We start from the raw sequence: 576,716 nt of genomic DNA, 5'->3' as shown, positions 1-576,716 counted from the left end.
GATTATCTTCAAATGTGGCATGAAGGTCCACTATGGGAAAGCGAAGCCGCCTATTGATTTTGGTGTGGGCAGAGACATTGTTGCCATGGTAACAAGAGTTTTTGTGGAGTAGCAGAGATGTCCTTGTGAGCGCTCTACTAGCTGCATTTCTTTTCCGATCATCTTCAAATGTGGCATGAAGGTCCATTATGGTTAAGCAAAGCCGCCTTTTGATTTTGGTGTGGGCGGAGACATTGTTGCCATGGTAACAAGAGTTTTTGTGGAAATAGCAGAGATGTCCTTGTGAGCACTCTACCAGCTGCATTTCTTCTCCGTTCATCTTCAAATGTGGCATGAAGGTCCATTAAGCAAAGCCGCCTATTGATTTTGGTGTGGGCAGAGACATTGTTGCCATGGTAACAAGAGTTTTTGTGGAAATAGCAGAGATGTCCTTGTGAGCGCTCTACCAGCTACATTTCTTCTCCGATCATCTTCAAATGTGGCATGAAGGTTCATTAAGCAAGGCCGCTTATTGATTTTGGTGTGGGCAGAGACATCGTTGCCATGGTAACAAGAGTTTTTGTGGAAATAGAAGAGATTTCCTTGTGAGTGCTCTACTAGCTGCATTTCTTCTCCAATTATCTTCAAATTTGTCATGAAGGTCTGCCTAATGATTTTGGAGTGGGTGGAGACATGGTTGCCATGGTAACCATATTTTTGTGGAAAATTTGGTAAAACCTGTAACATCTGTTTTTTTTCCAGTTTGTCATAACAGTTGGCACACAAATGCAATATTAGAAGGTGAAGCGAAGATGCCTATCATTTTTGGTGGGGGGTCTTAGGGTTAGGTTTACAAAATATATCCAGATTACTCTATAATTTTATTCCCCAACAGGTGATACTGGACAATACTTTTAATAGGTTCTGCAGAGTCACGCTGCTACGTCATATTATTGTCATCAACTTTGGTACCCACAGGCAAAATTTGGGCAGGGTCATTGTCGCCATGATGATTGTATTTATTTGTCAAATTTCTGTGTGAGCTCTATATATCGCAATGACAGATGACACGGTGGGTTCGGGGGATACATGTGCTAGGCTGCGCGACCCGCCAAGCATCTCTAGTGAAATACATGTTTTCCACAAAATGGTCATATCTTAAAGATACTTGGTAGCATGTGGAAATCCTCACTTTTGGATGATTTCTTTCCTTTTTTTCTTATAACATAATGTAGGCTATTTTCAGAGTGCAACTCAATATCCAAAAGGAGACCCAAACTCTGAAACAAGTTTTTTCATGGTTTTCCTTTATCAATTATTTTGATGAATACATTCTATGCAGTTTGAGTATCAGCAAATGATTTTTTTTTTCAGAGTCTGATTTTGTAAATATTGTTTGAAATGAACTATAGCAAATGATTCTGCCTTGCAAAAAGTGAAATCAATAATTTCTACATATTAAGCCACTGTTATTATTGTTTTAGCTCATACAAGGCATATAATTCTGCAGTGAATGTGTGCGCCTGGTAGTCTCTGTACAAAGCCTATTCTATTGTTTAAGGCATTTTATAATGCACCTCCTTTCCCCAAACGGTTGTCTCCTAAAAATAAATTATAAAATGTGTATCACAGCAACCGTGCTGACCATGACTTGACTACAGATAAGGTTTCTTCATAAAATTGGCTGAATATCTATTGCAGGTTACTCTGCCAAATCAAAAGTTTCAGTCCAAACCAAAGATCCAAAGGTCAGATAAAGACCCTAAAGCAAACAAACTTTGAGACAGTATACATGGATATCCCTGATAAAATACCATTGACATAACACTCTATTTACAGTGTACTTGCGGGGGAGGGGGGAATTAGACAATACCTTGAATACTCGTGCAGATGAGATGTTTTCCATCTTGGGTAATACATGTTGATGACCCATGGTATTGAAAGTTTGTTAAATACAGTCTTTTACATTCAAAACTATTTATGAAGGTACAATGAAGATGGTTTCCTGAGAATTTAGCTTAATATAAAAATCACACAATGTGTCTATTCACATAAAGTTAACAAATGCAATCTAATTGCAAAAGCCATTTTTCCTTTAGTCTGGTACAATTTTTTAATTCATTATTTTAACATTTATATATCTATATTTATTGGTCTATTCTTACATGTGTAAATATCTCCTTTCTTTACTATGAGAGGTATCATAGATTATCTCGATTGGAAAGCATAAAAAACAATGAAAACATCTAGGAGCATAAGTTCTGGAGGCATTCACCACAGTCTCATTACAGAGTAGGCAAATCATGAAGGCAAATACAAAACAAAAGAATTTAATCAATGCTCTATGAACAGACAGCAATGTAGTTGAACAAACTGCTATTTGGAGCTTTGGTTTTTAAAGTGTTATACTGCCATCTCAAGGGTATTTCAGTACATGATAAAGTCTTGAGAGTTACAGTCCATTCATTCATGAATACTAAAATGAACCATTCAACTATTTTGAAAGAGGGCAGCAACATGAGTATGTCAACAGACATTCATTAACTTCAACTTCAGTAACTTGTTGTAACCATGAATGCTGAAATACAGTTCACAGAGAGGGAGAAAGGAAGGGAGACAGAAAAAGAAGCATTATCAAAATAATCATAAAGAAAGTGTTTGCATTGCTTAATTTTATTGCATTGATTAAATGTTCATAATTTATAGATCATACTTCATAAAAAATATGAGGAATGAAAAGGGTAGACAATAACACTATAAGTATCATACAAAAATGAAGACAAATCATAAAAAAAATCAATACCATTACCAAAATATGAATGCTATCTTGAAGAGACAAACCAAACCAACATTTTCAGGGAAGGAAGGAAAATAGAAATTGAGAACAATTTTGAATGGTTATGACTATGAAGAGTAATGTACCTGTTAAGTGCAGGCCGATGATGGGATGAAGATACAAACCTGCAACACAGAGAAAGAAAAAAAGATAGATACATGTTTGAAAAAAAGATACTGGATGAACATGAAAGAATGTACTGATTTTATGAACAGCATTTCATTAAATTTATAAATAATCATGATTATAACACAATCATGATTATTCATCCATCAAATTATCATAGAATAGGAACTCCAGCAATATATAATTGATGAAGCATGATCTAGAATTCAACTTTAGGTATATAAAAAAACAATGTCAAAACATTATTTACCTACAGTACTTTATTAATAAAGTATAACCCTGCAAATTCTTCACTTGTCAACACAGACTGTGATACTTCACTCACTCCAACTCCAAAAACATGGATTGGGAATTTTGGATTTCTAACTTAAGCACCTAAGAAGCTTTCAAAGAATTATCTAAACAAAGATCATCAACTTCCATAAACACAAACAATTAAAATCCCTACTGAAAATATATTCGTTACCCTTTCAATAATAATAATTAGGATATGTTATGCAGGTATTTTTTTTTTTTTTTTTTTTACTTTTGACATAATTACAACATTATTGTTGCTTTTATTGAATTATCATTAATATTTATAATTATAAATCATTGATATTAAAATTATAACTATTACTACTATCAATTCTACACATTGGTTGAGGTGCCATGGCCGAGTGGTCTAAGGCACCTGATTAGACATTTTAAAGTCAGGGGTTCAATCCCCGGCCATGGCACTTAGCTATGCCAGTAAGCAAGGCATTTAATTGACAGTGCTCTTTTATCATATATTCAAATAAATGAAAATGCTATATATCCATTCTTGGTAACTATGTGTCCACTTGTTTAAAAAAAAATAACTAAAAGTGATGATCATTATCATTTGTATAATGTCTTTTAGTACAATCATTCTGGATGTGTACCCTGCTGGACCAATTGGTATGAATGCAGTGTGTGAGAGAGGGCGCGGTGATATCTAGTCGTATCGTAGGTGGCTCTTTTCGATCTTCGACTTGAACACCTCTAGTGATGTGCTGTTCACTACTTCAGGTTCCAAACCAAAGGGGTTATAAAAAAATGATTGTTTTAATTGCTCAGTGTTTGTTGGGTGAATAGTGTAACCTTTATTGTGGTTCACTACTTAATCATTATTATTGCCTTATTATCACCAACATTATTAAAATTATCATCTTTATCTAATCAGTCTTCATCTTATCAGTCCTCATTCTCAATCATCAAAAGTTAAAATGGCATAGTAATTAATTAGTAAAACTTTATTTGTTTGATCGTGTGGAGCATCGTGGCCCAGAGGATTAGCCTCCAGACTTTGAAACAGAGGGTCGTGGGTTCAAATCCCAGCCATGGCATAGTTCCCTTTAGCAAGGAATTCATCCACAGTGTACTGCACTTGACCCAGGTGAGGTAAATAGGTACCGGCAGGAAGTAATTCCTCAAAAAGCTGTGTGCACCTGAATAGGTAGCTTAGCTTAGCCTGGGTAATTATAATAGCAGGGCCCGCTGGGAGAACATTTTTCTGAACTGAATTGGCTACACTGGGTAAATATAGGCCTACCGTTATTATCTTTATCGATTCAATTTTTGTGTACGCCCTCTATTGGTGGAAAGTAATATGGCAAGAAAATTTTCATTTTTCAATCTCTATTTTTAATTAAGAAAAAAATAATTTAAAGAATCAATTTACTGAAGAGCCAAGTTGTATGATGAATAGGTGTTATGGAAACTGTCTGTGTAAAAAAATCAAGCATTTGTCCTAAAGAAAAAGAGAAAATAAGCCAAACATTGCCACCCTTATTTTGCCACACATGGAGATACAACAGAGAACAAGGTTATACCATAACCTTGTTCATTGAATGAGTGGCTACGACTACGTACGTACTCCTAACCCAGAGAGCTCCGGCCCGCTTTGCGGGCCAGAGCCCAGGAGTCGCTGTGCAAAACGAGGGAGACAATTGAATGGGGTAGATTGGGGTCTCAATAGTAATCTTAATAAAATGTGGAAACAGAAATTATGCACTTACCACGATTATATGGATGAAGGTCTATCGTGACACACAAATCCTGACATCAAGGCACAGACTGGAACCTCAAAAAACGAAAAGTTCTGTTTGATACCTCTCCTTCTTTCAAAATTCAAAACAAAATGGCTGGTCGAGACCGAGGCTATATTTTGTTTTTTTGAGGTTCCAGTCTGTGCCTCAATGACAATGTCAGGATTTGTGTGTCACGACTCACGACACCCAAGGGTTCATTACATGCCGCCACGCACAGAAAAATCAAGCCATAGAAGTCGTGTGTTGTGGACCCAAGAAGTGAGATCCCAGCACGCGTGACCCACTACGGCACTAGTTAGAAATCCACTGCCAAACGCGGTTCGTGGTGCGAGGTTAGTAACTACTCGCAATACGTGTGAGTGGACTCACGATAGACCTTCAACAAGTTCAATCCATATCCTGGTAAGTCACTAAGTGCATACTTTCTGTTTCCACATTTTATTAAGATTACTATTGAGACCCCAATCTACCCCAGTCCGTCCCGTGTCTCCCTCGTTTTGCACGGTCGACTCCTGAGCTGGGCACCGGCCCGCTTCGCGGGCCTGAGCTCCCTGGGTTAACGTACTCCCAGCCGCGAGCCGCTCAGGGAGGCAGGTACTACTACTAGTGGCCTACTCATGAACGCATAGCCATATAGGAGGGTTGGCCGTACTCCAGCGCTCACGCCCGGCGTTTGGATTGGATGGAGACGCGACAACATAGGACAAACTAATAAAACAAAGTGTATTCTTCAATAGAAATCACTTGATTTACAACAAATTTCTTATAGGGCAACATTATTTTCTCTCACCTTGCAGCTGAACGTAAAGCCACTTCTGGTGGACACCTGAACGCAGACATTTTTTTCGGAAATAGTTTTTCGTCTGCTTCACTCGTTTTGTCGCTCTTAGTCACGTGATATTGATGCAAAGAGAATTGATCATGTGACCAAAATGATGAGAGAGCGAAGATTGAAGAGTGTAGACCAATTTTCTGTAAAACTGAAATAAAGGTGTATTGCAAAAGTAAGTGGTAATCCTAAGTCTAAGGGGCATAAAAGTAAGTTTGAATTGAAATTTGCCTTCTATGCAAAGGTGTGTGTTTTCATTTCTCCTCATTATTATTATTATCACTATTTTCATTTTGGGGGTGGGCGGTGGGAGTGGGCCGGGGGCTTCCCAACATTACTTTACGTAGAGGTGAGATTTAGGCCATTTGGGTAGTAATAACAAAAATCTCTCTCTTTAGTTGCATCTTAATTTTTCGACTTTAAAATAATTATTACTTTAGTAATAAGAAAAATAATTTTCAAAAATAGGGGGCAGTGATGGCGGATTGAAATGTTAAAAATAGTGCTACTAGAGGAACATAAATAATCATAATTATACTGGTATATACTGCCTAAAATAAATAACTTTTTATAAAGATTTTGTGAACAATTAATTTTTTGTAAGTAGTGTAAATATTTTCTATTTTCGTTAACGATGACTGCAATTATCAGTAATAAGGACAATTTAATGTACAAATAATGTGGTTTCTTTTGAATTATTGTTTAAACTACCAAATATTATGTGAGTTTTGTTAATAATTTTAATGCAATTCAAGTTAATTCATTTCAACATAACATTCATAAAATGTTTTAATATTCGTTCTCTGTCCTTTCCTTTATTTTTCTCCTTTTCTTCCTTGATCGTGTGAAACCAAGCACCCGACCCCCAATTATGTATACCAGTGGAAGCACTAAGCGAAGGGGTTTTCCCTTCTGAGATTCTCACTGTCTAAATCGCAAAGTTCTTTATTTATCTGAGTGTTGCTGTTAGGAGACATCTTACCATGTCTATTTGGTAATGTTGTTTCCAGGCATATATTTTTTCTACATTTTTTCCGGCGTCATAGGATTTATTCCGTCAAAGACAACATTTCATGAAATATTCAAAAACAGGAATCGTAAAGTTATAAGTGATTGACAACGCCTCGAGCAACTTGAATTTCTCAGCGTGTCTATGACTTACATGGATGTATTCTCACCATGGGCGTCACTCCGAACTTGAGCCGGGAAGGGGGGGCACAGCAACTCGTTGGCTTTCCAGCTACTTTAATGATTTACCTAATAACAGGGACGGATCCAGCTTTCGCCCATGGGGGGAGGGGGCAGAAAAAATATTTTCATCCAAATTCTCCCTGATCAGCTGCTAAGAGCTAATTTTTTGTTGGATTTGAGGGGGTTATTCTAACTCAAGACTGAATCTTAGATCTTTCGTAACAAATCAAATAATGTATCTCATAATGTGAGCGCGAAGCGCGAGCTCAATGCTTTTTATATTTTTTAAATTTTTACCTGAAAATCCTATTACATTTTGTAATCATAAAAATTTATGCGCACCTAACTAAAGAAAATGCAAAAGTTAAAGTTTTTAATATACTGTCATAATGACACGAAAAGGGACCTATTAAGGACCGTTTGCCATTATTTATGAAGAGGATACACATCTCATCAATCAAATAATGTGAACGCGAAGCCCGAGCTGTTATATTACGACCTGAAAACTGGATATTCTAAACATTTATGTTGTTAAGAACAGGATATGCATGTAACTGAACAATAAATATGAGCAAGAAATGCCAGTTGATTTTTTTAACCTGAATAGGGTTTACTAAAGGGATGGTCCGGGCTGAAAATATTTACATTCAAATAAATAGAGTAAAATTCACAGAGCAAAATGCTGAAAATTTCATCAAAATCGGATAATAAATACCAAAGTTATTGAATTTTAAAGTTTACCAACATAAACAGTTATATGCACATCGTCATGAATATTCATTAGGTGTGATGATTAAAAAAAATAAAATACTGACCTGAAAAAGGTGACATTTTTGCTGTGATTTATGAAAAGGGTACATGTGACCGATCAAAATAGAATTCCAGGGCGAAGCGCGAGCATAAATTTTACAGGCTTCCAGCGGCTACATTGACCAGAAAAGGAACGTTTTAAACACTCGGTTTGACTTGTAAGAAAATCATGAAGAAGATTTTTTTTCAGATAAAAAAATGTAAGAACTAGGAATTTAGGGAATAATTTGCTTTAATGAAATAAATGCTTACCTTACTAAATCGTTAATGAGGTGGTGATGCACGACCTAAAATTTGTGATATAGTGACATCCAAAAGAAATATTTTTATGACTATTACTACAAATTCATCAAGGGGATACATATTGATGCGAGTGCGAAGCATGAGATGAAAATTCAATATACAGAGCTGAAAAGGGACGTTTTTAGCATTGTTAGCCATTTAAAGAAAATTATATCGCGGATACTTTTTGTCAGTATATAAAACCAACTTAAACCATGTAAACACAAGACTTAATTCCAAATGTTTTTTTAGGGGACATGGTCGATTGTGTCCTCCATTCTTACATTTATTATAATTTTTTTTTGGGGGGACTCTTCTCCCTGACCCCCCTCATCTGACGCCCATGGTTCTAATCATTAGAATGATAATTTATTAGATATATTTATTATTTATCTATCTCTACCATGTGCTAACTGAATTCCTCTGCCAAGAAGAGCCGCATGTAGAAACGATTATAGGTGGCGCACTTTCTCTTTGCAAGTCAAATCTGACGCCCTAATGAATCGCTGTTGGAATCAGTGGTTGGAATCTGTACCCAATCTGTCAGTACATGAATGTCGAGGAAAGAGGGTGTCACGTGTGAGATATCACGATTTGTTTTAGATGATTAATGTTAAGTTTAAGTTAAAGTTTGATGTTAAATGTTATTGGTTTTTTATTACTTTTTGAGCAGATCTTGATTTCTGTAAATCACATTGCTTGTACACGAATTAACCCATGCCAATAAAAGTAGGAAGCCTTACAATCGTAACCATGATTATAATTTGGTTATTGAATTTTAGCCTTTGTGCATTATCTTCAAATTATTATATCTTCAAATTTAGTCATTCTCTTAGTTATTCATTTTCTCGTTTGTGAACATCAAGTGAAAGCACTGTGATGAGTGTCGCTTAAAAACAAGTTAACTCCTAATAGGCCTCGGGTGATAGATTTATAAGAAGAGCCCCGTTTCCATGGTGATGATGTGGGGCAAGGGAGATTAATCTCAAGATTAGTTATATACTTTTGGAGGTGCATGTACATCAAGTTACAGTGGATAAGGGCATGTAACGATCCATCTATTCATCAGTGGCGTAATGAGCAAAATAAAATTGGAGGGGTTATATCGCATAAAGTCCATAAAAAGTTGCGAGCAAGCAAAAATGTTGACATTTTTATTACAAAAACCAAATTTTGTGATAGATTTTGACATAATATTATAAAAATACATATATCAAATTTCACCCTTATCTCTTTCCTTTTTTTTCTCGGTCGTGATTTTTTTTTTTTTTTTTTTGGGGGGGGCAAGAGCCCCCGAAGCCCCCCCCCCATTTGTACGCCACTGCTTTTCATCCTATATACCAACAGCAAAATAAAAAATGTATCCTCGACAAAAGTTATGCTTATCCATGATTTCTGACATTAATCTTACAATATAATGTTTAAAATGTGCATTAAAGGAGCAATACATTATGAATATTTTTAAAATGTAGACATATTCTTAGAGTATAAATAAACATTTGGTCTGGGTAGGGTCCACGAGGCCGATCGTTACGTATGTTTGTCTACATCATATATATTCCTGATATTTAGACATTGTAGAAAACATCGTAGTCATATAAACCAGTTAGAGGTGATATCTCCTTGTTTAAAGGGATGGTCCGGGCTGAAAATATTTATATCTGAATTAATAGAGTAAAATTCACAGAGCAAAATGCTGAAGATTTCATCAAAATCGGATAACAAATAATGAAGTTATTGAATTTTTAAGTTTATCAATATTTTGTGAAAACAGTTATATGTACATCGTCATGAATATTCATTAGGTGAGCTGATGATGTCACATCCCCACTTTCCTTTTTCTTATGTTATTACATGAAATTATAAATGTTTCATTTTTTCATACATGCGTAAATGATGTGTCTCCATTATCATGAAATAAGTTGCGGCGGTAAATAACTAATGCACTTAATCAGTTGTCAATCCAATTCATTTTTTTTTCCAGTTCAGTTTGGTTTATTTTTATTTCAACTGAAGTCAATTTAACAGTAAAAGAAATCATTACAAAGAAATGAATGAATATACAAATATATACAGTATGACAATATGACATAGATACATAAATATTTACAATAGACTCTAAACAATATGATAATCATATTAATAATGATATTTACAATGAACTAGATAATCATAATAATAACTGTATCATGGTAAAGCATTTTGCATATAATTTCTTTTATTCATCTTTACTATTTAAATAAATGTTGAGGAAATGGAGGGATCCACTAAAAAGCAGGGCTTGTTGAGTGTGGATTCCTCAAAGAATAAGTTAAAAGACAGATATAGGTATAAATGCAAGAACGAGAACAAAAATTCCTAAAAAGCTATTGTGATGGATGGAGTACGGAAATGATGGATGGAAAGTGAAAAGAAATGTAACCGAGAAGAAAGACTGGTGCACCTGTGTGGATGATAGAGAAAGAAAGAGAAAAACAAAACAAGGGTGATGGCAGATGAAAGGGAAGGACAAAGAGGAAGGAAGGGGGAGAGAGAAAGAGAGAGAATGTGCTTTTTTAGCTTGATTTTAAAGCAGTTCAGACTAACGGAGATAATGATTTCGTGACTGAGTGTATTCCAGCATTTAGGACCGTAAAAGGAAATTGTTTTTTGTGCAAGTAGAGTGCGGGTACGGGGAAGGTGAAAACGGAGGGATTGTCTTGTTGGGTAATTGTGAATGGCGTTATTTTTTGTAAACATGTTAACTAATATGTTTGGCAGTTCGTTTAAATTCAATTTGTACATGAATTGCCCTGTTTGAAAAAGAAATAGATCTGGAAGTTTTAAAATATTCAACTTGTAAAATAAATTGTTAGTATGAGAACGAGGAGGAGCATTATGTATAATTCTTATAATGTTCTTTTGTAAGATGAAAATTTTGTCTGTAAGATATTTGTTGGCGTTACCCCATGTCATTATTCCATAATTCAGATACGGAAGTATTAAGGAGGAATATAGTGTAAAAAGTGTTGATTTTGGAAAAAAGTGTCTTAGTTTATTCATTACACCAATATTCCTGGATATAGTTTTGGATATATTTTGAATATGAATGTTCCATTTCAATTTATCGTCAATCATGAGCCCTAAGAATTTGGTTGAAGAGACCCTATTTAGAAGAAGTGTCGTCCAAAAGGATGTCTTCAGGTAGATTTGACAAAGTATTACTAAATAACATAAAGTTTGTCTTCAGGATGTTAAGGGATAATTTGTTAGCTTTAACCCATTCAACTACATGTCTCAGCTCAAGATTTCTAGTAGATAATAGTGTATTTTGGTTCGCATGAGAATAAAATAAGGTCGAATCGTCTGCAAATAAAATGAAAGATAGAACATATGAAGATTTATAAAAGTCATAACAAGGGACCCAATATACTACCCTGCGGAACTCCAAAATTTATTGGTCGCAATGCAGAACTATGATTATCTATTTGTACAAATTGTTTTCTATTCGATAAATAATTCCTGAACCTAAAACAATTGTTTTAGTTCTTGGTAGAAATTTCTTGAATAAAACTGATTTCATATAATAAACTACAAAAGAACAAGTGGGGATATGACATCATCAGCCCATGCACGGATGCACCTAATGAATATTCATAAAGACATGCCAAAAAGTTGGTCCCACCATTCCTTCCCATTTATAATTTCCTTGTACATAACATCTTAGCACGTTATAATGATCAATATCAAAGGTTTTTAGATGAGGCCCTTATACTCCACATGCATGTGTTCCGATGGGAGAGAGAGAGCGTATAATAAATACTGAGGCCTTGTGCTTTCTTCTCAGATGGTGGAAACGAATTGAAATCAGAGTGAATCAGAAACTCATACATAAACGAAAGGGAAACAAAATTATGCAAATGAATGGTGGTTTTCTCAGTTCGTTTCATGTCAACTTGATTTATCATCCTCTATTTAAAATGCAAGTCCACCCCAGAAAAATGTTGATTTGAATCAATAGAGATAAATCAAACAAGAACAATGCTGAAAATTTCATCAAAATCAGATGTAAAATAAAAGAGTTATGACACTTTAAAGTTGTGCTTATTTTTCACAAAATAGTGATATGCACAACTCAGTGATATACAAATGAGAGAGTTGATGATGTCACTCACTCACTATTTATTTTGTTTTTTATTGTTTGAATTATATAATGCTTCAATTTTCACAGATTTGACAATAAGGCCCCTCTTGGTTGGACCACAAAATGTTCAAACAATGGTAATGTCACATGTTCATGGAGAAATGAAATCTTGTTGCTCATGACAATAAGGAGAAAATTGAAATATTTCATATTTCGTATAATAAAATACATAAGAAATAGTGAGTGGGTGTTGTCATCAGTCCCCTCATTTATAATTGTTTTGTGAAATCAAGCGAAACTTTAAAATGTCAGAACTTTCTTATTTTACATCCGATTTTGATGAAATTTTCAGTGTTATGCTCGTTTGATTTTTCTCCTTTTATTCAAATCAACTTTTTGTTGGGGTGGATTTGTCCTTTAAAAAGTCTATTTTTGTTTACGTTAATGAAATTATTGCATTGGCCGACTGGCTGCCACCACAAAAACCCAACTTATTTTCCCTTATTTTTTAACACTACAATTGCCCTTTCTCCTGGAAAAAAAAAATCAAATTTCAGATCGGCATGTTCGTATCCTGACGTCATTTTAACCCAGAAAAAGGGAAAAGGATGAATGAAAATAAATTTTAAAAAGGGGGCTACCGCAAGGGCCGCAAGAACAGAGAGCCCATTGTGGTAATTCACCGGACCATGGAGCTTTCCGAACCATGCCTGGACTCATTCACAATGTGTGCGCTGTCTGTTGGTAGCAGACGACTCGACTGGAAAGGGTGCTGAGCTCATGTCATGAGATTGCTCGTGATTGCCGCATCCTCACCTTGATTTACAGCGTTTATTTCTTCATGGACCTACCAATAGTGGCGGATTTTCCCTCGGTACTTTATAAACGATTTTTTTCTCTCCCAGCAACTGTTGTAAACGATTTTAATATTAGTGTTAGGGCTCTTGGATAAATAAGAAGTCTCACTTCCTGGTATCGTCTCACACTTAATAGTAGTTGGTGTTATGGCGTGAAACATACGAAAGTGCTTTTAAATCTGTCAAAATGTCGCGAATTGACTTACTGAAGAAGAAATTTGAAACAAAGGAGGATTCGGGAACTAGCTCATCTTCAGGTGATGAATCCACGGGAGGAAAAGTATCATTCGGAACTAATGGAACTTTACCAAGTAGTTTTCGACCAATTGACACCAGCAGTGTCCGACGGTCAGTGAACGATCGGGTAAATAACAGAAAGCCCCCCGGGAGCAATGCCGTGGTCACTGACTGGCGCGCCGCCCTGAAACCAACGCCTGGATCAAAGGCAATTTTGAAACAAGGTAACAACAATAAACCTGACATTGAATTCCACTCTGGATCACAAGTTAAAACGAGACCTGGATATGTTGGAAATAACCTGAAAGATGGAGGATTCCTTGCAAAGAAGGCTCTGAAACCTGTCAGTAATGCACCCATTCCTTCAAGTTCAAAAGGAGAAGCACGAAAACTTTCATCCGATGATGAGCCAGATATGGGAATAGTAAAGAAACCTATGGCTATGCACCCAATCAGGAGGGCAAATACTACAGAATATGTTCTTACACCACCGAAAAAGGAAACCAATCAGAATATACCGATAAACAACAATAACACACAAAAGTTGGGAAAGAAAGCAATTTTACCCCCTCCAAAGAAATATGAAAATGTAAGCACTGATCAACCTGGAGATAGTCATTCCTGTGTACAGATCCAGCCTATCAGAAAATTTCAAGTGAAGTCTGATGGTACAGTGGGTAAGCATTTTGGTTTTTATTATTTTCAATTTTTGGAATGGATACAAAAATTTTTACTATAAATTTTCATTAAAAAACAATCTTGGCAGGGTGGCCGTGGTGGTACTGGTAGGGGGTTAGGCCTATACTATTTTGGACCTGTATTATGTAGGCGATAGTAGATGGATTATGGTATTAGATTGGCCATAATTGTGATAAGTGTGAATGTGTTCACTAAACCCCCTTCTGTGGAAAGTACCTCCTTAATTCATTAGCAGTGAGCAGTTGTCATTAACTGTGTATGTACACAACGTGTCCCATAGAAACATATTACCTTGATAAGTTGAATCTTAAGAGTTTGATTCAATCGTAATTGAATTGTTTTTCTTTCATAAGTAAAAATAATGTAAAATAGTTTTTTTTTATTATGCCAAGCCTTTTTTTTATTGAGGAAGATGGCAATTGATAAATATATATATATATATATCCTTTTTTTTAGGGGGGTATCGTGCCACTTTCAGTGTTAAAGAGTATCAGTAAACAGCAATTATTTGAGATTGGTATAAAAGTTGGATATAATTGGCTGTACATTCTACAGGCTCAATCTTTTATTGAATATTGTGAAAGGTATCAAGATGTAGTTAGCAGATTAATAGAGCATGGGTCCATATATATAGAGCCATGCTGATTGAAACTCACTGGACTAAATGTAATATAAATTTCTAGCATAAGATATTCTCAGAATAGACTAAGGAATAGTATTGTCAAAAACCTACATTATATTACAATAAGATGTTAATTAAATGAATTCAAAATCAACACCATAAAGGAACCAAGTTCTCTCTGAATTCAGGGATTCGATCAAAGTTCAGTGATGAATTTACTGTAAATTAAGTCTGCTTTGAATTAAGGAAGGCATCAAATGAATAATAAAATCCTCATTTCGAAGTTTAGACTACTTGGTGATTAATTTAGGAAACTGGACAGAATAAATTGAAATACTTAGAACTCAAGCAGATGGGATAACTTTGGATCAGTTATTCAGCCCCCTCTATTTGAGGGATGCCAAGCAGATGATATGCTTTTAGAATAATTCAGAGGGCCGGACTAGTGCCAAGTGATTAGTCATCAATTTCTTTCCAGAGTTAGGAATTGTGTGTTATCAAGCAACTTTGAGGTAGCAGGATTTTGATTTGGAAATTAGACTAGTATGTTTAAATTGAGATTAACAGTGAAATATGCTTGGTATGCTTACTTTTTTTGTGGATACCCAATAGCCAATTCATACTTCACTTAGAATGTGAAATATGATTTTCTTTTAGGGAATAGGAATTGTTTATTCATTCCATCTGCCTCAATATTGTTTTGCCAAATGATGATAATTGATTGTAACTGATAAAAATATATATTTTTTCAATACTAATGCATGTTTTATACTGTCAGGTGAAATCGTTGGTTTAAAGGTAAATTCCAGTTCTGGTAACGATCTCAAAATGACTTTTTACAGAATCTAATATAATGACCACCCAAGTGTCTGTTTGTATGAATAAAAAATATGTGCCAAAGGATTCTGGAAGAAATTGTTTAATTGCTGAGAAATAAGCAAAATAAGCGCGAATTTGGTCACTTCCGTCGGGTCCTTATTCCAGCAACAATAATACACTGTCCCACGTGTGCCTATCTGTGTTGGCGATCTTCAGTGTGATAGTATTTCAGCTTAGATTGTATGATTTCACAAAGTTCAGTCTATGTAACTGTACCAGATCTAGATCCACGATGATATAGTCATACTTAACCTTGGTTTTACAGACTTTCTCACGAAATAAGTGTTTTACTGCAACTACTGTCATTTAGCTTTAATGCTCTTGGTATGGTTACAATAAACACAATTTTGATATGAGGATAACCTTGTTTATATATTTGAACAAACTATTTGTAAAGCCTTGCTCTCACTTTTCTTCATATATATTGTCCGGAAATGACATGAATATAAAAGTGTTATATTTGACAAACAACCTGACTAAATGTAAACAAAAGTGGGAGTTTGCTTTCATGTATTCATATTAATTACTTTGATAGTGGTAATAAATAGATAATTTGACTACTTTTGGACAGATATTCAGTAATCAATGTTGTATGCATCGTATAAAAATCAATGTGATTTTTTTCGACATTTGATTTACTGTTTTAAGGTGGCATATGCATGAACTTCTCCAATCCAAGTCAATGATTCACTCTGTATTATAATAGTCTCCTCTATCTGTACTATGCAGTTTCCATGATTTTTTTTTCATTTAGGTATTTCCATTTATATGGAAAAGATATATTTTGAGGGTATCAAGACACATTTCATATTCAACTTGATTGTTGTATCAGCAAGAAGTCTGATATATGCCCAGCTTTACATCTCTGTACTTAAAAAAATTCTTGTGACATGGGGACAAGATGGAAGGGCAGCTCATATACATACTGTGTACATTCATTGAATTATTATTGTGTGAAACAAAATGGGATAGCATTTCATATTAATAATGTATTTGATACATTAATTTGTTGTTTTCCTACAGACATTCTTTTCTCCCTTGACAGTGAGAGATTTCTAGATAGGAACTCATACTAGATAAATCGTTATGAAGTGAAGATTTAAAACCACATTTGTAATATGTCTAGGTGGAAATTGAGCATATTTCATGTAATGAAATACAAAAGAAATGAAAAGAAATAGTGAGTGGTTCCCTTATTTGCAGACTGACCACCTGGGGTAAGTATATAAATGTTTGGTAAAATTAAGCGAAACTTCAAAATGTCATAACTTTTTTTTATCTTACCTTCTATTTGGATTTTTTATTTTATTCAAATCAACCTTTTTCTGGGGTGGACTTGCCCTTTATTAATAATAATATAAAAACTTGCCATCAGGGTATAAGATTTCACTTAAACTGGATTAATCTGTAAAGAACCTCTTTATTTGTCCAAAAAAAAAAATTAACAAATACAGAAGACTATTGTCATGGAAGGAAGAATTGATAATGTTGCCAATATCAGAAGCAGTTGTTCAATGGAAAGTGGTTAATGATTCTATACTAGGGAAATCAAAAGGGGAAGACCTCAGGAGGTAGATATGTGAATCAATATCACTTTGCAAGAAATAATTCTTTTGAAGAGGGAAAAAGAGAAACAATTTTAAGAGTCTTGAGGAAAGTGACCAGATTTTTTTACAGTCTGTTATGAGTATAGTTGTTGTGCAGGCCTGCTAAGTTTACCGTCTCATTTGAGAGTTCTACCATAACAATGTAAGACACAATCTGAAGAGGTATACAAATGCATTGTGTTAATTTTTTCAATACTTTTTTATCATTTATGTATCACATTGTATATATATATTTCTTGTAAATTTCATCCTTCATTTCACATTTAGTGCATTACTTCATTTGTTTCTGTGTTTTATAGCTCCATGGTAAAAGGGTGAAATCAACACAGGTCACAAGCAAACCATGAAAAGTATTTTTTTTTAATGATCATTTACAATATTGTCATGATTTCTTGTGTACATGTCTGATTTGGCAACTTGTAAATACATTGAAATTCGGTCATTGTTTTTATAATTTGACAGACCGCATCCACAACCAGTGTCACAGACTTCCTATCAGACATGATTAATTTCCTTGAATTATAATCAATAACATGAAATTTTGGCAATTCATTTCTGGTCATATACCTAACAATTTATTGTGAAATGCAATGATATGAAATCAAATTCACATTCTTGATTTCTACTGTAGTGTAAGGAGCTTTTGGTGGTATTGATTCTGGCCTTTCAGTATTTTGTACATTTATGGATATCCAAAGTCTTTTATGTTTCCGATTTGGTAAGTTTGTTCCATTTTACTTTTCATAGACTTACAATTTAGTCCCCTGGTCTTGTACGATGTATTGTTGAATCTGCTACATCAGTATACCTATAATCTCTTTTCATTAATATTTCAATTTTCAAAATCCCAATATGACAGGCAATGTCAAGAAGTAAATCTGCATTTATATTTGGGTAAATTCTGTAGATCATTATTAACTGGTAAATACTTTGCAATTCTGCCTTGGCTCCGAAATAATTTGATTTTTGTCTCACCTGCATAGCAGAATGAGACTATAGGCGCCGCTTTTCCGACGGCGGCGGCGTCAACACCAAATCTTAACCGAAGGTTAAGTTTTTGAAATGACAACATAACTTAAAAAGTATATGGACCTAGTTCATGAAACTTGGCCATAAGGTTAATCAAGTATTACTGAACATCCTGCCTGAGTTTCATATCACATGACCAAGGTCAAAGGTCATTTAGGTTCAATGAACGTAGACCATGTTGGAGGAATCAACATCAAAATCTTAACCTAAGGTTAAGTTTTTGAAATGTCATCATAACTTAGAAAATATATGGATCTAGTTCATGAAACTTAGACATAAGGTTAATCAAGTATCACTGAACATCCTGCACGAGTTTCACGTCATATGACCAAGGTCAAAGGTCATTTAGGGTCAATGATTTTTGGCCAAATTGGGGGTATCTGTTGAATTACCATCATAATTTTGAATGTTTATGGATCTGATTCATAAAACTAGGACATAATAGTAATCAAGTATTACTGAACATCCTGTGCAAGTTTCAGGTCACATGATTAAGGTCAAAGGTCATTTAGGGTCAATGAACTTGGCCAAATAGGGGGTATTTGTTGAATCACCATCATAACTTTGAAAGTATATTGGTCTAGTTCATAAAACTTGGACATAAGACTAAGAGTAATCAAGTATCACTGAACATCCTGTGCGCATTTCAGGGGACATGACCAAGGTCAAAGGTCAATGAACATTGGCCATAATGGGGGTATCTGTTGAATTATCATCATAACTTTGAAAGTTTATGGATCTGACTCATGAAACTTGGACATAAGAGTAATCAAGTATCAGTGAACATCCTGTGCGAGTTTTAGGTCACATGTTCAAGGTCAAAGGTCATGTAAGGTCAATTAACTTTGGCCATGTTGGGGGTATTTGTTGAATTACCATCATATCTCTGTAAGTGTATTGGTCTAGTTCATAAAACGTGTACATAAGAGTAAGCAAGTATCACTGAACATCTTGTGAAAGTTATAGTAGTTTTCCAAGTCAGCACTGCTGCTATATTGAATCGGGTGATGCAGGTGAGACCGCCAGAGGCATTCCACTTGTTATCTATTATCGATCTATAACTATTTTGGTCCAATTTCTAGATCATCTGAAGCACTATGGCTAAACCAGTTGTCTATTGATCTTGTCTGATTGTAGCATGGTCTTAAGACAAGTTTGGTCAAATCATTGGTTGTAATAATACACTTATTTTGGAAACTTGTTGTTTTGTCTATTAAACATTAGCATAGTGAGCCCAATTTTTTTTAAGGGACCAGACATGGTATATGGAGCAAAGGCAGGTTTGACTATATAAATACAGTTCATGATAATTATGTATTGTGTAAAATGAATAGACAAACTTAACTGATATTCCTTTTAATTACAAGCCATTTTTATCAATCTTCAGTTTGAAATAGGTAGCTAGTTATATTCCCCTTAATGGTCACACATTGAAGTCAAACAGGATGTGATTGTGAAAAATTAAAGTGTATAGTACCAGCAACTGTTATGTTTAAAAAATGTGACATTTGTGGATGATTTCATAAAGAATCCAATAATGTCTGTTCTGAACTCATGGCACACTATCCTGTAGTGTAATCATGGATCTATAATAGGTCCATGGTGTAATAAAATTCTTGATTCAGATATCTGTCATCAGACAGGTTGCCTGAATTCCGTTTTCCAGCATGGCTTCATGGTGAAGCGGGCAGTGGTTGGTGGGGTCTAGCTTCCAGCTGGCAGCCCTAATTTGGAAAATGATAGGATCTGTTGGCAGACACACCCTGCAGTTGTGAGCACGGGGCGGGATGAGAGCTAGGGGGGGGGGGCGGAAGAGGGACAGGTGGGGAGGAGGAGGAAGATTGTGAAGTTGCATGTGCAAGGACTGTTACCAAACCACTTATGTTGCAATTACAAAAAAGTGGGTGAGGGTGGTGGGAGGGGAGGTGTAAGGAAATCATAGGTTATAATTTTAATTTTTAACTGATATTGGGAGTGTCAATTGCTCATGTGTCTTTTCAGAACCACGAGGATGCTGTTTTAACTGATAGAGACAAACATGAATGTCATTCTGCTTCCAAACATGCTGTCTAATTATGGCTTTGTAGTTCGTGGCCTATTAGCTTGTTGAATGCAATGTTCTCTTTGTCAGAAAATAACTATCAAATAGTCTGAATTGTAAAATCTATTATTTATATCAATCTTGAGATCAATTGAATTTTTTATGTTGTAGATCTATTGATTCTGTTTGTTGAGGGTGTGTGTGTGTGGGGGAGGGTGTATTTTGTGAAACATTCAATTTTGAGAGGTTCTTTCCCCAATCTGGAATTTTAATCTACATTGTAGAGCATAAGTTGGTAAAGCATTAAAAGAAAACACCAGGTCAGGATTCTACATATTTAATTATTGCAAAACAGGTGGATATGGATGGTTTGAACATCAAATAACAAAAGAGATCAGCTTCTCATTTATGATTCATATATAGGGCTAATAAGGATGTACAGAGGCCATTCGTGCCAATTTAGACTGTGTTTAATTCAGATGGAACAGATGGAGAATTTGTCATGAGAATGGACATTGTACTACACTGAAATGAAATGATTGCTTGGTTCAATTTTAGACTTTTGAAATTAGATTCACAGTATAGTTTGCTGCCTTACCATTTTGTTGTACAATCCATGGGTTTTGCAACATAATGAACAAAATGTTCAAAAGATGGTTTATTCATTATGACCATGAATTTTTAGTTCAATAGAGAATTAAGTTACCCTGAAGTTACCTTGATGGTCACATCTCACTGTCTTCACGACGAGGGTGTACAGATGAGCTCTTAGAGCCCATTTAAAAACAATGATAATGTGATAGTAATAGTAGGTTAATTAATTGAAACAGACTCAAAGTAAACTTTTTTGGAATTCTCTTTTATATGAAGTTGTACCAATCAATTATATTACAAGTCAGATTTACAAATTATGTGTAAGGAGAAAGGAGTAAATCTCAGGAAGCAGAGGCTTGTAATGGAATACACAGGTCTGCAACAATAATATAGTTTTTAAAATGTCATATTTTCATGTGATATAAAAAATCTTAATATCAATGATGAATGTTATTAATTAACTTATGTTAGATAGTATAAATGATAAAACTAATGGATAATGAATTATTTTATGGGAAAAAATAATGTAATATTAGAAACAACCTTTTATTTTGTCAGAAGCACAGTCTACCATTGCAAAACTGCACTAGACATGGTTCATCCAGGAAATAGACAAAATAATCCAATGACAATTATAAAACTTTCCACATCAATACCTCACAAGGCCTAGTGTGTTATATTTTACTTCCCTGTTCTTGTACATGTATGTGATTCGATAGATGAATACCTACATTTGTTTGACATATGATTTTGCCAATGGGCACCTATGATTCAACCTCTTAGATTTCCTGGTCTGACTGACCTTTGAAGTGCCTTTTTGAAACAGAAAGGATTCCTTTGTATCCATTTTAACCACAAAATATTAAGTTCTTATTGAATAGATTTATTGACTTTTTAATGAAAATATGTTAAAAGTGTACTTGAAAAGTTGAAATTGCATTACTGTATCTATGTATTTTTTAAGAAAGCATTTCATTCAAGCTTGAATGACTGAACAAGATTCCAATAATTAACCTGAGACATTGAAACACAATTGCAATTTTGATTCAATTAGCTGTCTGATATTTTATGCTTCCCTTATATTTACAAGCCTTTGAACTTTCAGAATGGATTTTCTTCAATTAAAAGATTTAAATATGTGAACACCTCTGAATCTATTTCAGTATATTCAGTGTCACATGCATGAAGAGCAAATGCAAATAGATAAGGGGAATCATTCATGACTCTCTCCTCTGATGATATCAAAGCAAATATTGTCATTTTAATACTATCATGAGTTTGTATGTATTTTTTTCAACTTGTGCAATAACTGTAACAATTAAATTATCGTATTTCATTTATTTTCTGTGAACTCCCTATCTGTTTTTCCCCTATTTACTACATAACTCCCTATTCACATACAATTCAGAGATGTTGAATGTCATTCACTGCCTCAAAACAAAAAAAGCATGCTATTAATGCATAAATTATGTTGAAATATGATAACACAGCTTTTGAATATTGTCTGAAATATACCCTTATGAATATCCTGTGTTTTCAAACAATAAATGTTTTTATCATTGTTTATTTGTTTAAATTGATGTAGAACCCTTGTACATTGGCAAATGTAAATCAAGTCTGTGTTAATTGTAGATCTTAGCCATTTTTCTGTCTTCTGTCCTGTGATGGAGGAAGTGGTGTGATGGTGAAAAGAAGTATTTTTATACTTTTCTCTGCCATTACTCACTATGTCAAGGGCATTTTGAATTTCATATTACCATAATGCATTAGAGGAAACATTCTAAACCTTTGTTTCACTCTTCTCTTTACCTCTCTATTCCTGACCAGTTATTTAAAGGAATTGAAGTATAATCCACTCAATAAAGTATGTGTCAGGACCACCAAATTTGATGAGCCTCATCAAAATATATACCTGAAAAGGCTGACATAAAGTTCTGTTGACCTGAAACTTCATAATTGTTTTGTAGGTTTAGCCATTGACAAGCGTAACAATGCCTGGTCTTGACTGATAGATTTGAAGTTACACTAATTACTTTTTAAATAGATCCAAAAAGCTCGTATGTAACTTGATGATTGCTGCGAACGCCAAGTGTGAGCAGAAATTTATATTAACTGTTCTAGCATTATCGAAAAGGGACCTGTTTAGGACTGCTTACAGTTACCCACGAAGATGGTATATATTTCAATAATGGGAGCGCGAAGCGTGAGCAAATTTTTTTTTTACATTCCGACCTAAAAAATGGTCATTCTAAGCACTTTTTGTATTAATAAATGGGATAGGTATGTAACTAAATAATTGATGCGACCGCGAAGTGCGAAAGGAAGAAAATTGAGATTTTAGACCTAAAAGGGGGACACTCTATTCATATTTTGTAAATCATAAATAGGATATAGTTAATTGGGTATAATTAAAAACGCGATCAAGAAGCGTGAGCAGACAATTATTGATATTCTGATGTGAAACTGGATAATTTAAGTACATTTTAAATAAAGAACCTGCAGGCTATCGCGCATGTTTTTAGATTTAGACCTAGAATCTGGGCATTCTGAATACATTTTGTTTAAAGGAACTTAATGGAATACACGTAGACAATAGGAGGTTGGCATATCAAACAATGTGACCACGCAGCGTGAGCTTAAAATGCTGATATGTAGACCATAAAACAAACATTTTACAGAGCACTAAAATTTGTAAATGAAAAAAAAATAATGAAAGCTCGATGTCCGAGCTAAATGTTTTGTATATTGACTTCAAAACTTGCTCCATATCAGCCTATTGAGCAAGATAGGAATCTCATCGAACAGGCAGTTCTGGCGCGAAGCGCAAGCAAAAAATTTATATAGTAACATGAAAGATTTTTTTTTTTTGCAAGTCTTCCCCTCACATTATTTCATTCACTCGTCTTCTTCCTCTTATTTTCCTCTTCTGTCTTTCTCCTTCTTTTCCTTTTTTCTTTTCTTCTTTCTCCTTTTTTTATTTTTTTTTGCTCTGCCAATTTTTTTCAGGGGGGCACCTGGGGGAGCACACCAAATCTCAGGGGGGCACATGCCCCCCAGGCCTCTGCTTGATCATCCAAACTGCTTTTTGTTCTTCCTTTTACTTGCAGATGAAAATACATCATTATTTCAAAGACGCACAAGGTGGTTTCAGACCGACTCGAAGTTCGTCAGTTCCAGGTATTCTCTGATCGGGAAATTTACCCCGATCAGAAAATACCAGGTATTTTGGTAATGTGAAAGCAAACTACGCGTAATTTCCCTGAAAGAAAATACCCGCTAAATAGTAGGTACTTGGCAAAATTACGAGAACTTTCGCAGGGATTTTTCCAAGGTCGCAGGTATTTTGGCAATGTGAAAGCAATTTACGGGAACTTTTAGCCCAGCGTGTCGTTGGACGCGGGCGCCGTGGATGGCTGCTGGGCTAGTGATTTTGAATCTCGCGCCTTGCCTGCTTATACAGACCATACTGCGCATGCTCGTAACTTCAGGAACTTATCCCGAAGGGTATGTTTCGGGGCGGTGTGAATGCAGGAATAATTAATGGGTATTTTTTAGCCTGAAAAAGTTCTCGTAATTTAACGGGTATTCTTATGATCGAGGCTGTTTGAAACCACCTACACACAAAATAGGTCATCTGAATTGATTTGCAATAAAAAAAAAATTGTGATTACAAATAGGAGGTGGAAGTTAGTTTTGACCAATGACTACCAAGGTCATCTGTTACAGACAGTAGTTTCTCAGTCATCAGATTATTCATGATGATACTGACGTCACTTAACACTCATCACTGTGTCCAAAGAAAATATGAAAAAGTTTTACTCTATGTATCATGCCCCTGACTCAATATAATTGAATTTGAGTCAGTAGTCTTTTTCATGCCCTAATGGTCCTTTAGGGGCATTTAAAGTATCATATTTTGCCAGGACTGTGAGTTTATGTTTTTGTTTGCACAACTAGTCAACTGGAAAGTTTAAGTAGGGCTTACTATTTAATTCTTATCCTATTGACAGTGTACTGTTTGATTTGTTTAGGTCATGGTCAGAAAATTGGTTGTTTACGAAGAACCAAAGCACATGATTCATAATGGCGAGTTGTTTTTATTGAAGAAAAAAAAAAACACATTTACAACAACCAGACATGATGAGTACTTTCAGTATTGATTAATCAAGATTAAATGTGAATTAATTAGATAAGTATTGATAATTATTGATAATTATTGATTATTATTGAGTTTTCAATTTTTTTTCAATTTAAACATCACTTTTCAATCATCTATAAAACAAGAGAAAATGATATATACTGTACTTTATTTCAGGAAAATATATTGAATTATTGCTTCAAATAGAAGTATAGAATGTGAGTTTTCATCTGTCTGAACTATGCACTTAAGCTGTCAATCAAATGTATTAGTATTTGATATCATAGGAATGTGAAATATAAAATTTTCATGCTATTATGAAAGCACTTAATGTACTTACATCAGCACTTACATCAGCATGAAGCTGTTTTCAGACTTCAAAAGTGTTTTGGGAGTTATATGTTTTTATCCTTCCTTATATTAGATGAAGAATGTAATATAGTAATGTAATAGCTGTAATATTTGATTGTGTGGTTGTATTTCACTGTGTACCCCAGACATATTGCACTGTTCTTTCCTAACATCTGTTCTTTCCTAATACATGGGAAATATAAAACCATTGCAGTTCATTAATTTTGCTACCATGTAGAGACAATGGGCATGACATGCTATTTTGAGTGATCTTTCAGAAGCATTGAAGCTGAAAGTAGTTAGCCCATTTTGTGGCTTTGGATAATCTCTTATTTCATGTATAGAGAACTCGTCCAGCCATCTCTTTTCCTATTGTGAATGCTGCAAATTCCAAACCCACCTCTTTATATTATACATGACCTTATGATAACCTGCATTTGTTTTGTTCAAATCTTTTCTATTATTCAATAGAAATATAGAATGATAGTTTCAAATTTTACAGACATTATGGGTAATGGTATAGTACAGTAGTGTAAGAGATGTGATATGTAGCGTGTCTTTCTGTTTTGTTTCACCATAATTGAACTTGACAGAGCCATGCAGGATTCATATAATTGTCATGATACTTCAAGAAAAATGCATTATTTATGTTTACATTTATGTCTCTCAAATTAGGTATCTTCATGAAAGTATTTGACTCATGATAAGTACATAATTTCATGATTCTTTTTTAGTGAAGGTCATGAATTTTTTTGTTGAATCTTTCCATCTATTAGCGGCTCCATTGAGGACCATTGTCAAATTACTTTGTGAGTCCAGACCCAAAAATGAATAGTGTCAGACATGGATTAGGGTTCTCTAACTTATCTAATACCCATGTCTAAATTTTTAGATGGAACTTAGGGACTAAATGTTTATCCAATGATGACAAATCCACAAATTGCTTGTGTGTGCTGGAAGGAAAGTTGGGATGAGAGGAGTGTGATAATTAGAAAAGGGGGTACATAAGGATTAGATATGGAGGGTTGGATTAGCAGTCTATTTTGATCTTCATGAAGCATGTCTTTGTTAATGCCAGGCTAAAGAGTTAACAATGCATACATATAATCGTGTATGCATTTTGACACCTTTCAAATATTAACTGACACGTGTAGGATTGTTATTTATCTATTCATTGATGAATATTCACAATTTCACAAAATCAGAAGTACAACTGTTCTACATCTGAAGCATACCAATGTAAAAAGGAAAAGTATCAAAATAAATAAAAACATTTGAACATAACATTGAAGACCTTTGTTATGAGGGTGTAGGCCTATATGATGATCAGACATGTGCGATAAAAACACATATCAAATAGAAGTGAAAGTGCATGTTAAATAAATGTGCACAAATGATTTTTTCTAGTTTAATCCTTTTATTTGTCATTCAGGGATATCAAGTGATTACTTTAGAATGGATTTGATTTTTCTAATGATTTTATGACATGGAAATGCCCAAAGATTGATCATTTTGAAAATTAGTGTGGAATTGACTCCTACTTTACCATTGCCATATATTTTGATGACAAGTGATATCATTATTGTCAGAGTAAGGTAAAGAAATTACCATCAACTTCATTTCTTGATATATACATGTAGAGAGGACAATAGATTTTAACAGGCCCCATTTACAATTGAAAGACATTTTAAATTTTCTAATGAGATGACCAGCCAATGTTCATAGAAGTGTTCTTTAATGAAGCTACATTTACGCTGTCTATGTTTGCTTTTATCTTCCAATTCTTTAATTAGCCTAAGATTGCGTTTTTACATTTATTGGTAATTACCATTGTAGGTCCGCAAGTGGTACATATATGATTTTTCACAGTGATCATTACTTTTTTCAATAGTGAATTGAACTTTCAAGAAATATATAGCACATGAAATTTACTCATTGGACTTTATACTTGAAATAGCTTGTTATTTTTGTATTAAAACACATTAAAAAAATTTTTTTGCTCCTAGCACAAGATCATGAATTCTATCATTTTGGAATGGGTGACAACTTGACTGGAAAATAGAAATAGATATATCGTTTGGAACACAGATGAAACTTTAATGATAATGACTATCAGTATAACATATTTCCTGTGCCATGCTAGATAGATTTCATGGTTGGTGCCTTTACATGTAAAAGTTCATGGTTATTCATCATAATAGATGCCAATAAAAAGTTCCTTTATGATAGTTTTATTATGTTCATGAAGTATTAATTGGAAATGATTATACCAGGACTATTAATGAAATAGGAAATATTCAAGGGCTGGATCATGGACACACAATGCTGATATATAAACAATCCTATCTTCATTTTGGAATTTCATAATTGATATTGTAGGTATAACCATTAATTCCTTTGTGGTATTGATAATTCATCTGATACTCAATTAAGTGAAATGTCTGCCTCTTGCTTCATGGTTAATCTTTTCTTTTCATCTGGTTGTCTTATGACATGTTCAAATTGAAACTTAATTCTGATTTGTATGATAAATGTTTCTCAACTGAGATTTTAAATAAAATCACACAAACAAAAGATAATTCAGAATCTTATGAAAATGTTTTTTTGCCAGTATTGGTAGGTAATGTTGAATTTGATTACGTTTCTTTTGTGCATCAAAGTTATGGACAATCATTCTTCTTTATCAATGTGCAAAAGTGTTCATGTATTTTTTTTAATGTAAGATCTATATCCACTTGCTTTAGTTGACCTGAGCTGAAGAATGTGTCTCTGTCCTTTAACAACAAGACCATACTTATGATTTATTGCACATATCTCCTTTGTATATGGTTTGTTTTGTTAGAACCCTGCAATTGATATCAATTTTATGGTTAGTAAATCATGGATGTTATAGTAGGGCAACATATAACCTTCCTGACTTCATGTGTTTGTTGAAACATTGATCTATTTTAACATACAATATTCTGAGATAACCTCCTAGAGTACAATACTTTACATCTCTTTACAATTTAGCACTAGAAAGTATGAATCCATGTTAATTATATATTTTTTTTTTTCAAAAGAGAGTTGTTTCCCTTTAGAGTTTCTCAATGGAGTGGAGGTTTCTGAATTTTGTTTCATTTCATTGAGGTTAGTTCCTTCTTGGTTTGCTTTGATTCTTCCGCATTTTGTTAGTGCTCTGAGCAGCCTCTTTGCCAAAAATTAATCAATTAAGGAGTTAGTCCATGTCAAATGATAAATTTGGCAGTTTGAGACTCATTATAAGCCCGACAAGAGAAAGAGTAAAACATCAATTTCCTTCTTGTCTTTTGTGAATTATTTCCTTATAGTTTTTTGTGCAATGATTTCCTGGGGTTTATAACAATAGATTGATAGGCCTTCCATTGTTGTAACTTGCAACACAGATCTTGAAATCTTTGTGATTGCAAAGTGTATTCCCCCCAAGTTGTGCCTCTTGATGTCACTCTTTTGTTATTTGTCTATATGCTTCTGTTTAATCATATCCTACCCTATTTGTGTGTCAATAGGTATGTAGCAAGTATATGTACCTGACTGCTTCACCTTGATTTTTTCAGGAAATCATTGACAATTTTCTCAACCGATCTATGTTTATGACATCTACTGAAGATAACAAAATGGTCACAGCTCACATTTTTCATAGTTTTGGGGTATATTTTGTGATCATGAGATAGAGAAAATCCACTTCTTCATATGACCCACTTTTTTTTAAATTGTGTGCCTCATCTCTTTCTTGATTTTGTTAATTAAAGTTAAGATCATGAATATCTGAAAGGTCAAAGTTCACATCTGGAGTAGATCTACAGTTAGCAGGTATAGATGTGTGGTGTCCAATATTTCTGCAAGATTGTCAACAAAGTTCAGAACATTCGTCTTTTCTTCTTCATTCTTTCTCACAACTTTTCCATAAGTCAGTTTTGGGGACTGTGTTACAATGTCAGAAAGTAATGCTCGTAATAAGGTTCAACAAAATATGAATATACAAATTTTCAGGTAAAGTATACAAATATATGTTATAAATACATTGTAAAACAATTAGAAAAATATATATATAATATATGTAATAAAAATCTACACCGAAAGGTTAAAGTTGATATCTTATATAGTATTTATTATATAATATTTGGTATAATGTATGATGTGTTATGCCAAATATGCCAAGGTCAAGAGTTCTAGAATCTGACCTTAGTGAATAACGGAAAGGTCAAGTTAATGCTGGGGCCCCCAGACATTGTCTTTAATAAGAGGGGCAAGAAAGAACAGAAAGTGATGTTGTGTCACTGAAATATATCATGCAGTATATACGTAGAGTAGTGAAATATGTCTTTCTAAAATTGAAATTAAATACATTCATCTTAGTTTGTGTCCATGTGGAGTGACAGATGCCAACTATATTTTTTCTTCAAATCAGTATTTAATTTTGTTTCAGTTTTTGTCAATATCTAATGATTTCTACAAGGTTGGCATTCCCGTCACATCCTACATGAATTCTTCCTCTAAATATCAAAAAAAAAAAAAGATATTTAATTACATTCTAGTTAATAATCATAACATGAATATGAATAATTAACCCCCATTTGCTTGGCTAGATTTTTTAAATAATTGTGTTTTTTTTTGTACATTTTATATACATGCATATCCTTATTATGATAGCTTTCTCCAATTTTCTTCAGCTCAAAAAAGGGAGTAGTCCCAATCCCCAAATGTGATATTATAATTCTGACTCCTCTGAAATTCCATTGATTTAAGTACAGACTCAATCTCCATAAAGGCTCAGTGACTATACCTATTAAAACTTAATGGGATGGTAACCATGAAGCAATTATAATGGTATGAATATTATTTTTTTATGAAACAGCTATCTGAAGTATAAAATTTTAAGAGGCAAATTTAATGATGTGGCTTTACTTGGAAAAGATGCTTGGTTATGATAGTGCAGTACTGCTTTCAGACATCTCATACATTGAATTTTGCAATTTCCATTGGTTTTATTCAGAGGCTGCCTGGTTCTAGTAAGCAACAGATTAATGAAGCCAGAATGATGTTCAAAACATATTCTATTAAACATAAAATCAACCAGTTTCTAGCTCTCACAAAATGATTATAAACAAACTTGTCATATAATCTTGTCATATCATTTACCTGGAGTTATTGGTGAGCTAGGGTATATATGCTTGTTGTAGAGAATCAGCAACATTTGTTGTAGGGTTTTTGCCTAAATATATTAATGGGTACCTGGAAAATAATAGCTTTTTCTTCAGATTAATGTTATACATAATTAATGGAAAATGAAAGATTCTTGAAAATACATGTACATTTCTTACTCTGTCTAGCCAAAGAATACTGGCAAAATTGGCACATTGTTTGTTGTTGATTTCTGTCATTTGCTCTTGGAATTAATTTGATGTATTTTTCTTTTGCTTTTGTTGTATATTGTAGCTTTGCTAATTGATATAATATAATAATATAATAATAATATAGGGTATTTATATTGCGCACATATCCACCTTGTTAGGTGCTCAAGGCGCTCCTATATTACTATATAGTACTGAGACTGTGCACAGGGCATTGGTATTTGTAATTTCGTTTACAACCATTCCATTTTCTTGAACCATTTATTTTTGCATTTTCCAATCATTTTCCAATGATTGTTTCTATATGGATATTACTCTAAGGTAAGGTGTATATATGGGATCAGAGAAGGGAAATATCGAATGCATACTTTCTACACCATTTCTAATGATCAATGTTATTTCAATTTGATTAATAATGCTAAGATCACAGGTTTTTTGTTTTTTTCTATAAGCCTTCCTACTTCTTAAATCGTTTAATTGTCCATGTTATTTTTCTAATGATCAGTTCTGTATAGTTTTGATACTTGTTATGTAATTCTGAAATGATTTAGGAGGGTAGTGAGGGGCATATCATGGGATTAGAAGAGGGGGAAATTCCTTTTTCCTATGCTGTTTCTGGGTGGTCAGAAAAAGGGAATACACTCACTTCGACCTGCATAATCTATTTTTGTTTATGACATCATCCTTTTGTGCTTCCATAATGGGGAATTTTGACGTGATCTGAAAGACGATGTCATAATAGACTAACCCTCTGTCCCCAGGGTACTAGTGTTGTGTCAAAATATCTAAATAATCAGGAACTAACATTTTGACTTTGTGTTAAATCTCTTATGAAATTTCATTTTTAATAATGCAGACTTTGTGCAATTGCTATTCATATTCTTATATTTCGTCGCTGAATCCACGAAGTGCACTGGCACAACGTCCCAAAATCAAGTGAAAAGTAAATTTTTAGTTTCTTTCAGTTTTAGTATTCTCTAGTCATGGTCTATTATTTCATCGAAATTTAGAACCCAATTCTCTGTAATTAATGAGATAATTAAAGTGAAAACAATGACACTAGGCACAAAATCCGATGTAAAATAATCCACGAAATGGCACGCACGTGTGCGCCATTTCTACGCACGCTGACGTAATATTTTTCACAAAACGACACTTGTCATTCTTGTGTTTGAATCACTGCTATGTCAAGATTTGATGTTCATTCAATAAAATTTTTACATGGGAAGCAGGAGTAAATACCTGGCTATGTGCATTCTTTATTTTGTTAAAGGTCAAGTCCACCCCAGAAAAATGTTGATTTGAATAAATAGAGAAAAATCAAACTAGCATAACGCTGAAAATTTGATCAAAATCGGATGTAAAATAAGAAAGTTATGACATTTTAAAGTTTCACTTATTTTTCACAAAACAGTGATATGCACAACTCAGTGACATGCAAATGCGATGGTCAATGATGTCCATCACTCACTATTTCTTTTGTTTTTTATTGTTTGAAATATACAATATTTCATTTTTTACAGATTTGACAATAGGGACCAACTCGACTGAATCATATAGTTTTAAGCAATGCTAGGTCCAACTGTTGATGGAGGAATCAAGCGTTGTTTCACTTGACAATGAATTAGAATATTTCATATTTCATGTAATAGAATACAAAAGAAATAGTGAGTGGATGACGTCATCAGTCTCCTCATTTGCATACCGACCAGGATGTGCGTATAACTGTTTTTTTAAATTAAACAAAACTTTAAATTTCATAACTTTCTTATTTTACATCCGATTTTGATGAAGTTTTCAGTGTTTTGCTTGTTGGATTTTTATCTTTTTATTCAAATCAACTTTTTGTTGGGGTGGACTTGTCCTTTAAACTTTACAATCCTAAAGCAACTGGCAATTGAAAATGAAAAAAACCTTTAATCGCGTTTATCTCGATAAGTGATTTCGCGCATCAACGGTCGCGTGTGCCACTTTGTGGAATCGGCGACGATTTGTTAAGCCTCCATTACTTGGAAAAAATGATTCTCACTACATCAGTAGTGTGAATCAGTAGAACCATGAATGGGTTGGATAGATTAGAGAGAAAAGGAGATGGAGGGATGGATGGGGAGAGGTACACAGAGTGAGAGATAGATAGATAAATAGAGAGAGAGAGAGAGAGAGAGCGATAGAAATAAAGGGGGTTGTGAAATAAAGCAATTTCAGATGAACCTTTGTTCTCATGGATAGCTGATGAATCCAACTTGCATACAGATGGGGGGGGGGGGGGGAGTTAAGTTTTCAGGACCAAGAAAAAAGAAAATGAGATAGTATTGGACAATCTATTGCAAAATAAGGTTTTTGCTTTAAAAAGCTCAAAATTTTGCCTATTTTTCATCACTGTCTTGCAGCTTATTAGAAGTTTTGCCTCATAATTCATATGTTGTGTCCCCCCAAAACTTTTGACTCATTATGACACCGATGAAACCTTAAGCTCTCTATATTGAGTTTTATTAAACTCACAAGATTCAAGTGGATATGCCTGAATTACTAGAAAAATTAGGTCCAGATATTAATTTTCATTTATTTGAATGAATTGAATTAAAACCTCTATGCAATATTGATCAACAAACAGGTAAATTCTGAATACCTCTAAATTCGACAGGTTGCCTCACCTAACTCCTGTCACGTAATGGGTTTGCCATTAATACACCAATTAAAACGTCTGGAAATAGCATTCAGCCGTGAATTTAGGCTTAACAAATTTCTGGTAATGAATTCAATATCAGAGTGTATGTTGTGCATGCATGGAGCATTTTCAAATAATTTTAAGTGGAAGTAGTAGGCTGTATTTTCCCCATTGGTTTGACGTGTGTTTCCAGCTATATATATAGGCCAAGGTGTAATTACTCATTAGCTTTTAAGTTGCAGAGTCATAGAATTGAGACAATGTTCCCATCGAGAATGTATAGGTGGGACTATGTGTGAATCAAATGGAGCTATACGTTATGAAGTAAGAATGTTAAGGAACGAAGCATTGAGTATAGTTGGCTTTAAGGTGGAGGATGGAAGGAAATTTGAGGATTATGAGCTTCAAGTCAGGAGTGATAACAGGTGAGATTTAAGCAACCACTCATTGTTATGCTTAAAACTTTGTTGCTAAGCATTTTAGAAACCAGGATATATAAAATAAAAATGGAATGCAAAACAATTTTGAATATAAATTGTTCACATGATGCAGGTTCCTGTAAAGACAGAATATGGAGTCTTGAGACAATGAATCAGGAGACTGCTTGCCTCTCATGCAAGGCTGTAGGTAATGGGAGCCTGTGCCTTCTCAATATATTAAGAATCATTTTATTACTTAGAATTATCTTTAGGATCTATTAGAAGACCTGCGTCAGATACTTCAATGTCAATTGAAAATGTGCACAATGCTTCTATCAGCTTGGTTGCCTCACTCTCTCGCTTGGATGCATAAATGTTCCATGTATTTTTCATTTCTTTTGAAAAATCCAGCCGAATAATAAATTGCTTCTTGCCTTTGTGTGTTGTTGATAAATTGAGTGATATATTTTGCAAACCAGAGTACATAGGTCATTTTGATACAAATGTTTAGGCTTGATAAAGTTTCTAACAGTCGTGTACCACCATACTGTTTCATATGTGAAATATAACAGTTGATGTATCATTTCCATCATGTACTGACTTTTGTCTATCATTTGAAAAATAAACTTCATAAAGTACTGTATAACAAAAGATAAATATTACTGAGTACTGAGATGGCATGATATTTTTGCTCACTAAGATGTAATCAATTGAATCAATAAATTACAGGAATCACTCAGTGTTTTTTTTTTCTTCTGAATCTTCTCCAAATCTTCTACAAAACATTCAAATATGAGAACATAAGTGATGGTTTACATAATACTTGTGGTTTTCCTATGTTTTGATATTACATTCATTAGTCTGTGGATAATTAGGAAAGTAATGGTGTCGGGGAAGTTACATCTTATCTTCCAATTAAAAGCTGAAAGTAAAAGTGTGTTATACATCCGTATCATCAAAACATCTTTGCTTGTAGTATGAATAATAACATAATCTAGAAATTTTATTCAGCATTTATGTTCGCCACATTTTTTATGTAATTTAGAGAAATGTTTTTAATGAAACGAAGGAAGGTGACTTAGAACTTGTAATTTGGAGTAAGTAGCAGGTATTTTACCTGAATTCTAAGAAAGCATGAATATTTTAAATAAGTAATGTTAGGTCTGATGGCATTAGGTCCTCTTTGAGGGACCATATGAAGAACAAATGCACTATAGTGTATAATCTTAGTTTTGAATCTGAATGGCCAGACTGGACAACCATAAAAACATTAAAAAGGAAGCCGATTGATAGAGAAGGCAGAGAAAACGTTAAATAAAAATAACGAGAATATAATTTTGAAAAGACTCATAGCTTTTGATAGATCGGTACTGCAGTTAGTGTGGATAAGTATAGATATAACAGTGAGTATAGGGGTATTAAGTTTGATGTATAGCTGACTAGGATGTGGGGTTGGGGATGCATGGAGCTCTTGACTGGTATTAAAGATAAAGATGGAATGATCAGAAGTGATCGATGTTTAATGATTCACTGAAAACACCCATGGGACTTGGAAGTTGCTTTCTTCAAAGGAGTTGCTATGTGAGGAATATGTTCTCTGGTGAGGTTTGCCTTCCAGTGAGCTCAATTCTGGATAATAAGTGCTCTTGAAGAATGTTCATGTTGTGATTGTATCCAGGGGAATTGTCCTGTTTACAATGTCTAATATCCCAATGGAAGACTAGGATATGTAATCATATACCGTACATTTACATCACATCCTTGATTTCAACAAGAAAGTAATATTAACGAAATTTCCTTAGTATAATTATACCTGTTAGTAATATCTTTTCTATCTATGTCATCCAACAAGTAAATTTCCGGAAGATAATTTTTGTAAGTGGCCCCCTCCCCTTTTTCCTGTCATTTTCTTGAAACGGTTTTATTGATTTGTCATCCCCAATTAACTCTGGAAATGAATCTCAATGCAGAAAGAATGCATGGCGGTAGAATGTTTTTCTCCATTCTTTGACTTTATAATCGCCATTATTCTTTTTTTTTCTCTACCAAACTTCAGATTTGATGAACACAAAAACATGACATAATGCACCAGAGATTTCATATTTCTTGTTTCAGCATGAACATGATAGATAAATAATTTCTTATCAGAAATTGTGGGAAAATGTCTATTTTAATGAAATATCTGGAGCATGAAAATGTGTAGACCTACTATAAAACCACAGAGAATATTGCTTTGTTTTGAAAGTGATAATGAGATATAAGCTAGAGACCTTGTAAAGAGTAGGTGACTTCATTAATAATGATAATGATTTATAAGGTGCTAAATACAGGCATGTCTAAGCACGATGTTTTCTGTATATTATCATTTAAAATTGGGCAACAAAATGGCATACTGCTTAGTATTGTACTCTTAAACATAAATAATGACAATAAAGCAAAACATTATGAATCAATTTATTCTAAAAATAAAATCAGTGACCTGTAACTCAAAAGTCAGCGATTATCTTAGATTAATCTTATAAATGCTTGATTTATAGGATTGATTGTACATTGTTGTCAGTGGAATCAATCGTAGTAAAATGTACGATAATTGCAAAGCTTTTTGTTATGGGCAGCTGGTATGCAACACCAATTGCTAACCCTTAACGGGGTCAATTTGACCCCCCCTCGACAAATTTTGTCACTATGCTGCCACGCGAAAATTTTTTGACCGCGCCGCTCGCAAACTTTTTACTTTTAAGTCGTGCGCATCTTTTGAGACCACATTTGCGATGCCCTGGTAAGCGGTTTTGAAATTACGCAACATTTTGTAAGTGCAAGTCAGACCCGAAATTGCTCAAAAACGTGATTTCGTGTACAAAGTCAATGCAAATTGTGTTTTTCAACCAAAAATCATAAATGTATGATTATTTTAATTTTGTTGGTTTAAATGTATTTATTTTATGCTATTTATGATCGCAAAAGGGTCCCCGACAAAGTTCATTGGAAAAAAACTATAAAAAACAAAGGTTTGAAAAAACAAAGAAATACATAAGAATAAAAAAAAACAATAAAATATATAAGAAATTAATTACATTTTGGCAATTCTTTTGAAAATGTTTGTTATAAATGTAATAATTGATACTTCCACTAAAAAATTGCATTCTACTAGCTACATAAATTGAGTTAAAGGCAAAACCATACACAAAAAACAAATTTAGTGCAAATTTCATATGCTTATTTGCATAATTAATAAAAAAATATAAACAATTATTTTTTGGAAAATTTTACCATACAGTCTTGTAGTTTACATCTGGCCCTATGCGCGTACAAATTTTTGCGGCGATCGCACAATCAGCGGTTGAGATCTGAGGGGGGGTCAAATTGACCCCCAGTATATTCTGGTCCGAAATAGCCCAGTTTAGATAGAGTTACCTTTAGAAAATCATCTGTTGAAATAATAATAACGCAGTTCTTGTATGGCGCATATCACAGTATGTCATAACGCCCCTATGCGCTTCCAAAGGACTTGGATATTATTACCCCGGCTTTAGCCCCGCAGCCTTTTACAGCGCGTTGGCATTTCAAGGAATAAATTCCTGCCAGGTACCCATTCACCTCACCTGGGTTGAGTGCAGCACAATGTGGATGAATTTCTTGCTGAAGGAAATTACGCCATGGCTGAGATTCGAACCCACGACCCTCTGTTTCAAAGTCAGAAGACTAATCCACTGGGCCACAACGCGCCAAAAGAAAGTTTTTAGCAAATCATAGAGTATTTTCTTAGGTCAGTTGAGTTTGAATGTACAATTAACAGGAATAAATTGTTCTTGATCTTCTGAATTCTTAAGTATTTTGAGGGATTGGTTTTTATATTAATTGATACATTTATTACAATTAAAAACTTTTCTTGTTCAAAGAAAAAACTCTCGATTGAAAAATGGATAGCATTCACATAAATGTATCTTAAATTATGTACTTTCCTTCATAGATTGATAATGGATAGATTTGAGATATATTATGCAATGTTTGGATGATTATCTTATGACTTGTTCTGGGCCTATAAATCTACTGCAAATAACACTTACAAGTTTTTGTTATATATTACTGAAATTAATCCATTTTATTGCATATAAGATTATAATTCCTCTTATAATTTTAGCATGCATTATTGATAATTTTTTATATGGAAAAGGGACCATGTTAGTGTAATGCACATCTAATCATCCCTTCACATTTTGGGTAAATTGGCAAGATGTCAAAATTAAGCTTTCTCCCCAAGTATACAAGAGGGGAATAATTTTTTAAAGGGATATTACTGTATCATCTATTCTAGATTAATTTAATAAAATAGAAAATCATATTTTAGGGTTACTATGATGAGATTAAGGAACAGTTGCTCAGCAGATGGATACATGTATACCCAAACATGTGGCAGTTCACTGGAAAAAATGTTTGTTGTTTTACTACACCACATTTTTTTCATGATAAGAAGGTTCCGGAGGCAATTAATGTAGCCATGGCATGACCCATTTTGGTGGCTTTTGAGTATGTGAGTCATTAAAATGCTTTTATTCATTTTACTTTGCATCTCAGGATATCTTGGCTTCTTTTAATGAATTGTTGGTAAATGGTGACTTCAAAAGCAGATGGATCATGATAAATTCTAGTTTTTACAAGGCAATTATTAAATATTCCTGTATGAATTTAATATACATGATTGAACCTCTCTTTAAGTATCCTTGACGCAGAATTATTGCAGGTTGATTAATACTTTTTTTTGGCTTTGGTTTCACTTGTATTTATCATCATATAGCCAGCAGAAGGGTGGCAGGTTGCATGTTCGCAGTGATTTTTTCATTCCTGTGCAGCTGGCATAATGTAAAATGTGAAGTATTCTAGAGTTAACGTCCTTCTTCCTGAACAACAGGAATGACAATTGATATTCGTATAAATCCCAATGCCCTTCTGCCAGCCAAGTGATGATATGTTAGTACATGTACTCAACAGGTATATAGAGACATGTTGGCATATAAATAATTACTGAAAATAAATACCAATTGATTACTCCATTTGTAGCCATATATTTGATGGTGTGGTTCTTCCTATGTGTAGGCTTTGGGAGGGGGGGGGGGTAAAAACTATAAACAGGAATGAAGTGAATACATAGATAATTTTTTTTCTTCAAGAAGAAAACATTTATCAGAGAAAGGGGATATGAATGAAATCTATTATTGACATACATGTACATATCATTTAGTTGTATAAGCCTATACACCTATATTCAGCACTATATGCTGAATAGGATTTGTAATTTAAAACAATTTTGGAATATGTTTCCACTTTGGGTATGAGTTTCAAATGCCTTCTGCTGTAAAATTGCACTTAAAATGCAAATTTAATCCCTTGGCAAATATAGTAGATCTAAAAATACCTTGAAAATCATGAATTGCACTCCCCTGTGATTTCAGAGCAATTTTGATCTCTTGATCATATGTTGAAATTAGATTATCCAGCCCAAAGACAAAAAAGTGGGTCACTTCACAACATGTTGTGATGGAAATGGTATATTTAATCATGCTCATCATCTTCCAGTCTTTGGAACGATACTCCACTTGTTGACATATGCCTACATTATCTGCAAGTGTAAGAATGTATAAATGGCCCTTACAGGAAATTTAATTAGGAACAATAACTGCCCAAGGCCTTTCACACTTTCTATTTTGCTAATTATGAAAGGAACAAAAATAAGTGGGAGTCTTTGGGCTGGGTAGCATATTCTCAGCGTCTTGTGGATCTTGTCTTGGAATCTACGTCTAGGTCTGTATAATACTGGATTATCTCATTCTCTAAAGCTTCCTTCTTAATGACCATTAATTATGACTGATTAATAATGACCAGTAATAAAGTGTATATGCATTGTCATGTGTGGTTAGCCCCTAAAACCCCCCAACTTTTAATGTCATTATGTATATTGTGAACCTTTTGAAACAACTTTGGCTGATTATCTTGTGCTGTTGAATAGGATATTACCTTGATCAATTAGATTGTTTGCATGGGAAACAGAAAAGAGGAGGGAAATGATGAAAAAATTTAACCAAAATGTTGGCAATCAGAAAATGATCTTCTGTTCTTTATTTGTGAAGTAATTCATTCTTTCCAAGATCAATTCTTCCATTTCAAAACTAAAACTCCCACTCTGTGTGCTACCAGTCCACTGAATCCTTCTTAAATTAATTGAGAGCTAATATTATACATGCCCATGAAACACATTTCTCACAGTGAACTGACCAGGGGACGCGGAACAGTTTTCAAAGTGGGGGGGGGGGCTGATCATGCAAAAAATCACAATCGTATGGTCATTTTTACGTTTTTGTATATGGTTTTGTAAAAAATCAGGGGGCTCAGCCCCCCCCCCCCGCTTCTGTGGCCCCTGCTGACAATATATTTAATTGCCTGTTACTCTGAATTATACTGTCCTTTTTCTTTATAAATTTATATGTACAGTTGTCCTCAAAAGTTTGTTAACCCCACCACAAAATGCTCTCATTCATACTAAGAGTGTTAAATGTAGAAAATAACACAGGCAAGCCGAGAGAAACAATGACTTCACAATTAAATACCTAAAACATTGCAGAATTTTAAACACTTTAAATATGTTCATAGTCTGGTGCGGTTCACTTACTTTTGAGCACCACTGTACATTCAGGAAATTTTTTGGAACACCAAGTGCTGAAGAATGATCCTATCATACCTGTGGCTTTGTTGGTGATTAAGTATATTTAATCCATGTCATGCCATGAATGCCTTTTAGTGCACTGATGAACATTCTGTCTCATTTCATCAAGATAGAGAGTGGATATAATGATCCAGAGCTAAATATATATTTTAATAATTCAGAATCTTTTCTGAATCATTATTAGGCAAATTAAATTTATTATGGAGATATTTTTTCTTTCATTTTCCTTCACCATATCCTCATGATTGAATTATTTTTTAAAATTTCATTTGATGAAAAATAGGCTAAAACTCAACATTCGTGATTGTTGTTTGCCTTTGATTGCCCCACCCACCAACAAAAAAGAAGAAGAAAGAATCTAGCTGATAGGAGAACATGCTGGTTTGAACAATATGGCCTGGTTACAGTTTAAAGATTTCAATTTTTCTGTGACACCCCAAGAGAGGGGAACATGCTCTTGGCCATGTCTGGACTCGGTATATTTGGGCAAGGAGTAGGAAAACATAACTTGAGTGCAGAAATATGACTGTGACCATTACTTCGTTGGCATTGGCAGTTCTTTATCAGGTATATCCTGGTGGATGTTTAGAAACCACCTGTCTCTGCTCAGCAACCCCTTCCCAAATTAGAGAACTCCCTTCCACTTTATAATCAGATTGTTATAAGGGTGTCAATCACTTCCAGGTTTGTAGCAAACAGTACTCTTAACCCTTTGGAGACAACTTCATCTCAAGTTCAGGACATCTTCAAAGCATTGTAATGAGCAATATTTTTTTTAATAAGGAAAAAATGGGAGTAAGCATTTTTCTTGAAAGACAAAAGATTATGTATTTAATTACTTTATTATTATGATTCTTTCTTGTTTTACAATTTCAAATTCAATAAGGTTTCAATTAAAATGCTAAAAACGTCAGAAGTCAAACAATGTGAGGTTACATTTAATGCAAAAACAGATCCAATGAATAAATAGAAATACATGATCCATTAAATACATAAAAATAAATCACTTTATGCCTCCATGTGAATACTTATTCTTGTTTTAAAGACGTTCCACAGTTAAAGTGAAATCCATGTAATTTTTACCAAACTTTGCACATAGATTCTTTAGCACCTGAATATTCCAAATATGCAAAAATTAACATGGGTCCATGTGCCTGATTTTGTTTTGCTATAGAGCTTCAAAGTTCATCCTAATGAATGTTCTAAAGAATTATTATAGCAAATGCACTTTCTAAAACACCAAAACCATGCCAAATGCTTTGCATCTATGTGAGGAAAATTTCCAAACCACATACCATTTATTCAAACTCAGGGTCATATTTGTCATACTTTGCAGCACTGCAGAGTAAAGTAGTTTGAAATTGTGGAGGTATTTAAAAGCATGGTCCATGGAATAATTCCAGTTTATTAGCTTCATAAAAATAATCCAACAGATCTGCAGTTAGAGTGCAGATAATGAGAAAAATCAGCTCATACCTACAGCTGATTCATCACCTGTTCATCCATTGTGACATCAGTGCGGAGAGTGTAAAATATGTGCAGATCATGATGCACAAAACATAAGTGTGGAACGTCCTTAAGAGTACAGGTGTGGTACATATTGAAGAAACAAGTAACCCCTCAGACTCAGCATGTTTGTGGGCCTGAGCACAATGCTAATTCCACATCTCATTCGGATCATCTGATGCATTTTGTTGAAACAGCCTCAAAAGTTGAACATGGATTTTTTTTTGGAATTTAGAATCTCATCTTATTTCAGTCATTATTTGAAACCGGAAAAAATGTAAATACATGCATTATGATATGAAAACTTGTTCTTAAAACAATTTGCGATCATATATTTAACTTTATACATTGAGTATATTCCGTAAAAAATAATGTTACCAGGCTTTTGCAAAGCTTTCCGACATTGGAGAGTGATTCTCACAGAAAACAAAACCAAATAGTGAAGTTGTTTTTTAACTATTTAGTCCACTATTTGAGAAGACTGGGACCATTATATGAATTCACATTTTATTACATAATTGAGTCTCCACAAAGTGATAGTGGTAGAACAGCTGCAAAATGCCTATCATATTAAGTGAGAACAAATGTTTACATTACTAGCAATTAGCCCTGACTTTGCCATGTTCTTGTCTACTATAATTAATTAGCTTTAACCATTACATAACATGACATATCTTGTAGACTCTTCCAGGGAAAAGGATCGAATAAACATCACTTCCTCACTCTCCGTTTTGCTATAGGAATGATACTATCAAAATAGGGTTGCCAAAAGACCCTCAACTCGGAAAGAAGCTAAAATTAATGGTTTGTTGTGTTGGTGCAAGAATGCCTATAGCAAAATATTTTCACGCACTGCATTGGTGCAGAAACACCATTATGCAATGCACGTATCCAAGCTGCTAAAAGTGTTTTTACGTGCATTCAATGCATGAAAGCGTGATGTTAAGGGCGTTATTGCACCGACATGACGAGTTATGAACTATGCAGTTGAATTATCATGACTTTTACAGCATACATTCTGCAGTTATTTTAAACTTGAAATGATAAAATTACCCCCTTTCATCAAATAAATGATTAAAATGCAAACTGTATGCACTGTTTCTATTACAGGCTTAACAAATCTTGTGTAGCAATATGATTTTTCTGGATGTAAGGTTAGCCCATGTGAAACACATACAGAGAAAGAATTATGCATCATACATGCATGACCTTGACCTCTTTCAAAACTTGGTGTATCTTAAAATGTGTTGAAATTTGTAATCAACACCAGTTAGTTTCAGTTCTAAAGCTTAGTAAATTTGTTCTGATTTTCCAAAATCCCAAACCACAACCTCCCAAATCAATCAATTTTAAACCACAGTGGCATTGGGTATGGGTGTTTTATCAGTGTTTAAATGAAATCATAACTTTACAGTTTCTCATGTCATTACCATAGCGATAAATTTATTGCTTTCACAATATCTTTCTCTTTATATTTAGGCCATCCATCATCTTTTCTGAAATATTTTTGAGGAATGTAATGCAACCATAAATCATCTCATATATCATTCTCCAAACTACCCTCAAGATTACCTTCTCATATTTCATAACTCCACAGTGTTATGTATTTACGTGCAGTGCAGTTCCCAACTCCCTGATCAGAGCATGGAATTAAAAAAAAAACATTAAGCTGATTTGTGTCACAGTATGTGAGAGGGATGTTTATGCTTCTAGTTCTAAGGCAAAATTATCATTGAAGAAAAGAAAAGAAAAATTATGTATGCCAATTGTGCATGGACAACTGAATGCCAACACTTTGAAGTATGCCACACCCTAAGCTGATGTTCAGATTATCTCATCAGGAATCCATGGCAACTAACTTGACAAGGTGTCATGGCACCCTCCTTGTTGATGGGCAGATGCCAACATTTTTTCTCATCTGTTGTGGGGCCATATAGGATGTTGCCCTCATGGAGAATAGGGAACAACCTGAGTTTTAATGGGAACCTGGCAGGGAGAAAAAAACAATCGGATGCTCATTTTTTTTCATTCCAGTAGGATACCTGAAACCAATCAGGAGTTGCCAAGCATGAGGAGGGAGTGGAGGGATGAGATTAAGCATCCTTACTTTTACTCTATTTCTTTTATATTGGGCCCATTGTAAAATGAATTTTATTTTATTATCTAAACACAACTATGAATATCCCAGGTTTTAAACATCCTTCTGATTGGATACAAATCAAGTTGTGTTTCATATAGGGAGATGAATTTGATTGAAGCTCTTACTAAAATGGGTCCCAGACCTTGTTGTGCCCGACTTCACAGATTATTCAGACTTTTAAATGTATATGGATGGCAATGATAACCCTACTATTTGATATTGATTGAAAGTACCTTGAGTTTACCGGAGTGGGATCATTGGACAGCTTTCACATAAATATCCAGGGTCCTTTTAAAAATCTTTATATATATTATATGCAAGGGTAGGTTTCTGTGAAATCAGGCTAATTAAATAACACCTATATAGTAGCTTACTACACAAGCTTTTAAGTTTGGTTACTCAAATTAGTGAATGACAATTTTTGTTTAGTACAACAGGCTCCTTTTCCAACCTAAACACATCAAGAGTTTTGTGTTAAAATTTTGCCATATCTAAGTTAAGGCTCACTTGGGCAATAGTTATATAAAATGCTTCTGATTTCAATTCATGCATGGATCTTTGCCAGCTATTCTTGTTTTTCTAAGTCCAAATCACTCTACAGGCATTGACTAAAGAATCTGTATGTAATTGAGATGAGATTCAACAGATAATATCTAAATTTAGGTTTATGCTACAGCTAGTGATTATCAGAACAATTTATTTTTAGCCAGAATTTCATTGTAATCTGAAGGAAGTTTACTATTGTTCAATGGTATTCTTGTTTTGAACATTATGCCAACCAAAGTCCCTTTTTTCTTGCTCTCCAGTCGGGGAAGGGGGGGGGGGTATGAAATGGGAGAGAGAGAGAAAAGAAAAGTAATTACAATATACAATCTACTTTAATTTCATTTTGAAGATATGGCCACTAGTGACTTTCTTTGGTATTTCATTATACCATTTTCCATGCATCGTTAAGTTGTTGTTGTACCCGATTGTACACAACTGAAATAATCTTTTTGGCATCATCATCTCCCTAGTCTACCCATGAACACACACACACACACACACCCACCCCCACACACTTCTCACTGCCATCAAAACAAAATTTATTATGCTTTTGCATCTAGCATTTTTTTGTCATCGAGATATAGAACAATCTTTTTAATTCATATATGAAAATAAGATGACAGGGATGTACATCATGTATGTTACTCTGAAAGTGTTCAGAACTTAATATGACTGTGGTATTAGCATGGAGTAGCACCATGGTATTAGCATACCCATTACATGTATGAAGTATGGTCATCTGTATCTATTCAGTTGACATAATTGTACTTTCAAAGGAAGATATAGACATCCTCATCTACTTTCAGTTTCTATTTGATCTTGAATGTATAGAAATGTTAAATGGAGTTATTACAACAGTAAAAAGCAATTGATCTTGGCCTACAGATTAGATAGAGTGTACGAGTGAGTATACATGTAAATGCAAATGATATTGTTAAAGGAGTTGGAAATATTTTATGATTCTTGGTGAAACTGAAATTCGTAGGCCTTGTCATACTTCCATATTTATTGTGGCTGATTGTTAGGTTTTGCTTAAAAAATTGATATATATATATAGCCAATAACCTATTATATCTTCAAGATATGTTTATGTGTGCCCCGAAAGGGGGGGGGGGGTGTTAGGGGGTAAATTTCACTTTGCAATGACTTAAGCAAAAATATTAATTTTAATAAGATTTTGTACACCTTTATGTTTGTTTTTATAAGGTGTGGACATGTTAGTACTGAATAACATTTTCCTCTCATTCAATGATTGATGATTTTTGAAAGGGATAAGTGCCATGAATGGGATTGGATGCCATACCTTCATGTTTATTTTCAGACGTATTACACATGAGACCACTCAACCATGGTGCAGCAGACAGACTTGTGTCTCTTGCTAGTTGATTGCATGATACACACTCAATGTATTGCTATTCACATGTCTTTTGTGTTTTCTCCATTGTTAAATAAGATAATGATGATGACATTGAGCTCTTTGATCATTAAAAAAATTATTAAAATTCTTCAGCATTCATTACAGAATGGAAAGCTACAACAAAAGGAACATTTTGGGGGAGAATGTTGTCATTCAACACATTTGTTTAATTCAATGTTTGGAATTCTGTATTCTTCTTTTTGACTTAAAATTTCAAATTATTTCCTTTGTAATTCTATATTTTGATGCTCACTGAAATTTTTGTAGTCAGTTAGTAACTTGATGTAAGAAATCATGATGATTATACATAGAAATTATCTAGCGCACATTCCATAATAAGCAGATGCATAAGGCGCTTCAGAGTAAATTAGAAAAAGGAAAGGAAAAACTTATTTCAGATTTCAGTTTCAAACTTTACATGTTTGTCTGTCAAATAGCGACATTATACAGTTGTGTCTTAATTGACCCTGAATGTGGTTGCTGAAGTCTGGGTTTTCAAACTTTACATTAAAGGGATGAAATGTAACTTCATAATGTAAAGGAAACTTTAAAACAAATAGGGCTCGTTTTGAAAAAAAAAAGCTTATTCCATTATAGATGAGAGATTGGAAGTATTGTCAATTTTGAAGATAGAGGGGTTTTTTTGTGTGGAAACTTGACATCTTAATCATATTTACAAGACAAACTGCATCTGAAAATAAACTATTCAATTTGGTGATTCATTGCTGAAAGCGTTGGCTTATAACTTTAATTCCATGAGAGGAACTTGTGTTAATAACCATGTATCGTGGATTGCAGTGATTGTTTGTGGCATCGTCATGGTGAACGATAGTCACTTGTATCTTTGAAGATGGCTGTCTTTGCATTGTTTGTGATTCAACACAGAGCTTCCGTGGCACTTCTGGGTCATATGCGTGAGACAAAACTGCCCGGAAGGTGGCTTGGAAGGTCACTGCTTAGAAAATCGTACCCCCTCCCCACTTCCTGTCTTCCAGGAGAAGTGGGATTTAATAATATCATAGGTTGTTCTTGTGAAGATCATGGTCCCCAGTGATAGGTCCTATAGGATGTGGTCGTCACCATCAATCCTGAGCTGCAGTTCCTGCTGTTTCATTAGGGAGGGGGTCAAAACATGCAAAGGAGTGAAATAATTGATTCTAGAGATTATAGAAAGGACATCAGGATATCATTTTGCCATATTTTGGATGTACACATTATTATGAGGATGTTTCTAGTTAAGATTCTGAGCGAGCAAAAAAGTCATTTTGCCCCTGGTGGACTTGCCAAGAACACTCTATTGTGAATCACTGGTCAGAAGGGTTTCCTACACTTGAAAGTGGTATTGGTTTTCTAAAACTAAAAAAAGTTCCTTGACCTGTTATAGAATAGTTCGTATGTTGTTACAGTGATTTCTCTTAAAACTTAGAAGAAGAACTGATGGATTAAAATTTTTAATATGCTACATTTCCATAAGCTTCATTTCAGTATAATCAGTATAAAATGATGGTCAGACATAATGTTGTTTATGTAAACAAAGTATCAATTTTGTGAGATTTTGGTCCATGGTTTGGGGGGAGTTTTCTTTAATTTGTATCATCCAATCTCTGTTTCAGATCCTTGATAATCATAATCACAAGCTTTCTGTTTCATCAAGAAAGTCATTCAAATACTGAATATGAAGAGGATGATGACTGGTGATGAATGATGATTCTGGATGAATAAATAGAGCTTGTAATTCAATCCCAAAGATATAAACGGGAACTCATTAATCACAGAATTATGTGTGCTTGCACATGGAGTGTGTTAAATGTTAATCTCTTCTAGTTGAATATTGATGGCTGCCTTAGGAAAGATGTGTGGCAGAGATCATTAAAGGTTTGTTTAGACACAGCAAGATAAAGCTCAGTAACACTTCATGTTCAAAGCAAGTGAGACATCAAAACTATGTTGAAGAGGAAAGAGACATGCATGCAAATGATGCAACATTTAAAACATTAAAATACTAATCAATATGTCCATCTTACTACCAACCTATTAGTTATGGAAGTCAAGCTCTTTGTCAACTTCTGTTGACCATCTCAAGCCAAGTGATGTTCCACTTGTTGTTGACTGCTCTCTTGTGGTCACTGGACTAAAGATAGGTGATAATGAATAACCATAAATATAATGATAGGTTCATCCTCCTTTATCCTTAAAGTTTTTCACATGTCTTTGTCAGGGTTCAAAGTCAACAATGAGGGCATTTTCCAATGCTGTATTATGTCTTTGACCAGTAAGTTGGTAAAAGCTTGAATATGTTATAATTCATTTGGTCATCCCTAACAGACAGTTTTCTGTGTAATATTATCTTGCATTATTTGGAAACGTGATGATGTTTGGACTCCAAACATACTATTAGTGGTTATCAGCAGATGAATGAGAGATGAGCAAAGAGGAACTTTAAAACTTATTCTGCAATGGTGGAGGGAACGCGAGCGTGCATGAATGAGTGATCTTTTCTTTTTTAAATAGTCTTTTAAATGATGATGTAATTGTTTTTTTTTTTTTATAAGAAGTTGTATTCAATAATTACATGGGAAATCATTTGTTTATGTATGATATGAAAGCCCCAAGACCTCAGAGAGCCGTGCATGCACACAGCACATCTAAAATGGAGATTGAGTGTCAGTCAGATACCAGTGTCCTATGCTCACAATTTGGAGGGTAATCTACTATGCAGATTGCTAGTATCTATCAAATTAAAAAAAAAAATTATGAAAAGATATAAAAATTAGAGTCAGATAGCACGTTATTTTCGCATTTTTATTTGATTTTATAATTAATTCAATTATCATTTTTCTATCTTCTTATTTTTTTATTTTTTCAAATTGATTCATTATTTTTTTCTTTTTATTTTAAATTTATATAAATATTTCTTTTCTTTTTGGGGGTCAAATCTGAGTGAAGAAAATGTTCATGTTTTACTGTGGTTAGTCAGGTGACAAGCAAACCCATTTATGTAAGAGCTCAATGTTCAGTTGACATACATGTACATGATGTACCAATCCATTAAGGGATTTGGGTATTTCCTGTAACATGCCTGCATGTAGGAATAGGAGTAATCACCAGGTTATTTGTTACTTCATTGTCATTTAATGTCAAGGGGTTGTTTATAGTTGAGATGCTGATTGAAATGTTTTGAATGAACTTTTCATCGATGTTTTCCCCATCATTGCCAATTTGAATGTAACCACAAATCTCTTCATTTCCGCATAAACTCACTTTGAACTTTTGAGTGGTGATATATATTTTGCATTCTTCTGGAATACTAAATGGGGTTAGTAGTAAAATTATCAGAAAGGTGTATGTTTTATATTAAAACAAAATGGAAGTTGCTGTAGTAAACATGGAGTTGAATATATATTACCTACTTGTAGATTAAATTATTTATAGTCTGTGAATATACAGCTTTCAATGATTGGTTCTATGTGGTAGTGAAAATCATCTATACCTGGTATTAAAAGAAACTTTACTGCATTTTCTCAGTTTCACTTCACAGAAAAAAAAACTCATTTGATTGTGTGAGGTATGATATGATTGATGATAGAATAGTGTTGATTTCTATGTGGACCAATATTCAGTATGTTATAATTGACATTTAATTTGTTGTTTCTGGTTATATTTCATAAAAGCAATTTGTTAGTTGACAAATTATGGGTTCAGTGAGTTTCCTATGTAAGACATTGTCTTTGTGATGCATTGCATTTGTGAAAACAGTGCACGTCAGATAATGTTTGTGAAATATAAGAGATAGAAAAATTGCTTCATTGCTCAATGATTAGCTTGACCTAACTTTAAAGTATTCTGTCCAATTTTTTTTTTAAAGTTAGTTAATGGAGGGCTGTTTCACAAAGCAGCTGTACGATGATGAATAACTTCAAGAAAAACTGGTATATTGCTTTCCAAGAGGGTTGCTCAATCATTTCCATTGATATCATCTTAAGATTGAATATCAGGCTTTTTCTTATATTGTTTTTTCTCTCCAAATTATTGTGATTTTGACATCTTTTAAAGAGGGAAAAAGCTCATATGTTGCTGTGTGATCCAGCATCCATAGAGAATATTCATGCCAATTTGGCACTTTGTACTTCAGTTATTATAAGGTAATGGTTGATTTTCGACAACATTTTCAACTGCATCTGCAAGTCTGTGTCAAACTTTTTAGCTGTATATGATTATTTGCAGTCACCCTCAAAATGCTGCTCCAAGCTATTAGTCACATAAGGACACCAAAATATAAGACTTATCTTATTTAGCTGGCATGATACAACTTGTCAGCATGAGAGGGCAGTCTTTATTTTTTTAATGTTTAGTCCTTCAATTAGATTTCCTGAATGATAAATTCATAATGATTAGGAGGAAAAAATATTCATGCTTAGAAATGAATCATTAACAGAACGATTGTCAGATTATCAGTGCAAACATGCTTCTGTACTGCATACATGAATGATAATGACATGTATTATTCTAATCTGTACACCTAGTTACATTTTCAATATATTTTGTTCTCTTTACAATGCAGCTATCAGCAAGGATAGTGGAGATGACTCACGATGCAATCTCATCGATGATGCCCCAACCAAGTCCCCAAACAGAGCTCCTGCCATGGAAAAATGGCGGAAGCTCTCCGAGGGAAAGGGCATCATCAGCCGGGCCCGCAAGGAGTCCGGAGCACCACTCACAAACAGTACCAAAGATCTAAGAGGAAGAGGAGGGGATAGTAATGGAGACAGTGCTGAGGAGATGGATGAGGATGATGATGAGGAGGACGATTGCGATGACGATAACTATGATGATGATGATGATGGGGATAGTAGCGAAGGTAATTATGAGAGTGTTCAGTAGGAAGCTCTGTCGCAACCAATGCATGCAACATATCAAATATAAAGCACTTTATATGGGATTTACTTGAAGGAAAGGGAATAGGTTGCACCTTTCTTGTAGGGTCAACACTTTTTTCAATATAATTGATTAGTTAGAAGGCATAATCATTTACTTTTGCATTCATGGGGTTAGTTCACTCGACTATCCGGCAGCACACTTCTGCCAAAGAATGACCTTTAGTGATCAGTCACCTAAATAGAGATACATATCTTTCTCTTATTGGGAGATCAATTTTTTAAAAATCTTTTACAGATATAAATCTCATAGGCACTTCTGACTTTAATGAATTTGAAACAATTATTCTTTTGGATATATCAGTTACTCTAAATATACCTTGAAAAACTTTCTTAGTACTCTTCTGGCAATTCAAACTTTTCTGAAAAATAAATCATTGCTTGCAGAATATTAGATTATAAGAATAGACATGCTTGTGCTGAAGAAACCTTGTGAAAATTGTTTGACTTTTCCATGCTTTTAAGAAAAAATGTGAGACATTGACCAGTTCATGACTCTTGAAAATGTGTGAAGCTTAAAGTTCTGCTGCATTGTCCAGTTTGAATTTGTTCAAAAGACACCTTATAAAACTTTTCAAATTAACCATGCTGATTTCAACTGAATAAACTTGACAAAATTGTTTTCATTGCTAGCTACTTATTGTTTCCCAATTTGCATGTGCATTTGAAGAATGAGCACCATTTTTTTTATTTTTTTTCATTTTAGAAATCAGTATTTTGAGGAATAATAATAATGGTATTTTATTTCAAGACTGTTCGCAGCAAGAGCTGTATTGTACAGAACCTTTACATAAAAAAACAATATAAAACATAACATTATCAAAATAGAATTAATCAAATACACAAAGCATGAAAAATATACAATCATTAATACTTTGGGGATTACTATGAATCAACAGAATATTTTCAAATATAATTGCAGAAGTTTCAAAATTTGCTTAAGATATAGTTTACGAGAAAGCGGAATGGAAGGATTTATGATGTAAGTGAATTGGATTGGATAAATTTGACTGTAGAGGATATCGAGATTTTGAATTTGTGACATATTTAGAGTATAAGGGGATTGAGAAGTGGAAATTATACAATGGGTAAATAATTAGAATAAAGTTTTATATACAGAGAGTTTTATATACCTATTTCGTTTTACTGAAACATTACAGATAGTCGCTGATTATTCAAATTTAGTAGTAATAAAATATCACATTGCAACGCTTACGCGTTGGAAAGAGAAGAGTAAAAGTAGAAAGAACTGGGACGAAGGAACAATAAAACAGAGAGAGAGAGGAGAAAGAGATGGATGGTGAGAGAGAGAAAGAATTGGAGAAAATGAGGGAGGGAGTGGAGAGAGATAAAGAGATGGAGGGTGAGATAGAAAAAGAAGGAGAGAGAGACAGAGAGAGAGAGGGAGAGGAGATATGAATAGAAACAAAAGATTTAGGAAGAGGTCATAATACAGAGCATAACAAACAGACTGTCTTCTTTATCTATGATTCATTCAATAGGCTAATTAGATATGGAATTGGACTAAGTTTATACCTTTGCGTCCTGCATTTGATTGTAGGGAGCAATTCTTCTGAGTGATTTTGTGTTCTGTCTAGGATTAGGCAACCAGGATCTGAAGGTGGGTGAGTTTTGTAGGGACTTGGCAAATTTGAGACGCAAGCCCCGTCGTCTTAATTCGAGTGATTTCAGGTTTGTGATTTGTAGGGCATTCTCATAGGTGATGTACAGTGGGCCAAGAATAATTCGGAGAGATCGTTTCTCTATTCTTTAGATTTGTGCTTGCTGTTGGGTAGTCAGACCTGGGTGCCAAACGGGCACAGCATACTCCACCAAAGGCCTCACGTAACCAGTATAAATGGTCAGTAGATCACCCTGTTGGAGTTTGAAAGGTCTGAGCTGCCTCAACATGTAAATTCGCCTGTTAGCCTTAGCTATCATTGAACTAATGTGGTCATTCCATTTCAGGTCTGATTGGACAAGGATACCAAGTATTTTCATCACGTTTACTTCGTTCAGGGTCTGGTTGCCTATTTAAACATTCAGTGGTGTGAGTGGATTTTTCCCAAAGTCCACTCTCATCACTTGACATTTACTGGCATTCAAGTTCATTTTATTCGTATCACACCATACATTTAGCTCATCAAGAGTGTCTTGTACCTCACTGGTTGCACCCCTCGTTTTCATTTCACCTAGTGTCATATCATCTACATATTTCCATAACTCCATTTTGGATGATGCTAGGGCATCGTTGATAAGAACTAGGAAGAGCACCGGGCCAAGCCGTGTACCTTGTGGTACACCTGCGCTCATAGGAGTAATGTCTGACATGACACCTTGGTAGCGGACGCACTGGGTACGACCAGTGAGGAAGTCTATGATCCATGGGATGATACATGGTCGACAACAGAGATCCATAAGCTTCGAAATGACAATAGAATGGTCTACTCGGTCAAGCCTTTGAAAAGTCGGTTGTGACTATAATGTAACAGAAGTTGATAACTTATCGGTATGTTTATTGGCTAGGAAGTTCAAAATGTCAACAAGACAGTGGGTTGTTGATCTACCTGGCCTACTTCCAAACTGTTTTACATCAAGGACCGGTGATATATCAGTCATAAGCCACTTCGTGATGAACAATTCTGCAACCTTCGTGAAGTGGTTGGTGAGAGCTATGGGTCTCAATTTGTCGATTCTGGCAGGTTGTTGTTTGGGAACTGGCACAACTATTGCCTGTTTCCATCTAGTAGGCACTACACCCTCCGCATATGAACTGTTCAGGATGCTGCATAATAGAGAACTGAGTTCACAGGCAAACATCTTGATCAATCTTGCAGGAATGCCATCTGGACCTGACGACTTTCCTGGTTTGATATGTTTAAGTTCACTATACACTTCCCACTGTTGGACAACAGGGGGCGCCGTTTGCGATGGGAGGAAGGTTGTTATTTTCGAAAGATCCAGTTGAGGAATGTCATCAGCAACTTGAGAAAAGTGCTTGTTGATGGCGTTAGCTACCTGTGCAGTTTCCAGCTGATTAAACCCTGGAGCTTGAATTATTTGACTGGACTTTAGTTGGGAGGTCATGACCTTTATATGCCTATACCAAGAAGCAGGGTCATCGGTCTTAAGTTGGGCAATACGATCATGGTAGAAACGAGCCTTGCTGCTTTGATGGATCTCATGACTCTGTTTCTGCAAGCTTTCCAGTCTTTCTCCAGGCCATTAGCAAAAAGGTACTGACGTCTTGTGATGAGGGATTTGATCTCGGGTGTACCCCAAGGTTTATCCCTGACATGAATCTTTACCGTCTTTGAGGGCAGGTAAGCATCCATGGCTGAAAAGAGAGATGAATAAAAGGCCTCACATTTTCCTGATGTTGTCAAGGCGCAGGCGCGTAGCCAGGGGGGGGCGGTCGCCCCCCAAAAAAAACGTCCCCGAAAAAAAAAAAAGGGAAAAAAGAGAGGAGAAAAGGAAAAGGAAAGGGAAGAAAGGTAGCTTTGTGTTTTTTTCTTTTTATTCTTTTTTTTTCTCAAAAGAGAAACTCCTTCACTCTTGCTCTAGATTTATATATGAATTTTGCTTCCGCGCTGTGCGCGGTTAAATGACAATATTGAAGATCTCCATTGTTCCCCCCACCCTTTATCTAACCCTGTTTTTCCACCTCAGCTATATGTGTTTCTTGCCAGTTAAAGTTCAAATGTATACATTAGGGCATGGAATTAGAGTAAGGTTAGGCCGAAGTATATGAAGTTATCTTTTTTTTTAATTGATCGCGCAACTTCTGGTCGGGTCGGCTCCGGGCGGGTGAAATCTTTATATCAATTTCTGCCGTCACCTCCATAAAGTCAACTTCTCCCGCTTTTCAGCTCATTACTAAACAACCATAATTATTGGGGCAAACAGGTTCCTAATTTAAAAAGAGGAAGGTATAAAATTCGTATCGTATTAAATAAAAAAGTACAATATTTTTTATAAAATTCTATTAAACTTCATGTCATTTCCCTGCACATTCATCTCCTGTCCTTTTTTGCGCCCTCAGTTTGAAATTTTGAATGACACTAAAGTTTCTTTATAATTCAAAATGAAGCGCTTCAGGATAAGTCAAAGAAATTAGGTATTCTTTTTATATAGTTTCAATAAATCACAGAAGTTTAAACTTTTTGCGCACTATTTTCCTTGTAATGAAGTTCAATAATCTTAGAAAATTAATTGAATTAGAGCTGATGGGGTATTGGAGATATCTGCATTTGATGAAACGTCCGCCCTTTGAAATTTCAGAGTTTCGTTGTTCTGCGCGGGGAGGAATATCTTCCTCCCGGCATATACACTTCTTCTCTGTTTTGCGAGTTAAAGATATGCACTGTCGCTAAATTGTTTGTAATCAAATCTGATCTTTTCAAGGGAAGTATTCAATATGTGTTTGAGAATACCCATTTCTCGGGACCCTTTTCATGGCAAAAAATTGATAAAACGCTTTAGTTTCCGCGCTTTGCGTGGGGTTATAATCATTTTAATTTCCTCCATTGTATTCCTATTTTGTGCGTTCACAATCTTTTTTTAAAACAAGGTTCAAAATCACAATATAGTCAACTGAATTGGAGCTGATATATAGGTACTAGAGACAAGAGAGACGGCTCCTTTTCATTTTAATGTATGAAACACCAAAAACTTCGTGCTTCGCGCGGGAGGGGGAAACTCCCCCTCCCTGCACCCACCCCCTAGGGTGGCAACACGTGTGGACATTTTGTTTGGCCTATTTTCACTTGTTGACGATGGTGTCCAAACGATAGAATGGTCGCTCATGCCAACAGGTGAGGTAATCACTGGTGAATCGTAGAACTTTGTCATATTCGTCAGTATCTTGTCGAGTATAGCTTCATCCCTAGTTGGTGAATTAACAACCTGGACAAGACTTGTGTTGGAGCAGATCACATCCGTATTAAGTCGGTTGAAATCGCCCATAATAGCAAAACCGGCATCTGGATGATGAGATGTCAAATAGTCAATAGTGCTGATGATGTGATCAACGAGCTCTTGCTCTTTGTCATTGTTGGGAGGTGAATATACAGCAGCGAGATACACTTCAGAAACATCTCTTGGAAGCCGAAATGGGCGGATTTTACACCACACAACCTCTAAGTCTTCTGGGACGGGTATGGAAACAGTTCTCGGCTGCATGTCGTCACTAATGTACAGAGAGACACCCCCTCCTTTTCGATTAGTACGGCATTTTGAGAAATGTAAGAATCCATCCACATTGAAAGAGTTTGCTGTATCCGCTGTGAACCATGTCTCAGTAATGGCGCACACTTCCAGTTTGTTTATTTGGATCAAAGTTTCAAATTCGTCAAACTTGTTTGATAGAGACCTGAGATTAGACATGAAATTGTGAAAATACGGGGGAAACTGTATTTTTTATGTTTCTTCTCTTTCTCATTTGTCACATGTAAGGGTAAGATGGATATCAAGTTCGATCGATCAATAGATGATCTCTTTTGGGAGGGATCTCCTCGTCCATCGTTTCGATAATTTACGCCAATGAGTATTTTTCGCAGTTTACGAGAGCCTCCTCTGCATCCTCGAGTTCTCGTAATCCCGTACTGCTTATTTTAGCAACCAACTTTGTTTGTGATGGCAACGGCACCTTTTGTTTGTTACGTAACATATAAAGATCATTCACTGAGTACGTGAGGCGCCTAGGTAAGTCGTTGCTCGATTAGAGTGGTCATTTTATCTTCAATTTGACCAAACGACCCCCGGGGGGGGCACTCAGTATATAATGCATAGTGGGTATGTGCCGCGGAGGGGACCCCCATTTTTACACTCAAATTTCCGTTCCAAGGCATAGCATTTTTGTCTTATTGAGAAAAAGAACAAAGAAAGCCGCTCCAAGGCATAGCATTTCCTTCTTATCAAGAAAAAAGAAGAAAGAAATCCGCTCCAAAGCTTCGCATATTTTTCGTTACGCCGTTCCGGTCGCATTGATCTGCTACAATTTTGGTGAAAAGCGGCCGTAGAGCGCTTTTCGACCATCGCCTAAGCGCGAGCGCACCCGACGGAGGCCGCGCTAGCTGCGTCATGCACGATTGCCCGTTCCATAGGGATGCATACGCACTCACAGAGAGATACGGAGATCCGTTCCGAGGACCCCCGTTTTCACAAACATTTGTAGTTCCGAAGCCCGTTCCGAGGACCCTCCTTTTTACAATAAGCCCGCTCCAAGGCCCCCGTTTTTTGCCTCGCCCGCGGCACACCCCTACCACTTTTTTGGTCGAGTGCCCCCCCCGGGAAACGACCTCCTGTTACTGTTTGAAATTTCTCTCCCTGTTGTGAAGTCAGCATTTTATTTATAAGTATCATGTTTTAATTCATAGGTCTGTATGAAGAGAAACATTTGTATGCAAGTGAAATACAAAAGAGAGAGATGATAATTGAGGCAAGCAGGCAAGAGATGGGGGTGGGATAGGGTGAAGAAAGGAGGAGAGGAGAGAAAAGACAAGCTAAATATAATGAATGTGTCGTAATAGTACTCTGTAAATAGTCTGTTGCTTATTATTCGTCATACTGTAAGTTGACTTGGCAGACATTCAACTTGAAGTTTAGATAGAGATGAAGAGCTCCCTCTGTAAATGCACAACATATTTCCCTCTCTTTATCTGGTTTCACCCACACTACCCTCTAAACGTGATATTAGTATAAAAAGAAGAGCTCCATCTTGTGGTAACAATCGTAACGACCATCTGGCAAGACCCAATCTAATTTTTTGAAGCGATAATTAGTATCCCTAAATTAGACCACAAAAGAGCCAATCTGGAATAAAATTATTGGAAATGGTTTTTTGACTGATTTGAGTAGGTATGGGTGTCAACATTTACCAAAAAAAAGTTAGGAGGAATACGGGTTGGGGAAAGTGCTTTTTTTCAAGGTCAAAGGTCAATGACCTTTTTGTATATACTGTATAATGGTATCTCTGAGATGGAAAGGCACAGGTTGGTGATAATGGTGTCAAAATGCACAAATTCTTACCAGAATATCAAATAGAATAAAATTAATTACCTAGAATGCACATTTACCTATAAAGTTCAAGGTCAAAGCCTTTCAAAAGGTCAATTACCTTTTTACATTATATACCATACCATATAATGGTATCTCTGAGATGATAAGGTACGTGATGGTGATCATGGTGTCAAAATGTACAGATTCTTACAAGAAGATCAAATAAAATAAACTTAAGTACCTAGAATGCACATTCACCAATAAAATTCAAGGTCAAAGCTTTTCAAAGGTCAATGACCTATTTACATTATATACCATACTGTATAATGGTATCTCTGAGCTGAAAAAGCACATGTTGTTGATCATGGTGTCAAAATGCACAGATTCTTACCAGAAGATCAAATATAATAAAATTAAGTACCTAGAATTCACATTCACGCGTAAAATCTAAGGCCAAAAGTCAATGTCCTTTTATACTACATGTATATATACCATATTATATAATTGTATCTCTAAGATAAAACGGCGCAGGTTGGTGTTCTTGGTGTCAAAACAAGCATATTCTTACAGGAAGATAAAATAAAATTAAGCATCGAGAATGCACATTCACCCATAAAATTCAAGGACAAAGGTCAATGTTCTTTTTAACATTAGATAATAATAATGGTATCTCTGAGATAAAACACCGCAGGTTGGCGATCTTGGTGCCAAAATGCAAAGACTTGTACAAGACAATTAAACAACACTAAAATAAGTATAAAGAATAAACTTTCACCCTTGAAATCCTACATCAGAGGAAATATATAATCTATATGACATAAAAATAACAACAAAAAAAAATTTTGTGTTCATATTTTATTTCTGAATAACGTAAATAACCATGGCTAATTTGTAATGAAAACATGGAGGTTTCATAATTTCGGTCTGAAATAATGAAGGCCATGGAGAATGTATTTAGGGGTCAGATGTCAATGAGCCCTTTCCAAAATATCAGTGGAAATTAAGTAAAAAAATGTTGATAACCAAATAACACTTTTTCATATACTGCGATGCATTGCCAAAAGCACTGAAAAAATAAATAAAATCAAGTATATAATTTGAAATGATTTTTATTTTAAGTAGCAGCATTTAATGCATCATTATATCTAAATCAAGGTTGTCATGTCTTTTCTCTCCAGCGATAGGCCACTCACCTCAATGCTATAATAAATACTATCAACTATTAGCTTAATCTTTTGAAAATGGATAGGATAGGTCTAACTCTCATGTCACAGCTAGCATCATCTGAGAGCATTTCCAAACAGCAGAGGGATGATGATGATGATGAAATGAAGGCCATCATTAGAGCTGCAGCTTCTGTCATACATGTAGTAAATTACATATATATCAACTTCAACAAAGGTGAATTCCCGTATTATTATTCATTACCTTTCATCAGTTCATTGCGAACTGCCAGAATCTCTTGTGATGCTAATGTTGCAGGAGAAAACTTCATATCTGTTCTCTGCCGTACGTCACCCATGATGCTATTTCTACTAGGTATCAGTTTGTACAAGGATCATGTTTTTGGTCCAGAACAACTGATTGCTATCATGCACAAATTAGGCAATGAAATTCAAAAGGAGATAATAGCTTACAAGTACACATCCATCGACCTAACAAAAGTCCTACAGCACCACTTCCAGTTCTTGAGACTCAAGCTGTGCAACATATCAGTCATAATATAGATCCTGGTCTGATATCCCTTGACAGAAACCTGTGCCGTTTCATCTCAGAGATACTATTATACAGTACGATACATAATGTGAAAAAAGGTCATTGACCTTTGAAAGGCTTTGACCTTGAATTTTATTGTTTAATGTGCATTCTGGGTACTTAATTCTATTTTATTTGATCTTCCTGTAAGAACCTCTGCATTTTGACACCAAGTTCACCAACCTGCACCTTTTCATCTCAGAGATACCATTATACCGTATATGGTATACAATGTAAAAAAAAAGGTCATTGAGCTTTGAAAGGCTTTGACCTTGAATTTCATTGGTGAATGAGCATTGTAGGTACTTGATTTGATTATATTTGATCTTTCTGTAAGAACCTCTGCATTTTGACACCAAGATCACCAACCTGCACCTTTTCATCTCAGAGATACCATTATACCGTATATGGTATATAATGTAAAAAAGGTCATTGAACTTTGAAAGGCTTTGACCTTGAATTTCATGGGTGAATGAGCATTGTAGGTACTTGATTTGATTATATTTGATCTTTCTGTAAGAACCTCTGCATTTTGACACCAAGATCACCTTTTCATCTCAGAGATACCATGATACAGTATATTTAAAAAGGTCATTGACCTTTGACCTTGAAAAAAAGCACTTTCCCCAACCCGTATTCCTCCTAACTTTTTTTTGGTAAATGTTGACACCCATACCTACTCAAATCAGTCAAAAAACCATTTCCAATAATTTTATTCCAGTTGGTTACTAATTACGGGATACTAAATCAATACTGAAACTCTTTTCCTTCATTCAAAGTAGCATACTCTTGAAATAAGGAAATTATCCGCCCAATTTTCTAAAAAGTTGTTACCAACAAATAACAAAATAAGCATAGCAGGTTGTATGATTGTCAAGACCCATGTATAAGTGAAGAAGTGAAGCAACTGAGCTTACTCAAAGTTTTTTTTTTCTAATTGAAATAGAAGAAATAGAAGAATCTGATGAACACTGATTGAATTTTGTGAAAATTTGTAATGAAAAGTAACCTTCCTTGCCTCACCAATTGCACTTGATCATTTATATTACTAGATTTCAGCCTATTTTGTTACCTTTGTAGTTTCCCATTTGCAACTACAGTTGACCCTGTAACATCATTGTGGTTAATACTTTGCTAAGTTTAGAAAAAATATGCACCAGGTACGTACCATTTTGTACATCATCTTAATCTCGTCTGCACACTGTACATGTCATAACGAATACTAAAAAAAAATGTCTGGTCGATCATGCCCATACTTTTTACTGAAAAATCATTAAAATTTTCTATTTTCAAAGATAAAAATAATATTATTTTATGATTCCTTCTAAAAAAAGATAATCCACTACAAAGGATCTTCTGAAATCAATTCACCCACTGAAAACAGCTGAAATATTTAGATGAACATTTGAATGTATATCCCTATTTATACTTTCCTATGTTACCTGTGACTGTCGGTAGACTTTAATAAAAAAAATGTTGTGGTGATCTACCAAAATCTTACAGCGTACACTTCTTTTGTATTTCAATAGTTTGACCGGAACTGAATTAAGTTATCTTATTTATTTGTATATTGTAATTATTTAATGATTTTGTTTAATGGATATTGAAATTTACTTTATATGTTAGAATATTTTCCAATGTTTGGCAATTTCCAACGATGAGGGAGTTCACACGCTTGCATTTTCCATCATTCGAGTGATGCTTCACTTGAATGATGCAGTTTTAGCATGTGAATGCAAAATATCGTAATTTGAAATGCGCAATTCAAATGATGGTATGGAGCGAAAGAGCCTTGTGAATGCTTTGACCTCCAAAATGTAATTCTGGGGACGGAGCTTACGGTGACCTTTGAACCACTTCTGCAGAAAAACCCGCTATTTTCTGCTTTGTTGGAAATTTTAACAATGCATGAGTGATCGACGGGGTACCAAAAAGAAGCCACACCTATTCTTATCGGTGCGAAGCGTAAAGCCGCATAATTCCTGAATCCTCCTGAGCCTTGTGAACGGAAGATAATTCTAGCATCATTGCAATTCGGCATTGCAATTAAGCATTCAAATGATGCAAAATGAGAGCGTGTGAAACCCCTCTTACAATCTTGACAGTTTGCACTATCTCACAGAATCCTATGTCTGGGTACAGAGATACTTCACCCCCTTTTGAGTTCAGGAAATGATTAATGGTGTGTGATTAAGAGAAGAGGCAGGTGTCACTCACTCGAGATCAGTGATTTGTTTGATTCAAAATTCATTTGTGATTTATCGTATGAACTTTGCAGCTTTGCCAGGCAAAGAGTGTGAGGAAAGTGGAAGGGGTATTTGCCTAATGCTTGAACTGTGTCAACTCAGTATAGAGACTTTTTTGTTCAAATTTCTAAAGTATGAGGTATTCAAACCTTTACTACGTATACTTAATTTTCACCCATTTCTTTGCTTTAATATACCAATTTCCTTTTAAACCGATTTAGTTTAGAGTTATTCGGTAGCTCCAGCAATATGCTTCCATCGGAATTGATCTATCCTTAATTCCGGGGGGAGGTGGAAGAAGGGGGGGGGGGGAGATACCATAACAAAACTAGATGCAATACCACTATGCATCTTGTCATATAACAAAATACTTAATACATATAGTTATTGCAGTTGAATTTAAAGATATCATGCAGGAATTACAAGTAAAACAGTTAAAGGTCAAGTCCACTCCAGAAAAAATGTTGATCTGAATAAATAGAGAAAAATCAAACTAGCATAACGCTGAAAATTTCATCAAAATCGGATGTAGAATAAGAAAGTTATTGCATTTTGAAGTTTCGCTTATTTTTCATTTCACAAAACAGTTATGCACAACTCAGTGACATGCAAATGGGTCAGTCGATGATGTCCATCACTCACTATTTTTTTTTTTTTTTATTGTTTGAATTATACAATATTTCAATTTTTACAAATTTGACAATAAGTACCAACTTGACTGAACTATAAAATGTTAAATCAATGGTAATACAACACGTTCAAGGAGGAATACAACTTTGTTTCATAGGACATCAAGCAGAAAATTGAAATATTTCATATTGCATATAATAAAATACAAAAGAAATAGTGAGTGAGAGATTTCATCAGTCCCCTCATTTGCATACTGACAAGGATGTGAATATAAGTTTTTTTTTAATTAAGCAAAACTTTAAATGTTGTAATTTTCTTATTTTACATCCGATTTAGATGAAATTTTCAGTGTTCTGCTCGTTGGATTTTTATCTTTTTATTCAAATAAATATTTTGTTGGGTTGGACTTGTCCTTTAATCAGATGAACCATGGGGGTGGGGGTTGATGAATTCATTTGTATCATGCGGTGAACAGTGGGGGACTGTGCCAACAGGCAGTGCATGGACCATATGTTGTGGAGTATGTTTTTAACTTATGGAATATAATGATTGATAGAGGTGATGATCATGCTGAAACTATTTTGATGATTCATACAAGATTACACATATACATGTATATCACTCCCTTTGCACAAGGCTTTACAAAAGTTACAATTTAGTATAAATCATTTTCATATCAAGTCCTGAAGATTTATAATGAAAGCAATTGCTTTAGAAATTCAACTAATTAACAAATTAGTGTTGAAGGATTGTATACCACGATTTAAGTTGCCAGCTCTTATTACAGTGAGAAGTGTATAAAAGACTATGATATTCAAAGTTTATGAAAAAAAAGCTGTCCTGGATTCCTTGAATGTATAGATATATTTTTAAAGACCAAACATTTTGATTACCACACTAAATGTATTAAAACTTCCTCTTAAATGTTCTGTTTTTGCACTTCACAATGTGTGCAGCTACAGTCATTAAACTACAATGTTTTAGATAAACATGCTGTATTTTCTATGAACAAGAATGAAAATGTAGAACACTAGAATTTAATCATTAACTGATTGTAATAGTGTAAGATCGAGTTGAATATATTTTACATCATTATTGCCTGAAACGGTTGAAGGGTTGATCAAATAGCCTTATGAAACTTTCAAGATAAAATGGGTGGTTTTGTGACTTCCTGTTTGAAATTGCCCAATAACTTTTTATCAAAAGCATCAGATAGAGGTGTTTGTAATATAAATATTATATAGGCCTACATATTTATACTAATATTTCAAAAAACTATTTTTGATTGGTTTTAAACACTCTTCATCTCTAAATATTAACAATTGAATGAACAGGAAGTCTGTGTTAAAAAATGGATAAAGACAAACATATATATAGATATATGTATAATTAATGGATAGATTGATAGATAAATAAGACAAATGAAATAAGGAAACTTTAAGAGGAGAAAATAAGAGAAAATATGAAAGAAAAGAGAAATGAGATTGAGAATGAGAAAGAAAAGGATATTTCTTGGAGGAAGGTAGACATAATAAATACTGCAGTTACCATGATTACACTTAAAAGGAACGTTCACCCTGACAAAAAATGTTGCTGTAAAAATATCACAACAAAATAATAGAAAATAATGTTGAAATTTTGAGGAAAATCGATTGAAGATTAAGAAAGTTATCAGAATTTAGATTTTTTCATAATTTGTGATGTCATATACGAGCAGCTTCTTTCAGTTGGTGTGAAATGATTTGTTTGTTGATATACTGAAGGTACAATGATTATAATTTTTTTTTGTATATTACATTTCATTGATTTTTACTACATGATACATAGGGGAGCTGCTCACAAATAAAACAATTGAGATTCTATTTTTTCTATGCATTTCTTCAACCTTTACCCATATTAAAAAAAATCATTTTCAGCTATTTTTAAAGTAAACTTTTTTTTTGTCAGTGTGAACTTCCCCTTTAATTTGTTATAACCATATGAATAGTTGAGGGGGGGGGTGACAGGAACATGATTTTGAACTTCCTTCTAAGGCATTAATAGATGTAAATGAAGTTATGTATATCAGTTCAGTGTGGACATACTATCCATGATTTGTATTCTCCCTTAGATAACCAAAGATCATTATGAAACCACAAGTGAAACCACATATCTCATCTCATCATTGTTACTTGATTAATCCATCATTTTAATGGCCAGGAATCACAGTCCTACATGACAATAAGTATCCATCCATATCTCTCAACAACACTAGTATATAATCAGTAGTCTGTACAGAATGGTTGTTGGTCTAGAGATTGTGCTGATATATAGGTAAAGTAAAGTGTAGCTTTGAACCACTCCATAATGTTGATATTCATCTCTAATTATAATGAGGCCAATGTTATTATTAAATCATCAAAGATATATTTCAGGCACAGGATGTATTTAGCCACTTGCCATGTTTAGCTGAGTTGTGATATTTTTCATACCATATTGAAGGTGCATTTTAGTGTATCATTTGCTATCAGTATGTAGTATTAATGTTTATTGCACAAGGTATTTTGAAAATGTTTGGTTAATAAATATAAATAAGCTGCCTTCAGAAGGGGGATGACACTTTTACAGGCAAGGCTACACCTCTCTTTTTAATTGAAAAAAACACATCAGCAGCATATTTTCACATTGCACAAAAGCTTAAATGGTGGAAGGATGTATATGTTAAGTATTTAAAAAAAATGACATCAGATTATCAGTGTACTAAAAGCTACTTAATATATTTTTAAAAAAGCTTGCAGAGTCATTTTGTTGAATTGTCAATGCTCTCTTCCTTTTATATGTTTTCATATTTTCTTTCAAAATTCATTGAAAAATTCTTGCTTTTATTACTTTTGTTATGTTTTGCATGGCTATTGCATGTGTACTGTGTCTTTATTTTCCCCTATCCTGTTATGCATGCATCTTTAAAGATACCATAAGCTTGCATGGTGATGAGCTGGATGATGTATTCTGGGATGAAAAAAGTGAGTTTGGGTTTCTAGATGATAATGATGAGGAAGAAGATCGAGATGAAGAAGATGGAGAAATTCAAGGTATAAATCTTGGTGGTAAGTTTTGTATTGAAATGGGTTTATGGGATATATATTAATGTAGAATGCTCAGATTCCCATCTCTTATTTATTTTCATGTTTGTTGCTCACCAAATCTGTGAATTAGTGGCTTGACATGATATAAAAATTAACACTGATTAATAATATTCATTGCTATACTTTATTGGAGCATCTGTATGTGGTATAACTAAATATTTGTGAGTGAGTTGTATGTTTCAGTAATGATGTACTTGATATAATATTTTACACTGTCCATTTATTTATAGCTTTAGCATTCACTTGACTAATAACAGACTTTATGTTTGTTTTTATCAGATTTTTCCAAGAGATTAAAGAGTGTTTGCTCCCTTTAATTTTAATTTGTATCTCACTGGTGGATCTAGATTTTCCTTCCCCATACCCTCGCCACTGAGAAAAAGCCAATCACATGATCTATATTCAGCCACACTGACGTTTTTCCTCCCTCCCTGTTCCTAATTATAGACTCTTTACCAAAAATGGTCCCTATGAAGCTCTAAAAGTAAATCCATAAGCACCTTGTCAATCTGCAAAATGATAAGGACCTGTGCGCTTGTCTAGACGTGAAATTGTCGTATGAAAAAAAAAAGTTTAAGACTCTCATGATTTGGAAAACATGAGTGATTGAGTGAGGAGTTAAATGTCAAGAAAGTAATGAGGGATTAAGTGTAGACCAAACTTGAAGGCATTTTTTCTTCTCATACCCCCTTTAAACAACCATTGTCTTCTGATTGGAGTTATGGGTTTTTACAAATTCATTTTGCTCAGTTTAGATTGATTTTAGTGGTGATTTTATTTACCTGAATGCTAAGAAAACATGAACGCTTGTAAGCAAGCATCCAGAGGACTAATGGCTTAAGATCCTCTCTGAGGGACCTGTTAATGAGGATTAAAGCCTTACCAAAGGGCACTACCGCACCTAGTGGTAATCGAACCCTGGTCACCGGAATCCGAAACCCCGCTCTACCGACTAAGCTTGTTGCGTCTCCTTTATTTTAGTTCAGTGAGGGTTTGTATTGATATTCAGAATCATTTTCTTGTTTATCCTACAACATTAACTTAAAGTTGATGAAAGTGAAATTTCTTCATATCATCCTATATGTTTGTCTGTGAAATATTTCTATATTACTCCAGAGGATAGAGTAAGGAAGAAGGAATATAGAATGTCAATTATAAAAACTTTTAAGTAATGTGGCTCACAAATTTAGAACCTGCAAATATTTCAAAATACACATTTTTTTAGGGGTATTTCAACCCCTTTAATATTGACTTAAGATTGTGATGCCAAGTTTATAGGCCTACATTTAATGCCATGTATGTTTACAGTCTGAATTGTATGTATTTCAAGCAGAAACAAGAATGCAATATTGTTTAACAAATGTCATTAAAACTTTCTTGTATCATTTTTAAAAAGAAACTAAGGTACATGTAATATAATAATAATGAGGTTCTTATATAGCGTATTTCAGACCTGTATGGACTGTCAATGCACTTTACAGAAATAAAATTATACAATATAAGAAATTACTTACATTAAAACTTAAGAAAATTAAATAACACTTAAACAACATCAGCATTAATCTATTACATATGACATAAGTATAAAGAATGGTCCAATTGAATGCTTCATATAATCTCAAAGATAGTGGGTCTAAATCCTAGCAGATGCCTTTTGCAACCTTTCTGTAGATATTCCATTAAGCCTTTGCTTATAAATTGTCAGAAAGCATCAGCAGTTTTTGTTGATTAATAGGTTCAATGTTGTAATTTTGAATTATCCTGTGAATACTTGAAGCAAGTTGATGTAGACCACTATGAAAGGGTTAATTCCATACATACTGTGTAAATCATGATTAGCCCAGCAATAATGAAGGTTTTGATGGTTATTTATATAGACGTTAATGACCCTAGTTTCACTTTTGAGTCAATATCTATCAACTCACAATTAAATGAGCATATCAATATAGATTTTGATGTATTTATTGAAAAGTTGAATAAGAAAACTGTATGAATAGCCTCTATAAGTGGGTTTTCACATGACCCATCTACAGTGTCAGTCAAAAGGATTTTTACATGGATGATGGAAAAAATTCTGAAAGAAAAATTGCAAACCAATTACTTTTTAAAAACGCTATAGCCATATTATATTATTTCACTCTTGGATAAAAAGATGGAATTATTTGGGAGAAAATATTAAACTGAACTTGAAGGATGATTGATTGTCATTGAAGGACATGTGATGCTATTCTTCCTGTGTCTGATACCTATGGGGTTGTGCACTTGTACACAAACTTGTGCACCAGGTTTGCATGATCCAAGTGTTTACACTCAGAGGCAAATCCACTTGTTCACTCAAGTATAAATGAAAATTAGCTGAAATAGGAATATTTTGGTGAAAGAAAGAATAAAAATGTCTTAGATCCTTTTTTTTCTTATAAAACCTCAATTGTTTTAAAGATATGGTATTTAAACCCACCCACGACTAAATCTGTAGTCACTGGCGGCAGGAAACACCAGATTCTGAGTAAAAGGAATATTAGACCTCTGATCATGGCATAATCATTCTTGTGGTACAGTACTACATGCATTTCCCATTCCGTTTCCTTCATACGCTTGGATCCAGGAAAGCATGCATGAATGATGACATCATAGACATGAAGTGCTGATTAAAAAAAAAATTGTTGTAGGATTTAAAAGGGAGGTTTGATTGTCGACGAGAGGAAATAATATCAGTTCAATACAACAGCAACTCAATATGAACATAACATCAGCAAACATAACAGGAACGTAACAGAGACTAAGATGGTGAATAAAGTAAACGAAGAGAGTGTCTGGATCTTGTTTGAATCTTAAACTCTACACTGTGTTGATGAAAGGAAGCTTAATTGTGCAATAGTATTGGATTTATAATCAATAATCCAATTTCTCTGCTTGTAATTGTATTCAAGCAATGCCACTGCCACGTACGACTTTTTCTTTAAAGTTATCAAGATGTTTGAAGACATCACTTCAAATTCTTCATTTTAACTCTCTTTGAGGGGAATTCCCTTCATCTCAATCATACATGTGAATTTATTTCCCGTCCGTCCGTCATGCATGGTAGACATCAATGGATTCTCTTGGTTGTTTGTCTGCACAGATCTAGAGGTCAGAGAAGAATACAGAGGTGCACCTCTTTCAATCAATAGAATAACAAATTTGCGGGATTTCCCTATTGTATCTGCTGTTTATAGACATTTTATCAAGAGGAACTGAATTGTGCAATATTGGTATGAAATAGTGGTACTTTGCAGTATGCTGTGCAGTGCAATCATTCTTATTGTAAGAATGTACTATTCAAGGTTTCATTCGTCTGTAGGTTGCAATGGTACACAAATGTCTGTAATGGAGAATCATTATTTGGAGTTATAGATCACTTAGTATACAGGTGAGCTAGCTTTATTTTTGTTTATGGTATAGGTGTCATTTAATGTTGCTGCCGTCTGTAATGAACATAATTGATATTACGTGTATATTGACATGATCTACCAATAGAGAGTTAATATATTTCCATGTGTAGTATGTTGGATTGATGGCAAAATACACTTGCAATCTTTGGTTGTAAACTTCTTTTCATATCTTTTATTTTAATATAAACACACCATGAATATAAATATATGCAAATTAATTTCTCTGACCTTATATAAAAAAATAGTAAAACAAATCTTTAGAAAATTTCAATGGAGAGGAGCAGATCACAATGATCGATCTATCACCCTAAAAAAGATGAAATAGGGACATTCCCCAGAGGAAAAGTAAACAGCACTTTTTAAAAACCTTTCCAAAGTTCTTTCCACAAACTTGCTCTTAGGCAATACATTTCTATATTTGCTCAAACAAAGTCAACAGTGCAAAGATTGATAAAGGAATATCATTTGTTATTTATGTGATCTATAAATGTTTGTCTAGTCTCTAAACTTCAAACAAAGTTTGTCCTCACTGGAGTTGAGCTTTTGCGCTTTTGAAATATCATGAATGCACTTCCGCAGGTGCTCCAGTATGCTATGGTTCTTTACAACAGCATTCCATATTCTTCAAAATAATATTTTATTCAGGATATTATGTGTGGATTGCTATTATACAATCTTGAGAACACATTTGTAGATCTTGGTACTCAGGAAAAAGTTGTCAAAATGTTATGGCCTGGATTGGACTTGGGCCTTCACCCGACTACTAGATCTTCTCATATAGAGGGTACGGGTATGTCAACCTGTTGAAGATTCAAATGCTTTCTTTTTAAATCATGTTAAAAGAATTTTCTGTTTGAATGTTGTAATTTCTAGTGGAATTTATTTATTGTACATAGCAGTACATATTAGCGTACATCAGCCTATGAAAATATTAAGCTAAAAATTTCAAGCATTTGTAGTGACCAGTCAGACTGTGGATTTGAATTTAAAACATGAAGTTGAATTATGTTAGGTTTGAAAATTAAACCATAGGATTCAATTTAAATGTGTGCAGCAAATATAATCAAATCCCTGTAGTATAGGGTTTGTGCCCCATATACAAAGAGGAGACAAATTGTGTTATTTAGTTTTTTTTTTTTTTTTTTTTTTGGGGGGGGGGGTGAAATTTAGATGTAAAACATATGCCTATAAATGCTATATGCAGTGAACTATCAATTATAGCAGTGTATCAATTGATTTTGAAAGAACTCTGTTTTTTTTTTTAAACTACCATATGAAGGTACTAATTAAGCAACAATAATAAACATTCCACTGATTTTGGTACCAGTAATATAAATATCAATAAAATGTATCTCATATTTTACAATTTTACAATGATCATGGACCTACTTATAAAAATCAATAATCTAACTAATCCCAGGACATGCTGAAATATGTCCAGCTTGTTCATTTCCAGCCATAAATAAACTACATGACTGTATTATCATACCATTTGAAAAAAAATATGTACACATTACAATTGTTATAAGAGTGGTTTCACTCTTCATCTAACTTCCTCTTTAATGTATACATGCTAATCTATTTAGAGCCCTGTTTGTATTTTGTTCCTATCTGGGTTTCTTTTGTCAACATTATATGTCAGTGCAATGGCCAGTCTTTGTAAAATCTTGTCTTTTGAAAGCTGAAATTATATTTCGACCTATGCCACTACTACATGGCATCCTTTTGCAGTGAGCTATTGGCTATTAATAAAGATTTGACAATTCTTTACACTTATGCCACAGAGGTTCAAAGTTTATTTCTTATCATTATCATCAAAGCACTTGATAACCGAAACAATCTTGGAATTATTGCCTATATCCTGCTCAGTATGTCTATCAGGGCTTAATAACAAATTTATTTGATGATTTTGCACTAATAATTTATTAATGAAAAACAGATAAAAAGAAATATTGATAAAATACAGATAGGGGAAATACAAAATTGGCAATTTAGTGTTCCAATTTCCCTTTGATATATAGTCTCGGTTTGTTTGTTGTGATTATATAACATGCCAGATATATGTTTAGATTGCTGCTGTTATTTTCTGTATTGATCTAACCCTGTTTGATGTTCTAGTTTAGAGGGTTGATGAAGGGTTCTAGCTAGGGACACAACTCAGCAATGTAACTGGTTGTGAAATGCTTCATTTTATTTTGTGCTAGCGTTTTTGTCACATCATCTTGTGCTTTGAATTTCAGAAAAGGAAGATAACTAAGGTGAGCCCTAGGTTGTAACTATGAATGTTTTACATGTGAAATAAGTATTTCTGTAGAACCCAAGTCATCTGCAGAATTATAGGCTAATGGTTGTTTAAAAGTTTAAATACAAACTTTTATTCTCGGATTTAGCAGTATAGAAAATGCATTGTAGAAAACATGGGAGTTGAAGTCTTTAACAAAAGTGCTGTGTCATAGTAATTTTATGTTATTCCGGTATGTTTGGAAAACATAAACTTTATGATCATTAACCTTTGCAAAAGATTTATGCTTTTAAATGTAAGAAATGTATTAATAGATTCCAATTTTCAAAATGTCAATTACAACTTTCTATAAGTAGTTTTTTTCTTGATACTCTTACATTAGTATACAGTATGAGTAAAGTAATTGTAATGTGCTTTGAATAAAATTATAGATATGCTGTACATAGATTTTAGAAAAATATATAGCCAGTGTTCTTGTAATCAAATCTGAAAGGGATCAAAGAGTAATATTGGTAAGTTTATATCCACATCTCTATAGAAAAAACATCAATTAGTAAAAGCAAATCAAGCACTCTGTATTGCTGCTTCATTTTCATTATACTTTGCATTTCACATTGCATGTCACTAAATCTTTTGCATGCTGCATTTGAAAATAGACTCTTGCTCCTTGCTTCTTGCATTGCATCATCCTGCATAGAACTACTCATTCACAATTTCACTCTCTTCCAATCAACTCCATGTAATGTCCATCTCTACACAGAGTACCACTCGGAAAGCAACTTGCTTCACGAGACAACCTACATCAAGAATGGTCACCATCACCACCACTACCAACAAAATCACCACCACCAACACCACCACTATCATACCACCCAAATAGATCACAACCATTACAACCAGCGACGCCCAACTTCACCCTCTGTGATACCACTACGTCAGAACAGGCTCCTGCAGGGCAAATGCTACAAGGAGTACAGACTCTCACGGTCCATGCCCAACCTAGCGGATGAGGGTCATTTAGTGCTTTCAATCAGCAATGCTCAAGGGCTTTTCCAGAAGGCGCAGCAGAAAGTGCGAGGTGGCCGCAGAATAAGTAGTCGCAGATACAGGCGTAAGACATAACCTTCCTTCTTTGATCTTATGTTGTGTAAAGATCGGAGCCACGAATGCAGAAGGTCCATTGGACATTAAGTTCTTGTGGCTCACTGTACTACTTCTTCATTACATGTGCTTACACTATCTGTTCATCTTCCTTAGATATCCCCTAATTTTCTTTTCATTCCTTGATTAATCTGTCTGTACATTCTAAATTACATGGATTTTTTTATATTCTAGATCACTGGTGAATGATCTAAATCTCAAATATGACTGGTCACTATTCAGTTTGGACATGTTGTAAATCCACGAAATTTAGACTGTACAATACATGTATAAACTGCATACCCTCAAACCTCTCCTATTATGGACTGTAGTTCTTCCTTTCCTGGTATTCTTCTCATTATCACATCTCACTTATACTTATTGATTGCAATAAAATCGGTGTATTGTCATAAGTGCAATTTGGGAAAAACATTTATTCAATCATGCCACATGGTGTTCATATTTTTCATCACCTCCATAAATGATTTTGCAAACCCTTAGTTCAGGTTTTATGTCGTTCCATCTAAAATGGGCTGGGAAATTTCCATTGGTATTTCAAGAAGCGTATATTATTCACCATTGCCTTATTATCACTATTACCATAATCTTACACTTTTCAGCACAGTTCGTACACTTGAGCATCTTTTGTAATTTGCATCCTTTTGTATTTTGATATTGTTCAGGTTTAGCTTATATTTGTAAATATGAATTTAATGATTAATTGTCAAAATGTATTGTTCGATGTCATGTCCTCCATTGCTGAGTTGTTGAAATCCCCAATGGCCTCTATAGAACCGTTAGGAGTCTAGAGGTGGTTTCAGACCGCCTCGAAGTTCGCCAGTTCCAGGTATTCTCTGATCGGGAAATTTACCCCGATCAGAAAATACCAGGTATTTTAGCGGTGTGAAAGCAAACTACGCGTAATATCCCCGAAAGAAAATACCCGATAAATAGTAGGTACTTTGCGAAATTACGAGAACTTTCGCGGGGATTTTTCCAAGGTCGTGGGTATTTTGGCGGTCTGAAAGCAAATTACGGGAACTTTTAGCCCAGCGTGTCGTTGGGTGCGGCGCCGTGCATTGGGTTGCTGCTGGGCTAGTGATTTTGAATTTCGCGCCTTGCTGCTTATCAGACCATACTGCGCATGCTCGTAACTTCAGGAACTTATCCCGAAGGGTATTTTTCAGGGCGGTGTGAATGCAGGAATAATTAATGGGTATTTTTCAGCCTAAAAAAGTTCTCGTAATTTAACGGGGATTCTTGTGATCGAGGCGGTTTGAAACCACCTAAGGATTAGTCATTGACCAGTCATTGACCATCCTGCCTTGCTATTGTTCAACAAGACAGATAATCATCCTTCTGACAACACTCTTCATTTGAAAGATTTGTATAACCAAGTTTCACAAAAGAGTATATCAATTCTTTAAGTGTTTCAAGTAGGTGATATTTCCTATTCCCCAAAATGACTTTGATTATTCTTCCCAGAAATTGATTTAGTACATTTGTACCACAAAATTCTTTGAAGGTATTTGTGATGTTTCAAGAGGGGTACTATAATTCTATCCCTGGTTTGGGTTCTCTATGGATTAACACTTGCAGATTGAAATTTATATTTTGCTTGTTTATTCAAATTGAATACTACATTTGATTAGGTCTGGACATTGTAGATAGTAGTTTATGATGTTACCTTACTCTGTATTTTCATGTTGGATGGTGTTTGTCTAACTGCAGGGTGCCTTTGTGAAGCATTTTTTTTTCAAATCTGAACAGGACTACCCTTGAGTATGAAATAAATAAAAACAAAATAAATAAATGAATATATTGGAAGTTAAAGAAGACATTTGAAATTGGCATAAAAAAAAATCGACTAGGTATAATTACACGGGTGACGCTGAAATATGCTTTCTTAGCAATGACAGTGCTTGTCATACACCATTTTGAAGAAATTAAATCATATAGATTAAAACAATTGACTCAAACAAAATATTAAACATAAACAATAGCACATTACTTTAGAAATGATTTGTGAGTAATAAATTACCATATATCATATGAAATAAGGTTTACTTTATTCTGTATTATTGATATCTTTTTGTGTAAAATATGTTCACACTTACATGAATCATAATATGATACCTAACAATATTGAATTCTTATAGTGAAATATAGCTAAAGTAATATGCTATGGTTAAATTTTTTTTTACTTGCCCAGTTCATTACATAAATAAAGAAAACTTAATCATAGTCAAATAAATTATATTTTCATCTCAAATACAACCCCCCCCCCACCGATGCCGCCTGTTGTTCATCTCAAGTTATATGTTTGATTGATGGATGGCTTCGTAAGTAATTATACCTACTAATGTCTTCAAATGTGATTTGTATGGTCTTTATTCCTAACCATTTGTTATCCATCAAAGACTTGACTTTATCAATGTTTAGATATAGCATTGACTTCATACAGTGACAAGTTTCACATTAAATTCTAATTTTCCAGACACAGTTTTAGGTTGCTTTAGAACAAGCACATGCCACGAGGGTATATATGCAGTTATATTGATTGGGATTGTAATAAAAGTAAAAAATTTATTAATTGAAATATGAAAGTGGCTTGAAATTAATATATAGTTGACCTAATTTGAAATGCTCTGCCAACTTACAATGAATGGAATCTTAAGAAATCTTTGAAGGATTAGTTTTCAAACACATGACTGGAAAACAACCTTAAAGGAGAATGAAACCTTTGGAACAAGATAGCTTGTGTGAAAACAGAAAAATCAAAGAAACAGATCAATGAAAATTTGAGAAAAATCAGACACATAATGAGCATTTGAATATTGCGATCACTAATGCTATGGAGATCCTCACATTGGCAATGCGACAAAGTCTTGTGTGATGTCACTTGTGAACAACTCTCCCCATTACTTTAGTATATATTTCACTTTAATTGCCTCTTTTATCACATCTATCAGTAGATCACATGTTCTTTCTATAGGAGGGCATGTAATACAGATTTTTAAAGAATACATCATGGATAAAGAGTTTGTATCACCTTAAGAAAAAGCAAAAAGAGACATTTTGGGGGCATTTTAGAGTCCATCAAAGGGACAGTTGTTCACACGTTACATCACACATCCTTGGGAGGATCTGCATATCATTAGTGATTGCCAAATTGAAATGCTCATAACTTTCTCATTATTTCTCTGATTTTTCTCAAACTTTCTTTGTTCTTATTTTTTGACTTTCTGTTTCGACACAAGCCTATTTGTTCCATACGTTTCATTCCCCTTTAAGAAGTATGGGAAGCACTGATATGTTTTGACCTGCCAAGACCTAGATGTATACAGTTCATAATTTATGGTAGTTAGATATACCATGAATATTCATTCCCCAAGGAATTATATTTTTTCGTCCATGTTTGACCAGATTCCTTATTTTATGCAATTCTCTACTTTCTAATGAGACCCACCCTACAAAGTTTTGTTTGACAACCAGTCATTACTTCCAATATTTCTGTCAATGTCAAGGGTATGATTGAAGTTGAATAATTATTAATATTTTGTCACAAGCACTTCCTGTTTTCATGAGCGGCTGTTTCCTACCACCCCCATCATAAAATGGTGTGGTATAGTTCTGTTTTCAGTATCGACATGTTCTTGTGTGCCGCAAGGCTTTCATGCCTGAAGAATCATCGCATCAATATTATACTCCACATGACATTAGGAAATGGCACTTAATTTTTAAGTCTTTTGTATATAATTTCACAGAATAAACCCCAAATGATTTAAACATCCAAAGGTGTTCTTCATGCTATTAAAATGAATGTGGAAAGTTTGAGGAGTTGAATTAATTCCGTGATTTTTGTCTCCCCAGCAAAGCAGCAGCGAGATAGGTGTTGCTTTTTCGACGGCAATAGCAACTGTGGCGTCATGAATATTAAAATATTAACCCAGGTTTTTTTTTATGTCATCATACATTTGAAAGTATATGGATCTATTTCATGAATGGACATGAAGGTAATCAAATATCATTGATCTTCTTGCATGAGTTTCTGGTCAAATGATCAAGTTCATTGACCCTAAATGACCTTTGACCATGGTTATCAATATAAAAAAATAAACAAGGTTATGATTTTTTATTTGCATACTTTAAATCATAACCTTGGTTAAGTTTTTTTATCTATTGATACCATGGTCAAAAGGTCATTTAGGTTCAATGAACTTGATCATTTGACAGGAAAATTATGCAAGAAGATCAAAATTACATAAAACTTAGATATAATTATCAGGTATGTCAGAAAAAGAATAATGAAATTTCAGGTCACTAAGCAAAAGTCAAAGGTCCTTTTAGGAAGTAGATTATCATCAAATCAATGTGTTTTTGTGAATATTTAAAAATCTTACTTGTTTTCAAAGCCATCATTGCTGCTATATTTAATCATGTAATGCAGGCGAAAATGCCAGAGGTGTTCTACTTGTTTACCCTCTTATGACTGAATTTATTTCATTTAGGTATCATTATCTGATCTAACTTCTGAATTCATTCACATAATAACAGTTATAAGCTTTATGTTTGATTATGATTGATTTTATTTACTACAAGTTATGATATTTTTTATTTGGATTTACTTACTATCTTGAATTTTCAAAAGGTTTGGTTCCTGTTATATGCTGTCAGCAGTCACCATAATTTTCAGAACTCCAAAAGATTACTTAAAGTTAAAGAGTGGAAGGTGTGACTGTAATTAAGTTTAGATTAGCGTTGGAATGAATTGCAGGAAAGGTGTAAAAGGAAGAGCGATAAATGTAGCACATTTCCAACTTTGTCTGGGAAACTTAAAATAAAGAGTGGAGGAGTAATTAGATGTTTGATACTTAAAGATTGGAGGTAGTTAGTGTCCCTTCCTTAGAAGGGGAAACCTATTTCCTTCCCTGATTATTAAATAATTGTCAGTCAGCAGTGGAGGTCATTTCAAGATGCTGGCTGCCGTTCGTGTGCCAAGATGGGCAAGGGGCCGGTAGTTAGGAGTAGGAAAGGGTGAAGACAACTTAGAAGTTGACTTTTGTGATGTTTTGGTGCCGCCATAGCAGTGTTTGGAGGAAGTCCCATGAGCGCTACAGGCTCATCTAGAACATCTGTGAACAGGCCTAGTCACAACAACTTGGCCCCTTGCTCATTAAAGAAAAGAATATGAGTAAGAGATGCTGCGCATGTGATTCACACAACGCAGGATCGCTGTGAATCTGCTCACATAAATCCTGTGTCAGTATTTTCTATCTCCCTCCGACAGCCTAGTTTTGGGGAGTCCGCATGGAGCTGTTGTTCTGGATTTGCTAATTGCTGAAGTATATTAGATGAGTGCCAACAAGTGTTTTCATGTATGGATGTTGGCCATGAATGATGAAAGGCTATCGTGTGCCTGCAGCTAGAATGTTTTATTTTTTGTGATGTGGTGTCTGTATGACCATTGTCTCGTGTTTGGTGTGGCACCTCATCTGTCAGTCTGGATCAGGACTCAATGTCCATTATATTTGGAATCAGGTGTGGTGTAAATCTCTGCTAAATTTAGGTGATTTAGCTTGCCATCATGTCTTCGGGAAGGGCTGTTCCCAGTGTTCCCAAATTCCCTCCACCGCCCAGGCCAGTTGGTCTGCGTGGTCCATACAGCAGATCCGTGCCTTCATCAGTAGCAGCAAACTGTAAGTTCATGCTCTCTGCATACATAAATTAACATTCATTTTTGTGTATACAACTTAAAATCTTCAACATAATTTTTGTATTATTGTATTGTGAGCAGATATATCAGGAAGGAATCACATTTCCATTTGGTGAAACTGAAGAAACATTTCATGCAACAGCATTTCATTTTTTGAATATCAACTACTGACTGTAAGTCAGTAGTTCTATAATCTTTTGGTTTTCATCTTGGAAGATGTGTTTATATCTTCTACAGATGACCATCAAAATCAGCAATCAGTTCTTGGGTCTCTTGAAGTACTACAAAATATGTTCATGTATTTTGTAGTGTTTTGAGTTGTTTTAGTGTTACTCCTCTATTTTTGGTTTAATTTGGTTCACTCATAGCTCCTAGTGCTGTAGTATATCTCCCCCATAAAATGAGCATATGAATCCAACATAAAGTAAAAAAAAGTACATATTGGACAAGCTTTTCATTGTACTGGAAATTTAGTATTAAAATAATATTTCATGTTTAAATATTCATCATTCATATTAAAATATATTTCTGAATCTTTTAAAATTTGAATTTTTGTTGGTCTTAAAAAAAAAAGTTGGGTTGATATCAACAAGGTGTGACAGTGTAGATAGATGATTCATTTGTCTCTTATAAAAGCCCTTTGCATTATCTTAATTGCTAATTTTCAATCTGGCACAGAGATGATGGGATCAGGAAGGAAGGATTTCTTGTCAGCATGAGCTTCTGAAATCCTTTTGGCAATTTTCATTTTTGTGCAAGGAGCTATGATTTCCTTTTACTTAGGTTGGATTGTGGCATCATTATGTATTTATGTGAGATTTTTTTAAGGCCTGAAAGCCGATTTTAGTATTCCATAGGAATTTAGGGTTCTTAACATGTAATATGGTAAATCAGCATATTTTCAAATGCCAATGAATAATGAAAGGCAAGTCTAAATGTGCATATCATATTTAAAAATCCATAGGAATTTAGGGCTGTTAACATGTAGGCTTACTAGTAATGTGGCAAACCACCATACGTTCAAATGCTAATGAAGAAGGAATAGCAAGTTTGAATCATCATATTTCATTAAAACTATACTTTAGTTTATTGCCATGTGTGTCTGAAAATACTCTTTTCTATACTCTTACATGGTTTCAGTGTATACTTTGTACTGTATGGTCTACATTTGAACTCATGGTCTTCAAAATGTAAGAAACACATGTTTACCATATATCATTGAATGGCCATGTATTCTAAATAGGTGTCGTATTAATGTTCATTAGCATGAATAGTTAAAAAACTGTATTATGAAGGGTTGTTCTTTTTAGATAAACTCACATTAAACATATGACTTAAAAACATCTGAAATGCTGTGGTTAAATAGATGAGTATTATAGTCCTATACAGTCCCAGCACATTTGAGTAAATTACCTATAATTTTCGGCAATTTCAAACACTAATTCTGAAGTGCATTAGGATCAATGGCCTCTAATTACTCTGAGATGATATCTTCCATGAATTGATCTCACAACCAAAATTTTTTTTTTTTAAAGGAGATAATATGTATAAAATTCAGCACCCATCCACTCAACAAAAAAACGGGATTGGGTCTCCCCTTGATAAAATGGTACATCTCAAAGTGTATGGAGTGATGTGTTTTGTTTCTTTGAGATGAGTTATTACTACTGCATTACATATGATACACATTTGTTATCATTTTATAAGATACAGTTGCATATCAGCTATTATTCCAAAAGCATTATCAAATATTCTCAAAACCAGTGTATTTTCCGGATTTCCTTGCAAAAATTTCAGAAATATTCTGGAAATCTGACTAACATCCTGTGTCTTCCCATCTGTCTGTCTGTCTGCCCACATTGCAAAATTAATCGCTTAGTTCACCAATCTCCTATGTGACCAAAATATTTTGTTTCTATATCATCATGGATCTTTTCCTTCCTGTTCTTAAAGGACAAGTCCACCCCAACAAAAACTTGATTCGAATAAAAAGAAAAAAATTCAACAAGCATAACACTGAAAATTTCATCAAAATCGGATGTAAAATAAGAAAGTTATGACATTTTAAAGTTTCGCTTCATTTCACAAAAGAGTTATTTGCACATCCCGGTCGGTATGCAAATGAGGGAACTGATGACATCACTCACTCACTATTTCTTTTGTATTTTATTATATGAATTATGAAATATTTTGATTTTTTCGTCATTGTCACGTGAAATGAAGTTTCATTCCTCCCTAAATACGTGGAATTCCATTATTTTAACATTTTGTGGTTCAGGCAAGGAGGTCCTAATTGTCAAATTCGTAAAAATTGAAATATTGTATAATTCAAACAATAAAAAACAAAAGAAATAGTATGTGAGTGACATCATCGACTCTCTAATTTGGATGTAACTGGCTCGTTCATATAACTATTTTGCTAAAAATAAGCGAAACTTTGAAATGTCATAACTTTCTTATTTTACATCCGATTTTGATGAAATTTTCAGCATTGTGCTTGTCTGATTTTTCTCTATTGATTCAAATCAACATTTTGTTGGGGTGGACTTGACCTTTAAGAAGAATTCTGTACTTGAAATTTCATGATATTTAAAGTCTCTCTTGTCATTGTTTTAAGTGCCGAATTAGTCAATCATACCCAATATTAGAGTTTGTCATTCATCTTATTCTGAACATTGTTCTGTAAAAATGAAAGATTGCTGTTGAAGTCAGACCACTGTCTAGACCATTGTACATTCATTATCAAATTATATTTAATAGACAGATGATCATTATGGATAATTGACAAGGCCCTCTGCAGAGCTCATATATGCTCTAATTAGTTTATGGTAAGGCAGATGTACTGGGTAATAATACAAATTGTTGCCAAGTTGGTATACATATATTGAGTCAAAGTTTTCTCAGTTAACCTGGAATTGATGAAAAAGCTTTGAAAAAAATTAGCACAAATGGCAGTAGATTGATCTATTTTATAGACAAGACAACTAAAGAGAGGCTGTTATTAACTGTTAATGAGAAGATATTGTAAGCTGGTATTTTGCACATTTGTGATTTTAAAATGATTAAATGGGGGCTGTCTAAATTATTGTTACCAGCTAGGAAGAACTTACTCAGCCTAAGTGTGCATGGGATTCCTGCTTGTGCATGATTGGGTGATTTTGAGTATGGTGATGAAATATGATGTTGGTGTTGTGACAACTTTAACACCAGCCTGAACCCAGCTCAGTGTTGGAGTTTGGTTCAGCAGCCTTTTCATGCTCTCATCACCAACCCTGCATGAACACCGTACTTCAAATCACCCAATTTTATCTTTTACTATCAAAGCCACTTATGGCTCCATATTTGAATAATTTGTGATAGTATAATATCATGAATAGATATTAGATAACCCCCATAAGCTAAAACCAGGAGTGCATATTCACCTGTAAATTACATGGATGATTTAATTGGCAAGTAGGATGATTAAAACAAAAAATGTTGGATCAAGCTTGTTATCTAGAAGTAATGCCCATCAAATGACATGTGGTTTTCATCTTCACACACTTCATATAATTTGAAAATTCTGTCTGATGTAGACTGTCCCAGTGTCATTTATTGGGAAATGGAAAGGTCTAATCTATCCTTTGATACAAGGTTGATGCAACATGATGTCATGGCATTGGAGTCATGACACCTGCCAGCTAGTACTCGGCCATTTTGATTGTAAACGAATCATCAAGAATGAATGATATTAAACCACATGTTGTCATAGTAACTAATATGTTAGTTAGTCCCCCCAAAATTAGCTACAGATCAATTGAAGCTTATTCGTTTAGAGAAAATGATGAGGGATACGTGATAGTATGATCATAATTTGGCGAAATCCTGCTTGCTTAAATCTGGGATGATGTGATATATGAGGATCCAAACTGCATAGTGTTTGGCTTTGCATTACCAAATGATCTGCTCCGACTGATTTTAGGATATTCAGGATTTTTTTTGGAGGGATGGGGGTGGCGCGCAACAGCAACATTTTGAAGGGGGATGAGCTCGAGAAGTGTAGATAACAATTAAAACCTTTAGAATATTCAGATTCCTTGCCAATGGGAGAGGGAGATGCTGTTGAAAATTTAGGATTTGCAACTGTTCTTGCAAAGTAATATGATATTATTATCACTTGTTAATCCTTAATCCCTAATTGACTCTGTTATTATGAAACTCTGGCTTTGACAATTTGGAAGTAAGGTAATGCTGACTGGTTAGTTAAATGTTGGGCCTTATACCTTATGGCTAACAAAGCATGATGGCTGTTAAACAACCACAGGTCTGTTATTATCAGTCTCTCTAAGGAACTATGCAATGAGGATTTACATTTTACCATGATCGTTATAGGTCCATGGCATCATCTGTACCTGCAAGGCAAAAAGTGAATCACTGTAACCCGCAGGTCTGTTCTCCTTATGTAAGTGATTGGGTATGTGCAGTAGGATCACAATACCAGGTGTCCCCCTACTGTAATGTGAATAGTGCAGTGACTTTCCTTAAATAAGGGCCTTCATTTAACACCCTATTTGAGGAAATGGAGGGATGGAGTGTTTTTCAATGTAAAATAGTCTGATCTAAGTAGGCTTCAGTCATCCATTTGGGATCATGGATCTTTGGTTAGACAGCTAAGTGAATGCTTTACTGACTGAGCCAGCTCACTCTTCACTATGATGCATCTACATGGATCTATACCTAGTTTTAAAAAATACTGCTCTAGTATTTCAGTAATGGCACCTCAGTGCAGTGGCGGATCTGGCCTTTTGCTAAGAGGAGGGTTTGACATGTTGATTTGACACAATAACAATGAGCTGTAACATAATGCATCCTAACCCCTCCCCCGCTGTTGATCTGCCACTGTTTTTCTTATGCAATTCTTGTAAACAGGGAAGGGGTCTTGGAATTTGATCCCACTCTCCTTTTTTAGTTATTTTTAAGGAGCCCGAGATGGGGATTTAAACCCACCAGAGCAAGTCTGTGGATGGGTGATATCGCTGCCATGGTTTTTATGCGATAATACAAGTTAGTGACATATAGGAAGTGATAAATGTATCAATGTCGTACTTTGGTATGAATAAGATCAAGGCCAATTAGGGTGAAGATGAAGACTTCAACATGTATTCAGGAAGAGCTCTGGTTAATTTCATCAAATTCCATAGGTCATTCAAGTTTAAACTCTTAAGTTTGCATTTAAAAGCTAGGAAAAAGGTCATTGTCCCTGCATCAGTATCTTTCTGATCTAGACCTTGCTATTTCTCTCTGAATTTCCCCTCCCCTCCCTCTGTACCCACCTTAATTCTCTTACTGCCCCTTCTCAGAATCAAAAGTCTCTATTTATTTTAGAGTACTAATGCCCATTTGCTCAGTATGCATCACATAGTTGCCATCTTTTCTGAAGGTGATATTTTAAATTGAAATTTGAAAAAAACATACACCTATATTTTGTTTTGTTTTGGGGTAATGATAATAGCAGAGCCTGCTGGGAGAACAGTATTTGGAACTGAAGTGGCTACCCTGGGTAAATATACCGTTGTTATTATTATTCAGAAAGCAATGCAAAGACAATGAAACATAATTGTCAGAAACTTTGTATATGTATTTTTTATTATATTGTTGAAACATAATCATTGAAAAAGATTTTCATTTTTTTCAATGGATCAGTGATCAAAATGATGATTCACTGCATTGCATTAGCAACTATTGTTGAAATGAGACATAGTACAAACAGGAGGAGTAAAATGGATTGATTTGACATACATGTATTTCCTTTCAGGAAATTGATGGAGTATATCACGCAGTAGGTTCTGTCTCTGAATAAGTTGCTCTTTCTATTCCTCTGTGTTTTTCATTCCTATATCTCTTTGGTATCCTTTATATTTCATTCTATTTTCCTAGCATTTTCTTTCATTCTTTCATTCTTTCTTCCTTTCTTTCTCTCTCTCTCATTTTTGGTTTTTCTTTCTTTCTTTGTTCATTACTTTGTATCTATCTTTCACATTCTTATACCCCTGTAGTATTCATAGAAAAGGATGACAGGCATTTTGTAATTCATTGAAGTTGACAAGCTATTGCCATGTCACTTCTTTCCTGTGATAACTGGAATCTGGTAAATAGATCCACATCATATCAGTAGAAGTCTATCCTAACCAGACTTCACTGGATTCTCTTAATGCATTTCAAGAGTGAGTTTAAAGATACAGTCAAATGATTAAGAATGTCTTGACAATGAGAAAAAAAACCTCTTTAATTGATATAACTAAAAATTTATTTAGCCTTACAGAATTCAGAGATGATCACATACGTACTGAGATTATTGTGATGATAAGACTTCATGTAACAAATTACATTCTACAGAGATTTTTTTAACCCCTTTACTCTATTATTTTGGATATCATTTAATGTAGAAACTATAATAAAAACACACTGTAAACCTGCAATTCATTATCAAGTTGTGAAGTATTTGCATTGACTGCCAATCACGTACATAGATATCAATGATCCACACCTCCTCATTTGTTTTGTTTTTGACTTTCCTGCTGTCTTCCTTTAATACGGCCAAGTGCACATGACATGTGGTAAAAAGGTTTGAGACGGATGCTCTCCAATCTGATATCTTCTCCACTGCCGCCTTCACTATCCTTGGTGTGTGTTGTGAGCCTGACCTTTTCTCTCTTTGCAAAATTTAAAAGTTATTTTGTATGACTCTCCATTGGTTTCTGATTTGCAAGTCTGGTTCATCAGGGACTATATCCTATATGGCCTTTTGAGCAGGAAAGCTGTCATGTGTCTTTCGTTAGGACCTACTATGAAGGATCAGTCATAGAGGATATTTACTGTAATGTGTGCCTTTGTGCAGGAAAAATGATATTGGTGAGATTTTGTTGAAATTGCCGGCAGCCTAGGGAGCACTGGACTTGGTGTTGTCTGTGTGTGTGGTTACTTTATTATTTCTGTTCAAAATACCTTTGTGTGTGTTAAAGCTAGCAAACATGTATACAGTATTTGGCCTAACATGTAAAGTTATCTCCATGTGGTAACTTTGGACATTCTGAAGATTTTCATTCAAATGATATGAAGCTCTTTTGTTTTTCCAAGTGTAAATTGAATGATATTTTGAAGGATAGGTTTGCAGTGAAACTCTTCCATTATATGGATAGGGCTAAATTTGATTGTGTTTAGTATCATAATTAAGTATTTATAATTTCCCAGAACATTGATTGTAGATGTGTGGCATGCAGATTGCTGTGTAATACATTCTCTCAGACAATATGTATTATTTTAGCGGCCCTTTTAATAGCTTAGAATAATTTTTATCTTAATGTACAGAAAGTCCTCAAGTCAAATATAAAAAATGAATTTGGATAACATCCATAGATAGTGACCTCTGATTACAGCATGCCAAATAGATATGCACCTCTTTGAACTAATTTCATTCCTTTCCAAATATTTCTTTAATTTTTGTTTTACTTGATATAGATTCCAGAAAGAACAAACCACCAGTTCCTCGGAAGCCTACACATCTGGCTCAGAAGTTGAATAACAATAAGCAAGGCATCTCTTCTTTGGGTATAACCTCCAACACCACAACCACATCCAATATCACACGGGCAGCTAGTCCCAAGGTACGCCCGAAAGCACCGCTAACTGCAGCTAAGAGTACGGGTGCTTCCATTGAGACAAGGAGAGTCAACAATCTCTCTCAAGACCAAAGGACATATGATCAGGTGTGCTTTGAAGATCCTGCCACATTTTCACCGCAGCCAAAGAACAAAAACCTTGAGCGGTTTTTTGGCATGAAACCAGAAATGTCACAGCCGATTACGCGCATCAAGTCAATTGATCCTCTTAGTCCCACTATTGTAGGTGGTACTGGAGGAACCAAAGGGTTCATGAATAAGATCTCAAAGAGAAAATCAGATTCAGGTGATGATATGAACAACAGTGAACATTATGCTGTTGTGGACCTTCATGATGATAGGACTACGGGTAAAGGGTCAAAGGGTAGGAGGGGTGGAAAGAACTCTGCAAAGTCGAGACTCTCGCCCAACAAACCAGATATTCAGAGAAACTCTTCAGGGCAAGACACTTCTAAATTAAGTTCTGATTCAGGGATATCTATGAATATTGACCATATGAGAGGCTCAAGAGGGGCTTCATTAACAGGTGGATTCAAGGACCAACTGGACAAAACAGGTTCAATAGATTCAGATTATGCTGAAGATGGTAGTACATATAGTGAGGACTCTGCACAAGACTCAGATTCTGAACCAAGTGAAGAAGAGTTTGAGTTAAAGGTAAGTCAAATCTCCTGCTTTTGTCAATATTTTTCCTTTGTAGTTTATAATGGATATAATTATGTTTCAATTTCAATTCCAGTGTTATATTTTACCAATTGAAACAACAATTGAATAATTAATTCTATTTGGGGCACAAGTGTTATGGAAGACAATGAATAACAAAGGCACAGAACAAACATACATTGAAAGAAAGTCATTTGATATATCATCACCTTTATTTATACAATGTATTTTACTATGAAGCACTTAGACACCATTCTCATTACGCTTTCTAAAACTAGTTGAATGGAAACCGGTTCAGGAAACCAGTTTGAAAGATCGCTTTGCTAGCGTTCCCATTTGATCACACGAAAGTAGTTTTCAAAATCACTTCACGTAAAGTGATCCTGTTGCTATGGAAATGCTCTCAGTTGGGTGACATGTTTCACGCGAAATTTGAAACTGCGGCGTAGGCATTCTACACCTGTCGTGTGGAGTAGCACGCTCAAAATGTGCGAAGATCACTTCCTGAAGAACGGTTGTGTCCTCACTTATGCTAAAACCAGTTTAACGAGGCAAAGCGTTCTTGAAAACTACATCGTGAGGTGGTTTTATGAACTGGTTTGGAAGATCACTTCAACCGTTCTCATTACACGTTAAACTAGTTTCTACTAAACTAGTTTCCACTAAACTAGTTTTAATGTAGAAAGATAGTGAGAATAGTGTCTTTATGGCTAAGGTGACTTTCTCAAACATTCTCTTTGAATAAGAGGTATATGTTTATTATAGGGTTATTGTCACTTTGTCTCTTACTAGTTTGTCTTAAACCAAATAAATGTATAAATAGCTTTACCCATTTTGGTATAGGCCGACTCTGTAGCTGGACTTATTGCTGTATGATGCAATCATCTCTCATTCTAAAAATGGTACCCCCTTGAGCTAGTTGTCATTTTGTCTAATGATGAAATCTTTATATTATTGGGAGTGTCATAGTATAATGGGTGTGACTCTTGAGTTGTAATTAGATCATCATGATGGTCAATTTTATATGGAAAAGGATGAAGGGATTAGAGATATCAATGGTAATAATTTGTATACTGTTGGATGTTTGATCAATGGGAATAATGGCATTGTGTATGTCGTGTTATATGTTTGGTTAAATGTTTAATGCATATCTCATTACTCTATCTATGTAAGGAATGTTGGTTTTGAGCTCATTGAAACATGTAAATATAAATTAGGAAGTAAAGTCTTACGGCAGATCCCATATTGTTTGTGACCACATACCCTAAAACAAAATTGCTTTGAAGTACATACATTTGTGTTCAAGACGTTACATCTTGAAGTATTATTTTACTTATTTCTTGTTTTTTATTGTGGGGAATAGAAATTCAGTCAAGGGAAGTGGTAAAGTATGCTGCCGTTATTTGAATTTTATTCAAGAAGTGTTTTTCTAGAAGCCCATGAGAAGTGATTGAAATATGTGGGTCATGCATCCTGAATAAGAATGTTATAAATGTACCAGATGGTGAAATAATTAGTCAAGGAACATGTATAGGAATTAGGATACCTATAATGAGGGAAATGGGCAAGAAAACTTTATTTTTGTAATCTACTTTTGGCAATAAAAGTATATTGCAGTGTCACTTGAGGAGTAATATCTTTAATGGTATTCACCTATAAATAAGAATTGGAAATATGATTCTATGACTATTGATGTTTGTATGGTCAATTTGAAATAGGGGTGTTGACTCACTGACCTTTAAATACTGATATTGACTATTGCTTTGGTCTCATTGCTATGGTAAATAGATATCTTACCTAGGCCATCAAATGACATAGCAACAGTAGTGCTGTATATAAAAGAATATAAATTAGTTATTGATATTAGATAGTAAAATAAATTATGTTTTTGTTCATTTTTTCAAAGATAATTATTTCTATAACATCTCAGAGGACATATACTCTTGTGATATATCAAAAACTTTCAGAGATGCTTCCTTTTACCAAAACTTATTGTCTAGCCAAAGCTCCTGGTCCACATTGCCATGATTTGGCAAACCTGTCAAATTGGACAGGACTGTGGAAAATGAATATTTTACTAGGAGAGAGCAATAAATAGTTTATCTGAATAAATTTTGCTGGTGAAACCACATCCTTGTGTAGTCTACCTCACATTCTTTTACTGTTGTAAGTAATGTCTAGGAAATATCCTTACTACACTCATCACATGACCGCACATTGTGTTGTTTACAATCTTCCAGTTTTCCTTACAATTCAAGATGTTTTGATCAGGCAGGTTGGCAAGAAATTTGAACATTTTATCTTTTTTGCTTATGCTTTTATCCTGTCCTCATAACATTACTATGATGCTTCTGATTTCAACTGATCACTTTCTCACTCTCCACCGATCTAATGATTAAGATAGATCAGGGTTTCAGATCAGGATAATGAAATGGCTCCTTTGATACCATAGCTTCAAGTGAAAGTCAGTCATATGATTTTAACAGAAAAAAAGTATGGGAATGCTTTCACTCAATTTGTACAAAACTGATTAGATTGTCTGGTAATAAAGTATATAATATGCTTTTCACACTGCACTTTTTCCCCTTAACCCCAGAAAATCGGTGGGGCTAAGGGGGGGTCTTAGCCCCACCAATTTCCCGGGGTTAAGCTTAGCCCACTTCGTTTTCACACTACGTTTTAGCAAAGTGGGCTAGCACGGTAAATAGTACGGTACTATCTGGCCCTGCAAAAAAGCAGGGTTAGCCGGCTTATTGTGGTGCTAGCACCACAATTGCGGTGCTAAGAGATGCAGTGTGAAATGAAACAGGGCTAAGCAAAAGTGGGGCTAAGCATTAGCCAATCACAGAAGTCGAAATTGCACGTTAATCGCGCTCTGTATGGTAAAATCAATATTTATGAGCTGTGTGATTGCCAGGGGTTAAGGCGTTAACCCCGGCTAAGCAATAGTACGGGGTTAAGAAAGACAGTGTGAATTGGAAAAAAAATAGTATGGGGTTAAGGATAGTCCGGGGTTAAGGATAGTATGGGGTTAAGGAATGCAGTGTGAAAAGCATATGAGAGTTTGTCACTTGATTACAAGTTTTGAAGATTCTTCAGAAAGTTTAGAAAAGGACAAGAGAGTCTTTTAACTATAAATAGTCTTCTTGTCTAGGTAAATATGTGACATGCATTGATGAGATAATGATTTTTGACTTCCGATCACAGGAAAGACCAGCGGAAAGCATCACCTTTATCAATCAGAGTCACAAAGTGGCCTATGAAGTGCTGACGTCAGAGAGACAGTATGTGGATAGGTTACATTTATTACACAAGGTAAGAATAAAATCTCATTTTTTTATACTCTTTTTGTCATTTGAAAAAAAAATGTGTATTGTGTTATATAATGATACATGCTACTTTTATAAATTTTGTAATTGAACAACGTTGAACAGCATATATTTATTGTTAAATTAAATCATTTTTTTAAAGAATCTAAGTGTACATCATATTGTCACCCTTCATCAAAACATTTGCACCAGTTGATTTGGGTAAAAATATAGATTTTAAGATTTTTGCAAATAATCAAATTGATATTTTTTGGGGAGAAATTTATTTTAGTTTCTGAGAAATGGGAATTCTGGGAATTTGAAGGCAATGAGATAAAGAATTGGGGTTAAATGCACAAATCCTATTTAAAAGGTGTGCTGTAGCAAAACAACAGCTAAGAGCTCTGTATGATTTTCAAATACACTTTCAGCAAACTGTCGTATCTGCATTGACTGCACGTGAAAGAGAGATTTGATGGTTTGGTTGATGCTGCATATTTAAACTGCTGTCAGTGCTGTATTTCCTATGGTGTTTTTGTACAGTGAAAATCTAAACCACTCACACCAAAATTACAAGCATATACATGTCGTTTGTTTGCTATATTTTTTCTGATTCTCGGTTCTGTGTAAAATAAAGATATCAATGTTAAAGGGGTACTCCAGGCTGAAATAATATGATTAGAACAGATAGAGAAACATCAGACAATCGAAACACTGAAAATTTGATCAAAATAGGACAAAGAATAACAAAGTTATGGCATTTCAAAAATTTACCCTATTCTGGTGAAATGGTTCTAGGCATGTATTAATGAATATTCAATTAGCAAACTGATGATGTCGTATCTCCACTTGTTCTTTTATATTTTATTATAAGAAATTAGGTTTATTCAACATTTTTCCTCCAACAACTAAAAAAATTGGATTAACAACTGATTTAGTGCATTAGATATTCATTGCTGCAACTTATCTCATTATAAGAGAGACATATCATTCACACATATGAAAGGAAAGTGGGGATGTGACATCATCAGCTCACCTTATGAATATTCATGATGATGTGCATATAACTGTTTTCAAAATATATTGCTAAACTTTAAAATTTCATAACTTTACTATTTATCAGAATTTGATGACATTTTCAGCATTTTTCTGTGTGAATTTTACTCCATTTATTTAGATATAAATATTTTTAGCCCAGAATATCCCTTTAGGCAATTGTCTTTTGCTTTCTTACTATGTTTTTTCCAGAAATTAAAATCTTGTAAAGCTTGATAAAAATTATAGAAATGAGTTTCACACTGTCATATCACTACACGATTGTTCAGATGACTGCCAACAAAATTAAGGTTCATGTCTCCTTTCTGGAATTGTATGATTTAAACTATCTTGAAATGGGATGTTTGAATGCTTTTTTTTTTTGGGGTGGGGGGTGGAGGTGGTGAAAGTGGGTATAACAGTTATAGGTGGTCATAGTTTATAAAGGAATATCTCAAGTACTAAGTTAGTCATTATTTTATAAAATAACTAAAGGAGAATCCAACAATTGAGCCAATCTTAGTTTTGACAATCTTATAACAACTTTTGAATCCAACTGAATTTGAAAAGCTTAATATAGTGATTTGATTTGTTCATGAAATAATCGTAATGTAAAAGATTCAAGCTAAGTTGTGTATTTTTAATAGAATTTAATCTTGTCACTTCAGATATGATTGACAAGAAGCACAATGACTTTTCATGAATATGGTTTTACTTAAAATCTCATTTTTGCCTAGCTTTGCAAATTTACTACCCATCATTATAAGATTTAAGGCATTTTGAACTTTTAGGAAATGGGTTCAATTCACAAGGAAAAGTGGTGACGTTTTGAAACCATGCATACGTCTTTCCTAGCATGTGCCAGTAAATTAAGTGTCATGATGAAGCTAATTAGGAGCATTCTTAAGTTTTCCGCAGACTGTGTGTGCCAAGATTTTGCCCCTCGTAGACGTAGTTAAATATGAACTCCTCAAGTATTGTACTAAAATTAGGATGATGTCATCGATAAAATTGTTGTAAAGTGATATATTTGGCATTTGGTATCAATCCAGATTTACACCAAAGATTGTCTTTTTTCCTTTGCCGTTTGAACTTTCAGTAAATGTATTTTGTAAAAGTTTGATCTAAGGCTTCATTGCTGCATATAGATATAGTACTAGGTCAGTGCATAGAGTGTGAAATCTATATAGTCTTGGATTTCACACGCTCTTTTACACTTAACAATTTCACCCCTCTACCTAGTTGGCAATTCACAAACAAAGAAAATCTAAGTCAAGTGAGATAAAGAAAGAATAGAGAATTTGATCGGTCTACAGTATCTAAAGTTGATTATAGAGAATATTTCTATTGATCATTCATAGCTCATACCCAGTTTCCACTGTAACAATTCCCGCCACGATTAAAACAGTGGTTTTAATCGTGGAGTAATTGTAATGATCATATCGGAACTTATAAGATCGTATCAGATAAGTTGAGGCGATGGTATTGATTGTATAAAAATTTGAATGGTTCAAACATTTTTGCGATCAGTTACGTAAGGCCAATCGTGTTAGTAATGAATGGCATGATAGTGAGAACGGGGTATTACTATCCCTGTCTAAATGGAGTGACTCTGCTGAACTTTTCAGCATCCTTCCATCCTTGTTATCTGAAATGTCATTGTTTATCAAAGCAAACTAACTTCCCTCTCATCGGGTAAATTAAATTAATAAAGCATCCTTAATCATATTTATATTATCATTCAGCATTGTGGGAACTATTACACTCTTTGTTCAACTTTCAAGAAGTTTTTATCTTGTGGAGTCAGATTCATTCAATCATCTTTGAAAGCCATCCAAAAAACCACCAAAGTGTGAGAGGTTCCTGACATAGAAACCGCAACCACCCTCTCTCTCTCTCCTTGTACCAAGATACTTTGTCTGATATCCAGTATATCCTGATACAATATATCAGACTACTTAGCATGTCATCAATTATTTACGTACAGGACACACTTTAATTCAGTAATTGAATCAAATTTTGGGTGACGATTCTTAGACCATTGGATGCTATGTCAAGAAATGTGTGTGTAAGATAACAAATAACAATTTTCTACCATGCAATGCAAAGAATGTGAACCGATTTGACAAAATAAATGTTATATTGATGTTAAATGGGGTTCTAGCAATTTTTTTTAAAAATTGGAATACCTGGAATAGATCATTATCTAAAGCACAACTCATTGAAATTGATCTATTGCTAGTAGCTATATCGTTCATGTCCTCCCCATGGTATGAGCTAGTGGTAATAGAGCATGTCTAAATTCAAGGGGGTAACTAAAGAACCTTGTGGTACTGGCATGCATTGGCTGATTACCCTCATCCATGTATATGAGGTTAACTTCTGGTCAATGACAGAAACTACGTCAGAAAACCCTAAATAAGCACTATCATGGGAATGTTTCATATCATTCTGAATTTGAAGAAAAAGAAAAAGAACTGCATTGTGGATAGGGATGATAACCGAGTGGTTAGTTATCGCCAAAGGGTTTTGTAATCAGCTCAACGTTATCTTCTCTAATCCATGTTGAAAGGTGTCTCTGTTTCAGAATATTTGGCCACATAGCAGTAAACATGTTTTTATCATGTTCAGCATTGAATTACATTATCAGTCAGTATAGAGAGCCTGTGGGCCAAATGGTTTTTGATATTTTTATCATGCTTTCACCCCCTTCTCTCCCTCTCCCTAATTATTATTTTTTTTTGTAATTCAAAGTTGAAACAGATCTTCTGACTCCTAGAGTGAGAGAGAGAGAGAGAACATAACAGTAAGAGAAAGATAGGGAATATGTCATTATTTGTTAGAGAAATTAAGATAGAATTATTGATATTAATAGGGAGTGAGAGAGAGAGAAATAAAGAGAGAAAGAGACAGAGGGGGGGGGGGGTCTGATAGAGGTTTGAGAGAATATTTTCATATGAGAATTGATTTTAAGACTTAGAACAGGTATCTACATGTATAATGGAATTCATCATAATTGAAATAAGTCAAATAGTATGCATAGTGTAGTGAAATGTTGAAAATAATTAATGGAAGTAGCCACATCACTGTTATTTTTTTTTACAAAACTTTATGTACATATATATATATATGTATATATATATATATATATATATAATGTTCAGGTCTTTTTAAAGGAAATTTCATGAACACATGTCTTCTACTTTACTTTGTTATACAGGTTTTTGAACAGAAAATAAGGTCTGAAAACAGCAAGCACAATTGGTTCCCCAAAGATGTTATCAATGTCATCTTCTCCAATCTCAGTACCATCTATGAATTCCATAGCAACTTTGTCCTTACACAGCTTGAAGATAGGATGAAAGAATGGTAAGAAGAAGTAAAATAATTAACCTGATATTAATGAATATGTATTTTGTGTATGTAGGTTATGTAGATCAAAATACATATTCACTTCCCAATGGGAAAAACAATATCTTACCTCTTACTTCCGGGCAAAAATTTCAAAAATTAATTGGGAATTGAAGTTATATAGCTGTTACACAATCCACATATTCTGCCTTTCAAGAGTACGGAAGATGTAGTTAGATTTTTATAGTTATATTTTTCCATGCTCTATTTGTTACTCTCACTTTCCATTTATTTACATATTGATATTAGTATGTATGCATATTGATATCAAAAGTCACTCTTCTCCGGACATATATTATTTATGAGAAAAATTATTCAGATCTTCCTTTTAAATATATCAGATCATAAATAAGACAGAGAAAAGAGAAAAATGAAGAGTGGATATTGTTTTCAAACATATTGATCACTCAAGTATATTAGTCAGATACTAAATCTGCTTTATTACCCAAAGTACTTATTCTTGTCATTTAGATTGGCATATTCTTATTCTGTGTTCACATATTCCACAAGTTGTTTCAGGACATTGAACCAAATCAGAAATTGTACCAAGACAAATTCAAGAATACCCTTACAATCAACTTCAACTTGAAATAATATATGCTGTATAGTAATAACCATTCAACATTAATGATTTAAGATGAGTATCAATTTCAAATTTACCTATGAAGCATGTTTTTCGATTCCCACTAAGATAGATAACAGAGGACTATTTTTTTGGTAATGGATTGTAGTAGATATTGAACACCCAGTTTATGTTCCTATATTGATATTATAAATTAATATAGTACCAAATTTTCATTGATAATTGAAAACTTCCTTTAAAAACATGTATATTTTGATCTGTGCCAAGATCCATTTATACAACTAAATTTTACTCTCTCCAACTGGTAGATTTATGTGGGCTGGATATGGTTTTGTTTTGAAAATAATATCCTGCACAGTAGGATTTTCAAAGGTGATAAACATAGATTAAAGTGATAATCCATTATGTTCTGTGTTTTGATTGCAGAAATGGGAAAGGTATTATCTCTGTTAAAATATATATCTAATAAAAGTTCTCAAAGAAACAAAAGTAAACACTTCAACTTAATTAAAGAGTGTACAATTCTTTGCTGATAAATATAATAATAATAATAATAATATGAACATTTGTAATGCGCTGGTATCCATCATAAAAAGATGCTTAATAATTTAATATAATTTTGTACATAGAGTGAAATAGGTTGATGTGATTTTTAGGATCATAATCTTTTCAACTTTTCAAACACTGTTCTTCATAAAATCTGAATAAATGCACTTGTTATTTCATTTCGCCAAGCTGGCATTTATAGTGGAGTCTATACAACAAAAATTAAACTTGGTGATATCTACATAAATCCGTTTTACTGGGCACAGAAAATATTCAAATTTTAATATTTAATTAAAATGAATGTTAATGCCTATATTTTTTTTCCGGAATGAAGCAAGAATACAAATATTCATCCACCTCTTTGCTTTATAAATGTGAAATAACTGAAAATATGTTACAATTAAAATGAAATAATTCTGAAGTTCATTCAAAGTCCTGTCAATTTCACGATTGCAGCTTCCTGACCTGATATCGTACCATACAGTTAAATTATATTTGTAGATATTATTCTATTCCACTTCTGATTATCTTTTATTCGAACTAAGCTAAACAATTTTCCCAAGAGATATGTCCCTTTAAGACCAGTGTTTGGTTTTTGAATTGGACCCTACATGACAGTTGTTGGACTTCCTGTTTTAGTAGCTAGACATCCTGAATCGTGATTTATTTTTTCACCATTTTGAGCTCATCTTAAATAGCAGAGTAATATTCCCTGTCATATGGTGGCATGAAATTCATAGAAATATACCAGCCTTTCATTTATGATATTGCCTATTCTAAGATGAAAATGGTTCAAATGTTAGGGTCCTATGTCTACATTCACCGTACCCCAATATTATACTCTTGTTTCAGAGCAGACAGATGGTAGGTAGACTATGACATTTCCATTCCCTGAGCAACCTTGTAAGTAAAAAAAAATGTGTTTAGACACATTCTCTCTCCAGTCTACTCTAATTCTAATAAGGTAAAATTTGATTTAAGATTAAAAGCTATCAATCACAGTTTATGAAAATACTGTATATGATGCTTTTGTGAACCAGGAAGCAACTTCAGTTTTTATTTCCAAAGACCTCAGATTTCTGCTTAACAATTTCAATGTGTTAACATTCTGATACATGCAACAGCTCTCTAGTTGCTTTTAGCTTTAATATGGTGCAAAGTCTAGTATTTTCTGTAGGTGAAACATTCAGTTAAAGAACAAGTCCACCCCAACAAAGAGTTGACTTGAATAAAAAGAGAAAAATCCAACGAGTATTACACTGAAAATTTCATAAAAATTGGTTGTAAAATAAGAAAGGGATGACATTTTAAACTTTTACTTAATTTCACAAAACAGTTATATGCACATCCTGGTCTGTATGCAAATGAGCGGACTGATGACATCACTCACTCACTATTTTTTTTTTGTATTTCATTAAATGAAATATGATTTATTCCCATTTTCTCCTCATTGTCCTTTGAAACAAAGTTTCATACCTCCCTGAACACATGGAATTACCATCGCCTTAACATTTTATGGGACAGTCAAGTTGGTCCTCAAATCTGTAAAAATTGAAATATTGTGTATTTCAAACAATAAAGAGAAAAGAAATAGTGAGTGATGGACATCATCGACTCTCATTTGCATGACATTGAGTTGTGTTTTGTGAAAAATAAAAGAAACTTTAAAATGTCATAATTTTCTTATTTTACATCAGATTTTGATGAAATTTTTAGTGTTATGCTTGTTTGATTTTTCTCTATTGATTCAAATCAACAAATTTACAAAGCCTTGGATGAGTTGGCTTGAAAGTTAGACATAGTTTTTTTGCCTATGTGTGTCAAAATTTATTATTTGGTGTTTTTAAATGGGAAGCACTGTAAAAGAAGGGACACTACTATTGATAGAAAAGCGACTTTACAATAATTGTATTTCCACCCCACTTTATCATATAATCTCACTTGATCCAAGCTGTGACTACATTAGTCAACAATCTAATCAGCGATTAATGATGTTATAGCTCACAGATGGAAATGATTGTAAATATTAAAATGTTATAAATATGAAGTGAACATATTTGATTAAATTCTTAAGTGACTACTCAACCTTTTCTCTGTTTGTTATCCTCAATATTATAGCTGGTGACTTTTATTTAACTTTTATCCAGAGAAAATCTTTGCTCCTAATTAAGTTCCTCATATTATCATGCACTGCAGATCCACTCAAGCAGTGCATCTTTACTTTATGAATGTTACTTCCTCATTGGCTATAATATGTTGGGGTTTTGTTATTCACTTTTATCGTACCATTAATCAAAATAATGAAAAGTGAGATAATGCTTTACAAAAAATCAAAATACTGGCTGTCTGGATTAAAATCACTGTTGATTTTCTGAAATATGAATTTATATTTAGCCTGGACATATATAACACTTTCCCCTTTTTCTGTTAAGATACGCTGATTTATTAACAAACAACTCAAGGAACTTTTTAACATACTGTAACAGTAAAGTTTGGAAACTTAAGACTAAGTTGCTGTATTGTGAAAGGGGAATGTAGAGACTGTCTTCTGTGAGTAATATGCACTAAATAAATAACATTCATTATTATTAGTAGTATGATATTATTATGATACATTTATAGTGTGGGGAAGGGGTTTAGAATCTCGGCCACAAATTGCAACAAAAAATTGGACGATAGTAGAAAATAAAAAAACTATACAATTGCAAAGTTAAATTTCATTAAATCTATAAATTTCATTTTATATGAAAAAAGTATGCTAATTCATTCAAGAAAATCATACTTTTTTCTTTAATTCACTAAACATAGCTCCTAGAACGCTTATTTTTGGTGTAAATATTCTTCACAGCATCCCTAACAATTGTACTTGAAAAAATATGGTTATCGATAATCGATTTCTAATTTTTGTTTTGTTTTTAAATTTCTTATGTATTCCTTGGTTTATTACTTTTTTATTTTTATAAACTTTTTATACTAAATTCAAAATTATTTCAGTCATAAAAAGCATCAAATTAAATGACTGTTGTCAATAAAAGCAAATATAATCACTCATTTGTGATTTATAGCTTTGAACATATTTTTTATTGACTTTGTTCATGTAATCACATTTCTGAGATACTCCTCCAAGCATTAGGGCTAAGAGATCAGCTTATATGGAATAATAAAATATATGAATGAAAGATATTTTAGAGATCAGAGAACAAGGAATACTGAAAATTGAAAATGGATATTAGAGCTTATTTGACAAGAAAGAACGAAATACATGTGTAATGAGGACAGATCCAAGGAATGAATTGACAAGGGATAATATAGTATGTTAAGATACATAAAGAGATTATTTCAAAAGACATTTATGAAAAATATGAAAACAGATTTCAGAGACAAGTTTACGATAAAATGAATTTATGCTCATCATTGGTTCAGTATTCATGTGGGATGTTTGATGGTTCTTGTATCATATTCACTTTTTCTTATATTCAGAAATGTCTGGAACCCTCATTTATTATCATGATACACTTAAAAAGTTTAATATATCTTGTTACATCAGACATGGCAAAAGTGCAAATTGTAGCATATTGTTTCTGGTCTATATTACTTGTAAAAGCATGCAATAGTTTTGGTATGGTCTAAACTGGAGATGAGAGGCACGATACTGATCTGATGAAAGTCACTTAAGTCATTAACAGAGTGATCAAACATGGATGCGATTGATGGATTTTTTCCAAGATTACTATTACAAAGAGAAGAAGGAAGAACAAATTGACCTTATCTAGCAGTATCCAGGGCTAACAAGAAACCGCAACAGCCATAGTGTGATGACACACATGCATCTAACAGGGGACAGGGACTCAAGATGCTGGTGTTATTGTATGTGGTCCCTCAATACTACAAAAAAAATTGATAGAGGGATCTTTAGTTTTCTCCTAGTTAGTTGTTAGGGTGTCAATGATATCAGAAATGAAAAAAAAATCAAGCTTGTTTGTGTATAACTTGGTCAAACTGGTAATTACTCATGATGTGCTCAACCTCATGTATTTTACTTTTAGTTGAATAGTATGGTGTAATTCGAATGATATTTGGACTGAGAAGAATAAAATTAAATTGCATGAATTTATTAGACAAAAGATTGATTTGTATTTGTATTAATATGTTATTAAGATATGGATAAAATAAAATTTAGTAGAAATTAATATTTCTAACTGTCAATTGTGATTTGTGAAGAAACAATGACTATCTTGCCTAAACTGATATAAATCAGGCAAATTTGCTTTGCAAATGTCTAGGCATCTGTAGAAGATAAATACTGAAGGGTAGCAGGTTCAATGGATATAATTTTGCATTTTTTTTGCATTTTCTCTTCACCTCCAGGGAGAAAAACCCCTGTCTTGGAGATATCTTGGTCAGACTTTCTCCTTTTATGAAGCTCTACACAGACTATGTAGGGAATTTTGACAAAGCTGTTGAACGCCTCAACATGTGGATGGTGAAGGTTCCAAGCTTTCAGGCATTAGTACAAGATATTCAGGTAAGAGATTAAACACAATGTACTTTAATGGCTGTTTTTTACTACCCCGGTCTGAATGGAGACTCTTGGTAAAGAAATAATAGGAGTCATGTTATTGCTGTTACTAACTACCCCTGTCTGAATGGAGACACTTGGTTAAGAAATAATAGGAGTCATGTTATTGCTGTTCCTAACTATCGGTACCCCTGTCTGAATGGAGACTCTTGGTAAAGAAATAATAGGAGTCATGTTATTGCTGTTCCTAACTACCGGTACCCCTGTCTGAATGGAGACTCTTGGTTAAGAAATAATAGGAGTCATGTTAAGGCTATTTCTAATTATATTCCACATACTGAGAATCTTGCCATAGGATAAGTCAGAAGTCGGTCACGTGATAAAGGGTAGTTTCCCCATCAATCATCACTATTTTGTTTTGCTGATCTTTTTCAGCCCATAGGATCATAACGATTAATAATTAGTTTAGTATGTCCAAAAATTTTTGGTCCATCTTTCTCCACCACCTGCAGTGATGATCCCGCACAGTGTACATACGCGCTAGCAGTAAACTTTGCGCAAAGAAAAGTGCATTGCTCGGGGGGGTTACTTAGTATTAATGTATGATACGTTTGCGCTGCTGATGAGATGCCCATTTTCAGCGTAAATTTCTGTTCCAGAGCATCACCTATCAGTCAGACGGCAGGTCCCAAGAAAGTGGCTCCTTTCATCCAAGTGAAATTCATGACTTGAGATGTTTTGCATATTTAATGAGCTTGATGCGAACCAAAACACCTCTTTTCATTCGGTCATTGCTGCTCTAATTTTGCATCAAATTTCATGATTTTGGTATCATTGTAAAGAAAAAGAATCATTCTTTTAGGTCATGTGTTTGAATTTATTCAAAGATTTTGTAATATAGGTTAAAATTTTGATCTAAAATATGCTACAAAATAATTATTTTCACCTGACAAAAGATGCTATTTTCACACTTTATTTTTGTTTGAGCCCAAATGATTTATAAATCATGATAAAGCTGGGTGCCTGGGTTCATGGGAAGGTCACACCTCCCATGTGGTAATCTCCTCAAATTACCCGCGCCTGTTGTTCTGTGAACCTTATCTAGCCAATCAGAACTCTGGATTTCATGCAAGTACAACATTTCAGAAATCTCGTCTTGTACCTTGGTGGGAAAAGTGTGATCTTGACCCGATTATAAAGTGCCGCATATCAAGAGTGGCATTGTGAGAAAGTACAGAAGCTCAGCTTTATGGTGATATATATATCATTGAGGCTCAAAATAAAAAGTTTTGCACAATTTGCAAAAGAAAACAGAGGAAGAAAATTCAGTTTTGAGGCACATTTTCAGGCTAGAAATTTACTTATTTAACAAAATATTGTATACAAAATAAATGACCAATATGAAAGACTAACATTTACTCTATCTAATGGTCCAATAATATTTCATTTAACTTGAGGTTAAAACAGGTAAATTCTTAGAGAAAGAAAATCTCACGAAACATGAGATTTTGCAAGGAGGAGTATTCAGCCACGAGATGATATGGATGAATCTGGCCTTTTTGCTCATTAGCATAGGGACCTGCAGTCTGACTGCAATTCAGGTAGCCATAGAAATTCCTATTTTTTCCTGTTCCTTTAGACCCCAAAAGTTTTTATTGCACGCCCATCATGAACTACTCGGCTAGTTGGAGCGGTAAGCTCGATCGGCACAAAGCAATAGCGCTGGGCCGCCGGAGCTCCTCGCGCTAGCGGCATATGAATCTCGCAAGACGCACTCGTTTTTTTTTACATAGCAGCTACCAATTACGCCTAAGATCTAATGAGTTCCGGAGACCCCCTTTTTTGATGTGTTCTGTTCCAGAGCAATGCATTTTTAGCAATCATTGATCCAAGAGCTGTTCCGAAGACACCTTTTTTAAGACCAAGATTTAGTTCCAGAGCCCCCGACCCCCGGCTTTGGAGTGGCACATCGGTATCATGTTATAATATGAATACCTCCTGGGAAACTTTGCCCCTCGATTGTTTTGTTGTGATGGTAACGTTCCTTTGTGAGGTCACAATAAATCTTGCTGGAGCAAGATCTCGGATGCTTGTGCATAGTTTACATACGCGCTACCATTAAAACAAGCATAATCGTCTCAATGTTTTTTTTCACAGGAAACCTTGAATTAAAAAAAAAACTTCTTATTTCTTCGTTCAAAGTGGTTCTCAATGTGGAATATAAAGCATATAATCACCTCTTGATTTCAGGTTACGAGGCAAACTATCTCTTTCTTGGCGAGCTGGATGTACTCGCTATCTTTCCTCAGCTTTGCTTTGGAAAGATAGCTACATCAAGCTTGCCTCCTAAGTGATAGTTTGCCAATCACCTTCACCAACAGTGATTATTTTGTTACTATCCCTGTCTGAATGGAGACTCTTGGTAAAGAAATAATAGGAGTCATGTTTTGGCTATTTCTGGCTACCCTTGTCTGAATGGAGACTCTTGGTAAAGAAATAATGGGAGTCATGTTATTGTTGTTCCTAACTTCCCCTGTCTGAATGGAGAATCTTGGTAAAGAAATAGTAGGATCCATGTTATATGGCTATTTCTAACTACCCCTGTTGCAATAGAAACTTTATGAAAAACATATTTTTGACTACTTCTCACTTCCTCAATATCTTATTGAGGATAATAAAAATGATATTAACATATATTTGTATTTCTTCATTGAAAAAGAAATGCCTTTAAAATGATTATTAAATCATTATTAAATGGATCTTTAAATCATATTTACTCATGTTACTTCTCATCATGCACAATCTTAATTCTTTTGAACAAAATGCTTTAACAAGTGTTTTCTTACTCATTTCCTTTTTTAAATCATGACCTGAATTAAGAGCTATATGCACATGAGATTATGTTTATAGTGGTCAATTTTAATTCATTCAGCACATGTCACCTACCAAGGCCTTGAGTAACGGTGATAGTATTTCCATTAGCATTGATACCTTATTATTATGATTAATTCATATTGTGTTTCCTTTTCAGAAAAAGCCTATTTGTGTCAACCTCACCCTGCGACATCATATGCTGGAGCCTGTACAAAGAATACCCAGATACGAACTCTTACTTAAAGGTATATAAAATAATGCACATAGGCCTTATATGAAGTAATGTGTACCAGTTAAAAGATGGTTCTAGATCTGTGGTTTTAACCAAGGGTTGTCAAATGTTACAACCCTGACAACATCAGTATGTTCCTGATGTTTACTGGTCCTCTAGTCAATTTTATAAAATGGTCAAGAAAACTTTTAAAATTCTTTTATCTGACAGTTGTATTACAAAAAAAATCAGACATCCACTGTTGGAAATTTCTTTTACATCTGCAAATCATAGATATAACCACTGATTTGAATCATGGTTTCTGGTGCAACCTTTAAAATGGATGCACAGGTGATTACTCCATATAATGTATATGATATTGGTACCATTATACAACAAAATCCTCTGTCCAGCTCCATTCTCAATCAGTACATTTCTGGAAATGATAATATATTTTTTTAAATATCAGGTTATCAGAAAGTAAAATTGCTTAGTATAAATGCAATATTATTGAACAATGCTGGGGACAAATATACATACCCAATTCCGAAAGCTTTCATCAATTGTGTGTAGTTTTTGATTTTTTTTCATTCCTTACTTTAAGTATTATATTTTTGTTTTAAGATTTGAAATTTGTTACTACCTTTTGAAATGAGGTAATAATATGAGTCTCATACTAAAACTGATGAAATCAAATTAATGGTAATACAGTCATTCTTTTTTTTCGTAAATTAAAAAAAACAGTCTATACATTGTATTCTTATTCTTAAAAAATTGAATAAAGTAATTAAAAAAATTATATTCATACTTCAGAATACCTCAAGAAGCTACCAGCAGAGTCTTCAGATAGACCAGATGCAGAGAGTGAGTAATTCTTGTATTTACAACTACGATGCCAAATATCAATTATTATTATAAGTATATACATATATATTATTATCAAATATAAGTATTATAGTGAGACATATAATATAGAATGCTGTCAAAAGATTACAAACAGAAAAGGCTATTCATTCACCTTAAAGCTTGATTCTATAATCCTCCATACTTATGCCATTCTGACTGATGACTTTAATGGTTCATATATCATGTGTTGCTCTAGGGGTTGTGCCTTAAATGGCAAATCCAAACCAAAAAAAATGCTTATTCTCTGATTGAAGTATTATCTCAATCTCAGGAGCTGATTGAATAGGGCCATATGATTAAAAGTACTGTGTATTACATCCAGAAGTAATACATTACAGAAAAATAGATGCCCAAAATAATCATAATCTATAAAATCTACCTGATAAGGACACCTTAGTCTGGAGAGGACAATAAAATTATATTTTTGGTATGTCTAATATCAGTTTGTACTATTCTTAACAACAGTATTACCCAGGGACTTCAATATAATTTTTTATGTATCCGTTTTCAACCTGTTTGAAGTGTTGTGAATATTGTAATATATATTTGAGGAAATGAGTACATGTACACATTCCTTTCTGCTGGTAATTATAATGATTATTTTTTGCTTAGCAATGCTTTGATTCGATGCAGATGTAGCTGTAAATGAACTGAATGTTTATGTACAACTACAGTTGACTGCAAGTAAAACAAATTAGTCAATAATAAAAGAGGCAATTATGAAAGGACAGTGGTGAGATAAAGGGTATTTGCTGATCATTTATGGATATTGCAAATAAGGAACTTGTAATCAATTAATGTGAAGATCCGAAAAAATAATTTATATTCATGTTTTATAGGGTTTTAAAAATCTATAAAATTAAAGCTTATATTATTCTCAGTGCATGCCATGATAAATGGAGAATTTCGAATTTTATGCTTTGGTAATGTTATATGATTGAAATGTATTAAATGTTTTTAAAACTGTCAGAAGTACAGCTTTACATGTATTTTGATTCATTTCATATTGTTTTTAAAAACTATTCAGCAAATGTCATAGTATTTTCAAAGGATTTTTTTCTAATTTTTAAGAATCCCTGATTATGTATTTATTGGTACAATGAGTTCAATTCTCAGGAGGGAATCAGTGTTGATCCTTGGATTTTTGTTATCAGCAAAAATTATTAGTTTTAATGAAAAAAATATGCTGATGTACCATGAAAAATGGAACTTGAAAAAAGTATCGATTGTAAGAAATATATTATAAAATATATTCATTTTTCATGACACATCTGCTTAAAGACCCTGACCGGTGTAAAAACAAACATATATCAAAATAAAGGTAATGATTCATACAATACGAATATACCAAAAATATTACATATATCTCCTTCCAATAGTTAAAAATATTAAATAAAAATCAAAGAAACTGCTCCTCCAAAGTACGCTTCGATTGAGCACCCCCACGTCGCCTGGAAATGATGACGTCACGTTGTGTCAGGAGGGTTGTGATTCCATAGGTTTGTGTACAAAAGCATTGGGTATTTTCTTCCATTTCCATGTTATGAATCCATTTTTTTTTTCGTTTTCAGATGAAAATGGCACTCAAAATTATTCACTGTTCAAATTGTTGTAAACCTACAACTTTTCACTACCTTTTTGGTGATTTCTTTGTTTGGCTCTTATTGGGCCTAAATTGCTATGTCAGGAAAAGTTGTTATACATAATCTGAATGCAGATAGAATTGAAATCTGCGCCAAATAAGCAGGAAATAAAATATGGCAAAAACTAGTTCTAAACTGCAGATTTCATAAATTCAAGCTTGTGGGTAAAAATATATGTGATATCCCTCTGTGATAGAAGTGAAGAGAATGAAATGCTGGAAAGCAAAAAAATCACCCAGTTTTTCTGTGTACAAACCTATGGAATCACGACGCTTCTTACACAACGTGACGTCACGGTCTCGAGGCAGGTGAAAAGCACAATAAAGCCTATTTTCTAAGCGGGGTTCGAAACCCGATAATTGGAATATTCTTAAGCAAAATACTCAGCTGGGAAGCGGTGAAAATGCATAAAGCATACCTTGGTGTATTTAGTAGCTTATAAGCTTTCGATTGGTATATAATTTATCAATTTCATTTTCGGGTCCGGTCTGGATCTTTAAGTTTATGTTAATACCATTGAAATCCAAACAGTTGCATTCTTACCCTTTGGTGTTTTCTAGCTATAATACAGGGACGGAACGACTTTCTTTTGACACAACTTGTTTTAATTTCAATTTTCTCTGAATTTTCCAGGGGCTCTTGGGCTTATTTCCACAGCTGCACACCATTCCAATGATATGATGCAGACCATGGTGAGTTGATTCTATTAATTTAAGATATTTTTAATGCTTCCTATTTAGATATTGAGGTAATTAGACACAAAACAGTCCCCAGGATCATACATAGGACAGAATTGTTAAAATGATGATGATGATGATGATGGTAAGGTTTATATGAAGATAATCATCATGATAATGCTAATGATGATATTGATGATGACGATTGTGGTAATTAACTGATTCTTTCCAAAGCAGCTTTGTTAAGAGAAATGATTTGGACAACAAAAATACTCTTTGATCCAAATTGTTTGCACCTTGATCTCTGTAACACCAGTGTCTCTCTATTATGTATGATATGACTAGGTCATTCTTGGATATTGAAAAAAAAACTGTGAAAGGTTTGAGTGTGAGATTTTAATTACAAGTCATTGTCTTGCCATATTACAAGGAAGTTACCAAGACAAAATATCAACTCATAATAACAACTAATAATGACAAGATAATGACAAGTGGAAAGTAATCCCAAGCTCTATGTTTTCCTTGTCATTCCTATTTTACAAGTTGTGCAAAATTAAGCTGGAATTGTGCTCCCTCATTACAACATTCATATCTTGTTTCACGTATTGATAATGAATACACAGGCTGTAACAGTATTCAACTCATATTGTGATAAAGTTACCAAGCAAATAATAAGTAATAAATCAGCTTTCTGCTATTCAAATCTTAATTATTTTCAGGCAGTTCCATTTTTAACCTAAATTTACTTGTAAAACAAGATGAACATAATTCTTGTCATCAATTATGTTTAACACAAAAAAGTTTGTATATCAGGCTTTCCATGGATCTGTAAATCATGAAATCCAAAACCTCAATTATTTTGCTCTGTCTAGAATGATTAAACAATATTGATGCAATATATATAAGTTATGGATTATCTTGCCATTTGGGGAAGGAGATGCAAGCAATGATTGATCTATCCAATGAAGGGGAGGAAAGCATTAATGTTAACGTCTGCTGAAATTTGGATCCTGAGAACTCTTTTTGCTCTGTCCACTCTTCCCTGTTCAAGGCAGAGGAAATAGGGAGTTTCCCCCTTTCAAGGAAATGCTGGAGGATCCTTGGGGGATTGGCAAGGGACTTGTAGAAAGAGAAGAACAACTTGGGGAGATAAAGAAAGGGGGATAGTGGATCGGCAATCAATTTGTGTTATTGTATGCAAGAATATGTTGTAATGCTATAAACATTCATTGAATTGTATGGTTGAGTGAAAGATAATGTCAACATGCCTTATGATGGTTGTAAAGTTATTTTTTGACTTAGAATTATACAGGCCTTAACTTATCTATTTCTAAGGACAGTGGAATTACTACTTTTTCATGGTTAAGGTCAATCAGTGAATGAGCTATTGAAAAGTGCAAATACAGAGAAAAACAATATTTGCTACATACATATGTATTGGAACATACCACATTTAAAACAGCATAATGAGCCCACAGTTTTTAAATTTCATGTTTGCTGCAATAGTAGTATCCAGTGTGAAACCAGAACCATGTTACTAAAGTGTACATTCAATATTGGAATCCTTTGCAATATATGTGTTGAGTAAGCCATGGTTTAAGATCAGTTCATAGATTTAAAACTACCTTTTCGAATTCAGACCATTGAGATTAGAGTTGATGATGAAATGTGATATAGCCTATATTTCCAAATTAGAGAAGATTGAAACAAAGACCTCAAAAATTCTGGAATTTCTTTTCTTTTTTAATCAAATTACTACACTCTACAGTGAATACCACATAACTCATTTTCAAAGCCAGCAGGAGATTGACTGGTCTGAAATATTTGCATAGATATTAAAAGAGGTTTTGCTCTACATAGCCAAACTTAATCCAGTTCATATTTCATCTACCTGACACCCTGTTTTGCTTGACTCACAAGAAGAAAGGAAACACTCATAACTGAAAATTAATCAGGCTTAATTTTTTATTAGTTGTAGTAAAGGTCTATAGCAAACAGTTGCAAATTATATGAATCTAATACCTTGATAATTTTTAAGTTTCAGAATGATATTTGTTTTTTATTGTTAGAGAAGCATGGACACTATTAAAGGCAGTTGGATGGCCATTTGGAGATAGTTATGTTCTTTATCTTGAAGCTAAAGCTGATGTCCTCCGCTGCATATTAGAGACTTTTAGGAGCAGTGAACGAGAACGGCGTAGCAGTCGTCTGATCGTTCGAGTCAACGTCGTCGTCTGCACTTGTTCACTACAGATGCAAATACTTTAGATTTCACTCGATTTGTACGTGTACGTACGTCCACGTGAAACAGCACGATAACCAGCGGGTCATGACACGCTGCCCGACCCGGAAGATCTGACGTACCATCGCCTGGCAACCCGGCCGGGTGATGTGAAGGTGCACATGTTGCCCTTTCACTTGCTTTGATTCCTTTTTACACGAGTTAGGATATATATCGATACATATTTTGGAGATCAGAAAGCAATTTCAAATATGATAAACATAATGCATCGTAAAACTTACATTAATTTTGTGAAAAAGTCACTGAAAACTCTGTTTTAAAAGGGAAAGGTTGATCTTCATGCTGAGCTTGAGCGATTGAAATGACTCACTCACGTGCACGTTGACTATGATTTAGGAGAACTGCAAAATGGATGTGGCGAAGTTCTCGATTCTGATAGTGGACATGTGTGAGGACCTGAAGCATATGGAACGCCAAAAAATCATGTCATCTCATACCAGTTGTCTATGTCGACTTGCGTTTCTAAAAGTGCTCATTGACTAATGGAGTATATTAACCAATTTTTAAGGGGAAGGGTATCTTGATGATCTTGCATGTATTCTGAGATTATTTAGAAGAAGATGGCAGGATTCTGATGGAGATAATTATGTCATTGATGAATTAAAGTAGACACATGGGAAATTGGATAAATACTTCTTCCCTTCATTGTTTTTTTTTTTTTTTTTTACTTTTCTTTATCTGTATTCTTCCAATGATTTAGTTTGAGTGAAAAGAGGAGTAAGAATAGGAAAGTTCATTAAATTGAGAGTATGAAGGGGGGTCTGGAGGGGCTTCAAACGGACATGACTAATGAATTTATTTTTCACAGGGAATCTCAACAATGAAGGGCAGCTGAGTTTAGTTGTATTATACATGTATACTGCATGTTACCTTAGATACCAGGGTCGGGTCTAAAATCTTCTGATCCAACAGGATTCTTTACAATTTGAATCTGTTTAGTTATCTTAAAATTTACCTGTGTTTTCTAAAAATATATGACAGAGATGTTAAATTCATTTTGATTTTGAAAAATTATGGTACTTGATATACTTTTTATGAAAATTTTTAATAGGATACCTATCAATGATAATATACCTTTTGCAAATGTCAACTAAAGTTCATGCAATCAAAGATTGATTCCCCGATTTGCATGTTTACTATTTACGTGAGATCCTTAAGCCTCGCCTAAGGAGAAACTATGGAATGGGGATCAGGTGGATTTTCATATACATGTGTAATGTCATATTCTAATTAGATTACGGTAATACAAACTGGAATCAGATAAATCAAGTTAGAGAAATCTTTTTTTTTTTCTTACTTTCATATCAGTTCCACTTTCATGCACTGCATCATTTTTTTGTTGCTTTGCTAATAAAGCTGAACAAAAAGATTTCTGTTCTATTTCAAGATTATCCACAGTCCCAACATTCTAATTTATCTCAACTGGTCACAATTTGAAGTTGAACAAATGAATGAATTGAAGGGAATTTGAAAGCACTCATATCATAATGTGATTTCTTTTACCCATTGCACTACCCTCACCATGTCCCTGATCCAACAGTTACATCAATGAAACCAGCTCCAGATCAACCAAAGTTAATCTTTATTTCCAATGACATACCATCTATCAGTTTGGAGGTGGTTTTACCAATGTGGCAGGGGCATCAGTATTTTCTGGTACTTTGCCTTTAACTTACTATTGATCCATAGCTCTGCTATCTAGGATCAGTATAATATCATGGTATTGTTGTACAACAGTTGAAACTTTTAGGACCACAGAAATCTGCTCAATTTAGGCAAACACATGTTTGCATAATCTACTGTAGGTACCACATTTGTGCCATTAATTGTAAATTGAGCTAGATGGCCCGGGAGTGCACTAAATCAAATTGACTGATAATTATTAACACTTTTCTTTGTATATCTCTTGATAGGATCATTTTGCCAAGTTGGTGAAACTAAATGAGAAGATAGATTTCAATGGAGAGACCATCATAGATCCTAGTAGGAGATTGCTAAAGGAAGGAAAGATCACGAGAGTTGCAGCTAGGAGCGGAGATTTATTAGACAGATATCTCTTCTTGGTAAGACTTTCTGTCCCTCACTTGTTGATTATCTACACATTCAGTCCCAGACCAAACACAATACCTGTTATTTCAAGTTATTATATATCAAGACCTGTTTTATGGCAGGTAGTAAGCCAAACTAGCTAAAAGAAATTGAGCAAGAATTCTTTACATTTTTCATTGAAAGAAAGAAACAGGGTCTATAACAGTACTGATTTTTTCTTACAATGACATTACTTTTTCCATCTGTCTATATTAAAGAAAGAGGAAACAAAAAAATATTAGGTTCATGAAAAGATTACTGCAAGCTAATATATGACCTAAAACTTTAAATGTAAGAGATAAGTATATCAGTAGCAAAGGGCTCAGATAGAGTATAACCACTTCAATTATCCCATTGTCGATCATTTTACCACTCACAACATGATATCAGATTATTAACATAAACATTGTTCTTTCTCTTTCATTTCCTTGTTCCCAGACACTTGTCTTATGCATTATTTACATAAGTTATAAAGGAAATAGATTAAAAAGACTGTCCTGGATAGGAGTAATAAACCTTGTGGGTTGATACAGATTTAAAGGGAAGTCAGTGGCAATTTTCATAATTTACAGACATAAGGTAAAACTTTACTAAAAGTAATTAGGTTTGTGGTTGAATATCATAATTCCCTTATAGCTCATCCATACTTTGTCAAAACTATCACTGCCCCTAAACTGGCAATAGGAAGCAAGTGCCAAACTGAAATTTATTTTAAAAGATGCAAAATACAGTCCTTTGTGTATACAGAATTTATATCAGTTCCAGTACGATACCATGGTGCCTATCCTGACACATCTTATAATGAGTTCCATGTATAGTATTTGGCCTAAATGTAGAACAAAATATGAATCAATAACTCAAATAATGTTATATGTCACTTGCTTCCTTTTTCTATTGTAGGGGAGTATGGATTTAAAACTGTATTCATGTTTCTATCAGTAACCTTATTCAAATAATGTTTTTCTTCTTTTATTATTTGTCAGTATGTCATTTATTCTTTGTTGATTCTTATAGTTCAATGACATCCTTCTCTGCTGCACTCAAAAGCGTCAAATCACTGGGTCTGTTAGCTACAAAGTCAAAGACAAGATTGACATTGATGGAGTTAAAGTAAGTCACATTACCATCATGTTCTCTGTAAATAACCATTAAACCCTCATTGTTGTTCTTCAAAGCTAACCTTTAAGTCTGTGAGTTAGTCCACTGTATCTTTTTGCACGCATTGATTGTATATGAAGCAGGAAATGAATGCCACATTTGACATTCTGATGCACTTTTCATACCATCGCAAGAGGAAGTAAATACAAGATAGCGTGGATATTCAATTGTAGTTTAGTTCAATGAAACCCTTTCTTAAGATGTAAAATCGAAGATAAGCTATTGTAAAATACTTTAAAGACAAATTTGCCTGGTTGTTTGAGGGTTGTATTTCATTTACAGTTACTGAATATGAAATAATCTGGGAATATCACCTCATGATGTAGTCCACTGATGAGAAAAAATAAAAGATAGATATTATTTCCCTTAATCCTTTATATTCCGTATAACTAATAATTTGTGGTATTATTTTCATGGATGTTGCACCATTAACAAATATCTGTGAAATTATTTTTATCTATTATGTTTTTGTTCCAAATATGAAATTGACTGAATTTATTCTATAATACTTCCTTTATTTTGGATGTTCAGCTTCTTGATGGCAATACATGCACTACAAGGTTTAGATTAGAGAGGTCTCCCAAGTCATTAGAGTTTGAAACCAATACTGATGAACAGAAAGAGGAATGGATGGCTGTAAGTATGACAAATTTTATTCATCTCATGAATATTTAATATCTTTAGCTCTTGTTACGATCTGATTGGATCATGAGTAAGAAAAAGGAGATACGAGTAACTCAAATGGCATCACATCTCTTGTGAGTTGTAGACCAGTCAAAGACAAATCTGAAGGGCAGCAATGATTATTAAATCTATATAACTGGATAGTAGGCCCCACCCAATCCAACCTTCAGCCAAATTCAGGAAGCAGTAATTGATAAAATTAGGAGCCCATAATTAAAAAAACAAAAACATTTTCAATCAATTGAATCACTTTGTTTAACAATGTGAGCATGCAAAAGTGATTCATGATTGGGGATTGTTGTTTTGCTATTAATTGCTAACCTTGGTATTTGGTAGCGAGGTCTAGATTTCTAGTCATGAAAATACATGACATGGGACCATCGGACCAAAATGTATATTCTCTCACTGAAGTTGCAGACCATTTTAATCAGTAGGTGGGCTTTAATAATCCAAAGTCTCAACAGATTGCATGGAGAAACCTTGTGGTCATTTAACTTGTATTACCCTTATAAATGTGAATTACAGAATTCAGGAGTTAAAAGCGGCAAGAAATTAAAGTCAGTGCCTCTTTGTTAATTTCCTAGTGGTAATTAACAAGTAGTGTTACTTGCAGTATTTATTACAGAATCATGAAAGACTAGGGAGGCCACTTCTTATGGTATAAGCCTACTCACAAGATTTAATGATACTTAAATGGTACAAGTTTGTGCCTTGAGGTCCCTGAAAGCTAAAATATGTGCAGCCACTTAGATTAGGAAATCAAACTGAGGAAAGAAAATCCATCTGCTTTTTTGTTGAGTGCACTTTTTTAATTAGAAGAGTTGTATTTAATTCATTTCAAGATAATTGTGGCATGTCCTTCAGGAACATCTTGAGGAAAGTGATAATGGACAGTTGACGCATTTCCATAAAAATATCTACATCCAGCCCCCTGTATGTGAGACCTTCCTGAATTCCTGTTTTTTTTTGTTTATATTAAAAGGTGTAATACTCTTTAATTATCATTACTTTAGCAGTTCATGAAGTGAAGTGAGAATGGAAAAAAGTGGATGTCGGGTTACAAAAATATGTTGATATTTTTTATTGAATTGCCCTTCTGAATAGTTCGGGTTCTGTTATCTGGTCATTATACGCCTTACAAGCAAGTCCAAGGCCCGTATTCTGCAGTCGGGTTTAACTTAAACTTAGGTTTAAAGTTGTGGCTTAAGTATGGATAGCCAATTGTTACATAAATCACTAACATTAGAGATATCACATTTCAGCTCATTTGGCTCTCAAATCATTCATAATTGTCTAGGAAGTATAAATAGATGATTGTCTTCACCATTGAAGAATCAGGGAAGAGCACAGTAAACATAAGAAACATACAACTGAATACAAATTTCGACACTTTTGGCTTCCCATAATTTTACCGCAGAGTTAGATCGTGGTCTATAAGTTAAACCTGACTTCAGAATACGGGCCATAGTATCTAGCCTTGTTCACCTTGTGTCTGGTCTGTAGGCTGTATATTGTGGGCTGCATATATGTGACTTGTTGGTTGTATGACTGGTGGTTGTCTAGTTCATTGGCTTTACCTTGAAATCAACATTGTTCTTCACTGCAGGTGTTGCTAGAAGCCATCAAGGAAATGGTCAGGAAAAAGGATTCTTTCAAGACAAGCACAACACTTTCGGAGAAAGATGTAAGTCAGGCATGAGGTTCCCAATATCAATACAATGAAATGTATATAAGTACTTTTGGGGAAAAATACTAGGTTTTGATAAAAATGAAATGTGGTTTAATATTGCAATATATTTCTGTGTTGTCAACATATGCTCATGCACTTCTAAAGCCAGGTCTTTTCTGTATTAGTATTTGCTTGATTAATTGTTGTCTGGATTATCTTAACAGGATGACTATGCTATCCCTCTTGGAGAAAGACCGCCTAGCTTTGTGAAAGATGAAGATACTACGATGTGTATGAAATGTGGATTAGAGTTCAGCTTAACGAGGAGAAGACATCATTGTAGAGCTTGTGGTGTGGTGAGTATTTCTTTATGCTTAGAATTAAATATTTATCTGTATATTTATTGTATCGTTCCTTTCTCTTGCTCTCTCATATTAGCTTCCCTCATATTATTTCCCCTTCACTCTCACCCCTTAATTGGCAATAACATTAACTAAACCACTTCTACAAGTTGTATCTTAAAAAGTCTTCAGGGGAGTGAAAAATATGGCTGCCATTGATTAATAAAATGTCCTTTGACCTGGTTTTGAGGTTCATTCTTGTCTCGCCTGCAGAGCGAGACTATAGACTCCGCTTTTCCGACGGCGGCAGCCTCAACATTGAAATCGTAACTGAAGGTTAAGTTTTTTTTAATGACATCATAACTTAGAAAGTATATAGACCTTGTAGTACATTGAATTTTGACATACAGGTCAACAAATATGAACATCCTGCCTGAGTTTCAGGTCACATGACCAAGGTCAAAGGTTATTTAAGGTTAATGAACTTTGTCCATGTTGGGGGATAATTGTTGAATTGCCATCATAACTTGGAAAGTTTATGGATATAGTTAATGAATTGTGGACATAAGGGTAATCAAGTAACACTTATCATCTTGCACGAGTCTTAGGTCACATGATCAAGGTAAAATGTCATTTATGGGGGGGGGGGGGTGTTTCACAAAGATTTAGGTATGACTTAGAGTCGCACTTAAACACCAAGTTGCATATGAAAGGCTTGACCGCATTGGTCAGATCGTGTCATGAGGACCGCACTACTGCGTATCTATCAATAAGATTGTGTGTTGCATATCATGAACTCTTAGGCATTTAAGTCATACTTTTAAGTGCGATTTAAGTGCGATTTAAGTCATCTTTGTGAAACACCCCCTGGTCAATGAACGTAGTATTTTTATTATTATATGAATTGTGTTTCTTATCAGTGGTTATTTTATAGTCGTTTTCAAAGTCAGCACTACTGCTATATTGAATCGCGTAATGCAGGCGAGACTGCCAGAGGCACTCCACTTGTTCAAAATTGAGACCTGCAAAAATTCAAGATACAATATCTTGACACCCCATTGAGAGTATGGTGCCAAGTTTTTAAGGGAATGGCATGATATAACATAGTCATTTTCTGGTCTACATGTCACAAATATATGTCTTTCCAATATGTAAATTGCATATGTGATTAATTTCTAAAATCAACTTATAATTCGTGCAAATATCAATACCAACTTTTATTATTTGAATTATTGTGTGACGCAGGTTGTTTGTGGAAAATGTTCAAAGTACACTGCTCCTCTACCATATGATGACAAGAGACCCAACAAAGTGTGTAGTAAATGTTATTATGCACTCAAAGGAGAAGAAGATCCTGCAGGAGCATCAAGAAAGGTTAGTAACCAGGAAATATCCTCCCCGGCCAAATAAAAGAATAATGGTTTATTGCATCTTGTAGTCGCTCATTTTAGACGACCCTAGGAATTAGATTAAATGTTATCTATTAATTGGGGATGTAGGGAATGGGTCTTTGAATTTAACATCTTTAATATGTATTCTAGTGAAAAGTGTGCAAGAATTACATGGGAATAAGATTACAAGTCATGATATAGATTGGACCTTGTCAGGTGAAGGGATTTCTTACAAAGAAAATAAAAACCATTCAAACAGAACATCAACATCATAAGCCTTGTTGTATGAGTTTCTTGACCATCTGCCATCAAAGCTGTCATTTTTCTTACATTATTCTTTCCTACAGTCATTTGTAGACATTGATGAAAACAAGTCTTACGCCAGCAATCTATGGTACTTCCAACCTAAGGGATCAACATGGGTCAGATATTGGGTTGCAGCTACTGAGCAAGATCTCTTTGCTCTACGTGCACCCAAGGTAGGTATCCTCACTCAATCAGTCAAACCTGATTTTGGAATCACTTTTCTATAAGGGTCATCTGTCTATAAAAACTGCATTCTTTTTCCTGTGGTATAGTCTTTCACTTGTCAATATATATCATTTTCACATCTTTTGTGAGCAGTCTTTTTAATGCAAGTTTTATTGTATATCATCATGTGTCCAATCAAAAGAAACTGTCAGTAAAGTTTTGTAACTAAAGTACTGACATTGCCTTGCATAGTAAGAGTGAAACTGAAATATATGTCATAAATAATAGGGCTGTCTTTATCTTGCTGCTGCCACCCACTCAATACAGTTGCATACATGAAACACTATTCTGCCCACACAGGAAAAGGAAGCAAGTGATAGAAGTTATATTTCCTGTAAACAGATCAACATGAATTTGTAATTTACACTGATGGCAATGCAATGCCATGATGTATTGCCTGACATATCTCTTTGTGTGAGAAAAATATTCAAGTATGGAATTTGGCACCAAAGATAATAGCTTACTTGGTATGATATAACTTACATTCGATTAATATTTGCTTGCTTGTTTCTAGACGGGGCAATATTTACGTAATATATTGACTGGCCTTGGGGGAACATCAAATTGCTCACAACAGAATCAAATTGGCCCGAGTCTTTAGACAAGGACAATATGGTTCTTTTAAGGGCAATTTATTTCCGAAAGAAGAGCCAGTCAACATTATTATTATTACCTACAGCTGTATAATGTGTAATTCAAACTATTTTTTGGAACAATATATATGTCTGTTTGCCTGATGTCAGCTTATTCATTAACTTGGCGAAGTAATCCTTGCCAAGCAATTGTGACGTAAATTGTTGCCGCGCAGTCGCGCTTCATACATTGCCCACACATACACTTTAACGCTTAAAAATCTTATGCTTGGGCTCGATCAGCTGGGAATGCATATGCATGTGCACTGACCAAGCCGCTCATTACAAAGCGTTGTTTCACACACTGGTTCCAATCATATTTTGCAAATACTGAAATTTGCGATCAAAATCGGTTCCTACTGCGCAAGCGCACAGGCAACAGGGCAACATGGCAAATGTTTACCGCTTTGGTCTCAGATTGAAACTAGCATGCAAAATATGACTTTTATTAAGTTGCTAAAATGCCTTGTATAGGTAATAATGCATTATAAAAATAAGGAATGTACTAGACAATAATTAAGACCTAGGATAATAGTAATTTCCTGTCCCAAATCAAATCATTCATAGTTGGGGAACAAAGTGATATAACCAGACTGTCATGTTTTGCTCATTAGGCAGTAGAACTCCGAAAAAATCTGTATTTGGTGTAATCATGTCTTGGTTGAAAGGAATGAGACAAAGTGGTTATTTATCTTATTTCTTATTTATTTCTGGTCTATTTTAACATCTAGGATGTCCGAGCAGTGCTAACCCTCCCCATCAAACTGTATCAGGCTTATGAAGTAGAAGAGAAAGATCGCATGGAGAGAGACAATGCATTCAAGCTGTGTGAAGGTGGCAATAGTTATATCTTTGCAGCAGACAACAAGGAAACCAAATATAAGTAAGTATTGAAGGATGCCAAGCCTTTGCCGGTTTCATAAAACTTGTAAGGAATGTATTGCTCATATCCACTCAAATAGTACAACTTCAATAGCTTATAAGTTAGAGTATTTTCTATCGTGCAAGTTATAATAGATAAGAAGATGTAACACATTCATGAAACCAGCAGCTGTGACATTAATAGGAAGTGTGGGTAATTACATGTACATGATTTCACCAACAAAAATGTAAGTTTAATTACATTCCAAATTATTTTTTAATCCTTCTTCCTCAGCTGGCTACTAGTGTTCCATGAAGGACTCCAGAAGGTTCTTAACTCATCGGCATCCAGCAATCGATCAAGCTCAACCAACTTGTGACCAAAAGTCAACCTGTTGTCTTATGGCAACCTCTAGAGACTATTAAACCATGCAATGTACCAGTGATGCTTCTACACCCGCTTTGGTTTTTATTACAATAAAGGATAACAATGATAATATTGGATATATTCATATGGGGTTTATATCCAATGAATAATCTAACATGGCTGTGTTGGGTTGGCCATTATACCACTCATTCAAGGAAATTCTTTCTGCTTGTAGCCATTTACACCTGGGTGGAGGATGGCATATGAAGATTACTGGCTTGCCAAATGACATTTCAACTCATCATCCAGCAAGGACTGTTTCAGGAGGAAATACAGGGAAAAGATTTCCATATCATGCCCTGAATTATGCATAGATGTGTAAAAGGTATCTTTTGATGACAATCTGATCTTGATTGCATACTTGTGATTCTTCTCAGCATGACCTTATCTTCTTTTAGAGAGCTAAATGTGCATAATGGATGAAGAGCACGTACTACAAAGTGTTTTGCTTTATGAGGATCAAGCACCAGTTACATCAGACCGAACTAGAATATGCTAACTCAAGGTCTTAGCAGCATTTTAAATCAAATGGTGACAACAAATTATTGAATTATGGTAAAGTATTGTATTTATGAATCCCGCTTTCTTAAGCTTTAATATATTTATGTAATTGCTATCAGGATCAAATATTAAACGATCTCCAATGTAAAAAATGTAGGTTTCTACTGGAAATCAATTTTGTTTGTATAAAATGGACATCTGCAGTTTGTAAATATTCATAGTTCTATAGTAGAAACTTGGAGATTGCTGTATCATAAAAAAAGAACAAAATATAATGCCAAATTAGTTGAGAGTATAGAGATGATTTTTAGATGGGGTTCAGTACTGGCTTGCTTGTTTTAATTTTCAATTCCCCCTTCATAGTGAAATAATATTGATTTTAATGAACAATATTTGGAAAATGTTTTGCCAATAGCAATTCTTTTTGGTTTTATTGTCAGTCATTCTTTTTGATGTCTTCTCTTTTGAAAAAGCACATTGATTTAAAGTGGATATATATTGAAGAATTTGCACATACATATCAGAAGTCATTACCTGTATCATTGAAACAAATTTGTAAGTAATCCTTGCCCAACAGTATATATTCTTTATTTAATTAGTATTTTGTTTTGTATTTTACTTTTGTGCTAGCTCTAAAAAAAAATAATAATCTTGGTGTATTTTATGGTCATAAGCTTAAAGTGGCAGATTAAAACACTACTTAATATGAATATTCATTGGATGAAATATTATAATTAAACAATTGCGCTGGTCGCTGAAGTATTATTGGTATTTTAAGATAACATGATAGTTTTTCTTTCACATCAAGCAGAAAGGTGCACTGTGCAATTCTATATAAACAGTATATAATCATGTAAAACATGGTATGTCTTCCAATACCTGTGTATACTTATTTGAAGTTCCTTCATATTACATACACAAACTTAAAAGTATATTTTTGTAGACATAATGATTTTTTTTTCCAATAGCCATATATAAAATTGGGTATATCACATGTCTCTTTACCTAATGAGTACTACTACTTCTTGGCTGGTGAATAATTTTGCAAGTATATGTCATATTGTTCTTATGGTTTTGCCTTTTTAGTTAATTTAATTAAAAGAAATTTAAGCAAAAATTGTTACACCAATATGTCATGCCCATTAGCAGTAGAGACAGACATTTCTGCCTCAGAATTGCTTGGACACAACAGACTGGAAAGAGTAAAACGATTATTGAAGAATATTATACTGTTAATCAATAACATTGGGAGATATTCTCATAAGTTAACCTGGGTTAAAAAGAAAGAAAAAAAAAATCATGTTTCATGCTTCTATGGGATGCTAGATTTTATTTTGCTTGTTCAATATTCATGATAGATCATTGAAATCAGATTAACAATTTTTTTTCCTTTTAATTTCACCACTAAATTAATATTTAGACACTGTTTGTGGCAGGATTGAAATAATCTTAATGAATGAGTTGCATAATTTAAGTAAAATTCAAATTATTCAAGGGTAAATGTTATCAATGCTCTTCATAGAATATCAACCACTGAGATTAAATCATCAATTAAGCCTTTGTTAAATTTTGAGTTGCAATGGGTAGATCGTTTGCAGCTTTCAGTATTTATTTTCAATATTTATTTTTTAAGATGAAAATATTTTGATTTTTTTAATAGACTGGAGATTGTATGCTTGATATAGCAAGTAGTAAACTCTTCCCAAAGCCTCTATTTTTTCATAGTATATTTCACTCTCATTATAAATTCAATATTTTTTTAAATAATTAGCATTGTATACGCTATTTTGCAATTTTCGTTGAAATCCAATGGCACAAAATACCTTTTTAGCAAAGGATATTTATCATTTCTTTCCTAGCTCATTACCATATATTGTTTGATAATGTATATAGTTATGTGTAATGTACATGTATGTATACTTCTTGTACAAATATTTTATACAAAGGATTATAAGGTTTGGCCTATTGATGAATTATTTGTATTTTCCATAGAAGATGTATCAAGATGGTTATGTTTACATGTCTGTTAAATTGTGAGCAATGAAATCAATGTAAAATGATATTAGGTACCTTTTATCAAAATTATGTCTCCTATGGAGGGAAATAAACATAATACAAAATTTAAGTTTCTTCTTAATCAAAATAGCCTGATCTTTCAACAAAAAAGTTTTAAGGAAATAACTTGTTAGATGTATTATTTCACTCATTGACTAATTTATGTGTAAAAATTAAGTACATCATTAAGATCATAAATGACAGAGCACATGTAAAAGGCAAAATTATCAATTCAAGAATTACAAGTCATTTTCTGAATTTATTCAGTCATATTATTATTCTGGTGAATGTTCACATAATACAATTGGTTATTATTCATTGATAAACCAGTCACACATATCCTGATAGTCACTATTTGTAACATTGGTTAATGAATACATTTTCATGAAAAATTTTTCAATTTCATCCCTCCTAAATTTGGGATTGCTAAATCAATCTAAAAAAGACTAGCAGGTGCAGTTGAAACGTCGCAATTTCAGTTTGCAGCATCGTGAGACAACAGATTATTTCCTTTACCGATTCCATCAGGATTATTAAGGGGGATCCCAGATTTCATTACCTAAAGAAATCAATTCTTATAAGTTTAAAATCACAAGAGATAACTTGTCTGGTGGAAGAGTTAGCACTTGTAATAAGTAGCATGACATTTTAAAACTCACTCTTAATATGAAATTTAAAAAAATCCTGTGAAGAGTGAATATTGGCTTTAATCTGTGCTCATTCAAGCATGATATGACTGATCAATTTAATTTTTACACAAAAGGTAGTCAACAGAAGTAGGAACAGTTCTGTCAGGTCATTTTATTGGAAACCTCTTGGTTGAAAAAAAAAAACACTGCTATTTTGATTTCGGGGAATTTTCTATTTTGTGGTATGTTCATATTGATTTTGAAATTAACTATGCAGACGGAATGTGTATATCAGAATATATCAACTATCCTGCATGTTTCTTAGAACGGGGTTTATTTCCACAAGTAGCAGTACAATACATTGTCAGTTTGTCAAACGTATCCACATACATATTGTTTTTTTACTTCCCAGGATGGAAATTGTATTGTGCACCTTTTCTTGGAGGTTATAGCTTTTCCAGTTTTCACTGGTAGTATTAGAGTGAAGTTTGATATAAACAACTACAAGCAATATACTCTTGGGAGGCTTTTCAAAAGATTTGTATTCTTTTATTACATCAATTTTCGAGCTTGCTCACTAAGCTATATTAGTTTTTATATGCTCCCATTCATGCAAATTATTTTTAAAAATTCTATGACTACCAATGTGCTATATGCCTCGTGTCCTGTGGCAAATCAGGTCTTTTATAGTGGTGCATACAAACCATATTGGATGGTGACATAGAAAAGATATCAAATGTAGCACTTCCATAAAACTTATTCAGAACCCCTAACATCAATAAATAAATATGCTGGAAAAAAAGAGCAACACCAGATTAAAAGAGGAAATTCACTGTCATTAAGTAGGTTTTAATAAAAGCATAGTGAGAGAAACATTGCAATGAATGGAAAAATCCATCAAAGAATAAAGAGAAGTGAATTTGTAAAGTTTTTTTGTTTTGCGATGACACATGTAACTCTTCAATCATGTAATGTAACATGCGTAAAATCTATGAACTGACCTTTTTGAATGGGTAATGATAATACATTTTGTTTTAAACAGAAGTATGTGCAGAAAATTGTTTCTGATGATATACTGAATGCACAGGTGAAGTCACTTTTAATTTCTAAAGACAAAGGAAATTTATTGAAATTATGGTATGCATAAATGTGTGAGCTGCTCGAATGTGACGTCACAAAGCTAACTTTATTCTCTAATAGATCATGGATTTTTTTGCCAAACTTGATATTTCTTTCATCGATCCACTTTTCTTGAAACCAACTTAACTTCAGGGTAGACATCGTCAGTATCATATGAATCTACTTTTATCAGATAATTCTGAAATTTTATGTTCAAGTCAAGTGTGTGGATATCAAAATTTGTATAAACATACAGTTCAATCTCACCTATGTATTACTACATGTAGCAGTTGTATGTAGGCAGACTATTAGTGTTCATGATACAGTCTATATAACACATCATCCCGCAAAGTCTTCCACTATGATATTGTACACAAATTAAATTCGCTCAACTCACTGGATGTTTATTTGGTTTGCAGGCAGTTTTTATTTCATGGCACGTCTTTTGCACGTAATTCATTTCAAGTGTATGATATAAGAAACAAATTTACAGACGAGTTAAAGGTGGAGAAAGGCATGAAACATATGTATCAGCTGAAAAGCATGGGAGAGAAGAAAAAGAGGGCAATAGATCAAATGAAAAAAAATAGAGGAGAGGAGAGATGGAAAGCAAAAAAGAAAAAGAATACAAGACTGCAAACTCATTTGTGAAATAAAATTTCAATAAATTGTGGTGTGTAAAGAAATTCTCATAATATATATATTTACAAATTTGTACAAGTAAGAATGTATATATAATACATTAATACATTTTATGAAGCATTTGAGGAATACCTCTAAAGATACTAAAGAAGTAAAGATAATTTATATGCATCTTTGACAAATGTTTGATATAGCAGTTTGGTATTTTAATTATCAGCTTTTCAAACTTATTAAATATTAAGACTCTTAAGATATAATACAAAAATAGACAGTATGTAGCCAACAGAAGGATAGAAAATACATTTCAGAAAATTGACTTCAAAGTTGATCTCCTTAATTGAATAAAGATTGTGCTATGAAATATTCATGTTACAGTCCGATAACCACTCAAAGAAGTAATGCTTCTAAATTATAACAGTTGAATACATGTATTTATGAAGTGCAAAGGTATGACAATCACTTTGCAGTCTGAATTAAAATATCAATTGTTTTGTGTATGTATCAACACATATATGTAATTGTACTAAATGTTATGCTCAGTAATCCCAACATATCCTAGTGCAGAGCAGAGTACAGCCATCCTGCATATGCTGACTCAATCAAGACAAGACATGAAAACTACATGACCTCCCCCCCCCAAAAAAAAAAATGAATAAGTAAATAAAATAAATATAACATTTCTATGGTAGACATAACCTTCAGTATGGAGACTTCAAAGTACAGCATGTATCCTTTTGTGGTCAATAGTTTTGACCTGAAAAAGAAACAGCCAAACTCAACATTTCAATATATATGTTCATGCCATCCAATAAAAATTGTTTGTATTCTGATAAAATACAAACAATGTGCACAATTCTTTGGAGAAAAAAATAGTAATTGCTCAGAAATAAGTAAAATCAGCATGGCATCTGCAATGATATATATATGTGTCCAAGTGTGCTTTTCTGTGTTGGCCATCTCCAGCATAATTACTATTCAGCCCAGATTTCTATCCTTCACAATGTCTGGTTTACCTGAACTATGTCAAAATTTCCTAGATCTAGCTCTATGATGATATGATTAAAATAAACATAATAGTTCATGCACTGCAACTTCTACATGTAGGTATACTTTTAATTTAAGTATAACTTAAAGCAATTATATTGCTATGAACGAAAATATGGAAAAATCTCTGAAAACTAGATATTTTCCTGCAAAATATAATTCATAACTTAAATGGGGCACACAATTTACATTAGAAAGGCGTGGTCATATGTCATCTTGAATGGTACTTGTCTCCTAAAAATATAAACAATCTTCAATATTAGAATGTTAATTATATTACCATTCTACAGAGATTCAAACATGCAGGTAGATACTGTTCTATTTAGGCAAGGAATTTATTGTATTTGCATAATATCAGAATCAATCCAAATATTCTTGCCCCACTGGAAAAAAATCAGAAGAGAGACTTTATAATATAATACTCTCCATATAAGAGCTATTTCAGTCAAACATTTTCAATAAGATGATGGAACTGGTAGTCACTTCTAACCATACAAGGGTATGTAGGGTATATGAAATACAGAAATGACACCTACTTTAATATAATGCAAAGCTCCCATATGCATGGAGTAATGCAGATCCATATTGGATATATAAAGATTACATTGTATCCTTAAAAAGCTGTGTTCGCTATGAACGCCTAGCTTAGCCGGGTAATATAGGAGCGCCTTGAGCACCTAACAAGGTGGATATGTGCGCAATATAAATACCCTATATTATTATTATTATTATTATTACAGTAGCTTGTCTATGATTCTTTTATTCTTCTCATACTGATATGAAACTGGTTGTTGCTCTCCATACTGTTGTCATCTGAAAACTCATCACTTTTTCAATGACCATGTGATAGGCTGAAACTCATACCCCCAGATGAATCAAATGCTAACTCTAAGCAAATGAATTCCCAATGTTTCACACAATCAACATAGGTTGTTAATGTACATCTAATGCCAGCTGGGTATCTCGCATATGGTATGTGACTTTGCGTGACCCGTGTCTCATAGAGACCAGTCTTTCTACGCAGCATTCAAGCTTGGGGTTGGTGGTGACAGAGTTAGCCTGAGGGGGGTCAGTATCAGGGTTGGTCTCACAAGGATGAGGACACAGTCTTTCCATCGTATCAGCTATGGAGAGCCTGCTGTCAGGGTTCATATGAAGATTGGTAGCTGGTGTGCCAAAGAACAATTCCTGTTTAAAACATGAGAGAGCGATAGACACAGAGACAGATACAGAAATAGAGAGAAAGAGAGAGAGGGAGAGAGATAGAAAGGGGGATGAGAGGGGAAAGAAAGGGAGAGATAGAGAGAGATTAAAGAGAGGGAGAGAGAAAGATAGAAAAGAGAGAGAGTGAGAGAGATTATATTAAGGCATGCAAAATTTATCAAAATGCTGTGGTCTGGTGGATGGCACAGACTGACACTGTGGCCGTATTCTGGATTTGGTTTTAAATTAAACCCTGGGTTTAAAGGGATGGTCCGGGCTGAAAATATTTATATCTAAATAAATAGAGTAAAATTTACAGAGCAAAACGCTGAAAATTCATCAAAATCAGATAACAAATAACGAAATTATTTAATTTTAAAGTTTATCAAGATTTTGTGAAAACAATTATATGCACATCGTCATGAATATTCATAAGGTGGGCTAATGATGTCACATTCCCACCTTCCTTTTTCTTTTGTTATTACATGAAATCATAAATGTTTCATTTTTTCATACATGTGTAAAGGATGTGTCTCCATTATGATGAAATTAGATGTAGCAATAAATAGCTAATGCACTTAATCAGTCGTCAATCCAATTGTTTTAGTTCTTGGTAGAAAATTTTTGAATAAATCTAATTTCATATATTAGAAAAAAAAGAACAAGTGGGGATATAACATCATCAGCCCTCCTAATGAATATTCATAAAGACATGCCTAGAACTGTTTCACCGAATGATGCAAATATTTAAAGTTCAATAAACTTTGTAATTTGTTATCCGATTTTGATCAAATTTTCAGCATTTTGCTCTGTGAATTTTACTCTATTTATTGAGATAGAAATATTTCCAGCCTGGACCATCCCTTAAAGTTGTAGTTTAACTATGAAAAGCCAATTGGGGCACAATTCTCTGTTAGTACGTGTTCAATTTATTAACTCTTAAGACATTCAAATTATATATAACAGTCTCAGAATGATAACAGAAATATTTTCTTCATTATGAAAGCAAACGAAAACAAAATAGTAAATATACAAAATTTAACAATATATAAGCTGATTACTAGTATTCAAAAATATCTTTGGCTTCCCATAATTTTAGCACATGGTTGAGTTCAAGTCCTATCATGGCTCTCTCCCTGTCCCCAAACATGTTCCTTTCCATTCCTCATTCCTGAGTTACACAGTTGAATGAATTCATCCATTTCATATAGCATATAACTTTTAAGGCTGAAGGAAAATTATGTTAGAATAAAATATCTTGATGTTTTTACTTACAGCGTCAGAACCTTGTAAGATGGTCTCTACTCTCTCTGTTGAATCTTGCAGCCATAGCTTGATCCAGTAATGATACTGCAGAAGCACAACATCTTTGTCTATAAAGGAAAATGAAATTACCTGTAGTTATATCCATGTATCAAATTTTACAAACAGTTTAAGAATTCACATAATTATAATATACCTAAAGGCAGGACAAAATACTAACAATTTCAATCATACTTTCGATTACTGATTTTTGTGGTTATTAGTATATTTTTGTAGTTAATAGCCAACTATCAATTTTTCAAATCTTAATTAAAGAGTGACGTTAAATTGTTATGAACACTCTCAATTAAATAATCATAACGCAATTTACAAAACACATAGATAGATACTTGACAGATGATTGGATGAATGCGCAACACATGACATTTACAGGAATGGGCTATAGCATGCAAAAACATGACACCCGTGCAATAGTTGACTATTGCACGCTCGAGTAAGTACAATAGCTCCCAAACTCAATAAATCTGCCTACCATGGCTTGCTCCTCCACAATAACTGCATGCGTGTATCTCTGCACTACATAACCATGTGCATACAAAATATTCAGCATAATAAAAGGTTAAATAATGACCCAATTAGACCATACTCCTAGCCCTGCCTAGCCCTGGGGCCCCGTTGCATAAAACTTTTGCCATAAAAAACTCTGGCAAATTTTTGCCAGAGTTTTATTAATGTGGAATTTTCAATGGCATAATTTTGTTTGTACAGGCCCCTGTACGTTCCTTCATAGGCCTAATACTTTTTTACTCTATTTGGGTTATTTGGTCAAAACTAAATCTACAAGTCGTGTGTTGTATAAAACAAACATTCAATGTTTTGTCATTCTACGACTGTTCGAATATTACTTTGGTGTAAGATGGAGCAGTCTATTCAACTTGCTCGCTCATGTAATATTTGGAACGATCGCACTCATAAAAATTGAATATTTGTATATTATGAAACACTTGTTTCACTCTGCAGAGTACTCAAGATGTACTAAAGATGCTAAACAGTATAATTACCACTAACCCAGCACACAAGGGTCTATATTGACTTGGTCCACAAGCATTTGGTCTATTTCTTAGTCTAATACCAAAGGTTTATACCCATATGGTCTACAATTGAATTGGTCTAAATGCTGTTTGGTCTAAACTACACTTGGTCTTGTAAACACTTAGTATCATATCCTCTTAGTCCGACTTTCATTTAGTATAATGCCCAGTTTGTCTAATTTACACTTCGTCTACTCATCATTTTTCACTTTGTTAATGAAGGTTCGGTTCATAAACAGTTCATCTACCCTATGGACTAAGTAGCAATGAGACCAAAAGTATATTCAATGAACTGGTTGCAGACAAAATGGGATTAGACCATCTAAGACAAGACTAAACGGGTAGTAGACAGAAAGGTTGTAGACACAGCAATTTATCCACACAAGCATTTCCAAAATGAATGCACGTTACTCATTTACTACACTTGTCAAGTGTACACCAATGTGGATGAATTTATTGCTGGAGAAAATTGAAGCCATTGTCAGATTTCTAGACCATGATGTGTTGACCTCTTAAATGTGTACTGCGGATGATGCGACAGTTTTGGAAGAAAAATTAACTGTCAGTGCGAATGATGCGACAGTTTTGGAAGAAAAATTAACTGTTGCATTAAACAAGGTCATGGCATGGATTAAAGATAATCAGCTCGTCCTCAACACTGAAAAAACTTGTGTCATGATAATAGGTTCTCGTGCTAATCTCAGGAAAATAGATTCTTTCACGATTTTGTTAAACGGTGATTTGATAAATAGAGTTCAATTCACCAAATGCTTAGGAGTTTTGATAGATGAAGAACTGAAATGGTCAAAACAAATAGAAAATGTATGTAAACTTACTCAGAAAAGCATTGGCATAATAAAGAGAGCGAAAAGTTCTTTGCCTGTGCAGTCCTTAAAGTTGCTTTATAACAGTTTAGTGTTGCCAAGATTTGATTACTGTTCTGCTGTATGGTCGAATAGATTTCAATCCCATACAATTAAGCTGCAAAAAATTCAGAAGAGGGCTGCAAGAATTATATTGAACAAGACATACGACACACCGTCGGCTGATTTGTTCACAAGTCTTAAATGGATGACACTAGACAAACGATTTGAGCTCAGTCGCGTTTTGATGATATTTAAATGTGTCCATAATTTAGCACCTTCTTACCTTCAGGTAAACTTAACCAATCCAAATGATGTACATGAACATCATACCAGACAGAGAGACAGTGGATATTTACGCGTGCCCAAGTTTCGCACTGATTGTTATAAGTGTAGTCCAATCGTATCTTCAATATTTAAATGGAATAAGCTTGATAATTCAATTAGAACAGCTCCTTCTGTCATTTCATTTAAGAGAATGTTTAAAAGAACTTGTAATTTATAAATAACTTGCGGAACATCCACTGTTGTGCTTATTTTGTGTTAGCATGACCTTGATGATTTGGTGTATATTATCAGTATTTTCAAGATGTCCTTCTTAATTAATTTGATTTATTGATATTTTATTATACGTCAAACGAGTGCCCGTCTGCGTTTTGTTTGCTGCTAAGTTTGTTAATGTTTCGTTTTACATTTAAATCCTAATGTGAATCTTAATGATGTAACATTCTGTACATACGTTATGCATTTTGTAAATATGTTTATTGTTATTCAGGGCCTCATGGAAGACCACTACTTATTGGTGAATGGGCTACCCTGTCAAAATCAGAAATAAATAAATAAATAAATAAATAAATGCCCACATGAAGGTAGAGTTGCGCACAATATATACATTCAGAATTAATACCAAGTAAAATATGGCTTTTAAATATGCATCAAGGGCGACCATACAGCGACAGAGTTGTGTACTGCGTAATTGTAAGAATCACCATGAAATAAGATTACCTACCTTGATGTTGATCTGGACAGCATGTATGACATACATAGAGTTGTGTTCTATTACTAAGTCTTCCCTTGTCTTGATGTCTTGCCTCTCTCATATAGAGCTTTGGTACACGGACTAGCTGCATCCCTTCTTTCATTAGAGTTAAAGTCTCTTGCACTGTCAAGTCTAAATATATCAGAAATATACATCATAAAAAGACATCACAAATAGGCAAAAGAAATAATTATCAGAAATAGACATCAGAAATGGAAATCAGAAATAATTACCAGAAATAGACATTAGATTTAGAAAAGACATCAGAAATATAAATCATACATAATTATCAGAAATAGACATCATAAATAAATATCAGAAATGTTATCAGAAACAGACCTCACAAATCAGAAATAGACATCAGAAAGAGAAAGCAAAACTAATTATCAGAAAAAGAAATCAGAATTAGACATCACAAATAGATATCCGAAATAGACAAAAGAAATACACATTAAGAATAGACATAAGAAATCAAAATCGACATCAAAGATATGTGTACATAATATAATACACAATACACATTAAGAAATAGACATAAGACACCCTTCCATCAACTCTTCATGGAACTGACAATCTGGATCATTATTTGTAGAAATATATATCTTTTATTCATGTTGTCATGTTGGTGCAAACTTTAAGTCCCCCTTTTTTCTGGTAAACAATTACAAAAGAATAATAATAAAAAATCAAATAGAAAAAACAAATCAACATCAGTGTAAAATACACAGATTATCAAATACCTAATATAAAAACAAAATAAGAGGATATTAACCTTTGATGTAAGCTAGAGCATTAATATTCTCTTTGTTCTTTTGAGGTGTCAACTTTGTTGTTACTTGTCTTCCTTTCCGTTTTGTCATCTTCTTTCTTTCTTTGTCTCTTTCCTGTGAAAAATCTATGGGGAAAATCAGGAATGAAGATATCAAAATGGTTTGACACAAATAGATGAGAGCTACTACAATGAATATCAAGGAAATAACACAAAAATACACAAATATTAATCTAGCTTTATTTGTTTGTTGAATTTCAGAAATCATAATTAATATACATATAAAACATGGGATGAACTTAATTAGTTTTCTAGCATTGTCTCAAATGGTAGGGTTCATAATATCAATAAAACAAACTATCAAGAAAATAAAGTATAAACAATAGGGGAAGGCGGGGTAAGTTGTGACACTTTTTGCATTTTGCATGTTAGAATTGATATGACTAGTAATATTGTAGAAATAAGTACCTTGCCTTTAAATTTGATTCTTGGAAAATATTTTTCACCTATATATAACTTTCTACCCCCACAATGAAAGTCGTTGTGACCTTTGAAAAAATGATGTCAAATGGCTCAACTTGCCCTATCTGTGGGGTAAGTTGAGCCACAAAATGTATGCGAGAGAACCAGGATGTCAATTTTTCATTTAAAGTCTTTTCACTTGATAATTCTCTATAAATACTAACATCTTCTAAAAGTAAAAGAACTGTCATGTGAATTTGCTCCTTTCTGCCTGCATATCAATGGCTTTTTATGTTTTTTTTATTTTTTATTATATATTACCATAAGAATTACCATGGCTCAACTTGCCCCATGTTGGTTGGCTTAAATTAGCCCCGTCCGAACTTTATGCGATATTTTCACATCCACACATTTCTTATGCATCCATCATGTAAAAGACTATGACAAGAGTGAGAATCCATACCTGGACTAACAATATTGTTCTTATTTCTATAGTATATTTAAAGACGTGTGTGGGTAAAAAGCACTTATCTATTTCACACCCTTTTTTACTTTTTTGGCTGAAATTTGTATTTTTCCCTCTAAAAAAGTACTTTTTATTTCAAAGTTGAAAACAATGTGGTGGGGTTAAGGGTTATGCAATGGGTCATCAATAAATGACACCACCACAATGTCTGACTCATTCATTATTAGCCTGGGGGTGGTGGCTCAACTTGCCCCTATGCTCAACTTACCCCGCCTTCCCCTACTATTCCCTGAAATCTGTCAACAAAAGCATGGCCCATGGACAGGCTCCATAGAGGAGGTGGAATCATATAAGAACAAAAGCATATTCCATCATGTATTTTTCAAACACAATTGAATATATTCTGAGAATCACAGAGAGTCTACTTACCACTTGAATCTCCTATTTGTTTCTTGATTCTTCTGCTTCTTCTAGGTGACTCAGATCTTTATAAAAAAAACAAAAAAAAAACATAATAGTGAATATATAGCACAATAATAAGGGGTTAACCTGATGTAGAAGTTTACTTGCATACCATTGTTTAATCATGTTGTTAGAGAACAAAGCATTAAGATTCAATTCACTATCCCCCTCCCCCTCCTTAACAAGGGAATGTCCCATATAATAATAAAATACAGATAAATGATTTAATGGACTTTCAATTTTCCAACTCTATGAACAAATACATGTAGTTCACACACTTGTCAAGGATACTATTATAATGACAGGGTACAAAGTAAGAGATTCAAGATAATGTATAGTATATGGATACCTAAAAAAATTATAGAAAATATTTAGACTTAGTGACAAAATGAAAATGCATAAAAGAAATTCATGAATCCACACTACTACAGTTTGACAATAAACACAAAGGACAACAGAATGCAATTATTTCCCTCCATTTGTTTTGACAATAATTTTTGACAGTGATTGTGACCCTGAATACTTACTCTTGTGCTGCTTTTCTCTTCCTGTCATTGTCTGCACTTGACTGACCTGTGCTGCCATGTGGTTTGCTGTTTGAAGCACTCCGGGTGGAAGGTATCCTACAGCTTTATACCAAAGATAAACATTTTTTTTTTTAATAGGTATTTCACTATTTCACAGACCAAATTACAAAACATTTTCTGGCACACATCCTCAACATTTTAAGATTTTATAAAAACTGTATGACTTCATTGGTAATCCATTATTCAAAGTTTGATTTGATAATCAATAAAAATATTTCCTCCCCACCTGTAACTAATATGGGATGAAAAGATTTTGTGTTTAATCTTAAAGTACACCTTTTAATAGGATGATCCCTTGCTAGATTAAGTAACTTTGAAAAAATATATGAAAAGCACAAGTACTCAAATGACTTAAATCAGTTTCTTTTACGAAAATTATGAAGGAAAAAAGAAGAATGACTGAAATCAATTTCCTTTACAAAAATTATGAAGGAAAAATAGAAGAAGCAGTACCTCATTCTGCATTGTGAACAGAAAAGATGTACAAAATCCTGGATGGTTCTTGGGTAGTAGTCTACTACTGCAGCCTTTAAACGAAAGAGATGAGGAGGATGGTCCTTCATCTGCTTTATCTTAGAAACCTGACAATCTTGGTATTGTGTGATGACTGATCAAAGAATAGATAAGTAATAAAAGTAATAATGATGAAAACAACAAAGAAACAACATCATCAACAGCATCTAAAGGAAACGGCATGATCACCACAAATAATTTTGAATCACTAAATACCATCACCTACAACAATGAACAACATCATAAAAAAAATGAACAATGACAACCATCAACATTAAAAAAACCCAACAATCTAACTTTATCCCAAATTTGAACAAGATACAGTATCACAGGGGTTGAATATTTATTTCACATTAAAGTACATCTCATTTGTAAACTATATCTCATTTGTATGACACACTTATCAACCCAGGAAAAAGTGCATCATTGTCCCCATGTGAGTCATGTCTTTTATGTCTCATAACACATCCTCAGTCATTTAAATTATTCACTACTTATAAATGTACATTGACAAATCTATGATTTCAAATTGATTGTGATGCACCATTTGCACCACACTTATAAAAACTGACTGACCGTGATATACACTTGGGTAAATTTTTGTAACTGATATGCTACTTCATTGATGGTACTAAAAGTCATCAATGAGTGGGACATGAGTCACTCATAACATATCATTTTTAGGGGTCAAGGGGTCCGTTGTGTTCCGCATATTGATAGTTCAGATACCAAACAACATAAATAGACCATTTAAACAAAAAATAAAAGGAAAACAATGCCAATGATGATGATATCATCACCATTGCTAGGTTAGACCCTTTGATCTTCATATTGCTCTTGCTGAGACTCCTACAATAATCATATCCCCTGTGCTGCTGCAATGTCAGCAGCACCTCGCAATCTAACTCCTAAAATCTTGGAAACTCCATCCATACATGTATATAATTTTTTAAGCACTTTAATTTTCTAACTGGACATTTTTAAAGAATTTTCTGAAACTGGGTATTGGTGTCCTAGATTTTCACCTGAGATGGGTTTCTGCATACATTGCAGTTCGTGTCCACTATTGAAAGAGCTCGGCCAGCTTGCATTCTCTGGGTTCTTATGTCTAGGAGAGGACCTGGGTGTTCCTAAGGAGTCTGGAATCTCCCAGTCAAGGTTATCAAGTTGGATTTCATTGCTATCCATCCTATGACCACCATCACCACCATGTGATGACTGACCACTATCATGTGACCAGTCACCATTACTAGATGGCTGAACTTGTCTTCTACTTAGCTCTTCCATTCTCCTGCATTGTAAACAAAACAAAAAAGGCTGACCAAATATTTGTTTTGATGACATGTCTTATAAGGATTATTTTGTCTGAGAAGTAATGTCATGTTAAAAGTTGCAAGCTTCAAGAAATTAATAATACTATTACTCATATTCTGCTTTTATGTAGCTCTTAATTCATCAGAATGTCTCGAAGCACCTAAGAGACTAGATTACTGTATAAGCTGTAATTTTCACAGGGGTTTTATTTTCGCGGATTTCGCGATCTGCCGATCGGCCGCGAATTTAACAACACACAAAAATATTGACATTTTTAATAGTCAGTGCCAATATCCCAAACAGCAAAGCTTTGCTATTGAAAACATCTGTGTAGTGAAAATTTTGAGATATGCACCTCTATATGTACAAAAAATAAGGTTTAGAAAGTACAGTTAGTTATTTAAAAAGTTAGCTAGAATTTCACTTTTTTAATTTCTAAAAGAAAATCAGAGCCTAAATTATTTTCTTACATAATTTATTAATTAATTGATTTATTATTTATCAATATTTATTCACTCACTGTAATATTACAATGTATTTTCCATGAAATAATTTGATTTTATTGTCATCTGATTGACTCTATACACACGTACTGGCAGATATTTGTATACTCATTAGTATTCATAAGTCATATGACCAGACCTTTTAGACATGTTTGGAGGTGTAAGATTTTGTTCACAAAATTCAACATTTTTGCACTTTTACCAACTTTTTGAAAAATGAATCTATAACAAAACACACATTCCAACATATTCTTTAGCATAGTCTACAGATCAAACTGTGACATGATGGATTTTCAGATCTAAAGGTACAAAAAAGTGAAATTTAATCCACTTTTTTCAACACTTTGTAACTGTTTTTACATGGAAATATTTATGTATATACAGGACACATCAGCATGGAGAATTTGAGGAACATAGTTTTGCACATGATTTGCACTAGTTTTGCTTCTTTGAAATGCTGTGGAAGTATTTGGTACATCTTCCGATCGCGACTTCAACAACCTGCGAAAATATTGGGCCCCGCAATTCGCGAAAAATTATTCATTACTCCGGTCATTGGATTCTGGTTAGCCTGAACACAATGTTTATTTTCCTATTATCCTTGAGAGCATTCCAACAAGATTTTCCAAACTCAAATGCTAGGCATACCTTGGCTTTCACATATTTTGCCCCCTCCCTGGTCTCTAGTGCCTCCAAAATATTTTTTCTTCATAGTTTAGCCTTCAACACTTCACTAATATCAGAATTTCCAAAAACACAACAGCAAACAGGATTGTAATAGACTTACCCTTTCATGACACGGACATCCTCCTCATACTCCTTCATAACCATCAGACCACGACCATATGATGTTCCACGGTGCAAGACCAATTCGATCATGTTTGTATTATGGTTAGTATTATCTTGATCAGCTGATGTTGAGGCAGGTGCTGTGTTTGGTGGTACGTAGGGCGCAGCATGTAGGTTGTATAGTCTTACAAAGTCACCGGGCTGTAAGAAGATGATCCAAAACAATCAACCTTCTGAAGTTCATTGTTGTTTTTATCTTAAGTTTATTTGAATGCATCAAAGAATTCAGTTACCTGCCATTTGATTAAGCAACAACCTCTCCTGTCTTTTGAAGACATATGGTACTATTTTGAAGTACTTTTGCAGTTTAAATCAACTTGAGGATAAGAATTGGGACTGGTGTTGAATTTAAAGATCCAGACCGGACCCGAAAATGAAATTGATAAATTATATACCAATCGAAAGCTTATAAGCTACTAAATGCAGCAAGGTATGCTTTATGCATTTTCACCGCTTCCCAGCTGAGTATTTTGCTTAAGAATATTCAAATTATCGGGCTTCGAACCCAGCTTAGAAAATAGGCTTTATTGTGCTTTTCACCTGCCTCGAGACCGTGACGTCACGTTGTGTAAGAAGCGTCGTGATTCCATAGGTTTGTACACTGAAAAACTGGGTAATTTTTTTGCTTTCCAGATAACGCATTTCATTCTCTTCACTTCTATCACAGAGGGATATCACATATATTTTTACCCACAAGCTTGAATTTATGAAATCTACAGTTTTGAACTAGTTTTTGCAATATTTTATTTCCTGCTTATTTGGCACAGATTTCAATTCTATCTGCATTTAGATTATGTATAACAACTTTTCCTGACATAGCAATTTAGGCCCAATAAGAGCCAAACAAAGAAATCACAAAAAAAGGTAGTGAATAGTTGTAGTTTTACAACAATTTGAACAGTGAATAATTTTGAGTGCCATTTTCATCTGAAAACGAAAAAAAAAATGGATTCATTACATGGAAATGGAAGAAAATACCCAATGCTTTTGTACACAAACCTATGGAATCACAACCGTCCTGACACAACGTGACGTCATCATTTCCAGGCGACGTGGGGGTGCTCAATCGAAGCGTACTTAGGAGGAGCAGTTTCTTTGATTTTTATTTAATATTTTTAACTATTGGAAGGAGATATATGTAATATTTTTGGTATATTTGTATTGTATGAATCATTACCTCTATTTTGATATATGATTGTTTTTACACCGGTCAGGGTCTTTAAGGTTAGCTCAACATGCAGATTAAAAGTGGGAACATTGTTGGCTAGTGGCAAGGACATATGTCACAGCATACAAATTTCACAAAACTTGTAACTCGAAATAAAGCTGTGCCAATGTTAGCATATATATCAATGTCACAGTACTTTGTAACTCTCAAATAGTTAATACATGCTTATGACATATCTGAAACCACACACAATATATTGACTGTTAGGAGCCAGAAGGGTATAAGCTCAAGTGAAAATGCTCTATGAGCTCCCTTCAAGCTAATAAAGAGAATATGTTGAAATAAATATTTTCAATACTGCCAGAGAGTTGTTAGAAAGGAGCTAAACAAAACGCATTGATGAGTTCTTAAGCATAGTAATGGGATTTGTAACATTCCACTTGGCTTTGAACTTCCATGCAGCACACTATTTTCTGTTAAGGCAATTTTGCAGGAGCCAAGTACTAGTTTCAAATTCATAAAAATATTGGTTGAATTGCAAAGTAAATCATAAAGCTCATAAATGTTTTGTGTTAGAAATAGGACACCGAACAAGTTTCTCAAATTTAGCAATCTGCTCATCTCATAATTTGTGTATCAGAGTCGATCAAAGGAAAATTAAATTCTTACAAAATCATTAAAATATCCTGTCATTTAATCATTGATTTTCAATCTTTGATATGAGGTTCATGGCTTGTGCATGTTTTTAGTACTTATGCATTTGAAAATACACACTTGACCAATAATAATAAAACATTAAAAGGGACAGCGAACAGATGCTGAGAACAATGTTCTGATTTGTGAATTTAAAAACCTATCTATTATTATATCACCTGGTTAACAGATGCAGATTAGCATCAACCCGGTAACTTATTATTGGGGTAGAGAATGGGATAAAAGGAAAGCACCTTGACCATGCTCCTTCCTAACAACTCCCTGATATTCCTATGGGAATGAATTATAAGGAAATTATTTGATACCTTCTGTCAGACTGAATACAATTCAATCTCATTATTGCAATAGTACTACCAAGAGAGTATTTTATGAAAATGATTTCACCAACAAATTTGATCTCAACCAAAATCAGATGCAAGGATTCCCGTAACTTAAAAAAACTCATTCGCGAATATCACTCCTCCATGTCGTAAGCTTTGTTCAAACTTAAAGACATAGAATTTCCAATAAAACACTCATTTGTTCCACATTCTGCAAACAAGCCTTACCTTCAGCTCTCGGCCAGCTTTCATGTGGTTATCATAGAGGGCGACATCAATCATCAGGCCTTCAGCTCGGCATGCCAACTCGGTATCCCACTTTACTTGTACTTTGCTCACGTCCAAACACCTTACTGGCCTGTAGGATATGAAATACCAGTAACAGATAGTTAAACAAAGTAACTTTCCATTCCTCCCTCCCAAGAGTTGTCGGTTTGATATTCATCTCATTTTTAAAATAAAATATAACAATATTTCTTTCCCACAATTCAATGGATGAGACCAGTTTACTTTTCAGATTGGAAATGTGGTTAATTGGTAGAAATCATTTCCGGAGTACGCAGAGCACTCTGGTTGATAAAACAAAACTAGGGGAAACAATACCAAAACTTCTTTGAATGTATATGGAAATTCTATAAGCATAAATCTGATATGTGTGTCTTACTCTAGCATCTAATCAATATCATTTTTATTACATTTTTCTTCTTTCTTCATAAAAAAACTTCCTCCTCCTTCTCTTCCCCCTCCCTCCTCCTCATCATCATCACCATTCTCATGCTCATCAATCATCATCACTACCATCACCAAATATACCATACCATTTGTATTTGGTGCCATCCCATACTTTGATAAGCACACAACTTTCTGCAGGGATGATTGCCACAGCAACGACCTGACACATGAGGTCAAAGTACTCTCGGGAGACTATTTGGGACAGGGTCCAGCTCTGGCCTGCAAGGGGCACTGATGTCTGGCGTTTTGCCCATAATCGGAGTTCACGAACCTTCAAAAGAGCAGTATGATTTAATGCATTCACTATGGGAATTATGTCTAAATATCTGTATATTATTCCTACAGATCTTAACCCCTCACCTACTAGAAGTGGATGGTTCCTATAAAAAGACAATGGGAATTACAAAATACAGTCATCAATGGGTTGAATCGCTGGAATAGAATTTCTTGAGGACAGACTATTGTTGCTGTATAATCTTATGTGATATATACACAAGTCTGTAACAGTGTAAGCATGAATCTTCTTTTATATCAGTAACACATTGATCATCAACAAAACGATTTCTTCACACTAAAAGCAATATCATACCAGCATTTCTTCAAATGCTGTAATATATTTATATTAGGGGAAGGCATATGCAACTCATTTTCTGGTTTCTGTGCTGAAGCATTGATCATGTGTACACCATTAAATATAAGCAATCAAAAATTTAGTTGACTTGCTTACCACGAGCATCAATGTTAGAATATTGGTTCAGACTCTAATTTAGGCTTCAACTCTCACCTTTTCCTTGTCTTCATCTGTTAAAGTGTAGTTAACACTGGATGACCTGGGTTCCAAAGGAGTGTTGGGTCTGCCATCAAAGACTAGACTTGAGAACCCATTCCCCTTGGCTCCTTGGAAATCACTATTGTATTTCTGGATCTACATGTTGCAGAATAGAAACAAACACTGGGTTACCCACTTCATAATTTTTCACTTGTATTTTCACAAAAAAAATCTCCCATTTTAACAATAACATTTCTGAAAACAATCTACTAATCAATATGTACAATAAACATAAACTAACTGACATTCTTAAGCAGTCATCATTAAACTAAAAATCATCATGTGACTCACTTGACAGGTGAATATTATGTTCATTGTTCAGTCCTAGAAAAATTGACCCTTCACCCTGTGTAATACGAAACTCAGCACTGCTGAATTATGTTCACAATACGAATGCCATAAAATGATGGTCACTTACTTTTAAAATCAAATGAAAACAAAACAATTTAATGTTAGCAGAATGCATAGTACAGGATTAGAGTGTATTTGTGAGCAGTACAATAGATTAAGTACTATTTCTTTCTTTATATAGAGTGTTAAACAAACATGCACCAGCATTGGATACAGTAGTTGACCATGATCAGAATGGTCATTCCAAAATAATATTTGATAGTACATGTACGATTCCTTAAGTACATTATTAACAGCCTTCACTAGAGACACTTTCTTCCACTGATCAATTTCACAGCAACTTCATCCTTGAAAATTGTGAATGACTTCATTCATTTTCTTACTCTAAGTCTGTGCAGTCTGACGATATCTCCTTTGCTAAGAACCTCAGGGAGTTTCTTGATGTCCTGTTGAAATAGAACACATTTCAGACCAGAATCTTCCTCAGGCAGAGATGGATCCACGATGGTCAGGGACATACAATAGTCTAAAGGGGGTGGGGATGGAGGGTCATTCAATGGAGAAAGAAAGAGAAAAAACAATAAAGTATTCCATGAACCAAAGTAGCTAATAGCATAAATCAAAATTAGAAGAATCACAATTTCAGCACTAACCCAGGCACATCAGAGACTGGAAAAGGGTGCAATTTCAAGTGCTTGTTCCCAGTGTTGAATGCTGGAGGGGACACTTTTTTTAGCGATTACCAAGGGAATTGTTTCTCCTGGATACACCAGTGTTGCTCAAAATCATTAAAACAGGAGAAATAGTAAAGGAAGACCAATGGATTAAATTCAAATATCTATATGCTACTATTATTTGTAAGTGATTGTTGTAATTACAATAAAATCATATTTTCTTAACCAATTCAATAAATGAGAAGAGCTTATTATTTGTTCACGGTGTTACTATAAATACTTGTTTCAGTAATAGGTGTGCTATGAAGATTTTATTGTATTTACTGATTTTTTAAATGTATTTCCTTTTTTTATTCAATCATATGTAGATTTGTCTCTCCATTTCTTGACAAGTAGTGGCAGCAGACAGAAAGCACAGATTTTTGTCTAGCTATGGAACTCTTCATGATCATAAGACAGGAAGGATAATGTGATACAGTTAGCACATTACCACTTGGAGATATGTTAAGGGTGGAGCAAGGCATGGAACAGGACCAACACCAAATGACTACAGAAGAAACTTGAATGCAGTACCAAAGCCATGGGACATAGTGTCTGTTTAGAAATTATAAAAGCTACAGGAGGTACATTGAAAACAGTTGTTATGGATGATAGTTGTGCTTTGGCATACTTTGGGGAAATGGAGTGATATAGTAATCGTGGACAGAGGAACTTTAACTCTGCCCTGTACAATAAGACATCCAGTAATAAGATCCTGGCCCAAAGTAAAAACAGGGTTCCAAAATATATTTCCAACTGCTTTTCTTTTGCACTACACCAGCATAGGAAAAGTGCAGCAGGTGTTGTCCATAGTCTATAGAACATTCTTCTATGTGTCTTTGGAGAGCATGATGCAAGTGGAATGTGGTGCAAAGCTAATCAAACACGTGAATGCACAGGTATATCTGCCTGACAAGGGTAAATTCTCTAACAATCCTGAACGGAGAGAAGACCTCATGGAGGAAGACTCCAGCAATCTCCTAGAAATACATGCACACAATGCTGAACGACTAGCTCCATGTGGATCAATAAAGGTTTATGAATCTTTTAATAAACAAGTTAACCCCAAAGTCCCTGAACTATGCCACCACTATTAAATTGTAGAGGTGGTCTTTCGGGATGTATTGAGCAGTCTTACACAACTAATGTATTCCAGGATATAGATGTATTCATCTCTCCTGGCAACAATCATCAAAATACAATTGAGTACCTCACAAGAATACAAGGAAAATTAATTTGAATGAAAACACTAGCTAGTAAAAGGAGAAAAGATTTGAAGGATCAAAATGGAAGCTACTGCATTTGATGTATAGTATAAAGGAAGGCCCTCACTATGAGACAGAAATCGACCACACTTACTAGTGGACCACTCTATCATTTCTGAAAATACCCTGCAGCCTCCAAGGATACATGTAGCTGTTGAAAATACCTCTCCATTCTATCATGTTTATTTTGATGTTGAGACTTCTGGTTTGGATAAAGATTGTGATAGATGCTTTCTCCTTTAATATAGCTTGCATCTCATCACAATGAAACTTTAATACAAATATCACACCTGAAAGGAGAGTCATGTATCAAAGGTAATAAAACTAAACTATGCATCATGGCATATTGTGCTTTAACAAGAAGGCAGTTGAAACCAAAATCAAAGAGTGATGTATTTCTTGATATGATTCTGTAGTTGTTATATTAGGTATCATGTTTTTATTCATTTCATATTATTTTCTCATCTTCTTTTTTTCTTATTTGTAAGATATGTAATATGCTATCGTAATATGTGTATTGTTCATTCTAATGTAACAGATTTTCTTTTCATTTTGTATAGGAAACATTTGTCCTAATATTAGTTTGAATATTATTATTAGTATAATTTATGTTTCTCCAAGCTCATTTGACACAACTCCTTGCATTTTTGTATTGCCATTATTTACCTTTATCTTAAAAGGGGGTCATCTTGTATTGCTGGATATTTGGATGCCATACCATACATGAAAGAGGGTTTTTCCTGACATGACCAAAGGGTTATATCTGTTCAAGAATATTGTTGAAAAAAATGTCCTAAGCCCACAAAGCCATTGATGGTTGTAATGCTTTGAAACAGCTGATTAAGACTGTGAGAGGTTGTCACCCAGAGTCTTGCCTCTAGCACAGGCTATGAGGCAATCTATAAATGGAAGAACTTTAGCAGGTGTGGTGCAGGAGAAGGTTCTGACACAATACATGGCAAATCTGATGAGCTGGCACTGGTCCGTGCCTTCATCATTTGAAACCAGTGTATTACAGGAGTGGAGAAAAGGACAAGCTGGGTATACTCATTTAGCCACCAGGAAGCAAATACTACGAAATTGGTAGAATATCTGACTGCAAATGTCATGAATTTAATCATCTCCAATTTTTTCCATGTTGAACATCACAGAGAAGAAAACACTTGTCGATATGGAAAGTTTTGCAGTTGTTTGTTCACATCATGATCTGTGCAATTCTCATAAACTGCACACTGACATCCATGTGATTACACAACTGACCTATTAGCTGTACATATCAGCCGATATTTCTTTGGCCTGCATTCTAATAGCAAATTGAAATATGAAGCTGCTAATGAGTGTATGTACCTCAAATTTATGTTTTTACATCTTTAGTTTACTTTCCTCCGTAATTCTTTTCTGTATGAAAGTAATCTCCTGTCTTTGACAGGCCTATGGTTTTTATAAATTCTACACACTTGTATTTATATTCTTTGAATTAAATGTCATGTGTAATCTTGTTCATCATATCAATGTAAATGTATGTATATATATATCTTTTTTTTTTTGCAAATGTGAAGAAAAAAAAATTCTAATGACAACAATCGTGCTTATAAAAGAAGAGATTTGAAGAATGAACATGGAAGCTTCTGCATATGGCATGTAGAAAGGAATGCCCTCACTATGAGACAGGAATTGACCTCACTTAGAAGTAGACCACACTATCATTCCTGATAGTATGCTACAGCGTAAGAGGATAGCTGTTGAGAATATCTCTTCATGCTATCATGTTTATTTTGATGTTGAGACTTCTGGTTTGGATAAAGATTGTGATAGATGCTTTCTCCTTTAATATAGCTTGCATCTCATCACAATGAAACTTTAATACATATATATCACACCTGAAAGGAGAGTCATGTATCAAAGGTAATAAAACTAAACTATGCATCATGGCATATTGTGCTTTAACAAGAAGGCAGTTGAAACCAAATCATTGATACATTTAATGGTATGATGCTGTAGTTGTTATTTCATGTTTAATGTTTTTTTATTCTTTTCAAATTATTTTTCATGCTATTTTTATATTCTCATTTGCAAGTGATCTGTGCAATTCTCATAAACTGCACACTGACATCCATGTGATTACACAACTGACCTATTAGCTGTACATATCAGCCAATATTTATGTGGCCTGAATTCTAATAGCAAATTGAAATATGAAGCTGCTAATAATGAGTGTATGTATTGACACCTTTAGTATACTTTTCTCTGTAACTCTTCTCTAAAATTACATTCTGTCTCTGACAGGCATATGGCCTTTATAAATTCTACACATTTGTACTTGTTTTCTGTTGTATCATATGTCATGTGTAATCTTGTTCATCATATCCACATAACTGTATGTATATTTTGTCTTTTTATGCAAATGTCAAGGAAAAAAATTGAATTCTAACAATTACGGTAAATATGACATGTATTTTCAATGCCTTAGAAAGTGAAATTGCTTTCATTCTAATCTAGATTCTAAGCCTTGTGGAGAGATTTCTGTAGTTTTTTTTCCATTTAGCAATTTTGCTACCATTATGGTGCCTATGGTTTGAAAACTGGTGTATGAACTTCCTCCATTAATGTTTCAACCTTTTCAACTTTGTAAATTTTTAAGAAAATTTCATGGACTTTTAATAAGGTACATATGTCTGTTATTTTTTCACATCATTTTTTCAACATGAGAGTACTGGCAGCATTAAACAGGATACATGGACCAAACAATTAAAACTCTATCCACATTTGGTAGGCCTACATATTTTTTCAAAAATAAAAAAACGTGGAAAATTCAATGGCTTTGATGGACTAATCATGAAATTTTAATTCACTTTTGTGAACCAATGAGGTATAATAAACAGAGCCACAATTTTCTTTTAATATGTCATCATAACCTGACTTTAAATTTGGCAAATCTTCAAAGTCCCATAGATTGAAATAAGTGCCTGACCAAATATAGTTTGTCTCCTATGTGACAAACTTTTATATTTTATTAAAAATGACATACAAATCTTAGTTTATATTTTTTTAATGAAATGTCTACTTCTAAACCAAATCTACTTACCTGGGCCTTTCGTTTTGTATGGTGGCTTGAAAAATTTGACAACACCATAAATATCGACAGAGCCAGTTTCCTTGATGTCATTCAAACAAGTATATTTATATGTTCTGTTGGACTAAAGAAAAAGAAATAATTGAAGAATCATCAAATTTCATATTTGACCTAAAAACAGACTAAAAAAGACAAAACAATGTGTTTGTTCTTTTCTCTTGTGTTGTATGTGAATTCTTTACACAAACAAGTCACAAACAAAACAGGGCATTTTAAATTTAAGTATTTGAAATAATTTATCTATTCATATCTATCAAGCACCACAGATTTACCGTCAATGTGAAAGATGAATAGATAGATAATACTGGTTACAAAATACATCACTGCAATAACTATCATTAAATTAGGTAAAGTTTAAGTAATTATAAATGAAATGCTAATCATTTTTATATTCCAAACAAAACTTGCTCAACTAAATCATGATAATCAAATCACCAGGGTCCAAGGGAAAAGGGTTATTTAAGCGTCGATACCAACCTTTTCCCCATAAAATAAATATTGTATGTTATACGACTTCTAGCCTAAACAACAAAAGACATGATACATTGTATGACAATAATTCATAGGGGACTGATTTATATCCACAAATACAATAATGTGCAGCTTTACGACATATTACAGGCCTCTCGATTAACTTTAATTTTTGGAAGTCAGCCGGGCACCCTGGACTGAACTTTAGGTGGTCAAATGGCAGTTTAGGTGGTCATCACATGCATATTGAAAATATTGTATCATGACAAATTGTAAAGTATCAACTCTGTATGTGTAAGTTTGCTGCGAAACACTACATTACTGGTGGAACCTTTCTGTGGATTAAAAAGGACAAACTCAAGCCTTTGTATCAAAGGAGAAAAAAAAATTACTCATGATCCTTTTCACACCTTTGTTTTACTTGAGACTTGTTTAAAATGAACAAGGGTCAATGACATTTCCTGAAATAAAAGCACAACACCCTCACCAACACTGAGGGAAACCATGCATAATAAAATGAATACAACTTCACCAAACTGAAATTGGAAAGAACATCATTCAATAATTCAATTCACATTTGATCATGGTTACAATAGATTTATTGTCAAAACATCACACCAAGTTAACAGTCGTTGCCGCGGAAATGTTGAAGTGCACTCACTCTATAAATTGAATCAAACCAAGTTTTGTTGTCATGATTTGGTCTGTCACATGTGTAAACTATTTTTTCATTTTTTTAAATGTACTAACTTGATATAAAGGCTTCACTTTCAGCCCCCCCCCTTTCCTCGCTCCTCCCCCCCCCCCCTCTGTCCATGTTTCTCTTTCTCTCTGTCCATGTTTCTCTCTCTCTCTCTGTGTCACTGTCTCTCTCTGTCCCTGTCCCTTTCTCTCTGTCACTCTCTCTAAGGTAAACTCTGAGTCTCTGTGCTTAATTTGTTTTCTTTTAATGCATGATATCCTGTACTCATAGTTTGTTTTTGGATATCATATTAGTATTATAATTTTGCATTATGTAATTATTTATGATGTTTATGTAATGTTTATATTTTTGATTTGTAAAAGATTCATTCAGCCTCTGGCTGCGAAAGAATTTATAGCAACTTTTTATGAAATGGGCCCCAGAAGTATACATTACAGAAAGAGTGGGAACAAAACCACAAGTGGCTTGGATGAGGCAAAACATAAACAAGTGATCATGTCGTTTAGGCCTGGGACGAATATCATTTTTACCATTCGATTATTTCCTGAAAAAACAATCGAATGATCTGATTGTTCGTCGGGAATCACGTCTTCTAAAATCGCAAAAGTTGACCTAGTTATTAGTGACCAAAAATGCAGAAAATCTACAACTCTCAATGCCACGCTTATACCAGGGAAGTGTTATAGAACTGGACCTCACTGCATTGAACATCAAGGGTCTGTTTCTCACTAGACTATGTATTCCCCCTTTGATTTCTTTGACTATGTCAAAAGAAATTACATGAATTAACTTTCAGTTTATTGTTTCAATCTAAAACATTTCCTGAATCAATGCTTTTATAAACCCCCGCATATGAATGAATCAGTCCAGATCATTGTTCACAGCTCAGTCCAAAGTCCAATTACATCTTTTTTGTCTCCAATTCACAGTAAACAATTCATTCACGCCGTATTCTTGTGACAGAGACACTTTTTTTGGGGGAAAATTCATCCCTTGCCTACGTGCGTGCCATACCCAAGCTTGTTGCACTGCCCACGATGCTACACACTGTATTAAAAAAAAGTAATTGCAAAATATTATTCAATTAAAAAATCAAAATTCCTAAGTTCCAAATTAAATTTTTTGATAATTTGAACCTATAACTAGGTCTATATTTGGAGACTAGTCGAGACATGGAATGAATAGGCGAAGGGTACGTGTCGGAATGTTATTTTTAGGCCTCTGGGGAAAATTGGTGTGCCTGTGTATGGGGGAGGGGGTAGTACAGATTGCTTTGCTTTGAAACATCAAAGGGTTCCCGCATTCAATGATTCCAACCCCCTATCTGCATGAGAGAGGTTTCATTCGTTTTAGACCTACTCATTTTCGATTTTCTACATTTATTTTTTCTGGTGGTCAGCCCGGGCACTATTACCCGACTTTTAGGGTGCCCGACGGAGCTTTAGGCGGTCAATTGCCCCCGGACCGCCACCAATTTCGAGCCCTGTATTAACCTATTAAAGTATGACCAATATTCATGTTCAGAAGCCACAGAGCATATTATTGCATTGATGGATATGCAGTAGCGCCATCCCCTTGAGAATGATTGGACCAACGAATGCAGTGATGCATTATATATAGCAAAAAAGTGGAAATCAAGTGAAAAACCTAAGTTACACTTTGCTATCCAAGGGCAGTATTCTGAACATTGTCTTTTCTCAAAGATATGACAAAATCGGCATTCTGATGGATGTCATAACTTTTGTCACAAAAAATTGTCATAAATTTTGTCTCTTCTCTTTAACACACACCAAAAATATGCGGCTTTGAATGCGGGTAATCCTTTTATACAAGCAAACGATATGACAAAAGTTATGACAGGGGGATAGCAGTCATAAATTTTGTCATATCTTTTAGTACCAAATATCCAGATACCCTGCCGACTGAACGTCAAGCATATAATGATATTATTTAGATTAGATTGTGGTATTAGTTTCATCATCCATGACAATTTTCAAAATTATTTTTTTATGCTATAATTAATTACACATTAATTCCTCCCTTTTTTTCCCTCTGTTTTCCTTCTTTTTCTACTTCTCTTCTAAATCCTTCACAGCTCCCTGTCTCTCTTTGTAATTAAGCGCATCAATATACTCGTAGTTGTGCAATGCCAGCAACTGTATTGGGGATACACGCTACCTGCCAAGGGGCCTTCCTATTGGCTAGAGTAGAAGGGCTCCCACTGGGAACTAACAATGATTTTGATTGGTTTCCTTCTGAAAAGATGGGCGGGAACTTTGAGCGACATGACAGGGAAAAGACAATGTTCAGAATACCGATTTGTGACAATCATAGCGGTGTCACATCTCAGAGAGAAATGACATAATTTATTACAAAATTTATGACATTGTTCCAGAATACCACCCCTAGATCTTTAGGTTAATACATCTCAGGGCTGCACAGATCTTATGATAAAATTGGACAAGTTTCTCACTTTATTTGGAGAAGATTCTGCATTGATATCAATCAACCTGCCATGGGTGACCTTAGAAGGTGTTCCAGGCACACTCCCTCCATCACCTTGGGCCTTTGTAATGCCTGTGGATGTTGTAGGGCCTGTAGTAGTTGTGGATGCTGTAGTAGTGCAAGTGGCTGCTGATACGGATGCAGCATTGTTACCATTTTTATTTTGTTGTGGACAAACCTAAAGGCAATGCACATAGATCTAGTTAGATTAAATCAATGACAAGATGTACAACTGATCCATTCTTAAAGGGCAAGTCCACCCTAACAAAAAATTGATTTGAATAAAAAGAGAAAAATCCAACAAGTATAACACTGAAAATTTCATCAAAATCGGATGTAAAATAAGACAATTAGACATTTAATAGTTTCGCTTAATTTCACAAAACAGTAAAATATGCACATCCTGGTTGGTATGCAAAGGGGACCGATTACATCATCTACTCACTATCTTTTTAAAATGTTATTATATGCAATATGGAATATTTTATTTTGTCATGTGAAACAAAGTTCAATTTCTCCCTGAACATGAGATATTACCATTGTTTTTTACATGATATGGATCATTCAAGAGGGTTCTGATTGTCAGATCTGTAAAAATAGATATATTGTATAATTCAAACAATAAAAAACAAAAGAAAAGTGAGTGAGAGACATCCATCGACTATCTCATTTGCATATCACTGAGTTATATAACAGTTTTGTGAAAGATAAGCAAAACTGTAAATGACGTCTAAGCAGGACATAGGTGAAATGCAAATGAGAGAGTCAATGATGTTCACACACTGTTTCTTCAGTAGTTTATTAAATGAAGTATTAAATTTTTGCAAATTTGACAATAAGGAAGCATCTTCAATGAACAAACATACATTGCAACAATGGTAATTCCATATTCAAGGATGAATTAAAACTTGTTTCACTCCATGATCATAAAATTTAGTATAAAAGAAATAGTGAATGGGTGATGTCATCAATTCATCATTTACATTGGCCAGGATGTGCATCATACAAACGTGTATAAATGTCATAACGCTCTTACTTTTAGCATTTGAAATTTTGAATAGTAAGATCCCCGCATTTAAATGCGGGGCTCCTGGCTTAAAGCCGGGAAAACATTGCTATGTATAAAATATTGCTCTCTTTTCATTCACATCCAATTTTTGTTGGGGGAGACTTGCAAGACGACTTTATATATATTCATAATAGGTCCATTTATATAGAGCAGCCACCACTCTACTCCACTTTACTTGGGCAGATATTATTACCCAGACTGCAGCTAAGCGGCTGTAAAGCATTACAAAAAATTCCTATTGGGTACCCATTTAAGAGTGAGGGCAGCTAATGTGGATTAATTTCTTGCTGAAGGTTGTTGTAGAGCTGCACAACCCTGATCTCCCCTTTTATAAACTTTTATTCCTCCCCTTTTTTTCTTCCTATTATTGTTCTTGTCCTTTTTTCCACTACTTGAAAAGTTATAGGAGGCAATCGCCACCCTTGTCTTTAACTCAAATGATTCTTGAATCTAAGGCACTGTTTCATAAAACTCAGCCAGAATAAATGCTGCAATGTCAGAAAATCAAAGGGGGTCATTTGAGTAGCTTTCAAAACAAGACCAACATAGTGGATTGACAGACAGACTTCAAATCAAAATGATAAGTGAACACCGATTTAGTGAATTGACAAAACTTATTGATATTTATTTTCAGGTGTTCCACACCCTTATCCTCTAATAATAAAAGGGATGACTTACCCAAACACGAGCATGACTTCTAGCTTTATGAACCATAAGATGACATTTATGATGGTTATCTTTAGAGAATGTATGAGAACGTTCTATCATAACATTGCTGATAAAGATGGTATCCTAAAAAGAAAAAAAAGAGGAGAATAGAATTTTACCCAGTCATAGCAAGTAAAAGTCAATCACAGAATAAAATATACTTCAGGGCTCTGTTGCATAAAAGTTACTTTTATGGTTACTTTGCAATCCAATGGTAACTACCATGGTAATGCTGATTAACAGCCAATCAAATTCAAGGATTTCATGCAAGTTACCATTGCATGGCAAAGTTACCATAATGGTAACTTTTGTGCAACGGGGCCCAGATGTTCTATATAATTATTAAATAGAAATGAAATGGGGAGGGGCCAGGGCACTCAAAATTATTTTTTGATGGGGGTGTGCCTCACGAAACCCTGAAATAGGGGTCTAAGGAACTGACCACAAGGGTAAAAAAAAGGGGCCTTGGGAACTAAATATATACTGGGCGGTGTGAAAAACAGGGTCTACGGAACGGGATCACGGTACAGTAGGTATGGTGCACGCTAGAGCTGTGCATGTCTTTTTGGACGCAATCAGTGCATGGACCTGCTAGCGAATAGAGTTGTGAATTTTTGAAGCCATGCGTGCAGCTCTCGCATGGGGTGCTCGCGCTGGACAATTTTGGCAGGGCAAGGGAACCGAGATGTTTCGTAACAGTGTTCTTGCGAGCGGGGCGGCTTCTGAACGGAAGTTTTGTCATTCGGGGTATCTGAGAACTGAAAATTAGATCTGAAAAAGGGGGTCATCAAAGTGGCACGTCCCCGTAGCACCAATAAATGTGAGTGCCCCCCCCCCCCCCCGGATTACAAGACCCTAATTCATTTTTTTAGAAACAAAGAAAACTTCAAAATCCTGACCTTGGATTTTTTTCCAATACTGACAAACTATCGCTTTCATTTTATTTTAAAATAGTACTCATTTAATCAAAATCTTAGAGTGAAGAAATACCTTTTAAAAATTGGGACATTCTAAATTAATTGTGGTTACTCAAGATTCTATTTCATAAAATAAGGGTAAAAGGCCATTAATTCAGATTCAGATTCAGATTCATTTATTATTGATCCATGATAAAATACATAGAAATTTGGCCTCCACTGGCTGTACATACAAATGATATAAAGTATACAAACACAAACGACATATACATTGAGAAAAAAAAAATATATACATAAACAATTCAAAACAGATATTGCAATACAACATAGAAGGGAGATGTCAAGAGTGAGAAACGGCTGAGAGTTAACACATAGATGGAAGAGACCATGCAAGCAAGAGAAAGAATTAGTTGGATAGAAACAAAAGTGGACACATACCGCCTCGATCACAATTAAGTGTGACACCCTCCCCCCCTCCCCGACATAAAAATAGATAGTTAGAAAGAAAAGTTAGTTTGCTATCATTTCTTACCCCATCCATATAAGCATCAATCCCTGTTGCATAGTCACCAAATGTATAAACATTAATGCGACTGGATGAAGAAGACTCCTCCAAAACAAACTTCAAGACTGGTAGCTTGCCTTTAGTTATCAATGGACTACGGTCAACTATCTTACCCTGAGAAAAAAAAAATCAATAGTTAAGAGATGAGAAATCAAAGATACAATCAAATGTAGTAAATGAGTATATATTCAATATTTGGTATAGTTCATCAATGATGAAGAGTTGTCCTGCATCAAGCTTATTAAAGTGGGTTATACAATTTCCAATTTCTTTCACATGTACATGTATGCTTTAAAAATATTTCTGGATAGATTTGCTTTACTGTTAAAAAATGTAGGCTGTCCTGGGCATCAGAGAAGGAATTTCTTACAGGTTGACATACAGCATGATTCATTTAATTGTGATTCTGAATGAATCAACATTAAAAAATGATATATTTTAATCACAATCATATGTTTATTTGTATGTTTTTGTACGCTTCCACGACCCCTGATAGAGACACAAGAATGGATTTAGAATTTGAAATCAAACACATGTTAACAAATGTGTAAAATGAATCTGACTAAATTTATTTGCTAAAATTACCTTTGACTAGACTGTAGAATGTTACCAGAAATTTAAGTTACTGTAGTTCAACATGTAGATCCGGGTAAGAAACGAGTGGGTGCTGGGCTACCTAATAATTTTACCATCTAATAGAGGGATAACATTTATTGCCTAAACTACATGTAGCTTTGTATTTCCTTCATCATAAATCGGGCAATACAAATGTAGTTCAGGTAATAAATGTTGTACAGTGTATACTCTTTCTATCATAATATACCATAGACACAGTATAAAATAGTTAATGAAGACGATAATGGTACAAAACACTCACCATAACATATCTGTTAAGCAAAGAGCTGGAAGGATGTAATTCCACTAATGGTAACATTTGAAGCCCAGACAACTCGAGAGCGACATCTGACTCTGACATGTCCTTCAAGGCAGCCATCATAACACTTACACCTACCGTTTCTGTAATTTCAAATAAATAAGAATGGATAGTATGTTTTTATCATTTTAGTTAAGTAAAACCAAAAGAAAGAGAGAGAGCTAGGGAAGTAGTTTCTTCAACTGTCACTGTAAAATCCTCAAGATGCTCATGTTTTGGTCAAGGATAGTATAGCATACTAACCTCTAGACCAAAAGCTTCAGTCTCTGTATTTTGGTTGTTCTGCTGAACTGCATTGGCTCCACTCACCAATACATAGACTGAAGAATTGTTGGCCCGTACGTAAAGACAATGTATTAGCAGTAACACGATTTTCGGATCGTTTTTTTGTACATAAAATGTCACATTATAAAAAAGAAATTACAACCAACTTTACAAGAAAATATATTAAATTCAGAAATATCGTAGTGCCTTAGACCACAGTTACCGCTAATTCCTTTCAAATGATGATCAAAACATTGTCATCCTCGATCCTTTCGCTGGTCATTGTAAGTTGCCATCTTGGATGACGTCATCATCATTACAGACATCTTTACCAGTCGCCAGATATAACGCAATTCGTGCCGCTGCATTGTGCTTGTCTATGCGTGGAGATATACATGTAGATGAAGGTGAATCCAAAATGATCCAAGTCTGCATGGTTACAGAATTAAACAGGCAAAATGGAATATGTAGGATATTGTATGAATCTATAATTTTGCACAACTTTAAGTTTGTTCAAATGGAATATTGTGCATTTGATTAGATAAGCTTCAGCCCATCAACATCGTTGATATAATCCCTCCCAACAAAATAATGTGAATGTGTTTGTTTTTATTTAGTTTAATATTCAGCATGTACTTTTTATTCATTTTGATTGATCAGTATTATAATTATTCATTTATTTCACTTATTTTCTTTATCCATATACTATTTATTTATTCGTTCATTCCTTCATTTATTTACCTGTCAATTGTAATATGCTTTTATCCTTGCCTGATCCTGCTGAATGCCGATTCATTCATTTATTCAAAATCTAAGTTTCAATAATAAATTGAAGAGCAAGGGTATTGGGTGAGCAGTGGGCAAACTAAAGCATAAAACTTTTAAAAGGCAATGAATGAATGAATGTAACATGATGATAATGGCAGACTTGATGGAGAGGAGAGTGACACTTAGGCAATTCCAAGCAAAAGTGGACATTTTACAAAAAATTATATTGGCTCTATTTCAAATCTGGATCAAATTTTTCTATCAAAACTCATATGAGATTTCATAAATGCAAAAGGGGGACATAATTAGCCACAATTTTTTTTTCTTATGCATCTCCTCATATGAGAATCCAAACCATTAAAAAATTCTGTACATGGGACTACATATATTGTTTTTTACTTAATTTCAATTTAGAAAGTCAAAAAGGGGCCTAAGCTTTCGATCCTAGCAGAATCTTCGTCGGAGGCAAAATGACCAATTTAATTTCAATTTAACAGAAAACTATTGCGTTTTGAAAAATTTTCTTTTGAATATGAAGGTCATCATTTTACATCATATCAAAAGAAAATTTTAAAATATAAGTTCATTTTACGTTGCCTGTGTGTGAATATTTCAGATGTCACTCCGTAACCGTCACTCCGTAACAGGGTATGGGTTTATGTTTTAAGTTGTAATTAATGAAGAAATTCACCAATTTTTTAGTGTAATGCAGCATATTAAAGCTAGAACAACATAGAATCCAATCAATAACTCAACATTGTGATAGCCATTTAAAGTTCACAGAGTTTGAGCAATATGTTTTCTCAAATATGCATGTCCATTTTGCGTCACTCCGTAACCATGATTATGAATATTCATATCTCATTAATTCAGTGGATCAAAATAACAAATGTTATTATTTTGAAAAGTGAGTTTCAGCAACTACTGTCAGGTACCATTTCTTTGGAAATAACTATTTATATATGGGTGATATCTTTGTTTGAATGCTAAAAACTTGTTTCTGAATGTCACTCCGTAACCGTGGAACTGCCCACTTATTTTAATGACAAAATGTTCACTAAAATTATTAGTTAACAAATATTAAAATTTAAAACGTGATTATAAATAATTATTATTATAATAGCCTAATTATTTATAATCAAGTTTCAAATTTTATTATTTGTTAAATTAATGATTTTTAATTTTTATCTATAAACTATTCTTCAAAACGGCATTTTGTAACATCGCTTATCGAAGGTACGTCATAACGAAGCGGTTCAAGCCTATTGTATATGTGGTGTTTACAAATGGATCGAGGTATCTACACGAGATCGGTCTGGTAAGAAACCTCTAATTTTTCATATTTATACTGAAATAATTTTCATCCCTTCATACGCATTAGGCGTATGAAGGGTCACAGATAAATAAAATAAAGAAAAACAAACCAAATTCACCCTCTATATACGGATTTCCTAGAGAAATCCATTTGGATGTATAGGTTTCTCTAATGCATGTATGGCAAGGGTTTCAAGGCTCCGTGATGAAAAAGTATAGATCTAGATTCTAGATCTATGTCAAAATATTTTAAAATATCATCACAGAGTCCTCAAGGCTAGACTCTATAGCCATTTTAATGCATTTTACTATGTATTTAATTGTGCCAACACCAACTTGTAAACATAATTTTTCCAGCTCCTGCTGTTTTTTCATTTGTGATAGTATTAGTAACATGTTTGATTAGGACAATATTAATAAAGACCATTTTTGTCTTTGAATTCATCATCATCATCATCATCTGCTGTAATCTTCAAAGGGCTCTGCAGCCTATCTCGAAGATGAAATTAAAGGCAGCGTAGCTCAGTCGGTTAGAGCGCCTGTTCCGGATAAGATCGTAGATCTCAACGTGCGTGGGTTCGAGTCCCGCAGCATGCCGGAAGACGTCTAACAAAAAATCTGATGCTAGCGTTGTGTGTTAGCGTGCCTCACCGCTGTGTTCAGTGCGGGTGTGAATGCAGTTGGAAAACACTCCGTCCATCGGAAAGGACGCAAATGTTGGTCCCGTGTATAGGAGAGTCACAACCTATGCACGTCAAAACCAATACACTATTCGTCAAAGAGTAGGGTGTTCACCCGGTGTATTGCACCTGCCGGTCCCCGGTACTACAATACTGCAAGAATCTTCAGGATTGAAGGAGGCAGTCAGTGTAGCTTGAAACCTTGAAACCTTAAACTTGGACGCACGTTATGAGGAGGGATATTTTCAAGGTGATTTTGCAGAAGCTTTTGGAAGCTGTCAAGCGAAACTGTATTAACTATTTGAAGAGGGAGTTTATTCCAATTTCAGGTACAGATCGTTGGGCAAAGGCAAATTTGTCAATATTGCCTCTTGGACGAGGCACATTGAGAATTGAAAGGTGAGCAGACTTGGGGACCACCACCATCATACTGTGGGATAACCCAGGAAGCTCAGGAGCCCAGGACTCGTCCGTGTAACTTTTCCTTTTTTTGAGGGTCCAGTTTAATTTTGTGGTTGTGCCTCGGGCTCGATATCAGTCACGGAAGGCCTTTTATAAATATACGGTAATCGAGGTAAGTACATAATTTATTTTTTCCCCTTTTGTTTTAAAGTTTTATTTGGAGTGCTATTGCGACCCCATTCTACACTTGTCTATCCCATTTTGGAGCGTACCCAGGCCATGTCTGCCTAGTGTAGTATAGTGAGTGCTTGTATTACCGACCGGCCTTGTATTACCGAACGCGCGCATCATACGCATCAGAAAATAATTTCATACGCTCAAAATTTTGCAACATCCTTCCAAAGAGAACTTGAATAGAAAGATGATGAAAAATGGTAAAAAACACATTTTCAAACTTGTCTTAATATTCTAAAAATAATAAATTATGGTCAAAATAGCTCATCAGTGATTTTGTTGTTTTCTCAAGAAAACACACGTTCGGTAATACGAGACCTTTTTCAAGTGACCAAAATATTTCACATGCGAAGAGGGGTCCAATTGGAAGCTAATATTGTAAAAAGGAAAAACGATTTCGGCAAAATTTTTACATACGGTACCGGTATTTATATTTTGTAGGTAATTGTGTATTTATGGTGAAAGTTTGGTGAATTTTATCAGTAGAGGCGCACGGCCAATATTGGAGACTATCTCCAATGTGGGAGATTATCTCCAATATCATAGACTTTTGTAAAGAATTTCGTTATCCAATTTTAGAGACAGTCTCCAGTTTTGGAGTCCAATATCCTTTGTTTACATTTGCTGCAAATAAAAATGTGATAAGCAGATTCCTCATGAAAAATTACCCCTTTTCACCGTCTACTTTTGTTTTGATAAGGATTTTTGTTGTCAATCACACACAAAACAAATGGGCTTCTGACCTCAGACTCAGTGAGACAAAATTTTGGGTGGAAGAAATCATGCTTTTGTTGGTGTTGTTTCTTGTATCCTTTTGCAAAGCAAGTCTCCAATGTGGGAGATTGTCGGCGCTAATGCAGTTTCGCACCGGCCGATTACCAGCATACCTCATCACCAATATTTGTTCCCAAATGTCATGACAAGTCTCTCAGTCACATTTCGAGGTCAATATACCCACCTCTTATCCAAATATCGCGATCGGGAACGGCTGTATTTCAGCTTTGATCTCGATGTCGTTCGAATCCTCAGACATCACTTCGCGGATCGCTTGGATTCGCCGTGCGCCGTAATGTTGATATGGACTGAAGTTATGCGACCAAAAGATTCGCTTGCAGCATGATGGCAGTTTGTTCGCCACATGTTCGCATGATTTGGTTGCTAACTTCAGATCTGCAAAGTGATGTCTGAGGATTCGAACAACGACATCGAGATCAGAGCTGAAATACAGCCGTTCCCGATATTTGGAAAAGAGGTGGGTATATTGACCTCGAAATGTGACTGAGAGACTTGTCATGACATTTGGGAACAAGTATTGGTGATGAGGTATGCTGGTAGTGGTAATCGGCCGGTGCGAAACTGCATTATTAGCGCCAGATTGTCTCCCCTATTCTAAATTTCTATTGCTTTGGAGAGAGTCTCCCATATTGGCCGTGCGCCTCTACTGTTTATGAGAATAATGACTGTGTTTGATAATGATATGATTGAATTCATGAAAAGTGTTCGGTAATACGATCCACTACTACCATACTAGTTACTAATACTACTAGTACTACCAGTACACGGATGAGTCCTGGGCTCGCTCCGACCCGCGAAGCGGGCCGGACGTTAGTACCGGTATACTACTAGTATGACAGTGTATCCTATTGCCGGACACCTTTATTTCAGTGCTTTGAAAATGACAACTAGAGGAAATAAAATCAAGAAAAATTCAAACTTGCTATTCCAAATATTATGAAAATTATGAATATGATAAAATTATTTTATATTTACCATTTTCTTTGCATCGCACTTGCCGCATACCCCTCCACGAAAAACAATTATTTTCGTGCGCGACAAATTACATCATGATTCCGGACGCGCGCCGGACGGGTAAAGATATCCTTGATTATGATGATGTAAGAACAAATTTTTGTGATTTTTTTCTTCTTATATCATATCATGAGTAAATTCTAGTATTATTTGCTTTTTTATATCGAATCTGAGCAGATGTTGGTAATAAATTCGTGTTTGATAACTTATTTTATTTGGTCTTATTAGCTGCATGTTCCATGGCACTTTCCAATAATAATATGCTCGCGTTTGTATCGTGACGCTCATCAAGTTCTATCGATGCGCTGCCGATCGACGGCTCTACTCACGGTAAACCTCGCGCACGGTTACCTTGAGAACTAGCCGTCGACGATCACCCACAATACACCACACCTCATCATTCGATCGAAGGAGTGGACGAGATTGAAATTCGGCAAATCAGGCCCATATTTCCGTTAGAAAATATCTCAATTGTTAATAATACAAAACTATGTTATACTTAGGCCCTAGGCTAACCCAGAGAGCTCCCGCCCGCACAGCGGGCGGGAGCCCAGAAGCTTACCGTGTATTTTACCATTGTCACCGGACTAGGGTGATTTATGGTCTAAATATTTCTCCAAATGAATTGTGAAAACAGAAAGTATACAATTACCACGATTATATGGATGAAGGTCTAACGAGTGGCAGATTCCTGACATCTGGGCACAGTCTGGAACCTCAAAAAAACGAAAAGTTCTCTCCTTCTACCCCGTCTCGATCGGCCATTTTTGTTAAAAATCGTAACAAAATGGCCGATCGAGACTGGGTAGAAGGAGATAACTTTTCGTTTTTTTGAGGTTCCAGACTGTGCCCAGATGTCAGGAATCTGCCACTCGTTAGACCTTCATCCATATAATCGTGGTAATTGTATACTTTCCGTTTTCACAATTCATTTGGAGAAATATTTAGACCATAAATCACCCTAGTCCGGTGACAATGGTAAAATACACGGTAAGCTTCTGGGCTCCCGCCCGCTGCGCGGGCGGGAGCGCTCTGGGTTAGCCCTAGGCATGCTACTGCTACTTGCTAGGCCTATTATCATAGGCCTAAGCATTTTCTGTCATTTTTAGAGATAATTACTAATTAGGGCCTAGGCCTAGGTAAAAAATTGATTTTTCGCCTTGTTTATGCAATCTTGTTCTAATGTATTGCTCTGTGAAATTGAATTGCGGAAGTCTTACGGTACGAATTTGTTTTAGAACGCAGTAATATGCGCGTCCGGAATCATAATAGTGTCCGGTAATACAATGCGTGACTATACTACCGGTACGTGTGAGTGCCGGAGGCCGAGGCGGAGCTCCCAGGGCCAGGGCCTAACGTTAGGTTAACTGCTAACTGTGTGGAGTGTGGGACTGAACCGACCATGCATGCAGATTGCAGGGCTAAACTCTTAAACGTTAGATTCAGCGAGTCATTGCTCTTTAAAAAAAACGCTTGGCACTTACCAAAAATAAATCGAAGCCAGATCTTTTTAAGTAGGTAGATCTAGATATGCCAATATGAGGCGAGGGAGTAACTGTATGACTACCACTTACCAGGTGTTCGTGTCTCGTCGTAAAATTTTGAATTCGCGCTAAATTACCGTAGCGTATACCGTACGTAGCCTAGCTAGATGCTTGAACCGTATTTACGTGATCGATCGTTAAGAAGTATAGGGTGTCGGTAATTTGAAAAATATACGATACGAGCGGGAAAAAAGGAAACACCTCGCCAGAGAGCAAAACATGCAAAAGCCATCAATCATCTCGTCATGTCTCTACATTGGCGGCGGAGGCATTATGTTCTATTGAAATAAATCAACATAGGCCTAATTACCTTGCATATTTGCAAGATATTTACAAGATTGAAATGATTTAAGATCTTGTCGATTTTTCCAAAAGGATGCAGACATCAGTGATGACGGGATCCAAGATCTTGTCGTTCTTCTCAGTTTCAGTTTCAGTTTCTCTCGGTTTCTCTCCCACATTATGCAGACATAATGGCGAGATCCCATATATTTTCATCTGATCATCTCTCCCACTGGCACATGATGTATAATGTAGATAGACATGGAGAGATGCGAGTTTTTTTTGTCATCTGACGAAAATTGGGAGGGACGACCCCCCCCCCCCCGATCGCTGCTTATTCCCTAGTTGTATAGTATAATCTGCCATTTCGGGACAGGGGGTTATTGAAGGGGATAAAGAAAAGAAAAGAAATACATTATAGAGAGTGTCTTATATACGATTGTGATTTTGCTGAATTAAAATTCAAAACTCAACCCATTTCGATCCATCCTAGCTTATACCTTGAACATACCTTGAAGTGCCACACTTCCATCTTCACGTAGGTAGATAGTAGTGTGGCAGGGTTTGGGGGGCTTTGTAGCCCATTAATAACCCAATTTTGATAGTCTCTGTTTAAAGTTCAGGAGTGAGGACGATAGTAGCTCTAGCCTGCACCTTTTCAAGGACTTGAATGTCTTTAGATAGATATGGGCACCAAGCTCGAATACAATAGTCCAAATATAGGGAGTACTTCTAAATATAATGGAACAAACATTTCACTCTGAAAAACTGAAAGGATGGAAAGGGTTAAATCACCCTTTAAAATGGCCAAGGAGTGACAGCGTTTTTAATAAGGGAGGAAAACCGTACAACCCTCGGCCCTTTTCCACCCTTTTCGCCTTTGTTGTTTTTAGAGTGTGCATGGTTGACCGTCTGGTGGTCTCCCGCGCGCTTTCTTGCTATAATTACCTCGCTTGCTCTCTGTCTCGATAGGCGGCACTTATACAACTCCATAGGCGGATCCAGGGGCCGAGGCCCCCCCCCCCCCACCCCCTATTGGCGGAGCAAAAAAAAAGAATGAAAGAAAAAAAAAAGGGAAAGAGAGGAAAGGAGAAGAGGAGGAAGACGAGTGAATATAGATGAGGAGAAGACTTGGAAAATATAATCTTTCATGTCACTATATATATATAAAATTTTCGCTCGCGCTTCACGCTCGCATTGCCTGTTATAGGTGATTTACATATCTTGTTCAATATGGAGCTTAAATATCAAGTTTGAAAGTCAATATACAAAACATTATTTCACCTCAGAAATCGAACTTTCATTATTTTGTGTGATTAAGAAACTGATTTTAAAAAATGCTCTGTAAAATGTCAGTTTTATGGTCTGAATAGTTAACATTTTCTTCTCGCGCTGCGCGCTCGCAATTTTTTAATTTATCAGGTACCTAATATTTTCGTGTATTCCATGAACGTTTTCAAAATATCACTTTTCAGGTCTGATTGTCAAAACGTATCAGCGTGCGTTGTACGCTCGCATTTTGATTGGCGAGTTATGTATATCATGTATGTCTTAAAATCCCCTTTTCATGGCAGAGCATAAAAAAATTATGCCCGCTATTTTCGCTCGCATTAATGGTTAAAAATATAGTTAACTGATGCTTCATATTTATAATTACAAAAGTGCTTGAAATGTCAAGTTTTCAGGCCATAATATCATCAGATTTGCGCCCTCATTAGGCATTAATGAATAAGATATTAATTTAATAATTGAATTGTTCCGTTTGTTTCATCTCGCGCTTAGCAAGAGGAAGTAGGAAGACAGTCATCATTTTTCATATGATGACATGTCCTAAGGATGTCCCGGGTTATGTCAAAACTCAAAGTAATTATAATGAAAAATATCAACTCTTTATTAAGTGCGATCCATATCCACCTCACAATTTTCCTACAAAGAGCTTGAAATATAGAGCTGAAATTGACTCTTTTTTCAGATCGGAATATCAAATAGTTTAATTGATTTTCATGATAAAAGATGTATTTAGAATGCCTATATTCTAGGTCTAAATATGAAACATGCGCGCGCATGTTTATTCAGATACACAACTTGTTCTCTATTTAAATCATTATCCAGTTTCAGATCACAATATCAAAAATCTCTTGCTCGCGCTTTGTGCTCGCATTAATTATTAATATAGGAAGATCCCCTATTGCTTATCCTTTTCATGAGTTACAAAACATGAATAGAGTGTCCCGTTTTAGGTCAAAATATCAATTTTTCGCTCGCGCTTCGCGCTTGTATCAATTGTTTAGTTAGCTACCCTGTTCACGATTGCAAAAATTGATTACAATTTTCATTCTTTATGTAGAAACATCAACAATTTTCAGCTCGCGCTCGCATTATTTGATTGTTGAAATATGTAACGTCTTCATGGCTAAGTGCTAAGCAGTCCTTAACAGGTACATTTTCGATAAGTTCAAAACGCATATAAATATTTTCTGCTCGCATTACAAAAATATAAGGAAGATCCCCAATTACTCACCCTTTTCATGATTTACAAAACATGAAAAGAGTGTCTCGTTTTTAGGTCTAGAGCTTCGCGCTCGCATCAATTTTGTTAGTTATTTATCTATTCTGTTTGAGTCACAAAAAGTGCTTGGAATCTCCATTCTTACGTAAAAATGTCAAAAAATTTCAGCTCACACTTCGTGCTCACATTATTTGATTGTTAAAATATGTAACGTCTTCATGGCTAACTGCAACTAACTTTTCGATCATGCAGTTAAAAACATGTATCAAAAATTTCTGCTCGCTCATCACGTTCGTAGTAATTATTTAGTTGCATACATAACAAACATTGCCCAGAATGTTCAAATTTTAGGGAAAAAATACATAAAATTTCTAAAGTATGATATTACATATTTATACTGATTTATAAGAATAAAGCTAAGAAGTTTCTATCAGCACTACCCCCTTCAAAGAAACAAACAAAAATCATCTTCGAGCGGCCGATCGGGGAAAGTAAGTAACTGCTGGCTAGCGACCGACGGGTTTCCATTCTTAGCCGTTCTCTGATTGGTCAGTTAAGACAGCGCGGTGTCTGTGTGTTCCGTGTGTGTACTGTATGTGTGATGCGAACATAGACGGATGCGAAGCATGTTGTTCATGTGTTCACTGGACGTGTGGGCATAGAGTAGATACCCAGTCGTTTTATTGATTTTAACCTTGCAATAAGAACGATCAGGGATGGGTTTATTTTGTTGCTGTGTGCCAGTGTGCGTGTGAAGGATAGAAGTTTCTTATATACAGCTCTTGATTAACTGACTCTCTTTCCAAGCTTAAAATTATAATGATAATTGCTACATTGCAATTATTTGATTTGTTTGTTTAAGAAAAGGTCTTTTATTATTTACTCAGTCTATTAATTCTCCCATTATTAAAGAGTCTTCACCTGTGTTTCATTACATTATACAATGTCCACTGTAATGAAAATCGAAACATGCGGGTCAATGGACAGTATCATAAAAAATGGAAACATGCCGGTCACGAATATGAAAATGGGAACGTTCCGGTCAGTTTACCATATGTTTCAGTGTATAATGAAAATGGAAACATGCCGGTCAATTGACCAGTATAATATGATAATGGAAACATGCCGGTCAGCTAGTTTACCATATATTTCACTGTATAATTGATGAAAATGGAAACATGCCGGTCAATTATGTTTCAGTGTATAATAAAACTGGAAACATGCCGGTCAATTATGTTTCAGTGTATAATAAAACTGGAAACATGCCGGTCACTAGTATGATATGAAAATGGAAACATGCCGGTCAGTTTACCATATGTTTCATTGTATAATGAAAATGGAAACATATGCCGGTCAATTAACCAGTGTATAATAAAAATGGAGACATGCCGGTCAATTGACTATATATGTTTCAGTGTATAATGAAAATGGAAACACGCCGGTCAGTTTACCATATATGTTTCAGGGTATAATTAAAATGGAAACATATAGCCAATTGACCGGCATGTTTCCATTTTCATTATACAGTGAAACATATAGTCAATTGACCGGCATGTTTCCATTTTCATTATATACCTGAAACATATGGTAAACTGACCGGCATGTTTCCATTTTCATATTATACTGGTCAATTGACCGGCATGTTTCCATTTTCATTATACACTGAAACATATGGTAAACTGACCGGCATGTTTCCATTTTCATTATACACTGGTCAATTGACCGGCATATTGTTTCCAGTTTTATTATACAATGAAACATATAGTCAATTGACTCCGGCATGTTTCCATTTTCATTATATACCTGAAACATATGGTAAAAATTGACCGGCATGTTTCCATTTTCATATTATACTGGTCAATTGACCGGCATGTTTCCATTTTCATTATACACTGAAACATATGGTAAACTGACCGGCATGTTTCCATTTTCATATTTGTGACCGGCATATTTCCATTTTTTATGATACTGTCCATTGACCCGCATGTTTCCATTTTCATTACAGTGGACATTGTATAATGTAATGAAACACAGGTGAAGACTCTTTAATAATGGGAGAATTAATAGACTGAGGAAATAAAACTAAGACCTTTTCAAAAACAAACAAATCCAATAATTGCAATGTATATATCATTATAATTTTAAGCTTGGAAAGAGAGTCATGTAATCAAGAGCTGTATATAAGAAACTTCTATCCTTCACACGCACACTGGCACACAGCAACAAAATAAACCCATCCCTGATCGTTGTTATTGCAAGGTTAAAATCAATAAAACGACTGGGTATCTACTCTATGCCCAAACGTCCAGTGAACACATGTACAGCACGCTTCGCATCACACATACACACACGGCCGGCCGGAACACACAGACACCGCACTGTACTGTATTAACTGACCAATCAGCTAGAGAACGGCTGAGAATGGAAACCCGTCGGTCGCTAGCCAGCAGTGGAAAGTATGGCTGAACAAAATCCGCCCCATCCCCCTATATTGGCGAAGGCTGGATCCGCCCCTGAACTCCCTGGCCCGTATTCTGAAGTCGGGTCTAACTTAAACTCAGGTTTAAAGTTGTAGTTTAAGTATGGGAAGCCAAAAGTATCAAAAATTTTATCAAGTTGTATGTTTCTTATGTTTACTGTGCTCTTTCCTGATTCATCGATGGTGAAGACGATAATCTTTTTATACTTCCCAGACAATTATGAATGATTTGAGAGCCAAATTAGCTGAAGTATGTTATCTCTACTGTTAGTGATTTATGTAGCAATTGGCTGTCCATACTTAAACCACAACTTTAAACCTGAGTTTAAGTTAAACCCGACTTCAGAATACGGGCCCCTATATTTAGGATTTTTTAGTGTTAGCCAAATTGAAAGGGTTTTCCTGCTCTTTCTAGCTATCATGCTATCTAATTATAAATTTGAAAAAATTCTTTCTCTTTCATTCTATTGACAAAAACTGGATAAGATACATATTTGGAAAATATATCGATCCACATTCTTTGGTGAAATATTTTTTGACACGCAGTGGGAGAAAAATTAAGAAAAAAGGGTATTCACCCTACACGACTTTGAATATCCTGTCTTAAAAAAGTGGCTGGTCGTTGGATAATTAATGAGGGTAGCATGTAATTCTGCATCACTATATCGTTTCATGAAATGGCATTTCGGACGTTTTATTTGACTATACTCCGTTCAATCCGACAGTTACCATGGTAACAGCTTCTCACCCAGTCAAAATGAAGGAAAGTTGTCAGATCTGACAACATGTTATACGAAAATGTTTATGAAACACTTCCCAGATATGTATGAAACACTTCCCAGCCCTTCTTGCCAGCGCTGGATGTAGACGATCGAGACGTGATCAAAATAAGCTGCGCGATATGCGATCTGCTCATATTTCGCTTTATTACGTTGATTGTTGCGTCATGCCCACAACACTTCGCATCTGCGCAATGGAATCTTTTAAAAACGAAATAGTTACCAACAGCTGAAATGCAACAGAATCTGAAAAATCTGTAAACATTTGCAGGCGAGCCGAGGATGTGACACTGAACTGTTAATTTAATCCGTTGATAATACAAAGTATAAGGGTTTTTTATAATATTTACTCAGAAACGGATATAAATACAAACAATGGTGAGTTTTATTGTGTTATATATAAAAATGTCAAAATTGTTTTCATTATTTCAATTTAAGCAGTAAAACCAGTAGCGTACCGTGAACCGCAGGAGACAAAGCATTGGGGGGGGGGGCAGTGCATTGTCTGTGAACAATGCTTTGCCCCCCCCCCCAATGCTTTGTCTCCTCCGAGTCACGGTACGCTACTGAGTAAAACGATTTGATTGTACACTGAATGGGGCCTATTTTTTCACACTTATGATTAGGGGGATCCTGGTGATTAATATACCATACTCTTCCGAATTCCATAATAATTATGATGCGAGTCAGAAGCCCGGCGCTGGAGCTCTTGCACAGTGGAAGAAAAAAATAAAAGAGATGGGAGATCGGGAGGGGTAGGAGCAGAAGAGGGGGGAGTGGTTGTTTTTAGGAAGGGGGTGGGCGTTTAATCTTTTCTCCGGAACAATGTTGATGGAAAAATACCACTCCCCTTTCTTAAATACAGGATGACAAGACAAGCTTCATTAACGAGATGATGTCAAATTTCGACAACTTGGAAGACACCATGGATGAGGAACACGGGTCAAATACAGACTTCACACAAACTATGGAATACTCAGTCGATATACGAGAGATCACACAACATCACAAATCCAGACAATATAAGACTAATCTTTGCAAATTGAAGGCTAGATTAAAGAGTCAGTTGGAGAGAGTTCAGAGAAAGCATTTCGACAGTGACGACTCATCTGCTGACGAAACTACTATGGAGTGGCTTGAAAGACTGCGTAGGAACAGGAGGCAGCGTCCGGCCATTATGCAAAGCAGTTTAGATGATCATGACGACGAAGACGAGAAAGGTATCCACAATGACGCTCTTCAAAGACATACTCACTTCCAATCTACCAGCGGTAACTTTGAACACGATAGATATCCTGCTATCCAGACAGACCATCTAGACATCAGCGAATCCGAATCTGAACCTTGCCAGAAATGGATAAGCAGAAGGGGTGACGAGGAGAGTTGTAACTGGGGAGGTCCGCCTGAGAACGCACGACAAATGGTTGCCGAATCTCTGGGATCATTGGACCCATCTCCTGGTGATGAGAACAAAGGAAACCAGGGAAAACATAATATTAAAAGCAGCGAGGAATGTGAGCTGAAGAGAGTTGTTCGGGTTAAAGGTAAAAAAAAACATAATGAAAAATATAATTTGCATTCTATCTATAGGATATTTCGTTGAACTCAGCGGTAGGTAATTTTACGTGCCATCAATGATTACCACAAATGAAGAGCTCAATTGCAAAAGGTGATAGATCCATTGTTCACCAAATTTGATTTTTTTTTTGGTCTCAATGTATAAACTTTTAGTAGCTCTATAAGATGATACCGAAGAAAAGTTGAATTTCCAATTAAAAAGTGAACAAAAATGACATAGAAAAATCCCTTGTTTAAAAAAAATTGAGTTAGATCCATGCAGAAGGAATTTTTTGGAAAATAATACTTAAAAAAATATGAAGACATGTAGATAATGTTCACGTGGTAGGGTATAATGAAAATTTAGTTTCGCATAAATATAGTATGAAATAACTTTTTTTTAAGTGGATCTATAACCCCTTTTGCAAACAAACTCTTCTGAAGAGCTCATTTTGTCACAAGGGGTTAGATGCATTTTTCATAAAATTTTATTGTTTTTTGTCTCAAACCCTAGATTTTTAGTCGCTCTGGTGATATCAAAGAAAGTTTGAAATTCCCATTAAAATGTGAATAAAAGTGGCAAAAAATCGCCTTTTTTATTCAAAAGGGATTGGATCCATTTCAGTTTGCTTGCAAAAGGGGTAAGATCCACTATGGTATTTTTTGGGGGAAAAATATGTTTTTTAAATTAAAGACAGGTGGATTTCTTTTAAACCAATTTGATGTTCACATGGCAGAGTAACATCATGACAATTTAGTTTCTCATTAGAATATTGCAATATGGGAGAAAAAAAACACGATTTTTCTCGGAATGGTCCAAAGTGGATCTAACCCCTTTTGCAACCTAACTCTTCATACTTTAGAGCCTTGATGCTCGGTCAAACGCCTACTTGTTTTATATTTAAAAAAATGGCCTTAGACTTCATTCATCGGTCTTGAGCATTTTTGTATTTTGTAATGTCAATTTTAATGTACTTATTTTGAATGTTTGAATTGCTGTGTATTTTGAATGACAATGATGGCCAATATATACCTCAGACTGGCAGCAGCAGCAATATTAGTTATAGTGCACAGTAATGCGACCTACTATACTACATTATGATAATTATCGTCACCATCAATGGTTATCATCACAGCAAACAACACCAGTGACGAAATATAAAACTAATAATGATGATGATGATGATAATAATAATAATTTTGAACATAATGATATAACATATAACAGTAATAATGATAATGCTAATACTGATAGATCTTATTGTGATTTTGACAATAATTGTCATACTTAAAAAAGAAACTCCAAAGAATGAATGATTTCTTATTTTAAGGATAATAAATACGTGCAAGTTTGTTTGATATTTCTTTATTTTTTTAATCAGCAAGAATGTTTAACAAAAAACAAAGCTATAATAGATACCCCCACGCGTCAGTCTGATGAATTTCATCCAGTACTACCCTGGATCAATCTTGCTAAATCAATATTTACTTTCGAATGCCAGGCTCTGTGGTGCTTTTGAATCACATCGAAGAATCCCCAAGCCTAAACTCTTTTGAATTTAAGTTCATAAACTTTCCCCTATATAGTTAATATTAATTTATTTAACTCTTCATCTTTTGATATAGTTTGGATAGACTTATATGGTAAACACTACAATTATGCATCCAGTTCATTGTCCTGTTGATCTGCGCGTTCCGTCATGTCCGTTGTAAGTGCCAGGCAAGATTCTGGAGACCTTTAATCTCTCTCTTCCTCATTTTCTCTTTCTTTTTCCATCTTTTCTTCTTTTAATCATTACTTTAACTAGTTTTAATAATAATAATAATAATTTTGTGGTTTTACAAGAATATTTTTAATAGGGAGTTGCACCCTACGAGTTCCGCTGTTTTAGAAGCCTCTTAGTCTTAGTATGATAATCTTGACTATAATTTTTATACATATAAATTTGCTATATGTTTTATTTCTCATATCTGTATATCAAGATGTATACAAAACAAATTTTAAATGTGTTTTTAATGTTTGCAGATAAAGGAAGCAAAACACTGCGCATATACAAAAAACATGAAGTAGATCAAACGGGAGGATCAACTAGAGAGGAAGCGGTTGAAATCATTGAAAAGAAACATTCTCCTGTTCCCGAAGATCACGATTACAAAAGGAAAAATGGTACCATCCAAAATCTCCTTTCCTCTGGATCATCAGCGAGTCAACATCAGCGAGACGGGAAGGTGGTGCCAGCATCTGCCTTGGAAGATTCGGAAGATACAGATGAAATTCTTGGTCATATCCAACAGCTCTATTTAGATACACACGGTCAAGCTCCAGCATTACATTCTCATGATAATGATGATGTTGCAAAGGTGCGATGCGGGACAGAGGTTGAAGCTGAACGTAATAATGAATATTTCGGGAACGAGCAAAAAGATCAATCGGATGTTAAAATGTTGGGGAAAATGAACGGCGGGAAGCGTCGTTTTGCGAAAAAGGGATACAGGAGAGCACGACAGCAAACAGCTTCTTCTAGCTCTGAGAACGACAATGGCAGTAAGGACAGTATAGATGTAATGTTAAAGAAATTGAAATCCCTCAAGAAGGAACATGGAGAGTCAAGTTCCAGCACCGACGCCGCTACGTCGCTCCTGCGTCGGCAGACTGTCCGATTAATGAAACGAATTTGTAAGCGTTCAAGGGAAGACTCGGAAAACGGAAGAGCTAGTGGTAATGAAATCACTTCTAATGAGGTAACCAAACTGCCAAGTAGAAAGCGAGTTAAAAGATCGACGTCTCCTGATATTGAAGTAGAAGAGACGGTGCAAGCGCACATAAGGAAAGTTGGAAAGGGTACAACTTATACTAGAAAATATTTTCAAAGGCGTCATCGTTTGAAGCATGTCGGGAAATTGAAAGGCAAAAAGGGGCAAATTGAATTAGTCTCTGATTCTAAGGAAAATGAAATATCCAATAAAGCCAGTATTCCAGTCATCGTCGAAGATGATATTAGCGGTCCGGTAAACAGCCAGTCCTACCGTGGTTCCCTTAATACCTTTTCTGAAGACATACCTTCATTTCTTGTAACCAACCAACAAAACCCTAACCATTTACAAAATACACAAGATTCGAACCCACTGTCTCCTACAGCATCAAACCATTTACGTCCTTCAAGTTTACCAATGATGCCCCGCAAAGGAACGACCATCAGAGTTAACCAAACACCTTCATTTTTCATCATTCCAAAAGACCAAAGACACCCAAAAAACTATCTTCAAACAAAAGTTGGATCCATATTTGCCTTCCTGGTATTTATTTTAATGATAATCGCTCTGTGGTTCTTGATAACATTTATCTTCTTCTGCAATCCTACAAGTAGTCCCAGATGCTTCAGATGTGACATAGAATTCTCATTCTTAAAATTTATCGACAGTAACAGCGGACTACGCCATTTAAAAGTACCTCCTATCTAAAGGTTCCAGAACCGTTTTCTTACCTGAGGAGTTCACCCTAAGGTAAACATGATTTTAATAAAAGGAGAAAAGGTGAAGCAAACACGTTAACGCCGGTTTGACTATAAACCATCGAAGAATAACCGAGATATGTGGATATTTAACGTTTTCATTTTGCGACGCCACATTCGACATGTTCGAGCAATCCTCCATTATGTATTATGTCATTTTCTCAGAAACTGAAAAAGTTTAACTTGAGCGTTCATTTTATCCTCAGACACATCCTTTTATACGAACTTTAATGATAAAAATATTTTCAGTCACCACAAAGAAGAAAGTAATTTAAACAATTGGTAAGATGCTCGCATATGTCTAATGACGTTAAAAATTGTAATTTTGCAATATAACTTTCGGATCCGTTAAAGGATTTTCGTCAAATCTACGACTATATTTTCCTTTATAATTCCTTCTTTCATTAAATCATTTTATTTTGGGATGAATTTCCCCTTTAATTTAAACTAGATAATTACAATTTATATGAATAGTACTTTAAATCCAAAAACAAATTCTTTTTTTTTAATTTCAAAATGTCATTTGCTTATTAATATGATTATGGTATCAATTCATCTACGATCATTATGATTATGACAATATTTTCTAAAAATGATGCCGATGGTGGAAGGTTCGGATTATTGTATTATTTATCAGTGTGTCGATAAAAAGATAATGTCTAGAGTTCTCCTTTTAGAATAAACATTGCCATTCAAAAGCGAATCGAGTTAGGAATTATTCACCTGTGCAGTCATTTACTTTAAACAAAATCTAATTTGTTTTACCACCCTACTTCTCGCTTCCTCCCTCCTCTCCCTAAATCCCTTCCTTCAAATCATTTTCTTTCTTTATTTTCTCCTTTCACTACAATTTCTTCCCCTTTCTCCTCTCATTATTTTTACATCAGATTTCTTTCCTATGAATGACTTTGGCAACATTACAGGCCAATAATACATTTTTCAAGGGAGGATGCAGGGGGGAAGGGTATTCAGTCGCAGTGGCCTAACCCAGGGGAGAAATGGGTGAAGAAAACAAGGAAACATGATTATCTTCTGATCTTCACACGTAAAGAACTGACCCCATCATCGTTTTATTTTACTGACATTACATTAGGAGGAAAATGTCGAGAATAACAAGAGGATTCAATTGACAACAATATTTTTTTTTCCCTTTTGTACATTTTCATGGTGATTTTCAGACAGAATAGCATTGGTATGTGAAGAAAAAAACGAATAAATTCGGTTCATTACAGTCGGAGAATCATTGGCGGTCGAGAAGCCGAATTATACATAACCCTTTACATAACAATTCAACATGCAATTGAAAAAGTATATTACAAGAAGTAGTATCTCGAGATAAAGCCGGGGGCAGTTGCCCCGCAGAAATTTGAAAACCTATACTTTTTTACTGAAAATTTCCATGAAATTCACAAAAAATCCTTTATTTTCACCTTCGAAAATGCCAAAGCGCTCTTTGAGAGGCTCGGTCACTTCGCTCCCTCGCTTTCGAGTTTCTTCGAAACTTTTTACGCTTCTGCCCCCTCCCCATCAGAAAAATTTCTGTGTATGGCCATGATGGCCATGAGATACAGATAAAAATTAATACCTGTAATAATTATGGTTGACTGATCAGGGACGTTTCCGTCCTGTAATAAGTCCCTATTCTCATATTTAAGCCCCTTGAAGCTCCACCATCATTCAAAATGCACAAAAGGCAGCATGATCGCCGCCGTATCAGAATAATTATTAAAGGTAGTATGAGGATTTTCTCTCAAAAATTCAATTTAATATTGGTTTTCAGTATAATAGGTCTGCACGGTGTCATGAGCGTCGGAGCAGAGGAGTGTCTTTTGTATGGGGGGGGGGGGAACGCACAATAGATGTCTCCTTCCTCCCACCCCCCCCCCCCCATGAACAAAGGATAAGGACTCTGCGCCGACGCCAATGCATGCAGTGGTACATGCAGATAACATAGGAGAAGTTTCACCATGATTTTGAATCTCAATTGTTTGTGACATTGAGGCCTTGATTGCTTAAATTTCGCATTGAACTTTTGAAGTGAACTGGAATTAGGCCTATCATGTAAGGTTGAAGACCACATAGGGGGAAAAAGCTAGCAACAAGTCTACATCTAACTTAGATTAATCGTTGACAAATTAATATAGCCTTGGTGCATCATGGCCGTGCGAAGCGGGGGGGGGGGGGTTAAAGTGAAGAGATCAGTCTCAACTCCGATGAGACCCTGATTACTTCTATTGCATCATGGCCCTGCATATGCAGGGGTGCAGGTGGTGCTGAAGGCAGTGGGTGCTGAAGCACCCCCAAGATTTTCCTTGGCAGTGCTGCATGTATAATTCTCCATAAACAGCACCCCTGGAATTTCGGTAGGTGTTAAAAAATTGAAAAATGAAACGAAAATGACCTAAATTTTGGAGTGAAACCTTTTTTTTTTTTTTTTGCTTTTGAAATTTCTCGGGACTAAATTAACCTTCAATATTTTTTATTAAAACCGAACCACTATTTTTTTGCTTGTCAAATTTACTTCAGCACCCCCAGTAAAAACAATCGTCCCCAGGGCTCTGCATTGTATTAGACCATGCTTTCTGAAATTTGCTTATCTGGGATCCTTAGGGGCCTATAAGCTTATTTAGCCAATTCGCATTGAAATTTTGAAGCAAACATGAAAAAGACCTATATTATATATAAGTTGAAATACATGAAGAATGGGGGCTACGGCTTCAAATGCCCCTTATACACATGCGTCGGGTTTGAGGCCGCCTCCAACGCCTTCTTTGAAATTCACACCTGCAATTTGGGTGGTAGTGCACTTACGCCGAAAGTGGACTATAAAGGTACCTCGAGATCAAAGTCCCCGTGATACACGTACATGCCGGCCTCACATCACGTGGCATGAGTCTCTTATGATTCCAACTGGAGGTGATATACATACCAATAATATTGCAGGACTGAAGCCAGCGTGAAGGCGCCTTCCAAAGGTGGACTCGGTCCGATGCGCGGCATCAGTCCGGCAACCAAAAATTAAAAAGGGAGGTGATACACATATACATGTAGTATACAATATTTAATACCTAAATGTTTTAATGACGTAAGATGTGCACCAAATCCTTTATTTTCAACCTCGTAAATGCAAACAGCAACAAAATAAAAGAAAACAAAACAAAAATCATTTTGTGATAAACTCGGTCGTCTCACTCCCTCTCTTTAGGCCTATGGGCCTACTTAGCCTTCACGTCTCCAGAAAATGGAATGGTAAAAGATAATTGTATTTGTGTACACTATCCACTGATACGCATGCAATTATTATTATTTATGTCTGTATACAAATTATTTCCCCTCTTGAAATAAACAATCACAGTAAGTCACTTAATACAATAAGACAGATATAAAACAGTTTGGATGCAAGGATACTAAATTACCATGCGAGCGCGAAGCGCGAGCTCAAATATTTGAATATATTTAGACCTGAAAATTGATCATTGTGACCACTATTGTAATCATAAACTAGAGGGGTATCTAACTAAACGATCCATGTGAGCACAAATTGCGAGCTGAAATCCGGCTGAAATACTGTCCTGCAAAACGACATGTTGGAGACTGTTTGCAGTGAACCATGAAATAATAAATTTCTTACCAATTCAAAAATGCGATATTGTTTCGAGCGCGAAGCGCGAGCCGAAAAATAGTGATTACGACCACAAAACTTGACGTTATGCGTATATTACAATTCATGCGAGCGTGAGCCGATACTTTTAAATAATTGTTCTGAAAAAGATATTTTAATTAACTGTTTGCAGTGACTCATTAAAGGTCAAGTCCACCCCAGAAAAATTTTGATTTGAATAAATAGATAAAAATCAAACTAGCAGAACGCTGAAAATTCTTCAAAATCGGATGTAAAATAAGAAACTTACAACACTTTAAAGTTTTGCTTATTTTTCACAAAACAGTGATATGCTCAACTCAAATGAGAAAGTTGATGATGTCCCTCACTCACAATTTCTTTTATTTTTTATTGTTTGAATTATACAATATTTCATTGTTTTTTTTATACATTTGACAAGAAGGACCAACTTGACTGAATCATTTTATAGTATTAAACAATGCTCTTTCCATGTGATCAGGGAGGAATTAATTGTTATTTCAATTGACAATGAGGAGAAAAATAGAATATTCCATATTTCATATTAAAAAAATACAAAAGAAATACAGTAGTGAGTGGATGATGTCATCAGTCTCCTCATTTGCATACACACCAGGATGTGCATATAACTGTTTTGTGAAATTAAGCAAAACTTTAAAATTTAACTTTAGTTAATTTACATCCGATTTTGATAAAATTTTCAGTGTTATGCTTGTTGGATTTTTCTCTTTTTATTCAAATCAACTTTTTGTTGGGGTGGACTTGTCCTTTAATAGAATACATTTTCACTAATCAAATAGAGCGAAGGCTGGAAATTTCGGATATTTGAACTATTTGAACTAGAAAACTTAACATTTTTACACGTTTTTACATTAAAACAAACTTAATTTCTGCATCTGTAACTGAACAAGCTGTGTACCTAAACAAAGACATAATGCGAGCGCGAAGCATGAGCTGAAAATTTAGATTTGCGACCAGAAAATTGGACATTCTAAGCAGTTTTTGAACGAATAATATGCGTATAACAATTCGTGCGAGCTGATATTTTCGATTAACTGTTCTGAAAAAGGACATGTTTATTAATTGTTTGCAATTGCTTTTCACTTATCAGATAGCGCGAAGCGCGAACTGAAAATTTCGGATATTTTTACTTGAAAACTAAAATTTTTCACACGTCTTTACATTAAAACAAACTAAGTTTCTGCATTTGTAATTGAACAAACTGTGTACCTCAAAAACATGATGCGAGCGCGATTTGAAATTGTTGGTATAGTACTGACCCGAAAGGGAAATTTGAAGCACTGTCCAACATAAATGATGCTAGCGCGGAGCGCGAGCTGATTTTTATTTTTGCCGATATGAAAAAAGGATATACGCAGCACTTTTTACAATAAAAGACATTGGATATCCAATGAAACAATGCGAGTTGAAATCTTTTATATTAAGACAATAAATATTGGACATTCTAAGAACGGTGTTTTTTTTTCATAAAGATCAAGATATAATATCTCAATTAACAGTTATTACGAGCGCAAAGCGCAAGCTGATTTTTTTTTAATTTAGACTTTAAAAAGGCAACACTCTTTTTGCACTTCTTGTAATAATTAAAACGAAGGGTATCATGCTAAACAAATTTTTATATTCCGACTTGATTTTTATTTTTTTTAGACGATTTAGACCAAAAACTGGAACATTCTAATCACTGTCAGTACATGAGGCCGTTGGAAAATTTCTGAGTGACCCGACAGTTTATCGTTTTTCTGACAGGCGTCGATCTCACTAAATGAATGATGCGAGCGCGAAACGCTAGCTAATTTTTTTTCTCGGCGATTTAGACCTACAACCGGGCCATTTTAATCAATGTCGGTACAAAGCGCGTGTTCATTCTAATCACTGTCGGTAGATGAAGCCGTTGGAACGGCCCTTGGTGACCCGACAGTTACATTCTAAAATCACTGTCGGTACATGAGGCAGTTGAAACATTCCTGCGTGACCTGACAGTTTATCATTATTCCGACCGGCGTCCAGGTCCCTGGCCCCTGGGAACATTTTTTTTCAGTGGGGTGCTGATATTTGCTAAAATCTCTCCTCAAAGGTGGGGGGACGCACAATTTAGTTTTCCATTCTTCTTTTATACACACACACACACCCTCCCTCACACATACTTATTATGTCAGTCCTTAGCTTTATTCCTATAAAAGAAAATAGATGTATGATTTAAAGCAAAAATAATTGAAATTTCATGTAGGCCCTATATTTTGCCCTGAAAATTGAACATTTTGAGCAAATATGTTTGTAATCCTGAGCAAGATGCGTATGATTACTGCGATCAGCGTGAGCAGAAATTTTAAAAATACGTGCTGGTCTGTTAAGGACTGTTTGCAGTTACCAATGAAGACGATACGTATATCAAACATAAAATAATGCGAGCCGGAGCGCGAAGCGCGAGCTGTAAAGTTTGGACACTCCGACCTAAAAACTTGACGTTCTAAGCACTTTGTAATCAAGAACAGAAGCGCGAGCGCAAACAAAATTGAGATTTCAGACCTAAAACACGGGACATTCTAAGCTCTTTTCCAATCATGAACAGGATATATAACTATACAATATAACTATAAATAACTATATTATAAGAAAAGGAAGAAAAGAGGAAAAAGAAAGGGCCGATACAATGCGAGCGCGAAATGCGAGCTGAAACAAAATTGATATTTCAGACCTAAAAATAGGACACTCTATTCATGTTTTGTAAATCAGGAAAAAAATGTGTAATTGGGTATCTTCCTACATTAATAATGTGAGCGCGAAGCGCGAGCAGAAAATTGTTGATATTCTGATCTGAAACTTTAGGCACATTTTGAATAAAAAACAAGTTGCGTACCTGCACATGTTTAGATTTAGACCGTAGAATCTGGGCGTTCTAAATCCATATTTTACATTATGAAAATCAATAATGCGAGCGCGAAACACGAGCTGAAAATATTTGATATTCGGAACTGAAAATGGTGAATTTAAGCACTATTTCAAGCACTGTGTAGGAAAATTTTGAAGGGGGGTATATACAAAACAGTTAATTTCCTTTACATTTCTGTCATTTACCATACCTACCAGATTTCAAGGGAGTGCTGCCTATGAAAAAAAACACACGCCGCACCCCCAAGGAAATATAGTTTGCTGGGAAAAGCCAAGTTTTGTCACGAAATTCAACTACTATAGTATCATTTTGTTGAATGTTAATCTTTTTTTGACAATCATGAATTATATCTCCTTACTCCTCTGCTGACAGCAATTACGTCCAGCGTGCTCAAACGCTGAATGAACCATCCAAATTGCACTTCAAGAGTTGTCATGAAAGTTATTTTGTACGATGAGAGAGGTATTTGAACATCACTACTTTCACTATTTTGTTCCCTTCAAGTATGAATTTGTTTTTTTTAATTGCTTTTTCTAAAGTACTCATCTCAGAATAAAGGTGGACAAAGAGTACTTTCTGGTATTCATTGGAACCCCCTAAAAACATCTAGTAACCTTGTCTCAGATTAAAAACTGAATTATAGGTTTACGCTTTATACCATGATACCTCAGTAATTGTACATTGTTTCCTCAATAATTCAAGTAATGACCTCATTCACCACTTAATTAACATTTTGATTTGATCATAGAGATATATTTTGACTTTTAAAATCTGAAGCAAGATATCATTATTTTCATCCTACGATGAATCTTCCAACATTAATTATTTTTATCTTCACCTCGATTATTTGATATGGCTCTTCCAGTGAGACAATTTTTGGCCTCTACTGCTGATGTAGAAAACCTTAAAATGATATAAAATTATTTGAAGATATTTCATATTGATATCAATGGATTATATATAGAAGTATGATATGTACTTGACTGGAGATAATTTAAAATGAATCGATGGGGAATATTTCAATGATTAATTTCCTTGGATTGTTCATTGAGAAATTATTGATTAATAATTGTATATACGGCTGATTCATTAGTTACATTCGGTGTTTGGGGATACTTCTTGATTATACCGTTCCATGGTGTAACAGTAAATGTACTAGGTTTAAGAATAAAGTAACCATGGATGTACACGCATCCCTTCATTTATATACAGTAATTCGGTGTACAGAGTAAATCTGTTATCTGTTATCTGAAAATGCCTTGGTAACAGCCTCTCATTGACATGTATGTCAAAGTTGATGAAATACATGTCATATAGCACAATTAGCTTATGGCACCAGAAATGTGTTCTTATTGCATGTATATTTTCATAATGTCAATTCATTCTGAAATGTTTTAAATCTTTCTAATTTGGCAAGTGGCAACATCATATGTCCACGTTGAGATATGATATGAGATCATAATGGGAGATAACTTTCAAATTGTTTGAAATTGACTTCTGGTATGCGGCTTTGAACATGCTATCCTCTGAAGACTTATACGAATGTTACGTAATAGAATTCGTAAATTATACAAATAGTATGAAGTATAATAAGAATTCTATTAGAAATAATGAGGTAAGTCGAGGAGGATCCCACCCTCGATCACACCCTGCATCAAAACAATGTTATTCCCTCCCTGCATTGTGGTATATTTCTTGCTGAAAAAAACACGTCATGCCTGGGATTCGAACCCACGTCCGTCTGATTGAAAGACGAGAGTCGTAATCACAAGACCACGGCGCCCCATTAAAACACATACAGCAAATTTATACATACCAAATTTGGTGTTTACATCTTGCAAAATTACTTGAGTGGATTGGTAGAGGATTATGTATTATGCACACTGCATCATTGGTGTAAACGTTTGTTCTTTTATGTGCACAGGGACCGTGTTCATTGTTAGCTGCCATAGCACCTGAAGCTTCATAGCCCAGAGCAACAAATAGACAAGGTTCTTATTTATGAACACGGTCCCAGTTAAATTCTGCTGTGAAGGTCAGGACGCTGGAGTATGACAGAAGTCTTGTGATGGGAGAAAAGACGGTTTTCAAAACAAAAATAATTTCACGATAGATTTAGACATTATATTAAAATAATAATATAGTTACCTTTGTACATTTAATACATAATTTTTCTAGGCGATTTACATTGCAATAATTATTTATGAACACGGTCAACTCTCAAACATGCCTACCGTTAACTGCCCAATTCCCGGCTGTGACTACGCCACACCAGACCTTGATGCTGCCATTGTAGCTGCCCTTCTAACTGCCCACAGTACAATTCACACCTCTGGACAAGCCGCCAAGGTCGAGAAGGTCAAGAGACCAACGATTGCTGCTGCTGGCACCAGCGAGGAATGGGCGTACTTCAAGTCGCGGTGGTCCGACTACGTTGATGCCACTAAGATCACTGGGAAAGACAAAGTTGTCCAGCTTCTGGAATGTTGTGACGAGCCCCTACGGAAGGACCTCACACGAGCTGCTGGTGGCAGCCTCACCAACAAAACTGAGGATGAGGTGCTGACAGCCATCAAGAAGCTTGCCGTACGAGAGGAGAACACCATGGTTGCCCGCGTGACACTCCACAACATGCGTCAAGACAGGGACGAGACAGTTCGCAGCTTCGGCGCCCGTCTGCGGGGACAAGCAGATATTTGCAAATTCATCATAGCTTGCCCTGCCTGTAATGCTGATGTCAATTACACTGACGCAATCATGCGGGATGTGCTTACCAGGGGGATTGCCGATTCTGAAATCCAGCTCGATCTTTTAGGGGACAAAAACCATGACATGGGCCTGGAAGAGGTTTTCCAGTTCATTGAAGCGAAAGAGGCTGGTAAACGCTCTGCCTCCTCTCTCCTCGACTCACACACGGAAACGGCCAGTAGCTCCTCCTATAGGAAAGCTAAGCAGGCGCACCCAGGACCCAAGGACAAACAGGAACTGTGTGCCTACTGTGGCAAGAAAGGACACGGACGGAGTGCCCCAGCTCGTGTCCGCAAGATGCAGTGCCTGGCCTATGGACAGAAATGTGGTCACTGCGACAAGTTCCACCACGTGGAGGACGTCTGCCGCACCAAGGGCAAGCCAAAAACGTCACAGTCGACCTCCTCGGGTGAGCAGGAGGGGGCCATCTTCGATACCCTTTGTGCTATCCGTGACCTAGGACAATCACATGGCCTCCCCATTGATCACCACGTATATGATGACATTTCCCAAGCATGGCACAGGAAGAGATCAACTCCTCAGCCATACCTCAATGTGACTGTAAGGGCTGTTCCAGAGGACTATCGAGCCCTCGGGTTTAACCTGTCATCCCCCTCACAAACCAGCGCCATCCCAGCTATGGCAGACACTGGGTGTCAGAGCTGCCTCGCCGGGTTAAAGGTCCTACGCCGCCTTGGGTTACGTCAGCAAGACCTCATTCCTGTCACCATGGCGATGCACACCGCAACTGAGGGCGGCATTACGATCCTCGGAGCCGTTCCCCTACGCCTCTCTGGCCAAGATCCTCTTGGCCACATGGTTGAGTCACGGCAACTCACTTACGTCACAGACAGTTCTGATAAGCTCTTCCTCAGCAAAGAGGCCTGCATTGCCTTGGGGATCATCTCGAAAAGCTTCCCTACTCTTGGCATGACACAAGGGGCACACCAATCAGACAGAGCAGCCACCCTCAAGGAGGTTCCCAAGCGGGCCGCCTGTCCCTGCCCTCGGCGTCAACTGCCCCCACCGCCTCCTACAAAACTGCCATTTCCTGCGACTGACGCAAACCGTGAGAAGCTCCAACAGTATCTGCTAGATTACTACCAGTCCAGCACATTCAATACCTGTGAGCATCAGCCCTTGCCACTCATGGCTAGCCCCCCGATGAAATTGATGGTAGACTCAAATGCGGAACCCGTCGCTCATCACACACCTGTGCCGGTCCCACTCCATTGGCGTGATGCCGTCAAGGCTGATTTGGATCATGATGTGCAGTTGGGCGTGCTTGAACCTGTACCCATTGGGGAGCCTGTTACATGGTGCCACAGGATGGTGGTGTGTGCTAAGAAGGATGGTAAACCGCGTCGACTTTCAGGCCCTCAACGTCCATGCTACACGTGAAACGCACCATACACCATCACCCTTCATTCAGGCCCGCTCTGTCCCTCATGGGAAGAAGAAGACGGTATTAGATGCATGGAATGGTTACCACAGCGTCCCCATATGCCCAGAGGACCGACACCTCACCACTTTCATTACCCCATGGGGCAGGTACCGTTACAAGACAGCCCCTCAGGGCTACATTGCCTCCGGAGATGGATACACCAGGCGGTATGATGAAATCGTCTCGGGCATCCAAAATAAGACGAAATGCGTCGACGACGTCCTCCTGTGGGCTGACACGGTGGAAGACAGTTTCTTCCAGGCTGTTGAATGGCTGGATATCTGCGGCCGCAACGGGATTACCCTCAATCCTAGGAAGTTCACCTTCGGTGCGGATATCGTCGAATTTGCTGGCTTTGAGATCACCCCTGACAGTGTTCGCCCATGTGAGAAGTACTTAAAAGCCATCCTTGAATTCCCAACGCCCACCGGCATCACAGACGTGCGCTCCTGGTTTGGCCTTGTCAATCAAGTGTCCTACGCCTTCAGTATGGCTGAGAAGATGCTCCCATTCCGTGACCTCTTGAAGCCCAACACACCCTTCATATGGACCACAGCACTCCAGACAGCTTTCGACGAGTCCAAAGCCACCATTGCCAGCGAGATTGAGGAAGGCGTGCGCATTTTTGATCCACACAAACCCACCTGCCTCGCGACAGACTGGTCCAAGAATGGCATCGGATTCTGGCTCCTACAAAAACACTGCAGCTGCAAAAACACTGAACCCTTCTGCTGCAATACGGGCTGGAAGATCACCCTTGTTGGGAGCAGATTCACCCATGCCGCTGAGGCACGCTATGCTCCAGTGGAAGGCGAAGCCCTAGCCGTAGCTGATGCCCTGGACAAGGCGAGATACTTTGTCTTGGGATGTGAGGACCTCATCATAGCTGTCGATCACAAGCCCCTCCTCAAGATCTTTACCGATCGGGCCCTACAAGACATCCCAAATCCCCGCCTGAGGAATTTGAAGGAAAAAACCCTGCGATACAAGTTCCGTATGGTCCACATTCCAGGCGTCAGACACCGGGCCACAGATTGTCTCTCAAGACACCCGACCGGTGAGCCAGAGAAGTTGCACCTCCCTGATGACATTGCTACAATCTCTTTGACCCCTGCCATGTTCCTGCACTCCGAATCACTCATGGCAGGCCTCCGAACCATGGCCCCACAAGAGGACACTGTTGGGATTTGCACGCTTTCCTCTGCTATGTGTGCCCTGGAGTCCCTCCACTTGAAGTCAGTCACATGGGACCGGGTCCGTACTGCCACAACTAGTGACGACAACATGCAAGCACTACTCGATGCTGTTGAAGCTGGCATGCCGGAGTTTCGTCATGAGCTCCCCTCACCTCTCCGCGAATATTTCCCATTCCGTGACGACCTTTATACAAGTGATGGTGTCATCCTCTACAAAGACCGCATTGTCATACCACCATCACTCCGGGAGGAAGTATTGGCTCATCTGCATGCTGCGCACCAAGGAGTAACTTCTATGACAGCCAGAGCGGAGTCCTCAGTCTTTTGGCCTGGCATCACTCCAGCCATTACAGCTCTCCGTGCCCGGTGCAACCAATGCAACAGGATCGCACCCTCCAACCCGCGTGCACCCCCGACCCCGTTGCTGTCTCCGGCCTACCCTTTCCAATGCATCTGTGCCGATTTCTTTCACTACAAGGGCTGCAACTACCTGGTCATCGTGGACCGCTACTCCAATTGGCCCATCGTCGAGAGGTCCAGTCAAGGGGCAACTGGACTCATCTCTTGCCTACGGAGGACATTCGTCACCTTTGGGATCCCGGATGAACTAGCATCGGATGGTGGCCCAGAATTTACAGCAGCTGCCACACGCCGCTTTCTCAAGGACTGGGGCATTCATCACAGACTTTCATCCGTTGCTTACCCACATAGCAACTGTCGTGCTGAGGTGGCTGTCAAATCCGTGAAACGTCTCATCATGTCCAACACCAGCCCTGCAGGTGCCCTCGACACCGATACCTTCCAACGGGCTATGCTGCAGTACCGGAACACTCCTGACAGGGACACCAGGCTCTCCCCGGCTATGTGTGTCTTTGGCCATCCAATCCAAGACTTCATCCCCATTGCCCCAGGCAAATATCTACCACACAACACATGGCGCGAGACCCTGGCAGCTCGGGAAGAAGCACTTCGTACCCGTCACATGAGGGACGCAGAACGTTGGTCCGAGCATACTAAACGGCTCCTGCCCCTTGCCGTCGGAGACCACGTCCGCCTCCAGAATCAGACAGGACCACACCCACTCAAGTGGGACAGAACTGGGACTGTGATCGAAGTTCGACAGTATGACCAATACGTCATCCGAGTAGATGGTTCTGGGAGGGTCACCCTCCGCAACAGGAAATTTCTTCGGAAATATGTGCCTGTGCAACAGCACCCACCCCCACTGACTATGGAGGAAGACATCTCTCTACGTCACCGTCCAGCACCCGCACCCCTCTCTAGCCGTGCGGGACAGGTGCCACTCTCCCTGCGACATACCGGCACTGCAGATGCCCCATGCCGCCCCCCTGAGCCTGCTTCTGCCGCTTCTTCACCTCCGCAGACAGCCGAGGATGCCCCTCGTGGAACGCATCCCCCCTCTACCGTGAAGGACTCCCTCACAACGCCGCCTGAGACACCACCAGCAGCCCCCGGCTTGGATCCGGTTCCTGCACCGATCACTGTTTCTCCGCCTGGCACCCCTCCTACAGCACCACGGCGCTCTACCCGTCGCACCAGACAGCCTGTCTGGCACTCGGACTATTTCATGTGATTTCAGCCAGTTCAACTGACATTAGTGTTGCGTTCAAGAGTTTCCTGTTATTTGCACTGGTGTTGACTTTGCACATTGTTTTCGCGTTCCTTAGTGATAGTTATGTTATTCCCACGGTTCTTGATTTTATACATGGAGCTTTATGGACTCATTTCGACGATGCACCATCTTTGTTAATTTGACTTTTTCAGTCTTCGTTCCCGTATTGCCATCTTCTCTACAATACACGCCAAAGACTTGGGGGGAGATAGAGGATTATGTATTATGCACACTGCATCATTGGTGTAAACGTTTGTTCTTTTATGTGCACAGGGACCGTGTTCATTGTTAGCTGCCATAGCACCTGAAGCTTCATAGCCCAGAGCAACAAATAGACAAGGTTCTTATTTAATTGGAAAGCAATCCTAAAATTAGTTAATCGTTTACAAGATCCTTGTGTTTTGTATGATCTTAGCCGTCTTTGAACTTAAAAATGGGCCTTTTATAGACAACTGGTCCTCTGTGGAATTTTGATTACTTTGAATTCCATTGTGTGAATTTCACTGCCTAACACCTGGGAAATGCTATCCTCCTCGACTTATACTTCATTATTACTAATATAATTCTAATTATACTTCATACTATTTGTATAATTTACGAAGCTCGTGACGGGGCTCGTGCACTGCACAATCTCTTCCCAGATCTCGAGCTCTGCGGAATCTATTCACAGAATACGATCTTACCGTGTGTCGCCATCTGTGGTGAAGATTTGACAGGCGTCTTGATAATTCCCGAAATGTCGGAATGAATGAATGACGCAGGTGAAAATCGAGATCTTTCTCTGACGGACTAAATCCTGCCTGGTTTATTTCGTGGCTCTTAAATTCTTATGTCCGGATGTAGTCTTATTTCTTATTTTCCTCTTATTTGGAGATCATAATCGGACTTGGTTGTTTCCCCGCCCGTTTGTTCCCGGTGTTGTTACATTTTACAACCTATCCATGCTGATTAGTGAGCGAGACTTGTTGAGTGAGCTGAACGGTATCCTCACAAAAATTGCACCGGCACGAGCCGGGTAGACTCTTCCGAATCACCGCTACTTCCTCTGGCTTGGGGCCTTTATTAACTGTCTTACTCAGAGTCTTAGCTTCGCGTGTATATTTTTAACTTCGTGATACTACTCGATCAACAAGTTCTATCGAAAAATTGCATCGAGGATTTGAGATCATGGGAGCTACAGATGTTGATGATGGTACTGTACATGTATCTGTATTTCTCTTTTGATGCTTTTTTTCTCTGAAATTATATTCAATTTCAATTTAATTTCAAGCCATGCAGAGAGAAATTCCAGTAGTTGCAGTAAACACTGATTTCATGAGAAAGTCTGTAAAACAAGGCTTAATTGTCAGTATATCATCGAGGATCTAGATCTGGTACAGTTACATAAACTGAACTTTGTGAAATCTTGAAATCTACGCTGAAAAATGTTCAGGCTGAAGATCCCCAACACAGATAAGCGCACGTGGGACAGTGTATAATTATTGCTTCGAATGTCGGGCCCGACGCTCTACCCGAATCCTGTGCTTATTTGCTGATTTCTCAGCAATTACACAATTTCTTCCAGAATCCTTTGGCACATATGTTTTATTTATACAAACAGACACTTTGGTGGTCATTTCATTGGATTCTGTACGAACTCATTTTGATATCGTTACCAAAACTAGCATTTACCTTTAACGTTAGGGAGTTCGGTGACTTTTTGAAATCTTGAAGGAATCCCAACAAATTTGATATCATTGGAAAGCTTGTGAAATAAGAAAAATAATGGTGCTTCAATCAACTCATTGTCGGATATATTGATGGAGATATTCTAATTTACAGGGGAAAATATGCAAATTTTGTTCTGTCAAAATTTTTTTTTAAAGGCTTGTTTGACTCAAACTTTGAGTGGGGGAGACAGTGGCGTTTTGAAATCTTGAAGGAATCCCAACAAATTTGCACTCATTCAATGAACAAGGTTATGATATAACCTTGTTCTCAGTTACTTGCATCTCCATGTGTGGCAAAATAAGGGTGGCAATTTTGGCTTATTTTCACTTTTTCTATGGGACAAATGCTTGATTTTCTTACACTGTCAGTTTCCAATACAGCTATTCATCATATATTTGGCTCTTATGTAAATTTGATTCTTTAAATTATTTTTTCTGAATTAAAAATAGAGATTGAAAAATGAAAATTTTCTTGCCATTTAACTTTCCACCAATAGAAGGCGTTCACAAAAGTATGCCAAAAATTCAAGTTTTTGAGCGCTCTGGTGAATACAAAAAATTATAAATTGCAACTGTATGGAAATTATTAATTTTGGTCACGAAAGTGATATTTTAATGATTTTTTAAAGTGTGTGCTCAATACAGCATTGGCATACCATAGTCCCGGGGGGGGGGGGGGGGGGGCACTCGACCCAAAAAGTGGTAGGGGTGTGCCGCGGGCGAGACAAAAAACGGGGGCCTTGGAGCGGGCTTATTGTAAAAAGGAGGGTCCTCGGAACGGGCCTCGGAACTCAAATGTTTGTGAAAACGGGGGTCCTTGGAACGGGTCGCCTGCGTGCGAGTGTGTATGCATCCCTATGGAATGTGCATGCAGCTAGCCCGGCGGCACGACTGACGGGCGCGCTAGCGCAGAGGCGATGGTCGGACAGCGAGCTGCGGCCGCTTTTCATCAAAATTGCGACTGGAACGGCGTAACGGAAAATATGCGAAGCCCTGGAGCGGATTTTTTTCCTTCTTTTTTCTCGAGAAGAAGAAAATGCTATGCTTTGGAGCGGCTTTCTTTGTTCCTTTTCTCAATAAGACAAAAATGCTATGCCTCGGAACGGAAATTTGAGTGTAAAAATGGGGGTCCCCTCCGCGGCACATACCCACTATGCATTATATACTGAGTGCCCCCCCCCCCCCCCCCCCCCCCCGGACCATAGTCCTACCTGTAGATTCTCCACAGGCAGGATGGTTGCAGTGAACAAGTGCAAATTTGGTATCATTGGAAAGCTTGTGAAATAAGAAAAAGAATGGTGCATAAATCAACTCATGATGTCAAATATTGACAGAGATATTTCTGTTTAAAGTGGAGAATGTGCAGATTTTTTTTACAGCAAAAGTAGATTTTCATAACTTACACAAAATGCAATGAATGGGACTGTGTAATACTTTTAAAAACGGTGCAATGCGCTGCTATGTGCAGCAAGGCATGCCTTTGAATTATACATCATTGTATCCATAAAACTTCAGTTTCTCATGGTATAGGTTTCTATAGGGTTTTTCCTCCTTTAATGGCTTCATACCTGTTTTATACATGGGTGCACAGACAGATACAAATTCTGAAAGTGGCATGTCACCAAACTCCCTACCATAACCATGCTACATGTATTTAAAGACACTTGTTACTGCCTTAAAGACTTAACAAGTTACTGTTAGCTAGGTATATGATGGGGGACCTAAACTTAAAGCTACGCACTTTGTTTACAAACGATAAACACTATGCCAATTTTAATATTTGAACAAATTATCTTTCACTAATTCGTGGCAAACATTCCAAAGATCATTAACCAAGAAGAAAATATCTCAAAACTCACTAATACGAAAATCCCGCCATGTTTTCCAAACTCTTTATTTCGCCGCCCGATGTAGAAGGGGTCCTAAAACTACACACTTGATTTATCATGCGAAAAATAGTATTTCCTGTGCCTCAATTTCTAAAATATTTTCATATTATAGGATAATATGAAGTTAAAGCGAATATAACTCAAAAATTCCAAACAGTTGTGGGTTTTCTATGCATTTAGAGATTTACTGCAGCCTCTGTAGAAAAAAAAATGAATAGGAATCGTTCGTCACACTGCAGTTACAGTTCCACACACAGTGTGCATTTGCCATTAAAACTGCATGCGCGATGAGTGGTGCGTAGCTTTAGGACCCCCTACCATACTACTAGGTAGGACAACAAAAAAGAAACGGCATTTCTACTAAAAAGCCACTCACACTAGTACGAGGTTAGTATCCTATACTAACCTCGTACACCGAACCACGTTTGGCCTAGGCCTAGCCAGGAGGCTCCTAGCTATAGAGGGATAAAAATTAGCCTTGAGGACTTTGTGATGATATTTAAAAATATTTTTACATATACTTTTTCATCACGGAGCCTTGAAACCCTTCCCATAGACGCATAAGTGAGACCTATACACCCGGATTGATTTCCCTAGGAAATTCATATTTAGAGGGTGAAATCGCTTTGTATCTATTTATTTTATTTATCTATGAACCTTCATACGCCTAATGCGTATGAAGGGATACAAATCATTTCACTATGAATATGAAAAATGAGAGGTTTCTTACCAGACCGATCTCGTGTAAATCCCTCGATCCATTTGTAAACAACGCAAATACAATGGGCTTGACCTTCGAACTGCTTCGTTATGACGTACCTTCGATAAGCGATGTTACAAAATGCCGTTTTGAAGAACAATTTATAAAAATAAAAATTATTATACTTAATTTTAAAATGCCTCTGCCTTTGGGCAATAATCTATGCTACCTTCGTACTACATACCAGTAACATTGACTCAATTAAGATAGATTAGATCACATCAGGAACGGAAATGAAGGACTTCTCCTGTAGGTAATTTAAAAGCCTGGATTTAAATAAAGATTAACGTTTACTAGCTTTACATGTAGTTGTTGCAGCCGTCACAGCTTGGTCACCAAAATGTAACACAACCTTGTCCTGTCAAGCAATCACAGGTTTCGGTCACTGTGTCTATATACCTTTTTGGGGCAGATTTTCTTGTATTTACATAAGAATAATGTTGTTTTAAAGTCTTTGGAGTGGGTATTGTTGTGTGTTGCATAGACTTGGCACAGACAAGGTGGTTGGAGACTACAACTGATACTGTATTTACATCTACTACCGGTAGTTATTTTTCATTTTCTGTGAATGATAATGTTCAGTGATCCATGACCAATTTAGATCTACAAGTAGATTCAGATTTAAATCTAATGTGCTAAGACAAACACATTGTAAATGGAATTTGAGAATTTAATATGGCAACATGAATATGATGAATATATTGCATCCTTATTTCTTTCTTTGTCACATATAAACAATGTCATGCATTCATCATTCATTTTTGACATTTGTTTACTTCTTTAAAGGTCAAGTGCAACCCAGGAAAATGCTAACTTGAATAAATAGAGAAAAATCAAACTAGCGTACTGCTGAAAATTTAATCAAAATCGGATGTAAAATAAGAAATTTATGAGTTATGACATTTTAAAGTTTCGCTTATTTTTCACAAAACAGTGATATGCACAACTAGGTGAGTCAGTCGATGATGTCCATCACTCACTATTTCTTTTGTTTTTTATTGCTTTAATTATACAATATTTCATTTTTTATAGATTTGACAATAATGACCAACTTGACTGAACCATATAGTATTAAACAACGCTAATTCCACATGTATAAAAAATAAAGAACACATTGTTTTTACTAGGGGTGCAGATAAAGTGGTTACTCACGTTACATTTTGTCCATGTATGGTCAACAACATAAATGTCACTAAAAATTAAATAATGTGTGTATTATTCATGTTTCTGTTTCTGTAATAATATGAGTAGGATTTCAGACACCAGTTTATGTTAAAGGTAACATTCTGAATAAGTTTCCTTCTTTTTTTTACTTATTGGTCAGTATATTGGTAATGTATTCACTAAACTGTACAAGATCTGGCTTGGGCTGTGTAAATCAAAAAATGTAAAACAAATGCATTCCATTTCTTGCCTCAAGCCCTCAACATCAATTAAAGAACCAGCAATAAGTATAAGTAAGGCAAACACAATTAAAATGTACAGTTCAGATGGGCTATATATTGAATTTGAATTTTTAAGCTCATGTCCACCAACCTATGGAATTGCCCATATAACTGTTTTGTGAAAATAAGCGAAACTTTAAAATGTCATAACTTTCTTATTTTACATCCTATTTTGATGAAATTTTCAGTGTTATGCTTGTTGGATTTTTCTCTTTTTATTCAAATCAACTTTTTGTTGGGGTGGACTTGTCCTTTAATTTTATTATGGCATCACTCAGTCCTTGAGCATGGCCTTTGAATCTATGGCAACAATATTGATTTTGTGGATAAGATTTTGGGTTTGTAATTCACTGTATTTATTATTTAAATACACTTTTCCCTTTGTCATTTGCAGTTAAATTTGAGTATGAATGGAGGCAGACGGATGAAGATATTTATGTTGAATTTAATGTGAATGGACTAGAAATCAAGAAGGAGGACATTGAATTGGAGCTCAATGATAGTAGCAAGATCTGTGTTTGCTGTGTATATTTCAAAGGTACGTGTAAATGATTTGAAATTAGTCTTAAAGGGGAATCCAGCCTTGGTCATAAAATGTTGTGTTGGAAAGGAGAAAATTATTTACAGAATTGTGAAAGGTTGAAAGAAATCGGACAAGCAATAAGAAAGTTATGGCTAACGGTACTTTAAATTTGAGATCCCCAAGACTATGTAGATTTCAAATTGGCAACTGGATAAGTAAATTATGACAAGGGCAAGGACAACTTTCCCATAGGCCATGTACTTAATTATCAGGGATTTGTGGTTTTCTCGTAAGTACTAATTCCCCTGGGGCAGTAAACTAAATATAACCCAGCTGGTGTAATGTTTTATGCCCTCATGAAAGAAAAATATAATTTGAAGTAAAACTATTGAGAAAATGATATTTTAGCCATTTTATGTATTGGAGTACATGGAAGGGTAGTCCTTGCCTTACATCACTATGACATCACATATGCGGCCAATTTGAAGTCTCCTTGGGTATCAGGGGCGTATCCAGGATTTTCCAAGGGGGGGGGGGTTATTTTTCGGAGGAAAATTTTGACAAGCAAGCAAAAAAAAAAGTTCACTTTCCAAAGGGGGGCACACTTCTGTTTCAATTTAGCTTCTCAAAGGGGGGGGGGGGGCACAGCCGGCTGTGCCCCCCCCCCCTGGATCAGTGGATCTGCATATGATGGGTATAATGATTTCCAATATTTACAACTTTTAATAATTCATAACTTTCTCATTGTTTGTCCGATATTGTTCAATCTTTCACCTATCAACTTGTCTGATTTTTCTTTTTCCTCTAAAAACAAGTTTTTATTTTGGTTGGGTTCCCCTTTAAAAGAAGAGTTTTTACAATCTAAGTTTATACCAAAAGTCTAGGAAAAATGTTTGGACTTTCAACTGTGGTAAAGTTGGTAAACCATTGCAATCAGTTGGGTTTTACAACCATTATTAATATACATGTAATCCAAGTGTATGTATTTTTTTTCTTGACAACAGTTTGGTCATGAATCTTTATCTATTTCATGCAAACTAAACTTTGGATGAATCAATAATTCTTTCATGCACATGTTTGAAATTTAAAATTACTGTCTTCAATGTCATCATTGTGATGTTCTAAACTTAGCCCCCAAAGCGGTTTTATGGCTTTTACAATACAAACTCAATGAATTCAAGATACTGAATTCAATTCATGTCCCCAGTTTTCAAGGTAAGGTAACAGACAAAAAACTCTCTGACTTCAAGAAAAATACAGATTTAAACAGCAAAAATAAATAAATCAATAAACAAATTAAGATTCTATGTAAATTATGTGTTAGAACAAATCTAAATAAAATCTGTTTGCTTTTTGCGAAGTGACAGTTACGGTATACGTTGTTGTTGTGTGGCATTTGAGGCGATTATTCAAAAAGAATACGCAGTACCTACCTATGATAGACACAGTTTATGCTATGTACATGTATATAATCATCACAAAAGAATTGTAATTGAAGATTGGGAATTCTGAATTACACAGGGTTTTTTATACCCCCACCAAACAAAGTTTGAAGGGGATATATAGGAATCAGTGTACGGTCGGTCGGTCCGTTGCAAATCTTGCGCATCAAACTACTTTCTCAATTTTCAACCGATTCTCTTGAAATTTGAACCACACATTGGTCTTGGGATAAAGATGTGCGGGACACATTTTTCGTACATGTTGAAAATTGCATTGCCATGGTAATGGCATAAAATGCCAAAAACAAGGTGCAAATCTTGTGCAATGAATTACTTTCTCAATTTTTGTCTCGCCTGCATAGCAGAGTGAGACTATAGGCGCCGCTTTTCCGACGGCGGCGGCGTCAACACCAAATCTTAACCTAAGGTTAAGTTTTTGAAATGACAGCATAACTTAGAAAGTATATGGACCTAGTTCATGAAACTTGGCCATAAAGTTAATCAAGTATTACTGAACATTCTGCCTGAGTTTCAGGTCACATGACCTAGGTCAAATGTCATTTAGGGTCAATGAACTTAGACCTTGTTGGGGGAATCAACATCAAAATCTTAACCTAAGGTTAAGTTTTTGAAATGACAGCATAACTTAGAAAGTATATGGACCTAGTTCATGAAACTTGGACATAAGGTTAATCAAGTATTACTGAACATCCTGCTTGAGTTTCACATCACATGACCAAGGTCAAAGGTCATTTAGGGGCAATGAACTTTGGCCAAATTGGGGGTATCTGTTGAATTACCATCATAACTTTGAAAGTTTATGGATCTGATTCATGAAACTTGGACATGATAGTAATCAAGTATCACTGAACATCCTGTGCTAGTTCATTAAGGTCAAAGGTCAGTTAGGGTCAATGAACTTTGGCCAAATTGGGGGTATTTGTCGAATTACCATCATAACTTTGAAAGTTTATTGGTCTAGTTCATAAAACTTGGACATAAGAGTAATCACTGAACATCCTGTGCGAATTTCAGGTCACATGACCAACGTCAAAGGTCAATGAACTTTGACTATAATGGGGTATCTGTTGAATTACCATCATAACTTTGAAAGTTTATGGATCTGATTCATGAAACTTGGCCATAAGAGTAATCAGGTATCTTTGAACATCTTGTCCGAATTTCAGGTCACATGACCAAGGTCAAAGGTCATTTAAAGTCAATGAACTTTGGCCATGTTGGAGGTATTTGTTGAATTACCATCATATCTATGTAAGTGTATTGGTCTTGTTCATAAAACGTGGACATAAGAGTAACCAAGTATCACTGAACATCTTGTGCGAGTTTCAGGTCACATGACCAAAGTTAAAGGTCATTGAACTCTAGCCATTTTAGAGGTAATTATTAGATTGCTGTCATAACTTTCAAAGTTTATAGATATAGTGTATAAAATGTGGATATACATGTAGGGGTAATCAAGTATCACTGAAAAGTTTTAGGTCACATGATCAAGGTCAAATGTCAATGAACGTAGTATTGTATCATTATATGAATGGTGTTTTTTGTGAATAATTATTTTATATTAGTTTTCAAAGTCAGCACTGCTGCTATATTGAATCGCGCGATACAGGTGAGACAGCCAGAGGCATTCCACTTGTTAACCAATTGTCTTATAACTTGGACCACACATTGGTCTTGGGGTAAAGATGTGCAAGACACAGTTTACGAACATTTTGAAAATTGTGTTGCCATGGTAATGACATAAAATTCCTAAAATTAGGTGCAAAAAAAAATATTGCGCATCGAACTACTTTCTCAATTTTTTACCAAATTTGGACCACACATTGGGCTTGGGGTAAAGATGTGCAAGACACATTTTTTCGTACATATTGAAAATTGCGTTGCCATGGTAATGACATAAAATTCCTCAAATTAGGAGCAAAAAAAAATATTGCGCATCAAACTACTTTCTCAATTTTTTACCAAATATGGACCACACATTGGGCTTGGGGTAAAGATGTGCAAGACACATTTTTTCGTACATATTGAAAATTGCGTTGCCATGGTAACATCATGAAATGCCAAAAATTAGGTGCAAATCTCGCGTATCTTGACTACTTTCTCAATTTTTAACCAATTCTCATGAAATTTGGCTCACACATTGGTTTTTAGGTAAAGATGTGCAAGACACATTTTCGTATGTGTCAGAAATTGTGTTGCCATGGTAACAACATAAATATATGGCCCAAATTGGGTAAAAATCTTTTGGTTCAAACTACTTGATCAGTTTTCAACCAATTCTCATGAACTTTGGCTCACACGTTGGTCTTTGAGTAGATGTTCAGGACATATTTTTGCATGTGTCGGAAATCGCTTTGCCATGGTAATGTTACAAACTGTATCTAAAATTGGGTACAAACTTTGTAGTTCAAACTATTTTATCAGTTTTCAACCATTTCTCATGATATTTTGCTCACACATTGGTCTTTGGGTAAAGATGCGCAAGACATTTTTTTTTTATGTGTTGCAAACCGTTGCCATGGTAATGGCATAGGGTGGGGATATTAATCACCTTCAGTGATAGTTCTAGTTTTTAGAAATAAAACTATTTTGGAGTTTTATACTTCTACTATGACAAAGGTAGTGCTTGATTATTGTTACCTTCATTGCAATACATTTTTGTTGTTTCTTTTAAACCTACATATAGATGGCATTAAATGGGTCTGTTCACTTCAGCACCTGGTTGTCAAGTCATCTGATAGTGTTAAATTGAAAGATGGAGTACTCATTGTTCATCTGCCAAAGAAAGAGAAATTCAAAGAATGGAAACGATTAGGAGTAAGTCATATTTTGAATACTGTATCTTTAAAGTAACAGGCACAAACACCATCAAAGTTAAAGGGATGCTCCAGGCTGAACATATTTATATCTAAACGAATAGAGTAAAATTCCTAGAGCAAAATGCTGAAAATTTCAATAGCGAAGTTATGGAATTTTAAAGTTAAGCAATGTATTGTGAAAAACATTAAATACAGTGTATGCATGTTGTCATGAATATTCATTAGATGGGCTGAAGGTGGCACATCCCCACTTTCCCTTTTCTTATGTCATGAAATCATAATTGTTTCATTTTTTTATATACATGTGTGAATGACATGTCTCCCTTGTAATGAAATACATGTTAGTTGCAGCAATTAATATCTAGTGCACTTAATCAGTTGTTATTCCAATATTTTTGGTTCTTGAAAGAAAAGATTTGAATAAACCTTATTTTAAATAATATAATATTAAAGAACAAGTGGGGATATGACATCATCAGTTTGCTCATTGAATATTCATGAATACATGCCTAGAACTGTTTTATCGGAATAATGCAAAGCTTTAAACCATAACTTTGTTATTCCTTGTCCAATTTTGATCAAATTTTCAGGGTTTTGTTTGTCTGATTTTTCTTAATCTGTTCAAATCATATTATTTTCAGCCTGGAGTACCCCTTTAACTCTGTAGCCAAGCAGTGGTTCTCTGTAGTTTAATTGTAAATTATGGAAAGGTGTCATGATTTTTCCAATATATATAGCTTATAGATTGGAAAGTACTTGTGCCGCCAATAATTGCATGTAGCACCCTTCATGTTCAGCTCCACTGAGTTGGAGGCTGGACTAGACTCAATCATTTAAGGTCCATGGAGAGTTCACAATTTTGGGAATATACTTAAATATAAATGTGAAAATGTGCAGGTTCATATTTACATGTTTTCCAACAATTTCTCTCTGTCAGTCTGTCTCTTTCTTTTTATTTTATATCAAAGGTGCTGTTAAAACATGTTATTTCTTTCATCAAAGACAAAGGATTTGAATATGATTCAACAATAACTTCTATGACGGATGTTGAAATATCTAAATATTTTGTCCAATTATTCAATGACAACTCTAGTACTGTAAAAGAACTTGCAAGTTTCTTGCCATGTAATACTAATAGGTTCTTAGAGACAATGATTCCGGTTTCACAACTTTTAAATCTTTTTTTTTTTCATTTGTAGGATTGTGCTTTCACAAAAGAAATGCAAGAGGAAGGTATCCCTAATGTAATAAATGAGAATGGAATACAAACAGAAGGGTCATCAGTTGTTAGAGATGGAGAAGGTGGCATGCAAATGGATGAAGAGAAAGATGCTGAAGAGGAGTATTTAGTCAACCATGTCAAGCATAATTTCTTTCAGAGGGTATGTGTTTTAGTTTTCTTGGAAGTCTTGTTTAATGCTTTATCATATATACTTATATGTCTTTTGCACATTATCAGTTGTTCCCCATTCTTTTTCTTTTTTTTCCCCCACTCTTATGCACCAGTTTATTAAGCCTTTCTTTGTAACCTGTCTCACTAATTCTCTTGTTTTTCATCCCATTATCACTGTTTTGTTCCAGATCCTGTTTGATGTTGCCAGTTTATTAAGCCTTTCTTTGTAACCTGTCTCACTAATTCTCTTGTTTTTCATCCCATTATCACTGTTTTGTTCCAGATCCTTTTTGATGTTGCCTGTCTCATTATTTTAATCCCTCTTGGCTTGAGGTCTTTTACTGGCCTTACTTACACTAACTTCCCTTTGTGTCTGCCTACTCCTTTTCTTTCATCCCCTTCACTAACCTGATTGGTCTTCTCTACTCACTAATGCCCCTTTTGTCTCCTTGTTTCTAGTGTTGCTGTAGCTTGTTTGTGGTCTATATTATGGTTGTTCCACTTTATATGTTTGTCATTTTGCCTCCGACGAAGATTCTGCTAGGATCGAAAGCTTAGGCCCCTTTTTGACTTTCTAAGTCTTAAATACCATATAATTTCTTTACAAATATTATAATATATGTTATACTTATATAAATTCAGTTTATTATCCATATAATTTTACATTGTAATGAAAATCAGAGTGTACTTTTTTGTCTCTAAGATAAATGTTTGAAGATATTTGTTTCTCCATGTAATTGTCATGGATGTTCACATACATGTAGTATGCATTTTTTTAGACAAAAAAACGTTCATGTTTCTAATTTACTCTCAATTTATTCTACAATTCTTTAATTTTTCTATGCAATTTGTCTTTCATTTAAATCCACAGCAAGACTTGAAAGTTATTTACCTTCATATGTATGTGAAGAAGATCAAGCGGGACTCTGTCAGTGTCACTTTTTCAGAAAATGAAATATGCATCAAATTCAAGACTAAGTAAGAATCACCTATCCTATCATGAATATGAATGTTGAAAATTTGTTGTCAATTGAAGAATGGAAAGAACCGAATTTCCTTGTAATCAAATATCTAACCTTTAAAGTAGAAATATATTGAAAATCATAAAAATAAAGAATTATATATCAAATTAAAGGGGAAAATAAGAAGAACACGTTGGTGTACATCATTTATCATGGAGACCGATGAAACTCACTTAATTGATAGTTTAAAGTTCTCTCTCTGAATGCTTCAAACACGCACAATTACGTCCGCGAAATTGGGTTTTTTTGATGACGTGTATAAGTGTACGAGAGACGTGATTGGCTCTCCCACGTCAAGCTCCACTTGCATGCAAAACCTGTTGCGAGGGTACGTATTCTCCACACTGTCACTGAATACTTCGATCACGAAATTAAAGAAAACCCAGAAGTTTATCTAAATTTTGGATTTTCAAATTGATGATTTTGAAGATGAAGAGAAAATTGATGAAGTTTCTAGCTCTAGTGACGTGGATGGAGGTAAATTAGGGGAATTACGCCTGTGATGATGAGTCGGACAATTCAACTTGCATGCCGATTCGCTACCAACTCATGCAGCTGCTAGTGCTAGCTGCATGCTGCACGTACCGCGGGCCAAAATAAATCCATGAAAATGAATTCCAGCCTGACCATCCAGACAGAGTCTCTTCCCTCATTTAATCTAAAGAAGGAAAATAATGATATAACTGTACTTACAAACAAGTGAATATATCCGAATCTGAAGGCAAATCAACTCAACGAATAGCAGCAGACGATATGCACCGACGATAAACTTCACATGGCTGGGATAAATTGTCACTCGTTCTGTTTGGTATAATTTCTACCTCATTATTTTGACAAAATTACGAATCTCGGGGAATTATTTATCTATATAAAAATATAGTAACACCTCGTACTATTTTTAAATTACGATAAAACCTTTTTTGAAGCAAAAAGTTGAGGTAAATTAAAATTAGATGTAAAATATCATCCCCAACATGCTTAGCTCGTTCCGTATGTGATTGTAAACAAACCATCCAAAATGCCGGTTGAGAGCTGTGCAACACGTGCATCTACCGTACTCTCAGCTCAGCCAAGGCGAGCAAGCAATGTGTGTTTGTGATGGTTTGTTTACATACGAGCTACGCATGTTGGGGATGATCTTTTACATCTAATTTTAATTTACCTCAACTTTTTGCTTCAAAAAAGGTTTTATCGTAATTTAAAAATAGTACGAGGTGTTACTATATTTTTATACAGATAAATAATTCCCGAGTTTCGTAATTTTGTCAAGATAATGATATAGAAATTATATCTAACAGAACGAGTGACAATTTATCCCAGCCACGTGAATATTATCGTCGGTGCATAAATTATCGTCTGCTGCAATTCGTTGAGTTGATTTGCCTTCAGATGTAGATATATTCACTTGTTTGTAAGTACAGTTATATCATTATTTTCCTTCTTTAGAGTAAATGAGGGAAGAGACTCTGTCTAGATTGTCAGGCTGGAATTAATTTTCATGGATTTATTTTGGCCCGCGGTATGTGCAGCTAGCACTAGCAGCTGCATGAGTTGGTAGCGAATCGGCATGCAAGTTGAATTGTCCGACTCATCGTCATAGGCGTAATTCCCCTTATTTACCTCCATCCACGTCACTAGAGCTAGAAACTTCATCATTATTCTCTTCATCTTCAAAATCATAAATTTGAAAATCCAAAATCTAGATAAACTTCTGGGTTTTCTTTCATTTCGTGATCGAAGTATTCAGTGACAGTGTGGCGAAAACGTACCCTCGCAACAGGTTTTGCATGCAATGGAGCTTGACGTGGGAGAGCCAATAACGTCTCTCGTACACTCATACACGTCATCGAATTCGAGTCAATTCAGAGACCGCTGGGAGGCGTATTTCCCGGGGATTTTAGCGCTTTTTAATTGGCGATTTCCACCTTATGTATTACTTTCGTTATTGTTGAATGACCAAATGATAATCCCCACATCATGACCTTTCCACTGATATATAATAAGGCCATATTCATTATCAATATATTTCTCCTTTAATCAATTAATTAGAACTATTGCTGAGCAGGATTTCTCACTTATCTTGCTTGACTTTATTGATTAATAAATTTATATCGTTGCATCATATACATGTATGGGCACTGCCATATATTTCTGGTTGTTTGCAAATTGTAACTATAAATTTTGTATGTGTTTCTGTATTTGTTTGCTACACCGGACTGGAAAAAATAGTGTGGTAGTGGCATAGTTAAATCTAAGTTTAAGAGTACATGTATATTGTTAGATTGAGTGCATTTTATGATGAACATTTTTAAATCAATCATGGCATGGTTTTAGACAGAACTACAGGACATAACAGATATTGCTTGCATTTAAATATAAAGTTGGGCAAAGTTGGTTGCAATTGTGGGATAAGTGGACATTCTTGGAGACTTTGTGGATTTCTTCTAGTCTCAATAGATTTGTAAAAAAATATGTACTACCTCTAGTAGAATCTTGATAATAAAAAGTTTTTAAGTGATACTTAAAATTCCCTTTTTCAATGGTATTGTATGGTACAAACTAGAATAGAAAAATATTAGCTGTTCATTTCTCAATGATAATATAATATTTTAATGTGTATTTCTTTCAGTGACAATCAGTTTCTCCAGTTGAATCATGGGAGTACATCAGATACCTTATTTTGTTGGAGAATCAGACCATGGTAAGATATTGGAGTTGATATTGACAATGATGATTATTACAATGATACTTTATCATAGTCGGCCATATAAACCAGCTAATACAATTTGACTCGCATGTATCATGGATGATTATATTTATGTGCATGTGCACAGAGCTGGAAATGGATCATTCTTGGTCAGTTTAATGAACTAGTTCTAAGCATGCTTTGAATCTATGAGCTTGATCAAGGGTCCCATTTTTTTGTCTCGCCTGCATAGCAGAGCGAGACTATAGGCGCCGCTTTTACATTGAAATCTTAACCAAAGGTTAAGTTTTGAAATATCATCATAACTTGTAAAATATATGGACCTAGTTCATGAAGTTTGGTCATAACTGTAATCAAGTATTACTGAACATCCTTTCTGAGTTTCAGGTCACATGATTAAGGTCAAAGGTCCTTTAGGGTCAATGAGCTTAGACCATGTTGGGGAATCAACATCGAAATCTGAACCTAAGGTTAAGTTTTTGAAATGTCTTAACTTAGAAAGTATATTGACCTAGTTCATGAAACTTGAATGTAAAGGTAATTAAGTATTACAGAACATCCTGCCTGAGTTTCAGGTCACATGACCAAGGTCAAAGGTCATTTAGGGTCAGTGAGCTTAGACCATGTTGGGGGAATCAAAACAAAATCTTAACCAAGGTGAAGTCTTTGAGATATCATTACTGTAAAGGTATATGGACCTTGTCCATGAAACTTGGTCATAAGGGTAACTAAGTATCATTGAACATCCTGCATGAGTTTCAGGTCACATGACCATGGTCGAAAGTCATTTAAAGGACAAGTCCACCCCAACAAAAAGTTGATTTGAATAAAAATAGAAAAATCCAACAAGCATAACACTGAAAATTTCATCAAAATCGAATGTAAAATAAGAAAGTTATGACAATTTAAAGTTTCGCTTATTTTTCACAAAAGAGTTATATGCACAACTCAGTGACATGCAAATGAGAGAGTCGATGATGTCACTCACTCACTATTTTGTTTTTCTTTGTTTTGAATTATACAATATTTCAAGTTTTACAAATTTGAAAATAAGGACCAACTTGACTGAATCATAATATGATAAACAATGGCAATACCACATGTTTAGGGAGGAATAAAACTTTGTTTCACTGGTAAACGGAGAGAAAATTTGAATATTTCATATTTATCATATATTAAAATACAAAAGAAATAGTGAGTGAGTGATGTCATCGGTTCCCTCATTTGCATACTGACCAGGATGTGAATATGACTGTTTTGTGAAATTAAGCGAAACTTAAAAATTTCATAACTTTCTTATCTTACATTCGATTTTGATGAAATTTTCAGTGTTATGCTTGTTGGATTTTTCTCTTTTTATCCAAAAAAGTTTTTTGGGGGTGGACTTGTCCTTTAAGATCAATTGCCTTTGGCTATATGTTTTTTGTTGTTGTTGTTTGTTGTTGAATTGCCATCATAACTTTGAAAGTTTATGGATATATTCATGAAATGTGGACATAGGGATAATCAAGTATCACTGATCATCTTGCACAAGTGTGGGGTCACATGATCAAGGTCAAATTATTTTTACTCTATTTAGGAGACCAGTTGTTCCTGCAGCCTGTCATCATAAGGTTACAAAGAGTAATCTAGAAGTGAACATCACCCAACTAAAAGCAGAGAGGTGGAAGGCTCTTGAATGCTCTACTAAAGGTGAATGTTTGCCATGGTGGTTCCTGTTTTTTAAGCATGCATAAACACTGAATTTGATACAAATACTTGTTTCACTTTTGGTGTGTACACAGACAATAGATGCTATTTACTCTATCTTTAATGTGCTTGACCCCTCTATTCATTTTCTTCATGAATTTTGACCAGAGTATGATCTAATGTCCATTGCAGACAAACTTACAATTAATGGAAACTCTAAAACTTTATTTCCAACTAATCAGAATTATGTTGAGGGGACTACACATAATTTTGTTCGTCTTGGATTCAAACACAACTGTTTTTGCAGTAGGCCTGTAAAACAATATCAATGCCAAGATATTCAACGCTGCCAGGTTTGACTATGTGAACACTTGTTACATTATTAATAGTTGCAGTAACAACCATTCTTTCACTGTCTTTGACCCTCAGACACTGGAAACACTCCCAGAGGAAGGGCTGCCTCCCAGGGTGACTGGGTACCTCTTTCTTCAACCAAGACAGCCACACCTACCAAAGAATCAGCTGAAATCACCAAAGATTCAGGCTCTGAGAAGGAGAACCTGAGAGGTGCTGTGGGAGGAGCCAAGTCTGTGGAGATCAAGGAGAGTGTAACTAGGACCAAGGTTAGACTCTTGTCAGACCTGATAAAGCCTCCCTGTCAAAGATTTAAAAAATCATCTTTTTATAAAGAGCTTATATTTTGATGGTTTTTCCAGTATAAATAGTTATCAGTTCCTCAACAGATTGTGTACTTGAGGGAGTCTTTCCATAAAGGCTTTCTGCCTAAAAAATCCAACTTTTTTGCCATTCTTGATATGAGAAATCTTTGGCTTAGTTTTTAATGAGGGCTGAGTCCAATCGACCACTTGACTCGTGACTGGCAGCATCAGTCAGTCACTGGCACAATTTCTTCCAGAAAGGTGTACCGAAGACTTGAAATATCTACCACTTAAAGACATATATTTTGTAACTAGATCTACATATCAAAACCTTCACATGATACATTTATCAAACCTGTAGAGCTATGGAAATAGAGTACTGAACAGGATTCGTAAAATTTCTTGCTTGAATTTATTGACCCCTTGACAGTATGAGCCCGTCGCATGGGTGCTACCATTTTGTTATTATATCTGTTTGCAGCTTTCGTTACTTCGCTCCAATTTTGCAGTAGTGTAATGAAAGTAAATGCTAAAGCAAAACATGCCTCTTATCTTTTAGTCTTAACTCAAAACAATAGGTTGAAGTAATTTTATATAGAACATTATTTGATCTTTGAGGGTTGTAACCATTGATTTATAATGTATTTCAGACACTTGTCTTGAGGAATAAACAAAGATCATAAAATTGAATGAAATTGTATGATTGTTCGTTAAATGGAACATCGGGTCAGATGCTTAAAAAGTAGCAATTGCTGGCAAGCAATTGCTTCAAGCTCAAGTAATAGCTAGCCAAGCCAAAGATTATGCTTTATGCATACAATTTTTAGCAATGGCTTAATTGTCAAGGAAATGCTAGCAGTCAGCGATTGCTTGAACTTACTAGCAAAAGCATTTACTCGCTCATTTTTACGCATACAGAATCAAGCAGAAGCCAAGCATAAGCCTAACGAAAGCAATTACTACTTTTTATGCATCTGACCCATTTTCTCTCTGTAGATAAGCCAAAATGCACTTCCTTACCTACTTGCTGTTCCACCATAAGTTATGTTTAAGTCTGTTTTACAGAAACCTACTTGCACAGTACCGCCACTGAGTCTAGGAAAGCAGGCTCCATCTCTACCAGTAGAGCCTACACCATCACTTCATCTAGGTTACTGTGGTCTTGATAATCTTGGTAACACCTGCTTCATGAACAGTGTTCTTCAGGTCTTGGCCAATACAATTGAACTCAAAGACTTTATGCTAGGTAAAGTGATATAATACTTGTGTCTGAACTTGTGTTGTGAGTGGTTAGTGGTTTGTTGAGCACCTTACCAATAATCAAAGTCGCGTATTTGGAGCAGGAATCCTGCAAGCGACTTTTCATTGGTAATCCTTACATTTTAGCATAGACAAGAACAATACGAGATAGCTTGTGAAAAGAAGCATATTGCCTTCACAGCATGATTTCAGAGAAAAAAATAGCTCAGACTTTTGGTAAGGTGCCTTAATCCACAGTGCTAATGTAAATGTCTGACAGCATGCAAACAGAAAACCAACAGTCTGAGGTTCTATTTAAGGGAACTGTACTGTTTGTCAATACAAAATTTACTCAGAAAAATAAGTATATTACAAAGAATGAAAATTGACAAAATGATAAGTTTTGATCTTTAATTCATGAATGTTAAGTTATTTCTAGAGGGGACTTAGTTGGATGTCTTGTATAGGCATGAGCTGGGGAGAATTATGATCAATTTTGGTGCACCAATGTCAGTGTGACATCACGATGATTCTCATTTAGAATTTGCTTATGAATTTGGCATACCAAAGTAAAATACCTTATATTAACTTGAAGTAAATTTTTTAACCACACAAAAATACTTAGTAAAGTTCTACTTAATCAAATTGAATTGAATATCAGCCTTATTAATGATGAATGATACCTCACTGAAGGGCAGTACCACAATCTCTTCTTTTGAAGTCCTTGAATATCAAAATCTCTCCTCTACCAACTGAGCTATTGTATCTCCAAATATTGAACTCGATATGAGGAAATTGTGTCAGATTCTTTTATTATTTTTTCTAATTCAGACTTTTATCCAAGTCATTATGCCATGGTATATATATTTTGTTCATTATATGCAGAGTTGTTCATTATATACGGAGCAGAAACAATCATGTTCCTTGTAAATGGAAAATATAATAGGCTGTATTTGGAGTGAAGTTTCTCACAATAATTGGAACAATTTATTCCTACAGTTGCAGTAGAAAAATGAGAATTGTAGTATGGAGAGCGTCCATTCTATATGTGTATTATTTTCAACTTTCTTTGCAATGACTGTCATATAATGAAATGATATTTACTTTTTTTTTATTTTTAGGAGCCGACTTCAAGAATGAGATTAATCGAGACAATCCCCTAGGTAGCGGGGGTCATCTTGTTCTATCATTTGCTGTATTGATGAGAAGGCTATGGGGAGGGCAAAATAAATCCATTGCTCCTTCAAAACTGAAGGTAAAACACATTTTCACAGTAACCCATTATGCTATTAACTCGCCATGCAGTTATTTAGACACACAAAACAAATATTTCATCACCTGGCTGGCAGAAGAGAATTAAGATTTCTGTTGGTCAGGAATAAAGATGATAACTCTAGGGCAATTCCATAAAATATGTACATCCGACCCCCTATATGTGGGACCTTCGTGAAATTTTCTTGTTCTTTTGACAGTCTGTAATGCTCTCAAATGACCGTGACTTGGTCAGTTTATGAAGTGAAGTAAAACTTGAGAAAAATGGGGGTCGGACGTACAAAAAGATTGATGATTTTATGGAATTGCCGTCTAGGATTCACTATAGCACCCTTTTATCAGCTATCCATGTGGTGGTGGTGACGGTGATGTGATGATGACGATGATGATAATGATGAGAAAATCAGGATGTTTAGAATATCTCATTTTATTGCAAGAATATTCTTATTTATTATATTGCTGGAATATTAATGGTATATAATACTTTGACTTGTTTTTCAAGTCCATTATATCAGCCAAAGCCAGTCAATTCATGGGGTTTGCTCAGCATGATGCACAGGAATTCATGGCATTTCTTCTTGATGGACTTCATGAGGTTAGTCAGATATCTTGCTTCATTGTTATTATACAAGCTATAGTCCGGATAGGTTGAAAAATAATTTATGTTGTTTAATTGAAATTACACACATTTATAATTTTGCAACGTATTGCAGACTAGAAAATACATGTTTAAAAATATGTGTGTTCCGGAAATAGTGCAAGCCTTGTTGTATAAGGGTAGCAAAAATGTATTGTAGAATGTTGAAAGACATTGATGGGACTACAAAAGTCTTGTTAAAAAGAAAAATCCTTAACTTAGATGTGTGTTGTATTTAATATATTAAAATAAAACCCAAGAAGAAAGTAAAAATCACATTTGTGTAGATATACTTTTAAGGTACCTGTTTCGTATCTTCATTTAATTTCTTTGCAATTAATTTGGGATGGTATTTCTGAGTGCAACTTTTCAGGGCTTCATTTTTACAAAATGTAACAGACACAGGTCACAAATGAAACCTTACATCTCAGATTTTTTTAAAGTTTTATAGATTAATCAATATCAACATGAAGATGAAGATTTCATTGTTGAAAGGATACAAATATTAAAGTTTTAAAGCTTATTTATTACCCTTTAGATTATTGGAACTTCATATTTTTACTGGTGTTATTATGAATTGTAAATCTTTTTTGTTTGTACAGGACATCAACAGAATTCGTAAAAAGCCTTACACTCAAACCGTGGATTCTGATGGAAGACCTGATGAGGTGCGTATATTGATTTAATTGAGACATTTTAAACCATTTTGGACATATGAAGAAAGTGATTAAATCTTAATCTGAAAAAAGGTACATTTATATGCTGATCTTTAATGTTCAAATAGTCTTTAATATAAAACCATGTGAATGATTTATGTGAATGTCGGCATCCAAGCTGGAAATAGAGCAGCAAGCTAAACTGTTGATAAAAAGAAACCTATATGAATATTATTTCATACTAAAAACGAGGGTTTTTTTAACCCACAGAGTGCTTAAATGTTTCTTGAATGTCATAAATCCTTGTTCACTTTCTTGTTGAATTCATTAGGTTGTAGCGGATGAAGCATGGAAGACACACAGGAGAAGAAATGATTCATTCATTGTTGATTTGTTTCAAGGCCAATACAAGTCCAAACTTGTCTGTCCTGATTGTAACAAGGTTAGTCTGAAGAAATATCAACACAATTCATACCCCCCCAAAAAAAATCAATAATTACTCCATGGACAACTATTGTTGGTTTATTTTTGGATAAAGGTTTTGCAATGAAGTAGATGCTTTTAGAAGTATATGTTTTGATGTTCGGAAACATCTTAGTTCGATGCTACTAAGGAGGTTTAAATTAAATCTAGATCTACCTAAATTCCGTAGTTTTTCTCAAGCATGTAGACATTCAGAATATGGTCCAATTTAAGTAATGTGTATGAGCAATGTGGACTTACCTACATTTGTTTAAGCATACATTAATAGAAGATCAAACAGCAAAGCAAAAACACTTTCTCCAGCTAGTGTCACTTCAAGTCTATAGCATGATCATCATAAGCACATCAAAACATTAAATCTACTGTTTTTAGCTTCTGGCTTGCTAATATTATATACTTCTACTGCTGTTATATAAAATTTAAACATATTCCTATTATTCCATACCATTACGTTCTCCTTCCCCAGGTATCAATTACCTTTGACCCCTTCATGCACCTGTCCATGCCCCTTCCAAAGAAGAAGCGTCACTTCCCTGTCTACTTCTTCTCACGAGACTGCCATCAACGACCGGTCAAGTATGTAGTGTCACTAAGCTCTGATGCTACTGTCCATGAGTTGACCGTTCAGGTTGGTCAGATGGCAGGAGTCAATGCTGCCAATTTGAGGGTCTTTGAGGTCCATCGGAGCTGTATCCAGAAAGTCTTTTCCAGAAGGAGCACAATGTCGGGTGTATCCTTCAATGATATTATCTTTGTGTGAGTAGTGAAATGTTTATAAATATAGTAGAATATAATGTTTTCTGTATGTATTAAAATGTGTTAAGGCTTCTGTCAAGTTAAAAAACTCACACCATTTAATTTTCTTTGAAATTGAGTTTCAAATTATGAGGCTGTATGAAATGATGGTAATAATGAAATATTTTTCCTCTCTTCTCACTTTTTCCTCTTTTTATCTAATGGCGATTTGGGCCATTTACTATTAGCAGTTCATCTGTTGATCCAGATAGATTTGTTGTGTTGGAAGTAGATAAAAAGGGTATGTAGCGTTAAAGGAATTGAAATGATGAATGGGTTGGCATTGTCAGGCATAGAAGGTGCATTCAGACATGGGGTGATAAACCTCGGCAGCAGAACTGAACAACATTAGATTGTACAAAGTTTATATGATGGAAGGTGCAAAAAGAGGAAATGTTGAGGGATTAAACCAAATTGGAATTCACCATACCCTATTCACTATAATCTTTTCCTTGCAGACATGAAGTCTTATCACCTTCCTTAGCAGGAGAGAGTGTAGTAGAGCTTTCAGTCATTCAGGTATGTTATAGTCACAAATTATTTATTTACTTTATTATTGTTATAACCTTTTACTGAATGTCCTGCAATAAGGTTTATATAGTTCATGTTAGCTTTGATATTCATAGCCCTCAGAATTGTCCTGTGTGAAATCTTTTACTCATAATTGTATTTCTTACTTCCATGATGCTATGTCCACTAGAGTACCTCTAGAAATGAAAGATGCAGAACAGGTAATAAATAATAATAGAATCTAATCATTGTAAGTGAAGATTTGTGTCTTCGATTTTACCTCTTCAATTAATTTTCCTATGGTAATTGATTGCTTTGTTGACAGAATGAATCATATTTTCAATTCTTGAAACAGTATGATTTTGTGACTTCAGATATTGAAATACTGCTACTGGCTTTGTAGTAAAGCTGGTGTAATTACATTCAAATATTCTTTGGAAGTGCTTCAAAATGTTTTTTCATGACATGGTGTGAGCTATACAAAATGGCTAAATATTGTGATTCTTTGTCTTTTGCATCTGTGCATTCCTTTCCATTATAAATGTCATTCCATAGGATTTGTCAAATATCCTTAGAAGATCAGAATAATATTGATATGATTAACTTAAGTGCTGTGATCTCCCCTATTGTTTGTGTTAACACCTCCTGCACTTCTTTACAGTTCATACTGTAAAAAGATGCATTAGAAAATAGAAAGGCATGTGTTTCAAGAACTGTATGATATATTGATATTGATTGAATTGTTCTGATCTCTCCTACAGCGTATGTTAATGCCTCCTGCTCTTCTTCACTGTTCACACTGTAAGAAATCATGTGAGAAAAGCAGAAGTCTCAAGAGATGCACCAAGTGTTACAGGGCAGCATACTGTGATCAGTAAGATTGGATCGGATTACTTTTTATTGTATTTTATTCTGTTTTGCATTTCATTTTATATCATTCCATTCCATTACCATTCCAATTCATTTAATGAAATCAAATCAATGCATCATCTTTATTTTCATATTCATTTCATTTTGTGTCATTGTCATCATCTTCATCTTTATTTCATTAAATCAAATAAATCAGTATCATCTTAATTTTCATCGGAGAACAATTATTTCTATGATAAAAATTATTACCGAATGTGTACTTTACAGAGAAGTTCTGTACTGAATATTCAATGATGGGCGTTTTACTTAGAGAGTAATAATGACTGAAATTCACCTCTCCAATGGGTATGCAATTATTTCAGTTTTCTTTACTGGAAATCCATCAGATATGTAATTCTGATGATATGGGTGCATAATTCTGAGCTACATGATATTGATCCTAGTAAAAGTTAATTTGAAATCAGACTGATATTGATGTTGATAAGAGGCCTATTTCATGAATGGTGATAGATACAAGTGATATTGATAGCCTGCTATAGTTTCAACTTTTCCTAGTTTATAGCTTTTTCATTTACAGACAATCTCTGTCTTTATGATACCTGAGAGGTGTTTCATATAGAGGATTAAGTATGACTAAAAATCATACTCAAATTTTTTGTTGGTTGCTGTATAGAAATCAATGAAGTAATCAGCTGAGCATCCACTTTGATATCTAAGTCTTTTGTTTAAATACAATGTAGGCGATAGCAGTTTTACTTTCCATTTGCTTGCAACTATTACAGAGCTTGTCAGAAGAGCAATTGGAACATCCACAGGACTTCTTGTCGCAGGTTTCCAGAACCTGTTGGATGTCCTTTCATCATCAGTTTACCTAAATCTCATGCCACATATGCCAGGCTTTGTCAGCTCATGGAATGTTACGCAAGGTAGGGTCTACTAGAATCAAATCTCTTTTGTTTAAAACTTGCCATCAATAACAATTAATAAAATCAGTTGACAAACTTTTTCATTGCCTGTGAACTAGCAAGATTCTAATAACTTTAAAAAGTAGTTTGTGATCCATCAGTGATAACACATGAAACGGAGCCCTGAACTGGTTTTCTTACACTTGTGTCATTTATGAGTTGGGTATTAACATAATGTTGAATCTAAACCTGTTGGTTAGCCTTTGCTTGGATAATTGATATATTAATTTGTGGTTACTGCCATGATTATCTACATATTTATTATAGTAACCATTTTATACACCGGGTTCAGTAATATCATGGTTCGAATTTGTATCCTCATCATTTCACATTTATTGATACATGTATGGTAAGTAGTAATGTGCAATTGCCATTTGCATTTTATTAGAACATCAAATTTTGTATATTTGTAAAGGAGAACAATTTTAGCAATAATTAAGTCATTTGCAAAGAATTGCAGGTAAACCTGGAAATACTTAGATTTCTTTCAAATTATTAATATGAGAGGGATTAACCAGGCACTTTTTCTTTTCATCTTTTTTTTCTCTCTTCCAGGTATTCTACCAATGTGTTTGTGCCACCCCTCAAATCACCAGGTTCTATAAGTAGCAGCTCTAGTAGTAGCTCTCATGAGAGTGAACATCCCTCTACCTCTACCCATTCACCCCCTCATTCCCAGGGTCTGGCACCCCCCTCTACCACTACCTCTCCAGTGAACACACCAAGAATTCCTACCAGGGATGATGATGAAGAGATGGAGGATAGAGAGGATGGGAAGGAGAAAATGAATGACAGTGGTATTGAAGACCCCATTCACTCAAAGGACATGGGAGATGCATCGATAGAAGGAACAACTGACAGAGATGAGGCTTTGAGAAAAGGAGATGAAGGAGGGGGAGGAGATACTGGAGAAGAGTCTATCGGCCATTTCTCTGATATGGAAGGAGCCGCCACTGGTAGGAAAGAATTTGTTGGCCTTCCTCGATGTTGATATTTTATCTTTTGTACATGAAGAAGATATGTTATATAATGTATACAATGCAAAATAAAATTCTGAATTTTCAGGTTGCATTGAAACTTGCTTGTGTTCCCCTGTGTACATGATATCAATACTGAGAGTCATACAATTTGAATATGTTGCCAGATATCTGGGCCCTGTTGTATGAAGAGTTACGATTGATCAGATCTACAACTATGGAAAGCCAGCAACGTCAACAGCTAAATTGCATGTTTTGTTCAAAATATTTTCTAGACATGCTGAATATTCTTACATTCATTGTTTTCTCTAAAATTTATTGTGCTTCTCTTTGTTTACAAAGGACATTGTGCAAAGTTCGTGTAGAAAAAATTATGAGATTGATGGTTTTCCATACAATTGTGGTTGATTGGATTAATTGTAACTCTTTGTAAGATGGGGCCCATGCTTAATTTATTTTACTTATAGCTAATTTGGTGTAGTTTCAGCAAACAATGAGTTTACGACTTTTCAAATCAATGTTAAATGTTATCATTTCATTGAGATCTAAATCTGGTTTATTTGCATAATCTAACTTTGTGAATTATCTAGGGTGAGAAATTACCACCTGGAATATCACCAATACAGATGAATAAAAGCGAGACAATATTTCTTTATTACAAGAATCATTTGGCATATATGTTTTTTATTCCTCTATTAAAACACTTGAGTATTTGATTCTGTTTGAACTCATTTTCAGATTGTTACCACAAAGGGCATTTATTTTCAAACTAGGTGTTTGATTTCTTCAAAAACCTACTTCACACTTGTATGACTTTGTGAGGGAATACAAAGGATCTTTATCAGATGTGTGTAGTAAACAAAGTTATTGGAAAAATATATGTGACTTGTGAGTTGTACTTTTTGACCATTGATGTTTTGATTAATAATTCAAGGTCATGCCATTGTATGATTCTTTTCTTTTTCTTCTAATCAGCTACAGTGGTTGGACAACCTCAGACCTTGGAGAGAAAGATGCCTCTGTTTTTCATCAAGCCTGTCAATCACATAGGCAACAGCATCCCAAGCAAGGAGCGCTTCAAAGATGAAGGTAAGATTCTTAAAATGATAGAGGAATGTACACAAGTATAAAGTGAGCAGATGAGAATATTGAACAGGAAGTGAAGAAACAAATTATCACATTTTAATTGATTTGCAGGAACGTAATCCTGCTGTTTTCATGATTACAAGCTGTAGTAGTATTTATGATGATGACGATGGATGATTGTGATGACGATGATGATGATGATGATGATTATGATGATGATAATGATGATTGTGATGATGATGATGATGATGGTGATGATGATGATGGTGATGTGATGGTGATTGTGATGTGATGGGGGTGGTGGTTGTGTTGTTTTTTATATTGCTAATGATAATGATAACAAGTAGTATTATTATATTCCTTGATAGTCCATGATAGTTTGACCATGATGCATGCTATCTTATTATTACCCTATTTTATAATTTTATTCTAGTAATTTTGGTTTCGTTTAGGTGATGTCCCTCTTGATTTGACTGGTATCATAAGTGTAGCCATGGATTGGAGAAATGATCCTAAACAAGAGAACAATGTTTTAGTAGAGTCAAGAACACTGGTAAGTTAAAGGAAGAGATAGAGATGGAGAAATAGATGCAGAAGATAAAGATAAGAAGGGGAGAGAGAAACAGAGGATCAGAAATAAGTGCTTTTGTATCTTTATCTCAAGGGGTACCTTATTAGACATACTTCAAACATAGTGAATTGGCATTTTCTTGCAATGAGTATTAACATTATTGTAATTTAATGATAAACACACTTTGTATCATCATTTAGCTTCTTAAAATAATATTTATTTTTTAAAAATTGTGTTTGACTTGAGAATGGATTAAGTCTATTCTATTTAAAATAAATTAGAAATTCTCGCAACACATTTGCTGTTTTAAAGAGAATTGTAAAAGTTTGAAATTAATGTCATTCATAATGGAAATAATGATTTTGATTGTTTGATAAACCAAGCACTTGTCAATTATCAATATTTTTTTTTAATGACTTTTCTTTAAAATAACAATAGATATAAATGTTAGTATGGATCAGATATTGATAGATTTCTCATTCCATTTCTTCAATGAATGAATTATTCAATCATGTATAACAAAACACTCCTGTTTCTTATGTTATCTATTCAGGACTATAATGAAGATGAGTCTGTGTGTGGTGTAAAATCCTATGAAGAGACTGAAATCACCTTGGACCAATGTCTCAAACTATTCACAGAGCCTGAAAAGCTGTCTCCTGAAGAAGCATGGTAAGAGCTCCTATCCTTATCCTGTTATATGAACAGATCTTGATTTATCAATCCCTTCATGAGTATATGAGGTCATTGGTTCTTTCATGTGTAGTTATTACTTTGTGTTTGTGTGAACGATTCATATCTTTAATACTGTGTTGTGTAAAATGTATCACTAATTTTGGAAGTGACAAGGTGAGGTGGTTCTGTCTCTCACCTTATATTTATTTATCCCTTAGTATGAACAAGAAAAAAAATCATTGGTAATCTCCAATATGATGTTATTACTGTGATGTTCATGTTGTTTTTTTGTCACAGGTATTGTCCCAAGTGCAAGCAACATAGAGAAGCAACAAAGCAGATGTTACTATGGCGATTACCTTCTACTCTCATTATTCAATTGAAGCGGTTCTCATTTGGTAACATGTTATGGAGAGATAAGATAGACAAGATGGTGGAATACCCAGTTAGGTAGGTAACTACATGATGTTTGGTAACTAACTTAGTGTCATACCCTCATTATTAATGGTGCATTTATGATAACATTTGTTTGGTTTCCCCATCTTGCAGCTCCAATGATGCAATTTTGTAAGATGTGTTCAGTTTCAATGGTGCACCTTTGTTAACATATGTTTGATTTCCATTTGGAATACCCATCATTTGAATTTTGAGAAACACTCACTGTTATGAAAGTAAAATATGTAATCACCTTTAAAATTTCTCCTTACAATGTCTTGAAATATTAATTGTATGCAAAAACCCAAATTGCTTAGAAAGGAAGAGGATTTCTTTTGTTGTTTGTTCTTTAAAAACTGACTCCATATTATCCTCAGTTTATTTAAATTGTTTTATTCCAAATATTCAGAGGCTTGGATCTGTCTCCTTACTGCCATGGTACTCACAGCCAACCTTTGATCTATGATCTGTATGGTGTCATCAACCATCATGGTGGTATTCTAGGAGGACATTATACATCCATTGCTAGACTGGCTTCTACTGCTGACTGGAGTAAGAATGAACATGGTGAGTTAGGGGACAAGACAGTGTGTTCGTAAATGCTTCAAAATCTACAAATGAAATATTCCTTGCATAATTTTATATTTGAAGAGCTCACTTGCAAAAGGGGTTAGGTCCACAATGATAATTTTTTTTTTAATATATAGAAAAAATTGAAGACAGGTAGATTTCTTTTATACCCAATTTTATGTTCACATGATAGGGTAGTACATCATGACAATTTAGTTTCTCATAAGAATAAAAAAACATGTTTTTTTTTCGGAATGGTCCAAAGTGGACTTAACCCCTTTTGCAACTAAACTCTTCATTTCTAGGAATATTTCTACCTTGGAAATAAATCACTAAGACGATTATTATATTTGTGATATTTGACAACTCACTGACTCAATTAAATGGGATATTTCCGCATTTGTTCTCAGACATTTGCACTCCAACTCCTGTCCAATCATGAATGATTATTTTCAGTATTCACTTGCAAGATTTGAATTTTATGTTGTGCAGAACCCTGACTGAATTGAATTTATGCAAAATAAATTCATTTTATTCAAATATGTGTGTGTATAATTGCAGTAATACATCACTTATACTATGATTCTTCCTCTCTAGACTGGAGACTCTTTGACGACAGTCACGTAACGACCATCTCAGAGAAGAACGTGGTAACGCGTTCTGCCTACCTCCTCTTCTATCGACGACGCCAACCTTATACCCCATACATCTGGCAACCTACTCCAGAGCCAGAGGTTGAACCCATGATGGAAGGGAAATCAGTGAAAGAGACAGTGGATGAACCAGAGGATATGGATGATAAGTGAGTGCTTTTTTATTTATGTATTCGGTGCAGTATGTGAGAAAATCAGCTCTGGCATGTTCAGAAAACTACATATGCATGTTTGTACATGTACCTTTCACAACACGCTATGGATAAATTAATTTCATATTAAACTGTTAATGTCTAAATGAAATAATAAATCATCTTTTATTCAATATTGCATTGTGAAACTGTATGAGTTGCGTAAAGCTTCTCATAAAGTTGTATATGACCTTGTCAACTGATAAATTGCAAGCAAAATAGGCTTCTCAAACATTGATGGGGTTCATTTGCTATGTTCAATTATGCAGGTGATAATGATTATTCTAATGATAATTATAATGATAATTATAATTATCACCGTTTACCTACAATTTAGTCCAAAGTGTACACAATGCAATGTAAATGAGATTATCAGAAATAATTTACTAATTCTGATGAAATGTCAAGAAAATATTGAATTACCATGATGGAACTTCTATTTTTTCATGAAATATAATGTTGCATTATGAATATATTTGTGATATACCCCTGGGTTAAGGACGTTCCACAGTTATGTTTGTGCGCATTATGATCTGCGCATAGTTTACACTCTGCGCGCTGACGTCACAATGGATGAACATGTGATTAATTAGCTGCGGGTATGAGCTGATTTTTCTCATCTTCTGCACTTTAACTGCAGATCCGATGCGTTATTTCATGAAGATAAAAAATTGAATTATTCCATGGACCATTCTAAAAAATATTCTCTACAATTTCAAAATACTTTACTCTGCAGTGCTGCCAAGAATCACGAATATAACCCCGAGTTTGAATAAATGGTAGAGTGGTTTTGATTTTTTATTCACATAGATACTAAGCGTTCGGCGCATTTTTTGTGTTTTAAAAAGCACATTTGCTCTAATAAAAATGCTGATAGTTTAAAAACAAGCACATGAACCCCTATTTTTTAATGTTTGTACCTCTTAGGTATACCTTCCTCTACAATTCTGCAAATTTTGGTGAAAATGACATGGATTTTTAATAAAGTGCAGCATTTATTGTACGTTTGTAGTTTGTTACTGAAAGTTTACATTTTTTAGATTGGGATTTTGTTATCTTTTACGTCATTTTTAAGAACTGACAGTGCTGTTAAACTTAAAATTGCAAACAAATAGCACTATAAATAGATTCTCCATTCTAAGGATACAATTATTAACTCTCTTGCGAAATTTGATGACTTTTTCATGTATTTTGACTGAGTAATAGAGGTTTAAACTCATTGTAGTAATCTTGGGCGGTTTAAAAATGCCAAATTCTTTTGAATGCGCAATTCTTAAAAACATCAATTTGGGTGAACTTCGAAGCTCTATAGCAAAAAATCAAGCACATGGACCTATGTTAATTTTTGCATATTTCGTATATTAAGGTTCTAAAGTATCTATGTGCACAGTTTGGTGAAAATGACATGGATTTCACTTTAACTGTGGAATGTCCTTAAGTGCAGACTGAATTACTTGCTATATATGAGAGTTTGTTTTAATATGATCCATTTAGATGATGCTGTATATTGGTCTATTTTGACCTGTCTACATTTTGAATCCTTTTATAGAATACATTAATTCATATTATGTCGTTCACATTGTTTGTGGTAATAATTCCTCAGGATTATTTGTAAAGCATTTAATTACTTCATTAATATATAATTTTTCATCCCAATAAGACAAATTATTTCTCATGCCCACCTTGTTTTTGTACAAGATCAAATATTGCTTATAAATATGGGTGAGGTCACACAAAAATTTGCTGATTATTCTTCAATCTTCATTGAATGTCTAGTTAGAAGGATTGTCTGGCTATAGAAGCCTCATTCTATGCTTCCCTTACTTGAATATTCTTTCTTATTGGAGCATAAACTTGATAGAAAGTGTAACACCTCACCCCAACCCCCTAACGAACAAACACAACCTTAACAAATATCCTTCTATCAAGACCCATGTTGAGAGGTCTTCTTAGTTTTACATGTAATGATTTCATCATTCATCAGCTGGTTCATTATAATAAAACCATAGTAAACCCAGTAAATACACATCAGCAGTGTCACTCCCATTACTGGACTTACCCTACCGCTATTTTCATTCACTTTATAGTTTATTGCAATACCACATGATCACATTTAAAGTCTATGATAGGACATTGTATGGATCAATATAGCCTTCAGGGGGTATTCTGAAAACTGTGTTGGCATGAAAAACACGTGGCCAAAGTGGTAACACCGTGAATTGTCTTGAAATACACAGTGCGCAACGCTCAACCCCGTACGCGGTGTAAGGGTGGAAGATAACACGAAATGTGGTATTCTGAAAACGGTGTTAGCTAAAATTTTGTTCAAAGATAACATGAAAATTTAACACTGTGTTAAGGAGGGGTTAAGTTAGGGAAGGTGATGGCTGCAGTTTTTAGCAGACGCAAACGTCAATAACAACATATACAAGCATATAGCTATCGTCTGGGAGAACTTTCTGTAATTTTCTTTCATTTTGCAAGCTTTATTTTCCATCTACCTTTCTCTCTACTTACAAAATGATGCTACAATACAGGTTTCATGTCACCGCCCGCGCACTCATTTTTTCCCTGAAAATTTTGCGCGATCTTTTCTTTAACAACGCATTTAATTGGATTGAATAGATGCAGAGTGGGACGAGTTGAAGATAACCTGAAATGAGATAACACGGTTTTCAGAATACCGATTTGGGGGTATGTTAGGGGCATGTTAAATCAGAGAGATAACATGATATTTAATACCAAAGTTAACACAATTTTGAGAATACCCAGGATGACAATGATTAAATCACAGGATATCATGCAAAGCCCAGAATAACACATTTTGTGTGTGTTTATATCAGCCCTTTAAAGCTCATGAAGTTTAGATATAATCATTTGCCTTAGAATGTGTTAGTCCAGGATAGGCCCCATAGAAAATTGTCCAAACCTTGTTTTTAGCTCATCCGGCCCGAAGGGCCAGATGAGCTTATGCCGTGGCGTGGGGTCCGTCGTCTGTCGTCCGTCCACAATTTCAAAATGCTTCTTCTTCGCCATTCCAAGTCCGATTTCAAAATTCAAAATTCACAAAAAATGCTTCTTCTTTATTTGTAGACCGATTTTGAAGTTTTTGCTTCCATCTGGTAGAGCTTCATAAGGTTAACCAAACTTCTACACAGAATTTTGTAATTTTGACTTGAACAATTTTTATGCTAATTTATGTGAAATTAATTTATGCATATTTTTAAAAATTCACATAAAATGCTTCTTCTTCTTTATTTGTTGACCGATTTTGTTTTTTTTTCTTCCATCTGGTAGAGCTTCATGAGGTTCACCAAACTTGTACACAGAATTTTTAAATTTGGAGTAGAAAATTATTTATGGTAAATTATGCGAAATTCATAAATCACAGAAAATACATCTTCTTTATTTGTTGACTGAATTTCAAAATGCTTCTTCTTCATCATTTCATGTCTGATTCCAATTCTGTTTGCTTTATATGATAGCATTAGGTGGGGGATTCAAAACTTCTACACAGAATTTTGAAACTCATTAAATATGCTAATTTATGCGTATTTTTATAAATTCACATAAAATGCTTTTTCTTCTTTAATTTTTGACCGATTTTGATTTTTTTTCTTCCATTTTGTAGAACTTCATGAGGTTCACCAAACTTCTACACAGAATTTGAAATTTTCATTAGAAAATTATGCTAATTTATGCAAAATTTATTCATAAATCACAGAAATAGCCTCTTCATTTGTTGACCGATTTTGATTTTTTTTTCTTCCATCTGGTAGAGCTGCATGATGTTCCCCAAACGTGTACACAAAATTTTGAAATTTTGTCTAGAAAATTATTTATGCTAATTTATGCAAAATTTATTCATAAATCACAAAAAATGTCTTTTCTTCTTCATTTGTTGATCAATTTCAATTTTGTTTGCTTTATATGATAGCTCGAGGTGGTGATACAAAATTTCAACACAGAATTTTGAAACTCATTAAATATGCTAATTTATTCATATAGTTTCAAAACTCACTAAAAATACTTATTTATTTGTTGATTGATTTTGATTATTTTTGTTCCATCTGAGAGCTACATGAGGTTCACCAAGGTTCTACACAGAGTTTAGAAATTTTGACTAGAAAATCATTTATGGGCATTTTCACCACAGATGGACACAGAGGCAAAAAAATGAAATTGATATTCATGTCAAATGTTTTATGTTTTTTAATAATAGAATACCTGACGTTTCTGGGACAATTTTTTTTTCCGACTCTGGCAGCCATTTTTTATTTCAAAATGGCTGCCAAACTATGGATACAAATTAGTGTTGAAAGTGGTATATTGATACATATTTTGTTTTGACAGATTTTTAAAGAACAGGTTTGATCATGATGCTTTCCCCTGTAAATTAGCTTGCTATAATAACACTTTATAAAATCCCATAGAAAGAAACACCAGTAATTCATTTATCTGATTAAAAAAATATTGATGAAGTATGTGGTATGGTATGTAACGTCAGTTACCAAAAACATGAACTTTTTTTCTCATTTCCTAGAAAAGAGGATATATTATATGAAACTTGGTAGATTTCCTCCTTAGGTAACACCCCTCCCTTCTACACCAAAATTAAAGAGAATCAATTAACAATCAAGCCATAGGGTACCATTAAATATATGTAACGTCAGTTACCAAGTGGAAAATGTAATGTCAGTTACCGAGATGTAATGTCAGTTACCATGATAAAACGTTGGTTTCCAATAGTGAAATGCAAATGTGGTCAATTTTATGGTGAAGAAATATTGTATACTTGTTATTTAAGTCTTTTACTTAGTTAAATCACACCAGAAGGAGCTTGCTATTGACTTTCAAAAGGTATAGTTCATAAGGAATACTAAAATCATGAAGGAAGTTGCATTCCCATCGTGCAAAATTTACTATGATATTGTTTTGCATATGTACATGTACTTACCAAGTATCTAATTGTTTGTATCAGACAAAAATATTTTTTTCCTGGGTTTTTTGGGGGAAGGGGGTACTTTTCCCAACCTATTGCCTAAATCTGCAACATTTGATAAGCTTAACATTGTGATGAAGGGGGTTTCCAGGGCCCCTTTTTGTCTCGCCTGCATAGCAGAGCGAGACTATAGGCGCCGCTTTTCCGACGGCGGCAGCGGCGGCGGCGTCAACATCAAATCTTAACCTAAGGTTAAGTTTTTGAAATGACATCATAACTTAGAAAGTATATGGACCTAGTTCATGAAACTTGGACATCAGGTTAATCAAGTATTACTGAACATCCTGCCTGAGTTTTAGGTCACATGACGAAGGTCAAAGGTCATTTAGGGTCAATGAACTTAGACCATGTTGGGAAAATTATTTTCAAAATCTTAACCAAAGGTTAAGTTTTTGAAATGACATCATAACTTAGAAAGTATATGGACCTAGTTCATGAAACTTGGGCATAAGGTTAATCAAGTATTAGTAAACATCCTGCTCGAGTTTCAGGTCACATGACCAAGGTCAAAGGTCATTTAGGGTCAATGAACTTTGGTCAAGTTGGGGGTATTTTTTTAATTACTATCATAACTTTAAAAATTTATGGATCTAGTTCATGAAACTTGGACATAAGGTTAATCAAGTATTAGTGAACATCCTGCTCGAGTTTCAGGTCACATGACCAAGGTCAAAGGTCATTTAGGGTCAATGAACTTTGGTCAAGTTTGGGGTATTTGTTGAATTACTATCATAACTTTGACAATTTATGGATCTAGTTCATGAAACTTGGACATTAGGTTAATCAAGTACCTCTAAATATCCTTTGCGAGTTTCAGGTCACATGACCATGGTCAATGGTCATTTAAGGTCAATGAACTTTGGCCAAGTTGGGGGTATTTGTTGAATTACTATCATAACTTTAAAAATTTATGGATCTAGTTCATGAAACTTGGACATAAGGTTAATCAAGTATTAGTGAACATCCTGCTCGAGTTTCAGGTCACATGACCAAGGTCAAAGGTCATTTAGGGTCAATGAACTTTGGTCAAGTTTGGGGTATTTGTTGAATTACTATCATAACTTTGACAATTTATGGATCTAGTTCATGAAACTTGGACATAAGGTTAATCAAGTATTAGTGAACATCCTTCCGGAGTTTCAGGTCACATGACCATGGTCAAAGGTCATTTAAGGTCAATGAACTTTGGCCAAGTTGGGGGTATTTGTTGAATTACTATCATAACTTTAAAAATTTATGGATCTAGTTCATGAAACTTGGACCTAAGGTTAATCAAGTATTAGTGAACATCCTGCCGGAGTTTCAGGTCACATGACCATGGTCAAAGGTCATTTAAGGTCAATGAACTTTGGCCGTGTTGGTGGTATTTGTTGAATTACTATCCTAACTCTGAAAGTTTATGGATCTATTTCATAAAACTTGGGATATAAGAGTAATCAAGTATCACTGAACATCCTGTACGAGTTTGAGGTCATAAAACCAAGGTCAAAGGTCAGTTAAGGTCAATAAACTTAGGCCATGTTGGAGTAATTGTTGAATTGCCATCATAACTTTGAAAGTTTATGGATAGAGTGAATGAAATGTGGGCATGGGTGTAGTTGACAAGTCTTAAGTCACTGTTCAAATGTCATCTATGGTCTATAAACGTGGTATTATGTCATTATATGAATGGTATTTTTGTGAATGATTATTTTATAGTAGTTTTCAAAGTTAGCACTGCTGCTATATTAAATAGCGTAATGCAGGCGAGACTGCCAGAGGCGTTCCACTTGTTTAATTTCTAGGATTCTTTTGAGCATTGCCGGGCTAAAAGTAAATTCCTGGTTTTTATACCTGTTAGTAGTGTAGATGTGTGATACAATTTTTTGTTTTTGGTTTACGAGTATGGATGAAAAGTGAAATTTGACAGTTCTGATCAATGTTGCATGGTTCTTCTAAAACTGTGTCTTTTTTCTAATTTACAAATAGTTCAGTTTCAGTTGAGAAGCTGGAGTTTATTTTTTGTTGACAGCTTTAAAAAAAATTAGCGAAGAGGATGATTAAACAAATTATAAAGAAAATTGAAATCCGACAGTTATGAATAAGCATTGCTTGCACTAACCAGAATAGAAATCAATAAATCTGCATGAGATTCGGGGGAGGGGTAGCCTAGGGGAGGAGACCCTTATTCATTTTGCCTTTTTGCAGGGGAGGGGGAGGTTGGAGAAGGAAAAGGTTTAAAAGTCAATATAAAACTGATGAATATATCTAAATAGGTGTATAGTCAGAAAAATCCATGTGTACAGTCAATGCAATATTAAATTACTATAGGAATACATGTAGCTGCTATGACCCCCCCCCCAAGTAAGTAAAATATACATCTCTTATCTTTTGATAATTTGAAATGTGAAGTATTAATATATAACTTTTATGATTTTAAAAAGCCTTTACATATAAATACCAAGAAAATTATGCCTTTGAAAATCATATAGCAATGGTACATGTACATGTGTAATGTCAGTTACCGACAAGTTAATAAAATCCGATATCAAATCTCTGATGTCTCATGTACTAACAAAAAACAACTTCACATTCATGGGCAAGCACTACCTACAGATATTCGGTACAGCAATGGGCACCCGGATGGCTCCTTCATTCGCCTGTCTCTTCATGACCAAGCTGGAACAGCAGATGTTAGATTCAGCCCCCTGTCGCCCATGGATTTGGTGGCGTTACATAGACGACATTTTCTTCATCTGGACCAGGGATGAAGATAGCCTCCATACATTCATTGACCACATCAATTCCTTCCACAGGACCATCAAATTCACTTCTGATTTCTCCCAACAGGAAACCCACTTCCTTGATGTCACAGTCCAGAAAAAGCCTAACGGTATCACCACTACCCTATACACTAAACCCACAGATACCCACCAGTACCTCCACTCATCCAGCTGCCACCCCCGTCACTGCAAAACCGGCATCGCTTACAGTCAAGCCCTCAGACTTCGCCGTATCTGCTCCGAGGATCCTGATTTTTCCTTCCATGCCAGGAATTTGCAGAAACATCTCTGTGCCAGGGGCCACGGGGCCAGGGCAGTCCAACTGGCAATTAACAAAGTTCGTTCTCTCCCCAGATCTGAAGTTCTCAAACCAAAAAGTGACAAGGAGACTACCGACAGAATACCGCTTGTGACCACCTTCCATCCCAATCTACCCCCTCTCCGCAAAATCCTGTGTGATAACCACCACATTTTACACACTTCTGATCTCCAACAGGCCGTTCCCGATACTCCCCTTCTAGCATACCGACGCCCACCGAATCTCAGGGACCTCATTGTTCGTGCTGAAGTGCCCTCCCTCACTAACCATTCTTCTCCCATACAGCATGGCACCTTCAAATGCACCAGCAACAGGTGCATCATATGTGAAATACACCTTCACGAGGGCAATACTTTCACCAGCAACTCTACCAGCCTGTCTCACCAAATCAAGGGCAACATCACATGCACTACCACTAATGTTGTATATCTCATCACTTGCAGAGTTTGTAGGGTACAATACATAGGGGAAACCAAGACCACACTCAAGAAACGATTCTACGGGCACAGATCCACCGTCAACACAGCAAAGCTGGACACTCCAGTTGGCCGCCATTTTAACCTCCCCAACCACTCCATCACTGACATGATGCTACAGGGCATCGAATCTTTAGGTACCCGTCCTGGCTCAGTCCGTACTAGCAGAGAGAAGTTCTGGATGAGACGACTTCGCACCACCCAACCTCATGGCCTGAACATCCAAGAGGGGAATGACTGATTATTCTTTCCTATCCACTTTCAATTTATATATACATATAATTTTTACCCTCAGCTCTTTTGAATAGTTACATTATAGTTTCTTCCTCTACTTTCTCCCATATCTCATACAAGCTCAGCTCCAATTTTTCCTTCCTTATTCAGGCGATATAATAATTATTATATATATATTTTTTTCTCCACTCACCTCTTTTAGATTTACCACATTTGCTTATTTACATGTATACTATGGTTTCTTCATAATACACCCCCTCTCTTCTATATTTGCTTTTACCTTTTTAGGCAATTTGCTTCCTCTTTTTCACCTATACAGGGTTTTTTGTTTTTGTTTTTTCCAACTATATAGTCTTATGTTTTTTTTTTCCGTCACACCTAGCGGATTACAATATAAATTACACCATATATGTATTTATATTTTTTCATATACATTTCTTTTTTGGATATATTTATCACTTATAGATACATATTTACACTTACCTTCTTCTCTTAGTTTGTTTTATGCTTTATCATATATACTTATATGTCTTTTGCACATTATCAGTTGTTCCCCATTCTTTTCCTTTTTTCCCCATTCTTATGCACCAGTTTATTATGCCTTTCTTTGTAACCTGTTTGACCCACCTCTCACTAATTCTCTTGTTATTCATCTCTTCCTCATACCCTCTATCACTGTTTTGTTCCAGATCCTGTTTGATGTTGCCTGCCTCATTATCTTAATCCCTCTTGGCTTGAGGTCTTTTACTGGCCTTACTTACACTAACTTCCCTTTGTGTCTGCCTACTCCTTTTCTTTCATCCCCTTCACTAACCTGATTGGTCTTCTCTACTCACTAATGCCCCTTTTGTCTCCTTGTTTCTAGTGTTGCTGTAGCTTGTCTGTGGTCTATATTATGGTTGTTCCACTTTATATGTTTGTCATTTTGCCTCCGACGAAGATTCTGCTAGGATCGAAAGCTTAGGCCCCTTTTGACTTTCTAAGTTAATTAAATGTTCAAATCAAAGAAAAGGAATTAAGAAAATTTTTCATTGAAATGTTCCTAGAAACTCAGGTATACTTCCACAACAAGCTCACTTTCATGTGAAGCCCTGCACAGAAGATATAATGCAATGATTCCATACATTTGACTTCCATGTGTTATCTCTATGGCAAATTCAGTGTAACGTCAGTTACCAGCACGGTCGTGGAAAAATTATCATATCCCCCAAAAGACAAAAACAAATTATTTAATATTTTGACACATCTTAACCTAGTAATGAAGGTATATTTACATATTCAAATTATTACTCTATCTACATGTACTCAGGGACATTAGATATTTCAATATTACTGAACACCCTGAAATTGCATGTCCTTTTTGCATAACGTCAGTTACCAACACATTTTTGCTTACTGATGCGTAACAAATGTGGTTACCTTGAAAAACTTAGTACCAGAGTATACAGCAAGGTTCACTTTATTAAATATATCAAAAGCAAACTCCCATCATTTGTTGTTTTAGAGATACACACAATTAAAGGTGTGTAAAATTGTGCGGTGTAACGTCAGTTACCGTGAAAATGCCCTTATGCTTAATTTATATGAAATTTATTCATAGATCACAAAAAATGCTTCTATATCAGTTCTTCATCGATTTCAATTCTATATCCTCAATTCATGTCACCAATATAATTCACTACAGTGTCAACTGGGCTGAAATTTAAATTGTGTTAAATTTCGTTGCGAGATGCCGGATGAGCTCCACATCATTGATGTGCTATAATAGCTATATACAATATTTTTTTATGGTTTCTTGTCAATTCGAGGGTGCTGATTACGAATCTGAATGATGCCACTCGTGGTACCTTGAGCATTTTCCGCAAATTGGCAAAATCCAATATGGCCACCAAAATGTGCAAATTACCCATAAAAATCATAAAATTGCCCGCACACTGGTTATAAAATGTATGTATTTGTGTTGCAGGAGTGAAATACTCTCTGAAAAATTATTTTTGACAAAAAATTATTCTCTATATAACTCAAAATGGCCGCCATAGACCCCTGTATTCTATATTATGTACAATATGAATGGGGAAAACTAATTTTCACAAAAGTGAGCACTAATTGCAAGTAATTGTGATTTTTATTAAAATAATGGATGAAAACATGATTGCCAACGAAATGTATCATTTGTTATGTCATGTATGTAATAAATGATGCATTTTAATATTAAAAAAGCCACTTAATGCCCTGACAGTATTATGTACAATGTTAATGGGGTCAAAAGAAAATCACAAGAGTGAGTACTAAAATGCATATTACTAGTATTAGATAAGCGAGTGGAATTCTGGCTAAAAACATATTTTTTAACGAAATATAAATACAATTTATGTGATTAATGCTGTATTTTGACATTCAAAATGGCCGCCATATGCCCATTATACATTATGTACAATGCGATTGGAGAAATTAATTTTCACAAGAGTTAGAACTATAAAATGCATGTAATTGTGATCACCGAGTAAAATAATGTCTGAAAACATGTTTTCTAGCGAAACATAATTTCTTTTGTCATGCATGAGATAAATGCTGTATTGTGAAATTCAAAATGGCCCCTGTAGGCCCTAACAGTAATATCAACAATGTAAATGGGGACATGTAATTTTGTAAGAATTTGGATTTACTTGACTCTGAAATCCATAAAATCCTGTTGTATGAAAAAAACATTTGAAAACATGATTTTTATGAAATATAGCATTTCTTCTGCCATGTAAGTGATAAATACTGTATTTTTTACATTCAAAATAGCTGATACAAACCCTAACTAAATTATGTTACATGCGTATAGGGAAACTACTTTTTACAAGGGTGAGAATCGTAAAATGCATGTAACTGTGATGTATTAGTAAAAATATTGTCTTAAACATGATTTCTAAATAAATACATCACATATTGGTCATGGAGGTAATAAATGCTGTACTTTGAAATTCAAAATTTGCTGCCATAGGTCCTAAAAGTATTATGTACATTGTAATTTGGGACATATAATTTTGACAGAATTTGGCTTAGATTGACTATAAGTATTGCATATAATTGTGATGTAAGAGTGAAATATTGTCTAAAACCATGGTTCCTAATGAGGTATATCATATCTGGTGCATGTAAGGTGATAAATGCTACATTATGAAATGGAAAATGGCCGCCATGGGCCCCTATTACATTATGTACAATTTGAATGAGGACAGATATTTTTCACAAAAGGGCATATGGCAGCCATTTTGAATTTTGAAATATAACATTTATCACCTAAATTTTAGATGATATGATATATTTTGTTAGTAATCATGTTTTCAGAAAATATTTCACTCATACAACACCATTATTCAAGCAAAGCCAAAATCTGGTAAAATCATTTGTCCCCATTCACATTGTACATAATACTGTTGGGGCCTGTAGCGGCCATTTTGACTTTCAAAATAGCAGTATTTATCACCTACCTGGCAGAAGAAGTGATATATCTTGTTAGAAATTATGCTTTCAGACAATATTTTACTCATAGATCACAGTTACGTGCATTTATGGTGCTCACTCGTGTGAAAATTTATTTCCTAGTTCGCATTGTGCATAATACAATCAATGTCTATGGTGGCCATTTTGAAAGTCAAAATACAGTATTAAACACAAACTTTAAAGCTGAATGATATATTTCGTTGAAAATTATGTTTTTAGACAGTATCCCATTTATTCATCACAAAGAAATGCATTTCAGTGCTCACTCTTGTGATTTCTTTGGTCCTCTTTCTCATTGTACATAATAATGTTAGGGCCTTTGGCAGCCATTTTGAATATCAAAATACAGCATTTATCATATACATGGCATATTAAATAATACATTTCGTTAACAATTGTGTTTTTAGTCAGTATTCCACTTGTTTCTCTTAATATGCATTTTAGTGCTCACTCTTGCGATTTTTGTTGGCCCCTTTGCCATAGAAAATAATACTATTTGGGCCAGTGGCAGCTATTTTGAATATTAAATGCAACAGTTCTTCCATACATGACATAATAAATGATGTATCATGTTAGCATTGATGATTTTCATATATTATTTCGTCCATAGATCACAATTACTTGCAGTTTAGTGATCATTTTTGTGAAAAATTAATTTTCCCTATTCATGTTGTACATAATAGGGTATACAGAGGTCTGTGGTGGCCATTTTGAATATCAAGAAATTAATATTTTGTTAAAAAATTATTTTTTCAGAGAGTATTTCACTCCTGCAACACAATTACATACATTTTATAGCCAATTTGCTGGCAATTTTATGATTTTCAATTATCAGGGTTGTTTGATTTAAATCATGTCAATTTAAATCATGATTTAAATCGCGATTTAAATCACTTGATTTTTTTCAAAAAAATCACTGATTTAAATCAACTTTTATGAAAAAAATGAGTTTTCTCTATTTTCTCTTCTTCTTAACAGATACTTTCAATGTAATCATTTTCATTTCTGTTCCACATGCTTTAGAGATACTTTAAAAGAATGATACACCCTCATGGAGTCTGATTTAACACCACTGTTTTATTTTCAAATTGTAAAACAAGCAAAACTGATGAAAACAACAAGTTTCTAACGAAGTAAGGATAAATAACTCTTTGTATGTACACCAAACTGTTAAATCTTCAATAAAATAATATATAAAATCTACAAAGGTGCTCTAAGTCCACAACTTGGATACTTTTACAAAACAGCTGAACTACTTGTATGTACATCCTTCTTGTTACTATTAATACCCATTCTTTCAATTACTTAAGTTGCAAAACCCTTTGTTTATTAGCTATTACCAGCTGTTAGTTGGGAAGTCCCCCATGTGATAGTACTAGGAAATATTCCTAGCTAAAATCCCCCATGTGATAATTGTAGGAAAGGGCAGTATAGGAACCCCTAACAGGCCTTTAATAATGTCAATTTTGTTGGAAATTCTCAAGTTCTTTGAGTACTTCATGCATTGGAGTAACACTTCGGATGTTTTGAACTGACTGATATAAAAATTTCAAGAGTTTAAATGTATACATAATACATAACATTACTTGGGCTTCCATAAAATGTCCCTCTCTATAATGCAAATAAATAAAAAAAAAATAAAAAAAATTACCTGTATATAAGTGGATTATTGTGTCAAATAGTACAATACACAATGTTCAAAAGACTACTTGACCACTATTATTGGTGTAAAACAGTTTAAATATAGTTTAAAACTTGTTAAGTGTGACCATTATTTTTCGTTGGAAAAAAATCAAAAAAATCTGATTTAAATCATAAAAATCCGATCTAAATAAAAAAAATCCGATTTTTTTAATTATTTTTTTTAAATAAAAAAAATCAACAACCTTCATGGGTAATATGCATATTTTGGCGGCCATATTGGAATTTGCCAATTTGCAGAAAATGCTCAAGGTTACACGAGTGGCATCATTCAGAATCGTAATCAGCACCCTTGAATTGACAAACCATCAAAATACATGGTACATATGAAAAAACAAGGTTTTGCCTCTTCTAACCTGGAGTATACAGTGCGTCCCACAAAAAACGAAACCAAGATTTATCGATGATTTATCATAACTTAATCACAAATAAAATAGACAAATGACCTACCATTGTAAAGCTTAGGATCTCTTCTTTCATCTGAAATTACTTAGATTATTTCTCATTCGTGCATGAGTGAGCAAAAACAATTTGAAGAGGGGATACCAAAAAGTCATTTGGCGGGCTGTGTCTGGGTTTCAAAAAGAAAACCACATTTTAAAAAGTTCAATATCTGCCCTTTGATTTGATACCTCAATTACAGAAAATGGTCAAGAAATAACAAAGTTCTGGTTATTTGAAATAAGGCTTGAATTTCAATATATTTCATAACGTGAAGAGGTTTTACAGGCTAGCGTTCAAACTCACTCGACACTCCGTTTTGTTGACGATCAGCCATGCATGAAGTCTTTTGTTAACCATGCGATAGCTTCTGTAGGAAACTGGTGAAAACACGTTTATTTGATAAAATTATGGAAATACAAGCATTGTTTCGAGGGAACATAACATTTTTACTTCATGACCATTTTTTGTGATTAAGGTATCAATAGAGGTGGGCTATAGAGGGTCAAATTTAGGTCACATTTTTAGAACATGCTCATCACACCCTAGTTTGATGACTTTGTGCCTACTGACACCACTTTTTAAAAAAAAAATGAAAAAAATGTAAAATCCGGGGTGCCCTGACCGAAATCGTAAAAAATCCAAGATGGCCGCCGTTTCGCCTAAAAAAAGACATTTTTGGCTGTAACTCAGTCATTTTTTTGTCTATTGTAATAGTTTTGGTGTCTAACCCTATGTTTTAGGGGTCAGAGAAACTAAATATAATGATATTTTTGGTGTAAAACCTATTCTTCTACATAATACTCACATTTTCCCCATATTTAATGTTAAATTTTCCTTCTCCTTCACCCCTACCGTACCCCAACCGCAAATTTTGTATTTTATTTTCTGTATTTTCTTCAAGTCATGTTAGCTATGATACCCTTAATAATAAACTCTAGCTACGAAAAGTGTTTTTTTGTACTTTAAACAGTACAGCGAGAAATATACAAATAACCTTCATACATGACTGTGTCGCGCACCCAGAAAGCTATCTGGCTGGTGAATTCCGAGTCGGCAGGCACAGTAACTGTGGAGCCAGTTCTAATACTGTATCTGCTTTAAAGTACCAATTGTTTGATCATCAGACCTCTAGTCAGAGAGTATTATAAAATTCCACTTTTTTATTTGGAAAATGACTTGAATTAGCTTTCTATGATATGCCAATTGTCAAGCACAAATGTAATGTTTCTGCTGGAAGATGTATCCCATGAGCCAATTACATTACATGGAAGAATCTACATCGGCAGTACTGTCTGTACATGAGCGTGCTTTGGCCATCTCCAGTGCTAATGCTGATCTGTCCCTTTCAATCTTAGAAGTCTTTTTCCATGTGCTCGATCTCATATGCCTCATGATGTTGGTCTCGACACATACCGAGGTACCAGTTTCGTTCATCGTCATAATCCCATATCACACTGCAGAACTCATTGATGCCCACTTCTTTGTCAGTATTTTCTTCAAGGTTGGAATGGGCAGTTGGCTGTGTGATCCCATTGGGTGGCTTTAGATTGAATGCATGTCATCTTCAGTAGGCAGATCAGGGGCAGGGAGATTATCAGACTCTCCTCCAGTCAATAGAAGAGTCAAGTTCACCTTCATTTCTGTTTCACGTAGTTGGTTGACCTTATACAAGTGTGGGCGTACCAAGTAATCTAGATGGGATATGTGTCTGCGATATGACAGCTCTGCACGTAACATAGTTTTAAGCTTGGTTGAATTTTGGGTATCCAGGCATTCCTGAAGCTCATCAACGTTTCTTAATTGACCTCCCCATTTTTTACATTTCTGTAACAGCCTATGCACACACCCGGTACTCTACCGCTTGGGCCACATTCCGCTGAAGCTTTTCCCGAGAGAGGATGTTTTGCTCTTCCACCCATTTCTGCTCACTCTTATCCAACACTTCTGCAATGTTATGGGTCACTTTTTCCAGTAACTACACCAGCCTTGTTCAAGGTCATATCATCTCAAATACTCTTGGTAGTGAAGTTTCTATTGGAAGCAGCAGCAGACTGCTTTGCTAGTTTGTCAAAATTTGACAGATCCTGCTCACACTGCAAATTGTTTGAAGGTAGATTGGTGAGATCTTCTTGTGTGAGTTTGTGGAGTTAAGTTGCTCTAGGTTCTGCCAAACGTATTTCTGCCGTTTGCTGATATCCATACTCACATCCTCTCTGAGTGGCTAAAATCTTTGGCAGCTTGCTGACACATTTGCTGCAAATACACGCCTACAGTTTCTCAGGTTTTTCAACTTGGAAAGAGTATGGAACCGTGTATGAAGAGAGTGTGTCTGTCTTGTTATTCAGCAGATCATCATGAAGACGTGGGATGATGGTCACTAGATCATTCTGTGAGCTAACTTCTACCATGTTAAGGAATGGGATGATTATGCAGTATGTGAACCAGGCCAATACCTTCAATACTATCATGATTAAGTCACACTCAAGGTACAGATGGCAGACTTGAACTTGGATTTGGTGTTCTGCAATGTTGCCTCATACTCCGGTGATGTGATATAGAATGGCTGCAGCAGTGTATGCCATAAGACCAAATCGATGTTCATTGAAGAGGCTGTTCTTGTTTTGCCTGCAGATGCAACCTCACACTCGAAGGTCTCCTACATGGATGATTTGTGTCCGTCATAACTTACTAGTTTTGTCAGTGCCTGTAATGCTGCTATGACCACACTCTTCTTGAGGAAGGATTTCAGGGTCGGCATGTATGCAATAAATTTCACGAAGCCCTAACTTGACTTCATGCTGAACAAGGGTAGAGATATTGCCTGCATCAAAATCCTCACATGTGTGGCTCACACACAAGTGTAGAAGCTAGGATGTGCTGACTGTTAAGGGATGGTGCTATTTGATGTTTGTAGTAATGAGGAGCTCGAGTGGTAATAGTGATGCATGTACATTACATGCGGTGATGAAGGGAGCTGTGCTGTAACTACTTGTGCATACTTACAAACAAAACAAAGTGGATATAAAATTTGGGATAATGGGCATGAGACAAGAAGGGAAAAAAGGAAGGCTTAAACTGTTAATTGTGATGCACATGTCATCTATTGGAATCAATATTGTAAGAATTCGCATATCATTTTTAGTTGGGGAAATAAGTAGAAATTTGATTAAATACTGATATAACATGAATTTTAACACTAATATATAAAAATGAATACTATAAATGGGTTCAGTGACCCCCAAAACATAGGTTTAGACACCAAAACTAGGCTAAGGGATAAAAAAATGACTGAGTTATGGCCAAAAACATGTTTTTTTAGGCAATCCGGCGGCCATCTTGGATTTTCGGGTTTTTCGGCCGGGGCACCCTGGATTTCGGATTTTTTTCATTTTTTTTTCTGATTATGGTGTCAGTGTGCACTAATTCATCAAACTAAGGTGTGATGAGCATGTTCTGAAAATGTCACCCTCTATAGCCCACCTCTAGTATCAAATAAAAGGGCAGATATTGAACTTTTTAGGCATGTGATTTTCTTTTTGAAATTCAGATAACCCCCGCCAAATGAGTTTTTGGTATCCTTTCTTCAAATTGTTTTTGCTCACTCATGCGTGAATGAGGAATAATCTAAGTGACATCAGATGAAAGAGGAGATTCTAAGCTTTACATTGGTAGGTCATTTGTCTATTTTATTTGTGATTAAATTATGATAAATCATTGCTTAATCTCGGTTTCGTTTTTTCTGGGTCGCACTGTACATGTGTGTAATGTATACATTCTATAATAGCATCATTAAATGTGTACACAGTCATTTATTCAACCTCTGCGATTGTATGCATTGTATACTGCATTGACAAAGTAGGCCTATCTAGCTGCATTACTGTGCATTACTGCAATATGTGCAACAAACTCCACCCTTCATTTTTCAGTCGAATCTGGATTCATTGTTATTCAAATTCTATGAGCCATATATAAAGATAATTACAATTACAATCCAAGGTTTTATTTTTTGTCTATTCATGATACCAGATTAGATTGTTCCAATAATGAGCAAAGTTTATTGTATTTCAATGACATGGTAATTGACGGAGATAAACAGTCTATTCATTACATGGAGATAAGAACAATATGGTATAACCAAACACATCAAGCTAGCCAGCAGAGCTCTGAAGAGTTTTGTTATGGTGCGCCATCTTGTGTTCAACAGTGGTTAATACACATTCTACACTTTGTTCATTGCTGAAGTAACAACGTCCCTCATTATTACCAAATATTTTGCATGAGAAAGCGATAGACTTGGCTAGGAAGCAGAGTGACTGAAGGGGGAGGGGGCTCTGGGAGGGAGGATTGCTCCTTCCCAGTTCTTGAGACATTTACAGATATTGATTTTTTTTTTTAAGATTCCCAATTTGATAAGAGTGTGACCTGACCTGAAAAAAAAAAGGTTGAAAATGTTCACGATCATTTGCTTGTAAGATTGCATGAATATAAAGAAAGCAAGAAGATTAGTTCATTGATCTACCATATGTCATTGTACACAATATGGTATTGCTGGAAAGGATTTGTGGCATTACCCTCTGAAAAATAGAACAAACTATGTGTCCAAGGGAGCTGTAGAATAAAAAAATATGCATCTTTTTTTCAATAATGAAATTGTAAAATCTTGATTTATGCTGATGATGTGTACTGGAACTCCTTAGATAATGATAATAATAATAATAGTAATAATAATAATAAGGGAATGGAAGCCTGCATAACCAAGATCTCTCCTCGTCTTCGGATGTAGGACATTCAGCTGCCTTGGGTACAACCAGATTGATAAGAAAGACTATCGAACATTAGTAGTGTAAAGTTCTTAGTTGCACTTGGAATTACTTGGTGCTTTTTGTTAGAGCAAAGTTATTCAAGAAAAAATACGTACTTGATCCTGTTTAGAGGAATAATATTAATAATATTAATAATAATGATGATGATAATAATAATTTTAATGATAATGATGATTACGATAATAATGATAATGATAATAATGATTACAATGATAATGATTAATATTAATAATTATAATATTTATAATAAATAATGATAATAATAATGGTCTTCATTGATGCATCAAAACATACTTGACAGCCAAATCCTGAATTACATATGTCCGTACTGGGTAAAAAGACTCACATTTGAATTTGACAGAACATAGTCTGCTTTTATATATATATATATATATCTCTATATATTAAATCAGTGCACGGTGAATGGTTGACTCCAACCTTGCAAAGATAACAACAAAATTTGAAACATTTTAGTGGCGGTATGGTATGAGGTGGATCAAGCAACTTGAAACATCAAAAGTAGTAAACTGATGTGGGAACAGAAACAGGAAGGACAAAAGAGAACAAACGCATAACATAGGCACAGGTATTGCATCAGATGCACAAACAGTAGCAGTTGTTTTGCTAGGCTTTTTCTTGGCTTGTTATACGCCCGTCCTCGACGGGACGTATTATGGTATCACGCTCTGTGTCCGACCGTCCGCTAACTTTTCCTTGTAAACGCAATAACTTCAGTTTGACTTAATCTAGGCTCATATAATTTGGTGTGTATGATACTAGCATGGATCCCAGGAAGCCTATCGATTTTGAGGTCAAGGTCACAGTGATATGTTTTCATCTTACCCTTCTGAAGTCCTTGTAAACGGGATAACTTTAATTTAACTTATCCTAGGCTTATATAATTTGGTGTGTATGATACTAGTATGGATCCCAGGAAGCATATAGATTTTGAGGTCAAAAGGTCAAAGGTCAAGGTCACAGTGACATACATGTATTTTCATCTTGCTCTGCTGCAGTCCTTGTAAACGCAATAACTTCAGTTTAACTTAACCTAGGCTCATATAATTTGGTGTGTATGATACTAGCATATATCCAAGGAAGCCTATTTATTTTTAGGTCAAAAGGTCAAGGTCACACTGACTTCTTTTCATCTTACCCTTCTGAAGTCCTTGTTAACGTGATAACTTAAGTTGAACTTAACCTAGGCTCATATAATTTAGTGTGTATGATACTAGCATAGATCCCAGGGATTCTATTGAAGTTGAAGGTGAAGTCGCTACCTATTTTCCGCGTTACAGGCGGGCGTATTATGTGCTCGCCTCATCGACACTCTTGTTCTTGATTCCGTTTGCAAATGCAAATGCTTTGGCTTGTAAGCTCAAGCAAATGCTGACTGCCTGCTAGCATTTGCTTGATGATTAAGCTTATTTCACAAAGTTAACTTCTTCTGTGTGAATGAACTACACCTAGGTTGAGTGCAGAATTTCTTGCTGAAGGGAATGATATCATGGTTGGGGTACTCTAACCAGCAGAACACATAGCAACCTTTTTTGAGAGCCTAACAAGATAATTGGAATTTGGGCTTTAATACATGTGAACTGAAAGTGGTCTAACATCCGTAAACAGGAACAGACTTGGAGGTTTGAGGAACCATTGTTAATCAATGTTCAATTTCCTCATGGATCTTCATGGAATATCCTGTCTTTCCTTCCTTTATACAAGACTTAATTTTTGGATGAACTAAAGTTTACCAGGCAAGCAGAAAAATAAAAACAAACTGGTATCCAATTACTATGTAAAGTGGAATGCATGTTTTCAATGTTTAATGACATATTCATGCACATGAATACGTAGGTCTGGGGGAGGGGGGATGAGGTTATTCAGAAACTGTTAGAAATACAGGGAAAATATATTTATAACCAAATAAAGATCATTCAAAGGAGATAAGAAAAGTAGAAAATCTTTATTGTAATATAAAGCTTACATTTATACTGAATATACCACCATCATAGAAGGTAGCTCTCGTACAGACAGATTATAACGTGATTGCTGTATCATGTACATATAGAGTATAGATAATTTTCCCTTAATTAAGGCCTGATAGTGAGTGAATGATATAGAAGTGGAAGCGTCGTGGTGCAGCGGTTCTGACTCACCTTGAAATCAGAGGGTCCTGTGTTTGAATCCCACCATGGCCTAGCGTCCTTTGGCAAGGTGTCAATCGACAATGTGCCACTCTCCACCCAGGTGTCAAATTGGTACCCGGTAGGATGCGAAAGCCTATGTAGTATACCTAACAATTGAGTCTTGGAACTCTTGTTGGAATACTCCCCAGGGAGTGGAAAATGTGCATACATTGTATGCGGGCATGCCAGGTTCTGATTACCGGGGTAATAATATCTCTGTGAAGCGCTTAGAAACATCATTTTTATGTATTAAGGACTTTTTGCTCGTCACACTTTTTCTTCCTCCTATAATATCTCTTCATCAATGTCCTTTTTTCTATCTCCCCTTTATGCTTTCTCCATTTCAGTTGTAAGGGTGTGTGCTTGATCTGTTCAGTTTTCTTTTTTGCAATCACCAATGTATAATCGTTTTATGTAAATTTGATTGTGATATGTTATATATTGTGTATCTGTAATTATTTTATTAGTCCTGTGATATGTCCTAAAAAGACAAGTTACCTGGACTTATTTTCATTGTTAGTAACTTCCCTTTGTTTTGTTTTGAATAAAGATGATTTAAAAAAAAAAGAATATTATTAAATTATATGGCATATATATGGCCAATTATACTTTGGGGATGGGATGGTTGATTGTAAAGTTTAGCAGGTGGTATTAATATTTAGAAATTCAATATATGACTTATGGTCTGTATCAGGATTTATCCAGAGATACTAACTGTTCCTTTTTTCAATATTTTGGGTTTTATTGGGGGGGTACAAATTGCTATTTGTTTATGGTAGGTACGCTTCAGTGACAAAGGTATATTGCATAGATATTTCGATTGTGTCCCTCAAAACGGTGTAATTTGGCATCTCTCTTTATATCTTGTTGCTCTTGCTATTCTATTTATTTTAGGTCATCAACATCTAGCAACAGTGAGATGGATGTAAGTGAGAGAGATCAATCTGTTACTGTAGAGACACCAAGCAAACGTATTCCTCAGTATGATAATTGCTTTCCTGCTTCCTCTCCACCACCACCACCTCCATCCCCATTGCAAACATCCTACATTGATAACAGGAACCGGGAGGTAGAGGATATTGGCTACACTAATATGGAGGATATAGATTAGAGCTGATCTCTGCTGGTCAAGGGGAAAAAATATGGTACGTTGATAATCTTATTCATTTGTTGTGATGTATTGTTTTAAGTATGGACTGGGGTCCTGTGTTATCACTAGTTCTGATTCTCCATAGATGCTCGAACACAGATTTTTATAATTACATTAATGATGTTGATACTCTCAGGCTAAGCCCTGGAGCAAAGCCCCCTCAACCGCTAAAAGGGGTTCTATTCTACCCCATTGACCTCCTCCCATTTGGTTTCCAGCATCTTTTCTAGGTATCACCAAACATCTGTACAGATAAATTTACTGGATTACAGACAAATTCCACAGTTTCCCATCTTTTTTTTCCTTCTGTCATCAGTCATTATTTATATTTATTCAATTATATCTTTTGATTGTTCAGGTGAATGACAAAAAGGATGTTACATTTCATCCATTTGAGATTTTGGTTCCAAGAAATTCTCAAACCCATGAAGCTTTAATTCAATTCAAGCTTACTATTACTTATATTAAACGCAATATAACACTTAACCAAATATCAGTAGATTTGCTTGATTGAAAATTACTAAACATAACTTTTCTTTAAATCCCTTTTACTTTTGTTCAAGTATTCTGTTACTATTCTTAACTCTAATTTTGTCCTTTTGATTCTCGATTGAATTTCAACCTAAATAGATTTGTGAGGATTAGTTTAACAAGTTTTACACAGTCATTGATAATTTTCACTCATCGTTTATTTTTTATTTTGTGCAGGTGTATTCAAACTGAAGAAGAATGATGATGAAGGAGTAGAGATTGAAAAAAAAATGATACTGCAATTTGAAACAGATTGTGATTATTTGCTTGTATTTTTATCTTGTTACTTTTACATTATTGATATTTGTCCCCCCCCCCCCCATTCATGAATACCATGTCACTATTTTATTTATGAGTATGTAAAAGTAACCAACTTATTAATCTGTTTTTTTTTTCCAAGGCATAAAGCATCTGATTCTGTTGATGTTTGTTCTGAACATTTTATTTCATAATATAAATGTGCTAATACTCTGTGCAATATTGCAATGATGAGTTTAAAGAATCATCTTGATTGTTTGCCATAATTTGTGCATTTTGTTTAGATATGATTTTTTGTTTGACCCTTTTTAAGAGGAAATCCTGATATCTACCTATATGTTACATATACTATTCAGGTACACATGTATCACCTTTTTAAAAGAACAGAAAATATAATATCCAATAGCTAGCTCTTTTTCTTTCTATAAAATAAATCAGTGTGAACTTAGCTTTGTTGAATCTTTAGTCTCAGATGTAAATAAATAATGGGTACAAAATTGTGAGACAAATCTCAAACAGTAGATGCTGGACCATCACAGTCATAGTACTCAAAACTATAATGTGGAGTAAGGATATTTGATGCCTGAAATGTTGGAAACATTAGGAACATAATAGGCAATGTAGACCAAGTTGTTGAAGTTAATTTTCCATATTTGAAAAACAATTTTTAGCATGGTGTGTCACAGTGGTCCAAGTATGAATAGCAAAATGGGACACAAATATAGTTATCAGCATTTTGAGCAATGAAACTATTGAAAACTGTCTTTGAATAAAAAGTGAGATAATCACTTATGGCTACCCAAAAGCTACATTATAAGTTTGAATCATGGTTAAACTTTCAGCTTAGGCAATAATTATTAGACCATACTGTATGGGAGCTTATTAGGAAACTGGTCTTATAGTAATTTCCCAAACTGTAGTGCACCATTCAGAATTTGGGCCAATGTTTTCTTTTAAGAAATAATTGCTTAAGAGTGTAAACCAAAACTAATTCATATAGGTTAATAGGAGAATGAAACAGAAGGAGTTTAATTTCACTTTCTTTGTTAGTGACCTTGTTTATTTTATTTACTACATTCATTTAAGTATAGTAATTCAAAGAAAACAACCAATGGTTGTATTTCCCTGTTATGGGATCAACTTTTTATGTCACTTTGATAGTTTTGAGTATCTATGTCACTGCAAGATGTACATGCATTAATGATCCCATAAATATAAAAATGTACACACCTAATTTATTTTGTTATTTTTATCATGATATACTTCATTGTGAATTAGGAATTAGGTTTAACTAAAATCATCATGTGATCTCAATATCTTGCTCTCTCTCTCTCCCCCCCCCCCCCCACCTTCCACTCTCTCCCTTTCTCTTCTCTTTTCTCTTTCCCTCCCATAGCCCATCTCTTTTCTTTCTCTATATCTTTGATATGTATTTATTCATCTCTCTCCCCTAGATATCCATCTTTTTTCTCATTCATATGCCCAATGTTCTCTGCCTCTTTTCCTCTGTATCCTTCTCTATCTTTCTTCTTCTGTCTCAACATTTTTTCTATTCTTTCACTAGTGTAAAGTGAGTCTGTATTTAATGTGTAATAAAGTCATTTCATTCAGTGAGAGTACATGTATTTTTTTTGTTAGATATCTGAAATAAACAAGTTAAATTAATGAATAATTGATATTCATGTTTAAACTGAAAATATTTAATTTTATTCAAGGTCAAGTTTAAATACCCAGTTGACATTTACCAGGGTTAGAAAAAATATGAGTTTTATGAAGAATTTCACTCTGTGTTTCATAATACTTGTGCTACCTATCTTCATAATACTTGTGCTACCTATCTTCATTATCATGCGAGGAGTATTTTTTTAAGTGGATTAACAATTTTTCCTGCATTAAAAGAGAGAAAAAAAACACAGGGATTAATGCATGGTATTGAGTACATTGTTGTTAACAAATCTATCAGGATGAAGGTGAATTAGTAACGTTGCATTACATGCATGTGTAATGAAACACACAGATTGATGTGTACAAAACAGTGTTCATACAAGTATGTTATTGCAGTATAATTGTTTAATGATAATTCAAGAGAATAGTAAAAAACATAAAGGTATTAGACATTATCATTGTATTGATACAAAATGTAATTTCTTTTTTTTTTATTGCTAAATTGCTAAATTAATATCAATATTTTGTTATTCACAGAAAAGTTGCTCTTACTATTTATGAGCAATGATGGGCTTTGTAGGATTCAGTGTAAAACTGTTACTTACACTATTTACAATGTGCCGTGAAAAATATTTAATTGACTGAGTTGTGTGGATTTACCTGTAAATTTATTTCACATGTGATATTACTTTGAAGCAAAAATTGTTGCTGCTTTCTGTCTACAAAATAATATTGATGATTTTAATGTAAACACATGTGGGCAAACTATTCTACTTTGAGGAAGAAATTCACTCTTTATACAGATCTGTTATTTTAGTACCTCTATGCAATTATTATGATTGATTGAATTGCACTGGGTACATAAGGATATTCATAGTGCAGTGCATGTTGACACATGGAAATGATAATAGAAAAAATTAAATATACTATTACTATATATTTCTTTCATTTACTTTATAAACTAAACTTTCCCAACCTCTTACTGAGAGAGAAAGAGAGAGAGGGGGAGAGAGAGCATTCATTTACTTTCTATCTTTCACTTGGCTTTTGTTTAGTCACCCATGTAATAAACATGTGGGTGACTAAACAAAAGCAAAGGTGATAGAGTGGTCATACAAACTTACACATACTATGTGTAAGTTTGTATGACTTAAGATTATAATATTGTGTAGGGAGGAAATTTCTCACATTTTCTCATCATTAGCAGTTCTAGTACAAATAGTCATGACCCTTAACTTATTTTCACATGTAAACATTTTATAGTTAATCACTACATTTAAAACAAAAATGGATAGCAGTACATATCATTTTAACAGGAGTATACAATCACCCCCTTCAATATAATGCACACTTGAAAATGTTGCTAAGTGGATCCATTTGAGATAACCAGCAGTGGATCGAGGTATAAATTTAAAAAAAATAGTATTAAAATTGATAAGAAATTTAGGTTGTATCGCTTTTTCTTTAAGAAGAAACATAATTGGTGGCAACTTATGACATTAATAATACCAATTAATGGGACAGCCGTCCCTGGATAATCAAACAACGGATAATGTATTAAATGTCATAGCTACTTTCAGACCAGGACAACGCTGACAATTCTTCCACCTGCATCAACAAGAAAAATACAAAAATGATAGAAGTTTTATTAATATGGATTGATCTTTTATTTAGTGACCGGATTCATTAAATGGGGAAATCTTGAAAGTTAAAAAAAAAACTTCAATTATGCAGAATCATTAGTAAATGTTTTATGTTGTATTTACTTTCCTTGAAATTAAAATCTGTTAAACCCCCATTCCACAGAGAGCAAGACCTCAGAAAGACTGCTGTAAAACCATGAAACTTGCTTGATCTTTCAAAGGTCTTTCAATGAACTTTCAAAGATCTCGGAGATCTTTCACGATTCCTGATGGATCTTTCAGAGTTCTGTGAGTGGTCTTTCTGAGCCATTCCACAGAGATGACATATTTCAGTGATCTTCGAGACTGCTGTAAGACGGCCAATTTCTTTGGTCTTTCAACTATCCTTCAAAGGTCTCCCCTCTGTGAAATGGGAGCCTTAACGAGATGAAAGCAACATTAATCACCTTTCAGGATTATTTCCTTGCAAGATTGTTAAAAATTATATTTTTGGAAGAGTGAGATGTATAGTGATTTCTGTAAAATTGGGAAATTTGCAATCATCGATTCACAAATATTTTGCTCAATTCATTGTAAAATCATTGAATGACTTTATAAATATAATATCTTCCCAGTGAGAGTTGTGAATTAAAACTCGTACCTTTCCGAAAGAGAAAGAAATATATATATGTATATAGAAAAAAATAACATATGTATTTATTTAAATTTCAATTGCAATCATCCGCACATTGACATTTTTACAAAAAAAAAAAAATAATCATCATTTAACCACTACTAATATCACTATCATCACCAACATTATTATTTCCAAATCATCACAATCGTCATCATCGTAAGGGAGAGCAATATTTGGGGAAGGGGCACTCGACCCCATGACTTTTCAAATTGTTAACAATAATAATACTTTAAACAAAGAGAGGGAAAGGTCCTTCTAATTGAAAAAAAAAATTGGGACTTGTAAAATGACGTCAATTTTAGGCCATATTGTCTCCTATCAAAATACACAGATGCCTGATCGTTGTCATATCACCATATACTGTATATATATATTTATATCATCACAACCACCTAAACAGTCATCTTTTTTTTAACAAGTTCACACCTAGTTACCAATAATGCATATAGCATTTCCATTTATTTGAAAGCAGGATAAAACAGCATTGCAGATTTAATGCCTTGCTCACGGGTAAGCTGCCGCGGCCGGGGATCGAACCCGGACTTTACATTATAGTCAGGCGCCTTAGACCACTCGGTCACGGCACCTCCACTCATCACCTCATCATCACCATCGATCGCTACCGCTACCACGAAATCATCATCGTCTCTACTCTCTATTATCATCACCACCTCCATTAATATCACCACCACCATCACCATTATCGCCACCACAATCATTACCACCATCATCTTCATAATATTCATCATCATCACTACCACCACCGTTATCGCCATCATCATCGTCACGTTATAGAAAATTATTGCATTACCTCTGAGATCTTGTTGTAGCTCTGGAAAGAACTGAATGAGTGGAGTTCATATCCTGTTGAAAAAAATGGAAATCATATGATGATATTCACGGGCGTAAATCCCGGAGGGTGGGGGTGAGCCAAAAGCGGGGGGCTGACCATGCAAAAAATAACAATCCTATGGTCATTGTTACGTTTTTGTACACGATTTGGGAAAAAGTGAGGAGCTGAACTGCTGAAGCCCCCCCCCCCCCCCAAATACATTTCCAGCTGATCAATGAATTTCTAATAGTCGCACCGAAATCCAAATATACTGTGGGGTGGAGAAACGCGATGTGACAAACACACCCCTTTACATCCCAGTTTGCATTTTCCAGATTTTTAAACAGTTTTTACGGCACCCTTAAACACTCTACGCGCCTTTCATGACCTGTGTCCAGCGACAAGATCTAGTGATACGCGAACCTATTTCACTTTATAGGTTAATAATAGTGTTGTCCTATACAGTCATTGTTTGGATCTCGGTATGATGCTAAATTTCAAGTAATGTTTTTCTTAACGTTTGATATGGACGAAGTCTAGATTTAAAGAATAGAAAAATGCAATTTTTCTCAGGCTATGCTCTGCATGCTGTGGAGATTAATTCATTGGAATCTCTTGACCGGGAGATCAGTCATCATTACAAAGTTTATTATGGCCCTAATGTACAGAAGACCTTTTCTTTTCGATTACTTGTCGTTTATCAAATCAAACAATGAATGAGGTATTTTGCTTTGTGATTTTAAGAGTTCATTATCATGTGATGTTATGATCACAACAGTCTTATTTGATACATTTGATTCTAGGGTACAGATGGGGGGGCTTGGGGCCATAGCCACACCATTTAAGGAAAGGAAAAATGGTGAAATGCGATATCGTTCTCTGATGATTAGGTTAAAAATACACAAAGTTTGTATCAAAAATGTAAAAACTTTGTCGCTTGTATTTTTTTTTTTGCCCCATGCGTCAGAGTATGGGCCCCTTGATTTCATTTGCACATCACTCATAAGAATTCATTAAATAAATTCATATTCAGCGTAAGAAACTGGTCTAGAAGGAGTAGAAGCACTATATAAAAATTTCTCCTTCTCCAAGTGGCACCTTGCTCAATTATAACCCGGACCAAAATGCATTAGGCCCGTATTCTGAAGTCGGGTTTATCTTAGACCATGGTCTAAGTCTGTGCTAAACTTATGGGAAGCCAAAAGTGTCAAAATGTTTATTAAGTTGTATGTTTCTTATATTTACTGTGCTCTTTTCTGATTCTTCAATGGTGAAGACAAAAATCTATTTATACTTTCTAGACAATTATGAATGATTTGAAAGCCAAATGAGCTGAAATATGATATCTGTATTGTTAGTGGTTTATGTAACAATTGGCTATCCATACTTAAACCACAACTTTAAACCTGAGTTTAAGTTAAACCCGACTTCAGAATACGGGCCATAGTATATCCCAAACCCATTCTTAACCCCCCCCCCCCTCCGTAGATAGCAATTACCATGTTCAACGTGTGACGTCAGATCATTACTTTGATCGTTGCTAGGACACACTGGCAAACCCTCGCACTGACGCCACTCGTAGGTCAAGCCATTACAGTTCAATGAACCTAGTTGGTTATCGTTGTCATCGTTACAGGACCTTGTTCTCATCTTAAAAACTGATGACCCACAGGTCGCAGAGCAGGCATGCCAATCACTCCACGCACTCCACGTTCCTCTCACTATGATAAAATTGTGAAAAAAGAAATCAGAATTTTTACAATAGGACATGGCTATATTTTACTAAATTAATCACATTGCAGATCATCCATCAATAAAAAAAACCTACGAAGAAAAAGGATCAAAGAAAACATGATTTGAAAAGAAATCGGACTTAACTATAGTGTGCACGAAAACCAAAGTAGAGTAGATACGAATACACTCACAAAAATGAAATGAAAACTAATATTGTCTTCAGTCAAAAATAAATAAATACACCGAGAAATAATGTCTAAAAAGGCAATATCTAAATAGAATAAGAAAAAGATATATAGAGAATAAAAATATATATATGGTCGTCAGTTGGTTTGACAAGTGGGTAATGATGGGATGGGATTCACGTGCCTATTGAGAAATCAGGGGCAGTACGTACAGGGCATTTTTTTTTCGAGCAAGTAAATCGAGTGTAAACCATTTTTTGATGAAAATATACCTTTTCGACATTTTTAACATAGTCGTAAAACTTTTGGAACTGCCCAAAGCCCCCTGAGTCCTCCCTCGTCTGTCAATTCATTAGAATATTCATAAAACCGGAATCAATTCACGCCACATAGGACATTTAGTGTCTTACAGCTATCTCATCTTTATTAAAACTTTATTATACTGTATTTATAATTTTCGTTGTTTGTGTTTATTTAATCTGCAGTTCTGCGTTTACAATATAGTTTCATTTTGTCTTCCATTATAATGATATTCAACTTTTGGCGAGTTACGGGGCGTGCTATTTATCATATTTTCATCATATTGCTTGAGAGTATTTATTTATTTCGAAATTTATCCTTCAGGTTCAATCCGTACCTTCGCATGGTTGCGTGTTACACTCTCGCTCCTGCATCAGTTGCCTTCTGGGAATGGAACTCTTCAGGTAAGAACACAGTTGTGGTTCGATTCCCTCGTCACAGATAACATTGCGAGACTGACTACCACCGCCACATCTTCGCGAGCACTCTCCCCACTCACTCCATCCCAAATCATCTGTATCGAGCACTAACATACTCGACACCATGCTACTAATACCTGAAGGGAAGAAATCCAAGAGAAACAATAGCAATCACCCAGCCAGGGGTCAGTTAGACAAAGCAGAGACAAGACAGTTAGATATGACAAATTAAAGAAAGAGAGGGGACTTAAGAAAACAAATCGAGAAAAAAAAAGGAGTGGGGGAAGAAAGGAGAGAAAGAACAAAAGAAAGAATAAGGAAAACGTAATGGAACTGAAAGGGAGAAAATGGGAGAGATGAATAGACATTAAGAAAGTAAGAAGTAAAGAGAGAAACATTAATAAAGAAAGGGGGGTTGGATGAAAAAATGGATAGAAATTAAATTAAGATGTTTCTTTTACATTTATATGAAAAACAAGATATTTGACTCTTGATCTATTATTCAAAACCAGTGGCGTAACTACGGGGGGGCACGTGCCTTCTCCCCCCCCCCAAAAAAAAAAAAGGAAAAGGGAGGAAAAGAGGGAGAAAGAAGATATTATATTATATTATATTACATTTTTTACATAAGAAATATTTTTCATAGCTTTATGAAACATAGGCCTATGTGTTCATCATTCTTGGTGCTTGCATTGTCTGTTTAATGAAATACTAAAACATCCCGTTTTCAAGTCAATATACACCAAATATATATCTTCCCACTTCGAGTTATTACTGTTTTATGTAGGGACATAATTATGCTTCTTTTCCTGGCTATTTAAAGTGATAGCCCCCCTTTAAGGTCCGAATATAAAACATTTCCAGTCCGTGCTTACGTTCGCATTGATGGATTGGTGAGATAATGTCTGCTTTTCGTCGGAATTCCTAAAAACAGTCCTTAAAATGTTCCTTTTTCAGTGGTCTGAATGTCAAAAATTTTCAGTTTGAGCTTCGCGCTCGCATCATTTCGTTAGTGAAAATGATAATGCCCCTCTTCAGGCCTGAATTAAAAAAATTACCAACGCGCACTTCGCGCTCACAATATTTAATTAGTGAGATATGTATCATGTTCATGATTACAATGACAACAAAAAGTGCTTCGTGTGTTTAGGTGTAGTTCTAACAAAACCAACAAGCGCTGGTATTAGATGACTATGGTGAGATATGTATGCTCTTCATGAATTCCTAAAAAATAGTCCTTAAAATGTCCTTGTTTGAGGTCAATATATACAAAATTTTCAGCTGGCGCTTCGCAATCGCATTGTTTGTTTAGTGAGACAGGTACGAATCATGATTACAAAAAATGCTTCCATTTCTTAGGTCTCAATATTAAAAACTCTCAGCTCGCGCTTCGCGCTCGCATTATTTGATCAGTGAGATACATAATGGGTCGTGTGGTCCAGTGGTAAAAGCATTGGACTCAAAATCACAAGGTTGTGAGTTCGAATCCCCACTCTGCCACTGTCTCCACTTTGATAAAAAGGCCCGTGAGTAATATCTTTCGTCTATAAGGTCAGCCACTATACTGATTAACCTAGACGTAAACTGTTTCCTAGGTAATCGGTTATATACCAGGTTGGTGTTTACCAGCAAAACGTTGTCCTGGCGAGTTCCTACGGGAGTTCCCAACAAAATATCCGTTTAATGGCACAGTCCTTGAGATATCTCTATTATGTCAGTATACCTGACAATTGATCGCGCCTTGCGCACACTCAATTTTTTTGCTGGTGCCCCCCCCCCCCCCCCCCCATGCCATGACCCACGGTACGCCACTGATTCAAATGTTCAATTAACAAAGATAATCACATTCAACTTTTCTTAAAGATAATAGTGGTAGCCATTCATATTGAAAATGTATTCAAGTAGTGAAATTTGGCGTATTTTTGTGTAGATCATACATATGTAGAGGCAGACTATTAAAAGTTCACCTTTGACGGCATCGTGGTATAGTCTAATCCTGGGCCCCGTCCTACAAAGAGTTGCGATTGATACGATCAATCACAACTATGGACGGCCAGCCATGTCAAAATCTAAACTGCAAATTTGTTCAAAATATTTTCTAGATATGATGTATATTCATCCTTCTCTTGAAGATTCAGTGTGATTCTTTTTTGTTTACTAAGGATATTTTGTAAATTTCCTGTAGAAAAAATATGGTATGGATGGATTTCCATACAGTTGAGATTGATTGGATCAATCGAAACTCTTTGGAAGACGGGGCCCTGGATACTGTCGATATACTTTAATGGGATAGGGCCTAACTAGCAAGCACCTAGACAACTTTGACATGAAGTCACATGATAAGAGTTTACATTCTCACATTCTTTTTTAATAGGAAATGAAAATAAATGAATTGAATTTAACAGGCTCATGAATTAAAAGCAAGAGTCTGGCATTAGAACCTTTATTTCATTGGATATCCTTTATCTGGCCCTACTCTTCAAAATAAACATGCCGATTATCCGTATGGTGATAGTGTATTTTCCACTATTGCTGCCTTACCTGTCGCATTTCTGCATGATGCTTACCCAATTAATCTTGATCTACTTGACCATCATTTTTTTTTATTCCTATCGTTTATCATACAGGTAAACTCGCTTAAAGAGGTATTGGCGCCACACAAACTGATTACTGTAAATCACGATCCTCACAACACTAACATCCAAATCATCAATCATCCTAAACACATTTCATTTCTCTACAGACTTTAAAGTATTATTAATGGCCATGATTGCAAGGTACACTCTGTTTTTTTTAATAATTAAAACTGATAGTAATTTAGTGTCTTGCACAGAATTCGATTCGACTGCTTAGTGAAACAAAGACATTTGGAGCATTTCTTAAAATTTCAACTGTCAGTGTATTCCAAATAAATAAGTGTAAAACTCACCTACTAACAGCAGGAAAGAGAATAAACCTTTCAACTTCATCATGCACCCAGCAGTAAAAAAAGTATCAGCTACTGCTTGCCACAAAGTTTGTAAAAGAAATGAGAATTTGCAGAGTAAATCAATATGTTTTCATGCGTTTCATCATTAAAACGGCAAACTTTCACCTTTTTTCCGGGTTGAAGATAATGAAAGGGAAATTCCGGAGTAATGGTCGCAGGGTTCAGCATGCTAGAAACAAACAATCCAGGGGAAAATCCCTATTAAAGGGATGGTCCAGGCTGCAGATATTTCTATCTCAATAAATGGAGTAAAATTCACAAAGCAAAAGGCTGAAAATTTGATCGAAATCGGATAACAAATAACAAAGTTATTGAGTTTTAAAGAATTGCATTATTTCGGTGAAACAGTTCTAGGCATGTCTTTATGAATATTCATTAGGTGGGCTGATGATGTCATATCCCCACTTGTTCTTTTGTATTTTATTATATAAAATTAGGTTTATTCAAAGTTTTCTACCAAGAGCTAAAACAATTGGATTGACAACTGATGAAGTGCATTAGTTATTTATTGCCGCAACTTATTTCATCATAATGGAGACACATAATTTACACATGTATGAAAAATGAAATATTTATGATTTGATATAATAAAATAAGAAAAAGGAAAGTGGGGATGTGACATCATCAGCCAACCTAATGAATATTCATGACGATGTGCATATAACCGTTTTCACAAAATATTTATACACTTTAAAATTCAATAACTTCGTTGTTTGCTATCCGATTTTGATGAAATTTTCTGCATTTTGCTCTGTGAATTTTACTCTATTCATTTAGATATAAATATTTTCAACCTGGACCATCCCTTTAAGGTTTATTTTCATTTGCATTTTCATGTGTTGCAGAGGAAATCCTTGGTAGTTGGAAGTAATTGTGAGTGTCTCAAGAGTAGATACACTTGCGAATGGTCGAAAACAAGGACACACATACAAACTTTGCATTTGGACCAATGTTACACAGAACATTGAGGTCGTCCTCAGTAAGCAAATCCATTACAAACTGTCTAATACATATTACATACATACATATTATTATTTGTATGAACGGTCTACGACAGTGGCGTATCTACGGCTGTAGCGGGGGCGTGGGGGCACGTGCCCCCCCCCCCCCAAAAAAAAAAAAGGGGGAAAAGGAGAAGAAAGAGAAACGTGGTGGCGGAAGAAAAAAATTACATCATATTTGAATAAAAAAAGAAAATTCATAACTTTATGAAACATAACTTGCTTAGGGCCTATATATGTGTTCATCATTCCTGGTGCACGCATTGTCTGTTTAATGAGATATATAATCCTGTTGGACTAAAACATTCCGTTTTCAAGTCAATATACACCAAATATATTTCCTCGCAGTCGCACTCCGAGATATCATTGTTTTATGTAGTGACATATGCTTCTTTTTTATTACTACTTAAAGCGATTGCCCCCTTTTAAGGCCTGAATATAAAACATTTTCAGTCCGTGCTTACGTTCGCACTAGTGGATTGGTGAGATATATTTGCTAATATGGTATTCCCATTGACGTACCGTGGGTCATGGCATTGGGGGGGGGGCACCAGCCAAAATTTTGGGTCACTTAATGAGCACGCGAAGCGTGCTTAGTTTCCAGGTATTCTGACCTAATAGAGACATTTTAAGGACAGTGCCATTAAACGGATATGTATCTCTGTGATCAAAGAATGCGAGCGCGAATCGCGAGCTGAAAATTTTTGATATTCAGACCTAAAAAGGGACATTATAATCAATTTTTTTTATCATGATACGTACCTGTCTCTGTAAACAATGCGAGCGCGAAGTGGGAGCTGAAATTTTTGGATATATTGACCCCGAACGGAGTATTTTAGGAATCCATTAAGAGTATACATATCTCACCATAGTCATCTAATGCGAGTGCCAAGCGCTTGTTTATTTTGTTAGAATCTAAACACATGAAGCACTTGTAGTCATTGTAATCAGGATTAACATACGCATCTCACTAATCAAATATTGCGAGCGCGAACCGCGAGCCGAAAATTTAGGAAATTCAGACCTGAAGAGGGGCATTCACTAAGACCATACGTATTTCACTAACCAAATGATGCAAGCGCGAAGCGCGAGCTGAAAAACTGTTAGATTCAGATCAGAAAAGGGGACATTTTAAGGACTGATTTTAGGAATTCATGGAAAGCAGAAATATCTCACCAATCCACTAATGCGAACGTAAGCACGGACATTGAATGTTTTATATCAAGACCTTAAAATGGGGCAATCACTTTAAGTAGTCATGAAAAAGAAGCATATGTCACTACATAAAACAATAATAACTCGAAGTGCGAGGAAATATATTTGGTGTAAATTGACTTGAAAACGGGAAGTTTTAGTACAACAGGATTATATATCTCGTTAAACAGACAAGGCAAGCACCAGGGGCAATGAAGACATAGGCCCTGCGCAAATTATTTTTCATAAAGTTATGAAAAATGTTTCTTATGTAATATAACATAACATATTTATAATATAATATAACATAACATTATAATGAACAATAATTTCTCCTTTTCCCCGTTTTTTTTTTTTTTTTTGGGGGGGGGGGTCAGCACGTGCCCCCCATGCCTGCCCCCTCCGTATTTACGCCACTGGTTATTCCTGAGAACGGTACTTAAAATTTCCCCTTTTCTCGCGTCTGAATATAACAAATTCAGCTCGCGCTTTGCGCTCGCATAATTTCCTTAGTGAAATACGTATGGACTTAGTGAAATCCTACAAACAAGCCTTAGAATGCTCCGCTTCAAGTCTTAATTTCAAAAATTTTCAGCTCGCGCTTCGCGCCCGCAATATTTAATTAGTGAGATACGTATCGTGTTCATGATTATAATGACTAAAAAAAGTGCTTCATTGAGTTTAGGCGTAATTCTGACAAAATCAGCAAGCGCTTAGAGCTCGCATTAGATGACTATGGTGAGATATGTATGCTCTTCATGAATTCCTAATAGACCTTAAAATGTTCCTGTTTGGAGTCAGTATATACAAAAATTTCAGCTCGTGCTTCGCGCTAGCATGTTTGTTTAGTGAGACAGGTACGTATCATAATTACAAAAATTTGCTTATGATGTCCCATTTTTAGGTCTGAATATCAAAAATTTTAAGCTCACGCTTCGCGCTCGCATTATTTGACCAGTGAGATAAATATGTTTTTAATGGCACAGTCCTTAAATTGTCTCTATTGTGTGACTTGTGAAATTTGTGGATGTTACGGCCCTTGGCCCATAGTTGGCTAACGTCTGAAAATTCACATGTATGATTTTAAGCTAAGGGCTAATTTTAAGCTAAGGGTGCGTGTGTGTGTAGAGGGTGGGCAATGGGTTGAAGATAATAAAAAAGGGAAAACATATTGTTAAAAAATAAGCTGATTAAGACAAATGTATGTAAAAGTTGGGGACATCATATAGATTGCCCCCCCCCCACACATACACACTTTTAGATCAAAAGAATCCACTGTAATGCCCTACTCTTTGCAAGAAAATGTATTTTAGATTTAATAGAAAAAGACTTTGTAAACATGCATTAAATTGCATTATTTCAAGAAAGACATGAAAGCCCCCCCCCCCCCGCCTCAGTGGCTCGGCCTTTTCGTTCTTTCACTAATCATATGCTCCCACATTTTTCAGACCCTTTACTACACTTGCCACTCTCCTATTATGTTCGCACATTTATATCAATAGATCCTCGTGAAGGCTGATGATTAAATTGCGTAACTTTGCATTTTTGGAAATTAGTTCGATTACGTAACAAAAACATAAAGAATTTCTAAAGATTATTGTTCACACTGAATGCACGCAGTTATATTTTTCTTTGTCCCCCCTCGATCCGTTCCTCATTAATTATAGTACAATCTTTGGAAGATAAAACTTTCAAATCATTTTACTTTCCAAAATATTTTTTTTTAATGAGGGCGACATTTCTTTCGCCATGAAATAATTATTTTAGGATACCCTGTTTTTCATTTTGAATCCTACACAATTTTTTCTGCTTTCACGCTATTGCTGGGTTTGCCAAGTACTATTTTTGTCAAAGGATAAACAAATAAGGAGGCGAAGTCTCATTTTCTGGATCAATTCTTATCCAGGCAGGCTTTAGAGTGTTTCAAATAATCAATCCTTCCATAATATGTGGGGATGGGAAGGTCGAAACAAAGGTTAAAAGAATTATGTATCAACTGAGAAAACCCATATAGTTAATTAGCCCGATTATTAAAAAAAAACAACGATATATTTGATCATTATAGATGAGTGGAGTGTCTCGTGCCACCTCTGATAAACTGAACTTGTTTAAATCTATTCTACATAAACGCATTCATCAAAATGTGATGACGTTAAAGATGACATTCAACTGAAATTAATAAAATGATTCAAGTCAAATAACGTATAAATCTTAATAAACAACTACATTGTTGTAGGCAATATTCATTTTCTAATCGAAATTTTCTTTTCTGTTGTTATTATCATGATTATTGAGATAAAAATTGTAATAATTTAATGACATATAAAAAAAATCAGATATCAATAGAAATCTTTATCATAACTAACATATTTCAAAATTGCAATCAATCAGTATTATTCAATTAGTTCAGCAAAGAAAAACTCTTCTATCCTCTTCTCCTTTTCTCTGGTTTTACATTTTAACTTTGAGTCAATTTGCCAGAAGATGAATGTGACTAATATTACCTACATAAGAAGAACTCTTTAATGGTTTTAAAAAGTTTTAATTCATTTCAAATCAGCATTTATTTAGCAAAATTTTACGTTTGATTATTAATTTTGCTTGGCAAATCGATACTGATGATGATGATGATGGTGGTGGTGATGATGATGATAATGATGATGGTGATGATGATGATGATGATGATGGTGATGATGATGATGATGATAATGATGATGGTGATGATGATGATGGTGATGATGATGATTGTGATTGTGATGATGATGATGATGATGATGATGATACATGATAGCTTCAGTAACGAATATCCCATCAATCGCTATCAGACTGTTGAAAAAATAAAGAAAGCAAAATCATCGTGCAATGTTTGCAGTGCTATATAGCTGCGGTTACATAATTTCGAAGGATGGTATATCTTGCTCCAAAATGTCCAATCGCTTATCAATTCTAACGAATTCGATTGTAATGATTATGTTAATGAATCTTTAATTACGTATTATCAGAATTTCGAAATAAGAAAGTTAAATGAAGAATCAACCATCTTTAAACCAGAAGAGAAAATACTGTAGGGAAAATAACATACGCTGCTTATAACTTCGGTTGGAAGTAGAAAAGGCAGTAATGATGATCTCAATAAAGTGATAGAAAGTTATTAGTATACGTCATCCTCATTGTTACTCTCCTATGCGTACATCTCAAAAAGAAGGAACGTTTCACAGCTGTGGTGTGAATAAACCAACCACTATCATCACATCCTTTTACGGGCCCTTTACCCTCGCCTTTTCAGAGGCATTCCAACCGATTATTCAATCCAATATTCCCCGAGCAACTAATGAAGCCTTCATTAATCTAAAAATCTGATTTATATGCTAATTGACCTTTCTGCTCTAATGATGATCTCCCTTAATTGAGACTCTAGAGTATTAGGCTTGTTTCAACCAACCATTTATTACCCAAAGATGCACCAACGACAGTTAAAACCCCATGTCACTCTATATATAAGGAGCTCGCTATCAGACTTTGATGAAACATTATAAAACTTGGAGCAACCGATATGATCCATAAATGATTTTATGTTGAGAGAGACTGGGAGGGGGGGGGGAGAATCAAACGATTATATTTAAATTTGTCTCTTTAATAATGGTTCCTTTGATCGTTTTGTTTTTAATATATACTGCAACAATAATAAGCCTAATGTGACCAGAGCCACTCACTTCCATCAAATTACTTGACAGAATTATTGTAACGATCGTCAATCGTATTTTGATGAACGTCCATTGACCTCGGTGAAATACCATTCAAGCAATAAAGAGTTCCCCAGTGTATGGGTATAATGTTACCCATATTTTCCATAATTTACATTATGTGACATAATTATTAATATTTGCAGCCATCATACTGATATCCAAAGGAATTCAACCCCACCCCCCCCCCAAAAAAAAAAAAAAGATACAGTGAGCCGAAATTTTGAAAAAGTTTTACTTTACTGTTCATATCTATATTCAGGCGGTCAGGCGGATGAAGCGAGTGAGCACAAAATGGCCCTTTTCAATATTTTTTCATTCATTAAGCATGTAAATGAAAATCAAATCGGCTATATTAAATGAAATTTGCTGAAATTATATTGATAATGATAGTAAGAACAATTATTAATATATCGATAATGATAACAATTAATGGTGATAAGAAAACACATTATGTAATAGACTGAGAAGTAACGAAAATATTGAAATATTGAAATAACAGTAATGATATCAGATATGAATTATAATGCACATAATCGACTCTTCAGAGTGCTCAAGGTTCAAGAATAATAAATACAAATCACAAGACGTACGCGCGTAATGATTGAAATGTATGAGAAGAAAACAGGTATCTTTCATCGAAAGAGATATTGGGTGTTTTTTTTTTTGGGGGGCGGCATACACCCCCTTTTACCCGTCTACCAGTAAGTCGATCTTTACGTCATTCAGAATTTACATCATCAACGTCATTGGTATGTGTGAAAGAGAATATTGGTTCAGATAATTATGATAGCCCTTCAATTTGAGGCTTAACTTTTTTGGGGTTTAGGAGCATGTAGTTATTCCTTAAAAAGGGAGACTATTTGATATAACATTTAGCCTAGTCAGAGAAAAAGTATCTTGAAAGAAGTGATATAATATCTTTGTTTTCTTGGATACTTCCAGAATTCATACCCCAGTGAGACGTGTAATGTTACATGAAATATGTACATTTCTTTCATTGCACCATGGACCTACTGTACTGATCTGATTGCACGGATGTTTATTTGAATCTTAGACCTTTCCTTCATTCCTCAAATGCTTGAGCGATGATGTTTTATTCAGAACATTGGTCGTTCCTGCATGCATTTTCCATGCTTTTTCGATAAAGTTTGGAAGTGAATCGACTGGGTGAATCGTTTTCCAAATTGCCAATTGATCCAAAGAGCAATTTAAAGAAATCAAACTATCACGTTCCCCATGGCTGGTTAAAGATTTTGTTTCATCCGTCTCGTGTATTTTTTTATCATGAAATGTGATATGTTTACTAAATCAGCTAATTAAAATTTCTTCAAGTAACCCTCGAGTTAGTCTTTGAAGTATTTCGAAGTAAATTCATATATTAACTAAATGCAAATTGATAAAATGTAAATGAAAGTTTGGTTATTTTATTTATCAACAACATGGATGTTACAGTACCTGATCGCATTTTTTCTTTTAATTACCACAATGTGAACAAGACATGTAATAAATTAGATTAGATTGATAGAATTCATTTAATAAATACTATCAATCTAATCTAATTTATTCCATTCATCATAAAAAAAAGTACATTCAAAGTTAACATATATTACATGGAAATGTCGTAAAATAATGCAATATTGATAAAATTATGGAAAACATTTGAAAAAGAGTACATATGAATGATCAATTAGGCCAAATTTCAACCAATAGTTGTGTGGACAGTTATGTTAACCATTGTCGTATAAAATTGGGCAGTATTCGTCCAGCTGTTTAAAGAGTGTGCAAAATGATGCGATTACTCTTCTAGAATATTATTAAACGAACTTTTTATTCCCAGTTTCCTGGCTTTCTTTCTCTTATTATCATATTCCTCCTTAAACAACCGATTTAATTATGCTCAATAACATTTGTAAAATCTATAGCCATTTTCACTTTAGAGTCATACTTCTTTTTGTTTTGTTTAATATTTCAAAGAAAATTGATAATACCAGCTCATTCTTTTTGCTCAACATTCGTTTCATCTGGAGTGTTGATGGTGACTTGACTTTAAAGAAATATAATGTAGGGTATTAAGTATTATACTCCTTATAAAAGTGTAATCACCCTTATTTTATTGCCTTTGTTCGGGGTTTTAATTTGATTTTTTTTATTCACCTCTATTATAGTACACCCAAATTATTGGGATAAAATCAACTTGAAGCTATATGCAATTCATTCAATGTAATGTGTTTAAAATATAAATGATAATTTTTTAGGAAAAAGCGCTGATTTCCGGAAGTGCCCGGATGTCCGCGTTAATGGTTTACACTTTTTTTTGGGGGGGGGGTGTGATGTTCTTCGGACTTCTTCCGGAAGTTTTTTTTTTTAACCATGGGGATTTCACACAGAATTAAGCTTCCGTTTCTTGGTTATTTTCAATCGGAAATGGCTTGGTCTCGGTCAGCATTAGAAAACTTTTCTTCTTCCTTGGTCAGCAGACCAATGCACCTTATTCTTGACCAACCATGTAACACGATTGAGTGATTCGTGGAACAGTGTTGAGAAAACATTATTGGTGTGTGTAATAATTTTGAGATTGGCGTTTGGTGTGTGTGCGCGCCATTGCGTGTGAGCGTGATATTGAAAGAACAGTTCTATAATGAAATCACAATTTTTTAAAAATCTTTTTACATTTGTATGTCATGGTATATTTATATGAAAATAATTGTATACGATAATGAAATAAGTAATGAAACAATTACAGAGAGCGACCAGGTAAGCTGCTGCTGCTGGTCAAAGCGTGAGACCCCGATCTAATATTTCATTGTCATTTTGGGGCAAGAAGGCATCAAACAGACGGGGGAGGGGCAAATCAATACAAACGAGATGAAAAAAAGAAGGGAATGAGAAAGAACAAATAAAAGGTTTGAGCATGGGTATGTTCGCGGTTTTTGTGAGAGCTGATATGATTTTTTATGCAGGACTAGAATCCTTGTTTGATGTTATTACATCACGACTGAGTAACAACGGTAGTAAACACACTATTGCGTAAGTAATTGTCAAATATGGTCATTATAGAAAAAAAGTTGTGAAGTTGTAATGATAAGCTCATTGAACTGTATCCATAGAAAGCCCGAGAGACCGGGATTGACGCAGTTTCTACTGCCACTAAATACTTCCTGTGGGCAATAGACCTTGAAACATATGGAAAAGCGGTAATATCACTGGTAATATTAGGGAGTATTCGTTTCCACGACGCACGACGTACTAGTATTCAAGAACAAAGTAAATGTATTAAAAATGCCTGTCAAATGACGATGAACAGCTGGAAGTCTTTGTCGAGAATATTGGTGAATCCGGAACAGCAGATTCGTCCTAAGTGCAGGAGCTGACGGAGAATTTCAGATGTGCCATTTATTGTCAAGAGTCGAGGACGAAACTGCTGTTTGATTCACAGATTTTCGACCAAGATGTCTTGGTTGTTCACTGAAGGGCATATACAATACATCATACTTTTCTTGAATCCGTTGTGGAGCAAAACTCCCAATATTCAGACAGAATGGTTATTTGAACTAGCTCCTTCATTAATGATAATAATATATTGCATTTATGAGGCACCGATTGTCTAGTTTACTATTAGATCATAGATAATGGACACTATGGGCGGCAGACGGGATGATGCTGCACTGAAGGGAAGACGAACGATCTTAGCAAAGCAACCCCCAATTTGAACAGATTTATCCTATTGGAGATATACACTGACTACTTTTGCTTTTTCATTAGAATCCAGTTTATTGTAATATGATATTTGTATAAATATTCTTATAATAAATTACATTATATTTTAGAGTGAAGAAAAAATAAACAAAAGAAAGAAACGATACAGATAAATAGCAGGCTTATGGAACATTGGTTATTATTATCTTGCTTCATCTACAAAAGAAACACAGTCGTCCCCTGAAAGACGCTAACGGGCGCTATATGCATATCATTACAATTAAAGGGATGCTCCGGTCTGAAAATATTTATATCTAAATAGATAGAGTAAAATTCGCAGAGCAAAATGCAGAAAAGTTCGTCAAAATCGGATAACAAATAATGAAGTTATTGAATTTGAAAGTTTAGCAATATTTTGTGAAAATAGTTATATGCACGTCGTCATGAATATTCATGAGGGGGACTGATGATGTCACATCCCCACGTTCCTTTTTCTTATGTTATTACATGAAATTTTTTCATACATGTGTAAATGATGTGTCTCCATTTTGATGACGGAAGTTGCACCAATAAATAACTAATGCACTTAATCAGTTGTCAATCCAATTGTTTTCGATCTTGGTAGAATTTTTTTGAATAAACCTAATTTCATATAATAAAATACAAAAGAACAAGTGGGGATATGACATCATCAGCCCATCCGATGAATATTCATGAAGACATGCCTAGAGGTGTTTCACCGGAATAATGCAAATCTTTAAAATTCAATAACTTCGTTATTTGTTACCCGATTTTGATCAAATTTTCAGCCTTTTGCTTTGTGAATTTTACTCTATTTATTTAGATATAAATATATCCAGCCTGGAGTATCCCTTTAAGACCTCTTTGCATTAGTCTTCGTTTTAAAAAGAGACTTGTACTAGTTGAAGTAAGTTAACCATGCTTGATAGGAAGTGGGGTGGTAAACTTGAGATTTTAGCTCCAATTATTATGAGAATGATAGCCACAAGGAATAAATGAACAATGGATTACATTGAAATTGAGAATAAAAATATCTCGGAAAGTAAAACAAAGTACCATTCCAGCTGAGGTTGGTTGGGATTCCACACTCGAATTCATGGTACTTTATAAATAGGGTAACATAGGCCTACTTCTTGAAATTGATATTCCTGCCCTTGACCACAGCCATTAAATACATTAAGCAAGTAGTGTACATTTGACATCCGCTGAAATGGGAAGAACTTCCTCCGAAGTAAAACCATCTATGGTATTTATTGAGTTGAAGATCGATTTTAGAGAGAGCGTTTCTAAAACGTTAATGATTCCCTTGGCGCCTTCCTGTATACATACGCACAAGCAAGTTGCATGCGTCGATGCCAAAAATTACGATGAAATGAAGTATGTATTTCCAAAAGGCAAACAAAAAATTCTCCAAAGATAATAAGAAATTGGAAAAGTGATATCACAAGACTCTGTTTTCTTCTTAAACGTTTTCCAGTAACATTAGCTTTCTATTCTTTTATGAAGTGATAGTTGACAAGGCAATGAATTTCAACAAATGCAAACGTGGCAAATTGAGGCGATTTGAGGTGATGAGCTCCTTAAAAATTGTGACGTGTCATGAAACTCGAAGGCGTGAATGAAAGAAAAAAAAGAATCTGTTATTTGACTATATTTCAAAATACTTCTGGTAGCAACGCCAAACATGTTGATTTGAACATGGACCTATGTCCATGATTTGAATGAATAAAGTATTTCAAAGAAACATATTGATAACTTCATAAATTCAGTCATCTTAAGTGACGTAATATCAATATTTGTGAACATCGTATAACCATCTAGCGAGTAGTAAAATAAAATGAATGATAGAGACAGAAAAATACCTCGTAAATGCAGCTTATTCTCCTCATTCGCTTCGCTCTAATGCAGTCAAGTCAATTCATTTATAGGTTTTGTTCATTTTTTATTCAATAAAACGTTACAATTAATAATTGGTTGAACATGAACCTTATCAAAATTGTTCAATTACATAATTACATAAAAAAACATGAAGAAAATAATACCCATGGTAAAAGGAATTTTCACTGAGTCACAAAAATATACATAAAAATACTGCATGCATTACATTTTATAATTGCAAAAAGGGATATCTAAGAATATACTGATCTGATAATAAATCAACAAACTTCTCATTTCCATCGAGTATATACTTGACCGTACGCAGAACTGGGACGGCAGGACGCGTAAACTTTTTCTTAAACTCAAATGCGAGGGAGCAAAGCTATCTAGCTCGTCATTTGGACACTTTAGTATTTTGTAAAGTGAAATTAAAGGATTTCGTGTATACTATGGGTGAATTTGTGAAAATTTCGAGTAAAAACCCTAATCATCTGATCATTGACAACAGCATGATCAAACCCTCACTTCATTGGTCAATACTCTGAATGACTTTTCTTTTCCTCGTTGAATGAATTACACGCTAAATTACCCGCCTACTCATTCGTCCGCACGTCACATGCGCTTGATGAGATCGCTCCCTATATAAATTGAAAACGGTGGCATGAAAACGAACAAGTCAATAGGAAATCAGCGCGATCCGGGAGACAAGTTTACCATCACAGCCAAGATCACCACTCCATCCATTAAGAAAATTAAAATGTTTGTTGACTCTATCTCGTTGGAATAATATCACCTATTTGGACAACAGGAACTATATATTTCACGGGTATTCGATCTCGTTACCATCTTTAAAGGCTAAGAGACCGATTTGATCTAAACCAAATATGGATGCATTAACTAAAAGGGTTGTCACGTCTATAATTCTTTTATTTTTCATCGTTTGTTCATCATACGGTAAGTACTATCATAGTGTCACTGAGATGTGTGGTATTGAGAAAGAGAGATTTATATAAAGAAATTTAGACACATGGGCCTACACATATTATATATACATGTATATATATATATATATATATTCAAAGTGTATAATTTAGAAGTAGAAAAAATAAAAAATAATATAGCAAAAATCGTGCAATGGGCAAACTTAAATGATAAAATCATCAAAAATCGTCTATGCTCGAGTCCATCATAATTGTAATTAAAACTCGATAATTATGTGTAAATTACATAGGCAATATGCCAGTCAAAAACTCGCACATCTTGTGGAATCTATGTTGTCATGGTGTGTTGTTCTCTTAATATTTACATTTTCATTATTTTTATCATATTATGATATCCCTTAACTAATATAACTGTTCTAAGGCTATTACTGTTGTAAACACCATAAATTGTTTAGAGTAAACTTAGTCATCAAATATGCTTGGCTGTCCAATAGGGATAGTCTCAAGCGAGGAAACTCTAATGCAATTCATTGATCACATTGTTTTAGATACTCTTGGGGTTAAACAGGAAAAGATGCACGCTTGTTAGAATTCACCGTTCACTTAAATAAATCTATAGGAGTTAATGTGTTTAACCCGTCGAATATTATCTTTGTATTCATTAACCATGCAGCATCATTCACTGTTGCAATGCTTGCATTTAGCCTTACCATATCTTTAGTATTGGTCTTTAATTCATTCAAATACCAGCCTGTCTCAAGTTCTCTTTCGAAATAATTTATGACTAAAGAAAACACGATGTTTACAGGAATGTTGCACATGACAGATTTATCATCTTTTGTGTATAGTTTTGAGGTGATGAACTTAACAGGAGTGAGTTTCTTTGCTCTAATTTCACAATGATGTACTACCTTGAAGAGTACATTACAAAACAGTATATAGTAGAAGTCGTAGAACTAGTAATGTGGTAGATAAGCCCTGTGTTAAACAATTTATCCAATACTATCGTCATTGCGTTAATATTGCTGCTGTTGCTTCTGATAGTGGTGATATTAAAAATAATAATAGTAAAGAATGATGATTATGAGGATCATGGCAATGTATTGGTGACATTTTAAGCAATGTATGCTCATGTATTCATACTTTGCAAGGATAGCTTGTCTCATTTCTTTCTGCATATATTAAAACAAAATAGTGTTGTATCGATTTTATGATAATTCTTTATGTGATGGATTTTAATTTAAATCATCTCACACCTTATCAAAATGCTTGCATAATATATACACGTCTTTATATCTTTCGGTAACCAGTAATACAAGCAAATATTTCGCGCCTGATCGACCTCATGTGGTATTTCCAAATAGACTCTAAACTTTAATTGAGTTAAGTATGAACAATAATGCATAATATACATATTATGTATATCTAAGATATGTAATAGTTGTAATGCGCTTTGTAAAAAAAAGGTTTCAAAGTGCAAGAAAAAAAAAGATAGAAGAGGGGAAGTATTAATGTTTCAGAGATATATCAGAAATAAACAAGAAACGTTATGAATGCTATTGCGTGTTTTTGAAAATATCATACCGGTCTAGACGAGTGTAAACTATTGGTCGTGCAAGATTTAATGCCTATATACCTGTCTTGAAAACTTATAAACTTTTGAAACACTATCTTCATATCGTCATGTACGCTGCTTTGTGTTTTTCAGAGCCAAATGAAAATAAGGTCACCAGCTCACTTCCTTTTTTTTTTGTTTAGGGGAATTAACTACATCGGAATGAGGGAATTAATGTTCCCATTGAAATTCCTCACATGCAAAGTAAGTTTTGAGTCATATGATAAATCAGTTCCCGTTTTATGTGTGTAGCCGGAAATCTTTTTGACTTTGTAGGCACCAATAAAGCTTCATAAGGTATACATGGTATAATAATTATCAAACAAAACTTTTGTACTTGTAAAAACAACCTTGCACTCAATGCAATTTAATGAACAAACTGAATTGGTGTTGTTATGATAATGATAACGATATTGTGTTATAACCCAGGGTAAGAATTTAAATCACAAAACAGCTCTAACAGTATGATCAGCGGGACCAGCATAGCATGTTATTCAGCCTCTTCTGCTCTAAACAGTAGCGTAATTAGCCAACTTTGTTGGCGGGCCAAGCGTGGTGAATTGGTCTGGAATCAAAATCATGCATGACTTCCCGCTCATGAAGCGAGCGCTCTACCCCTGAGCCACCAAGCTAGGAAAAAAGGAGAACAAGACAAGTTTTTGATTTTTTTTTTCATTTTAAACGAATTCCCAAAAGGAAGTGGTGTGAATTACGGGCTAAAAGTTCAAATCTGGACAACTATTCTGATAATCTAGGAAATAATAATCAAATGTTCCAAACTTGTGGTCACTGGAAATGAATTTCCAAAACAAATAGCATTTTATCCATGTTTTTTTATGGACCTACAAGAGGAGACAATTTAAAGATAAATAAAAGTGAAGTTGAACAAATAATAATTTGATGAGATAATCTGTCAAACCAAGGTTTGTCAACTACCATCGTAGATTTAGATAAGGTACAATTTCATTAACTGAACTTTGTTAAATCGTGAAATGTATTTTAGCTGAAAAACGATAACTTTGAAGATCACCAACACAGGAAAGGAAATATTGGACAGTACATTATTATTTCTTCTTATTCCTTGTAAAAGACCCGACATCGAGCCGAAATTTCATTTTAGCTTTGCTAATTTCTCTGAAAATACACGATCACCTCCGCGATTTCTTGGTACACATACAGACAATTGGTCATTTTATTTGAACTCATTTTCAAATCGTTATACCATTTATCTTTAAATTATGTTTTCAACCCACTAACTGCAGACACCCGGCAAGCGCGTCTTATACATGTCCATAACCGTGTTAATCGATTCCTCAACACATATTAAACAATTTCATGAAGTATTTGCATAATTTTTGTAACATTTTTCCGGTCCTTTTTTTTACAGCCTCACCAACGCAAAGCCAGTGGAGTACATGCTCTGTTACTTGTGGAGATGGAACTCAAACACGAACTCTTCCTAGTGGTTCAACTGAGACGAGAACATGTAATTTACAGTCCTGCTCAACCACATTAACACGTAAGAAATAATAGTAGCACCCCCACACATACACATATATACACCCTCCCTGTTACGGGAGCTGTATAAAGCTTTAATAGGACATGTTCAGGGGCGGATCCAGGATTTTCCAAAAGGGGGACACATTTTCCCGAGGAAAAATGACAAGCAAAAAAAAAAAAGTCTTCACTTTCGAAGGGGGTGGGGCACACTTCTGATTTAACGGCATTTTACATCACAAATTTTGATTTTGCCTCTCAAAGGGGGGGGGGGGGGGTCACGGACCGGCTTTCCCCCCCCCCCTGGATCCGCCAGTGGACATGTTATGGAAAAGCGCATACATCTGTTAACAAACACGTCATGTAAAGCAAATGAATATGTTGATTAAAATTCTAGGGAGCTCGTTAAATAAGTGAAAAGATTTGCCATTGTTTTATTTAGATATCAACTTCAAAATGTCATTAAATTATTAGCATATTTGTGCTTTAATCAGCCTTAAACATTGAATAAATCACTAATTGCATTTTCTTGATTATTTAATTCGTATTGTATTTTCAAAATCAATGATTTGAGTAAACCAATAGCCACCAGTTTTGGATTTTGGTCGATAGGCGAATATTTTGTTTTCAGATGATAAGGAAATCGAATTCAATTAAAATCGAATTTTAAATTAATCTTATCATATTTGAGTGACAATGAATATGCTTCTTCTCATCAGGAAACGAAATTTGTGCACTTGTGTGATGATATTATGCCATGTCCCCTTCTGCAATCATCATGCCCAAATAATTTGTGATATGTAGGCCTATACATGTATAGGACTCCTCAATTGAGTTCCAAATGAAATAGACATTCAATAATATTTTTTTTCGCCCTGACGCTTTGCACTCTTAGTCCCATGGTAAAAGCTATAGGAACAGGGTGATAAGCCTTAGGCAATAAGCATGAAGATTACAAAATATCTCTTTTAGGTGGTTGAAAATTTGTATTTAAAAAAAAAATGTTTGGGTGACGATTCTAGATTTGCTATATAGCTTGTGGACAAAAACATTTCACATGACCAGCCAAATATAGCCAATAGCCAATTTCGGCACATATAGAAAATAAAAAAAACTATATAAATTGGTCTATATTTTATAAGTAGACTTATATTATAATGAAACACGTTACGTCTTCTGTTCCCGCGTTACTGGTTTTGAAAACCAAACGAGGTGATATATAAATGATGTAAATGTATCTTAGGCTCACGGTGTATTTTGATTGAAGACATCGTTTCTAAGCGGGATTGGAGCCCGAAATTTCGCAGTAGGCCTGGTCCTATCATGAGCTGTCTTTCCTTTTCAGCTGTAATCTAAATAGTTTTTGACATGGGCATGCAAGACGCCATTTTGCACTGGTCACACTTCAAAATTTTTGTAATATTATGAAAAATATAGTGATCCTTTTCTCCCCTAAATTACAGCATTAACTGATTGGAGAGTGCTCAATTGTTTCACCCCGTGTGCTGGTGGTAGAGTCCGTGCTCTTCAAATGAGAGAATGCCTGGCAAGTCCTTGTGAAACAGGAGCATTGGTCCGATTCATATGGATGACTTGTCAAGAGTGTTTAGCAGGTATGGGCCTCTACCAGTTTCTTATTCACCTTACATGTTAAATTAATCTATGTAATATTCCAAACCATATACAACATCAACGTTGGATGTGTTTCACAAACACCGAGATGAATTACAATAATTATGGCAAACTATGAATCGTCTCTACCATAATTAAACCAAAAGCTTCAGTCTCTGGACAATTGGTTGCTCCGCTGAATTAGGTTGACGACAATTATAGTAAAATATTAGAAATTGTAAAATAAATCCCAAGACAAAACGTTTATTCATGTCTTCAAGCATATTCATAAATTTATCCACGCCCCTATCAAAGTATCCTGGTGCTGCCTTGAAGTCAATCCTGCAGTGCTGCCTTGAAGTCAATCCTGCAGTGCTGCCTTGAAGTCAGTCCTGCAGTGCTGCCTTGAAGTCAATCATGCAGTGCTGTCTTGAAGTCAGTCCTGTAGTGCTGCCTTGAAGTCAGTTCTGTAGTGCTGCCTTGAAGTCAGTCCTGCAGTGCTGCCTTGAAGTCAATACTGCGGTGCTGCCTTGAAGTCAGTCCTGTATAGTGCTGCCTTGAAGTCAATCCTGCAGTGCTGCCTTGAAGTCAATCCTGCAGTGCTGCCTTGCAGTCAGTACTGCAGTGCTGCCTTGATGTCAATCCTGCAATTCAGCCGCGATTTTTATTGTCAGCTACACTCTGAACCAGGCGCGGATCCAGGAGGGGGCCGAGCCGGCCCCGCCCCCCCCCCCTATTTTTTGACAACCTGCAGAAAAAATGTACTCTTTAACTTGATAGAAACTATGAAAAACAGAAAGAAAAGTAAGAAAGAGGTATATCATGCCCATGATGTGTAATTTACAGCCTCGTAACGGCCGGCCCGACCCCGAAAAGAAACAAGAAAAAAGTGAGGGGAAGAATTGGAAAATAGACTTTATATAGTCCATTTTTCGCTCGCGCTTCGCGCTCGCATTGCCTGTGTAGTGAATCCCATTCAAGAGGATTACATGGCACTTATATATCCAGTTCTGAAATCAATTTGCACACAATATTTTAGCTCGCACATCAAGCTTTCATCATTTTGTTTGATTTACAGAAATTGTTTATACAGTGCGTCCCAGAAAAAAACGAAACCGAGATTAAGCGATGATTTATCATAACTTAATCACAAATAAAATAGACAAATGACCTACCAATGTAAAGCTTAGAATCTCATCTTTCATCTGATATTACTTTGATTATTCCTTATTCACGCATGAGTGAGAAAAAACAATTTGAAGAAAGGATACCAAAAACTCATTTGGCGGGGGGTATCTGAATTTCAAAAAAAGAAATCACATGCCTACAAAGGTCAATATCTGCTCTTTTATTTGATACCTTAATCACAAAAAATGGCCAAGAAGTAAAAAAGTTATGCTCCCTCGAAACGATGCTTGTATTTCCATAATTTCATTAAATAAACGTGTTTTCACCGGTTTCCCACAGAAGCTATCGCATGGTTAATAAAAGACTTAATGCATGGCTGATCGTCAACAAAACGGAGTTTCGAGTGAGTTTGAACGCTAGCCTGTAAAACCTCTTCATTTTATGAAATTATTGAAATTCAAGCCTTATTTCAAATAACCAGAACTGTTTCATTTCTTGACCATTTTCTGTAATTGAGGTATCAAATTAAAGAGCAGATATTGAACTTTCTAAAAATGTGGTTTTCTTTTTGAAACCCAGATACAGCCCGCCAAATTACTTTTTGGTATCCCCTCTTCAAATTGTTTTTGCTCACTCATGCGTGAATTAGATATAATCTAAGTAATTTCAGATGAAAGAGGATATTCTAAGCTATACAATGGTAGGTAATTTGTCTATTGTATTTGTAATTAAGTTATGATAATTCATCGATGAATCTCGGTTTCGTTTTTTGTAGGACGCACTGTATATATCAAAATGTTCACCTCGCGCTGCGCGCTCGCATTGTTTGATTTGTGAGTTACCTATCCTCTTTGGAAATTCTTACCCAAATTTGTCAAAATGCTCCTTTATCATGTCAGTATATCAAAAAATTAAGCTCGTGCTTCGCGCTCGCATTTAATTGTTTGAGACACACAGCTTGTTCTTTATCTAAATAAAAACGCGCTTAGACTTTTCCAGTTTTCAGGTCGGAATATCAAAAATTTTGAGCTCGCGCTTCGCACTCTCATTTAATTGGTGATACTTGTATCCTCTCTATTAATCACTAAGAAAACAGTCATAATTGAGTCCCTTTTCATGTTACTATCATAAAATTTCGGCTCGCGCTTCGCGCTCGCATTGTTTAGTTGGATACTTATCTTTTTTTCATGATTATAAAATCTCCTCAGAATCTTCAGGTCTAAGGACATAAATATCAAAGAATTTGAGCTCGCGCTTCGCGCTCGCATTATATATTAAGACCACATGAGCTACCCTTTCTTGTTTATAACAATAAAAACTAACATATACTTAAAACTGTAGTCTTTAGTTAGGACTACCCCTTGAAAAAAAATCAGATTATAGCGGCCAATCGAGAAAAATGTTAATGAAAATATTTTTCGCCCCCCCCCCTATTGGCGAAAGCTGGATCCGCCCCTGTGAACCCATCTGCATTGACACTTTAGAGTCGCATGAAATACAAATTTTTCATAGTTACCGAATTATTGATTTTTTTGTGAACACTTTTGTCCGATGATGATGAAAAATGGTTTGTTCCGAGGGGTCATTTCTGCATGTAAACTATCCATTTACCCCCCCCCCCCACCCGCCCGCCCCGCATTTTACAGCTTACCAATAGCTTTTTTGAATTAGAGGCTAAATTTCATTTAACTTTACATGTTGTAATTGAGTATCCTTATTCTTGTTCTCGTACCCATTGTGCGATTTGTTCGAATATGGAATAAGACTTTGAATATGCGTACCAGAAAACAAGAGAAATCCTTTCTCGATCTCTATCTTAATACCATTTAAATATAGTTCTTCCATGATCTCATATTTGACGTCCGCTTCCTATTGAAGGAGCATAGGCTGCATCTGCGCTCGAGAATATATGTTTTCATTTCTTTAAAAATAAAACCCTATATCGCTTGTATTATGTGAGTGTGGTCGGCATGGTTGTACAGCTTCTCGGTCACACTGGCGGAATAAAAACATAAACCGCCAATAAACCAAACAACCCAGTATACAACCCAGTTGGCATGTCGTTGTGGCGGTATTTTCGGTTTTGAGTTTATTTGACAGTGTGAATGAGTCATAGCACCCCCAACCCCAGTAACATCATTTTTAAGGAAATCGTGGCGTATACTATTTTCTACCCCGTTTTCAATGCACAATAATTAATGATCACTTGCATTTTAATGCCCTATAAAAAGTGGGTAAGAGAAGCTGAGGGAAGGAGCAGAAAGAATAGTTATGAATTAATAATTTAATTCACTTCATTTCTTTAAATCCGGTCACTCTCTCCATCCATGATCTTTGTTTTGCTGAAATGCATTGGGTTAAAAAAAAAGCATCAACCTAGCTACTTTTTTTAAGAATAACACTAACTTTCATTTTAGCCCAAAATAAAGTTTATTTCTTTCATCCTTTACCTCAAAAAGTCGCATGGTTGCTATATTAATTAACCCTACTCCAATCCTCTGTTCTTTGATCCTTGTTTAAAAGAAAATCAAAAGCTTCTTGTATTGCACGTTTTCCGCCAAAATTTTATATCAATATGCAATATGAATGCAGCATGAAATATCTGAACGGAAATTGATATTATTTAGATAGCGTGTTGAAGCAGAGTTTATTTACTATTCTTTCCAACAGCATTAGAAGCAGCGAGTGCGACTGCCACTCCATCACCTAACGAATCAACTACATCCATTCTGACCACAGTCTCACTTACAACTGATGTCCCGAGTACCGCCGAGGCATAGGGGTTCATTTGCTTAACTCTCATTCGAGAGTTTGAGGATTCGAATCTTTGCCCGGTGCGTATGTCTTTATAAAGCAAAAACCTTATACTAGTGATCATAAATAATTTAAGGTTTGAAATTATTACATTGTCAGAATCTAACCCCCTTTAACAAAAATTGAGCTAGATGTAAGGGCCTACCAATAATAATCTGTAGAATAGTTATTTTTACGCATGTCATATTTTAAGTATTATTTTGTTTTTGAAAAAATTACGAGGGTTCATTTTATGATCAAACGAAAAACTTTATTTTTGTTCCCATTATCATGATTTTTACATGACTCTCTATGGACAAAATCAGATTCCCATCACTGAAATTCTATCTCCATAACTTTGTTTTTTTATTGTGAACAGGCATGAGAATGCAGAGTCTATTAGAGCTATGGATAATTCATTCACAATTAAATCAGGAGAAATGAGTTATGTCAAGAACACAGTAACACAGAGCCCGAATTTGAAAACGCCACCTTATATACAGTCGTCTTTTTTGTCATTGAACATTAACTGGCACAGCAATACTGGTTCTGAATATCTTGATTTAAAATCTTAAGGAATATCCGCCTTTCGGCATACAGAAAGAGCTTAACGCGCTTGGCCACGCGCTGGGCCATCATTACACATTAATATGGAAAAATTCAAGAATGCAAACCACGAAGAAGCTCAATCTATATAGGAGTTTACAAAGACGTCTCTCTCGATTGAAATTGACATTTGAATTCATATTAACAAATGGTTTTTAAATTTAAAGAGACCCCCCCCCCAACACACACACACACAAACACACATTGCGTAAGCCTGCCCAAAGTCTTCACGTTGGCATGGTGGAAGGGATCTCACTTTATAATTTCCTCTCGCCGTACTGCAGTCTACACACGTGGGTCAATCGGATGAATCATTTTCAAAGCCCCCCCCCCCCCATTTTTTTTTTTTTTTTTTTTACATGCCACGACCACAATATATGACAATCTGTAGTCTTTAGCAAACTACAAAATCTAAATCTGGATCAATCTATGTGGGAAACGACCCCTACCCTTCGCTGTACAAAAATATTTGACCAGGAAATGGGAATCGGTTGAGCTATTATCCCCCAGTTCCATATTACCCTTATGTGACCTGTAATTATACCAAAATATGTCCCGATCATTCTCCTTTTGGGTAATTATTAGTGGGGAATGGGGCTTTATCTCGAATGTGTCTCCCCTTTTTATAGTGTCCCTGCCGTAACTGAAACGATCCATGTTATATGACTTGGGTTACCCCTGTTTTGTTCTTACTTGTAATCATACTCAATTACTTTTCTATTTTATTTTTCATTTGTCTTTTAGATGCCAGTTGAGTACACATGAACAAATAGAGAAGACGAAACGGCGATCATTAGTCAGTCGGACGCGAGATGAAGGAATATTTGTGAAATGTGTATGTAATATGTTGCAGGTATATTCTACCTGAACGATAATTATAGACTATGTATTCATGCACTTTGAGAAGAAAAAATTTGAGCCGATTAGAACTTTCCAGTTTCCAATATGTTGAACTAAAAAAAAACAGAAAAGGAAGTCTTATACTAAAATGTGTTCTTTGGTGCAGAAAACAATCGTTGTTCGAAAAAAAATCAAAGCGAATCTTATGAGAACTATTTCTCTCAAGGTTCTAATTAGCTCCATTTTTATTTTAGTGACGTGTAAAATTGATTATTTCTGTTAGCTTTGTATAATATATTTGTACATACAGTATTATTAATTCTGATATATAAACATATTATTATTATTTATTTTGGAAATGAAGATGATACAAAGCATATAGAAATATAGAAATTAACCACTGGCATGCCAGGGCAGAAATTTGTTAACTAAATAACTTTCGCAATTAGCCTTCTGTCCTTCTTCCATTGGTTATAAACACAGAAAGATAATATACATAGTACATGATTTCAAAATATTAAAATAATTGCATGTCACTGTTTATGTAGTGGGAAGGAAGTTATTTTTAATATGTGGCGCCTCAACCAGAGGAAATTTGGTTTATTGCATATGTAGGGATACAAATATCAAACTCTCATGTAAGTACTCGGATGCGTCCGATTTGTAATGCGTAGTAAAACAATATATACATTAAGTCTTTTAAGATTTATATACACATAATTGTGCTTTCAAAAATGATAATGTAATGTTGTACAGAAAACAAATCATCATGTACATCCTATGTTCATCAGACAAACTGTTTCAAATCATGTTCACTTGATAACCAGTTGATAACGAGTTGGTCGAATTACTGCTGCTAATTCAAGTGTCAGCAAGTGAACTGGTAGTGCCCTATAACTCAATCATGTCAATGTAATCAAGGTAATTTTCTAATAAAAACGCCCCCAAAAGGGTCAAGTCGTATTGGTCAATTTATGTAACCTAGAATAACATTACTTAACTGCGAGGGTAGCGTGATTTGAAAATAACTTTTTCAGACTTGTTTCCCGAAATATTTTGTTAAATTAATTACAAATCGCACCTAGACTAATCTTAGAAAATAGCAGAAGGTATAGACATAATTCATGTGCATCCAATTAAATTATTACGTTTGAGCCCGCCTGAGTGTTCACACGGTATTAGATTGAAATTATTATTAAGACAGATCAGTAATTTCTGATTACTTAATATAAAAAAGATTCATTGTAACTACAACAAAAATATTTGGTTTAAAAAAGGGTCCTTATTGCTTGATGTGAGCATGTGTATTTTTCAATTATTTTAGAACTTTGATTTCACCATATTCGTTAATGACAATAGAAAATAAATTCTTTCGTAATATTCATGATGTTATAAATACATAAATTAACACTGAGAAATTATTTGTACATAAAGATGTAATTAATGTTGCTTTGTAAGACTGTTACTTATCTTATGAATGCTGATGATAAAAAAAAATCATAATTACCAAGTATTTTATATGAAAGTCATGTAAATAAAATTCTCAGATACCTACAATCAAGCTCATGTTGTTCCTTGTTTGATGTGTTTTATTTGTGACGGGCCCGTATTCTGAACGCCGGTAAATCTGCAGCTTTGCTTTATCCATGGATGGTCAAATGTGATACAAATTCACTCTTGAAGTATGAGAAACAACACACACAAGAATTAAATCAACAATGTAAAAACTATTTATATATATATATATATTTACATTTACGGCTTCCTATAATTTTAGCTTAGACTCTGACAATTACCATTAAGATCTGCCATGTCAGTTATACTCTAAACTACTGTAACTTGTATGCGTTGGCAATAACTAAGGGGCTCTGACTAAGAAGAAAACAAAGTAACATAGAGAATGTCCAATGGATTGGGTGTGTTGATATGTCAGTACATGATTTTTTTTTGCATGCTTTATTAGAAAATTAAGCCTTCATAAAAAAACCAGCACCCAAAATCGAATCGATGTATATTTAACCCATGGACCTACAAAAAGATGGACATTCATTGGTTAGTTCATGAATTCACAAACACGTGACAAAAATTGCATCTGATTTTGTCTACTTTGATTCTATGTTGGTCACCGGGTTCCATTTTGCTCTGGCGACAATCGCTCAGATGGATAATCTGCACCTTAAGCCAAACTCAAAACTAACCTCTAAAGCCTCCACTAAAGCTAATTAAACCCTAATTTAATATTATCTGAACAAGAAAACCTTATTACCATCCTAACTCTATATAGTCCAGATCTGCCTATGCACTGTCAGAGCAAATGACGCAGAATCATTATGTGGTGTCACCGGTCCCCGTCAATTAGCTGCAGAAGCAGTCCGTGATTAGACATTACGCGAGTATTCGCTCATGTTGCACGGCGGATTCAAGAATACGGAAAACATATTGTCAAATGCCCTTTATGATAATGAACAACCAAGAAGCCTTTGTAAAAAAAATGATTAATCAAAACGACAGTTTCGTCCTGGACTCTCTCTAGACAAACGACATATTTGCAATTTTAAAATTGGGACGAAACTGCTGTTCCGGTTCTCCAATTTTCGACAAAGACCTTGTAGCTGTTCATTGTCATTTGACGTTGTGCGTCGCGGAGAGAAAACTCCCTAGTGATACAACGCGTCCCCCCCAAAAAAAAAATCCTCTGACAGACTAAATTTATTCCAAAATGTGGTAGCACTCTCAATATACAGGAGCTCATTTCATGTTCTAATTTCTATGAAAATTTCATTGGTCTCGCTTCAACGGTTTTTAAGCCGGGTTTTTAAGACACATTCTGGTACGTAACAGAGGTGCATTTGAGGCCATTCTAAGTAGGCAGCACTGCTGTATTTCTGTATTGCCCTTAGCATGTTAACTCACATTTCAACATCCAGCATCTGAGCGGGGACATCTCCCTGAGTCCAGCCCATCAAATCATAAATTTCAGCAGGCATGTTTGGGAGGGCAAGAACAGTTCAGGATGAAATATGTTTGATGATTGATATAGGTGAAACAGTGTGACTCCAACCTGAAAGAAAATCATTATGATGGAGGATTACAATATGCTGAACAATGAAGGGCAAACCACAAGAGTGTGTTACACTTTGCGAAAGCGAATATTACCGGTGGCCTTTGACACGATTAATCACAACATTTTACCCCATTAGCTCTCCCATATTGGTGTTCATGGAAAGACCGGAGTTATCTTTCCAACAGAAATCAATTTGTATCATTAAATGAACAAACGTCTGATTTTAAAGATATAACACGTCCCACAAGGAGGCCTGTTGGGCCCATTATTATTTATTCTTCATAGGCGGATCCAGCTTTTGGCGAAAGGGGGGGGGCGCACTGCCGAGCGGCGCACACATTTTTGAACTTCACCGGCGCCATAAAAGAAAATGTTGAAAAAGTGGTAAAGTCTGACCCTGTCAAATGCTCTTTTCAAAATGTAGGCTTTCCAGTCATGCCATTTTGCATGACCACACGCAGATAATATTTCCGGGGGGGGGGGGGGGGGGGGCAAGACTCGAACTTATTAAAAAAAAAAAAAATAAAACGATAGAGTAAACGGACCAAGCTGCTCAATGGGGCGATTATTTTTTTTACAAGTGTAATAAAAGTATTTGGTGCACATCTCACATTTGCACATTTTTCATAGTTTTCATGAAATGTTAAGGAAAAAAAATGTGTTTTCACAACAGCTGATCGGGAATTTGCCCCCCCCCCTCCCCCTTGCTGCGTACGACCATTTCCTGAAGTCCACTTAAACATATCTCATTATAACAGAAAATATACATCAATTTAAACATATAATCTTTCTAAAACATATATAGAGAGAGATTGAAAAACTTATTAAAGAAAGAAACAAGCAAAAAGTAACACAAATTATGCATTTTATTTGCGATTTCAAAATCTCGTGTACTAACCCTTTTAATGCGATGAGGCCAATACTTTTGTATATTAATTGAGATACAATTCTTTTTTACTATATATATATACACAGGGGCGTCGATCCTTTTTTTCAGATTGGGGGGGGGGGCAAAATCATGAATCAACTTTCCAAAGGCGCTCGATCACATAAAACAAACAAATTAACCCACACACAAACACGCACACACACATATGCATATATATATATTTATTTATTCATATGACTCATGAGATAGAGACACATATCTCACCAACAAATTAATGCGAGCGCGAGCTGAATTTTTTTAGTATACTAACCTGAAAACAGGAAAAAGGTGCCTGTTTAGGATTGTTTGTGGTAACTCATGAGGAGGATACATATCTCACTACACAGATAATGCGAGTGCCGAGGGCGAGCTGAAATTTCTTTATATTCTGACCAGAAAGCTTGATATTCTAAGCATTATTGGTACCAATGATTAAGATGTGTATCTAAAAAAACAATAGATGCGAGCGCGAAGCGCGAGCTTAAAATTTTGATATTTCGATCTGAAAAAAAATGACAGTTTAATGGAAGTGTTTAATAAAGAACAGGATTATATCCAACAAAAGATTATTGCAAATCGAAGCGGGAGTTCTTTTGAGGTTTAGAACTGAAAACGGGACATTCTATTCACCTATTTAATCATGAAAAGTATGGGGTTTTGCTACAGAAATGATGCGAGCGCGAAGCTCGAGCTGAAAATTTTTATATTCCAATCTGAAAAGCGGACAATTTGAGCATGATTTTAGATAAAGAATGGGTTGTGTAGCTCAATCTCGCTTGCTGATTTATGTGTAACATTACTATCTTATTTTATTTTTGCACATGCGGAATCATGGGGGGGGGGGGCAAAACGATATGTTCCCCCCCCCAATATTTTCATTGGTGGGGCGATCGCCCCCCTGCCCCCCCCCCAGGACCGACGCCTCTGTATTTACAATGATACTACATCATGAATCATTTGGAATACATCACCAATCCAGGTTTATATATTATCATTCAATTTTCATGTACATGATGTATAGGCCTATATACAGATTTGGTATTTATATATATATATTGTGATGCTTTTCACTAAATATAATGCAATTTGTAATGATGAGTAATTTTTATCTAATTGCTTTGATGAAACTGGATATAATGCTTATGACCTGAATTCAGAAAGAGATCCTTCAAGACAGAGCTTTGGAAATAGTTCTCCAGTTCTACAGGTATCTTTATTTTTTGTTTAACTTCTTCCTGAGCGATCAGATGAATAATATTTAACTTAATGGAAGATGAAAATAGATCAAATTTTGTGGCGTAAACATTTAAACGTTAAAACAAAGGCATTGACAAACTGTATTTATACATTGAAAATGATATTTAGTGGTTTAAGGTCTAACGAATATACGTCTGGGTATATATGTTTGGGAGGGCAAGAACAGTTCAGGATGAAATATGTTTGATGATTGATATAGGTGAAACAGTGTGACTCCAACCTGAAAGAAAATCATTATGATGGAGGATTACAATATGCTGAACAATGAAGGGCAAACCACAAGAGTGTGTTACACTTTGCGAAAGCGAATATTACCGGTGGCCTTTGACACGATTAATCACAACATTTTACCCCATTAGCTCTCCCATATTGGTGTTCATGGAAAGACCGGAGTTATCTTTCCAACAGAAATCAATTTGTATCATTAAATGAACAAACGTCTGATTTTAAAGATATAACACGTCCCACAAGGAGGCCTGTTGGGCCCATTATTATTTATTCTTCATAGGCGGATCCAGCTTTTGGCGAAAGGGGGGGGGGGCGCACTGCCGAGCGGCGCACACATTTTTGAACTTCACCGGCGCCATAAAAGAAAATGTTGAAAAAGTGGTAAAGTCTGACCCTGTCAAATGCTCTTTTCAAAATGTAGGCTTTCCAGTCATGCCATTTTGCATGACCACACGCAGATAATATTTCCGGGGGGGGGGGGCAAGACTCGAACTTATTTTTAAAAAATAAAATAAAACGATAGAGTAAACGGACCAAGCTGCTCAATGGGGCGATTATTTTTTTTACAAGTGTAATAAAAGTATTTGGTGCACATCTCACATTTGCACATTTTTCATAGTTTTCATGAAATGTTAAGGAAAAAAAATGTGTTTTCACAACAGCTGATCGGGAATTTGCCCCCCCCCCCTCCCCCTTGCTGCGTACGACCATTTCCTGAAGTCCACTTAAACATATCTCATTATAACAGAAAATATACATCAATTTAAACATATAATCTTTCTAAAACATATATAGAGAGAGATTGAAAAACTTATTAAAGAAAGAAACAAGCAAAAAGTAACACAAATTATGCATTTTATTTGCGATTTCAAAATCTCGTGTACTAACCCTTTTAATGCGATGAGGCCAATACTTTTGTATATTAATTGAGATACAATTCTTTTTTACTATATATATATACACAGGGGCGTCGATCCTTTTTTTCAGATTGGGGGGGGGGGGGCAAAATCATGAATCAACTTTCCAAAGGCGCTCGATCACATAAAACAAACAAATTAACCCACACACAAACACGCACACACACATATGCATATATATATATTTATTTATTCATATGACTCATGAGATAGAGACACATATCTCACCAACAAATTAATGCGAGCGCGAGCTGAATTTTTTTAGTATACTAACCTGAAAACAGGAAAAAGGTGCCTGTTTAGGATTGTTTGTGGTAACTCATGAGGAGGATACATATCTCACTACACAGATAATGCGAGTGCCGAGGGCGAGCTGAAATTTCTTTATATTCTGACCAGAAAGCTTGATATTCTAAGCATTATTGGTACCAATGATTAAGATGTGTATCTAAAAAAACAATAGATGCGAGCGCGAAGCGCGAGCTTAAAATTTTGATATTTCGATCTGAAAAAAAATGACAGTTTAATGGAAGTGTTTAATAAAGAACAGGATTATATCCAACAAAAGATTATTGCAAATCGAAGCGGGAGTTCTTTTGAGGTTTAGAACTGAAAACGGGACATTCTATTCACCTATTTAATCATGAAAAGTATGGGGTTTTGCTACAGAAATGATGCGAGCGCGAAGCTCGAGCTGAAAATTTTTATATTCCAATCTGAAAAGCGGACAATTTGAGCATGATTTTAGATAAAGAATGGGTTGTGTAGCTCAATCTCGCTTGCTGATTTATGTGTAACATTACTATCTTATTTTATTTTTGCACATGCGGAATCATGGGGGGGGGGGGCAAAACGATATGTTCCCCCCCCAATATTTTCATTGGTGGGGCGATCGCCCCCCTGCCCCCCCCCCCCCAGGACCGACGCCTCTGTATTTACAATGATACTACATCATGAATCATTTGGAATACATCACCAATCCAGGTTTATATATTATCATTCAATTTTCATGTACATGATGTATAGGCCTATATACAGATTTGGTATTTATATATATATATTGTGATGCTTTTCACTAAATATAATGCAATTTGTAATGATGAGTAATTTTTATCTAATTGCTTTGATGAAACTGGATATAATGCTTATGACCTGAATTCAGAAAGAGATCCTTCAAGACAGAGCTTTGGAAATAGTTCTCCAGTTCTACAGGTATCTTTATTTTTTGTTTAACTTCTTCCTGAGCGATCAGATGAATAATATTTAACTTAATGGAAGATGAAAATAGATCAAATTTTGTGGCGTAAACATTTAAACGTTAAAACAAAGGCATTGACAAACTGTATTTATACATTGAAAATGATATTTAGTGGTTTAAGGTCTAACGAATATACGTCTGGTTGCGTAATTATACACTCCCGGTATTAGCAACGGGTTTTAGCAAAGTTTTGGACTAAAATATCGAATCATCTTCATAAAACACTATAGTCATGATAGTAGCTGTCTTACACTAAAGGCCATAGAGGTGGCACAATGTGGAATGTGTAAAGAAGAAAAGTGACTGACCTTTTTTTTATTAAAGCATTGGAATATAAGATCAAAATTAAAGGATTTGCTCTACACTTTTGTATGATTCTGGGATTTTTTAAATAACAAATTAAAGATTTCATGACATCTGTGGGCAACTGCCCCTCCCCAGTCCACTCTGTAAGGGCATGCGATAAGCTTTGTTATTCGTTATGAACATTCAACAATAAATGTATAACCAGGTGCCGCTGATCATTCTTGACCGGCGCCGATCTAGATTTGGTTGGCAATAGGCCCTTCTTCATTATTCTAACGGCGCCTATTTATTGGAACCAGGCGCTGATTTATAACCAAATGGCGCTGATTATTCTTGTCCGGCGCCGATTTAGATTTTATATTAGGGGGGGGGGGGCGCCCCCTGTGATTCTGGATCCGCCACTGTTCTTTATGTAAACGATTACCATTATGATAGGTCTACTTAATTTTTGTCATTCATTTCATTTGCAGATGATACTAATTTATTTTTTTATACAATTATCCCAATGTTCTTTTTAATGTTGTTAATGCAGTTACGGAACATATTACAGCGGATAAGGGCTAATATCACTTAATCTTCTGAAGACGAATTATATTTTTGTTTAGTAACTCCCTATTACCCACTGATATTATTTTTGACAATACCCCCTTTAAAACAAGTATCTCATACTTATTTTATCTGTGTTTCAGTAGACAATAAACTTTTCTGGAAATTACACCTTCAAAATATCTGTAAAATAATCTCTCGCATTATCGGTATAATCAACAAACTTAAATCACATCAACCACAATCACTTTTGTATTCATGCTCTACTCATCCCTTATTTTACCATATTTGAACTTCAGCCTTCTTGCTTGGGGCAGCTCACACCAAACATTCGTTGAAAGGATTTAATTACTACAAAAGAGAGTTCTCTTGCAAGGCACATATATATGCGCCCATAATGACTCACTATTCTTCGAACATAACATCTTAAAAATCTATTTTTAGTTCAACTTGGTGAATTTATGCCTAGAATTCTGGTCCTTTACCCTCCGTGTTTCATGATATCTTTATCAAAAACCGTATAGTTCATAAATACCCAACCACACAATCAGATTAATTTCATCTACTTCTTTTGAGAACATTTTCCGCAGAAAACTCTTTTATTTTTTTTTATTGTTGTGCAATGGTGAAAACACATTTATGTCCGTGGAGCCTTGTCAAAAGGCTATCATACAATAGATGTGGTAGACGGAGAAGACCATTTTCTGGGGAGCTGATCTGGAAGAAAGAGAATGAGTAATTGAGAAAGGGAGGGGTGCGGTAGAGAAAATAAAATATTTAGAGAGAGAGGGGGAAATTGTGATATGTGTGTGTGTGAGAGAGAGAGAGAGAGGGGGGGGTAAGAGGTGGATAGATGAGTAAGTGTGTTAATAAATAATGTCCAACTTTTCTGAAATTTTGCATTTTAAATGAAGAAAGTAAATAAATTGACAAATAAATTACTAAATAAATGAATAAATCATTTTCAAAATAGTTTATATTTTCATATGAACATGATAAGGTTACAACCATGATGTAAGATAATCAAATATTTTATTGTTTAAATGTTCAATTTTGGCATTAGAAATTACCCCTGTTATTTTTGAAAAAGTAATAATTTGATCGATAATGCATGCTCACTCATGTTTGATTTGACAATTAGATTTCTTGGCACAAGTTAGCAAATGAAGCACTCCTGCCAAATTGTATTGATCAATCTTGATTCATTAAAAAGATATTTTATAAAAAGGAGAGCTGCTTTTTTGTTGTGTTTGGCTGCAAAAGTTTCCCCCGCATAGACTTTGGTAAGAATCCTGATAAAAAGGAATTAAAATTTTCTTCAAAAACTGTATGTATGGCAAATTAAAGATTTATATATTATGTGCGAGTTTTTATTGGTCTATACCATAACATTTTTCTGGGTATACTACCCTTATAGATTAACTTGCTAAGTTTTATTGGGTGGTGGGAAGATTTGGGAATAACGGAAGAAAGTAGTGACGAAGGAAATAAAATAAAAGAAACAGAGAATATTTTGAAGGCCGTATATACGCCATACAGAATAAACAAGAAAGAAATGCACATTATTTTACACTATCTAATTTCCTTTCTTAAAATTCAAACTGTAGGCTGCATGTTGTGCTTTAATTTTAACGTCTGGTACATTCGTGAATAAGATCCTGGGGTGTTCTACGATGGAAAAATAATGGAGTCAGATAACACATAAGTACATGTACATCTTAATTGAGAGCCCCCCCCTTCCATGGGGTAATTGCGTTTTCTTCTGCTTTGTTACATTCAATTGTTGAGCCCTCCAAAATCCAAACCAACTATTGAGGACAATATGCATATATCTATATATGTATATCCTTTGTTATGCCAGAATTACATGTATCATTCGCAACACACTCTGATAATGAGGTGATATATTATCCCCTCTCCGGTCCACCGGGGGTGGGGGGGGGGGGTTGCTGTATTTTTTAAATATTGGAAAGGTGAGAAATAGGTTATAGGCGCACTAATTGGTTAAAACAATCAAACGAAGGACGTTTCAAAATTACATTAGGAAGGAAACAAGATAATCGATAACGTGCATGCATACATGCGAAGGTCAGTATCTATATAGGGCAGGGGCAGATCCAGGATTTCGTAAGGGGGGGGTATAGATTTTAGCGGCCGGGGGAGGGCGGGTGGGGAAGGAGGGGACCTGAAGGACAAGGATTTATTATTTTTGTGTGTGGGATGTGCGGGAGTGTTTATTATTCTTTTTTTTCTGTCTTATACTTCTTAATTTCTTCAAGTGAATTGGAAAATGAATGGATTAATTTGTGAATTTATGTTTATGAATTTTACTTATTTACTGGTTCTTTGATGGAGCTGAAGCTATTATGATGTATCATTTATGAAGTTATGAAATTTATCAGTTTGTGTTTGTATTCACTGGAAGAAGCAATAAAAGAATACTTTAAAACAGTATAAAGTATAAAGGTCTGCCGACTAATCATAAAGTTGATATGCGAGTAACTACACAGGTTCTCTACACTGCAGGCGTCTTCTGCTAATGGGGGGGGGGGGCAGGATTATTTTCATTCAAAGAATATTCTCCCCGGGTTGGCAGCTCGAAGTGCTTTTTTAGAATACTATTTTAGGGAGGGAATGTTCCTATGGACGGAAGTTTCAGTAATTTTGTAAACCACAAATCCCCGATTTTTCCCTTTTTTCAAATTTGGTTTTATTCGATTTTCAACAGAAATAAAATGGTCATAAATTATTACAATGACATTTGCAAATGAAACTTATACAAACAATTTACATTGAGGTATATGTACAATATGCGATATTTTACCATAAGTAAAACAAAGTATTATATAAAAACAATTATTATAAACATTATAAAGATCTGAGAAAATGGAGGGATCCACTAAGCAACAAAAGCAAACTAAATGCTTGTAGTGTGTGGACCCCTCTAAATAATTATTGTAGAATTGTCTACAAAGACAGACAGAGAGGTAACAAAACATAAAACAGCACAAGAACAAAAAACGAAGAACAGGGGAAGAAAAGAAAAAGAAAAGAAAAGGGAAACAAACACGAAGGATTTAAAAACAAAAATGAAAAGAAATAAAGAAAGTAAGATTAGAGCAGAACTTAAATGCTGAAAAGGGAAAATAAGTTGAGTAGGCATGAAATGGTAAAGTAAATGAGGTAAGTTATAATTATTTGAATTGATGAATATGGAAAATTATTGTCAACATTTACTAACCAAGTTGTCAATTTTAAATTTCTTGGGGATCTTAATTTCAAAACAACTATAACTGTCTTATTACTTGTAAGATTCCTTGCAAACTTTCACCAATCCGTTTTACTTATTTTCTCCTCTCTCACACATCGTATGACTACGTTTGGATTCGTCTAAAGGCCCCCTCACCCCTAACCGAATTGCCTGAAATATGCCTTGCGATGGCTGGCGAAAGGCATTTTTTAAAAATCGTTTTCAATGGAAACTGATAGTAAATCATATTTACCCTTCGTGTTTGGGTTCGTACATCTTTTGAAATTATATGTGATCGTTTCATTCTTACAAATAAAACAGTGAGAATAATATAAGCATCGAAAACCTAAAAAGAATCTGAAATTTTCTGCTAAATGACTTTTAATGTTGCTCTTTCTTTGATTCAACAAAAGATTAAATTAGTTAGCACACCCTTATCCAAAACAATTTCAGACACAAATAGATATGACAATTATTAACAAAAAACAACAACATTTACTTGCTCTAATGAATATTCATGCATTATTAAAATATGGCGTTAATTGAAAAATATAAGTACATTCAACTTGATTTTATAAGTAGTACTCATCTTTGCCTAATTGAGTTAGATTTACTCAATCAAAGCAAGCTATCAATACGTGAATTTTCTTAAATGTATATTGAACCCAAATAAATCAAGTAAATTAAAAGACAAGTTAAAACTACTTAACTACTTAAAAACGAAAAATAATTACAAATTGTATATTCTACTTAAATATATTAAGTGTTAATTACCGATTCAGAATTTTTTTTTACAGTGTACATTGTCTGGTGATAAGACTATGCGCACATACCCGGATGCAACGCAGAATAAGCGGCCATATTTGCTCAGTGTAGTTGATAAAGCATGAAACAGGAAGGAGTTTAACTTTCTGAATTGCTGTGAAATTTACTGCAAATGGATCGTCAGCAGGGTAGAAAACCTATGAGGAGGGTGAGGGATAGTCCTGAAATGCAGCGAATGCCAGATCGAGATAGAATGAGCCCTGGGAGTGACAGGTATGATGGTAGGGGAGGTGCAAAAATGGGAGGGCGAATGAGGAGCATGGAGAGAGATGACGGTGGCAGGCGTGGGACCGGCGGCGATAGGCGTCCACCACCCCGCGATGACTATGATCGCCCGCAGAATTATGATCGTCCTCAAAACTTCCAAAGTGATGGCTTTCAGAGGAAAGAACCAGATTGTTTAAGAATCACAAATTTCCCTTCTCATGTTTCTGATACAGCAATTAGAGATGCTCTTTTTCATGAATTTAAGAAATATGGTGAAGTAAATGTGCGTGTTGTGTTCAGTCAAGCAAAAAATGAGCGGATTGCTTATGTGAGATTTAGACTACCAGATCAGGCTAGAGATGCAATGCAAGCTCGTGGTGATCGTCTTACATTGTTTGCAAGACCGTTACACATTGTAGCAATTGTAAATAAAACAAATCATAATCAGGGGCAAGGGCATGATGGTGGTTACATGAATAATAGACAAAATGATTTTCAAGGGAGACGTGGTGGAATGCAAGGAAAGAATTACAGGCAGGATATGGGCAGTAGTGGTGGTGGCGGCAGAGGAAGAGATAGAGATTTTAATCGATATGAATCAAATTCCCGTAACTATGGAAATGATGGGTATCACCAAAATCAAGGTCGTGATAGAGACCGTGATGCAACATTTTTGCCTGAGGATGACCCAAAGGCTACACGTACAGTGTTTTGTGGTAACTTGGAAGATGGTATCCAAGAAAGTGAGATAAGAAGGCATTTTGAGAGATATGGCTTTGTTGAAGAAATTGACATCAAGTATCCACCTCGAGGCCAGGGAAATCCTTTTGCTTTTGTGAAATTTGAAAATTTGGATATGGCTTATAAGGCAATAATCTCTATGTCTGGCCAGTACATTGGGAGGAATCAGTGCAAGACAGGATATGGAAAACAGTCTCCAACAAATTGTCTATGGGTTGGAGGTTTGGGGCCTTGGATCACATTGGGTGTGCTGGAAAGAGAGTTTGATCGCTTTGGAGCAATTAGAAAGATTGATTATATTAAAGGTGATTCATTTGCGTACGTCCAGTATGAAACTGTAGAAGCAGCCCAGGCAGCTGCCAGCCACATGCGTGGTGTTCCTTTAGGAGGACCAGACAAACGACTTCGGGTAGACTTTGCTGAACATGGGCCTGGCATCCAGACAACTAAAAAGCAGTTTAGACCATACCAAGGACCACCCAACCATGATGATGGCTCAGGTGGCAGAGGCTACAATCGTTACAATCAAGACAGAGATATTGGTCGAGATATTTCACCTCCATCATTTCGTGATGGATCTGATCAGTGGCAAGGAGGGGGAGGAGGTTTTGATGGAGGTCGTGGGAACTGGCAGTCTGGTAGTCGATACAAAAATGATAACTGGAACCGAAGGGACAATGACCAATCAGGAAGAATGATGCAACGAGGTGATAATCGTAGAAGGCGAAATGGATCCCCTGATGATTTCGCTGGTAGGGATGACTGGTCACCAAGCAATGTGAAAGCATCTAAGCGCCGTAGGTCCCCTGGTGGTGATTGGTCTCCTGAGCGAAGGAAACCTAGAGATTCTTCACATGGGCGTGATTGGGATGCTTCACCAGATGGCCGTGTACGCCGTCAACGATCCATAAGTAGTGATCTTTCTGACCAGGATTTTGGTAGTCAACCCATGGAACGTCGTCGAAAGCGAGGTAGTAGGCGCTCCAGAATTCCAGATAGTTTAGATAACTTGTCTGATCTTCTAAATTACTTACCAATGTCTTGGAGAGGTCATTTGGTGTTGAAGAACAGTGCATTTGCTACTCGCATGTTTTTGGTAGGAGGAGATGCAGACACTGCTGAAGCTCTGCTGCCACATGACTTAGGAAGTGATGAGTCTGCCTTGAGGATCACACAGCGCTTACGTTTAGATCAACCTAAGCTTGATGAAGTGGGCAAAAGAATCTCGCAAGCTGGATCTAGTGGTCATGCAATTTTGCTTTCTTTCGCTGGAACAAGTGAAGATTCAGACTCTTTACCATCTGGAACCCAGGCACGTGCCTTGGTGAACTTGGTTACTTACCTTCAGCAGAAGAAAGCTGCTGGAGTTATCAGCCTACCAGTTAGTGGAGAGCAAAATAAGGATAACGTTGGTGTCCTTCATGCCTTTCCACCATGTGAATTCAGTCACAAGTACCTTCTTGATATTGCTCCTGGTTTAGGCCCAGATCCTTGCAAAGAGGATCATCTTGTTGTGATCATTGTGAAGGGGGCAGCATAGGTTTTTAATATGTTTTTAGAGTAATTTAACTAAATAATTTGCCTTGGTATGTAGTGTGTAAAGTTATAGAATTAGAAATGAATAAAAAAATAAAACTTCTTAACATTCAATTGGGAATCTTTTCATGCATGTACATGCACACTTGTATTTGTCATATTTCAGATAAGAATGCTTGGCAAAATTGTGTATATTTTGTAATTAGTGATGAAATATCTTATGCAATTGTTTTAAAATGTGTGATTGATGAAGTATTAGGAAGTAGATTATAACAAGTTGTTTATTATGTTGAAGTAACTTTGTACTGATATTTGCATCCCGATGAGTCAACCCCTAAACATGGCCTAAATGGCAGGACAGAAATCAAAAACGTATTCTACTTTGTGAATTCAAAATCATTTTTCAATAATACTTTATTTTCAGTACTGTTATTTGAACTTTTTAAGCCTATTTCTATTTTGTTGAATAATATTTCTGTGTTACATTATCATTGCTAATATGATTTCTAGCTTAAAAGAAATACAGATCCGGTCAGTGATTTTTGACAATACTGAATATTTACCCTGAACTTGACTTTACACTCAGCCAGAATAAAAGAAATCTGCCTATTCAGCTCTTTTCGCATTGGCTGTTATAGAGTAAAAGTGAAACTAAGATCCTATGGGATTTTTTATCCTAGAGTTACATGTGAAAAACAAAAATTTGATGACCATAACCATTGCAGTTTGTGATCAAATATGTAATGTTCATTTCTACTGAAATTCATGAAATTGTAAATGGAATATTTCATAGTCCCCTGTACAGTATATCCTTTTCATCAAGACAGCGTATATGAGACAACATGTATATTCAATGAGTTTTTTTTCTATTAATTAAATTATCGCAATTTGAATTTTAAATGCATGACAATGTAATTTACTCTTTTACTCTCAGCATAATTATTTTTTGGGATACACTAAATGTAGTACATGTATGCGAGTTGGGCATACTTTTTCTTCATGAAAGAACTTCTTACTGTTTGTTGCATAACTGGCACTCTAAAGATAAGCAACACACAAAATACTTGGTTTGCAATGGCCATCGATGGGCGCTCTTTCAGTTCATAAAATGGACAAGCTTGCATCTCATTTTGTAGCAAGGCCATCATGACCGGATCAGTTGTTGAATGGGAATGTCTTCAAGTTGTAGCAACTGGTGAAATGGAATTCTGCAATGATTGCCCTCCCAAATGCACGCTCCCCATTTCCATTAGCTACCTGTCAAATGCACCTTAAAATATCTTGAACAATTTATCTTATGGGCTCAGTTCAGTTACAAATCTGTCACATCCCTTCTCTGAAAATGTTCCTGATCCACCACTCCTCTATCCTCATACTGAGAATAAAGCTTCAAATTTGCAGCCATGACAACAATTCCAATCTCCACTGATGATTGAGAAGCTGAATTTTGAAGGTAAGATATTTTAGCAAAATTGCATCTTTTTTAATGTAATGTGAGTAACAGCGATTATGACACATGATTAATTCAGCTGCGCGTTCAAGTGGAAGGATGCTTCTGTGATTTGAGTAAATTTGTTTTGATCCTGAAATGCCTTCAAGGAGAAAAAAAAACCCTGTTGCTTTGTGAAGTAACACTCAAGTCTTTCAGCTACAAGATGTACATGTAGATACATTGTGTTTATTACAGTGATGTGATTTACTTGATATACTTCCAATGGGAGTGGAACCATATGAAAACCCTTTGTATCTTCTATGAAGAAATTGTATTTTGTGGTTCTACACTACTTTGGAGAAGTGACGTTATGTGAATCTCATGGTTTGTCGCAGCTTTACATTGTTTAAAGTGGTTTTAAAGTGCATAATTATGAGCAGTTTAGCTTCTATGAAGTTTGGAGATCACTTGTGCATTTACATTAGCGAAATTCTTTTGAAATTTTTTTATTTTGATACTTTGAAGTGAAGTTACAGATGGGAATGGTTGAAATATTAACATTCCCTTTGACAAATGGCCCAAATTTGATTTTAATTAAAATGAATTGCAGCATCCTGTACACGTTTATGACCACTTAACTTAGAGATCATCTGGAAATATGTGCTTTAATTGTTTGTGTTCTATGAGAGAAAATCTTGGAGTCAAATTGAAAAAAAATCATTTTTTGTTGATTGTGTTACTGATTTCTCACTGGAACATCAAAGTTGACAAACCATTTGTGTTATACAGCATTTACTTATGTCTTTGAAGCATGCGAAAAATGTTTTTGGAGATACCATCAATTTTGTGTGTGCCCTGAGTGGTGCCATTGGATCACTGCCTAGTGCCTACCATTTGTTCTTCAGTGTTTTATTTATATTTTGATTTATTGAGGTGCTGGAGATCATGTGCTTTTTAACTGCAACTTGTTTGATAGTGATCATCACATGTGAGTGCAAATTTGTTATTTTTGTTGTTCATCCCACCTTATTAGGAGAAACCTCAAATGTGTGCCAACAATCATGTTTGCTATTTGCTATAAGGAGTGCTTCAACTGAACAAAGCTGTGTTTTTTCGTGAAAAAAAACTTAACAAGAAGGATCACTGAAAGGAAAACCAAACCATTTTGTTATGGAGAGGAACATGAACCATTATTGTGGTGAACTGAATGAAATATTTATGTGTTTTGACTTGGTGCATTTGTTTTATAATGTGGAGCCATATTTATCCTCGGAGGATCAAAGTGAACTTTTGCTTGTGCTTATAATCAAAATGGATGTCTGTGAACTTGCTGTGAACTGGAGGATAAAATTGCTTTTTGTCTGATCATCCATGTTGCTCATAATCGCTGATGAGCATTCACCTTTAGAGGAATCACAATTATATCCATCATGAGGAGACCCTCTGACATCTCACATTCAAGGATTAACTGTACATCGGGATAAATGGACATAGAATTTAAGAAATTATATTGCTTGACTATAGTATACATGTATGTAAGTGATTGCTTTACATGTTTTATCATAGGTTTGCAGTCACTCTGTGAAAGAGCATATACATGAACTCCTGTTAGTCCTGTATCCTACAATGTACATGTAGATCTCTGTTGATGGTACTTAGTACTGATTACAATATACTAAAAAGTGTTTGTATTGTACATGTAAGATTAAACACTTTCATAATTTACATATATTATTCAATATTTCAATCATACTGAGTAAACCACACATAGTTCAAAATATAAAAATGGAGGAAAAATGTATGCATACCATTGATATCTTGTGTTAACTTGTAGGGCCTACATGTATATAATCTCATGCATATAAAACTATGTGATTTTCCTTTTCTAAGTTTTACATATTTGAAGCATAACTGCTCTGCTTCACTGACAAAAAATATGGATCTGATTCACAAATAATATACATTGCTAATTGAGAAAGTCCCTAAGAGAGAAAAAAATGTAAATTTGTATTCAACATTATAACATATCTTTTAAGGTCAAACCTTTGAAAATAAAATGTTTTGAGAATACACGTACATGTGTTATTAGGTGAAAAAAAAAGAGAACAAATGTTTTTGTAATTTGTACACTGTATATTTTTGTGTCAACTGTCAGCATAACATAGACATGTACCGTAATGGGGTAAATAATGTGATCATGTTTATGTGTATTGCATAAAGCGTTGCAGATCAGTGTCTGAAAAGTTTATATTTTTATGTACCTTATTTACATGTAAATATTCAAATAAACTACATGCATTACAATGAAGTGGATAATAACTGTACTTGTTGACAATCATTTGTATACAGTTTTGTAGACATGGGTTTAGACATGTTGAAATTGAAATAGTTTGCAGACAGTGGGTTATTTTAAATCAGATGTATTAAATACAAATTAAAAAAAAAGATTTGCTTCAAGAAAGGCAATTTATTCAATAGTACAGTTTTATGCAACTTTCACAACAACAATGTTTGCTTGAGTTAGCAGTTATTTTTGATTTGCTATTAAAAAAGTATGTAATTCCCTACTTGTCTGCAGGACAGTTAACTGACATTTTTGTTTTAAATCTTGATTTTACATGTAAGTGTATTCATATATTGCAGAAAATCCTATCCCAATAGGGAAATTTTTTTCTCATGAGTGTAAACTTGTTATGAATATGTCATTTACATAATTGCATTAATGTATATTTTGTGAATTAGTTAATGCTATCTTTTTTATTGTTTTTGTCTTGTGAAATTAGTTTTAATAGGGTCTTGCAGAAAGTTTCCAATATATTTTCTTGACTGTTTTGATTGTAGACTGACTAAAATTGTACCTTGACACAGATGTACCTGCATGTACTAATATGGTGGTGCATAATATATGTGTAGTCATGTTGGTTAGAAAAGGACAAAATCCATAAGAGCAAATGCATCCAAGTGTTGAAAATGAACTGTTTGATACATATAATTTTGTTAACTGAAGATTGGGCATGTTCTTGTGCTTTCTACTAGAATGATATACTGTACATTCAAGTTGAAAAAGGTTGTACATTGTATTGAAGCTACATGTATGTTTAAACATATAAGATCAATCAAAACATAACAATATTTTAGCTTCTTATTTTTAGATGTAACATGATTTTGATTTTTGCAAGAATAGTCACAGCTCATTTGTCTGATTAAATATCATAAATATAGTTGTACATGTGCACATAAATTCTTTGCAATCTCTCTTTTTTATATACATGTACAGTCTCAGGTCTGCAACACGAGTTGTTTACAAAATGTTCCTCCCTTTTATTTAGGGGTATTCACACTGGCAGTGAATTATCATGATGATTTGTGCAGTTTTTCTGATTGAGAAAAGAAAAACCGCACAAAACTCCACGATGAAGACCGCACGAGACATCTCGATTCACCTTGGGGTTTTTCTATCATTGCAATTACATGTAAATTACTCGCGATGATGATACTAATATGAATCCAATGATCTGAAACTCTGCAATGTTTGTTTGTTTGCCAATTCGCAAAGCAAGCTGGGTAAAGGTAAATTAATCCATTGTGCAAGCGCAATCATGTCCAAAAGACTGCAATGTTTTTACGGGTCCAGAGAGATCACAATATTTTTTTCCAGTGTGAATCAAGAGGAGGAAATATCTTGATAAGCTCGCGACTCAAATCATTTTGGATTTTCAAGTGTGAATTGCCCTAATTAAAGCATGATCAAAGTGAATTATTGGCCTACATATTTATAATGCCAATTGAATTTTACAACTCATGTGAAAATTTTGGTCCTGCTTCAATGATAGAGGAGTTTAAAAGATTGTATCCTCTTGCTGCAACCTTGCATTTTAGCACATTCCAATCAATGTTGATAAAAAGAAATTGACATTATCTGTAAAGTTAGAGTCAAGACTTTACTTACTCCTGATGTAAAAATATTTGGTTTAAATTTACAAACCTTTTGTAAACATGCCTTGCAATTTTTTATTTTGATATAGATAATTGATAGGTAGGGTATCTTGAATATTTTCATGAAGAATGTTTATCAGGCAATATCTCTTCTATTTTTGTCCCTATCACCAGATTACCTGCAATTATATCACATCTTGAGGTTTCCTTATGAGAACATCCTGTTTAAGGATTGCAGATTTTTTTCATGTTTTTAGGTCAATTCTCCAGATAGTCACTCTTTGGCCTTCGCTTATTCTAGGGTTGGCTTAGTTGGATATTCGCTAGTAGTAAATATTGGTAAAACCGCCTCAATAATTTTTTAGGAAAATGGGAAATAGTTGGAAATGTAGTGAAATACAAGGAAATATACGTTTTGAATATTTTCAGGTGTTGTCTAGGCATTTCTCGGGAATATCAGAGAATTTCCCTGTACATCTTAAGTACTTCCCAGTATTCACAAGTTTTTTACCAGTATTTCTCACCTGGGAAAGGTACATGTAACACATGAATTTCCCGGAAAATTGCCAAGCCTGCTTTACTCTGCTTTTACTTTCTCCAAATCAAGTTGTTTCTCATTTATGAATGTCTCGATCATTGTTAAAAATTTACAATGTGAATCAGAGATATTGTTCGACATTCATTGTGATGTTAAATGCTCCCAACCATCATTCATGACCATGATCATTATACATGTACTTAAAGGTCAAGTCCACCCCAGAAAAATGTTGACTTAAATAGATAGAGAAAAATCAATCTAGCATAAAGCTGAAAATTTCATCAAAATTGGATGTAAAATAAGAAAGTTATGACATTTCAAAGTTTCGCTTATTTTTCACAAAACATGCACAACTCAGTGACGTGCAAATGAGACAGACGATGATGTCCTTCACTCACTATTTCTTTTGTTTTGTATTGTTTGAATTACTGTATATAATATTTCAGTTTTTACAGATTTGACAATAAGGACCAACTTGACTGAACCATATGGTATCAAACAATGTTAATTCCACATGTTCAGCGAGGAATTAATAATTGTTTCACTACCGACCAGGACGTGTGCATATAACTGTTTTGTAAAATTAGGCAAAACCTTAAAATGTCATAGCTTTCTTCAACTTTTTGTTAGGATGGACTTGTCCTTTGAAGGGGTACTCCAGGCTGAAAATGATATGATTTGAACAGATAAACATATCAGACAAGCAAAACACTGAAAATTTGATCAAAATCGGACAAGGAATAACAGAGTTATGACATTTTTAAGATTTCCATCATTTCGATGAAACAATTCTATACACGTCTTCATGAATACATCTAATAAGCAAACTGATTATGTCATATCCCCTCTTGTTTAGTATTTTATTACGTAGAATTATGGTTATTCATTTTTTCCCCTCCAAGAACTAAAACATTTGGATTGGCGTCTGATTTAAAGGGATGGTCCAGGCTGAAGATATTTCTATCTCAATACATGTAAATAGAGTAAAATTCACAGAGCAAAACGCTGAAAATTTGATCAAAATTGGATAACAAATAAAGAAGAACATTGAATTTTAAAGAATTGCATTAATAGTACGGTGAAACAGTTCTAGGCGTGTCTTTATGAATATTCATTAGGTGGGCTGATGATGTCATATCCCCACTTGTTCTTTTGTATTTTATTATATGAAATTAGGTTTATACAAAAATTTTCTACCAAGAAGTAAACAATTGGATTGACAACTGATTAAGTGCATATTTATGTATTGCCGTAACTTATTTCAACTTAACAGAGACACATCATTTACACATACATGAAAAAATGAAACATGATTTCATGTAATAACATAAGAAAAAAGAAAGTGGGGATGTGACATCATCAGCCCCCTAATGAATATTCATGACGATGTGCATATAACTGTTTTTACACAATATCTATGAACTTTAAAATTTAATAACTTTACATGATTTTTTTTCATACATGCGTAAATGATGTGTCTCCATGACCATTATGATGAAGGAAGTTGCACCAATAATAACTAATTATGCACTTAATCAGTTGTCAATCCAATTGTTTTCGATCTTGGTAGAAAAATGTGGAATAAACCTAATTTCATGTAATAAAATACAAAAGAACAAGTGAGGATATGACATCATCCGCCCACCCAATGAATATTCATGAAGACATGCCTAGAAGTGTTTCACCGAAATAATGCAAATCTTTAAAATTCAATAACTTTGTTATTTGTTATCCGATTTTGATGAAATTTTCAGCAATTTGCTCTGTGAATTTTACTCTTTATTTAGATATAAATATTTGCAGCTCGGACCATCCCTTTATGCATTAGATATTAATTGCTGGAACTTACCGGTATAGGGAGACGCATCATTCACACATGTATGAAATAATTATGACAATATACAAGTAAGAAAAAGTAAAGAGGGGATCTGACATCAGCTCACCCAGTGAATATTCATGATGACGTGCATATAACTGTTTTCACTTGGCACTATAAACTAAAAATGCAATAATGAAAATTTCAGATTTTGCTCTGTTGAAGTTTACTGTATTCATTTAAATATTAATATAATTCTTGACTCGTAGTACCCACTAGCGTACCTACGGAGGGGGCAGACTGCCCCCCCTTGTCAAATTGCCCCTTGTCAATTTTTTTTCTGGTACGAAATCCTTTATTTGTGGTTGAAGACCTTTTTTTTTTTGGCTTGTCAAATTTTTTGGCGGACGAATTTGCCCCCCCTGTGGAAAATTCTAGGTACGCCACTGGTAGTACCCCTTTAACATTGAATTTATTAACTGCTGTAGGTGTTGGTCTGGAGCATGCTGCATCTTTTCAGTTTGTCATGCCCAAGCTTAAATCTTGAAATTGAGTCTTCCAACAAGACGATGATACAGACATTATGATTATACAAAAAAATGAATAGTGAAGGTTAACCCTAAAAGGACTGGGGGGCCATGATGGCCCCCTCGATGCCTTGCACAATATTTCCGAAATGCAAAAAGATAATGCCGCAAAATTTTATGACTTTTCTTTGAAGTCTCGCGCAACTTTTGAGACCAAATTCGCGACATACGGGTATACCATCGCGATGTCATGTGACTTTTTACGAGGTAATGTCATGCCGAAAATGTCTCATTTTTATACTTTGTGTACAAAGTCTATGGGAGATGAAATTCAAAGGGCGATTATTTTTTGTCCTGTCCTCAATACATCTCAAATAGCCCAGTCCTTTTAGGGTTAAGGAGTGACTGTAGAGAGCCTTGAATTTATACGCAGAAGTTTTTGATAGATATACCATGCAAAGAATTGAAAATCGATTTTAAAAAAAGATCAATATAAATACCAAGAATTGTTAAAGTTGTATATAAACTTGTGACCCACTGAATTCATATAAATTAAGTGATACATGATGATAAAATTTATCATGAAAATATACTAGATCCCATACCTAACTGAAAAGTACACTGTGGTAAGAAAATTTTACACCAGGGGCCTGTTTCATAAAGCTGTTCGTAAGTTACGAATGACTTTACACACGACTGGTGATCATTTCACAGCCGGTCCATGCCCCCCCCCCCCCTTTTGAGAAGTAAAATTAAAATTTGTATTGTAAAAATGCCATTAAAAGAAGTGTGCCCCCCCCCTTGAAAGTGTAGACCTGTTTTTTCTTTTTAATTTATTTTTGCTTGTCAAATTTTTCCTTAGAATTTGGAAAAATGTGCCCCCCCCCCTTTGGAAAATCCTGGATCCGCCCTTGTGCAGAATACCTATTGTTGCAGTTTAAAGACCTGCATGTTCTGTACAAAGTAAAAAAGGTAGCCCTGCTAATTTGGAATAAGCTGAAAAGCAAGATACAGTTGTGCTCAAAGGTCAGTGAACCCCATCACAAAATACACTCCTTATTAACAACACTTCTATGTTTGATTAGCCCAGAGAAACAAACTTTATTGAATGTAATATTTACCACCTAACGTAAAAATGAAATTATGTTCAACAGAACTCGGACACTTAAAATATGTTCATTTTCTGATGGGGTTCACTATGATTAAAAGTTTTAAAACATTGTTTTCTAAACCAAACATAGACTAATTTTAGAAAACATACACAGAAGTCTGCTCATGTGGAATCTAGCCTAATAGTAATTAAATTAATTTGTGCGAGTTTGAGTGTAGCCTATAATCTAGACAGACAGAGGCCGCAGCTTACATCATAGCCTTTGAGTTTGATGCTGTTAAATGAAACATCAGCAATATGTCTGATGCAGAAGACTATACACTCTGGTCTTGCATTATCCTGTGCTCAACGATAAAAGGAAACAAGAACTGAGGAGTACTGCCACATTACAGCATCAGACTCGTAGTCCATCTAGATTATAGGCTGATGTATGCGAGTGTAAAAGAAGAAAAAGTGTTGAAAATTAAAAGAAATGTTGGCTATGGACAACCCTCCCATCATGATTATAGTGGTTTTTGTCTAAGACCCTTGGGGTCATAATTTTAATATAATCAGGGCTCAACAGTCCAGGGTTGGCACATTTTAAACACTTTATTTTAAAACATTTTTTTTAACATGTTTAAAAAAGTTTTCAAATACCCCATAGATTTAAGGGATGTAAATTTGCGTGGATGTGATTTATATTTTATATCATAATTTCTTAAGTATTTTTCTTTTAACTAACTAGAAATCTTTGTCCATGCCCCTCTTGTTCTCATCTTCTTTATTCTCCCCTGCTCTATTTCTCTGTCATTTTTATTTCAGTTATGCACATCAATCCATAAGAATATTCACATTAAAAGCATGTTTGAGTGTTGTGCTCACTTTTTTGTACAGGAAAAGAAACACTACAGGTAACTCTGCCCGAATCAACCTTCCATAAGTCAAATAATCGCCTAAGTCGAATCAATTCTTATTGAAAATTATTGAAAAATTTGTGTGGTCCCAAAAGATTTGACTCTATTTAAAATGAGCTCAAATACTTGTAAATGCACATATAATAGAACCCGAGTATTGGCATGTGAAACCCTACCCTTAACAAGTATTTGAAACAAAACGGTACCCTTGACAAGTTCTCTGAATTGACCCCCTAAACAAGTACAACGATATCTTAATTGTTATGCCACGGACATGATCACGCACGACGGTTTTACCTTTAATTTCATTGGGTTTAGTTCCACCCCACACACCTCGCTCAAATCGGACCCTATACAATGCGTAGTGTTGGGGCAAAAGTACATCCTTTATTAAGTGTTTGTCTTTTTAAACCCTCGCAAATAAGCCAGTTCACAGTTGTAAACTGCACACACGCAGTAAAAGGTCATTTGAGATAAACCATGAAGGTGGTTTTCAAATTCACTGACATAGGCATTTGTGATTTGATGATTATTCATGTATTCCTTAAAAAATATTATTTTCATCACATCCAAGCTGAAGAGAAACAAGTCTTCATAATCAGTGGTATTTGACAGTAGCCTAAACAGTAGTCAAATGTGCAAAAGGCAGACAATAAAACAGATTTCCAAACTTTATCCCTGATGTACTATTCTAGTCACCTGGTCTATACAATGCCTTTTTGTTCTTAGAATTTGAATACTCTACCGGTAAAGCTTACCAACATCTACATTTGAAAATGATAGTGGTCATCCTAATGAAAAATCACAAAGGTCATTTGAGAAAAGTTGATCATGAGCTAACCGTGAACTGGCTTATTGGACCGTAAACACATACCGGTAGTTTTCCTAGCAAAATATATACCCTTTATTCATTATTTTAGTTGTTTATTACACCCTCGATACGTTACGTAGGTGAAAAAGAGATCCTTATTACATGTTTTTTGGGTCATGCCCGGGGGTCATGCAAGGTATCCACTCATCAATGGAAGTGGCCCCCGGAAATAGAACTTTGAATGGAACGGAAGTGTTTTACAAGCAACATACATACATGTACATTTATGTTACAGATAGATGAAAATTTGCACATCAAGGAGGTGAATGAAAGCTTAGTATTGCAAATGATTTTCATTTTAATAAAAAAATTACAAATTATATGTAAGGAATATAACAAACAGTAAAATACATAAGAAAACATTTTTATACTGGTTTCTTACGTGAATTTGATCAGAATATCTCAAAAAGTTTAATAAAAAATAGGCAGTTCAAAGGCTTTATTTATAGATTTAAAGTCATTTTTTTATTTCATGCATAAATTAGCATAATTGATTCACATTGAATAAATTACATAGATTTAGTGAAATTTGGCTTTGAAACCATCATGAAATTTTCAGTTTTCCTGAAACTATCAAGAATCAAAATACCTTGGGACTACATGGATTAGGATTAAAATAAAGTGTTTGCATTCTTATTAAACACATTTAATTTTCTTGGATTAGTGAAGTGGAGGAAATATGATGTTTTCTTTTGATATTCACTGAAAATTTTCTTGTCATCAGTTACTAGATCTACCTCATTAAAAACGTTTTTAAACAATTTAAGAAGTTTTAAGAATAAAAAACTTAAAAAATAAACTATTAAAGAATATGATGTATGTGTTTTTGTCTCGCCTGCTTCACTGATTTTTTGAAGGTGATGGTAGCGGTGCCGTCGTCAACTATGGAATCTTAACCAGGTTAAGTTTTTGAAATGTCATAACTTAAAAAGTATTCATGTATGGACCTATAAAGTAGGCCTTCATGCTATAGAATACATGCAAATTGGCTGATTTCAAATAGCAGAGCTGCTAACCTACATGTAATTGGACTAAAAATCCTATGTTTTTGTTGCACATACTTCACAAGCAAAGTTTTGGCACTGAATCTAGCACACCAGTGTTAAAAATAACCATTAATTTTACAGTTTACATACATTAGCTGTACGGCTTCTTTTCCTAGTGTCTTTGCTATTACTGTTGACTTAGTCCATTTTGATGCAAATTCCTTTGCGATTTTGCGATCAGGAAACCTGACTTTTAAAATTTCATTTAGATGGTCTGCTGATAAAGACAACAGATTGTATTTTACTAAAAAGCATACATAACACACAGTGGGAATTCAGAAAAAAAATCATGTTTTATTGAGATGAATCCTACTGTCCTATTCTCATGCAAAAATCCTACTGGTTGGCAGCTCTGAAATATTTCTTCGTCCAATTATTTGCCAATTTGTGTCTGGTACACTTCAAATTCCTGATGTGCATAGCACATAATTTTTTTTTAATAACTGCGAATGACCTGCTGGTTCCCATGCTGCTATGAACCACACTTTTTTGTTGTATTGACAGACGAAAATGGATTGCAACCGATAAAGCAAATATCATGAATCCAGATATTGCATCAAATTCAAAATGGGTGCCTAAGTAATATAAAGTGGCTTGACCTTCAATATGACCTTGGTTGATCCCTTCCCCTTGAACTTCAAGGATCTTGATTTTCAATTCAAAGTATATAAATTTAAAGTTTACAAAATATGTTAACTTAAGCCAGGGATATCTTTTCTTCACTGATTAAAAGTCTTCAGTATTCCACTTGTACAGTCCGTTTCAGTAAGAAGAATATTGTCAGTCTTCATGAACCACTAAAAAATGGGAATTTATATTACATGGGGTAGCTGGACACATGTCACAAATTCATATCATGAAAAGTTCATAACTCTCTTATTCTTTGACGAGTTTTCACTCCATCACCATTGTATTTTTTCTTTCATTAAAACACCTTAATCATAAGGATAAAGTTATGAATTTGTGTGTATTTTTTCATTTGTGACATGATTTTTTTCTAACTTAAAAATTGCAAATTTGTTTATTTTTGGGGGAAGTGGCGAATTTAAAGATTTTATATCACTTATGAAGGAGCTGATTGGATGTGACACGACAAAAATAAATTGTGAAATTAACCAAATCAACTTGACAGCACAGTTATCTTCTGATAATGGCACAAGACAACTATATTCTTGTCAGAACACATTATCATTGTCATCACCATCATCATTGTAGTACTTCTGATAGTGCAATATCCCCCCACATACTTTTTAGTAACCATTAATATACAGAAAATTAAAAAGAGCCCCCCCCCCCCTCCATTTCAATTTTTTCTGCAGCCCCTGTGATGCAATACCTTTAGTTGTAGATACTCTGGCTGCTGATTCTTCTTGGAGTGATGAAAATGAATTTAATTACATAAGGTGTGACTGAGCCTATTACCCCCATTGTTTTAATTGGTGTGTAGGTGGTTTTTAGGTGTGGTAGAGGTCTCCACAAGAGCTGGTCAACAAACTTTTATTCCATATTATACAACAGAATAATACATGTCCTTGTCACTGAAACAATTGTTTTAATAGAGATCAGTCATCGCACTTAGAGTGACCACATAATCATTTATTGAAGGACAAAAATACATTCCTTTCACAAATTCACATAGAATTGAATTGACAAATGATTTGTTCAGATATAAATTTACCACATAACATGCCAAATTTACGAACTGCATTGCAGTATTCCCATATATTTTTAGATTCTGGTTACGTTACTTGCAAGGGTGACCAGATCACAATACTATTGCATTTTGACAACTTCACCATGTATCTATACAGTGTATGATTTGCAATTACTTTGAAAGTAATGTTTAAAACGTGAAGAAGATGGTATTCACTCAAAAACAATGAAACCAACACAACAAAATGAAGGAAACACATCGGGCATTTCAAATCTAGTGTTGGTGTTGGAAGCACAATTTGGATTACATTTCCTAGCTCCAAATCTGAGTTCACAAAATCCGGATCACAATATTGATAACTCAACTCCTAGCGCATGACTTTTCAATAACGTCTTCATTTTATGTTTGATGTTAAATTCATGAAAAATTGACCTAACAACAAAAGTTCAACACTGATAAAGTAACAAATCATCTTTCCAAATTTTGAAGAGCTGTCTTGGTACTAGGAATTTAATTTCTACAGAGTAATTGTATAATATATAACAGCTAAGGTTTTAGGCTATTGAAAGGACTTCCTTGAAACCACTTAAAGTTTATTAGAGAAAATAATAAGTTTATTAGAGAAAATAAACGTAACGGATCCATGAAATTTGAGGGGAAATGGATATACAAAAAGAAATTAATGAGCGTGTAAGTGTTGCAAGTGCTACTGTATGTTATGGATATCTTCCCATCGGCACATGTACATGTACATACCTTGTTGTGGGCATAAAGTTTTACCTGCAAAACTTGTTTGCCCCTCTCCTTCTAATCTTTCCTGAAATTTCCTGAAATCAACAACTTCCTTATTAGTTTTGTATATAGTTCACTTAAATTGTCTCTTATAATTATGAAATCTATTTAATTGGTAAATTAGGTGTTTTCTTCATGGAAGGACCCGCAATACAGGTTTTAACAAAAAAATGAACAAAGTTTCTTCATACTATCATAAGAATGAGCAAAATAGATATTTTGGGGGTACCTCTATAAAAAGGGGAGATATGCTCAAGTAATATTAAACATCTCTGTTGCAGACTCTCATTGCAAATGGAATGATATCCATATCTTGATAGCCCTAAACCTTATCAGATTATCGTCATTTTTAAGTTAGAACTAGATCCTTATAACGGTCACGACAAGAACAAAATGGACGTCCTTAAAATGCTTCCTGCAACCACTTATGGTGGGCATTCCTGGTCGAGAGGAGTGACATCTTAACATGTCTGGTGACATGAAATTTTAATATTTGAGTGTATCTCTGCAACCCTGAGCAATTTATTGAGGGCTGATATAATGTGCATTCACTGATAGGCCTGTTATCTTGAACATCTTTATAAAACAAAAATCTATTGGTTGTTAGTTGTTATATCAGAAATCAAAGGTGCCACTATTCAAGTAATGAAGAAAAAAGGGAGAGAAGGGAAGAAAGAAAGAAAAGTATTCAAAAGATACCACAGGACTATCAGTGTAAAGTTCTTATGCCTCCTATCAAAATACCACGGCTCTGCTCCTGTTATAGGTATCGATATAGGAGGGTCAGGTCATATAAAGAGTTGAACAAGAATTGCAGTTAAAAAATTTCCATACCACAAAATATTCCATGTTTGGAGTAAAGGCTCATTGTCTAAAATCCATGGTCACCAATGATCATTGGCATCCAAAACGAGTATCCTCTGTGCTGACGCCAATGCCATTGATAAATTGCTGTAATTTAACGTAAATGTATCTCAAGTCCCGGAGTCTTCAGGATGACTTTTACATGTTCCATCATCAAAAGATGTTATTGTGATAACATATGATGTGTTGTCTCATTAGTTCTTGACAGATTCTGTCATTAACAAGTTACAAAAATCATCTACTGCCTATAAGTGTCCGTAGGATGTCTTTTTCTTGAATGAGAAAGCTGTCTTGGAGGTTTTGTTGATCTTCAGCAAGGATGGGTACCCCTAACGTGGAGTCTTGGTGGGATATGGATGTGTCCTCGTCGTCTTTTAGATCTTCTAGTGAACATAGAAGAGCATCGTTCTCAAATGTTGGGAAGAGGAACCTATTCAAACCAAGCACAAATCGTACAATCCTGCATTATCAGCTTTAAAATAAAAGTATCTAGAGATGCTACCTACAATTTATATTTCTAATAACATATCTCTGAATTCAATAAAGTACCGTACATGTACATTTCTCAAAACTTGAGACGTTACAGAGAGCAACAATATCTACAATATTCAAAATCTTGCTATACATTATGGGTCTAAAAATCAGGCAAGTTCTGACCTTTTGGCAAGTAAACCAAGTACGCTATAGTCTTGAACACAGAAAAATGCTTTCAATTGCTTGGAAAAAGACCCTTCTTCTTCCTCTCGATGTACAGACCACCTTTCGGTGTAATTTGATACTATTGTGGTTTGCTGGGGACTGGCAGGTGCAATAAACTGGGTGAACATCCTACTCTTTGACGAATAATATATTGGTTTTTAATATGCAGAGGTTGTGAATCTCCTCTACACAGGAACAACATTTGCATCCTTTCCAATGGAGTGTTTTCCAACTGTATTCACATCTGCGCAGAATACGACAATGAAGCATGCTAACATACAATGCTAGCAAGTTTTGTTAGACATGTTCCTGGACACGTTTCAGCATAAGTGTGTCTCAAACCCCTCATAATGAGACCTACTACCTTATCTGAAACAGACACTCTAACCTACTGAGCTAAGCCACCATCTATCCATCTACCAACAAAATGCCTTGTTTATTTAGCTGAATTACTAGTACTCAGCAATTCCTCATTTTCTACCAGAATCATTTAGCACTTGTATTTTATAGTATGCAAACACTTGGGTGGACATTTATCTGTTTAAACTCCAGATCTTTACCACAGAATCAACTTTTGTAGCAAATTACATGAAAGTCTATAAAAGAAAACACAAAATTTCATCATTGATATTGATTTAGTATTTTACTGGCTGGGCCCATCAAATTTTAAACAGTATTTAAGTAGTATTGATATGGTTTGCTGAATGAGTGCCAGGCGTCATCTTTCTTAGTGCTACACAAAAGAAGGGTACGAATGGCAGGATGTTATTGTCTGAGGCAAACAAAAAATTAACAGTCAACATTTTTTTTTCTGTATAAAGTGAAAGCTCCAATATATTTTGTGTGTGTACTGTACATGGGGTTAGGACTTGTCTCATTTCATAGAGCCAATTAAAATAGAGATTGCAGAACAGTCATACATGCTCTACATTTATTATTAGCTAGTTTTTATTAACCCTTTTTTAAATGAAAAAGAAAAATGATGAAAATAAGGTCAATTAGCACATTATTGAAATTATCTTCAAGTCAAATTGGAATTAAGAAAAATCTTGGCAGCTTTTACATGGGTCAATCGGGTTATTATTATTTTTTTTGTGGGGTGCCTTATTGCCAAGGTGTAGCAATACGCGAGATGGTGCTTGGCAGTAATATTGCGGAGTCTTAAAAAGGGAAGAGTTATTCTGATCTACAATATTTCAAATTCACCGGTTGAAACAACCCACTGCGACCCCCAAAATGACCCTACTAGGCAGATTGCCTCTTCCTGAATGAATTCAGTTTTGTAAGTGCTTTTTCTTTACATAAAGGGTAGGGAGATTGGGAAAGGTCTGATATACATATGGTAAAACTTACTGAGATTGGTCCCACTTCTTGCGATCTAGACTTTGAGTCATGTGATCAGAATGAGTTGATAGGTGGTCAGCAAGACATTCTCCATCTTTAAACCTCTGATGGCAGCAAACACATATAGACTGATGAACAGAGCGACGGATGAAATTGACCAGTTTGATTTGATCATAAAAATTCAAAGCTGAAATAAACAAAACAAGGCTTATTAGAATTGTGAAGTATCAATCTCAAACCACTACTGTAATTGTAAGATTTATTAATAAACATACAGTGGTATGTTGTATCAATGAAAAAAAATGCAATTTGCATAAAAAGGAGGAATGAATTCAATAGATTAAAGAAACTAGAAATAATACCCCTTTCCCCTGCCATAGCCATGTCAACAGAGTCTCATACAATTGGAAAATGGGTCTTGCATCAAACCAATGTTTGTGCCAAAAGCAATGGTCAAAAACCAAGGAAGAAGTATGATCCGCAAAGAGTTTTCCTGGGTTTTGGGCCATAATATGCTTTACCATGGCAACAAAACTTCTGACACATGCAAAAATGTGTCTTGCACATCTTTACCTCAAGAACAATGTGTTGGCCAAATTTTATGAAAATTGGTTTAAAAACTAGGGAAGCAGCTCGATCAGTGACCTGATCTGACTGCCTGTACATACCCCCACCAAATTTTGTTTGGCAGGTATAAATTCACATTGGATGATGAAATATAAGCATGTATGAGATTAAAAAAAATTATTCTCCATGTTCGAAATCTAAGCTTTGAAAGTAATAATACATGTGATCTGTTGCCACTAAATAATCAAGAAGTTGTACTCTAGCTTTTATAAGCTAGATAAAGGTATTTTACTAGGTATATGGTGGCATTTTATATTCTCATAAGTGATTTAAAGGTCAAGTCCATCCCAGAAAAATGAAGATTTGAATAAATAGAGAAAAATCAAATTAGCATAACGCTGAAAATTTCATCAAAATCGGATGTAAAATAAGAAAGTTATGACATTTTAAAGTTTCGTTTATTTATCACAAAACAGTGATATGCACAACTCAGTGACATGCAAATGAGACAGTCGATGATGTCCCTTACTCACTATTTCTTTTGTTTTTTATTGTTTTAATTATACAATATTTCATTTTTTACAGATTTGACAATAAGGACCAACTTGACTGAACCATATAATATTAAACAATGCTAATTGCACATGTTCAGGGAGGAATTAGCCTTTGTTTCACTTGACAATGGGGAGAAAATTAGAATATTTCATATTTCACATAATAAAATACAAAAGAAATAGTGAGTGGATGACGTCATCAGTCTCCTCATTTGCATACCAACCAGGATGTGCATATAACTATTTTGTGAAATTAAGCGAAACTTTGAAATGTCATAACTTTCTTATTTTACATCCGATTTTGATGAAATTTTCAGTGTTATGTTTGTTGGATTTTTCTCTTTTTATTCAAATCAACTTTTTGTTGGGGTGGACTTGTCCTTTAAACATTTCAAGGTGCCAAACACTGAAGGTGTTATCCTTGACTACTTTTATACAACCCAAAATCCTTGCCTCAATTTGTGATCTCCTGTAAGTTCAAAACTGAAAAGAAATTTGATAACAATGAACAGGATGTGCTTAATTTAGTTTGCTCACTAGGTTCAGGATATTTAAATAATCCCTTCCTTCAAATTTCTATTGCGCGTTAATTCACCTTTGTTCTACTTTTGCCACCTTTACCTTGTTAAAAAGATGCTTGAATAGGTTGCAAACTTGAGAAATATACTTTTAATACACAGACAACCCGATGCTTCAACTGAGATTCATCTCTGGTGTACCTGGACAATCATGTCTTGTGATACACATTATACACATGGTACTCTATGGAGCCTGTGTTAAGTACAAAAAATAGACCTAAAACCCACATTTTTCTATTGTCACAGCTTTCCATATGTTCAATAATTCTCATTTCGGATTTCAAGTTAAAAGTCAAGCATCAACACACCCAAATAAAAGGATAATTGATGGTGATTTATTCATCCTCCTAAGACCCAGCTCACTAATGCCAGATAATTACATCCAGCATGTATGATGGAGGGCTAGGTATGACTAAAGTCATGCTTAGGTGCTAACACACACATTATATAATAGGTAATCTTGTTGATGCATATGCAGTAGCACATGTCATCTAAGCATGATCTGACCAATAAGGTGGTGAGTCATATACCACAAAACATTTAAGTGTGATTTAAGACCATACTTTTATCTGTGTGAGAAATCTCAAGGAGCTCACACCCCCAAGGAAATGACTAAAACTGAAGAAATGAATCATGGTTGTTAAGAACAGATCGTAGTCAAGCATGGATGATAAATAGGGGAGACTGGGGTTAGTTAGACCGTGGGGTAAGTTGAAACATTGTAATTTTCTTTTAAGTCTTTAAATAAATTTCTGCAATACTGCCCTCAATTTATTGTCATTATCAACAGCCATCCACCATATTACAGACAACACATGTGCAACAAGCCTCGTGAAGTTAGAAAGGAATTTTTTTTTTTTTACCTTTTGAGTAATTTTTTTCTCTTTTAGAAATGTTTGATTATCTCAGAGAAGTTTATAGATCAAGTTGGCCAGTTTGGGGGTATAATAGACACCTATACCAAGCTACAAAATAGGTTATTAATATGCCATGGTGAAGTCTCTTTTTTGTGCTGTAAGCTTGTAAATGTCAAATGGGCCTCCGGGGTTAGTTGGAACAAAATTGAAGGGGCTAGTTCAGGGGTTCTCAAATGGTGGCGCACCAAGCCTTGCAATGTGGCGCTTGGGAGCCGGTATAAAAAAAAAAAATATGGAAAAATTGGGGTGCAAAAAATGTATCTACCAGTAACCTGGAAATGAGGATTAGGTGATCATTTTATTACAAAGAGAAAACAGAAAATCCTTACTTGACACTTAAATGCAAATTGACTTCCTCAGATTTTGTCCAATTTTGTTTTGGTTAAGTTTTAAACATCAAATAATATGATATTCAAAGAAAATCCTGTTCATAGATAATGAATTTGAGCATAAACTTTGTTTCCGAAGCCGATTAAAATCCAAAGTTGTAAAAGTGAAATATGCTCCGATGTATTGTCTCTACCGTGATTGCCTGCATGCACTCAAGATTACTTAACATGAACTAATTGAATGATACTGCACGTGAGTTGTAGAGAGAGGGGCAGTTTGGGGCGTTAGTGCAGTGCAACGCCTGATTTTTCAGCCCTTGCAAACTTAGGGAATGAATGGCGAACAGATGGGTGTGGGGTCTGGGGGCTCCCCAAATGTTTCACGGCCAAGGAAAAAAAGGAGAAAAAGAGAATAAAGAGGAAAGGGTAAGAGTGGAACATTGTATTATTTTCTTAATATTATGTCAAAATATATCCAAAATATAGATTTTTGTATTGAAAAGTTCAACATTTTAGATCACTCGCTGTGCTCGCTCGCATATTTTAAGTAATATTGTTCCAGCTGCCATATCTGGCCCCCTCAATTTTTTTATTTATTACGCCACTTGCTTCAGCCACTACTTTCTGGTGCCAAACAGTCTAAACTCGTTTCACTCACTGTAAAAAGTATCTGTATTTTTACAACAAATGCTGTCAGCAGAGTTTCCATAATTGTGTGCAAAATTAAAGAAGTGTTTTTATTTTTTTCCTGGAAATATTCAAGTGAGAGAAACAAAATATACATTGGTCAGGACTAACACATTTTATCTGTTTTAACTAATTATGTAGGCCTAACGTACTCTATAAAAACTCTGATTTTATTATTTTTTCTTTTTTATTCATGGAAAAATTAACATCAATACTGTAAAAATAAAATACACACATTTTATGGCGATCCTGCTTACATCAATTTTACTGTAAAAATACAGATTTTTTTTTACAATGCTGGTAGACCTATGGTGTGAAAACGTCACTAATAATTTTTCTTTTAATAAATTGTGTAGATTGTTGGCATTTGTATTTATTCTATTGATATTAATTAGAGCCCATATTCCAAAGCTTCGGGGGCTCTGCCCCCTCGACCCCCATCATGGCCCCTGAACCCCTCCGCAATATTTCGCTTGTTTGCGTAATGGATAGTGGAGCATTGTAGATTCTCAACAAAAAATGTGGAGCTTCAAAAAAAGTAATTGAGAATGGCTGGGCTAGTTGGAACATGTTCCAACTTACCCCAAACGTAATTATGAATAAAAAAATTGGAAATGAGAAAAAAATATATAAAGTATTTCACACTCTTCTGAACATGTATTGTATACCATGCTTGTTTTGTTTATCAGTTAGGTCTGAGTGTGTATTTAAGGCCTATTATAGGCCCCTAATGCAATATTAACCCTTATCAAACTGGGGGGGTAAATTTGAGCCCCCCTCGAGAAATTTCGTCACTACACCGTCGCGCGATTTTTTTTTTACTACACTGCTCACTGACTTTTTACTTTCAAGTCTTGCACATCATTTGAGACCAAATTTGCGATGCCTGTGTGCGCGGTTTCGAAATTACGCAACATTTTGTACGTGCATGTTCCGACCCAAAATTGCTCAAAAACGCGATTCCATGTACAAGGTCAATGCAAATTATGTTTTTCAAACAAAAGTCATAAATGTATGATTATTTTTTTACTTTTCTTGGTTCAAATAGATTTATTTTATGCTATTTAAGATCGCAAAAGAGTCCCGACAAAGTTCATCGGAAAAAACAAAGGTTCGAAAAAACAAAAATTAAAATTAAAAAAACAAAAAATACTTAAATTATATTTTTTGCAATTTTTGGTGGATATTTGTTATAAAAGTGAAAATTGATACTCTCACCAAAAATTAGCATTCTACTATTCTAAATAGAGTTAAAGGCAAAAACATACAAAAAAAAATTTAGGGCAAATTTCATATGCTTATTTGCATAATTAATTAATGAAAAAATATAAACAATTATTTTTGTCTTATAAATTTGATGCAGAAGTACATGAAATTGCTGTTAGTACACTTAATTGCATGTAAAATCAAACGCACCCAAATATGTGGAATTCTACTACACAGTCTGCTTGCGTGAGTGGCTGTATAATAGAAAACATAAAGTTCAACGAATCCACACTTTAATATTTTGAACTTGAATAAAATAAGGCAAATAGGCTAAAACCATGTTATATTACAGTTTTAAGTAGTTTTAGTATAATTCTTAATTGACCATGCAGTGTTCCAACTTCCAACTTACCCCATACCATGTTCCAATTTACCCCGTATTGGGGTAAGTTGGAACGTTTGCAATGGTCTTGTTCAAGGTAGATTTTTTCAGTAACCATAATAGAGTTTAAAATTTTATGGGGTACATTTGAAGCCCTTAGATATATGCTTCAAGTTGATATAATGATTGTTTCTCGAATAAAATCTATTTTGATTTTACAGCCATTTTTTTCAAAAATGTTCCAACTAACCCCGGTCTCCCCTACCCATGGAAAAATGTATATGGTCTCTATTTTGCTCAATACAAACCAGGTAAAACTGCAACTATACTAGGTGATATAAAACACCTTGTGAAAAAAATGTCCTTGAATGAGACAATTCTGTATCTGCTTCAAAAATTATCATTTAAACACAATTTTTTACAGTGAACTTCTGGACAATCAAAATAGAAAATTACACTAAATATCAATGAAGACAATGTTAAAATGGTTATTCATCAGGTCACATTTAATTCTGCTGCAGTTTTCATTGAGTTCCAAGCAGAGACTGTGCAGAGATTGTATGAAAATCATTTAATATCAGTGCAGTTGCCTTGTGGTCACCTCAACCTCACACAAATTTCACAGTGATAAGATTGTGTGGACTCAGGAGGCTGCAATGAAATTGTGCAGTGACCATGTTTTGTCTCAATATCTACCTGGTATTGTATCATTACAATTAGCACTGTCCTAATGCAGTATCTCTGCAAGCAGTCTACCACACCATCAACTATAGTAGTGAGCTCTACTGGATTATAATTTCTAACAAAAAATTATTAAAACTTTAAACAAGATGAGACGATAAGCCTGCTTAACTGCAAGTTTAAAAGCCTGTAAACTACATTGAATGAAAAAACCACACTGTTGTAGCTGTACAAAATGATTTTTTGGGGAGGCATTAAGGCATCACAGGCCAAATAGGATCTAGACTTGATTCACATCCCATTGAATAATGACACATCTCTTATCAATATCGGATTTAATAATATAGAAATAATGTAAAATCACTTAAAATTGGAAAGGTACAACATTGCATGGCTTAAATTAATCAATGGCCATCGAAAGTCATGTACTTGAATGCCCTTAACAGGCATCAATGACACATGCCCCTATCATTGACATTAGAGATGATTTGTGAACTTTTGCATTTGTGCAATAAATTAGAAATGTGCCCTCTGGAAAAGCAGCCTTGCCCTAATAAATATCCAAATTTAGGACTGACACTGAATTTAGAATTACAAGGTGAAGTAAAACTGAAAAGATAGTTTTTTCTACATCTTCTGAAAGGGAGGGGGTGGGTGAAGAAGCATTGGAGTATATCTGTAACATCATACTATTCAAGTGGGGAGGGGGGATGAAACAATAGATCATCTCCCTCCCCTGAATAATAGGTTCATCGCTTGGATTATGCCAGTGTGAAGAAGTGATGATGATAAATATAGAGAGGAGGAAAATAAAGGATTTGGCTGAGCACAAAAAGTATGAATAAAAGAAATGAATATAGATTGAGATAAACAGAGAATCAAGAAAAAGAGTGCAGGAAGAATGAAGGGGAAGACTGAAAGAATGAAAACAAGTGGAATGCCTCTGGCCGTCTCACCTGCATCACGCGATTCAATATAGCAGCAGTGCTGATTTTGAAAACTACTATAACTCGCACAAGATGTTCAGTGATACTTGGTTACTCTTATTTCCACGTTTTATGAACTAGACCAATACACTTATAGAGATATGATGGTAATTCAACAAATACCCCCAACGTGGCCAAAGTTCTTTGACCTTACATGACCTTTGACCTTGATCATGTGACCTGAAACTCGCACAGGATGTTCAGTGATACTTGATTACTATTATGTCCAAGTTTTATGAACTAGACCAACACACTTTCAAATTTATGGCTGTAATTCAACAAATACCCCAATTTGGCCAAAGTTCATTGACCCTAAATGACCTTTGACCTTGATCATGTGACCTGAAACTTGCACAGGATGTTCAGTAATACTTGATTACTATTATGTCCAAGTTTCATAATTCAGATCCATAAACTTTCAAAGTTATGATGGTAATTCAACAGATACCCCCAATTCGGCCAAAGTTCATTGACCCTAAATGACCTTTGACCTTGGTCATGTGACGTGAAACTCATGCAGGATGTTCAGTGATACTTGATTAACCTTATGTATAAGTTTCATGAACTAGGTCCATATATTTTCTAAGTTATGATGACATTTCAAAAACTTAACCTTAGGTTAAGATTTTGATGTTGATTCCCCCAACATGGTCTAAGTTCATTGACCCTAAATGACCTTTGACCTTGGTCATGTGACATGAAACTCAGGCAGGATGTTCAGTAATACTTGATTAACCTTATGGCCAAGTTTCATGAACTAGGTCCATATACTTTCTAAGTTATGCTGTCATTTCAAAAACTTAACCTCAGGTTAAGATTTGGTGTTGACGCCGCCGCCGCCGCCATCGCCGCCGCCTTTGGAAAAGCGGCGCCTATAGTCTCACTCTGCTATGCAGGTGAGACAAAAAAATGACAAAAAGAAAGGGAGAATGGCAGAGTGAACGTAAGGGGGAAAGGAAGAAGGAAAGAAAGGAAGAGAGAAGGAAAGAAAGGGAGAATTGAAGAAAAAGAATAAATGAAAGTAAAACAGATAAAAAGAAAATAAAGAAAAATGAAAGAATGAGGGAGAGAGAAGCACCTAAAGAAAGAATGGAACAAAGAGAAGAGATTGATAAAACTGTAATAAGAGATAGCAATTACCATTGTCTTCCTTGAACTTCTGAAGATCAAAGTGATGTGACTGTACCATGTGTGTACAGAGATCTTCCACCATAGATGCATTATGCTTACAGAAGAGACATACAAGGTTAGTATGCAAGTCATCTTCCCAATCATCCCAGCTCCTAGCAGACAAAAAAAAACAACTATATCATTATAAAATAAATTACATCAGGGCCCTGTGAAAAGTTTAGTGATAGATCGTTGGCTGATTTTCACGAATGATCATATGATAATCAATTCAATCAGTAGTAGGAATTCGCCCCACGATTGATTGCTTTGCTTCGTGTTACAGGGCCCAGGTTACAATAAATATGAACTTATAAAATTATAGTGAGACTATATTTTGGCAGCATACAATATCAAATCAAATTTTCTGTATTAGTTCAGAATTTTATGACCAATAAATCTATTAGTATGATTTCATTATACAATATCAATCCTAATAGCAGGAATACAGATACCCTTTATGCATCTGTACACACAGTGTTCTACTGATTCAAAAACAATATTACTACAAATGTATTTACAATAAATGAAAAGTCTTCAGATGATCCATTTCCCCTGAATAACATCCAGCCTTAAGAAGCCCTACAATAAAAGACATGTCAAAACAGACAAAATAATATGGCTATAAAGATAATCTTTAGGTTGCTATATTACCACTGAAGCACTATCATAAGACCTGTGTAATAATGGTATTATGTGATCATTTCTATCTTGTCAGAAATTGCACAGGATTTATTATTTTCTTAATATCATGAATGAAGGCATCCAGAATGACAGAGTTGAATACAATGCATGTACCGTCAATTAGAAAGAACATGAAAGAAATAAACAAGTTTGGTGTGAGGGTTGCATTCTAAAAGGCACTCATGTGAACAAACAGTGAGATTTACATTCATTCACAAAAAAAAAAAAAAATATTTTCATGGAAGACACCACTATGTTTCTAAACTTTTAATGAACATTTAAACAGTTCTATGCCATTTCTATTAAATTTTACTTGAATAGACATCTGATAATAAATAGCTTTGTATTTATCTGTATTGGTCCTGTATGGCATCTGACACAAGCCTTTTAGAATGAGATTGCAATGTTGACCACTTGCAATGTACTGTAGACTGGAGCTGCCAAGTCCAATTAGAAAAAATCCTTTTATTTCTTTCTATCCTATTTTCAAGCCTAAAATCCCTATTTTTTTTATACAAAGTTCGAAAAATGTCCCAAAAACACAATTCTTACAAGTTCAAAAACTCCTTTTCAATGGGAAAATATCCCACCCAGTGTCATTTTTCCCTTTAAAAATCCTACTAAATAAGATAAAATCATACCAATTGGCAGCTCTGGTAGACTATCATGCCTGATGAGTGGAGATACATGTAGATGGATGGAAGTTATACACCTACCCTCTCTTTTATTGACCACAAGAGAGTGCTATAACCATGCCATTGATAAAACCCGAGTTGACAGCTTATTGTTCATAAAATCTCAAGAATGAAGATCATTACTGTCAATGGCAAACCAATATTATTTTCATGTTTCTCACTGACCACTATAAAAGGTGATATTGTGACTTTCAAGTAGTAAACCTCACTGGCTTGACTTCATGACATTTGATTGAGGTTTGGAGTCTCGCTGGTATGAAATTTAGCCATATATTTAAATCTAATTTTATTATGGCTTTCCCTTCAATCGTTTTATATATAATTTCATAAATAAAATGAAATTCTCTGAAAATCAAGAGTTAAACATCAGATAATCTTGTACATTTATCTATCTAATCAAGACAGATAATCTTACACTCAAAGAAAATCAATTTTTGAAGATCAATCTTTATATTGTGACTAGATATGAGCTTTGTATGTGACTGCCCAATTCAAACAAGACAAATAGTCTTAAAATATTTAGAATTTTGACAGACTACTTATCTGAAAGAGGAATTCTATCATATTTCTAAATATGAAGTTGTGTAATTTAAATGAAAACAATATCAAGGCACTTTGTAGACCACCGTTGTTTTTTGGGGTGACTGCTGAATGTTTGAAAGGATCTTGAAAAGCATACTAACAGACATCATACTGAGTTGACATCAACCTTAAACCCATAATTCTCCCCCATTTCATGAAACTTTTCCTTCATTATTTGATATTTAATCATATCTTATTGTAGATCATATTTGACAGTTTATATAGAAAATATTGTAATGCCTAAAATCTACTCTCTTAACAAGTGTGAAAAACTAAATTGGATTTTACGCTGGTCAATCGTTAGCTTTTCGACAAGACCCTGCGTTTGCTACATGTATGATGTTTATATCAAACATCCATCGACAGAAAAAAGACTAATTGCGAAAAGCTGGGTAAACAGGGCTTAGCACACAGATTAGTAGCTCAGCCAGTGGATTTCTAATGTTAACCATAGTTTTCCAACTCGTGATTGCTCCCAGAGACATATAAGCCACTCAGCTAAGCGAATGTACCCAGTCCCATGACATCATTTGCATTGATGGTGCGGATTGGCGCATCAGCTTGCTCATAAATTGTAATAAGCAGAGCCTGTTTTATTGATTAATACATCAACTTACTCTTCATCTCCAGAGTCTGTTGAACTGATTAACACATCTTTCTCAGCTTGAACTGTCTGCCAATCTTTTCCTGCCTCAAGGTAGTTGATGATATAGAATCTATCATATACCTTGTTGTTAGGGTTGAGACGCCGATGCTGCTTCTTACGCATGTGATCCTTGAGTGCCATTTTGTCTCTGAAGATCTTCTCACAATAAAGACATTGGAGGCTGCAGGTATGAATGTGGAATCAAAATTTTCATTCACAAAAATGAGGAAAAACAATATATTGAAATCTGTGGGTAAGTACTAAGTGCATGAGTCAGGAAAGTCATTGAATGACTGAACTTCTACTAATTACTACAATGGGCTGAAAATAGTATACTAATATAATATCATATCAAATGCAGAGTGAAGAGTAATTATCAATTTGTTAATTTCTTAGTTTGTCAGCTTGCCATTGAGCAGCAACAATAAAAAGAGCATGTGAAAATACAAATTACAAAATGTAAATAATCAGTTCTTAATGAAATACTGTGCTTCAAAATCATATTAAAAATAGAATGAAAATCCATATTTCATTGTTCAAAATAGAAATGTGAGAGCAGAAATAATCAAAAAATTCATTTAGCCCAATTGATCATGGGCCCAGCAGCCACTGTGCATTAAATGTTGAACACCAAACAGGGTAGCAACAACTCCCATCTTTTTACGTCTTTTGGTCTGACACGGCCGGGGTTTGAACTCCCGACCAACCGGTTGTGAGATAGATGCTCTACAAACTGAGCCAACATACCGATTATTATTATGAATAACTGCACTTGTTAATACTTTCATTATGCAACTGAAAGCCTCCCTCTGAAACTTTGAACAGGAATGAAAAACATTTGTGCTAATCAATGATGAAAAAGTGTCATGTGTACTCACTTTTGGAGTGTTCTTTCCAGGAGATCAAGGAAATCATTGGCAAACACTGAAATTAGATGGAATACAAATTTATTTATAATCAAACAAAATATGTAAATAAATGATTACTCAAAGCAGACAATGATTTTCAAAGACACATTGATATCAGGAGTATCAAATTGTCCAATGGTGTGGAATTGATTAGCAAGAATCATGTTAGACACCAAAGAAATGCTCATTTTGTATATGCAGCAAATAGTTTTGACATGTAGGACCTGAAATCAGCCTTCTGCACGAAAATTGGCATCCATGTGACATGAGGAACTACTGTAGAATATACACCTATGTCCAGCAACAAGATCACCTTACATGTCACGATGTCACTTCAAGTTCAAAGGGGTTTTGAATTATAACAGGATGGCTAAAGAATGAAAAGACATAGATCTACGCAAGATCAATAGGAACAAAGCAGAATGATGAAAGAGTGTGATGAAAACTTGAATATCCTTGTTTCTTTTTTTTGAGGGATAATGCCACTTTTATCTAATTCTCAGTTTCCTTTCTGTACCCAAAGACTTAATAACAAAAGATGTCATTAATAAAACCCGAGACCAGAGCTATATATACCCCCAAAATATTCTGAAATTTCACATTTGACATTTTAGAATACATGAAATGCATTTCCTTGAGAGTATTCTGATAGGAAACTATCAAGAACATTAGGAATATTCTCTTGACTCTGAAAAATTGATTTCTATAAATTTCAGTTTTTAGACTTCTAACAATACACCAATTTGTGTGCAAGTCAGACTTGAATGTGACAATACAGGACCAGATTGGTTAACCATAATGCATCATTCTTTTAAGCATACATATATACTTTAAGCCAATGGATAATCCAAGAATGAGTTACTGGTATAGAAACATTGATTTCAAACTTCTTTATGCTTTTTGGGGTTCTTTTTCAAGACTTGGTCTTGGAAATAAAACAGTGCACCAGCTTAAAGATCAAGGCTTGGGCAAGTCAATGAACTTTTGCTTTAATACCTATAATGCTTCACGATTCTGTTAAGAAGCTAACATGATCTTTCTAGTGTGATCAACTGTAGTTAACTCTTGTGAAACCTTTACATACATGGTTTATATAAGGTTCTTAAGTGTTCCCTATCTCCATGAGTATGGTGGATCATCACAATTGCTTTCTGTAATTGTGCACCGATTAAAAAATAAATGAAAGATGTAAACTGGTTTAGATCCAATAAATGTCACTATTCATACACGGCATTCATATTATATTTAATTTCAAATCTTTAATGAACAAATCAATCATTATGAAAAGACAAGAAGAATACAAGACTTCTTAATATATTGCTTGATCTATTCAACCTGTAATGTTACAAGTAAGATATTGTTCATACAGTGTAGGCCGCCATAGTAGCACACAACTTTGCCCCATGCCCCTAGATGGCACTAATATATAGCACCATCTATTCTTGGGGCAAGGGGCAAAGATGTAACTTCAAATATGATTGCCCAATAATAGGATTACAAGTGGCAAATTTCAGCAAAATATTGTATATATCCTGTGCACAAATAATTTTTTCATAATTCGATCTCCTTCATTTAAGGTTTCAAATTCAACATGTGAATAAGTGTTAGTGAAAAGAAATATAGACTAGTGTTTCAAATAAAGTCATTTGTTGAAACAATTAACAACAAACCTAGATTATCTGGCTGGCCTACATTAAAGCTGTGACTGAAAGCCATGTGATTAAATAGGTCAGCTCTGTTTCCGGTGAAGGATTCCCGGCAAAAGAGACAAGATCTGGAGAGGGAAGTATCATCACGTTCTGCCTGTTGGACTGCCAAAACCGCATCTAGACGCTTGCGCTGCAAGTATTCACGAATCTGACAATCTTCATCCACTGATGAATCAAGTCTGTATTGAACATCACTTTCTGAAAAAATAATAAACACAAAAAACATCAAAACTCTTTACGAATCATCTTGGGCAAGCCTACAGCTGAGGCAATTTTTTTTTAATGACTGCATATGCTATCATTTCTGCATACATAATTTCTTGAGTATGACAGGGCTCTCGACATTTTCTTGAGATGTTAAATTTGCAATTGTTGACACACACTCTCTTCTGCAAAAGAAATACGAAGGGAAATAGTTTCTTTTATGTGCTTAAAATTGTTCATTAAAACGTGCAGGTTCTTAAACATAAACGTAAAAACTGGTTGACATGTTTGAAAACCATAGCTTGAATTTCAATGTTTGGCAGATTTGGCCAATCCCCCCCCCAAAAAAAAATAATAATGTCACAACTTGATATGTAAAGGTAATCTTGTTAAAAGGAATTCTGTTTCATTGGTTTCCCTTTTTTCAAAAAATTGAGTTCAGTGTTAAAATGTGAAATAACAGAATCTTACACCTCAAAATTGTCAACTAAATGATATGCACAAAGCTACATTCGTGAACACAGAATTAAAAAAAGCCACCAAAATTGTTTCAAGGAAAATACAATTAAAAGTCAGTCAGTGAAAGAATATTGACATGTACTAAAAAATGAATTAAGAGATAAAACTTGGGCCCTTGTTTTGTTTGAGAAGAAACAAAAGTGAAATACTAGTTAACTTTATGAATGTCTAACTAACTTAATGTACACATCATTGACAGTCATCAGGCAATATTGAGATGAATGCCACAACTGCGCATTATGCCATGCATCTGTACTCTAAACTGCATATCAGTTAAAACTGATACAGGGGTTTATAGAGATACTTAAGTATATATACGTCTGATTTAAATTCTGCTACTGACTGTCACTTTCAACTTACCTGATTCTTGATGAACAGTACAAATATGCCTGTAATCTTCTCTTGAGAACCGCTCCCTCCAGTATTCAATATACCTGGAGAACAATAGAATAATGTGGGATGCATACAAATTTCTAATCATAGAGGTGGAAAGTATTAGTTAATATTAACAGTTTACTACATGAATACTGGACTGTGAACATTCAAATGCTACAACTCTGCCAGAGCCAGATCTGAAGTATACCACACATTTATTTGAACTTTCATATGCATTCATGAACAAAGATTTATTCAAATCAAATGGATTCTTGGATCTCGTCATGTCGACATCCAATTGAAGAGATTATCAGATGATATGATCTTTAATCCAAGATCTTGTCATCTCTCCCACAAGATGCAGAAATGACGAGATCTAAGATCATATCAAATCATTATCTCCCCCACAAGATATAGACAAGATCCAATATCTTATCATCTAATCATCTCTCCCACGGGATGTACACATGATGAAATCCGAGATCTTGTCATCTCATCATCTCTTCTACAAGATGTAGACATGACGAGATCTAAGATTACGTTATCTGATCATCCCTTTTACAAGACGCAGACATGACGAGATCCGAGATCTCGTCATCTCATCCCTTTTCCCCAAGAGATGTAGACATGATGAGATGATTATATGAACAACTGGGTGGCACTTTTAAGCTTCCATAGTTTTTTTTTATTCATCAAAAGTGCTTTTGACTTTAGACCTTGTGAACTGTATCAGATCATATATACTCTTGAAACATACATAGGCCAGTTTGAAGATAATTTTTAGCTACATTGCAACTAGAATGATTCTTGACTTATTGTATGCATTCAAAATTTATGAATCTGCCATTGTCAAACCAAAATATATTACACACATCTTCTAAAATGTTCCAATTATGAACTGTGACCTTTGGCAGCTTAATATGACCAAAAAATCTAATCAAATCATTCTCACTCACATATGCATATATGAGCACGGTTTGCAATTAATCCCTCAAACCATTCTTCAGTTATCAAGAGGTTATTGAGGACCAATGTGACATGTGAACTCAATATTCCCATATAATCAGATCAATATTTCTCTAATACATATTAATCAAAATTGAAAAAAATACCTCCAATGGTCATTTAGTTATAGCAAGAATTATTATTTTGGGGTATATAATTATCTCTGTGACCACTGAACTTATATCTAGTGACCCCATGAGATTATTGTCCTTCCAATATCATTGATTATCCAGTTTAAAGTCTATACCTCAATGGTTCTCTTTATGTATATTGACCTTTGACCATGATAAAAAGAAAACACTTTCAGATGTTTACGCATAATTTGAAGTTAAGCAGTCAAATGGTACTTTAGTTATCTTCAGTCTTTATTACACATATGACCTCTTTGACTTCACTATATTGTGTCCCCTACTCCCCTATATTTTAAGAATAATCTGAAAATGTGAAAAATCAATGGCATATCATTTGTATTTGAGGTTTTTAAAGTAACTTTTCAGAGAAACTAAATTACAATACCTTTTGAGATCACAGATGAGATGGGAATCATGGATAAGGAATTGATGAACTTCTAAAAGATGAAGATGGAATATATCCAGACTGGATGATAGTTCATATTCCTTTTGACATAATAAACATGTTATGGATCCTTCAAAAGAAAAGGCTGTGGGAGAAATTGACCAGTCTCCAGCATTAAAGAAGGGTGGAATTCTCTTGTCTACATCAGGGAACTGAAGTGTTTCTATCACATTATCCTTGTAACTGTCTGGTGCACATGCCATGTTGAGCCTGCTGACAAATGTGGAAATAAATGACATTCAAACTTATAAACAGGTTACAAAAGTCCTCATTCTGAAAGGATTGTTAAAATGTTAAGAACTCGTACAAATTGATTACGAATCCATCATTTTCAGTTTCTTCTTTTCAGCAAGTCTGAATATGATTTTACTTTTTCCACATTTAAGTAAAGAGTTCCATATGTACCTGCCGCTATAATTTTGGGAAAAATATCCACAGAGAAGGTTTAAAATAATACATCCAGAACATGTCTAGAATATATATGATGGAAAAATGGAATACATACCAAAATATGATTTTATTTGTCCATAGACATTGGTTTATTTAGTCAGAAAATAAAATGACTATGGTCTGAATCCTACACGGTTAACTATCAGCACATAACTCAATTTTAAAAAGCATTTACAGCGTTCCCTCACTAGAATAGTGGAGAGAGTCTTTACTGCAGATTCATCAAGGTCAGTTGAATTCAGTTATAGTCCCAATGAAGGTAAGTAACAGAAATAAGGGGAACACCTCTGGCAGTCTCACCTGCAATAAGCAATTTAATATAGCAGTGCTGACTTTGAAAACAACTAAAATGGATGATTATTCAAATTCATAACAATTCATTACATATTCATAACAAAAGTGTAGTTGGGGCGAGCATAACGCGGAATGGAAAATGCAGTTATTGGTCAAGCAAAATCAAATCAATATTATATAATTAATAATCAATATAATTCCTGGGATCCATGCTAGTATCATATGATACTAGGATATGATACTAGGATCATATGATCCTAGGTTAAGGTCACTCGAAAGCCCTGACCATTTGCCATACAGCGAAAAGTAAGGGATGGGACTGTAGACATGTGAGACGTACTCACAATTAGAATTCTCATAATTTGTGAATGTGAAAGTAAAAGAGGATATTTGTCATTATCCTCAGCAGCTCATAGAATTCTACGTAAAGTGCCATAACGCCCTCTTGTGCTCAATAAAACAAAGCTAACAGTAGCGACCACACTACTGACCTTTACAGAGCTGGATAAAAATACTTCTCACCACAGACACCTGTTTCCGGTGATGCTTCTATTTTGAAGCTCTGAGATCCATCGATAGTAGTCCCTTTCTCCCCCGACACTCAATATTTTTTTGTCTCTATTTTCATACACAAGAATAATTGTTGTAGTGCCATCAGCGTAGTTTAATGAACTGTATCTTGTTGTATGGTGAAAGGAAATATGATGCTTTTATTTCTTTTTTTTGGGGGGGTTGCTTCTCTCGATCCATCTCTGATAGTTATTTATATCATCATTTTTATTTATTTTTCATACTGTTGTTGAATGTTCATTTCAATCATCATATCACTTTTGCAAACCTCCATTTTGTACCGCCCTGGATCAATATGGGTGAAAAAAGAAATATGAAAAGAATGAAAAGGGATAAGGAACTCAAGTGATAAAACAGAACATATTTCCATTTTTTTTATTGAGTTTCTTTTTATTTATCCAGGATGGGGCACATCAGGCCCATATGCCCCTCCCCCCTTGAAAACCATAGAAAATATTTGTCTGGCATTCACTTTGTTGGATAATTTGTAAAAATTGTTAATTTCATTTGATGGTAATCCTTTATGTTTGGATTACCAATAATTTGGATTCAATAAAATAAAATTTAAAATAAAAAGAAAAAAGAAGCAGTGATCTTTTTTAAATTGTCCAATTATTCGTGACATAAATCTATTTTTTCTGTAAAAGAAGCCCCCCTCTTTGGAAAATCTTGAATTCACCCCTGATAAGACCCAAGGTAAAGTTCGTTATTCTGAATTAACGTCTGTCACGGTCATAATTCATAATGTCTATTTTTGTCAAAAAGTGTTTCTATCGTCAGGTTCATTAATCAGAAAAGAACAAGGGGCTTCTTTATCAAGAGTCCCATAACAGAAATTCTTTTTTATGTTGAAATAATTAACTTTCTTCTTTATTTTTTTTAATTTCATACGTTATCTATGACTATACGAAACAAAATTGTGACTTTGTCTTGATTGAGGCTAACGAAACGAGCAAAGTTTTGTCCAAACCTGAGAGGTCAGTGATCCAAATGGGTTGATAAACCTCTATGGTTTCGTGAGATCTTTTTTCTTTTTCAATTTGTTACTGTTGAACACCATAGACGTAATCGAGACAAATGGATGAGCTTCATGTAGGGAAATCTGAGAGTTTTTATTCATTTTTTATATATGATATCGATGACTTACATGGCCTTTCCATCCAAAAACAGTTTTAATTATTACCCATTGTAATAATAATAATAATAATCCGCTTTTATATAGCGCTTAATACATCTGAACGGCGTGTCTAAGCGCTTTACAGATATATTCTTACCCCGGTCATCGGATTCAATCAGTCATTCCCGCACACAATGTGTGCACATCCTCCACTCCCTGGGGAGTATTCCAGTCAGTTGCCGGTAAGGCGCACACAGTACTGGACAAGCTACAATGACTTTCACATCCTACCGGGTTCCCATTTAGCACCTGGGTCGAGAATGGCAAAGTGTGGATTAACGCCTTGCCAAAGGACGCCAGACCGTGGTGGGATTTGAACACACGAACCTCTGTTTACAAGGCGAGAGTCAGAACCACTACACCACGGCTCCTCCACCCCTGTGTCATTAATTCAAGTTTGCATTAATTCGCGATGCTTTGGGCGAGGGATGGGGGGAAAGATGAGCAATGTATATTTTCACAATTGGACAGTCTGCTACCGAGAACAAGGTTATTATTATTATAACCTCATTCGTAGGATGAGTGGTATGGTTTTAAAAGGTAAAGTTAAACTGAAGTTATCGAGTTTACAATTTTCAGTTTATGAGTGTTCTACTACCCCACATTCGTGGGATGTAGGATGAAGGAAAACATAAAAATCCATTGTCAAACAACTCCGCAAATGACATGCGTTGGCCGTTGTGCGACTATAGCATATTATACTAACCTCGCATGTGTCACTTGTTTACTGCTACCACCCTGCCTGTGGGGAATCTAAATGCAGATCTATTGAGCACACATTTTCAAAATTCATTAAAATGTCACTTTTGTAACCAAAAATACTAATTTCCTGATCATATAATTTGGTTCTTAAGACTTCAAGTAAATTGACCTAGATCTAGTCTCTAGACTCTAAGTCTTTCATTTTTTTCTGAATTGAAAATAGACTATAATAGAGATTGAAAAATGAAAATTTTCTTGAAATTTTACTTTCCATCAATAGAGGGCCTGCACAAAAATATGCCCAAAATTCAAGTTTTTTAGTGCTCCAGTGAATACAAAAGTGATCCCCAAGGTTCCAAGGTTTCAAGTTTTCAGAGGCCCGTTTCTCAACACCGTCATAAGTCTAACTTCTTGACTAAATCGGAGATAGTGAGTTACTTGTCCGCTAACCGTTTCAAGAAGCCCTCTTTACCAAGATCGGGTACAACAACCTCACTGAATATTTATGACACCTCCGAACCTGTCATTACTTCTTTCTTCATGACGTAGTGGCATCACGTGGGTAGACTATGACATGCAAAATTGCCTAGATATTTTGAAATTATAATCTTACGTAATCAATCATAGAGGTTGAAAATACATCACAAAACAAGTGGGATAATGCATTCAATGATAATTGTAATACAAAGAAACTATAAAAAACTGTTGGTAAATCGCCACAAAACCATTCATTTTGAAAAAGTAAAATGATTTAATCGATAAAGATTCTACCACGTCAGGCCATCCATAACTGAACTCGTATTTGTTGTTTTCAGACCTCTATTAACAGTTGGATAAATTCTATCTCTAATTTATGCATATAATTTGTCAAATTTTGTATATTTCGGTATCAATTATTAAAAATGTTTCGTTAAACTATAATTTTGATGACTTTCGGAGTCATAAAAGACCATATAATTATCATCATTTTACAAAGAAAACCGTTATGGTTTACTTTCGTAAACTATTAAAATTTGATATCCCGGGGGTACCCATCTCAATGTCCACAAGTGATTTTTTAGTCATGAAATGAATTATTCAGAATTTAATTTTCTCTGCAATTGATTTATTTCCCAATTCATCACAATATTTGCAATTTTGTCATAATTTTTCTTTTAGAAAATTATGCTATTTTGTGACTAAGGCTACGTCTCGTCTGCTCTTTTTACCGATAGTATCGATATCAAGGTATTCTAGTTAGGAAGCCTTTCGAGAGACAGGTTTAGTAAGATTGGAACTATCTCCGTGGTTGGTGGATAAAGATATGACTAACTTGTCCATGTGTTGAGAAACGGGCCCCAGGTTTCAAGCTACGCTGACTGCCTCCTTCAATCCTGAAGATTCTTGCAGTATTGTAGTACCGGAGACCGGCAGGTGCAATACACCGGGGGCCTGTTGCATGAAAGGGTCTTTCGTAGAACCATTCTAAGTAAGAACGAGATATCGCTCAACTGTTTCACAAAGCCGATTTGGGCGATACGAAGAATGGTCCTTGGAAAGACACCTCCAGACATGTCCTACGTAGGCATGATCTTCTTTGCACACCGCCCGCCACCGTCGGCATTGAGAGAAAATGCGTTTACGGCAAGCCACACTGACATATCACCTTTAAACATTTCTTGGGGTTGCACACTGATTCATTTTATCTGGGATGGCGCCAAGTTATTTTTTATATGGGGGCTAGTTGTCATCAATTTCAGGTTGTCTTTTTGCACGGCAAGACGACCAAAAACAGATGTCATTTTAACTTCTCCGGGCATTATGTCCGGGGCCAATGTAGGCCCAAATATTTTTTTTAATATGTTTTCTTTTATTCTCCATCCTATCCCCACACCATTTCCATTAATTTTTTTTTGAAATATCGAAATGGGCGGCACTATCTCTCTGACCCCTCATGCTTTCTCATTAAAGATAATTAAACAACATGAAGGTAAAAAACGTGTTTATAACGTTCAGCAAAAAAACAACACGATAAAAAACTAAAATGTTAAACATGGTAAATCATTAATTAATTTTTATTTCATTTTCATTATAATGATTTTTTGCTTAGATTAATTTTAATCAATGAAAATTAATTGTCGGATTTGGGCTAACTTGGGCTAACAGTGAAACAAAACAAAAAATCTGCAGTAACAAAATAGCTAATTAAATTTAAGATACAGATTAGGCCTATAGCTTACGAATCCATCACAATTATTACAAATGAAGATAAGCTAGTTCATGAAAGAAAAATTATGGAAAGTCCATACGGAGAGGCGCATTTTAAATCGTAGGGTAGGGTAGGTAGGACCCTTTCGGCCCCTATGTAATGTTAAAGCAATAATGTAGTCTCTACTCCTCAACTTTGAAATGTTGAACATGTACATTTTTTATATTCTTAAACCTTATATTCTTATATAAGCTTCCATAAATTAAGTGATCAACTTTAAAGATGACCAACGTTTATAATTATGATCATTGTAATATTTAGCATTATTTCTGTAAATAGTATTTTTTCTATTGCGGATTGCACACTGCAAAGCACTACTTTATCTACTTGGACATGTTTGCAGCAATTTTCATATTTTCCTTGTCTTCGGTTACTCATCATGCAACTGAGGTATGTTTATACTCTAAACACTCACATTTGTATTTCTTGCGTTATTTCTGACAAATAGAATAAATAAATTAGATTTTTCACACGCAGCCTCTCATATTTTCCTTTTTAGTCTCATACAATCAGACACTGTTGATTTTGTTTACTCCATTCAAACCCTATTTTTACCTCAACAGATAACATATTAACGCATAATTTGCAAAATCATCATTATATATATGTATTCTAAAAAAAATCAGTATATATAGCTAATAAAATGTCGAAATTACTTAGTTAAATCAATTTTTATGTCGGACAAGGGTCTCTTTCGTTGAAATATCAATGAAAGGTGTCTCTAAAAGGACACCGTGTTCTAAATAAGGGAAATAATGAAAATTTCAATTTTATCCAGTAATGTTTGTGAATCTTGAAAGTACGCTCCATACATCAATTCTACAATCAGTAATAAATAAAACATTATTTGATCCCCTTTTATTGAAATATATGATTTTATGGGCCTTATCGTCATCCAAGTCACTGGGGACAAACTTGAGACACACCTCAAATATCAGCAAACTTTCAATGGAATCCACGGTTGGAAGATTTTCAAAAGAAATCTATTGTTCGCGGTGCGAAACGGTGCGAAGCTTCTCACTGAACGGGGACTTCCTTCCACCACACGTTTTCCCATTGACACAATAACAAATGACTCGGACACTTTTTCAAACGACAATAATAGTCTTTTTCTTTTCTCTCCTGTGGCTGTATATTCTTCCAAGTTGATGAAACAATGATCAAAAACACTAAATAAAACAAAATTAATCACATTAAAAACACTATTTAACTGTCTAATTACTCCTCGTGATCCGAGTCCCCTTCCCGTGTTGAGACTGCCAATTTCCCATAGGAGGGGACTCGGATAACAAGTAATAGTACTCCTCGTTATCCAAGTCCCCTCCTATGAAAAATTGGACAGTCTTAACACGGGAAGGGGACTCGGATCACGAGGAGTAATTAGACAGTTAAATAGTGTTTTTAATGTGATTTTCATTGATTTTAATGATTCTTATTATCGAAAATATTCATTAATCATCTCTAGGAAACTGTCTAAAAGTGGCAGAGTGGTTTTGAAGAGGAGGGAAATGAGGGGTAGATGAATATCAACGGGTTAATTGCCGTTTTGTATTTTTAGGAGAGGGGACTTGGATCACGAGTAATAGTACTCCTCGTTATCCAAGTCCCCTCCTATGAGAAATTGGACAGTCTTAACACGGGAAGGGGACTCGGATCACGAGGAGTAATAAGACAGTTAAATAGTGTTTTTAATGTGATTTTCATTGATTTTAATGATTCTTATTATCAAAAATATTCATTTATCATCTCTAGGAAACTGTCTAAAAGTGGCAGAGTGGTTTTGAAGAGGAGGGAAATGAGGGGTAGATGAATATCAACGGAGTTAATTGCCTTTTTATTTTAGAGGGGGGACTTGGATCACGAGGAGTAATTATGCAGACATTCTTTTTACCTAACGAAATAAAGCAATGGAGACTGTTAAGAGGGAGATGCAATTTGATTTATTTAGTAAAAACGTGATAGACGAAATAAAGCAAAATCATAAGAAACATATATATGAAAAGAGATTTATTTAGCATAAAAAGTACGACGAAATAAAGCTATAAGGACTGAAAAAGAAGTAGATGCAATCCTGATTTATTTAGTAAATTAGGAATCAACGAAATAAAGCAATGGAGACTGAAAAGGGATCTAGGGCCTATTGATTTATTTAGTAAAAACGTAGACGAAATAAAGCAAATTTTATATTGTGAGAAACATAAAAAAAGATGAATATAATCCTGATTTATTTATATGAAAAGTACTAGTTTACGGAATAAAGCAATAGAGATTGAAAAGAAGTAGATGCAGTTCTGATTTATTTAGTAAATAAGGAATCAACGAAATAAAGCAATTGAGACTGAAGAGGATATAAAGTTAGGGCTTATTGATTTATTTAGTAAAAACGTAGACGAAATAAAGCAAATTTGATATTGCAAGAAACATAAAAAGATGAATATAATCTTGATTTATTTATATGAAAAGTAATAGTTTACGAACTAAAGCAATAGAGAATGATGCAAATTCTGATTTATTACGCCAATAAAGTGGAGACTGAAAAGAGACAAGTATAACACACAACTACGAGGTTGGTAGAGACAGGTAGGACATGTTTTACGTTGTGAAAAATTGTCCGTGGATCCGAGTCACCGGGGACTTGGATCACGATAATGCGCCATTTTATGAAAAGTCGTCATTCCGAAATAAAAGGTTCAGGTGACGATGAAGACTAACTATTTTTCCGATATTATCGATATCAAACGATGTCGCGGACTTGAAAGACAAAATTGCCTTCGTGAAACGGAAAGCGCTGATTTGTTGCCAATCTTCCTAACTCGGAAGAATGGTCCTAGGACGTTCCTACGTATCGCTCATCTCGTCATGCAACAGGCCCCGGGTGAACACCCTTCTCTTTGACGAATAGTGTATTGGTTTTAACGTGCATAGGTTGTGTCTCTCCTATACATGGGACCAACATTTACGTCCTTTCCGATGTACGGAGTGTTTTCCAACTGCATTCACACCTGCACTGAATACAGTGGTGAGGCACGCTTACACACAACGCTATAGCATCAGATTTTTTGTTAGACGCGTTTCGGCATGAGCGGGACTCGAACCCCTCACGTTGAGATCTACTATCTCATCCTAAACATCTAACAGTTAGCTAGGTCACAGGTGCGATCAGTCCTAGTACCAATGAGGTCCAAACATATAGGCGACTACCTCGGGCGAAGTTCGTGCAGGCTCCACTTCACTACCGCTACACTACGCTCCACCTACCCGAACTTCGGGACCATGAACCATTTTGGATATACCAAGTGACAAAGGTGGGATGAAATGATGGTTTATTGTAACAAGTGGAATGCCTCTGGCCGTCTCACCTGCATCACGCGATTCAATATAGCAGCAGTGCAGATTTTGAAAACTACTATAACTCGCACAAGATGTTCAGTGATACTTGGTTACTCTTATTTCCAAATTTTATGAACTAGACCAATACACTTATAGAGATATGATGGCAATTCAACAAATACCCCCAACGTGGCCAAAGTTCTTTGACCTTACATGACCTTTGACCTTGATCATGTGACCTGAAACTCGCACAGGATGTTCAGTGATACTTGATTACTATTATGTCCAAGTTTTATGAACTAGACCAACACACTTTCAAATTTATGGCTGTAATTCTACAAATACCCCAATTTGGCCAAAGTTCATTGACCCTAAATGACCTTTGACCTTGATCATGTGACCTGAAACTTGCACAGGATGTTCAGTAATACTTGATTACTATTATGTCCAAGTTTCATGAATCAGATCCATAAACTTTCAAAGTTATGATGGTAATTCAACAGATACCCCCAATTCGGCCAAAGTTCATTGACCCTAAATGACCTTTGACCTTGGTTATGTGACGTGAAACTCATGCAGGATGTTCAGTGATACTTGATTAACCTTATGTATAAGTTTCATGAACTAGGTCCATATATTTTCTAAGTTATGATGACATTTCAAAAACTTAACCTTAGGTTAAGATTTTGATGTTGATTCCCCCAACATGGTCTAAGTTCATTGACCCTAAATGACCTTTGACCTTGGTCATGTGACATGAAACTCAGGCAGGATGTTCAGTAATACTTGATTAACCTTATGGCCAAGTTGCATGAACTAGGTCCATATACTTTCTAAGTTATGCTGTCATTTCAAAAACTTAACCTCAGGTTAAGATTTGGTGTTGACGCCGCCGTCGCCGTCGCCGTCGCCGCCGCCGTCGCCGTCGGAAAAGCGGCGCCTATAGTCTCACTCTGCTATGCAGGTGAGACAAAAATTACAGAAAAAAAATATAACGAAATATATAAAATAGCTTAATATCTTACTCTACAACCGTATTTCACTCCGTGTCCATCCTCCGGTTATCCTCAAAATTGGTGATTTTGGGCCAGTATCAAATTCCTCAAACACATTATTCACGGCCGATTTCAAAACATTGTATGCGCGTATCGAGTGGACCTTCCTAATACTATAGCAACACTGATGTGTGTTGCTGCCCTCTACGTTGCATACAATGTTTTGAAATCGGCCGTGAATAATACGTGTGAGGAATTTGATACCGGCCCAAAATCACCAATTTTGAGGATAACCGGAGGATGGACACGCCCGGGGGGTCACTCTCCACATGGCCTGCTACGCACCCGCGTCCAGAAAAAGCATCGAAAAGGGTCCCGTTTCAGGCACTCGGGCGGCGTCGACGTCTTTGGCAAAAAGGGTTGCATTTCAGCACCATTCGCTCGTAAATCGCCGATAAGGGTAGCCTTTTCTTTCTCTCTTCACGCCGTTAAGGGTTGCTATTTTGGTTATGAAAATTACGCCATTTAGGGGTGCAAATTTGGACATATTTGAGGAGACCCGGGAGCAGACATAAACACCATGAAAGGCGATTTTAAGGGATGCAAAATAATCCTCCCACACGCCGGCGCGGCCAGCGCAGCACTTAGAGCATGGATCTGATGAGAGTTACCCCCGTACAGTTCTAGATAGTCTCTGATCTTACACCTGGCTCTATACTAGGCAGCACGCGTTACCCACACGCCCACAACATTAATCGATTTTTATGTTTACGCCACTTAGGGTATCAAATTAGGGGATTTCCCTGTTCACGCCACTTAGGGTGGCTTTTCTCATGGGTTACGCCGTTTAGGGTTGCAAATGTAGTTACGCCGTTTAGGGTGCATTTCTGAGGTTGTCGGACACGGGTGGAGAGTGACCCCCCCCCCCCCCCCCCCCCGGGCACTCACACTAATACGAGGTTAGTAATAGTATATAGTAATATGGTACTAACCTCGTACAAGGGACCGTGTTTGACCCTGGATTTCGAAGTAGTCGGCAAACATCGCTTCATTGCTGAAGTAATATTTGCCGAAACTCCTTCTCGCTACGCACCGGGGCTCTTTCCGGTTAGTAGCAATACATTAAAAAATTATACATATGATTTGGAAATAATTTCATTACAAAAAGAGCAAATTTAGCTTACCTCGGCCTAGCAAGTGACTTTGTTTGTCTTTTCTACGGAAATACAAGGAAGCCCGTTGGTGGCGCTAATAAATTCACAACCTTGATTCAGCTCCTCGGTAATTTTATAACTGTGTCTAAATTCTTTGAATGCGCAATTCTTATGATTAATTTACTAATTATGGGCACCAATAAATGAAATACCTTCAAAAACATAATTCAAGATTACTATTGGCGATGATAACACTTTTTTGCAATTAATTTAAAACGATGACTAATAAAAAAAAATTGAAAAAAATACACATGCCTGGAACGAAACCAGCAGTACAAGCTTTAACAAACGTCAATAATACGGTATACCAAAGTCTATACAATGAAAAGATTGGACACTTCACGGACTTCGCGTAATGCCTTGCGTCGATATGCGTGTAAAATAGTGTAGGTGCCTAGTCTTTCCCTTGTCGTGTCTTTGATATGAATGTAAATCGCGCGCCCTCTTTAGGCGAAAATTGATATCCACGCTGACTGGGCGTTGTGGCGTGCGCCTGTAATCCAAGCTGCGACATTAAGTAACAAAGGAGATGGGAAACCAGTTACAGTAATAACACTTTTACTAACCCAACTTAGGGGCAAACCTCATTTACAGTGCGCGGCCATCGTAAGGGCCGATAAGACACCATCCCTCGCAGAGGGCGACATTTCACAATACACATCAAACATAATAACATATTGGCGCAACCACTTTTCTCTATCTTTCCATTTGAATTAAGTCAACCTCAAACCAAATGGCTTGGGGGACAATTACTATCTAAACAACAAAATCAATTCACTCTTTAAAAATGGTAAATAACTATATCTGTAGTTATCTCGTCAAACCATGGATTCCGGAAAACATACCGGTAGACCTGCAAGGAAGGTATCACATATTAATCAAAGTAAGTTAACAGATCAGTATCAATACAAAGTATTGGCCATTACCATGGTTACTACATAAAACTAAGTAAAAGGCATAATGTACCTTTAACCATTATACAACATGTACAACATGCGTAAATAGATAAATAACCAAGATCTTATCTACCCTTCTATCTGTAGGCAAAACACACAAAATGAATAACCAACATCTCATCTACCCTTCAATCTGTAGGCAAAACACACACCAAAAATTTAATAGTCAATCAACATGACCTAATGTATATCAAGCCAACCAAAAAGGGGGAAAAACTCTAATAGCCGTGAAAACATCCCTATGTATGCTAAAAAGCTAACAAGTGGAATGCCTCTGGCCGTCTCACCTGCATCACGCGATTCAATATAGCAGCAGTGCTGATTTTGAAAACTACTATAACTCGCACAAGATGTTCAGTGATACTTGGTTACTCTTATTTCCACGTTTTATGAACTAGACCAATACACTTATAGAGATATGATGGCAATTCAACAAATACCCCCAACATGGCCAAAGTTCTTTGACCTTACATGACCTTTGACCTTGATCATGTGACCTGAAACTCGCACAGGATGTTCAGTAATACTTGATTACTATTATGTCCAAGTTTTATGAACTAGACCAACACACTTTCAAATTTATGGCTGTAATTCAACAAATACCCCAATTTGGCCAAAGTTCATTGACCCTAAATGACCTTTGACCTTGATCATGTGACCTGAAACTTGCACAGGATGTTCAGTAATACTTGATTACTATTATGTCCAAGTTTCATGAATCAGATCCATAAACTTTCAAAGTTATGATGGTAATTCAACAGATACCCCCAATTCGGCCAAAGTTCATTGACCCTAAATGACCTTTGACCTTGGTCATGTGATGTGAAACTCAAGCAGGATGTTCAGTGATACTTGATTAACCTTATGTATAAGTTTCATGAACTAGGTCCATATATTTTCTAAGTTATGATGAAATTTCAAAAACTTAACCTTAGGTTAAGATTTTGATGTTGATTCCCCCAACATGGTCTAAGTTCATTGACCCTAAATGACCTTTGACCTTGGTCATGTGACATGAAACTCAGGCAGGATGTTCAGTAATACTTGATTAACCTTATGGCCAAGTTTCATGAACTAGGTCCATATACTTTCTAAGTTATGCTGTCATTTCAAAAACTTAACCTCAGGTTAAGATTTGGTGTTGACGCCGCCGCCGCCGCCGCCGTCGCCGCCGCCGCCGCCGTCGCCGCCGCCGCCGCCGTCGGAAAAGCGGCGCCTATAGTCTCACTCTGCTATGCAGGTGAGACAAAAACCTGTAAAACAGTCAAATTCATGTAGCAACATCAATATTGTCAACACACACTATAAAACAAACAGTTAAAGCATGACTTAGGATAAAAGCTAAAAAAGGCATTACTAAATAAAATACATCCGTAAACACAATCACTGTGGACACTGCATATGCTATAAAACTAAAAGGGCATAGCAATACGCAATACATTCATAAGTACAATCATTGTGGACACTTTTGAGCCCATGCAACAATAGATACATAAATGTGCAAATACTGAAAAATGTAAAATGCAACTTACATTTTTGTTGTGATTCATGCGAAATATAAATGCAAATGAATAACATCACTGCCTTGCATACTGAAGACAAACAATCCTATCATAGTAAGCACATAAACAATCCAATGATACATTTTCCAACTGTAAGAACATGTAAGGATATGGAGGCCCACAAGTCTTGCTAAGCAAAAGACAGTCTTTGCACAAAAGTATTAATAGCAAACACTAAACAAAATGTAAAACAAATAGGCAATGGGTCACATAAAGCAAATAAAAACTGGGATAGGTAAAGTAGAAAAACATGAACGTGTACAAATTGTTCCAGTAGTAAAATAAATAGGTGTAGGTTCAATGGGCACTATCCAGCCACCACAGCTCAGCTATGAAATGCGCAATGTCTGAAGGCAAACCAACAAAACATGACAAACTAAAAGCAGACTACCATAAACTATGGAAAGTAAAAGATGTATTCATGAAGTGCCAAAAGATTACTAACCTAAAATAGCTGATAAAAAAGGGCATTCAGGCTCACACTATACATCCTGATTATAATATCTCAACATTTAATAAAAACCAGTATGACATGAATACATGTAATTTAAAAATGAAAATTAATTATAAATATCGGATTACCAACTCATCACTAAGATGGAAATTACCAAAATGAACATGTAATCAATAACTTTTAGTCATAAAAATTATATGTAAAAGGAAACAATCTGACACCTAAAAAACTGTATGGTACCCAATATTGTCAAAGGGATACAATTTATTTAGCAATATCAAAACAATGATAATATGGTCCACTGGTACATTATATATATACAAATATCAGCAAAGGCTAAAAATATACTGAATCAAAAACATGCACAAATCACATCACAAAAAAAGGCAAAGAGAAAAGAGACAAAAGCATAACAGGAAACAAGGAAACAAAGAAGACTGGAGTATATACTGTCCATATCAGTATGATGAGCATAAGAATACCAGTTCATATGTTGTCATGTTTTTTTTTTTTTTTTTTTTTTTTTTTTTTTTTTTTTTATATAACACTTTTACTAACCTAACTTAGGGGCAAACCTCATTTACAGTGCGCGGCCATCGTAAGGGCCGATAAGACACCATCCCTCGCAGAGGGCGACATTTCACAATACACATCAAACATAATAACATATTGGCGCTAAGCTTGTAACCGATTTTGCAATCGGCAACCGATTCCATTCGATTTCACCACAATCGGCAATCACTTGCCGATCTTCGATCATGCCCCTTGAAGGAAAAAATCGAAAATAAAAAATCGGCGTAGATCTGGTTACAGTGCGTGATCGCTCAGAACATATTTCAAGATTGTTTTTGAGGTGCTAGCTATTTAGAGGTCGCATTATTCAGGGAGAAAGTCGCGGTATTATCTATGGCAATGTTTAAGGGGATAGATATCTTCTCTTCCAACTCATGGTGATAGCGGATGCCGCCGTGAACTTTGAAAGGTCGTATTACCGACGGAGCTCACTGCGTTACTCTCTTACATCGTTTATGATTATATACATTTTATTTTCAACCTCGTGGTGATAGCGGATGCCGTCGTGAACTTTGAAAGGTCGTATTACCGACGGAGCTCACTGCGCTACTCTCTTACCCCCTTTATAATGATATAAATCTTCTCTTCAACCTCGTGGTGATAGCGGACCCCGCCATTAACTTTTAAAGACTGTACTATTGACGGAGCTTATTGCGTTGCTCTCTTACATCGTTTATGATGATATTCATTTTATTTTCAACCTCGTGGTGATAGCGGAAGCCGCCGTGAACTTTGAAAGGTCGTATTACCGACGGAGCTCACTGCGCTACTCTCTTACAACGTTTATAATGATATAAATCTTCTCTTCAACCTCGTGGTGATAGCGGACCCCGCCAGAAACTTTTAAAGACTGTACTATTGACGGAGCTTATTGCGTTACTCTCTTACATCGTTTATGATGATATACATTTTATTTTCAACCTCGTGGTGATAGCGGATGCCGCCGTGAACTTTGAAAGGTCGTACTATTGACGGAGCTCATTGCGTTACTCTCTTACATCGTTTATGATGATTTTTCATTTTATTTTCAACCTCGTGGTGATAGCGGACCCCGCCGTGAACTTTTAAAGATCGTGCTACTGACGGAGCTTATTGCGTTACTCTCTTACATCGTTTATAATGATATACATTTTATTTTCAACCTCGTGGTGATAGCGGATGCCGCCGTGAACTTTGAAAGGTCGTACTATTGACGGAGCTCATTGCGTTACTCTCTAACATCGTTTATGATGATTTACATTTTATTTTCAACCTCGTGGTGATAGCGGACCCCGCCGTGAACTTTTAAAGATCGTGCTACTGACGGAGCTTATTGCGTTACTCTCTTACATCGTTTATGATGATATTCATTTTATTTTCAACCTCGTGGTGATAGCGGAAGCCGCCGTGAACTTTGAAAGGTCGTATTACCGACGGAGCTCACTGCGCTACTCTCTTACATCGTTTATAATGATATAAATCTTCTCTTCAACCTCGTGGTGATAGCGGACCCCGCCAGAAACTTTTAAAGACTGTACTATTGACGGAGCTCATTGCGTTACTCTCTTACATCGTTTATGATGATTTACATTTTATTTTCAACCTCGTGGTGATAGCGGACCCCGCCGTGAACTTTTAAAGATCGTGCTACTGACGGAGCTTATTGCGTTACTCTCTTACATCGTTTATGATGATATACATTTTATTTTCAACCTCGTGGTGATAGCGGATGCCGCCATGAACTTTGAAAGGTCGTACTATTGACGGAGCTCATTGCGTTACTCTCTTACATCGTTTATGATGATTTACATTTTATTTTCAACCTCGTGGTGATAGCGGATGCCGCCGTGAACTTTGAAAGGTCGTACTATTGACGGAGCTCATTGCGTTACTCTCTTACATCGTTTATGATGATTTACATTTTATTTTCAACCTCGTGGTGATAGCGGACCCCGCCGTGAACTTTTAAAGATCGTGCTACTGACGGAGCTTATTGCGTTACTCTCTTACATCGTTTATGATGATATTCATTTTATTTTCAACCTCGTGGTGATAGCGGAAGCCGCCGTGAACTTTGAAAGGTCGTATTACCGACGGAGCTCACTGCGCTACTCTCTTACATCGTTTATAATGATATAAATCTTCTCTTCAACCTCGTGGTGATAGCGGACCCCGCCAGAAACTTTTAAAGACTGTACTATTGACGGAGCTCATTGCGTTACTCTCTTACATCGTTTATGATGATTTACATTTTATTTTCAACCTCGTGGTGATAGCGGACCCCGCCGTGAACTTTTAAAGATCGTGCTACTGACGGAGCTTATTGCGTTACTCTCTTACATCGTTTATGATGATATACATTTTATTTTCAACCTCGTGGTGATAGCGGATGCCGCCGTGAACTTTGAAAGGTCGTACTATTGACGGAGCTCATTGCGTTACTCTCTTACATCGTTTATGATGATTCACATTTTATTTTCAACCTCGTGGTGATAGCGGACCCCGCCGTGAACTTTTAAAGATCGTGCTACTGACGGAGCTTATTGCGTTACTCTCTTACATCGTTTATGATGATATTCATTTTATTTTCAACCTCGTGGTGATAGCGGAAGCCGCCGTGAACTTTGAAAGGTCGTATTACCGACGGAGCTCACTGCGCCAATCTCTTACATCGTTTATAATGATATAAATCTTCTCTTCAACCTCGTGGTGATAGCGGACCCCGCCAGAAACTTTTAAAGACTGTACTATTGACGGAGCTTATTGCGTTACTCTCTTACATCGTTTATGATGATATACATTTTATTTTCAACCTCGTGGTGATAGCGGATGCCGCCGTGAACTTTGAAAGGTCGTACTATTGACGGAGCTCATTGCGTTACTCTCTTACATCGTTTATGATGATTTACATTTTATTTTCAACCTCGTGGTGATAGCGGACCCCGCCGTGAACTTTTAAAGATCGTGCTACTGACGGAGCTCACTGCGCTACTCTCTTACCCCCTTTATGATGATAGACATCTTCTCTTCAACCTCGTGGTGATAGCGGACCCCGCCGTGAACTTCAAATTGATTTGAAAACGCTAGCTACCTAAAACATTTTAATAACATATTTCAAATCATCGTGTGTGCTTGCGTCGTCTACTTCATTTTAATTGCACTTGCGACTTTAAGATGATGCGTCGTAAGAGATCATTCCAATAATTCTAAATCGCTAGCACCTAAAAATACTTCTAAAAGATGTCCCGCCGATCGTTCATTAACCTGTGATCTATGAGAAATATTTTCATTTTATTTTCCTTTGCGCCTTTGCTCGGAAGATGCGTCTTTCGTTTATCTTTCTAATAAAAATCACTCAGTTTATTTTAAAGCAATAACACCTCAAAACCCCTGGCTTTAAAACATGTTCCAAACGATCGCGCATGTTGGCGACTTCCATTCCAATGCATTCGTCTTTGTGACTGTGTCAGGAAGATGCGCGCGACCGCGAACAACATTTTGATGTATTCCTTTGTTTTTAAACATCGCCGATTCGATTTTCGATTCGATTTCGATTTTAGAAGCTTAGCTGCCGATCCGATTTTCGATCTGATTTTTGATCCGATTTACAACATTAATTGGCGCTGTGAGGAAGTTACAAATTGATGCAGGGGTTCGAGCCCTGGTCACGTCTTTCGGATTGCGACGTTAAAGGTCGGTCCCAGACGTAAATAATCATATCTGATTGATACACGTCTGACAAAACTCAAATACACACACACACACACTGACCAATTTTTATCTCCGTGAAATCTTTTTGGTCAGCGCCGATATCAATTTTCGTCTAAAGAGGGCGCGCGATTTATATTCATATCAAAGACACGACAAGGGAAAGACTAGGCACCTACACTATTTTACACGCAAATTGACGCAGGTCATTACACAAAGTCCGTGAAGTGTCCAATCTTTTCATTGTAAAGACTTTGGTATACCGTATTATTGATGTTCGTTAAAGCCTGTACTGCTGGTTTCGTTCCAGGCATGTGTATTTTTTTCAATTTTTCTTTATTAGTCATCGTTTTAAATTAATTGCAGAAAAGTGTTATCATCGCCAATAATAATCTTGAATTATGTTTTTGAAGGTATTTCATTTATTGGTGCCCATAATTAGTAAATTAATCATAAGAATTGCGCATTCAAAGAATTAAGACACAGTTATAAAATTACCGAGGAGCTGAATCAAGGTTGTGAAATTTATTAGCGCCACCAACGGGCCTCCTTGTATTTCCGTAGAAGAGACAAGCGAAGTTACTTTCCAGGTCGAGGTAAGCAAAATTTGCTCTTTTTGACCGATTATTAAATTAAAATTACATTTTTAATTTTTAATGTATTGCTACTTACCGGAAAGAGCCCCGGTGAGTAGCGAGAAGGAGTTTCGGCAAATATTACTTCAGCAATGAAGCGATGTTTGCCGACTACTTCGAAATCAAGGGTCAAACACGGTTCGGTGTACGAGGTTAGTATATATATATACTAACCTCGTACTAGTGTGAGTGCCCCCCGGGTGGACAAGGAGTGAATACGGGTGTAGAGCATTGTAGAGTAAGATATTATTAAGCTATTATATCTTTCGTTTTGGTATATCCAAAATGGTTCACGGTCCCGAAGTTCGGGTAGGTGGAGCGTAGTGTACTAGTGTAGCGGTAGTGAAGTGGAGCCTGCACGAACTTCGCCCGAGGTAATAGGCGACATACTGTACCGTACGGCGTACCGGTACAACCGGTTGGTCATTGCCGTTTTTTGCAACCAAGTCCAAGGACTCTGTCTCTGACTCTGTTTGGCAAATGTACGCCTTAAACTTATTTGCAAACATTGATTTGACTTTTAAAAAATCTGAGCTGCGAGGTCCCACTTGTCACCTGCACCTGTGATATGTAAAAAAATGAAGCCCAGAAAAAATCGCGTCCGAAAATCATTGTTAAGTGCTTCAAAAAAGTGAAATATAAAGTGACCGGAATTGGGAAATACCATCTTAATTTCATCCATACACTTATGTGTTCTATTATCATCGGCACGATAGAAATTACACAAAACCATCAATTATAACGTATATTGAAAGGATTTCTTTTTATTTTTTGTTTTTGTTTTAGAGTTTTTAGGTTGACAGAAAGGCATTCATGTACATATTTCATCTCTCGGACTCTCCTTTGATATTTTTTAAATTACAATACAATTATATTATACATGTCTAACTTTACAACGTTAGCATTAACCCAGAGAGCTCCAGCCCGCGTAGCGGGCTGGAGCCCAGACGCGCAGTGTACAAACGGGCATTCAGGTGAGAGTACCGTGAAGTTTGGTCAATATCATTTACATAATACATAATTTAAACAGAAATTAAGCACTTACCACGATTGTATGGATGATAGTCTAACGAGTGGCAGTTTCCTGACATCGAGGCACAGACTGGAACCTCAAAAAACGATCAGTTCTGTCGCGGTGGCTCTCCTTCTTTCAAAATTCATAGCAAAATGGCCGTTCGAGAGGGTGTAGGGCGCATGCGCGAATTTGACAAAGTCTATATGCGCTAGTGCTATACTAGCCTCGGTCTCGATCGGCCATTTTGTGTTGAATTCTGAAAGAGGAGAGCTACCGCGACAGAACTGATCGTTTTTTGAGGTTCCAGTCTGTGCCTCGATGTCAGGAAACTGCCACTCGTTAGACTATCATCCATACAATCGTGGTAAGTGCTTAATTTCTGTTTAAATTATGTATTATGTAAATGATATTGACCAAACTTCACGGTACTCTCACCTGAATGCCCGTTTGTACACTGCGCGTCTGGGCTCCAGCCCGCTACGCGGGCTGGAGCTCTCTGGGTTACGTTAGCATTAACCCAGAGAGCTCCCGCCCGCGCAGCGGGCGGGAGCTCTCTGGGTTACGTTAGCATATGCCTTTAATACACATTGGATGGTAAAATTTTTTGCTTAAATTAGTTCTAAACATCATAATTCAACTTCTACGTTATTTTCAATTTAATGGACTTAGGTTAAACTTACATTTTCAGTCTTAAATTTTTCTTGAATTCTCGTTGGGCGTTCCAAATCAAACACTGCACGACGACTGATCAACTCCGATGTAATTCCTGGTCAGCTGATCGGTCAGGTGATCGGTTGGTTATATTTTTGTCAGACGTTCATAATTTATATTACAGCATATCAATCTTCAGTATCTTGATTTCAAAGCATCTGTAACAGTATTGCAGAGAAAAGTCATTATTTATAGATTGGAATCAGTGGCGGATCCGGGGGGGGGGTGAGCATTTCTGGCCTGTTCGCCCTTTTGAGATTCATAATCAATATTTTGGATGTAAATATGTTGTTCATACAAAGTTATGTGCCCCCCCCCCTCGAGAATCACAGCAATATTTGTAATGGGGCTATTTCGATCATTCATATTCTTTTCTCTTTTTTTGCCTTTTTTTTGCTTGTCAAATTTTACGGGGAACAATATGACTTTCTATATATCACTTTGAGTGACAAACATTTTATGGGGGGGGGTCGGGGGCTTGCGAAATATAACGCTGGACACTGGAAAAAATGACCTTCTTTTTTAGTGACCTTTTTTTTTTATTTGTCAAATTTTTACGTGAGACAAAATGACCTTCGATCGTTATTAGTAAAAACCTTTTTTCATTTTTTTTTTTTTGGGGGGGGGCTTGCCAAATTTTATGTGGGACAAAATGACCTTCATTTTTTAGTGACAATTTTTTTTTTACTTGACGAATTTTACGAGAAACAAAATGGCCTTCGATCATGCATTTTTAGTTAAAACCGTTTGGGGGGGCTTGCCAAATATTACGTGGACAAAATGATTTTTTTTTTTTGGGGGGGGGGGCTTGCCAAATTAATATTACGCGGACAAAATGACTTTCATTTTTAGTGACCATCTTTTTTTTTACTTGTCAAATTTTACGCGAGACAAAATGACAATGACAATTTTTTTTTAGTGATAACCTTTTTTGGGGATGTCAAATTTTACTTGAGAAAATGCTTTCTCCCCCTGCTTTGGAAAATCGTGGATGCGCTCCTACTGTCGGAATCATAATGAAGATTAAGATTATGAGTAAAGCTTACATCCACTCAGAGGCGTAATTACTGGCGGGGGCAGGCTGCATGGTCTTAACCCTTATTTAGATGTCTTGTTTTCGTCGTTCAGAATTGTTATGTTATTTGATACGTGGTCTGTTAAAATATCAAAATTGAAATAATTGCTATCTTTTTTTTTCTTTTCTTACAGATTCAAACATCCATCCGAACGACCGAACATGGCTTGTCACTCTAAATACCGTCAGGAAGAAGATACATTTGCTGTGAAAGAATAAGTAATGAGTGGATGCCTAACTCTTGGGAACACTTAATGATTTACGATTGATTTGTTTATAGAATTCATAAAAATGTAATATCATCTTTGCATACTTTGATGAAATCATCGTATTTAGATTAATTTTAGTGTAAAACTGAGGCTGTTGGTATTAAAAAAATTAAATCATACCGTCAATGGGGAAATGTGTTAAAATCATATCTCTATTCCTCGTGACTCCATTCAACCCTAATAATAATGATGTAAATATGTAAATACGGATAAGCAGGATTTTTTTATTTACTGTTAGATGAGAGAAGTTAAACAAATATGTAAAGAATAGGTATAACTGTGCTATTGAAATGTTTACGTGGTTCATGTAATATACGAAGTAATGTGACCTACCCGGGAAAATGATATGAATAATAAGGCCAAATTACCATCCCCTTTTAGTCCATTTTTGCTACCCGATTTCATTCCATTAATTTTACCAAAGACATGAAAAATTGTGATTATGCCCGGGGATTATGCTTGTAATAATACCAATAAAACTATAATAAGTAACAAATAAAGTAACGTGACCTCATAACTTTAATTGTCCCGTACAGTTGCACAATTTTCATGCTACCATTATAATATCACGTTTGAATGTACCTTTTCTGACTTTTTTTTTTTTACATGATTGAGGTAATATGCTCCTGGTATTGTGAATTCCGTAGTAGCTCCATTGTAGAATACCGCCGTCGACGTACGCTCATCATAATATCACTGTCCTGATAACCTTGTTGAGCATGTTGAGGCCGTGCTTTATCATGGTAAGGAACACCATGTATATAGAAAAGTGACCTAAACGAGTGTTTTTTACCATTTTTAAAGAGCCGCCAATAAGATCCATCTCTTTTGAAAGAAGCCGAAATTGATGGAAAACCTCGTTCGGTTGGATTGCAAGCGATGAAGGGGGGACACAAATTTTTAATGAACGCGTTAATATTGACAGGCGTGCATTAAAGAGCAATGGAGGTAAGGAACACCATGCAAGGTGAGCCAAACGAGTTTGTTAAAGGTCAAGTCCACCCCAGCAAAAGTTGATTTGAATAAATAGAGAAAAATCAAACTAGCATAACACTGAAAATTTCATCAAAATCGGATGTAAAATAAGAAAGTTATGACATTTTAAAGTTTCGCTTATTTTTCACAAAAAAGTGATATGCACAACTCAGTGACATGCAAATGAGAGAGTCGAAGATGTCCCTACTCATTATTTCTTTTGAGTTTTATTTTTTTTTTAATTACACTTAATTTAAATTTCACAAATTTGGCAATAGGGACCAACTTGACGGAAGCATAAAATGCAAAAAACAGTGGTAATTCCACATGTTCAGAGAGGAATAAAACTTTCTTTCACATGACCATGAGCAGCAAATTGGAATACTGGGTATTTCATATTATAAAATACAAAAAAATAGTGAATGGATGACATTATTAGTCCCCTCATTTGCATAAAAACCAGAATGTGCATATGACTGTTTTGTGAAATGTAAAAATGTCATAACTTTCTTATTTTACATATGATATATTTTGAGTTATGCTTGTTGGATTTTTTTCCCCTTTTTATTCAGAACAACTTTTTGTTGGGGTAGACTTGATCTTTAACGGTAATTGACCAAAAAACCAGTTTTACAATTTCAGCTTCGAATTTTTTTCCAAACCCCTCACTATGATAGTTACACTCTCTCGCGAAAAATAAAGCATAGATATATAGTCTTATCATAATCAGAAATCACTTCAAAAAGGCTTTGCTCTACTTAATTACTGTAAGACACACCGTTGACTTCACGCAGATGATAATCTCATGGTGAAAATATCACCAAAATGCCCATTTTTACATATGAGTGCCATTTTTGGCTTTGCCCCCCCCCCCCAAACGAAAATTCGTTCCACTGCCCTTGCCTCCCCATCCTCTTAAAGGTCAAGTCCACCACAGAAAAAAAGTTGATTTAAATAAATAGAGAAAAATCAAACATGAATAACGCCGAAAACTTCATCAAAATCGGATGTAAAATAAGAAAGTTATGACATTTTAAAGTTTCGCTTATTTTTCACAAAACAGTTCTATGCTCAACTCAGTGATATGCAAATTCGAAAGTTGATGATGTCACTCACTCACTATTTCTTTTGTTTTTTATTGTTTGAATTATACAATATTTCAATTTTCACGAATTTGACAATAATTTTAGGACACCCTTGCTTGAACCACAAAATGTTAAAATAATGGAATTCCATGTGTTCAGGGAGGAATGAAACTTTGTTTCACATGACAATGACAAGAAAATCAAAATATTTCATATTTCATATAATAAAATACAAAATAAATAGTTAGTGGGTGATGTCATCGGTCCCCTCTTTTGCATATATACCGAACAGGATGTGCATATAACTGTTTTGAGAAATTAGGCGAAACTTTAAAATATTATAACTTTCTTATTTTATATCCGATTTGGATGAAATTTTCAGTGTTATGCTTGTTTGATTTTACTCTTTCTATTCAAATCAGCTTTTTGTTGGGGTGGACTTGTCCTTTAACAATAATATTGAACAGCAACGGTGTTTCTCCCCATCCACCACACTTGCCCTTCCGGTTTTCCCTGCTTCGCCAACGATTATTTCATTTTTCAAATAAACGAACCTTCGGAATAAAGAACATTATTTCGTTTTCGGATTAACGAACCTTCAGAACAACGAACCCTATTTCACTTTCGGATTATCGAACCTTCGGAATAACGAACCTTATTTTGTTTTCGGATTAACGAACCTTCGGAACAACGAACCTAATTTCGTTTTCGGATTATCGAACCTTCAGAATAACGAACCTTATTTCGTTTTCGGACTATAACGAACCTTCGGAATAACGCCAAAAAATGTTTGGATTACGAAGTGTAATCATAAAAAGAAGGGCAGTGGAGCAAAGTAGAGTAAAGAACGGTAAAGTTTTTTTGAAGTGATTTCTGATTGTGGTAAGATATATAGGCCAGGGATTCTCAAATGGTGGCGCGCGTGCCACTTGTGGCGCACCGAGCCTTGTGGAGTGGCGCTTGGGAGCCGGTTTAAAAAAAAATAAGGAAAAATTGGGAAGAAAAAATGTATCTACCAATAACATGAGGATAAAGGTGGTGATCATTTTAATACAAAGAGAAAACAAAAAATCTTTACTTGAAACTTAAGTACTTATTGATTTCCTCAAATTTTGTCAATGTTAGCACTCGATAATCCCTATAATGGTGTTCTTTTTATTTATTCTATGCTGTACAAAGTTTATGTGCCACACAAGTGATTCGAAAGCCCCGCTTCTAGGATTTCTATTTCTACGGCGAATAATTTTGCATTTCCAGAGTATACGTTTTGGTTAAGAGTTAAATATCAAATAATATGATATTCAAAGGACATCCTGATCATAAAAGATAATGAATTAGGGACTTAATAAGCAGAAACTTTGTTTCCGAAGCCGATTAAAATCCGAAGTTGTAAAAGTGAAATATGCTCGATGTATTGCCTGCCACGATTGCCTGTATGCACTCTTGTTTATCACGAGTTGTAGAGAGAGAGGGGGGGGGGGGGGTTTGGCGTTAGTGCAGTGCAACGCCTAATTTTCAGCCCATGGAAAATCAGGGACTGTAAATTCAACCACTGGCGTACAGATTGGGTTTGGGATTGGGGCCCCCAAGTGTTTCAAGGACAAGGGGGAAGGAGAAAAGGAAAGGGAAAGAGTGGAATATTGTATTATTTTCTTAATATTATGTCAAAATATAGATTTTTGTATTGAAAAGTTCAACATTTTTGCTTCAGCTGCCATATATAGTCCCCTCATTTTCTTTTTCCTCATTACGCCACTTGCTTCAGCCAATAGATCTGGTGCAGAACAGTCTGAACTAGTTGTTTCATTGGTATGTTGTGAAAAAGTCACTAATCATTTTTCTTTTAATAAATATAAGGTGTAGTTTGTTGGCATTCGTATTTTATTATGTTGATATTAATTAAAGCCCCTCTGGGCAATTTAAAAGGCCTAATATTCCAAAACTTCTGGGGGCTCTGCCCCCTCGACCCCACCAAGGGCCTCTAGACCCCTTTTAAAATACTTTGCTGGTTTGCGTAATGGATAGTGGCGCATTACAGATTCTCAACAAGAAATATGGCGCCTCAAAAAAAGTAATTGAGAATGGCTGTTATAGGCTTTATTTTTCGCGAGAGATTGTAATAAGCGAGCGGTTTGGTCAATTACTGTTAAAAGAGCATCCTCGGGATGTGCTGCGAGCGTGAATCGCGGGGTGAATCGCAAGCTCAAACTTTTGGACATATCAATAAGAAATGAAAATAAAACATTCTGAGCAGTTTTTGCAATCATTAAAAGGATGTGCATCTAATTGAAGAATTAACACGAGCGCGAAGTGCGAGCTGAAATATACTGACCAGATCGAAAAGGAACCTGGACTGCGTTTAGTGACTCATGAATAACACTCTTAAAACAGATCCGTCAAATTGACTAGACCAGTAGTCAGCTGGGAGCAACTGATATGGCAATCACTGATAGTCACATTTCTGACATATATTCTAGTCAGAAATAACTCTGTTCTAGTAAAATATGACTAGAAAATAGTCAAATATGACTAGAATAACAGTTGCTCCCAGCTGACCCTATTAACTAGTCATTTTTTACTGATTTGTTTTTAGAGTGAAGGATACATTGAATAATGCGAGTGCGAAGCGCCAGTTAAAAATATTCCAGCCTGAAAACTGGATATTCTAAGCCTTTCTATAACCATAAATGATGAGTACCTTACTAAACAATATAACTGATAAAAAAAATTACCAAAAAAATTGATTTTCTAATCTAAAATGTATACTTAAGGGTATTTCATTTCGAAAAACGGCACATTTCATTTTGGAAAAAAAAAACAAGGGAATTTCCCATTTTGGAAAAAATAGTATTTCGTTCCTACGGGGATTTTTTTTGTAGGGGTGCAAGTGCCCCACAGTTATGTTTGTTGCTAAATGTATCCCATGCTTTGTCATGGCAACCAAATAACATGATAAACAAGGTAATGGTGGAAAATACCCCTAAAATTACCTAAAATACATTCTGTACATATGCGTAAGGTTTGACCCAGTCATTTAATTTTGAAAACAAATTATAGAAAATATTTTGCATGATGATTTCACTAAAATGAGAAATATTGATGTTGTCTTGGTGATGCTATAATACAATGATAAATAATAATGTTGCGAATGACCCGTTGCCATGACATATAGACCTTTTTCCCCCAGAAAAGAGCAAATTTTGATAAAAGCGTATGTAGAATGTGATTTTTATTTCATTTCCTTTTATTTGAGGGTGCCGAACATGAATACGCTTGTTGCTGTACTTGCTGCCATGGCAACCAAATAAGACCCGTTTGGGTGTTTTTTGTGTATAGGGAGTGGCCTATAGGATCGTCCAAAGAGGGGGGGGGGTGCGATGACACAAAGCAACCATATGCAACCTTTATATATGTTATGTGAAGCCAATTACCAACACTGCCCCATTTCTTACATCTATTCACCCAGTAATGACTTTTAAAAATACAAAATATATATTGCTAGTATTTTTTTAATGAAAGAGCCACGTACCCCGCCCGCCCCTTTTTGGGCCTATCACATTTTATCCATGCAGGGGCCGGCCCAGCTCCCCCATGGATCTGCGCTAGTGTATAGATGAGTAGACATATCATATGATATTATAACTAGAAATTAATAGGGGGAGAAATAGGCGCTGCTGGGGCCGGGGGCACTTTAATTAAGCTTGTAAGGGACCGCCCCCCTCTCATCTGCCATGATGATAGATTCTCCTTTAGTTATAGGAGCAAAAGACTACCCGTGGGTGGGGATGGAAAGGGTTGGGGAGGCGATGCCAGACCGTTGCATTAATGTATCGTGCAAGTAATGTCCAAAATGGAAATTGATAAGTTGGCAACGGCCCCCCTAAAATCCTCATAAAATCATAAATGAATATATATTTCAGATGTTTCTGAGAAATGACAGCCGCCACTGGCTTTACCCCTTTCTGCACCCTAGCTCTATAAACACAGTACAGGGCTTTGCATGCCGACTCCGAGTACGGTACCGGTACCGTATACCGGTAGCGCAAGTTCCGGTACGTTGTAGCACATCGTTTGATGTCAATGGCAGGGATTGTTACTAGTCACTAGAACTAGAAGTTTAGTTCAGTCCAGTAAGATAAACATGGCGGAAAGACCGAACGAGGGCGCCTTCAAAAATTCTCAGGGATTGAGTTTGCACTGTAGGTACTGGTATCCAGAAAATCAAGACGTGAGGTTAGTGAATTAAAAGAAAACACAGTTGAATCTGCTGTGCTGTTCTCCCTCGCCGCCTCGCTCGGGTACCGCCTACCGGTACCGTACTTTCGTCCTCGCTTCCTTGGGAGTTGGGTGGATGTCTAGGAGCCTCCTGGCTAGGCCTACGGCTACGGTAGTACCTCAGGCGAGGATTCGTGTAGGCTCCACTAAAGTTACGCTTCACTGTACAATAGCACCTAGCGTAGCGGTAGTGAAGTGTAATGGAGCCTAGGCCTACACGAACCATCGAGTGATGAGGTATAATGGGGTGACCATAATTTGCGCATATTTCAAAAATTATCATGAAGTTTATTCTCAAACTAGTATCAAAGACTCAAATAAAAAATTTCTCACAAAATTAATCAAAATCATAAATACCAGACGGAAGGCACGATCCCAAGGCCAAGCCAAAGTCAAATTCTCTTGGCGGAATTATAAAGTAGGTCAAGACAAGGGTTTCGCTCGTATCGCGATCTCAAAATTCCATGGCCGTAATTTGCGCACGATCGTTTTGCAAAGCTTTAGAATCTGATAACGTGATATAATTATCTTACCTTTGCTTGATTTCTTTTCTAATAGAAAAGAAATCAAGCAGACAAAGGTAAGAAAATTATATCAGATGGAGGTTAAAATGCCAAAAATTTGGTTGGTATGGTAGTGGGTCGTATTACCAAACGCTTTTCAGTAAATCGTCCGTAGTTACAGAAATATTCTTTCATTTTCGTTCAAACTTACTCCAATAATGCCTGAAATCCTACAGAAGAGGAATTTTGCAAAACTAAAGAAAGACGGCGAACAATCTCCGCGGAAACCAAGGTCGAACGCACCCCTTGTCACTCTATTTCCGCCTATGAAAAGGGTATTGTATTACCGAACGTGCGCCCCCTATGGCAAATTGACATACAGGCTGCCTAATTTTAGGGTGACAAAAAGGGTGACGAAAGAGCATTTTGTAACGTCATGTCGTCAAACCTACCTTTAATTTCAATTCATCTTTAATCAGTTGTATATTATATGGCTGTGATGTCATTTTAGAATGAATAGAAAATATTTTGTTAAGTTTCATTCGTTTTATTGTCGCTTATTTTTTGGTTTTTAGTATCTTGAAATAATTGAAATAAATTGTTAGTATGAAAAAAATGTTAGTTTTTTTATTTTATATAAACCCATTGTTAATGCCCTCTTTCCCCAATCAATCAATCCATCCAACAAACAATCAATCAATCAATCAACCAATCCATCCAACAAACAAACAAACAATCAATCAATCAACCAATCAATCCATCCAACAAACAAACAAACAATCAATCAATCAATCAATCAACCAATCAATCCATCAAACAAACAAACAATCATTCAAAAAAACAATCAATCAAACAATCAATCAATCAATCAAATAATCAATCAACCAAACAAACAGACAATCAACCAAACAATCAATATATATAGATTAATAAATTAATAAGTAATCATTTACTGAAAATATATTGTTTCATCTTCTCTAACTGCTGTAAAGTTAAGCATTTATCATCTCCAAAACGCTCAACAGAATACAATTGACAAAAGAGTTTAGTTTAAACATTTCATAGAAATTATGTTTTTTTTTATTGTTGTTCACACATTTCATAGAAATGATATTCTTTTCATTTTTTTTCTTTTACCTTTTCACACAACATTTCCAATGAATAACAAGTTAAGATAACAATATCATACATCTTAAAATATATACTCCATGCACATTTCCAATGATGTATTCATAACATTCAAAGAAGTCATATAGTTGTCATGTTTCATTCATAAATAACAGAATCAACAATAAGTAAATAATGAAAATTATACAAAATAAATAGCATGGCATTACAATCACATAAATATTACACATGTCTAAAATGATTGTAAACTGAAAGTGATAGATGACAGAAAGGAATAAAATATAAAGGGGAAGATGAATCAAGGACAGGAAGAATTCAAGATAGAAAGAAGTTGATCAACTAGGAAAAAAATCACTCGTCACTACAACAAGGACACAGATAACTCCTTGGTGCCTTAAACCAACGACAGCAGAAACGTAGATGGACCCAATGTTCACAGTTGTCACACTTTACCCAGTTCACGATGGTAAGAACTCGTCTATCCATAGACTTGGGTGTCATCTGCCCACAGACACAGCATGGTTTGTCATCTTCATCCTCAGCACCGTAGTCATCGGTGTCGTCGTCCATGGCGTTGTCAAAGACTAATCTGCGGGGCTGTGTGATGGATGAACAGGCTCCTGACGGTCCTGGTCGTGCCGGAGTCTCATCAGCAGTCGTTTCGACTGAGGTGGTTGCAGCGGCCGGAGTAAAATCTTTACCCTCATCGACATCACCATTATTTACACGGAGAATCTTGAGGTAGATCCCTTCTTCTGTCACTGCAACTCCAGCTGCTTGGTACTTGTACTTTCTCTTCTTCTGATCTTGGCTTGGTGGTGGATGAGAAGGGCGGCGTTCAGCAAGAAATGCCTCAGTTGGTGTCGCAGGTTCGGCATTCTCTACAGACTCTACTGGTGCCGGATTCACAAGCGCTGACGGTCCGCAGATGACATCGATGTCGATCCTTTCTCGGTTGAGAGGAAAGATACCGGTGGCCCTGAATCCTGCTGAAAGGTTTCCCTTGTTCATAGAGCATCTGTATGCATCTCCAATCAAGTGACACAGGTCATATCTAGTAATTACTCGGCCAGGTTGTTGTCTGAGAAAACGACTGCATGAAGTATTGTATTGTGCCTTCATTGGGGAGAATACACCAACATCCAACGGCTGCAGGAAGTGACTGGTGTGAGCTGGGAGGACGAATAGCACGATGTTGTTAGCTCTCGCCATCTGAAGGACAGGGACTGACACATGCGACTTGTGGCCGTCGTAGATCAGCATTACAGGCTCCCCAGCTGCCCTCCTTCCGTTGATGTAGGGGAGGAAATGTTCCTTCATAAACTTGAGGAATAACTCCGAGTTACTCCAACCCGAGTCACTTACGTCTACCAATGTTCCTGGTAGTCCGCCTTCTCGCAGGGTCTCGGTGGCCTTTTTTCCTTTGAAAACAAGGAATGGAGGAAGACTATCACCTGCAGCATTTCCGCATGCGATGAGTGTCGTCAATGCTGACCTCGGCGAAGTAATAGACTGTGGCCGATGGCATGATTTCCTCGTCACGATCTTGACCGGCCGGTGTTCGCAATTGAAACCAACTTCGTCCACGTTAAAAATCCGGCTGGGCATTTCGAGAAGATTGTACTTTCTCAGGATTCTCTCTAGCTCATCAAAGTAGTCCCTGACGATCTGTGGCTTTGATGACTTCGCCCGAGACATACAGAGACCTTGTGGTTTTACAAGTCGGATGGTTGGCCACCGTCCAAGAAACCCTTTAAACCAATTGACAGTCAGCCGGCGTTTGTGTTCAGGGCGATGTTTCAGCCTCTTCAGATTGTTGGCTAAATCACTAGCCAATGTAATTGCCTGTAGTAAAAGATAAGAAAAGAAAATAAAGTGTAAGCTTTGTCAATCGTTTCACATAAAAAATTGAAAACAAAATTATTATCATAATAATAACTATTTCAAAATAATAAAAAGAAGTGGTAGAATCAAACTTACATCTCTCCTTGAAAGTCCATAACCTCGATCAGCCATAAAGTTAAGATGGGATACGACCTGTTCCTCTTCTGTAAAGGACAGCACTGGACGAGGTCCTGACTTGGAACATTTGTATTTCTTGTGGACTCTATCATGGAGTGTTGTCTTAGGGATGCTGCATCTCTTTGAGGCTGAATGAAGAGAGGCCCCTCCGTCCACAAGATTGAGAGCAGTCTCCATATTGAGCTCAGAGTATGATTTGCGTCGACCATGTTGATTTGGACATTTCCTCGGGAATTCCTAAATAAAATTAATAAACAAATATGCAAAACATCAGAAAAGCAAATAATCTATTTTGGTAGTAGATCAAAGTAAGACTGGAATAGTTTTTCTTTTCCCTTTCTTCTTCATTCTCCTTTTCTTTTAATTTCATATTCACTCATTCATGCCCACCCCCATGACACCGCCCCTGTATTTTTTCAATTATCTAATTATCTTTCCAGCCGTTCCAATCGTCCATCCATTTAATTTCAAGCAATAATTATCCTTTTCCTTTAATATCAAGTTTCAAACTGATCTGGGTTTTTTTCATCATGCTGTCATCTCTTTACTTAATGAAAAATGTGTGTTATTTTAACTTCTAGTCCATTAATTTCAATAATCACTTTTCTCATTTCTAGATCCAACTTGGATACATCATACAGTTCATTGAATTATTCATTTTTTATTTCATCAAATATTATTATTACACTATCTACGAACAACTCAACAAACTAAATCTGCACACACTTTTCTTGTTATCACTCAAACTTTCGTCGGATCAAACGGCCGATTCGACCGAATGCTTCGCATCGACGGTTGCCCGTGTGTAAACAAAGAAGGCACACACCGCATATCACTCCCTCTCTCTCTCTCTCTCCGACGGCAACGAACAAGATCGAAACGAACGTTCGCGAGGGTCTCTGAAATAACGGTAATTTCGCTCTAAAACGAAAATATTTTCAATGATAAAGCATTTTTTCAATAAATTAGTAACTTTTAATGGAAATATGATGAATTACTTACATTTTTTCGCCTCATCTTGTGAATTTCTGTCCTGTCTTAGCTGTGTGAAGGGATGAAGAACATTCTACGCGTAGTCCCATGCGTATAAAGCCATTTTAGTTGAATTACGCTACGCGTTCGGTAATACAAGGCCGGTCGGTAATACAATCCCTCACTATATCACATTTTACTTATTTGGAGACCTCTGCTTGTAAACTGGAGATTTCTTGATGCTTGTCGAGAAGATCGGATTTTCTTGGAGCGGACGCAAAAGGTACATGTAACAAAATTTGCCGATATTTCGTCAATATTTTCACAATTTGAGACCTCACCCTGGAGGGCCACTTACATTGACTAGTGGATACCATGCGCGACCAAAAAAACATGTAAAAAGGATGTCTTTTCCAAGATAGGGCATGTTACGACTTATGTACGTAACGTAATAAGGGTGTCAAAAACACTAAAATAATGAAAAAGGGTATCTATTTGTGCTAGGAAAGCTACGTGTTTTGGGTCAAATTTGCGAGGGTATAAAAAATTAATGCTAAAATGTTTTATAAAGGATGTACTTTTTGCCCCAACAGTCAACACTACATGTTTAGAGAACGATTTGCGCGAGGTGTAGGAGGTTGGGCAGTACTAACTACTAAACCCAATGATAGGTAAGGGTAAAACAAACGACTGACGTCTGTGACATAAATTTAACAATAAAAATATCGCTGTACTTGTTTTGGGGTTCAATTCAGGGAATATTTGCAAAGAGTATCGTTTTGTTTGCAATACTTGTTAAGGGGAATATGGAAAATACGTGTTTAGGGTGCTTTTCGAGACCCCATGGTCACGCATGGTATCCACTTGTCAATGGAAGTGCCCCCCCCCCCCCCCCCGGGGGACCTTGCCTTCAAGAAAATGACCATACTAAGTAATTATGGGTCGCTTTTTCTGTTGGTGATATCAGTGTTTCAAGATATTAATTAGATGAAGAGATATTCGACTCAAAATTAGGTAACGCGCGAATTAAGGTCCCCATGGTCACACACCATACATAGCGGACTAACGTAGACATATACGGCTACACACCACTCATTCAATGAACAAGGTTATGAGTTTGACTTAATGTTAGAAGTTAGTTGTAACCTTGTTCTCTGTTAGTATTAGTTCTTCTCCATGTGTGGCAAAATAAGGTTGGCAATGTTGGCTTATTTTCTCTAAATTGAGTCAAAGTGTTCTTTGGGACAAATTAGCCTGGGGGCTCCTGCTAGAGATTAAACTTATTCTACTGACGTGCTTAATCTCCATATTTACCCAACACGAACACCAATAGGTCAACACCAAACTTGAAATCACCCAATATAATGCCAATTTGGAAGCATCGCAATCACAATCACCATGGCCACCGCCGGCCATGCAATAACCAATACTTGTAATTGCAAAGACATTTTAAAATCGGCAATGTATGAAGTGCATGAAGAAATAGGAATTTGATTTAAGCAAAATTCATAGTTTGTATTGTTTTTATTCGCATTCATGAATATTGAAATGTTTTCAATAAATTATATAAATTTTAGCAAACGTACAACATTTGCGCTCCATAGACCATTGGCATTGACAGTTTATGTGACAAGCAAAACTGAAAATTTTACTTTGTGGTAGCTTCAGTGGCTGCTTCTCCACAGCTGTCTGGCACATAAATGTTATTCTGTGATCTTGTACCGGGTAATCATGCAGACATGGTTTTTCTGCCGAAATTGTTTGCTTGAATGTGTGTTGACTATATTAACCACTTGCAATTTTTTCCCTACCTTTCCTCTTTCTTCTTGGAATTAGAGCCCTTGTGCATATTATTCATGGATTAGGTGAACACATTGGACGTTATAATGCTATTGCATCATCTTTCACAAAGCTGGGATGTGCAGTCTATGCACATGATAATGGTCAGTAATTCAGTATCGGAGGATTTTTTTTTTTCTTTTGTGATTGATCTGTAGATGGAACTGAAATTCAAGTTGAAAGAAACATATAGTTTCTGTCATTAGAAATTCTATGATTAGGCCTATAGTATTCAGAATGAAAGTATAAATTACATTCCAGGAAGAAGGTATCTAGAGTATAGACCCTACAAAACAGAAATTGTAATGGTTAGGCATATATGTTGTACACCTTGATGCAGTTGCATAAATTCAAAGAAGCTAGGGAACAACTCGAATCACATTCAAAATACTCTTCACTCTTCAGTATAGAATATTCTTAGCAAGGCAGCTTACATGCTGTATGTGGAGTATGAATTTCCAAAAGTCGTCATAAATTGTTCAGTTTTTTTCTCACCTGCATAGCAGAGTGAGACTATAGGCGCCGCTTTTCCGACGGCGGCGTCAACACCAAATCTTAACCTAAGGTTAAGTTTTTGAAATGACCGCATAACTTAAAAAGTATATGGACCTAGTTCATGAAGCTTGGCCATAAGATTGATCAAGTATTACTGAACATTCTGCCTGACTTTCAGGTCACATGACCAAGGTCAAAGGTCATTTAGGGTCAATGAACTTAGACCATGTTAGAGGAATCAACATCAAAATCTTAACCTAAGGTTAAGTTTTTAAAATGTCATCAAAATTGGGGTTTTTCGATGACGTGTATAAGTGTACGAGAGACGTGATTGGCTCTCCCACGTGAAGCTCCACTTGCATGCAAAACCTGTTGCGAGGGTACGTTTTCTCCACACTGTCACTGAATACTTCGATCACAAAATGAAAGAAAACCCAGAAGTTTATCTTGATTTTGGATTTTCAAATTGATGATTTTGAAGATGAAGAGAATGATGATGAAGTCTAGCTCTAGTGACGTGGATGGAGGTAAATTAGGGGAATTATACGTCTATGATGATGAGTCGGACAATTCAACTTGCATGCCGATTCGCTACCAACTCGTGCAGCTGCTAGTGCTAGCTGCACGTAGGCCTACTGCGGGCCAAAATAAATCCATGAAAATTCCAGCCTGACCAGCCATACAGAGTCTCTTCCCTCTGTCAAGGCTCTAAAGAAGGAAAATAATGATATAACTGTACTTACAAACAAGTGAATATATCCGAATCTGAAGGCAAATCAACTCAACGAATAGCAGCAGACGATATTCACCGACGATAAAGTTCACGTGGCTGGGATAAATTGTCACTTGTTCTGTTAGATATAATTTCTACCTCATTATTTTGACAAAATTACGAAACTCGGGGAATTATTTATCTATATAAAAATATAGTAACACCTCGTACTATTTTTAAGTTACGATAAAACCTTTTTTTGAAGCAAAAAGTTGAGGTAAATTAAAATTAGATGTAAAAGATCATCCCCAACATGCGTAGCTCGTATGTATGTGATTGTAAACAAACCATCCAAAATGCCGATTGAGAGCTGTGCAACACGTGCATCTACTCTCTCAGCCAAGGCGAGCAAGCAATGTGTGTTTGTGAATAGACGTCATAGACGTAATTCCCCTAATTTACCTCCATCCACGTCACTAGAGCTAGAAACTTCATCATCATTCTCTTCTTCTTCAAAATCATCAATTTGAAAATCCAAAATCTAGATAAACTTCTGGGTTTTCTTTCATTTCGTGATCGAAGTATTCAGGGACAGTGTGGAGAAAACGTACCCTCGCAACAGGTTTTGCATGCAAGTGAAGCTTGACGTGGGAGAGCCAATCACGTCTCTCGTACACTCATACACGTCATCAAATTCGAGTCAATTCAGAGACCGATGGGAGGCGTATTTCGGAGAGGCATTTTAGCGCTTTTTAATTGGCGATTTCCACCTTATGTATTACTTTCGTTATTTTTGAATGACCAAATGATAATCCCCACATCATGACCTTTCCACTGATATATGATAATGCCATATTCATAATCAATATATTTCTCCTTTAAGTTCCTTTATTCTTCGTTTAATTCATTTTTTTAAATCCATGTTGTGCTCATTCAGCCATTAAGTCACGGATGTTGCTTATTTTCTAAAACCTTCCTAACAACCCTCCATGTACATGTAGCTATTGAATTAAACTTGGTTTACTGGAAAATTTGATTTTTTTTTTTTTGGGGGGGACTTACTTTTGGTGTTGTGTTTATATTAAAGATATTAATAGAATTTTTGTTCATGCATATTCTTTGGGTTTTTTTCTTCTCCATTTTATGATAACATTGATCCATAACACTATTTATTGCAGGATAGAATTTGTCTGTTCAGGAGGAATGGGTGGTAACATGCATTTCATGAAAAAAGTAATAAGTTAGTGAAGCCATGCTCTCTATTAAGTTGCATTGGGTCTACATATTATTTACAATCTGACGTTCCAAATGGTGCTTTCCAGAGAGAAACTGATATGCGAACATATGAGAAATAATTGTTCCTTTTCAACCTTTCCCATTTTAGTTGGCCATGGACGCAGTGATGGGGTGAGAGTTGATGTGGAAGATTTCCAGCAATATATCAGAGACTGTCTCCAACACACAGACATAATGACAGAAAAATACCCCAACCTTCCTGTTATAGTTTTTGGTCATTCTATGGTATGTAAGAACAGCTGATAATCAGTACTTGTCATACCCTGATACAGAGGCACCCAGATGTTCTAGTCAGACAAGGGTTTGGAGGGATGAGCTATTGTGTATGAACAATGTTTCAATCCTCCAAATCATTGTCTGATCAGAATATTCCAGTGCCAGTGACTGGTTATACCAATTTAATTGTTAATTTGTGCGTTTCATAATGATACACCTGTATACTTCTATGTGAACCCAGCCTTACTGTGATGCCTCTCTTTTGTGTTAATCCTGAGAGATTGGTCAAGTACAGTGTACTCGATACCATGAATTATCACAGTTTTCCCTTTTCATTCAAAGCAATGATTATTAACTCCACACTACATTTCTCCTGTGATCTCACTTGTAGTTGTACAGATTAATCATTATTCTTCTATGTGCTTGGGGTTCATCATTTACTTAAATATTTCTTCAATTCTCATTAGTGGCAGATGTTATCTTGTACATCTTAGGAAAAATTGATCGACCTACAAGCCTCTAATACTAATGAAAGCTTGTACAACATATTGTGAAATGATGAATTCCAGCTGTGGTTGTATTTCCTTGAATTTTATGAGACAGACATGAAAAAAGTCAATCCTAATGTTATGTATTATCAAGAACATCACATCAAGGAATAAAACCCTCTCATATAATATGGAACTATAGTTTATTTTCATTGTGACAAATATTCTACATTGTAATGAGGAAGTTCCTTATGAAAAAAAATGTAGCCAGCACTTCCCATTTTGGAGTTAACTGCAATGTAGATATTGCAAGGCATTCCATCAGTGATTTTGTAACCATTATGTTCCAGTGCTTCCTGAATTTATTCATAATTTTATTAAGAAGATTATAAAACAATCTTATTGTGATGTCTTTTAGGGAGGTACAATTGCAATTTTGATGATGAACTCACACTCAAGTCGATTTGCTGGAGCTATATTTGGATCCCCTGGCATAGCACCATCACAAGCTACACCCTTCTTGGTAAGGTTCTTCGTCATTTACTTATGTGAATGAACAAAATGAATGTCTATATATCCTTGATTGAAATTGAATGAGGAAATTATATTATATTTAATGTATTCACTCTTTAAATCACACTTTATGATATATTTGGTCTGTGACAAAGTGAAAGATCACACTCAGGCGTATTGAGGAGAGTGGGATGTGGCTTGAGCCTCCCTAAAATGGGGTTCATAGTTTTATTTATCTTTTTGTTAGATCATGTTACATATTGCTGTATGTCAATAAAATTATCTTTTCTTTATTTTCAGATGTTGATGGCAAGGGGAGTTGCTGCCCTATGCCCCCAAATGTCAGTTGGTAAATTAGTTGTAACAGACATCAGCAGAGATCCAGCTGTGGTAAGATGAATTATAACTCATGAGACCTTGGTCCTATTACCATTCATTTTTGTGAAATGATGTTAATCATAGTTTTATGGCAAACTGCATATTTTAAAACCTTGCAATCAACAGTCAAGATTTATTGTATCTAATGTGAGAACACTTATTAACCCTTATTTAACTTTTTTTTTTTTGGGGGGGGGGGGTTCAATATGTACAAAGTCAATGCAAATTGTGGTTTCAACAAAAAAATATAATTGTATGATTAATTCTACTTTTGCAGGTTCAATGGATTTTCAATGCTATTTATGATCGCAAAAGTGTCCCTGACACAGTTCTTCAAAAAAGCAATAAAAAACATAGGTCTGAAAAAACAAAGAAATAAATAATGTAAATTGTAAAGAACAATGAAATACATAGAAATTAGATATTGTTTTGGCAATTTTTTGTAGACATTTGTCGGAAATGTAAAAATTGATATTTTCACCCAAAATTAGCTCTCTACTAGCTATAGAAAGTGAGTTAAAGGCATAAAAAACCCACATTTAGGGCAAATTTAATATGTTTTATGTGCATGATTAATTAAGAATATAGATTTTTTTAAAAATTTACTGTACAGTCTTGTAGTTTACATCCAACTCTACGTGCATGCAGATTTTCACGGCGATCGTGCAATCAGTGGATGATATCTGAAGGGGGTGAAATTGACCCCCCCCCCCGTATATCCTGGGGCCCGTAACACAAAGCTTAGCAATGATCGTAGAACATTTTTCTACAATTGATTCCATGGGCTACGATTGTAAATATCAAGCGTACAATTAATTGCTAACCTTTGTGTTACAGGACCCAGGTCTGACATCGCTCATTTGAATTAGGGTTAACATTTATGTTGTGCTTTATTTAGTGACAGGCTGCGGAATGGGGTTTTTGAATATTTGGTTTAAAAGAGGACTGCGTTGAACAGGTTGGTTCATCAGTGCCTGGCAGAGGCTGCAATTTCCTGTTGACCGGTGGACTGATGAATTGAAGAAGTACATAAGAAATTCATAGTGCCAAAGATTTTGAAAATTAACAATTTTAAGAACTAAATTTCTTAACAGTTTCATTTGATATAAAGTTTCAACCAACCAAGTGGATATAAGGTTTCAACCAACCAAGTGGCAGTAAGAAAATTAAACTACTGAGCAGGACTTCTCAATCTTATTGCTTGATTTTATTATCCAGTAAAGCTACAATCTTGTTTGTTGCATTCTAGCTCTGCGCGCACTTCTTTATTTGTTCAAAACTACTATAATTCTTTGCCCCTTCCCTGCAGATAGCATTATAATTCAGACAGAGTAATTACAAGCTGCAGAAAAACAGAAATAATTGGCTGTGCCCATACATAATGTAACAATGAGATGATGTTAGAGGCTGATCAATTCAATTGAAAATATTGATAATTTTTTTTCATTAATTTATTTTCATAAATACAACTTGATATGAAAAGGAAGTTTTTAAACTTGTTTATTTTCATAGTCTATGGCAACACTGGAGTTCTTGTGTTTTTCCTTATTTCATCGTTTTCTGTAAGGAAATCAATGGCAAGCTCCAGTAAAAAACAAACATGTTTGTAATGACTATGCCTTGTTTAGAATTGTGTTAGTTTCATGTAAGAACATAGGAACTACTTAAAGAGCAAACAGGTCATTGGAATGCCAGTCTCCTATAAAAAAAAATATATAATGTGCTTTGTATACAGCTATTATTATTATCTTCTAATCTTATATCATTACATGTAGTTTTCTGTAAGCCTTCCACTCCCCTTTACTCCTTTAGTTGGTAAAATGACCCATGATAACAGCAATGACAAATGAGTCCAATGTAGGAAATAGATGAGTGCGATGGGCATTTTGCCCTCACAACAGCCCAAATCACCCCTAAAATTTCCCCAAAGAAATGCTTTGGGATGGCCATTCTGTACCCCAGCAGACACTTGTCAAAAGAGATTTTTTGAAAATTCTTTTCAGAGAAAAAAAAATGCATTGAAAATGCATGCTGTCCTTCATACACTTAACATACTGTATATACATATGTACTGTACATAAAGATTTTTTTTGTTGATCAAGGAAATGGTAAAATGAATATTGAATCTGACTGTCAAGCAGTCAAGGTACACATTGATAAGTTGATTTTTCTCTTTCTGTCATGAAGAAGGAAAAAATGAATTTTCCTTTGTCATTTCATTTTTGAGAACACAAAAACAAATTGCAACACAGTTTCAGCTCTAAACAAAAATTGATGTCCCTTGGATTTCTGAAAACGTTTTCTTTTAAAATGAATATTAAGACTAATAAAAGTGCACTCTATGTCAACAAAATGTTCATTAAGTGCCATATTTTACCATTTTAGAGATAGAATTGAAAAATTAACAATCGGGATGCAATGTATAACAATGGAAATGTGTGTGCACATTACTGTCGGAGTCTGGCTGGATGTGTATAATACATAAAGATGTATTGTGGTATTATATTGCACATACGTGCAGATGATGATGATCCACAGCAGGCGCAGGCTTATCCAATTAATCTAATTACTGCACATCTTCTGAAATTAGTGAGATTTGAAGGACGATTTGAAGAGTTCAATGTTGTCAATTTCTTGGAGCGAAGAAGGGAGGGAGTTCCAGAGGCGAGGAGCAATACATGCAGATGAAAAGGCACAGTCTCTATAATCCCTTTAGGTGTGTGATCGGTACATAATAGTGACACCAGTACTAGATGAGCACAAGCCAGGATGTGCTGTAACCATATATGTTGTTGTTGAATATGATGGCGCTCTTCAATTTTCCAGATTATACGCGCCAGTGGCTTTCAAAAGTAGGACATCGTCGGCAAAGGAAAGGCCATGTGACGTCAAACCATAGTGACAATTATATATGAAATATTAATGTAGATTAGTTAGCCATCCACCTATTATATTAGTAGGTCCTACAAAATTACATATCTTCGCCGAATAGCAAATGAATAACAAAGTAAATAACGCGCGTGGAAAATGATCATATTATTGTTCGTGGAAAAGGGCATGCAAGTTAACCAAATGGTTAGATTATATATGAAACGTTCCTCTATAGATTTACATAAAATCTCCGCCAAATACCAATTCAATATATGAAAATACATATTTGTAAACAACGCGTGTGATAAATGGTTGTCATAGAAAGGACAAAGCTATTTTTTAATTTATTTTACAAACTTCTATGTGTATATTGTTATTACATATAAACATATTTTCCACCCTATTCTTATATTTCCTCGTTCTTCTTATTATTGTTTTGTTTTAAACTTTCTTTAAATAAGAATTTTAACTCCTTTATTCATGTCTGGTGATTGAATTACCCTGTAAAGCTTGGCATGGTATGGTTGATACAAAAGCTCAATTTATATAAGTGCTCCTCGAATAGCTGGGTAACTGATTAACTAGGTCGAAAGGTGCTTTCATCAGCCGTGTTTTCCATCCAGCTAAGGCTAATCATCACCTGATTAGTAAACATTTTCTTGATATTGAGGGCGCTCTTCAATATTCACGAAAGAATACGTTTTCATCAATTTAACATCAATTTTTGTCTCGCCTGAACAAAGTTCAGCAGAGACCTAGTAATCACTTTTTCTTTTGGTCTGTTAGTCCGTTCGTCTGTTACAAAAATGTTTAAGTTTTTATTCAACTTGCTCTCATTCCTTTATTTTTGCATTAAATATGTTCATACTTGGAACATATGTTCCTTGGGTAATACCACATGTGACCTTACAAGAATTATAGGGTCAAAGTTCATCTAGGGGGCAAAAGGTCAAATGATATGAGGTCTTGTTTATAATCCTTTTTTAAAGTTTTTGTTCAACTTGCTCTTATTTCTTTATTTCTGCATAAATTGTATTTACACTTGTAACAAATAATCATTAGGTAATACCACACATGTGTTCATGAGGATGATAAGGTCAAAGGTCATCTAGGGGCAAAAAGGTCATATTGCATATTTCATTGATCGCAAAATCAGGCGAGACTCATGGTTCATGAACCAACTTGTAGTTTTTGCTATTGGTTTTTGCTATGCAAAAACAAAATCACAGAGATGAAACCATGTTGTGATTTTAATTTTGTTTTAAAAATGAAATAACAAAGGAATTTTTAGTTTTTCCTTCCTCATGACAGAAACAGAAAACTGACTTATCCATGTGTACCTTGATTCAAAGCATAACATCATAGATTAAGCAATTGACCAAGCACTTCATATTGTAGGTTGAAGACTATGTGAAGGATCCATTGGTGTGGCATGGTGGGGTCAAGGCACGATGGGCAGTCAATATGTATGATGCATGCATGAAGATACAGGCTGAATGTGGAGAGAAAGCTAACTATCCATTCCTTCTACAACATGGCTCCAAGGATAATCTCTGTGATATCAAAGGATCAGATCTTTTCTTTGAGAGGTCCAAAAGTCAGAATAAAGTCTACAAGGTGAGTCCATGACACTTGTTAATGAGCTGATGATATGTCTATGCTTCTTAAGAATCATTCAATCACATATTTGACTGATTCTGAAGCAAATCTGTGGTTATATGTAGCATTGTCGTGTGTACATTATTGGTTTTACTTTTATTATTAAAAGTTAGTAAAATGAGCTTAAATTGAGTCATTTGTGTGTGTGAAATTTACTGCTATCCACTGCCATGACATTCAAAAGTCAACAAAGTAAAAATTACTATGAAATTTAACATTAGATATCATTGTTTATTTGTAATCACCTGTTCCTAGGATGGGATAAGAGCATTATAATTCTCTGGTTAACATTGACTGAGGATCTGTACAGTAGTGGACTACTATACTAGAACTTTCCCTGATATGGCAGTGGTCGGTTCTGGAAATGGAAAGAGGGATATTTGATTCAGAATAATGGAATGTATTCTACTGTATCATATCCTCCATAAACGGAAGGGGTACATTAAACCTCACCGATTATTAGGTTCAGTCTGGATTATGTTTGAACCCATAACCTTTTATTCTACATGCTATATGTATATGCTTAACCACCTGAGCAAACTTGTCTTTACATAGCAAGTTACCATTCTTGAAAAATATTCTGTAATATGATGCTGGTTTATTCCAGCTAGCTTTTATGTAAATATATTCCATCTGTGCACATTTGGGAGGTAGTTCAAGTAACTGACTGCTCTAGATTCAATACTAGAGCAGCAGCCAGTCCAGGTACAGCAAGATTCCAGTCGGCTACAGTACCCAGAGGTTTACATGTCGGTTTTGCTGGATGTACCCATATGCAGATGCACACATACAAGGTTCCCAAAGAGAGATTCTCACAATTTTTGTCTCGCCTGCATAGCAGAGTGAGACTATAGGCACCATTTCCGACGGCGGCGTCGACACTATAGGCACCATTTCCGACGGCGGTGTCGACGTCAACATTGAAATCTTAACCAAAGTCAAGTTTTTGAAATGTCATCATAACTTAGAAAGCATATGCCCTAGTTCATGAAACTTGGACATAAGAGTAATCAAGTATTACTTGACATCCTGCCTTAATTTCAGGCCACAGGAACAAGGTCAGAGGTCACTTAGGGTCAATGAAATTTGGCCATGTTGGGGGTATTTATGGAATTGTCATCCTAACTTTGAAATTTTATGGGTCTAGTTCATAAAACATAGACATAAGATCAACCATGTATCCCTGAATATCCTGTGCAAGTTTCAGGTCACAGTACCAAGGTCAAATGTAATTCAGGGTCAGTGAATTTTTGTCATATTGGGGGTATTTGTTGAATTGGCATATAACTTAGAAAGTGTATGGATCTAGTGTCATGAAACATAGACATAAGATCAACCATGTATCCCTGAATATCCTGTGCACATTTCAGGTCTCATGATCAAGGTCATTTAGGGTCAATGAACTTAGACCATGTTGGGGAATTAATATTGAAATCTTAACCAAGGTTAAGTATTTGAAATATTGTCATAACTTAGAAAGTATATGGATCTAGTTCATAAACTTGGACATAAGAGCAATCAAGTATCCCTGAAAATCCTGTGCAAGTTTCAGGTCACAGTACCAAGGTCAAAGGTCATTTAGGGTCAGTGAACTTTGGTCATATTTTTTTTTTTTTAATTGGCATGATAACTTAGAAAGTTTATGGATCTAGTTCATGAAACATAGACATAAGGTAATCAAGTATGAATGATTGTTTTCACATGTCTTTGGTCAAATGATCATGGTCAAAGGCCATTTTGGGTCAATGGACATAGTATTTTATTATCATATGAATGTCTTCTTTGGTGAATAATTATTCAATAGCTGTTTTCAAGTCAGCACTGCTGCTATATATCGCGTGATGCAGGCAAGACCAGAGGCGTTTTTGTATTGTATTACTGGTTTCTGAAGTTTTATCCTTTCTATATTCCTCATACGTCTATTTTTTATATAACATAAGTCAAGTGTCTTCAATCATAAATTTTAAAGCTGTAATGACAGAAGGCGGTTCTGCCCGAGATTGCTCAATCTCGAGATGTTAGCCCGATCGGCCCTCTTCGCGACTAATCTCGAGATTCAGGAAACCCCGAGATTCAGGAAACCCCGTCTCCACCATCGCAAGAAGAGCGATTCCTGCTCGAGCGAGGCATCGATGCATTATGGTGTGACGCCGTGAATAAATAATCCCAAGTGCGTCTGCACCTATGAATTTGCGGGATAATTCGTAAATAGCGCGCTATTTTGCAAGTAATCCTAAGTTGACATGGGATTGCAATCTCGAGATTAATCCAGCAAACTATCCCGATGATTGCGTCTCCATTACAAATAATCTCGGAGATTGTTTGGTTCGGGATAATTTGCCGGATCAGAAATAGCGCGCTAATTTGAAAACTCGGGCTGGTGCAAACGGCCCTAACATCGACCCTACGCCTACCTGCATGTCCCCTACTCCTAAATCAACCCACTTAGCAGATCTTGGACATGCTAGCTGGATTGGTAAGCAAGGCCAGCAGAGTGATACAAAACAATGTATTAAAATATCCAAGGTTATGATCCACTAACCTTGACCTGTCCTATGTATGTGTTGATTCTTCATTTTTGTTGTTTACCCAGATATATGAAGGCTACTTCCATGAATTGGACAAGGAACCAGAGGGAGAGAGAGAAGTCGTCTTCAAGGATTTAGAGGAGTGGACCAGTAATTTCCTTGAGAGATTAGAGGGATCAAATGTTGATGATCCAACCAGAAAGGTCAATCCAGATGATGTAGACTTGAAAACATGATGGGCTTGTGTCAAGGGGATAAATTGCTTGACCAACAGATATGGCGGTTGTTTCACGAAGTGACTTGTCAGATATTTTCATGAGAACTGTTGTAAAGGCCATCGCACACCTTACAATTGGTCTGCGACCAGATTTTGGAATAAGACGTAGTAGAATTTGATGCTAATATTGAGACATGGAATATGTCACTCTGTAATGATCTAAATCATTGTATGAATGCCTATGTTCAAATCTGTGACTATTCTCTAATCCTTATTAGAATAAATAAAAAATCTAGTCACAATGACGTCAGCAATCGTAAGATTGACTACGATTTGAAACTAATTTGGACTTTACTTCAAAATATAGTCTTGCAATCATCCAAAATTGTTAAATTAGTATTCTTACAGATAATTTGAACATCAAATAAAAAGATACATTTCTGTCGCATTTTCAGAAAATATGCTAAATGCGATTTGTTCCAAAATCAGATTGTGGACCAGTCATAAGGTGTGGGGTGGCCTTAAAACACTGAAACCCATGCATCTTATGGGCTGAAATCAATTTATCAGTGAAATCCATTAACAAGACACTTCTTGAAATCCTCTCTTCTGTCTGATTACTGTTTCAAACAAAGCTACTAAAAAGCTACTATTTTTTTTTTCATTAATAGAAGTTTATCATTCAGCATTACACAGTACACATGAATCCCCATGATTTTGTTTTTTCTTTTTTACATTTTAAGAGATAACAGCAATTGTTTCAAGAGAGCAAAACAAACTTATTCTTTCAAAATATTTATTTGCCTTTGTCTTTCCTTTTTATTTTAGTGTGAGTACTATAATTTATATATATAAGGACTACTTGTATTGCATCCACCTTTTAAATTTGACTTTCAATAATGTTGCTGTTATAGACTATGAACCCTAAAAAGACTGGGGGATGGTGGTGATACAGTCCTCAGTCATTTTTCATGATGGATTTGGAACATGAGATGATTTTGTTACATCCTTTCATGATATTTTTTCTTTGCTACACCTTTGTATGTGGTTCCAAAGTTATATATGATTTTATACCTGTATGATGGACCAAAAAATTGTTTAAAAACATGATTTCAGGCCATTTTAAGGTAAAATTCACAAATGTATAATTGATTTTATTTATTACTGATCAAAAATTGTTTTAGGCTTCTAGAGGTCATGATAATATCATCAACAATTTTTTTTTTCCACAAAACAAAAACAATGTTAAAAAAAAAGGATTAAAAATGGAGATTAGATCTCAGGCAACATGTGTGTCAATTTTCCTTGTGATAAGTGCAGTCAACAGCCAAGATGTTTATTTTTTATGGGGGCTACCCTTCCAGTCTTTTTAGGGTAAAGACAACTGTTATACATTGTATTGAATTATATGTATTTTGAATATTTTGTATAACAAACAAATTCAAATTATATCAGGTTAAAATTTTTATTAAAAAATTTAGACTTATTTTCATATTTAATTGATCTTCATTTATGTATAGGGTCCAAGTATTAATCCTTCATTGCACTCTAGAATTCATTTAAATTATCAAAATTTCACTAATTCAATATAATTTTCTTTATATATATATACATGAGTGTAATAAATATTTATGGTTTGCACATGCTTTGTAACATTTTGTATTCAGTTTTCTTGTCAGCTGAGTGTTTTGGGTACATTTTGAAATTTACTAAATTCATTTCTTATGTCATATTTCAAAGTATATTCTGTATGATTGGAGAATGATTTTAATAATACACATGAATCTACCTCAAATTTTCTGTTTAAAAGAGAATGTTAGGCATATCTCATTAATTATGCTGTATATAATGTTTTTTTAATTGTCTGTACGTCAGTTTGTTCTTTGTGTTTATTCCCATTACTCATTGAAGAATCAATGGATCAGAATTTTAGACAATGGGAGGTAAAATAAGCAACTCACTTGTTATTCAGATTTGGTGCAGGACAGCTCAGCAGCATTTCTGTTTGTAATAGAGGATGTCTCAAAGTGAATTTGAAAGGTTCTTAATAATTCATCAAAGAAGTGGTGTTTACTGGAAGCTGTTGGGTTGAAATTATTAAAAAGTCAGGTAATCACATGTCACTGATCATTTGGTGTGAATTCCAGCTCCCAAAATCAAGGTCAAAGATAATTTTTGGTCAATGAAATTGTCTATGTTGTATTATCAAAAACTTAACACAAGTAAGAATTTGATTTTCAAGATAACACAATTTTCTAGAACTTTATATATGTTTTTTTATGTATGAACGGTTTTTATATAAGTGGAATTTCATGTCACTGGACCAAGATCAAAGGTCAGTTCAGATCAAGAAAAAATAAGTATTTTTTTTAAAGTATTCGATCAACACCAACAACATGAATAGTATGTTACCAAATTTTTTTTGTTGTTGCTTACACTGTATTCCATTCGTTTTGAATATTTATTGCCAAGCTCATTTGCTTATTTTTGCTTTGCCACAGTTTGTTCTGATAAAAAAAAAATCAGAAAATGTTTAGAAATATTTTTGTTAACATTGTACTTGTTTATTAAGTGCTTATCTTGGCATACATGCTCTTTGAACACCCTCTTTCATATTTTTACTATATAATAGAACTTCATGCAGTGAGGAATGGTGTATTCTAGTCCTGTTACATAAGACTGTCAATAATTGCAACTGCCATGGAAACCTGATTTTGATTGGCTAATGAGCTTTCATACCATGGTAGTTACCATTAATAGTAGATTTCATGCAATACATGTAGGCCTGGGGAGTATTTCATCAACATTATGTCTGACAAGTTGTCAGATCTCACAACCTTCCTTGATGTTGATTGGCTGAGAAACAATGTTACTATTGTATCTGTAGGATAAAATGGGACTTGTTGGATAAAAAATCTGACAAATCCTTTTATGAAATGCTCCCCCAGGTTCTTGTGGGAAATTGGGAAAGAGCATTATGTAAATCTTGTGGAGTTTTTTTTTTTTTTTTTCTCAGAGGCTTGAAAATACATTTATACATTTTTAAAGAATATTTCAATTGCATACATTGAGGTTGAAGTCTGATAATGATAAATGTGTACTTGTTAAAATATTGTTTCCTTGTTTAGCATCTTGTGGATAATTCATTTATATATATACTGGTTTATATTGTTGGTTTTAACTCTATAGTATCATGTATCAAGGTATTTTGGGAACAGATTATGGTGTAATTTTGTATGTCTTTTTGAAACTACTATCTTTTTAATTTTTGATAAGAATAATCATATTCTTTTTTTTTTGTATTGTGCCTAAAACATTGGAAAAGGGTCTATCAGCGCTCCTCGGAGTCTGGATTGCCCACGAACAATGTATGGTATGTATTTGCTGCACCCTCTGGGGTGATTTCAATTGGAGACATTTCTTCAACCTTGACAAAAAATAGGAAGGGGGGACAATTCTGATAAATGATAAGCAATGCAACTACATCAGGGTTCCCATCCCATCAGGGAATTCAGGGAAAATTATTTTACTTTTTTTCCAGTCAGGAAAAAATCTGGGAGTTTTATTTAAAAAATATCTCAAATCAGGGGAAAATGCCTCAAATGAGGGAAAAATTAGGGAATTTTGATCAGCGCAAAAGTCGAAAGCATGGTAGTCAGTCAGACCCTGTTACATTTTGTTGCATATCATAACAACATCCATTGAATGACTGGTTATTGTGGTACTAATTAGTTTTACATTATTGTTTTTATACTGAAAATACATGTTATTCACTGCAACAACTTGCAAAACTGGGTAAGGGTTTGAATAATTATTAGGGAATTTTTAAACCTCATCAGGGAAAAATCAGGGAATTTTTTTTTCTTGAAAAGCTGGGAACCCTGTACATGTATCATTCTCTTTTAAGAGATTTATAAGTGTGCATATTAATTTGCTTTTGGGAATAACTCCATTACATTACAGTATATCAGTAAGTTTTAAGTTAAACTCTTTAATTTGATAATTTATAGTGCATTTACCATGCCATTGAGCACTTTTCAGCAGTTTCATATTCTTCTAAATATGAATTTTACATATATGAATTTGTATATATTGTTATTCTTTAGTATACAGTGAAGTAATTTTCTTGTTGAGTTTTCCGTGTTTCTCAATGTAAACGCAATTTAAATGCCTCACAATCAATTTTATTAATTTTTGTAAACAGAAGTAGTAATTTCCTTTTTTTTTCCATTACCTTTTAACATAACAAGTTTGAACAAAATAGTTTGGCTGGAGTGTTTCTCCATTCATTTGCAGGATGACTTGATGACATATAATCACTCAAGATGCATGATTAAGTATATGTTGTCAGAGACAAATTATCATTTTTCAAAACTAACAGGACTTTTATTATGCCAAAATAAGTTTACAACAGCATGTTATGCCCTATTCATAAAATATGTTCAACTGATGAAATGGTTAAGACTCTGTTGCTTGAGTATGTGGGTCCGTTTTGTTAATAACTATTGACTCAAAATTTTTATGTAAATTTAATGGATTATACAAATTGAGAAATTACACATCTTGCTTACACAAAATATTTCATAAATCTGCTTCAAGACTTGCAGTTTATTGTTTCGGTGATCAAGAATTTTTACAAGTTTTACAGTAAATTGTATAGTTGCCAAATTGATAGAAAAAATTATATACCTAAGCACAAATTATATACCTAAGCACAATCTTGTTCATTCTCCAGAGACAACATGATTTAAACCCCATAGCTTATCATGTAAGTAGAATGGATGACCTTTATTTATGCTGATTCTTGAAAATGGACTCTGTAAAACTCTGTAAAATATTAGAAATCTCTGGATGAAAAAAATTATATTTGGAGAAATGGAAATTGTATTCAAACTTTGACAGAATTGGTGTACCCGAGGATGAATTCTAAATTTGATATCCTTGTTGAATGAAAGGTGAAACTCAAATATCTTTTTAAAAGATAAGTGTGTGGTGTAAATATGAGATTAATTATCACATAAATAGCTTGTGAGCTATTGTGATTAATTGCCAATTTTGATTGTTGTTATACTTTAATTTTTAAATTTATATTGCTAAATTCACATCAAGTCATTGGGTACCCATGCGTTATGAGCACATGTAATTGACATTGTTTCCAATATGATAAGAATATGCGATTCCTATTTGTTCATCTAAATGAGTAGTAATTTGAGTAGTAATAATGTATGTAAACATGTTGGGTGTTATTTGGGAGCATTAAATAAGCATTATTATACATATTGTGGTCATAATAGCAATTATTAAGTTTACCTGTCTTAAAAAATCTCTCCTTTCCCTACTCTCATTTCCACTCCCAATCTACTTCCTCCTGTTCCCATTCTACTTACGTGCTAAAAAAAGTGCCATACAAACACATATCAGAATCTGAGAAAGAAATAGATCTGTATTGACAATAACAAAAGTTTACATTAGTTTCCAATTATATACATTTATACATGCAGAAACATCTTGATATAGTAAAGATTTAGAATAGATAGTACAAAAACTCTGACAAAAATGATATCTCTTCAGCCACCTTTGGGGCTGGGGCAGAGGCAAATTGAAACCCGGGTTGAAACCACGTTTCTCACATTAAAATTGACAGTACTCAAATTACTCAAATAAAAATGCATAATATGGGGGATCATTAAAAAAAAATTGAATACAACTACAACATTGATATTAACCAAATGCAACTTTGACGATAGTAACGTTAATTTTCCCTATTGCATAAAGATGATACTCAGTGATATCGATTAATATAGATAGCAAAAATTCATTTCCAAGTACCTGGATGTGCTATGAGGGGTTACTCCTTGTGCATATAGCTGTTATTTTCCAGCATTAGGAACACACAAACTCTTTAAAATTCTTACAGTAGTTGAATTGGGAACCGGTGAAGTTAATTCATGATTATGGAAACAATTAAAATTTTGAGAAACAATGAAAATTACACTTTCACAATCAGCTATAAAGTAGCTGTAAAAGGTACCACTGTTGAACTGCTGCGCTAACTGCTACCTGAAATATATGGCCCTAAATGTTAATATCAATAGTTGATTCTCACAGTTTTCTGTTTCGTGCTACACATAGATATCAATATATTAAAAAAAAAGTGTTTTTCATTCAAATGAAGTGTCAGTTTTTCTTTCAAATTCATAAACACAAATATTAATTTATTGCTCCATGTATTTGCCCTATTAATTTACAAGAAATATACAAAAATATTGTGTCTGAAACTAAATGGAAGTTGATGAGACTAAGTAAAAAAAAAGTGACTTGTTTTCATATGCAAATACATGTAATGGTTTACTAAAAAGTTTTTCAGTACGTCACTGCTTTAAAAATTTATACATATTCCAAAACTGCATTACCGTAAATGTCATACAAAACAATTATTAAATGTCATACAAAACAATTACTCTTTGTTGTAACATGGACCTTAATTGAATTTGTGAAGAAAAAAAACCGACACTCGCTGTCGTATTCATACAATGCATCTTCAACAATACATATTAACATTAATACATATTTACCTCGATCAATAGGATAGCCTTATGAGAGTGGGAGTGTCAATGATCCCTCTTTCAGTTTCCTGCTTTAGCAGCAAAAAGCCCATCAATTCTAGCACACAAACATGTTTACAGTCCATTCGAGGGTTGTTAAAGAAGATTTTTTAGAAAATAGTTATTAATATGCTCTTTATGAGAAGATATGGCCATATAATGCATTTTATGTGAAGATATGGTCATATAATGCATTTTATGTGAAGATATGGTCATATAATGAAGTGAAAAGTTTATGATTTATTGAATAGGGTATCATAAATTAAAACGCAAGATTCAAACAAGTAGCCCATGTCATAAAACCACCGAGCAAACTAAGCTGAGGAATTGGGGGGGGGGGGCGGGTGCAGCACTATCAATGCAGGAAACAAATGTATGCAGCATTATTTGATGTGTTATGCTAAAATAACTTGAAGATAATGTAATATGAAACAGCATTTAAAGAGCACTGTTCAAGAACACATGAAGACCCCGTGGCTCATACTAGTATATCCCATTCAAACAGATGCTGGAAAAGGATAGGTTCTGAGTTCTGTAAGTCTCGAAGTCAGCAAATCAAAGCAACTACAAAAATCATTACATTCCCATTGGTTAAAGTAAAGGTATTTCATGAAACAGCATTGCCAAACATAATCATGGCCATATTTTATGTACTCTGATGAACAAAGATATGGTGGACTGGAACTTGTAGGTTGGCATAAGATTGCATTCTGCAAAAGCTAATGATCGCAAATTTCTGGATTCTACTATCCTGTGGATCTCAACTGGTTCGTGTTTCATAAAGCTGTTCGTAATTTAAGAGTGACTTTAAGAACGAATGGTAACCCTTTCTTATGCGTTAAATAATACCAATGAACATTTAATGGTGAATATCATTTACCATAAATAATTATCACCAGTCGTTTGCAAAGTCACTCTTAACTTTCGAACAGCTTTATGAAACTGTCCCAAGTAGTAAGATTTTCAGCTCTGTCATGTGGAGATTCCTTACTGAATATGAAATAAGAACCAGTAATGATATATTGGTATCTCCTATTTAGGGACATCCAGAATTTAAGATTAACCTCTGCTCTAGATTTATTTACACTGAACTTCAAACATCAAAAAGAGTATTGCATTCAACAATTTTCATACTGAAGCTTTGGATGTCTCTAGTCCTTGTTCCAAAGGGATAGATGAACATGTTATATCTTATTCAATTGGACACCAAATCACTCACAAATTGATCAGATTTGTATTTCAGGACGTTTTTCTTAATTTATCAAAATTTGAGTTTATCAATATTCTTCTAGACCAAATCAAATAGGATAATACACCATATATTTTGAAAATCCTCAATATCATAAATGAACTCATTATAAATTTTATCACAATATTACTCACATTTGCCATTGTTGGGTATATCGCAACAGCAATTCTGAAGCCACGATGCGTAGCAGCATGCAAAATCAACTTTCCTAATAAATGCTTGCTTGGAAAAAAATGCATCTTCCATATGGAACAGTGGAAATGATGAAGCCAATCATTTAATTTGGATCCCTACAACCATTTTATAATAAACATTAAATGTTACACTGCTTTCACAAATGATTCTAGAGATTACACTACTATACAGAATGCAATTATTTTTATTTTTTAATATAAACAATTAATTTGCCTATTTAAAGACATGGACAGTCCTTAACTATCCAAGAAAAACAATTTTTATCAAAAAAGACTGCATAGAACTCACTATCTAAAATGAAGAAAATAAAGGCCTATATCTACACAAAATCTAAAAGAAGATATCCCTAATACAATAGAATAAAATGGACTTGGTAGTACTTGGTACATCAACTGAAGTAGAAATTTTTATAAACATATGTGTATGATTAAAAATTGAAATTACTTTTTTAAAATGAAAATGACATGTACAGTATTTGTTAATGATTCGTTTTCATAAATATTCCTTGTATTGTTTCAACCCATTAGCCCCAGAATATACCATTGGGATTAGGGCAAGGAATGTGTAGCTAACTGAGAGGTACAGAGTACATTAAATATTATTTGATAAGATAGTGAAACAACATGGATCATAAACCCTTAGAAAATAGTGTAATTACAGTCTGAGAGTGATTGACAGATTATATCAAAAGTGCAATATGGTTCAATCTCACAAGTGAGGATGCAGTTGTGCCCTTCCCCATCTCTGTGCATACGATGCTTGATGTACCACATACAACTACATATTTAAGTTTAACTTAACAACACAATACTTGTGTAACAATTTTATTATCAATAACAAAGAATGGAACAGCTTTTATGTAAACTCAATTAACATCAACAGGCAAAACTTGCATGAATAGTATGAATTTTCTGATATGTTGATGAAAATGTATATACATTCTTCACATTCAGGAAACCCTTTTACTACAGTTTAATGGATACAATCATTCTATTCCTTTTCATAAATAGTTTTCTCTTCAATGTCTTTAGTAGCTATAAAGCACTCGCTTTTAAGTATTCATTTATTTCTAATATACATTTACTACATCATATTTGATAATTGCAATCCATTAATGAAAAGTGAGAAGTTGGACCTCATTTCATGGCAAGTCTCCATGAAAATGATAATAGATGACCTACAAGTGCTTATCAACCAATCAAAATAAATGATTCAACTGTAATTGTCATTGACTTACAATGCATCATTGATAGCATCCTTTATGAAATGGGGCCCTGTAGACCAGAAAGTTAGTACGTTATTTAAAGTGATCCCCCGGGGGGCCACTTCCATTGACGAGTGGATACCATGCGCGACCATGGGGTCTCGAAAAGCACCCTAAACACTTATTTTCCATTTTCTGAAAATGCACCCCTTAACAAGTATTGGCGTGTGAATTCATACCCTGAACAAGTATTGGAAACAAAACAATACTCTTGGCAAGTTCCCTGAATTGACCCCCTAAACAAGTACAGCGATATTTTTATTATTATGTCACGGTCGTCGGCCTACCTTCACCCACATCATTGGGTTTAGTACAGCCCCACCTCCCACATCTCGCCCAAATCGTACTCTAAACACGTAGTGTTGACTCTTGGGGAAAAAGTACATCCTTTATAAAACATTTTAGTCTTAATTTTTTACACCCTCGCAAATTTGACCCTAAACACGTAACTTTCCTAGCGAAAATAGATACCTTTTTTTCCTTATTTTAGTGTTTTTGACACCCTTATCATGTTACGTACGTAACGTGCCCTATCTTGAAAAAGACATCCTTTTTACGTGTTTTTTTGGTGGCGCATGGTATCCACTCGTCAATGTAAGTGGCCCCCCCCCCCCCGGGAGTGATCCTGAAGGAAAAAATACAAGGGCCAATGATTCCCTGAAAAAGCTCAGATTTAAAGCTTCATCATAGATAAAATTGGAATATCATGACAAAAAAAAAATCTTCAATAAGTAGAAGATACCAGGTAGATGATATACATGTATCTGTATCACATATTAAGACATCATAAACTTAATGGGGATTAATGTTTCAATCACCAAAAACATGCTATAAATTGTAATAAATGGATGACTGCAGGTAGTAAACACCTCAAACCAAACTCCCCAAGGTCCAAGAAAATGGATATGAAAATTTTAACCAACTTTCTCTCTTTCAGTGTAAACTGTCTCTCGCAATGTCTGACTATCTTTCATGTGGGAAAATTAATTTATCATATTATGGTTGGTGAAAATCAACAACCGAATTCCTAAATATCTAGATATGGAGACCCACTCCAAATAATTGCACCAATTTATCAAAAATGATACAAAGCAGTATCCATTTTTTATAAAGATTTGAACCCCCTCAAAGGCACATGGTCTGACCCATATCAGAATAGATATCATAAATTCACAATTTTTTTCTGCAATACTCATTGTGGGAAATGACTGCTCATGAATTGTTTGTGATATCAAAGAAACTAATAAGGAATCTAAGCAAAAACTTTTCATGTTAAACCATGTTTAAACTTTGCAATAGGAATGTCTAAGATTGAGGTATTCACTTAAGAGACAGAAAAGCTGAATAAAATAAGACACTTTTAACTGATCAAACAGAAAACTACAATGGACCTTAAAATTTTCCACAATAAACCAATGAATTATCAATAAGAAACAAGAAATTTGACGTGTCTAAAGGACACAGATGCCCCCGCCTAACGCAATCAGAAATTCATCCAATATGATATGATATATCATGCAGAAACCAATATGCATATATATAATGAACAAATTTAGACCTTTGACCTAAAGACTCACCCTTTCCATAATAATCTCTGACAGAAGATATGACAGTCAGGTCATTTGACGTGACCCGACTGCACTTTGGTGTCATCTACCCAGACACCAAACATTAAAATGTGTTGAATATTTAAAAAGTTATAATGCGGAAACCAACTGGCATATATAATGAGCTGTGACCTTTGACCTGCGGACTCCGAATTCGAACTTAGCCTGTATTTTGGTGTCATCTACCTACACACTAAAACTATTTTAAATCCGTTGAATATTTCATAAGTTATCATGTGGAAACCAACTCGCGTATTTAATGAGCTGTGACCTTTGACCTGCGGACTCCGAATTCAAACTTAGCCTGTATTTTGGTGTCATCTACCTACACACCAAAAATTGTTAAAATCCATGAAATATTTTTCGAGTTATTGCGCGGAAACCAAGTGGGGGGACGGACGGACGGACAGGGGCAACACTTAATGCCCCCTCTGGACTTCGTCTGCGGGGGCATAAAAAGAAATGATCTTGATCTTCTAAAACTATTCTGCTAAGAGAAATGGAAGGAAATAATTGAGTCAGCAACATCAAAGGAAAGTAAAAATCAGGAGCGTCATGAAAATTAATAATCTGATGTAATTTTATGGCATATAAATTTGTTCCATGTAGTAGTGGGATGTTAATACCGCTCTTCCCCAAGCAAATTTGAACATATATATGCATAACCATCTGAAAGAAAAGCAAAGGCAATGTACATATATGCCTTGCTCAGGGGCATAAGTGCCAAACATATCTTATAAAAGTCATTTCACAGAAAACTCTGGATTAAACTTGTTTGTCGTTGAAAATGTTCACAATACTTCAGTTTCACAATGGAAATGTGAACTGTGTTTTGAGCATGTCACCAAGAAACACAAAAATTTACATTTTAGAAAAACAGAGTACTTTAGACTGTATTGAAAGATGTTGCGAACAGGCTGAAATAAGATGAATAATCACATCTTTCCAATTGATGGATACTTCCATAGTGAATCTGTTACAGCATTGTAATAAAATAATGTGGTAACTTGCGGAGGTTTGATTTAAAAAAATACATGACGTGTTGATGTTAGTGTTTTATAATGATATTTAAAAAAAAAAAAAAAATGCAGGAAAATAAAGACTTGAAGTGATATCAATATTCTAATGAATAAATACAACCACCAATTATGAAACTGAGAAAATATAACACTGCAGTCAGAAGAACATGTGGTACCCTATATATAAAATGATGGGTAATATTATTTGCATTATTACCACTACTATTATTGTTATCACAATCATCATCATCAACATCATCATTACCAACGTCCACATAACATTCAATGCAATATGGCTCATATATTTTTGAAATTACTAAATCCCTTTGGGTCATCACATTAGCACTATAATGGTATTATATTTTCAAAAAATATATTCGTTAAAAGTGCAATAAATATTTCAATTATCAATAATTATAGATGTCATATCAATGAAATATATTACTGATATCATCTACAAAAATAAGCTTTTAGTGATTCCAATCCTCTGTTCAGTTTTCAAATTGCCCACATGAAACATTCATAGATAAAAAATAAGACATCTGATTAAGTAAAACACTGGGTTTTTTGTTATGACTGTCCATACCATACATTGTGTATGGTCATGAGACTCACTCACCAAATACCATTTTAGAAGTCAAAATTCTGGAAATGAAATCAACAGATCATGAAAAAATAATGAAACATTTTAAAAATGGCAAGAAATGAAAAAAATAATAATTGCAAAACAAAATTCCATAATGCTGAAAAACTTAATTGTCTTGAAAAAGCTATACAAAATAAAGAGAGAGAGGGAAATCATTTTCAGAGAATAGTTACAAGTTTATTATCTTGAGATATTTATTCAAAGAGCACCAAGTACTCTTGCAATATATTTCAAAATAGGCAAGCTACCTAATTGCGTATCACTCGCCCATATTATTTACACAGCACCCCTATTACAATACTGGTAGAGCAGCAGAATTTACGCAAGCAGCTGCAGAAAATGTAGATCTAAAATGTTAAATATCTGTATCTACTACAATTCTACAGATACCTTAACTTCAGACTTTTTCTTTTCCAAAGTATATGCCATTTATAGCCATCTACTGCAAGTGAATCTAGTGAAATGTCTGGCCATGATGAAAGGGGGGAAATAAAGATCCTCATCTTTTGATATAATAAATAGATGTATAGATATATAGACTCTGTTGTTCTCATCTGAAGTGCCTTGAGCATCTAATCAAGATGGAAAGTGCACTATACAAATCTCATGTATTATTATTATATATCTGTATTTTAGTATCTGACACTTCACTATTTAGATATAATATCAAACACAAGCTTTTTTCTGCAAAGAAAAAAATCTAGACTGTTCAATTTCATTGAACTGATATGTAAAAAAAAACATGAGGGTTTAAACTAATAAAAATCATATACAAATATCTGTTAAGTTAACCAGTTTAATCCACATTCTAGAAAACTAAATTCTAGAAAATTCATCTCCTTGCAAACATATCACAATAAATATTAAAAAGTAAAAGCATAGGCACTGTTTTCATGATAATAGTATTGTTTGTCTAACCCTCTAGCCCCAGTTCTTGAAGAATATGATCTAAACAACTAAGCTTCATCTGGGCCTCTTGAAGTTCGCTGTAAGTCTGAAGATTATTGGTAAGGTGGAAGCGAAGATCATCTATGATGGGAATGCTGTCAATCTCCTCACGATTCTCAATGCAAGCAGCATCCTCTTTGACGAGCTCAATAAACTCTGTATAGTCAGATATCTAAAGAATCATGGATGGACGAAGGTAAAAGGAACAAACCATTCACAAAATGTATTTTAGTGATTAAGATTACTAAAATAAATTTCAAACTTACTACTTCAATCATGGACCCACAAATAATTATATCCTAAATCTACTCTTGAGCTTATACTAAGATCATCAAACTGACCATCATTCAGACTGATACATGGCAAAACATAATACTTTAAGTGAAGTATCAAGGGAAAAATGGCATCTGGGACAAGCCCTTAAATTATACCTCTTTAAATATCAAAATGTAGAGCCAAGCAATACAGACCTGTCAAGTAACTGGAATAAAAAATAAGTAAATAAAAAAAAGTATTCTGTAATTTCCAAAGTGAATCCCCGATCTTCTAAACTGCAGGATTCCTCAGAATTATCTTGTTGCATATTTCTAATCCTTCATTAATCACAAGGCTCTCTTTTTCTTAAAGAATTTAACCACTTTACCCTCATGTTAAATTCAATCTAACTGCACTATTGAAAATGTATAGTTTCACTTTTATATAGGTCCATCCAATTCATTAAAAAATATTGGTAAATTATCAAATTTTAGGCATGAAAATATGCCTGAAAACAAAAAAATTCTACCTCTTTTTCTATCTTGTAAGTCAACTTGACTTACAAGATAGAATTAATTTGAAAATCGAAGAAAAATGATACTAATAATGAAACCGCATTAATGAAGAACCAGAACAATTCTTATATCTTTCAATTGTATTACCTCATCAAATATTCTACTGATGAACTCTACACACTGATCCTCTAGCTTGACTAGATTAAACATCCTAGAAACCCTTATAACTTGAAAGACATTCTCCTCTGTCAGTTGAGATGCAATCTTATTGGCACAGAACGTTTTAAGGCCTGGCAACAGGTAAAGGTCAGCAACCACTAGTATCTCATAACATAGATCTTCAGTTAGCTGCAAATGGAACAAAGGTTAATGATTATTAAATTGAATAAATTTTAACAAGAGTACCAAAGGGTTGATATTACTATTTTTTCCTTTTTTTGTATTGCATTTCAATTTTTTTTGCTACTTTATCTCAGCAGAGCATGATGAAAAACACCTACAACCCAAATAAGATGGGAACCAGTTCATGGGGACAGAAGATGTGGCTGTATAAATACTCATTTCATACCATTGAAATCAGTGTAAATTGACCTGGGTCTAAAGTCTAAACACTTATGACTAAGCCTAATTTACACTAATTGGTCTTTATTTGGCTGTACCTTGGTCCATCACAAACCAATTCACTGTTGTCAAGCTGTGATGTCACCCTATTCATCAAGAGGGGGGGGGGGGTGGTCTATCAGGTAGGGTGACATCACAGATTTGCGCAGAGAACCAATTCATATAACAAGGCATAAGCGATTTTGTGTCTTGCCCACTTATGAAAATAACCAGAAATATCGTGGTCTGCGAGGGCAATGGAATTGTATCGAAAATTCATTGTGAAATGACTGGGATGGAATAACACTTGTCATAAGAATCTTGCACGTAAACTTTAATGTTGACCTCAAAATGAACTTTGACTATACCATTTGACCTTTAAACACAATAACATGCAGGTCTCCTCAGTACATCTACACCCCAAGTTTGGGTGAAAAGTGACTTACGGTTGCGGATTTGTTGTAAGAGTCTTGCACATAAACTTTAAAGTTGACCTGGAAATGACCTTTGACCTTACCATGTGAGCTCTGACTGCAGCATAACACGCAGGTCCCGAAAGTACATCAACAACCCAAGTTTGGGTGAAAAGTGACTTACGGTTGCAGTTATGTGTCATAAGAGAGTCTTGCACGTAAACTTTCACGTTGACCTGAAAATGACCTTTGACCTTACCATGTGACCTCCGACTGCAGGATAACATGCAGGACCCCTAAGTCCATCTACCATCCAACTTTGGTTGAAAAGTGACTTACGGTTGCGGAGTTAGGTGTCATAAGAGTCTTGCATGTAAACTTTAAAGTTGACCTGAAAATGACCTTTGACCTTACCATGTGACCTCCAACTGCAGCATAACATGCAGGTCCCCCAAGTCCATCTACCATTTAAGTTTGGTTAAAAAGTGACTTACGGTTGCGGAGTTATGTGTCATAAGGTTTGTGATGGACGGATGGACGACGCACGACATTTGGATCCCTAAGTCGCGCGTTCACCTCTGGTGGGTGAGACAAAAATTGGTGCGTTGAGGTTTATCACCATGATATACTGAAATATGGTCATAAAAATGATGAATGAAATGCACAAAAATAAAATTAATAATGTCCCATTTTGGTCCTCCATTTTAAGAGTCATTAATGCTGTTAAATGAATTATATATATAAAATATAGTACTTTTATAGGATTTAATGTCCACTAAGCTGGAATATACATGTAGGCCTATAGATGTTTCATGCGCAACACCACATCTTCAAGCATTGACCACTGCCCGTATAGGCCTACATGTAGATATCATCATCAATATTCTGGTATGCTAACACTACATATGATCATAGAGCTATATGATAATGCTGCAACATTGTTGGGCACTTCATACAAGGCTTCTGAAAAAAATAACTATCAAATATCAAATATAAGTTGTAATTATTGTTATATTTACATTGACACTGTGTGAGTAGAGATAGTTGATGACTTGCATGAAGACTTCTGATGATATCTCACTGAGTTTGATGACAGGAATAGAGTTTTCATCTAGCGATACCTCGCTAAAATGATCAGCAAACAAAGCTTTGAAGTAGTCACTCCTCTCTGTGAAAAACATCTCAAATGTGAATAAGAACAGAGAGAGGTATACTAATAAAATTCTTTTTTTTAATTATTCAATATGTAATTGGTATGACGGCTTGCTTCATTAAATCATGATCTGTTTCGTTACATCATAAGTTCTGTTTCATTAAGTTATAAGTTAATAAGAATACCATTTCTAACACTGAAACAGCAAGTTCAAATTACTATCCTGTAGAGAAAAAAAGGCACAAGTGTCATCTTATCTAACAGAAAACATCCTGTAAGTGATTTCAGAAATATAGACAACATTCTCTTCAGAAATATCAAATTTTACAAAGAGTGCTTGCAAATTGAAAACACGTAACAGTGAGGCCTCCAATCTTTTATGCTTGTGTTAATCATTGTGTGCTGGAAAATAGGAAAGATCTGGACAAATTGAAAAGCAGCATAATGTTTTTTTTCTTATTGAAAATGAATTTTCATTCATTTATTTATTCATCTATATAAATATTCCTCGCAATAGAAGTGATTGGGATTGTGCAGGTGGACCAATTTAAGTAGAAATAATAGTTAATATTTTCTATTGCGCCTTTCCAATGAGATACAAGGGCTTTGAGATGCCATCCCTAATCAGCATAAGAAATAAAATATTTGCAAATTACAAGGCAGTGACAGTATTGTTAAAGTCTAGTGAATACTTGTACATGATAATAATACTAAACAAGTGGAATGCCTCTGGCAGTCTAGCCTGCATAACGCGATTCAATTTTAGTAGCAGTGCTGACTATGAAAACAGCTACTGAATAATTATTCACAAAACAACGCATTCATATGATAATAAAATACGATGTCCATTGACCCAAATGACTTTTGACCATGATCATGTGACCCAAGACGTGTGCAAAACAATCATTCATACTTGATTACCCTTATGTCTATGTTTCATAAACTAGATCTATAAATTTTCTAAGTTATATGAAACAAATTCAACAAATACCCTGAACATAGCTTAAGTAATTTGACCTTAAATGACCTTTGATCTTGCGACCTTAAACACGCACAAGATATTCAGGGATACCTGGTTGTTCCTACATGTATGTCAAAGTTTCATGAACTAGATCCATACACTTTATAAGTTAAGACGACAATTCCACAAATAACCCTAACATTGCCAAAGTTTGTTGACCCTATATGACCTTTGACCTTGATCATGTGACCTGAATATCGTACAGGATGTTCAGGGATATTTGACTGCTCTTATGTCCAAGTTTCATTAACTATATCCATAAAAATTGTAAGTTATGATGACAATTCCAAAAATACACACATGGCCAAACTTCATTGTCCTTATATGACCTTTGACCTTGGTCATGTGACCTGAAACTCAGGCAGGATCTTCAGCGATACACCATTACCCTTATGCCTAAGTTTCATGAACTAGGTCCATATACTTTCATCTAAGTCATGATGACATCTCAAAAACTTAACCTTGATTAAAATTTCAATGTTGACACCGCCGCTGACATCGAAAAAAGCGGCGCCTATACAGTATAGTCTGGCTCTGCTACACAGGTAGTCTGCAAGTTTTGTTTGAATTGATTGAATGTTGATGTCGAGTATCATTAATTTGACAAAACATCCAGGGTTTCCCTCTAATCTAATGAATAGTGCTGTGGGTTCTTAAAGGGCAAGTCCACCCCAACAAAAAGTTGATTTGAATAAAAAGAGAAAAATCCAACAAGCATAACATTGAAAATTTCATCAAAATCGGATGTGAAATAGGAAAGTTATGACATTTTAAAGTTTCGCTTGATTTCACAAAACAGTTATATGCACATTCTGGTCAGTATGCAAATGATGTGACTGATGACATCAACCTCTCACTTTTTCATTTTTATTTTATTTATAAAATATGAAATATTCTTATTTTCTCCTCATTGTCAAGTGAAACAAAGATTAATTCCTCCCTAAACATATGGAATCACCATTGTTTAAACACTTTATGGTTCAGTCAAGTTAGTCCTTATTGCCAAATCTGTAAAACTTGAAATATTGTATAATGAAACCAACTAAAATACAAAACAAATAGTGAGAGAGGGACATCATCGACTCTCTCGTTGCATGGCTGTTTTGTGAAAAATAAGCGAAATTTTAAGATGTCGTAACTTTCTTATTTTACATCCAATTTTGATGAAATTTTCAGCGTTATGATTGTTTTATTTTTCTCTACTGATCCAAATCGAAATTTTCCTAGGGTGGACTTGACCTTCAATATGCAAAGATGGTCACTTTCCTCTGCTAGGTCCTCCATTTAGTTGAGTAGTGAGTGGCTTGAGTCTCGAGTCAAGTTGAACCATGAGTGGATCACGTTGAGTTGTGTAAATACACTATTAAATTCAAGTCAAGTTGAGTAACAAACAATCCAGTCTGAATCATGGTCACATCAAGCAAACTAAAAGTTGAGTCAAGTCTTGAAAGGGGGCTCAATATCATCCAAGTTGATTCATTACAAAACTGATTTAAGGAATATTAGCTTACTTTATGGCAAAAGAATTTGTCTCCTTCTACTTCAAAGCAAACATCAGTGTATGGAGGAACAGGTGATAAACCTCCACAGAAAGGAAACACTCCTTGTGCAAGCTAAAGATAAATAAATCATGATAATCATCACATTTATCTTTACATTAAATAAATTAAATCAAGAAACTCTCTTACAAATGCCAATATTTAAATTTAAATTTGGTGTGACAAAACAGATAAGCTAAAACATAATAAGGTATAAAACTTGCTTGATGTGAACACAGACACAGTCTCATTATGAGTAATTAAATTAATTTAACTTCAGTGCACTTTTCATACCAGCACATCGCTGGTTGCCTGCACAAACCAATGTTCTATTCATGCACGCACTTCACATCTGCCTAAATCAGTGAACTGGAAACTCATTTATAACCATGAATCATTTGACGATGAACAAAATGGAAAAGCAATATAAACACACTCAAATAAAGCACATTCAGGCAGAACAAAGAACATTCAGTATTTTCCTTTCTTGTCAGTATAACACCTTTGTAGACGAAAATTTCATGGTCTAATGCATTCCTTACCTTAGTTTGTTTTCTCTAGTTTACAATAGGCTAAATTAATATGAATTGAATAAATGGGGGTAAAGACGGGAAAAGCACTGAATATTTAATCAAATTCATACGAAAAGTAACAAATAATAGTCTGAATTGCTAATATCACATCATCCCTATGTCAAGAACCATCCTTTGACCAAAGATATAATTAAATCAGTATGAAGTAGTGCTTTTATCGTTAAGAAAATTCTCTGTTGATATATCGCTAAAAATATCTTACCAATATGGATAACTATCACAAAAAGAACATAATCAATACACATTTTTTATGCATTATAGTGATGTCACATACTCACGTTGGTCAAAATTTGTATCTGCCACTGTACCAAGAATAAAATCTGTGTTCATTGTAAGTAAACCATTACATAACATCTTTTAACAAACATATTTAGCATAAATACATCCTCACCTTTCATGTTATTAGCATTATCTTAGGGTTGGATGAAGATTTATCGATAATTTTGGGGCTTTTTGGACATCGCTCTGAGCAGTCAACGTCTTTCGCCTATCCGCAATTTTGTTATCATGCTATACATCTTCAAACGTAGAGGGCAGCAACACACGGCCGTGTGCTGCCTTCTACGTTAGTTGGTACTTTGCTAAAACTGAGCTTGCGCTTGTGAATGTTTACGATTCGATCGAATGGAGTCGAGTGCAGTCACGATGTTTGGATTGTCATGATTAAAGCAAAGTGGGGGTGAGATCGTGTTTTGTGGCTAGTAAGTATTTGTTATTTGCTGAGATTTTGGAGTAAATTCTGTTGCTGTTCTGTGCATTTTGAGGAAAAATACGTTTTCCGTGATTTTCCGTTTGAAAAGCCACTTTCAAAAGGCCGTTTTTTGTGAATTCGCAGAAAATCACTGTCATGTCCCTACATAATAGCGGGTATTATCGACAATGAGAGAAAGGTTATCAATATCGCTAATGGGCAAAAAACAAGCGATTAGCGACAAGACTAGCGATAAAGAGGTTATCGATAACAGCACTAGTTTGAAGAAATAGAGCTCACAGTAACTATGGTAACATTATATGGAAGTACACTATATCAATAAGCAAAACTACTCACAGGATCCCTCTTCTCAACAGGGAATGCCATCTGAGCCAGCTGGTAAAGATCATCTTGTACCGTAATATCATGAGGTGAAGGTTCAACACTCACAATGTTAATATGGGTACCAGGTTTGTTTGGAACTGTTAAGAATTAACATAAAAATTAATGATTATCAAATGCACACTACCTATAATAAATGATTTACTTTATCAATTTGTATTGGTATACATGTACAGATGAATACAAATACCAATTGCCCATAAGAAGTTTTTTTTTTTCATTTTTATTAAATTGTGGTCCCGGGGGGGCCAGTCAAATATATTGCTGTAGACACGCGTGACCAAAAAAAACGTGTTTAAAGGGTATTTTTTCAGTTTTGGACGCGGTCCGCGCATGGACTCGTTAAGGGTATCAAAAACACAGATTTTCAAGAAAAAGGGTGGTTTTGAAAGACCGATCAATGGTCAATCGCGGGGTCAAACGTATTTAGGGTATGTTTTTTAGCCCAAACCTTTTTTTTAAGACTAGCCAAACGTGTTTAGGGTATTTTTTCCCCCAAGCTTTTTCTCAGAGGTCATATTTTGGCGACAACTTGTTTAGGGGCCAAAATGTGCAAATAAAGCCGGCGAAAAACTTGTTTAGGGGGTTATTTTGCACACAGAGAAAAACTCGCTTAGGGGGTTTTGGAAATTCCTTGGTCACACGTGTGTACAGCAATATATTTGACTGGCCCCCCTGGGATTGTGGTAAGCCAAAAAAAAATGAAGGTACATGTATATATATTGGACCAAATGATTATGAGCAGGAAATGGTAATAAGAAAATGTGGATAGAAGACGAACTGATGGTAGACCAAATGATAGTAGATAAGTTGGTAAATTGGACAAATTGGCATTAGACCAATTGAAAATAAACCACTCTCACTATTGGTAAGGTGCCTTAAAGGGGAATCCAACCCAAATAAAAACTTGTTTTTATAAGAAAAAGAAAAATCAGACAAGTTGATAGGTGAAATTTTGAACAATATTGGACAAACAACAAGAAAGTTATGAATTTATAAAATATGTAAATATTGGTAATCACTATACTCATGGAGACTTCAAATTGGCCGCATATGGGATGTCATAGTGATCTAAGGCAAGGACTACTCTTCCATGTACTCCAATACATATTATGGCTAAAATGTCATTTTTCCCAAAAGTTTCATTTCAAATTATATTTTTCTTTCATGAGGACATTAAACAATATACTACCTGGTTTATATTTAGATTACTGCCCCAGGGGAAACCACAAAATCCCTGATAATAAAGTACATGGCCTATGGGAAATTTGTCCTTGCCCCTTGTCATAATTTACTTACCCAGTTGCCAATTTGAAATCTACATACTATTGGTGATCTCAATTTTAAAGCAGCTATAACTTTCTTATTGCTTGTCCGATTTCTTTCAAACTTTCCCCATTCTGTTTAATTTATTTTTATCCTTCCCAACACAACATTTTATGGCCAAGGCTGGATTCCCCTTTAACTACTCAACTATGTCATGTCTACTAAGATGTCAAGTATTGTTTTAATATACTACAAACTCGGCATCCCTATTTAAAAAAAAAAATAATAGCTCCGCAATCAAAGAGATTTATATGAATTCGATAGAAGTGTACATCTCCAACTAAGAATATAAAAAAATGTGTTTCATATTGCATTGCCCATTTGCCTTTCCAAATCAAGATTATTAATAACCAAACCAATATGTTAAAGAGCAAGAAGTAAAGATAGTGAACTTAAAGGTAAAATAGAAAATCAACAAATAATTACCAAAGTTTTCTATCTCTTTTAATCTGAGGTTGATTTTCTCAATGAGTGATGTCATGCCGCATTGTTTGGCAAACCTCAGACAATCGTCAACTACACCAATGTTTACCTTCAAGTATCCTGTAAAAGAGAAAACACTTGTTATGGTCTTCATCAATACACCCTATAAGGGAAATCAATCAAATAATTAGAAGTTTAAAAGATTTAAATAATATAAGGAGTCATTTTTTTGGTAAATCAGCAGAGTTCAAACGAATAATATGACACAATACATGATACATCTTATAACCTAATGCTTCATTACTTTTTACATATCTTTTTCTTCTTCTAAGTAATATTAATTTTTAGCTTTTTTCTGTCATTTTGAATAGAGCTGAGGAAAATAGATCCAAATAAAGGTATCAATACAATTTTACTGATAGAAGCAAGCCAATTAAATGAACATTTCTGATGGAACTATTTGTATTTATATAGTAATAATATAATAATTATATTGGATTGCTTTATTTCACTACCAAAAATATTCCACTAATTAGGAACAAAATTACACTCATCTATGACTCATGGAATATTGGCCCTAATTCTTGGAATATATCTGATATTCCATTCTGTGCCATCCAATATAATATAAATAAAATTCACCTGTGTAGATATATTCCAGTACTCCTTTAAAGGCTTGAGGTCTCACCTAAATTAAGAATAAAATGACTCATGAATATATTTAATACTAACTTTTATTGGACATTTACACAAAATTTGAAACTAAAAAGATCTTTAGACTTCAGTAATTAAAGGTCAAGTCCACCCCAGAAAACTGTTGATTTGAATCATTAGAGAAAAATCAAACAAGCATAACGCTGAAAATTTCATCTAAATCTGATGTAAAATAAGAAAGTTGTGACAGTTTTAAGTTTCGTTTATTTTTCACAAAACAGTTATATGCACAATTCAGTGATATGCAAATGAGAGAGTCGATGATGTCCCTCACTCACTCTTTCTTTTGTTTTTTTATTGTTTGAATTATACAATCTTTCATTTTTTACAGATTTGACAATAAGGACCATTTTGACTGAACAATGTAGGATTAAAACAATGCCAATTCCACATGTTCAGGGAGGAATACAATTTTGTTTCACATGACAATGAGGAGAAAAATAGAATTTTTCAGATTTCATATAATAAAATCAAAAAGAAATAGTGAGTGGGTGATGTCATCAACCTGCTCATTTGCATACCGATCAGGATGTGCATATAACTGTTTTAGGAAATTATCTGATTTTTATGAAATTTTCAGTGTTAGGCTTGTTGGATTTTTCTCATTTTATCCAAATAAACCTTTAGTTGGGGTGGACTTGTCCTTTAAGGTAGTTCAGGAAATGCCACCTTCCATTAAAAAAACAGGAATTAATATTTGCAATAATGGGATGATCAACATGTCAAAACAATAGCTCTTTAAAGATTCCCTCCATCCTCCAATGTGATCATAAGACTTGTTTCATTCACATTGTATCCCTATGATTAGTTTCATATTTTAGAACCACCCAATATTGAATGCAAATGACCTATGGAATACAAACCAAGCTTGACTTGATGTGAATGGTACTTTTATTCTTCCATCTTGTCTCCAGCATCTCTGCAAAGTAATCACTGCGGGCTAGGAGGATACAGCGATGGGCATCAAACGTCTCGTTGTGTATGTCAAACTTAATATCACTGTAGCAGCTGTTCTCAAGTAATCTGGTACAAGAATTGCATTTACATTTTGTCATATTGCCTTTTATTTAATGGATCAACAGATTTATTGTAACTTTTCACTATCTATACCATTCATACCTACACAATACATATCACTGTTTTAATAAAAACATGCTACTTTGTTCTGGGTATTAATGTATTTTGCTATAATTTTTTTCTTTGTTAATTTGCTTTATATAAGGTAGATTAAAAAGTTTAAAACAAACAAAAATATTATTATTTCACATCATTTTGGTGATGACTTTAAAACTGTAGGGAAATATCAATCTGTAAATCAAAGCAAGTATTTATAATACTTGCCTTGGTATTTCAAATCATAAAGGCTTCTCGGCCTATAGGGTCAAATCAATTTATTGAATATAAGTACAGTGTTTTTTCTTTTTTTGTCATATGCCAATCATTGTGCAGGTACATGCAAATTATTTTATTGCACAGCGCCCTCTCTCCATCCAGATTGTGTCAGTCTGGTGGTACATACTCACATTACAGCTTTTTTTTTTATTGTTGCTGTGAGCCCTACTTGTACCCAGGGTGACACTTTCTTTCTTCCCCCCCCCCCCCTTTTTTTTAAGGTTTTGATGGTATGTTTGATTCTAATGTGTTGTGATCTTCAACAACTATATAGTTGTATTTTACTATTCTGTAAATACATGTATGTTCTTTTGGAAAGTCACATGGATTGGAAAGGAAGACATTCAGGTTATCGTTATGTATTTAATCTTTTTCCTTTCCCGGCATCCATGTGACTCTCCTTATCCTATTGTTTGTATATTATGTTGTCTATATGTTTGATTATGCCGAACAAATAATAATAATAACACATAACATTCAATATTTCCAGGGAATGGGTTAAAGAAATATAATTTTCTAGGTGCATGCTTAACTGACACAAAAATGGACTCATAAAATGTGAAATTGGGGAAATCAACAAAATCAGAATTGTGCAAGATATTTGAAAAATAACAAGGAGGTAGAATCTCTAAACAGGTTGATGTTCTAACCTTCTCATGAAATCCTGAAAGAAATTCCTTCTTGCATGACCTGTGACCACAGCTTTGTATGATTTCAGTATGTCCCGAATCTCATCACTGAGGGCGCCATATAGACAACGTTCACCGTCAAATGTTTTGGCTTCACATTTAGCTCCTATGATGCAAACCACACACACACACACATTTAGAAAAGGGAATTAAATGGGGTTTTTTGCTAAGACCAAAGTTGGTGCCAACTTTTGAGAACTAGTCAAAACCTGGGAAATTATTTTGATCCACAATGCCGGAGCAAAATTTCATGGGAATTGGTTAAAAACTGATTAAGAAGTTAAAACCGCAAAATGTTCACCCAATTTTTTCCACATAATACCATGTTACCAGGGCAACATGAATTCCAACACATGCCAATAATGTCTTGCACATTATTACCTCAAGACCATGTGTGTGTCAAATTTCAGGAAAATTAATTAACAATTGAGGAATTAGTTTGAAGCACAAGATTTGCAACCGACCGACTGTATACTGATTCCTATATCCCTTTCAAACTCTGTTTGGGGGTATAAAAACATTGGTAGGAAAGTAACAATCTTTTCTTCTGAATTGCATCAAACCAAATAAGGAAACAATAGGAAGTTGGCATTTTAAACTGAAGAAGTGCACGTAACAACAATTAAGAGTGAATTTAGTGAAATCACTTTGGCTGCTAATGTGGGTTTACATGATTAGTAGTTGGGATTAATCCCGTATTCAAAATCATAATTTTGTCAATCCATATGTTTTTGTGATATTTCAGTATACACTTTAGCTAATTCTATTGTAATATGGATAAAAACTAACCTTTCTTTTGATGTATATCATAAATAATTGTTAAAAAATCACATAAACCTATAATATCTTTTTCTTCTAGCAAGAGTTTCAAAGCTAAAATTCTAGGTACAGTTGCACCCTACCATGTACCCCACGAATTCTGGATTAATGATCTTATTAGTACCTTCTAGAACATCTTAGCCATGCATTAGAAACTTGTATTTTGATCGAGATGATTGCGCCTGAGAAATATCATAGCATATTGCACAAGTGCTGAAAAATTCCACAGAGGCTTAAGTCCAAAATTGCTGTGCAATATTGTGCTGTATTGCACAGTCTAATGAAAAATTATGATCAACGGGTAATAATCATCATAGTGGATAGATTTACTTCACATGATAACATGAATATTGCACTCCTCTTGATTCATACAATATTCCTTAACTCACAAATTATTTCTGGTATTCTGAGTCATCCAATGTAATATTGTTTTCAATTAATAACTTACCATTTTCTAGCAAATAAGTGACTATATCTTTGTGGCCACACAGGCAAGCATAGTATCTGGATGAGGTAATGTAAAAACAGGAATGAATTTGTTTCAATAGCTACAAAGAATATATAAATATGTGCAAGTTTTTATTCTAATTGACAATTTTGATCCCTTTTCAATATTTATTCTTTCATATTTATTAATTCCTTGTTTTATTCCAGGTTTTATCATCATATCATTAAAACATTGTTTTGAATATACATCATAAAAAATATTTTCATAAATGTTATTAATGTTAAACCTTAACTTGTCTTATGCCATCAACAGCACTTTGTATCCTCTGGAAAACATGCTATATAAATCCAATTTTTATTATTATTATTACTATTATTATTATTATTATTATTATTATTATTATTACTATTTATTCATTGTTATGGGGTCCCACTATCTTTACAAGTGGAATGCCTCTGGCGGTCTCACCTGCATCACGCGATTCAATATAGCAGCAGCGCTGACTTTGAAAACTACTATAAAAAATAATGATTCACAAAAAACACCATTCATATAATGATACAATACTACGTTCATTGACATTGACCTTGAGCATGTGACCTAAAAACTTGTCAGTAATACTTGATTAGTAATCCCTATATCCACATTTTATACACTATATCTATAAACTTTGAAAGTTATGACAGCAATCTAATAATTACCTCTAAAATGGCCAAAGTTCAATGACCTTAAATGACCTTTGACTTTGGTCATGTGACCTGAAACTCGCATGAGATGTTCAGTGATACTTGACGACTCTTATGTCTAAGTTTTATGAACTAGACCAATATACTTACAGAGTTATGATGATAATTCAACAAATACCCCCAACATGGCCAATGTCCATTGACCTTTGACCTTGGTCATGTGACCTGAAACTCACAAAAGATGTTCAGTGATACTTGGTTACTCTTATGTCCATGTTTTATGAACTAGACCAATACACAATACAGAGATATGATGGTAATTCAAAAAATACCCCCAACATGGCCAAAGTTCATTGACCTTACATGACCTTTGGTGTTGACGCCGCCGTCGAAAAAGCAGCGCCTATAGTCTATATGCAGGTGAGATAAAAATGGCCATTAAATGAAAAGGCCAAGGATCATTGATATTTTGAATAAGCCTAAAATAAAAGTAGGGAAATCTATTACAATGATAAAATTTTCAATGTTATGGACATTACTGTGAAATAGATTGAACATATATACTTCAATAGTATCAGACGAAAACACTTTTATTGATATATCATTACAAATGAAGTGAATAATGATTTTCTTTGAAATCTAGGCAAAATTTGTACATTGTTTAAGTATTTTATGAAAATATGAATGCACTTTCAGTTTGTTGTGGATGACAGAACTTCAGAGATGAGTGCAAATTCATGTTAAAATCATGAATCACACGATACCTCATTTTCCCAAGCTTCTGGATCACCCCCCTCCTCTTTCCTTCTGTAATGGGGGATAACAGCCCAGGGGGGGGGTACTCGACCAAAAAAGTGGTAGGTATGTGCCGCGGGCGAGACAAAAAATGGGGGCTTTGGAGCGGGCTTATTGTAAAAAATAGGGTCCTTGGAACGGGCTTCGGAACTGAAATGTTTGTGAAAACGGGGGTCCTTGGAACAGGTCACCTGCGTGTGATAGTGCATATGCACCCCTATGGAATGGGCATACATGCATGCAACTAGTCCGGCAGCACGGGCGCCGGGTGCGGTCGTGCAGAGGCGATGAATGGACAGCGCTCTGCGGTCACTTTTCACCTAAAATGCAGCTCATTGTAGCGGATCATTGTGGCCGGACAGCGTAACAAAAAATTTGAAGCTTTGGAACAAATTTCTTTCTTCTTTTTTCTCGATAAGAAGAAAATGCTATGCTTTGGAGCAGCTTTCTTTGATATTTTTCTCAATAAGATAAAATTAATATGCCTTGGGACGGAAATTTGAGTAAAAATGGGGGTCCTCTCCATGGCACATACCCAGGCCACCATGCATTATATACTGAGTGCCCCCCCCCCCCCATAACAGGCACATATCAAGCATCAGATCCTACAAAGCATTTCATGGGCCCAATTGTCTGGGGACAATAGTCACTCTATTATGCTTGTGCATGAGCCCATACATTTCTTTTTGTCAATAGTTAATGCTGGATACGCTATAGTGGATATGATTCCCTGAAATGACTTACAATGGAGTACTGTCCCATTCATCCTTCAGATTAGGATCTACTTCTTTTACCTCCAAAAGGTATCTGAAAAAAAAAAAATTATTGCATGATGTGAATATAGAATGACAGGGCTTTGATGGCCATCGATGCCCCTATAACTGGTTGTGATTCCCTGAAAATATTATCAAGTCACTGTCACAGCCAAAAAGGCTGTGCAATTTTTTCTCAAACTGGCCGACGTGCCCTTTTGCGTAGGCCGGCTGGCTACTTAAAGGGGAATCCAGCCTTGGCCATAAAATGTTGTGTTGGGAAGGAGAAAAATAAATTAAACAGAATTGTAAAAATTTGAAATAAATCGGACAAGCAATAAGAAAGTTAAAGCTGCTTTAAAATTGAGATCACTAATACTATGTAGATTTCAAATTGGCAACTGAGTAAGTAAATTATGACAAGGGGCAAGGACAACTTTCCCACATAGGCCATGTAGTTTATTATCAGGGATTTGTGGTTTTCTCCTAAGTACCCATTCCCCTGGGGCAGTAATCTAAATATAACCCCGGTAGTATATTGTTTTATGATCTCATGAAAGAAAAATATAATGTGAAATAAAACTTTTGGGAAAAATGACATTTTAGCCATAATATGTATTGGAGTACATGGAAGAGTAGTCCTTGCCTTACATCACTATGACATCCGATATGCGGCCAATTTGAAGTCTCCATGGGTATAGTGATTACCAATATTTACAACATTTAAACATTCATAACTTTCTTGTTGTTTGTCCAAAATTGTTCAAACTTTCACCTATCAACTTGTATGATTTTTCTTTTCCTTATAAAAACAAGTTTTTATTTGGGTTGGATTCCCCTTTAATTCTCACTGTGAAATGAAATTTTACAAAGTTTTGCATATTACACAAGCGAAAATACAGAAGAGAGTGTGAGAAAAAACAAAGTTTTAAAACAACTCCCCCCAATTCATATTGCAAGGCTGGTTTGCGCAATTTTCTTTGATCTACACACACACATGCAAAGTCAGCATACAAACATGTACTATATAGCTTGTGCACGTGGCCGAGCCTCCCGCCTGTGTGTGGCAGGCATGAAGCAGATCGTTCTAAATGCTGCTTTGCACACCTGCACATCCCCATAGGCGGATCTGGGGGGGGGGGAGCGAGGGGCGAGGGGCACGGGCCACCCCCCTCTTGGTGGAGCAAAAAAATAATTTTAAAAAGGGGGAAAGTAAGAAAAAAAGGAGGGGAAAAGAGATGAGAAAAAAGAGGAGAAAGATGAGTGAGTAAAATAAGATGTGGGGAAGACTTGGAAAATAAACATCTTTCATGTCACTATATAAAATTTTCGCTCGCGCTTCGTGATCGCATTCCCGGTTAGGTGATTTTCATTTCGGTAGAGACCTAGTAATCACTTTTCCTGTTAAGTCTGATAGTCCGTTGATCTGTTAAAAAATGTTAAAGTTTTTGTTCAACTTGCTCTCATTTCTTTATTTTGCATCAATTATGTTCATACTTGGTACATATGATCCTGGGGTAATACCTCATGTGAATCCATGAGAATGATGGGTTCAAAGGGCATCTAGGGGTCAAAAAGTCAAATGATATGAGGTCATGTTCAATTCATCCTTTCTTGAAGTTCGTTTTCAACTTGCTCGCATTTCTTTATTTTTGCATCAATTTTGATCACACTTCATTAAAATGAGCCTTGGGTAATACCACATGTTTGTTGTTGAGGAAGGCGGGGTCAAAAGTGTTCAACTTGGTCTAATTTCTTTATTTCTGCATCAATTATGCTCACACTTGGTACATATGATCCTTGGGCGATATCTCATATGTGTCCATGAGGACGATGTGGTCAGAGATCATCTACATGTAGTAGTCAAAAGGCCAACTTGCTCTCATTTCTTTATTTCTACATTATGTTCACACTTGGTACAAAATGATCTTTGGATATTGCAATTTATAAATGTTTTCTTGAGAATGATAAGGTCCAAGGTCATCTAGGGGTCAAAAGATCATATCGCATATTTTATTGATTGCGATATCAGGCAAGACTCATGATTCATGAACCATCTTCTTCCTTCATTTTTTCTTTCTTTCTTTCTTCTACATTCATCTCTTTTCTTTTCTTTTTCTCCTTCATTCTTTCACCCATTTGTCCACCCTCCCTTCCTTCCTTTCCCTTTCTTTTTTTTTTCTTTATTTATTTTCAGTGAGTCCCTTGAGAGATATATGAGAGAGGGAATTAATAATGGCATATTGATACTAATTTTGGTCATGGCAAGCAAGATAAAATCACTTTGAAAAAAAATATATTACAAATTATACAAGGTACATCAGTTCATGTAAAAGATAGGAAAGGCAATGGACAATGGTATATATAAAACCGCACTACTTTCTTTTGAAGCGGTAAAATGCTTTGACGAAATTTAAGGCCTGAGGAAGCACAATTATAAGATAGGGCCTAATGAAGTACATTTGACATCTAAAAAAAAAAGAATACCAAAAAAAAATTGGCCTTCAATACCCTTCTTGAAAAAAGATTTTGGCCTTGGTGCCCTAAAAAATATGAGGTATTTTAAGGTCAAACTGGCCTTGCCCTAAAAATGACAAAATTTAAGGCCGGAATGATCCTAAAAATCAAACCCACAAGAGTTTATTTATATCACTGGCTATTATTGTATCTGCACATCACTGGCTATTAAAGGTATCATTTTCTCATATACCATACTTTTCGAGAGATGTTTTTTCTTCTTCATCATAAGGCAACTACCTCCCCACCTATAATGAAAACCTCTCATTCATACTGAAATTTTGGAAGGTCTGAATATGAACTTGATGAATCATAACTGAATATAATACACAATAATACCAGATCCATTCTTATTGTACAGTTACATGAATGTACTATCCCCTACTGTGCTTCATACAAATTATCATGTATTTGTTATGTGTAGCAATCTAATCAATAGATTGCATGAATGCGTGCATCATGATCATAGAGATGTATTTCACTGAAAAAAAATGCTGTGATGTATAGAACCGCACAGCCGCCATCTTAAAAGGGCAAAAGTGCAGATGTATATTAAGTACATGACTATATGGCAGAGTATCAGATTTTTCACTGTTTTAAACTATACATTTCATACATGGTATACAGTGTTCAGGAAAATCACAAGGCCAAACCATGCATATTTCTTAAAAGAGACTGAACTTCCAATATAAAGGTGACAACAAGGCGACTCACTGTTACACTGGTTACTACCCCGTCATGAGGGGTGGTCTTTTTATATCAAAATGATTATTAAAGAAAAACACAATTATGTGGACAATGCTTTCTTTACACTCTCCAAATTTCCATAGGATCTCAGATAGGAAAGGGGTTGGTGACCCCTCACGGGTCCCTCTACATTTATAATGCTTAATTACCATAAATTTACATTGCAAGCAATTTCTGATGCTTTAAGGCAGTATAAGCCATATTATGAGAAGTAAGAACTTTTTAAACAGTGTCTACAAACAGGTGACATCTCATATGGATGGACGGAGGCTATTTTAAGTGGTGAAATACCAATAAAATTACAATAAATTATATCAACATACTGATAGGTACTTAATATTCATAAATAATATCAAATTTCAGATTTATAGAATAAATTAAGTAACTTGTAGGGGGAGTTCCTAAAAGTGCCCTGGAGGTAATATTTATTTTTTCTTCAGGAAATGCAAATGTACTGTGATCGAACTTACTAGCAATTGTCCAAATTACAGCAAAATTAAAGTTATTAATTTTGCCTGATATCAAGGTCTAAAAATTATAACAAATAAAAATTGTAATTTTGAAGGAAACTAAGGGGCACCTAATTTGAAATGGTCCCCTTAAGGCTAAGCTCACACCCCATTACTTACTTTAGCTAAACTTTTTACATCTTTCTCCCAGCTTTCACATATCTTGTTTGATTATTACAGGCCCTAAATGATTTACCTCTTCTTCAAATGTATCAGCACTGTGTATTATCAAAATGCCCTATGGGGGTCGATTGATTTTGATAGGCATTCAAAAAAATAAGGAATCAATGAATGGAATTAATAATCCATTGAGTGAAAATAAATGTGAATCAATAAAGTAAAACAATATATATGTATATTAGGGAATTTGACACTTCAATAGTAGGTCCATGATTCTCCACTATGCCAGCGTAGATCACCATATGTCGTTTTGCCCCTTATTTTTTTAGTTCAGTCAATCTCCTTTAAGAATTATGCATGGTTATCATGTAATGCTAGTATAATATATTGTTGCCATTCAATAGGAAAGACCTTCAGGGTTCAGCCATCCATATACATCGTTTTGCACAATATCCTTCTGTCTTTTAAAGGAGAAAGAAACTCTTGGAGCAAGTTAGCTTTTGTGAAAGCAGAAAAATCAAAGAATAAGATCAACAAAAGTTTGAGTGAAATAGGACTAGTTAGCAATAGAAGAGTTATGAGCATTTGAATGTCGAGATCACTAATGCTATGGAGATCCTCCTATTGGCAATGCAACCAAGATCTATGATGTCACAGATGAACAACCCTCCCCTTTTGGACACTGAAAATATACCCCAAAACATCTCTTTTTGGTCATTCTAATCATATGACAAACGATTCATCAATGATATAATGTTGTGAAACCTCTGTACTTGTCCTCTCATAAAGAGAACACCTCACCTTGTGATAGACTCTTTAAAAGTGAGAATATAAGTGAAATAAGTAATGAGGGAGTTGTACGTGTGTGACAAACACAGATCTTGGTCGCATTGCCAATTGGAGGATCTACATGGCATTAGTGATCTCGACATTCAAATGCTCATAACTTTCTTATTATTCATTCAATCTTCCTCAAACTTTCAACAATATGTTTCTTTGATTTTTCTCTTTGATATGGATTCAGCTGGTTTCAAGGGTTTCATTCTCCTTTAATAGGAGGGTTTTTTTAATGTTTGTGGAGACCTCCACAAGAGAGTTAATTTCATTTAAAAACCAAGGCATAAGTCTTTTTTTCCCAATAATTGTGTAAATGCCAACATTGTTAATCAACTTAAATCATAAGAAACCTTTTAATTAAGTACTAATTTTAATATATTGATGTAGTAATCTGGAGCAATGCCTTCACTTCAGGATTTCCTCCACTATTCAAATCAGATTTATCTCTAAATCTTCATTTATTATCCCCACCTCTGCTAATTTTTGATATTATGGTAAAGCATGATTGATCATAATGGTTTAAAGTGACAACTACCATTAACCCCAACACTCATCAATCTACAAAAAAATATTTCTCACCGACAAAAAAACAAATAAAAAGAAAGAAGTCTGACGGCTAACTTACGAGACTCTTTGTAAATCACCTATTCTGCAGCTACGCATGAAAGCATTACGATCATGAGCCATCTTTGCTTTATTGACATCTGAAAGAACAAAGAAAATGTTTCAAAAGAAAGGTTCCTGTATGTTAACAGTGTAAATAGAAAAAAAATTCATTTACTAAACCTAAGTTTCCCTAGCTTGTTCATGATCATGATAATTATTACAAACATGATCAAAGCATTAGGACCAAGTCCATGATTCAAACAGGACACCGATGGTAATACAATCAAGTGCAGATGATATACATGATCATAAAAAAATAAGGTAGTTGCACTTTTGAAATGTTACCCAATCATAGTTTTTTAATGTTGATGCTATAAGGAAGTGAGTGGAAATGTTTTTTTAATATATATATATAAGATGGGTTGTATGAGAGAAGGCTTCTGATTGGATAATTGTCCTCTTCTTGCAATTACGTAATCCGGTATATGGCTGTATTCATGGCATATACGAGCAATTTCTGCATGGTAGCTTGTGTACGAAACCTCATTGGGTGGTTTGTCAATCGATACCTTGAAGAAAACAATTCTGCGATATTTTTTCATTACAATAATTTTTTTTAAAAATAAATATTCATTATTTGTGCTGTACAACACCTTGGAAGTTAGCGACAATATGAAAAAATTGAGTTTTTCCCTGTATTATGAAAAAGGAGCAAAAAATATTGAAAGCGAAAAGCAAAATCCCACAAGTGCGCATGATATCTAGGGCAGCAGTGCGCAGCCAGCAGGCCACACACGTATTACATGTTCATTCTTTACTGAGCACAATGAATTGAATCGTATTGTGACGTCACCTCCTACAGCCGTGCAACTGTACATTTTGGAATGTTGCATGTTCAGACTCTCATCTGCTTGCGTACAACGAGCTAAGTATGCATTGAGAGAGGATTCATCATGTAAATAGTTCAGGTAAGTTCAGATATCTTCATGCAATTTCAAGTCAGAAGTGTTCCCATCTTGCACATGCTAATTGTCGTTCAATCATTTGCATGGTTATACCTAAATTTTGAATTTCTCTTGTGTGTTTATATTTCAATGAGGCCGCAGGCCGAATTGAAATATAAGCCCACGCGAGAAATTTGAAATCTATGGACACTTATATTATGGTATATTGAACTCCTTAGCATGCACTATCTATGTATAATAAAGTATTTGGAACATTTACCCATTAACAAGTACGGTAATTTTTATCTCCTATTTTGTATGAGTGAGGTGTGTTGTTTGTGACTGCCCTTATCTGCAGATTACTTCTATTACATTTTCTGTAAGAAGTTAAGAACACTGTATTAAAATTATACCAATCTTTGAATGTGATCAGCATCAATACATAAATTGTATAATTCGACCTTTCCATAATACGTTACTATATGTATAAAGTTGAAACAATTTTTCAGACCACATTATGCACATGTGCTATATACCACCTCTTCCATTTTTTTATTTTCAATACTATTACTAGTAATTTTCATCTGAGCTGTGGTCAGTAACTATAAAGCTACCCTAATTAATAAAACCCAGGAATAAGACTAACATATAAACTTTTTCTGTCTCAACATGAGAGCAGACACTTTATTTTCACCTCCATGTATGATCTCCATTTCTACAATAAAACTGCAATTGTGATTAATTGGGAAATTTTCAACTGACTGGTGATACAACTATTTTCATTAAATACCTGAAATCATAACTTTTCCATTTTGCAAATGTGGAATCAGGCAAACTAACATTTACAAACACACTTGAAACATTATTATGAACACACGCTTAAAGGGTAAGGTTGAGATTTTAATAGGATTTGAACTGATAACTCACCAATACATAGACTGAAGAGTTGTTGGCCCGTATGTATAGACAGCGGTATACTGAAATAACATTTTATAGGTTGCGATTTGAAACTGTTTTTAAGCGAAATTTACAGTTTCATGGTTTCCATTGCCAGGGAAATATAAATAACTTAAGTAATTGCGTACCTTGGACCGGAGTTATTGAAATAAAATCCTCTGGATGATTGAGAAATCTTTCATCTAAGACATTTTCACCTAAGCTGACGGCTTTTCTTGCAAGTTGCCATCTTGAATGACATCATTACCCTTATTAACTTTTCAATGTCACGATATATCGAATGTCGTCTGCTACCTGTGATCGTAGCGGTTAAGCTCGCATATTTTGGCTGCCATTTTGGGGGGTGATTCTCGAGACCAAGACAATTAAACATCGGTAACGTACTATTTCCACACCGTTTAATCTCTTTTTTTCATGTCTTGATTCTTTATATATTCAAGATATTAAGGTAGTTTCTAAATCCTTAGACTGTAAATTCGATTAAAAACAAATATTGAAGTCTGGACAGTATACCGTACCTAGTTGTTGTGTGTCCGGACAGGTTGTGTGTCTGGACGATCAATTTTAGAAAGTAATTTGGAAGAATTTACAAGCGAAGTATCATCAATTTTTAGTACAAAATGTTAGGAAATATTATAGAGAACAAAATAGAAGATGATTACTACTATTGAATTCATATTTTTAGTGTTATCCAAAGACAAAAAAGAAGGCTTCAAAAATATAGTGTCCGGACACCCGACCCCCATGGTACTAGTCGCCCGAATTGGTGGACGTGATAACACATGCGAGCTCACACTAGCGAACTACCGTCGGTGAATGGGGATTATAGTGAAATGTCAGAAATTGTTCAGGAAATCCCTAGAAACAACGGTTATTCCTGTCTACTAACTACCTCCATTGACATTGTGTTGATGTTGTTAAATTTTTTGAAATTGTATCATTAATGCTTTTTAAGTTTTAATTTTATCCCTAATTTACTTTTGGAAATAAATGTTGAATTGAATTGAATGTCTGACGACTGCTTCAAACTTTACACTCAGTCTCCAGACAGTTAGTGTATGTTGTTACTAAATGCTAACTTAGTCAAACTCAGACTCTGAGTCAAAGACATATACTATAGATCATGTAGATATAGCCCCTAGGGCTAGGCCCTAACCCAGGGCCCAGGGAGCTCCGGCCCGCGTCCTGGCCTGGGTACCGTACAATATCCCGTATTAATAGCCCCATTAGACAAACACAGTCACAGGACATCTGTATCTACCACTAAAGTCGTTAAAAAATAAAAGTCACGAATGGGAGATGGAAAGTACTTACGAAACACTTGGAGCGAAGATAACTATCCGAAGTAAAACAGAAAGAAAGATGATGATTTGGACCTTCCGAGCTCTGTCAGTGAGCTTTACCGGCGGCAGCCCGAACCATGGAAAACAGTACGGTACGGTACACTGCGCTGCATGCTGTGATCCCTATTATCATGAGATTTATTGTTGTTTACAAAATACGAAAACGGCCTAGTCTTATTCCCAGGAATGATGGGCGTGGCACCTTTTCCACAACTGCATATTCGACTATATTCGATATGGAGCTTTCACTGCCTGAAATTGGGACTTTTTCTGGAAAGAGTTCCTTTCGACGAGACAGCCATCCTAGCCCTAACATAAATATATTTATTTTTCACTTTGGGTGGCTGTCGCAAAAGGAACTCATCCCCCTTTTCTGAAAATTACTTGATTTTCTTCATTTTGTATCTTAATTGTTGCAATATTTTTGGGGGCATAAAACTAGAATCCGAACAGTGATCATTAAATTTTGAAAAAGAAAAAGTGAGAAATATAGATCTACATGAAATTTGTATTTTACATCCGAATTTACCTACACCTCAGCATTTAGGTGATTTGAATAAAAAGAGAAAATCAACGGAAGCGTAACATCTATACAGATCAGTGGGCATATCCCGGGGGCCTATCTAACAAACAGAATAGGTAGGCCCATTGAGGTATGGGTATAGGCCCTATATATCTCATAAAATCTCGCATTATTTACATACGCATTATTTAGGCCCTACTTTCGCGATCCCTATTATCGTGAGATTTATTGTTGTTTACAAAATACGAAAACGGCCTAGTCTTATTCCCAGGAATGATGGGCGTGGCACCTTTTCCACAACTGCATATTCGACTATATTCGATATGGAGCTTTCACTGCCTGAAATTGGGACTTTTTCTGGAAAGAGTTCCTTTCGACGAGACAGCCATCCTAGCCCTAACATAAATATATATATTTTTCACTTTGGGTGGCTGTCGCAAAAGGAACTCATCCCCCTTTTCTGAAAATTACTTGATTTTCTTCATTTTGTATCTTTTATTGTTGCAATATTTTTGGGGGCATAAAACTAGAATCCGAACAGTGATCATTACATTTTGAAAAAGAAAAAGTGAGAAATATAGATCTACATGAAATTTGTATTTTACATCCGAATTTTATGAAATGTTGAGCGTTATGCTTGTTTGATTTATGCTCTTTTTATTCAAATCAACTGCTTATTGCAGTTGACCTGACCCTTTGAGGTGATTTTTTTATTGTTTAAAACTAGTTTGTTTCATCAATTTTAGCGGGAACAGGGGAGCGTTTCGTGAAGGACTTGTCGGAAGTTCTATCAAACTCTGCGTTATCCGACAGACAACACAGGGACAGATAGTCAGGGACAGATCCAGCTTTCACAGATAGGGGGTGGGGCGGAATTATTTTTATCCATATTTACCCAGAGTGGAGTAAAGGGCCTATCGGATAATATACTAAAGCAAATGAGTAAATATCTCTATGGGGTACCGTACTAATCTGTAGACCTACACCTCAGCATTTAGTTGATTTGAATAAAAAGAGAAAATCAAATGAAGCGTAACATCTATACAGATCAGTGGGCATATCCCGGGGGCCTATCTAACAAACAGAATAGGTAGGCCCATTGAGGTATGGGTATAGGCCCTATATATCTCATAAAATCTCGCATTATTTACATACGCATTATTTAGGCCCTACTTTCGCGAGCGTAATTTTGGGGAATTAGGGCCTACATGTAGTTTAACCTAAAGATTAAACATTCTGAGAAATTAGTGTAATCATAAGAAAATTGTTAGAAACAGATGGGTGGAGAAAAAAAAATCACATGATGAACTAGAAAGTACATGTTCATGTTTATGTTTTGACCTTTCTTTAGAATTTACCCCTCCCTGCAAAATAGCTCACACATGGAAAGTGCCCCTTTATTTTACCACCCTTTTGAATTTCAGTTTTGTAAATATTCTCAATCCATTTTATTTCATTTCGTTTGTTTCCATTTCTACTCCACATGTACAATATCAGTTTTCAGTGTTCCATACATCATGTGTACATCTTGATACATATATATCAACATTTTTAAAACCAATTTACGATTTTATTTCTTCGGCATTTTACTAAACCACTTGTGATTATTTTATCTAATAAGCAATGAGACAAAGAAAATTATGATTAAGATAATCAATCCATAATCGGTTGGGAATTAACATGATTGAGGAGGCTGCTAAAAAGCGGACCTTGTAGAGGGCAGCCTCCGATTAAATTATTCTTATACATATAGTGTAAGCAAATGACCAATGCAGAATGACAACTTTAGCATAAATTCAGTTAAATGTATATTTTTCAAAGAAGAAAGAAAAATAAAATGAAAAAAAAATGATATTGAAAGTCTCCAGATTCTTGCACCGGCATGCTATATGTAATTTTTCATTCTTTATAAAAGGATGTTTGCGTGATAAAGAGTTAAATCAATTGATTAAAAGTAGGAGAAACTTTTTTAACTTAAACTTATAAATTTTAGGCTTGATTGGTGATTCTTTGATGGTATTATCAAAAGTGCCACAAAATAGTGCCCCAAAGTCTAGGGCCTACAAAAATTGAATACTTTCATTCAGTGGCGTACTGTGGGTCACGGCAATGGGGAGGGGGCACCAGCAAACATTTTGAGTCACTTAGTGAGCGCGCGAAACGCGCTCGGTTGCCAGGTATACTGACCTAATAGAGACATTTTAAGGACAATGCCATTGAACGGATATATGTATCTCACTGGTCAAATAATGCGAGCTGAAAATTTTTGATATTCAGACCTAATAAGGGAAATTATAATCAAATTTTTGTAATCATGATACGTATATCTGTCTCGCTAAACAATGCGAGCGCGAAGCGTCCCTGCTTGTCGAATGTTTTGTGCGACAAGTCCGTGTTTTATTCTATGGTACCTAAAAAACAGTGCTCCTCAGCCAATTAAAATCAAGTAAAGTTCTGACCAGGTGCGGATCCATGGGGGCCGAGGGGTCCTTGCCCCCCCCCCCAAAAAAAAAAAGGAGGAAGAGGGGGAAAGAAAAGAAAAAAGAAAAAAGGAAAATAGGGAGAGGTAGAGAAGGAAAAAAGAAAGAGGGAAAGGGGGAACGAAGAAAAGAAAAAAGAGAGAAAGAGGGGGAAAGGAAGATAAGAAAAAAAGGGGAAGGGGAAGGCAAAGAAGGAAAGAAGAGAGAGGAAGAGGGGAATGGAGAAAAGATACAGAGAGAGGAAGAGGCGGAAAGAAGAGAAGAAAAAGAGAGAGGAAAGGGGGAGAAAAGAAAAAAGAGAGGAAGAGGGGGAAAGGAAGAGAAGAGAAGAAAACAAAGAGAGGAAAAGGGGAAAGGAAAAAAAGAAAAGAGAGTGAGAGAGAGGAAAGGGGAAAAAAGAAGAGGGGGCCGGGGGCGTCAAGTTGATGTTCGAGCTAAAGGGGGCGCCGAATTGGTGTTCAAATGCATTGGGCGCCAAATTGATGTTGGAACTAGAAGGCGCCGAATTGATAGTGGAACTATAGGGCGCCAAATTGATGTTCGAACTAGGAGGCGCCGAATTGATGTTCGAACTAGGGGGGGGGGGCGTCGAATTGATGTTCAAACTAGGGGGTGCCAAGTTGATGATCGAACTAGGGGTGCACCAAATTGATGTTCGAACTAGGGACGCGCCAAATTGATGTTCGAACTAGGGGGCGCCGACTTGATGTTCGAAATGGGGGGGGGGGCGCCGAATTGACGTTGGAACTAGGGGGGCACCCAATTGATGTTGGAACTAGGGGGGCACCCAATTGATGTTGGAACTAGGGGGTGCCCAATTGATGTTCAAACTAGGAGGCGCCGAATTTATGTTCGAACTAGGGGGGGGGGGCGTCGAATCGATGTTCAAACTAGGGGGTGCCAAGTTGCATCGAACTGGGGGGGGGGGGCACCAAATTGATGTTCGATCTAGGAGGCGCCAAATTAATGTTCGAAATAAGAGGGCACCGAATTTATGCCTGAATTAGGGGGAGGGGGGCGAATTGATCTTCGAACCAGGGATCGATGCGCCGAATTTATGTTCGATCTAGGGGAGCGCCAAAATTTATGTTCAAACTTGGGCAGTAGCCAGTAGAGGCGCCAAATTGATGTTCAAACTTATAAGGGGCTCCGAATTGATGCTCGAACTAGGGGAGTGCCGAAATTTCTGTTTGAACCAAGGGGCGCTGAACTGATGTTCGAAGTAGAGGGACGCTGAATCGATGTTCGAACCAGGGAGGCGCCAAAGGAATGTTCGAAATAGGGGGCACCAAACTGATGTTCGAACTAGTGGCATTGAAATGATGTTCGACCTTTTTCTTTTTATAAAGAGCCAATTTGATGTTTGACCGGGGACGACAAATACATGTTTCAGGGGGAGGGTGGCAAACTCACATTTCACATGGGGGCGTCATGTTCAACCAAATTTACCTGAAACTTCGGGGGCGCCATGCAAATTCTTTTACAACCGGGGGCACAAAATTTTTCGTATCTACAGTGAGATACATGTCCTGCATGCCCTCCTACAAGAAAAAAAGCGGCTGAATCAAAATATCAAATTTTTACGATAATATACAAAAAAAAATGTGCTCGCGATTCAAGTCTGTTTAGCAAGATAGATATCCTGCTCAGGATCACAAAAACAGGCTGAATATATATAAAACTCTGCTCGCGCTACGCGCTCGCTTTATTTGATTAGAGTGTTACTTATCCTCTCCATTGGTGGCGGAAGCCAAACAATGTAGGGGGGACCACCAAAATTTTTTGAAAAGGTTATATATCAACCAAAAATTTAGGGGGGATCGTCCCCCCACCTCAAATTTAGGGGGGACACGTCCCCCCCGCTTCCGCCGCCTATGATCCTCTCCATAGATCCTACGTATAAGTCCTTAAAATTGTAGTGAACCTGTCCGCTACGGTTTTAGTTATAATGCATTAAACGTAGATGGTGCTATAGCTTTATCGGCGCGCTTCGCACGAGCATCAGTTGATTAGTGAGATACATTTTTTACTATTTTGTGCATGGTTACAAAATGTGCTAGAAAATCAAGGGTTTCAAAGTTGGAAAATGAAAAATTTTCAGGTCGCGCTTCGCGCTCACATCATTGTTAAGTAAGATACATATTCTTTTCATGGTTCCAAAAAATGCTAAAAAATTCCAGTCTAAAATTCGAAAATCAAAGATTTTCAGTTTGCGCTTCGCGCTCGCATCAGTTGTTTAGTTAGATCTTGTTCATGGTTACAAAAAGTGCTAAAAATTTCGGACATAAAAGTTGAAAAATAAAAAAAATCAGCTTCGCGCTCGCATCAATTATTTTATATTGATATACCTATTCTGTTCATGGATACAAAAAGCGCTAAAAATTACAGTTTAACAGTCGGAAAATCAAAAATTTTCATCTCGCATACTCGCATCAATGATATTTGGTTAAATACCTATTATGTTCATTTTTACAAAAAACATGCTTTAAATAATACTGCTCGCACTCGCATTATGATTAGTGACATATCATTTTCATGAGTCACTGGAAACTCTCTTTGACAGGTAGCTTTACAGATCGGTATATGAAAATTTTCATCTCGCGCTCGCAATATCCACTTTGTGAGTCACTGCAAACTGTCATTACCATACAGGTCCCTTTTCAGACCAGTATATTGAAATTTTCAGCTTCGCGCTTGCATTAATCTTTTGATTAGATATGCATCGTGTTCATCATAACAACTATTTGACCCAGAAGGAAAAACCGGTAAGACCAGTAAGAATTTTACTGGTTTCCAGTATATTTTTACTGGGCCAGTTGATTTTTAACTGGACCAGTAAAAATAAACTGGAGACCAGTTCCAACAATTGCATTCCAGTTGAAGCAACTAGTAATACCAGTTAAATTGTTTCCAGTGGCTTACCTAGGATTTTCCACAGGGGGGGGGGGGGGCAAAACCGTCGGACAAAAAATTTGACAAGCAAAAAAAAGAAAGAAAAAAAAGGTCTTCAAGCTCGTCGGGGGGGGGGGGGGCATGGATACGTCTTTTGCATGGGTTGTGACTCGTAAGGTACGCTAGTGATTGTTTTCATCAAACTGGTGTTTCTGGTCCAATAAATGGTTTCCAGCAGATTTTTACTGGTTTCCAGTATATGTTTACCGGACCAGTAGATTTTTAACTGGACCAGTAAAAAAAATCAACTGGAGACCAGTTCAAACAATTGCATTCCAGTTGAAGCAAAGTAGTAATAAAAATTGTTTTTCATCAAACTGGTGTTACTGGTCCAATAAATAATGATTTTATTTCAAGTCAGATCATTTGACGAATTATGGAAAATTATTCTTGCAATTCAGAGAAAGATATTATCGTTATCATTGTTATTGATATTATAATTATTATAATTAATATTATCATAATTATTAAGTATTAACATTATTATTAAAATAATTATTTCCTTTAATCAAGATTAAGATCAAAGCAAAATTAAGATATATTCCTCTGATATAGTCAACTGGTCTAAAGTAATTCATTGTTTGAAATTGAACTGGTCAAGACCAGTAATACCAGTAATTCTGATGATGCTGATCACGTGGTTTACCTCATTTGCATATTTCCTATTTTAAAAAGAAAAATCAGGATTTAGAATGCAATATCCTTGCAATGGCACATTTCCAAATAAGTGTGTGAACTAATTCACAATGAAAATGTGTAATTTCATATATCACATTAAAATAACAGCAGAAAATTAATTTACTAACCATATTTTCCATCACATTTCACTGACCATGGTATATAACAAACCAAATACATTTAATAAATTGATCCAGTAAGACCAGTAAGAGGACCAGTTCGACCAGTTCGAGGACCAGTCAGACCAGTAGAAATTACCAGTATAGACCAGCTTGAATTGGACACCAGTATATGAAGACCAGTGAGACCAGTAACAACCACCAGAATTACAAGACCAGTATAAAATTCCAGTAATTCAAGACCAGTTTAATTTAATTTTTAACTGGACCAGTAAAATTTTAACTGGACCAGTCTGACCAGTTAGACCAGTAAACCGATGTTCCAATTTCCAGAGTTACCAGTTAAAATTCTACTGCTATGGTCTAACTGGTCCAGTGGAGCTGGCTTTTCCTTCTGGGGAATTTTCAGGATAAATTACACGAAATATTAAAAAAAATCAGATCGCCCTTCGCGTTCGCATTATTATTCGAGCTCTTTGTGGCAATAGCGTGAAGGGTAAAAAATAGGGGCACAGTATGGTACATGTGCCAAAAAGCTGCTTAATATTATGTCCCGAGCGAGCGAAGCGAGCAAGAAAAAAAAAATCACCTTTTCATGAAGATTTAACTTTGAAATAATTTCTGAGACTATATTCAGTAAATAACATAATATTTCTTACACATTTTCTTTCCTCCTTTTCATTTTTGTTCTTGGTTGTAGAACTTTTGGGGGCCATGCTATGGCCCAAACGTTCCATCTGAATGCCAGTGCTGTGCGGGTGGGGTCCGCTTGATATCAAAGCCATTCTAAACCTTACAGATTGCCGCTATTTTCAATCAATTTGCGGATATACATATAGCTTTTACACAACACATTAATTAAACGCAATTGCGTAATGAATCAATTTTAAGGGGCACAACACAGCAATGTGGGAACTTTTGTAAAAAGTCTCCAGCGAGCGAAGCGAGCCAGAAAAAAAAAAGGCCTTTTGAAATGAATTCAAATGATGTGATATAGATTTTCCATTATATTAAAAAAATAAAATATTTAATTGTTTTCCATCCATTTCATTACGTTAATTGCCTCCTATATTTTCTTTTTTCCCCTTGGGTGTTGAACCAAGCCCCCCCCCCCCCTGTACGCCAGTGATATGAAAGTAAAGCTTAATGTATAGGAATAATAATAATAATAGGCGTTTATATAGCGCCATCTATCTAGAAATATTTTATTCCGAGGCGTGTTGTTATTATTATTACCCCGGCTTTAGCTCGAGCTGCCTTTCAGCGCTCATGCATTCAAGGAATTAATCCTGCCGGTACCCATTCACCTCAACTGGGTCGAGTGCAGCGCAATTTGGATAAATTTCTTGATGAAGTAAATTACGCCATGGCTGGGATTCGAACCCACGACCCTCTGTTTCAAAGTCAGAAGACTTATCCACTGGGCCACAACCGGCCTCCACGGAAGGGTCCATACGGGGAGGGGGGGGGGTATATAGAGCCCTTTGAAGGTTACAGATGAATATCCCCTTATGCGTGGGTTCTGGGGCAGAGCCCCAGTAGCTTATGGAGATTATCTAGGTAGGGACATAACGTACAACGGGAGGATATTTTAAGCCTGATTAGCTGATTACGATTTACAAGCATAGCTTCACAGTGGACCTCTCCATTTCCAGCATTTCATTTTCAGTCACCGATATTGATCCATATTAAGTTTCAAATGTATAAATTAATATGAATATTGCGTTATACGTTTCTGTATTACATTTCAATTGATATAACTGTATTTATGATGGATATTGTCTACTGTTTTGTTGGAAATGAGAAACAATAAAACCAAACTGAAACCTCCGTTATTGCATAAAATTTAGCAACCTTATAACACAATGTTATATGCAGTCCATTCCATTTTACCTCATTTCCCGCTTTTGTTTGTAATTTTGTCATCTTCTGATTTATTTCCCTTTCTTACTAATCATGCTATGTATAATATAGTAGGCCTATTTCGGAATGATTTGTTCTTTCTCCCCTGTTCTTCGTTCGTTCCTTTTCCATATGCAGCTTTCCTTCCCGGCGTTTTCCATTTTTCTTAGTTTTCTTTTCATTCATTTTCCCTTTCCTTTTTCCTCCCTTAATTGCTCTTCCCCTTTTCTTCCCCTTTCCCTTTCCCGCCCCCCCTCCCGTTTTCCCGGTGCCTACGCCACAGCCCGGGGCAGCCTGTCCCCCCCCCCGCCGCTAGCTGTTACGCCATGCACTGTCGAGATAACACTATTTTCAAGAGGTCATCAATAATGAAGGATATTCTAAAACTACTAGTATCAAGGAAGCTATGAATAAATTGCAGCTCCTGTTCACAAAATTCTAGAAGGGCCTATAATTTATATTATACTCTGAGAAGTTAAACAAAATTGAAAACCCTTGCAAATGCAAGGCAGAAAATCGCTCGCGCTTCGCACTCAGGCTCGCATTTATTCTTTTTTTTTAAGTGATATTACATACATTTATGGATTTTTGCGCTGCACGAACACTTCATTAAAAAAGTGGTCTTCAATTGCTTTTTGTTAATAAGATAATTCAACATGCATTTAATTAAGGCACTTATGTTGGCCCGGCGGGGAAGGAGAGGGTGCCATTTTTCGAAAAGTTCCCAGGGGCTCCAATATCAGGTCAAATTTGCCCCCCCCCCCCACGAAATCCTGGATCCGCGGCGATCCGCGCCTTGTTCCGACAAAGTTGTTCATCTCGATAGGTCATGTCATAAATCATGCACAATAATTATAAGTGTCTGACTTGAAATGAGAATATGGCAGACACGCAAATTGTCACGTGATATCTGTGATTGAGACCTGCGCCCGTAGGCTGTACTGTCGACAAGTATACCGAGCCGAGGGTTTACTTTAATACTTTATTATTCATTTCATTTCCAAAGTTACTCAAGATCTCTCCTTTCGAAGTTCGGTTAATTGTAGCTGGAGCCGGGCTCAACACATGTATGTACTATGCTACTATCTTTGGCTTTGTAATAGGGCATTAGTATATTATATTATAGTCTGAAGATCCCCTCAAAACGGTCATGAATTAGATGGATGCGATGCCGTCGAATTAGCGATTTGACTCATTCGCAATTTAGATATACGTATCACGAACACGTGTTATCATTATATATCCTTTATGTGTTTGAAATATCGCTTGCGCCATCCATAGTGGTGGCCATGTATAGAAAGACGGAATTTTTTTTGTTATTAAGTATAACCTTCCCCAACTTTAATACATGGGAAAGAGTTCCATATGCACCCCCAACCAAAAATAACAAAAGATTGTTGAGACTTCCGGTACGCACTCTAAGCACCAAGGCTATTTATTAGTACTATTATTCCTGTGTTAAAAAAGTGAGTGCACGCGAATTAAATGTTGGACTTTAATTACTAGATCTTACCATGGAGCTCCATGACGAAATCTATTCTTAAATTAGACTCTAGATATTAATAAATTGAAAAAAATGTATAAATAGTACTCGCCTGGTCTTTTCTTGGGGTACCGTATTTGCGTATTGAAGCCTTTTTGTCCAGAACTTGCGCAAATTTTGTCGCCATAGGGTTGTGCACATTCTCGTTTAATACTGGTTGTCACGTGACACGGCAATGTCGTTAGGCTGTTTGGCCTGTATTCAAGGCGTTCTATCCGTTATGATTTTATATTGAATGAAGCAAATTCCATCAGGTATAGGCCCCTATCAAGTCAAAATCGATACAGGGATCGAGAGGGGGGGGGGGGTGGAGCCAAAAATTTCCCAGTCACATGGTATGAAAATGATATTTTTTATGATTGTCCACGATCATTAGGGCAAACCCGTGTGTGGCAGTACGGTAGCGTGATGAGTAAAAAAAAATAAAATAAAAGAAAGAAAGAGGGCCAATGTAGGCATACATGGCGCGTGGGAATAAAGTTGCTTTATATGTTCCAAGCGAGTGAAGCAAGCGAGAAAAAAAATTTTCGTGCAAATCTAAATTTGAGATAGATATCTTAACTTACACTTTTCCTTTTCTTTTCATTAATTCCCTTCATTTCTTTTTTATCTTGGTTGTAGAACTTTCGGGGGCCCCTAGGCCTAACCCTTCCATCGTGTACCTCCAGTGCAATATCAGCAGGTGGGTCTCGATAACTCTGGATATTTAGCAATTAGACCTATTTATAGAAAACATAACGTTAATGTTTTGACCCCTTCCCCCCAAAAAAAGGAAAAACAATTATAAACTAAGTTATATACATCCCCCTTTTCTCATTTCGCTTTTTATTTTCTCTATTCCCTCCTTATTTTTTTTTGGGGGGAGGGACCTTTTCGGGGGGCACCGCCCCTAGCTACGCGCCTACCAGATGAAGAGGCGAGCGAGCAAAACCTTTGTCACTTTTATTACAAATATCAATTTTGCAATAGATTTTGACATAACATTCGGAATTATTCTCGCATACATTTTTCTTTCCTTTTGCTTTTTTATGGCCTTTTATTTCTCTTCCCTTTCTCTTTCTGTCTTTCTTTCTTTCTTTCTTTCTTTTCCTTCCTTCATTCCTTTTCTCTTATCTGCCGTGGATGTAAGCTATATATACGCATGATCTTAATCTTCATTATGATTCAAACTATATAGAGGCGCATCCAAGATTTTCCAAATTAAGTAGGGGGGGCGGGGTGAATTTTCTTAAGTAAAATTTGACAACTCCCAAAAAAGGTTCTTACTAAAAAAAAAAAAACGGTCATTATATTGTCTCGCGTAAAGTTTGACAAGTAAAAAAAAAATGGTCACTCAAAATGAAAGTCATTTTGTCCGCGTAATATTCGGCAAGCCCCCACCCCCCACAAAAATAAGAAAAGGGAAAGTCATTTTGTCCACGTGATATTTGGCAACCCCCCCCCCTCAAAAAAAAAAAAAAAAAAAAAAAAAAAGGTTTTAACTATAGCAATGATCGAAGGTCATTTTGTCTCGCGTAAAATTTGACAATTTTTTTATAAAGTTGTCACTAAAAAGAAGGTCATTTTTTCCACCATTGATTATATTTGGCAAGCCCCCAACCCCCACCCCCATAAAAAAGTTTGTCCCTAAAAGTGATGTATAGAAAGTCATATTGTTAATTTGTTCCCAGTAAAATTTTGAATTTGGCAATAAAAAAAAAAGGCCAAAAAGAGAAAAGAATATGAACGAAATATCCCCATTACAAATAATGCTGTACGTGATTCTCATGAGGGGGGGGGGGCACATAACTAGTATTAACAACATATTTAATTCCAAAATGATGTTTACTATAAATCTCAAAAGGGGGAACGGGCAGAAATGCTCACCCCAACCCCCCCCCCCTCCCCCCCCCCCCCCCCGCCACTGATTCCAATCAATAATGACTTTTCTCTGCAATACTAATGCTTTGAAATCAAGATACTGAAGATTGATACGCTTAACATAAATTATGAACGTCTGACAAAAAGATAACCAACCGATCACCTGACCGATCAGCTGACCAGTACGCGTATCACTTCGGAGTTGATCACTCGTCGCAGGTGTGTGGAACGCTCACCGAAAATCAACAAAAAGGGCCTGAAATGTAAGTTTAACAATAATCCATTTTAATTTCAACTATATTTAGAACTTACTCAATTAAATGCGACCAAATAAAAGTTATATCTTAACACTGCAACTTGTATTAATGCGTACATTTACCAAAGTCTTGGGTTGGAAATCAGAACAGCATTGTCCAACCCATAATTTGGGTAATGTCGCCTATACATGTTAATGTTTGGACCTCATTGGTACTAGGAGTGCCGGTACGTTCACCTCAGATTTTTCTATCATTTTTTACTGTTGGCGTGTTGCTTACCTTGTCCTTGGCCTGGCCCTGGGATGGGGCTGAGCTTGGCTCACCCACGCCACGGCTACATCTCTGCCGCCGACTACAGAATAATTGAAGGCACGGCGCATTCAACAAATAACGTTACTCTATGAAAAATTAAAACGAGGACTTACAGAATGAAGTCCTACAAAACTTACCAAACGAAATGAAGTCAATTACCTACTCAAAATTTGATGAATATCCCTCAAAATGCGTCATTTAAGCGTTGATTTTTCTTCTCGTTGACAAAATACGAAAGCCACCTTTCTACATGTAGCTCTCATATTTTTTGTCTAATAAGCGAAAGAGGGCGCGAGATTTATCTTCATATCAAACTCAAAGACACTACAATTGAAAGACTAGACACAAAAATTATCTTACACGTAAATCGATGCAAAGCGTTACGCGAAGTCGGCAAAGTGTTCAATCTTTTTACTGTTATTAAAGACTTTGGTGGAACGTTAATTGACAAACGAACGGTAGCACTTGCGGGGCTTTGTTCAAGGTACATAGAATTTTCTATATTTTTTGTTTAATTTGTCATCGGTTTGAATATTTTCCAAAAAGTATTATTGTCAGCAAAAATAATAAAAAAGTATGTTTTTTAAGTTATGGATTTATTAGGGTCTCTATTTTATCAAACAATTATTGGAATTGCGCATACAATGAATCATGAATCTAGTTATAAAAATACCACCAAGCTGAATTAAGGTTGTGAACTGTATTAGCGCCACCAACGACCTTCCTTTTATTTCTGTGGAAGAGACGTGCGAAGCCACTGTCCAGGCGGAGGTAAGCGATTTTGCTCTTTTTTGTGTCCTTTTTAAATTAAAAAAATATGTTAAAAATTGAAAATGGAATGCTTTTTACCAGAAAAAGCCCTGGTGAGTAGCGGAATGGGTTTCGGCTAACATCATTCACGTTATGAAGCGATGTTAACGACAACTCTAAAATCCACTACAAAAACACGTTGGTTGTGCGAGGTCTGTATAGCATATACTAACCTCGCAATAGTGTGAGTGGGCTGGGCTTAGCCTTAGTTAGGCTTAGTTGGGACTCGAACTCACCTCGTTTTGATTACTTTTATATATCTGCAGTCAAGACCTCTTCCCGCTATGCTAGCGAGAAGCGCTGAGGTAAGAGTTCCATATGCACCCCCCACTAAAATTGAAAATAAAAATATGGAGAAGGTTCAGAATAATATATCTAGCCATATTAAATATAGAACATATATGATGGGGGAGTAAAAATACATTCCAAAATATGGCTTTATTCCGTCAAATTTCGAGCAGGATCTAGTGCGTGTAATTGTCCATAGACATCGGTTTATTTAGTCAGTAAAGGGTCTGTGAGTCTAGACTAGTCGAACTATTGGCTGATAATCGTTAAAATACCCCTACCGGGCCGGTATCAGCGCTGGAAAGACTTCCATATGTCCCCTCCACTTTAAAAAAGATTCTATGACAAAACTTAGCCTTGAGGACTTTTTTAATAAATATTTTGACATAGATAGAGTAACTGCGTGGCCGGGGGTCGATGAATGATGTGCGGCCGCTCAGCAGACTCAGCAATATTCCACTAAATTCACCAACACACTCTAAACATGTACAGTACACATTCACTCACTCCCACACTACAAAATCATTCGGTGACATGGGCAAAATCTCGAATAAAAAGTGAAAATTTCTTACCTAAATCACCATATCTCGTGTCAAAAATATCACCATCGCCCATCGGTACTTCTGTTTTTTGTGAATAATTATTTTATAGTAGTTTCAAATTTAGCACTGCTGCTATATTGAATTGCGTGATGCAGGTGAGACTGCCAGAGGCGCTCCACTTGTTGTTCATACCAATGCATGGATAATATAATTCTGAGCAATTTGATACCTTGATCACGACAAGTAATAACGGAATTAGCCTCCATCAAAGTTTACAGCATGCGCACGTGCATTGACCATAGACAATATATGTGCAAAAACATGCCTGTACAAAATTCATTATAGTTCTTCAGGAAGTCCGTTGACCCCCAATTTTATATTCTAATAAGAGTATGGATGGGAGATATTTCATTTCATTTATTTATTTCACCACGGTTAAAAGCCCATTCAGCATAGCTGTTTTTCAAAGGGGCCGTGATACAATATACAATATTCAATACACAGAAATGATCATAGTTTTTTAAGCAAACAAAGTAATTCATTAAAAAAATAACAATATTACACGGATACAAACAACTAAAGTGGATAAATTAACATTACAGAGTGCAAGTGGGATATTAAATATGTTTTAGATATGATTTTATGTCATATTTCTCTGAGCTTTAAATATGTTTTAGCTGAGATTCTAAGCTATCGCGATTGTGGTCTCCATTTTCTGATCAGATGCCGGGATCATGCCTGTATTTCACTTCCAATATTGGGTTAGAGATCCTCTTAATTTGCTTATGTGTAAAGTCTATGGGAAATAGTGTAGCTCAATTGGTAAGGCATCAGACTTGCGTCTCAAGGGTCCACGGTTCGAGCCCAAGGGTGAACATGATAATTTTTTTTATTTTTTGTTTCTTTTCAACATTTCACAAACGGTCCTTTATGACCATTACAATGTATATAAAATAAATCATTGGACAATAAAAGAGATTTAAAATCCCTTTTAATATGATATGTATGACCTACACTTTTTCACACAACTTTCTCATTTTCCTCTTTTTCAAGAATATTTAACACATTTTTTTTGTAAGGAAAGTTCAGTTTTCATCATGATGATCATATTGATCTCAATAAACATGGTGATTGTATTCGTGATCATGAGAATCAAAGACAGATCACCTAATTCGTCCTCATGAGGTTTTAAAATTCTAGTTTTTTTTTTCTCTCTCTCCCTTTTCCCACCTTATCAGACATCAAATTGCAGTTTGACACATTTTTGGCTTGCCAAGTTGCCATCATGGTTTCAGTGGTTATCTCTGTGATCTTGACAACAGTTGTAGTGACTTTAGCTATCTTCATTGGAAGGCTGAGGAGAAGAAGACGAGCTGGAATGTCTTTCAGAAGTGAGCATGTTATTGTCTTTACTCGCTACCCAGAACCTGGTACCACAAAGACAAGACTTATTCCAGATCTCGGGGAAGCTGCAGCTGCAACTCTGCAGCTGTGCTTGGTTAGTTACACTTCTTTGCTTACAGTCTAAGTGTACTTAGTAATATAATTCTTATGGGCAGATAGTCTTGTTATATTTCAAAGTTTGAAATAAAAATCAACTTGAAATTGTTTTGTAAGATGAGTATCATTTTTGTTTCAGTGTGGGGAAAGCAAGAAAATACCAGTATATTTTTTTCATAGCTATCTTTTTTTCTACCCCAAATGCACATGTAGTTATGTAAGTTTTTATTCTCTTTAAAAGAAAAACCCAACTCTGGCAATCTTGACATAGAATAAGTGTTCTTAATAAGTAAGAGGTGCATTCAGCTTAATATTATTTGTAAACAATATCATAATGACTGTGAGCTGTACAGGAGCTAGCTAAGAGGTTGATGTGTGTCTTTGTAATTTGATTTAACTTGGCCCTTTTTAAATCAATATGTAAAAAGAAGGGTAGCATCAGAAGTTTTTGTATCTAATATAACTGCATGAATGATGTTAAAGTATCTATAGTTATTTGGTTACTACCTTGATGTATTTTTATGATATACTATGAATGCAGAAGTCAATTGATGAGCAATATATCCATTAAGCATCCATGTATAGTACACTCAATGAATTAATGTCATAATGTTTGCCATAGCTTCACAAGTGCCTATATTCACATTTCACAACAAGTGATGCCAGTTTCTAGATTGACTGTATATGTATTTTGTGTAAGACAGGGAAAAAATGTATATAGTATACATTTGCAATATACAGGATGGAGAAAAAAACGTGAGGAAAATTTGAACTCAGCTACATTTGCATGTAAATGATTACTTAAAATGACATTCATATCTTCATTTGATTCTCAGACCAATCATATTCTAGAGGTTCTTCAGTTGGTGCAAGCCAAGCGACCGTGGGTATCAGTTGAGATCAAGTACACTGGAGGCTCAAGGAAACAAGTCAACTACTGGCTAAGTAGCCATCGCAGAAGACGACTAAGATGTCGCTGGTCTGAGCAGACTGGTCTAGGATTAGGGGAGAGAATAGTCAATGCATTCCATGCTGCCTTTGCTAGGAAGAAGCAGAGAGTTATATTGGTAGGTGAACTGCTTCTTAACGTTCTGATGAGAATCATGAGAGCCTAGATGCCAGTTGATAATACTTGTAGTTTTATTTCATGCCACACAGCTCAGTGTTTTTTCCTTCTCCAAAATTGGTCATTCTACAGGATTTCCAGACATTCATCTGGCATCCTACAAGAGTTCCTCATTTAATGTGTACACAGTATCTACAGGTTCTTGAATGTCAGTGCTGGCTAACTCACATGCATATCACTGATTTGTGAAACCTTGAAAATGATGTACATGTAACTTTATTATTTTCAATTTGATTCTGATTTAATGTTCAATACTATGCTTGTCCGGTTTTTCTCTACATGTATGTATTAGGGTAGACATAGTTATTAAGTAATCACAGTTGAATTATGGGGTCAGAGGTCATATAAGTATTCAAAGGTGAAATAAGATAAGAGGTTAACAATTGTTTTGAAATATCTTGCATTTCTCATGAAAATGATAACTTTACAACCTTTGGATGACACCCATAACTTTTGCCTTGACAAGTTATCACCTTTGCCTTTTAATTTCACTCTATGCTATGGAATAGTGTTAAATAATTGCAGAGTGGTAGAAATTTCTGATAAAATGTTAAGTATTGAATAATAAATCATAGTAAGTAATAATACAGTTCAGGTTTATTTTAACATGGGATTGTGTCAAGCACATCATTATTGGTAGAACTTGGCCTTTCATCATCAACTTGTGCTATCTATTTATATTGACTACATCACAGATTGGGAGTGATATTCCAGCAATTGATGCTGACACAATCTGCTCTACCTTTGACAAATTATCCCTTGGAACGTGCAATATGATATTAGGACCTGCTAAAGATGGAGGCTACTATCTGGTAGGACTCAGTCAGAATGAAGGAGAAGAATCTATAGATCTTAGTGAGAAATTTTCATCATTCTTACCGGGTATGAGGGGGGGGGGGGCAGTTTGCAATGCCTCCATATGAACATTGCTTGAGGAACTTTTCTCTCCATTATACAGTTGAGGCCAAAAGTTTACATACACCCATGAAATTCAGTGAAATTTGTTCGCTTGCCAAATATCGTAAAATTTACTATATCTTCAGAAATATAAATACTACCATGACAAATTTGGTATCAAATAAGAGAACGTATTAAGATCTTTCACATGATAGGGATGCTGTTGGGATAAAAGTATATTCAGGTGAGATTTTCTTTGAAGAAAAAAAGTAATATTCATGCCAAATGTATTCTATTGTTTATTATATTTTCAAACATTGTTTCATAGAAATATACATATTCTATCTCGCATAGCCACGTATTTTGTCTCTATCTATTGCCTTCTTGAGTATCTGATTCTATTATTATAAACTTAGTATATCATTTGTGTAAGAAAAGTATATTAACTGTTTTGTTAAGCTACTCATGTTCATATGATCTATCTTCCCAACTAGATCCTCTCTTCATGAGCTCTGATATAGAGTGGGGTACAAGTAAAGTTCTACAGCAGCAAAGAAAAGTTGCCCAACAATGTCAAGTGAGGCTAGAGATACTCCCTAGAATATTGCAAGATGTGGTAAGAATTCCCAGCACCCTTATGTTGTGATGTAACGCAAATGACAGTGACCTATTTTATAGATATTGCAAGGCCCACAGTGCACTATACTGGATAATAAGATGAAACAATACCAAAGTTTTTCATTTGAAGTTGGGCAATTAAAATATCAAGAGTGCTTTAGAACTTTATTCTTTGTTCCATCACTATCACTTACAATAATTTTCTGCTTATAAATCGTTGAAATTTAACTGTAGTGAAAATTGATAGAGATGATTTGTTTGACTTTGTGCTGAACTGAACCCATCTAGTGACATGCTGCCTGTGTGTTTCACTTTGCTATGTAGGATACTATAGAAGATTTAGTGGAAATTGAGAGGTCTACAGGGTATACAGTGGATCAAATCAGGACACCATTCCTTTCTGTTATCATTCCAGTTTTTAATGAAGCTCCTTTTATACAACAGACACTCCAAAATGTAACAGAGGTTAGTGGCATGTTTGATTTTATATTTGACCAAATACTGATTATGATTGTGTTAGATTAAAGGTATTATAAATACTGTTCCATGAAAAAAAATATAACTGTATAGGAGATATACAGATTGTGAAATGGGTCTGCTTTTTTTTACGTTTGGACAGAGTTGTGCTCAATTACTTTCTTCAATTACAATTATATAATTGAAGAAATGATCAATTACAGTTACTTTTCAATTCAATTACTTTTTTTTCAATTACAATTATCAATTACTTTTGTCAATAACAATTCAAATTTCAATTACTTTCTTTAGAAGTCATAAATGAAATCAATTTGTATTCTGTACATAGCACCATACATTTCAACATAATAGGAACTGACAAAGTGAAGGTTTATGTTAAAGTGCACGGATTCTGCCTATTACACTCTTTGATGCTGAAGCAGTTGACATGAAAAAGGTCATGAAATCAAATCATAAATTAAGTGAGGTTATTATAAAGTAATTGAATGCAATTAAAAGTAATTGACAGTAATAGACGTCAATTACATTTTAAAAAATTACAATTGCAATTACAATTACTTTCCCTTTCAAAAAATTTCAATTACAATTACCGAAAAAAAGTAATTAATTACATAATTGATCACTTACCTTGCTTTTGGAGTAGGTGATGCAACTTGTACACGTTCATATGACTTTCCATGATTTTTTTTCCTACGTACATGTAGATGAGATGAATGTTCATAACATTGTACATGTTACTGGTATGCACATAACATGTTTAACCCTAAATAGCCTGGGCTATTTCGACGCCTAGTAAAATCATAAGTTTGCTCTAATTAACAAAATAATGCCCCTAAAATGCTAATTTTTGTTTCACATACTCTTTATAGGCATCTGATTAAATTTTTTTTTTTAAATGTCAACATCACATTTATTTTTTTATGTATTTTATTGTTTTCTAAATTTCTTATGTGTTTCTATGTTTTTCAACTTTTTGTTTTTTACTGTGTTTTCAATGGAAATTGTCAGAGACTTTATTTTGACCATAAACAAGAGAAAATTAATTGATTTTAAGAAGTAAAAGAAAGCATATGAAACATTTTATGAATTTTGGCTAAAAACACTATTTGCATTAGATTTGTACACAATTTACGTTTTTGAGCAATTTTGGGTCTGCATACACTTACAAAATGTTGTGTAATTTCGGAACCGCGTACCCGGGGGTCATAATTTTGGTCTCAAAAGTTGCGCGAGACTTGAAAGTAAAAAGTCAGCGAGTGACGCGGTCAAAAAAATTCGCGCGGCAGATATATCGCGAAAAATGTCGAGGGGGGGCTGAATCAGCCCCCCCCCCCCCAGTCTTCTTAAGGTTAAGATGGAAAAGAGCTTCGAAGCTAATATTGAGGAGTAAAAGTGAAGTCATCTTTAGGTCATTTTGCCCCTCACATATGATTTAGCATGACCTTCCGAATGTGGCAATTAATGTGTGGGAAATGAATATACATGTACAGTATTTTTGTTTTCTCTCTCCTTTTTTCCATTTAGCGATGTTCTTTTCCAAATTTTATAGAGATCATCGTATGTGATGGAGGCAGTGAGGACAACACGCAACAACTTGTGACAGAATTTGCAGAAAACAATAAAAGAGTCCCTATAAAACTTGTAACTGGGTTAAAAGGTAAGAAATTTGACGATGGACATGAAAATAAGAATGATATAGTGTTCTTGGGTTTTGCATGTAACATTTTTAGCCAGTATCTCTATAAACTTCTAAAGAACTTTTATTGCTCTGGTTTTGGCTTGGGTAACTGTAATGCTTATTGCAGTCAAACCGAGTACTCACAACATCAGGAAGATATGTGTTAAAGCTATTATGCATCATTTTATGAATGAATAGAATATTAGTGCTGAGGTAGCAGTCCAAAGCTTAAAAAAAAATTGATTATAAATCAAATAATTGGATTTGAATCAAGGCAAGTACCATCCTGAACTATAAAGACAAGTTCCGAGTAATGATGTTAATTAAGATCTGCCTATCTAAACTAACTTATGAGACTAGAATGGTTTAGAAACCTTTTAGTTTTACTTATTCCATTTATTCATAAATTCTTAGTCACTCTTAAAGGAGAATGAAACTCTTGGAGCAAGTTAGCTTTTGTGAAAGCAGAAAAATCAAAGAATAAGATCAACAAAAGTTTGAGTAAAATAGGACTAGCAATAGAAGAGTTATGAGCATTTGAATGTCGAGATCGCTAATGCTATGGAGATCCTCCCATTGGCAATGCGACCAAGATCTATGATGTCACAGATGAACAACTCTCCCCTTTTGGACACTGAAAATATACCCCAAAACATCTCTTTTTGGTCATTCTAATCATATGACAAACGATTCATCAATGATATAATGTTGTGAAACCTCTGTACTTGTCCTCTCATAAAGAGAACACCTCACCTTGTGATAGACTCTATAAAAGTGACAATATAAGTGAAATAAGTACTAAAGTAATGAGGGAGTTGTACGTGTGTGACATCACAGATCTTGGTCGCATTGCCAATTGGAGGATCTACATGGCATTAGTGATCTCGACATTCAAATGCTCATAACTTTCTTATTATTCATTCAATCTTCCTCAAACTTTCAACAATATGTTTTTTTGATTTTTCTCTTTGATATGGATTCAGCTGGTTTCAAGGGTTTCATTCTCCTTTAACATTAGTTTTCTGCAGCAGCCCTGGTCGGATTTGTAGAAATTGTCAATGTCTTGTTGTAAATAACCCCACAAATTTTGCATATGAAATTATTATGTTTTCATTACATGAGCTTTGAACATTTTAATTTTGTACAATAAAGGAGAGATACTAGAATTGATATGGTTTTATATCTCCATTGCAGGAAGGGGTAGACAACTCAACAAAGGTGCTATGTTTTCAAAAGGAGACAATTTTCTTTTCTTACATGCTGACACCAAGTTACCTCAAGGTTTTGATGCCTCAGTGGTTCTTACTCTCTCTACTCCTGGAGTGAGTGCAGGGGCATTTGAGTTTAGTCTGGATTGTAACCATTGCTCAGAATCTGAAAGGTGAGAGGATACCATTAGCCAATGTCAAGATTTGACATCAAAAAGAATATTGTTCTAATCAGATTATGTTTCTAATGGGGTGTTGCAAGAAACTTTCAATTGATCGCCAATCAATTTTAGGTTCCAAAGTAAATTGAAAGTCATGCTTTTCATCACATATTTACAGTAAATTGATAATCTGCTTCTTGCATTAACAAGTATTAATTGAATCACTTTGGTTAGAATTGATCTATCACTTGTAAATTTGCATCTGTAATTAATAATTAATTGCAATTATTTTCTTGCAACACCCCCTAAGTGTGAGATCATCTGACATTTCTTTAATGACTTCCAATGAATTTCAGTCTTACTTCTGATATCTTCTGAAGCTGAATCACCCTTTGCTTTGCAAATTTACCCCTGGTAGCTCTGAAAACTTGATTTGTGTTAAACATGGATTGCTCAACAGGGATTTGTAACTTGTCCATTAGCCTATCTTTTGTTTTATTCTTGTTTAAAGAATACTTCTTAGTATGTAAGGATGTTTTTTGCTCTTCATAGCTTATGGATTTTTGTCAAGCTTTTTATTTATCTTTTATTGATTAGACTATTTTGTGGACTTCCCTTTGTTTAATCTTTCAGAACTCAGTACATGTAAAATTCAAATTACTTGTAACTGCATGTAGTCACCTTTATTTGTTTCCTAGGTACAAGTAGAAAAATGAGCAGATATTTTGGTAGAATGAAAATGATTTTCCATCCTCATCAGTGCCTCCCATGAGGTAACATATGTAGATTGGTGCTTTTTAGATAAGAGTCATAATTTAATTCAATCCGCCTGTAATCATATTTGTAAAACAAATATGAGAGTTGAACACTTTACCCTATCGATACTTGAGAATTAAATAGCATAGTATTACTTAATTTTGAGGAAATAACTTTTAAAAGCCATGGCATGTTTTAGCTCAGCAAGAAATTTATACACAATCGAGAGTGTTGTTGGCTCAGTCGGTAACGCGTCTGCCCGTCAAAACAAAGATCGTGGGTTCGAGTCCACCCCGGGCGGATGACTGAAGCCAGTGCGTTGTGTGTAAACGTCTCTCCCATGTTTCATGGATGCAGGCTATGTTACAATGGAAAACACTCCGTCCCTCAGATTGGACGTTAAATGAAGGCCCCGTGTAGAGGAGAGTCACTACCTTTGCACGTTAAGAACCAACTGCACTATTCGTATAAGAGTAGGGGGAAACCCTGGTGTAGTGGTCCACCTGCACTACCCCCATCAGTTATATCGGGAGGAGAGACCTGCGGGTCATAGTGATTCAGTTCGCTTTTTGCCTCCCAGGCACAGGTGATGCCAAACATAATAATAATAATCCCACATCATGCTTCACTCAAACCCAGTATGATTGTTTTGTTGAAATCACTTAGTGCTGCTGATGAAGTGGCAGCTCACTAAAACTGGTTAATAATAGTTGAACTTTGTATCCTGTGGAAAAGCACTCTATAAATCCATTATATTTCTTCTAAATATATTTGAACTTTTAATATCTTAACATTATTTCACTTGTGAAAATTTTTGAATAAAATTTTTTGTTTTTCCTCCTCAGGTCTGAGTTTGATTATTCAAAACTATTTGAATTTGAAATGAAGGTATTGGAATGGGGAACCAATATGAGGGCAAAAAGATTTGGTAAGCAATCTTATCTTATCTTATCATGGATATAATTTTGATTTTGCTTTGATGCTGTCATCTGTTTTGGTAGCTATACAATGGTATTCTGCTGGAAAGGAAAAGTCTCCTTAACTTCCTTTGTAAAAAAAAATTTCCCGAATATTGTCATCACCATTCTATTTATGAGTAGCAAGTGACATATTAATACAATTGCAATCATTTTTTATAAAAGCCCCGCGTGATTTGAAGTGGTATCAACACGTCTTCATCATTCTAATTTCATATCAGGGGCCCGTTGCATAAAAAAAAATTACCTGAGAAAACTCAGGTTGTTTTTACCGGAGTTTTTGCCCTGTGTTAAAGTCAATGGCAGAAATCAGACTAACCTTAGTTTCCAGTTTTTACTAGAGTTTTCTCAGGTAAAAAGTTTTATGCAACAGGCCCCAGAACAGTACCTCCAATTTGGGGATTCCTCTTACTATTTTTGTTGCAAGAAATTGTGATCAGTTGCAAACCTTTTTTTGAATCCTCCGTCAATCATAAATATTGTATTTGATTGTAAGTTTGACATGGATTATTGATCTGCTTCTAGCAAGAAGAAGTGTGAACTAATTTTTGTAGAGTTCAAGTTTATCTATCAATTATAAAATTGCAACAGAAATTTTGCAATGCTAATTCATTTCAAACTCAACAACATTGTTCTTAGCCTAAGTAAAGTGTTGTTAATGAATGTGGCCCTTGTATTACATTGATCTTTTGTCAATTTATTCATTTGTGTGGTTTTTTTTCACTTACATAATATTATTTGTTTTGAATTTGTATAAAATGATAAAAGTGCAATTTCTTAAAGCTCTAGTGTCCAGTCCACAGAGTGCTCAAGACAAGAAGCTAATTGTCACTTCTCCCCCTTTTTTTTACATGCTTTTTGTATTTGTGGGTGGGGGGGGGGTGCAAAATGCAATTGAGAACTCCTAAAGCAAGGGATACACTAATTATTGTTTATACTTCTGATCATGTACAATTGGTAAAAGATTTTGAGTGTGGGTGTGTGTGTATGCAATACTCATTGACATTTCATGATACATGTATAGTATTTTTTCATACACCATATTTTGTATACCCTTTATACAGAGCTTCCATATGGAGACCAAGCTTTGTTCATGTCAAGGGCGATATTTAAAAGTGTTGCTATGTTTCCTGATTATTTAATCATGGAAGATTATGAAATGGTTTGTACTCCTTTATTCATACCTCTATAGTATATTTTGAATATGAATGTTAGAAGTTACATATAAAATATAAGCAGCAATAGATCACAAATATTATTCAATTTCTAATGCAATATGTTGAAATCTCCACCAAAATTTGATTTGTTTTACCGATGATTAAATTCTTTAAACTTGCAGAGTGATGGTAATATACTTATTTACTTGACCATATTTTCATTTCTTATTTTGCAACAAAAATTATTCAATTTCTAATGCAGTAACAATTGTTACTTTAAATTCAACTAAAAAATACCAGCCTGTTTTATTAGAAATCTTATTTGGGTAAGGATTACAATTATTGATTATGAAATACCTGGAATGTATGCTTTTGACTTTGTTGCCCATATATGAATATTTGTGAGTGACTTATTGGTGTGTCTCTGACTGCAAGTTCATTGGTTATTTTCAGGTGTGCAAACTTCAAGGAGAAGGACATATCCAGATTGTAGAAGGGAAGCAGGCCATCACATCATCAAGGCGGTATGCAAGACATGGATATCTTATGGTAAGAATTGGAGTTTGCAGTTATTGAGAACTTCAACTACTGTAAAAATCATGAAATCTGCAAGTTTGATTTGATGAGAAGCACTGTTATTATATCATATTATGCTATAGACATAGTCCATTCAATATTTAGTAGAGGGTCAGAATGAAATATTTTAAATTGGAGTTGTATTGAAATATTTTTAATCTTTTGATAATATCAAGTCCTGATTGATAATATCTAGTCCTGTTTGATAGGGAGGGTTTACATTTTTAAAGTCTTACATTTTTTTTACCCCTGCCCACTTAAAGAACTAATTGATGGATCAAATTCTACCTTGGTCCAAGTATACATTGTGCTGATGATCTGATTTTTTTGTGGTCATGAGGTTAAAGGTCACAGAGGTCATTACATATATTGAAACATTTTCTTCTTGCAAAAATTGAACTGTTTGATGGGTCAACAACAAACTTGATTAATATTTGCATATTGAAGGGACAATGATTTGAGTAGATTCATGGTCATGAGATTAAAGGTCATATCATTGTTTAGAGGTTAGTGGTGTCATCATTTTTTCTTCTGGTAATGGCATAGACCTGAATTTGGAATGCATGCAGCAAAGAATATGTCTAGTCTTGAAAGGAAAAACCGTCATGCCAAGGATTTGTACACCACATATTATCTTCAAATACAATTTACCTATTTTTTGTTTGCAAAGTTTTTTTGTTATGTTGGTCTAATTATCCTGTTTCACAGTTTTGAATCATTTTATTTCATTTATTCTGGCTTAGACATTATTACCTATTAGTGAACTGTGATTGACCAATTTGAAATCTAATCATGAAACAAGAAATATATCTTTCGCTTGAGATCACAGCTTTTTTGTTACTGTTGATTTATCTTGTAAGCATCATGCAATGCACTGCTGCAATATATGTATTACTAGTATCATTTTTATTGCAGCTTCATAATGCCTTTGGATCCCTGGCCAGTTTTTACCCTCTTTACAGATACAGTGCATTCTATTAGTGGCATGATCTTAGTGGTTTTTCCTTTGGTGAGGTTTTTCAAAGTTATTCATAGTGGCATTCACAAAATATTTTCTTTATACAATACAGACTGTGGTGTTGAACTCTCTCATCATTATGGCTTACAATCTGGGAATCCACCCTAATGCTTTGGCTAGACTCTACTACGGAAGACGGCTTAACCATGGAAACTGAAATATCATTGTCGTAGGAATTTCCTCCATCATCTCAATTGTCGATGTCATCACCATCATCATCTTAGTCTGTCATCAATATCCTTGGCATCATCATCACCACCCACCATCATTATCATAACTACCATCACCATCATCATCGTCACCATCCTCATCATAATCATCACCATCATCATCGTCAAACATCAGATCAAGGATGCCAGCATGATGTGTGTGGAGAAGGCCAAGGACAATATCTTCTGTATTCGTAACATGTAATAAGTGTGCTCTGGATACAAATCATTAAACTGAACTGTAATAAGCAAGTGGTATTTATTTTACCCTATCATGTACCAGCTTTGTCAACAGATTTTATGAGATATTTACAAATGAAATCATTATTTATTCTAATGTCAAGAAAACAACTGGAATATTTGTTCATATTTATTCTTGTGTTTTGTTAATTTACTAACAACCTGTTGAATCTTGCAAATATTGACATGAAATACTTATTAGTTTCATTAGTTGATATGATATAATCATCATAAATTTATTTACAAAGATATTTTATTGATGCACTTATTTTATTTGTTTAATTCTGCTGAGTGAGTCATAATTTTGATAACAATATGTTATATTGGCAAATATGTTTTAAACAATTCAAAATTGTATATTTGTCATACTTTTCTGGTGGCATGATGTGAATTTATCAATATTTTATGAATGAGAACTCGATGTATGGAAGCTCATTACAACATGCATAAATGCTTGTACAGTGAATACCATTTATATGTCAGTATTAAAACAAATTATATTTTATTGATGGAATACAATTCTAGTTATACTCATGATCTATGCTGCATTGTATTTATTATAGATTTCATTTTTGCATGATTATACAATGTCTGAAAATGAGCCCATATTCACTTTGATATAGTATTGTAATATATTTGAGTTTACTCTGCTTTTTTTTCTTAGTGTCTTGGTTTCCAATAAATTTCCTTCCAGGAAAACTGAACTATTTTGGAATAATTTGTTTGTTATTCCATGAAATCTCATCATGATTTGAATATCTAGAGAATAATTGTGGAATAAAACCAAAAGTGCAATCTGCTAATATACAGGTACTTTGATGTACTGCATGAAATTTATTGAACAACACTAAAAAGAAATTGGAATAGCTATTTCCTCAGTGGTGTCGTGAATAATTGTGAATTTAACAAGATTAAAGCTAAATGATAGTAGTTGCAGTAAAACACTAATTTCGTGAGAAAGTCTGTAAAACCAAGGTTAAGTAAGACTATATCATCGTGGATCTAGATCTGGTATAGTTACATAAACTGAACTTTGTGAAATCATAAAATCTAAGCTGAAATACGATCACACTGAAAATCGCCAACACAGATAGGCACACGTGGGACAGTGTATTATTATTGCTGGAATAAAGACCCGACGGAAGTGACCGAATCCGCGCTTATTTTGCTTATTTCTCAGCAATTACACAATTTCTTCCAGAATCCTTTGGCACATATTTTTTATTTATACAAACAGACACTTGGGTGGTCATTATATTAGATTCTGTAAAAAGTCATTTTGAGATCGTTACCAGAACTGGAATTTATCTTTAAAAGAAAAAGATTGAAAGCAGATAATTGGATGAAGGATAAGAGTGAAACTTGGTGAGAGATAGGGCCGATGAATAGCCGAGTCTGGATGAATAACAGCCAAAATACAGGATCAAAGAATATCAAAAAATCTTCCAATCTTTTTTCAATGAACGGTAGAATCTGTTTTAAAGGGCAACTCCTTTTGTGGTAAAGATGAAAACAATAACTTAAGGTTTCAGTTCTCTTCATAGTATTTCAGGAAGAATATTACATTAAAATGAGCATTCCACTGCAAAGCATTGTCTTTGACCTTGGCTATGATCCAAAATTAAAATATGTTCACCAGTTGTGCCATTCATGCTTTTCTGTGTGCAGTACCTCTGACTCTTAACAGACTTTAATAAAATCTTCTTGTAATTTTGGTGCATACACTTTTTTCCCATGAATTTTAATTAACATACATGTATATCAATCATCTTCAGGCAGTTCATTCAATCTCAAGACAAGAAATGATCAGTTTTAAGCATCTCTTTTTAAAGGCTACATTTACTTATTCTTTCAAGGGCATGTCTGATGAAATAGGGAATTGGCTAAGGTGAATAATTCTTTGAAATATGATGGTTGTGTAATTGTAGTTGTACTGTAAAATAAAGATAGGACCAGAGAATATCAAAACGGTGTGCTTCTTTCAATGTGCAGAAGAGTACAAACACCTGCTTTTAAAGACCACATCCTCTTCTCTATTTGATAACCTCTAATTACCAATTGTCTACTCTTCTTATAATTAATGTTATTTATGTCCTGTCTAGTATACTGATCATGCACGAGTTTCAGGTCACATGACCAGGGCCAAAGGCCATTTATGATAAATGAACATTTACCATGTTTTTTGGCTATCAACATTGAAATCTTAACCAAGGTTAAATTTTTGAAATGTCACAACTTTCAAAGTATATGGATCTAGTTCATGAAACTTGGACATAATATTCAATTGTCTTGGGTATTTTTTGAAATGTCATAAGCTTGAAAGTGAATGGATCTAATGCATGAAACTCGGACTCATGGGTTATCGAGTCACACTGATCATTTTGCACAAATTTCAGATCAAAGGTCATTCAGGCCCAATAAACTTAGTATTTTTTATCATCACATGTAATGATGTATGGTGTTTTTGTGAATGAATTATTCATCTTGGTTGTTTTCAAAGTCAGCTCTGTTGCTGTATTGAATCACCTTCAAAATGCTTTAACTTATTTCTATTCCATTTTTTAAAATTAATTTTGTTCTGTTTGCTCTCCAATTCAAATTGACGTCATATCAGTACATGGAACCCATCCAAGAGGATTCATTATGTCTTACCATTTAAAGCAGAAGTATTACAAATCATTTTATAAAAGATGTATTTTTCTGATTTTCTTTGTCACTTACATTATAAGAAAAGAAATGTGTTTAAAATCACTTAGAGTACTTCTTTTGTTGTTTGAATTTAGTCAAGAAAGTTTGAATCTAGGATAGATAATATTGGGTATGAAACTATAGGCCTATATTAGAAATTTTGTAAAGCACAATTTCCTTACATTCCTGTATTATAAACGCATTTATTTAGAAAGATTAGTTCATCCACTTCTGTGATTGCAAGAAAATCATCATGTATTGAATCAATGCTGCATGTTTTTCTGTCAATATTTACGATATCTGATGCACTTGCCAAAATAAATTTTTGAAATAAACAAATGAACAATTGAAATGTATTTATAAAATTCAGAATCCCACCTTGATTAAAAACAAGTTATTCTATATGTGTAGTCCATTCAAGTTGCCATGAATTCTTTGATATTGGACATTTGTACTCATAGCAGTGGCAGTTTGGTATTGTATTACTTGTGTAGACTAGAACAGCTATGTTGAAAACTTTAAGTAGAAATATTTACAAAAATGCCTTCTAACCCTGAGTGATCAAGTGATTTGAAATAAGAGTGCATTTAAATGTTAAGCTCTCTAAATCAGTGTGTACAGAAGAAACGTTACTTTAATCACTCTGAATAGTAACAATATTTCTTATTAACTATGAAGCAATGCTTGTGCCTGCTATTTTAGATATTACATAGTTTATTAAATAAAGATGTCTAGAATATTATAAAATCAGAGCCTTTGTGTTTAATTATGAATGTCAAAATAATGATGGATAATTAGAGAAGATTTAACTTTATCTGTTTAATAAGGGAGAGAGAGCAATGGAGCTGCTTTATTGAATGTAAGCGTGAAATTTGCATGAAATGTATTTACACATGATTTATACCTTGAGCCGAGGATACAGACTGCCAATTTAAAGCAACATTGTCAGTTGAAGGATTGTCATAAATAGTAAATCATTTGAAACATTTGATAACTAATTTTTTCTAGTTTATTTGAGGAGTTTAAATATTTTGTCTCTGTACTGTATTCTATCATTTGCAAAACTCCATTATAATTTTTTATTTGTCAGCAAAATAATATTTTAAAGCACAGAGGATGATCATAGGATGATGGATTGTAGGATCATTGGATGATGATAAAAGCATCACCTCTCAAAGAATTTATCAAAAAGAATATCAAGTTTGGAAGTATTTTTCTTCATATTCTTGATTTGTAATACTACCAGTTTCCTTTTTTAGACTCTAAAGGAAGACCAATCTGATTCAAATTCAGTCAAATTAAAAAACATTATCTGTAATTACTTGAATCACAGTTTACACCTGTAGAGTATCCGTGGGAAGCCAAATATGACAAATCTGTTTTAGAGATGAATGTGAAGAGTAAATGATTTTATGAGAGGATTACAAAATTCAGACTTCTGCTTTATTGGGTGATTTCACGTCGAGTGTTGGTGTTGAGAGCTGGTGTTGAGAGCATGAAAAAGGCTGCTAAACCGGACTCAAACACTAAGTCACTGAACTCTACTGCCAATCACCTCATCTTAATGTAAAAAGTCATATTTTATGAGGTCCATTTTATTTTGATTGAATTGATTGAAACTTTGGAATTCATGACTGATTAATTTGATTATCCTTAAGTTTGATTGGTTTGTTGTTCCATTCCTCTCATTTTCCTCTTCAACGAATTGCTCTTTTCCCAGAACTTTGTCTCAAGCGAGATTAAATAATACAAGGGAATTAAACAAATCAACCCATTCACACAAATTCAATATTTATATACTGTTCCATTTATTTCTTTGTGAAGCATATATAAAGACAGCCACATCGTGCTAAAAAAATGACAATCACATACAATAAATTTAGCAGCCCAATTTACATTATATCTTATGGGCCAGTAATTTTAAATTTGCTTCTTCACAAGACTTATCAAGCAAGATAAAATGTAACTTTACAAAGCAACACTGTTTCAATGTTTTTAATATGGCAAATGCCATCAAATACCTTATACAATGTAAGGATGAAGGTATTTATATATGCGATGCACACTGATAAGGCATCATCAATACATATCTTTCACAAAATTCTTAAAAGTTATTTCATCACATGTCCTCATGATTATAACCACAAGTTTCTCAAGAAATTTAGAGAAATATGCTATCAAATATTCACTTTCATCTTAAAAAACATGCTTTGATATGATTATCTTGAGGTTAAATTTATTACCCCCCCCCCCCCGATTAATTGCTAGTGACATTATCCAGATCTTTAAATGTAATTTGTCCTTTCAATAGGTGGATACCCTCCCCCTGCAACCTATGTTACCTTATCTACTGATCATGTCACAAGAATGTATAGATAGATGCATAGTATTAATAGGTTTTAACTTAACTCTATATTGTTACAAAATATGTTGGATCAAACAGCCTCTTTGTATAATTTTCAATGCCTTCAATAAGTATGTAGAATGGCATGTCATCTTTCTTGCACATTGACTGAGGTTAATAAGACTATAATGTGTTTGGGGTAGTGTCTGAAAGTTTGCAAAATAGTAGAGTGAATTACCACTTGGTCTAATTGCACTTTCTCTAATGTCCGGTTTGTCTCATATCACATGACTTCAACAAATAGATATATGTAATAACAACTTGGTCTAATAGCCAAGATAAACCATTTCATATAATCTCAAGGTAGGCTTTACTCATTTTGGCTAATATCTACTTGGTCTAACACCACATACTAGTAGTCTATCTGACTAGATGAAATGGTAATAAACCAATTGGTTATTAGACAAAATGGAGGAATTTGGGCCTGCTGGGAGAACTGTTTTCAGAACTGAAGTGGCTACCCTGGGTAAATATACCATTATTATTATTACTTACACCAGTTGAAAATCAAAGCAACACACACCTTATGACTGGTCTGCAACCAAATTTTAGAATGAAATGATACCAAATTTGATGAGTACATTGAAATATTGAAGATTCAACTCTCTTAACTTCATATCAACACTTGACTTGCATATTTATATCCTCATTTTAGATATAAAATTAAATCTAATTCCTAATTGTGATATCAAAGCAATCATATGATTAGCTACAATTCGAATGCAATTTTGACTTTACTCACACCTGATGGCTTGCAATTTCTTAAGTTTGATTTTTTTTGGGGGGTTTGCTTTCTTAAAGATACTTTAAACATCACATCAGATGATTTAATTGTTTATACATTCCGAAATACCATTTGTTCAAAATTCAAATTACCCACAAGTCGTAAGGTGTGTGGTTTACCAACTAGGTATTAGACCAAGAAGAAATGGGACCTACAGTAGACAATCAAAACGTTTAGTCCACACTTCAATAGAATGGAATGGTTTCATGTTTTTCAATCCTATCAATGAAACTTGAATGCACTATAGAATTAATGAAAATTGATTTCTACTCTTTTTATTTTGTTTAATTTCTTCATAAATATATGTTGTTAAATTTTACACTGCAGGAATAGAACAGTTTGGATTTTAAGAAAACAGTGGTTTCGCACTCCATATGTGTGGTCTAAGGTAACATAGAGTTCATGTTATAATATCATGAGAATAACATACTATGAGTTTAGACATAGTGATGTCGGACTAACTGAGAATAGACCAATTGGTATAAGATGACGTAGATAAAGCTGATGGCTTATTAAACTGTACAAATATAACTCTGGTTTGGCACCTCAAATCTACAATAAGATTACAAAACTTAGCATCTTATTCTGTACAGCACATCGTCTTCTCATGATTATCATTCACAACACAGAGAGAATCATCACTTTGAAATATATTTCTGTACAGCTGCCGTACAAAGAGTCTGCTAATAGTGACTGCGGGTAATTGATAAGGATGATTTAGGTACATGTAAGCTACTGGCATTGTAAAAAGCACACAATTATATGATTTCATGGAAGCAAATTACACAAATGAAGCCAAGTGCCTCACATATATACCCAACATAAAGTGAAAATAGCTTTGAAGGTATCAAAGGCATTATGCAGTAAAGTACATTTATACTATTCTAAAGAAAATACAACCCTTTTCACATTTCACATATAGAAGAGTTTCTTAGTTTTATTTTGTTTAACATGGATAATGACCCATGAGAGGAATAAAACTTACAGACTTAAACAGCTGTCCATCTTTTGTTATACATATTTTATTTTACTTTTTTTGATAAAATAATATAATCTCTAAAGCCATGGGAATGACACTGAATATTCATAGATTAATAAATATCAACAGGGCACAAATAAGCATGAACACAATCTTCATGAAATCATCAACATATAAAGGTAACATTAAAAACAAATGTGCTACGTAGCTATATTACCCTGTTTAAACAATGAAATGGCTTTAAAAAATGGAACCCTGGATTTTGTATTAAAAAAAAAAATGCCAAACTACTGGTCATTACATGTGCTTGTCTCATACATCCAGGCAAGAGAGAAATATACTCAGAGCAGATCAACATTTATTTTGGTGATTCTGAGTGAGTATAATGAAAGAATACAGTATTAGACACATTCTAAAATCATTAAAGCCTCATCTAAAATAAGTTCAAGTGATCTCTTTGATTCAGAAAAATTGCTGTAAATGACAGGTTACAAGCTTATTTTTATAATCAATTGAAATGGTGTTGTATGATTTGCTGAGAGCATATGCTGACAGAATTCTAGCACTTAAGGTTGATGAGAAGTTTACAAGATTTGGTCCTTGCTTTATAATAGTTGATTCATAACTCTTATGAAACATAGACCTCAATACATGAATCCTACACATCATTGGTTTAGAATAAGAATCATATTAGTAAGATATGAGGATCTCCATAATCAAAACAAACTGATAAGTGAGCAAGTGGTATGCGTAATTAGAGAACTTTAGGATGAATTAAAACCATTTGTTCAATAATTCCATTAGTATACACATATACGTACATGCCTATAACTAGCATAGCCATCTCTGTTCATACATGGTATAGCAAAGCCCAGCAACATATTGTGTACAATCTCAATGGGATATAAGGAAACATATTGTGTACAATCTCAATGGGATATAAGGAAACAGAATTGTAACAGGCAAAATAATTTTTCTTCATCTCTCCTGGCTGTGAAAAGCTGTAAGCGTAGAATATGAGGTCATAACTTTGTCTGGGTCATTTTGGACAAAAATTTCTTAACTTAAGAATGATTATGATAATTTCTAGTTATTTTAACTGATATATATGTGTGCTGACATGTTGGGCAATGTTGTCTGTTCATGTCTAATGCTAAAACTCTTGGTGATCTTTGTTGCGGGGGCTATGTTGCGCCAAGAATTATCAAGGCTATACTCTTCACACTTATAACCTGCATGTGTTAAACTGTTCTCACCATTGACCTTAAATTAAAGTCTACATCTCTTTGTAGTATTAATTAATGATCTCAAACTAAACTTGCTCTATTGCATTTATATCTCCATAGGAAAGAAAGAACATAACTAGTATAACAATGACATATAAGGGTAATATTTTTTAAAAAGCCAACACCTCTTGAATCTATAAGAAATCAAATGAAGAAAAAAAAACCTGCTTGTTAACAAAGTGCAAACATAGGCAAGAACAAAGGCAAACATAAACATAACATGATTTACCTTCAAACAAAATTTAGTTGCAAAACATAGGAGGTAAAGTCATCATGAAATTAACACTATGGCAGAGATGTTATAAGACATTTATTAGCAAGTAAGAAAGAAATAGAGTAGCACCAATTCTTTAAATCTCAAATTAAATAGCATCTATGCTTGAAAATGGCATGGGTAATTGCATTTAAACCATCAAAAGTATTTTACTTAATATTCAATTGATGCCAATGATCTTTAAATAGCTCATTGTGTTATATTCATGTACAAACACCATATTAATGATGTAAACACATATATTTCTTAAAAACATAATACCAACTAGTAAAATATTTTTGGTGTATTGATTGATTACTCTGCAAATGATTCTCATCATAACAATGATCACATTATTTGAATACCTCCAAATTTCACCATAGGGTTATTCAAATAAACTTACTGGAGCACATTATTATGCCAAAGACAATATTATGACTGTTCTTTAAATATCGATTCCCCTTTTATCTTCAAAATCAAATTATGGAAATACCCTTTTGAATTCTACTTGGCCAATTATTTTCCAGTTCCTATAGAACTATAAGTATATCCTCTTTTATACCTACTAGTCTCTTTTCAAGAGCAATAACATATGAGTCAAGCAATCCAGAACATGTTCCTCAACCTAAATGCATCAACATCCAAGAATTTCATCATTTATAATTTCTATATATTACATCAAGTAAGTCTATACAAAAAAGAAATAGAATCAAAACAAGCACTTAGTGGGAATGGTACATATTCACAAGCTGGGAAAGCGTATTGTCCAATATAGTATGAAGCTTGCACAACAGGCTGAATATAGGTAATACTGTATATGATAGAGTTAAGTGTCATTTGCTGGGAAATACCAACAAGGGTATGAAACTGAGGACAAGCCAAACATACACACTTACAGTATAAGGTTGTGAGGCTATACCCTACATACACAAGTGATGACAAGACCTCTTACCTATGTCAGCCAATTATGGTAGTTCTTGGTATGAACTTGCACATATACTGAGGGCATATCCTATACTTAAATGACAAATCCATCATGTATGTTAAGAAAAACATACCCCTCAGAAACCTTGTGTTGAGTTACTGAGGACATGCTGCATACACACAGTCCACATGATGAAGTGGATAGACCTTACTTTTCATATATGTGGTAGAAATGAGGACATTTAAACAAGAGCCCCATTAAGAAGGGCTACTTTTAATTGTACAATGAAGCTCAGAGTTGGTAATGTGTTAACACTGACAATGAATTTCCCATTTGGTCTAAGTACAGCTTTGGCTATGATTGAAGGAATCTCTTCAAAGGGGCACCTCTCAAGTGTCACAAAGTCAAGTGATAAAGTCAACTGAAAGCTGAAAGTTAAAACTGTAAGATGTTCTACGATGATGAATCTGCATTTAAAGGTTCAGTCTCCTGTGCACTGTTTACAGATTCTTGACTGTGATAATGCTTACTCTCCTCACTGAGCTTACTTATGACTTCTGTAGGAAGGTCAAGAGGGGTCACCTCTCCATTGAATTCTGAAATGTTTGTGTCCATGTCTACATCCTGTGGCTCATCATACAGGTCTATAGCACCATTCACATTCAAGTTTACCATCTCACCATTCATGTTCAAGTTGTCCAAATCCTCATTGAGTGTACACTCATTAGCAGGAATGTCATCGTCTCCATCATCATCACCATCAACATCCATACATTCCCTGTCATCATCGCATAATTGAGAGACCGGCCTGTACGCTGTTTCCTTTGACTTTCCTCTCAATGCCTTCTCTTCTGTCCCTTCAATGTTCCCATTTGAGACCTCTCCTGATGAGTCATGGATTTCAGATGAGACCAAAGGATCCCCAGAGGTCATGCCCTTCTCATTAACCAATACAAACTCTTCATCACTCGTTGGTGAGTTCGGAGCCGAGTCCTTGGATCTTACATTGATCAGTTCATATACCTCTCCCAGTGATTCGCTTGGAGTGCGGTCACCTGGCGTTGTGGCTAGAGAGCTGCGTCGGGTTACATTGGCATTGGGTGGGTTTAGCGGCTTCCGCTTTTCTGACTTGGTACGCCGATGCCAGAACTTGGAGGGCCTAACATGACGCTGCGGGCCTGCGCTTGTCATGGTCTGACTACGAGTCCGATAAAAACCATCACTGTCCAATGAGCTATTACGCACTGAATCTGATAGTCGCATGCTGCCTGGATCTACATGTCCTGGGCTCCTGAGAAAGTTCCATTCTCGTCCATTAGGTGCGGTCGGTCCATCCAAGATTCCTCTACGTGATCCCTGACGTCGGAGACTCCTGATCTGAAGCTCTGCAGAATGGCAACTCTGGAGTGCCTTGAAGAGATAATAGTAGTCCTCCTGCAACACAATGCCATAAAAGAGAGAGCACTTGTAAATGAGAGTTAATAGTAACTACCTATTGAAAAATTAGGGAGCACTCTTCTCTCTTCAAATGACATGAGAAATGCATTCACTGAACTCTCTGAATTGCAATAGCATAATCAAACAAGTAACAGTACAACATACAATAAGGAAGATGTCATTCTTAGTTTTATTTGCAATATCTCTATCAATTCCACTGTACCTGATGTGTTTTTATCAACTTAATCCTCTTAAAATCATTCTACAAATAACAATTACAATCATTATCAGAATCATTATTTTTGCTTTCATAATGCTTAATATGTTTCACCTTATTTGATTTCAGTGCACATTTTGTTTAGATCCTCGCCCATTGTATCCTGGACTCAGGGATCAATAATTTGTTTATTAGAAATCTCATGACACTGTACATCAATGCAGCATAGCCCAAGCAGAACTATCAATGAAGTTGCCTACCTTTGATGGGATAAGATTAGGTCTCTTTGCTGCATACAGTTTGACTGTCTTATAGATGTCTACTGCTTCTTCATGGACCATCTCTTGATGTAGGGTTGATAGAGCACAGAATGTCCCTGCCTGGCAACCTCCATTCCTGCAAAAGAAAATACACCAAATTAAACAAACAGTTGAGAAGTTTTAGAAAGAATATTTTAAGGAAAATGATTAAACATTGTCTGCCTTGCAAATTGTATACAGGATACATAGAATCCTAACCCTCTCCAATCTGTTTCCCTACACAGTGATCACCTCATTTTTCTGACACTCTCTTGCATAAGTAAAACTCTCATTGATTTGACAAGTGAACATACCTCTAGGCTACAATTTGGTTAGTAAGGTTTACTCTTCAATATGTATCACACATGACTTACAAGTATAGAATATCTAAGAATAAAAGATGATTTGAATTTCTCTGACATGTTAACCTATTACCTTCTTGAACCAGGTGGTCACTATATGAAGTCAATGGGCATAATTACAGAAATCATTCATCAACAGTTGAATGGTTAATATCATCTGTCTGTGTACCTATCATGGACTGTGATGGGTCCAACAGTGTCCTTGTTGGATCTCTCTAGGAACTCATTCCTCTTCTGAACTGCATAGATCAGATCAAAGGCTGTATGAAGCGGAGAGCAACAGTCTGGCCAATAGCTACAGTGATACTGCCTCACATTAAGCTGATCATCATCCTATAATCACAATGATAGAAAAGCAATTATTACCAATATCTTACTTTGAAGATAATAATTATAATAATAAACGGTTCTTTTAAAGCACAGATAACATTATGATTTTAACATCTCTATGTGCTTCAAAAGGACTTGGATATTATGACCCTGGCATTAGCTTGGCAGCCATAATTACTTACAGCGCACATGCAATTCAAGGAATTAATTCCTACCAGTTACCCATACAAACTGTTGCTATGGTAAGTATGGACATTTCACAAATCAAACAAACATGTTGTATCTACATGTATGACCCACATTTCTATTCATTTTACTCAACAAGAAGTTCTTGAGACGTGATAAGCTGAGAGCATTACACTATTTTACATGAAGTTGAAAGTTATGACAAATCAAGTCAGTCTGTGCAGGAAGGTCCCTCTAAATACACTGGGCTACTTTAACGCCTAAGAAGACTGGGGGGGGGGGGGCTGATTCAGCACCCCCTTATGATCTCAGCCATCGATCGCGACGAAAATAATCTACAAAACTGTAAGGTCAAATTCTGCGAAAAATCTCATTGCTAATAAATTATGCTAATATATGCGTAAAATGAAAAGTTTGCTGTAATTAACTAAATAATGCCCCTAAAATTCAAATTTTCGTTACACAGACTCTTTATAGGGATCTGATCAAATGTACTTTAAACAAATTACAATATCACATTTATTTTCTTATGTATTTTATTGTTTTCTAAAATTCTTATGTATTTCTTTGTTTTTTTACTTTTTCTTTTTTTGTTTTTTCAATGTGAATTGTATGGGACTTTATGTTTACCATAAACAAGATGGAATCAATAGATTTTAATCAGTAAAAGGAAAAATAATGATACATTTATGAATTTTGGCTAAAAACACTATTTGCATTGGATTTGTACACAAATTCACGTTTTTGAGCAGTTTTGGTCCTGCATGCACTTACAAAATGTTGTGTAATATCGGAACCGCGTACCCGGGGGTCGCAATTTTGGTCTCAAAAGTTGCGCGAGACTTGAAAGGAGAAAATCAGAGAGTGACACGGTAAAAAAAAATTGCGTAGTGGATTTATCACAAAAAATGTTGAAGGGGGCTGAACCAGCCAGCCCCCCCCCCCCCCCCAGTCTACTTAGGGTTAAAAGGTGTATAACTGCTAGACCAAAGAGGCCATGCAGATTCTGTATAAACCCTTAAATTGATTGTATATATGAGCAGATGTGTGAAGTGGTCTACTGGTAGGACATTTTTGGTTTAATAGATAATGTAATTAATCCTGCAACATCACTCTAACAGATGTAATAATTAGATACCTAAAATTTGAATGGAGTAAAATAACGTGGAATTTTTAACAAAAAGCAAAATATTTAGCAGTGAATGGATATGAGAGTATGATTACCTGTGATGACTGGACCAAGAATTCTCTTGTAATAAAGGAGATATTAGAGTGTTCCTCCTCACACAGTGTGATAGTCAATGCTCCAAGGGTCAAGGGTTCATCTACATTGGTTGGCCAGTAGATAGGTTCATCTTCCTACAAGTCATAGGTCAATAAAAATGATTGAAAAGTCAAATTTATGCGCTAAAGTTAATGGCATAACTCTGCATTCACAAAGATGTTATCAAAGTTGACCATTGTTTAGATTCATCAAATGGTAGCCAAATGTGACATTGTGTTATTAGTACACTTACTGGACTTTTTGTCTTGTGCTTCTATGGACAAGAAACAGTGAAGAAGAATTGTACTTGCCATTTTGATATAATTTTGGAGTACAAAGGAAAAAAAAAAGCTGAGCTGATATATCAAATGTAATTGTTTGGCTACCCATAGTCTGATCAGTGAGTTAAACCATGGTTTCATTTTAAAGTACACATTTTTGTGAATAAAGGCCACATAATTCAGGTATATGTTAACCAATGATCATAGATGCTCTTGGTTTCAGACTACGTTACTACATCGTTCTAGAATGATTCCACTGATACTGAGCAATCTTTAAAAGTGTAATGAACCCAATATATCATAAAATCAGTTGCTATACCTATGTCCCAACTAGTATCTTCCAATACACAGCTAAAGGAATTGCTAAATTGTGGTAATGATAATATATATATCTGTGTAAGGGGTAAAATTATTTGGTTGTAAATTAAATCATCTCATGTATTTCCGTTAATGAAACCTGGACGTATGGATTGTAACTGAACCTTGATGACAAATAGAAACCTCATTACTAGCCCACCTTATAAAGAAAAACTGTATGTTTCAATCTAAAGTTATCTATCTGATGACCTCATTGGAGATCACACAGAGGCGGAGAGGATACAACCAATTAGGTCACATGTCTTTTATTAGTAAAAGTAAGTCTATCGCGACATAATCCTACCCAAAATTGGTCACTCTTGGGAATCCTTGACCAAGATGATGGTTGGTCAAGACTATTCATCTTATACCAATTAAAGTAGTAAAAGTACTTTTCTTCACATCAGTCAACGGTCGTTGGTTTAAGCTAGGAATCATCTTAATGACTATGATCCTTGTTATTGGCGGTTGCCGATCATTGGTATATCCTTTCAACCTTACCAAAATATCTCCAGTAATAGCTCAGTAAATCTTGTTGAAATCATGAAACCCTTGGAGCCTCAAGTTAATGTGCTCAATTCCTAATAGAATCATTCAGTGTTTCTAAGAAAATGAGCTAGATTTGGGACAAGTGGTGATACTCATGTATTGTGGTGACTCTTAATTTAACCCACATTTAAAATGTCAAATGACAAATATAGTACAGAATATACTATACTAATATGTAACAATATATAACTTCATTCCATAATACCATGCAGAAGTACAAGCAGCAGAATCTCATATACAGTTTTCATGCCCATATGAGCTTTATCTTGATATATCAAGCTTTTTTTCACTTTATATTTCATTTCCTCAGACCATAAAGAGATAAAATAACCCCTTTATCACAAGGTCTATTACCCACAGGTAAATTATGGCATGTTTGAAAGAAACCAAGTTACAATAAAGCTCTTATTTTGCAATAATAAGAAGAAGATATATAGATTTGGATACAGATAGATAAATACAGAATATTAAGTGGTCTGTGTCAACAAAGCAAAAGCAGAGATTGCATAGTAGGGAAAAAAAGCATAACAATAAGGCTTATTATGCAAAAACCCAGAAATAAACAAAACTTTGATGATCCATGAACAATTCTTAAATTGAAATGAGTCAAATTTGCATGAGCAGAGATTCGAAAGAAACAACAATGAAAAGATCAGCTGGCATTCATTAAAGTATATATCTATTTAAGAACGCAGATTGTACAAAGGGTTAGAATTCACAGTTTGTTGCATCTCACTGCAACAACAACTCACATGAAAATTGTTTTATCAAGCAAAATCGATTTAATATTTAAATTTTGATCATCAGCAGGTCCAATGCTTTTGTCCCTTTTTATCAATGGTATATTACAATGTTTATAGATGTTATTTATACCAGAAAATTTGTAAGGATATTCAAATTCACATAAGGGTCTTCACCTTTCAAATCCTATATCTAAGATACACTACTACATTCCACTTTAATTGACCCAAACCATCCTTATAAAGCCAACCAATGGAATCAATACCAAGAGTTGAACTAAGCTGAATATCATGATCACTATCATGATTAATAATGGCAGGCTAATGTTAAATTTTAAATATATCTTCAAAATTTTTCTAATCCTATATCAAAAAGAGTCTATGGAAGGATGAATATAACCTGCTCAAGTTGATATTTGTTTCTAATCAGGGCAACAAATGACAAATATCATTCAATGACAATTTCAGTAAATCCTTGGGTTTGATTGGCTGAAAGGCATTGGTTACTAAATGCTACCATGGCAACTGAAAGACCACTTGTCAATTTTATTGCTTAATTTGTTAAATATTTTTTTAATTTGGGGTATTTTGATAGTAAAAGAGCCACTGGTATGACAGCTTTGACAACATAAATAAGCTTTTTAAATTCTAAGCAACTTAAAATAAGGTTAAGAAAAGAGTTAGAAGCAGCGGATTGACACAAGACCTTCACCTGGACCTTCTGATCGTCAGTCAGGGTGACGATGGTGGTAGAATTATGTTCCCAAAGCATCTTCCAAAAGTCTTCCATGGTGTCCAAGGATGGATACTGGGTCACGATGTACTCATTCTGACGTCGGTATCCCTGGAGAAATAATATGAGATTTTTTTTTATTGCGGGATATATATTGTTTACACGCTTTTCTAATGAAAAAAATTGTACAAATGTACATGTAACATCTCTGTCAGATATCATTAGATTGGCCACTTTCCCAATTATCATAATATTCTGTTAAGTAAACATTCTATCAATTCAAAAGAAGACAAGCAAATACTTTGATTTATGCCATGTTCAAGTTAAACAATGTTCTTCCAAGTTCTTTGCATACAATGAATTTGTATAATACAGGCATCATATTACAGTACTCTCAACTAAGTACTTTAAGTAATAGACCTACAGGAAATAACACACAAGATTCTATTGGCAATTTAAGTGTTGAAAGTGCAATTACAGAGAATTATTTATAAGCATAGGCAATAATGGTCTAACAAAGGAGGCCTGCAAGTAGAGAGATATTCTGAGTGGGGAGGAAAGGGGACCCCCCTCATTTCTATTTCCATATGCTCTATTTTAGACCGCATTTCTTTAAAATGTTAATCTGTTAATTTAAATCTGATCTATATTACTTTTTTTTTTAATGGTAATGAAATAAAGAATTACATTTATAGGGGGAATAGGGGAAACAGAAAGAGGAAGAGTTGAGGGGGAAAATACAAGGATAAAGTAAGAAAAAGAGAGATAATAAGACAGGTGTAGAAGAAAAAATAAGTAACACAATTTTGCAAATAAAGAGTGGATAGAAAAGGAAAACAGGAATAATTAATGAGTAAAAGAGGAAAGGAATGACATCAGGGGGATATTCAATTACTCATTAATATTTGGTCAGAATAGAGAACATGAAAGCAAGAATGAATGGATACCTGTAAGAATGAAGCATTGATATAACCATCCACACCAGGTACTCCTGAGATAGGTACTCGACTCCTCTCAACTATAACATTACAAAATTCAAACAGGGGATAAAAAAGTGAACATTTAAACAATATTGGTGATAAAAACAACAATGAAATAATAAGATAAACATTGGAAATTACTTTTAATGTGCAGCTGTGTAGTTTCTCTTTGTCTTGTGATGCCTACTTTCTATTCCTTTTTAGCCTCAATCTCTCCTTCCCTCCTTCTGGTTTCTCTCACTTTCCTTTCTTCATTGTATCCATTTCCTGTATCTAACACACACACTCTCTCTCTCTATCTGACTTCTTTCTCTTTCCCCAGCATGGTCTCTCCCATCCTCTCCATTATGCTCTACTTTTTTTTTTATTCACCTACTTCACATTCTCTTTATTTAAAGGGTAAGTTATTTACTAATTCCTTTTCATGTTGTACATATTTATTCATAAGTAACCAATTTCTCTAGTGATTATTTATATGCTTCATATTCATGAAAGGCAAATTTCTAAGTTTTTAATATAGATCAATAAAATCTGTATCTAAATTGGAATTTGAATCTGAAAAATCCTGGTGATTAAAAGAAATACTTCTTTAAAACATTGAAAGTACTTGCAGATGATAATTAAGTTTCCATTTTTCATTTTCAATAGTAAACATTAAAAAGAAAATAGCCTTTATCATTACAACTGTGTAGAACAGGACTACTATTGCAAGGTATAGGCCTACTCATATTTTTGCTGCTGTTAAAGCAAATATTACTATGGTAAACCAATAAAATGACAAAATCTTGAGAAGTGTTCTTCAGCTAGTGTGAAAATATCAACCTTAGTATTACTAAGAAGTGCCAGAATTTTTTATCATAAAACTTGTAATCAATGACAAGCTATAAGCTGTTAGAGGACAGTAGAATAGTGGTATTTGAGACATCCATGAGCAGATATGTCATAGAAATTGCTCATTTTTTTAAAAAAGAAATTAAAGCAAATTTTGCTGAATCCATTCACACATTACACCTACATAACATCAATGTATGAAGAGAGTGGTGAGATATTGTACCTGGAATAAGCTCCATTTCTCTATTCTTGTGTTTACTCTGTCTTGCCTTGTTGAACTCGTAATCTCTGGGCTTCATTTTCATTATAAGCTGGTAAGAAAAAAAAAAGTAAAGCCATATTTCATTTTGTACTGGTTGAGAAGGTATTGTTCTTAGCATGAAAAATTCTTAAACCACAATTTCTTAATGTTCATTCATGTGCAGATAGTAACAAAAAAAAACAAGCAAAAGAAAAATGTATCATCTGATATTGATGAACAGTAAGATCTCCTCAAAATAATCTCTAGACTGAAAAGAAACATTACACTCATAGTCCAAAATGATCTTTAAAACTTTGCATAAATAATATTCAATCAAACAAGATTGTATTTATTCTCCCATACAAAACTCAACAACTTAACCACAATATTCAGCCTGCATAAAAGACATCATGGCATAGCACAGCATCAAACATTCACCAAAATATTCAAGTACTCTTCTCTTTCTCTGCTGAAAAACAATTAGTAAAAAAAATATGGATTTTGAATAGACAGTTATGTGCACTAATAAAAAAAGTTACACACAAATGATACGAAGCAAGACATGTCTTATTTCTACCACTAAGCATTTCTTCAAAGATAAAATTCAATCATTTTACAAGTCTATTGTACATATTAACTTCAGAGAGATAACAAACCTAGAAACTTACATTGAACTGCTCATCCAGGACAATCCTTCCAACTTCATCAGGTAACGTCATTCTATCCACGTACTGTCTGAGCTCTGTTGATTTAACTACTGTATTACCTGCTCTCAACCACTCCAGTAGGACATCATGAATGAATACGTATTGTTCCTGATAAAATCAAACACATAATGGTACTGATTTCATCATACCTTGGAGAGAAATTGTCAGCATACCTATACCCCCTTTACATAGTTTGGCATAACACAATGCATCTTACAACCCAAGTTTAGTGCTCTATAGTTAAGTAATGTAAAAGCTTTCATTACATCATCCATCAGAAAGGAAAACAAGCCATTGGTTCTCGAGTTTCTTAGAAGCATCAGGCTGTCTTAGCATTTTTCTTAGCCACCTTAACCATATTAAAGTCCTGCAACTAGTCTTCACCCTTATCCTAACCATAAATCCTAAACAAATCTTTTGTGGTGATCCATGACAGAATATTCCACAACAGTCCCTTTAATCAGGTGAATGGAATAATGACAAAGGTTATGGGAACCATTGAATCATTTTCTATCTCATAAACAGGATATACCAATTATGGGACTGGCTTTCTAGTCATACATTCCCCTCTCCCCCTTGTATTTTCAAGGGCCACTCAAAATCAAGTGAACAGAGTATCAAGATATTACAGCATAATTATTAAAAAAACACGCACACAAAATTGTTATTTATCACTAGAATCATAGTCGATTTTTAAATTGATTAAGTGGCATTCAGACATTTCCTTAATCTATTCCTCATATAGACAAGTTTTTAAATTCATGATGCTGGCTTTATTTTCATGGGCAGTAGTGATCATGAAGCAAAAAAAGGGAATAAGGGCATGTCAGGCTACACAACATAAAAAGGAGTCAAAAGTAAAACCTTTAATAGCCCACCACATACCTCTGTCTGTACCAAGTAATTCCTCTGGGTTCTTATTCTCTTGAGGAATCCAAAGACATTGACTTTCTCCTCAGCTTGCATCTGTTTTAACATGGTGTCAATCACAATGTAAGTGCCTGTTCTACCTACCCCAGCACTGAAAGAAAAAAAAAATTTAAAGAAGAGAAAAGCATTTGTGATGATATCATTAAGTTTACAAAAATACTGTGATAATATATTCTAAATCAGAGGCAGCGGAACATCGGGCTCAGACAAAGAAAGTGGAGGGGCACCTTTTGTCTGCCAAACAATAGGTGCCCCTCCACTTTCATTGTATGAGCCTGACGTTCCACCGCCTCTGTTCTAAATATATGATGAAAGAAAATCTCCAGTAGTATAAAGCAAATAAATGAAACAAGAAATCCCATGGTGCCATGCTAGGAGCTAGAATATTCCCCATGGAGTAGATAATGTGTACATAACTCTGATGGCTGGGGTGTACAATCATTCATTTAGAAATCAAAAACTTTAATTCTAGTTTTTCCCCCATAGTTATACAACAGCATAATATCAAAGCTGTTTGCCGTTTGTTTTTTTACTTGTTAAATGCTTACCTGCAATGGACAATGATTGGTCCAGCATCCGGAGGATTAGCAGCCGATGAACGCTGGATGAAGGACAGCACTGGGAGTGTGTAGGGAGGGACGCCATGATCAGGCCAGTCTGTGTAATGGAAGTGGTAGACCCTTCTCTCCGGTACCTTACCATGCTGTTCAATGGACAAAGGGAATGAAGAAAGGATAAGACTGGTGGACTATATTTTTGGTGATGTGATAAGTAGTAAACACATTGCTCCCCCCCCCCCATCTTTAAAAAAACATAAGCAAAATACATACAAACATTATTAGCTTGAGAGAATGTTTCTGCATACATTTAAACTTTACTTAAGAATCATACATAATTTTATCAATTACGTTCAATATATCATCACATAATCCTACAAATATTTAGGGAAACACAAAAACTATGATACAAAGACAACTATATCAGACCCAAAGTGCAATTCCAGTCCTGGTCATGACTGTTTGCACATTTCTGATGTGTTGAACATATTCTGCATTGACCAAATATTTTAAACTTTGATTAAACAATGTAATGATCTATTAAAATGATGATACATTGAAACAATATCACTATCACATTACAATAATATATGGAAAAAAAATATTGAGGGTAGCAAAGAGAAAAAAAGAGAGAGAGAATTACAAGACACGAGAGACACTTAGAGACAGCCAGTTGCATATGCTATTTTTAAGTCAGAACTTTGAAGGGTGTATATAATACACACTGATTACAAGAGTGGAAAAGGAATATGTAGAATGAGCTGCAAAGTATGGAATAAAACTAAAATGGAAGAATATAAAAAAAAAAACCTGTGAATATCTCATAAAACCATAAAATATTAAGTGGATTATAATTTCAAAAACATATTAAAAGAATATATATCTTTGATAATGTATCAAAAATTAAACAAAATAAAAAGATAATAATAAGCAACTGAAACAAAACAAAACAAAATTGAAGACTTAATATATTCACAAGAGCAAAACAAAGGAATCAAGCAATTCTAAACAATAACAACACCACTGCACTTGCTTTCCTCCATATCAAAACAGCCAGACATCATGCGTTTGTGTAAATTTCCTTTTTTTCTAAGCTGTATTTATTTCCATATCAGAATTAGAACTAAATAAGTGTAATAAAATAATAGTAAAATAGCCTTAAATACGGACATACTGTAGCTTTTCAATTCATACTGTTCTATTATAGGGGAGATCGGGGTTAGTTGGAACGCGGGGTAAGTTGAAACATTGTAATTTTCTTTACGCCTTTAAATAAATTTATGCAATAATGCCCTCAATTTATTGCTATTATCAACAGCCATCCACCATATTACAGACAACACATGTGCAACAAGCCTGGTGAAGTTGGAAAGGATTTTTTGTTTTTTCACCTGAGTAATTTTTTTCTCTTTCAGAATTTTTGTATTATCTCATAGAAGTTTATAGATCAAGTTGGTCTGTTAGGGGGTATAATGGACACTTGTACCAAGCTACAAAACCCGGGGGGGGGGGGGGGGGGGCACTCGACCTAAAAAGTGGTAGGGGTGTGCCGCGGGCGAGACAAAAAACGGGGGACTTGGAGAGGGCTTATTGTAAAAAGGAGGGTCCTCGGAACGGGCTTCGGAACTACAAATGTTTGTGAAGACGGGGGTCCTTGGAACGGATCGTGTGAGTGCGTATGCATCCCTATGGAACGGGCATGCGTGCATGGTGCAGCTAGCGCGGCCTCCGCCGGGTGCGCTCGGGCAGAGGCGATGGTCGGACAGCGCTCTGCGGCCGCTTTTTACCAAAACTGCAGCTCATTGTAGCAGATCAATGCGACCGGAACGGCGTAACGAAAAATATGCGAAGCTTTGCCTTTGGAGCGGATTTCTTTCTTCTTTTTTCTCGATAAGAAGAAAATGCTATGCTTTGGAGCGGCTTTCTTTGTTTTTTTTCTCAATAAGACAAAAATGCTATGCCTTGGAACGGAAATTTGAGTGTAAAAATGGGGGTCCCCTCCGTGGCACATACCCACTATGCATTATATACTGAGTGCCCCCCCCCCCCCCCCGGCTACAAAATAAGGTTATTAATATGCCATGGTGAAGTCCCTTTTTTGTGCTATAAGCTTATAAATGTCAAATGGGCCTCTGGGGTTAGTTGGAACAAAATTGACGGGGCTAGTTGGAACATGTTCCATTTTACCCCAAAAATAATTATGAATAAAAACATTGGATATGAGAAAAAAACGTAGACAGTATTTCACACTCTTCTGAACATGTATTGTATACCATGCTTGTTTTGTTTCTCAGTTAGGTCTGAGTGTGCATTTAAGGCCTATTGTAGGCCCCTAATGCAATATTAACCCTTATCAAACTGGGGAGGGGGGTCAATTTGAGCCCCCCTCAACAAATTTCATCACTACGCCGCCGCGCGAATTTTTTTGACCCCACCGCTCACTGACTTTTTACTTTCAAATCTTGCGCATCTTTTGAGACCAAATTTGCAATGTCTGGGTTCGCGGTTTCGAAATAACGCAACATTTTGTACATGCCTGTCGGACCCCAAATTGCTCAAAAACGTGATTCCATGGACAAGGTCAATGCAAATTGTGTTTTTCAACCAAAATTCATAAACGATGATTATTTTTACTTTTGTTGGTTCAAATTGATTTATTTTATGCTATTTATGATCGCAAAAGAGTCCCCGACAAAGCTCATCGGAAAAAACAATAAAAACAAAGGTTCGAAGAAACAAAGAAATACAAATTTAAAAAACAAAAATACATAAGAAATTATATTTTTAGCAATTTTTTGTGGATATTTGTTATAAAGGTAAAAATTGATACTCTCACCAAAAATTAGCATTCTACTAGCTTAATGAATAGAGTTAAAGGCAAAAACATACCAAAAAACCCTCAAAATTTAGGGCAAATTTCATGTTTATTTGCATAATTAATTTGAAAAGATATAAACAATTACTTTTTGTCATGTAAATTTGATGCAGAAGTACATGAAATTGCTGATACACTTAGTAATTGCATGTAAAGTCAAACGCACACAAATAAGCGGAATTCTACTACACAGTTGGCTTGTGTTAGTGGCTGTATAATAGAAAACATAAAGTTCATCAAATCCACTTTAATATTTTGAACTTGAAAAAAAATAAAGCAAATAGGCTAAAACCAAGTAATATTACGGTTGTAAGTAGTTTTAGTATAATTCTTAATTGACCATGCAGTGTTCCAACTTATCCCATACCATGTTCAAACTTATGGTCTTGTTCAAGGTGGATTTTTTTCAGTAACCATCATAGAGTTAAAAATTTTATGGGGTACATTTGAAGCCCTTAGATATATGCTTCAAGCTGATATATTGATTGTTTCTCAAATAAAATCTATTTGGATTTTACAGCCATTTTTGTCAAAAATGTTCCAACTAACCCCGATCTCCCCTACATTGTTTTGCTCTAGCTTTCTAGTCATTCATGCAATTTTACTCCAATTAATGCATGTGGAAAAGCTTCAGCATGTCCGTTTTTAAGAATTAGAACTTTATGGTCTAACAACAAGAACATAAAGGACAATTGTGTTCTTTTTCCATCAATATACAAATAGAGTGATGATTAAAACCCCAATATATTGTTTCATAAAAATGCAACAAATGTATATGGGTGGGCTAGGTGGAATAACAGTACACAACAGTAGATAAAGTTACTTGAATGAAAACACAAGGGGGAGACAACATGCATACTTTATCACAATTTCATATCAGGGAGTAGAATAAAACCAACACCAATCACAGTAAAGGGAAAGCTTCCACAAAAACTGAAGAAAATAAATTTTCTGTACACGGGCTAATTCTACTTTGTTGATGCCAAATAAAATTTTGTATTGATCCTAAAGCAATAAAAGGTTCTTGCAAACTAACAGTTTTTGTTGTGTGTGTGTGTGGGGGTCAATAAGAGTTTGCCCTTGTGTATTTTTTGGCTGTTAAACACCAAAGAGAGCAAGAAGCAATCAATGTAAATGTAAATCTTATTAATTCTCATATCTCCTTCACCATTAAAAATATTAACAAGTACAAATGTTGCTAAACTCATTTTTTTTTAAATAGTAGTTAGAATGGAATATAAGATTTAATTGATTTTTTCCTGAAACTTTGCAAATTAAAAAAAAAAGGTTAGGTATGTGATTATGAAAATCATATCTAAATCAAAATGAATTAAAACCAAAAAGTGTATTAGAATAAGAAAAAATATGAATAAAAACTAGGTAAATTAAATGGGTAAACATGAATTCAAAATATGATTACAAATCCAAGTCTCATTTGATATATACATGTTTTAAAAAGGTGTATGCACACCAAAGGTGATGTAAATATGATAACAATATGTAAAATGGGTAAAAAAGAGGGCATAATATAAACTTTGCAAATTACAAAATGAAGGAAAATATATAAATATATAAACAGATGTGTGTGCAAACAAAGATAATGTGAGGAAAAACACAAGAACCTGAAACCTACTGCAAAATTTTCTTGGGTCTTCATAATTTAACGAAGAATAGTAGAGCGATTAAAATGAAAAGGAGAGATAAAAGAGGGTATGTTAATCAGAGATTATAAGAGAAAAAAAAAACATAAAACATTATTTGAATATGGAAAACTATCCAAGATTTCTGAAACAATTTGTAAGTTACATAATACATGCGCCACCTGCGTTCATTCAGAGCTGTGTGTTGACTTTTTCCCCAAGACATACCAGATAGCATGGGGTGCCAGTAAGAATTGGAAAATAGAAGTTTAAGTGAACAATGAATCCCAAGTGCAACAAGAATAAATATTAATGCATAGAACTATAAATGGGATCCCAAGAAAACTGTAGTGTTTGAATGAGGTTTGTAAACAACTTGAAATACAATGAATGTAATTCATACATGGTATTGAGTACATTGTGGAAAACCAATCTCTCAAGATTAACATGAATGAGTGACATTACAATCAGGATACAACTTGTGTGCATGTATTATGAAATTCACAAATTGAAAGTCAAAGTTAGGTCTCATAATCGATCTCATAAGTCATGCAATCAATCCCAACATTGCAATTGATTGCTAGTTTACTTACTGCACAAGAAAGTATAACTTACCTTTCTATTGGAAATCAATCGATTGCAAATTTGCAGATGGGATTTACACTCATTTACATATAATTGTCTAGAAATCCTCTAGTCAACAAGGCTATTAATAAAAAAAAGTAGAATATCTATCCTTTCCCATTTAGTCTTATAATTAAAATCATCTATCAAAGAATGTTTTTAAACCAGTACATAGGTAATGATATTAGTCAGGAATTAAAGATTTACGACAGAAAACATTTTGTTGTACAGTGCAAGAACCTCTAAAAATAAGTAACAAAGAACTTTTAGCCAGGCAATTGAATATGTCTCATATAAAAGCTGTGCTATCAAAATTTATGCTGATTATTATAATAATTATCTTTGTAGAAAATGAAACTGAAACACTGATTTCAACCAAGTGATCAATTTTTGAAATCATTGACTGACAGACAATACTAATTTATATTTTAGAATGAAAACTACCTTGCAAATTGATAAAGTTTCAACTATAATTTACAACCACAAATTTCTCATTTACTACTCTTTAATATCAAGTCAGGGTTACACCTGAACGAAATTAACCCGAATAAAAAGGTCCCAAATAGGTCCTGAATCAGAGCAGAATTGCCAAGAATTTGGGCATCCCTAAGTAAGCAAAATGGTAACCCAAAGAGGGGTCAGATATCGAGCTGAATGTTGCCCAAATGCTGCAAGTACAGCCGAATGATGACCAGAATTTTGACCCTACATAAAATACAGAATTCAATCTAAGAGAATTCCTACAAAACTTTGCAACAATATTAAAGCAGGACATTGTAGAATGAAATGTCATTATATGTCTCTTTAACCTTTTGGGATGGCTTCCAATTAAATCGCTCAGCGAGAGCTGATCTTCTACATAAAAACGGTACATACTAATGCTAAGAAAGAAGTTCAACTTCAAATTTCAACCCCCCCCTCCCTGTAAAGAATCAAAAGGAACAAAGTAACAACAACAATCAGAGAGCTACACATGTACCAAATATTCTTCATTCTCTAATCTACACAAATAATAGCTAGATCATAATATCATTGTTCAAACTAAATTAGTAACAAGTAATGAAAGGGGCTCCTTACATTCAAAGCAACAGTAACAACACATTAGATGAGTTTGAGTCACTGGTAAGTATACACTGCTCACAATCATTAGAGAGGCCTCTGGGTCGGACCATTGTTTATGGAATATATATATGTTAAATTATTGATCCAGGATTGACATTCAAAAGACAGAGAAAAATAGAAGCCAGACAAGGAACAAGACAAGCATGGTGAAGATTATATAATTAAATGAGACACTCTTCAATGTATCAATCTAATAATGGAGAATACTGTTGCGATAATACAAAGGTTTTTTTTTGTAGAATGGGATTGTTTACTTATCACACAATCAAAAGCAGGACATAGATTACTATGAACTACAATTACTTAATTATATTTTAAAGAGACTACTATCACACATTACAAGCACCAAATTTATATAATACTCCATATGATCCCATAATGCTTTTATACATATGTTTATATTCCCTTGTGATTTTTATTCAATTCTGTTTTAATCTGATTTTGATTCTTACTTTTTTGTGTCGATGCTTGAGCAGGAATGTTCTTAGTGTGTAACTGGCAAACTTCTCCTTCAATTCTAATGTGACTTCTATTTCATTGTACCTCTCTGGAGTTCCCTTTGCAGGCCAGTAACGATCACATTTCCTCTGCAAAACGAAGAGAATAAAGAGGAAATGGGAATGATTGACATTATGCAGACAATGATGCATGTCAAGATCATTAGTTGGGCATGATCACCATTTCTGCTCTTCTAAATGTCACAGTCTCAGTAGTTTGCTTAATTTTTTTAATCCTCATTTTTAAATGTCAAATTGTTGAATCACTTTGAGAAGCCATAAATTCAAAATGCGTAGCTACTTCCTATCCTTAATGAGAATCAGTAATAACACTCAAATCATATCTTTAATCATGATTTTTAAAAATCAATTGTAAAATAACAAAGAAACAATCAAAGACAAGACTAACTTGTTCCCTCTTTAAATTTCTTATGTAATTTTAATCTAAAAAACAATTCAGTGTTGCATTTATTCTACTTTCATATCCTGGAAAAAGCAGATACTAAGTATTTAAAATCAATTACGTATCAGCGAAGTCATCATAGGCCATTCAATATGTTTGTATACAAAGGTCATGCAAACTACACAGAACCTGTCTGTAAACTGCATACATGTGAATGGATATGCCTTTTGAATGAAGCAGAATTTGGACCATGTTAAATAGACCTACCCTTCCTCTTTCCTCTAGCTTTGTAATCATAACAATGACAACTGATTTCTGCTCCCACACCATGCGCCAAAAGTCATCAAATGTAGTCTTCAATGCACCTAGAAAATAAGACAATAACCAAATACTTATTGATGACAGAACATTCATGGAAATAGGTGTGTAGCATTCTGAATGTGTTATACATTCCAAGATAAGCAAATTAATTGATTGGAATAGAATCATGAAAAATCTACTTGTATTACAACAGAAGTTACATAAAAATACACTATCTTAGCTTTTCCTTTTACTTTGTGCTTTACACACATGCGCACAATAAGCCGCTGTCTTCCATTTGCTAGGGGATCTTGGTGAGAGAATCTCCCACTTAAGTGTTATACATTCCAAGATAAGCAAATTAATTGATTGGAATAGAATCATGAAAAATCTACTTGTATTACAACAGAAGTTACATAAAAATACAGTATCTTAGCTTTTCCTTTTACTTTGTGCTTTACACACATGCGCACAATAAGCCGCTGTCTTCCATTTGCTAGGGGATCTTGGTGAGAGAATCTCCCACTTAAGTGGTGCTTGAGGTTGGAGTCTCTGGTCTTGAGATACAAATGATATTAGGGCCACTCTTAGTTGCAATTGAAATGATCAATACAAACTATAGAAATCCATCAAAATCGTATAGTTTTGATATAAGAACTGTACACAATGTCCTTTTGGAAACATAGAGAAGCACAATGCATTGTCAAGAGAATGATGCATGTTCAAGTATATACATGTATCATATTTAGAAAACACTTTTAATTTATTTATGCATTCTAGATGGTGGTATCATTCCCTTTCCAAAGTTGTGTTTGATTGGATTACTCATAACCCTTTGTAAAATGGGTCCCAGTAATACTGATCATAATCAATAATGTGACATTATCAATTTGACCGAACTTTGAATTAACTGATACAGGTAAAACAATCAAATAGAAAGTAATACAATGGAATGTAATTAAAATAATGCAATATTTACTAAAGCAAATCTGCATTTGGTATTGAGATCAATGATATATTAAGTTTAATACCACACAGTGATATTTACAGAACAATTATTACATTCGCTGATGTGGTTTACGGTACACCATGTGAAGTGTTGTAGAAACAGTGGATAGGAGAAGAGAAGAAATGGATAGGCGAGAAAGTGGAGATTTGAGAGTAGATCAGCGATTGTACATACCACCATGCAAACCTTCAAACAATTATTACATTGAATATAATAATGGTAAAAATAAAGACAGAAACAAAGACACACCTTGAGTGGCTATGTATGCCTTTTGCCTGTTGAATCCCTGTACAAATAAGAATGAGAATAATGAATATAAAGATAAACAACACATTTCAAAGGGCAATTGAATCATGATATAGAGAACCAAGAATATACAGCACAAACACTCACAGCATCCCATAATTGTCATATTATTTGATCTTGTGTGAAGTCTATTGATAATGATGTATGCCTTTTACCTGTTGCTATTGCTATTATTTCAAGCTTTCAGCTTAGGATAGCTGGCCTCTGCATTTAAATTTTATTTGTTATTGTTTACATGAATTATGTCTATATCTACTTAACTACTATACAATTGTCACCTTTGTAATTTGATCATTATGCATGTTTGATGTTATATCATTGTTATAAATTTATAATTTTGATTTATTAATAAATGCAGAAATACCTGCTTAAAAAAAAATTGTCTAATGACAACAAACATGTCGTTATCACTTACTTTATTTTAAAAAAAAACCAAGTCCTTTTTTTTCAGATAAAACAATCATCTTAATTCTAATAAATGTATAGTTTCGTAAGACAATGACTTTAAATGTTACATAGCTTTAATAGGATAATATTTCCAAAGACAGAATTAAGTTATTATTCTGGGAGCTTGAGATCACACTTAAGATCTATATGTGAATGTCTGAATGATATTTCATTTTGCCATCCTGCACGTAGTCAAGCTGTCCTAGATTTGCAATAGGATAGGAGTTGGTAAGTCATATAGAGTTGACTGATCCGAGTCACCCCACCCAATAATCATGTCAAGGAAAAAGTAGCCCATTTCAGTTCATCATATAGCAAACATATCATATTACAGGCAGACATTAGATATGTTCACATTCACGATTGTAATTTTAAAAGATGTAATTTTGAATAAAGAATTTTAGAAACATACTTGGTGAACATCTAAATTTCTATGGATCATATTTACATGAAGACATTAGCGAAGTTCACACTGCAAATTCAGTTTGTAAACCATCAGTTTGACAAAGATTCGCTTACCACAATAGTGTTCACACAAGATCAAATATTAAGTTAACTCTATTGTGGCAACTCCAAATAAGGAAGTGGCAGAATTTGAAATTAATTGCATCTATACACAGGATAGTTATAAGTGAGGCCCTAATACTACCTACAATTATCTCCCTAAATTATCACATGCAGAACTTTAAATACATCATTATCACAAGACAGTAATTAACTGAGAGTTGTGTGAACCTGACACAGAGAGTATCACATTCCCTTCAACACTTTATCTTAGTACAGGAAGCCAAGAGCTACATGGTCAGAATCCTCTCAATGTTTGCATACATAATGAAGAGCACTGTACTATTCTCTAGTATCCCTTCTGCACATGTTTGTTTCTTAGTATCCTTTTCAATATGATATCCAAACAAAATTCACGATATGTAAATGGGTCTCTTTTCTTACTTATAGCTTGCTTATTTATAAGTTATAAAGTTTAATAATAGGGAGATAGAAACAGCAGCATCAATCAGTTTCATTAATCAAATTAGACTGCGGCTTTCCATTTTTTTTTAAAACTGTTGCTGGTTTTATGTAAGAAATAAACACTACTCACATCTATATAATTTGCATTGATGTAGTCTGAGTTAGGAACACCAGGGATTGGTTGTAACAACACACGCGATGAATCATCTACGAAGAAAAAAAAAAAAAACATTATTATACAACATCTCATCTCAAATAAGGAATTTTTCCTGACAAGTCATTCGAATAGTTGAAACATATCAAACCAATAAAAAAATATAATTATTTTTGGTTGTATGGCATAAATCATCACTTAAAAATGATGAAGAGCTTAGCCCATAACTTCAATAGAAAGAGAACACCAAAGGTTGACACTATGTTGCATGTCTACTAATGCTAAATCGTCATTCCGAATGATACAATGATACATGTCAAGGTGAGGTAGGTAAAAAATGAATATTTAAAAAAATGTGAGGGAGGGGGAGGCATCATCAAGTATGAGAAATTTGGAAGTTATCCAGGAAGCCAAGTAATGTAATATGATCATCTCAATACCCAATTGCAGGACTTCTCCATTTCCTTTCAAACCCAAAATAAAATCCTTGACATTTGCACGACTGTGAAGCAATCTCCTAATTCTGCTCCTTATATCCCATGTACTACATGAAGATTTTGTTTTTTTTAATTTATATATTCTTGGTACAAATACTATGATTTTGCTAATGTGATCATATATTGCATAACTCCTACTATGTTTGTAGTACAAAGTCCTACCATGCTTAACATTGAACATTGAATATTTGTATGCACATATGCACCATCAAAACAGTGTAATCTAAATCTATGATGTCACAATAAAATTACACTGCAGACTTAATGGTAATGCTGGTATCGTCTGTCTCACTTAACTAAAATAATGTTTGGTTGCTATTCGCAAGAATACACATCACGCTCAAGTTTCAAAAGAAACTATGTATAGGTAAGGCATTCATAATAAAAAAATTTACTCCAAAATCTTCAATATAAAATCAAAGATTTTCAATGATGGTATAGAACTAGAGTTCTGAGGTGTCATAATTTACAACATAGCAAATACCATTGATTAAAAGAGTGACAAGACTTGGCTTTGTCTTTTAAGTCACTCTTTCATGTCATGAAAAATCTCTACCATTGCAGCACTCATATTAATTCATATTTACATCTTATTTGTTTCTTAGTTTGAAGAATGATAAGGATTACTGCCTCTCTATGTTTGTGTGAATAATCAATTTAGCAAATTGGACAATTTTTGATTTTTCAGAGGAAGGTACTTACATGCTACAATGTTTGTATATCTGTTTTTGTGTTTAGTTTCAGGGTCCGTGCTGAATGTTGCTGGGAATGATGTAGGCACACGCTGGATCTCCTGTAAAGGGTAATAAAGAAACAAAAATGGAAAAATATTAATTATTGGCAATTTAATGCCTTTTTTATACTGTATGTGGAGCAAAATAGAATCAATGCTAAATTTCATTATACAAGAAGACAAAGGACATCTCCGCTAGATTTGAAAATTAGTCCTCTTATGTTGCAAAAAATCCAGCAAAAATACTATTCAGTTGAATATGAAATGTCAACAGGAATATACAGTCCTATCATCAAGCATAACAATTTTTTCCCACCAGCATCCAAAATGTCTTCCACTTCATACATGATATATTTGATTGTGGTAGTTAAAGTCTTTGGCATGAAGATTTATAGATTTACCCCCCCCCCCCCACTCCCTCAAAATACACAAACACATATGCAAGCAAATCTCAAAATTTTGATGATAGTGATTGCTGTTACAGTATTGAGATAAAAAGCACCTTTCCTCTAGAGTAATATCACTACCTTGCACAAAACTGGTAGCTTTAATCTGTTCTTCAGTTCACCCCCTCTACAATCACCAAGAGGGGGTCGCTACCAAGACCCACCTAGATCAGCAGTCATTTTGATTGGAGGAGAAGGTACTCTATCAATACTCATTTCAGAGAAGGAAATTGAATGATCTGTTGCTGAAGGGACCCTGGGAGTGACTGATTGAGCATGGTCTAGTTCATACAGGGTGGAACTCTGACAGAGACAAAGGGCTTGTCTCTCATACAGCTCATGTTCTGCTCCCAACATAGGTTGAGTTATCAATGAGCTCTAGTCCATATTGAAGCCAGTGGCCTTTTCTAATGCCATGGTCAAACTCTGCCTAAGCTCTACGTTATATAGCAAAAGATGCCATCTATTAAAGATTGTGTCAGGGAGTGAAGTGAGAATAGATGACCAAAGACAAAACTGAGTTGATACACTGTTTTAAAAAACTGCACCATCATTGTGCCAGAAGCGCACACCTTGATGATAATTCATTGCTATCTTCCACCTGAGGGAACACAGGGACTGAAAATATCCGCTACATCCTAACAGGAGGGTGTGAGAGAAGTTTAGAAACTAAAGTTCTGGTAATCTCTCAAAGGGGCTGATCTACATACTACTTGACCCAAAGTTCATGATCTAATCATCAAAATAGAGTCAATGAGGTTTATTTCCCCAACCCATTAACCTCTATACAGTTCTAGGTTACAGAAATTCAATGAAAGTAGGTGTGAGGCTAAGTAATACAGATTAAAAGCATCACACCACCTGTCTTGATATACCCTGTATGATAGAACTCTGATCTAGTCACAATGTGGTTTATAACCATAACAGATGACCTGTTTCCTCTAATTAAAAGCTACTCCTGTTAATTTCTTTGACAATATCCTACATGCATTCAACACAGACTACAACCAATCTGACAGAAACCCTGAGTAGTAACTGCTACTTGTAAAGGTATCATAACATGTTAATATATTTAGTATTTATTACAATACCAACACCTACATGGGTGGCATGAATATTTGATCAAAGAGAAGGTATATCCCCTTTATACACATCTAGTACACTACCCTCTAAGTTTGATATCTCTCGCGCAATCTTACACGATGCTAGACCTCAATCTTGTCCTACGTCCAGAAGACTCCCCACCACCATACACACTAACTAAACATTCTCCAAGATCCTCTTCCTGCCCCCAAGATCTTGGACTTGCTTGTGCGTCATTCAGAAGTGAGTTACCATGGCAACTGTTTCCCCTTCCCTCCCTCACCCTCCTCCGTGCCCTTCCTCCTTTGATCATAAGATGGCTATCACCAGTATGACTATAGTCTGCTCTGTGTATCAAACTGATGTTCATCACATTACAATGATAAGACTACCCCCTTGCATCATATCAGACTCATATGTGGTTTCTGTATCACCCTGCATTATTCACAGTTTTCTCTAAACTAAGTGACAGTCTGTGTTCCTTGCAAATGATGTCCATATCTGATTGGGAAGGAAAAATACATGAAGGATGCACTTTTGTAGCATCATGGTTATATTGATAAGAATGCCCTTTGCACTGTATCAGACAAGTTCTAGTCTCACTTCCAATTTGAATCATGTCCATCCAAATAGTTTTCTGAACAATCCAAATTTGCTCCTTTTATACACAGAGCGGTGTGAGTATATCTGATATAATGAGTAGCGATCCTGACAAATCATGCTGGTGTGGACAATAGACTGGTTAATGGTCAAGGTTTAAATGTTGATCATCTAAACATCCAAAATTGTTATTTTATTATTAAACCCGAGAATGGTTTATCCTTCTATTCTGAGGGGGGGGGGGGGTAGTCAGAGTGGTGGGCATCCCAGACGAGTGACCATGCTTTCAACTTTAAATCACCTTTCCAGTGTACATCACTCGTGCTATAACTTCACCATAAGTTTGTCTCTTCTATTAATGATCGAAGGGGGGGGGGACCAGTGGCGTAGCTAGGATTTTTTCCTGGGGGGCACTGGGGGGCACTGGGGGGTCCTTGCTTTTTCAGGGGGGGCACCATTTTTTTCCGTTGTGTGTGTATGTGTCACAAGGGCGGATCCGACTTTCGCCAATAGGGGACGGGGCCCGAAATTATCTTCACCTATATTTCCCCCGATCAGTCACTTCTTAGTTTTATTCTTATAAAACAACATAAACATTAAATAATCTCATTAGCCTTATAAAAAGTGCGAGCGCGAAGCGCGAGCGTTTTTGTTGTTGTTACTTTCATGTATTTTGTCCTGAAAATTTAATATTCTGGGCAATGTTATGTGTGATCCTGAACAAGATTCGTATGTAACTAGATGGTTACTGCGAAAGTTTTATATAGTAACATGAAAGATTTGGATTTTTTTTGCAAGTCTTCCCTTCACATTATTTCATTCACTCGTCTTCCTCCTCGTATTTTCCTCTTCTTTTTTTTCTTCTGTCTTTCTTCTTTTTTTCCTTTTCTTCTTTCTCCCTTTATTTTTAATTTTTTGCTCTGCCAATTTTTTTCAGGGGGGGCACCTGGGGGGGGCACACCAAATCTCAGGGGGGGCACATGCCCCCCCCCAGTCCCCCCCCCCCCCCCCGTAGCTACGCCACTGGGGGGACACTATACAATATCTATCTATTTTCTGCCTTTCATAACCAATTCCATCATCAAATCAAACCATCATTCTGAGCTCTGGCAAAATCATCTCCTCTCACCCCTTCCCCCTTTTTTTTATTCAAAAGGGAGGGTAACATTTTTTTGTATTCAAAAGGGAAGATTATATATTCAAACCCTGTATTAGATTTTTAATATCATCATCACAATGTACAGACCTTCATTTTTGAGGAGCGCGATCGGGCTGGTGCTCCTATAAAATAAGGGAACAAAATATCGCGCTCCTTAAAATAAAAAAATAAAAAAAAACCTTCATCAAAAGTTGCTGAAATTTCACATTTTACATCTCTATATTCATGAAATAGACATCTATTTTCCATAATTCCTTGCAATTATTTTTATTTAGTTGCAAACTACCAAAAAGATGAATATTCACCCCTTTCCTGACTCTGATTTAAGATGTTAAACTCGGTAAATATTGTAGTCCCATATGTAGATTTTCTGAATTGAACCCCTAAAACAAGTACAGCGCGCAGCGATATGTCACGGACGTTGGTTTTACTTTTACCTACATCATTGGGTTTAGTACAGCCCAACTCGCGCAAATCATACTCTAAACACATAGTGTTGACTCCTGGGGCAAAAAGTACATCCTTTATAAAACATTTTAGTCTTGTTTTTTTATACCCTCGCAAATTTGACCCTAAACACGTAGCTTTCCTAGCGAAATAGATACCCTTTTTTCATTATTTTAGTGTTTTTTACACCCTTATTATGTTACGTGCCCTATCTTGAAAAAGACATCCTTTTTACGATGGTATTCACTCGTTAATGTAAGTGCCCCCCCCCCCCCCCCCGGTATAGAGTAGACAGTACCACTCATTATTAAATGCACTTCAATATTTGTAAAATAGATAAATGTCCCATTCCCTTTTCAATGTCTACAAGTCTCAACTTTATGACTGGAGTAAAGGGTTAAGAGAGAAATGACGAAAAAACGTCATTCAAGCTCACAAACAAATATTTTTTATTTTTATTTGTTTAATAATCTCTTACAATTCCCCCTCCCCACCTACCCCAAAAAAAAAAACCTTAAACCTCAAACTTTTTTAAAAAGTGTTTATCCGAACAGTTGTATCAGTCAATTGTGGTTTAAAAAATAATAATTTTGAGATTTTTGAAGGAAATGAAAGTACAAGTCTTACTTTAAGAAAATTTCTAGGCAAAATTTATTTTAGTTTTTGAGGTAGGAGGGGATTTTCAATGCAATGCCGTATGAATTTTTGATAAAATGCGCAAACGTGTACTGCAGCAAAGCAAACAACAGCTGCACGCACTTAATATGCAAATGCGCAGTCAGTCAAACCGTTGTATCTGCACTGCATTGACTTTGCATTTGAAAGAGCGAGACAACGTTTTGCTTGGTCACATTCATTGAACATCGCGGTCAGGGTTGTTGTATCCCCTATGGTATTTTTGTACAGGGAAAATCTAAACTGCTAAAACCGAAACTACAAGCATGTAGCTCTTTGTGCGATATCTTTTCTAATTCTGGGTTATGTGTAAAAATAATATAATTAATGTCAAGCACTTGTCTTGGTCTTTCCTACCATATATTTTCTAGCAATAAAAATCTTGTACCGCTTGGGAGAAAAAGGGCAAATCAAAGTAAACTTTGAAGTCGATTTCCTCTCAAATGGGTTTTGCACTGTTGTATCATGATACAACAGTTCAGATGACCGCCAATGACTTGATAGGTCAAATAATACTTTCCTTCATTTTCTCTTTGTTACAATAAAATCCATGAATATATTCTTACCAATTACTTTATCAGAACACAGTAATGATAAATATCTATGCAAATTTTGAAACAATAAAACTATAGTGAAACTGAAATAGAAACTTGATTAAGTACCATAATGTGGTTGAAGTAATTATCGCTCACATTAGCAGGTACATGCAAAAAGAAAAAAGAGTTATCGTTCTTGCGAACCACTCCAAAATTGTTCTGTGTTAATCATGGACGCTAACAAAATGCATACCATCATTTTTGCACATAAATTCAAATTGATCCAATGAACGATAATACCTTTATATGGCCAAATATGGTAAAACAGGGAATAAGTGACAGCGACACTTTCCTTTTATAACATTCACGCAAAGTCCATAATTTTCAATTCTGCACAATAGCATTGAAGCATGAAGTTCCACTAAACTCTCTATGACCCCCCCCCCCCCCCCCCCCTCTGTAATTCTTGTATTTAATAAGTATATTTCCACACAGAGCAGATGTGAATGCACCTACAAAGAGGTCTTTACTTTTCTGGATGAGAGAAAACTTGCCTCATATTCAGCTGCAAATCCTCCATCACTATTGGCATGGTTGGCAATCACATGACTCTCAAATTTGCTGATATGAATGGCTGGCTCCTCAAGATCATCTGAATAAGATAAATGAGACAAAGAAAATGAGAGTGGAAAGGAAATAGAGAGATTTACAAGACATTGTTCAAATGATTTAATGTTTCATAGAACAAATCTACATGTATCTGGTTCTGATCAAATTAGTTTGTAAGTAACTCTTATGAACTCATGTCAAAATCTTCATTTCAATAAGAAAACCTTATCTTCCACTTTAAATTAACTTCATCAAAGCAAAATTGATAATCATTGAATGGCGATGAGATATTACTAAGCACTATAAGATTGACTTTTTATGGCATACATAATACATGTAGATGTTAAAGCTATGAAAAAAAAATAATTTAAATATCAGGTATTCAATTTATTCTTGAATTCTACATAAATGTTCAACACAAATGAGTCATTATAAAAGCAATTTGCTATTTTCCAAACTACTTAATAAAAAGTCTCATTTCCAAGTACAGTACTTAATATATCCTGCTTTGTAATTACTCTCATTCTCTGTATGGTATTGTTTCTAATGGCTTGTAATATGAAGTCTGTTAAGTGGTTATGAAGATTAGTTGCATCACCTCTGTCTACAATTTAACAGTACACTTGCCATTTAGGATTTTGTTCTTAATAAGTAGAAAGATTATTTCAGCCAAATATACCAAATGCTGTTAACATGAAACACTTTCTCTTACATAAAAATAACCACAATGGTTCAAGAATGGTTATTATCATCTATATAACGTTTTAGTGATGCATTAAAAATGTGTATTCTGGTCTGCATTGATTGCCCGTGCAGTATCAGAGCAATCAATAAAACGGAACAAAATCTGAAGAATATCCCATACGCTCCTGTACAAAATTTGCCTTTAGATATGAGAACGTATTCGACAGTCTGGTGCGCATGTGCGAATGCATGAAATATACAATACGTACAGCAATGAAAGCGATGCGCAGCACAGAGCAAAATGACACTCAATGACGTCAAAATGAACTACATGTAAGTCTCATCTGAATTTGATCTGATGCCACATGTAGCAAGTGATATGACTTGCTCAATCAAATTTATTACTTTTTTGGGGAGGGGGGGATGGGATAGATGATAATAATTACATTGAATGGCTTTATTTAATGGAATACCAGAAATATTCTTCTCGTTAGGGTCAATATTCCACGAATAGCAAATGAGTAGAATATTTGCCCAAACTCTAGGAATATTTCTGGTATTCCATTCTGAGCCATCCAATATAATATGAATATTCTTTGGCTTCTCACGAACTCCACTATTCACAAATTATTAAAATGTTTCCTTTCCTTTATATTTTAGGGTTATGCATTCTAAACAGGGCTCCGTAACTCAAAGGTTAGTGATGAATTGCATATATGAAAGAACCGCACTGATTGGTTCCCAGTCAGTATTTTAAACAGTGCACATGCAACAATGATCTTAATTGGTCATTGGTATTTAGTGAGTGATTGCAAACCTTTGCGTTACGGAGCCCTGGTCTAGATCTTGGCTTTCAAATATCTACTCAGGGTAATGAAATACACTGAATTTTGCCTCCGACAAAGATTCTGCTAGGATCGAAAGCTTAGGCCCCTTTTGACTTTCTGAATTAAATAAAAACAGGATGGAGAATTATACTGCCTGTTGTAAGTGGATACACTATATTTTACTGCATGTTACACCATGGACCTACTAGTAAGTCCATGGTTACACAAATGACAGGCGATGGTTTTAATGTTATCTAGCAATCAACCAGTGGTGCTACTCCAGTGTGTGATATGATTGCTCTACAAGTTATGAAAGCATTTTTTTTTTTTAAAGCAATTATGAAAAAATCACTCCACTCCATCCAAATTATGTTCACTCTATATTAAATCAGGGCAAAGAGTCATTCTTAGATTCACAGCTTGGCAAAAATCTAGAAAGTTGAAAGAAATAAAATGGAAAGAAAAGGGGAAGAGAGATGGAAGAAAAATGATGGAAGAAGAAACGAAAAGAGAAAAAAGAATCAATAAAAAATCTAAAAAGAATATTGTTTTTGCGGAAGAGAAGAAAGAGGAGAGAAGGGAAAGGGGTAATAAAATAAAATGAATGCTTTAAGGAGGCGATGAAGGAGAGGTTACAATCAGGTGAGAGGGAGGTAAGGATATTGAAGGAAATAGGAGATTGATTGAAGAAGAGAAGTCATGTGGTTTATTAAGAAGGAACGTCAACACAATAGAGACGGGGTCCCAAGGAGAATTAAGAGGATGGGGAGCGGAGAAACAATTAAAGATTGTGTGGGATGTGTTTGGCTAGGAGAGAGGGGCAACATACAGGGGAAAAACTAAGGACCAATCCAATATACATGTAGCTGAGGATTTGTTGTAAACCAAACAGTAGATGGGTCTATTTCTGCATCTTTTAAGGTAAAGAAAATAAGATGTAATCTATAATAGATGATAAAGACTGAACCCCTGAATATGATTTGGAAATAAACCAATATAACATCATGAAAACTACACCACTTGAAAGCATAATATCATAATATCACTCATATTTAACAGAGTAGACAAGATGAAATGCTGTAATTTTGTGTAATGTAATGGTGTAATGGTGAAACTATCTAGCTAAGACTAAAAAAAAATATGGATGAACGCAAGTTAACAATTGCAGAGCTCCAACGTATTCATCTGATCTGCTTTAAAATAGAAGATTTCTCAACAAGCCATCTGACAACATACTGTTCATATATGAGTTATGTTTCAGTACCAACTCCATCATAGTCTACAATCTACATGAACTACATTTTTCATTTCTGGGAACTATTTAACATCACAATCTAAACCCAATGAGAAGACTCATCAATAGACTGACCAATGATTTTCACATGCAAATCATTGTGTCCAATGTGCTGAAATGCAGTTTTAAGGAAATTATAAAAAATAAATTCTTGGGTCATGACAAAAGGAATGAGAACCATTCTAGAGCCATGGTTAACTAATTGAAGAAAAAAAAATTTAATAACAAACATGGAGAAACCAATGGATAAGGTTTCATACAATAAAAGAAAACTACTGTTCAACATCTTTTTAATGTATGTTATAATAGATCACATCAAAGGTTTACAATGGTAGAGATTTAACAAATTCTTTTAAGCTTAGAGGAGGAAATGAGGAGAAGGGAATCGGAAGTCAGGAAGAAAAGAAAGGAGAGGGGGATTGTTCTAACCTCTTGAGGGATGTGGTCAAATGACTCATTATCAGCAGTGTAGGATACTGGTAAGAAGTTTGAAACACCCCCATCAAATCTTATAGATGGGACTGAATTTGTTAAAAATTGATCAAATGATATACAGTACAGAAAATATTAATGTGATGACTCGACATTACAGTCATCTTCTTATCTTTCTGATTAAATATCAAAAATGTTCAATGTATTCCAATATCAGCATAAGTCACTCTCCTATTTCCAGGTGAAGATTTCCGAAGTGTAGGTGCCGTGGCCGAGTGGTGTAAGGCACCAGTCTGGGGTTCAGGTTTGTGATTACACCGAATCCAAAGCAGTCTCGGGGCATCCCGAGATTGGTCTCGGAACACATCGCGAGGTGGTCCACGATAGGTTTGCTCTGAAGGGGTCTCTGGTAGGTTTGTGCGTTTACACTGGATAAGAAACCTGCCCGAGACTGGTCTCGGGCGCCCCAAGACTACTTAGGAAATCCGGTGTAACAGGGTCTTATACTTGTTTAACCATTTTCAACCATTCCCATTACATATTAAACTGGTTTCCACTAAACAGGCATAAGAAAGTAGAGAAGAACAGGATTGTACACAAGTTCTGCAGTTTTATACAATGGGACTATGCTTCTGCAGGTTAATAATCTATTTAATTTTTAAATATCTTTCATGTTGACCATATTATACTCAACACTTTTGTTTCTTCTATCACAATTATTTGTTTCTGTGACCAATAACAAAACCACACAATTTTTCCTGGTACTATTGGAAGTATTCATCATTATCAAACACTGGCTCACACAAGTACCAGCTATATTTCAAGGAAACTTGAATGATCCATGCATATGTAACAACACATGGATTCTTCATTAGCCTCATACTTATCATCATGTGTTTTGAATATAAACTCAATGGAATATCTGCTTTATGCAGTTACTTATTCGTCACTTGGAATGGAAAGCCTATATTGTAATATATCTAGTGGGATGAACTTGAGTTATAATTTTTTGCCCAGAAGTAGACAAGGCTTATTTTGCAATAACTTTGAACTAACGTTTTTAATAATTTGATTAATCAGCCATTTTTGCTGCCTTCCCACAAAGAGGCTCCATTTGCCATTGAGACATTAATGACACCTCTTTTCCTATTGACTTTGTAAGCAAAATGTTGCTGAGCTGCATCATGCTATATGTGAAGAAGCTTTAAGTCTGAAAACAAATTAAGTTAAAATTGAAAGTGGAGCTATCGCCCTTGGAAGACACAAATTTACCCTCAGCTCTTTGGGAAAACATTAATTTACTTCTGCTTGTAGAACTGAAACTGCAATTCTGATTGTCTTGATAGATTTCTTTTGAAAATAGCAAATTATAAATGGGAAATTCCCTGAAAAGAGTGATTGGTACAAATCATGACGTTCACTGACTGTATATATATATTTTTTTTATTGCTACACCCATGTTATTGATTTTAGAGTTCAATTTTTGTTCCATGATAATAAGAAGTAAAAGGTACATTGCCATATTTCATGAAATTTATTGATATTAGAAAGAGAATATGATCATTCCCATTCAGATATTTTTTTTTATACAGAATGCATGTATTCAGAGTGAATTGATAATGATAATAAATATTTTTGCACATGTAGATTAAAGAAGGAGAATGATCAACTTCAAGCACCTGATATTTTTTTTACAATACATTTGCTTTTAAAATATATTTGAATCCCATATAATGAATTTAGGTCAATCTAGGTATATTGTCTCCTTTAAAACCAATTTCTTACAATTACCCATTATCCTAATTTGATTTCACATGAACCAAATACAAATAATTTGTCATCAAACTCTGTCATCAGAATGATGCTCAAATATTTAAAACATACCATTCAGATTGATGATACATATGGAAACATTTTTCAAATTGAAGAGGGATTATTTTCAATAACATAATTATGTTAAAGTCAAAATAATACTGGGTAGTGATTTATATGTGGAATTCACAGCTAAAACAACTAGAGCTATTTTTTTCGCTGATTATGTTGCATCTGTAACTTTCTGAAAATGAGCAAGCGATGGAATGAAGATAACTGGCAATATAAGTATTTACTTTAATCATTAGTTGCATACTATCATATATTTTCTGAAATCTTCAACAACAAAAAAACAAAGAGCTATGAAAGATAAAATAATATTTTACCTGGCCTGCAGAATGTTGGTGCCATACCATTCCCATGCTTCTCAAAAGACATACGATCCTTTTTCCGCATCCTGGAAATCAAAGAAGAACAAAAGCACAATATTCATTAACATATTGTTTTCACAATAATAAGCAATAACATTTCTTCAGAATGAGAAATGTGTATCACTTCCATTGAAATATTAACAAAAATACACATTCCCATAGATGGGTTTGATGGAACATGGCAAGAAAATGTCTACCAAAACAAATCAGCAATATGTGCTATCTACCAAAGAACTGTTCTAATCTTGGAGCTCATTTTGGCATGATCCTGCTTCTTAGTAAATCCAATAGTAATGTCTTCACACAAGGTGGAATTCTTTGCTCCAGTTAGAAAGCAGTTGAATTTTACGATTGTTTTTGTACTTTGGGTATATTCTGAATAGGTACTGGTACCCAGAAGAATACTTATTTGAGACTGGATAACCTAGAATAATAAAATTTAAAGGATAACACGTTGGATAATTGCATAGGTAGTATAAACAATAATAATTCACTTTTCTTCTCTCATTTCTCTCCCCCTCCCTCTTTCACCCTTCCTTCTTGACTCTCCTCTAGTCTCTTTCACCTTGCCCATCTTAGAGCTTTTTAGGAAAAGGTGCTACATTAGCTCCAGATATTATTATCAATATTATTATTATAATGTTCTCTACCATATACTCTTAAGAGAATTCTTCAACATTTAGTTCTCAGACTATGGGATAAAATAAAGAGTAATAAGTGTAAAAATCAAGATAATCTTAAGATTTAGTTCTAAGATAGAGGCAAAATTTCACAATACTACTCACTGGTTCCTGAAGATGATTACTGAATATGCTTCAAAACAAAATGTGTAAATACCAAACTTCCTTTTCAAATTCAACTACCGTGCATCCAATTAATATTGAAGTATTGCATGAAAACCAGGTAGTCCAATCCAAAACCTAGTGTATGGTTCACCATCTATAGGATCCATGATATAAACAAAGTGATTATCGGCCAATCTTTATACCAATAAACAAACTCCTTCCTTCTTTCTCTCTCTCTTTGAATAGTTTTTTGGTGAAAATATCGGGAAGTCCTAGCCCTGGAGATAAAGTACAGTATTTCCTTGAACTTTCCAATACATATTTATTTTACAGGATTCACTTTCTGTTTGAAAGAGAGACAATGAGTTTGCAAATTGTTACATTTGACAATGGCCTGAATCAAATTATTTGATATAATTTTTTAACCTCTGAAATACATGAGTCTACTGTAGGATACCACAACTATAACTCAGCCTGACTAATAAACACCATCATCATACAGCATATTGTCCACTTTATTTTTTTAAAGAGAATTTGCGATCACTTAATTCAAAATTTGACAATGGCCTGGATCAAAGTTTTGTTTGGCAAACTCATTTTCTTTAACAAGAGCATATATCATCAATGTAACCTGGCCTCATTGTAATTACTCTGAAAGATACTGTATCATATAGTTCTCTGTCAATATGTAGAGAGAGAGATGGAAAGAAAGATATAAAGTCATGTTACTACAAGACAATTGCAGAGATGTTTCATTCATAATTTGACCCTGAACTTCATGTGTATTTTTGTAATTTACTATTTTCCTTACAAGCCACCATATAAAAACAAGAAGTTTTCTTTATCAATTTCAAATTTGAATTTAATTATTTGCAATTAATTTGAAACTTTTCACATGCCTTCTAGCTCAATATCGAATTTCCACACACAAGATAAACATAAACATAAGGCCCAGGCCCTTTATATACAAAATTAAATTCTTTCAAAGAATGAAAAGAACCCCCAACCTAGAGGGCATTTATGTAACTCATCAAACTTGTAGAAATGATTTTGGTTACTGCACTATACTTTATCTAAACATCCCAGAAAATGGACATGGAAAGAGGGTGGCACGAAATATCCAACAATTCACCCCAAGAGTTAAGGGTGTTCCAAAACTTCCAATTAAAACTACTTGATGTCTTGAGGATTTAGATCCAGTCTATTTTAAGAAGCGCCTTGTTTTTTGTTGATTAACGATAAGAGAAAGGGAGCTGTGAGCAAACATGGTGCTAGAGTTAGTTCTTTAAGAACCACAGAGAGGCTAGGGAGAATGGAAATGAACTGACTAGGATTTGATGAAGGTTTAACCTCTTAAAGGTCAGGTGGGGGATACTGGTCATTTCTCATGAGAATGAGTCATCTTAATCCATAATAATGCCCATCCATGTAATTAGTCTACACAAAATTCCAAATTGGTTATTAATAGAATCCATACATACTGTACAATGTTCTTTAGCACTATATAAAAATATACAATTGTGTTGTTCAAGTAATGCAGCTAGACAATTTCAAAAGACCAAAGTGGTCTTCTGTACAAACAGTAATTTATATGAATTTCATTGATTAATTATCAATTTACTCCCGAGACTGATTCCTGGCAGCACTAGATATTGATTGTAAAATTCTTAAGCCCCAGATTTATTTTTCAATTGCATCAAAATGTATACTTTTGTGGTGTTAAAGGGTTTTGGTCTGGCATAATTTCCTAAGATCCTAAGATTTTGATCCACATTGTGCTGCACTCAACCAGGGTGAGGTATATGGGTACTAGACAAAATTAACTCCTTCAATGCGCCAAGGGCCTGAGCAGCAGGAGCTAAAGCCTGGGTGATGTACAATGCACCATTGCAATTGAGTGTAATGCCATGCCCAACTTATGAACAACCTTATGACCCCCCCCCCCCCCTCTCTCTCTCTCTCTCTCTCTCTCTCTCCCAGACATTAATTTAATGAACCTGAAAGCATAACAGTTGTTCAATCTGACATTAATCATGTAATAATCTTCTAAGAAACCTCTTGACACAAGTGTGGCACACCACATGACTGTACTCATCCTGCAATGCTATGGATCTATTCATATTTGGTTTTGTATTCTTAGACAGACTAGCAGCTGCAAGCATTACTGGACATAAAGATCATGATGACATCATCATGCAATTTAATCAATAAAGGATCTTATTCTTAAATCAAGAAGACATGATGTGGTTTGGTAGATAAGAGCTTAGGCTTGAGGTAATGATCCTCCATTGCCTTATGGTACTCCAGTGAAACCCGCTTTTTTCATACAGTTTTATCATGGCATGTGTTCTTTAATACCTGATCATTATCTTATAAAAGTATCATTGGATTTTATCAAATACATTTTGAAATTTTGAAGAAAAAAATATGAATTCATAAAAATTTTGACGTAAATTACCTTTCACCTACACCTAGTGACCAAAAATTGTATATGCATGATTGCTGGAACTTCATAACCATTATGCCAGGTTTCATGACAGAGGATTTTAACATTTGAAATTATATTATTGATAATAATACCAACATTGAACCTAAGCTTTGGTTAAGTTTGACATTCATTATTCAGTTTTTATGTGAAACCTCAAGAAGGCAGATTCCTGTACATTCAACTTCCTAGACATCTAATCAAAACAGTGAAATCAGGTTTCAAAAGAAAGTCCATAGCCTTGCAATGGGTTAGAAATGACCCCCTAAATATACATTTGGTTATCTAAAATGTGGGGTAAAAACAAATTTATTTTGAATATTCATTTTCAAATACAAAACTGCATGCCCATTTGATGAAGCATTATTCTGTCACATGGCCAAAAACAGGCTTTATGTTGCCTAATTTTGGATCAAAGATGTGCTGCTCTTACGATTTGTTTCCGCTGCGACTGTGACATCACCCACAAGAGCTTGTGGTATAAATATCTGCATAATTCCAAACCTAAATCTGGCATGTTGCATCATTATATGGATGGATAAAGTTACATTGGTTGATTGATCTATTATAGAGGGGATGTAAATGGTGCAAGAGATCTATGCAAAACTGATGTGGAATAAACACAAATGAATGGATAGCAATCAAGTAAGGAAGATATATCAAGGTCCTTTTGGCCCTTGATATGATCTAACTTCTAAGCTATATAAAAGTTGATTCCATGATGGGAAATGCATTATGAGATCAAATCAAATGGAATTGATAAAATTATGTCAACGCATATAGATTATAGATCCTGTGACTCTTTACAAGCATATTGATGGTGGGTCATAATCTCTATATCATAACTTTTTATCAAAATACTACTAGCTACATCTCATTCAGACATAGCATGACAGCTAAGCATCAATTTGTGTAAGAAAGTCAACATACTATGACTCACCCCCCTCCCCCTTTCTTTCAAATTGGGTGATTTTTTTCATGCAATTTGAAACCTGAAATGCAACAGACTGATTTGTTCAAGCTCAATGATGAAAAATAGTAAGCAGGGACTGACCGAGATCTCCAAACTCAGGTTCATGGTCATAGAGATACTTCTCAATTCACAATATCGCATGGGCAAGAAAACACTATCTCGTTGATCTTCATTTATCGGAAACCTTACACAGAATCCAATGCTTACATCCCTTACACAGTACTGGAAAAGGAGATAATAAGTTCAAATACTGCTCATTCAGCCAGCCCGCAAACAGGTGTTATTAAACTCAAGTCCAGTTTAGGCATCAAGCTGTATAAACAAAAATTCAAGATCAAGTTATAAAGTATCTTCCAATTGACATTCCTATCTCTAAAAATGCTGTAGACATCAGTGGCTTAATAATGGGTAGCAAAATGTGCTGATGTATCTAATATTGTGCTCACTTGACCAGACTTGAAGCTTTTTAACATCAATATGTGATTAGGCTCTATCACATAAGTCATCTCCACACCTTTTTATCACATGCAAGATTTAGCAGCGGCTTTCAAAGATGGCTTTCCTCAAATCCCTCATTCTTTGTCTTTGCAGAAACTTACAGGTGTAATTAAATTCCTCCTAAAAACAGCAAATAAAGAGAGTACATACAAAGGTACCTGTCACATTTGATGAACTCCATGTACAATTTGAAACTAGCTAGAGGAAGTAGGGTTAACCTGTCAATTACAAAGTTGCATAACGGTTAGTACGTTAGTCAGATAGATGAAAAAGTGTGTATATATATATCAGTTGTACACTTAATTATGTGCATTATATTCCAATTCCCAACATTTTTTATGTTACATATAGCACATCACTCTCAATTACGATAAAAGCCCATTTAAACTTTGTAAGATACAGTGGGGTTCTTTTCAGTGTGTACATTTTGTTTTTAACCACACCAGGTGATTCAGAATGTATCTTGGGGTTACGGATTTAACTTTGTAGAAGGGGGAATAACAGCATAGGTGCAGGACTTGAGTCACTTTTGTTTGTGAAGTGTTGAGGTTGAAAAGGATAGAGAGTAAAAGGAAAGGCTTCTAATTCTTTGGGGTAAAGAGATATTATCGGTCATGAGGTTATGACACTATTTTAGGGTTAGTTTGCCCTCTAATTATAGAGTCTTGGGGTTCACTGGATCTACAGACTCTCTAATTCTTCATGAATCAAGAGAAAATGAGTGTCTGATTGAATCAAATTAAGAGGAAACAGACCCTGGGATGATGCTAAAAGACATTCATTTTCTTAACTTACAAATTATTCATAGCTCAAAACTGGGTTTCAAAGGGGAATATGCATAGTTGCTATAAATTTTTTTAATTGATATTTTTTCCAAACAGTTAAAATCTCTCTATTAACTTTCTATTGAGACTATTCTGTTCAATATTATGAAAATTGTTAAACCTAAATGTATATTGGATCAATACATATTAATAATATTCTGTCTTGCATATTATTTATCCCTCTTAAAGGTTTAATATTGTCTATATAATTTATCTTCGTCAAAATATTCTTTAATCCACCAAACCAGAAATTATGGGGATTTTGCAAGAAGCACAGTCAGTGACCCTTTCCATAATTCTCTCTTTAAAAAATACTTGCACTCCTCTTTATACATACAAAGAAGTAGATACTAAAAAAATTCCCTCATAAATATAAAAAACAAAACCTCAAACCAATACTTTCCTTTTCTAGAGGGATATTTTACGGATGGTTTCCATCTACATCCACTTTAAAATACCACTAGACTTCTTCAAAGACTCAATTTTAAATCAGGGGCTTGTTTCACAAAGAGTAAGCTAGGATTTAAGCAGTGATCAAGTGTCAAAATGTATATGTCCTCATACCTCAAACATTGGCTCTTTTTTGTCTGAGCCTGATCAATTTTGATATGAATAAAATCAATAAATTAACAGCTTCAAATAATAAGTCACAGATTCTAAAATTAAATCTAATAATATTCCTTCATCTTAATTTTGAGGCATTGGAGTTGAAACAAAGCACTGTACATGAATATACTTCATAACATTATCACATTCTTCATGTGAATCACTTTCAGCCATCTATAAAGATAAATTCAAAGAGGACACCTTTTTTTAGTAATGGTGTGTTTATTTGTAGAAAATTATAAGGGTATTGAAAGTTGCTATTTTATGTCAAACATTGAAGTTTTAGATATATATCTAATTAAGTTCAGATGTGTGATGTCATGGTCATTCATCCCGATAGCAAAGTAGCTAGAATGTATGTAATTGTACTGAGTAGTTGCAAACAAGTTCCTATGTGTAATCCACTAAGACATGCCTAAATACCATATCCACAGTTAACATGTATATCCATATTAATTTCATATCATTACTTTGGTACTCAGATGCAATTTGACTTTCTAAAGAAAGTTCTGGAAGGTTTTATGAATAATTAATTTTCTTTAAAGGTTAAGGGGTTCAAATTTTCTTTTCTCTTTGTATGTTTTTCCAATGCAAGTAAATCACAATGGTGGCCACTTTGTATATTATGAACTATTTTCGAAGAATTTTTTTTTTTTTTGTTGAATGAAATGCTTTACTTAGCGTTTTGTTTCAATGCTCTTTAACATAAGAGTTTGATTGTTCTCCCTCATTGCATGCCCCCTCCTCTAATTAGTAACCTGAAACTGCAGTGACAAAGAGTTAAAATGCCAGGAAACATCTTGTCTTCCATTAGTAAAGTATAGACTCAGGCAACCTTGTCAGGGGCCACCATTCTTATTCATATTCTTGCCAACTATCCCCCCCCCCCCAAACAAAAAAACAAACAAACAAATCAAACCAACAACAACCAAAAAACAACAACAAAAACAATCAAGTCTCTGTTCGCTATTACTTTTTGTAAGTGTGCTAATCTTTTGTCAGTTATATCATGGAGCTATGATAAACATAGCTCCTTGATGGTATCAATTTCTATAATATTGACAGTGTCTGTTACATATGACCTACATGACAGTTCCTGACCTGGTCTTGATCATCCTACATATCTTAATCGGGATGGTATCAAGCTAAAGTTTATAAATCAAAAGTTAAAGAAGATTTAAAAATAGACATGCTTAATAGCATAGGGAGCATTTAGTGAAGCAGATTGTCAGTAAAAATCACTGGCAAGTCGCCCTCTGCCAATCAGATGTCAGGGTTTCAGAAGCTTATTTGTCAGTGAAAAGTCAGAGACAAACTATTTTGTGAAACACTCCCTTGTGAATAGCTGACTATGGATATAAAATCAATGAACAAGATGAATTCATAATTTAAATGCATTAAAAACTAAAAGGTCCAATCATCTTTCAAAAAGGTCAATTATTAAAAGAAGACGGTTCCAAAATCCATCAAAACAGTAATATGGGGTAAAAGCTGATGACCAATAGACCGATACAAATCTCATGCAAAAGGTATGGAAATTTTGGCTACAATAATATGAAAAGGGATCCCTACATCAATAACTATCTTAAATAGGACAAGATATTAATAACCAATAAAGAAATGCATGTATGAACTACCACAGCACTTAGAAAGTCAGTATGAACAACCTGTGTTTGAATTAATTCTTACTCTCACCAATGCCATATAATGGTAGTCATGTACGGGAGCGAGTTGTTCAGTATCATCATCTATAGAGTGTTTTTAGCGATACATTAAAACACATGCTTTTGTCTGCATCAATTGCCCATTTCATACCAGAGCACATCCCTAAAAGGACCGAAATCCAACAAATATCCCATAGGCTCCTGTACAAAACTTGTTGTTGAATGTGAGACTGTATTCAACAGCCTAGTGCAAATGCATGAAATATACAATGCGTACAACAATCAAAGCAATATGATGCGCAGCATAGAGCACAATGACACTCATGACGTCATAATGAACTACACGTAAGTTGCATGTCAATGACCAACTTCGATCTTACAAAGTGATGATGCCATATGTGGCAAGTAATTGGACTTGTTCAATCAAATTTCTCCTTTTTTTTGGGGGGGGGGGATAGGATAAATGATAATTATATAGGATGGTTTTATTTCATGGAATACCAGAAATATTCCACTCATTAGGGCCAATATTCCTGGTATTCTAATATGAGCCATCCAATATAATATAAATATCCAATAAATGTATTTCCTTTTACACTCACCAACACCATACTCCCCACAATGCCAGCATATGTACTGAAGAGAATTCTTCAATGATGTTTGGTACATTTATATCCATTTTCAGTTTCTTGAAGGGATTCTTCAAGGTAACTGCCCATTTTCCAATTGGCATGATGATTGTTGAGTTGATACAGAATTTCCAAGTATCTAAGAGTATCCAAGAAAGGAACTAATATGATATTCAATTTCTCCTTCAATTCTGATTAAATTCCGCAAAGATATTTTAAAACTAGCAGGAAAAGATTCAGATCCTGGTGAAGAATGCTGAACAAACTGGTGACAAAATCAGTAAAATCTTCCTGGTAGGCAAAGTTCCTTGAAATCTAGTAAGTGATGGTTCAGTGCTGTTCGTTCACTTGGAATCATTGCTATCCACATACAGATGAATTCTCTCTGATGTAATTTGATAGAGATCCTTGAGGAACCAATATGATCTTCATACAACACCAAGAAGATTACATCCAACTTTCTTTAATGTCCCACATGAATTAAAACACTAAATACTTATCTACGTCCAGCAAATAGAAGAACTCCAAATTCTTTAATATGCATTCATTCAGCCATTATTCTTGCCCGCTGTAATGAGGATAAGGAGGTGACAAGTCTAATCAACAGAACTCCACTGGCAATCGTGCACAGAGCTAGTTCTGTCGTCCTCAATCACGTTGCACCAACTCATCAAACACAAGCAACCTGGCAAGTTGCTGGTTTGATACGAATTGTAAGTGCAGCCTTCTTCAAAACATAGACTACCCCCTCATTGAATCTGTCCTCACCAAAACCCAACGTCCTTCACAAAAAACACCAATTAGAGGGTACGGGAGGATCCATCCAGGACATTCGTAGCTGGACTGCTCATTCCTACAGGATTTTTCAAAAGTTGGATAGCCAGAGGTGGCATGACATCAACGTTGGCCTTGCATGGGTTTCCTCATAACAACTTCATTTCCCTTCGGTAGCCTATTTTGGTCCTTCCCTTTGCTCATCTCAAACCTTTTCCATGTTCCCTAGCCAATACTGTCTGTCATGGGTTACTCTCCCTCCTCATTTTGACGAATTGAGTAAGCCTACAAAGCTCTACTTGGCATCTACGGCTATACACACTCTGTAGACACAATGGTGTGCTATACTGGGGTACAGATCGTCACTGTCATGTACACAGTATATTTGAGGGGAAGGGGGTAATTTACTGCCCATTTGTCAATCTGCCTCAAAATTGAAGATTCTATTCTATATCCACAGGAGAGGGCGCAAGTAATTTCTTGAAATATAATACTTACTCACAAGCTAAAATCCGCTACAATGCCTTGGATGAAGGGGAAATTACAATTTAGGGAATATCTTACTATACAATTTATTAGTGACCAGTGAATTTGAAACCTATGCATATCACCCATTCTAAACAGAATTTACAAAAATTAACCATAGCATATTTCTTTCTATAGAGTATGAAAAGATTCTTACCTCACAAGCTCAACTGGTAGAAACAGTATACATTTCTCCATGGACATTGTGTAAATTCACAATCTGTACCGGTATTCCTTAACAATCAACTGTAATTTTACTATTACTGAATACCTCAAAAGATACCATTGCCTCTTCTGTATTAGGTCTGTTGAAAAGTTTATCATATAAATCACTTTTGTGCTTTATATAGTATTTCCATGTAAATTTGGACCAAACTTTACAAATAAACATGATCATCTACCTTTATTTATGGAGGCGGTTCCTTTCAGGATTAGAAGGAAATCACAAGGAAAAAAATCATCAGGACTGCATATTGGGGGTTTATTTCATTTTCCCTTTCAAACTTTCAAATGTCATTTTCTATTGTTTTGTATTCCTTATCTTCAAAGAGATCAAGTAAATAGCCGAAACTTCCATTACTAGCACACTTCCAACACGGATCTGATTTCCTTTCACAGCATAATTTGAGGGGATTTCCGCAAGGATGTAATAATAGAAGTGATATGCAAAATCATGATTAATGATCATATCTTTTGTAGCCTGTTTTCATTTCAATACCACCTATCTTTTCAACATTTACCTAAAGCAGGAAGGAAGTGTATGACTGAGGACCACAAAGGTTATTCTCATATTATCAGCCCTTCATTTTAGTTCAGGGCCCCGTCTTACAAAGAGTTACGATTGATCCAATCAATCTTAACTCTATGGAAATCCATCACTGTCATAATTTTTTCTTTAGGAAATTTGCACAATGTCCTTTGAAAACAAACAGAAGCATACTGAATTGTCAAGAAAACAGTTACCGGGTAATGTATGAATATACCTCAAAACTAGAAAATATTTTGAAAAAACATGTATTTGAAATGTTGACGTTGCTGGCTTTCCATAGTTGTGATTGATTGGATCAATCGTAACTCTTTGTAAGATGAGGCCCATGTGAGATGTTGATCATGCTGGAGTTGGAGTGAAAATTAACAGTGTGATTCATACTCTGAAAGGCCAACGCACGATTGGTCTGTGTCCCAATTTTGGAACCTTAAAAAAAAAACCTTAAACCTTGTAAAAATTTATGAAAATATTGATACATGGAACATCTAATTATGGTAAGGATAATTATGCTAAATTCAAGTAGTAATGATGTCATAGTAGTTGTATGATTGGCTACGATTCCAAACTAATGGCTTGCAATCTTCCAAACTTGTTATATTACATTTAATTTAAATCTCAAATTAAAAAAAAAAAAGTTCATTCACATTTTCAGAAAATAAGCAAAATGCGATTTGTTCCGAAATCGCATCGTAGACCAGTCGTAAAGTGTGCGGTGGCCTTATGCTTATATACTTACAAGATGTATACCAATGTAATTACTGAATTCCAACATGCTATCATAGATTACAGACTAGTAATCTTGACCTTAAACTACCTGTAGTACTACAGATATCACTAAGGTAACAACCAAAGGATCTTGGTTTTCTGACTCCACTCTAGTTACCTGTATAATGATCTTATCACATCATGGGTCTTAATCATCATGTATCAAAATAGAATAAAATGACTACATGCATGTGTGATAAAGAGCCATCTCAGAGCCATCAGATTTTTTTTCTTCTTTTTTTTAAGTGAAAATTAATTTCTAGTTTCAGATCAAAGGAACAATTTACATCTCCTTTTCAGATGGAGTATTACAACATTTCTGAAAGATCTATGGTTTATTCACATAACTTTCTACAATTCCCAATTGAATTTTCTTGCAATCTTCTTTCATTTTAATCTTTTTTTACTTCAAAGGATATGAAACTTGGAGGGGCGGTGTGTACATTTTTCCATGTATAAAAAAAAAAAAAACTAATCTAGTTAAGCCCTTGCAAAATTAAAATTCCATATCATACAATCTCTACATCCTATAGTCAACATTTTCAAAGGCATTGGTCATACAATCTTGAATAGTCCTACAAAAAAATATATCAATTAATGGGAGAAAATGCATAATTTACAAAAGTATAGACTTGTAATAATGGATTATTTACCTGGTAGGAAGTTCACGCAACAATTCTGTGCCTCGACGGACAACATTCTCGAGTTTGGAGAACATAATGCTAGATCTGGAAAGCTTTTCATGCAATTCCTCCTCCTATATTATCCTAGTATTCAATCCAAACCTGAGAGTAAGTTATGTCCAATCTTTCACTCCACTCTAGATAATGTACATTGGTTGGCAAAAATGCCTCTCCATAGCACTTACAGTGATATCTTATATCATATACCAGCACTTCAAAGGAGAGACCATACAAGAAAACCATATATCCTGACCAACCGGATTACATCCTGACACACCAAGCATATAAAGCTTTGGTGAAAGATTTATTAAATACAATTTCACAGCAGTTACAAAAAATATGAAATTATGCAAAATGGACATGGCATTCCTTCATTTTCGAATTCCTGAAGTAAGAGCGTACAGTATAACTTGCATTGTCCACTTTCGATATTCCAGTACAAATGTTTTAATAAGAGCGTACACTTTTTCATATGAACAGGCATGCAATATTGGATGTAAACCAACTTATTCTCTATATCTAATCTGTAATGCATGCATCTCTCTCTCACTCTCTCTCTCTCTGCCTCTCATTTAGTTTCTCTGACTCTCATTCTGTTCCCCCTATTCTCTCACTCCTTCTCTTATTGTTTACCCCTTCTACTCTAACTCTCTCTCTCTCAATCTCTATCTGTCTCTCCTCTTTCTATCTCTGTAATCAGGAAGTGAAAGTTGTTAATAGTCTAAAATTGAAACTAAATCTTGACCTCAAATTAATACACCAGAGAGATATAGCATAAATAAATCCAGAAGATACCTAATAAACTATTCATTCAAAAATACAAACCTCAAACAATGGATAGCCTTTATTTTTATCTTGAAGTGGGCATGTGATTTTGGATTTTCTTTTTAGAATCAGTTTGCCAACACAAACAATGTAAACCTTCCCTTCACTCTATATAATTTATCCACATGTACAGTAAATGTATGTAAACAGACTCAGTCTCCTCTCACATACCAAAAGAGGGAGACAAACAGTTATCATTATTAGTGAATCAAGACACTTGCCCAAGATTCTCGATAAATCAGTAAGTCATACATTTGTTTATTTCCTTGGAGAAAATAAATAATAATATAGGATTTGTATAGCGCACGTATCCACCTTGCTAGGTGCTCAAGGCGCTCCTATATTACCCCAGCTAAGCTAGTCTACCGATTCTGATGTGCACAGCTTTTTGAGGAATTACTTCCTGCCGGAAGAACAAGGAAAGAATCAACACACATGTTTATAAGCAAAATAAATTGATTTTTTTAATGAAAAAAATAGCTCATCAAAACAAAATAAATCTAATATTCTAACGAACTTGCCTACTTTAAATTTCCAATCAATCTTCATAAACATGATGATCAACTACACTGAATTTGATCTTCTGTTAAGCATCTAGCACCATACCTAACCTTAGGTGTTTTTTCCCCATGATCATTTTGGCATAATTTCCTCTCTTTTTTAGCATCTTGACCTTTATGGACAAAATACCACCTAACACAAAAGTAGACCAAATAATAAAAGTAAACAAAAGTAGACCAAATAATAAAACTATCAAAGTTCATAATGGTCAAGACAGTAATCAAATCGTTATTGACCGACTCTATGTGTTAATCTAGTAGCTTTCAGAAACAAGTCAGTACAAAATCATTCATAAAAGCTATGTTCACATGCAACTTACCTAAGAACCACAAAACCCAGTACACCCAAAATTAGACCAAGCAACACGAAAAGTGCAAAGACCACACCTACAACACGTCCAGCGTCTTCTCTAGGTTTGACTGTGCCTCCTGGAGTCAATCCAGATGTAGGAGCTGAAGCAAGTAATACAACAAATAAACAAATCATGATAACCTGAAAAACAAATATATTTGTTATAAGAACATCATTACTTGATACCAATTTAAATATGGAGTAAACAACATCCTTGCTGAAGGAGAAGTAATTAGCAAAATAAAATACGGCAATAAAACCCAAACACAATTAAAATCTAAATAACAATTATATCTATACATTTGTATCCAGCTAGGCATGAGACTACTTCCTGATGAAAATCAGCAACTTTATATTACTTCCCCCACTCTGTATACTTTCATCTTAATTTTAATCTTAGTGGTATGATATTCTTGGTATAAAAAAGATGCATATTCTTACAATTAATTTATCCAATATGTGAAAAATGCAATTCATACATATAATTAACATGAAACTAGAAAGCAAAAAACAGAAAGCATAAATATACCATAATGAAAATAATAGGTAACTTTTCAGACTTAGTTCATAAACCTGCCATCCACAAAGGAAAAATTCAACACTAGCCAGGGCAGCATTTTTTTTAAAGTAAAGCACAAGAAGCAAATGTTGCCAAAGAATGTGATGGACTAGCCCAGCGCTAGTTACAAAAGAATACTAAAATGAGTTTACTTACGGATATACGACATGACAAATTGTTGAGGAAAGGATGCCTCGCCCTGGAGGAGGCCTCTCCCAAGAAACGTGCTCATAGTGAATGCTCTAACGATAACCTCGTATGTTGCATCTTCACGAAGCTTGTACAAAACACGCGAGGTGTTGGTGATCTCTGCAGCAATTTTTGGTGTGGAGTCATTGATCTCTCGGAAGGAGACAGTATAACTGTCAATAGAGTTGTAGAAGGTGATGGGCTCCATCCAAGAGACCTGAGCCGTATTAGGTCCAATGACAGTAATGGTGATATTGCGAGGCTCACTGGGAGCTGAGGATGAGAGAAATATGTTAAGAAAAGAGCTGATAAAACACTAATGCCCAATTTTTTGAAATACAATACCTCAAAAAATATCTTATTGATAACTTAAAACAATCAGTAATTGACACATATAATGTAGACACTGCTCATATAAAAAGGAATCAAAGATTAAATTGGACAATCACTTGTTTCAGTTCAGAAAAAAAGGGGAGATTACAAAATCATTGATTTCCTCTAACTCACATTGTTATCACCAAAAAATAAAGACTGAAAATACAATTTCTTCCAAACAAAATAGGAGCCAACCTGCATTTGGTATATATCCGTGATGCATCATACAATACATGATACACTGAACCAATCACACCGAGACTGAGACTGAAACAGAAATATAAATATAAATATAACAGAAACATGAAAAAGAACAGGTGGGGCAACAGGTTAATCTATCTCTGGCATCTTACCATGAAATATTAGGATTATAAACACAGGTATAGAGAAAAGATGGTCCATGACTGCCTACTCCTATAAATGGCCAGTATTTTATTTAAAATGACTAGTAATATTCTATATATCCTCCATGGGATTCGGATGAAACTATTAAAATTCCTCAAGAGGCTCTCATAGATAAAGTCAATGTCATGCCATGAAGATTATTACTAATCCTAAATTATGTGATCAGCTTTGAAAATGAACCTTCTCATGAACTCATACACGCACACACAGAGTTGAGAATCCTTCATTTCCTCAACTTTATTTCAGGAATGCAAATTTGACCACACCAATATGATCATGTTTTAATCTTTAATTGGATTTGATGTGAAGTACAATGTTTATGAAGAAAAGTTGGCCACTACTCCCTTAAAAGCTTCAGCATATGATGCTACTTTCAGATAACATTCAGATAACTTTCAGATGACAAGTTCATGGTTTAATTCAAATTAAAATCAATCAGACTGATAATTTTCTTTGCTAACTTAAACAGATCCCAATATTTTCAATCTAATTCATAACACTAATTGAGAGTACACTGACATACAAAGTTTATCAACAGCGATCAGTTCTTGTCTTTGTACAGAGGAGATATGTTGTAGACAAGTAAAACTAAATTTACGTTATTGTTAAGAATAAGAATAAAAAATAAACCCCTTTTCAAAAAGATGAATATTTTACCTCTCCATGAACTAATTACTTTAAATACTCTAATCTCTATGTACTCAGTTAAAAATCACATTTTTCCATTGAAGTATTGCAATATGTTTTCACTCAATTCAAATGTTCATTCTTATGCTACTAGACAAAAAGATAATTTCCATGTTCCAAAAGTGAGACTTACTTCTTCTTTAAATTCACTAGCTTTAGTCGGTATAAAAAAATGGAATCAACTCCCAATTTCACTAAAAAATTGTTCAACTCTATCCTGTTTCAAAAAAATGTGTAGGGCGTACTTAATGGAAAATCTATAAAATTACTAGGGTTTGTGTGTGTGTGTGTGATGGTGTGTGTATGTGTGTATGTTTATACATTTATATATCTGCTGATAAAATTTGTGTTTTTCTTAGTTTTCTGTTTCTGATTGTGAATTATGTCAATGATATTGTTTTGGGGGCCATTCTCTACAAGCATTTTGCTTTTTTATGGTCCTAGCCATATTTTTTACCATTTGTTATATAACTATGTACACTGTTTGATTTGTATATACACATTTTTATGGTTGAATAAAATTGAATTGAAATTGAAATTGAAATTGAAAGAACACTAACTACTGGATTTTCATACCAAAACAAAGCAAGTACAATATGTCAAACCATAATAAGAGCTACAAACCAACTTATTTCAAAACTATTTCAGCGACAGCTCTCCTGCATCCAACTTATCACAGAGCTCGACATGTATCCATCAAAGAAAAAAAAAACTTTAACCCATCCTCAATAACCTTTGAAAAATACCCATTTCTAAACAAAACAATTTGCGCAAAACTATAAGCCCCAAGGAACTGCAATTTCCCTGCCAAGCTAAGATTTAAATTTTGTGATTTATGCCAGACAGCCAATCCTTGCCTCAATGGAGACCCAGAGCCTATTTCATAACACTTTCAATCTATGGCAAGATATGACAATATGTGATATACTACACAGAAAAGTGTAATATCAGACTGCCTAAGCACCTAAGCATTAGAAACAGCACCGAGTCACATATTTTCAGTAAAACCAAGTTTCACAAAGACTTTTTTAAGAGTCCAATGTGCAAACTAATGCCTGTCTTGCAAAGACAGATTGACTCAATTCAAACTCGAACTGAGAATGATCTTAAACTGTGTGATAAGATACAGATATTGAGATCAATTTGAATTAGAAAGAATTTACAGCTAACAGTAACAATAATCTGTCTTTGGCTGTCACAATACTGGAACCCTTCTCATTCTGAACCAAACTTAACTTCAGTATAGTCAAGACCATTTACATGTTGGAAGGCCAGCCACCAGGCATAATAGCGTGCCTTGGTAGATAGAGTATTTCATTTTTTAGCTGCCATAACATCACATTATTTTCTATGGTCTTTTTACAAGACATCTCTTACCCAAATCTGTTCAAAGTCCAAAATATAAAGAAACCAGCAACAAAGATGTCATTTAAGTCTCAAGCTCCTTCAAAACCCTATATGTAGCTGGATTTGTCTTGATATGGATATTGCTACAAGCAGCTGGTGTGTATTGTCCAGTTCGGAAACTCTGACCTCCTGAAGAGACCAGTCTGATGTGATAAGTTGCCCTCTCTCCAGTGACAATGTTTTCTAGCTATCAACATCTCAGCACCCAACACTCAAGTCTTATTGTTAATCCAAAGAACAGTATCACAGAGACAGAGGGGAAAGAGAAGATAGTGTGAGAGAACAAGAGCAAAGGTAGATCAGTACACTAACTACTTTATTAAATCCCATTAGAAGGAAATAGGTGTTAACTGGTCTTTAAGAGACAGACCCATGGACCCGAGAGACACCAGAGCTCTAACACAATTAAATTTGAAAGCCATTATCAAAGTCACATGGATGATTGGAGACAAAGCATTGTCGGTCAAGAGTTCATTCATAATTGGGCATCTTATTGAAATTCTAAGCAATGTATCTGGTCGTGAATCCAGCTGAGCATCTTTTTGGGAGGATTCGAAGAAAAATACCACAGTAAAAAAAAAGCTGAGCAGGAATCCTGCCAGAAGATGCTACAAAGACTTTTGGTTAGATTCCTTCAATTTTTGTTTTTCGTTTTACGAAGTACTTCAAATGGATAAAGCCACAGCCCAGAGGTCTACAAGTAGAATAAATGATTTGGGAAGTGGACAATTGTAATTTACCATATATAGTTGAAATGTGTTTGCCATGGACAACATTACGACTGATATAATGGTCCAGTTGATGTTGGAAAAAACTGCAATACAGATGTGCCTTAAGCATTTAAGGTCATGAATAATATATGATTGTTTTATCCACTGCTGGCTCTATAACTAGAATAATCTTTATAAAGTCAAAAAGGGGCCTAAGCTTTCGATCCTAGCAGAATCTTCGTCGGAGGCAAAATGACAAACATATAAAGTGGAACAACCATAATATAGACCACAAACAAGCTACAGCAACACTAGAAACAAGGAGACAAAAGGGGCATTAGTGAGTAGAGAAGACCAATCAGGTTAGTGAAGGGGATGAAAGAAAAGGAGTAGGCAGACACAAAGGGAAGTTAGTGTAAGTAAGGCCAAGAGGGATTAAGATAATGAGGCAGGCAACATCAAACAGGATCTGGAACAAAACAGTGATAGAGGGATGAATAACTAGAGAATAATCTTTATAAGAAACTTGCAATCAATACAAAGAACCTGTATTGACAAAGACTTTATAGGAATATGAAATCTATTTCATTCACTTTAAGTGGTCATCATATCAGCCTTGGTTAAAAAACATGTTTGATTTCTACACCTATTCCCCCCCCAAAAAAAAAAAAAAAAAAAAAAAAAAATCAGAATGAAACAAGACATTTGAGCTTTACTTTATTCCATTTCCACATTTCTAAAATCAAACATAACTACCCTATAACGATCCATATTTGACAAAGAACTGTAAACAATATCCAAAAAAATTAAAAACCTGGAGGAATCTAAACTTTAGTTATATCATTAAAGGAGAATGAAACCTTTGGAACAAGATTGCTTGTGTGAAAACAGAAAAATAAAAAAAAACAGTTTGAGAAAAATTGGACAAATAATGAGAAAGTTATGAGCATTTGAATATTGCAATCACTAATGCTATGGAGATCCTCACATTGGCAATGCGACGAAGATGTGTGATGTCACTTGTGAACAACTCTCCCCAATACTTTAGCATATATTTCATTTAAACTGCCTCTTTTATAACATCTATCAGTAGATCATGTGTTCTTTCTATAGGAGGGCATGTAATACAGATTTTTAAAGAATACATCATGGATAAAGAGTTTGTATCACCATAAGAAAAAGCAAAAAGAGACATTTGGGGGGTATTTTATAGTCCATCAAAGGGAAAGTTGTTCATATGTGACATCACACATCCTTGTCGCATTGCCAATGGGAGGATCTCCATGGCATTAGTGATTGCAATATTCAAATGCTCATAACTTTCTCATTATTTGTGCGATTTTTCTCAAATTTTCTTTGTTCTTATTCTTTGATTTTTCTGTTTCGAAACAAGCCTATTTGTTCCAAAGGTTTCATTCCCCTTTAAATGTCTGCAATATGCATTCTTTAGACAGATGTATGTCACAGTCAATATTCTCAGAATTAAAAGGCTAGAGTGTTAATGTATATTAGTATCCAGCAGACATATGTCTGTCCATGCCAAAAAGAAACAATACACAATTCAGACCCGGAAGAAAACTAATTACAACACCTAATTAGTAAACTAAATACCCTTCTTCTACTTTCGATTTGTTGATTTATTACCAATAATGGATCATTTTTAATGTTGTTTCAGTTCTACTTTCATTTTGTGAGGGTCACATAAGTACTTCATCTTTGCGAAGACAATATCAACATTGACAAATTCACGTTCTCATTTATAAGTTAAGAGTACTGGGAAATGAGAAATCAATATCTTTTTTTACAATCCTCATTTAAAGAAATCAACATTGTCAATACATGGTGATTGCTCTTAAAGCAACTAACAGGACATTTTTATATCCTGCATCAGCAATTACAGCTCAGAAGCTAAGAAAAGGCTATCAATCTTGGTGTTTAAGTTTGATAAAATATTTCTATGATGTAGTATTATTCCATTGTGATTTAAGATGGGATGTGATACTTATGTGATACCCACAACCTCGAGTTTTGCAACAAGGCTGCTTCTTAGCTGATCAAAATGAGAGCTCTGGATGAATACAGTACTATATTCTATATTAGAATATATAAGTTCTATATTGAACCTTTTTTGGTACATATACTTATAAAGAATAATTATGGGCAATGAATAAATGGAACACAGATATAAAACATCAAGCAGTTCTTGCCGGTATATCATCAATGATAAAAGTTGGAAGTAACAAATGACAGTCATCAGTCTTAAAAAGAAACATTTATGCTTAAAGGATTTTTTTAATCCTATTTGCTGACAAACACATGCACTATGTACAGAATGTATGTATAAACAACACACAAATGAAATGTTGGGCCTGAAAATCTTATCCATTTTTGTCTTTTGATGAGCTATCTTTTGCTGTGGGCCTTTTTTTTTTACCTACAATCCTTTTAAATAATAAAAAGAAGCCAAATGATCACACTAATAATGTTCTTCTTCCCCACAAAAATAATTCCCTTTATAGACCACTTGTCTCTGAGGACCAACAATCTTGACAGAATATTACATTTCCCGAGAAAAGTTCTCCTTGGAACATGTGATAAAGAAACTTGTCTATAAAGACTGTATGTCTATAAATACTGCACATCTTGTTCCTCCTGAGCAATCCTGACAGACCTTACACTCATCCCATGACTCATATGTGGTGGAGGAGACACAGAATACTAACACCTTACTCTGCCAACCAATCCAAATCATTCTTGCAAGGCTATGCATTAATGTGTAAAGCCCTCATCGGAATCCATCAAACACCTACAAGTGAATGTCTAAGGTCATGTGCATTCAAAGGAGTACAAATAACGCTTCAATTCCTACAAAGTACATCACCTCTCTTGACACAGCCACATGGCTGTCACAGAGTCTTTGTCCACAATCTAGATATAAATGACAACATTAACACCTTCCATGCCCTGCCCAGTCAAAAGGGCCGTCTGCACCATCCCGAGTTTTCAAATTAGCGCGCTATTTCTGATCCGGCAAATTATCCCGATCTGAAAAATCTAGAGATAGTTGGCGGTGGAGACGCAATTATCGCGCTAGTTCGTAGGATTAATCTCGAGATTGCAATCCCAAGTCAACTCGGGTTTATTTGCAAAATAGCGCGCTATTTTACGAATTATCCCGCTAATTCGTCGGTGCAGACGCACTCGAGATTGGACTCGGGGTAATTTATTCATGACGTCAGTCCATAATGCAATTCGCGTTCCACTTCCGCCTTGGTCAAAACATAAACACGTGCGAAAGTCAACTTTATACATGCGAATAGCGTTCATCAATTGCCTAATAAGCAACGATGGTGTCCCAAAGGCCACCAGTGAATGGATTTTGGGAGAGACCAGACCGAAGGGGGAGGCGCTCATCGACGATGGTCATATTCAATAACAACACTGACAGCAGTGTTGTCTTATTCCTTCGCAAAATGTGAGCAAATAGCATTTCTTTCCTCCTTCTCTCCCTCTCTCTCTCTCTCTGTCGTTGCCTCCTACTCCGCCATCATATTTAACGAAGAATACATCACTTCTTCACTCGCTGAGCTGAGAGGATTGTTGCATAACACCGGTCGAATTCGGCGAAAGTGCTAGTGAAAGGAGTACATTGCTTGCATATCGCGAGAAGTTATTCAAAAGCGCGGGCCGTTGAAACTCCAAGATCCGAAAGTGCGCATGCTCGTAACATCGGGCTTGTTGCCTCGCTCGAGCAGGAATCGCTCTTCTTGCGATGGTGGAGACGGGGTTTCTTGAATCTCGAGATTAATCGCGAAGTGGGCCGATCGGGCTAAAATCTCGAGATTGAGCAAACTCGGGATGGTGCAGCACCACCTACTGTGACTGCATTGCCTTGTTTTAACATCCAATACCCCCCTCCCACCACCACCACTGCCTTCTTCTGTTCTCACTCTACCTTCTTCCTTCCTTTCTTTCTTCCCTCCCTTTCGTCCTCTTAAATCACCACACAGTAAGAAAAAAAATCATCTAAAACTGAATTCAATCTAGGAGATGAACAACTTCAGTAGCAGAATTTTTTTAATAACAAATTTATGATAGAAATACTTTTAACTAGATTTTTTTTTCTTAATGTTTTCACACATGCACCTGTGTTTCAGTTATGCTTATTCATCAATGCTGGTTTAATGGTTGACCTTCATAGGAGGTAACCTGTTCTATATTCAAACAATATGGACCCCACTATCTATCCCTTGATGCAAACCCCCATATTTTGTATACTAAATGGGGAGCATGCATTTATATAACTCTTGAAGGATTTCACTGACACCTCAGCAAGGACATCATTGATTCATACATGCTTGGAATTAGTAACGGCCTCCTGAGTCAAGCGTTCTAAAAATACAGTTACTGTAGTCTTGGTAGAGTCCTTTATTACAGCTCTAACATACCTGTTAAGCTATGTATGTGTCAAAATTACCCCCCCCCCCCACAATAAAAAGCAAAATAGACTAAACTAACAAAAAAATAACAAACACATCTTCTTAATCAATGTCCTGTCCTATATACAAGTAATGTCTGTATACACTAGTTTGTCACAATCATTTAGGGCTATATTTTTCTCCTGTTAGGATGCCTTCATGAACATGTACATTGCAGATGACTCAACACTAATCTTACCAAGATATTCTGAAATAAAAAAGGAGGCCATAGTATTACAAGTACACTTCCATACAAACATGATACATCTAAAATCTTTTAAGAGGTGCATCTACTCTTGTTTAACAAAGGGTAGGAAGGAACTTAATCTTTCAATAACAAGCAAAGATGGCCAAGGACCACATTCGGCTAACAGAAGAGAGGTTTTTGTTTGCTCTCCTAAATTAGTCATCTGGGCTTCCTTACTCTCACCTAGAATTACTATTAAATCCTTTGCGATGAATGATCCTTTTCTATTCAATGTAACCAAAGGAAGTATTCCATTTAGCTGGATTTTTGTTTAATCACCCATCAATCAGGTCTGATATAAAACAAAATAATAAAATCATATGGAAGATGGTTTATAGATGTGAGTCAACTTCATTTGATGTGTTGAGAAGTGGTCTAAACCGCTAAGAAAGATACCACTTAGGCAGCCTTTGTGAGTAAAACTCCTTTGTTTTTATGTTTCATCGAAATATCATTTGGGTGTAAATAACGTTCCACAGTCCAAATGAAGACCTTCTCATTTTCACCACATTCTGCAAAGAGTAATACTTTGGTTCATGAGGAAGCAAAAGGTAAATTATGCAAATATAATAAGGGTCATGTTTTTTTTTTTTTTCTATGCAACTTATTTCATCATTCTGAAAGACATCGCTTTCACTAGGTAGTCAGTGCATATATGTAACATTTTTTTAGTCAACAAAAAAAATTTGTGGGCCATATGCAAGAAAAAGTAAATCTACATTCAATAGATATGTTATTCGACACCTCAAACTCTGTTCAAAAGAATAATGCCTAGTAAAAATTAAGTTTACAGCAAGGTCGTTTATTTAAAATCTACAAAACACATACTTCATACTCTGAGCAACCAAAGCTACTTAACAGCTCTGTATCTAAAATGAGAAAATCCAATTAAAAAAAAAATCAGTATTCAGTAGAATTCTATAAAAGAATTGGGCTAAATAAAGCATCAAGTATCATAAAAGCTCAATTTCCATTACTTGTGTACACAGACAGGACTACATAAAATAATTCAATTCAAGTGAACAAGCGCCCTCTATGTCAACGAATATGAAATAAAATTCTTCAGGCCTCTGTGAGGTGTGCAAAGTATTTGAGACTATTGAACATTATGTTTTATTTTGTTCAAAATATGAAAAAGATAAACGCATTATGTTTAATAAACTTGATGAATGACCCGAATCTTAAACAATTGTTAATTAATCCCGATTATACACGGGAACTACTAACTTTTAAGGCTCCCTCACACCTAACCGAATTGCATGTAATATGCCTTGCGATGGCTGGCGAAAGGGATTTTTTCCAAAATCGTGTTCAATGGTAACTGATAGTAAATCATATTCAACCTTCGTGTTTGGGTTCGTACATCTTCTGAACTAACAGCTGCGATTATTCAAATTCGCGCGGAAATTTCGAACATGTTTAAAATTTCCCAACGAATTGAAAAATCGTTGGTCATCTGTTTGAATTCACATCTCTTTTTCAGTCTGCGATAATCGTTCGTTTGTAGTTCGTGTGTAATTGTCGCGCATAGTCCCTCATCGCGCTTTTGCAAAAGTGGAACGATCTCGAAAGAACCCTTAATGAACATGACGAAGCAACACGATGACACAAACGTACAATTATGCCCGATCTATTCCCTCGTCTTCGTTTCTAATCGCACGCCATATCAAACCATTGCTCACTGTTTACTGCTGTTCGTTCGTCTTATTGGGTTAATCAACCCTTTGCTTGCCTTCGGCTGCAATTTACTCAAAGAGGTGAACCGAAAAATCGATATCCTTCGCATGTCATGTTTATCCTTCGCTTATCGTTCGTTGATAAAATTTGACAATAGTTACTGATCGCATGATCTGAAGGAAATTATATTTGAATTCGTTGAATTTGCGTGCATTTCATGCATTTTTCCAATTCGTCACCCTTCGTCCGCCTACATTCGGTCAGGTGTGAGGGGGCTTTTATATATGCCACTAACCGTTTTTGACAGTTAGGGGTGGTTTTTTTTTTTTCAAACACATGACATGAAAGAAGGATTTAAAATTCTTATTAATAAGAAACAAAGAAAAATACAAAACAAAAGAATAAGAAGGACGAGAAATATTAGAAAAGAGGGGGAATAGATTTAGAAAGATATTAATAAAAAATATATACATAGAAGTTACTAATAAAAACAGTACACCATCCAATTTTGTCCTTACAATGTACAATTATTTATCACATGCGTTATTTACAATTATATAATTTCATATTTGAATTGTTATTTGACGAAGATTTTAGGAAATTCTATATAAATGCAGTAACTACATGTAGTAGCCGTTAGGTTAGCTGGTGTGCCCTTTCCATGAACAATCATTTAGCATGCGCCATATTTAATTTGTCTATTTGTATTAAAGTGTTATTCCACGAAGATGTGTAATTTGTAGGACCTACTAATACAATAGGTGGATGGGTGACTAATCTATATTAATATGTCATATAATCGTCACCAATGGTTTGACGTCGTATGGATCACTTTCCTTTGCCGACGACGTCCTACTTACGAAAGCGACTGGCGCGTATAATCTGGAGAGATTGAAGAGCGCCATCATATTCAACAACAACTTCCTCCTAGCAATTCACAAAGGTGTTTCTGGTAAGCCTGTGTGAAGCATCTCCAAGTAGATGTTGGAAGTATCAGCATTTTTTAAACTCAACCTAAAAAAAAAGATTTTCACTAGGTATACCTTTGTGACAACAGGCCAATTAGAGTAGTTAACTAAGCATCACACCTGGTACTTTCTACACAAACCTTACCTGTTACATCTGTCTTCTCATGGAGAGCAGTACTATTTGGTCCTTCTCCTGCAATGGTGGAGGCAGATACCCTTATGATGTAATCAGTGAAGATCTCTGTAAAAAGACAAAATAATCACCACCATTTCGAGTAGTTACATCAACATTAAAAACTATCTAAAACTGTGGTAAAGTTTCAATTATGTAAGTTACACCCAAAGTATCACATATTGCATTCCGATCTTAGTATAGCGAAGTGGCGGCTGAATATTTTTTCATCTGTTTATTGTTTGTCACAATTTTAATTTAACATTTTACAATATTTTGCACCCTCTTTTGGTGATGTTCGTAGCTTTCTTTAAAAAAGGGCACTTTGAACACTTATGGCTATAAATTTTAATATTTGATATTTAAAAAAAAATAGAAACAAGGATGATATCCTTACCAAAATAAATTTTCATGTACAGAAAAAAAAAGATCAACTAAAACAAAGTTCTGTTTTCTATTATCCACACCATAAAATTTCCAAACACATACATTCAGATGTAATAGTGTCACAAACTCAAACAAGTGACAACCACTTTATTTTTATTTTTTTAGGGGGGGTACAAAATAAAGGGAGCTTTAAATGCATATTGTTGAAGCAGCAAAAATCATCATGACTACTTGCTTAATCAACAACGAGAATTCTCTTGATGATGAATATCGCTATTTGATACCTAAGCCTAATTTTCATCAATGTCAATGTTCATATTATTCTATGGAAACCCAACTGATTTCTAAGGGCTGTTTCATATGCATTTACATTATATTTGCCATTGTTGTAACTACAATGGAAACCTTGATTATGATTGGATGCTGAGCTCTGTTACTATGGTATTTGCCTTAATGGAAAATATTCCAAAGTTGTAACTCTATGAAACAGGTCCCAGAATGATTGTAGACCATCGTCTTTGTCACAATAACAAAAAGATAACGTTCTTGTATGGCACTCAAGTATGTCAGATCCGACACACCTGGCACTCGACTGAAACCCTTGCTTCAACATAGCCAACATATGGTGCCCTGTCATTTCAACAATTCGTCCCAGGAATATTTAACTCCAATCGCATATGGCAAATGTACTTCAATGTCTTGCCAAGGTGGAGAAACGTTTTGCGCAAGACTTGAACCATAGTTGATTTCATTTGATTTTATGGTTCATAGTCCAGAGATTTATCTATGAGATGGACACCATGATTGCTGGTGAGTGTTTTATCCAACTGACAAGTTGTCAGATCTGGGCCCCGTATTTCAAAGAGTTACGATTGATCCGATCAATCGTAACTCTATGGAAATCCATCAGTGTCATAATTTTTTCTCCAGGAAATGTGCACAATGTCCTTTGTAAACAAAGAGAAGCACAGTGTATTTTCAAGACGACGATGAATGCATGAACATACATCATAGCTGGAAAATATTTTGAACAAACATGCATAATAGATGTGGACATTGCTGGCCGTCCATAGTTGCGATCGATCGGATCAATCGCAACTCTTTGTGAGACAGGGCCCTGACAACTTTCCTTGATTTTTATTGGTTACGAAGTACTATTACTATGGAAACTGTCAGTTTAAACTTATATATCAAAGCGACAATGCTAATTTCAGTGCCCTTACCTAGCCCGGTGAAAAGATGATGCTGTTTGTTTGTATTGAACCGACTCCAGAAAACTGAATCTTTTCTCTTGATGTAGGCATAGTAGAAGAGGATCTTGCCATTCTGAAGATTTGGTTTGTTCCAGAAGACTTGAAGACTCCTAGGATTCTTACCCACCTGAATAACACCATGGGGTGCTCCTGGAACTGTGATGAAAAAAAAAGGAAAATAATTCCAAACATTGATCTTTTTATTCATCTTTTATTTTCAATGAAGGTTGTATGATAAGTGATAATAATGCAAACCTATAACTTAAAAAAGAGAGAGAGCCATAAGGATTAGCCATAAATGTTTACTCTGATGAATTTCAAGGAAAATTATTCAAATATAAAGAAGTATTGTTGAAGCAACATTTGCAGGAAATCTTTAATGGGTGAATTGAATTCTCGACAGGGTTGTTTCTTCCTATGATAAACAGCACGTTATAAGTAGAGGGGGTTTGATAGTAAAACAAACTGCAAGTCTATCATAAAACTTACACATGGAATTTTCCATTACCCAATGACAAGATTCATATCCTGAAAATCCCTTGAAAACATAGCTTGTATCTGTAGGTAAGGTCTTTGCCATTATATCAATTACGGTATCTATCAGATAGGATATATCACTGTAAGTTCCCTATAAACTATTCACAATTACAAACTTTCAAACTCTCAAGTATTGATGAACTCAAAGCATCATTCAATATGAGTTTGAAATATCACAAGTAAACAGATACTAAATGTCACAATAAGAATGAGACAGGCATTTTACTATATGATTTAAACAAAACACAAACATCTTGGAAAAGCTCTCAATCATTATTTTTTTTTAAAGCAAGTGCACACCTAGTTACCAATAATGCACATAGCATTTCCATTTATTTGAAAGCAGGATAAAAAAGCAATTTAGATTAAATGCCTTGCTCACGGGCACAGGTGCCGCAGCTGGGATCAAACCCTGGACTTTCCATGTATAGCCAGGCGCCTTAGACCACTCGGCCAAGGCACCAATGACTAAATCATCCCTCTACAATTATTTGAATACTGCCATCTGTTGTTCATATCATGTCAGGGAACAACATGTTTGTGCTCACGACATCCCATACAATGACTACATGCACTTTGTATGACATCACATAAAAATAAACGGTGGATGGAGATATAGCTTTCAACCAATAGAAACACCAAGAGGAACCAAAGTCAAATTGAAATATATGATTTTCATAACAGCTTGTGTAACAATATTCCATTCCTGGAAAATACAATATGACAAAATAACATCATTTCATTGCATTTTTTTTTAATGAAATATTATTATGTAGGTACTTGTTATATTTTTAGTTTTGATAAACCCCCCAAATGCATGTCACTATTCCATTTCATTATTAAATCATATTAATGCATGTCTCAGAACAGCTGCACTGCGAAGAATATAAACTAAATGTGTATTTCATTGGATAAATTTACAGATTTTACATCAAAATCTAATTCAAATGGGAGCCCAATGAAAATTAAATATCTGTGTATTGTTGTCTTGTTTATATAAAAGACCTTCTCAAGCATGGAATGGCCTGAAGATTTCAGGAAATGATCTTTGTCAGTAGATTTCTTCTATTCAATTACTATGTTAAGTAAATGCTGAGACAGCAATTTCAAATAAAAATTAAAAAATTACTGATACCCCTTTCACAAACCCAATAAAACCTATCCTCCAATTAGCCGCCTAAGAGTAATGCGGATAATTCAATAAAAATTGCGTTCACAAACTCCGAAAATTATCCGCATTATTTTTACAAGCGCCCGTCCTGAAAAAGGCGGATAATCGTCATGACAACTGGACACGCCCCCTCCGATGCAGTTGTGTTGGAAAAGGGTGACCTTGTGACCGCACCATGGCAATTATCCGCATTATTTGGAAATACGTTAATAAACTCAAAATCTTGTCCCGATGCCGCTATTATGCGGATAATAGCAGCATCAGAATAATGCGGATAACTCTTGTCCTCCTCTGATTTTACGACCAAATTATGCTGCTATTAGCCGCATAATTGGGTTTTATTGGGTTTATGAAAGGGGTGTGAGAGAGGGTGCTATATGTAGATTTAAATCTTAACTGCCAGAATAATGCCATATTTAAGTTCTAATGGGTAATAAATGCATTCATGATCACTACACTTTAATAATATTGTAATGTTCGATGATACTTGAATGTAGTTCACACTACTGACGCTTTAATAACAAAGCTTTTGACAGGCTTTAACACAAAAGGTATCATTTAAATTGGATTTGATGTTTCAGAAAAGAATAGAAATAAAAGGACAAGAATATAATAAAATTAAAGGTCAAAATATGATCATTTTAGAATATCCATATGTAACAAGTCATATATTAGATTTAAATGAGAGTAATATAGAAAGATGTGTTTCCTCTTCACAATAACATAATAACAATAACTTTCTTGAAATAATTAAATAAAAACAAGAAAATATTTACAAATATATGAGATTTTACATTATCAACAAAGTGGTAGGTAGCTGTCATTACAAATTTAACTGCTTCAAACAATTCTCGCTACCCCAAATAGGAACAAAAATCTCATAATGCGCGAGACGAGATAATTTTCACTCCGTCGGGTCGTCATCGAGGAGGCGCGATAGCTCAGTCGGTAGAGCGGGGGACTCGTATTCCGGTGACCCGGGTTCGATTCCCACTTGGTGCGCCAGTGCCCTTTGGTAAGGCATTAATCCTCAGTACCAGGTCCTTCGGAGGGGACCTTAAGCCGTCGGTCCTCTGGTTGCTTGCTTACAAGCATTCATGCTTTCTTAGCAATCAGGTAAAAAATCAACACCATGAAAATATAGCACTTCCGGTTCAGAGTTTTCCACCACGCTGAAATCGATGCCAATCAGCGTAATATGTACAGATTATAATACTTTTTATTTAATTTGGTCAGTTTTGATTCCATTTGAATTATAAATAAAAATAAAAATATATTTCACGTGAAAATAATTTTTATTCATGTTTTTATTTGGTTATAAAAAAATTAAACAAAAAATGAATATCTTAAAATTTTGCATTTAGCGACCGGCCTGACATAACGATCGTATTCGACTAGACGCTAAATATATACAGCATTCATTCCGTTCAATTTTTCGTCGACCACAAAATGGATAAAAAATCAGTTTCTTAACTGACAGAGGAATACCGTGCAATGGAAAGCGTTGGGCAGAATTAGTGACTTAAGCAGAAAAGGCTGTTAAACTGTATCGTGAAAGAGAGGGTTGTGATCACGAACTTTCCGAGCGAAAGCGACGTTGTGTTGTTGTGCATGACGGCTCTGTTGATCTGAATGGCAAAACAGTGCATTGGACTTCCGAACAGGAAGTTGTAATACCAAAAAGCTATCCCATAATGCAATGCGCGTTACAGGGATTTTCCCGGATCTCGGCAAAATCACTATTTGGGGTAGCGAGAATTTCTAAGCCACTCCCATCTCTCACTTCCATCTTCACAAATAATTCAAGCTTATATTATATTCATCTAAATTTGAATCTTTTAGTTATCTCAATAAAAAGATCTAAAATATTTGAACTTCTAAATGTGTGTTTCTTTTTACTTTTGAATGGCCAGTGAGAGTGCTTTGTGATTTACCCACAAGTAAATTCTGGGAGAAGAGGCAAATGCAAATAGGGGCATGAGCAGTGTGTTGAGAGAAGCCCCCCTCATCAGTCAGTATGCAAACAGCTGTGGGTTGTTGCACACCCCAAAACGAGTGACTTTGAATGACTGCTGAAAAACAGGCTGATTGCCATTATATCAATCCCTTCCTGTTGATCTATGAATCCTTTTACTTGCCTGAAATTGTACATATCCATAAATTAATCATTAAAGGGAGATAGTCATATGATTTCTCCATGTGAATAAAACTGTTTCAATGCAATTATGAAAGTTGAAAAAAAAACATAATCACAAGTCTTTTGGGTGACAATTGATGATTATTGAATTATTGATGGACAGATGAAACAAAAAAAATATAAAAAGGTTTTTCTTCCAAGAATATCATTTAGGAAAAAATGTTCTACAAAAATATATGTTGCTTATTGCTGAAAATTAATCACAGCACTTGCGGATTATACACAGATGTAAAACAAATGCTCAGAAAATGGATGTTATATATATTGGCCATTTAATCCTGGGGCCTAAGAATGTTATCAAATCATGTGCAAGATTTCTTAAAGTTCAAATAACTAATCTCTATCCCATTATTTTTTTTAATCAAACACATATTCACAAAAGTGAACATGCAAAATTATATCCTATTTCAAATCAGTGATTTAGCTATGGGTTTCTACATGGTATAACTCCATTTTAGTTACATTCATAATCTTTCTCTTGAATTCTATGCATTAATGTCTAATAAAACATTTATAATTCTCCAATTGTTTTTCTCTGAGTACCAAAAATGCTAACATATCAAACCATCTAACTTAAGGGATTGATTTGACAACCCATGTCAAAATCACTTAACTGAACCATAGTTTGAACCAAGTCCACCTTCATGGATACAAATAAAAGAATCAATCATCATAGACTTGCTATTACTGTTAAAGTGGAAATTTTTGCAGATTTCGCGGTATGATCTGTGAGCACAAATTTAAAAACACTCAAATTTATGAGCATCTATTTTAATGCAAGTTTTTAATCGCGGTTCAATTACGTGTATCGTTTTGGCAAAGAGACTGCGTGATTTGACCTATAAAGGGCGATATTTAAGCAAGCAAGCTTGAGCTCCAAAATCATGTGCATTATTTTACAGTCGCAGATTGGTATTTGAATTATGATTTTGCTTGAAATTTAAGTTGTTTTTGTTGTGTGATTAGTGAGTGTTTAGATCTTTTAAGTTTTTAAGAAGACGTCTTGTCGATCGCCAAGGTTTGTCATTTAATCCCATGCACTTTGAATAGCCGTAATTCCCCGGTCCTTACCCGATGCTCGGCCGTCAATACCAGGCCAGCAGCGCCTCCGTTTTGCCTTCCCCTATGTCCGCCCCGCAAAGAAAAGTTGCACTAAATGTCAGAAAAGCTCATGATTAGATCAAAACAATGCTGAATTACGCCGCTTTAGAGCTAGAATTATGATCAGAAAGTACAATTTTGTAGCTGAAATGTTAATTGAAACCATTCACAGATGGGGAAGAAGTGACTTTGTGATTACGGAGTGTGCAGCGGGAATTCAAGAACCCGCGAATATGTTTTGAAGCTGCCAAGCGCGAAAAATTAATCCCGCGAAAATAACAGCGTTTACAGTACATGATGATCTTTACCTATTAGTGAATCTGTACTCTTTGTGATTTCCATTTCACACTGACACTACATGAACCAAGATACTATTTCTCTTTTATGTTATCTTAATGTGCATCTTCCTTCAAGATCCACACAGGGTAAACGAGGAGGAAAGACAGCTTACAAGATGTCTTTACTTTAAGCTACCCATTGCTAATCCAAGCCTACATGTATCCCCCTTCCTAGACAGGAGGCCCAGGGATAACACAGAGGACCAGTATAGAGTAACACTGAGAATATAATACACATGGTCTTCCAGGAGATAATATTAAGACCATACCCTCGAAGATGGAATGTCTGTGATAGCGCAAAGAATTAGCGTTGTCCCAGATTCCCCCACGATTGATTGAATTTCAAACATAATCATGTCGGAGTAAACAAGACATTTCCTCTTGACTGGGACCGAGAATGGGAGCCCTACTGGATGGCGAGGCTTATAAGTAGGGTTACATCATCCATCTTCGTCTGTCTTATATCCTGTGACTTGATCTCTACGTTGGAAGGATACTGGCCTGCCGTCTCTGTCTACACGCAGCAAGAGACACGTTTCCAATCACGTTTTACATTGATCACTTCCTTCCAGTGTGAAAGAAACTTTTACGGATGCACGAAAATTGTTGATCACCATTTAATTCATTATGTCTGCTGTTAATTACCATAAAAAGCATCAATGTGGATGGATATAAACAGAGAATTAGTGAAGACTGAACAATGATTGTTTGCAACAATGATTGTTTGCATCAATCCAGGAGAAATGCTGCAGGCAAATTTCATGTACATGTGATAAATCTGTGTCATACCAGTTTTGTAACAGGCTTTAATATACAGTATGAAAGAGCCCCTCTCATTAACAACAAACATATGATCATACATGGTTGTAATAATGCAAGGAAATTGTTATTTTAATAAACTAAATCATATTATGACTAATAGGAATTCATTTCTACTGCAAAGCAATGTCCCCAAATTAATCATGCAAATTTTAATTTCTGTATCATAGTTGAAAGTTCTGAATAAAGACAGAATATTTTGCAGAATATTTCACAGAATGCGTGTGAAATATAAATGCATAGGACAAGAGTTACTTTTTCCCAATGCAATCAGAATCTCTTCTACATAAAGGTATTTTTGTTGATAAACGTCAGGTATAAAAAAGAACAATGCAATGAGTCACTTCTAAAATAGGCATTCCTCTTCTGGTAGCCAACTGTTCTGCCATGTTTTGTAATGGGGAAATCCCATTAAAACCCATCAGGGCCATCCATGTTACACAAAGGTTAATGATTGATGCAAGGCTGAATCTTGCAATTGATTATATTGATTATTATATGCACTTAATTGTAGATCACTATTTTTTGTGCTACAGGGACCCAGATTTTTCAGCCTTTGAAAGTTTCAGTTGACCACTGTTACAGCCCAAGAATTCAATTGATTTTTTTGTATTAATAATTTGTTTCCCTCGCCATTTGAGAAAAAAAATTGTGATAATTAAAAAAATAACGAAAATGACCAGTACAATTATTGGTCTTAGACAAGCCCAAAGGAAATATACAATCTGCGTTATTTTTCTATCAAAGTCAAATTGGCATATAAAGATTTAATTATTATTTGTAGTTTGAAGAATAAACATCCTCACCCTTCCAAAAGCAGAAACTCTTAATCTTTCTTTCCTCCCCACTCCCATTCCCTTAATATTTAAATCCTGAAGTATAAAATACCACCCCCCCCCCTTTCAAGTATTAGATCACTCTTCTGAAATAAAGTCACTGATCAAAATGTTGTAGAATCTACCCGTTTCTCCCCCATCCACCACATCCAGAATCCTTGATCCACCCATGATATTTTATCATGGCTTTAGAAAGAAAGTTTTGATCAGCAAAACCCTGAGTGGGTCACACTGTATTTCCTCTCCAGCAGTGTGCCTGAATAAGTCTAGCTGCAGGTAAATAGGATTTGGCATAATATTATCCCCACCAGTATCAAGGCTATCGCTTGGCATCAAGACTCAAATGAGATTAAGCCAACACCTGAAAAGGGCTCCCTCTGGCTGATATCTGTGGCTACTAGTCTTCAGAAAACAAACCCTTTATTCCTTTATGGACAGGTATTGCTACTTTCAAACTGCTATATATTGTGAAAGCCATGACAGCTCTTACTAGTTTAAGTATATTTTCTATAAAATGTATACCAAAGAGGTTTGTTGCTGTGCTTGTGCCATGAAGTGTCCTGAAAATTTTTAATACTATTCAAAATTTTATTATAATTTCCAATAATTCCATTAAATATGTATAGCTATAACCTAAACATATGTACATATGGATATTGCAGTCTGAAATGGGAGATTTTCTGCACACAACTATCATCTTGCCTTGCCACTTCAGACATCATGTTTGACACTGGTTTACTATAATAATTCACTGGGTCATAAACTAATCATTAATCTACTTCAGTGTGACAGATCCTCTTCCTTCTATAGGTCTAAGTTCAATCTAATTGTTGGATCCACCTTGAATTTCTTTGACTTTTTAAAGAAATATCAAACCCATATTTGCACATTCTACTGCATCTGTATTTAGAAGGAAACTGCAATTTCCTATCCAAACAATGCCTGTGCATCCCAATTCTTTCATCAATTCTACACATTATCGCTCTAACAGAACTGAACATTCCCTTTAATCTAGACCTAATTCTCAACATACTTTAATCTATATTGAGGTAATTAGACTTCTTTACTAGGTACACCAATCTGGAGTATTACAAGAGATAGAAAAAGAAAAGAGATCTGTATTCAGAGAGTTATAATCCAGCTGACATAGGAAAGGGAGTTGGTAGTTCAAGATTGGTTGAAAACATATTCATTATATGTCACTGAATGATTAGCAAAGTTATCGAGGATTAGGAATTTAACATTACAAATGGGTAAATAGGTACAGGCCCTATACCTAATTCAGGATGAAAAATAAAAATAAGTTGATTTTTAAACACTAAATCTCATTTTCAAAAAGTACATCCTCAAACATATTCTGTTTTCTGAAATAAATGAACCTACTTATTGGGCTAAGGGTATCTTTTCCTTGCCAATTATTTAAAATATGGTGCATAACAAAGCATGCATTATTTAATACATCTTGTCATATGATAGAAGAGTTGAGATTATTATAACAAAATCCAAAGCTATATAGGAATGAATAAGTGTGACATACAGTTCTAATAAACAGGCATAGACATTTTCTAAAGAGGTGAATGTATCAAACTTGGTAGAGAATAATCAGGAGTGCATTTGGGAGGGTATAAAATCAAGCTAATTTGACCTGGACAGATCAGGGGGTGACCGTAAGGCTGGTAGTTTGTACTATACACTAGTTTAGAACATGTTCCCACTATTGCAGGGTACAGAGGCCTTCATTGAGACAGATGCTATATTTAACTTGCTACAGAAAGGTTTGAATTATATTCTGGAGAGGCGTAGGATTAATCTTATGAGATCAGACGTGGCTGAATGCCAGGGACCCTGAAGCTTTTTCTCTTGGTCTTCTTCTTCATAGCAATCAAAATCAGAGATATTATAGTATTCTGTTCAAGGCAATGATGTAGCTTGTCATACAACTAGATCAACTTTGCATACAAAGCATTAATCATAAAGAAAAACTGGTTTGCAAAAAGCCATGCTATGCATGCCTCATGGCTGGTTATAAACACTTAAACAACCCTGTCTGTCCATCTCTGAGACCATGTATATTGAATTTCTCTGTGATTTGATGGATACAAATCTGATGAAATCAAACTTGTACCAGACTTTAAAATTTTTTCATGTCAAATGTGACATACCTAAAGTTTCCTGATAAATTTTCCCTTTCCAGCTAAATCTTGATCTTATTAGGTTTTCTGGTTTCCAGATTCCCAAAGAATGAAAATAAAAATCTTTTATCTTCCTGTTTTGATATTCATCTTGAATCTTTATTTTTAGCAAATTATAGCCATGCCACAAAAAATAATATATTGCACTAAAAATACACACTAGTTGCTCAGTAGATTATATGGTTATTAGGCAAATTGTTGTTGATGAAATAGGATCCCAGGGGGGGTGTTTTGTAAAGATTTAATTATGAATTAAGAGTCTCACTTATATGCCAAGTTGCATGCGGTATAAAAGGTATGACAGCATTGGTCAGATCATGCAAAGACAACACATACTACTGCTTATAAGTCAATAAGATTGCGCATTGCTTATAATGTATGTGTTGGCACTTAAGAGTGACTCTAAGTCATGCTTAAATCTTTGTGAAACACCCCTAGGACAACAATTCCAGAGGAGACAGTTATATTAGACCAAGTGATTGTTAGTGATCTTACCTGATTCATCTGTTGTAGTATTGACTGTAGGACTGAATGGACTGCTTTCATTGGCACTATTCACAACAGCAATAGTCACAACATACTGTGTGTAGGGTCTCCTGTTTGTTATCACTGTGCTCTGTAAAGGATAATGATTAGAGGGAGAAAAAACAAATTCATAGAATGAACTTAACACCCTTCATCAGAAACAAAGTATACATGTTGGAATCACTTCAAAATTGAGGAGTTGTTCAAAACTATCGATTTAAAAAAAAATCAAATATGCTGTCCCTTAATATAGCCCACTATCCAACTTCCTTTAAGCAATCATAAACCAAAATTTATATGTCAGCTACATGTGCAATAAGATAATTGGAAATTAATAATTTGATTTCTTTTCTGTTACAGTCCAACCTCTCTTATCCGGACACGTTGGGACCAGCACCAATCCGGATAAGGGATTTATCCGGATCTGGGAGACCCAATACTAAATACATGCAGCTGCTGCCTCCCAAACGGCAGTAGCTAGCTACACGTATCTATTGTAGTGGGCGAACAGACAGTATTCACTGCAGTGTCAGTGCAAATTATAGGCGGTATTTTTATGGAAATGAAATCGATCGAGGGCCAAAACCGTTGGATAATTTACCTGCCAAAATGATTGAGGTATACATCGAGCATACCTAGAAAGAAAGAGAATGACTTGATGAAACTAAGTTTTACAATTAGATCATCGCGGCGGGTATCGCAGCTTCGCAATGTCAGCCATTGTTATACTGACTTTAGGCTCAAGCATGATAGATGGTGCTGTCCATATTGAGGCCTAGCATTAGCTAGCGAGACATGTGTTGTTTTTTCCCGGGAAACAAAAAGAGAGCGTGATGAAATGTTTGCCCTGCGCCCTGATTTACTGGAAAATTATCCTGCCTAAATACTTTCTGTGATTTGGGTGAGATATTTTCATGAAAAATAATGTTGTTGTAGATAGACTAAATTGGAAAACATATGTAATCAAAGTGAGTTTGCGTATAGGATTGAGATTAGATTGAAATCTCATTTCCTCACGTACTAGATTGAATTGAAGAAAAAAAATCTCGGCAAGTGTGCGTCCGGATAATAGAGAGATCCGGATAAGGGGAGGCCGGATAAGAGAGGTCGGACTATATCTAATTTCTATTCCCTCTAAATTTCCCTTGTGGGATTATTTTTAGTCTCCTTTTACCTTTTCTTTTGCAATGCTTTACTTCCTAAATCTCTTGATTTCTTGTACATTTTATTTTTGACACTTTTCACTCTGTGGAGCTTTTATTTTTCTGACATGACCTTCAAGTCTTAAATTTTTGTTAGTCTTCAAAAACAGGATAAATCCCATTTGATTTCATACAAACAAGTCCCTGGGATTCAATCTCATATGCAAAAAAGCTATTACCATTTACAATCGACCCAGTACAAACATTGCAATTGCTTTCATATCAGTCTTAAGTCTATTGCATTTCATGGGAAATACATATTCATAAAATTCACTTCATGATTCAAATAAAATGTTAATTGCAAACAAATATTAAAGAGATGGTCATAATATGTCTTCCAATATCACTTCATAAAAATCAGCTACTCTCATAACGAGGCTGTACTTATATCATAAGTGAATTATTTCACAGAACTGGGTTGATCAAACAACTGTATTTTGAATTATTAAGAACCTGTCAAGTGTCATTCAAACAAAATGAAGCACATAGAAGATATTGTAACACTAGCATATTTACAAAACCTTATCTAGAGTAATCACTAAACATTATTTGTTTTACTACCTTTTTTATAAATAAAACCTTTACTCAGCTAAAGCCTCAAGGAGCATCACTGAAAAACACTATATCTGCCCTTGTCCAAACATAACATTGTGTTAAGTAGCATAATATAATATTTTAACAATTGTTTAATTACATTAGATTTAGAGTGTTCATCATATTTCAATTTTCAAGTAAAGATAATCAACTCTTTAGTAGAGAATTATAAATGTACAGAGCTTCATATTTCTCCACATTTTCATTTATTTACCATATTTTGTTGTACTAAATCTTGAGATGTTTTTCATCAGGTATCCTAAGTTTTGGCAGAATGCTCAGAATTGCCTTACCCTTTAATCTCAACCTGCTTCTGATCCTACTCTCCACAACCCAACCCCTCATCATTTTGGCATTCTAATTACCTTAGACCTGAACTTGGGCTGGAGGAAGGAGGTTTGTCAACAGCCGATGAAATATTTAAAAAGAAGCAGAGCGTAGGAGAATCACTGTGCTATAGAAGGGAAGTCTTGAATGAAAACTTAACCTAAAATAGATCCAGGATGTGAGGATGTTCGAAGCCAATGAACCCTTTGGTTACAGCTTAGATAGCTACCATACAATTAAACTTACTTGACATTTTTTTCCCTTCAATCTATTATACAGTTCTAATATGTATGCCTCAATCATGATTTGCTATCAATATGCAGTTAGAATCATAACTCAACTTAAATCTTTCTTGTATTTTTTAATGTGAATATATTTCTGAATTCCATAGATCAAGAAAATTGTTTACTTATATTTATCTAAAAGGCAATGGCAACTATGCTCTGGATTCTACAAAATAAGTATTAATAATACTCTATCACATACATCCATTGTTTCTATATATGGGAAGCAATTATGGGAGAGCTTTAGAAGTAAATCCTACTGCTGGATAACAAAGTTAAATGTGACTTTACTGACAAATATGCCTCACCCAAATTGCATTCTGAAGAAAAAAAATCAGATTTTTATTTTACTCTCATTATTTCAATCCCTAAATTTTGTTTTGATGCTCTGATATGAAGTGATAGCAAACAAGGCAGCATCAGAGAACTCTAAGGTATTTTCTAAGCAAATTCAGTCTCAGCATGAATCAGAGTGTCCCCTTTAGCATTTCCATACTCTCATCCATCATTCCACTTTCAAAGGTGCCCCTGGTTTACTCATGACTTCAAATCTTTGAACTGTCACTTGTCTAAAAAGCCATCAAAAGAATGACTGCTAAATACCATATACGTGACCTTACCTGAGCCCTTTTCCAATAGGACTTGTGATTAATTGACCAAATCTATGTTGTACTATAATAATTTGACAATAATTTTTACAATTTCATCATACAGGAGCTATCCCAAGTTTAAACAAGTGTAAACTTTCCCCCTGACCATAGATTCATTTCCTGACTAGATACTCACCAAGGTGGAAGGGCCAAGTTTGATGATCTGACTTCCAGGTGATATCATGAGCTTGTAGTTCTGAAGGACACCATTGAGACTGCTTGGAGGGGGTGGTAGCCAGGAGACAGCAATGGTAGTAGGTCCCCTAGTTGATACAGTCACATTACTAGGTGGCAGGGATGGTTCTAGAACAGAACAAGAGTATATCAGTGAAAGTACCACTCCCTATCAAGGATTTACAATAATGGTAAATATCATAGTCTATTGAGAGAGATAGTTCTTATGCACACATACACCATCAGAGTTGCCAATATTGGGGAAGCAAATTAGTATTATGTTTCTGCCAAACTAGTATTTATCCTCAATCGGCACTATTTCGATTTGTTTACTGTCATACTGCTGTTATACGTTATCGCCAGCTAACAAAACTCCTGGGGATGTTAACAACAAACCTTAGCTACATAGGCACAAAATACCAGTCAATCCATCTTGAACTTGGGTGTTGTATTGCGTGATGTAGTGCATACATGAGCTGTCTTCTGAGCATGTTTCAGTATGTGTTTAAATACCATTTACATAAAAGATACTAGTATTTGGAGTTTCAATAATATTAATGACCAATCAAATGCACACAATCAGATGGTCATTTTTTGGTTTTTGCATGTTTATTTTAAAAGGGGGGAACAGCTCTCCCGCTATTCCACATCCCACTTCATCTTAGCTGTCATAGTGCCTGTACCCCGGGGGGCCAGTCAAATATATTGTTGTACACACACGTGACCAAGGAATTTCCAAACACCCCCTAAACGAGTTTTTCTCTGTGTGCAAAATACCCCCAAACAAGTTTTTTGCGGGCTTTATTTACACATTTTAGCCCCTAAACAAGTTGTCACCAAAATATGACCTCGGGGGAAAAAGCTTTGGGAAAAAAACCATACTCTAAACACATTTGGCTAGTCTTAAAAAAAAAAGCTTTGGGGAAAAAACATACCCTAAATACGTTTGACCCCGCCGTTGACCATTGACCAGTCTTTCAAAACCACCCTTTTTCTTGAAAATCTGTGTTTTTGATACCCTTAACGAGTCCTCGCGCGGACCGCGTCCAAAACTGAAAAAACACCCCTTTAAACGCGTTTTTTGGTCACGCATGTGTACAACAATATATTTGACTGCCCCCCCCCCCCCCCCCCCCCGGGCCTGTCCTTCATACTTACTCCCTTGTGCTGTACGGATGAGTCTAGAGACGGGACTGTCTTTGAAGTACCCAGTAGAAAAGTGAGCCCTCACTTGAAACTGGTAGTATTCATAAGGCATGAGTCCGTAGACCGTGTATTCAGAATATGCTCCTGGTGGCTGGTTGACTGCCAGATCCCAGGTAGATGTGTAGTTTCCTTTCCTGAAATTCATTTGTGTGGATAAATAGATTAGTACAACATAAATTAAAAATCAAATACCAAGTTAACAACAGAATATGATCCTGTCACATTTTAATGGGATGCGAAAATCTTTGTCAGACACCAAAATAAGTCTGCCAATCTTACCAATGTTTGTATAGCCTAGGCCAACTTTTTTAATTTTTTTAATTATATTGAAGGGTAATCCTACTGCAAAATGATAATACTTTACTGTAATTTCAAGTTCATTTCTGATTTCAATTAACAATTAACTCGGACCAAATTAAAATCACGTTTGTCATGTTTTGTGATTAAATATGACAGCAAGGTGAAAGCTCTTGTTGAAATCCCAGATACATTTCAAAAGAAAATTGACAATTAACAATTTAAAAAAAATCATAAAACATGTCTGTTTGTCATCATCCACTCCAAGTTTTCTTTTGATGAGTAAAAAACTTTGTGATTTGAATCAAGAGAAAATTCCTCTGTATGTTTTGAGAAAGGTACTCTAATCATTAGACAGGCATCTGAAAGTTGACACCAGATACTCATTATGAAAAATCACACCATGATAAGCTAATCACATTGCTCATTATGGCCACTATATACATAAATGCACAGAAGTTACCATCTTCTATTCACTTTCATATAGGCCTATTGTAGTCAAATAGTTGGACAGGGGATCAGTCAAACACCAGTAATATCAGTAATACAGAGAAATGATGAAAAAGAATGGTCCTCAAAACTGCCACCTTAAAATCTAATGCAACAGTTTGTTAAAGACAATACGACAGCTGTTTGCATAACAGTACAGATAGATAGCTAACCCTTAAAAAATTATATAAATTTACCTTGTGAATTCTTTATTTCCTTAAGTGAAACTGCAAGCAAAAATGAGAACTTTCTCTCCCATTCCAAAGTTTGAAAATAATAGCATGGCCAATTTATAAATGTTTTTCCTTAAAAAATCTGTAATTTTCCTTTCTATCTTGGGAGGAGCAATTATGGAGATATAAGGCTGGTTCAGTAACTGAACTAACTTTCATGAAAATGTAGAATTGTTGAGAAGTTACAAATGGTGAAAGCACACAAGTAACATCTGAGATATAACTATCCACCAAACAATTTAAAATTTATAATGAAATAACTCAATACAGAGGTTTATCATATTGATGTGCTGAAATGAAAAATTATATTCCAAGAAAATTCATCCTTGGCTGTTTGGTCAAGCCAGCATTTACAAAATTCAAACAAATTTTATACAAAATGTTTTTTAATGGCATATCCATTTGCAGTATTAAATGATCTAAAAAAGTATTTCCTTTTCTGTAATCTAAATGTGCCTCATGTCACTGCAACTGTGAGCAATTCTTTAATGTAAAGCTTCTTCCCAAAGGGTTGGCATATAATTAGATTAAAATACATGAAAGAAAAAAATATTGAGATCCATTTCTAAGTTGCATTCAATCATAGGACAAATTTTTAATTCTGGAGAACTGCAATTTACATCTATATGAATGCCTAGGGGTTGTTGCCATGTCAACAAGAGTACGGTGTGACAAAAGTTTGCATATAATGGGAGAGGGATCGGAAGAGAGAAGGCTGGACAAGGGATTGTGATGAGTGATGAGAAAAGGAAACCATACTGAACATTGTTAGGAAATATGAAACAAACAGCAAATCCAATTCTAAGTATGATTCCACATATACTTGTAATATAAGAAATCAGAAATATCATGTAAACAAGATACAGACTGTAAAAAATAAGGATGGCAACATTTGAAATCAATATAATCCATATTAACTTTTTTGTGAAAAAAAATATTTTTTATTACTTCAAGCATTTTAAGATAAGTGGCCCCAGCTCACCTCAGTCAAAAATGCAGTAGTAATATAGATAGAAACAGACTGCTTGTGGCTTCTCTTACCTGAGATAGACAGTGTAGTTGGATACAGGACCATCGCTAGGCAACCATTTTAATACCAGGGATGTGCTGTCTATCTTCAAGGCTTTAGGCTCACCTGGTGGGATAGGTTCTAGAGAGAAAAACATCCCAAAAAGAATACACTGTAGTTAGAAATAAGGTTTGATGAGAGGATGGGTGTATTGCATGTATCATGTATGAGATGAAATGTCAAGAGGTAACTTTTGATTGTTCAAAAGAGTGAATCAAGTGGGATAATTACCCCCTCCCCCTCTTCCTTTTCAAAGATACAATGCAAAAGTGGTAGTAATTGTTTTTCTTTTAATGGTGAGGAGAATGTACACAAGATGTGACTTGTGACTTCTTAAATACTTCAAAGACAAAGAGCTTATTATATGAGAACACTACTAACCAACCCTCTTTTCCCCTCTACAAAGAATTGTTAGCCTTTAAGAGCTTCAAAGTGATGAGAATACATGTATTATATTAGATGTGACAAGTGACTCCTTCATATTCAGACATTCTAAATAACTGACAAATGTAACAAGTATGACCCCTCCTATTTCTCCTTTTTCCCATGTAATCTTCACATTTCATTAATCAGACCATCCCACCAACCAACAGAACCTCCTGCTATTTCTAATAGTTTAATTTTTTTTTTAATTTACAAATTATAAGTTTTAGGCATTAGTTGAATGCATTTTTGCAGGCATATCATACATGTAGAGGACATCTGTGTTCCAGCAGTACAAGTTCTACAATCATAATAGTGACCCTACACATTTGTATGGAGAAAAGCATATTTATGAATGTGCACTTTCAAGAGCTACATGTATACAAGGATAATGTAGCTAATGTACATGCACTTGTAATATATTTCTTAGTATGAACTTTCTCTTATTTTCCCAGTAGACCTCCAAATGGCTTATTACTTGAATGCCCCTTTCATTAACTACTTTCTTCCTTTCATCCCATCCCCTCATCGATCCCTCCCTAAAGATCTTATCTTATATCAGGATTCTAAATCTCTTTCCTATTCCATAGTAGGGTCAGGAAACTATCCATGGTAAGGTAGGCAATGTCTATGCCACCATACTGGCATAGAAACAGTTTGTGCACATTTGTAATAGGATTTTAAGTCTTAGGTTGGGATCATTAGAAAATAAAAAGGCATTCAGTCCATGAAGTTCAGAATTTAATAGTACAGGAAATAGCCATTGAGCTTACTGTCATAGGAACTTGTCCTACAATATGACAGTGAAGTCAGACAACATGTAACATGTGCACTATTAACAGCTGAAGTTGAGATTTGGTGTTTCAGCAGAGAGGAAATTGGCAAAATTGCCCCCAATTTTGGACTTGGGCTGTCTGAATTAGCACAGCTGGCCTGACCTTTAAAATGGTTCCACATGGTAAGGATTTTTTTTTTCAGGGGAAGGGGAAAAGGGTGATATACATCTAATATGTAACAGAACCTAAGTTTTAAGCAAAACAAAAATGGAAAAGGGATTGAGGTGGATCTGTTGTCTGTAAACCTAATAATTGTTTAGCACCAGTCTGAGTCATTACAGTCACTTTGTGAAATTCACTAATTCATCAGAATTCATTTATGATTGAGATACACTGCTTGTAAACCCCTTGCAATTGTATTGTCTGCTTACACATAACGCCAAGTCATCATGATCCTTGTAATGTTTATTGTTTGTTTGTTGACAGATTCACAACACCTTTATGCCACAAAAAGTAGAGTGGATGGTCTACTGAGATTAGAAATCAAACTTGGATGGGAAGAACAGGAAAGTTTTTTATTATTGAGAAAATTCCATTCCTCATCTACTTTCCATTTTCTCAACAATGCAATGTCAAATCTTTTAGTTCACATTGTCCAATTGGAGTACAATAAACAAAATCACTGAAAGTATAAACATGCAGTGATGAAATCAGCTTTTCGTTCTCATACCACCATGATGGAACACATAAAAACAAACAAATAAAACATTTTTCCCTCTGTAAAGCTAATAGAAATTTCACAAATCTTTGTAGGGTAAATGCCAACATGCCCTTGAAATATAATTAAAGTAAAATATAATTGCATGCAGAGAGGTACGAGTCATCCATGCACATTTCTCAACAATAACAATAAAAACAAAAGATAGTTTATGGTTAATTCACAGCCCCATTTCAATTATTATCTTCAACTCAAAATGGTAATTAGAGTCTGGAAATGGGCCAAGTAATTACTAAATTCCCCCATATCAAGAACAGCATGCAGCAGACAATATACTTACTTCAATTGACAAGAAACTGCACAATCAAAACTCTTATTCCTTGAGACAGAAATTTCTCAAGAGGAAAATGTCATGCTTCTGCAGAATTTCTATCCATTAGATTTTTATCAAATTACCCAAAGTAAAAAGACATTTATACAAGTTAAAATCACAGGATAAAGCAATCTATATACATTGTCACAACACACAAGAAGATACATCAATTACTGTTGAAAGTAAGACAATATTGTCAACAAAGGTTTCAAACACATAACTCCATGAAGAATCAATGGAGTCTGATGGAAATCATCCAACAATTTTACCTGAAACAAACAGCATTACATCAGAGGTGTTAGTTAGTTCCATCTCAATCTGAAGAAGCATTCGTGGTGGAGGAGGAGGCTCATTGGTTGTCATGGTTTCATTGTAAATATCAGTTGTAGTGGTGTCGTTCCTCTCATCAAGAGGATCTGCTATAATTTTTTTATAGGCAGAAAGGTGACAATGAGTTTGAATACCAAGCAGTTATTCAGGGATAAAGAGTTAGGAGAGATTGATTAAACAAAATCACATAATTTTTCACCAACTTCCAACGGAGAAAACAAATAAAATGAGATCATAAGAATTCATACCTTTGAGGAACACAAACAAACTGGTACCCATTTCAGAAGGACTTCACTTGCAATCATACAAAACATGTTTTCAACCAATAAGAAAGGTGTTTGGGGGATTTACATACAGTATGATTTTCTTGTTGCATTTAAAACAGGCCAAACGGTTAGGGCCAGAAGTGCCTTTTTGCTATTGGAGCAAGATACAACTAAGTTTATTAAAATGAAGAATATGGGTATTGTAATTCTTTTTAATGAATCTCTTTTATTACTCTTTATTTCTTCTTTTCATCTTTCCTGCTTTTCTTTTCTTTCCTTTTTGTAAATCAACTGACAATTCAAAGGGGCACCCCTGCTTCCCTGTAGTGTACAAGACTACATGATAAGACAAACCTCATTATAGATCTATTAGAAATGAGGCCAACTGATGCTCCAAATTAAGGATCTTAACAAGAAAACTTCACTGACTCTGATGAGAAATGATTTTGTCAAGGCTTCAACTGACTTTTGTCTTATACAAAGTGATGGAAGAGCAAAAACCCTATTATAACATCAATCTTTCAGAGTCAAGATTTTTGCAATAAAATTTTATATAACCTACATGTATTTCTATTGACATTTATCATGTTATCAAGATATTTCAATGATTTATGACTTGAGTCATGGCATGAAACTTTTCAATCAACAGGAACCAGGAAAAATAAAAATGTTAATAGATTTTGTATTGAAGTACTTTTGAAGGAGATAAGAACCAATACTGATATACTTGTGGAGGTAAATGGCCATTATACATCATTTAATTCAAATGCTTTCAGAAATATTTTTAAAACACTGAAGGGAAAATAGCAAAGTTCTTGAATGTTCTATCCAGTGTCTATTGTATAAAAATTTGACTGGTTATGTCATGCAAATATATTGGAATTACAGAACACAGACTGCATATTTGCAGTGACCACGGTTCATTCCTCAACATCAAGAGATCAGCATTTTTGGCAGTGATTACCATTATGAATACAATGACACTGGATGGTACATAGAAGGGGGGAAATATTGGCAAGCATATTCACTTTCCCACTGACTATCAAGGAAATTGGTCAGTTCCTGGCAAAATCATTTACAAAGTCATATCTCATTAAAAATAACAATTACCCCCTTTGATGCAGGCACTGCAGACAATCATTAATGTTCTATTTCACATCATACAGACCTCTTTTTTTAGATTGTTTGAAGTGAACAGATACTAGTTGCTGTAAAAAGTTCATTATTGGATAACATTAACTTTGACAAGAATGTGTAAGCACAATGAACAAGGTTAGGTAATATTTAGTCATTCAAAAATTATTCATGCTACTCAAATTGATTTCATTTCATGAATGACAATGGTCCAATCTAGTTTTTTTTAATGGAAGAGATAACAATTGCAAGATATTGTGCATAGCCATAAAGCATGACAATTATTTGATAAACTTTGTTAGAACATTATTGATTGGGAGCGTGTTTTGCAAAACCATTTGGGTATGAACACACAAAAGACAGGAATACAAAGCATGTGCCAAAAGTGATGCTTACATTTTTCTTGACCAAATACAACCTTATTTTCACTACATCTGGGGCCCCGTTCATAAAGAGTTACAACTGTTGTAACTTTGCCATTATGGCAACTACCATGATAACAGGCCTCAGCAGCCAATCAAAATCAAGGTTACCATGGTACATGTAGTTACCATAATGGCAAAGTTACAACAGTTGTAACTCTTTATGAAACGGGCACCATATTGATAAAATATAAAATGCGTTAAAAATCATATTGTTTCATATTATTAACACAAGTCTGAACAAAGTAATTTCAAATGATTAAAATAAAGAAAATCACATGTGGCTTGCAATACTCACTTCATTTTAAAACTGAAATGTTTGAATAAATTCATAACCCCAACCCTTTCCAAAAGGATAAAAAGGTGATGTTCTTTTATACACTAATGTAATTTATAATCAATAAATTCTTGCCATTTGTACTTCATTCGGTATTTGCTTCAAGATGCTTCTACAACATGCATGTCTAAAATAAAGATCCTACTGTACTTGCTAATCCCAGTGATATTTTTAATTTTCTCATTATCAAAAAGAATGAATAGGCCATATTGCAGAACACACCTAAGTGTGTCTTAATGCAATCCATGATCATTCATTCAAAACTTTAACTCGCAATGCACGGTGTCTTGTCTTACATTAACCATTACTGAAGATAGCCTAAATTTGCCCTTTAGCCCCCCCCCCCCCTAACCCTTGAAAACAACTCAATATTAGGCAGAATTGACACATATTATACCTTTCGTCACATGCCTATTAAAACAAATGTTCTGATCATTGCAATTCCTTATTGGGCAAGGGGAAAAATTCATACACAGGACCTTTTGTTATAGAAGTATATGGTCCCAATGGAAATATCTATGGGCTCTGACATTTTGGGGGCACATTGCCTAAGTGCATTTTTCTTTTACAGCTTACAGAAATCAGGTTGTTAATTTACTGAATTTACGAAAATGAGAAGTTTTCAGCAAATATGAGGTTAAATCCACTAAATCAAGAATGATCAAGTAATTTGTTTGAATTCCTTTTGGAGTGATAACAGGAAAACATCTTCACTACTATAAAAGAGTTGAGTAGAATCTCTATTAGTAGACAATGCTCATGCAACATGATTCTTTTCTAGGCCCCAACATACTGTACCAGGTATCCTGTCATAGGACAGGCCCCTAACATGCCCAAGGGGTTAACAGACTCAAGCAGAATACCTTTGGTGGTTAGAGTGGCTTGTGTGATCCCAACTGTAAGACCAGCAGTGGTGGTAGTGAGGGATGCTGGGTTGGCAGTACCTCGTGCAAGGCAGCGGAATGTGCGGTTGTCTGTGTACGGGCTGACGTTTTCCACTAACAGGCTGTAGTCGGTGATATCCAGGAGATAGCGACCATTTAGTATGTGGGAGGAGTTCACAAGGTCAAAAGGTAATTCCATCTAGTGGGCATTTGGAGACAGAAAGAGAAAAAATATTCACATGAATTTCAGACAGATTCTATCATGATTTATTCAGACTTCATGAAATGCTAAGAGGAGAGAAGGAAAGAGAAATACTAAAAAAACTAGAACTATCACTGAAGGTGATTAATACCCCCACCTACACTGTTACCATAGCAACAGTTTCCAACACTTGGAAAAAAACTGAGGAAAATATCATGAGAGTTTGTGATATTCTGATAAAGTAGTTCCGACCCCAAGATTTTTGCCTAATTTTTGACATATAATATATTGTTACCATGGGCATGGCATCACGATTTCCGACACATGCAATAATATGTCCTGTACATCTTTACCTCGAGACTAATGTGTGAGCCAAATTTCACGAGGATTGGTTGAAAACTAATTAAATAGTTCGAAACCGATAGACTTTTACCTAGTTTGGGGCCTATATATCGCTACCATGGCAACACAATTTCCGATACGCACAAAATATGTGTCTCGCACACCTTTAACTCGAACTCAATGTTTGAGCCAAATTTTATGAGAATTGGTTGAAAATTGATGTAGCTTGAACTGCAAAATTTTTACCTTATTTTTGCCAAAATATACCGTTACCATGGCAACACAATTTCTGACACATGCGAAAAGTGTGTCTTGCACAGCTTACATCAACACTAATACGTGTCCTAAGTTTCATGAAAATCGATTAAAACTGAGGAAGGAGTTCGATGCGCAAGATTTGCAACGGACAGAACGACCGCCCGACCGACCGACTATACGCTGATTGCTATATATCCCCTTCAAATTTTGTTTGGGGGGGGGTATAAAAATAAAAATAAAAATGGACATAGTGTCCCAAAAAATACACTTTAGAAGTTATGACGACATTTCAAAAACTTAACTTTGGTAAAGATTTCGATATTGATTCCTCCATGTGGTCTAAGTTCATTGACCCTAAATGACCTTTGACCTTGTGACCTGAAACTCATGTAGAATGTTCATTAATACTTGATTACCCTTATGTCCAAGTTTCATGAACTTGGTCCATATATTTTTTAAGTTATGATGACATTTCAAAAACTTAACCTTCGTTAAGATTTCAATGTTGACGATGCCGCTGCCGTCACCGGAAAAGTAGCGCCTATAGTCTCGCTCTGCAATGCAGGTGAGACAAAAAATTTGAAAAAATACAGCAAGCGCATTCTTCATGCAATCGATGCATAAAAATGAGCACATAGATTAAAGTAAACTACTTGATTACGCAATTTATAAGCAGTGAGTGACATCATCTTAGTGAATATAACGCCACAATTTGTAATACAACACAGATTCCCTGAGGTGACGTCAAAACCTAGAATATAACAAATGCGATCCATGCAGCTATGGTCACATGAATCTACATAGCCTATGTAATATAAAGAACTATACAACACTATTCCAGGTTATCAACATTTAAAGAAAATAAATATTATTCACTAACTAAAATCCATATTTTCAAGTGCATTTCTTAAAATGCTTATTCTCTCATCCATAAATCATTGACTAAAATGGGTTCCTAAATTTATCAGTCATAATTTATATTAAATTCTTCAATTGATTGCTTAAAATGAGATCCTGGTTTAACTCTTTTTCACCTTGACCAGCTTTGAGCTAACTTCCTACAGTGTCCAGCAAATAATCCTAAACCACAACCTGGTTTAGTACTAATTTCCTCGACATGAGTTTAATTGTTCTATTCCTTCCGCCAAGGTCATACTCACTTTTTCTCAACCAACAAAATTCTTATCTCAGGCATCCCTATCTGACTCAATGAAAACTGTGCATAACACCTGGGCTCCGTAACACAAATACCCTTTTTACACACGCTAAAATTTCCTTAACCCCGTACTATAGGTGGGGCTAAATTGCCATTTAGCCCCACCTATAGTACGGGGTTAAGCTTAGCCCACTTTCTTTTTACACAGCATTTTTGCAAAGTGGGCTAACCCCACCTTTAGTACGGGATTATTTGGCCCTGCAAAAAAGCAGGGTTATCCCAGCAATTGCGGTGCTAAGAGCGATAGTACGGGGTTAAGATCGCTAGTGTAAAACGAAAGTGGGCTAAGCTTAACCCCGTACTATAGGTGGGGCTAAATGGCAATTTGGCCCCACCTATAGTACGGGGTTAAGGAAATTGTAGCGTGTGTAAAATGGTAAGAGTGAAGTACTTGTACTACGAATGATCGACAAAAACCACTAGTCCGGGGTTAGCGAGTTTCGTGTGTGAAAAGCAAGCATTCCTTATCCGGGGTTAGCAATAACAATTTGGCATGTGTAAAAAGGAAAAAAAATAGTACGGGGTTAAGGATAGTACGGGGTTAGCGATAGTCCGGGGTTAAGAAAATCCTGTGTAAAAAGGGTAAAAGATTAGCCATCAATCGCTAAATGGACTGACCAATCAAGATCACTGTTAAGCGCGCATCTATTTCAAAACACTGACCAGGAACAAATCAGAAGTGTTGTTTCATATTTGTTATTCATCGCTGAACTTTGTGTTACGGGACCCAGAATAACATTTTGAATGGGTTGCTGTTAAACCTATACTTATAATCAGTTACTGCTAATTGGGTTTGTTTTCATTTTTGGGTATTCATACACTCATTCATTCATTCATTATATAGATTACACCTTCCAATTAGACATAACCATGAAATTTACTTTAAATGATTCCTAAAATTCTTATACTGCCTGGCTTATTGCTTTTCCTTGATGCCGAACACCACTCATTCTCCAAACACACACACACCCTTCTAGCTATTTGTGATTAATGCATGACATTAGGAGAGCACTTAGACTTTTATCTGTAAATATATCATCTCCAATGAGACAACCTGACAACAACTCTCATCAATGTCAGTGTTAAAATGTAAAGGAATCAGGAGTGAAAGTGCAATGCCCTTTATTTCTACCTACTGAACTTCCTTTTTCCAAATTGGAAAGATATATCACTACTTTGGAACTATTTTTTTACTGGCGGAAGAATTAGGGCCATTTTACTCTCTCAAGTGATGAATTTGATCCTGTCAGGTGTAGTCTTCATAAATGCCGATTTATTTTTGAGATGAGCCGGTTGAGGTACCCTTTTCTGGTCAGATATGGAATCTCAGACATATATCCTGTCCTATGGTAGTAAACATTCAACCCTCGAATTTCCTCCTTATTTTTTATGAATTTTTTTAAAGTGCCACTTTAACACACGAGTCTATGGGAAATGAATTAGGCCTGTGATACCTATAATGACCTTGACTATAGCCTCCCAGGGGAATTCCCTAGTGGATGAAATACCTGCCCAAACTCTTCAGTAGCAAATTATTTGCACTAGTATACATGTTTCAATCATCAAGAGACCTGTCCAAAAACTGACTTAATGGCTATATGCAAGGCTGTATAGGGGGTATATCAGGTAATGAATTGTGATTAGTACCTTTGTGTTTGTATACCTAGGCTAGGCTGTGTAACTTGGGCTAACGTAAGTCTCTGTGTTGCATGTTTTCGTGTGTTTTCGTATACCAATGCGCGCTGCTGTATTTGTGTATAGCACCCATTACAGGTTACACTAAACATTAGATAAGTCTTGATCAATTGCAATTGTGAAAATGGCTCATGGGAAAGGGATGGAGAAGAGAGAACTTTAGAATTTGACTGAAGAGTGGTGGATTCAAAAAGGAGGGGGGGGTAGAGTATAGCAGAGTAAGTATGTCTGGGGGGGGGGGTGGCTGAGAATGAGTGATACTGCTATCTTGTTCTAACTTTTACTTATTTCTAGCCAGACTAGCCCCCATCCCTTTAGAATACAAGCCATCTAACCCCCCTCTCTCCCTCTCTCTCTCTCTCTCTCTCTTACACCCCTTGTCATAGGAAGATGTGAATGTATAGTATGCTCGTATGTTAATTCTCATTTCTTTTTATTGTTATCTCATTTAACTCATGTAAATCTGGTATTTATATTGTGGGCAGTTCTTGCATCCAGATATGCACACTATGCATATCTACAATTTGCATTATAGGATTTTGGGCCCTACATTGCATCCATTCCTTGTTGAACTACATATATAGGCAGGTAGGATGTGTGTAAATCCATAGGGCACTAGACATACAGGAGTAACATTAAAATTGGTCATTACATAACACATATATATTTCATGCATTTATTTGTGATAAAGTGAGTGTACAGATGTTAAAAAAAAGCCAGGAAGTAGGTCACACAGGCCTAACTACAACTAGCAGGCCAAAGATATTCATTCAAGCCAACCCATTGCTCAATTTTGAAATTTGATATTGCTGATTGACAAAAATGAATGAATATGATTGACAATCTAACACTAATTCTAGGGAGGGTACCTACTGAACTTCCTTATTCCAAATTGGAAAGATATATCACTACTTTGGAACTATTTTTTTACTGGCGGAAGAATTAGGGCCATTTTACTCTCTCAAGTGATGAATTTGATCCTGTCAGGTGTAGTCTTCATAAATGCCGATTTATGTTTGAGATGAGCCGGTCGAGGTACCCTTTTCTGGTCAGATATGGAATCTCAGACATATATCCTGTCCTATGGTAGTAAACATTTAACCCTCGAATTTCCTCCTTATTCTTTATGAATTTTTTTAAAGTGCCACTTTAACACACGAGTCTATGGGAAATGAATTAGGCCTGTGATACCATTAAGGTTAGAGAAGTATTCACAGTATCTTCTCTCTCATTCCCCATCCAACTTCATCACTACAGTCAGTTGGCTCTTTCAGCCTATCATCACCACATGCCTCATTAAGATTCCTACCTCCTCACTATTGTGTCCTTAGAACCAAGATAACATTAACACCATACCATTCAACACTAGTTTAATGCCCCTCTTGCTCTCAAGCAGATGCCCATGTGATGTGGAGTCCAGCAATGCATTAACTTATATTGTACAACGCCTACTTAGCTTGTTGTACGCAAGCAAATGGGAGGCTGAATGTCAAACATTCGTACCGTTGCACAAAAGACGTACCATCCAAAATGTACCGTTGCACGGCTTTAGGAGGTGACGTCACAATACGATTTAATTCATTGCGCTCGGTAAAAATGAACAATACGCGTATAAGCCAGCTGGCTAAAACGCAAGGCTGCCCAAGGTCATGTGCGCTTGTGGGATTTTGCTGTCTGCTTTCGGTATTTTTGCTCCCTTTTCATAGATTACTATAGGGATAAACTCTTTGTTTTTTCATATTTTCGCTATATTCCGAGGCGTTGTACAACACAAATAGCAAATATTCTTATTCGTGCAATGGTGCGAGATTTCGCATTCGGTGAAAGAAAGAAATGCTCTATTCAACTCGGCTCACGCCTCGTTGAATAGAGCATCTTTCTTTCACCTCATGCGAAATCTCGCACCATCGCACTCATGCCTATTCGCTATTTGTATACCATCCTATACACTCTTCTCAGAGGATCAATATGCAAGACATACTCCTCATTTTCTCACACGACTTGTTGTTGTTTGGTTTCCAACGGCACTCTCATTCAAAAAAAGAATTCATGCTCATCAGTGTAGTATCATCAGCAGGATCCGTGAGCTGTGTAATATACTGCATATTCAATCTCTCAAAATGAACCAAGTCACACTCCATATTTTCATGTATAAACAGAAAGCCATGTCAAACCCATTGACCTAGGCAAATCATTTTTTTCCAGAGCTGTTTATGAGCTCACCAGCTTGAATTTATAACATTATATTAAATTTACATTTGACCCTCTGGGAATGACATGGGCTCTTTTTTAGATTTTGAGGGTTCTTTATGACATTTCGAGTACAAACTTTGCCCCAAGTCCTCATCCATGTAATTCTTTCCCTGGACCAAGAAAATTGTACTTCTGTTCATGATCTGCTGGCTATGTTGACCTCACCTTTTCATTAATGCATAAATGTGATCAAAAAATACCCTTCTTCACTGCACTTGATCTTACAAATCACACTTGGTCTAATGCCTCTTTTGTTTTTGTCTCTTTTGTTATGTAAAAACATATTGGTGAACCTTCTATAATTATATAATCCTGCACTTATGCCTTACTTTTAACATAACAAACCTAACAAAATAGGAAACCCTGTTGAATATAATCAAAGTGACAATAACTTGCAGTTATTGAAATCTGTCCCATCATGCATAGCAATCATACCATACCTCTGTCCATGATACTATGACTGTGTTGGGGTCAACTCTGGCTTGCATGTGAAGGAAAGCATTACAGGGAAGTCGGGCAGTTTGTCCACGGAAGGCAATTATAGTGGCAGCATATGAGCAGGATGCATACAAGAGTACTGCAAGGAAAAATGGTAACGAAAGAACAAAAATAAAGGTTAGATGAAATAACATCATTTTACAAAACTTTGCGTTAAAAAAAACAGTGGAAATTATATGAGATAATAATAAAGATTGTGTACGTCTTACAAAACTTAAAGGCAAATTTCACATTAAAAATTTGTGTTAATGGCTTATGCATATACACAATCACTACTAGGTAGTAGGTACATAATGAAGACTAGTTTAATTCAGAAGTAAAAGGCTTATGCAAGAATATCACACAATCACTACTATGAGTATGATGAAGACTGTTTTATTTAATAAAAGTGAGTAGATTGCATGTAAAGTTGTTAAGCAGATGAGCAACAATATTGTTGGAAGAATTACATTTATTAAAAATTTAAGGAAAAATGCTACTAAATCTTTACATATATGACAGTTGCCTTGACATTCATGAAAATAAAAGCTTGATGGAATATTGAGTGCAAATTCTTGTGTAGAATAAAAGAATGGAATGTACGAGAGAGAGAGAAAAAATATTAACCCATATCATTACAGGATATAAGCAATATATATCCAACTACAGGAACTTCTCAAATGTATATTTCTTCCTCTGATGCATGTAAGTGTTCAACTATACCAGTTTGAAGTAGATGGATTATTATCTTATGCTGCTATGACACTAGCATGAATTTGGGGCATGAATAGTTTACAATTAGTTCACGCATCAAATCGTGCCATGACATTCCATGTCGCGAAGTGTGCAGGCCAGTGCGGGACAATGCTTGAAGTATCATGCCAAAATTTAAGAATTTCTAAAATCCTGGCGCAACAAATTTTTGGGATTTTTGGCGTTGATTATTTGTTAACTATGCGCACCTAGACGAGCCAATTCGTGCCATGGCACGAGTGGCACCATTCTATGACTAGTTCACGAATGGTTCATGACTATTCACGGCTAGATCACATAGCAGCATAAGGAATATTTGCCATATTGTGTAAGAACACTTTTCAACCACCTTTCTCAATATGTGTACACACATCCTGTCAAAGTAAGCCTTGGATGCTTTCTGTTCAGCGTTATTTACATTTTTGTGGCTAACGTGTATGCCTAATGATTTTCAAATGAAACCATATACAAGCTTCTGGTGATCTGAAAAAAACACTGAATAAGTCGTGCATGTTTAATAAGCAAAAAATTCAAATGATAGTTAAATAATGTTGCAAATTTGCAATCATGTTTATTTTAACCATAATTTATTCAACAAAATTCTTAATTCTCAAAAAGTGTTGAGCGTTGAGCGTACTTCACATGTACATGTATTAAACAGATTTCATTGGTCAAGGCAAAATATTTATAACAAAAACTGCAATAATTTTAACTCTCACTCAAAATAAATTTCCTATCATTTCACAAATCAAATCAATATGGATAAGATCAACTCAGATTATTTTTTTTGTCTGGTAAAACCAAAAGGGATGTTAATAAGACAGAGATAAACTTCTTCTCAACAAGATGATATACACTGTATTCTGTACATGCATGCTTCTAATACTCTTTGATCTAGTACTTCCTTAAATAGATTAGAGATGTGAATCCCTTTCTCAATCCACTCTCATCTACATCTTCCTGGACGCCACATTATAGAAAGTCCCTCTCGCAATCAGTTTCCCTGGCCAGGAATTTAGGGATATTCAACTCAACCCCTGCCCCCTAGCAGCCTGGTCTAGATAAACAGCTCCTTGAAGTGCATTGCATCCGTTCACCCTATATTCCCTATCTATATCAACATGCACTCCGGAGCATTACTTACTAGACAACTAACAATTCCATGCCTAGTACAAGAAGCTCAACTGGGATTCCCCTTCCAAACAAGAGGTGATTTGAAAAGTCTGCACCACATTGAAATTTAAAATGCATTACAAAACTGCACATGAAACGGCACCTCCTACTCAAACATATAGTATACTTTTTTTATCCATAGCATAGTCGATGCAGTAACAGCAGTAGGCTGATCTAGATGGGTTTTTTTCTGAACATATTTCTAAAATTATCATTGCTATCTAGAAAGTTGAAGAAATTGCATTCCTGTATTTGTTGCATCATGAGTGTGCACATTTTTTCAGACACTATACATGAATGTACTGTAGTCCAGTCTTGAAGTCATGCTTTTGCTAGATCTCTCCATATCATTCTTCATAAATGTAGCCACTATACATGTATAGTTGAATTACCATTCTTGAGTTAAACAAATTATCTGTCAACTGCACTTTCCGATTCACACAGAGTAAATTATTATTGAAATTCTATTTCCATGGTAACAATAAGCCTGGAATTATCTGTTTCTGAAATTATACAGCTGCTCCAGAGCTGAAAGATAGGGATTAACAATAACTAGGGACTAATTTTCTTGAAAACTATCAGGATGCTATATTCATTAACATACAATACGGTATATATGTACAAGCTGTTGAAAATGAGTAAATTTATATGAAAAAGCTATCTAAAAGTCCCAAAATCAAGCAAATATATGTAGCTGAAAAGGGGGATTTTGAAGGGGGCATTTTCCTTCATGATTTGATGTTTCAGCAAGAACCAACCTAATCTATCCATGTATCATCAGCCATAGCAACCATACAATAATAATCCCTTAACTTTCCTGATTGGGGAAAACATAACATAATCATAATCATCGTACTTGTACCATTGAACAAATTAATACAAACCAGAAATATGGAATCAAGGCCAGATTATCATTCATTGTGACTCAATAATTAGATTACAGCACATAGTGTGCAAAATAAAACAATTTATAAGCTGCATGGGCACAAAAATTGAACAAGCTTTATAAACAGCAGGGTTATATTCATATATACTGTATGTCATCCATCTGTTCAGCAAACTATACAATAACACACAGCACCATGTGTCACTCCATATATACATGTATACTATATCTCTGTTCAAAATACATGTATTCCTTTGCCGAGTCCAATATATAAACTCAAGGACTGCAGGAGATAGCTATCTTGTCTGTAACATACAATGACCTTTCTACAATTCCTCTCCTTGCACATTGAATTGCACTTTCCATGAAATCAGTAGTGTACATGTGTATGTTCACCAAAATGAAGAACAGTGAATTTTGATCTCAAAAGGCTCTAATGTTACTCTATCATTTTTGCTTCCCACTCGATTGAATACAGTTTATTTTATTTCAATAATCTCCTCAAGTCTCAGGCTGAATTCAAGAATAAAACACAAAGAATTATAAAATATGATTGCTTTTAAGAAATGTATCATTTTATAAACAAATAGAATTGATTAAAAATGTCATCCTGGCATTAATAATAAAAATGAATGAATAAAAATGAATGAAACAAAATCCTGAATTATGAAATCAGAATCATGTTTTGAAATGTGATTGAATAAGATAGCTCATGCAGGATAAGTAACAAATATCTTACATGCAATACTGGTTTTGTAACAACATTGAACTGCCTAAATTCAGTAAGCTGTTAAAAATTGTGCATAAAAGTTGAGTTTACAAGCTCAAATACAAAGCTCACTACATAAAGGGGAAAAATTATTGCAAAAATTGCATGAACTCATTCACAAAAAGGGCATTACGAATCTATTTTTTCATCATGTATAGGTTTTATTTTCACCAATCTGTGATGTAAATAATTTTACTTTACTAAGCTTAACAACCTTTAAATAGATCTATACAATATCATGGAATATACATAAAAAGTATTCCAAATTAGAATGCTACAAGAATGAAGCACACCAAACATCCCTAATTTTGAGTTCAGAGAGGACAGAATGGTCATACCCCTATGTGAGTTATTTCTATCATTAAATTAATGTATAGTTTTCACTCCATGGAATGCTAACCATGTCATCTTAATGCCTTCAGCATGCTCTCAATATCCACTGATGTGACCAGAGTTATCAACGTGATGTATGCATTACATGCAGTACTTAAACAGTTTACAATCGTAGAGTAAATGTTTAATTTAAACTACATGTAAAAAGCAGAAATTGATTATCACATTTTACTAAAATTTATGATACTTATAGCTATATTCTCTTGAAGACAATCATAAATTTAACATATGAATTATAAATATTTATTCATAGCCAAAAATAAATCAAGACCTACAGGATAAAATGGAGAGGAAATTTATTTGACAACCCCCCCCCCCCCCCCCAAAAAAAAAAAAAAAAAAAAAAAAAAAATAGATAATAAAATATAATAAAAAATATAATAAAATAATAAAAATCAAAATTTTTAAAAGGGTTACTACATACTGAAAGAAAGCTTCAAAAGTAAGACAAATCAGAATGGTCAAATGCATACTTGCTTAAGAATAACACAAAAATGATGTTAGGTGTTTTCATATCTTGAGTAGATTCCCCCCCCCCCCCCCCCCCCCCCCCCCCCCCGTCCTTAACAGAGTGTATAAACCTGCACAAATGTTATTCAGAGTCTGTTTTTTTTTTTTATTATATTTAATTTATCAGCTTAAGTATATTTTACAGTGAATTTCATAATGGATTAATCTACCATTGAAAATATGAATTGACTAAGAGAGAAACAATGTAAATCAATTCTCTTTATTAAGCTGAATCTCGCTAACAAACATACATTTCCTGTACATATGTCTGCCACTGCAAGATAATTACTTATACTATAGTTTTCTTTCATATTTATTCATCAATTTAATTTTAAAGATGGTTGCTTAAATACAGCCTTTATGCCACCTGCAGTCAGCTATAAAAATGTACAGCCAGACAGCAGCAAACGATGTCCTATCCCATCGTTACCATGATAACAGCATACAGATGACATACCAATTACTTTAGGTATAGAAATTATGTATTCAATTTGCTCTATGCCTTGTCAGCAAAATACTTTACCATTCATTGTAAATCAACTACTGCATGGCATTACATATTTTTTTGCACATAGAAATAAAATGTACACTTCTTAGCGGAAAAGCGCTCATATTCATACAAATATAAGAATACATACACATTAAGTACAAAATTCCATGTAAATTAAGACAATTGATAGTAATGCAATCCTTATACTAGGTATGCTTTTCTTTATTCTTTCAAAATAATGTGCCAAAGACTTATCAACTCTGTATTATAATAATCATAATTTATAATAAATGGTTTTACTTTAAACATAATACACTATTTTAAGACAAAATCAGCCCAATCTTCCCTTCTTAATGTTTTTTTAACAAGCATGCACAGGTTACTTTTACTTGAAGTAGCAGATAGCTGAGTCATATTTGGTTGCAGACTTGCAGTTATACTATATTATATATTCATATTGCCTTCTCATAAATCAAACATAAGAAGCCAATTAGCTTGAATTCTGATCTTCAAGTACCCATCTCTTATTTTACAGTTTAATATACTTCATGAAGTTAAGCAAGTGCTTATTCTTCCCTCTATTTTTACCACCCCTTTAATTATTTCTGTACATTATGCTTTATGAAATCTACCCCCTATATATCATTTATCCTTCTATATACTCTCTAATTTAATGTTTTCAATATGATGCTTATCATGTCATACATGTATTTAACACCCTTTCCTCTCTCTCTCCAGTTATCTTTTACATTCAGCCCCCCCCCTCCCCTTTCTCTCGCCATCTCTCTCTCTTACTCTGTTTCATTACATTGCTCTCCCACTCTTTTTCTCCATCTATCACTCTATATTTCTTCTTCCCATCTCTCCATTTAGTACTACTTAAGATTTAATGAGAGGAGTGCCTCCAACCTCTCAAGATCATGGTTGTCGTTTAGTACGAGAGTGGCACAACTTACTTCTACCATACACACTTGTAAGGTCACTTTACAGTATGAGTCATTATTCTTTATTCACTTTTCTTTCTCCCCTTCTTACTTTTTACAACTCTTACAGAAAATAATATTGAATAAAGTTGTAAACAATACAATGTAAATAAAAATTTGTGTAACAATTACCCATGCATTGTTGGCTACATAGTATTCTACTTGCCATGATGAAAATTATGGCTAGGGGGAGGAAAATGCAGGACTCACCAAGCCCAAGGAGCTTTCCTTGTACTCACTAATGCTCCAAACTGTTCTATATTTTGCTACATTAACCTCAATTTATAAACTCTTATTCCAATCTTAACATTAAGACTACACTGTATATCTTTATGAATTATTTATAATATAGTATTTAATTTTAAGGTTGTAGAATTACCTTGATTTTTATGGGTGACATTTTAAGTGATTGGAGGGATATCAGAGTTTATGTCTACAAAAACATGTCTGAAAGGGTTATATCCTCATTAAATCTCTCTCACCCTGGGGCCATCAGCTTTATCTCACCTCCACTCTACCCAAACTTCCTTCCACTGGCTCATCCTAAAATATGGGTCAAGTTTTCTAATCTTGGACCTTCCCCATGGTACAACATATCCTCACCTACACAGAATCTTCTCTTTGCACATTCTATATAGATTCACAAAAGCCAGACTTAACTATATGTTTGATGAGAACACGGCAGGGAGAACAGACCTTCAACATTCTCATGAAGATCAAGTGTGAGGGTGCCGAGATAAATTGAGAAGAGTCAACTGTAATTCTATTACCTGAGATGAGCTGGTGACAGATAAACCTGTCGTCAAAGAATGTCCACTAGTGAACGCCTATAGGGCTACTATAAAGACAGTAGAACCACTAAAAACACAGGTGTTCCGAGAGTTGGTGAGATGTCTAAAATCATATCAAGAACGTTCATTATGATGCTCATTGAACCAAAGTAGATATTCCCTGTACACAATGCAAAATGATGTGGTACACAACCATCTTGCATGAGAAGTGCAACTTCAGTGGATCCTTAATGCACTGCATTGTACACCCACTTATTTGTGATATTTTAACACCGGTTATCTCAACTGATGTATATTTGGAAATAGTAGCAAAATACACTTGTATTCAAAGACCAAGTCCATTCCAAGAAATTGATGCAAAATATTAAATTCCTTTTGACTTACTTGTCTAACTGGATAACAATTTAATAGCTCACAAGTAGTTCTTCAATTAAAGAATCATATTTTCTTCTCTTTTTTTTTGGTGAGTGTGGGGGTATTTCAACAAGATACACAATTCAATCTACCATTTAACATACTCCTTATGACTGAGTTACGTCTGAAAATCAAACATTGGTGAGAGACAAGTAACAACAAATTTCATGCAAGCAGCATAGGATTGCAAACCAAAATGCTATAGTCAAGCACACAACACTGGCGCTGATCCGACAGTCCCAGACTGGTGAAAATTGCTGTCAAGCCAGTAACTTTTCAAAAATTGCCAGATTTAATGATATGACATGACCTGTAAAAAATATATCAAACTGATACAAATTATATTTTCTCCTCTTTTGCAAATTATGAAAATGGCTCTGGCATCTTGAAAAATAGCTCTCTATAATTGAAAAGTGTCTCTCATGTATTATGTTGTGTGTGTGTACTGTTTGTATGGTTTTTTTTTTTGGGGGGGACAATAACAGCAATAAAAGACAGCTAAAGCCCTTTTTCATGTTTTTCTTAATTTTTCGGACCAGTAAATTTTTGGTTCGGACCAGTAAAAAATCAAAACAAGTGGAGCGCCTCTGGCAGTCTCACCTGCATTACGCGATTCATTATAGCGGCAGTGCTGACTTTGAAAACTACTATAAAATAATTATTCACAAAAAACACCATTCATATGATGATACAATATTACATTCATTGACCCTAAATGACATTTGACCTTGATCATGTGACCTAAGACTTGTCAGTGATACTTAATTACCATATATGTCCACAATTCATAAACTATATACTTTCAAGTTAAGCTGTCATTTCAAAAACTTAACCTTTGGTTAGGATAATTCGATATCAGAAAAGCGGCGCCTACAGTCTCACTCTGCTATGCAGGTGAGACAGAAATTGGGTATCTATTGGTCTGAAATTAACAGGTTGGACCAGTATAAAAAGGGTTAGTTTGAAGCCCTGGCTATACTGTCTTAAAAAGACAATTATTGCAATGCATGTATCAACTAATTACTTAATTCAGATAATGAGATATATTCTTCTTTTGTTTTCTTTGTTAATGGTCTAATAAGAAGATATCTTTGAGGTTTACAACAGGCCAATCATACAATTCTTTATTATGGGGCAAAGAAAGTCAACTCATTACGCAGCGGGAAATTATACACCACATTGACTTAGTTTTAAGATGGGGAAGTTTGTGTAGCACAATGTTTCTAAGGGCACAGGAATTGTGGAGAGTCTATAATGTACTGGAGTATACCATGCTGACAGATAAGATTTGAGTTGGAAATAAGCTTTGTCAACTGTTTCACGCTGATAATAAAAGTGAACAAACACCCATTTCAAACCCCAAAAGACTGTTACAAATGAACGTTGTCGCCACAGCAACCAGCAGAAACTGGATCACAGACTTATTCAATTTTCTCACTAATTTTATTTTTTAATGTCATTCTTCATTCTTATTCTATCAAAACACTGAAAATTCATTGAAATCGGATGTATAAAAAGCAAGTTATGAAGTTTAACTATTTTGCTTATTTTTCCAGAAAAAATTATACACAACAACACAGTGTCATGCAAGTGAGAAAGTTGATGTTAATACTAACTCATTATTTCTTTTGTATTTTATTGTATGGATAAACAATATTCAATTTTTGCAGATTTGTCACTGAGGAGACTCTTCATCAAATCAAAGTACAACCGTCTTTTGTGAAATGGCCCCTTCCGAGACAAAAAAGATCCATTCAAAAACATTGGTTCAAAGACAAGTATCACAGAATTAAAATACTAATCATTTGACCTTCTTTATGGACTGTTATCACTTTTATTTCCCCTCTAACTGTCACGCTTTTTTATACTCCCACAGACAATTTCCTGCCTCCCTTCCTGTTTCCACAATAAAAAATAAAAAATTGTATTCATAGTTTGCTCTCACACTGTGAGAATACCTGCTACCTTGGAGAAATCTCTGTGAAAGTTATTGTAGTTTTGAAAGTACCTACTAATTTGCTGAGATGTTATGAATAATTTGCTCTCACAGTACAAAATACTTGTATTTGCTGATCAAGGTAGATTGGGGTAAATTTTCAGATCAGAGGATTCCAGGTATTCTTGATTCGACATATCAAACATGTCTCCTAGCATGCATGTCTATATACAATGGGATGTAAAATATTAGAAACAATGGTGATTTATGACTCCCTTTTCCGTACAATCCAATACATGCACATGTACGTTATCCCTCTTCCTCCCCTTCATAACCTCTTCCAGGAAGCAACAACAAAAATATAATCTTTATAAAGCTACATGTAACATACAATGAAAAGTTGGTGTGCTAGAGTCAACAAACGCATACAGGTAACCTTGCATTACATAGGCCTATAGTCCACCTTCTATTTAAAGTCAAATGTTTGCCCAATATGAATTATGCAAAAGATACCTATTCTAATTTTAGGTAAAAATAAAATAAAATACACAACAATATATGGGGACATGATATCATCAGCTTGCACATTGCGTATTTATTTAGGCATGCATAGAACTATTTCATCAAAATAATGCAAAACTTTAAAATGTTATAACTTTATATTCCTTGTCTGATTTTTATGAATTATCAGCAGTTTGTCTGATTTTACTTTATCTGTTCAAATAACATTATTTTCAGCCCAGAGTACCCATTTGAATTCAAAGAATTTAAAGAGTAAATCTGTAAAAAAATAAAAATAAAAATGTATAATTTATTAACGTTGGTCTTGATTTTTAGGAGAGTTTGTACAAGTCTACATTTTTGCTCAAACTACAGCTAAAATGTTCTGCTTCTTTATTTCTCAAAAGGACTGTTTAACTTTGTCTGTATATGAGATACAAAGTTCAATGTAATACCCCTTTCATAAACCCAATTATGCGGCTAATAGCGGCATAATTTAGTCGTAAAATCGGAGGAGGACCAGAGTTATCCGCATTATTTTGATGCTGCAATTATCTGCATAATAGCGGCATCGGGACCAGATTTTGACTTTATGAACGCATTTTCAAATAATGCGGATAATTGCCATGGTGCGGTCACAAGGTCACCCTTTTCCAACACAACCGCATCGGAGGGGGCGTGTGCAGTTGTCATGACGATTATCCACCTTTTTCAGGACGGGCGCTCGTAAAAATAGTGCGAATTATTTTCAGAGTTTGTGAACACAATTTTTATTGAATTATCCGCATTACTCTTAGGCGGCTAATTGGAGGATGGGTTTATGAAAGGGGTATAAGAACAGACAACATACCTGCCATTATTGAGAAAGGCAAAATCTGGAAAACCATGTGGCAGGGGGTCCAAGGGGCAACCAAGCCCTATGTGGGGGTCAAGAAAGCAGAGCCTCCTGAAGCTCCATGGATTTTACCAGCTTTATTCCTAAAGAGACTGGGCTATTTGAGATGTATGGAGGACTGGGGGCATGAATGGGTCTATGGTGACTTTTTCCCACATTTTTTCCCCTCATTTGAAATTTCACAAATCAGGATGTCCTAAATTTTTGGCCTGTTTTGGCCATTTTGAAAGTGGAAAATCATGACAGTTGGCAGCTCTGAGAAAAGGCTGAGAAAAACCCCAAATAATAAAGTGTAAATAACTATGACTACAGGCCTAGCAATACAATATACGCATAGTTTGTTTCTTTCCTGATTCTGTATATAACTCTGATTATGAAATTATCATGGCTAAATCATAAAAAGCAACAAAAATGCAAATATTATTAAAAGTGACTCCTCCATAATGAGCGACACTTTATTCATTGAAAAGATTAGTGAAACACTAAAAATGGCAATGATTCCACCATTGATATATTCGAGGGAACTTGAATTATATTCCGATTTCCATATGCATTGATAATCCTATGTATTGCATTTGTTTTCTACAGACATGGATGATGTTTAGATTTTTAGAGTGGTAGTAATAAAAGGGGGATTATCTTATTCCTTTTATAATCTGTTGCATTTCATAGGAAGTTTACATTACCTAAGTTAAATTAGGTAACCACAGAAAAGAAAAGAAAAGCAATTTGAAGTAAGATATTCAATGCTCAATTGAAAAAAGAAGTCATATTTTCAGGAGATATCTTGACAAATTGATTACTTCAAATTTGATGTTCCATTCATTTACCGATCTTCCACCTGATGATAAACTACACATGCAGACAAGGTTAAGGTAACAAAGTACTCTAATCATATTTATTACACATATAATATATTGCACAGAGCAGATGACAACAGTACTTCAACATTGCATCTACATCAATTTAATGTTAACCATCTTATGTTTATCTTCGCTTAGACTGCATCCCTGATCAGATAGATTGTATACCAACTGGTTTGTTTAAAGCTAATCCAATATTGGATAATAGCATAAATGTATACAACCGGGCAGAAACAATGACTCATTCATTCACTATGTTCAAAATGCTCAGATTTTAAATCAGTCTTACATACCGCACTCTATCCCTCGTATCTGTCTAGATAGTCACATGTGACTTTGTATGGACCATAACTTTGTGGATACTGGTTTTTATAAATTTTGCACTCATCAGTAAATCCTATTTCTACATTAGAGAAATTATTTTAACTCCATACTTCATTTTTATTCACTGCTCATAAAAAATTTTTATTCCAGCATACTCGCACAAATACAAAAAATTACTTTGATCTGGACCTGTGCAAATACTTGTGTATTTTCAATAAAGTCAATATCATCTCAAATGAAAGTTTCTGATATTTTTAATATAATGTACTTGACAATTTAAAAAAGATTAATGTAAGTGTATTATATATTGAGCATAACATGCTAACTATGACCCCGTTCTCATGACCATCCTAAAACTATACTTTACTAGAAACTAATTTAGTGGAAACTAGTTTACTGGAATTAGATAAACGTGTAATTAGAACGCCTGAAGCGGTCTTGGAAGTGATCTTCCAAACCAGTTGGATGGAGTTTTCAAGATTGCTTTGCCTCGTAAAACTGATTTTAGGACACAGGAAGCGATCTTCACACATTTTGAGCGCATTGCTTCCCACACATTGTGAGTAGAATGTCTATGCTGCGGTTTCATTTCGAGCGAAAGACATTGCCCCACTGAGAGCATTCACAAAGCAAGAAGACCGCTTCACATGAAATGGTTTTAAAAACAACTTTCGGGTGAGCAAACAGGAATGCTAGCAAAGCGATGGTGTTAGCAAGTATAGTGAGAACGGGGTACATGGGAATAAAAATTAAAGCAAATAACATTATTTCTTCTTCATATCATGTTTGTTGTTTTTGCTAACAAAATAATGAGTTGATTATCATTACTTCCTTGAATATTTCCCATGGATGAAAATTATATTGTATGGGATTAGAGGTAAATTATATTCTAAATACAACAAAATATGCTTCTAATTTAACACAAACAATTCATAGTTTGAGAGAGGGGTGCTACACTTATTTAAACACACTTGATGCTTGAAAAGTAATTCAGAGCTACATGTAATTACTCATAAAAAAAATTGTTTATGTATTGTAGTCATTTTATTTATTCATTTCCATTGTTTCAAATTAAAACTCAACAATATGAAAAAGATTGATAGTGAACAGTTCTCTAATAATTGTCAAAATGTGTCATTATTGTTTTTAATGTCACATAACCATTGCTATAAAAAGTTTATTTAGTACTCTTTATCAGCATCAGTGACATTGCCAAGAGCTTGAAAGACTATTAACTAAATATTAACTAAATTAGATTATTAATGATCTTATGGTACTGGGAAGACACCAAATACACTGAACTTCCATGTCTAGATATCAACTGTCAAATTTCATCTAAAATATCCAGAACATGACTAAGAATGTAATTTTGTAATTTACAGCACACCAACCAGACAAGAGGGAGAATAAATTTCACGACATGAATAATGAGAGTAGCACAGGAGGGCATTCACCTCCAGGCTACAATCAATTAACTAGATTAGATGTCTGTTCAGGGTCCAAATTTGCACCATCTAGAATTTCAAGTCGCGTAGAGAATGTACATAAAACAGAGGAGCAAGTTCAAGATTATGTGCAGCAGTACCCTCTTCAAAACAGCATTAGCTGTCCAAATGGGAAGATATTGGCAATCAAGTTGTCATTGGAAATGCACCATCCACTCTTGCAAAAAAAATTTGATTGGTGCAGTGTAGGGATGTATCATACAATAATAGTATGGTTCATTCAATCATATGGAAAAGTTACATAATAATAAACTGAATCCTAAAGTAGTCCTATGAATTTAATAAATGTCTCTGATATCACAAAGTAATGGATGAGCATATACAGTGCGTATCAAAAAAAGTTTACACTTAGAAAAAATCCTGTAATATTATACATTTGTAATATCCTGAAGATTTTTCCACATTTAATATTGGTACAGATCCATTCAAGCAAATAAAACGATATAACTGTCAAAAAATATTTCCGCCTGAGTGAGCATCACTTACTTTTGAAAAGTTGGTGAAAAATGATTTGCGCAGAACTTTGAAATAGTTATGCGAATAAAAGTAGACCTTAATCATGAACACGTAGAATTTAGCTAGTAAAATTGATTTGAGGATATCTTTTACCCTTTTTTATCTTGTTTCCTTGCCCAAAACACTTTGAAGAGTGCATTGCGCCCCACCCCACTCCCCACACACCGAGGCCATCGTGACGGTATTTGCTTTACACTGAGCTGTGATTTACATGAAATGGCTTAGCCTTGATTTTTATTCTGTTAATCATTGTCAAGCTTGGGAAAAGTGTAGAGAAACAATTATTGAATGAAAAATGAAATGTAAACTCACTTTAAATGATAAAAACTTAGTTAAAAAATGCTGGAGATGTCTGATATAAACTTTTGTTCAGATTCAGTATGTCCTCAGATCCAGCTGGCACAAAAAGGGTAAAGGTTGTGCTTATAAGTGTTGAAATTTCAATTTGGGTGTCAAAATTGTTAAGAAATGCTTGAATGTATCGAAGAAGAAGTATCTGTTTTATTTCAATTGACTAAAAGTGCAAGGGAAAAGTATGAAAAATGTTTCGCAGGGTAAGTATGATTTCACCCTTTCCCCTTGACACAGCGTGAAAACGAGCATATTCTGTGCAAACAGATTTCTGCGAGCTTTATAAAAATGGACAGTGCTCACTCAAGTGTAACATTCTGTCATAACTTTTACTTTCATTGGATAGATGAGACCCAAACCCAAGAATATATGTGAAAAAATTACCCACATGTTGTATATTTTTTAATTCCCAGGGCTTTTACAAAGTGTAAACTTTTTTTTTATACGCACTGTATAATCAAGAGAAAGTTTGAGTATATTGGTTTCAAAGATTCAGGGCTCAATATCTACCTCATTAACACATAAAAGGTAATTTCTATCCTAAGAATGGAAATATTCAATTGTTTATTTTCATGTAGCTTATAGCTGCATACTTCTAGATATTTATTTCTGAGGTTTAAGCGCAACAATCATTTCATGAAAATGCCTAATTAACTGTTGCACTGCAAATTTCTTCTCTTATTCATTAAGGATTGCAGTCACTTTAACATGCAAAAGGGATGGGAGAGATATTTATTTTGCAGTATGACATCTTTGCACATATATCCATAATGCATTGTGGCTCCGTGTAGAGGATTTTCAAAGATGACAGATTTTAGCGGTGCACGTAAAATTGATGAGAAAAGAAAGTCTCCGCTGTTTTAGATGACTATGTACTTCATTGGTTACGCTTGAATTATAGATGTAATAATAAATGTCATCATTAGGCAATACTACAGTCTGAAACTTTGTGAAGTTCAAGATGTTACTGTTGGTGAAATAATATACTCCTAAACGTCACTTGTCTTGGTGAAATGTGGGACACTATAAAAACACATCATACAGAGGATATCTTTTTTCTTTCTTCAATAATGTGAGGCCTGGGCATTTGTGATCTTGTGTGCATGTGTGTTTCTATCCACTAATAATAGCTTTACAATTAAAATATTTTATTATCATCCCCCCAAAAATATATATGTATATAAAAATAGAAATATCACTGAAGGTGATAAATAGCTCCATCCTACATGCTGTTACCATGGCAATTGCCATTTCCAACACATTTAGAAAATGGATATAGCATGTCTTTACCACAAGGTGAACATTTCTGCCAACTTGCATGAGCACTGCCTAAAAACTGGGGAAGTGATTTGATCCAAAATGAGTTTTCCTGGATTTTTAAAATGCGGTTACCATGACAACAAAAATTTTCTGACAAATGCAAAAAATGTGTCAAGCACATCTTCAGCTCAAGACTTATTTGTGTTCCAAATATCATGAGCATTGGTCATAAATGAAGAAGTACATGTAGTTAACACATTAATTGTTGTAATATGCAATTACCATGGCAACACAATTTTCAACACATAAAAAAATGTGTCTCGTACATCTTAACCTCAAAATCAATGGGTGAGCCAAATTTCATGAGAATTCTTTAAAAACTGAGAAAGTAGGTTTCAGCTTTACAATTAAAATATTTTATTATCATCCCCCAAAAAATATATATATATAAAAATAGAAATATCACTGAAGGTGATAAATAGCTCCATCCTATGCTGTTACCATGGCAATTGCCATTTCCAACACATTTAGAAAATGGATATAGCATGTCTTTACCACAAGGTGAACATTTCTGCCAACTTGCATGAGCACTGCCTAAAAACTGGGGAAGTGATTTGATCCAAAATGAGTTTTCCTGGATTTTTAAAATGCGGTTACCATGACAACAAAATTTTTCTGACAAATGCAAAAAAAGTGTCAAGCACATCTTCAGCTCAAGACTTATGTGTGTTCCAAATATCACGAGCATTGGTCATAAAATGAAGAAGTGCATGTAGTTAACACATTAATTGTTGTAATATGCAATTACCATGGCAACACGATTTCCAACACATAAGAAAATGTGTCTCGTACATCTTAACCTCAAAATCAATGGGTGAGCCAAATTTCATGAGAATTCTTTAAAAACTGAGAAAGTAGGTTGACCCACTAGAGATGTAACGGACTGACCAACCAACCGATCGTACATAGGGTGCGTTTATGCGCCACTTTTTTACCCTAGAATCATGATTAGAATCATTATTCAAATCATGATTCCACAGATTCACTATTGCGTTTAGTCAAAATAAACGTCTTTCAAATCACAAACATGAAACACAGAAAAAGGGGCGTTTTGAAAGACGTTTCTGTAGAATCACAAACGAATAAGGTCGTATAAACGCAATCGTGATTTGAATCATGATTCTATGATGTCTGTGTTGGGTTACTTTGGGTTTGACTTGCCAAGCTCAAGGCGCACGCTATGCTCAGTGTATGTACGTATCATGTGTTATGCATGCATTTCTTGTCATGTTCAAGTTCTGTGTTGGTCATCGCATCGTCCACTGCTTTTCTTTGTTTTGTTCATGTCTTCATGAACTAACTGAACAATGATCTCAGTTGTTGTTGAGTTAACAGTGTCAATAATAAATTGGATCTACGCTGAAATTCACTTCCGAAACCATATTTTCGATAAACCGACAAGATGAATAGAAGCAACCAAAATGAGGTATATATATAGTAGACTGAATTCTGGAAGCAAAAGATTGATTTTTCTAGAGCCGAAACACATGAGAAAAAGTTTACCTGTACTTCCTCTTTCAAACTGCGCACTAGTGATGCACACTGGATTGGCCCGAATCCGAGGAGAAACAGCTTTGGAATGAAGGTCGTCTAAACGCTGATTCTGTGATATTGTGATTCATGTTTGTGTTTTGAATCATGATTCAAATCATGATTCTGCCTTGAGGTCGCATAAACGCAGCCACAGATTCCTACTGCATATCCCCTTCAAACTTCATTTGACAGGGGTATAAAAGGGGGGGTAAACTTCTTGCTGATTCATCCTCATTATACCTCATATATGCCTCTGATTTAAAATAAAACTCTCCCACCTGAAATATTCACAAGATATTGGGATATCCTTTTGGGGTCAATACCCTCAATGAATAAATAATGACCTATTTTTCTTGCAAGTTTGGTACAGTTTTGTTGCTTTTCTTACCATTCTTCTCCTTTGAGATGCAAATCTTACCCACTCCACCTAACAACCTGACACCTGTTAGAAGATGACATCATCACCGTCAGATTACAAATTTTGGGCTTGTCCATCACTGGAACACCTGAAGGCTTTCAAGACGGGTCACTTTTCATGCCCGATTCACACTACAATTCTAAACTAATAGCCGTTTAACATTAACCTGAGGCTGAAGACTTGGATTATAGAAAAGACTCATGTCTTCTCACATTAAAATTTTAGATCTATCAAATAAACATGAATATTAAACTGTGGGCAAAATCATACCTAAAAAATCCCCAAAACATAAAATATAATTTGAATACATGGTATACAGAATGGTGAGATTACATCCTGATATCACAAGCAAATATATGCACGCCTACATAGGGCCTACTTATAAAATTTGACTTTTGATAGAAAATTACTTTATTAATTCAAGAGTATAATGTTTGTTTTCAAATGCGACTTGGGCAAGAGGGATGCAAAAGGTGGATACGTCTACAGGTATTTTTCACAAGAGAATATCTTCCACCACGTTCATATCCAAAGCAAGGTTTTTCACCTGTTCATTTCGGATGCCTGCTTGATGAGTCATCGCATTACAAAAACATAGGAATCACCTTCGCTTGGAATACAGTGCTTCAGCGTACTCTATTATTCCCACTTGATTCACAAGACTACGAGAAATTTTCATCAGGTGTTGTATTTAAAGTGTCGGTCAATATGAATGTATACAAGAGCTGTGGTGCATATTAAGGAACAAAAACCAGTGAGGGATTAAAAACACATCACTGGGGGCAATCCCTCCCCCTCCCACAACCTGTATGTACATGCTGAAAAAAATTATATTACTCAAGATGAAAAAAAGTAATAATTGGGGTACTCTACAGACAGGAACACAGCTAAAAAAGAGCAATATCATGGCTAAACAACAAAATGAACTCAATTAGCATTATCAATTTATTCATTCTGCCAAATTCCTTCCTCTTAAATTTCCTTTATAAAAAATCAAGGAATATTATTTCCTTCATAAATGTAATGCCAACTTCTCTCTCTTTGACAGACTGGTAAATTCAAAATTGTATACATTGTAGTTTCACTTTTCTGGAACAAGTGAGACATGATTTCCTGTGGTAATGTTTATTTATTTATTTATTTTTATTTATTACGTCTTATTTTACCAGGGTGACTCTGTCAGTGGTTCAAACACTGTTATACTTAGAGGCCCTGGGTATGATAAATTGATATGAAAAACTAGACTAAACTGCTGGTTTAGTGTGAATCAGTTCAGGAAACTGACCGTGAAGTTTGAACATAGCCTTTCATTCAAAACCTAATAAATTTTAATCTATAAGAGCAATACAGGATACAGAAAGTGTAATACAAGTGGATAAAATTGAAAGCTATAAACACTTGATATTTATCATAACTGCCACCACAGGTATTCTGAGACTTACTCCAAAAAAAATCACAAATACCTGGTATTTTCTGATCAGGAAATCTACCCTAATCTATGCAGTTTTTATTTTCATAATAATCTTCATTTACATATTGCATGTATTTGTATTTGTATAGCTCCATGGTTATCATTACAAATGTGATCAACATGGCATAGCAGAAATAGGGAAAGAGAATAATGAACCAGGGGGGAGAGTGACTATTCTCCCTATCTCTCCTGAGCACAGCTTTCTCTTGCCTGTATTCTCCATCACTCAATGAAGGATCAGGATCGGTTTTAGCTTTCTTCACACCATTCATGGCCCAAGATTGGAACTTTTTTTAGGCATAGCATTGGGTCATTGGCAGGAATCAGGGGGGGGGGGGTCTAGTAGGGGGTAGTAACTTAGCTTTAAGTGGAAGAAGACAAATACTATATCATTCTGACTTGAAACACAAAATACTATATCTTCCAGGTCTTAAATTGTTTCTTCATAATATCTCTTTTTTGTTTTGAATTTATATCAAGGAAGAGTGGCAGGGTCCATCCTTTTCCTCATACAAGATTTTCCTCTGCCAGTTTTTTTTTTCCTATTCAGGATGAGGACTCATTCTGATGCGATGGAATGGGAGCCCATGGAAGAGTTAGCAAACCCAATATGGTGAACGCAATTAAATGTCAGGAGAATTGTTTGAACTTGCCACCATGCATTATGCATGGGCAATATTGACAGGTTTTCATCACCGTCTTATACCTCACCTATCCCTCTCCATCTTTCTTCAGTCAACTTTCCTTCTACATGTACTTCATTTGCTTTTCATTTGCCCCCCCCCCCCTCCTCTTTCTCTCTCTCTCTCTCTCTTTCTGTCTGTCTTCCTATCCCTTCATTGTATCCCTTAACTCTCACACAGTCTATCTTTCCCTTCCCCCTCATTTTCTCTCTATTTGGTCTCTCTCCTTACCTCTAAAATCACTTTCTTTAACTTTCCCTCATACTCTACCTTAAATTTCTTGTATATTTCTTTCCACTTCTTCATCAGATTGGCAAACCAAGAAGGCAAAAGGTCAACAGGTTCCCACAATCTCAAATTTCACTCTAAAGATCCCTGGTCAATTTTGTAAGAGGTGTCTCTCAAGTGAAAATGCCAAACTACTGGTATTTTCTTCAAAAATAATAACATCCCTGGATTTTTCAAACGTTCATGAATTGAACTGACTAAAATATGCACATACCCGTATATCAAATACTTATTTAATAATAAAACCTTGCCACCTGTCAGTTCCATTCTAATGTTATTCATGATTACTATTACCTTCAAAATAACTGTATGGAAATTGATTCAGGGTATACAAATAATAGATGACACTCAGATAACATATTAATCTATCTTTCAATTTCATTTTTATTCTGTTAGAAATTAAATTCAACATAGAAAAGGATGAAAATAATCTTAAGATATAATTGTATGTATTTCATATCTTTGGATACAATTGTATTTCATATAGTTAATTTATGATTGTACGTACTGTATTTCAAACCTTGCATGTGTTTCATACCTAAGGATATAATTTACGTACATGTGTATTTCATCACAAAGGTAAATCTCATTATTGCATTCAGATTCAGCAATGGATTTGCTGCTATTATTTTGGATGTTCCATCGTGTATAAAGTTTCACTGTGACAGCTAAGATTGGTGTAGATTATGAATAGGTAAATATGATATGGTCAAAATTAGGATTATCATAATCCCTTCCTCAGATTAGTTAGATGTGATTGCTATTGTCATACCAAAATAATTAACAGTAGTTTTTTTCTGATTCATGGGTCAAGCTGCAAAGCTCATAATGCTTTACAAAAATATTTTCACAATCAATATCATGATCTCATCCTGAATGCATCTAATTCCATGCATAATCAAAAACCCAAGTCATGACTCACAGTGTTTACAAAATAAATATGGCGAACCTCCAAACCCAGTTTTATGGTATTCCTTTAATATCTCAGAATCAGAAAGTAACTGTTTGATATCTACACTAAGTCGATAGCTCGTAATCGGCATGATCTTGTCAATAACTGTTAGTCATCTTCAAGATCAACCACATTGCTGTCATAGCGACAAGTCCTCTGGCAAAAACAATTTGGGTGAAAGGGAAATTGCCCCAGGATTCATAAAATTTACATCTCCTGCATTTGGATCTATTTGAGGGGTAATATCTGATAATTCTGAAACACATTTTACTTGTATGGTGTGAAAAGAAATAAATTGTGTTTTGTATCCAAATTCAATTCTTTTCTAGTCTATGTTATCATTACTAAAATATAATGATGTAGTACTATTTCTTCACTAAAACATTGTAATAGAGACAGATCTCGGTCGCATCTAACTCTTGAAATTATCAAAACATGCCATGAAACCTGGACAAAGAGAAAATTTGACTTTACACAATTAAAATTGTGTTTTGTCACATGGTCAGACTGAAAGAAAGGCTGAATCACATAATCTCCAAGCAAGAGCAACTAGTGGACAATGTATCTAATGTACCAGTATGTACATTACTTGAGGAATATAACATTTTATCAATACTTCAGTAAGTTTATAAGCTCATAATATTGATTGCATTATATTTCATGTGTCCAATATTGCTCAAACCATACTGTTAGTCCTAAATGAAAAGAATACTAACAATGTGACATTGAGAACTTGTTATACTCATAAGAATTTATATAGGCCTACATAGTACTGTGTAGTACACCATCATTGGCACACAGTACATGAAAATACACAACTGTTTTTGTGTTATAACCCAAACATGTAGCCAAGTTCAAGAATTTGATCCATTTATGATGCAGTATCCACTATTATGAACTCTTGTTGACTTTTATATTGATCTGATAGAGGGATGATGAAAGTCTTTGTCCTCAAGGGTCTAATATCTCAAGCAAACCCTTACACTATATCTCAGAAACAGATGGACTTCACCATACTTTGACTTTCTTCTACCCTGTTTATACTAAGAAATATTGGCTTGTACCTTAGGCAATAATCCTTGGCTTGTAGAAGGATGCTTTAATGGTCTGATTATTCATAAAAAAGACTTGAATGAGAATCATCATTTATGAACTTGTTGATTAAAGTACACAGGAAATTTGCCCATGAAAAAGAAGGATATTTATGATTAAAATCATGAAAAGGATGCAAAGTGTATTATAAATAATCAATTTTATGACTGAGGTTGGGACAAACTTTGAGATTTGTTTGGGTCAGTTTATTTGGTACAGTGTCAATTCAGAAACCCATTCTCTATACATGTATTCTGTACAATGCTAAAAAAAAAAAAACTCTTATCCTTTTCAGCAATTCTATTACGGATTATTGTTATTCGCAAGATTCATGTATATTCATCCTCTTAATATATGCATATATACAGGTAGCTACATGTAACTATACAACATGTTGGATAGGCCCTACATATAACTTGTAAGTCTAAACGACGGGTCACTGATAATAGACGTAGAGAGGTGAAGTGCAAAAAAGCAGATGTTAGAAACTGGGTTTCTTGTTACTTGTTTGATGCTTGTTTCAAGTTCTATGGTTCCATGCAATGATACATGTGTAGCAGATGGGTCCCTATGAAAGAAAGCAGAATAGCATGACCATAGCCAGATTTGGGTCCTGTTTCTCAGATCTTGAGAGAGGGTAGGATATGACACAAGACAGAGGGTGATAATACATTCTATCATAAAGAAATCCATACATTTACCTGATTATTTCTGTCATTGTCATTGCTATTTCATTTTTAACATGTTCATAGTCTTGAAGAGTATACATAGTAACTTTGTTGAAATAATTTGTTTAATTCTTGTGTAACTTGTAGCAAAGAAGTATGTTCAGAATGAAAAATAATAATGAAGCTGCATATGAAATGTTCAAATTTTGAATAATTATCATTATCTATGATTGAATGATGTAATTTGTGAAAATGTTCTGTGGCCGTCTTAGGCTAGCATAACATTACATTCTACAAGGAGGGAAAATAATAATTTGTACATATTTCATCAATGAATGTAATTGTCTGAACATGAACTGGGGGGACGGCCTTCATCATTCATTACATTAACATGCCTTTTTCAGCATCGAAGGGCATGTTGCTTATATTTTAAAGAGCAACCAAAATGAACTTAAAGTTGCATTTTGCCCATATACACTGTATATTACAAAACATTACAAATACACATATTAGAGGGCACATAAAAACTATTTGTCCATATTTCATTTTGAGCAATGATTCATATCCATGTATTCATCCACTCTGATTAAAACAAACATTTTATGTTTACTCTGAACAAACTTAAAACTTGTCATTTCTCAAAACACGTTCAGATTCAAGGACAGTTTCAATTATCTTTTACAATGTATTTTTAACAGAACAAACATCCTCTTTCTCATGCCAAGTGTTAATTAACTTAATAAACAACCCATGATGACGATTTTGCAATCATTAAAGTATTGTGATAATCAGAGTACAGTTGTACTAGGCATATACAATCACACAATAAATCTAGATAAACAAAAAATATTATCCACTTGACAAATACCCATATCTGTGAAATTACATATACAATTAATTATGGTGTATATCTATTACAACCCATTCATTTGGTGTAGGCCTACATGCACAGTGTACATGTAGGCCTATATGTAAAATGTAAATCAGTAAGAACCTTCTCAAGGAACTACTTTGAAAAGAGCAATAGAAAAGGATCCTGAAAATATGGTGGATTGTCTTTCTTTCAAAAACTTCCTTCAACATTAATGTCACCATGATGTAGGTTTAAACTGAAGAAAGATTAATATCTTAACCTACCTTTGTGGTTTACATGAACACAAATATTGGGGTTCTGTAACACAAAAGGTTCATGATCAGCCATCTCAAAACCAATGAAAGCCAATAAAATTGAGCATGTACACTGTACATAGGCCTAGAGATGTTTTACTGCACATTGTCTTCATGCACATACTCACTCAAATGAAATATTTGCTTGAAATATAGTAAGCAATTGATTGCACGCATTTGCAATAATCTTTGTGTTATATTGGGTTATTAAAGTGGCTCTGAACACTGATACTTCTGCCAAAATGTGGTTTTCCATGTCTCTGATGAAAATCTAACGGTAATGTTTTACATGTGTGAAATCCAGTACTGAAATTGTAAGATAATACCCAATTGTGGTAGGCATGGACAGGCTGGATGATCACAACAACAGATTCATTTCCCATCTTTCAATTATCATGAATCATATAATGGGAACCACACCACAAAAAGTCAATAACATAAAATAATAATCTGTTTAGGGCAAAAAGTGCATTAATTTCTCTGTAAAAATAAAATGAGGTAATACCCTTCTGTGCATTCATTTGCAAATTCAGACTCACAATTATTCATTGCTTTTGAACATCATTCCTAGATCAGAGAGTTACAGTGGAACATACATGTAAAACAAAGTTAACGTTTTTAATGATTGAAAGTGACTTAGCCACAAAAATATCAATGACTACAGTGGTGCATGTCTTGATATTTTTATCAGAGAGCATTTCCTGACATCGGACCGATATTAGATAGCCCCAGTAAAAAAAACAGCCCATAGGATAAACATACAAATTATTTTGATGAATTATCACTGTGTAGGTAAACACTGGTTTTGGTAATAACTACTGTATGTAGACCTGTATGTATCAAGCTTCAGCATGAATAATTTGCACTCAACAAGGCTTAACCATGGTGTATTTTCCAGCTTTTTGCCTAATAATCTAGTATCTAGACTTAAACAGTCAAAAATGATAATCCTTCAGTAAGTGGATAATACACTGATATTGTGAAAAGTATTTTTCAATAGAATCACTGTATTCATAAAGTAGCAATTTCTACAACTACCTACATGTACATGTATGTACATGTAACACTAATAGGCATGTACTAATGATTACATTTTATTTCAATAAATTATCCCTTTCCTTATCTAAAGTATATGACTTCATGACAAATGTACATGTAGTGGTATTACTTACTATTGCAAGCAAAATCTCATTTTGATAATTTATCCTTTTTTTCCATTTTATGACATATTTATTATAAAAAGTTTGTCACCCTAATCCTAAAATACAATTTAGACTGATGTACATATATTTTCATCTGCGAGGCTTTTTATTAACAAATTTAAGTCAAGTATGTCTTGTGAAAACATCAAATTGTCAATTGGACTCTCCATCAAAGTCTAATTCCTAATCCAGAGTTTATATCAATAGAAAATTTATATATTTTTATAATAAAGTTCCTCAAAAGAAAATGTCACACATGAAATAAAAAAGTATATATTATCTGTATTAGGATGGTTATTTGAGGTAGCAATTATTTTTTAAAGATTGAGGTTTTGGCAAAGCCTTCTTGGTGTACATCACATGTACATGTGAGCACAGGTGACGCACATAAGCCTCTAGCCCTCATACATGAATAATGAACTTTCTTCAGCACTGAAGGACATGGTGTCTCTTTTTAAATATGCAAAAATTCTAAAGGATACAAAGAAGACTTGGTGCCGAAGAGCTTGGATTTAAGGTCTAGGACATTAATTAGTCATATCTTAATTGGTTCTTTCCTTCCATGCTTACATCAATGATCATGCTCTGTATTGAGCACCACATATATCATTGTCACAACAATCTTTTCTTTTGTGCAGTGCACATACTACATACAAAGTATGAGCAAATAATCAATCAGAATAGTTGGAGTTAATTTTTCTGCTTATATCGTTTTGTTTTGCTTTTTTACTCACTACCTTGGGGGAAGAGCTACTGTACTATTTAAACTAAAGGTCAAGTCCACCCCAGAAAATTGTTGATTTGAATAGATAGAGAAAAATCAAACAAACATATCGCTGCAAATTTCATTGAAATCGGATGTAAATAAGAAAGTTATGACATTTTCAAGTTTTGCTTATTTTTCACATAACAGTTAAAGGGGAATCCAACCCAAATAAAAACTTGTTTTTATTAGGAAAAGAAAAATCAGACGAGTTGATAGGTGAAAGTTTGAACAATATTGGACAAACAACAAGAAAGTTATGAATTTTTAAAAGTTATAAATATTGGTAATCGCTTAACCCATGGAGACTTCAAATTGGCCGCATATGGGATGTCAAAGTGATGTAAGGCAAGGACTACTCTTCCATGTACTCCAATACATATTATGGCTAAAATTTAATTTTTCCCAAAAGTTTTATTTCAAATTATATTTTTCTTTCATGAGGACATAAAACAATATACTCCCAGGGTTATATTTAGATTACTGCCCCAGGAGAATGGGTGCTTAGGAGAAAACCACAAATCCCTGATAATAAAGTACATGGCCTATGAGAAAGTTGTCCTTGCCCTTTGTCATAATTTACTTACCCAGTTGCCAATTTGAAATCTACATAGTATTAGTGATCTCAATTTCAAAGCAGCTATAACTTTCTTATTGCTTGTCCGATTTCTTTCAAACTTTCACCATTCTGTTTAATTTATTTTTCTCCTTCCCAACACAACATTTAATGGCCAAGGCTGGATTCCCCTTTAAATGCACAACTCAGCGATATGCAAATGAGAGAGTCGATGTATCCATCACTCACTATTTCTTTTGTTTTTTATTGTTTGTATAATACAATATTTCAATTTTTACAGATTTGACAATAAGGACCAACTTAACTTAACCATAAACTGTTAAAATAATGATAATTCCACGTGTTCAGGGAGAAATAAAACTTTGTTTTACTTGACAAGGAGAAAATTAGAATATTTCATGTAGTAAATACAAAAGAAATAGTGAGTGGGTGACGTCATCAGTTTGCCAATTTGCATACCGACCAGGATGTGCATATAACTGTTTTGTGAAATTAAGTGAAACTTTAAAATGTCATAACTTTCTTATTTTACATCAAATTTTGATGAAACTTTCAGTGTTTTGCTTGTTGGATTTTTCTCCTTTTTTCAAATCAACTTTTTGTTGGGGTGGACATGTCCTTTAAAATATAAAGTCAGTCTAATGACCTCTGATCATACACATAAATATAGCTTTCAGGGGCACATTGCAGACAGATTTGCATTTAAGATCTGCACACAAAATCAAATGACAAATGCAAGTCAAAAAATGTATGTTTCTGATTGGTTGAAACTTGAAATCATATTACGCTTGATTGCAACACTTTTTGCAACAAACCCCAGGTACAAGTGTTCAGCCAAATCCTGCTTGGATTGCTTTGATTTATTCCTTTTTTCTCTATAAAAAGAGCTCTTCTGTCTTATCAGTAGATTGTCCTGATTCTAAGCCAAGAAGTAGCTAAAAGTCACAAAGTACAATGTAGTATAATCAGATTACAATCAGTCTAGACCCTTTTCAGTCAATCACTATTAAAGCTTCATGTAAATTTAGATCCCAGTTTTTGTTCTAAATCCTATATCTCTACAGGTTTTAGGTTACTACTTGGCCAATCCCTACACATGACCTACATGTAAGCCTGGAGACAGAATCAAGTGATTCAATAGAAATGATTTGACTCTGTTTGCTAATAATGTAGCTTCAATTCATTCTTCTTCTACTTCATAGTTTCTACATGTAAAATGAGCATATATATGTATATGTAGTAATGGATTTTTAAAGAATATATAATTGAATTTCAAAAAAACAAAAACATGACATCATTCAAAATGTAGACTGCCCATCAGAAATTACTTCTTCTGACCCTACATGTACATTTTGCATATGAAATATCCTAAAGCTAAGTGAAAAACAAATTTCTTTTTTTTTCTTCCCATTTCTCTTTCTACCCCATCTTCTTTCTCTTCATTATTTCAGACTTACATCCTTTGATATTCAAAAACAAAATATAAGATGAATCATACTTGCCATTTCCAAACACACATAATATAAAACTTATACACATACTTATGATTTCATGATCTACAAAGTTCTGTCTTTTCTTTATTCTTTCCTTTCATGTAAAAAAAACAGGATTGCAATTTATATTCAAAGATTCCTCAACTTCCCTAAACTTTAATGCCTTTTCACTGTTCACTTTCACATCATTGCTTGATAAAACGCTGATGCATTTCTGAAATTAACAAATTTACTGACCTAAATTTAAAATTTCTCCACAAAGGATAAAATTTGTCATCTACAAAACCTTTAAAAGTCAATTGACAAACTGTCAGCCTCCTTCCTCTTCCGCTTGTAAATTGTTGCAATGTCTGTACTTGTTAAATAAAGACTTTCATTTGACATTTCCTTCAAGGTACATGGACCAGTATAAAAACAAGGAGGAAACTCAGTGAACAGATTGGCATTTTGAAAAGAAGTTTAATATTTTGAAGAAAAAAAATCTTTTAAATATATCAAAAGTGAAAAAGATTAATAAGATACTTCAAAAATATTTTTTTAATTAAATCACAATAGCCTTTACATGTAATCTCTATACAGAGAGCTCCTCAGACCTGCCTTGATTCTTGAATTAAAATTAAGTGGACATCATTAAGATTCGGTGGCAAGTACCTTTAATGGGTAATTAAAATGCAGTGAATGATCTCTTCATACATGTATTTCAGAGCTACCTGATGAGTATAGGCCCATACATGCATCAGATTTGCTCTTGTCTACATGTAGCAAACCAAATATGTGTATATACGGAGGTCTACATCATACTCATAAAATATGCTTTCTGCCACTGAAGTACGTGTACATGTATCTTTTTATCTGAAGTACCTTTTTTATATGTCCACAGATATCAAATCATTACAAAAAAAAATCAGAAATAAAATAACAAATTAAACCACTTATTTTATAATTGTTTTCTATCAAACATTTGGCCAATCCCACCAGACCCATCCATGGGTGTGGCAAAGATCTCGGATTTTAGTTTCAACAGATTGAACAGGGATATTAGATGAAGCTACCGAACCTTGTATATATGCATTTCCTATGGTAAAACTAGGGGTCATTTGAATAAGGCTGCGTTTATGCGACCTCAAGCCAGAATCATGATTTGAATCATGATTTGAATCATGATTCAAAACACAAACATGAATCACAATATCACAGAATCAGCGTTTAGACGACCTTCATTCCAATGCTGTTTCTCCTCAGATTCGGGCCAATCCAGTGCGCATCACTAGTGCGCAGTTTGACAGAGGAAGTTTTTCGCACGTGTTTCGGCTCTCGAAAATTCTTTTGCTTCCATCAGAATTCAGTCTATACCTCATTTTGTTTACTTCTATCATAAAGGGTCCATATGCTTCTATTCATCTTGTTTTAGTTTATCCCAAATGGTGTTCGGAAGTGAGTTTCAGCATAGATCCAATTTGATATTGATACTGTATACTCAACAACAACTGAGATCATTGTCTGTCCAGTTAATTCATTTACTAGAACTTGAAGTTGAAGACATGACCAAAAAATGAAAAGTAGTGGACGATGCGATGACCAACACAGAACTTGAACATGACAAGAAATGAATTCATAGTACATAGTAATGTACATACAATGAGCATATAGAGCACCTTGAGCTTGGCAAGAATCAAAGCCCGACACAACAGTGAGGTCATATAATCATGATTGTAATCACGATATCGTTTATTCGAACATTTTCGTACGTGATTCTGCAGAAACGTCTTTCCAAACGCCCCTTTTTTCGTGTTTCATGTTTGTGATTCTAATCATGATTATATTCAATTTCGACTAAACACAATCGTGATTCTGCAGAATCATGATTTGAATCATGATTCAAATCATGATTCTAGGGTAAAAAAGTGGCGGATAAACGCACCCTAAGATAGTAAGTCATTATAAGTGATTTTATCAAGATTTTTTTTTTTGGACAAAACATTTATGTTTCTAATAGGGAGTTATTATGGAAAGATCATCAATTGGAGTTGTGTATACTAATACCTTGGTCAATGCCCCCCTCCCACTTTGTACTTTGCTGCACAAATCCTTCCATTTGAAGAAAGTGGTCTGAATTTGAAGCCTAAAGCCCTTGAATGGAACTTTTGTATCAAAGCCCATTGACATTTAAAAAGTTGAATAACTGTGTCTCACCCAAATAATGATTAAAAAGTTTCAGTTAGGGTCTGTACCTGCAGATTATTTTTCAGACCCACAGATGTATTTAGGCATGGAAAAGACCAGTGTTCAAAATCAGACTCTTTCACCATTCGACATCCGTTATTTCACTCATGATTAAAACTCACATTCTAAAGCAATATGTAGATTGTAGACTCTCTGTAATGACCAGTGTATTCAGTTTTATTCATATTTTTTTCTTCTTTTGGAATGGATTCTCTGCCCTGCTTTCGTGAATATTCTCTTGGTTATAATTCTTTATTCAATTAATGCCAAAGGCAATTTCTCAAATCAAATTTCTATATTGATTTTTCTCTTTGCTGTCAGTGCAAGAACCCTCATCACATTTCACATGGGAGGGCCACTGGGTTAATTGCCATTTTAATGCATTCAGAACAAGAGCAATTTAGCAAGTCATGTGCAAAATTGTACAGCAGGTCTACTGTTCTGTACCTGAATTTTGAACTACGCTCAAATATATAAACTGAAATTTATAAAATATCTTTCTTTATATTTTTATCACGTAAATGCTCGTATCTAATTTCTTACAATTACCAGTAATATAAATTTCACAAACTGTCACTACATAAAATTTTTGGATTCTGCATGTATACATGTATGTACATTGAGATAAATTAAATATTCTGGAATTTACTTTTTTTAATTTCCTTCATTTATGACCGAACTTCAATTTTCACAACTTGCTCACCTTAAATCAGAATTTGGTAAACTTTCATTTAAAAAAAAAATAATTTCAATGCTTTTAGTTAGGCCTACTTTTAGTTCAATTATTTCATTGTCATGTACAAGTCATTTCCAAATGGACTTTCCCTTTTTTGTGACTTATCATACACATGGACACCTTAAGCGCAATAGGCGCTATATAAATATTGAATTATTATTATATTATAATTCAAACAGAAGCATCAAGCAAGCACTCTATACACTGCAGAATGCAACAATTTTCAAACTACATGTAGGACTCTATACTTTTAATACCGGAAGGGAAACATTTTTGGTGTTAATTTTATAGCTTTGTGAAAGTAAAGTCGTCCTATTTGGAATTGACTTCCAACTTCATTGCCACAAATCATATAGGCCCTAAGTTCTGTAAATAACACTACTTTCAAGTACATGTACGGAAGCTATTGTATAAAAACATGCAGGTATATCAATGCACAATCTTAGTACATGTACATGTATATATTTAACCAATGTTTCAGTCATGTTCTTAAAGGTTATTTTACTCCCGGGGGGGGGGGGGGGAGGGCCACTTGCATTGACGAGTGGATACCATGCGCGACCAAAAAAACACGTAAAAAGGATGTCTTTTTCAAGATAGGGCAAGTTACGTACAGAACGTAATAATGGTGTCAAGAACACCAAAATATCAAAAAAAGGTTATCTATTTCGCTAGGAAAGCTACATGTACGTGTTTAGGGTCAAATTTGAGAGGGTATGAAAAAGACTAAAATGTTTTATAAAGGATTTACTTTTTGCCCAACATTCAACACAAGTTTAGAGTCCGATTTGTGCGAGGTGTGGGAGGTTGGGCCGTACTAAACCGCAACATATACAGTAACAATTAAAATATCACTGTACTTGATTAGGGGTTCAATTCAGAGAATACTTGCCAAGGGTATCGTTTTGTTTCCAATACTTATTAAGGGTACATATAGGTTTCACATGCCAATACATGTTAAGGGGTGCATTTTCATAATATGGAAAATACTTGTTTCGGGTGCTTTTCGAGACCCCATGGTTGCGCATGGTATCCACTCGTCAATGGAAGTGCCCCCCCCCCCCCCCGGATTTTACTGTGTTCTTTCTGTATTTTACCATTTCCAGACAGTGAATGATTACAGTGTAGTTTCAAATTTAAAATATAGGTTTGCATATATTGTTTGATATGAATCTGGAAACGTGAAAATTGCAAATTCATCTTCCTAATTAAAAATAAAGATAAACTCTGGAATCAGTCACAAAAAATAAAATGTTCACAGAACTGAACAAAACTTGTAAAGAATTACAGTGAAAACTATACTTTGACACCGTTCTCACTACCTACCTAAAACTACTTTACTGGAAACTAGTCTAGCGGAAACTAGTTTGACGTGTAGTGAGAACAGTCCTGAACTGGTTTCCAGTAAAACCAGTTTTAGAAAGTATAATGAGAACGGTGTCTTAGTCTCTAACTATCGTATTACAGGTTATCCAGTGCAGTTAAATGTAATATTGGAGTCCCCGTTTTTCCGCAATATAGAAAACTGACAAAATTCAAAGAATTCTGGAAGAACATGAAATGCACAGAGTTTCACAGGAATAAAATTTCAGACAAAAAAATTTCAAATACCTAAAATACATTCAAAATAAAAGCAAAATTCAATAAAAACCAAACTGTGCATACAAAGCAAGTGAAACACCTGCCAATCAAACGTATGACTTGCAGAAAATCTGTGTAAACCAAGCTTTATCAGCATGGATTTTTATTTCTGAGATTTTCACAATTGCTCTGATCATCATTATGTTTTGTATATCTTGCCAAAAAACGCTGAATGTTTGCATTAAAAAAAATAAAAACAGAACACTGGGATCTCTAAAACTTACATACGACTGTTGCAATTTGAAATTTGCATTCTGCCATTCTACCAAAATTAGAAAGGTCTCAAATTAAGATTTGTTTTTCTCTACATTTGTTTTTCTCTACATTTGTTTTTCTTCTCAGTACAGTAATTCAGTAGGCCTATGGACATGTATATCCATACAAAACCTATATTCAGGTCTACATTCAATGTAGACCTACAGTACATAGAGTATTTTGCCACTCTGCATACTTTATCCTCTGACAGCATTGTGCGCAGCAAAGGACTATTAAAAATGTTTCTGAGCTACATCATACATGTACATGCAAAAATGTAAGTAAAAGCGGTGCATTTCTCTTCTGTACTTCTGACTTGTACATGTAGCTTGCCCATCTACTATCTCTCACATCTAAGCTGAATTGTAAATGTGGGTCACCACTTCTCTCTTGTTCAGCTCTGCAATCAGGCAATGGAGAGTGGGGAGACCCATGTCCGCTCCAATCTCTACACATATAATCTGACATTCTAGGAAAGGCTTTACAGTCCATACAAGGCACACTGTACAGGTTTTACCAACGGCAAATTACATGCACATGTACAGGCCTACATGTACATTGTAGGCCTACATCTACATGTAGACTTAAAGGGAAGGTCCGGGCTGAAAATATTTATATAAAATAAATAGAGTAAAATTCACAGAGCAAAATGCTGAAAATTTCATCAAAATCGGATAACAAATAGCAAAGTTATTGAATTTTAAATTTTATCAATATTTTGTGAAAACAGTTATATGCACATCGTCATGAATATTCATTAGGTGGGCTGATAGATGTCATATCCCCACTTTCCTTTTTCTTATATTACCGTACATGAAATCATAATTGTTTCATTTTTTCATACTACATGTATGTGTAAATGATGTGTCTCCATTATGATGAAATAAGTTGCGGCAATAAATAACTTATCTGTAGTCAATCCAATTGTTGTAGTTCTTGGTAGAAACATTTTGAATAAACCTTACCGTATTTCATATATAATAAAATACAAAAGAACAAGTGGGGATATGACATCATCAGCCCACCTGATGAATATTCATGAAGACATGCCTAGAACTGTTTCACGGCACCAGAATAATGATTAATATCATTAATATCAGAATAATTTTACATCCGATTTTGATGAAATTCTCAGCATTATCCTTGTTTGATTTTTCTCTAGTGATTCAAATTAACATTTTTCTGGGGTGGACTTGACCTACATGTACATGTATAAAAAAAATATATAAGAAGGTCAACTGCTGGCAATAACCAACAAAGGCATAAAGTTTCTTGCATTTCAAAAAGGAAAATTCAAATTTGGGGAAAACCATGTAGGCACTAATGAATACTGTGAATTTATTTTTTTTCCTCATGGCATTCTATGAATAGACTACAAATTCAGAAATCCAAGCAGCAAATGCCTAGCTCAAGCCTCCATGAATTTTCCAGTTAAGATTTAATTAGAAACATCAACTCTGGACATTATATAAGAATTGCCAGAAATGTGTAACAATTCTACTTCATTAGGAACTGGGTTTTGTCCACTTGGAGCTATTCCCTTTACTATGCATCCCTTGGCCTCCTACAATATTCACCATTGGGCAGGGCACTATAACAGGTCTTACTGACAGGGGTCAAAGCATTTGACATCCATGGGTGTTTCACACTGCACAGTATGCTGCATTGTGCATAAGCCTGCATGCACATAGATCTGCACTACTAGTATCCTATCAAATAAAATTACTCGGTACTCATGAAGATGTCATCCACATCCTACATGTACAGTACATAGTCTACATGTTCTATGTATACTATAAACCACAGAGGTTGGTATAAGTTGGTACTATATTATTGATAATTCTTGTAGATGAAAATGATATTCCTGAATCCTGATGATGATGATAATGACGATGATTATGATGATGATAATAGTGATGATTGTAGTGATGATGATGATGATGATGATGAAAGTATCAAAAGTCAAAGGTAGACCCTTGAAATTCTCTTCATAATATCACATCCATGGCCCTTTTCTACTTGTTTGACAATTTTTCATATTTGAAAGTTCTGGAATACCACAATGGCAGAAACTCAAGACTACATGTACATGTATGTATGCAGGGTTGGGCTCAATTACAAGGTAATTGGTCAATTACATAATTACATTTTTTGAGTAATTGTAATTGTATTTGAAATTTTAAAAGGGAGAGTAATTGTAATTGAAAAAAATGTTATTGATTTTAATTACCGTCAATTACTTTTATAACAATAAACTTAATTTATGATTTATAACTTTCAGGACTTTTTCATGTCAACTGCTTCAGCATCAATGAAAATGGTGCTATACAGAATGCAAAATGATTTCATTTATGACTTTCTAAAGTAATTGAAATTGTAATTGTAATTGAAAAAAGTAATTGGTAATTTTAATTGAAAAAAGGGTAATTTAATTGAAAAGTAATTGTAATTGAAAATTTGTAATTGTAATTGAAGAAACTAATTGAGCCCAACCCTGCATGTACACGTATGAGAACAGTATTGTGAAGTTCAAGTTCCAATAATATGTTGATTAACTAATTTAACTTTCATAATGAGAACTAACCTCAGTCATTGATTAGTCACCAGAATCATCACAAAGCATACCCCACCCCACAGGTGCTAATTTGTCAAAGAGGAAGTCTTCTTTATTAGAACTGTATACAGTCAGTCATGATAAAACACACTTGGATCTTGTTTAACTTCAAGTAATACATGACTCCAACTTATGACATAGAACAAACTCAAGAAAAATAACAAAAGATACTATAGTATTTAAGCAGTTTTGAATAATTCACTGTGAATCATACACGCCTACATGATATGGAAGTACATACTAGTGCATTGTACCATGAATCCAACTGTCACCATTAACTTCATAGGCCTACAATGTTTTCATGTGCATTTATGCATCTACCAGTAGACCCGCTTCAGTTTGAAAATTACATATTATCAACATAAAACAGAAATGTCTCCTTCCAAGATTCTGCCTCTCACCCCCTAAAACAAACGTTTCTGAAATGATTTTGCAATATATTGATTATATTACCTACCATTGCATACATTTAATGAATAGGATTATTTGAAAATATAAAGTATATTATAGACATAATAACAAAAAATTAAAAACAAACCTGCAGCTGACCTAGCCCAGGCCAAGCCAACAATATGATTAAAGTTACATACTGTAGGAAAAGTACTGATGTGTTTCCTTTTAAACGCTACATGTAGGTAGTTCCATTATGTTATTATCCCAACACAAAAACAACTTACATGCTTCCAAATAAAAAGAAAAAACAACATTTTCCAAATTACACAAAGGGGACTCAACTGTACAATTTAACATGAATTTCAAGTTGGAATGGTCTGTATACATGTAAAATTAAAAAAGAAAAAATATATAGATCCAAAATCAAAACAAAAAAGGTATAAAAATACTATTGAGCAAAAATGCAATTTGGGCATGTATACACTGATGAATCATAACAAACAATACACTTTCTTCCCCCACAACAAAGACACATGGGCAGCTACAGTCATACTTCAATAGGGACTGGTCAAGCAGAAAGGAAAGGTGCTAACAAATAATGCAGAGATGCACAGAAAAATGCATAGTTGCAGACAATATAATTTCAAATACTGGTAAGGTACATGTGTACATGCAGTACTCCGTATTTAAAAAAGTAAAAACAATTCTGATTCTACAATCGATAAGAGTATGTGGGGGGTCTCACTGTAGGACTTTTTTTTTTATTTGTAACAGATCATAGATGAACCAATTTATTATAAAATCACATATTTTCAAACAACAAGTATAAAACACTTGTCAGTATTTTTTGTGACACATCAATTTTAAAGGAATTCAAAATTTTCATCAAACAAGTTTGCGTGATTTCACTTTTTAAATACAATATTTGTAACAATCAATAATGTTAATGAACTGTGAAGTCCAATAGCAAAAGCAATGATGGTGGAGTTGATTATAATACTACATGTAAGAAATGTATCATTGGTCTATATACTGTACTTGAAAATTATACAGGCTTTAAATTTCATATTTTTAGGGGAAGCCCACCTACCAAAAGGGCACATATACAGCACAAATGGCAATTAACATGGCACCAAAATAGGCCAGTATTGGGCATTAAAGCCAATCATAGGACGATCACATCCAAGTCCTTGGCTAATAATGTAGGCCTACATGTACATATGTAGGACCTGTGACAGTCACATCTTTGTAGAAATAATTGCTTCTCCTATCTAGTTTGTTATTAAAGGTAAATTTCTAAATAAAATCATACTGTCAATGCATTTCTTCCTTTGACATATATTGTCAGTGTATGTAAAAACTTTGAAAAGTTTCATAAGATATTCTAAAGCAAGTCAAGAATTAAAAACTTCCTTTCAGATATTACATGTACTTTGATCATCATTTTGATTTAAGAGCAAACTCGCAACTTCAGAAAAAAAAATGTCTCAGTCTCTCAGATCATCAAGACTGTACATAGTCAACAATGTAGAAAACAGCAAAAAAATGCTTTGATTTTAGTGAACAAACTAAATTTCAAATCAATTATGTAGGAATATGTACTTAAGCTGAACTGTTGTTAGATGTTGCAAACTCATCAATCTTATCTAAAATCTTTACCCTTTAGAGGACACAGTAATCATTCACCCTGACTGTTAGTCATGGTCCCTACATGTATGTGATCTTGTCTGTTCTATAGTACAGTCTGTATGATCTGCAAACATTTACAGTAACACAAGTGTACATTTACAATGATGTGTTGTTCTTCTTTTGAATGTTTTTAGAACAGAAAAAAACTGTGTATGAATGTAGCCAATCTAGAAAACATGATAATAGACTCCTTTTCAGTTTTTTATTAAAGGTTACAAACTCAAATCTGTTTGAAATGTATTAATAGATGTATTTGGCATCAGTTTAAAGGGCCTTCATGCATTTACATGTATTTTGTTGGTCAACTTGATGATAATGGGGTTGTACATGTATATTCCAAAGAGAAGAAAATTTGAGAACGATATATCATAACCCGAGTGGTTTGTTTGACTGCAAAGATGCTGGAACAAAATGTAAAATATATGCATGAAACTGAAGTCTTATCTTTTCTAACAGTATTAGTTATATTGGCACTTTGACACTCATCCAAACTTTTTCATTCTTTCTTTTCTTGTGCGCCTCGGAATAGAATATTCCTGGATAGATGGTGCTATATACAAATGCCTATTATTATTATCATTATTAACTTTATTTACAATAAGTTAATGACTACAGATCTTGTCATAATTGTGAATTGGATGCGAATCCCTTCATACACTCAGTCCTATACATGTACACTCAATTCACACATACAGATAGGATAGACTTGTTTTATTCATACTACTGAAAACATGTACATGTATTGTAGTAACAATGTTGGCCTATATTATAAAACTAAATGATTCAATTAATATAGATCTTCTGTACAAATCCTCTGTTTTAAAAGAAATTTGTAGAATTCACAGTTTAATACATTTAGGCCTTAGGCTTAATAAAAAAAAGTGTACACATATCACGATCTGAAAGTTACGTCTTACCAAATTCTTACTTGCATGTATGAGAAACAAAATGATAATAGTCTAGGTCTAAATAATACATGTAGATGGTACAGTACATTATTTTTTATAAAGATGACATTTATACACAATATGAATAATACTTCATCTACCCCTTATTGTTTTTAATGCTAGTAAATTTATCCGCAATCCCAATTTTCAAAATTAATTTTTTTTTCAGTCAAACATAAATAATCATGATCTTGAATATAACCCTTACAATGCTACTTGTCAAGAGTGGTGATAACTCACCATCCACTACCTACATAATATACACTGAATGAATATAATGATGAATACAATATTCATCTAGCCAAAACTTAGACAGCTGGCAGCCATCTGTATGGAGGAGTTTTTTTAACATTTTTTTTTCCTCGTACCCAGACGGCTCGCTATCGTGCAGACACCATTTGGGGGTTAACAATGCAAAATCCCCCGACGGGGCTCATCAATTTTTTATTTTTTTTTCATAAAAATATATAAAAAGGACTACCAAAATAAAAATTATTCTTCCGTTTTGGCCTGAAATGCACCAAAACAGGAAAAAATAAACCTAAAAGGGAAAAAACAGTGACTTACTTCGGCTGTCGCGCAACTCCCACTTCCCTGGTTGATCTTAATACATAAACATATGGCCATTGCGTCCCTATACAGATCGAGTTAGAACTTCAGTCTCTGTATTTGGCGAGTGGAGCCAACAGCTCCACTCAGCAGAACAACCAACATAACAGAGACCAAAGCTTTTGGTCTAGCCAAAACTAAAACTTAAACTTTTTTCAAAAATTTAATATTGTGTCTAAGTTAGATCTAATTTAACACAGATCTAGATCTAACCCAGGGAGCTCCCTGGGTTAATCTAGATTCTAGACTTTTTTCTAGAAAAATTACTCATCCAATCCAACAACCATATGTGGACCAGTCCAGGCCAAGACTATTGTAGAGTAAAATATCAATTGAAGTTAGATCTAGACTCTAGCTAGACAGCTGGCAGCCGTCTGTTTCGAGGAGTTTTTTAAACATTTTTAAATTTTTCTTTAATTGGTGAATGGAACCAACAGAGTTCATCGGAACAAGTCAACAGAGACCGAAGCTTCATTAACTTAATAATCTAAACTTACCAGACATCAAAATGAGCCATGATTTCCAGGAAAGACTGTACATCATTTGTCTGCCCATTTTGCAGAATGTCAGTGAAACTGGGATGTCCTATTCTGAAGAATGGACTTCAAACGTCTGTGTACGTACTACGTACACAGTCACAATTCAGGAAAAGCCTGGAGGCTAGACCGGTGTTGGCACATCAAGAAAACAAATTTCCAAGTTACTAATACTAGTTAGACCTTCTATCTAAAATTCTAAGTCTCTGTTTTCCTTCCAGTTCAATTGATCAAAACTTGCGATTTTAATAAAATTCCATTATCCATATGTACGTTTCCATATATCTCAAGTTCACGTAGGCTTACAATACAACTACAAGGAGCTAAGAATCCATTATTTTCGTCTGCATCAAATTCAGCCGACCGACCGGTGTGTGTTCCTCCGTTCTCCAGCCTGCACTGCACTGCCGAATGAATGAAACGAAACAGCCCGCACCTCTACTGAGTACCGGTACGGTACTACTAGCTCTCGTTGTTCAAGTGGATCCTGAAAGATGGATGCTCAGTTTCTCGTTCAGTTCATAGACACACTAAATTGCAAATCAGCTATCGAATGAGCCAAAAATATGAAAATATAAACTCATCGGAGCTCACTCTGTATATGACTATGTGGCGCCATAGTATTCCTTTATAGCCTTTAAATAAAATAAACATTGGAATTGGCCAATTGGTCGATACATACACGTTACGTATACGGTAGGCAAAAACACTATTAAATGTAGATCGCGAGGGGAAGGGGGGGGGGGTACTTTTCCCCTTGGCCTTGCTATGCTAAAAGTGCTAATTCAGTGCTATGCTAGCTCACTACAAATTGGAGGTTAAAATGGTCCCCAGAAATTTGAAAAGCAAAAAAAAGAGGGAATAACTACAAAATGAAGGTCATTTTGGTTATGTTTTTCCTTTTAACACATCTTCCACAAAACCAGGGGGTGCTGCCTATGATGGAGAATAATAGCCGAACGTAGCGCGCAGCACCCCCAAGGACATTTTTTTGGGGTGCTTGAGCACCCCTAGCACCCCCTAGCACCCCTGCTTCCCGGGCCCGATGTCATGTGTTTTTGTGATTGCGGCCTCAGTCAAGTACGACTATATAGGCCATACTCTATAAGGAGGACTGTACTCAACGGAAGAAGATGAAGAAGAAGATAAAGTTGAGAGTAGATCTACTTTCAACTCCATCTCTATACATTGAAAGGGATATAGGAGATTCATTAGTATAGGCCCGCCGCCCGACATGTTAGTTTGTGCCATCTACTTTCCATGTTGTCCCTTTTTTATTCATGATCATTTCCAATATATATTACAATAGGCCTATAGAGATATATTCTTATTAATATGTGATAGGTCTATACTAGATATTTTGTCCGATTCCTAAAACGGGAAAACCAAATCAGAATAACCTTTGCCACCGGGAACCTTTGATCGAAATTGGGTAGCAAAAACTATTTGTAAGGTTTTTCTGTTTTGCTTTTTGTTTTGTTTTATTTTACAGACATTAAGTATATTTATACCTATATATATAGGCCTGTGTATTCTATTTTTGATAACACACCCCCTTCAAAAAAAGGTGAAAATCAACATAGATGTATATATCTTTCTTTTTTTTTTCGGCTCCTTTTTTTAACTTGTATATAGTGCAAGTTGAGAAATTACAAATTCTTATTATTTTTATTCAGGTCACATAAACAAATTACATTCCTTACTTCCTAAGGATAGATCTTTTCATTCCTATGCGATCGGCAGGTATGACAATTTAATTTTTGTTGTTGGTTTTAAGTTGAGGGGCGGTGCTAACTAAAGACTAAAGTTTTAAAAAGCTACATTCAAACAAACAAGATGTGGTATCTCATAATGCCTAGAAAAATAATGCGAGTGCATAGCGCGAGATAAAATATTTTGATATTATATATATTTCATGTATTTAGACCTGAAAATTGAACTTTTATCTTAACAATTTGCAATAAAGATGCGTAACTATAACCAGGCGCGCCGGAACACTTTAAGTTTTAGGGGGGCAAAATCCCGAAGGGGGCACAATATTTTTGACAGCGTGAGATACCGAACCGATCGAGCGGGAGAGGGTGTGGGACCCCCCACGGTAAGGACTTTGTGTAAAAATGGAGTATAAAAGTTGCGTTTCTAGTAGGTCCATGGTTTCTAAGAGCATTCAAAAATTAAATTTCTTGAGAATTAAACATAGAATTCACTACGAAAGACTATACTCATAATTTATGAGAACCTATGAAATCTATACGCGCAAAACGATCGCTTCGGAATGTGGTTTTCATGTCTGATCAATCATGATCAGGGTCGCAGTTCCAGCAAATGACGAGCCTGGCAAACGAAATTGTTTCAAACCAATGTAATATAGGCCTTTTAAAGACTTTAAGATAACAAACATGACCGTACGCAGCCGGGGGCCGCGGATCGAGAGGGCAAACATTCACAAAATTCACCAAAAGTGTGCACGAAATCCTTCAATTTTATTCTAGAAAATGCAAAAGCTCCCCCAGCTCTCAAGTTTCTTCGAAAATTTAGGTCTTGCAGCCCCACCCACCCCGGATTTTTTTTTATTTTTGCATACGTCCATCATGAATAACAAAAGCTGGGATGAACCAGAGAACATATAGCTGCTCTCGATCTGATTAGTAACAGGTAATGGGAAGGAGTTTTGGAATCTAAAATACAAAAGTGCTATATCATAATTATAAGCTGAAATAGTATCAGACAAAACGCCTGCCAATCATGCCAATGAAAAGGAATCGAGGAAAATACGAATACACATTATAAATTATAATTCTCTACACATAATTATTCTGTGTGTAATTTTCTGATAACATGTCTATATTGAATTGAAATGACCTTGGTATTTTCTTTAGGGCACTGACTTGTTATCAATTTATATTTAGTTGAAAATGAAATAATTGAAATAAGTTTTCATAATTTAAATCTATATCTTTATACTATTTCAGGGATGACTTACACAGGCAACAAGTATATGAGATATTGACGACCTCGAGATGTTATGGTTTCTGGGCTTGACAGCTATGACATAGATTCCATAGAGGCTGTTCTCACTACGTTCCTAAAACTAGTTTACTGGAAACTAGTTTAGTGGAAACTAGTTTAACGCGTAGTGAGAACGGTCAAAGCGGTCTTGGAAGCGATCTTCCAAACCAGTTTGGAAAACCACTTCGCGATGTAGATTTCAAGATCGCTTTGCCTCGTTAAAGTGGTTTTAGCGTAAGTGAGGACACAACCGTTCTTCGGGAAGCGATCTTCGCACATTTTGAGCGCGCTACTCCACACGACAGGTGTAGAATGCCTATGCTGCGGTTTCGAATTTCGCGCGAAACGTGTCACCCCACTGAGAGCGTTTCCATAGCAACAAGAGCGCTTTACGTGAAGTGATTTTGAAAACCACTTTCGTGTGATCAAGTGAGAACGCTAGCAAAGCGATCTTCCAAAGTGGTTTCCTGAATCGGTTTCCAGTAAACTAGTTTTAGAAAGCGTAATGAGAACGGCCTCATAGATATATGTTGCTCGAGTAAAACCCCCATTCCACAGAGAACAAGACCGCTGAAAGACCTTTGAAAGACCATGAATTCTGGTTGATCTTTCAGAGGTCTCTCAATGAACCTACAATGGTCTTTGAGGTCTTACACGAGTCCTGACCAATCTTTCAGTGGTCTTCGAGCCCATGGGCTCCAAAACTTTTTGAAACAGTTCAAAACAGTCTTAAAACGGTCTTACAAGAAAATGGTCTTTCAGTGGTCTTTCAGCGGTCTTTCAATGAATTTTCAAAGGTCTTAATAATCTTTCAATTATCTTTTTTTCATTTTTGACAATGGAAATGACAATATTTAGGCAGAAAAGTGCCTTCATCGTTTACTTTTGTTCTTAAATAATTTATAATTTTTCTACTTTTAGGGGGGCACATCCCCCCCAACAAAATTTATTTTGGGGGGCAAGTTCCCCCCCCTGCCCCCCGCTTCCGGCACCCTTGTAACTAACATAATACGAACGAGCGCGATGAGCGAGCTGAAATTATTAATATTCCGACCTGAAATGCTGGACATTCTACGCACTTGTTGTAATCATGAAAAGGAAGCGTACATGTAAATGAAAGTGCTACATGAACACTTTTTGTTACTTTTCGACGTAAAAACGACATTCTAAGCAAAAATAAAGGTTATTGTAGCAGAAAAAAAATTGACAAGCAAAAAAAAAAAAAAAGGTCTTCAAGCTCGTCAGGGGGGGCAGTGATATGTATTTTGTATGGGTTGTGGCTCGTCAGGGGGGGGGGCAGAGTCCCCCCCCCTGCCCCCCCCCCCCCCCCGTAGGTACGCTAGTGCATCTAACTAAATAAGCAAAATATGATGCGAACGTGAAGCGCAATCTGATTTTACATTCTGACCTGAAACTAGACAATAATCCCCCGGGGGGGGGGTACCCACAAAATAAGGCATACCGTAGATGTGCCGCTGGAATGGGTCGCTTTTGAAGAAATCCCTAAACATGGGGTATGGTTTTATGCAATAAACAATAAACATGCCCCCCCCCCCCCATGACCTTAAACATGGGTCCATATTCTCCTCATTTCTGCAAATCCGGGATCAAAATGCTGGAAACATCCGCTTTTTCATTGAAGTATATAATACATCCTGTACAATACGACAATTCGTTGCCTTTTCCCGGGTAGCTACCCATTGAACGTCGGATAATTAAAAACGACCTGGAACCAGAACAGCGTACGCATGAACATACTTCTTCTGCTGAAGCAATGAACAAAGAATCACACGGAAAATTTCCTGAGTTTGTGATTTTCTGTACATTGCAAGTTTGCCATCAATTTAATTATTTTCAGGAATTGTCTTCCTGCATGTATGGATGTTTTGGTTTGGTGCTTTTTTAGGGCATTTTCATGCATTTCAGGAGATTTTTTTTCGTGATTTACATCTCTGCTGTGTGTCTTTTTCCTCCCACCGGTCCCAAGTGCAGGGAAACGAGGAAAACAAAACGCATTTTTAATGGAAATTAAAAATTATCTGTTGGAAAAATGGGTTCCTTTTTGGATGAAACTCCCTAATAATGGGTACCTTTTTAGCCAAATGACCCTTAAATATGGGTATGGGTTTTGAGCCTTCAGCCGCACACCCCCGTCCAGAACCCCCGGCAATAATCAATACCGTTTTCAACAAAGAACGAAGTGTTTTATTATCCTTTTTTTTATTTACTCTTTTAAAGATATAAAGTTGAAGACTTCCTGTCTTCCTCAATCTGTGTTGAAGTTTTATTCTGAGTAATATTTCAATAAAATTTGTTGTCTGACAAGATCGGACTACTTTCTTTATTTTGATTTTATAAGAATCACCGTTAGTATAAGAACTGTATAATAGTGACCCAAAACATAAAGGTAATGCATTTTTTACAAAATCAAAGAGAGGAAATGGCCTAGACGGGGGGGGGGGGGTGGTTCTGCGGTATACTCCACCATTTGCCAACAGAGGAAACAAAAAAACGAGAGAAAAGAGAATGAAAATAGGACAGGAAGATTTAAAAAAAAATAGGAAAGAAAGAACAGTGAATGAACCAATGGAAGAGCTGAAAAATCCAAAAAAATTAGCTCGCGTTACGCACTCGCATTATGATAAGCGAGATACGCATCATATTATACACAATTCCTCAATAAACAGTCCTTGCTTTTTATGTCAGTAGGCCTATGTCAAATATTTTCAGCGCTTTGCATTCACATTAATCGTTTAGTTAGATACGCATCCGGTTTCTGTATACATGGGCTGAACTACGTTATTTAGAAAAGCAATATATATGTTGAGAATATATATCATGAAATAAATTTACAACCTTTAAATTTTCAGGATAAAAAGAAGCTGGTATATTATATGTTAAATAAGTTAGATGGAAAGATATCTCATTTTTTAGAAAAAAAATGATGTTGATAATTTAGTATTCACTTTTAGATTAAAATAAGATAAAACATTTCCTGCTCACTGGTTTGAAAAAATAAGTACGATAAAAGAAAAACAAAATGACTCTCAAGAACAAGAAGAAATCGATACATCTGTTATTGAACGTATTGATATAACTTGCACCAAGGCAAACAAAAATATTATTTGTTGTTTTTACCCCCCAAAAAGAGGGTTGATTTCTTTACTATGGAAATTTTGGGAAAACAGCTAAAATTGCCAGAAAGTTTTGTTTGGAAAGATGTCCTTCATTTTAGATTTTAAAAGATAACAGAATTAAGCAATTTAATAGGACAAGTGGAAAGTTGTAAATACAAATCTATGCAAAATTAGTAATGAAATCGAGATCATTGATCATTTTTCTGTTTTTTTTTTCGGGGGGGGGGGGGGTAAAAGATTAAATTTTATTGGGAAATTATATCCAAGATGATTTATTTTATTTTCAAAGAAGAAATTGTGATAGCTATGAAACATTGTCAATTGGATATGAAATAGAAAACCCAAAATTTGATCTTATTAATTTGACGATAAATGATGCACAGTTTATAGTTTATAATCATTATATAAAATACAACCTTAAAATTTTAAATCATAGCAATAAGAGACTGATCGCTGAATTGTTTTCAATTTTGAAGTTTTATTTGAATCATTACGGATATAAACAATTTTGTGTATTAGAAGACCAGAAAATTATTGATATGATTTAATTCCTGTTGTAAAGTATGTCATTTGACACTTGAAAAAAAAGTTATTCCTATGTAAATATGTGTATTATGTAAATATTTTGAAATAATAAATTATCAAGGAAGAGGCAAAGAGGAAAAACAATATCGCGCTTAGGATGAAGAATAGGATAATAGTCATCAGTTTTATATGTTGACAATATGTCCTCAATTAGAATGTCCCGGTCCTAGGTCAAAAGAATTTAAAAATATCAGCTCGTGCTTCGCGCTCGCATCATTTATTAAGTGCGATCCACATCCACTGTATAATTTTCCTACACAGTGATTAAAATAGTGGTTAAATTGACAATTTTCAGATCGGAATATAAAATATTTCCAGCTCGCGCTTCGCACTCACATTATTGATATTCATGCTCAATAATGTATTTAGAATGCCCAGATGCTGGGCCTAAATCAAACACGCGCGTATCCATTGAGATACGCAGCTCGTTCTTTATTTAAAACAGTCTAAAATTATCTAGTTTCAGATCAGAATATCAAAAATTTTCTGCTCGCGCTTCGCACTCGCATTATTAATGAAGGAAGATACCCAATTACCCATCTTTTCATGATTTAAAAAAACATTCCTGTGCCTGTGGATAACTATGGATGCTTCTGAACGCAGTCTAAGACTCTATATTCAGCTCCAAATTCTGTCTCCTCTTAAGGTTGGCCGGATCATGTCCTGGTGGGTCAGCCTCAAACTTGTACTTCACATGTTCACATCTCCAATACTTATCCAGTCCATTCTCGAAGCTGTGGACACAGGGTGCATTTACTAATTCATTACTTAGACTATTTCAAGGTTTCCTAATTCTTATGTAAAAAGAATTCTTACGTTTTTCAGTTACTGACCTCGGAATGTACAATTTTTTATCATGACACCTGGTACACTGTTAAAAAACCCTGATTTTACAGGAAAAAGGGAATATTTTGCAGAAAGCAATAACAGAATCATTCTGTAAATTCATAAACAGGAATTTTTCTGCAATTTGTCAGAACAAGTCTGTTTAAAAAGGGGAAAAGGGTGTTTTATTCAAGGAAATTTGTAATATTCCATACACCAAATACCAATATCCTGTAAGACTACGCAATCTGGTTTGATTACAGGTGTTCTCGAGACTCTGCTGCAGGAACTTCTTTTATTTTAAGGATAAATTTTCTAACAGTGTAGGCCCATGCACCTGACCCAAATCTGGCACTACCTCCTGGTCATACCGGTGAAATAACTTGTATGTTTCGATCATAATCCTCGCGCACGGCGATTATGCTAATGTATAAGTTTTAGTTGAATCAATCTTTGTTCATATGGAAGGTTCATTACTTCAGGTACCAACTTAGTGGCCCTTCTTTGAACATTTTCTAGTGCTTGAATATGTTTCTTTAAGTATGGACTCCATACTGCATGAGCATACTCCAAATGAGGTCTAATCAATGCTTTGTACAGGAGTAAGAAGTTCTCCTTGTGAAGATAAACAAATGTTCTCCTAATTAGATTCATGAGCCTATTGGCTTTATTTATCTTTGACTGAAAGTGCTGGTCAAAACTAAGTTTTTTGTCGACAATCACTCCTAAATCTTTACTAGTTTCAACTCGTGATAGATTATGTGAGGCATTATCATGTGTCATTGTATAGTCATTGTATTCATCATTCTTTTTACCTAATGTAAGAACACAACATTTATCCGGGTAGAACTTTAA

At 35.0% G+C, this 576,716-nt stretch overlaps 14 protein-coding genes and 1 long non-coding RNA gene across 28 annotated transcripts; 7 read left to right on the top strand and 8 right to left on the bottom strand.

The window, feature by feature from the left end:
- Positions 1–65,521: 65,521 nt before the first annotated feature.
- LOC129255504 (FYVE, RhoGEF and PH domain-containing protein 2-like) lies at positions 65,522–123,114 on the top strand. The gene is made up of 18 exons (XM_064096013.1): positions 65,522–65,708; positions 72,196–72,546; positions 85,789–86,606; positions 89,820–89,927; positions 94,176–94,324; positions 99,864–100,020; positions 103,046–103,133; positions 103,913–103,963; positions 106,282–106,340; positions 110,541–110,690; positions 111,730–111,825; positions 112,405–112,509; positions 114,164–114,241; positions 114,451–114,582; positions 115,813–115,941; positions 116,306–116,437; positions 117,853–118,004; positions 118,278–123,114. The coding sequence occupies exons 1-18, from the start codon at positions 65,522–65,524 to the stop codon at positions 118,360–118,362; spliced, it is 3,027 nt and encodes a 1,008-aa protein (XP_063952083.1). The 3' UTR covers positions 118,363–123,114.
- Positions 123,115–123,116: 2 nt separating this feature from the next.
- Positions 123,117–160,006, bottom strand: LOC129257009 (protection of telomeres protein 1-like). Of its 5 annotated transcripts, none has more exons than XM_064097360.1 (19): positions 159,926–160,006; positions 152,824–152,963; positions 151,914–152,060; positions 150,435–150,548; positions 148,656–148,865; positions 144,961–145,072; positions 140,281–140,423; positions 139,502–139,642; positions 138,804–138,988; positions 138,214–138,343; positions 135,722–135,924; positions 134,143–134,408; positions 133,058–133,211; positions 132,545–132,646; positions 131,985–132,040; positions 130,631–130,753; positions 129,829–129,990; positions 126,878–126,975; positions 123,117–125,587 (listed from the first exon to the last, which is right to left on the bottom strand). In XM_064097360.1, the coding sequence occupies exons 2-19, from the start codon at positions 152,941–152,943 to the stop codon at positions 125,333–125,335; spliced, it is 2,721 nt and encodes a 906-aa protein (XP_063953430.1). In that variant the 5' UTR covers positions 152,944–152,963; positions 159,926–160,006; the 3' UTR covers positions 123,117–125,332. The 5 variants fall into 5 exon arrangements, with proteins under 5 accessions (XP_063953430.1, XP_063953431.1, XP_063953432.1 ...); XM_064097361.1 differs by having other exon boundaries at positions 159,836–159,970; XM_064097362.1 differs by having other exon boundaries at positions 159,919–159,954.
- A 25,282-nt stretch (positions 160,007–185,288) lies between these two features.
- LOC129257010 (ubiquitin carboxyl-terminal hydrolase 19-like) lies at positions 185,289–215,236 on the top strand. Of its 2 annotated transcripts, none has more exons than XM_054895243.2 (24): positions 185,289–185,777; positions 190,783–190,926; positions 195,061–195,191; positions 196,393–196,575; positions 197,458–197,564; positions 200,238–200,309; positions 201,895–202,007; positions 202,434–202,627; positions 203,729–203,909; positions 205,024–205,157; positions 205,677–205,769; positions 206,414–206,479; positions 206,799–206,909; positions 207,417–207,706; positions 208,204–208,264; positions 209,017–209,129; positions 209,908–210,051; positions 210,646–211,046; positions 212,043–212,156; positions 212,606–212,706; positions 213,278–213,396; positions 213,697–213,849; positions 214,244–214,401; positions 215,002–215,236. In XM_054895243.2, the coding sequence occupies exons 1-24, from the start codon at positions 185,753–185,755 to the stop codon at positions 215,208–215,210; spliced, it is 3,417 nt and encodes a 1,138-aa protein (XP_054751218.2). In that variant the 5' UTR covers positions 185,289–185,752; the 3' UTR covers positions 215,211–215,236. The 2 variants fall into 2 exon arrangements, with proteins under 2 accessions (XP_054751218.2, XP_063953429.1); XM_064097359.1 differs by having other exon boundaries at positions 185,297–185,777; positions 203,717–203,909.
- Positions 215,237–237,581: 22,345 nt separating this feature from the next.
- On the top strand, positions 237,582–241,228 carry LOC129257012 (uncharacterized). Its single transcript, XR_008584123.2, has 2 exons — positions 237,582–237,832; positions 238,546–241,228. It is a non-coding gene; the product is annotated as an uncharacterized LOC129257012 (long non-coding RNA).
- On the bottom strand, positions 240,311–249,427 carry LOC129257011 (thrombospondin-2-like). Its single transcript, XM_054895244.2, has 5 exons — positions 249,010–249,427; positions 245,999–246,217; positions 244,942–245,163; positions 243,422–243,474; positions 240,311–241,899 (listed from the first exon to the last, which is right to left on the bottom strand). Exons 1-5 carry the CDS (start codon positions 249,050–249,052, stop codon positions 241,849–241,851), a joined length of 588 nt encoding a protein of 195 aa, XP_054751219.2. The 5' UTR covers positions 249,053–249,427; the 3' UTR covers positions 240,311–241,848.
- Positions 249,428–260,936: 11,509 nt separating this feature from the next.
- LOC129257013 (isthmin-1-like) lies at positions 260,937–273,197 on the top strand. Of its 2 annotated transcripts, XR_008584124.2 has the most exons (5): positions 261,205–261,559; positions 264,549–264,680; positions 266,122–266,271; positions 270,068–270,231; positions 271,541–273,197. XR_008584124.2 is itself a non-coding variant. In XM_054895245.2 (4 exons), exons 1-4 carry the CDS (start codon positions 261,490–261,492, stop codon positions 271,549–271,551), a joined length of 363 nt encoding a protein of 120 aa, XP_054751220.2. In that variant the 5' UTR covers positions 260,937–261,489; the 3' UTR covers positions 271,552–273,197. The 2 variants fall into 2 exon arrangements, 1 of the variants encoding a protein (XP_054751220.2); XM_054895245.2 differs by lacking the exon at positions 270,068–270,231 and having other exon boundaries at positions 260,937–261,559.
- An 11,014-nt stretch (positions 273,198–284,211) lies between these two features.
- On the top strand, positions 284,212–291,372 carry LOC129257015 (putative RNA-binding protein 15B). The gene is made up of 2 exons (XM_054895246.2): positions 284,212–288,152; positions 289,165–291,372. The coding sequence occupies exon 1, from the start codon at positions 284,328–284,330 to the stop codon at positions 286,701–286,703; it is 2,376 nt and encodes a 791-aa protein (XP_054751221.2). The 5' UTR covers positions 284,212–284,327; the 3' UTR covers positions 286,704–288,152; positions 289,165–291,372.
- A 7,774-nt stretch (positions 291,373–299,146) lies between these two features.
- LOC129257017 (zinc finger protein 277-like) lies at positions 299,147–340,835 on the bottom strand. The gene is made up of 9 exons (XM_054895247.2): positions 340,725–340,835; positions 320,123–320,395; positions 318,587–318,660; positions 317,465–317,701; positions 315,765–315,810; positions 314,858–315,067; positions 312,253–312,395; positions 304,235–304,412; positions 299,147–302,612 (listed from the first exon to the last, which is right to left on the bottom strand). The coding sequence occupies exons 2-9, from the start codon at positions 320,383–320,385 to the stop codon at positions 302,417–302,419; spliced, it is 1,347 nt and encodes a 448-aa protein (XP_054751222.2). The 5' UTR covers positions 320,386–320,395; positions 340,725–340,835; the 3' UTR covers positions 299,147–302,416.
- A 7,252-nt stretch (positions 340,836–348,087) lies between these two features.
- On the top strand, positions 348,088–371,546 carry LOC129257018 (monoglyceride lipase-like). Of its 3 annotated transcripts, none has more exons than XM_054895249.2 (7): positions 348,088–348,392; positions 354,896–355,002; positions 357,490–357,626; positions 358,524–358,628; positions 358,919–359,008; positions 363,266–363,484; positions 366,120–371,546. In XM_054895249.2, the coding sequence occupies exons 1-7, from the start codon at positions 348,301–348,303 to the stop codon at positions 366,288–366,290; spliced, it is 921 nt and encodes a 306-aa protein (XP_054751224.2). In that variant the 5' UTR covers positions 348,088–348,300; the 3' UTR covers positions 366,291–371,546. The 3 variants fall into 3 exon arrangements, with proteins under 3 accessions (XP_054751224.2, XP_063953427.1, XP_063953426.1); XM_064097357.1 differs by lacking the exon at positions 348,088–348,392 and adding an exon at positions 348,396–348,671; XM_064097356.1 differs by lacking the exon at positions 348,088–348,392 and adding an exon at positions 353,284–353,342.
- Positions 350,080–353,368, bottom strand: LOC135153631 (tigger transposable element-derived protein 1-like). Its single transcript, XM_064097354.1, has 2 exons — positions 352,046–353,368; positions 350,080–351,910 (listed from the first exon to the last, which is right to left on the bottom strand). Exons 1-2 carry the CDS (start codon positions 352,262–352,264, stop codon positions 350,417–350,419), a joined length of 1,713 nt encoding a protein of 570 aa, XP_063953424.1. The 5' UTR covers positions 352,265–353,368; the 3' UTR covers positions 350,080–350,416.
- Positions 371,547–375,719: 4,173 nt separating the features above from the next.
- On the bottom strand, positions 375,720–403,742 carry LOC129257019 (ankyrin repeat and BTB/POZ domain-containing protein 1-like). Of its 2 annotated transcripts, XM_054895250.2 has the most exons (14): positions 403,581–403,742; positions 400,385–400,463; positions 395,022–395,084; positions 392,797–392,852; positions 391,491–391,635; positions 390,312–390,471; positions 389,377–389,422; positions 388,738–388,854; positions 386,941–387,065; positions 385,273–385,374; positions 382,607–382,768; positions 380,722–380,922; positions 379,775–379,976; positions 375,720–378,855 (listed from the first exon to the last, which is right to left on the bottom strand). In XM_054895250.2, exons 2-14 carry the CDS (start codon positions 400,444–400,446, stop codon positions 378,848–378,850), a joined length of 1,449 nt encoding a protein of 482 aa, XP_054751225.2. In that variant the 5' UTR covers positions 400,447–400,463; positions 403,581–403,742; the 3' UTR covers positions 375,720–378,847. The 2 variants fall into 2 exon arrangements, with proteins under 2 accessions (XP_054751225.2, XP_063953425.1); XM_064097355.1 differs by lacking the exon at positions 395,022–395,084 and having other exon boundaries at positions 378,766–378,855; positions 403,581–403,727.
- Positions 403,743–413,106: 9,364 nt separating this feature from the next.
- Positions 413,107–434,477, top strand: LOC129257020 (uncharacterized). Of its 3 annotated transcripts, XM_064097353.1 has the most exons (13): positions 413,204–413,330; positions 414,428–414,488; positions 419,114–419,373; positions 420,212–420,442; positions 421,197–421,356; positions 421,893–422,014; positions 422,341–422,481; positions 424,018–424,150; positions 425,366–425,552; positions 427,142–427,224; positions 428,338–428,435; positions 428,884–428,979; positions 430,077–433,904. In XM_064097353.1, the coding sequence occupies exons 3-13, from the start codon at positions 419,161–419,163 to the stop codon at positions 430,179–430,181; spliced, it is 1,569 nt and encodes a 522-aa protein (XP_063953423.1). In that variant the 5' UTR covers positions 413,204–413,330; positions 414,428–414,488; positions 419,114–419,160; the 3' UTR covers positions 430,182–433,904. The 3 variants fall into 3 exon arrangements, with proteins under 3 accessions (XP_054751226.1, XP_063953422.1, XP_063953423.1); XM_054895251.2 differs by lacking the exon at positions 414,428–414,488 and having other exon boundaries at positions 413,107–413,330; positions 430,077–434,477; XM_064097352.1 differs by lacking the exon at positions 414,428–414,488 and having other exon boundaries at positions 413,195–413,330; positions 421,197–421,383.
- Positions 434,478–434,945: 468 nt separating this feature from the next.
- Positions 434,946–483,029, bottom strand: LOC129257022 (receptor-type tyrosine-protein phosphatase gamma-like). Of its 3 annotated transcripts, none has more exons than XM_054895252.2 (19): positions 481,842–483,029; positions 473,360–473,430; positions 467,870–467,967; positions 462,339–462,429; positions 461,116–461,192; positions 459,513–459,549; positions 458,222–458,319; positions 457,507–457,641; positions 455,302–455,319; positions 450,785–450,939; positions 450,192–450,327; positions 449,268–449,414; positions 448,582–448,669; positions 447,495–447,565; positions 446,521–446,658; positions 443,848–443,982; positions 442,277–442,440; positions 441,707–441,842; positions 434,946–441,226 (listed from the first exon to the last, which is right to left on the bottom strand). In XM_054895252.2, the coding sequence occupies exons 1-19, from the start codon at positions 481,970–481,972 to the stop codon at positions 440,246–440,248; spliced, it is 2,907 nt and encodes a 968-aa protein (XP_054751227.1). In that variant the 5' UTR covers positions 481,973–483,029; the 3' UTR covers positions 434,946–440,245. The 3 variants fall into 3 exon arrangements, with proteins under 3 accessions (XP_054751227.1, XP_054751228.1, XP_054751229.1); XM_054895253.2 differs by having other exon boundaries at positions 446,527–446,658; XM_054895254.2 differs by lacking the exon at positions 455,302–455,319.
- A 1,915-nt stretch (positions 483,030–484,944) lies between these two features.
- On the bottom strand, positions 484,945–490,912 carry LOC129256227 (uncharacterized). The gene is made up of 3 exons (XM_054894479.2): positions 490,714–490,912; positions 487,837–488,142; positions 484,945–487,222 (listed from the first exon to the last, which is right to left on the bottom strand). Exons 2-3 carry the CDS (start codon positions 488,075–488,077, stop codon positions 487,086–487,088), a joined length of 378 nt encoding a protein of 125 aa, XP_054750454.2. The 5' UTR covers positions 488,078–488,142; positions 490,714–490,912; the 3' UTR covers positions 484,945–487,085.
- A 4,580-nt stretch (positions 490,913–495,492) lies between these two features.
- LOC129257024 (protein sidekick-1-like) lies at positions 495,493–529,088 on the bottom strand. The gene is made up of 9 exons (XM_054895256.2): positions 528,946–529,088; positions 522,519–522,738; positions 519,436–519,585; positions 516,849–516,957; positions 514,741–514,922; positions 513,545–513,711; positions 510,322–510,442; positions 500,606–500,791; positions 495,493–499,064 (listed from the first exon to the last, which is right to left on the bottom strand). The coding sequence occupies exons 1-9, from the start codon at positions 528,991–528,993 to the stop codon at positions 498,931–498,933; spliced, it is 1,317 nt and encodes a 438-aa protein (XP_054751231.2). The 5' UTR covers positions 528,994–529,088; the 3' UTR covers positions 495,493–498,930.
- Between the last annotated feature and the right edge of the window lie 47,628 nt (positions 529,089–576,716).

Source organism: Lytechinus pictus, chromosome 3, assembly GCF_037042905.1.
Source record: "Lytechinus pictus isolate F3 Inbred chromosome 3, Lp3.0, whole genome shotgun sequence".
Taxonomy (NCBI): Eukaryota; Metazoa; Echinodermata; class Echinoidea; order Temnopleuroida; family Toxopneustidae; genus Lytechinus; species Lytechinus pictus.
Note: the sequence above shows the minus strand (reverse complement) of the source record. Positions and strands in the feature narration are given on the sequence as shown.

Excerpts from the sequence above, each read along its gene's own strand:
- LOC129255504 (XM_064096013.1), top strand. The coding sequence starts at position 65,522 with ATGGCTATTGCATGTGTACTGTGTCTTTATTTTCCCCTATCCTGTTAT. Across the intron at positions 65,709-72,195 it reads AGAAGATGGAGAAATTCAAG|AGTACCACTCGGAAAGCAAC; the intron begins GTATAAATCTTG and ends ATCTCTACACAG. Across the intron at positions 106,341-110,540 it reads ATGATATGATGCAGACCATG|GATCATTTTGCCAAGTTGGT; the intron begins GTGAGTTGATTC and ends ATCTCTTGATAG.
- LOC129257009 (XM_064097360.1), bottom strand. The coding sequence starts at position 152,943 with ATGATGGCTGCCTTGAAGGACATGTCAGAGTCAGATGTCGCTCTCGAG. Across the intron at positions 135,925-138,213 it reads AAGCTGGCCGAGAGCTGAAG|CCCGGTGACTTTGTAAGACT; the intron begins GTAAGGCTTGTT and ends ATCTTCTTACAG. Across the intron at positions 132,647-133,057 it reads TGTTCACAATGCAGAATGAG|CTGTAGGATACCTTCCACCC; the intron begins GTACTGCTTCTT and ends TTTGGTATAAAG.
- LOC129257010 (XM_064097359.1), top strand. The coding sequence starts at position 185,753 with ATGGGAGCTACAGATGTTGATGATG. Across the intron at positions 200,310-201,894 it reads TGTTGGAGAATCAGACCATG|GAGACCAGTTGTTCCTGCAG; the intron begins GTAAGATATTGG and ends TACTCTATTTAG. Across the intron at positions 202,628-203,716 it reads AGAGTGTAACTAGGACCAAG|TCTGTTTTACAGAAACCTAC; the intron begins GTTAGACTCTTG and ends GTTATGTTTAAG.
- LOC129257011 (XM_054895244.2), bottom strand. The coding sequence starts at position 249,052 with ATGATGAAGTTGAAAGGTTTATTCTCTTTCCTGCTGTTAGTAG. Across the intron at positions 245,164-245,998 it reads TAACACGCAACCATGCGAAG|TGAGAGGAACGTGGAGTGCG; the intron begins GTACGGATTGAA and ends ATTTTATCATAG. Across the intron at positions 241,900-243,421 it reads GCTACAACAAGATCTCAGAG|GTGGAAGAATTGTCAGCGTT; the intron begins GTAATGCAATAA and ends TTGTTGATGCAG.
- LOC129257013 (XM_054895245.2), top strand. The coding sequence starts at position 261,490 with ATGGATGCATTAACTAAAAGGGTTGTCACGTCTATAATTCTTTTATTT. Across the intron at positions 261,560-264,548 it reads CATCGTTTGTTCATCATACG|CCTCACCAACGCAAAGCCAG; the intron begins GTAAGTACTATC and ends TTTTTTTTACAG. Across the intron at positions 264,681-266,121 it reads CTGCTCAACCACATTAACAC|CATTAACTGATTGGAGAGTG; the intron begins GTAAGAAATAAT and ends CCTAAATTACAG.
- LOC129257015 (XM_054895246.2), top strand. The coding sequence starts at position 284,328 with ATGGATCGTCAGCAGGGTAGAAAACCTATGAGGAGGGTGAGGGATAGT.
- LOC129257017 (XM_054895247.2), bottom strand. The coding sequence starts at position 320,385 with ATGGCATGTGCACCAGACAGTTACAAGGATAATGTGATAGAAACACTT. Across the intron at positions 317,702-318,586 it reads TACTGTTCATCAAGAATCAG|AAAGTGATGTTCAATACAGA; the intron begins GTAAGTTGAAAG and ends TTATTTTTTCAG. Across the intron at positions 312,396-314,857 it reads ACAGACTCTGGAGATGAAGA|GAGCTGGGATGATTGGGAAG; the intron begins GTAAGTTGATGT and ends TTTGTCTGCTAG.
- LOC129257018 (XM_054895249.2), top strand. The coding sequence starts at position 348,301 with ATGGCGGAAAGACCGAACGAGGGCGCCTTCAAAAATTCTCAGGGATTG. Across the intron at positions 348,393-354,895 it reads CCAGAAAATCAAGACGTGAG|AGCCCTTGTGCATATTATTC; the intron begins GTTAGTGAATTA and ends TCTTGGAATTAG. Across the intron at positions 355,003-357,489 it reads AGTCTATGCACATGATAATG|TTGGCCATGGACGCAGTGAT; the intron begins GTCAGTAATTCA and ends TTCCCATTTTAG.
- LOC135153631 (XM_064097354.1), bottom strand. The coding sequence starts at position 352,264 with ATGGAGACTGCTCTCAATCTTGTGGACGGAGGGGCCTCTCTTCATTCA. Across the intron at positions 351,911-352,045 it reads ATGGACTTTCAAGGAGAGAT|GCAATTACATTGGCTAGTGA; the intron begins GTAAGTTTGATT and ends CTTTTACTACAG.
- LOC129257019 (XM_054895250.2), bottom strand. The coding sequence starts at position 400,446 with ATGGCTCATGATCGTAATGCTTTCATGCGTAGCTGCAGAATAGGTGAT. Across the intron at positions 392,853-395,021 it reads GAATGGGACAGTACTCCATT|ATACTATGCTTGCCTGTGTG; the intron begins GTAAGTCATTTC and ends TACCTCATCCAG. Across the intron at positions 390,472-391,490 it reads TTTCAGGATTTCATGAGAAG|ATTACTTGAGAACAGCTGCT; the intron begins GTTAGAACATCA and ends TTCTTGTACCAG.
- LOC129257020 (XM_064097352.1), top strand. The coding sequence starts at position 419,161 with ATGGTTTCAGTGGTTATCTCTGTGATCTTGACAACAGTTGTAGTGACT. Across the intron at positions 420,443-421,196 it reads AGAAGCAGAGAGTTATATTG|ATTGGGAGTGATATTCCAGC; the intron begins GTAGGTGAACTG and ends ACTACATCACAG. Across the intron at positions 421,384-421,892 it reads ATTTTCATCATTCTTACCGG|ATCCTCTCTTCATGAGCTCT; the intron begins GTATGAGGGGGG and ends CTTCCCAACTAG.
- LOC129257022 (XM_054895252.2), bottom strand. The coding sequence starts at position 481,972 with ATGCCAATTGGAAAATGGGCAGTTACCTTGAAGAATCCCTTCAAGAAA. Across the intron at positions 461,193-462,338 it reads ATATACAAACATTGTAGCAT|ATGATTCATCGCGTGTGTTG; the intron begins GTAAGTACCTTC and ends TTTTCTTCGTAG. Across the intron at positions 448,670-449,267 it reads TCCTGGATGAGCAGTTCAAT|CTTATAATGAAAATGAAGCC; the intron begins GTAAGTTTCTAG and ends TTTTCTTACCAG.
- LOC129256227 (XM_054894479.2), bottom strand. The coding sequence starts at position 488,077 with ATGGAGCCCATCACCTTCTACAACTCTATTGACAGTTATACTGTCTCC. Across the intron at positions 487,223-487,836 it reads ATTTGTCATGTCGTATATCC|CTCCTACATCTGGATTGACT; the intron begins GTAAGTAAACTC and ends TACTTGCTTCAG.
- LOC129257024 (XM_054895256.2), bottom strand. The coding sequence starts at position 528,993 with ATGCAAGCCAGAGTTGACCCCAACACAGTCATAGTATCATGGACAGAG. Across the intron at positions 519,586-522,518 it reads AGCCACTCTAACCACCAAAG|CAGATCCTCTTGATGAGAGG; the intron begins GTATTCTGCTTG and ends AAAAAATTATAG. Across the intron at positions 513,712-514,740 it reads CATCCGTACAGCACAAGGGA|AACCATCCCTGCCACCTAGT; the intron begins GTAAGTATGAAG and ends GTTCTGTTCTAG.